Source organism: Brassica rapa, chromosome A09 (assembly GCF_000309985.2).
Source record: "Brassica rapa cultivar Chiifu-401-42 chromosome A09, CAAS_Brap_v3.01, whole genome shotgun sequence".
Classification (NCBI taxonomy): domain Eukaryota; kingdom Viridiplantae; phylum Streptophyta; class Magnoliopsida; order Brassicales; family Brassicaceae; genus Brassica; species Brassica rapa.
The window spans coordinates 36,912,085-37,375,391 of record NC_024803.2 but is presented as its reverse complement, the minus strand read 5'-3'; the positions used below and the strand labels follow the sequence as shown (position 1 = coordinate 37,375,391).

The window sequence follows — 463,307 nt, the reverse complement described above, 5'->3', positions numbered from 1 at the left end:
AGTGTAACAAAAAAACTCTTCGTTTTGTTTAAGTTCTATGTCGGTAAAAGATTAAAAAAAATCTTTCTATCTTTTTCAATGTTCAATTTGAAGCTTATTATGCAAAAATCATACGCAAATATAGGCAATGGATTGGAATCTCTATATCTTTATATTCTTACAAATTTTAAATTTACTATTTTCTCTTCTGCAAGCAAATCAATTACCGAAGTAATATATCAATTGGTTGTAATCAAATCTATTCTTATAATTAGTGTAATTATTATGGTTACAGTTTCTATATTTAATAGGTACATTATAGATACGACACTGAAGATATTCTGTTTTGATTAATAGAAGATATTGGATTTTGAGTTTGTATCTATTGATTTATTTTTTTATAAAGCTTAGAAATTCAATATCATGATTGGTTGGTTGATACATCATATAAGGAAAACGAAAACTATAGGTGGTTTGAATATTGTACATCGCTTGATGCATTATGTAAGTGGACTATATAAAACTTGAGCATGATCATTTCAAACTAAAGTATAGGAAGGTTATATGCATTTGTTATACTGTAGTTAATATATTTTAAATATTACATACGTCAAGTGATTCACGTTTTCATAAAAATAAAATTCAAGTTCATTATTGGGCCGTACTTGTCCGTAATAAGCTACGTTAAATATGATATATTTTTAGGTTCATTTAATGACATTAAGTTTAAATTTGATTAAAGGAAACTCATTAATTTAACTGAAAAACATAAGCATTAAAATATGTAAGTTAATTTAATGATGTTAAGTTTATATTTGAATAAGGAAAACAAATTAATCTAACTGAAAAAGACAAGCATTAAAATAGGAAATTCAATTTAATTCTCAGTGGCATGAAAATGTAATTAACTTCAAAAACTTAGGGGTATTTTTTAATGGGTACTTCTCTTTTAATAATATAGATGAAAGCCAGTTTACAAAAAAACGCTAGTCGGTTCCTTAATCCTCGGTAAATTAATTTATTTTTTCCTCGGTCAATTAATTACCTATTTTTGCAACAATAATTGGTGATTGATCTCACTAATCGATAGTCAACGAAAGAAGAAATTTAAACAAACAATCGACGATCGTGTATACAAATACAATAATCATCCTTGTTTGGTATCGTTCGTTGTATAGTACGTAAAATGACGTCGTACCGTATTGTACAGCTTGGTCAAGTCCGCCATGCCGACCAAATTTATTTTGAAGATACGACCAACGAGTGTTTTGTCTGATGCCACGCGGACATTTACACGTGTGCAACTTTTTCCCATCAACGTGGTGATAAACGGGCCTGATAAAGCCCATAAACTATTTAAGCTGAATATGACTAACAGCCTAGATTTATCGTTGACGACAACATACCACATTAGGGCCTAAGTTTAATAAACTATAAGACCAAACATGGGCTTTTAAAAAAGCCCATGAATATATATGAGCGTCGAGTGAGTAAAAACGACACGCAGTGCTATCACAGAAACAGATAAATGTTACAAGCTGATGATCAAACTGAAACACATTGGTCGAACTAACACTTTGATAATCACTCCGTCACAACTTACAACTTAACTAAGATTAAGAGAAACAATGTAACTTTTTTTTTCTGCAATCCAAACTTAGTAACCACAGCTTTCTATACACTTTGAACGAAAGCAAGAACTCAAACCAAGACTTAAAGAACACAGTTAATCACAGAAGTAAGTAAAGTAAACCATCATCAGTCTCTTTCATTTACATTTGAAGCCGGTAAGGTAAACTTGAGACTGGATCACCGTGCAGCCAACTTTAAACCCAGGAACCACCGTGAATCCCACTTTGGCTCGATCAAGATTCATCGACAACTTCTTATCTTCTCTCCTTCTCAACACATTCTCCATGAAAACAATCGAAAAATCAACTCCACTTTCAACTCGAAAAATCTCAACTGCAGGATCAAAGCACAATGCTAACTTATGAAGCGTCCAAACCGAGCTAGCCATCGCGACAAAAGACTCGTAAAAAGTACTCAAAGATCTCCAAGAACTCAACACAGCTTCGTTTCGATCCATATTGCTGAATATCGAAGACTCCATGCTGGGATGAATCAGCTCGTGGTACTTCTTATCGCAAAACCTAGAGAACCCACACTCTTTATCTCTCTCAAGAAGCTCCATGGGGTTGCTAGACACATGCTGCATCAACTCCCTCAACGAAGAAGAAGAATCTTCTCCATCATCATCATCAAGATCAAACCCTTCTCCATCAAAACCACGAAACATCCCCAAGCAAACGTAAGACAACAACGCATACCTGTTATGCCCCTTCTTAACAAACTCCACCTCAGGGTGAACATAGCTAGCCGCCAAATCCAAATCCCACCCCGCCTTCTCCATCAGCTCAATCAAAACCTTAGTAAACCTCTTCACATCTCTAAACGCATCGCCCAACACAGACTCGTAAACCCTAACGGACAACACAACACCACCGTCCGATTCAGACAGTCTCTTCGACAGCTTCGAGTTAGACTTCTGAATCTCGCTCAGCTTGTTCCTCAGAGTCCAAACCCGCAGATCCTTACCGTCCATCTCGCCTTGTAAACGGTTAGAAACCGTCCCCAAAGCTCGAAGCTTGCTCTGATTCTCCTGAACCCTAGATTCCAAGCACGACCCAATCGGTAAAGAATCGGTCTCAAGATCCAAACTTTGTCGATGGGTTCGATAAAACTGCTTGAGATCGGAGAGTTTCTGGAGGTTAGAGACCAGAGCTCGATCAGCAGCCTTGACGGTCTCCTCGACGAAGGGCGCGTGGGCGGCTTGGAGCTGAAGATACGAAGCTTCGAAGGAGGAGAGGGTTGCGAAAATCGACGAGATCAAGCTCAATCCCATCTGGGTATCGAGTTTTCTGACCCGAGGAGGCTTGGGTTTGAGTAAAGTCTTGGTCTTGGGAGGGGAGTCGGGTTTGAGGACGACGACTTTCTGATCGGGGATGAAGTCTTCGGTGGAGTCGAGGAGGGAGAAGCCGCCGCCGCCCTCGGGATTGATGCTCTCGCCGTCTTCGGTGAAGAACTCGTAGGTCTTGGCTTTGACGGCCATCGCTAGCTTCTGAAACATGGCGGAGAATTGTGGAGGAGACGAGGTTTCCACTTCTCGCATCGCAGAGATGCAAGACGATGAAGGAGAAAGTAAAGCTTTATCCTTTTTTCTCGAATGCGAAATTGAAAAGCAAGTTAAGGATCTTGAGGTTTGTGCTTTGAGGGATTAGTAGTAGTGGTGGTGGTGCGGTGCTTTGGATGCATTGGAAGAAAGGAATGCTCAAAGCCTCCTTTCCCTTTCCTCTGTATTTTTTTTTTAATTTTCTTTTATTTTTTACATTTTAGTTTCTACTTTTTTTAATGCTCATCTCTAATTCCGCTGACTTTTTTTTTTTATTTTAATGATTAGTTAACGGTAACAAGTGAACATTTGCTTCTTTTTTTTGCTATAGAAACCATTTTCAATGTATTTCTTAATTTTATTCTAAATTTAAATGGGTTTTAATTTCAATTTATACTTTTAAAATAACATTTATCTAGCTTTCTAAGTATAAAATATTATTTATTCGTTTAAATAAAAAATAATATATATATATATATACTCGAATTAATTTTATTTTGTAGTAACATGTGAAATCAGAAATAAATATTGTAATCTGTATATTGGATTGGACATGGTATATAAATTTACATTTTCTTACAACAAAAAATTACATTTATACAATACCTAAACAATTTGAGATTGTTGTTCAAAAAAAAATGAGAAATGGTATTACGTTTACGTTAACTGTCAACATTTTAATGTGAACGGCACGAAAATTAAGTGTGCTATCCACTTTCTACACTAAGATCCCAACCTTTCTTAATTACTTAATTGTTGTGCTATAAAGAAATACTCGTAAGCGTGTTTTCCTCGGTTACTATTGATAGTTTTGCTAATAAGAACACGGTTGAAAAGTATTATTGATCCCTTTATACAAATTATTATAAAGCCGAAGCCTTTGCTGGTATAAAACTTTGATTTAGTGACCACCAAGACAGCAAGACTAATCATAACTTTGAAGACACCTTTACAAAGACATATAACTCTTCTCCCAGATTCTCGCTTTGTCTTTACCTTTTCTTCACGTCTTTGTGATGCTTTTAGCAAACATTTGTTAGTGCTAACTGTTTATGATTATGCTAGTAATATTCGCGGTATTATCTATTTGTGTGTCTTAATCATAACCGGAACACAGGCTTTTATCTTTATCACATATGCCGCTAGAAAGTAAACCGATATGAATAATATATACCACATATGTCACCAGTTAAATTCTCCATCGTCAGAAAAATATGAATGCTAGCCATCTTTCATTGCATAAACATTTCGTGGTGTGATTGTTCATGTTTTCTAAAAAAACACATCCCTTGAAATCCTTTCTCAAAAAAAAAACACATCCCTGGCTTGAAATTCAATCTCTAAGTATGGAACTAGGTGTTATAGGCTAATGATTATGTTGGTATAAATATGATGTACTACCCACATGAATACAAATTCGTGTAATGAATTTGAAAAAAAAAACATGGGCGATTCAGCATTGAATTGTAGTTCCATTTGATATATCTTTAAGAGTTTTTATTTTTGAGCTATGATTTTATATTTGACATGGTTAAAGTTAAGCTGGCATTTATTTTATATGGTTTTCAAACCGGTCCGTTATTCATCACCGCATTGTGCGTAAAATCCATAATGTCATGTACATTTATAGATATCCATTTATTACTGGTGGGACATGAAATCATATAATGAAGACAAACTCGTAGGTCGTGTGTCACTGTCCCTTGTTCTCATTTGACCATATAGTTAAGTCACCAGCGATTTCGATTGTTAAATAAAAGTTTGTTTTGCATGCAACGACGCCATGAGACTAAGTCAACAACATCGACTATACAAGAACCCCAAATCAGAACGCAATAATCGATAGAACGAGCCCAACGGAAGTGTAAACAGCCCAAGCCCATGTAGATAAAGGTCAAATGACTAGACTACCCTTGATCGCTAACTAGAAAAAAAAAGCTTCAAGCCGTTAACGATAAAAGGGGACAGCTGGATCTAATCGAATCGAACCGGATCAGAACAGATCAGATCAGAAGCAAAGGACGTCGTCTTCTGCATGAGGCTGCTGCTCTCATCCGTACCAAACTTCTGATCCACCTCCCTGTCCCACCTGCTCTCTCTATATATATATTATATACACATGCATACACTTTTCCTACTTCGATTTTAAATTTAAATCTCCTTTTCAACTAAACGAACAATTTGAGTTGAGATGCATTTTAGTTATCGTATTAACTTTCGACCAAAAAAAAAAAGTTATCGTATTAACTTAAAAAAATATAGGTGACCTAGTGAGTGTGTAGATAGTTTGAGTAGTATAGGCAAAGAACTAATAAAAGCCGCCCATCCATCAACTTCGCACTGGTTTTTGAGATGAGTCTACTTTCATTTCATTTCTTGGAATTTGCTATTTCTAATACTCAAGAATAAGTACTAAAATATTATATAATATATTTATGTTTTTAGTTATAATTTATAAAAGGGCAAATCTCCAAAATAGCACTTTTCTAAGTTTATATCACAAAAATAGCACTCAAAAACTAAAATGACCAAAATAGCATTTTATCTTTTGAAAAATTTAATTTATTTATTTTTCAAAATTTGAAATCTTATCCCCAAAACCTCACTTCTCAACTCTAAACCCTAAAACCTAAATTCTAAACCCTAAACTCTAAATTCTAAACCCTAAACCCCACCCCTTGAGTGCTATTTTGTGACTTTTGGCCTTGAATATTAGTTTGGGAACAAAAACTTGATTTATTGCTATTTTGGTTTTTTTCTCTTTATAAAATGGCGAATGTTGTTGGATGCCAATACTTTTACCGTTTTACCAATTGCCATTGAGGAAACGAAAAGTAGAACGTTGGGGTGAAATACTTGTCATTTAGTACTTTTGCACTGTTAAGCTGATAGAGCCAAAAAAAAATGAAATAGCTACAAAATACTTATATCAACTTGATTTGGATCCAAAGAGAAAAAAACTTAACTAAAACATCAATCCTCGGAGACTACAAACAGACTGAGAATCTTTTTTAAACCATAAAGTTTTCTGTCATTATTTGATCACTATATTAAAACACAGATACCGCAGTAAAATTTATAATGACTGTCAAGAGAAAATGATCAATCTACTTGTAATACACTATGGTTTGACTGGTGATCATCCAGGAAATAAAATGAACAAACATAAAAGGAATATACGGAAAAAAAATAGCAAGAAAGAAAATGAATGATTGTTCCTTTAATTTTCTAAAAAAAAGAACGAAAGAGAATGGGAGGGAATTATTATTCCTTGTGAATGATGATTTTTTAATAGAAACGTTAAGGAATGCATTATTCTCCATCGTTATCTGGTCACCATTTATTTTTTAATACTATATTATATTATACGATACTTTGCTATGTTCTTTTTCCATGTTTTACTCAGCTACGGTTGGAGCAGGACTTGACGATAGTTGTCCCAATAATCATTTCTAGTCATTGGGGTTTCATCGAAGATTGATAAGTATGATTAATTCTCTAATGATACAATAAAACAACAAAAACTAACAAAAACACGTTCTAACGAAAGACTCGACAGAAAGGACAAGATGACTCATTTAATTTAAGCTACTGGTCACTCTCTCCAGGCGCCGCGCTCTCTCTCTCTCTCTCTCTCTCTCTCTCTCTGGGAATTGGTGAGTCAGTTTCACCACTGAGAGCTTAAATTCGCCTGACCTTCACCTCTACTTATCTCTTCCCCATATTACAGAAGACTAGAGATTAAAAAAAACAGTCCTTGTGAATCCTTTTGTTCTTAGATAACTTTTTCATTTTCTAGGCTTAAAAATCCGAAATTGAAACATGGGTCTTGCTTTAATTCTGCAGATGGAGACTAGAGAGTTCCCTGCATGGCTTGAGGTTTTGCTAAAGGAGAAGTTTTTCAACGCTTGTTTGGACCATGAAGAAGAAAAGAAGAACGAGAAGAACATTTTGTGCATCGACTGTTGTCTTAGCATCTGTCCTCACTGTCTCCCTTCACATACCTCTCATCGTCTCCTTCGGGTCTCATTTCAAGAAAACCAAAATTTTCACTTTTTTTTTTCTTTGAAAATAAGATAGTCTTAAACTTTGTGTTGTTGGTGGGAATGTTTTTGCAGATAAGAAGATATATGTATAACGATGTTTTGAGGGTAGAGGATGGCTCGAACCTAATGGACTGCTCTTTAATTCAGGTTTGTTTGTTGGTCTGTTTTTCAAAATCTGTAATTAAAAACTCTTTTAATCCATTAATGCTCATGCAGCTGCTTTCTTTTTAATTAATACGTGTTTCTTCATCTTTTGTGTGTATGCGTTGATGATGATGATTAAAGCCATACATAGTGAACAGTTCGAAAGTTGTGTTCATCAATGAACGGCCTCACTCTCGACAGTTTCGTGGCTCCGGCAATTTTTGCAACACATGTGACCGGTCTCTCCAATCTCCTTACCTCTTCTGCTCTCTCTCCTGCAAGGTAATGAATCCGCTTCTTCTTCTAATTAAAATTAACTTTTCTCCTTAACTATATTTTTTTTAATGTTTCAAATTTCATCACATACCCAATTTGATTTTAATACTTTTATGGTCGATGTTCTTTTCTTCAAACATTTAATTATCTCTGAAATTATAAAAAGAAACGTTTTTATTTATTGATGTCTTAATCTCTGAATCGATATATGTTTGTTATTTTTCGACCATGCACCATTAATCACACGCGTGTACGATCATTTTTTACAGAAAAAGGTTTTGTCTTTTTTGTTTTGCTTTTTGTAGATCAGTGACGTCATAATGAGACAAAGAGGACTCTCGGGGTTTCTCCGCGTCTGCATCTCTCTTAACTTAACCGACGATGAGGGAGGAGTAGACATGTTCTTGTGTCAGGCGCTCGCTTGCACCGCTGCAACTGAAATCGTTCGCAAGAAGAGAAGCAGCTTGAGTTCGACTTGCCGGAGAGTCACCACGGCGGTTTCCTCGGCTAACACGGAAGCTCCGGCGAACTTTTTTAACCGAAGGAAGAATACGCCGCCGCAACGAGCTCCGCTCTATTAGGGAGGGCCGTATGTGTGTGCGGTCCAAGTGATAAGTAGAATGTATTCACGTAACGTAACAATTTAGTCTACTTATCTGTAACGAATCAAAGTTAAGTTTTTCAAAATGAAATTTAAAATATATAGGAGATGGAAAAAAGAAAAAAACGGAGCTCTTCTGGTTTTGTCTGGTCTGTGTACAGCTTAAAGGGAGAATTCTATGCTATCTATTTTCAAACAATTTAAACATAAATCATATTTTTGTACTCATTTATAAAAATATAATAGGTAGTGATTACTTTCATGATTGCATTTTCAGTTCACACATTATTCAGGCGGCATATACTTATTATTTATTTACTGCGGGTTAGTAAATTCTCAAATCTCGAGAGGTTAAAAACATGAATCACTGACAAAATAAAAATAAAATCTTGAATCATTAACTATGCAGGAGTAGGACAGACCACATCTTTCTTGTCCGAGTTAAAATGATTCGTTTGCATGGTGGTGAACTCTATATAGTCTAAAACGTGGCTGTACAAGAGAATTTATGATCATCTCTTGTAATATAATTATATGATATGATATGAGTTAGTTGGTAATAAATGTGTAAAAGAGTATCCATGCTTTCAAGAGGGTTTATTGTTTAGGGTTTTGTCTTTATGCATAATGTTTTTCGTGTCTTTGCACGAACAAATTATTGGGTTTTATGAAAAATAAGACAAAACGATTGTGACAGACATTATCAATAAACGTGTATCTGTGAATGTTTATGCTCCATTCCATTTCTTACTTCCTCTTTGTATTTACTCGTTCTCTGTACATATGAATAATAATGATTTAACATAGTCGAATGAACCTAATTTTGTTTTTCTTCAAATGGGCTCGAACGTTTTTACCATAGCTGTATCTTATATAGAACATCTACGATCCCTGGAGGTTTATGTATATTTTTTTAAGTAAAGTACATGAAAACAAAACCGAGTTTTGCTACTCTGTAGATTTGAATGGGACAGGCCATTTGTACACTGGAACTTGAACCAAATATACTAATAAAATACATTCCGCAAATGCTTGGAGTTTGAAAAAAATAACAAAGTAACGGAAATCGAGTTTTGCTACTTTAGTGCAAATATGAGAAACTTTTAGGGGTAAACTAGCCTGGGATTTTGAACGAACCGAAAAGAGGTTGGTTCTGGTGCCGGGCAAAGTCATCGTCCATATTACACAACTATTTAGTTGGTTCTGGGCCTATGTGGGACTAGCAGAACAGTCTAAAAGATTAAGGCTTAATGCGTTTAACGAATAAGCATACCTTCTACAGGAGATAATCAATAAATTGATGTGGCTACATAAACTTGAGATAAGCTGGTTTCTTCTCTAATTAGGCTTCATAAGAATGATGACGCGGTTTTGACCAATGCGAGTCTCACTAACACGACCAAGGTGTCTAAGAACCTGTTAAATACATCAAAAAACCGACAATTATTTTGTATTTGAAGTGTTGTCTAACTCCTGGTGACATTAAAAACTCTGTCTGTTGTTTGAAATCAAAGAAGCAGAAAATGATACTTACCGTAAGTATTGCTTTGCCTGTGTTGTCTAGCTTCAACATTGGCCCCTTCATGTCAGTTTCAAGAAAAAAGTGTTTTCCCTTCAGTGCTCCGGATGTTACAATGTCTCGCAGTTTCTACAAACAAGAGTTTCAAGATAATCAATTACCTCAGCATAAGAATCCATAAAATAGCTTTTCGTGAAACAATAACATTCTTTAAAAGAAATAGCTTACCAGTGCTTTCTCCCAGAGGTTTTCAGCAAGCTCCACAAGAGTAACAAACAGAGAAGTCAGTAATCAATTCCGAAAACACATAAACAGAGCAGGACGTATGTGAGTAATAAATACCTTATGTTTTGGAGCTGAAATAAGATGAGCATTTGCTTCAGCGTATGAAGCCATGTCATTGATAGCCGCATTCACTTTCTCCAGGGTAAGCCTTCCTCTCATGTATCTTTTTTCATTTTTCGAGAAACATCTCAGAAAATGCATTTCACATAAACATGGAGAGTAAATTGTACTTACGATGAGAGGGAATTGAGTTCATCAACAGTTATGTACCAAAGCGGAGGAGACCCACGACCTTTCCTCTCCTGTAAACGAAACCCAGAAGATTTAACCATATACAATAACGTCTCTTAGGAGAAGAACACAGTATATGCAAGTCCTACCTTGGGTAAAACAGCTGCTTCCTCCTCAGATCTCAAGGACCTAAGAGCAGAACTCTGTTCATGCTTCTTGACATTTTCTTGAAGCAAACTGGTAGTAACCCACTAATCTTAGTATAAAAACAATAATGACGTAAAAGGACTACTCAATGTATTGCATATACCATCTGTTAATATCAGAATTCAACATTGTAGTCTTGTCAGGAAAGTGTGACGGTGCATAAACAGACATCTTCTGCAGCTTCCCTTGTTGTTTCAGCGATGCCTCAATAAGTTTCTACAATCAAAACACCACGAATTGAAAAAACATGAAGTTGGAATCGATAAATAATTAAATACATAGAAGAATACACATAAGGGCTGTTCGTTTGGTTGCCGCAGGTACCGGCGGCAGCGTCAACATTCTGCGTCAACTCTTGTTCGTTTCATTGACGCGGGAAGCTGCGTCTGACGCCGCGTCCGAATGCAGCGTCTGCGGCTAACGCCGATAAAACCTGCGGTCGCGATATAGTATGCGTCAGTGTCAGCGGCAGCGTCAGCGTCTGCGAAACGAACAACAACTGTCCTCATTGACGCTGCTGCCGCCGCCGCTGACACCGACACCAAAACCTGCGGCAACCAAACGAACAGGACTACAGTTCCATCACCCTAAACCTTCACACCTAATCAATTACACATCTAGTGACCGCTTCTAGAATCTAATTTCGAAAATCTTCGAGACTGTACCTTGGCTTTTGGAATAGCTTCGGTCTCTTCACGAAGCCGATCCTTGATGGACTGAACCTGAAGCTCCATCGAGCTCAACGCCGTGTCAATCGCCGTTAAATCCGGGACGCTGCTCGCCGGATACACTGCGAAAGAGAATAAAAAATTAGGTTCAATCGAATTGATTTTTAGAGTGTTTCGAGCTGATGAGAAAACGCGACTCACTGTTCCGGGCGATGACGAGTTCCTGCAACTCGGAGACTCGTTTGTTGAAGGAAGATATCAACGAATCAAGAGAAGATCCAGCTTGCTTTCCCTCCATTCTTCGAGATTGAAATCTCTCTGAGTCTCCAACAACCCGCACACACTATCTTTTAATCCTCTTTAGGTTTTAGAAATTGGAAATTCCAGATTTCTTTTCAGGCGGGAACGTTTAATGGGCTTATGGGCCATTACAATTAAATGGGCCTGACACTCGAGTCGTAGCTATCCATATTTAATGGGCTTATGGGCCATTACAATCTCGCTCAAAAAAATAGACACAAAATTTCAAGAAACAAATAAACAAACGTTTTAATGAAAAATATATTTAAACAATTTCAAAAAATTGTAAGTTTAGAATTTTCACGTATATTAAAAATATATTAAATTTGTGGTTATTAATACATTATGTTTGTAGACTTGTAGTTAACTATTTTCATAATTTTTAACCAATAAAGTCTTAATAACACATTTTGTAACCACTAATTAATGTTTTAAAAATGTAAAATATATATGTTTTTAAAACAATTATTTTTAAACATAGATTTTTCTAAACGGTGGGAGTATATGGTAAAGAATATTGCTTGCATTGTTGTTTTATGAGTTTTTTTGTCAACTTGTTGTTTTATGAGTTGTAATTGTATGAAGTCAACTTAAACTTAATTCTTTTATGATACGTAGATTTGGGACAACCTGATTGCATTGGAACCAAACGCGGGATCTCGTCCTTTTTGGACATCGTTAATAGTGACTGTGCACGCGGACGTACTGTATAATTCAATAGAAATAAGGCATTTTGACTAGTGGTACCTTAATAACAATTTGTTAACAACCAAAATGCACACATTTTTGTAATGCAAATACTTGAGAATTGTATCACAACAATTCAGCAAATGATTTTAACAAACAAACAAAAAAATAACAACAAAGGTCACATGTAAGTGCATGTAAAGACGCATATAATATATAGTGCATCGTTATTGATGTATGCGCGCGAAAGCGTGTATTGAACAAATATCAAGAACCTGTTTTCTAACTAATTTTACATAATATTTTTTTGTTATAAGCTTATAACTAGGTCGTTTGTGACCATATATTGAAAGAGTTAAAATGTGGACGACATTCCTCGTGTGACTTAAAATTATTGTATATATATAAATCACAATATGGAAACTTGATCACTATAAGGTTAATTATGATGAGGTGGGTGCGTAGTGGGCTGCATATAATCAAGATTGAATCCAGGATGTTCCTGATCCGACCTAGGCAGCTTCTTTGAATATTTGGGAACTTTCCAAGTTCTTGAGACTCTTTTTGACGACACACTTGTTTTGACTAGTGAAGCTCGGTTTACTCTGCAATCGTCCTTCGTATTCTTCTCAATGATCTCGCCATGATCACCTACGGCATGTTCGATCGGTGCTTCGCTTGATATGGTTTTCGTGTTGTTTGTCGACGGGACTTCTAGCTTTTTAATCTCTTCGTTGTTCTGTGCCATGGAAAAGGAATTAATATCGTTGTATGAAATAATGTGTTCAATTAGTTTTCTGTTGATTTATTGTTCTATAGAATTAAACTAACTACACATTTTATGTTCAATAAAACCCTATTACAAATACAGGAGATTTGATGAAACATAAGCGCAACTGGCGACACTACTTGAAACCCAAAGTTCTTATTGCTAGTACGTTTGGACGGACCCTACCTACAAATAAATCTTCACTGTAAAGTATATTTGGTAATATGAAATTCAATCAGCTATATATATAACAAAATAAAACATGCATATTTAAAGTTAACACAACCTCATACACAGATGAACCGGTTGCACTTACACATGTCAATATTAACATCTCTCGACGATCAGGAAATAGTCAAATCCGTGTTTTGTTGTACTATATATATATGCGCATGTGAATTAGTCAAAACTGTTTTCTTACGAATATACCCTACAATTTATTGCACATACTGACATACACGAACAAACCCTAACATCATTCGAAACAACACAGGCACACTAACATTAAAAAAAAAAAAATCAAAGGGGCTTACCTTCGCAATTAAGTTATCGCGATTCACATGAAGCTTCTTCTCCATGGGTGCAAGATGGCGAGCCTCGCATAAGTAAATCCGAGAAAGGATGACAAAAACAATAACAAAGAAATATAAACAACTAGTCCTCAACATATCCACGACGAGTAATAGAACTAAAAAAGAGATGGCTATAACCAATCGACAGTTGCCGACCAATATATAGAGCTAGAAAGAGATATGACGGTTTGAAGATATCGTGATTGTTATAAATGCATAAGACAGAGAGATCGTGTAATAAATGAAGATATTGATAGAGAGAGAAAGAGATAAACTAAGAGTCGTCGATGATAGAGGAGAAAGAGAGAACATGCAAATGTATGGGTGAGAAGAAGAAAAGAGTAGAGAAGGTCAGATTATGGTGTTCATGTGGCCCCTCTTCTGTCTGAAGAATCCACCGACCCTAACCAGAGAAAACGTCCTAGCGAAAGTGAAAATACAAACTTGTGTCTTCTCTCTCGTAATTATAGCCTCCTCAGACTGACCGCTTAATAAGATTTTATGTATATTTTATATTACGTATTAATGAATATAGACCTAAAATCTAGCTACCCATCGGAACATGCAAAAAGGAGGATTAGGGTTTTGATGCATATGCTTCGTTGTTTATCCCAAGAGAGGTTTTAAATCTCTTACCTCTTTGTTTCTACGTTGAGGCCTTCAAACACTTTGCATGGTTTTGCGCTACCTAGCTAACTTTGTCTCCTAATAACTCATTATTTAATTCACTTAAATGTATCTTCATGTGTGTATTTCTTGGAAACATACCATCCGCATAAAGGTCGATATTTTAGTAGCGATTAACAAAAAGGCAAGCAGACTTTTTCCGCCAAACATTCTTCAAACGGATTGTTTTATTTCTGACAGGTGAAAACTACATTTTCCGAAATTTTCATAATTAATTAACGGGGAATAGAAGCAGATTGCGGATCTTATCAATGCTTGCAGTTGTGTTTCCTACAAAAACCTTGAACTAAGTGAGTCATTATGTTCCAAGATTTTTAAAAAGAGTCCTTGCTAGTTTTATTTCATTGTATGCATGGCTTATTCATTGACTTAACGCATTTTATTCAAAATCCAACAGAACCAAAACCATGTATGATAAGATATTATGTGTTTAATTGTTATAATAACTACCAAGTATGCAACGGTCTTGACTGTGATTGATTTTGTTTGGTCTATGTATTATTACATAAGATAATTAACATTTAGAAATATTGGTCAACTGTATACATGATACATGTTCAGTTGTTCATGTCTACGTGAACACAGTGACGTTATAACTACCTAGCTATTTTGTTGCATTACGATGACTTTATAGCAATTATATATTGATATAATGCTAATAAAGTAATAATTTCCACACTTCTAATGACCAACGGACACAGTTTGATGTTATCAACAAGTGGATACTGGTCGGATATATAGTGTCTGCTAAAGCCCCAAAAGTCTAACCAAAATATGTATTTATATGTCTGGATGTACTTCTACTAAAGATAAGGTTTCAAACATGCATATTGGAAGTTAAATTAAAAATATTAACTAGTATATATATAAGATAACAATCTCTTGGTTAGTTTTAGGTTGCAAGTTCATCTAATTTAACATACTATCAAAATTCTATCCATACCGATTTGATCCACAAACTTGGTTTATCGATCTTTGTCTTAACATTCCAAAATCAATGGCCAAAGAACCGTCACCTCGAAGGACCCTATTAGAGAATAAATATCTTGCATTAATAATTTCAACACACAAGATAAAATTAGCAGTTACTATGTATGGTTAAAGTCATGCAAAATTATTATATATCTGTTTGACTGTACTCCGGTACAGATAACATATTTGAAGTTAATGGTTCGAAAACATGACCAACGTCTCACTAACGCACTAAAACCTTGTAGTTCAATAGCGAAATTTCGAAATTTTGACACTAAACCTTGCAGACACGATAAGACCTTCTTGCCCATGACTTCCGTTCATTGAATTTATCGGATGGCGGTGGCAGAAAACGTGTTTGATTATTCATGAGATCGGACACTTTCCGGAAGCACACCAAAAACCGTATCAAAGTGAAAGATTTTGTTTTATTTGGAACTTAGAAGGCATGAGACAATTTTGTTACATCCCGATGCGAGAGAGCAGAAAGATTTTGTTTTATTTGGAACTTAGAAGGCATATCTATACATGATACAAATTTGTTACATCCCTATGCGAGAGAGGACGAATCCGAAATCGTATATATTTGGGCGTTTTGTCAAATATATAATGCATTTGATTAGACATTAGGGTATAAATATTTATTTTTACAGGAGTCCTTGACATGGGAGAAGAAAACATTATGGAGATGGGAAAGAAAAGAAGAGAGTAAAGAACGTATGGGACCATTTTAGCAAAACAGCAGACAAGTGTGCTTGGACCATCACCGCTCTGTTTTTATGTTTGCAAAAGATCGTGCCCTAACCGCAACCCGAAGCCGCCATTGCCGTTAATTTCGACACGTGTCTCCTCCCCATGTGATTTGTCCTTTAACGCAAACAAACAAAACCCACCACTGTCTCGTTAAAGCCCAACACTAACCGTGGGCCTGGCCAGGAAATGTCGAGTCATTCTAACAACTCGAAACTAAAAAGTCTGCTTGGGAAAAACTGAAATGAATCTCAAATGAAATAACCCGAGAATTCGCCTCCTGAAACGGTACTCACATTGAACCAAAAAAAAATCTGTACCGGTTCAATCAAACAATAAACCGGAAGCTCACCACCAGAATTTTCTACAGTCACATCACCATCATTGTACTCTATCCATTTCTTGAATTTCACTTTCGTGGAGAAGGAAAATGCGCCGCTTTGTAAGTGTTCTTGAAGCTCTATAACAATGGTAGAATCAAACTCCATGAAGCCTTACGAAGGAGTAGGCTAACGCACCAGTGAATATGTAACTATCAACTCTGTCCAATATTCCACCTGCAATTACACACAATAACCGGTTATATAGAGCAATATTGCTAGACCAAAAATAAAAACCGGAAATGGTTTATAAACTACCGTGACCAGGGATGAGTGAACCGGAGTCTTTGACACCCGCATCACGTTTGATCATAGACTCGGTTAAGTCACCAAACACCGATCCTAAGAAGTTAAGAACCCCAAAAGCTATCGTGCTGACAAGAGGCTGAGGCCATGACAAAGACTTGGAGAGGAAAACGGTAATGGTAATACAACCAACAAGTCCTGCAACAGCTCCTTCCCATGTCTTCTTTGGACTAATGCTTATAAGCGGAGTCTTCCCAAACGCCTGAAACTTATACAAATAAGAACCACCGAATGTGTTATTAGATCTAAACTGCATCAGAGACATTACCTTGCCGCCAAGAAAAGCAAACGTATCCGAAGCAATGATACCGCAAAACGAAACCAATATCGCCACTAGTCCAACAGTCCAATGCCCTTGACCACCGAGGAGAACTGGCCAGCTTCTTCCAAGAACAGGAGCAGTAAGACCACAACGCAGCTTAACCCAGAAACAAGGAAGATAGCCACAGTAAAACAACCCGAACATAGTACTACTCAGCTGAGAGAAACGCGGGTTTCTTCCTCTTTGCAACAACAACGCCATCGCAACCACAAACGCAGCTGACGTCACCGCGATATCTATATGACCAAAGTACCTACAAAGATCTCAAAACCTTTTTAAATCAGAACAAGGAGAAAAAAAGAGTTGAAAGTAAGTGAGTGAATGGAAAGCTACTACTAACTCACAATGTGAGTATGGGCATAAGGGCACAAATAACTGAGCAGACTCTAGACAGATAACGAGGAGGAGGTGTCATTCCTTGAGCGATTCCTTTGCTTCTCACTAACTCGAAATACTCTCGAGCACTTAGAAGCACCGCAGCTGCTAGCGCTAAGGTGAAAACCCATCCTCCAGCTAACACAACACCTCCCACAGACAAACCTATCCCTAGACCGAACACTACCCTCTTCTTGAACTGGCTTCTTGACTTCTCCTTCTGTTGATCTAAACTCGAATCTTCCTCCACATTTTGCACTTCTTTATCTCTTTCTTCTTCCTAAATGACATAGTAATGTCAGTAAGAGCTCAAGCCATCAAGAAAGAAGCATAAAGGTATCTCCTTTGAGTTGCTAAGGGTAAGAAAGAAGCATAAAGTTACCTCCTTTGAGTTGCTATCGTCACCCAGATGCTCTGATTCAACTCGAGCAACGGCGGTGATGACACGGCTTCGGTTAAATGAGATTCCGTTGAAGCGAGGATGAGAGGATGGTTTGGAAGCGAGGAGACGCAAATTAGAGTACTTTAGGGAGAGATGGGGAAGGATTAGAGAGTTTGTAGGAGAGGAACGGCAAGGACATTGGAATGGTAGAGGCTTGTAGTACCTGCATACTTCAACAAAAGGCGCCATTTTTGGAATCGGAGATTGAAAAAGGAAGGATCTTTACGAAACAAGAAGAAGTCTCCGCATGGTGGAAGGAGAGAGAAGTTGAGAGGATTGTGATTCGGTGAATCTAATCTCGGCGAGTAGAGAGATAATAGTGTGGTGGTGGTAACGACGGGAGGAGGTTATGAGCGAGCTCTACGCGCCTTTTGTTGTCGCGTGAACTTATCTAACCCTCTTTCTCTATTAGAGTCTTTCTGCATCTCTTTGTCTTAAATGTTTAAAGGCACCATTTGAGCTTCAAACCATGAACAACTTCACCATTCTTCTTCCTAGTCTCATACCAATTACCAAATCAACCGAACATTGATGATGATGCATGTCAAGCACGTTAACTACCATATACCATGTTTTTACTGTTGAAATACATAGCTGGTATAATCTTTGTCACGTTTACCATCTCTAGTGTCATAAACTATGACTTTTTCAGCATCTCGCACATTAAATTTTCTGCCATTGAAGCTGGTAAAGTACTCAGCACCAAAAGGTTTTGGATTACAAATAAAGAAAGTTAAAAACAAAGCAAACTGAGTTATGAAGCTTTTACTACCGTAACACAAATCATTTAGAAGCACCTTTTTTAGGTGACATTTGTCAAATACAGAGAGAGAAAATGTCTGACTCGAGAATTGAGTTAAAAATAAGTCTGTGGCGGTGTGTGTGGGACTAAGAACTCGAGGTGGTGGTTATGTGCTCTTCATAATGTATCCCAAAATCAGACCGATTAGTCCGAACAGAAGAACGTACATCAAAGGGATACCACTTTGGCTCCTCTTGCTGTCACGTCTCAATTGCTCCTGCACATCAACCAACTCTTTGTCAGAAATCAAACTCAACATCTAAACCAAGATTTAAAAATAAGGAGCCAAGCGAAAGTTCTTTTACCAGCTCTCTTTGAAGTTTGTTGTTGAGTTGAATGGCAGACTGTTTTTCCTCGGTTAGCTTCGTGATGAGAGCTCTTGCCTGGAATCACACAAAACTCAGCTCTTAACAGAAAATTAATAGAATGACTTGACTTTCCTGGTATCTGGTGTCTAGTTAGAGCTAGTGGATATTGTACATATTAAAATATGCAAAAGCATCCATAAACTGATAAATAAGTAATGGGCGGCTTGAGGACTTGACTGGGTTCTAAAAGTGTAACTAACCTTTAAACTAATCAACAAACAAAAAAAGAAAGATTCCCTACCTAATACATCAGCTTTTAAAGCCAACTTTCCACAAAAAAGTAGTTCCAAAGTTGTAACTAATGACACTAAGATTTGTAAAACTAAAAAATAATAGAAAACCTGACTGCAACAGATAAATTTGATATAGTTTTGATGGTTAAAAAAAGAACTATGAATATACCTCAGATGTGCCTTCTTGAGGTTCAACCTTGTCTGCGCTAAATCTCTGAAACTAAAATCAAAACACACATGAGAATCTACAATTAAGTAAATAGGAAATGTTACATCAACCAGACCCCTGACTTACAGAAAATTCAGCAGCCTGTCCGTTATCAGAAACAGAAGCCCTTGGTGAAGAGCCCTCTTCCGAACCTTCATGGACAGGTGATGGTGGTTGTGGTGGAGCAACATAAGTAACTCTCAGCTTAGTCTCCTCAACCAGATATCCAGCCTCTTTACTAAACTGCAAATTTTTCATTACAAGAAAATAAACAAAAATGTGATTATCCATTATCCGTATAAAAAAAACAAATGGGAAATGAAGTAGTACCATCTCAGGAGTAACATCCTTGGCCGTGATACCAGGACTAGCAGTTACACCTTGAAGCAGAAACTTGTCCTTGCACTGCATATCCGAAGGAGCTTCCTTTTGAGCTTGCATTGTCACTACACAAATGTTCAATACTATTAATTTATTTTATATTTACATTAGATATTTTAGTTTTTGGGTTTAAATAATTATAAAATTATTTTGATAAATTATCAAATTTACATATACAAAGAAAATAAACAAGACAAATTTGTGGATTTCACTAATATTATTGCTTAAATTTAATAGATTTATACCAATTTAGATTTTAGATAGATTTAAAAAAAGGTTTAAACCGATTTGAGTTGCATAAATTGGATTTTAAGAAAATTGTTTGGGCTATTGCAAACACCAAACAAAGATGCATATTGAAAGGAGCTTCCTTTGGAAATCGCAATTCAACACAAAAAGAATAACAATGCATAGAGAATGAGAGAACGGACCAAGAACTTCACAAGTGGACCGTGGAAGAACAACTCCAGTGTTAGGCCTAACGCAATACTTCTTCGGATTCGTTGTCTTAACCTAACAAAATAAAAAAAAACCACAAGCCTCAGAAACATTAGATACAACCCGATCCAAAGCCTGGAAATTTAGTACTATTATTATTACCTTAAAGGCGACATGATTGTCGGTCTTGTTGGTCAAGTAAAGAGAGCATGAGATCTGCTTCCTCAATTCAACTACATCGAATCATATCAGATAAGATGAATCATTAACACTTTGGAAAAAAAATCTAGATCTGGTCCGGACACGAAGAAAGACATGCGAAATAACGAAAACGTGTCTGAAATAAAAGCTTACAAGGGAATTGAAGGTCGAGAGGCTCAACGGTAAGAAGCTCACTGTTACTCATCTCGATCAGATCACCGGAGATTCAAAAACAGATTCGTTCCGCGACGCGCGTCTCCGGTTCCGACAGAGCAGTCGTCGATCGAGAGAGAGAGAGAATGGAGAAACTGGGACTTCGCTGTGTGTTTTGTTTCAGTCTCCAGGGTGTTACTGTCTTTTCACTAAAACAATAATCATGTCTTTGATTTGAAACGCGATTTATTCGCAAACGCATTACGAAAATTCAGTGACCAAATTAAAGAAGAGATTATCCCAATGTTAGAAGAAAAAAAAAGAGAATATGATGATGACGAAATATAGAAATACGTTTTATTATTATGACAGGTCTTTTTCAAATGCATTATTATTTTATTATTAATAAAAATTAATATATTGATTTTTTGTAACCGATAATTATTGTTTTTAACAAATATTTACGTCTAGGGGTTTTACTTACAATATTTTTTTTTTATCTCCAACAGTTTTGCTTACATCATATTAAATCATTCCTTTAAATGTTTTTTTTTTCTAAAATTCAAAACAAAAAAAATCTGTTCTAAAAAGTTTGTATCTTTCATCTTTATTGTGTAATCTCTAATTGTTTATGGGATTGATCCTAAACACCAATTACTATATTTTTCACTTAAGAAATATTTAAAGTTTTTTTTTTGAATTGTAAAACTTAGATAGAGTCTTATTTGACAATTTTAGGATCTAGAAAAAACATTACACGACTATTTTCTTGCCTACAACCCTTACTATTAAAAGAATTTCCACAAATAGAGATTTTTCTATGACAAAATTTTTGGTAAAAGTTTCTATGAAATATGCATTATATATATTTTGATTATTTCGGAAATATATACCAAATCAATGCAGAGAATAATGTACAAATTAATAATATGAATATAAAAGAAATATGTTTTTGTTATAGTCACCAACAATAATAGCTACACATACAGTAGTTACAAATCTTTCTTTTTTTTCCTGATAGGAGGACTAGCTTCAAAGGTAAACGAAAGAAACTGTCTTTACTCTGAAGCAACAGATTCTGGTTGCTGAGTTGTTGTTGTTGTTCTAGATGCAAAACCAGCAAACCAAGCAACTCTCATGAGTTGCATCCCCAAGATCAACACCCACCAAGAGACTAGCCCACGAATCACGTGAACCACCCAAACCGGTGCGTTAACCTCTGCGCTTAGTTTCAACCCTCTCATAAGTTGCAGAACTCTGTAAGCCTCGTAGACAACAGGTGTCACTAGCCAAACCGGTGATTGCCAGCTCCACGTGAGGATCTCTGTTAATGTCTGAACCGCGAGGAGGATGAAGTAAGGGAAGAGGAGAACAGCCACAGACAAGAAAGGAAGCTCCGGTTGGAGAGAAGCGAGTAAACCGGTTTGGGATCCGAGCAGAAGTAGCGTCGGTATGAGAAACCCGGTTACGAGCGCAAAAACGTTCCAAAATTTGTAGCTAAACGGTGGTTGGCTCTTGCAGGGTTGTGATGGATCTTTAGGACGTGCGCCAGAATCAGCCATTAGCAAGAAAAGGGTTGCTCCGAGGTTGAAAATGCAATCTAAACCGATCAATGAAAGCACGCTAACCACTTTTGAACCGACGTAAACCGATGATAATGGAAGCCATAGAGTAGGTGCCATACCACTTGTGAGTAGAACAGATGGACCTAAAAGCCATATTGGCCATTTAAAAACCTGAATTTTCTGCTCCTCCGCTTCAGTCTCGGATACGATAGACTCGAACACGTTCTTGGTTTTCTCCAATACTATACCACCACCAGCTTCTTCTGTAGAATCATGAATAAAAGGTGCTTGTTCCCATTGAGACAGCTTTGAACATAAGACACGGAGATTACAAGACCGTGTGATTAGGTTCTTTGTCGTCTTTGTGTTCTTGAGGCGGACTTTTGGAGTCATAATGCATAGAGACTTAGTGAGAGACACCATTCCTTGGCTCGCCATTGAAGTCTCTTTAACTATCTGTTCTTAACATAAATCAACAGAATATTTCAAAATAATCAAGAACAAGACAATCCATGGACAAAGCAAACACTTCAAGATATTAAAACCCGATAATCAATACATGTCGGAATCAAAACCTGTAAGTGAAATAGTGAAATACCTATATCACTTACCGTCTTTGATTAACAAGTAAGAATCTATTTTCTTCGGATTAAGATCAAAGACGCAAACTTCGATACGAAATTCGAGAAATTGCGACTCACCGGCGAACCGCAGAACGGTAAAAATCTCTATATCGTTTGGATATTTTCTCTTTACAACTCGTGGGAGGAATTCGGACAACAGAGGGTAGTTATGTCGGAACTCGGAACAAAAAAACACATAGAGCGGGGCCCGTCTTGTTATATAGGATGTGTATACAACTTGAATAGTCGGCCCATCTTATTATAAAGCCCATAAAGAACTAAAGATGTTGAATTCTCGGGCCATTCTTTTAATAAAGCCCACTAAAAATCTGTAGCTTGAGACCGTTTTATATTCCTTTGTATGGGATTGGCTAGGTCTCGTCGGGATCACCAATCCTCTCTTGCGTGTAGATGAAGACATGAAGTTACGACTCTTGTAAGTTCCTTTGAGTTTCACATGATCATGATCTCTCCGATTATTTTTTATGTTTGTTATCCAAGAACGTGGATCCAATTAAAGCATGCACACGTTATTCATTATCAATTCTTTTTGAGTCACAATTAAAATAGTGATTCAAAACGGTTGATGTTGTTGAAAGCTACTGAATGAATCAGTTGACCAATTACGCTTTATTGTACGTTGAACTCACTGTTACTTTTTAAGATTGGAATATTTCTGTTCTCTAACGGATAACTAAGTAGTATATATGAATTTCAAAAAAGAGAGCTTGTTTTGCAAATATAATGTAGTTAACTGAGACATTTTCTGAAGTATATCATAACAACTGGTTGAAAGATCAGGGTGATGTGTCATATGTGTTTAGTAAAAGTCCCTATTAACAAAAAAAAAATTGGGTGTAACTATTAACTAAATATTATCAAGATAAAACATACTTTAGTTAGGAAAAGCACAAAAGGTAGTGTACATAAGAAAATTAAACGAAGAAGACTTCGAGCGCAAGCTGGTCCATCGAGTCAGAGAGTCGCTTTAATCACGCCCAACCAAACAAACATCTTTATTTGTGCTTCTCTGTGTAAACCACACCATTGTGATTTGTCTCCTTTGTTTGTTTATTATGATATCAGATTAATTTTACTATGAAACTACCAATATTTCTACCAACAAATAATAATTAACATCAAATAGATCGTTGATAAATAAAAGAAGTAGAAAAAGAGGAATCCAAACTTTTGATGCTCTTTCAATATACCTATTTCGTGAAACGTGTTATCTACTAATTTAGTGGTAATCCGTCCTTTAATGCGATGCGTTTGCTAAGTGAAAATGCGATTGTGTGAATTCAATATTTGTTTATACAGCTTGTATTTTATTTAATGAGTTATGGCAACCAATTGCATCAGCGAAAGGTTTATATTACAGATTTTTCTTGGTGTTACTACAACAAAAATTTACATTCCAGATAAAAACCCTGAATTCTAAAATGAATCGAAGTTAACAAAAAAGTTTACACGAGCGGTATATTATTGGTTTCTCATAGAAATATTTATCATATAGATTAAAGAGAAATTATAAATCCTTATGTAGTGTTCAAATTTTTTATTTATAAATCCTTATGTTTCATATAGATTTAAAAGTCTTACTAAAAGCACTCATGCTTGTCCAATCAACATCAACAACAATGTGAAGTAAGCCATAAGTTGAGTAGACCAAACTAGTTCAACTTTGTAATCGTATTAATTTTTGGTTGGAGGTTTGTGTAGGCTTTTGCTTTATTCTTTTCATAGTCGAATATTAGTGAAGGTTAGTGTCAGTCTCAGGATCTTGTACCAACGGCTGACATCAAAGGGGCTCACAATTGTGGACATAGAAGATGCATTTATTATGAAAAGTGATTTCATTTACTATTTAACCCTACGTTTTTTTTCTAATTCACTCGCTATACTTTTTCAGTTCAACTCCAAACACTTTAATGCCTCCAAAGTTTGGAAAAAGATCTTATCAAATTAAATGATTTCATGAGACTAATCTCACCAAAAATATAGTGCGAGCATAGTCAACCTTACTTGGATACAACCACTCTGAATCACAATGTGTTGGATTCTAATGGGGTGGTGAAAGTTAGTGGGTTTTGCTTCAAGTCATAAGTAAAGAATAAAGTAGTATAATTCAACACTTGTGGTAGACCAAACGAAAAACTACTCATGCATACTTGTGTCATTGGTACATATGTACCCCGGCATATGAAGTTTGAAGTATGGCTTTATTAAAGAAACGTCTTCTTTACTTCAAAGACTAAAATGTCTTGGGTCCTTGAAAATGATTTTTTGTTTGTTTCAGTGCCTTGACTACTCTAATACAAAGAGAACTGAGATAAGTCAAGTGAGGGCACTACTGCTAGTAGCTTTCAAAAGTCCCAAAACTACAATTCAACATAAGCATATAGTACATTGGAAGTCTATAAAAACTAAGTAGAAGCTTATTTGAATGTTCTTTGATTGATATGGTTAAGGCCAACACGACGTGAGGCCAAGAACTGGCGTTAGAACATGTAAAAGTAGCCTCTACTTTTCATTTAAAATAAACATTTTAGGTTTTTATTTTCTAACAAAATAAATAATAATAGTAAAAAGAAAAAGATTCAAACTTTACGAAAATATGGACGACCCGAATCACGCAAAGTCTGTTACCTTTTTCAAGCATTCATTGAAACACCATAGAGACTTCTTCTTCCTCGGTTGGTGCTGGAAGATTAAGATCTATCATCTTCTCTTTCACTGACACGGTTCCACGTACTTGATGATTTACAGAGAAGTTCCCTATTCCATGTGATCTTTTATGCCCACCAAGTGCTTGTCCCGACGCGAAAACTCTAAGACAAATCGGACATTCATGGATTCTCTTCTCTGGAGCAACAACTACATTTCCATACTCTGTTTGCTCTGTTTTGTTGGTGACTCTGTTCTTCTTGTGACTTGCTCTATGCCCACCTAATGCTTGATAAGATTTAAACACCTTCCCACATGTCTCGCACGTGTATCTCCCTTTCGTAGTTGTTGTTGCTCGATTAATTTTGTAACCTTCTGATGCTTCTGTCTCGATCTCTTCAAGTACTTCTTTACTACTACTAGTTTTGTTCTTCTTCCATTTGTCTCTTGAGAGCATCATGAGACAAAACGCGAGATCTTCCTCCGTCGTTGTATCAGAAGCTGAGCTTTGAGGAGGCTCAGCCTCAGCCTCAGGCTCGTTCTTGTAACCGAGTTGACTCGTTTTCATTTTCTTGCTGGAGAACGAATCGAGTTTCCGAGTTCGCTTGGAACGTTTCCGCCTCAGGTTAACAATATTCCTCGACGACTCTGTCTCGCTTCCATCATCATCATCCGTCGTTGGATGCTTCTCCTCTCTCAGCCCACTTGCTTGTCCTTCTTCAGACGAAGAAACATCCGACTTACTCTCATCACCGAGTTGACTCGGCCTTTCCTCTTCTTCTTGAATGCTAAACTTGTGAAGAGTTGGCATGTGAGATCTCATGTGGCCACCTAATGCTCTTCCGTTGACGAAGCTCTTAAAGCAAAACTTGCACTTGTAGCTTTCCATCTTCGATAACAAAGACAAAAGAAGCAAGAAGAGGAGGAAAAAAAAGTAGAGAGAAGTGGAATCTACAAGCATTCAAGCTTAATATTTGTATACAACACGCTCAAGAGGATTATTAGAAGAAAAAAAAACAGCTAAAATTAAATTCGTTTATTTACTGTTTAACAAAACTTGAAAACGGAAAGTGGAAAAGAAAAAATCTAATTAAAGCGTATGCATGAAGTTGAAGAAGAGACAATGTAACATGCGAGCCTTGCCCGTTTCTGCTAATATTTTCTTGAATTTCCCGATCTACCCTTCTATTTATGTTTGGTTTAAAAATAGTTTCTGGTCACCAGAAATAGCAGACGCAATGTAGCTGCTTTTCTCTATTTTTAGGTATTTTCCTCGCCAAAATTTAATTAATTTACGTGAAACCCTGTAAGGGGTATACTCGGGACTTCAAAACTTGCTGTTGTCCGAAAGTCTTGTGTAATGAGGTTGTAACCAACAAAAACAAAACGTTGTCCAAAAATGATGCGAGGATGTTAGCATGGGTTGCCTGTGAGTTTACAGTACGTGACAGTCACGTAGTATTCCAGCGACGGTTGTTTAGATTACATTCACCGATCAGTAACTTTAAATAGCAAAAACATCAGGTTAAATTCAATGTGATTTGACCTTACTCACAACAGATTCAAAATACGTTTATAACAGATGAATTAAGTTTAAATGCATAGAAATCACTATTGATAAATGATAACCAAAGCAGCATTCGATGTATGATTTAATTTTTTCCTTTTCATTTGGATCTTTGTTGGTTAAAAGAAAACATGAAAAAGTACCGTTGTGTTAGGAAGTAGAACAAGTCAAGATGCCATAGTTTGAGCAAATCCATTACCAATTTAGAGTTTTTGATTTTTTTTTATTCTAACAAAAAAAGAATAACGTGTATATTTTCAGTTCATATTTGTATTTTAATAGTAAAACGCGTTTTAACACTTTTAACCTCAAAAATCTTCATATAGTTAGGTTGTTTACAACAACGAGACTTTGTTGTAAGTGAGTTTAAGTAATCTTTGTGTTACCAAACTTGTGAAAATGTCGTTTTGCGTTAATTGTGTTAACCTTTTCGGTCACATGAAAACCATTTCACACCTCTCCTAAACTAATCCGATCGGGTCTAAAGACTTATAGTATGTACCATATTCAAAGCGAAACCAAACCGGTTTATATTTATAACTAGGGTTGGCCCGCCCTGCGGGCGGGATATATTTTTCTTATGATTTAAATTATTATTTTTATAAGATTTTGTAATTTGTGTTTTAGGGTTGCATTTGCAAGAGATATGTATATAATAATTTTTGTTTTTAAGAAAATTTTAGATGAAAAAAAATTATATGTGGTAAGATATATTTTGCTTATTTACAATAATTGTTTCTATACTAAAGAATTATGGCATTAATATATGGGAAAATCTCCAAAATAACACCTTTTTAAGTTTATATCACAAAAATAGCACTCAAAAACTAAAATGACCAAAATAGCATTTTATCTTTTGAAAAATTTAAATTTTTTTATTTTTCAAAATTTGAAATCTTATCCCCAAAACCTCACTTCTCAACTCTAAACCCTAAAACCTAAACTCTAAACCCTAAACCCTAAATTGTAAACCCTAAACCCCACCCCTTGAGTGCTATTTTTGTGACTTTTGACCTTGAGTGCTAGTTTGGGAACAAAAACTTGATTTAGTGCTATTTTGGTCTTTTTTTCCTAATATTAATTCTTGTATAGATTAAGTAAATATTTTCTTATTTAATCTCATACACTTTAGAGTTCTCGATTTAAATTGAATGGTTTTGGGATATTTTAAATTCTCTGTGTTACAATTGAAATAAAAAGCAAAGAAAAACACACTGGTTAAATATTTAATTGGTTTAAAGAGAATCCTGGACAGCTATCCTAAAAATATTTTAATTGTATGTTTTCTATCCCCTTTTACAAAAAAAAGTTCTCTTTTTAACTTTCTATATCGTTACCTCTGTATACTTTATAACATTTAATTTCTGCAATTACTTCTTTAAATACTTAACATGCAGATTTTAATACTTTACATTTCCATTTCAATCTTTTGTTTTAAAAATATATACTACAGTTAATATTTCTACACAGCTACATCATTCACAATTTACATATTGTAAATTATGTATATAAACAAAACAATTTTTCTATACTTATTTAACTTCATCCACTGCCGCATTGATCACATAAAACCCTCAGACTTACAAATCTGAATTGATCATGGGTCTTAAGAGTTAAGATGGAGAGCAAAGAAAACCTGCAAATATCACAGAAAGTTGTTATGCTGCAGAGAACCACGTAAACCTGCATACCTTAGTAATAAATAAATAAATATATATATGTTGAGATGGCATTAATTTGTTTATACACTAACGGTTCATCCATCATGTTATGTTTAGTAGCTTCCACAACGTGTGTGGTCAGCTTGGCATGGCTAGCTAGATTTGAGTTAGTTCCCAACAATCTTTTGGCGAAGTTATATAAGCAATGGCAACTTTCTTGACTTGTAGCAAACCCCCACTGCACTAAGCAGTGCAAGCCTAACTGAGATGGATGGTTGAATGTTGCAGTGAGTAAACTAAAAAATCAACATAAAATTGTTGTGGTTTTACCTTATGCATCTGAAAGAGAAATTCATGTGGACTCTTTAAAAATCAACCATTAAGGTTTCTAAGGGAAGCTAAAGAGCATTATTGGGATCAATGTGCTTGTTTAGTTTGCTGAATCAGATGGACTAAAACATCAACTGCAAGAAATACGGTAACACATTCATCAAGCTACAATAATTAACTAATCATTAGTCCAAAAATACTTCACATACACTTATCTGCAATGCAAAATCCAATTAAAAAATTTTCTCCACAAACAGCCCCTCAGAAGATTGTTATAATACTTCTGATCATCTGGAGCATCAACTTTTAAGGATTCTTTTATTCTACAATATAAGTGGATGGAAATGTAGTATCTGAAACGTAGAAAAAAAAAACAAATAATATAGATCTTTATAAAGAAATATGAACTCAAATTCCTAGGCGAGAAAGAAAACCTAAGTAGTATCTATATTGTTTGACAACTATATTGCATCTTTCTTCTCATATATATCAAAATACATGCAGTCGTTATATTGTGCTTCTCTTCTTCCTCTACAAACTTTGACCCTTTTCGAGATTTTAAATAGAGATTTTGGTTTTCAAATAGACTCTAGACTAATTAATGGTACATAATTGCATCTACAACAAACAATAGCACAACTAAGACCATACAGGTTATTATAATTTTGATTGAATGGTCTGTAAAGATTACAGAGCAATATTTTGTATATCATTGCCAAAGGTTAAAGATGTATATTACTCACCATGATCTGCATCATTTCTCTTCATTCTCTTGTGCATTCATATCCTTTCACCGCAAACGTCTCCAATCATGCCAAAGCGTACAAATTCATGGGGGTTTGCTCTGTCAGATCAAATACATGTATTGTATAACAACCATGAGCTCACAAAGAAAATACAATTATCATAAAATCAAGCAAAAACAATCCAAGATATAAAGTTTCTGCCTTTTCATGATAAAATTCAAAACAAAAAACACTGACATGTTCTTCACTCATCAGCTGTTTAAGTCTCGTATATATAAATTCAAAAAAAAAATCTGCAGCTACAAAGATTACTTAGAAAGACTAATCTTACACAACCTTTCAGAACCTCCATTGTTGGTGAAACTAATCAGAGCTTCCAGCTAACAACGAACCCTAAAGATTCACGGTGGCAACTCGTGAAGCAGATAGAGGTGAGTAAAGCAACTCCGCTCCAAACGCGGCCTGATTAGCGCCTTCTCCGCTGGCGAGCGTTTGATCTGCCTTCGCCGAGATTGTTTCTCCTTCACACGTAGATGTTGCCTCCATTGATTTTGATGTTCGGAGGAAACAATTCGACGGAGAAAGTGATAATCATCATCTTCGTTGTAAGTGTTTTAGCCGGAGTCTACGAAGAAAGCGTTTCTAGCGAAAGAATTAGCCATTATCAAAGATAGGTTTCTTAGAGAGTTTATAAATGAGGTGAAAGACTGATGCATTTCAAGCATACCTTTTTATACTTGAAGTTTCTGACGGAGTCAATAAATGAGGAAGCATTGAATCATAGACCGACAATAGTTAATAATTGTGTTGAAGACGACCCTTCGCATGAATAAACCGCAAAACGTTGCCAGTTTCCTGCAGCAGGAAGATGAACAGTATCGTCGTTTAGGGTTTAGTTGGAGCGTTTTATGGAGACGGCTGGCCGACTGGGTCTGTTAAAATGGACTGAAAACAACGATCAACAATTTTCGAAGCCCATTTAACAGTCCAAGTGAATAGTTTAAATATGTGTTACTTTCTTGTTTTCCTATCTAATGAAACGGTGAGTTTGGTGAGTTAAATAACCTGGACACGTGTCGCGCTCTCAGCCACCGACTTTTTGATGTGGATGATGACGTGGCGCGTTCTGGAGAGAGCAAACTGTCTTTTATATATATATACTAGTGGTATTCCGGCGCTACGCGCCGGGTATGTTTTATTCTTACATGAATATACAATTCATGTTATGGTCGTAGTAAAGAATATATGTTCAAAAATATGAAAATATATTAAAAGAAAAATGATATTTTCTCGATCTTTTTTAACAGTAGTTAGCGACTATTGTGTATTACTTTATTTTTTAGTTGGTTAGTTCAAAGTGGAATAGCATAAATGATTGTGACTAACCGATTCAATAAAAGTAGAATAAAAAGCCGATAGTCGTAACAAAGTTAATTTACTTGAAATTTAAACATATAGTAAAGTGGATGTTTTATTTAGAGAACATAGTTATAATGTTAAGTACCATGTGGACAGTATATAGAAAGAACAACATCTGAAATTTTATTTTAGAGACGAATATGAACTTTTGTACCAAAAGTAAGGTAGTTAGGCTCATTTTTATCAGTAATCTGTATAGAAAGCTTTCTGAAATTTATTGTTTTTAACTCTGATTTTGTTTTCCATATTGGATTCAAACAACAAAGCAAGCTCAAATGTATCATCCTAAGAACAACAACACAAAGACAAATATGAGAGATACTAAGTATAATTTATTAACACATTTTTTTAACTATACCACTATTTAATTAGTATAACTGTTTACTTTTGGGGGCAATCGGTCATTTGAAAATGTAATTGTGGTAGTAGCAATCCATTTCAAGGAAAAGCAAAAACAAAATTAAGAATTTTAAAAACATACTTTACACGCCGTTTCTAAATATGTGAACTCCACGAGAAAATACATGTGAAATCATATAGTAGAATAGAATCATAGATGTGTTTCTCTCCATATTCGACAGCTTATGTTACTACGAAGCCATTCATCGATGCATTAAAAATTGAAATTATGGTCCCAAGTAAAAAAACATAGGTTGTTTTCATTGTTGTAATTTTTGAAGAATATAGTGCATGTATCATTTCTTCTGCCACCTTCGGAAGCCTAATATTTGCTCTCAAAATCGGTTATGATTAAGCAACGTTAAGTCTCGCAGTTTCGTTGGGGCTGTTGTATGTGAAGGTAATAGTAAAATTCATTAGTTATGTTATTGTTTCTGGATGTCAGCTTCGTTTTGTTTGATCAAATGTATGATTTCTATTATCTATGTAATTTGTTTTATATATATTTACGCGTTTTCATTTGCATCACCAAGGTTTTTATATTTTATTTTATTTTATTTTAAATGATATTTTTGGCCCATCATATCTTCAGTTGAAAGTAGAGAAGAACCATGAGGTTCTAGAGATTGGATGTGGATGGCAGACTTTGGCTATAGAAGTTGTGAGAAAACTGGATGCAACTACACTGACATCACAGTATCTAATATGCACAAGAAAAAAAAACTGAAGGAAGCTGGACTTGAGGTCTTGTTTCTTATTTGTATATCTTTGGTATAATGGATCTGGTTTCTTAATTCCAAGACGTGGTAGGACCGGATTAAGTTTAGGCTATGTAGAAATATAAATTTTAAATATACGAAGATTTGAGTTTACAATAGACCCATGATCCTTGTTTCTAGCTGTTTTAACAAATTAATAATGTGCTTAGACTCAGTGAAGAGATGAAGAAACTAAGGAATACAAATTAAGAGCTTGCTAAAAACGATAGAAACTACAAAAGTACAACTTTCTCGGACTATTTATATAAAGGTCAAACATTAATACAAAGTTTACACTTCTTCCTTCACGCTTGCTTTCTTGGGATGGTTGTTGGCATTGTAAAACCGTCCAAATCCTTTGAAGGTTTTATTAGCTTCACAAGGTTAGGCCTTGCAATTACCAAATGCATATTCTCAATTGAGAACTTCAGTGTCTGTAAGCAACACAGTTGCTGCTAATCAATTCCATCATCATCGTCTTCCTTTTCCACTATTACTACCATCTTCTCTATGCTCTTTGTTTTCATCATAATCGACTTCTTTGTATTTTTCTTTTTCTTCTCGTTGTTCTTCTCTTCTTAGGTTTTATAGAACTCAAAGATTATAAGAATGCCTCTCTTATTAGCTTAAGAAAATATGCTCAAAACTTAAGCTCTCAAACTCTAAACTCTTGTAAGTTATGTCACACTTTGACATCTTCTTATATAGAGCTTATTATTTCCTAATCCTATTAAACAATATATTTAGATAACTCCTAAACATATCTATCCATATCTCGGTAGGATTAGGACTCATGCTTATCTCTAAGCTTCCTTGCTCTTCAAGCTTAATCCAACATTTTCCCCCTTAAGCTTGAACTCTATCTTTGACAACTCTAGAACTCCCATGAGCTCTCTCATCTCCTTGAACTTCAGTCTACCAAGTGCCTTGGTTAATATATCTGTCTTTTGCTCAGTCCCCGGAACATGCTCCACATTAATCTTTCCTTTCTCAACACACTCTCTAATGAAGTGGTATCTAGTGTGAATATGTTTGCTCCTTCCATGAAACACAAGGTTTCTTGTAAGTGCAATGGCTGACTGATTATCAATCCGTATGACCACTTTCTCACACTTCGAACCATTGATCTCTTCAAGCAAATCGTGCAACCAGATCGCCTGACGTGCTGCCTCTGTTCCTGCCATGAATTCCGCTTCACATGACGACAAAGCTACTGTCTCCTGCTTCTGTGAGCACCAAGTGACTGGACTCTTCCCAAGGTAAAAAACATGACCTGTTGTGCTTCTACCATCGTCAGGATCCACATTATGACTGCTGTCACTGTATCCTATCAGCTTTGTTGCCGTTGCTGGTGATCGCTCAAAAACCAAGCCGTAAGTTGTCGTCCCTTTCAGATAGCGCAAACACTGCTTCATTGCAGCACCATGTGATTCCTTTGGATCTTGCATATACCGGCTTAACACTCCTACACAATATGAGAGGTCTGGCCGTGTGTGCAATAAGTAGCGTAAACAGCCAATGTTGCGCCTGTAATTTGTTGCATCTATCGATCTCTCTTCTTCTGATTTTGATAACTTGAGTCCAGGATCCATAGGTGTCTGCGTTTCATTGCAGTCTTTCATCCCAGCTTCCTCCAATATTCTCATTGCATAACCTCTCTGACTCAGCGTAATTTCATCAAGGTGTTGACTCACTTCAATTCCGAGATAGTATGTCAACTCTCCCAAGTCACTCATCTCGAATTTAGTTGACATCTCCCTTTTAAACTCAATGATAAGCTTCATGTTTGATCCTGTAACAAACAGGTCGTCAACATAGATTGCAACAATGAGGAGATCATCTTCTACCTTCTTTCGATAAACTGATGGTTCTTTGGAACACTTGACAAACTGCAGCTCCTTAAGTGTTGAATCCAACTTGTTGTTCCAGGCTCTGGGTGCCTGTCTCAAGCCGTACAAAGCTTTGTTTAGCCGATAGACTTTGTCTTCAGACCCTTTAACCTCGAACCCCTCCGGTTGCTTGACGTATACGGTTTCTTTCAACTCCCCATGTAAGAACGCCGTCTTGACGTCAAGGTGGTGAATCCTCCACCCGTTAGCAGCAGCTAGGTTTATCAGAAGTCGTATTGTCTCTATGCGAGCCACGGGAGCGAAGACTTCATCAAAATCTACTCCATGTACTTGTACGTATCCTTTGGCGACAAGGCGGGCTTTATGCTTGTTGATACTACCATCAGAGTTCCTTTTGAGCTTAAACACCCACTTCAAGCCAATCGACTTTGCTCCAGCTGGTAACTCTGCAAGTGTCCAGGTTCCGTTCTTCTCTATGGACCGTATCTCGTCTTTGCAAGCCAATGTCCACTCTTTTGACTCCTTTGCCTCCTCAAAGCTATGTGGTTCGTCATTCAGGCACATGAGCAAGTAGTCTCCTTCTTCTTCTGCAAGGAGTACGTAATCCTCTAAATACTTGGGTTTGACGCTTTCTCTCTGCGACCTTCTCAGCGTGACTTGTTCTTCTTCTTCTCCCTTGCTTTCTTCTTCAAGATCTATCACAGTGCTCGTTATATCTTTAATTTCTTGAGCACCACGATTACCAGTTTCAACTTCAGCTGCTTCTTCACTCAACCATTGATCTTCATTAATACCATGATTCCCAAACTCACTAAAACTGATCTTAAACTCTCCAGCTGTACTCTGTTCTGCGTTAGTCTGATGCCAGTTCCATCCTTTTGTTTCGTCAAAGACGACATCTCGACTCACAATAATTCTCTGTGTCTGAGGATCATACATACGGTAGGCTTTAGAACCCGGTTCTGTCCCTAGATGAACAAGGATTCTTGACCTATCTTCCAACTTCTGCAGATGTGGCTTTACTACTTTCGCATAGCCTATGCACCCGAATGTTTTGAGATGACTAACGTTAGGTTTCTTCCCTCGAAATGCCTCGTACGGAGTCTTATCCTTAAGCACTCTGGTAGCCACTCGGTTCAACAAATAGGTCGTGTGTCTGATTGCCTCTCCCCATAGATAACTTGGAACTTGCATATGCTTCAGTATGCTGCGTGTCATGCCCATCATTGTTCTGTTCCGTCTCTCCACCACTCCGTTCTGCTGTGGCGTATAGGGAGCCGTGAGATGCCTTTTAATTCCCATCTTCTCGCAAAACTCATTGAACTCGTGAGAAACAAACTCTCCACCTCTGTCACTTCTGAAAGTCTGTATTCTTTTACCTGAGTCTTGTTCTACCATTGTCTTAAACTTTCGGAATTTCTCAAAGACTTCACTCTTCTCCTTAAGTAACACTGTCCACATATAGCGCGAATGGTCATCGATGAGCACAAGTACATACTTGTTTCCTGGAATTGTGTGTGGCGTTATCGGACCACAGAGATCACCGTGAATGAGCTCAAGTATCTTATCTGCTCGGTATGAGGTAGACTGCGGGAATGATTGTCTCGCTTGCTTGCCAAGCAAACATGATCCACACACACTTTTCTCCACTGCTACATGAGATATTCCATTCACAAGCTCCCTTTGCACCATAGACCTCAAACAATCAAAGTTTATGTGTCCTAACCTCGCATGCCAACGGACAGAGTCGCTAGTTGTTGTTGTCAAGAGACACATGGTATCTTTTATCCCCATCCGAACTTTATATAATCTGTTCTTCGACCTCATTGCTTTGACCAACAACTTACCATCTTGAACATGCATAGTTAAACATTCTCCTTTCAGCCTTATGTCGCAGCCTGACTCTGTGGCTTGTCCGAGACTGACGATATTACTCTTCAAGTCAGGTATGTAATAGACATCTTTCATTGTTCTTGCTTCTCCGTTTCCGTCGATAAACTCAATGGAACCCTTTCCTTTGATGTCTATGCGAGAGTCATCCCCAAACTTAACCTTTCCTGTGATGCTTTCATTAACTCTTTTGAAATATCGACGATCTCCAGTCATGTGGTTACTGGCTCCATTGTCCAAGTACCACATGTTATCCTCTCCACAAGATTCATATCTACTCAGCATCACGTTTTCTTCATTAAGATAGATTACCTCATGCATCATAAGCTCGTCTGCATCTTGGGTATCATCTCTTTCTTGTTCTTGCGCTTCTTGCAGCTTGAGGAGACGATCTGGACAAGTGGAGGCGTAATGACCCATCTTGTCACAACGGAAACACATTATTCTCGATGTGTCTCTTCCCCCATAGCGTCCACGTCCTCTGCCCCTGTTAGTCCGTCCTCCTCTGCCTCGAAACCCTCTATCATCCTGAGAATCACGCGTGGATTGCTGCTCTGTATTAGAATACATAAGCTTGCTTTGATCTTCCGGATTGTCATCTTCCTCCTGAACACGTTCTTCATAAGCTTTCAAGCGCCCCACAATATCTTCAAAACTCGTGGTCTTGAGATCAAGCACCTGTTCAAGAGCTGCGACGATGTGTATATATTTCTTGCGGGGTAGGCACTTAAGAAACTTTTTGACAAGTTTTGGTTCCTCAATCTCCTCTCCCAAAGCACTGGATTTAGAAGAAAGCTCTGATAGCTTGCCGACAAAGTCATCGATCTTCTCGGTGTCTTTCATCTTTAACCTATCAAAATCCGCCATTAAGGTCTGCAACCTTGCCTCCTTGACCCTCTCTGCACCAACATGACGAGCCCTGACAGCATCCCACACCTTCTTCGCACTGTCCAACTCTCCAACTTGCAGAACCAAAGTCTCGGGTATCGCTTGGAACAATAGAGCGATTGCTACGTCGTTCTTATCATCCTCATCCGTTCCGTTCTCGACAATACTCCACACTTTATGAACTCTAAGCAAGTTCTTCATCCGTATCGCCCACACCGTGTAGTTGGTTGAGTTCAACATTGGACACTTGATGGAGGATTTCTCTCCATCCTTCAAATTTGTATTCGATACTATTGCTAAGTCTCCCATTCTCGATCGTTCTTCAAATTATCAACGGATGTTGATTTTTCTGAAGCTCTGATACCAAATATAGAACTCAAAGATTATAAGAATGCCTCTCTTATTAGCTTAAGAAAATATGCTCAAAACTTAAGCTCTCAAACTCTAAACTCTTGTAAGTTATGTCACACTTTGACATCTTCTTATATAGAGCTTATTATTTCCTAATCCTATTAAACAATATATTTAGATAACTCCTAAACATATCTATCCATATCTCGGTAGGATTAGGACTCATGCTTATCTCTAAGCTTCCTTGCTCTTCAAGCTTAATCCAACAGGTTTGCTTCTTCTCTGATTGGTCTCGTAAGATCCCACCATAGGTTTATTGTTATGATATATTTTCTCTGTGCACAAGGTAGTATGTTGCAGAACTTATAAATTACAATCTCGAGGTATATTTTTCTTCAACCATTAAAATAGAGCACTAACCTGAAAAGAACTCCAACTCCATCATAACTGACTGCACTCTCTTTCGATAAAACAATATTTCTTTAAACACACAGTTTCTCATAAATAATTAAATGATGGAGCAAAGTTAAGCCATTGTATAGACTGGTTAGAGGTTTTGAGTGTTGGGGAGTGCAAAAACACTATCCAACCGTTCATAGCACAGTTAGCTACTCTTTATTATACAAAACAAATTGATTATATTGTCCCATTGAGGAGATGCAGAAGGAAAAAAGGTTTTGTTTTGCAAGAAAATAATAAAAATGAGGCAGAAAGTGTTGTCTGACGTACAATGACAACTATAATCAGTATGGTATACTATGGATGGGGTTAAGCCAAAACTGATCACCTCTGGCCAACTTCGTATCTATATTCATCTTATTTGCAATAAATTCTTAATCTTAATAATTGACTTTAAGAAATAAAAAAAATCATGGGATGATAAAGCTAGTAAGCAATATCCGCTGCACCCAGTTCCAATAACAATTGATAGGTACATCAGTTCACGCTTCAGTTGCAAAAGAAAAAAGACACAAAGCAATCATTCAGAGGTGACCGCACAAAAAATATTCTTTTCTGCCAACAATGTCTAGAAAAATTCAAAGCATAAAGACCTTAACAGAGTTGACTGAACCTAATGGCTATAGTTTTATGCGGAAGAGAAGAGATATACATGGTAGTTGTCTGTTCGTATTAGCCAATGCTCATAGCTGCTCGTGGCTGCAGAGTCGAAAAAGCTCAGTGGGAGTATCCTTCTTCGAGTTTGTTGTTTCTGGGAAGGACGTTCTATCGTTGAAACGAATGGAGACTGGGGAGTCAGAGAGTGGGAAAATATTGTTGCTCCGTGTGACCTCAAATCCACTAAGCGAATACACAGAACCTTCACTGAGACGACGCCTGAAAGTATTGAGGCGGCTGGCATGGATCGTCCCTTGGATAAGAGTTGAAGCAAGAGAAGAACATACCAAAAATCAACACAATCTGGGGGTCGCAAAATACGTATATAACAATCACAAGTCGACGAGATTACCTTCTCGTCAAGCAGGATCATGTCCACAATCATTAACTCTCGTGCCTTCTATGCTCTCTCTCTCTCTCTATATCCTGAAGAACAAACACACAAAGAGTGGCCAATATTAAGCTGAATTAGCATTTACAGTGTACATTTGTCACACTTCAGAAGCTAAAAAGAAGAAATCTCTAACCTCAGATCACACCGTTCGACAGGAGACTTGCCAGAGGGCTGAGCATGTTTCATGGCCATAGCTTTATATTCTGCGACTGAGGTTTTCGATTATGGTTGGACTGAAGGTTTATGAAGGGGGAGACAAAGGGATGTCGAACGATACCATATCTCATTAAATAAGGAGTTAAGAATCGAATTGAATGATTTAGAGTGGATCAACATTATTACACCGCAACGCCGAGTTGCAGAGACCGATGAATTTCCAGATGGGACGATGAAGGTGATGGAGGAGTCGTTGCTCGACTGCGACGACCAAGCTAGGTTTGGAAGTTGTAGTGGGCTGTTGTTAGAACGGGCCATTGAAATTATTTTAGGCCCAATCGAATTGGCCTAATAGCAAACGGCATCACGACGCGCGAGAAGCAAGAGAGAGCGTGAGAAACACCGGTCCACTCCCAAACCGCCAAGTGTCCAAAAACGCCCCATCCTCTGTGCTGACATGGCTGCAGGAGGTGAGAGAAAACCCCATTTTATATATACTAGAGATTTTTTCCGCGCTTCGCGCGGATTGTGTCTTATAAATTTATATTATTTATAATATTATTTGTCGGTTTTTTTCTTTTACATTAACTTCTTGTTTTTTCAATGTTAGTTTTTCTTAATTTAAATTTATATGTTTATAATTTTTCATTTTTTTTGTTGTAATTATATTTTTATTGATGGTTTTTTGTATGTGACATAAACTTTTTGAAATTTTAAAATAATGTTATATATAGTACAATTAACACATTAAAGAAGAGAAACATATTCAAGCACATTTTACACTGATTTTATATGCATAATTTTAAACATTATATATGTATATATTATAAGTTTGAAACATGTAAATGCTTTCTAAAGCTAAATACTTGTTCTGAGTTTACATAACTTATCGAAAGTTTTATCTATTTTTAAATTCAAATCACATAAAAAAATATATCAAAAAGTCAGTATAGATTGGTCTTTTGGGCTTTTAAATCAACACTGAAAAATTACATGAATCAGATAACAACAGTTTTATAAACAACTGGATAAAATTTGACTGAGCCAAAGATTTTGACACAATATGTTCTTTCTTCTTCAAATTACGAAATGCCTATAGGCACAAGAAAAAAAATCATAATTTTTGTTTTCACTTATATAACATTTTTTATCCTTTACACATAGAGTTTATTACACTGCTATAAGCAATGGAGAACTCTATTCATATAAGATTCACATCTATGCATTTTGACAAAGAAGAATTTTAGCCATCTTTAGTTTCGGAATGGACCAACTTCAGTCATATGCACTATATTTTCTCTATGATTCAAATCTTACAATTTTAATATATGTGCAGATTTCCATGTGAAAAAGTATGCACGCCATTTATCATTCAACCTATTACTTTTTCCAAAGTAAACACTATAATCCTCGTTTGGTTAGCTCCACAAACTAATCTCTTTGGATCAGTTTACTAAAAAATATGGATACTAATGTCAGAAAAGAATATAAACACTATCAACAACAAATATTGGCATAAAACTATTTGGTTCAAGGAACATATTCCACGTAATGTGTTTATATCATGACTGGCTTTGCGGAGAAGACTGCCAACCAAGGATCGCTTGAGGCGTTGGAGGTTAAATGTCTCAGGAACGTGCGTCCTTTGTAATCTGGAAATAGAGACTCACCATCATCTCTTCTTTGAGTGCTCTTTATCTCGTTTGATATGGGAGTCTTTTGCTGCTGAAGTTTGGATTTCTCCTCCGGCTGATCTACAGTATGTTGCAGCCTGGATCAATCAACCTCGCGTCAACGCAGATGCACATGCTACTTCAGTTATCAAGCTCTACTTTCAGTCATCTATCTACCTGCTGTGGAAAGAGCGTAATGCTCGTGTGTTCACAGCTGTCTCTTCACCTTCATCAGTCATCCTTGCCTCTCTCGACCGTATAATGCGTGACCGTCTCCTCTCTTACCCGGCAAGTTCTTCTTTCTCCTCTTCTCTACTTCTTTTTTATATTTCTTGTATAAAACCTCTTTAAGGCTTTTTTTACCTTGAGTTGTTGGTGGTTGTTTTTGTTTCCTTGTTGTAATAGGTTGTTTAAAAACAACAGTGTAACCTTTCAGAAAATGATAATCTTAACATCTTACAAAAAAAAAAAACAAATATTGACTTATTTATGTGAATATATATTTTATTTTAAATCATTTTAGTGGACGAAGAAAACATCATAATTTGTACAACAAATTTTCTTAGATTCACCTCATCATACTCACCATTTTACCATTTTAATTATATAATTTTATATGAGATTTTTCATCCTCCCTGGTTATTTCTCTTTATTTATAACTACAATATAAAGTTATAAACTATATATATATTATAAATTAATATTTTATTTACCCTTGAAATCTAATGATTAAAAATAGAACATAATTCAATGTAGATATATGATTCTATTAATAAATTAACAGTTACAAATATGAAATTTCTAGAAATATTAAAAGTCATATGTTAGTTAATTATCTTCTAAATGACATATATTTCTAATTTTTTATTGATGAGAATATTTTGGCTGAGGTGGATAGTCCCAAAAGCCTTGAATTTAGTCTCTTTTATATAGTAGGATATATATATATATATAGATATAGATATATATAGATATCATAGGCTCTGTAGGCCTATAGACTACAACCATAAGCCCACATTAACAATGAACAATGTTATAATCTTCAAAGCGCGGATAATCCATTGTTATTGGGTAAGGAGTGTTGCTAAAAAAATTGGGCTAGGAGTTTGTTTGGGTCTCATTAGCCCAAGTATATCTAAGCGTTGATACATGCCTCGTTAGGTAGATGCTCGTGAACCACACTACACTATCAATAGATACTTTGTATTCTTATACAAATGGCATGAAGCATTACGGCTGATTAGTTTATATGAAAAGGCATTTTACTTTGTTTTCTCGCAATGGGCTTGTGGGCCCTTTCAGTTTGACCTTATCAAGACAACTTTTTAGTTAATCAAAGCTAGACGGTAGAAATTCACAAATACCATTGTTTTAAGAGCCATTGAACTTAAGATCCAACCACTGAAACCCACCAAATGGACGATGAGTCATTTTTCTTTGTTATTTTTGTTGAAAAAAATTGACTAGTACTTAGTAATTTATCTTCATTTAACAAATAAAACTAAGACGGAAAATAAAGATTATTAGTGAGTATTTTTCCTTGATAGTAAGCTTTTGAAAACACCATTATATAGGTAAAGTAGCAACTTAAACCATATAATTACAAATATATATATATAAACAATCGGTACAATTATTAGTGTGTATACCTTCGGCGAGGCAATTATTAGACATCATATCAAAAACATCAATCCTAATTTTATTCCTCTAAATATATGGTGCAAAGGATTAAGTCAGATGGTTGATAAATTACTCTGGTTAGGTAGATAGATGCTCGTGAACCACACTACACCATCAATAAAAAAATATAGATACTTTTTTATTCTCATAATGGCATGGAGCATTACGGCTGATTAGTTTAAATGAAATAGTTTAAATGAAAAGAATGGCATGAAGCATTACGGCTCATTAGTCATTAGTTTAACTGAAAAGGCATTTTACTAATTGTTCGCATGAGAATGAGAAAGATACAACGATATCTTGTAAGTTTCTAGCTACAATAAAAAATGTTAATGAATTTTGCATGGTGATGAGAAAAATACAAGAATAACTTTTTTTTGGCTATAAAATGATAACTTGTGAGTTTCTACGGTAAAAAAAAGTTGGCGATGAATTTCTTTTAGCACTCTAAAGTCTAAGACTATGTGGGAAACAAACATGACCGGTTTCCGACATCCAAAAATGAGAAAGATTCAATTAATCTGAAACTTTAATATCATATAATAAAAAAGGTTGTTGCACATATATAATGGGAATGTAGTATTTAATAAGATATCTTTATTAAAGAACTTTAAAGCTATCGATAATAATGTTATCTTTGTAACCTACCGTTTGATCAAATATTAGACACCAAATCAGCTCGCAAATCCTATCTTTAGCATCCATATTGTATATGGGAAAATGAACAACTTGGATATATTTTAATTTTACCCCAAAAAGGGGTATATTTTAATTATTTTGTACAATTTTGAAAACAAGGTGTAAATATATATGGTTTTCTAACATACTTGTTTTTTTTTTAATTTTAAACTGTGTATTTCATATTTCAAAATTTTCATGCAAATTCTCTTGGTTAGTGAATGCAAATGAAACGATTTTCTCAACTTCAATAGATAGTGAATCTATATACTAATCTACAATGCTCAGTACATACATCACTGCTATCTCTACTCAATTATGTTTACATTTACACCAACACCATGCCAATAAAACTCTGACCAACAGAAAGTCAAGATCACAAGCACAAACGACAAAACTAAAAAAGAAGAGTTTCTTTGTCTACAACAAGACTCGAGCAAACTGATGATGATGATGATGATGTTTAGGATCTTGAACGATCATTTGTCTAGATTTGATTTCTTCGGCGCAACGCAATGCCTTCTCAATCTGATAACCTCCTCCAAAGCTGACCTCTCTTTCAAGATGACAACAATAACTCTCGAACACACTCACATTAACATGTAGCTTGAATCCCATCAAGAACAGAAACTCTAACTCTAATTTGTTCAAATCCTCTGTCTCTAAACCACCTACTTTGGCAAAATATGAATTTCTGTAATTCCTGGAAACATAAATGAAAACATATCAGAAAAAAATGACTAATTAAAAAAAAATCATGGAAAAATATTGAAGTTTCTTTTCGAGACTTACAAATCTTCGACGTATTTAGAAGCGATCATGATGGTGGTGATTAGGAGGCGATGTACATTAGCGAGACTGATTCTAAAACCGGGATTGAGTTGACAGAACCGGTCAATGTAGACATAAGCCACCACGTAAACCGATGGACCGGCTTTTGTGTACCGGAAAATTCTCTCTAGGTACGATTGGATGGTCATATCTGGAATTTCACGGCAATCAAAGATCTGGGTTTTGCCACTCCGGCCGGAAGTAGACGACGCCGGCGAAGCTCTACGACTGATTCTCTGGTTTCGAGTTAGAGTTCGGTCGATAAGAGAAGATAGAACAGAGATGACCAGAGGTGTCTTGGTATTGTCTTGGTTCGAGTAAGAGTAAAGATCAGACCGGAGTTTTCTCGGAGAGATTGTTAGAGAATTAGAAACCGCCATTGAACTCTTGTTATTCTTTTGTCGGAAAGTTAGCAAAGTTGTATCCACGAGTAAGAGATGATTTTCTTTGAAGTGATGTAATCTAAGTTCAAGTGAGATGAAGAGGTTTTGTAGAGGTTTATATATAAGCCTTCGAAACCAACAACCAGGTACCTTCCTCTGCTTTTCTTTTATTTAATTTTAAATGTTACTACCTTCGTGTGTGTTAAATCGATAGTTAACTCTTTTAATATATAGTTTGTAAATGTACGGTAGGTCAAAGACAAGTGTTTGAACCGTATATTGCGTGTGCATGTGTATAAATATTTAAGCTTCGGATCTTAGTAATCCACGTTGAACGTAACAAATTTATGTGTAAATTTAAAAGTTACGAAAAAAAGATTTTGTAAAAAAAAAAGGATTTAGTTATGTATATATTTAACTGTGATTTATCAAATACTAAATGAATGTAATGATTCAGAAGAAAATATCATAAGATACTAGATGCCCTCTTTTCGTGTCTTTAATCAAAATAATCAATCAAATATTTATACTGATGAATTGAGTTTTACATTTTTTGCTTTTGTCTGAAATAGATGCAATTTCACAAAATACACAAACAAACAAGTACAAATCTCTGCAACACGGAAATAATAATAGATCAAAGTATATTAAAAATACATACATCTGCGAGAATTTTCAAATGGAATTTTATGGGAACGACATCGATTTTTGGAGTCATCTGGAAGGTGTAAAGAAGCTACTAAAACAAGCAATATCTTTTATAAATAAAACTATGTAATATGATAATTTTATATAGTTAGGAAGATTTGTGTGTCTCCCTTTTGTAAGCCAACGTACAGATATAACAGCGAAGCATTTTCTTTAATAATGCAGTTAAATCGTTATTTAAATATATTAAAAGGTTACAATACCCAAATCCAAAGTACTTCGAATAAACAAATCCATTGAATTACATCAAACAATGAATCTCCGCCGACAGTTTGGTGAAGGTGAATCAAAATCAGCAACTCAGCATGGTTGAAAGTCTCTGAAGCATCCAGAGGTTCTAGCTACAAGACAAGACTAGTTTTAGGCCCTACCTGATGACAACTGTACTGTCTATCACTCGTGTGTGTCTCGTCGACGAGAAGGCGACGTGCACGTGTGGTTGCACCACTCTGTGCGAGTGCAACGCAAATTTCTCCAATGCGAGAAGAACTCGCACCATCTTCTCTTAATGTAGAGATCATCCTTCAATACCTTCAATTTGAGTGTAGTCATTTATTTGTTTTATTTTATTTTTTAAAAGAATACTTTTCCTCTAATACAAATGCCATTTGATACAGCTTTAAAAATCTAAAAATAATTTTTCTTTTTAGTAAAAGATGTACTGTTGAAATGCAAGATAGTCACGTAACTATGGTTTTTTTTGGGTCACGCACTTTGATGGAATAGCTTAAAGAAAAAGACGTTAACCATAAAGTAGATTTAATATAATTCGATTCATTTCAATTCATACGGCATTTTCCTTTGATATAGTTTAAATTGGATTAGTTTGTTTATTCGGATTCAGATCCAGATTGCGAAGTGTCTGGATTGAATACATTTTAAAGTTATGGGTCACATACCAAATCAATATAAGAATACTAAAAACTTAAAATTTGAGTTTCTAGTTAAATAGTTTAATTATATATTTACAATGACTCGCATATTTGATCAAAACAACAAAGATGCAAGTCAACATCAGTCTTATAATATAGTGGTCATAATTTTCTAAAATTCCACCGTCTAAATAGGTATATTTACAAATATATATCACGAATACATTGCATGTGCCATGCACATATTGCCTTCAAAGTTCAAACATACCAAATTCTAGCAAATAAAGTACTCTCATCTTTATGACTCCATGGAAATACCTAGTTTATGTAGTGATGTAGAAACCATATACGTCATTCTTTTTATTTTTGTGTGGACAAGTAAAATCGCAAAGAAACAATAATCTACTCGTATATGGATGAAATAAATGGTCGAAAAAGAAGCTACCAGTCTACCACTACCGTACGAACCACGAACTAACCCATCTATAAATTTAATATTGATACACTAAATAAGAATCTTGCTACTGCCAAGTTAACAGTTATGATTATAGTACTTTAGATTCAATCCAGAGGACCAGTCTACACTTTACTCATAAATACACTTTACTCTTATGAGTTTCAATATTAAGCTAAGAATAAAATGGTTTTCAATTCAATTGGTGATGCGGAAAACAAGTAAACTAGATATTGATTCAATTTAACAAGAAGCTAGCCTAGGGTATTTCATTGGGTGTTGAGCGAGAGCCAAACAATTATTCAAGCGCAATGCAGTGCTTTCTAGAACTCGGATCACTCAGCTGGAACACTCCACTGTCGTGGTGGTGATTCCTTTTCTGGTCGATCCCACCATCTAACTGTCGTTGAGATGAGAAACAACTGCAAGCCTTAGAGATCAGGTCCGATCAGTTCACTTACTACCCTAATATCTACTTTCGCTGATTAGGGATATTAAGCTCATTCAATACATGTCAAGCTATCTCCTAAGCGGTTAGCTAGGTGATTAACTTAGGATCTAACATCAAGTGATCAGATTAATGGAAGCCTTAAGAACAGTATGGATGAAGAATAGTTAAGAATAGCTTATCTATGTTTAGCTCATAATTCAACACCCTAAAAACCTTAGGCGAGCTAGATCACTACTCAATCATGATGCAAGCAATCAAAGACATAGATCCTGAATGAAACTGCATAATAATAAGAGTAGTAAACAAAGGGTTAGGATGGTTTTCTCTATGAGAGAATGGATTCTTCTCCCTTACAAGTTGCAGATCGCAAAAGATAATAGTTGTCTTGTAAAAACTAGCGTAAGAAATAAAATAGGATATGTGGCGTCTTTATATGGAGGCGCCAATAGGTAGAAAAGATATTAGGGCAACATGGCCTTAATTCCCGAAAATATGAGCTTCTTTATTTGTCGGGAACAACCTCGAGATTACTCCGTCTGTTTGTTCTGCTTGAGAACAGTTTCGGGACTGTTCGTCTTGAGTGTTCTCCGCAGGAATGCTCCAAAAAGACAGCTTCTCTTTATGCACCCTCTCTTCATTCTTCTACCAACTCCAGACCTGTAAAAGATCAAAAAGAACTAGACTGACACGGATTAAGGACTCGAATCAATACGAAAACACTTATACAATGATGTGAAAAACACCATATATCAAATATACAAAATTGATTTATTTATATAACACCTAAAAAGAAATACATAAAATGAATTATAGAATGAATTTCTGAATGCAAACAAACAAAACCAGACGTTAAGGAAAGCATAATTTACTGTTAGATTTTAAAGCCAAAAACAAAACATCAATTGCACCGTCCAATTCAGATTCCATGCAAATTATATAGTTACTTGTACGTCATTGTCTTCTTGTATTAAATGTTGACATCTATGTCTACATATCCCTACACTATATTTATTAGAATGGCAATAAGTTATGTTCTTTCTACTTTTCAACAAACTATAAACACTATAGTTTGTTGGAGCGTACTGTTTATGTTCGTCGTATTCATATGCATGTAAAATGTTATATTTATATTATTAAACTTAATATGTTCATCTCAGTCGTTGGATTCTACCTTTCTCGTTGGACTTTGAATGCCACCAGACTCATCACAATGAAATATATATGTAAATTTCAGTTCAGCACTACACTAAAAAATGGCGAAAAAAATAATGTTATGTTAATGTTTGAAACAAAATATCACACGTGTAAATTTGTTAAATTTGAATACTAATATCCAGGGCCGGCTTACAAGGGGGACAAGCGGTGCGACCGCCCCGGATCCGAGCCCGTGTCCCCCCGTGTAATGATAAATAAGGCGCCCAATTTTTTATAAATCTATATTTTTATATATAAAAAAATTATAAATACAATAAATAAAATTGAAAAGGGCCCAAAATTATTTGATATGTATATAATTTTATTTTCATTACAAAATATACAAAATATTATTGATTAAATTATAAAAATATTTTAAACATTATCTCTATATAAATTTTAGAGAGTAAAATTTTTTTTTTGTCCTAGGGCCCCTACCAGTATTGAGCCGGCCCTGCTAATATCTAATGGCTAATGATCATTGATCAGATAACAAGCCGCACTTATTTTATCGTAATTTTTCGACCATTAACAATAGCTTACGCTCTCATTTATACGTTATATATCTCAGTACTATATGTCTGTGTCTCGATCTGGTAGATCGTATTCAAGGTCTATATATGAATTAAAGATATGTGAAATATAATAAGAGCGCTTTTAAAATTGCTGCGGTACTTAGTTGTACTTACGTCCCGTGAAACATCATTTCAGGATTCACTTTTGTTTTTTTCGTTGATGACCTTCTTTGAATCTCAAACTTAATTTATATCCACGCATATGTATTTGTATTCACTTGGAGTTCGTAGTTACTTGCAATAAAATCCGTGTAGAGAAACAAACTTTTTGTTTGGATGATTAATAGTAGAAAATAAAAGTTTTCGTTGTGGAGCCATGATGTCGCCGTCGGCGGATATTTTTGCCTCTAATTAACTACGACCTCACATATAAGTTATATATGACCTACCATTAAAGTGTTAATGATTACATATTTATAATATATATTAAACATTTTTATTGTGTTTGTGTGAATTTTGAATTTTTTTTTTTTTGGTAAACATGTTAAGATTGCATTACCAATTTTCTGAGTTTGAGACAGACGGTACAAAGAAATACTAGTAGCGGAAAATACAAACACCGAAATGAAACTACTAACACAACAACAAAAAACAGTAATGAAAAACATGATTGAGAACCGAAACCGAAAGGCAGAAGAGAGAACACTCGAGAGATCTTGAGAGGGTCGCCAAGAGCACGCAAAACGCAAGATCAGAAAACTCCATAGTACGGCACCAGTTAAAACATGAGTCACGAGCCGGTAATATTGGCTTGCCCAGGCACTCGCCTCCATAAAATGACCTCACCACAAAGCTCTACCACCTGCAGAGAGCAAAGACACCAGCGAGAACTCGGAGCTTGCAGCAGACGACACTGGGGCCGCACCAAAGCGGCGAAACCAACGAACTAGAGCCTGTCGAAGCCCCAGACATCAATCACCGCAAACAGCCACCTCTGCTCCTCCCTCCTGAATTTCAAAGGCACCAAAATACTCCAGCAACCTGTAAGCCCCTCACTGGAACCACCAACACCTCAACATCAAGCCCACAACCGCTCTTATTTGGAGAGACTGATAGTTGATAACCCGCCACATCCACCAGACGCTGCACGATAAAAGGAGCTAGCACCACAGGGCAAGAACCGAAGCACTAAACCATTACTGCAGAGATGCTAGCAACACTCGCTGTCACCGGGAATGAGGAAGAAGGTAGACTACAACAACCTAAGACCACATTGACCCGCACGAGCGACTGACTCTGAAAACCAGAGACTGACAAAAAATCGAGCATAGAAGCTCAATCTAGCAAGCTCACCAGACCGCCACCTCTGGTTAAGACGAGAAGAAGAACTCAGCCCTCCTCATGAGCTTGACAGCGACATCTCCTAGCCACAAGGAGCCCTGCACCCACCTACAAGGAGAAACCACTAGCAGAGGGTAACCACCACTGCCAGGGAGCTTGTTGAGATCCAAAATCGACTCTTGATGTATATGTTTCTCATTGGTGGTGAGAAACCGTGATGAATCAAAAGTACAGATCTCAGAGACGAGCGCCCTCCAACCGAGAACGAGGGAACCTGTCTTCGACACCAGCAACTGACGCCGGAGGGATCGACGATGACCGGAGCACCACCACCGAGCACAATCGTCCTCCATTGAAAGTAGATCTGGCCAGATCTGAGCTATGCCTCAAGGTTAACCCTCGGAAGAACCACCAAGCCCCACCCTTACATACACACCTCACCACCGCTCCAGATCCCTAACCACCGGGCAGCGACGCCGGCAAAGAGAGGAAGACCACAACAATAGGTATATCGGCGAGACAAAAGAGCAGGGGAAGGAGACGAGATATAGAAGGGGAAGAGACATAATGAAGAAAAGGGAAGACAGCCGGTGACAACCGCGACGGACTCGCCGGAAGCCGCCACCGGCTGAGCGGCGCCAAATCAAATTAGGGTTTACAAGAGATAAGAGAGAGAGAGAGAGAGAGAGAGAGAGAGAGAGAGAGAGAGAGAGAGAGAGAGAGAGAGAGAGAGAGAGAGAGAGAGAGAGAGAGAACTCGTTTACGAGTAAGAATTTTATTTACCAATTTTTGAATTTTATTTACCAATTTTTTTACTTTTCTAACTTGGAAGTATATTCATAACATGAAATGTAACTATGATATTTATTTGGATGTCTCTTGTTAAATTCGTGGTATATAATTAGAACCTAATTATTATTATATTCTGTAGAATAAGAAACCATCACAATATTATACATTTTTAGTATATGGTAACCTTTATTTTTCAGCTTTTCCAAACCGGCTAAATCAATGTTGTTAAGAGCATCTTTATTTCTACTCCATTTTTTTTTATAAAATAGAATAAAAATGAATATAGAATAAAAATGCTTCAACTCAACTTTATATCTCATTCCATAATGGAGTTTATTGCATAAATAGAATAATCTATTTTTGTTTGTTTATCACTCCATTATAGAGTAGAAAATGGAGTAGGGTTGAATCATTTTACTTTATATTTAATTTTACTCAATTTTAAAGAAAAAAATTAAATTTTACATTGGAAATGCTCTAATAAAAATGAGTTAATTAGTTAATATTACCTTGCCGGATTAATTTCGTTAAACGATTGATTTTCCATGTAAAAAACGACTGATTTTCCCATACCGCAACTAAACTTTATCTTTTTACCATTAAATACAATCATATTTCTTGGTTAGTTTTAGCCTTGAGAATCAGCCTGCCAGATAATTAAAAAATTGTTTATTTCAGATATTCATCTATTTTTTCTAATAATCATAGGCGCATAGCTGAGTCTCAAATTTCTTTTCTTTTGTTTTCAAAATTTCAACAAGGATCATAAGTGGAAACTGTATGATACTAATTAGAGATAGGTAGTAGTCAACAGGCTTGGCCCAAAAAATGGAAATGAAAATCATGGGCTTAGTCTCAAGCGTAAGCAGGTTTTCATAAAAAGTAGTTTCTTCTTATCAAAAAGATGCGGGTTATAGTACATTTTCATCCAACTAAGCTATAATTTTTTTTCGTTAAAATTTCTCTGTCGTGTAGATAAAAGTACAGTATGATATCAATAGTTTGAATTTTAGGACCAAAGGCATAGTCGTGCACACTGCAATATCAAGGCAATGAATAAGGGTTACACTACATTCTACAATGCGTCAGTTACTGATTGGACTTTTTACACGTTGAAAGGATAACGTGTCGCCATGCCATTGGCTGTTTACGTAGATGAGTCTCAAAGCAGACAAAGCTCATTCATAAAATGAAGGTAGATTCTGCACCCCGGCCGGACCTGATAGCATCTCTATCTCTATTCCATTTTTCTCTAAAATGGAATAAAAGTGAATATGGAGTAAGAAATGCTTCAACCTAACTTCATATCTCACTCCATAATGAAATTTACTCTATAAATAGAGCAATTTATTTTTTGTTTGTTCATCACTCCATTATGGAGTGGAAAATAGAGTAGGATTAGAGTAATTTTACTCCATTTTCACTTTTATTCCATTTTGGAGAAAAAAATAGAGTTATACATTGGAGATGCTCTGAGCACAAGTTCATCAAGCATTAGCTTGAGGGCCGTTAGTGTTAAAAATAGTTTAGGGGCCAATAACATAAAATGTCTGACAGTTCAGATGGCAAAATTTGGTTGCTAATAAACTAGGGTGCCGAGTTCAAAACGCATACACAGCAAATAGGCTCTGATTTTTTTTAAAAATGAGTTGTTATAGGGCCAAATAAATTTTAGTTGCTTCTGGGACTAAATATGTCAGGCCCGGCCCTGTTCTGCACATTACCGTCATTGACAACGCTTAAAGCCTGAAGCGCGCGCGCACACACACACAAAAACCGTTTAAAATTTTTGTAAAGCCGAATCAGAGGTGAGTTAATCTTAAATGGTGGTTCATACGATCTAATAATCCGATTATGTGAATCAATCTCCACGACAAATAAGATTCATTGATCTCGTGTAATATTTTGAGATGGAAGCATCTATGGATATCGTAATGTACTTGTCTGATCTATATGTTGATTTCGTTAGCTAATAGTGTGGAATATCCGGTCTGGATGTGCATGCGTAATGTTGGTTCCAATTCTCTGCATCCAGATGCATTGGATAGATTTTTTATGGATGGGTTTGAATCAAATTATTAAGAAATATATGATCATTTATTAGTTGAAAATTGAAACTAAACCGCAATATAGATTGAGCTAAAGTGATTAACATAGAATTCAAAGACTTTCTCGGGTTGTGTGCGTTACTGTTTGAGCAATCAGGCATTGACATTGCTCTTAGATAATTAATCTAGCAATATAGGACTTATTTAGATTTCATCTTTTATTTTCTTATGGATACATAAAGATTAGCTGAGGAGACTTCTTCTACTCAGTCCGTACCATTCATTCTTCTCTATTCTTCAATTTAGTTAAATAAAACAAGTGAAGCAAAAATGGTTGGTGATGGAGCTTTGATGCGTTTGAACAACTAGTTTTGAACAAAAACCTAACTGAATACTATACTTTATATGAAATCTTACACGAATAACACAGATAATTAAAGTTAGAATTTATAACCTAAATAAGAGAAACCCTGTTTCATTTCGACTGTGATATATCTCTTTACGAAAACAATCAACTCGTTAAGCATGTATATGTGTATCCATGAAGATCATGCAGCATGACTTGTGATTTTATTTATATCGTAAGTCACATATCTCAAAAGTCAATTGTGGTAGTTGAGTGGCTTTATAACTGAAAGGGAGAAGATTAAATGCAGCCAATAAAATCATTTAATGCAATAACTTTTAAGTAGAAACGAAAAACCAGTTGAAAAGGAAAAAAAAATTCAAATGAATACTACTAACAAAAATTAATGACGTGATTAGCAGAGTTCGATTTCAAACTAACAATAACATTTAGACCTTAAGCTTTCCATCGGTCACGTGACCATCGCCGTCACGATTACGACACGTCACCAAACTCCGTGACTTCCAAAAACCCTCCAAAGAAACCCCCAAAAGAAACCGTACCGACGCTAACGCAAACGCGAATTATTATTGCGGCTGGAAACGCGATTCTATCTGCTCCTTCTGCCGCCTGAGCTCCATAACTTTCCGGTGAGAGTTCGAATGCTGAGTCAGCACAAACGTCGGACTCGACGCCGGTCTGTACTCCGGCACGAGCCTCCCTGATTTGAAACGGACTCCACACGCGTTGCAAAGCGTTTTAGGCCCGAGCGGTCCCGTCCTCCACTGCGGCGTCTTCTCCGACGCGCAGTGCGTGCACCTCCTCCCCCCGCCGCCCTCCGCCGTCACCGATTCAACTTCCAGTTTCTTGCTAGGGCTGCGCTTCGCGACGGAGTAGCAAAGCTCGGATTCCGGCATCGGAGCCCAGGTTCCGGCAAGGGAAGGCGACGACGGGGCTCTTGATCGACGGCTTCTAGGTTTTCCGGTGAACGACGCGTCGGGCCTGACGTTCACGGTTAGTGGATTCGCTGGGTAATCGGAGAACGAGTCGTCGACGAAGCGTGATAGCCACTCGAGATGAGCCGCGTCGTCGCTCTGCAACAAAAAAAATAAACAGTCAATAACCAACACATAACCGAGTGTATCAGTAAACCGGAGTAAACCGAACTCCCAATTCGAAGAACATCAAAAATCAAAACCTAGAAATTGACAATCGAAAATTGTAACGCACCGGAACGCAGAGATCGTGAGTGAAGTCGGTGAGGAGAGGAGGAGGAGGAGGCGGAGAAGCGTGGAAGCTAAAAGGGTTTTCCGACGAAGAAGCGGCGGAGGAAGCGACGGTGGAGGAAGATGAAAAGATTTCGTCGTTGGAGAAGTCGAGAAGGTCGTCGATACGAAGCAAGTCCGGTGAAGATAAGCCGTAGACGTCCATTATTACTTGACTCGGGAGGGGTTTGACTCAAGACTCGTACTTGCTCACTCAGTAAGTGGTGGTCACTGGTTCAGGGGCTTTAATAGAGAGTGAGAGTGTGTGAGAGTTTAAGAAAAGGACGGGGGACGAGAACGTGCATTGAGTTAACATGCACCGAGACTGACCTGACCCTTTCCCTTTAATTTTTTTTTTATTTTTTTTATTTAAATTTAATTCTGTCTACATTTTCTTTGAGCATGCATGTGCTATTTACAAAATATATTGCTACCCGGGGATTAGTTATCACTGAACTTAATTAGTGTATATTTATACGAAATACAACCGAATTTTAAGTTTTAAAAATATACAAAATCCTGTTTTGATTGAAGGAGAGCAATCTATTTCGCAAAAAGCGATAGATTTGTTTACATTGAGTAGATAACACAACAACCATGTTTTACATCTCTCCAATGCATAATGATAATACTTAGTGTGAGTTTGAGAAAGCAAGGAAGTGTAAACTATATAAAAGAAATTACACTATTTTGGCTTAGTTTAGTTTAGGAATCTCTAAATCAAATTTATTCGTTTGTGTTTTCTGCTCTGTTCAATAAAAAACTACCAAAACCTAGCGATAAAAGGAGTTCTAATAGTTTTTTTGCTGTTCAGATTCAATCCACGTTAAAAAAGATTATTTATAATGTTTGGGTTCTAGGTAAACAGAATAAACCACTTTTTTTTATCAAAAATGAAAAACAACCAAAACAAAGAAATTAAAAAAAACAAGGTTGTGTGTGAAAGTAGACTTTTGTTTAAAGTTTTTGATGATTTTATCTTCCTGTTTTTACTTTCTCATATAAATTAAGAAACCCAAGACAAAACTAGTTTTCTACATTTTAGGGAAACTGACTTTTAAACCAAAAATTTAGATAATTGTTGATTTAAAAAAAAACGAAAATCACTTAAAATACGAGACCTAAACTCGTCTCTTAGATTATTAATTAAACTAAATAAAACATATTAATTAAAAAAAAATAGTTGTGTTAAAATGTGTCTTAGAAGAAAATATATTATGTTAATTTGTACTAAAATTAGCCATTGAGAACTATCGGGCAACATCCCGGCCGAGTGACGACTATGCTCGACTAGGCTTACAGTAATATTTTCGCATTTTGTGATAAAAACAGCTTCACCGAGATGGGCGTGTGATTTCGATCCTTGTAGAGTTGAGCATACATAAAATGTTTTAACACACCATTCGCTTTATCGAACTAGCATGTTTTCATTATTCTATGAAACAGGTTTGATAATATTTCTTGATCTACTAGCGACTCATTATTTTTTATAGTATTTTAAAAAGCACGAATTAATGTAGTGGGAAATGGGAAAATGGATGGAGACAATCAAGGAGATGAGTCGACCGACGATCCGAAGTGCATTGCACTTTGGTTCTATAAATTCCTTTGGCCCTCTTTTTGTGTATATTTTTTCTTATCATTTATCTTCTTCTTATGTCTCTTTCACGCATTGCTCGTTGCTTCTGTATTTATTCATTTCTCATTTTAAATTATATAATTACTCGTATGTACATGACACATGCATGATATAAAAATAGGGAACCAGTTGTTGTGAACATTGTTATCATATTCGGCCAAAGCAGAACTATACATGTATGCATCTATCTCTATCTTGTTCTCAGTAACCATCTAGCACCGCCAATCATCATAATAATTTCGGGTAGATATATCTTCTTTTGGCTATATATTATATAAGTATAATCTAAGAAAAATATGCAAATTGGATTGTTAGGGTACATCATACATATTACGTGTATATGCAACCAGAACATATATTCCATCAACAATGTATCTTCAGATCCTACTTTGCTTCGGCTTTTAGTGACATGGTGCGAACTTGGACCCTTATCGACAAGAAACTAGAACTTTAATCTCATCTCTTGATATCTCTTTCTTCTTTTCATTTTAGTCTTCCTATTTATAACAGCGTGGTGAACAAGATAGCACATCATGCTTATACACTATTCCACTATTCCACGATTTCGATTAGGTACTTTACACCAATTTGGTAACGACCAACAAACCTGACGGTGAAATGCATCTTTGTTTTATTCTCTCTTTATTCGAAAATTGTACGTTGGAAGGCGTGTTAATAAGTTTAAAGAGTATATATGGTTTGTAAGGTTTTGAACATTGGCTGACTTTTTTCACGGTGGTTTGATCTGTACTTTTTTTTTGGTTATGACGAATCGTATGTAAATTGACTGAACGCCCGCAGAATAATAGTACCGCAACGAGTTGAAGTGCATGTGTGTATTTCACAAACCTTAATCCCATTAATCAAATAATTGCATACGAACAAAAACATTTGCCATTCAAAATGATAAAATGTAAATTCTCTTAAATTTACAGTAATTGTGTATATGGAGAATACAGTTTTAGTTTTCGGGTTTGGTTTATTCAGTTCAATTCGCTTGTTTTTAGTAACTCCATATACCTAATTTTTATTTATTGATAATTTGTTAAATAAATTTTCTAGATAGTTACCGTTTAAAAATCTGAAGTGAACAAGAATGACAATAATTTATATACGAACAAGATTTACCAAATATGTATTGTTAGTGAAAGATATATCATATATGGCATGATACATTTGTATAGTATCCGATCCAACCAGACTGGACTGTAGTCCACTATTAACCTATAATATTTAGATGTGTTGAAGACTGAAGGAGTTGTTGGTGAATAAAAATAGAGTTCTCGGCAGATAAATTAGTGATTTTTGATACGAGCCGACAATTTTAATTATTGGCCTATCCATATAGAAGTTCTGAAGCTAAAGATACCAGTGAAAAATAAAGATAAATTAGCAAGACCACGTGCCTCCATGTGAGGACGGTTCTCACCTTCACGTGCCTCTAAGATGAAAAGTTCATGACAGAAGAGGAAGCCATGAAGAAGGTAAAAAACCCGAGAAGTGTGGCGGATAATTCTTCAGAGCAATTTTTTTTTCTGCAAAGCTTCGATTGCTATTAAGCTTTGAGTATTAGTCGACTATGAAAACTCAGAACATGTAATGTTATTTTTTGGGTTTTTTTTTTAGATTTTTTTTTTGTGTATTTACTCTTAATTTATATTAGAAAGTATTGGAGCGTCAGAATGCTAGCTAGGTTTCTTTAGGTTACAACATATATTGTTTACAATATGTTATTCAATAGTGTATACTAAGGCGATTGCAATATATTCAAGCATTGGCTATAGTATAAGGGGTTCGACCATTCACTTCTGAAAACAAATATGGCACGGAACGAGAGGAGGAGCCAACTGAGATAAATTGATTTATTCAACTTTTATTATTTTTGTTTACTACCGACAACAGTTTATCCAACTGGCAATTTCTGTCCCATTCAGAAGGTTCCTTTCGTAGACCCCCATATAATATATTTTATTCGTTGTTAAAGAATCGCAAGTAGGCAAAAGTTACATAGGGAAATTTGTGTGGTGTTTCTTGCGAAAAAGTAATTTGTGTTGAACCTTATCCGGTTACCAAGTTGAAACTATGAATAGTGAAAAGTTTTAAATGTTTATGTTATTTTGTTGCCATGAATTAGAAGTTTCAATTCCAGGAGTTCCTAAATTAATTGCATATACGTACTACTTAACCGTAGGACTAAGCAACAATATATGTATCCAGCGGCCGATAAGATTTCAACGTTTTTTTTTAAATATGATTTGAAACTTTGAAACCAGACAGAATTATAAATTCATAAAATCGGTTTTCAAAGAAAAGAACGTATACTGGTATATTTTAGATTAAATTTTATTCAAGTATTATTGAAAAATTACTTTATAATAGAAGAGGAAAAAAGCTAAGGAACACAGCATTGCTAACAAGGAAATTAGAACACAATATGAATTTAAAAAGATAAATAGAATACAAAATATTTGCAACAAAATCAAAGCATGTTTAAATTATGTGATTCAGCGAGCAAAACGAGAGTAGAGAGAATGTGACGGTGCTTAGTGGGCCATGCATGTCGTGGTTCAGTACATCGACGTACGGATACGGTGCACTCATCTTTCTCTCGAAGCTCTCTTTATAGTTAGAGCCTAGAGGCTTTCGTAGTAGTTTTACTTTGCCTTTTATTCCTTTCTGTGAAACAAGAGAACCTCTGGTTATTCGTTTGATGATACATACGAATGTTATCGTCGTGCTTAACTTCAACAATTCCTTGTTTTTGGTTCAGTTTGGCTTCCTTGAATCACGTGAGGCGGTGATCCCAAAGCAAACACGTGCGACCTCATGTGCCCATAATGACAAGCTAGTGTTATTTTATTTGGTGTTAGCTCGTTAGGGTACGTACTTTATTCACCACTTAATCACCTCTTATGTAAATAAGTATTAGTTTAGTTGAGATAATGTTTCCCTTCTGACGATTAACATGCAAATATGATGACCTTATGCTCATCCTCTGTCCTTCTTGTCCCCCTTTTCTTTTATAATACGAATAAATTGTTGAGTTGTGTATGGAGGATATTGAACAAAACTTAGGTTCACCCCCTAGAGTGAACCTTTAAATTCACCTCACCTCTAAGAACCAATCATAATGCCACATAGATTAATGGATAAAAACAATTAAATAATTTTTTAAAAACTAAAATAATTAAAAAATAATAATAATAACGTCAACTTTACGATATTAAAAACCTTAACTAAACCCTAAATCCAAACCTAAACCCTAAATCCTAAATCTAAACCCGAACTCTATACCCTAAAACCCAAACCTAAACCCAAACCTATACCCTAAATCCAAACCATATACCCTAAAACCTAAACCCAAAACCCAAAACCCAAATTCTATACCCTAAACCCGAACCCTATACTCTAAATCCAAACCCTATACCTTAAAACCTAAACCCTAGATCCAAACTCTATACCCTAAACCCAAACTCTAAACCCTAAACTATAAACCCTAGATCTTAAATCCTAAACCCAAACATTAGACCCTAAATTCAACCTTAAACCCTAAACCCAATTCTATACCCTAAATCATGAACTTAAATTGTAGATTCTAAATCCAAACCTTAAATTCTAAAAGAACAATATCAACATTAATCTAAATATTTTAGTTTTGGATTTGGGTATAGGATTTACAATTTAGATTTAGGGTCTAGGATTTGAGTTTAGGATATAGGGTTTGGATTTATGGTTTATGGTTTAAATTTAAGATTTAAGGTTTGGGTTTAGGATTTAAGGTCTAGGGTTTAGGGTTTAGAATTTAGGATCTAGAGTTTGAATTTAGGGTATATAGTTTGGGTTTAGGGTTTAGGGTTTAGGTTTTAAGGTATAGGGTTTGGATTTAGAGTATATGGTTTGGATTTAGGTTCGGATTTTAGGGTATAGTATTTGGGTTTAGGGTTTAGGTTTTAACGTACAGGGTTTATATTTAGGGTATAGGATTTGGGTTTAGGGTTTAGGTTTGGGTTTAAGGGTATAGAGTTTGGGTTTAAGGTTTAGAGTTTAGGGTTTAAGGTTACGGTTTGGATTTAGGGTATAGGGTTTGGGTTTAAGTTTGGGTTTTAAGGTATAGAGTTCAGGTTTAGTGTTTAGAGTTTCGGGTTTAAGGTTACGGTTTGGATTTAGGGTTTAGTTGGCGTTTTTAACGTCGTTAAAATTAGCGTTATTATTATTATTTTTAACTATTTTGATTTTTAAAAAATTATTTAATTGTTTTTATCCATTAATCTATGTGGCATTATGATTGGTTCTTAGAGGTGAGGTGAATTTAAAGGTTCACCCTAGGGGGTGAACCTAAGTTTTGTTCTTAAAAGAACCAGTCTAATGTTCAAAAAAAAAAAGAACCAGTCTACGGTAGTTGTTTATAGATATATTTTCAATATTTTTACTGGCCTAGTTTGTTGGGATCGAGTGCCAAACGCAGAGAGGAATACCATCAACCAGGAAATTATTGGCCACTAACAACTCGCTCGCCAGCCGCTCGGGCTCCGCATTTCAAGTTCGTTATCCTAACCGTCCTTTCGGCTCCATGGGTTAATTCATCGGAGAGTACACATGACATCGTTTTTTTTAGTTTTGTGGTCTTTTTACTCATCCCTAAGAGATAAGCATACGAAAAAACAAGAGATTTTTTAAAAAGATCTTTAACCAAAAACACACAGAAAAAGAGAGGGGAGATTGGTTTCTTGATTCCTACTTACACACTAATCAAATAAGAAAAAAAAAGCACTTCGTCTAATTTGTGGATCGGCAGGCTGCAGCCATATCCCAATGAAGTACACAAGTACATGTCGATGATTTAGCCACGCATGATTTTTGTTTCTTCCTTTACGGTCAATTCAACGGTTTAGATGATTGGCTAGCGAGAAGATGATGTAGAGTGGGTTTATGTGTTTGTATTGTGTATACAATCATGGGCCGTGGGGCCTAGTCTCCATAGAATGCGACAGCGACCACTTGGGGAAAATGCATGGCATAGAAAATGTGTCGGACATTAGACGGAAATCACTTACGGTCGTCGTATAGAGCCATTAAGAATGTTGAGGTGCGTTCGACATCTGCGGTCTGGCAATGATTGAAGCACCATGACAATTTCAAAGGCCACAATCCTGAGTTAAGGATTTGAATTGGGCCGTGAAGTCTATATATAAAACCCATTTATGGAAGTTAAATACACTAGGGATGAAGTGGCATAGCGCAATGTACTATCCAATCTTTTTTTGATCAAACTTATGGCTTCCTTATCCTGATTAAACTGGATTTTACTTGCTAAAAGAAACTTCTTATCCTGTATATTCAACCATGACATTAAAATTTAGAAATATTGAAATTGTACATAGACACAAGAAAAAAACATTGAAATACAACAAATCAGTTAGTGTTATTCTTTTTTTTTGACCTTTAAAGTTTGAAGTACAACTTTTCTCAATGGACTTTATTCCGTCGTGACGTTCCAACTCAAAATTATGCTTGTAAGTGACAATAGAATCATTTTGTTTAGGCTAAGGTTAACTAAATATAGATTTGATGAAATTGATGGTGTGACTTATTGCTGAGATTAGGCATGGGCATTTTACCCGGACCCGAAAATCTGACCCGAAGATCTGACCCGAAGATGCTGAGATTAGGCATGGGCATTATCGGGTAAGAACCGACCCGATCAAATTACCCTATCGGGTCTTGTTGCAGAGGACCCGCGGGTCTTGGACCCGACTCGATCCAAACTCGAAACCCGATGGGTACCCGAATTAATAATGTAAATTAAATAAAATGAACCAAGAGAGAATCAAAGACGAGTTATTTGTCTAGAAAACATGGGGTCAACCACTAGAAGACAACAAATTGTTGTTGTAACTCGCATAGTTTAGTATATATACACATTTTAATATAATAAAAACACAAATTTTGAATAAAATTTTGAATATTTTTGGATATATAAATATTTTCAGATATTTTTTTGTATTTTTATATCTTTTTTAAATCGAACCCGAACCGAACCTGATTCGAAACCAAACCGAATCCGAACCGATAAATTCTAATTGTCCGAATAGGTCTAACTATCTAAGACCCGACCCGGACCCAGCACGATCCGAACCGATCCGAAACCAAAAATTTGAAATTACTCTATCGGGTCCTAAACTCTTAGACCCGGACCCGAAAGGACCCGATCCAAACCCAACCCGGCGATCCGAATGCCCCGGCCTAGCTGAGATGATAACAAGTGGAAGTGGGTCCTACGAAGAATCGGGTGAACGGTCACTAGCCTCGCCACTATTTTGCTGGACCCGTACATCGCCGATCATGAGCCACCGGAGGTTGGGAGAGTGGGGACACGCGCTGTGACTTCTCGTGAACTTGCCGTTAAGACAACGCTATATAGCTTTTTAGATATTTCGTTGCATGTGTTACGCAGAGACACGCGTAAGGTTGAGATTAATGGACAAAATATGTACAGATATATGGTCCCCTTAAAGGTAATAAGAGCGAAGCATGGAACAGAGAGTCTACCTCCTCAATGTCCTCATGTCCATATATAATTTTATCTACATGGCTTTCTCACATACAAAGCTTCTAAGAGGGGTTATGAATATTCCCCTTTCTCTAAATTATTCAATGTATCTCTCTATCAACTTGTCCATGAATTAATATGTGATATGTATAATAAACTTAATCCATAGTACAAAATACAAACCCGCAAGTACTGTCTTAGAGGTAATATACATCAAGCACTTGAATGTATCCTTTCGATGGTCATTTAGAGTTATTCGTTTTGAAATCTTGTGAAATTTTGGAAAGTTCATAATCTTTCAAGTTAGGGATAAGAGCAGAGATAAACCTCTTCTCCGTTTCCAGCATACATGGTTTCGGATGCACTTTGAATTTACTATCGGGTTTTGTTTTGTACTTGATTCATGCATGTAGCCTAGTATAAACTCCAGTTAACTATTCATAAAAATACGTGACAGTTTTATACAATGTACAGACACTCCTGTTTTGGAGTAAAATAAACTCCTTATGAAATATATAATAAATATATATATGAATAACTTTACTCATGTTTTGGAATAAAATAAACTCCTTACGATATAATAAATATTTATGAATAACTTTTGTATTTATCTCTTAGACTATCGAATTATAGATCCTTCTCGGTATACATACTAAATCAGCACTAAACACTTTGACCAAAAAAAAAAGAAAATCAGCACTAAAAACTTAAAAACCCTAACGAGTCCAGACTTCTCGGTATACATACATCTATTGTTTTTTGGAACAAGATAAAACTACATTATATAGCTATTAAAACTTATAATACTAAACGAAAGAATGTAAGAGAGAATTTGTAGTCAATTATAAACAAATTTCTCTTACACTGCACATAAAATGAAAAAGTACACAACTGAGTGTTATTGTTCGAATTAGAAATTCAAAACTTATGTTTTAATTAAAATCTTCAACCTTACATAAATAGAAAGTATCTTAATAAAACTAGTTAAGCTATAAACTACATCTGAACTAAAGTCTAGGGTTTATGATAATTTCTTCTTGTACGAACACGGTTTATGATATTTTCTTCTTGTACGAACACGTTAGATGTGTTCTGTTTTCTTGCGTAACATATTGGGAAAAATTGTTGTCAGAGTTGACTGGCACTATTATAGCATGATTCTCGAATTGGCTGATTTTCTTATATGAATACGTTTTACCATTAATATTACATTTCCAAATATAAATATACTCCCAAGAACAGTTAAAAGTGGGCTCCACTCATCAACTTATACTAATCTATCGTGTGTATATGTCAGTTTGATAATCTATAAAAGTCTCCAACAACTTAGAACCAATCACATTTATAAACGTCGTCTAGCTAAGTATGTTAAAGTTGAACAAAAAAAAGTTAAGTATGTTAATATGTTTCATCAGTTGTATATATAAAATGTGCATAGCACACGGGTTTTACTAGTGGATGGATACATACATATATGAGAATATATAACATAGCTTTATACACGCACGCGTTATAGGATTAATTAAATAGGAGTGTTCTGGAAATGATGTGATAATGCAACTCCGACACGATTAGCGTATTCGGTCACGTACGTACATGTATGTAGTAACTTGGGTCTTAAAAATATATATTGTCAAGAAGTTTCACAAGTTACATTTTATATAACTATGATATAAAAGGTAAACGATATCTAAAACTTAGGATTCCAGAAAGTTTGTTTAAGATTTTAATGCAATGCACGAGAAATTGAACGAGTTGACTAGTCTATATTCAAATTTATTATGATCCTGTGAATTCATTTGTCTATGAAACACATGGATTCATAAAAGTAGATCTATTTGAAGATGAAATTAAAGCATCGACTTTCTTTCACATATTTCTAACGAATCAAGTTCTTGTTAAATTTGCATAACCATATTTGATACCATATCATATATTAAATAAAGTAGTTCTTCATTTTCAAGGTTACCGTGTAAATTAAACGGTGATCAAACGCATTGGTAGATATAATTATCAATCTTGGAGACTGAAACCATTAGTTTTATATATTCACATGTTTTTCAATACTATGGGTTTATACGCATTTAAATGCAACTAATTTTCACGATGATATCAGATTTTCTTTCACCAAGTACAACCTTTTATTTTAGACTTTTTCTTGGGTTCACCCCCTAGGGTGAACCTTTAGGTTCACCAACCAATAGAAATTTATCATTTTAGATCTAGTATCTTTTAATTAAGGAAACAAAATAACTTGCCAAATTATATTATGTTTTTAAAATAAAAAATAAAAAATTAAATAAATAAAAATAACAATAGTTCTAAAAAAATATTATTTAAAAAAAATATTTGTTTTTAAGATTTAGAGTTTAGTGTTTAAGATTTATAATTTAGAATTTATCCAAATGTTTAGTGTTTTTCCAAGGGTTTAGGGTTTACCTAAGGGTTTAGGGTTTTCCCAAGGGTTTAGGGTTTAGGATTAGAGTTTAGGGTTTAGTGTTTTGTTGACAACATGTTTAGTGTTTTTCCAAGGGTTTAGGGTTTAGGATTTGAGTTTAGGGTTTAGTATTAGAGTTTAGGGTTTAGTATTAGAGTTTAGGGTTTAGTGTTTTGTTGACAACATTATTATTATTTTTAAATTCGTTTTTATATATTATTTTTATTTATTTTTAAATTTTATTTTGAAAAAATAATACAATTTGTCAAGTTATTTGGTTTCCTTAATTAAAAGATATTATATTTAAAATGATAATTTTTTATTGGTTGGTGAATCTAAAAGTTCACCCTATAGGGTGAACCCAAGAATAACTCTTTATTTTATTATGTAAATTAATAATATGCAATTGTGTGATTTGTATCTTGTGAGGCTTAATTAACCAAAACGGGAGTGTCTGCCACGCTCTCTATATACGGAGATAAAGTCAAAGAAATGACATCCCACAAGTTTCCCTCTCTGTGAAAACCCTAAAAAGGACAAAGAAAATGCTTCAACCAATAAATGGAAATAAAGATACAAGGGTAGAACCGTCATTTGAATCGTCAATTTTTATATTTTAAGGTTCTTTGTTTCTTTTTTTTTTGATCAAAGGTTCTTTGTTTCTACACCTCCCAAGCTCAACTGAAAACGACTGCAAAGCAACCTGCGGTCTCTACCTGCCTTATTACGCTATATTATAATTTTATTAAATATATCTTTCTTGATTTTCTAAAGAAAATATTATTACTTATGGACCGACTTGCGAATAAAATAAGTTTAGATTAAAACATTTATATTTATTTTCCTCTCTTCTTTCCTTATAGAATCAGTTCTTCCCTTTTGTTCTCTCTCGTTCTCACATCTCCTCCTCTCCTTCATATATTCTCCATCTTCTGCTAGCTAAGGAAACAAGAATGGTGGATCTCGAAAGAAAAGTGTGTTGCATGTGTGGTGATGTGGGTTTCTTCGACAAGCTCTTTCATTGCAGCAAGTGCCTTAATCGCTTTCAACACTCGTAAGTATTTACATATGTGTCGTCTATCCATAACATTATATGTGTAACATCATCACCATCATCATTCATATTAACAACATATAATAGATTTTAATAGCAGTTGACGGTGAGATTACGTGCCACGTGCATTCACCATGTACATATCAATTTAGGCAGATGATCATCATACATCAAATAACAAGCATGCATATATGATATAAATAGGATGTTTATATTGTCAAACCAGACAAGAACTGCTTCAACCACTACCATATATATACTTACATAATCTCATCATCATCATGATAATCGTGATATAGGTACTGTAGTAGCTATTACAAAGAGCAAGGTGATCCAATTAAGATCTGCGATTGGTGTCAGTTTGAAGCGAAGAGTCGAACAGGAGCAAAGCACGGTGTTAGCGTTGGATCGTCTAAGAGATCGTACCGGTCGGAATATTCTTCAGCCAACCAGATCAAAAACCAAGAGATTAACCAGATTACTGCAAGTAGTAGTATACCTCCAGTAGCCGACAAGGGTAAAACTAGTGTACCTTCTCCTAGAACGGCCACTCGGAGGTACAAGCTTCTTAAGGATGTCATGTGTTAGTAATGTTTTCTTAAACAACCAAGAGTTGAGAGACTTATAGCTAGAGTGTTAATTAGGAACTGAGATGATAATAAGACGCATTAATGTAAGATACAATTAGGGATGTCGTAGATGTTGCTATAAGTGTGAGAAGTAATGTAACGTACCTGCGGAGATAGGTATGTTATGGATATGATGATGTTAGTGAGTGTTTTAAATAAATTTTATGTATCTTTGAGTTGAATGATTGGTTAATTAGCAATAAATTTTGTGTGTTTGTTGTTATCCCTCGATCGGCATTTGATGATGCCACATAGTTCACAATCATCTTAATAATGTTTTTTCTTTTGTATTGATAACACGATTTAATGTATTAAAACATTAAGCAATTAGTGTTATCTATGGAACTATTTATATTAGACGTACCTTAAAGCCAGAATTGTCTACTTCAGATCAAGTTTCTTTATTAAAACATGGAAAACATGTTCTAAAGATTGTTCATTTTGGTTATTGCAAATCGTCTGTCGATTTATGACACAACAAAACACGATTAACAAGGAAAATAAGTTCCAAAGATTGATAGTTTTGGTTATTGTATGTAAATCATCTGAGTTATGATCAAACAAACCAAGTTAACTCACATGTTTTCGTCAATTGCTCCAACAAAATCCTCTTTCATAGTTTTAAGATTTGTGTGATTATACATTAAGTTTGTACAAAAGCATGTAACAAAGACTTCAAATATTAATATGCTATCGATTCCATGTGGCTCTAGTACATGGTTTCTTTTACTACTTCCAATTGTTATTAGCTCAACAATAAAAATTTCAAAAGTCATCAAATCGATATATTAATCTCATCCTCACAGAAAATATTAAAATACCAACAGAAATATTTGTTGTAAAAGATAACAATTCGAAGTAGAGTGGTCATCAATAGCTTGAAAAATAAACCACTACTAAATTTACTGGACATTATGACAGAATTCGCATGGTGGTACTGCTTTGCATAAGCTTGACTCAGATAAAGAATATATCAAGCTGTTCATGGTCTTACCGTGTGCAGTATAAGAAGAAAGAGCAAATCTTGTTTTCACAACTACATGAATTGAGTCACAAGCAAAGCAGTGTCACGAACATCGATCCACATATATTGCTGAGACTCATCAGGAGAAGTTAATGCATTTTTTAGCCATGTTCTGTTTCCTCTTTTGGACCCAATTATAATAAAGTATGATATAAATAAAATAAAAGCTGCCACCTTCTTTCTATGCCACTCAAATTCGTTCGACGTCCTTTTTCTTTAATTTTCCTTTTGACACTAAAACAATACCGCTTAAACAAGTGATAAACATGTGACTGACTTCTTGTCGAATAGCATCACAATTCTTTTTCCTTTTTAAAAAAAATGATAATCCATTCCCCGGAGAAAAAAGAATGTGAAAATCCCGCGTTCTTTTTCCTTTTCTTTTATAAAGCATACCTCACATAATCTCACATGAAAATTTTGGTGTTATCGGTACATATATGATGTCATTTTCGAAGTTCATGATATTATTATGAGTTAGAAAAAGGCCCTCGTTGCTTTACAAAAGAAAGAAGAAGAGGGGGAAGTCATTATACGTGACCACGCCAAAACGATGAAATATCTGAACTAGGGCTTCGTGTAAGAGTAACAACTAAAATACGCAAGGGCGGTATGGTAATCAACCATTTAATTTTTGGTTAGATCGCTATGATAGAAAACGAGTTTTTCATGACGATTATAGATGGCATGGGAGTGTGGATGAATAATTGCCAGTTTTTGTGATAAAGTCAAGTGCATTTGTAATGAGGTTGGGTTATTATTTTGCTAGACACAGCCATACTTGTGTAAATATTGAGAAGTACTAGTGCATATATAGTCATTAACTTATAACATACACGACTTAATGAAAGGTGAGACTCTTGGTCAAGATAGTAAATATATAGACTACTAGTACGATAATCTTTGATCATATTGATTAGTTTACCACTAGGCCTTTGGAGTTTTGACTGTAAATTTTTTGTTCATCCAGCTAAACAATAAAAACTTTAGACAAAAATCAAAAAAATAAATAACTACATACAGTATATAACGAATAAAAAGATTGAAAAAAAAACTAAAAGCTAACATACCTTCTTTCTCTGCCACTCAAATTCGTAATTCGTCCAACGTCCTTTCTCCTTTATAAATTTCCTTTTGGTACTAAACTAGTACCTCTTAACTCGTTAAACAAGTGATAATCGAACCGGGATGTAGGGACTTTCTCTCTCTTAACTCTCTCTGTATCTTTCAGAGAGAGAAAGTCGCCGATCTGCTTCGTCGTTTTGTCTCCGGCGTTTGGATCCGCTCAACCCGTGTTCATCGGGTTTCTCTCCGGCGTCGGTGTCTTGCACAGTGTCGCATGACCGGTTCTGTTCCGGTGTCGCATCTCTCATATGGTGGACGACCGGCTTCTGTCTCCGGGGATCTCGCCTCTTTATGGGGTTGGACCGCCGGCTCTTGGTTCCGGGGAACACGCCTTCCTATGTGGTGTTGGTCCGCCGGCTTTTTGGCTCCGGGAGGCGGTGGCTTAGTCAGCACCGTCATCGTCGGCTATCTTTGTGGTTTTATCCGCTCTCTTGATCTATGAATCTAAGCTCTATCTGCTACTATGTCTCTCGATCTGATGTCTTGTTGCATGCTTGTATGTCGGAGAAGAAGGATCGATTGTAGGCGTTTAATCTTTCATGAGTTCATAGATCTGTCATGTTACGACTTCTCGTTGTGAGATTAGTTGTTTGTTGGGTGAATGGTTGGAAGTTTCCGGGGGAAGATGATCAGGCGATGAAAGAATTCGCGGTGGATTCTGTTCTGGTGTCTTTCACGGTGAAACGCCGGTGAGTTTTCCCGGCGGGATTTCTCGAAGCGGTGATGACGTGGAGGTGTCAAGACACGCGTGTTTCCTCGTAGGTGAGGGTTTCAACACGTGGTCCGGTCTTGTTGTTTTCTCGACACGTGGTTTGAGTGGAGTCTTGTGGGCCTGGGTTTGTTGTCTTCGGGCTTTAGCGCATTTTTCTTTGTGGTGCTTTTGGGATTAATGTTGGGCTTATGTCCCAATTAATCGTTTTAGTTTAAGCCTTTTGGGCTTTATGTTGATACGGTTGGGCTTAGTCCCTTTAATAATAATAATATCAGATGGAAAAAAAAAAAAAACTCGTTAAACAAGTGATAAACATACTCGTTATTTTTATTCTTTTTAATAGCATGCAGCACAGCACATAACCTAAACTGTACCATTAGCCTTACCACAAAAAGTAGCTCATTACGTCACCACAGCAACAGACAGACATGATAGTAGTAGGACAACCTAGAAAAAGGTGAGGCTATGATGGTAAAATCAGATTTGGCAAGACGACTTGGTTATCAGAAGGCCCAAGTTAAAAGATATTGTGAACTAAATTTAATTTGGGATCGGCCCATCAATTCCCAAAGAAGAGACTCGTTCGTCGTCAGCACAGACGAGACAGAAACCTCTTTCTCACTGAAAGGGTTCCACTCCTCGAGTGTCAGGAAGCAAAAAATCAACTTTTGGTCACTTGATCACTAGGTTTTACACACAAACAAACCCTGGAATCTATCTTTGCTTAGCTTTGGTCTTCTCTAATACCAAAATTTTAAAACAAGAAACCTTAATTGCTTTTATTTTTCCGCTTCTTCTTAGGTTTGACAGCATCTTTGAGTGTCAACTCTCCAGTCTTGTGTTTTGTAGCCTCAGCTGTATCTTTCATCTCTAAATCTCCTGTTACTTCTTTCTGCACATTTCCAGAATCGTTCGTCTTTTTCTTTATCGTTGACTTAGTCACTGACTCTCCTGCCATTAGAAGAAACAAAACAAGTTTCAGTCTCCGCCTTGAGGAAGAAGCAAACCAAACTTATTAAAAAAAAGATAAAAGAAAACTTTTAACCTTTTGAAGCAAGAGAAGCTTTCAGTGAATCAACATCCATAGCTTCCGTGTAAGGATCCCTGTCCCACAAGCAAAGATTCAGATGCCTGGATAGATGATATACGTAAACATGAGAGAGAGAGAGAGAGAGAGAGAGAGATTTTACCAGTTTGATGGACCGCCTTTGAAATTGGAAGCAGCTTCTTGTTCCTTACTGCTTTTTACTTCCACTGAAGAGAGGTTTAATCTTTCAACATGTTCTCGAGATAACTCTGCAGCTTCTTCCTCATCTGAAACCTTCTTATGTCCCTCCTTCACAACTACAATAGGTCCAGAAACTTCAGGTTTAGCCAAAGTAGGATGTCGCTTCACCTTCTGTAAGCTCTTCTCACGGTTATACGCTTCAACCTGCACCAAGAAACACAAAGCACAACAAAAATGTGAATCTTTCTGTATTCAAAAGGCTTTGGATTTGGCAAAGTTACCTCATCTCTGATTATCTTTGTTGTTGCAGCAGCTCTTGAAGAAGCAAGACGCAAGCAATGAAGGATCACACTCTGGTTCACGCCTTCTTCTCCAGGTTTTTGGATAGCGCATATATCTCCATTAGCATTGAGTGTCACAGTCATTCTCCCGCACATAACCTCTTCTTCAATATAAGTTGGGTCCATCACCTGCAATAACAACACAATCACATCTATTATCTCATAAACAAAGCAAAAGACTAAAAAAAAAAAACAGTTTTGTTACCACAATGTTGCCTTTGTTGAAAAATCCAAACGTGAAGGCTATAGGGAGATGATGTATTATCAGTGGGAGTGGCTCCCTTTCCTGCCAAAAGAAAGCAAACATTTTAAGATGAGAACTTCCCTCTCTACTCTTACAAGATGTATGACTAACCTCTAGTGAATGTATGGTAACTTCTTGACTGTTCTCTCCTCCTACAGTGCAGTCAGGTCTTCTAAACGTCATAAGCGCTGCTAACGCCGCAATATTTGCAGCATCAACCAAGTTCCTATTACAAAGACGAGTGATAAAAAAACACAAATAAGATAAGAGATCATCTTATAACCAGAACCTTCAATGAACCAATAAAACAAACATACCCTCCATTGTCCAAGATGTGAAGATCAATGCGAACAGACCAAACCTTCTTTCCAGCTAGAACGCAGAGTGACTCTGTATCCACCGCACGACTCTCTCTGCAACCAATACATTTACCAATTTACCATTACTTAAACGACACAAACCAGACTCGTTTCCAAAATGGAGACTTACCTTAGACCACGGTCTATAATACGCCCCAGCTCCACAGCAGATTCGCCAGGACGACCAGGCTCAAAGGAAGGATCAGCCATAGGAGAAAACTCAGTGAAGATAGATAGAGAGCCTTCATTAGGTCTGTCTTTGTAAGGCTGAACAAGCTGAGCAGTCACAAAGCCCATCACATGAGTGTGACCAAGTTGAACTTCTGAGCTACCATATTCTCTGTTAACTCACACAAAGATGAAAAACATCTCTTAAATTACAAAAACCCACAAGAAAAGTTGAAGCCTTTCTGAGCTAAAAGCAATCAGAATCTTACAAGACATCAAATGCACAAACAGTGTGAACAAGTTCAAAGAGCACTTACTTGCCAAACCTAATAGTAAGCTTGCGGTAATCATAAAGACCACGACCATCTACTCTGAGCTCAGACTGCAACGCTGTCTCCACGAACTTCCTTTCGTTCACCGTCAACCTCCACATATTAGCCAATCTCCCCTCCATCACTTGCTATCACTAAAAAATACGATTTTCAGAAATAAAAATCAAAACTTTCTCTAAACCCTTAGAGCATGACTACATATGAGGAAGAGAGAGAGAAGGGTTTTACCCGTTTAGGCCTTTGAAAGCGAGAGAGAGACCCTTGTACAACAGTACGGCGGTGCTCGGCGGCGATTTGAAAGAGGTTTTGGAGAGAAGGAGCAAAGACGTTTGAGAAGATGATTATAGGCTTTTCAGTTCTTAAGGCCCGGCCCAATAGTTTAGCCCGTTTATTCGATTTTTCAACTTACAAAAATAGTTTTTTTTTTTCATTATGATGGATTAAGAATCTAATTTTAGGTGGTTTGTATTACTGTCTTTCTCACTAGTCAAGTTCATATAAGTTACAAAATAAATTATTCTGATATTTTTTTTTAGTTGGTAATGACTTCAAACGAACGTTTATGGATTTTTGTTGCTCGCCTTGATTTTTGTAACAAAATTCATTACCATTGTCATCTTAGTCTAGAAACTCATCTTCTTCTTTTTCTATAAGCATCAAGCAATAAACTAACCATTGTTTGTTTACTTTTACTCTATTATGAAGGAGATAAAGGTTGGCATAAACTAGAACTTGTCAGAAGTCAGAACAAAAGTTACAGTCAAAAACCTGATCATGGAAATGTCTATGTATGCTTCGGCACACGCAACGACAGAGAAGGAGACAACTTATCTTATGTTTTGTTGTAAATAACAACCATTTCGATAACAAGAACAATTTGACTTAGAATCATAATCAAACACACAAACTTACTGACACACTTTCTAACGAACTCGCCGACGTAAATTAGAAAATATGAGTTTGTAGAATTATGGAGAACAGAATAAGAACGTAGAATACATATAGAAGATAAACATATTATGAATATTTCTAAAATACTTTCAACTTCCATAATTCTATGAAAATAATATTTTCAGGATTTTATCAACATACATAATACCATAAAAATGATATTTCTCTTGTCTAATATGACGTATTTGTCTTGGTTTAAGTTATTCATTCTTGTTTGATTTTCATTATCAAATCCTGATGGAGTCCTTGACGCAATCACAACATATTTGAAACTCTTGTTTTAAAATTGTTTAATAGTTATTAGAATAGAATTAGTTAAGTTTTTTTTTCATTCCTTTCAACTGGTTTTAATTTGTGGCTTTCATTCTTTTTCGTAGGCAACTGTAGTTTTCCCCACAAATTCTGTTTCCTTTTGATAGAGATGTGAGAGAATGTGTTAATTAATTAAGCTAACAATATGAATCTTTCGTCTCTTTTTTGCTTCTGTTGTTGCTTTCATTTTTCTTCTTTCCCCTTGCTTGTTTTTTTCTTTTTGCCCACTTTATTCCAAAGATAAAGATCTCATGTTCTATACCGATGTGTTTTTATAATAATTCTTGGACTAATTTATGTGCATAACACAATACGAATTCAGCTCCTTGTAGTTTGTAAAATTTCGATTTGTAAGTTTTGATTTATAGTATTCTCCAAAGTCAAGTGATTCGTGTCGAGGCAGATACAGCTATTGTAATATATATCCACAATAATCAGAATCATTCATTATAAATGATAAGAATCGAAAAGATTAGGTATGTTTGTTAAGTATATATATAACTCACGGCTGAGGATCCCATTATCAAAAGAATCTCACGGTTAGAGCCTATATATACTGTATTAGTTACTTTAGTAGCAACAATTTGCTATCAAATAGTAGATACTTATGTCATTGCTAAAAGCCTAAACCCCCCCAAAAAAAAGAGAGACTTATATCTTACATACATTCAATTCAATCCTTGACATCATGAGAGAATAGAATAAGGGTACATAAATTACACGACAAATTTAATATGCATGTAGAAATAATGTGATAGTGAGCTCACTACTGCATCCACTATCTTTATATGTTTCTTCATTAGTGGCCTCATAAGTCTACCAAAAGAATATACATATATGCTCATAGATTTGCTTTGTATATTTAAGAATATCACTCGTTTTCAACAAGATTTTTCCTGTTCCTGAGTCAAATTACGATTCCTAATCAACGTATAATATATCTTCCAAACTTCGAATGAAGTTTGGTTTATATATGTTTGAATACATTACAGAATTCTCCCATTTCTCAAGGTTTCTTTTGATTCTTTTGTTTCTTATATAGTTATATTATGTGGTGTTAATCCCAATGGCTTTGCACCAAATCTTTTAAAGGAGATAATGATTTGATTTTGCAATTTGTTAGAGTTTTACGATTTCAATCAAATGTGCATTGTTATTACTATTCGTATTGGATCCAATGAATGTGTTTGGGAATCCGTAACAGTCGTGTTATGCCTCATTAACAGTGGATAAAGCAAGATGTTGGGCAAAAGCATCCTATTGTTATAGCATATATCCTTTCACCTTTCAAGAAAATTAAAGAAATGGAAATGAAAAAAAAAGTGAAAGGTTATTTAACTTATTATAACTTTAAAAGGAAAAGAATGCAATGATGAACATGTGAGTCATGTTATATTCCCAAATCCCACTCTGAATATAATAAAGCGATAATTTAATCAAAAGCTTGTCTCCTTCACTTTCAATTTTGCAATCATCGTCTCATCAATGTCGACGGACACACTAGATATGACATATGTGGTACATGCGCTAAGCTCACTGTCGTTACTTGAAAGTTCAAACATACATAAGTAATATATTTAGCGGTTTATAAAATGTTTTGAGAGAAACAGTGTTGTGATCTTTAGGCGAAGCGGACCGATTGAGTGTAATGACATATCTTATCAAGCAACTTTAAACTTTAAATTGTTAATAATCTTGAGATTGAATATGCTAGCTTATCTAAGTACAATGGATGTTTGATTTACAAAATAATCATTCTGTTTATGTATATAGTCTTTTATCCGGCATTTTAATTTTACCTTTTAAAACAAACTATATAATTAGTGTGTATTAATGAAAAAAGTTTACGGTTATATAATTAATCATTACCAAATTTTCACTAGTTTACCACTAAGCTAATATTAATTAAACTTTATCTAGTCAAACTTAGAACGCACTAGGGACTGCTAGCTAGAGACCGAATATGTTAATTTTTCCACAGATTATCCCTAAACTAATTAATATAAATGTCGAGAACATAGATTAATTATGTCCAATTATTCAATTAATATACATGTGTCGTAAGGGGATGCTATGCTCTTGGAGTCAAAATTCGTCTACACTCTTTAACATTCTCTAAATCTAGTGGTGAGCGAGAATGCAAGAAAAGGCTTAAAAGTTCAAGAGTGTCACTATCAACTAACGTTGTCTTCTTGTTTTCCTGTGTTTATTTTTATGCTAAAATACGTTATGCCACTGCCACTTATTAGATTCACTTACATTACTTCAATTTTTAAACACTGACAATTATTCAAAACGAGCTCATTTTATCGCAAAGTAATTAATAACACACTCAAATGTAGAAAACATAACGAAAAACAAAAAATATATATACTGAAAATTAGTTAAAAGTAAAACCATCGTGCATGGAACTATACATCTAGCCAAGTGAACGGCTCTTCAAGCCGGAACACCACATCATCTCCGAAAAGCTGCCATGTGGACGTGCTGTCGTAATAACGAAACGCGTCATTTTGGTTCAGAAGTCCTTCCGTGAAAAGATCCGGCAAATCAAACACCGTCTCTTCGTTGCTTTCCTTGTCCGTACTCGAAGTCTCCGAAGTGTCCGAAGAAAAAATGAAACTGCTGGAAGTCGAAGACTGATCAGCCGTAGACAACTCAGAATGGCTTAGCTCCTCGACTAGTTTCTCATGGATAACCGGTTCTTGCCATGTGGTTTCTGCGGCTTTGGCAGCTGCGGCTTGTATATCCTTGGGAGAGCAGCTAACCGGACGAGGAAGTAAACCGGATAATTCCGGGAAGTTGAGATAACCGGAGTTGCCTTTAATGGCTAAAGCCGCTACGTCATGAGCTCGAGCTGCCATCTCAGCCGTTGGATAAGTCCCAAGCCATATTCTTGACTTCTTCTTTGGCTCTCTAATCTCTGACACCCATTTTCCCCAGCTCCTCTTCCTTACTCCTCTATACGGCGTCGGATTCTCGTTACCATCTCGACCGTTGCTCTTCCTACGTTTTCCGCCAGCTTCATTGTCCTGCACTAACGCTCTTTTGGATGAAGACCAAGATTCCGACGAAGATGTCATGGGGGCAACGGTGGAGGTTGTTACATTGTCTTGATGATGAGTAACACTACTCTCTATGTTGATTTGTTTTTCCATTTGAGTGTGAGAGAGAGAGATAAAGCTATAGGTTGCAACCTGAAGTGAGCTGCTATTAATATTCTTCCAAGTTGTAGTATTTAATAAGCTCCTTGTTTCGTATTATAGAGAAAGAAACATGACAGTCGTATATAAAAGCATATCTTTATTATTTCGTTAAAACTGGGTCCGGATGGCCAATCTACTGTCCACCATTTACTGCGAATAACTTATACCCATGTGAAATTAAATGGGAATAACGTGTCTCTTTATTTAATAAAATCATATTCTATATGCCAGAAGAAAAGAAAAAAAAACTAAAATCGAATAATATTTAGAGCATCTCCAACCCATTGTTATTTTCACATCTATAATAGCATTTAGAGGTGAAATTGCTCCAACCCACCTCTATTTCTTCCTCTATAATAGAGATCTCTATTTTTTCCTCTATTTATAGAGGAAAAAATAACATTCCTCTATTTTTTACTCTATATTTTAGAGATTGCTATTTTAAGGGAATACATTGGAGCATATCTCACCTCTATTATAGAGTTCCCCTATTTTGGAGGTGAAAATAGCAAAATACATTAGAGATGGTCTAAGACGGCATTGGTTGAAATGTTTCTCGTCTTATATATGGACCGACCATCGTGCATGTGCGTCACCTTAATAACCCACGAACTTTGGCTTTGAGTTGTGTGACGTCATTATTATCAATAAGTAACAGTACAATGTGCAGTGGCTACTTTTTATCTTCTTCACTATACAATTTTATATAGTACTGTATATAATAAGTAAGAAAAATACTATATTAAAGTTTGAGTTGGCCCACTTTGCTTTACAAGGAATTTGACGTATCTTATATATTAAAAGAGAAGTCACAACTTTGACTCATGTGTAATTTTTTAAAAAATTGACTTAATGAACCTATTACTAGAAAGTCATGTTACATTCAATTTCTAATATTATTATTATTATAGATCTAAATAACTCACTTTCTAGATTATAGGAACTAAATAATATGTCTACTACATTATAGGAATTAAATAATTATCAATCTTTTTCTAGCAAAAAAAAACGTGATCTGGAAACAACCAATTCAATAAAAAAAATATACGATAAAATTATTATGTTTTAAAAATATACGATAAAATTATATTAATATATACCAATGTAGAATTAAAAACAAAATGTTTATATAAAAATAAATGAAAATAAAAATCCGCGCGGTTGCGCGAGTCGAGATCTAGTGTACTAATTAACTTGGACGTTGGTAATACACAATAGTCAAATTAGTAAAAAGTAAAAACAATTCAAACCACGAGAATCACGTTATCAACCGACCCCTTAGTCTTTTAGTCTTTTACCCATGCTCAGCTTTTATTTTCTTATTCTTCACAATCAATTTATTAAATTTTTCATATTTACCTTTTTTTAATTAAATTTATTAATATCGTTGCTAGCTCTTGTAAAATGAGTTTTTTTTTGGTAAAAATGTTAAATTTTATTACCATTTTATGTTTTGACAGAAGAACAAAGACAACAAGGAACAGACACTAGACACACTCTATCTAAGAGACTAAGACTCAATCTAAGCTGAGCAGAGACCAACTACGAGCAGAGCATTTAACTAGAGGATACATCAAACTTAGAACAAACACTTGTCACAAAAGAGAAACCACAGTTAAACCGAGAACTGAACCCGGTAGAATTCGGCAATGCCTGATGATCAGTTCTTAAAAAATTGGCTCCTCAAGAACGGCTGGTGAAAGACCTCCTAATCTGCAGCCATCACGGAGAGAGGAACACCCGAGCAAGCACATCGCTTAAACAGAAGATGAGCATTATTTTGAGGGTATAGGGAAACTCCATCCCTAAGATGTTTAATGAGTTAATATTATTACTTTAAGATGTTTCTTGCGGAATCTTCAATCTAAACCTCTACAATGTATTTTCGACTGATTGAGCTGGCTATAATTTAACTTTTCATTAATACGCTTAAATCTGAAGATATGTTGTAGATATAAGGGCTACATCCTACATGTATATGTGTGTCCTTTTTTAACGGTTGGGCGCCACTATAGTAAACACTTTAATTTGCTAAAAACACTTTAATTTGCTAATGAATAAATTAAAATGACTAACAAAACATTAAAGAGAAACCAGCTTTACAATTGAAATCATTGAACAGTACTGTACTAATGTACTCCATGATTATTATTAGTTTATTTTCTGGTTTTAGATATTAAAATATATACACACATTTGTCTTGCCTTTTATGTTGTTGCTGAAGAATGAAGAACCTTGAGTACTGTCAAGTGTCAACTCTTTATTGATATAATATTCATATATATTCTTACAATGATGAATATTCATTTGTAAGACTGTGATTTACAACAAAACGACTGTCATTAACAAGGAAAACATGTGTTTAGAACACATGTGCTACACTTATATTTCAGCTGTCCTCACCTGTAAAGAAAAGCCACAAAAGCTGTTAAGTACTCTATTTAAAAAGTAAACAACCACAAATCTACAATTACAATTGTGAATAACAAGATTAATACCTAGACTATAAAGTTGCAAAACAATTTTAGGGTAAAAACAAAAAAACCTACACACGTACAATTTAACCCAAGAAATACACACGTACAATACAACTAAAATGCAATTCAACTAAAATACAATGTACACACGCCAGAAGATGAGATACACTTAGGAAATCTGATTATGATTACAATCATTACATGTAAACACAAACCGCATACATGAATCCATTTAGATACATGAATCCATTTCTAAATTTAAAAACAATCCTCACCAGAATTGGTCGAACCTAGCATTTTTCTGGGCCATACCAAATATTTCCTTCGGCCATACCTCCTTTTTTTTTCCCTTCGGCCAGACCTAATATTTATTTATATATTATAACTATAATAGCCTTGTTCGTTTGGTTGCCGACAGCGTCAATAAGGACGGTTGTTGTTCGTTTCGCAGACGCTGACGCTGCCACTGACGCTGTCGCATGTTATATTGCGACCGCATGTTTTATCGGCGTCAGCCGTAGGACGCGGTGTTCGGACGCGGCGTCAGACGCAGCTTCCTGCGTCAACGAAACGAACAAGAGTTGACGCAGAATGTTGACGCTGCCGCTACCGCTGGTACCTGCGGCAACCAAACCAACGACCCTAATGTAATGAGTAGTGACACCCTTAGTCAAAACCGATGGCTCTATTATTTTTTAAGAAATATAATTCTTTTAGAGAATTTTTTTTGTTTTAAGAATTATTTTTCAACTTAAATCTAACAATGCCTCTCGCATTCAAGTGTCAGTTTTAACGACTAACGATGAGGTCAGTTTAGAAGCTAAACACACGTAAACATGATGATAGTATTTGAAATTTTGAACCTAGCCTTAGAGCAGGTTTCGACATAACGCTATGAAAGTTTAACATTTATAAGTTTACGTGTGTATTTTGTCTTGACTTCCAATTTTGTAAAAAGTAATATATATAAGTTTTAGATTCTTTAAAAAATTAAAATTTAAAAAATTTTAAATTTTCAAAACCAGCTCTGTCTCGCCTAAATATAGCTGCTTTCAAATTCATAGTAAAGTTTAATGTGCTAACTTGTTTTCCTTTTTTCAACTTGTCATACAATAAAATTTATTGTGCATTTTTGTTAATCAATAAGCTATTTGTTGAACCAAAAGCATATAAATAATTTCTGAAAAAGTTTCGAACAAGCGCTCGTGGCCATGGTCGATACATCTCTTTCACTAAGAAGCAACTTGGAAGGTGTAATCAAAACCTTACTGGATCTCAATAGAAAAGGGTCTGTTGGGCTTATAAGCCCACACCGAAGCCCAGTAAGCCTACAACGATCGTAAACTAGACACCACGAAATAAGGAATCTCGAAATCGGATTTCATTTCTCATTTCACCGTCTCCGAGGAAACGACGACGGAGATGGAGGAGCAGAACGACGCCGTTAGCCGCGGCGAGAGCAGTTTGTTCGATGGATCTGCTCACTGGTGGTGGGCGATGGGAAGCGGAGCTCAGATCATGTGGGGAGTGAGATGTATTCGGAGAGGTTACGCCGGCGATAACCGTTTGATGCCGGTCAAAGCCTTCGGAATCGCATCACTCTTCGTCGGCGCGATAGCCACCACCTCCGTCGCGTTTCTAAGCGCCTCTGGGATCCACACGGTTAGTCCTCGGGTTAAATCATTGATCTCTTTCTCTCTGTGTTTGTTCCAAATTGATGATGAACAAAACACAACACAGGTCCAAGATGCGATTGACATGGGAGCTAGCATCAGAACGAATCTGGGAATCACTCCTCAGATACCTGATAAGCAGATCACTGGTACGCCGTCGTTTAGGGGTTTATAAGTACAAAGGCCGACCAATGATTGTTTCTTTGATAATGTTCTGTTTTTTTTCAATGCAGAGGCGGACGATACATCATGAACACATTTCGAGTTTGGTTTCTCTTATAGAAGACGATCAAGTAACAGATTCAAGACCTGATTGTGCACGATTTTCTCAGTTGCTGTTAGCGATTCGTGTATGTCTCTATAGATTGACGAACTGTGTTCGTCTTTGTCTGAAATTTCAGCAAGGTTTTGTCTTTTTTTTTTTTGTGGAAGGGAAGAGATGTCATAAGTTATAGCTGACGTGGTAAAGGTTGTATGTTCTGTTTTAGTTCAGACTTCAGAGATTTAATAGCAACCAGAGATATGATCACGAAATTTTTATGTCATATAGTAGCTTCAAGATACAGATCAACTATCTTTATAGAGAGACCGCATGATGATTTAGTAGTACACACGAGTAGTTTGAAAATCAGAGACGAACCAAAGAGCAACGGACATCAAACCGTAAGTAGGGAGAGGTTCTGATTATAGCCAAGTGAAACATTGATATATGTATAGTTCAAGAAGATGTTCGGATTATAGCCAAATGAAACATTGATATATGACACATTTATTGAATATCTTTTTTTTGAAACACAATATCACAGTATTATTGAACTCTACCGGAATAAAAAATGTACAACATCACAGTATTATTGAATATCTTTTTTTTTTTTGAAACACAATATTATTGAATATCATAAAAGATTGATTGGTAACACATATATTCTCGAGAAAGAACAGCTGATGTTGCTAGTTTCTACTAGCTAATTAAACAATTAGAACGACGAAAAGATATAAATTAAAACCGACACGAAGTATTCGACAATATGCAGCACGTTTTAGGGAGAAAGTAATTTCACTCCTTAATAACATCTATGATAGAAGTCACGGCCTGGATAAGACTCAGCAGCAATAGAAATGCAGCGACTAGGGTGGCTGTCCCTCTCCACAGGTTGCTGAAATACACACGCCTGAGGATGGAGCGTGACTTATTGCATGAATTCCCGTAGTGCTTAATGACTTTTGTTGCGATATCAGAATAGAAAGAGCCATTGTCCAAGACTCCCAAACAAAGCTTGTTCACCATCTTGGCCACGGAACCATGGTTCCCAAGCCAGTCCGTTATTATCCCTTACAAATATCAAAACCATCATGAATTTATACTCTTATATGAGGAGGAGCCGTGCCTTATAAATGAAATTTGAAACTCACGCTAATTATATGGCAACAACTTTTTGTGAAAAAAATATAGGGCATATTTATATATTCATAAACAAAATGCTTTATTTCTTCTCAACTTACGTACGTATATACTAAATCACTAGCAATAATTTATGTCCTTATTTTCTACAATCTAATATATTAAAACAGAAGTCATGACTTCTTTTCATATGTGATTTTTTTTAGTTTTGATCATTTCTAGAAAATATCATATTTTACATAAGTTTATTATTATATATTTTAATATTTTTATCTTTTATTTAAAATATAAATGAATATATTTAAAATGTTGTAACAAAAAATTTTTAAAATCTTCTTAGAATCTTTTTAAATTTACTTTCGAAAATTATTTAGTTTAATTTAAATTATCATAAAATATAATTAAAAATTAAAATTGAATATAGTTTTGGTTTATAAACAAAAATTTAAATAAAATGAAATCAATTAATTTCAAAAATAAATTTAGTAATAGTTTTTAAAGATTTTATTAGAAATACATATTTATTTCTATTTTAATTTTTTCAAATTTGTTTTCTAATAAAATAAAAATCATGACTTTTTGATGAGTGACATTTTTATTGGGACCATCATTTAAATTTTCTATTAAATATATATCACTAATGCTAATATATATAATATTTTTAACTACTTTAATCATAATATATTTTATATCTTTTAATTTTTTTTAAAAAAAAATTAAAATTCTAATAAATCTCTTGAAAAATATTATAATAAAATCTTAATTGTCATAAATTGAATATAAATATTTTCAACTAATTTTGTAATTAGTAATGAAATGTTACTAAGAGAATAAAATTATATCCTATTTTATCAATTTTATAATAATATTTATCATTTTAAAATAAAAACGTTATATTGAAAAAAATATGATAAAATTATTTTAAATTGATAAGTTAACATATTTTATTTTTATAAATAAAAAATATTTATGCTAAAAATATAATATGTTGGTAGAACGGGTTAATATTAGTAAACTATATAATACATGTATAAAAATTTAACTTATCTTAAACTTTTTTAATATACAATAATTTATTATATAAAATTAATAAACACTAAAAAATTACTAAAAAAATCTAGAGATTTGAATTACGGAGCATGATTATAATAAATTAAATATAAAATTGTTTTCATATATGTTGTTTCATGCATTAAAAAATTTAGTTTAGTAATCAAACACAAATTCAATAGGACAAATATATAATAAGCAACATATACATGTGATGATTTTAATTTACAGCATGAAAACAATAAAATTATTATATTTGACATAATTATACAAACATTTAAATATGTGAGTAACATTAAAAATATATAATAATTATGTAAAACAAATATCTATATATATAAATGTGAAAATATATACCCGCACGGTTGTGCGGGTGGAAATCTAGTCTAATATATTAAAACAGAAGTCATGACTTCTTTTCATGTGTGATTTTTTTAGTTTGGATCATTCATAAAAAATATCATATTTTACATAAGTTCATTATTATATCTTTTAATATCTTATCTTTTTTATTTATACAAATTACTATATTTAAAATATTCTAACAAAATCTTTTTAAAATCTTTTTAGAATCTTTTTAAATTTACTTTCGAAAATTAGTTAGTTTTAATTTAAATTATCATAAAATAAAATTATAAATTAAATTTGAATGTAGTTTTGGTTTATAAACAAAAATTTAAATAAAATGTAATTAATTAATTTCAAAAATATATTTACTAATAATTTTTAAAGATTTTGTTAGAAATAAATATTTATTTCTATTTTAATTTTTTTCAAATTTTTTTCTAATAAAATAAAAATCATGATTTTTTGATGAGTGATATTTTTATTTGGACCATCATTTAAATTTTCTATTAAATGTATATCACTAATGCTAATATATATAATATTTTAACTACTTTAATCATAATATCTTTTATATCTTTTAATTTTAAAAAAAAAAAATAAAATTCTAACAAATCTCTTGAAAAAGATTATAATAAGATCTTAATTGTCATAAATTGAATATAAATATTTTCAACTAATTTTATAATTAGTAATGAAATGTTACTAAAAGAATATAATTATATCCTATTTTATCAATTTTATAATAATATCTATCATTTTAAAATAAAAACGTTATATTGAACAAAATATGATAAAATTATTTTAAATTGATAAGTTAACATATTTTATTTTCATAAATATAAAATATTTATGCTAAAAATATAATATGTTGGTAGAACGAATTAATATTAGTAAACTATATAATACATGTATAAAAATTTAACTTATCTTAAACTTTTTAATATACAGTAATTAATTATATAAAATTAATAAACATTAAAAAAAATACTAAAAAAATCTAACAATTTGAATTACGGATCATGATTATAATAAATTAAATACAAAATTATTTTCATATATGTTGTTTCATGCATTAAAAAAAGTAGTTTAGTAATCAAACGCAAATTCAATAGGACAAATATATAATAAGCAACATATATATGTGATGATTTTAATTTACAGCATGAAAACTATAAAATTATTATATTTGGCATAATTATACAAACATTTAAATATGTGAGCAACATTAAAAATTTATAATAATTATGTAAAACAAATATCTATATATATAAATGTGAAAATATATATCCGCACGGTTGTGCGGGTGGAAATCTAGTTACAATTAAGATGTTAACTTTTTGAATTTTTCCATAAGCTCATCTTCTTTTCTTTTAGCATAATAATTATTTTTCTTCATTTTATATGTTTATTTTTTATTTAAATATTTATGAATTAACATAAATCTATAATAAAAAGTAACCAAGTGGTCTTGGCCTAGTGATAAAAAAGTTTCGGTTGGAGCTTTCACTTTGAATTTGATTCCTTTTTGTCATCTGTAGATGTTTTAAGTGGCAAAAAACTTGAATTTCTATGGACCTCATAGTGATTTGTCTTTGGGTCTAGAAATCATTTGGATCACGCCACGATTATAAAAAAAAAAAGTACATACTTTCTGTTGAAATGTTATTTCAAAAATTTATTCCCATTACTTCAAAATTTATCTTATATTTTTAAATTTTTAAAATGTTAATATACATTATAGACATACCTCAAAATTGTTAAATATTTTTTTTAGTAAAAAATATTATTAAATAATCTATGGTCTTCAAAATTTCAAGCCCGGTTCACAATGAAAATGTTACCTTTCTCGACAAGTAAGCTCACGTCTTTCTTAGTGTCGATGAGGAAATCCAAGAACATGATGTAGTCAGAAACGTGAGAGTTTTTTTTTTTTTTTTTTTTTTTTTGATTAACTTGGGGGTATCCCAGGCCCATGGAGAGGCCCAGACTAATCCCCAAGGGGAGGTGCAGCCCACGGATAGACCCTCTCTCCGGATATTCAAATGGGCCCTAAAGCATGGGCCCATATCCGTGTTGGGTGACCAGGATAATTGTGACTTAGTTTCGCACAGCAGGTGGATCGAACCTGAAAAATGTTGGTGTCTCAGCCCCGTCTCCTTACCACTCGACCACAATCACCCAGTAGAAACGTGAGAGTTGAACGGGTAATGACATTGTTCAAGCGCCATTATGTTTCTAATCGTTATCTCCGCATCGTCATCAGCCAAGAACTTGGGTATCTTTAAAACACCCTTTTCGAATGTAACCAAGACCGACAAAGGGTTTTTCACGGCCTCAAATTTAATTCCCCCACCATCTAGCTTATCCGCATTATACATTTGATACATGGACTCGTAACATCTCTCAAAAGCATGATCTGGAACAGTCTCCACGCGGACACGCCTTAGCAAATCAGTGAAATGTCTGAACTTTGCGTCGCTTCCCTTCTCGTCTTGGAATTCAAAATGTTTGATGGTTAATTGGTGGAATGTCTTTTTGCGAAGTTTTGAAACTGTTGGATCAAAGAGTTTTTCAAGGATGAAGAATGGAATCTGGTTCTCGAGCAAGATTAAATCTCTATTGATTTCTTGTGCAAGACATGGTTCGTCAATGAGAGGATCCCATGTTTTCTCTGTTGTTGCTGCTTCCACAGAGCACCTCAACATGAACTCTAGTATAAAAACAGAGTCATGTAGGATCATCTCCACGAACTTTGGGGATTTAATCCAAGCCGTTGATTCCAGATAGCTTGCCCTGATCACAGCCTCATCTTCTTTGATCACTCTCTTGAATCCATCAATGATATTTTTCCCTTCAGGCCTTTTAGCGAATTCCGCTAGGTAAAACTTCTTGTGCTCTTCCATGTTTAAGTAGTCCATTAACCTTGCGTTTGTGATATCTCCACGAGACTTGAGAGCCTGGAGTTTCAAAGAATAGTGAAGAGGTCCGATGAGGACTGATTGAGGCGTGTATGCTTCGGGGCTAACTCGACGCAGACAGTTTGGGACTCGGTAGATACAGCAAAGGTCGGTAGTAGGAACCCGCCACACGCCTGGAACAGGTTTGCTCAACTCATGGTTTGTGCCGGATTCAAGATCCAACAATGGGTCCATAGGGTATGGATCGGCAGATGTAATCTTGTCTGAAGAATCTGAAGCCTGTCTCAAAATAGGAAGCGTTGAGAAATCCATGGCAGTAGAGGGGGATGAAGAAAGGTTACGACTTATAGAATTTTCACTCTTATTACTGAAAGATGGATAAGATAGAATGAAATAGTGTGTATATATATACACGTCATCATCACATGTGCTTAATCTGATAAAATAGTTAAGAACGAATATATTCCAAAACCTAATCACATCCCAAACTAGTTAATCCCTATTGGTGCCCCCAATGAGTTCGATCTCAATTATTGGTGCCCCAGTGAGTTTGAACTCAATTAATTATGGTATTTAATTTAAAAATGTATTAATTGCCTTAACGAGGAAGGTATTAATTACGGTGCAGTGCAGCTTTCCAAAATCCCAATTTCACGACTGGTATCAACTGTAGAAAAAGGGCCATGTGATAACATTTTATTATACTCTAGTCGTAATTAATTGCTATTGTGTTCTTTTTTAGGGTTATGTGCTTTCTTATTTTGTGAATATAAAACTGAATTTGACACGTTTTGACATTTGAATGATTAAATAAATACAGCAGATGCAATAAATAAAAGGTAGAACACTACTTTTGGCTGCCACAGATTCAACCCATCTTCTACATTTTAAATGATATACTAATGTTAAAGAACTAAGAGCATGATTAACCCTAGCACCCCAAATGGGGTGCTTAATTATTTTTTTTTTTGGTTTTTTTTTTCTGATTTAAAAAAAAAAATTAAAACGAACCAATCACGGGCCGCCACGTGTCAGTGGGGCCCGCGATATAGCTCAAGCGCCGGCGCCAGATCTGGCGTCTTTGGCATCACTTCTTCTCCTTCTCTGGTGGAACCCACCATTAAGCATTCCTCTTAGCACCTGCAATAATCCTGCTCTAAAAAAGCTAGTTAACATTTAATTGAGCGTTCGAAAGCCGTATAGCCCCAGTGATCGTTATCAATTACTTAATATCAATGTTCAAAAAATCGGTAGACGGTATCTAATACTGTTTATAAGAAATTATTGATTTTGCAGATGTTTAACCAATGTTTTGAATGTTTATATATCAATAATTTTTTTTAAAAAAATGTTCAATTGCATGATAAGTAATAATAACGTTAGTTTCTCAGTTGGAAAAGTTTCTTATTTTCACTCCAATTGCATGAAATTTATTGAATTAGGGGTTTGAGAAAAAATTAAGGAGTTTTAGATTTAGTGGAGTTTAGATGCGATTTGAAGATTTTGTTTGGGAATTGAAGATTTTGGTGAGAATTTAGATGGGTGATTTTGACGGGATTTTTAAACCATTGGATTATCTTTAAACATAATGTTGAAGCTAGCTAATTTTAAAAGAAAACACAAAATGGCTTCCCCCAGTTCCAACTACACCATAAAACCTTTGCTTGTGTCGTCTAGAATTAGGGATGTTAACGTAGGGTAAAATAACCCAGCCCAGCCCAACCCACAAATAACCCAACCCAGTTTATACCCAACCTGCAAAAACCCAGAAACATCAGAGTTGAAATCCAAACCCAGAAAATAAACCCAATATGGTATAGGTTTACCCGTGGGTACCCAAAGTATTATCTTATTTATTCTGAAGTTTAGCAGTTTTGGCAGGAAACCTCGCTTTTGCGGTTTTGGCGGAAAAACTCGTTTTTGATTTTGATGAAAAAACTCGTTTTTACGGTTTTGGGAAAAAAACTCGGTTTTCGGCTTTGACGGAAAAACTCGATTTTTCGATTTTGGCGGGAAAACTCGATTTTTCGATTTTGGCGGGAAAACTCGGTTTTGCGGTTTTGGGGGAAAAACTCGGTATCTCGTCTTTGGCGGGAAAACTCAATTTTCGGTTTTGGCGGAAAAACTCAGTTTTACGGTTTTGGCGGGAAAACTCATTTTTTGCGGTTTTGGCGGAAAAACTCATTTGCGGTTTTGGCGGGAAAACTCATTTTTGCGGTTTTGGCGGGAAAACTCGGTTCTTGCGGTTTTGGCGGGAAAATTGAGTTTTACGGCATTGGCGGGAAAACACTTTTTGCGGTTTTGGCGGAAAAACTCGATTTTGGGGCTTTCAGTCGGAAAACTCGATTTTACGGTTTTAGCGGGAAAACTCAGTTTTGCAGTTTTGGTGAGAAAACTCAGTTTTGCGGTTTTGGCGGGAAACTTAGTTTTATGGTTTTGGCGGAAAAACAAGTTTTGTGGTTTCGGTAGAAAAACTCGATTTTTCGGTTTCGGTGGGAAAACTCGTTTTTGGTTTCTGTGAGAAATAGTAGTTTTAGGGTTTTTGCGGAAAAAAATCATTTTTTGGTTCTGACGGAAAAAAACGTTTTTGCAATTTTTATATAATTTAATTAAAATGGTAAAAATCTATATATATAATTGAAAACCCATGGGTACACCATTACCCTTTTGTATTTACCCAACATAAATATGAGTTTTAAAATTAATACCCATGGTTGACCCAATTAATCTTAGATGGGTAAAAACCCAGCCCATTATTAGTGGGTTTGGGTAAACCCATGGGTAACTACCCATGTTAACATCCCTATCTAGAATATTAGATTACTAGTCAGATAAATCCCAGCCACAATATTACTAGGCTATTAATGATGGCCGGAAGTGAAATACAAGTTTCAGAACTGATATTGTTTGCTCTGGTCAAATTCCAGTCTAAATATGGGTTTGAAGTTTAGTTGGATGATTAATCAAGTGGAGGTGATGTCACGAGACTCACGACCATCATAGATGTGTTCTCCAGGCATGTCCCTTATTGTTCAAAGGATTTAGCTTAAGGAAAAGAGAGAACAAGCGCACTTGTACCTGCAAGGCTGCAATTAAGAAATAGGCAAATGAGGTGCTTCACTTGGTGCAAGACTTAAAATATGTAGCTTTTTCATTGTGGTCAGCTATACAAAACCTCAAACAGAGGCGGTCCAAGCTATTAGCAGAATGCAAAAAGACAAAGGATTGTGTTAAACATGCGACGACAGAACCCGAGATTCTTGCGAGGCATAGTTGGAAACACAAGGGACATGATAGAACCTCGCTGCTCTTCTTCATCGCTTCTCTTCTCTGTTCAGATATAGTGTTTGCTTTCTCGATTTCTCTAGCTTAATCATTCGACAGATCCGAATCGCTCACATTTTTCTTCTTCTTGTCCCCGTGTGGCCACCGCGTCCTGTAATCATATAGCAGGAGGAGCATCTGCTCTGAATTCACTTAGATGGCTCAGATCCAGTAGCTTGATCAATGTGATCTGCAATTCGTCCTTGATAAGTATGTTAATCCTTCTTCCTTCTTTGTTCACTCTGTTGTTTCTGGGATCAAACCACAAGTCAAGTTGTCTAGCCTTAGCACAGAGAATTCATTCAAGGTATATAAATAAATCGATAACTTAAAAAAGAATCCATAGAAGAAGCAAAGAATTGAGAACGTGACATGCTCAGTAAAGTTAGTTAACGTCCTGGTTTTTGGTCGAAAGTTCAGTGAAGAAAAATAAAAGCTTTTCTGATCAGTTTTTCAAATACCATCTCAAGAGATGAAATTTATCTCCATGAAATTTTAACTACAAATAATTTTCAGATAATTCCAAATAACTTCTCAGATATTTTATTTGATGAAATCCTTTTTTTCCAATAAGAGGTGATTTGATAGAATTTGTATAAATGATAAAATCAATAAGCAAGGATTTAAGATAATTTTTATAAATCACATATCCAATAAGCTGAGATTTGAAAAAAAAATGAAATCTCACCAATTTTCATTCCAATAAGCCCCCTTTGACAATTCAGTCATTAAAAGTACGTAAAACACAAGTACGTAAAAGACAAGTACGTAAAGTTTGCATGAGATGTGCATGCAATCATGAAGATCGAAAATAATGGGGCTTTACACGGGCTCACTAGATTTGGGCTTAGTTTTGGGCTAGTAAACCGATAAATAACATGAGAACATTTTAATAATTCGAGAGAGAAACTCGGAGAGTGGAGGTACTGAAAGTGGAAGGCATAGAGGGGGTAATGGGGGATAACTGCTTCTAACCGTTACTACAAAAGCGAAATAAACTCCCTTTAACATTTTTGTGTAACTGAGAGAAGTATCTATCTATCCATTACTACAGATGAAGAAAATGGAAGCGACGAAGAAGGAAGATATCAAGAAAGGTCCATGGAAAGCCGAAGAAGACGAAGTGCTCATCAACCACGTCAAGCGTTACGGTCCTCGTGACTGGAGCTCCATTCGATCCAAAGGCCTTCTTCAACGCACCGGAAAGTCATGCCGTCTCCGTTGGGTCAATAAACTCCGTCCCAATCTCAAAAAGTAATAAACTTTCTTCCTTCCCTTCCTCTCTCGTCTTCTTCTTCTATTTTTAGTTTTGCTTGCTTAACAAGTTAGGTTTCTTTTATTTAAAGTGGCTGCAAGTTCTCTGCGGATGAAGAGAAGACGGTGATTGATTTGCAGTCGCAGTTTGGTAACAAATGGGCGAGGATCGCCACGTATCTACCGGGAAGAACTGATAACGATGTGAAGAACTTCTGGAGCAGCAGGCTAAAGAGGCTCGCTAGGATTCTCCATAACTCCTCGGATGCATCGAGTTCTAGTTGCTTCGATCCAAAACCTAACAAGGGCAAAAACGTCAAACCAATCCAGTCTCAGAGTTTTGGTCTTGTTGAAGAAGAGACTAGAGCTTCTTCTGCTACCACTTCCAAGATTCTTCCTTACTCATCACCATTATCAGACCAAGTTGATGATGAAGCCTTGATCAGGTCGCCGGAACTGGGTATTAAGTTAGAGAATCATCAGCCTTTTACCTTTGGGACTGATCTCGACGACCCTTTTTTCTACGATATACTTGGACCGGCTGATTCTTCTGAGCCCTTGTTCGGCCTTCCTCAGCCGTTTTTTGAGCCCTCTCCGGCTCCGAGAAGGTTCAGACATGTTTCGAAAGATGACGAAGAGTCTGATGTTTTCTTACACGATTTCCCTGCTGACATGTTTGATCAAGTTGATGATCAAACTAGGAGTCCTTAGATTGTGTGCTTCAAGGTTTTTATTGTGGTTGGTTCTTGTTTTCTATTAGACTGTTTCCTTTTGTGTGTTTAGGTCTAATCTGACTAAGACTTTAACTAGCTTTGTTTGTTCAGCAAGCAACAATCTAACTACATTATTATGTAATGACAACTCTTGTTTGTCTGTTTAATATGAAAGTTAAGTTTTTTTATGTGCTTAAGAAGTGTCAAACCTTATTAAATTGAATGATAACATTGAGCCATGATTAATAGCTCATACAAAAGCAATTCAAATACAAATAGAAGCAATAAATGTTAAAAAAATACAAATAAAAGTGTACAGAAACAGAGGAACTGATGAACATTGGCTAAATCGGTGTTTGGATAGTGACAGGATCATGACTAAACCTGATTCCAGATTGAGAAACCTCATACTCCCCAGTTTCAACAACAGACCCATCTTTACTTGACACCTCTCTTCTCAATTGAACATAAGCACAATAGTCTACTTCAAGGACGGTTGTATCTTTATAGAAGTTTGAAAATGTTGTTACCAATCCTTCCCCTAAATAATTTCATCAAAGAGGCTTAGAGTGAGAAAACAAGTGGGTGAGAGAACACAAGTAAAAAACGGTCAGGAACTTGCTTACCGTGGGTGATTAAGAGCAAGTTCTCTGTAGGATACTTATCGGCAAGAGTCTTTACAACTTTAACATATCTTTCTCTGCATTTTTCCTTAGACTCTCCCCATTGTGGTATCTGAACAGAAGTAACAAAAGGGTTATAACAACTTTATATATAGAAAGGTAGAAAAGTCAAAACTTGGAAAGTTTCTATTTATAGAAAGCAGTACCTCTTTATAAATAGGATCCACATTATGATCCACCATCCCTTCAGGAAACATAGCTTCAAGATCCGAGATATTGAAGTCAAATTTTCCATCTATAGGAGAAACCTCAGGCCATATAGCCACCGAGTTCATCATCTCACACAAGCCGTCTTCAATAGCAACCTGTGTAATAAGTTAATAAGCAACTAGATTTTTCACCCGCACGGATGTGCGGGGTAGATTTTTATTTTATAAATATATAATAGATATCATAGCAAAAATTACAAAGATATAATTTACATTTTAGTGTTATATATTGTATAAATCTATAATGTTATTGGTTATGTTTCTTATTTGATATTATTAATGTATAATGATTTGTTTTATACATTTTACTTTATTATTAACTGTTATTATATATTAATATATTTTCGAGTTTGGTAAAATAAATTCATAGTATAAAATAAACAAATTTAGAATATCCTTTATTTTTTTCTAATTTTTACAGACTGAATACAATATATTTTAAAAATTTATTTAGTTATACTATAGAACTGATATTTTCTTAGGATAATTTATATTTCTATGTTATTTATTTTAGTGTATTTTAGGATTTTATAAGTAAATAGATTATAATAATACTATATTATCAATTATGAAATCAATCGTTGCATTAATTTAAAAATATTTTAAAATTTTATTAAGATTTTGTTAGATTTTTTCCAACATATTTTGTTATAAGTAAAAATAAAATTTGAATTTACAGTTAAAATTTATTTATTAATATCTATATAATTTATAAGATTTTTTAGAAATGTTATATATTAAATAGATTAACTTAAATAATCAAATATATGTAATTGATGAAATAGACCTACTATGAATTGTTTATGGTATTTCTTTTAATAAAGAAGATATAGATTATAATTATAAAATTTGAAAAATAGCATACACTTTTATTTTATTTTTTTAATAATAAAATCTTATTTAACTTAATGTATAATAGTATATATTATTAATTACGAAATTAATCAATGGTTTTAATTTAAATAAAATATTTTAAATTTTTAGAAAGATTTTGTTAGATTTTTTCTCAATACTTTGTTATAATTAAAACTAAAATTTAAATTTACAGTTAAAATTGATTTATTATTAATATTTTTATATATTTAATAAATTAATGTAAAAAATTAAACAAATGTAATTAATGAAATGGACCTAATAAAACTAATATGACTTTTTTAGGGTAGATAAAAATGGTACTTTTCTTTTAATATATAAGATTATAACAAACATCTCAGCTGACTTTAAGCAATAAGCAGATGATGATCTGACCTTGAGCTTTGTTTTATCAATGGAAGACATGGCGTTGGGGAGGGAGGAGAGAGCTGCCACCACCTGGGAAGCTGTCTGAATACATCTGAGGAAAGGAGAGACGAAGATGCGGTGAATGGGAAACCCGGTCTGACTTCCGATCCTTTGACCGGTTTGAAACGCTCGAACCATGCCGTCTTTAAAGAGAGGAGGATCCCAAGGTCTAGCAGCCTTTGCTGCCCAATCTGGGTCGAAGTTGTCGAGTCGGTGTCCGTGACGCATCACATAGACGTGTTGGTATCTATCCATTGTTAGATTTGCTAGTAACATATGGGAGGTCTTATTTATATATATGCAACGAGATTTTGTTTTTTTTTTTTGTTTTTGAGTCTTGACTTTTGATTTACTTTGCATCAAAGTTTTCAAGGAAACTCTTGTAGTTGGCACGTTATTCTCACAAAAGAAAACTGCGAGGAATTGATCCATAACTTACAGAGAAAGCTATTAGTATTTTGTGTTTATCCGAGTCACTGAAACTACTACGAAGTTTTTTTTTTTTTTGTAAAACAACTACTACGAAGTTTACATGTATATTTAATCTAACACTATTAGAAACCACCAAGCATGAACTGGATTAGTCGTGGAAAGAGTACTTCCGTGTAATGACGGCTAATTGGATATATTGTATTATAAAAATATCATAAAGGGACACGACAAAGCAAGTGGAGGTGATGAAATGAGTGACGAATGCAAGGCTTTATGGTCCTCACAACAAATATACAATGCAGGGTTATAACTTAAGATATTTTAACTGTTAAAGTCTATATTATTTTATTTATTTACTCGATACGAGTTTGAACTTTGATCTTCCAAGAGGGACACGACATAATCAACTATTTTTTTTATAGAAATGCAATATATATGCCCAATTGTTCAACCAATGAAAATTTGAAATAAAAAAAACAGAGTATACTACTACCGACTAAACTAATTACAAAGGGTCAACAACAAGAAGTGCATAAACAGAAGAAAAACCCTAAAGTCGTATCATCACATCAGTGGCAGCAAGCAAATAAGGCGGTCGGATCAGAGCTAGTATATGATTCATATTTCTGCAGCCAGTTAGGACCCAATCTGAAGCTAAAGTTCGATTCAGTGCTTTGAAACCTCGAGACAGTATTACACACGCCCAGAAAAAATGAAGCTAAGGCTTGAAGAAGCGAGTCAATTACATCTCTGCATCATTACAACACAGAGTGAGGACATGAAGGTGAAGGTTGTTGTTTGTTTATATACAAAGTGACTCCGTTTATTAAGTTTTAAGCCTCGTAATCACTACTACAACTTCAGAAATCAGACCATTACACTCTAATTCTGTAAAACTCAGTAAGATATACAGTAACCACATCCCACATCGTCCATGGAAGCAAATACAAATAGTATTGAATCACTACTTTTCAATACCTTAATCCGTGGAATAAAGCTTATTCAATGAGGTTTCAGTAGAAGCCAATCAAACAAGACTAACTTCACATGAACCCTACAAGATTCAGAAAAGACTAAAACCTCCCCATTTACATACATACTACAACTTACAGAAAACAGATACATAGGGAAATCAAAAGACATCCTAATCGGATTCATCAAAAGGTTATATACCTCTTTCAAGCATGTTCTGAGACCTTGTAAGCATCTGAAGAAACGTTACCCATCCACAAACCTGGAAAAAGAACCTGAAAACAAGAAAACATACAAAATCATTAGTTGTGAATTGGGAGATCCATACGATACAAAACAAGGGTGACACTATTACATCGAGCTGCTTCTGCACGTTTTTGGCTCTCTTCTTTGGTCTTCTGCTAGGTTTTGATCCGGTCAACGAGTAGATATCCTCATCTATCTCCAACTTTGATAGCGAGATCGATAACCTCGGTTTCTTCTCCTTCCTCTCCGTCGTTGTCGCAATCTTAGCATCCACACCGTTCCTGGATCGAATCGCCTCTGTTCTAACCGTTCCCTGAGTTTTGTTCTCCGTCAATACTGTTCCACTTCCACCACAGTTTCCTCCAATTGAACGCTTCTTCGTCGGCGGTTTCCTCGGTCTCAGATTCCAAGTCTTCGGACCAAACTCATCTCCTTCCTGACCACCACCACCACCATCGGAGATCCGTTCACCGATAGATACATCAGCATCAATCACCGGCTCAGCTGAATCATCAGCCTCATGAACATCAGCGACGACGGTGGCGGCGGAGACTGCTGTGGTGGCGGCCTCAGCTGTTTCTTCGTTGTTCTTCGTGCGGATCCGGATAAAGATCTTCGATCTACCGTCCGCCGCCGTTGACTTAGGTCCGGATCGATCTGCGGCGGAGTCACTGACAACATCCTTCTTCTTCTGCTTCTCCGGTCTCAATTCAAAGGATGAAGAGCCAGATGCTTCGTTCACCTCCTCAGTCCCTTTGCCATGATTAGTAGCTTCACGGAGTGGAGATCTGCCGGATGGTTTCCGGAGCCGATGTGTATTGGCGTGATTCATAGCCCACCTGAGATCAGAAAGCGGGAAGTTATGAAGCGGATGAGATTTCACCGGCGAGGAAGAAGCCGCTGCAATCTGTTGCCTTCTAGAGCTCTCGCTCACGTTCACAACCGTCGGCTGCTGCTGAGATTGCTGCTGTTGCGGCGGCGGCGCATCAGAGCCATGGACCGGCGGAGTAAACGCTATGGATTGACGGAACATCTGATCGAAACCCTAATGAAGGAACAGAAAGAAAGAGAAAGAGAGCTCAAAAACAAATGTGAAGAGAGAGAGAGAGAAAAACAGAACATGAAGAGCGGCAGTTATGTTACTGCTAACTCTCCACACCAAAGTGCTAACAAAAAAGGTAAAGAAAGAAATTAAATGACGCTTTTACCCTTCATAGATCGTCGGATTTGCAGCCGCTGCCCCACTTAGCACAAGGGTTCCAAACGTAAGACGCACGTGACTGGCACGCACACGGTTGCTTGCTCTGCAAGGCTGCTTTAAAACCGGAACTTAGTCAAACTATCCTGACGTAAATAACAAAGAAGCTCGATTAGTTAGCACTATCACATGTGCAATTTGGTCCCACGTTTTGCATCAGAGTCATTGACACTACTCGCTCGATACGTACCTGTGACACGTGCAGGATGCATCATGCTGACGGGAAGCTAAGCTAGCACATTCTACAGTTTCTCCAAAGCCAATCGTGATGAGTTCTCTGAAAACAAAATGCACAAAGGTATATAATCTTTCTCTTTCTATATCTCCACAAACGCAAACTCCAAGTGGTACATAAGTCAATCCCACAAATTGTCGAACAAACAAACAATTAATCTGCAATCTCCACTCACATGTGTTGTTACCATTTGGAGGAAGTATAACGTTATAGAATTCAGCTAATAAGGTTCTTGATGATCAGGTGTCCAGAGATCTGGCAAAACCCATCTTCTACAAGATCCAGCTGATTCTTTTGACAAGTTAGGATACAGTGGATCTGTCTTTTCTGTAGGAGAAACGTTCAAAATAGTGTTTAGGGATTGCTGGATGTATCCCATATAGACGAGCGATGAATGCCTTTTCGCTGGTGGCTACAATGCTTGCAATCGAATAGTTTTTCTCGCTTAATCCCTTTTCCACGAGCCATTTATGGAACCTGAACCTTGGACTGATCCTGTTCTCCAGGTCGAAACAGAGATAGGCTGGATAAACCTCAAGATACTCCAAAGAATCTCCCATTTCGTCACAAAGGAACCTTATCTTCTCTTGTATGCTATGCGGTTTCTGGTTCAAGCTCTTCGGTGATGATCTTATCAACATACATGCCTTTGAGAAATCAATGCCATTGTCTAGTAGGATTTGGAATCTTTCCTGTATTTCCACGGCGGTTCCGTGGACGTGTTGTAGTATCTTCATGGTCAAGCCGTTTTCGGCAAAACCTATTTGGTGAAGGAAATCTAGTTTTTGAAAACTGTGCGTTTTGCACCTTAAGTTTTGAATCTCCTCCAAGCCTCGTTGATATTCTCTGTCTATATCTTCTTCTAGTTCCATCAACGAATAGCTACTGAGCAAATGATAAGTCCCATTCTTCAACTTATCAAAGATCCTTTCATGTATACCTAATGCTCTAACCACATGAGGCAGATTCTTCATTTTGTTTCTACCAAAAACGTGAGGGTGCTTCAGAGAAAGAGCATCCACTTCGTCCTCACTCAATCCAAAATGCTTAAGCACACCTTTAACTGAGATCACAGGCTTCTCTAAATCAAAACTCATAACATCAGGATTTCGTAGAATCAAAAGAGCAGCTTCCTCTTTCCCAACACCAAATCTACAAAAATAATCAGTCTTTCTCATCAGATCTTCTTCTGAACATTCCACAAACAATGATCTGTTTCTCCCCATCAACTCCCACATCTCCTCACTCTCAAACCCCAAATCGTAAAACACCCTAACCTTCCTACCAAAGTCATACCAAGACTCCACATTCTCTTCAACAACATCCTCTGAACCAAACTCCTCAAACAACCTCTTCACCTTCACAAACAAACAACCAACCTCCACACCACCACGCAGAACACTCGGAAACGCTAAACAAACACCCGCCACCGCCACAGTACTAAACCCAACACCACTCAACCTCCCCAGCACCAAACCAATCTCCTCCCCACTCTGCAAAAAAACACACCTTTCCTCTCTATACAACCTCCCAAGCTTATTCCAAGGAAACCCAAACCCAGACAACGCACACGCCGCCTCCAACACTCTCGGATCCTCGGAGAAGAAGAACTTCTTCTCAGGCAAATACTCGCCAACCTCCCCGAGATCAATGCCGATGCTCTCGAAGAAGAACTCGAACTCGTTGATGGGGTGGTACCTGAGATGCCTCCGGATCGATTTGGAGAAGGTGGCGACGGAGAAGTCGAGGTTGAGGATGAGGTTGCGGATCGAGGAGGAGGCGTTCGCGGCGATGTGCTCGGCGTGGGAGTAGGAGAGGGACCTCGTGGTGTGGAGGTAGTCCGTGACGGCTTTTTGAGCTTCTCCGATGGCTAGGGATTTGTATATCGACGGGACTCTTCTGCGTTTCGCCGCTGTTGTGAGATTGCGTGAGATCATTGCGGATTTGAATCTCACTATGATGAACATTGTTTGATTTGGGGGTTTAGGGTTTTTGCTTCACCGGTGGTGTGCCTTACTCTAATTCTCTCTCCCCCGTGTAATGTCTGTACCAATGATCGGAGAACCCTCACAGCTTAGAGAAAATTACTCTTTTGCCATTCGGAGAGGATGACATTAAACCGGGAAAAAAATGTACCGGTTGAGTTCAGAACGATTCGCCGTTAAATTCGGTTATCGATTGGCTTTTTTTTTTATGTTCTTGTCTCTCTGTAAAGTGCATGAGATTTAATGATTAGTGTTATTATATGATTAGTGTATTATTATTAGTTGGTCATTCATTCTGAATAGTTATGTGGTATGAGTGAAGTAATAGTGTCCATTGGTATTGTTTATGTTGGAGTTGAATCTTTGTCCAGGACATGTGACTGTGGGAAATTATTGGACTGGAAACGTTTGGATTGAGTTTTCATTTTGTGTGTTAGCTAGCTTGAATTGACTATAAAATGCAGGTGTCAGGCGAAGCAACGAGTGTTCATGAGACCATAGAGGAATCCATACGCATTCGTCTTAAGTGTTTTATTTAAGAGACGCATTATCGATTAGCAATTTCTGTACACGAGTCTTGTTCTTAACTGATCTCAGGTCAAGCAGGTAACACTTGCAAAGCAAAGGCTGTGTGTATTGGGATTTGTTTTTAAGGAACATAGATCGGTCGGGATTTGTTTTTACATCCAGCCTGATGTTTGTAGAGAATTTGCATCTATGATCTTGTATTGGTAAATCTAGAAACTCAACTTGGTTTTCTTTCTTGAGAATATGAGTTTCAACCTCAGACGGCAACTAGTTTTAGTTGTACTTGTATGTGTTCTCCCGTCGAGAGCCACTTTGAAAGTCGTAAACGGCATGAAGTTTTACTAATATCCAATTGGTTTGCTTACTACGAGAGGCTCGTTGTGCATGTACTTTTAAAGTGGGCCGATAAAAGGCTCATATAACATTGCTTTTGCTCTTAACTTTAATCGAACAGATTTTATTTGATGAAATCTTGGTGGCCACGAGTGTAAACAAGCTCTTTTCTGTATCCTTTTATTTACTCAATCAAACCCAAAAAGAAACATTTGTATTGTCAAAGAGGAACCTTTACCTTAAAGCGGATAGAGACGATGTCACGTGCGAGGCACGTTGAATACAACACACAAACCCATGATTGAGGCTTTGATAAGCTCATGAGTGAATGATGGGTGGCCCAAGGGTTAAATCGTAATTCGTGAGAGTTAGCTAACAAAGCAAATCGCATCAAATGATTAGGAAAGAAATCGAGTGTTCGGTGAGAGAGGGACAATGCAACACGCGCAAGGGGTAAGAAGGTAGGACCACGTGTCTTTTTCCTTTTCTCAGGGATGCCACGTGGATGCTATGTCATGTGACTGCCCACGTGATTACTCTGACATATTTTTATTAAAATTTTGGAGTTTTGATAAATCTTTTTCGGATTTTCCGCTTAAACCCATGCTCTTCTACCATCTTCCTCACGTGGCTATCACTCGTTCCTGTCCCATGCAACTGCATGTATTTAATTAGTATTTATTGAATCGAATTAATCAGAGTAACAAATACTTGAATATTACTCGTGTGCTATTTCTCCACGAGAACTATCGTATAGCATCAGATGTCCACGAAACTATGACCTCATGCTATATTTACATGAACTGAATATTACAAATGTATTTCTCCCCAAATTAAGAGTTACAGTCTTATTTCTCCCCGAACTATTGATTTTGACCTTAATTATACATAAACATGATTTTGATTGGTTTATTATTTATCAAACCATATAAACTAACTAAACCAAACAAAAAACTCAATTTTAATTAAACCAGAACTTTTAACTCAAAAAAAAAATTAAACCAGACCCCACCCGACCCAATCTGACCCATTGTTCTCTTCTTCTTCACCCGACAAATTAAACCATACACACACACACTCTCTCTCTCTTTTTCTATCTCTTAAACAGAGAGCACAAAAGAAGTTAAAGGAAATTAAGGCGAAGATATGTCGGAAAATGAGAGAGGTGAAAACTTTATCGTCGGCAAATCCAATCTCCTCACCCGCTACGCTCGCAACAAGTTCAACACGAACTCAAAAGCCATCATTGGCGTCGAGTTTCAGACTCAGAGCATGCTCATCTCCGGTAAAAAGGTCAAAACTCAGATTTGGGAGACCGTAGGTCAAGAACGCTTTCGCGCTGTCACTCCCGCCTATTACCGTAGAGCCGTCGGAGCATTCATCGTCTATGGCATCACTCGCATCTCAACCTTCGAGAACGTTGGTGGCTCGATGAGCTCAACAGTAGGTTCTCTTCTCTGTTTCAATTGAAACTTCGGGTGAAGAAGAAGAGAACAATGGATCGGGTGGGGTCTGGTTTATTTTTCTTTTTGAGTCAAATGGTTTGGTTTAACTAAAACTGGGTTTTTGTTAGGTTCTTAACTGGTTTATGTCGTTTGGTAAATAATAAACCAATCAAAATCATGGTTTATGTATAATTAAGTTCAAAATCAATGAATCGGGGAGAAATAAGATGGTAACTTTTAATTCGGGGAGAAATACATTTGTAATATTCAGTTCATGTACATATAGCACGAGATCATAGTTCCGTGGACATTTGATGCTATACGATAGTTCTCGTGGGGAAATAACACGTTAACCCAAAAATCTTCAAAGCTAAGGTTTTCCATCAATCCTTTATAGTAATTTTTAAGCGAACGACTTTCCTCCAAACGACAATCTTTATGCCATGCGTTCATTTGTATGATATTCAGACTTAGGTTCGCATGATATCTTAACGAAATTACGTACATATCGATTTTTTGTTTTGGTATTAGTTAATGAGTGTTGAACAATATTATATTACGAAACTTAATCAAGAGTATATATGTTGTTGGTAGACCTAACGGCATCTCCATCCATACTCCATTAAAAAATGGAGTAAAAGTGAATATGGAGTAAGAAATACTCCAACCCAACTGCATATCTCATTCTATAATGAAATTTACTCTGCAAATGGAGTAATCTATTTTTTGTTTGTTAGAAATAGAGTAAGGTTAGAGCAATTTTACTCCATTTTCACTTTTACACTATTTTGAAGGAAAAAATAAAATTTTACATTGGAGATGTTCTAACAAAACTATTATTTTGTGCAAGGCTAGATCTAAAAATTTGGGGGGTCATAAACATTTTCTAAATAACTTTTATTGAAAAATCATAATTTGAGAAATAGCATACAAAGAAGTAATTTTTGATTTGTTGAATTGCTTTTTCTTAAAAAAATTACAAAATATTTTAAAACTGACCCTGAATTGTTGTATTTCTAGAAATCAGCCAGATGGATTAAGTTGAAAAAAAACTACTGAAATACAATGGAAGGGGGGATAAATGAAAAAAAAAACTTTAGCACATGGATCGGCACAAAGGGGACCATATTTAGATTAGATATTCCACATCAAATGAATTATGTAATACTACTCTTTATGGACTTAAAGTGATAATATGATAATGTAGTTATTTAAAAAGGGTGCACTATATATTAATCTCACGACCTCATTATTGGATGAGATATGATGATAGGTTTGTTGGTCGGTGGACATTGGATCCCCATCCCATTTGTTTCTTACTAAACCTTCACAGTTATCACTGAGTTTCTCTTTCTGTGCTATAAACAATTTACTTTCAACCAAAGAAGTGTTAAATAGTGCCAACTGCCAAATGATGGCGTCTTTTTGAAATAAAACAAGATGTTGAATTCCTCAGTTCAAATTTTGGGACTTTTGAATTGGAAGATTTTCTCCAAGAAGTATAATTTACGGTGACCTTGGGTTTACAGGGATAAACTACATGCTTCAGTATGAAATTTTGCAGTACCAAAGCAGCCTCATATATAATGTATAATTCTATACACAAACAATGAGTTAAATCAGGAAGATAGCAAGGTGTTGATTTCATGGAAGCCACATATCGAAGATGCATATTCTACATTTAATGATTCAGGATTTGGAAAAAGTCTAGACCGGTTTGATTTAAATATAGAGCTGCCTTATGAAAAATAGAATGATGAGAATGAAGGTGTTGTTTAGTAGCATAATGATTATTACTTGACTATCCTCATGCTAGTTGCATATTTTTATTACAACATGCAGTTAAATATGCCTACTTCGAACTGAGATTGAATGAATATGAACAAGTCGGAATACTATCAAATTATGAATCGGTCTAATTGGACATTTGACAGATATTGATATTGGAAATAAGATCCCAAGATATTAAAAATATAAAAATAACTTAAGTAATATGTAACGATTTGGACTATTTGATTTAACGCCGATTGGTTTTAAGTTGAAATTATCAAAATATCAGTCCAAGCTGAATTCATGACCCATTAATATGATCTGGAAAATGGTGTGATGATCCCAAAAATTAATAGTCGAAAAGAAAGCTCAATTTCTCCAAAATATTTTTAAAAAATATTACTTCTCAAAAGAATATGATGGATTATGTCGAGATTAATGATTATGTGCACTAATATCTTGAAAGAAGATATTGAAAATAAAATCATATTGAAATACGAAAATATGAAACTCTATTTATCGTTTGTAAAAATGGATTTTGAACATCAACCTTTTTATCTGTTTTGAAAAGAGAAACTTGAGAATGTATAAAAACAGTTTTTGAGAATATAAAAACAAAGGAGGAAGAAAAAAAAAAAAAGCTCTCCAAAAAACGTTCTCTGATCGAAACTTATTTAAATCTCCGTCACCGACTCCGGTGGTTCGCCGCTACCGGAGTCGCCCTTCTCCTTTCCTATTTTTCTTTTTTGCTTCTCTTCCCTCTCCTAGCTATCTTCCGATATGCTTGTTCTTGTGGGGTTCCCTCTTCCAAGCCCTAGATCCGGCCAGATCTGAGGTACGGCAGTTGCAGGTTCCTGGAGGCACGGCGAGGAGGTGAGGCAGGTGAAGGAGGTTGAGTCGGCTTTTAGGGTGGGGAAAGATTGGTTCGGCGGTTTTGTAGATCTAGATCTGCTTGTTCGGTCGTCTTTTCCAGAAGTGGCAGCACGTGAGCTAAGGAGCTTCCTCTTCTCGGATCTGTTCCTCGGGTTTGTAGTCGGAGTGGGGTGGTGGTTCGTTTGCGGTATCCTCGCCTTGGCGTCTTGGCTACGGAGCTTCTCTTGACTCCACCCAAGGTGGGTGTCGGGGTCTATTCTCCGGTGGCGCGTCTCAGTGGCTACCTTGCTTTCGTGTGTTGGCTGGTGTGTCTCTGTCGACGGCGCGTGGGGGTTCTCTGGCTGGTAAAGGCACGTGGAGTCGTCTATGGCTCTGGCGTCGGCTAGTCGAAGACCTTCCTCTGCCTTTGGATTTCTTCAGTTCTCGGTTTCTTCGTGTAGGAAGACCTGTTTGAGATTTTCGAGGCTTCTCTTCAGGTTTACTTTGGGTCTACTGGCCTCGGTTCCGTGCCTTTGACCTGGTACTTTGCAGGCACTGTCTCGGCGGTTGGAAGATGATTCGTTTCTCTGGTTCTCAGAGGCGTAACGTGCGGTTGAGTTTGGGTTTCTACGGTCATGAGGAGACCTTCACTTCACCGGTGGCGGCGTTGTTGAGTGTTGCCATCCCAGTGGCGATTTTGATCGTCAGGTTACTCTCTTTCTCTTCCATTGTAGGTCCCGGAGTTTTCTTATCAATGGTGCGGCTGTGACTTCAACCCGCTTTTGTATAGCTTTTTGAGAGTAGTCGCTTCCTTGCTGACTTTGTGTCGGTCTGTGGAGATGTTGTGTAAGCCTGGTGGTCTCGTTACTATTGTTGCGGCATCTGCGGGTTTCTTGGTTGTGGTTTGCTGTTTAGTTTGTTGAGCTGTAGGAGGATGTAGTAAGGCTTCGGTGTGTGGAGATGCGGCTTTCCTTTATTTGTGGGCTCCTGCTATTAAGCTTCCTTGTTTCTGGTTCTGAGTGGAGATGCGACTCCTCTTTGTTTGTGAGTTCCTGCTATTAAGCTCGGGTGATCGTTTTTGGTTCCGAGTGGAGATGCGACTCCTTCTTCTTGTGAGTTCCTGCTATTAAGCTCAGGTGATCGTTATTCTGAAGTGGAGATGCGGCTCTTCTTTGCGAGTGAGCTCCTGCTATTAAGCCTCGTTAGCTTGTGTTGTCTTGGCGTTAGTCCCATCTTGGTCCTTCGTTTTTGCTGCCATTTGAATCAGTTTCCTATGTGTTCGCAATCGGCTAGCACCCTCCTAGTGTTCTTGTATGTGTTAGCTTTGATCGAACCTCTTCTCCGGGAATACAGTCTTTATCGCTAATTCTCTAGGTGGATGCTTACAAGTTGAAGTTTGGAGAATTACTGATTATCGTTTGCTTCCATGTTTTTATCTTTTTTGCCGTGGAATCAATTATCCTAGGTGATAGAACCAAAATAAGGATCACTCTTTCGGTAAGGTTGATATGAACTCAGATCCGAGAGGATTGAGAACTGATGGTATGAACGGTGACACTAAGGGTTGCGGAATAGCCCAAAGATACTACCAGAGATTCGAAGGTTGCCGGATGTGACGCACCGGTCCAACACAACGAAGTGGTTCGCTTGGAGATGACCTCACCAAGAGAAGTATGAATGTTCTAAGCAAAGAACAATGAGAGAAGACTCAAAATAAGCAAAGGAAAATCGATGTGTTTTATTAAGGGGAATCATCACATACTTATAAGGTTTGTGAGTCAAAGAAACATAAAGACATTTGTGGGAAAAGACAACATAGAAAATAGAAATGAATGAAAATAAGACATAGAAACTAGAAATGAAGACTTTGACTGAAGACTGGTCAAGGTGCGGATTCTTGTGTTGACTGGTCCAGATTCACAAAGTCGTCCAGGTTCATCCTTTGGTGATCAGGTCGTTCGCGGTAAGGAGCAGGACGGACGTAAGGCTGCCCGCATGATTGATCGTCGATGATCCATGAACGGATGAAGAGATAGCTCGACCCAAATCTTCAGAAAGCTTAAGTATCCTTCCTTTGGAGTAGTTGGAAGCATCGATCATCATGAAATCATCAAAGTGGTTGGAAAGGTCGTGATCAGCCTGATCCGGACGTGCGGTACGTCCCAAACGGGCCAGGAAAGACAGGCTAAGTCCGGAATCTGATTCTTCTCGATGATCATGGGTTCTGGCTTGACTGTTGGCTCTAGAATGGCGAATGGGTCGGGGAAGAACGCCTGTGGTTTGGCTGATTTGGTCATCAGGTCGTGGATCCATCCTTAGGTCACGTCCGGGTGCACGCGGGTCGATCCGGTACACGGCTCTGTCCGTTGATCTGGAACGGCTAAATGGCCGAACCTCAGTTGGACTGATCTGATCGTCCTGGTCACCATGCTGAGTCTGCTCCACGTCCTGGTCCAGGTCCTGGGTTCTATCATTCCCTCCCTCTTCAAAAGGATTTGACCACAAATCCGGATCATCTGCGCAAAAAGGAGATAAATCAGAAACATTAAAACTTGAAGAGATATCATACTTACCCTGAAGATCAAGCTGGTAAGCATTGTCATGGAGTTTCCTGAGAATCTGGAATGGACCATCGACCCGGGGCATGAGTTTGGACTTCCTTTGTTCCGGGAATCGTTCCTTCCTCATGTGGACCCAAACAAGATCACCTTCCTGGAAGATCACTTCTTTCCTTTTCTTGTCTGCAAGTCGTTTGTAGCCCTCGGTCTTGGCTTCAATGTTGGCACGAACCTGTTCATGCAGCTTCTTGATCGTGTCCACCTTCCTCTTGCCATCTGTACTAACTCGTTCACTCAAAGGCAAAGGTAAAAGATCAAGTGGAGACAAGGGATTAAATCCATAAACAACCTCAAAAGGAGAAAACTTAGTAGCTGAATGCAAGGCATGGTTATAAGCAAATTCAACATGAGGCAAACATTCTTCCCAAGTCCTAAGATTCTTTTTAACCAAAGATCTAAGCAAAGCAGACAAGGTTCGGTTAACTACTTCAGTTTGCCCATCAGTTTGCGGATGACAAGTTGTAGAGAACATCAATCTAGTACCTAGCTTAGACCACAAGGTCTTCCAAAAATAGCTAAGGAACTTAGCATCACGATCAGAGACAATGGTCTTAGGCATTCCATGCAATCTAACAACTTCCTTAAAGAATAAATCTGCAACTTGCACAGCATCATCAGTTTTGTGACAAGGAATGAAATGAGCCATTTTCGAGAACCTATCAACAACCACAAAGATAGAATCTCGTCCAGCTTTAGATCTAGGCAATCCAAGCACAAAATCCATAGAAATGTCTACCCAAGGATGAGAGGGAATGGGTAGAGCTGAGTACAAACCGTGGAGTGATGCTTTAGGCTTAGACTTCTTGCACACCACACATCGGCTACAGATCCTCACAACATCTTTCATCAGACTCGGCCAGTAGAAATGGTCATGAACCGCCTTGTAGGTTTTCTTGACTCCAAAGTGTCCCATAAGCCCACCTCCATGAGCTTCCCTGAGAAACAACTCCCTCAAAGAACATTGGGGCACACACAAACGGTTATCAAAGAACAAGAAACCAGAATTTTGAAAGTATTTGCCATAAGCAACCTTTGAGCATTTTCGAAAAATCTCTTTAAAATCCTGATCAGAAGCATAAAGATCCTTGATAAATTCAAAGCCAAGCAATTTAGTTTCAAGGGCTGAGAGAAGAGTGTACCTTCGAGACAATGCATCGGCCACAACATTCTCCTTACCTTGTTTGTACTTGATCACATAAGGGAATGTCTCAATGAACTCCATCCAACGAGCATGCCTCTTGTTGAGCTTCTGCTGACCCTTAAGGTGTCTTAGAGACTGATGATCAGTGTGGATGATGAACTCCTTAGGCCAAAGATAGTGCTGCCACGTTTGAAGGGCCCTCACCAAGGCATAGAGTTCTTGGTCGTATGTGGGGTAGTTGAGCATGGCTCCTCCAAGCTTCTCACTGAAATAAGCCACTGGTTTTCCATCCTGCATCAACACAGCACCAATACCAACACCAGAAGCATCACATTCGATTTCAAAAGCTTTAGAAAAATCTGGAAGTACAAGTAAAGGGGCGTGAGTCAACTTCCCTTTAAGGATTTCGAATGCTTCTTCCTGAGCTGGTCCCCATTTGAACCCCACGTTCTTCTTGATTACTTCAGTAAGAGGAGCGGCCAAGGTACTGAAGTTTTGAACAAATCGCCTATAGAAGCCGGCAAGACCATGGAAGCTTCTTACTTCACCAATGGTGGTCGGAATCGGCCAGTCCCGGATTGCTTGGACCTTCTGCTCGTCTACTCTTAAGCCATCTGTACCTACAACAAAACCTAGAAAGACCACATGATCTGTGCCAAAAGAACACTTTCCAAGGTTAGCAAACAAACGTTCCTTTCTAAGGACTTCAAGAACGGATTTCAAATGCTGTTTGTGCTCATCAAGGCTTTTGCTGTAAATAAGAATGTCATCAAAGTAAACCACAACAAAATGACCAATAAAAGACCTCAAGACATGATTCATTAGGCGCATGAAAGTACTAGGTGCATTAGTGAGACCAAAGGGCATGACAAGCCACTCATACAATCCTAGTTTTGTTTTAAAGGCCGTTTTCCATTCATCACCTTCTTTCATCCTAATCTGATGATAGCCACTTCTCAAATCTATCTTAGAAAAGTACTTAGAACCATGGAGTTCATCAAGCATATCATCAAGACGAGGAATAGGATGTCGATACTTTACCGTGATGTTGTTTATGGCCCGGCAGTCCACACACATCCTCCAGGAGCCATCCTTCTTTGGTACAAGTAGAACAGGCACGGCACAGGGACTGAGACTCTCTCTGATGTATCCCTTCTCAAGCAAGTCGTTGATCTGTTTCTCCAGCTCCTTGGTCTCGACCGGATTGGTGCGGTACGCTGGTCGGTTCGGTAGAGAGGCGCCCGGAACGAGATCGATCTGATGCTCAATGCCTCTCACCGGTGGCAATCCTTTGGGATTTTCTTCTGGAAACACATCAGAATAATCCTGCAAGATACCTAAAAACTCACTCGGAATCTCCGGTGCAAGGTCAGAAGAAGATGAGGCCAAGAGAGACTCTTTATAAATCAGTAAGAGAAATGGCTTTTGAGAGCAAAGAGACTTTCTTACCTGACTTTCTTTGACAAAGAAATTGGAGTTCCTGGTACTGGTCTCAGGTTTATCAGCTTTAGAGTCTTGGTCTCGGTTCTTCTTAAGTTGGACTTGGTCTTGATGGACTTCCGAAGGCGACAAAGGCACCAAGGTGATCTTCTTTCCCTTATGATCAAATGAATGCCGGTTTGTGAAACCATCATGCACTGCCTTCTTGTCAAATTGCCAAGGCCGGCCCAAGAGAACATGGCAAGCATCCATGGGAAGCACATTGCACACAACCTCGTCCTCATATCGGCCAATGGAAAGTGGAACCGTGACTTGCTCCTTCACATACTGTTCTCCAGCCTCATTGAGCCACTCCAACCTGAAAGGACGAGAAAGAGGCCGAGTAACAAGCCCAAGTTTCTTTACAAGGGTGTCACTAGCCACATTAGTGCAACTACCTCCATCAATGATTAAAGAACAAACTTTATCAGAAATGAGACATCTAGAGTGAAAGAGATTCTCCCTTTGTTCTTTGTCATTGGATTTTGGTTGGACACTCAAGGCACGCCTAGTAACCAGTAGTGAACCATGGGTCGGTTCTTCAAGAACTTCCTCATCATAGATCGGATGAGAACTCTCCACAAAGGTCGAGCAAAACTCATTGATCACTCCATCGACCTCCTCATCAAAGATGGGATCAGTGGTGTCGTCCAAGACTTTCCTAGTAACAAGAAGGGGACCATGAACCGGGAAGTCAAGTGCTTCTTCCTCATTATCATCATCATACACTGGTCCGAGATCCTCCTTGTCTTCTTCAGATTCGACTTCTCCATTCTCCAAGAGCACCATCACCTTTTGGTTTGGACATCGGTTGGCATAGTGGCCAAGGCCTTGACACCTAAAGCATTGGATGTCTCTGGTTCGTTTGGTAGCCTCTTCTTTCTTTTCTCTATCAACACGAGCAGGGACATTAGTCTTAAAAGCTGTATTTGTTGTGGAAGAAGACTTACCCTTGTCTTGATAGTTTGGCTTGGAAGCAAAGGTCGGTTTAGAGGCAAAGGTTGGTTTAGTGAGACCCTTTCTCTTGACTTGTTGCTCGATCAGCACGGCCTTGTGTAGCATCTGCTCCATGCTGTCATAGTCCTCCAGCTCCATGCGGTCTTGTATGTCCCGATTGAGCCCGGTAAGAAATCTGGCCATGGTGGCGTCTAAGGGCTCGTCCACATCAGCTTTGATCATCAAGGTCTCCATCTCCTGGTGATAGTCCTCAACTGACTTAGAACCTTGAAGCAAACGCCTGAGTTTATGGTGTAGATCTCGGTGGTAATGGTCGGGAACAAAGCGTCTCCGCATCAGCATGGAAAGCTCATCCCATGTATCAACTGGCGCCTCACCTGCTCTCCTCCTGCTAGTCACAACTCGATCATACCAGTTAATAGCATAGCCAGTAAACTCAGCAGCAGCAAGTCTAACCTTTTTAATATCAGAAAAATTTTGACAATCAAACACAAGTTCAATTTTTCTTTCCCATTCAAGAAAAGCATCCGGATCATTTTTGCCATCAAAACTTGGAATTTTCAATTTCAAACCACTCAAGCCATCATTGGTTCTTTCATTTCTACCAAAAGGATTGACATCACCTTGGTTTTGATGCCTAGGAACTCTCCTTGGACGGTTGATGGATCGATCATCATCATAAGACTCTTCTCGGATTTCTAGGTCGGACCGGCTGTTCCTCCTTGGATGGTCACGTCTGGTTCTGGTTCGTGACTGAGTTGGTCGGCCCTGAAGTTCATCAAGCCTCTGATGGATCGCCTCCAAACCTGTATTCAACAAGTTAGACATAGAATCATTGAGAGCACGCATTTGCAAGTTAGATAATCCGGCATATGAATTTCCGGGTCGGTTTCTTTCTTCTTCACTATCCATGGTTTCCTGAAAACTTAAACAAGGTAAAGTTAGATTAAAAAAAAAACCTCACACACTCAGGTGTTTATCCTCACCCACACACGTGTTTCACTCAATTTTTGTTGGTAATCACACAAGAGAGTTCCTCCCAAAGTTCTAAGAGAGCAAACTAGATCACCCAATGAGCAAAGCCAAGTGAACCACAAAGATCAAGAGAGAAAGATAAGAGATTTAGAGGGGAACCCGCCTTAACCTCCTCAAAGACCGGATTTCTCTTCGGCCAGCAGGCTTTCTCTTCCACCACCACACCACAAACAAATCAAACTTTGGAATATCTTTTTTTTTTTTTATACTTTTCCTTTTTTTTTTTTTATATGGGGGTAATGAGGGGCCCGGGTTCAAGATAGATAGATAAGAAATCTAGATGAAGAATATGGAAGATGAGATGAAATGGATTGAAAAAGAGTTACCGAGAGAGTGGCTCTGATACCACTTGATAGAACCAAAATAAGGATCACTCTTTCGGTAAGGTTGATATGAACTCAGATCCGAGAGGATTGAGAACTGATGGTATGAACGGTGACACTAAGGGTTGCGGAATAGCCCAAAGATACTACCAGAGATTCGAAGGTTGCCGGATGTGACGCACCGGTCCAACACAACGAAGTGGTTCGCTTGGAGATGACCTCACCAAGAGAAGTATGAATGTTCTAAGCAAAGAACAATGAGAGAAGACTCAAAATAAGCAAAGGAAAATCGATGTGTTTTATTAAGGGGAATCATCACATACTTATAAGGTTTGTGAGTCAAAGAAACATAAAGACATTTGTGGGAAAAGACAACATAGAAAATAGAAATGAATGAAAATAAGACATAGAAACTAGAAATGAAGACTTTGACTGAAGACTGGTCAAGGTGCGGATTCTTGTGTTGACTGGTCCAGATTCACAAAGTCGTCCAGGTTCATCCTTTGGTGATCAGGTCGTTCGCGGTAAGGAGCAGGACGGACGTAAGGCTGCCCGCATGATTGATCGTCGATGATCCATGAACGGATGAAGAGATAGCTCGACCCAAATCTTCAGAAAGCTTAAGTATCCTTCCTTTGGAGTAGTTGGAAGCATCGATCATCATGAAATCATCAAAGTGGTTGGAAAGGTCGTGATCAGCCTGATCCGGACGTGCGGTACGTCCCAAACGGGCCAGGAAAGACAGGCTAAGTCCGGAATCTGATTCTTCTCGATGATCATGGGTTCTGGCTTGACTGTTGGCTCTAGAATGGCGAATGGGTCGGGGAAGAACGCCTGTGGTTTGGCTGATTTGGTCATCAGGTCGTGGATCCATCCTTAGGTCACGTCCGGGTGCACGCGGGTCGATCCGGTACACGGCTCTGTCCGTTGATCTGGAACGGCTAAATGGCCGAACCTCAGTTGGACTGATCTGATCGTCCTGGTCACCATGCTGAGTCTGCTCCACGTCCTGGTCCAGGTCCTGGGTTCTATCACTAGGTTCTACAATTTGTTAACAAGTCTGTAAAACCTTTTGTTCATTTTTCGAAATGATATTTACATTTTTAGCAAAAAAAAAAAACAGTTTTTTTTGCAACAAAAAGGAATACACCTGTTTGTAGATTTATAATTTAGTTTTAAAAATCTGATTTTATTTTTATTTTGGGTTTCTTATTTCCAGATAAAGTTGTTTAACGGGTTAGGTTTCATTTAAAATGTAGGCATCGAATATTTAGGGTTTAAAGTTTGTTTATTAACATTTTAATTAAAAAAAATAAATATAGCCTAAATTTTATAGGAGAATTAGTGTAGACGCGGAAGGTAGAGCGCGTGGGGAAATGGGTCCAAATGATTGTTGAGAAGTGGGATGTCTGGCCGACGAGGAACAATACTCCACCGCACGAGTGTGGTCACTGGGACCACATATTACCACGTAGACAGCTTCTCACATGCTCATGCACGTGAAGTCGTGACCTTTGTTTCATCCTTCTCATGATCTCCACTTCTTCTTGTTTTTTTTTTTTTTTGTAAAAACCACTTCTTGTTCTTAATCTTTGCCTGTCCTGGCTCTCCCTCACTTTTATTTGAAGATCCCTATATTCGATTCGTATTTGTTCAAGATAAAAAAACGTAAACTTTACTTCATCCTTGTATTACAAAAACATAAAAATATGTTCCTTGCATTTTTTTGGCAAATAAACATAAAAATTATGATCCTTTGATATATACGGACGTATTTCTATTGACGACACACAAAGAAATACTCTCTAGTCTCTAACGACCTAGACAACAAGAAGTTTAAAATAAGGCAATCATCTAGAAAAATAACAATTTCTCTAGTTTCCATATTCCGTTTTTAATTTCATTTTTACCATATGAAACTTTGATCAAACACAACGGTTCCGAGTGGATCACCACTTAATCAGCCAGCCGGAAATTTTAAATTTGATCAAGAAAACCGTCTTTAAAACTTTATGTTGGGGTCATGGGGTCATTAATATGAAGTGGTAAATGTCGCTTCGTTAATAGGCGGTGCCGTGCTGTTTTTGTCTGAAAATATCTGTGAACACATACCCATGCTCGTTTAATTTCTTTATGTAGAACATGATCACTCCACTACCTAAGTAATTAATAAATAAATAAATCAAACTTTTATATTTATCGAGGATATCAACGCGTCTTTCGCACGTGTATATCCTTATAATAACCTAATACTGGATAAACATCTGACGCAAATTTACAAGATTGCCGAAGAATTTGATTTCCGCAAAACAAGCATTTATATTCCAATAAAGAAAACAAAGAGAACATACATGATTGAGCTCTCTCTCTAATTCACACAATCTCCACACATTATCACCAAGTGAGAAACTTATTTTCTTCAGTTAGTTGGAAACTTATAATTTTAAACTTGTTAAAGCAAAATTAGGTTTACTACGATGATAATTCAACACTAAAATTCATGACTTTCCGCAAGAAGCATAAGATATGCTACAACCCATGTTCTGCGATTCCATTCCGTAACCATTCCTCCGTGTATTTTGTAGTACTTTATATTATAAGAAAACACTCTAAGCAACAAACAAAAAAAAAGTGAAAATAAAGGTATGCAAATTCAACTACGTTGGAAAGAGAGCATTACTAACTATTCAGAATAGTATATTATGAAAAATGTTTACTCTTTGGGAAGAGACTCTCAAAGAAGTTGAAGTTCCCACTGTTTTTTTTATAAACAAAGTTCCCATTTCTTGATATAGTTACATTTCAATGCATATTAGGGGTATGCGTGCATGTACCTTTTTTTTTTGTAACACTCGTGCATGTACCTTTAACTTAAAAATAAAGCGTGCATGTACTTGGAAAAAAGAATAGAAAAGCATAGATCTCCTCTCCTAAAAAATTTCTATCAAAGGGAACTTTAAAGATTTTGATGATTCTTTTTTTTGAACAACAAAGATTTTGATGATAAGAGATTAGAAGTACACTACATATGCTATTTTTGAGTGTCTATATTATTACTGCTTTTCAAACAAACATTTAATTTGCCATTAATTAGTTTGAACTCACAAAGACGTTCACAAGGATAAATACAAGGAACCAAAACACAATGAAACTGAAGAAATTAAATTATTACACAATAATTAATTTTGGAAAGTCTGACTCGCTAATAGAAATACTTCGGGTCCAGTAGACTCTCTCTTTCCCTTTCAAAATTTCAAAAATTAATCAAGTAACATAAAGCAGGAGACTCTAGTGAAAGGTCATTTTCTCTTCTGTAAGAACAAGAGAGGTTATTATGTATTTGAAGTCACATGCTTAAATAACAATGAATTTCTCGAGATATGGACCGTTATACATGATAATAGGCATATTTGAACACATAAACTTGACCCAAAACAATAAAGAGAACACAAAAACAATTAACGTACCTATGCATATTTTTTAAATTATTATACACGTTATATTTGTTCACAACTACTGTGCCCCCCTTCGTCTAGTTCTTCGTTCATTATACAAAACCTATATAGAGATTTTTCAATAATCAAAGAACATTGGTAGGCATGAGTAAGAAAATGATCAGCGTGTGATGATTAATGGCAACGACGTTGGTGAGTTATAAAAAAAAAATTTTTTTGTATTTTTTGGGTCTAATTCCAATATTTTTACATATTTGTCGAGGTAAGTATAATCTATGTCAATTTTGGTCAAAATATTCAACTAACTTTATTAAGGTTGAGAAACAAACAGTCAACTGCGTTGTAAACAACTTACAAATATCTCGATAGCTAGACTTTGAATGGTAATACCACATTGAGTAGTAGAAGACAAAAGGTACAATTGTGGTATTCTAACAATTATAAAAATATATAAATATATAAAGATTTTTGTTACTATTAAATGCGGTGCGGTACATAGCGGATTAAAATATTTGAAGCCTTAATTTACAAAGATTTGTTTTGGCTAAACCAACATGATGTTTGAACCTTACTAACTATAGGATTCAACTATTTTTTAAAAATATACAATATTTAAGAGAAAATCTCCTTTAGAGTTTTGAACCAGGAAATGAAAAATTGCAAAACCATTTCTAATGCTGCTTCATTTTCTATTTTTTATTTTATTTTGAAGAAAAAATTGCTTTAATGGTATTTTATTTCTTGCTTCAAAAAGAAACAATGAACAAAGTTGTTTCAAATTTGAAGATATGCTATTCACATCTTCATTTTTTTAAGATGAACTTCTTAAACTATAAACTGGTCCTCGATTTTTATTTGTTCATACTTTTGATAAAATAAACTATATTTGTTAATATGACCTGGTTAATTTCTAATTTTCATTTTATTTTCATTTAATTAATTACAATACTAAATATACTAAAACATATAGTATATTCCAAGATTTTTTTGCTCGATTTCGAAGAATCAAAGATCAAGAAACTCATTTTTCATTTTGGAATTTTTTTTGATCACTCGTGAGAAAAAAATATATATCTACTACGTCTTCATAAAATTTGATATTCTTTGCTTATTTATTTATGCTATGCGTGTTAATTTTATTTTCTGATAATATTTAATTTATATTAATTAGTTATTATGTTGGATTAGTATTAAAACAAAAAATAGTTGGGTAACATTATTAAATATGGAAAAATATAAGGTGTTTTTAATAATTAATATAAACTAAAAAAATAATATAATGGGAATATTCCGTTTTGAAGAAGAAAATGAAGTAGACCACTAGAATAAATGTTACTTTATTATTTTTCATTTTGGAGAAAATGAATATTTGAAAATAAAAATGAAAGCAACCATTGTGGATGTGCTAAATAAGTATTTGTTTTTGTTTATTTTTGCATTCATATGTTAACCATAAGAGCATCTTCAATGTAGAACTCTATTTGTTCTTCCAAAATGGAGTAAAAGTGAAAATAGAATAAAATTGCTCTAATCTTACTCTATTTTTCATTCTATAATGGAGTGATGAACAAACAAAAAATATATTACTCTATTTATGAAGTATATTTTATTATAGAGTGAGATATGAAGTTGAGTTAAATTATTATTTACTCTATATTCACTTTTATTCTAGTTTAAAAGAAAAAATGGAATAGAGATGCCTTAAAAAGAAAATGTGTCATTTTCACGAATGGTTTTGTGGTTTGTCTGAGAATTGAGCAACTCTTATACTGTCATAAATGGATGTATTAAGTGAGAAGAAGGGTAATGTTAGACTGTTTGTAAATGTCAAAACAAATATTAATGTCATTAGAACTAAGTTACGTTTCGAGATTAAATTAATAAAGCTGACCCGACTTGTCTGTGAAACTGCTGAAAGTCTTGATGAGACCGAAGGCATAAGTAACGAGGGCATTATTAATAACAAAATAAATAGATACTAGTACTAGTAAACACACAATTAAAACATTTATTTACTTCAGCCATAAAATCTACCAACACCACCACCACATGTCGTGCGTTTTCTTTTATTTGTGTTTGACTGACAGATGAAATTAATGAAAAATTAATTAACATTTGATACTTATTATGAACTAAAAAGACATCGGGAAAATAGAACAATAAATGAAAGGAGGCATGGAACGGGAATGCATGTTGGATTCACAGACAACTCCAATCCATGCAGTGTTTAGGGTTCTTTATAGGCTGTCTGTAACCTATCGATACGACACCGTATCTCTGCCCCCTCCTGATTCCATACCCATTTTGAGCCCACCGCCTCATCTCTCCCTCTCATCTTCCCCTCACTCGCGCGTGTTCCTCATCGATTTCTTATTTTGTTCTAGTATTAACATCCCTAATCACATACAGTTCTATTATTAAATCTTCAAAGAACATAGTATTTTTTATCGACCAAGAAATTTACCTCATCATCATGACTTATTAGTAAGATTATTAGATCTTCAAAGAAAATTAATGTTAATATTGTTATATGTTTTTTCAAAAAAATATTGTTATATGTTTTTTAAAGATTGAATAATTAGTAAAAAACTAAAAATGTTTCACTAAAAAGATCTTAACTACATGCCAAGTAAGGAATTCTAGTATTATAATACTATCAAGTTGCTTCCAATGTTAGTGTTAGGAGTGAAAGTGATTAAGTGATTTGTTAAATCAAAACAAACCCATGTTAACATGAGAAGTAAAGTGCAAAAAAAAAAAATCTTAACATTTTACAAAATATCGGTAAAGTAAAGTACAAACTATCATATGCACTAAAGAAAATAAAATAAAAGTTGTAAAAAGCAAAGCTGCAGAAAAGGTTGTCTTTGGGATACGTAGGACCCGCGTTATTCAGAGAAGAATAGGGATATGATGATAGCAATAAGGCATGATATGATGATAAATGTTTTCATGATGATGATGGTGATGATTCTTTAATTATTATGATATTATTTTTCACCAGCGCGTGGATTCTACAGTCGAACTTTTTTCAACCGCAGCTTTTTTTTATTTCTCATTGGTCAACGTTCAACGAGCGAGAAAGCCGCTTTCGTAACGAAAGCCATATACAAAAAGCCATTAGCTTGTGGGTTTTTGAAAAAGAGCTTTCTCTACATATTTAACTTTGAAACTCGGGTAGATTAATATTCTCTTAATAAAGTTAAAGAAATATCTTTATCCATATATAGTAAAAACTTTGATGAACGAGTTTTACTGATAATACATGAATATTAATATATTTGAAAACGCTCTGATAAGGTTCATATGTTATTAAAGAATTGAATAGATACAAGTTACAAAACGGAAATTGAGAGAAATAGAACAAGATTGGTGGACCTTTTTAATAATTAACCATGGTTAACAGAGGATGTGAGGTGATAGTAATAACTCCTGGATTTATTTTTAACCATGGTTAAGTTAAAAAGCAGGTTTTTTTATGCAGTATATATCATCATTGAGGTAACAGAGGTCTCTCTGACACAAGTCATCATTGAAACCCTAAGCCTCCCCACAACCCCATATCTCTTTGTCTGAAAAATCTCTTTTGTATATAAATTTAAACACAAGCCATATCTTTCAAACTGTACTGCTGCACAAGTGTAGAGGAAGTGGCACAACATCTTTAAGAGAGAGAGAGAGAGAGGTCATTTATTCATTTTCCAGGAAAAAAACTTGAGAGAAAAAAGTTTGATTTTGTTTGTTGTTGAGAAATGGGTGAGAGGGATGATGGACTGGGGCTAAGCTTGAGCTTGAGTTTAGGTTTAAATCAAAAGGAGTCTTCTCCGAGGTTGAATCCAATGCCTATGGCTTCTTATTCGTCTTCATCACACATGCATATGCAGAGCCATTATAACCATCCTCAAAAGATTCAGAACAGTTGGATTCAAATGTTTCAATCTTCAGGTACTTACTCTTTTTTTTTATAATGAATTCTTGATTTTCTTGATTTATGAATAATCTTTTTTTTTTTTGGTAAAAATGTTAAGATTTATGAATAATCTGTTCAACTACCTTAACAAATTTTTTTTATTTACATAGATCCGATATTATTAAATTTATATATATTCGTTACTATTCTTGCTATTTTTGTTTTCTTTTCTTGAAAATGTAATTCTCGAGATTGTGGTGTGACTAAAAGGAAACTAACGTAACGGTTTTGAATCTGTAGAGAGGAACTCCGACGTGGGATCGTTCCTACGGGGGCTCGACGTGAACAGAGCTCCGTCGAGGGTGGTGGTTGACGTGGAGGAAGATGCGGGAGTTTCGTCTCCTAATAGCACCGTCTCAAGCGTGATGAGCGGGAAGAGAAACGAAAGAGAGCTCGTGGCTGCGGCGGGAACTGGAGGAGGAAGAACAATAGAGGATAACGAGGCGGAGAGAGGATCTAGCTCTCTCGGCGGTGGCAGCGACGATGAAGATGGTGGTGGTAACGGGGACGACGGGTCGAGGAAGAAGCTCCGGTTGTCTAAAGAACAAGCTTTGGTCCTCGAGGAGACTTTTAAAGAACATAGCACTCTCAACCCGGTCAGTGGCATTTCCGTAATTTATTGTTGACGTTTTTTTTATTTATCACAAAGTTGACTTTTCGTTTCCCTTATTGACTTATATGACGTGTGTTGGATGCAGAAACAAAAGATGGCTCTGGCTAAGCAGTTGAATCTAAGGACTAGGCAAGTGGAAGTGTGGTTCCAAAACCGAAGGGCAAGGTAAAACTTTACTTCAGAGGCTATTTTTGTAATTTCAGTAGTCTCAAAAAGCAAAATATTTAGTTATTGCTATGATGGTGATTGCATATCAATGTCCTTGTATGACCCATAAAGATTTCCCTAAAGGATCCCCTAATGGGTCTTTGGTTTAGTTCGAGTTAGTAAGTTAGTTTTCCGGTCCAAATATAATACTACTAATTACTAACAATCTGTGTAAAACCGGCTATCTACGGTTCTGGTTCTGAATTGGTCTAGTTTGGATTCGGTTTTAGCATTGGGTATTTAAAAATTTGGACTCTTGATATGTGTGTGTAGGACAAAGCTGAAGCAAACGGAAGTTGATTGTGAGTATCTAAAAAGATGTTGCGAGAATCTAACGGAGGAAAATAGAAGATTACAGAAGGAAGTGAGTGAGCTTAGGGCTTTAAAGCTGTCTCCACAGTTGTACATGCACATGAAACCTCCCACTACGCTCACCATGTGTCCTTCCTGTGAGCGAGTCGCTGTTGCTTCATCGTCGGTTGCTCCTGCTCCTGTGATGTCTTCATCGTCTCCAATGGGACCAATGAGCCCGTGGGCTGCTATTCCTCTCCGGCAACGTCCTGCTGCTGGTTCTCGTTGAAAAATGTGTTTTATTTGTTTGTTGTTATTTTCAGAAGAATTAGCTTTAGTTCAACGTTCATGGGCTTTGGTGATTTCGTTTTTATATTATATAATGTGCTAAAACGATCTTGGAATGTCTTTTCAAGTGCTGTCTCATGCTCATCTTCGTTCTTGTCTACATTGTTTCTAATGTCCATTGAGAGATGTACTAAAAATATCATTGTCGAATGATTAGGAAATAGACTTCTGGTTTCAGTAAAACAAATTTGTTTATTATTCATGATAATTATAATTTTCTAGTTTTTATATTTGTAGAAAACTGAAATAGTTGAACACCAAATATGATTTTGTAAAGTATTTTTGCAAGCATCTTTTTTTTTTTTTTAGTAATGTGGCATTAGGACACAAAACTAAAGAGGCAACGAAAGCGACATGTTGTTTGCATGTACGTGAATTGTAAAGTAAATGTTTTAAGCCAATACGAATATCGAGACATGTACGTGACGCAACATAACATTTGGTCTGTATTTGGACATATTTGGGTCCACATAAGAAGAAGTCAGACCATTAGAATCTCGTGCAGAACACTGGAAGATATGATTTTCTTTTGTTATAATGTCAAAAAGATTTCAACCGACAGAGAAAGAGAGAGGTACGACGAAGATATCTACATGCCTTAAGCTAGACGAGAAAAAAAAAATTCAAAACAGAAATTAATAGCCTTCAAGGCAATGCCAGATCCAACATGTGGCTATAGAGTATAGAGTGTTGTAGACTTTAAGTAGACAGTTCCAATCAAACATAAATCATGTTTAGCTGATTGGTTCTATGAATTCTATACCGACCAAACTAAATCAATACTACATCACAACCGAATCAGTTTCAATCAAACCAACCTAGAAACCATTTACTATCTTATCATATTATATTATATAGTATAAGTAATAGCATGTGATTTGTTTACCTTTTTTTTTGTTTATTTTAGTTCAACTGTAGTTTGATTTTCCTTTTAAATCTAAAAACATCTTTATTGATATGGTATTTTAACTAATCTTTTGAAATTAAAATAAGTAGGTGCTCGTCCGCACTACGCACAGATTACTGGTTTATAAAATTTTAAGATTTACGATATTGTTTAAATAACAAATTTATAGAATCAGTCTCACTTAATACAAATTGTATCATTTGCCATTGTTTAATCGAGAGCATGAGTTGTTCTGTTGTAAAATTGTTATATGCTGTTGATAGTTGTATTCGATGAGGATACTAAGTTGGTTGATTGCATATTGGGAGTTTGTTTTGTTCCTCTTATCAAGTTTATGTATAATGTCAACGGTGTTTAGATGTAGAAACGTGTTCTTAGTATTGAGGCGAACAATTTACATATAATTGTGAAACAAATAATTAGATTGTATTTAATTTAGTAAGTTTGTTTTCTATATTTTTTTTATATTTTTTCATTATATTTTTATATAAATTTAGAACCAGCGTATTACATACCTTTGATTGTTACATCTTACATTTTTAGCTAATTCATCCACCAAAGTCACCCTATTTCTGGGGACATAACAAAAGGAGAAATCATAAGAATTGGAACTTTCCATTATATCTTGTAACATGGACACTCTGTGGTACAGACCTATGGGATGATTTTTTGACCAGTATACTAATGCAACTCATATATCATTGTTTGCACTCACTCATGAAAGCAACTTTCTTAAAATTTAGCTTCCTCATTTGCTTGACTGCCATTCGCAATACCTCTGCTTCTAGTTTTAGTGATGTGTTTGTAGCACTTATTGAGGATGATCCTTAACAATGTGATCTCTTATCTGCTGGAAGACAATATTGTTACGCATTTTCCATATTTTTCACCTTATGAAGAAATTTTAGATACTCTCTTTTATCCTTCTTCAGACTGAACAATATATCGTCTATATTTTGGTGTGTTCAAGACTGCTCTTCTTCTTGACCAGTGAAAAGTGTAGGCGCCATTGACCAGATTTTATTTGCTACTCTGCATTCAAACAATATATGGTTTTGCATTCTATATTATATTATCTTTATATAATTATATGTTGACGCTAGTTACGACACAACTGTAATTTAACAAAAATATTCAATTTTTATTTCTCCGACCATCATCATTATAGTCACCAAAATCGTCATATTATTTAAATATATTTTGGTCGACAAAAAAAGGTTAAAAATCTACATTTTTTTTGAATTTTTATACTAAAAGGAATCAATGTATAGAATATATAATTATCAATTTTGGACTCAAGTATACAATTATCAATCACTTTTCCCACTCTGCCTTTTTGCTTATAATACCCTTTCTCTAGTCTCTACCAGAGCTTGGCATATCACCTTCACAATTATCTGTTGGAACAACCAGTAAGTTTGCGATTCATCATTTAATTCATTTTCTTCTTCCTCTCTTGCTTCTTCATCAACTCATCCAAAGCCACATGATTGCATTTTCTGTAAAAATCATACCCAAACATGTGATAAACATATTTATTCAAACAATTTTGTAGATTGTTTGTAACACAATTTCTTCAGAATTTTTCGTATGTGCGATTGAATGACAATGCCATAGTTAAGCATTTTAAAATTGTATCTATCAGTAGATGCAGTGGAATAATCTGAACATATAATTAATGTATGAGAATAACAGCAGTTACAAAATGATAATTGTCTTGCATTCCCTTTAAACGAATTTTAAAAACGACTCGAGATCGTAACGGGTGATTGCTGAGAGGAGGAAGGTAGAAGGTCTATGAGTGGCTGAGGTTAGAGTCAAGAGACTATAGAGTTTTTTGGGTGAACACTTTTGCTGTTACGCCAGAGTTGGAAAGACAAACAAAGACCTTTGCAAATGGTCTTCTATCTTGATGGGTTGAATGATTCTAGGTCCATTAGTTAAACATCTGCGATGATCTGGCAGCTTGATTGATAGAGAATAATTTATCCTATGTGGCATGATTAGAAAACCTCTAATTTAGTTCATTTTATATAGTAGTGGTAACAAATCAAAACACTTAATTTTTTTAAAGGACTCCCAAGACATAAAACTACTAAACTTTAATAATAAAGTTAAATTATTTTATTATTTGCTGGCAGCAATTAATTAATACTAATGTTATATAGATTAGATATATCGTAATAAAGTGGCCAATTAACCAAACTAGAAAACATAAATACTTGATTCATCTTACTATATAAAAGGGACTAAATTGAAGCTTTCTAAAGCTATCTACATAGGATAAAATATTCTTAGCCAATGAAACTGACATGTCATCATCAATTCTATTAACATTTTTCGTGGGCTAAAACAATCATTCTGAAAGACCAAATGACATCTACGTACTTGCTCACAACACAATTAGGCCCAATATCCTTTATGAACCCATTCAAGCAAAACCGGCAACTTTACCAACGTCTTCCACCTTCGCTGCAACCTTTCATTATCCTTTTTTCACCGTTTAGGAACGCATACCCTTACACACATTATCTACATCCATAAATCCATAACTTCCCTCTTCAATAAAATAACAACTAAATGGCGATACACTCTTCAGCTTCCCATGCTTCTCTTTATATACGATGACCCCGACTTACACCACCGCCAAATTGATTACTCTCATACAAGAAAAACTTCTTCACAAATGGCTTCTAATGGTTGTAGGCATTGTTGCAAAACCTCCCACCGTCTTCTTCGAGCACATGTTGCGGAGTTACTAAGTGATACACGGCAGCAGCCATTCATTGGTCTTGAGCTCCTCATGATCTACGATAAGGTAAGACCTGATATTCTGATCCCTGTCAATTTATGTTGTTCTGATACATCTATCTAACATATAAATATATAATCCACATCCACATGCCTCTGTTACAAGGTCTGAGAGGTCACAACGTTAACATAGCCCGAGAGTTGTCTCAATATCTCTCTCGCTCAGTATTTGGAATTATATTTATATATGTAAGTGGCAAGTGTTTTGACTCTTTTGGGAGAGGGGAGAGGGAGGAGATGTAGCTGACTCCTTTAAGCTCTGTGTGTTTGCTTTTCATTTAATATCAACAAGCTCAAGATCATCATTCATGTTTTTTTTCGCGTAGACGCATATCTTGCAAACTCCACATGTGCAGTTCCTTCAGGATGCTGAAGAGGAAGCAGATGAAGAGGATGCAAAGTAAGAGAGATGCCAAGAAATAATTGTGCCTCAGCCCTCTCGAATGAATTTCTTTACCGGACATTTCCCAATAACGGCCATGTCTTAACTTGTGGTTTCGGTATTTCCATCCAGTCATTTTTTTATTTTATAGATTTAGATACACGTGTAACGTCTATGATGAGCTAACTCTTTTGTCTAATGTGAATTCTTTAATGTTGCCTCTCTTTAATGGATGTTTTTTTTTCGTTTCAGTTTTAGCCATCTGTTTTTTTTTTTTTTTGCCATCTATTTTTAATATTATTAACGGGCCAAAAAACCCAACAGGCTAAAAACTACTGAACAAACAACATAAACCCAAAACACAAAGGCGAAATAAACAACTTGGGCCACAAGCCCAAAACACAAAAACCCATCTTCTTCACCGAGACGCCACTCACTCCACGCGTGAAGCAATAACTTGGAATAAAAGTTTTGATTTCGATGGAGGAAGAAGAAGCATGAAGTCTTATTTGACAGATTTTTCTCAAGCAGGACGAATAAGAAAAGCAAAAGAGTTAAAACTGTAAATAGAAAGACATGTATTAAAAGGTTACAACCGAGGGCTTCAAAATTGATCAATTATATTATTAACCAAAAAGTTTCTTATTAATATATTTTTATATTCTGAAGATTGAATTTTTAAACTAGGATTTTAATAAAAATATATATTGTTAATATACAATGTACAATAACAAATTATTTAAAAAGTTATTTTCTTATATATCCCGCTCATGATGGTCAATTGAGTAGATAGCATGAAGTCTTATTTGATAGCATAAACTTATTATGTAATTGCCATTATCAAAATTTCTATCTTTTTTCTTATTTTATATTTTTTTATTTTTCTAAAAAACAAAAATGGAAAATATCTATCTATATATATATATATATATATTTCTAAAGCTATATGGAAAAAAAACTTATGAAAAATTCTTACATTATTTTTTCAAATCGTAGTAGTATTTGTGTACTGAATTAATAAGAATTAGCTTAACAATTAATTACGTTTTAAATATTTCCGATTCTAAGAACAAAAATATATAATCAGTAATATATAGACAAACATATTATTTATTTTATATATTATATCTTTAATAGTTATGATATTTTTATTTATAAAATATATACAGATCATTTTGTTTTACCCTTTTCAAAATAAAGCTATTAAATATTTAATTTTAAAAATTGGGAGACCAATTTTATTTTACTTTTCTTATAATGTTAGTATTAGAAAACATATAAAAATTATATAAGTTTACAAAATACTTATACATTTAGGATGAACAACCAAACTAAATTAAAATAACAAAATTATTCACATTTAGCATAAAAAACAGTAGTAAATATATACTAATGTTCTTAATAAAATTACTCGAAGGATATAAACTTACAGATTCTGATTTTTGTTGTAATTAAGAATTCTAAAACTTCTGTAGAAAACTATAAATAATTGTATTTTTAATTTTTGTATCAAAGTAGATGACAAAAAAATATCAAAGTTTGAAACAAACATATATAAAAGGTGAAGGGAAAGGCACATTCATAACTATATCTGATTTTTAAATTAAGTTTCTAAATAATGCTAAAATTTACTACTCACCTCTAATTTTTTTTACTTCAGTCCCATTATATATGTTATTAGCAGCTTAAAAAAACACAATGAATTAATTTAACTGCTTAGAAGTAATATATAAAAAAAGCATAAAATAATTACTTAAAATTTAAGAAGACAAAAATATCAACAAAAACCATTTTCAACTCTGTAGTGACAATTTTAGTTCATTACTGCAGAACTATATTCATAAAAATATATATTAAAAAATATTGAAATAAAATTATAATGCATAATCCGCGCTGACAAAAAATCTAGTATAAATAAATATGGCTTCGTAGTAGTGATCTGAGCAAAGCACAACCGACTCATATGTATGTGGACTCTATAGTCCATTAACAAAACCCATTACTAAACAAGGAGTGAAGGACCTTAATCCAACAGAGGGTAACAAGTAATCATCTAATCTAACCTCTAAGGCTAGACCTTCTGATACAGCTAGAAGGTTCGGTTTTCTTTAGTCCCCAATCCAAAAAAGAACCCTAAACACTTGTTCTCGTCGCCGGCCGTTCGTCTTCTCTACTCTTCCTCTGATTCTTCAGCCATCTAGACATGTCGTCGCTACGTAACGCTGTTCCAAGGCCTGCTCATAAAGAGCGATCTCAGCCGTAAAGCTTTGCTCTCTTCTCTTCCAGTCGTTTGTTTTCACAGTTTCTCTTCTTAAAGTTTGGATTTTTATCAGGCAAGTGAGGAAGAGGTTTGGCCTCCTCGAGAAGCATAAGGACTATGTCATCCGAGCTAAAGCTTACCACCAAAAGGAAGATATCAAAAAGGTTCAATCTTTTTATTTTTCAAAATTGTTTATAGCTTTGTTGAAAGCTCAGACAGACCTTTAACAGTATATATGTTCATGAAGACACATTGTTTCTCTTAATGCCTCTTTTGTTGTTGTTTGATTTTCTGCAGAAACTTAAGCAGAAGGCAGCTTTCAAGAATCCAGATGAATTTTACTTTAAGATGATCAATAGTAAAACAGTTGATGGAGTTCATAGACCAAAGTAATAATACTCTTATGTCTTTTTCTTTTTTGTTTCACTATGTTCATTGCTAAGCTCATTGGTCTTGATTTTCTTTAGGGAAGAGATTAATAAGTACAGTGCAGAAGAGCTTATGATAATGAAGACTCAAGACATAGGATATGTGTTCCAAAAATGGCAGAGTGAGAAAAACGTAAAGCTTTTCTTTCCCTCATCTAACAACAGTATGCAATTAGCTTGTTGTTTTACAATTATTTATATTCTTTTGTAGAAAATTGACAAGCTTACTGCATCACTGCAATGTACCGAGGAGCAGCCTAGCCGTAGACATGTCTACTTTGCAGAAGACAGGTTACTCTCTGCTTTCTTTGCTTTTGGATTGTTTAGAAGTCAGATCATCTTCTGGAGTATTCTGTTATGCTTAGCAGTTTGTTGTGATAAGGAGTTAGTACCACATTGTATGTTGTTCTCTTATGATCTTTTAACTCTGACTTTTTCTTAATCAGAGAGGAGGCTAGAGAACTTGAGTTACAAGCTAAAAACAAAACTGATATCTCCGCCATGCACATTCCTAAAGATATTAAAAAGTATTGTCTCTGAAAATATGCATTAGATGTTTTCTAAAGGCATCAAACGAACAAGCAATTACTCATATCATCTTCTGTGTATTAAAACAGGAAGATGGATAGATCATATAGAGATCTTGAGGCAAGGAAGAGCAGGGCAAAAGATTTGGAGAAGTTATATATGGATATGTCAATGCAGAAGGAATTACAGGTAATAGCTTTGTTCTATCAATTCATTTTTAAATCGTATGAATGTATCTTGGTACATTATTAACGTTACAGAACTTCTTTTTAATGCATATAGAAAAAGGGTCGCAAACGTAAGCTACGTGAAGACGAGATACTCAACCCAAATGGTAAACCAGTATACAAATGGAAGGCAGATCGAAAACGCTGAAGTAAAAAAAGCTTTCATGGTTCTGTGTAGCTCTTTACATCATGTTTTTCTGATCTCTACTAAAGTTTTTATTAATATTATTACATCAAAGTTTTGTTGTAGTTCTATGTCTCCAGAATCTGTAGAACTTTGTATGAAACTTTGGATGTTGAGTTAAAATGCTCTTTGTTGCATATTTGGAGAAGTTTTGCTAATGTGATTGATGAAAATTGAAATACAATGGTGTTCAAAAAGTAAATGTGAATTGAATTTCAAAAATTCACATTGGGTTGTTGGTTTATGAATTTTAATGGATTTGAAAATACAAATAAAAGTTTTATTCAATATAATATTTTAAATATATGTTATAATCATGTATTATTGGTTTTACAATTTTAAATTTCAATTCATATCATGTTATTAGTTTGATGATTTATAAATTCTAATGCAATCCAAATGCTAATGATACAAATTTGTTAATAAATTCGATTTAACAATAGATTTGAACAGATTTTATGCTAAAAAACACAATTTGTAATTATTAATTAAATCTGCATATTAGATTTGAACAGATTTTATGCTAAAAAACACAATTTAAAAATAAATTAAAATACTTAAACGAACGTTATTCATTCATATTTTTAATTTATATTCCATATGTGTTGGTAAAAAACGGTTTTGATATTAATAGCAGCAACAAACAAGGTGCCTCTTTCTCTTGTACTTCTGCTTTTATGCAATTGTTTACTCATAAATGAGCGTGTGTCTGTATGTGATTTAGTTTTATTTTTGCTGGTCTCTTTCTCTACTTTGTTACAGTTTTTTGGATTTTACTCTGAAGCATGAGTTATGTGAGTCAATCTATTGAATAAAATCTTAACTATTAAAGAAGAAACCCCCTCTTGGGCATAAAACACATTCTGTCATTTATGGTTTATGATAGTTGTCATTTTCACAGAAAGAAATTTAGCAGTCTTAAATTGTTGAAGTAACATCCAAAACAATTAATTAATCATGAGAAAATCTTAATTACTAAAGGCGCAAGACACATGTCCCTTAAGTCTTACTTACCATATGCTACTGTAAGAAATTAGCTACAATTAATTAAAGAAATCTAAATGTTGATTATATACCAAACAAATTTATATAAAGAGATTGTGTCTGTATATATATTTCAAAAATTAGCTATAATCAATAAACAAATCCACACATACTTATAAAAATTAATGAAAATACTATGTATTCACTAAACAAATCTACACTTACTTTTCAAAATTAATTGAAAATACCATCTTAAAATATTATGAATATGCTAACAATTTTTAGTTCATATCTTTAAAAATCTGTAAGAACTTGCTTAGGATAAGTTTTGATTTAATAACTTAAACTAAAAAAACATTTTTACATAATTAGTATATTTAAACACTAAAATAAATTATATGAAAATTAAAGTAATCCGTTAACAACGTGCGAACCTAACCAAGATAATTTATCCTTTAAAAACGCGCGAAACTAACCAACATTAATATTTTAAAGTAAGCTGTTAACAGCGTGCGAAACTAACGAACATTAAGATTTCAAAATACCGTTAATCACGCGCGAAACTTTTAATAAATTAGTTATATATTATTTGAAAGTTAGATACTAATTTATCATACAATATCTTATTTTAAAAACATAACAATGCTATCTATCCAAACAATTCAAAGGAAATGGCAATATTAGGGGAAAAAATCTTTTTTTTTTGAAACAATGGGAAAATTTAATAATACTTTTAAAAGTTTACAAGAAAAAGTGGAGTGGTATCGTGGTTACTGGCACTATATAATGTACCGTGCCAAGGAGGTGATAGATACTTCTCTCTTACAATACAATCTGCTTATATAAGCTCTCTTCTCGTGTCTCTCTCTCTCTCTCTCTTCACCTTCATTCCTCAGTTCCTCAGATACTTCCTTCTTCTTTCTCTGTCTCTCGGAATAAAAGAATACAAAGTTCTTCTCTTTTGTTCCAAAGGTGATTTACTTTAACATGTTTTGATCTGCCCTTTTCGTATTTGATGTTCTTAAACAGTTTCATCTGGTCTCTTTGCTTGAATAACGTGATTTGATTATACCCTTTTCGTATTTGATGTTCTTAAAACAGTTTCCTCTGGTCACTTTGCTTGACTAAACGTGTTTTGATCATCACTCGTTATTGAGTTTGAATAGAAATGACATAGCGTTTGTTCCTCCAAGTCCCTTTGTTTCTTATATAATCGAGGGTTTTTGTTCTCATAATTAAGCAAACATTCTAGCCATCTCGGTTTGTTGAGTCTTATGTCTGTTGCAATGTTCAAGAAATTGCTATGCTGTAATTATAAATTCTAGCTATCTGGATTTTTTTCAACGTCTCGAATTAAAAAAAAACTTTCAATAATTTTTTTTGTTTTGTTTGAGTCTGATTTGTCTTTTTAAAACCGGACCGGATAATTTTTGGATTACGGTTCAATATGGTTCGACTGGGTCAAACATGGTTCATTAATCTGGTTTAATAGATTTTTTGTGTATAAATTTAAAAGCAATGTTAGTAAATATGATACATAATTAATATAAATGAAAATTAAACATAAAACATTATAAATATAAACTAATTTATATTTATATATTTATATTGATGATTTATAGATTTTTGACAAGTTTAATGGTTTTATCAGTTTAATGGTTTTATCAGTTTAATAACTCTGAGATTCAATCCGGTTACGTGCGGTTTATGGTTAAACCAATTATTAGACCCAATCCAGTTATATAACCAATTCATGGTCAAACCGGTTAACCATCGGGTCTGCTCGGTTTTAAAAACACTGGTCTAAACCGATTTTTAGAACAATAATCTTTTGTATCAGCAGTGAGATTCTAGTTTTGGAGCTATTGTGTATCTAAACTTGCTTTCATTGTTCTACAGGTTTTGAGTTTTGTAAGCGGAGTAGGTGCAAGAGGATTGTTTGGTAGAGTATATACATCTGATCATGAATCCTAGGGTGCGTCAGAGAGTTGATGAAGATGGTTCGGATATGAATCGTAAGGTGCGTCAGAGAGTTGATGAAGATGGTAAGGATAACGTTGGTGCAGCAAGCTATCTTCTGACTGGTGATGAGGATGCAGCACCAAAGGTTCAAGAGTCGTCTAAGGATTGGTCTAGTCTGACTTACGACCTGATGCTTCACGTGTTCACTCTACTGGACAACCGCGACCGAGCTAGCTTAGCATCCACCTGTACGACATTGAGAAGCCTCGGTGCTTCTCCTCACCTCTGGAGTTCTTTGGATCTCCGCGCTCACAGGTTTGATGATTCAGCAGCAGCTTCTCTCGCAGATAGATGTGCTGATCTTGAGAAGGTTAGGTTTGATGACCTTGACTCCGCTGCCGCCTTGGTTAACCTCAAAGCAAAGAAGCTGCGTGAGATAACCGGCGAATCTTGTGAGAACCTAACAGATGCTACGTTGGCTATGATCATTGCACGCCATGAAGCTCTTGAGAGCCTCGACCTAGGACGAGGCTTCGGCGAGAGGATCACTAGCCAGGCTATAAAGATAATAGCCATTTGCTGTCCCAAACTTAAGAAACTCCGTATCTCTAGAATGGTAGACGTTAGCGCCGAGGCGATTCTATCCTTGGCCGAGCACTGCCCCCTGCTAAGCGATGTTGGGTTCTTGGATTGTCTGAACATCAACGAAGAAGCTCTGGGGAAAGTGGTTTCTCTTCGCTTCCTCTCCGTCACCCGGACGATAAACATGAACTGGAGAGCTGCAGAAGAGAGTTGGGGGAAGCTTCCGAACTTAACCGGTTTGGATGTCTCGAGAACCGGCGTTAACCACGAGACGGTTTCGAGGCTGTTGACAACGTCCAAGAGTTTGAAAGTTGTGTGTGCTTTAAACTGCCCCGTGCTCGAACACGATGCAGATTTCAACCCTGGTAGATTCGAAGGAAAGCTCTTGATTGCTAAGTTTAATAATACTTTACATGGGATTGCTCCTCTATTTTTCGAAGATAACTCATCATCAGAGATGATGCCAGAGGATGATACAAGGCGTTGGCTCGAGGGGAACCTTTCTCGCACGCTTCTATCTTTGACAGAAAGCAACTTACTAGGACTGAACGGTTTCTGGCAGAAGGATGGAGCTAAGTTGTTTCTTAGGCTAATGCAAAGCTCGCAAGAGGAAGTCCAAGAGAGAGCAACCCGAGGACTTGCATCTTTCATCCATTTGAGTGATGACAGTGATAGTATATACCGCGAAAGAGCCGATTCAGTTGTGCGTGATGGAGGCATCCCGATTCTGTTTAAACTTACTGAATCTTGGAAAGAAAGTTTCCAGGCGGAAGCTGCCAAGGCTATTGCGAACTTGTCTTTGAATGCTGATGCTGCAAAGGCTGTTGCTGAAGCAGGAGGGGTCAGTGTTCTTCTCGGTTTAGCCAAGTCTAGGAATAGACTTGTGGCTCAAGAAGCTGCTGGTGCAATATGGAATCTCTCTCTTGGAGATGCATATAAGGTAAACAATATTGTCACCTTGTAAAGAGTTATTAAACCTTTTGCTAGCTCTCTAGTTAACAATTGTTTATTTTCTTGTTTATTATAGGCCATTTCACGAGATGGAGGAGTGAATGTGTTGATGGATCTTCTCTCTAGATGGTCATATGACTATGGTGAACTTATGGTACACACCTGCCACCTTTAAACCCTCACACTTTTAATATAGGAATATCTAAAAGAGTATTAGGGCTTTTAGATTAGATAATTAGATAAGATTGTTCATTATGTTCAAAGATTTTACTAGATTTCGTAATTTAATTTTTTTTTCTGAAAAGAAGTATTCTACTCCCTTTTTGTCTTTGATTAGGAGCGTGCTGCTGGTGCATTAGCTAATTTAGCAGGAGACGAAAACTGCAGCATTGATATTGCAAAAGCAGGAGGTGCGAATGCCTTGGTGATGCTGGCTCGAAACTGCGAGTATGCAGGAGCACGAGAACATGTAATTCCTTGTTTTATACCTATTCTATGGTTATGCTAGTGATTGTCTTAACTAGGTTTGTCACAAATTGTTTTATTTTTCTTTTCCTTTCTCAGGCGGCTCGTGGTTTAGCTAATCTGGCTGCTCATGATGATAGCAACAATAACAATGCTGCTATTGGAGAAGTGCCTCGTGCCTTGGAAACTATTATTCAGCTGACGAGGTCCCGTCATGGTGGTGTTAGACAAGAAGCTGCTGGTGCTCTTTGGAATTTGGCATACGATGAAAATAATAGAAAATTGATTGCTGAACTGGGTGGTGTTGAAGCCTCGGTATTATTATTATGTTTCCTTTTTCTGTCCCTTTTTTTTCATCTTTTTTTGTGTGTGTGTTTCAGTTTCATCACTTGTGCTTCTTGATTATATATTTTTAGGTGGCACTTGCCAACTACTGTATGGATAATACATCAAGTGATCTGCAAAAGAGTGCAGCTGGTGCTCTTTGGAATCTATCAAACTCAGAAGAGCACAGGTGTGCAACCATTTGATTTTTTTTTTTTATAAATGCAAAACTGATTTAGAGATAATACATTTTTTGGTCTTTCTATATTCAGCATTGTAATTGGACGTGAAGGTGGTATACCTCCTCTAGTTGCTCTTGCACGATCTGAATATGAGGTAATTAAGATTTTTGTTACCTTTTTAAGTTGTCATCATATCACGTCTGGATGTTTTGAGTTAATCTGATTCATCTTTTACCGTTTTTTTTTTACTTTTCCAAGGATGTGCATGAAGTTGCTGCAGGAGCTCTATGGAATCTTTCTTTTACTCATGTCAATGCTCTCCTCATTGTGGAGGAAGAAGGAGTTCTAGCGCTTGGTCGCATGTGTACTTCTTCTCCTTCCAAAATGGCTCGCTTCCTGGCAGCATTAACATTAGCATACATCTTTGATGGAAGGTACTAAAAAAAAAAGCTTATAACAATCATATTCACATTCAAGATATACATTTCTCTATTATGTCTATAGGCTTTTGATCATATCTATCTGCACAGGTTGGATGGAAGTGTAAGGGCTTCTCCTAAACACTTGGCTAATGTTAGAAGAAGCGGGCTTAAATACATTGAAAGTTACATTGACACTTTCATGGATCCACAAACCCTTGCAACTGCTGCTTCATCTTATACTTCATCTATGTTAGCAAAAGTATTGAAGAGAGTTCGTATCCCAGAAGCTGACATCTTGAAATGTAGTGGTAAAGAAATTGAAAGGTTTGTTACTATGCTGCGTAACCCTTCTCCTGTACTCAAAAAACTTGCAGCCTTTGCGCTTCTCCAGGTATAAATTTTTCTCTCTTGAATGGTAAGTGTGCTTTTTGAATTAGTTTGCGTTTTGGTACTAAGACCTAATGTAAAAATGCAGTTCACAGTACCGGAAGCTAGTCATGCCAAGCATCATGTAAGCTTGATGCATGACGCTGGAGATCCTAAACATTTGCGTATTGGTGCTGCAGCTACAAATATGCCTCATGAAGCTAAGATTTTTGCGAAAATTGTGCTTCGCAACCTTGAGCATCACCAGCCAGAATGTTCAAAAGGAAAGACAGCATCAACTTCTAAATAGGATTTGGGCGCCTATTTCATTAGCATTTCTTTAGTGAATAGACTATTTATGTATCTCTCAGACCATACAAATCAAGACGGAAGCAAAGAATCAGAGGTACATCAAGACTATGGTCTCAGAAGATGTTTGATCCATATTAAAGACAAGAAAGGTGTTGTGGTATAATATTTATGTTGGCTTGTTATGTTTATCAATCTTCTTCTGAGATTTCTTCTGTAACAAAAGACCTTTGTTTTTCATCATATATATATATAATATTTACCTTTTGAGAGAGATTATGCAGAGTTGTTCTTGGCTTTTACTTTCAAGTTAGCAACCTAGAAACGTTAACTACTTAAGCAATATCTAGCTACTTAACTACATTCCCAAACTTTCATTCGATCCCTCAAATATATTATTTGCGGATAACATATTTTTGATGTTTTTAGGGGTTGACAGTGTAGTGATTAAGAAATCCGAGATCTGAAAATGTTCACATTAGACTGACGAATATCTTTACTAAGACCATCTCCAATCCACATCTATTTTTATCTCTATATTTTTCTCTAAAATAGAAAAACTCTATTATAAAGGTGGATTTACTCTAATGTATGCCTTTATAATAGATTTCCTCTATTTATAGGAGAAAATATAGAGATTTGCTATTTTCATCTCTAAATATAGAGGTAAAAAATAAGATTCCTCTATATTTTCTTCTAAAATAGAAGAACTCTATTATAGAAGTATACATTGGAGCAAATCCACCTCTCTAATAGAGATCTCTATTTTAGAGGAAAATATAGAGATATACATTGGAGATGCTCTAATAAAGTGGACTTCTCTCCCTTTCTACCGGCAAAAATTGCCACTTGTCACTTCTTCATACATTGTGTTTTTTGTTTACTGGTTTGGTTTGGACCATGCCGTTTTCTTTTACTCCCTCCGTTGCAAAATAGATATGTTTTATAAGGACTATTTTATTTTAATTTACATGAAATTTTGAGAATTTAAAGTTAACTTTAACTTTATTGAAAATTATTCAACCAATTAGATTTTACAGTCTATTTTATAATTGGTCAACTGATTTTTAAATTATATATTTAAAATATTATTTTTAAAGAAACATAATTTTCTTAATCTTTGTGCACTAATATAAAACATCAAGTATTATAAAACAGAAAGAGTAATTGTTTCGGTATAGGTTCCTTCTTTTCAAGCTTTTTATTATAACTAATGCTTTTTGTGTATAGCAATAGAAACCCATCTTAATATTAATATTACTTCAATGACTAAATTAAGTTTCAATCATCACTGAGTGCAGGGTGCATGTGTGAATGCTCTTGTGGACATCAAACTTCCCCAGTTTATCTTTGATATTGTTACATGAAGAAGGAACTTATGTGAAGTATTACCACTAGCAGTGGGCAAATATTCCCCAATAAACAAAGAGTACCATCATTAAAGTATCAGTTGCAAACAAAAAAATCTAATTTCATCTTATTTGGGCCTTAAGTACGTATAATAATAATTGTGTAATTGTGGTCCATAACAAATCATACTTCAAATTATAAGCCTAACTCAATTTGTAATTGTCATTTTTAATATTTAATTTTTTTCATCTTATGTTGTCAAAAATTATAAAAAATCTGATATTCTGAAAATTAGTTTAACTTCAAAATCAAAAATATATAAACCTTATTCACCAATAAGTTACAAAAGAAAATAGCCAAATGTATTGGACCTATCATAAATTATAAGATTTGATCCGCAGTTCGAATTAAAATTGTTCCCGGCCCAACATATAAATGATTATAGAAACAATTCAAAGCGCAGATTTTATCTAATAGTAATAAAGCGTAGGCTTGTCATGGTCCATGAGAAACAGAATCCTTACAAACATTAACTACTTAGAATTGTGTAGCTACTTAGAAACATCAGCTAGTTAGCAATATGTAGCTACTTAAAAGAACATTCCCGATCTCATGGAGGATCTAGTCTTGAGAAACAGAATCCAGAAGCTGTTCTTCATCTTGTGTATTGGTTATTGGTTTTGGAGATAAGGTCTCCACCAGCAGCTAGGGTTTGATCCCAAACCCAAGTTTCAGTGTTAAGATGGTAAGAGGGAGTAGTGCAGTGGCAATGTCTGGGAGCGTGAAGAGGATTGGCAAAGAGAATGTTGTGGTCTTCATAAATGTCGAAAGCAAACGCTAACTCCATTCCGTCTCGTGAAATTACCAACATACTACATAAAAAATATAAAAGCTATTACAAGAAATTCAAGTTAAGAACTAAAATCTCATAATTAAGTCTCCTTATAGGATGACACGTTTACTAAATATTCTTAATGGATTCTGGCATATGGAACATATACGAGAATCCTTATCAACCTCCTCCTCCTCCTCCTTGTTACTCATCTCTGCGCCTCTTTTGGTTTTGACGATAGGGTCTCCTCCAGCAGCTAGGGTCTCCCAAACCCACATCTCGGTGGTAAGATCTTCGTATTTGCACTCGCAAATTCTTGGACCGTTTAGAGGATTGGCAAAGAAAATGTTGTGACCTTCCTTTTTGCAAAGCTCGAATGCCGAGGCTAACTCCATACCGTTTCGTGAGATTATCATCATGTTGGACGATTCATGACTATTCTCCAATACCCACACCAAAAAATGTGGCAGCATCCCTCTAATTCTCAAATACTTATCTCCTGAAACACCCATTATATATATTTTTTAATCATATATAAGAGTGTGGTTTTAAGTGACGAGGAAGAAGAAAAGTTATACCGAGGGGATAGATTTCGATTCCTGCGGATTGGTAGTAACCAGGGATCTGATTCCTGTCACCAAACGCCATGATTTTCACCTCGCCGTGGTAACCTTTATTAGCTAGTGCTGATCTGATGCTCTGGTAAACCGATTCAGGGTCGAGATCTTCTGGGATCGGACACTCCTCCACGTCCCAGAAGACTCCTGTCTTAGTAGCCTCTGCGAGTTTTGTAACATATAACCAAATCAGACAAGCAATCTCGAGCAAATAAGAGAAAGAGAGGTATTACCAGCGTATGTGGTGTTGGTCACGGAAGGCACTGTTTCCATTTTCCACGAAGATCGAGAAGAGAGTGAGACTTTCCAGTGCTTTCTGAACGGTGGAAAAAGTTAGCAAATTAGGTTTTATATTAACTACTATAAAGCAAGTGAGAGAGTCAAAAGCAGCTCTCTGCCTATTTCGAGACCACAAAGAGTGGTTACTTTATTGTTAACAAATATACGAAATACAAAACTGATTAAAATAATATTTATGAGAGACTCACCCAATATTCATGAATGCACAGATGCTTTTACGTTGCGGTTGAGTATTCATTTTGTAAGTTTGGTCTAGTAAAGTAATGGGCTTTGGTTGGGCTACAATAACTATTTCCTTTTTCTCTTTTTTCCATAAATATATTCAAGAACACGAGATTTTGCAGAGCTTTTCTTGTTCGACTGTTACAAATGTTAAGTGACTAGAATATTAGAATATAATAAAATTATTAAGTAGCATTCATTGATTATGGCATATAACACTATCAACTTATGATTAGCAACCTAACCCAAAATGGACGAAGTGAAACATGTTGGGATTGTGAAATCTCGTTTCCAACGTGGGACTTAGTTTGTTATATCACATTCTCCCCTTCAAACTAAAGATCACATTCATCTTGTGTCCCACAACTGACTTCCAGAATCTTTTTACTTGATTTCTGCCACACACCTCTCATTCCTAATTCATAGGATACCCATTCATCATTCAAAGGGTATTTCGGTCTTTCTTGCAGATTTCTCGTCAACCGGCTCTGATACCAATTGTTGGGATTGTAAAATCTCGTGTCCAACTCTGTATTATCCGATTAGTACGATATTGTCCACTTTGGGCCTAATTGGCAAGCCCGCATGGATTTACTTTTGGTTTCCATCCCAAAAGGCCTCGTACTATTAGAGTTGGACATCTCTTTTATATATTAGACACTCCTTGTCTAATTTTCCAATGTGGGACTTAATTTTTTATATCACAAAACAAGTTTAATTAGCTAAATCACTCAAAGAAGTAGTTAAATATTTTTTTTTAATTTTCAGGTATATGCTATCAATAAAATAAAAACCAGTAATAGATATGCAAGTTTGGATATAATAGCTCATAAATCTTTTTCTAGGACTAGGATAATAAGAAAATTACGTAGCACTCATTGATCCTGGCATAGTGGCATATATTATAACCACACACTAATTAATATTTAACTACAACCAGAAGAGATTTAGTTATATAACTTAGAGCTTACGTAATCAAGAATAATCCGTGTTACCAAGAAGCTCTTCACATTTGGTTTTAGCGATAGAGTCTCCTCCAGCTGCTAAACTTTCCCAAAACCATTCACCACTTTCAGCGACAACATCTTCCAAAGGCTTCCTGCACTTGGGACACCATCTTGGTGCGTCCTCAGGGTGAAGCCAAGAGAATGTTGACGGGACGTCTCTGTTTCAACATCTGGAGGGTTGGACGAAAATCCATGTTGTCTCCAGAGATGATCATCAAGTTTTTGAATTCATCATGTTCACGACAAAGCCAGGAACAAAGTTCACACGACATCGTTATATATCTCCGTGCTTCATCTATTGAAAATAAAGCAGAGATCTCTAAGTAAAAGTTACTAAGAATAATTATTAAGTTAGAAAAAAAGAAAAATTCTTTTGTCAGTGTTAACCTGGTGGTACGAGCTTCATTCCGGCAGACTCAAAGTCATCTGGTCCGTCTGGGAACTGGTCCTTGTCGCAGTAAGGCCTGATTGTTAGCTCACCGAGATAGCCCTGTTTCGCAAGTGCTGACTTGATGTTCCGAAAGATCGAACCAGGGTCGAGACCAGCAGGGATTGGACATTCCTTCACGTCCCAGAACACATCGATCTTAGCCTCTGCGACGTTTAAAAATTACATTCCTTCGCTGGATAAGTAATTTTTATGTGTTGAGAGTAATTTTTATGTAGAGAGAAAGATGAACACGGTAATGTGAACCAAGTTAACAAGTTAAAAAAAAAAGTTAACAAGTTTAATTGGACGAATAAATGTTTTGGCTAACTAAGAATTTGTATGCGGTAAGGCCTTGCTCGACCTGTGGTTTATTGGAGTATTGTCTTTGTGAAGCAATGATGTTGTGAAGTTATGCTGTTCCTTGGTTTTTAACCGAAGGGTTCTCCGGATTTCTTGGTAAGAAATTGTGGAGCTTTAGCTCAATCGCGATTGATCTTTGAGTAGTTTGATTGTAAACCGAGTTCTTCTTCGTCGGCTGCTCGGGTGGAGATCAGTTATCTTGTGGCTTCCCTCAGTTGAAGCTTGTTCTTGAGTGGCTGGTGCTTGTAGCTCCGTATCACCCCAATAATTTAGACCATCGTCGCTTTCTCTCTCATTCCGGCTTCCATCATCGTGGCTTCTCATTCTTGATACTTGTTTTTAACTCCAAAAGTGTCTTCTGATCTTGTTCCCTTCTAGATTTAAGTCTTACCAGTTGTTGTCTTGGTCCTTTTCTTGATTCCAGATAGTATTATCTACTATGCTGGCTGTTGGCTCTGGAAAGGTTTTCATACCTTTGCTAGCTTTGTGTTAAGTTTTAATATTAATCCACCGGATGACAAAAAAAAAACTAAGAATTTGTTTGATTCCCACTTCACTAATCACTAGACACATTTACTCACCAATATGTAGCAAACTATAAAACATTAACCACTAAAGCAATATGTAGCAAATTACAAACATTAACTAGTAAGCAATTAAGTAGAAACCTATAAACATGTTAAGTACTAAGCAATACGACTATACAGCAAGTTATAAACATTTAACTTATTAGCAATATGTTTAAGAAGAGCTTACGAAATCAACAACAATCCGTGTGACCAAGAAGCTCTTCTTGTCCTTTGGTTTTGGTGATAGGGTCTCCTCCAGCAGCTAAACTTTCCCAAAACCATTCACCACTTTCAGCGACGAGGTTTTCCAAAGGCCTTGTGCACTTGGGACACCATCTTGGTGCGTTCTCAGGCTGAGCTAAGAGAATGTTGACGGGATCTCTCTGTTTAAACATCTGGAGAGTTGAAAGAAAATCCATGTTGTCTCCAGAGATGACCATCAAGTTTGTGAATTCGTCGTCTCCACGGTCGAAACAAAACCAGGAACAAAGTTCACGCGACATCGTTTTATATCTCCGTGCTTCATCTATTGAAAAGAAAACAGACATCTCTAAGTAAAAGTTACTAAGAAGAATTAATAAGTCAGAAAAAAAACAAATATTTTTTTCGGTTAACCTTCGGGTACGAGCTTCATTCCGGCAGATTCAAAGTCATCTGGTCCGTCTGGGAACTGGTTCTTGTCACAGTAAGGCATGATCGTTAGCTCCCCATAATAGCCCTTTTTAGCAAGTGCTGACTTGATGTTTCGAAAGATCGAATCAGGATCGAGACCAGTAGGGATTGGACATTCCTTCACGTCCCAGAACACGCCTGTCTTAGCCTCTGCGACGTTTAACGAAACGGTGAAAACAAAATTGACTAACAGTTTCAAGCAAGAGATAGAGCTACAGACAGAGCGAGAGAGAGAGAGAGGGAGAATCTTACCAGCATATTCGCTGCTCGTCGGAGAAGTCATTGCTTCAAGTTTCGACGGAGATCGGGTAACAGTGGCAACTTCTAAGTGATTTAGACTAAATGGGCTCTTGTTGGGCTTATAGTTAATGGTCCGTTAATATAACAGAATGCGTAATGGGCTTTAAATAAATAGTCCGTTTCGCTGGATAAGTAAATTTTTATGTGTTTCAAAAAAAAAAAGAGTAATTTTTTTTTGTGTAGAGAAAGATGAACAAGGTACATGAAAACCACCATGTTAACAAGCTTAAATGGACGAATAAATGTTTGGGCTAACACAAGTAAATAAGAATTTGTTTGGTTCCCACTTCACTAATCACTAAATACATTTACTCAGCAATGCATGTAGTAGCAAATTGAGACGTCAACTACTTAGCAATAATATGTAGCAACTTATAAACATTAAGTAACCAAGCAAATATGTAGCAAGTTACAAACATTAACGACCAAGAAATACGTAGCAAATTAGAAACATTAAATACTAAGCAATTAATTATGTAGCAAGTTATACACATTAACTGCTAAGCGATATGTAGCTACTTAACATCACCACCACCCTCCTCTCTGTACCTGCAAGGCTCTTCTACTGTTCTGATGCTGGGGTCTCCTCCAAGAGCTAGGGTTTCCCAGACCCATGTCTCAGCGCTAGGATCCTCTTGCCTAGCTCCGAATTTGCAGCCGCAAGCCTTCGTTTGCGGGTTCAGAGGATTCGCGAAGAGAATGTTGTGGTGCGTGTTTCTATACTCGAGATAAGAAACCAACTCCATTGCGGATCGTGTCACCACCATCATGTTGGTGTACTCACAACTATTATCCCTCATCCACCCGAAAAACTCTAACTGCATCTGACCAATCCTCTCATACTTATCTCCTGAAACCATAAACTTATCAATCTACAAATAAAATAAAATAATGAAGAAAAGGTTATTAACCTTTGGGAAAGATTTGGATTCCGGCAGATTCGTAGTAACCAGGGATCTGGTTCCTGTCACCAAACGCCATGATTGAGACCTCACCGTGGTAACCTTTGTTCGCTAGTGCTGTTCTGATGTTCTGGTAAACAGATTGAGGGTCGAGATCTTCCGGGATTGGGCACTCGTCCACGTCCCAGAAGACTACTGTCTTAGCCTCTGCGAGTTTTTGTAATAAAAACAAAAAATAAAGGTGATTTTAATTTTTCTAGTAGTCCAAGAGAAGCGAGGGAAGCAGAGATAGAGATTACCAGCGTATGATGCGGTGGTTACGGAAGGCATTCTTTCGCTCAAAGTCAGGGTGATAATCATCTTTCCCATGATCAAGCTAGTCGGGGTAGGCATCGTGACGGAGAACTTCTCTCAACGGAAAGAAGAACTGAGTTAGGGTTTTAGTTAGGACTGAGTCTCGAAAGAGTGATTTCTCGGCGGATGAAAAGGTTAAAAGTAAACCTTTGTGCTAATAGAGTAAATGGGCTCTTGTTGGGCTTTTACTAAATGGGTTCTTGTTGGTCCGTCAAAATCACATGATTAGTAATTTTTTAAAAGATGCAATATTTATCTACAACGTATGTGTATGTTTTGAGAAAGGTGAACAGCACATCAAGGTATGTAAACCTACCATATTTTTTTTTTCTAACAACATTTTCAAATCTATCTAAGAGAATGTGTGATCCACGTCAATGGAACTGGCTCAAGATCATGCAGGTCTCTTAGCGATGGTCTTTTAGCGAATATAATAAACGTTCTTAGCTTAACTAAAAAATTAAGAGACGCTTCTTAAATAAGAGATATAAGAGACGTCTCTTATATTTGTTAGAAGACCCTTTATAAGAGACCTGTATTAATTGTCTTAAGCACTACGTGTTAACTCGTCCCTTCTTGTCGATGCTAGATCATTTAAAGAGCTAACTTTTAATGTGTATTCGGTATTCTATATCAGGAGCCAAAGAAAATCAAGTCAAGTGTGATTTCTTTCCCATCAAATAAGAGTAACAAAATTGCAAGCATCAAAGAAAGATAACAACAACACTGGACATATCTTCCATCAAATGAATGTCAATATCAAGAAGAATAGCAGTAAATACACATATAAGAAGAAGATAAAACATAGAAAATGAATTTAAGCAGAGATTAATTAAAGAGACTCTCAGATTGTGTAGCTGTTGTTGTTAGCATCTTCAAGATCAAGGCCTTTCAGCTTTGCAGCTGATTCAACTTTCCCTTTCAATGTCTGAAGCTCTCTCATTCTGCAAGAGAGAAAAAAAGTCAAACACCACAGAGACTAACAATCTCTTAGAAACAGTTATCAAACAATTAAAAAAAAGAATCTAACCTTGCAAGTTCTGCACGTCTCTTAGCTTCATCAGCCAAACTGTTAAGCTCCGTTGCACCATTTCTCTCATACATTGGCTTTTGACCTGTCTCTAAACCGTGCTGTGTACGCGTCTCCGTGGCCCATGCAGCCATACGTTCGTCTTTACCAAAGTTCTTCTTGCCAGTGAGTGCAGTCTGACAACAAAACCACACTTCTTGTTAACCCATTATGTAACTGTGAGGTACCAAATGTCAAAATGAGAGAGATATATACATACCCTTTGCTCGACCATTCGGTTCCATGATTTGCCACTTAGAGCATAACGGACTAAGAACTTGATAGGATCAAGTAACATGTACGTTACTATGTTGAATATCCAGATAACTCCAGTCCAACCCCATCCAATGCTTCTGATTCCAGCAAAAGGCCATGTTGCCATTGCTGATATCGCCGATGCAACCTTTTAAAAATGTACACATAGTTGCATTCCATTAAAGAGAACTAAAGGCAATGCGAAAGATGAGGAAGAACTCTTTTTACCAGCTGAGCAATGAGGAAAGCAATGACAAGAAGGAAACCAGGACGTTCAACAAACGACCAGCTTCTTGAACGTGTCACGAAGATCAACGCTTGGCTGATTGTGCTGACTTGAAGGTACACAGCAGAAGCCATCTGTTCATTCAAATGTGCAGCCACTTCCTTGTTTTTCATGTCAAAATGGTGCTGGTTGAAATTCCTCACACCAAAAATGTTCTAGAACAAAAAGGAAAAAAGAAGATGTTATTATATAATGTACAACCAAGAAAAGTGATTAATGTATATAAGCTTACATGGAAGAAGTTAGTTTCATAAGATGCCCAGAAAAACACAACGGTCATGATAGCCAAGTAAGCTCCAAGAACAACACCAGTTGCAAAAATCTCCTTGAGTTTCCAACAATCTGGAGTTGGAGAAGGTTTGACTCTGTCCTTTGATATGGTCATTATAGTACCTTTTTTAACAAGAGAGTAAAATTATCAGACAACAACCTTAAGGTGAATCATTGGAAAGCTTAAAACCAACTAACCATCATTAAGGATTGCAATAACAAGAACCATGAATGGAGGGAAGTCAAACTCCCAGAACACACATAGAAGCATGAAACCCATCTGTAACACAATTGCATAGATAAAATGTGTTATCAGATGAAAAATAAGACTTAATTTTTTGTGAAATCTTATGTAGAAACTTACCACAATACGTATAGTGATAGAAACAGCATATATCTGCAGAATGAAGGGAAAAAAATCAGCTAAGACATTCATTTTGAGACGTTATTAGGTTATAAGTCAATGAGGCTGAAACATTTACCGTGTAATTTTTCATTCTCTGGAAAATGGCACGGCTAGTCAAGACAGCACTGATAATAACACTAAGACCAGGCTCTGTCAAGACAATATCAGAAGCACTACGAGCAGCATCAGTGGCATCATCAACAGCAATTCCAATATCAGCTTTCTTCAATGCAGGTGCATCATTCACTCCATCACCAGTCATACCACATATATGTTTTCTAGATTGTAATCTCATCACAATCTCATACTTATGCTCTATAAAAAATCGAAGTTGATTGTCAGACATAAACATGTCTGGAAGATCATAGTTAAAAATGTAGTGTAGCTTACCAGGAAAGACTCCTGCAAAACCATCTGCCTTCTCGATAAGTTCATCGATGGAAACTGTTTCAGTGTGGTTAGCTGAGAGAAGAGATGAAGATGGGTACATGTTTGTTCCCATTCCAAGCCTTCTTCCTGTTTCTTTTGCAATGGCAAGCTGGTCACCTGTGATGTTATGACGCTTTCTATGAGTACACATTGAATCCATAATCGTGTATGAGGTAAAGAAAAGACTTTGTACCTGTGATCATTTTAACACTGACTCCCAGATGAAGTGCTCTCTCAATGGTTTGTGCACTGTCATGACGAGGAGGATCGAACAAAGGAAGAAGAGCTACAAATTCCCATGGACCACCTTCACCTTTAACATCACCATCTGGTACTTCCTATTTATTGAAATGTGACAATATAGTTAGAGGAGATGTCCTATTAAAAAACAAGTTTACTTGTAAAACAAGTTAGGTATGTCTCACCTGATATGCCAATCCAAGGGACCTTAGGCCACGTTCTGCGAACTTGTCGATTGTAGAATGTACTTTCTCCTTGATTTGTAGTTTGTTGTGTGCCATATCCAAAATCTAGAGAGAATGAAACTTTTCTTAGAACTATATCTCATGAAAATATGGGAGAGTTCTTGGCTGAAGTAAAAGTTTTGTACCTCCTCAGGTGCTCCTTTGCTCACTCTGTGCATCTTTCCTTCTCCATCAAGGTAGGTTAGTGCAGTTCTTCTATTAGCTGGACTGAATGGAAGAAAATGGAGTTCTTTGATTCCTGCACGTGCCTGAAAACAAAGTATTAGATCAATACATCATCACAGATTTAATACATGATAATGTTAAATCTAGTTTAGTGGAAGATGAGTCTTTAATCCATACCTCTTTAGGGTCTGACAACATGGAAACAATAGCAGTATCAATAGCATCTTGGTTCTCTAAACGTGCAGCTCTTGCAGCCATAAGCACAGCCATATCTTTGTCAATGCCTTTCTTGAAAATCTGCAACATAATAGATGGATTAAATTGCTATTGTTACAACAGGATCAGCAAGGCCGGATCTAAAATTTAGAGGGCTATAAACATTTTTAGATTAATCTTAATAAAAAACAATTTGAAAATTATGCAACCATGTATAATAGTTTTTAAAACTTGGGGGCCAACACTAATGTTTCACTTGATGTTCCTAGAACCGGCCATGAAGATCAGTATCAACAGAGTAAGTAGACTGGTGAAAACATGCAAACCTCGATGAGATTCTTATCCACGGAGAGCTTGTTAAGCGTGAGAGTACCAGTTTTATCACTGCAAAGAACATCCATTCCAGCCATTTCTTCAATGGCTGTCATTCTCTTTGTTATGGCACCCTGAAAATGGATATGACAAGTAAGGTCATTAGACAAAAACATAAAAATTATTTGACTTGTGTCTTAAGATTTGTATTGACCTGTTGAGCAAGGCGATGGGCACCAATAGCCATTGTAACAGAGAGAACAGTAGGCATAGCAATGGGGATTCCACCAATCAACAAGACAAGAAGATTATCGATACCAACACGGTACCCTCTCTGTTGTAGACCGTATATAACAACGATTTCAATAGCCATTCCTACCGCAATGGAGCAGATACAGAAGTTTCCTATTGCTGACAAAACCTGGACGCCAAAATACAAAGATTCTATATTAGTCACTAAACTCTCAAAATGGAAAGTTTTGTAGTTTTTTTCCAAAATGAATGTTTGAAGAAACCTACCTTCTGGAAGTGACCAACATGGGTAGTACTGTCCACAAGATGAGCAGCCTTTCCAAAGAAAGTGTGGACACCAGTAGCTATAACAACCGCTTCGATTTCACCTTGCTTGCAAGTTGAACCAGAGTACACTGAAGAACCGGGGTTTTTGGTTACTGGAAGAGATTCACCGGTAAGAGCTGACTGGAGAAAAGAGAAAACATGTTCCATGATTAGTCCAAAGAAAGCAAAGCTAACGACATGATCAAGAATCCGAACTTGCCTGATCAATCTTTAAAGGGTCTCCTTCAAGTAGACGAGCATCAGCAGGAATGATATCTCCGAGTTTGATAGCAACTATATCTCCTGGAACCAACTCAGCTGCATCTATCTCATTCCATTTCCCATCACGGATGGCCTAAAACAAATAAGATAAGCTACTACCATCAAATGAAAGCAACAAAAAAAGACAGTGTACCTTGGCTTTAGGGGCTAGCTGAGCCATGAGAGCAGCAGCTGCATTTCCAGCATTGTTTTCTTCTACAAAACTGATTGTTGAATTGATCAAAAGTAAGACCACAATACCCACGAAGTCGTGATAATCCGGTGGCTTGCCCTGAAAATTTCAAACAAAATTAATTATGTTTTATCAGAATCTTGAAGACAGGAATGATGAGAGGGAAGAAAAAATGTACTCCTCCATGTGCAAGAGCAATGGCCATGATGGCTGCAGCTTCCATAACCCATGAAAGTGGATTCCACATGAACCCCAAGAACTTGAGTATTTTACTCTCCTTTTTCTCCTCAAGTTTGTTGTAACCAAACAAGGTAAGACGCTCTTGCACTTCAGTAGAGGTCAACCCTTCTTTCGTGCACTTGAGATGTTGAAAAACCTCTTCAACGGGAACATTCTCCTGCAAGGCAACGATCCATATGAGAAAATTTCATTTTCATCGATCATCATTTTCCTGATAACTTTAAAATCTACCAGAAGCAAAACTACTCACCAGATCAATGCTCTCCGTGTTAATAGCCTTGAGAGAGTCTACGCCGGCCATTTCGAACTTCCTTTTTGCTTGAGCAAGAAGTTACTAAAACTCAGTTATGTAAAATCTGCAATGGCAAGTTATTTTATTCATCAATAAGCAGGCCTGTCAATAAGAGACTAAAACGTATTCCTTGTGTCTGAAGAAATTAAAAGCCCGCCTTTGTTTAATTAAACAAAGAAAGATAACTCTTGTACATAATCGGCTAAAGAATAACTACTTTATCAATTCATGCATACGTGAATCAAATACAAGCATTAATGCATAATAAATACATACCTGGAACAGGAAAAACCTTCACCAAGATCAACCGTTAGCCCTTCAATGCTTGACCTTTCACAAAGGAAACATGATTAAGCTTATAGAACCAAGGGCAGATGTGTAATGCAGGCATGCAACAAATTGAGAAGACAGAGAGAGGTTTATATAATAACATGTTCAAAGATTTGCCGGCCCGATTAACAACCCAATGATGAACAAAGTTGACTCCTTCAAAACACTAATAAACTTTATTTTAATGCTATTTAGCTTGCCAACATATATTTACCATAAATTAATTTAAAAGAAGAGAAAAAAAACGAATATTCATGTACCAATATACATTCTGAAGACGTAGAATGGATGTGCAGACTCGTAACCTCTCAGTATTTACCGGCATTAGGGTAGTAAAAAATCTAACCTAAACCTAATATTCTTTAGGTTTATTTTCTTTACATTAACCCTAGATGGTAAGTAACTCGTGCTCCTAGCAATTAAGAGAAGAAAAATTCTCAAAAGTCAAAGAATCCGACTAAGATGTTACTTTTGATGGTCTAAGGTCGAGCCAAGCAAAGCATTGACCTTTGTTTTGCCTATTGAAATGGTTAGAGGGACCAAAAAAACAATTGGCACACGCGTCAAATAATTCGATCGAAGTTGCTTAATCGCAATATTTAGTACAAAAAGGGTCCTATTCGTAGAACGTGTCAGAAAAAAGTTATCAAAATGAAAGCTCCATAATAAAGAATGCAAGATAGTGGTGATCCATGATGTTGGGATTATTTTTCCACGCAAATCAGGATATTCCGAGATCTTTAAGAGCTTAACATCCTCCGTTAACTCAAAATGAATAATTAAAAATATATATAGGCATTTTTGACAATATAAATCTTCAGAAGACAAGAGAATCATTTAGTGGACAAGAACCACTTAGCCGGACGTCCTTTCGAAAAATTTCATATCTTATCTTTCTTTTATTCTTCTTAGGCCACGAGAGCAAGATACATGGCCGTGTTATTAGAATAAGGGTGAATATTTGTTGTACCAACTTGTTAGAGTGTGACATCATGCAAATGAAATCAGTCAAGAAGTGTCCATAAGCATCAATAATCTCAAAGTGAAATCTTCATATCGAGAAAATTTATAAAGCCTTAAATGGTCTTGTATATTTCTTGTTTTAGAAGCTATAGAACCCGAACTAGTTGAACGACCGGAGTATGATTGTTTTGTGCCACTCTCGTGAACTGGTCTCTGTTAACCGAGGAAACTTCTTTAGCCATTTAAAATAATTGATACAGGAATCAAACCGTACATTACTGTTACGGTATGTAGAGATAGCATATGTTACTCGAAGAAATGGATGTTATATGAATGCCATCATTTACGAAAAAAAAACAGCATGAAATCATCTAAGTAGAAACATTTATCTTTTTGTAAATGCACACGGCTAATATAATCATATGCTATTTACAAAAATTAAAATATAAGTTTATCTAACTAGAGCTTACTAAAAAAAAAAACAAAGGAGGAGCATGGAACATATATTTCATTAAAGCCATTCAAGAGTCTATCCATTAGAGAGCAAACGAATAAAGATGATAGAACGATTTATGAAATAAATTATCATCTGTCTGATTCTGAAAAAGAGTGATGATACTATCATTATTTAATCTTCAGTTTGATCTCAGTTTTCTCAACTAAACCGATCTCGGTTTGTTTAACCGGGTTGGGCCAGCCAACCAAGAATTTTGGTTTCGTTGGTCACCGATCGGTTGGCTCGTACAGATAACGATAAAAGGAGAGGGGAGTGGAGGGAGGGAAAGTTGTTTTTGAAAAAGCGGAAGAATAAATTTAGTAAAAACAAAAAGAAAAAATAAATAAATATCCCTTATATATTAAAAGAGGAGCAATGGAGTTAATGCTTTCACACCAAGTAGGACACGTGTCTATTGGATAGAGACTCTCACAAATTAGTTTCCTTATTTGATTTTTCTATTAGCAGATTTCTTAAAGAGTTTCCTTAATCTAGAAAATTAAGTAACCAACTCATGATTTGAAGTTCTCACGTAAAGCTCATGCTACGAATTTGTCTCTTCTTTATTCTTACTCACCATTTACTTCAACCGCACTACTTTTAATGAAAGGTTCGGAGTTCTACTTATCCTCCGACTCAGGAAACGACGACCCAGTTACCCCAAGACTCGGAACGTTTATACACGTCGTGGTTCAAGACGAATCCCTCTGTATCATCTTTAAACGAGACATGACCATTCATCTCAATGAAGAACTCATCCTGAACACTTTGAAGAAGAGCACAATCTGTATCATATTTCAATGAGAAATGACCGTTTATCTGAAAGATGTACTCATCCTGAACACTTTCGAGACCATAGACGGTCATGCTCTGACGTGCACATAGCTGGGGGGGGGGGGGTTTGCATCACGATCCAGTACGTCACCAACATTATAATCCACTGGATTCATATACATTACTGCAAGCTAGGTTGGAATGCTAAGGTGCGAAGCTCCTCACTGCATTACAGTTCTTGAACGTGTATAGAATGTATGAACTATAAATAGTATCATTATTCTGTCTAACGTTGTTCTTGAACGTGACTTCTGAGTTCTCACATATCTTTGCTCTTCAATATGTCAATCTATGCGCATGCTTGAGATATAAAGAGTATATAGGAGTATAGAGAATCCCAAGAAGATTGATCGAAAGAGAAGATGACGGCATCCCAAGAAGAGAAGCTGAGTTCTCTGTTACTCAAGAGGACAGAACGGAGAAGATGAAGACGTCTTTTCCTTTTCTCTTATACGGAATTTGTGGCACTATAATGTATTCAACGTACCATGAGTTTGTGAAGCAAGAACTCCAAAGCATTATAACAACGTTACGTGAGAACTCTGTAAGAGAGAGTTTAACAGAACGTGATATTGTAACTACGTTATTTGGGTTTATTGAACCGAACCGGTCGGTTCCGAGATTAATGAGTCTATTGAAATCTTGCGGTTAAAACCAATTCGCTGGTTGCTCGCCAAGGCCAAAATATATGAGAATCAACTAAGATAATCAGTTTATGGCAATATAATTAAATCTTAGTGTGCTGGCCAATGCAAAAATATATGATAATCAATTCGCTCTTAACGTGGAAACTAAGTTACAAGCCTTAGGGTTTTACTCTTATATAAGACTCACGTCCCCTACGAATTGTACTCATCTCAATCACACAAAAACATAACTACTCTTCCCTCATTCTTCTATAATGGCTGCGATAACTGATATGTCTGATTTGAAACCATTCAAGAGTATGTGGAAGATTAAAGTCAAGATGTTAAACATTAAATCACCGAGTGAATTCACTCCGCGTAGGGCGCGGGTTATCACCTAGTAATTTGCTAAAAAGACAGCTTTTGTAGATTAGGGTTTATGTTTTGGAAATGTTGTTGCTCTTTACCTGACACTAGAGCATACTCACTCTCTCTGCTACCAACCAACCTAAGGAGACAGAGAGATGGGATGTACGGCCTCGAAACTCGACGGCGAAGATACAGTTCGCCGTTACAAGACTCGCCGCCGTCTGATGAAAGAAGCCGTCTATGCTCGCCACAGTCTCGCCGCCGCTCAAGCCGATTACTGCCGGTCACTTCGCCTCACTGGATCTGCTCTTTCCTCATTCGCCGCCGGTGAGCCTCTCTCTGTCTCATACCAAACTCCAGCTGTCTTTCTCCATCATCCTCCACCTTCCGAACCATCTCCGACCAACTCTATCCCTCCACCTCCTCCTCCTCCTCCTCAGCCTCCAGTCATCTCCGCCTCTTCAAGTCGACGAAGGAGACAGCAACAACATCAACAGAGACCTAAGCTGCCTCATATCCTCTCTGACTCAAGCCCTTCGTCTTCTCCGGCGAGTGAAAGATCCAATTTTTATCCAAGAGCTTATCAGAACTCAACTTACTCAGCTACTCCTTCCCACGCCTCCTCTGTCTGGAACTGGGAGAACTTCTACCCTCCTTCTCCTCCAGATTCAGAGTTCTTCGATAAGAAGGCTCAAGAAGAGACACTGAAACAGAGAGAAACAGAGAGAACAGAGCATGCAAGTAAGAAGAAGAACAGTGTGGTGGATGAAGAAGAGACGGAGAGAGAGGAAGTACAGTGTGGCTCATGGGACGTTCAAGATCATTACATCACTACAAGCTCCTCCTCCTCGGAGGAAGATGACAACATGGAGTCTGTTTCAGAGGTCGGAACTAAGGTGAGAGCTAGTAAACGGCACAACCAGCAGGCTTCACCAATGCCGCGAGAATATGCTGACGATAAAGCAGATGATGCGACGACGTTTTCAGGTAGCTATAGAGGTGGAGGAGGAGATGTCGCCGTTAGGCATAGGGATTTGAAAGAGATCGCTGATGCGATCAAGGAGTATTTCGATAAGGCTGCTGCTGCTGGGGACCAAGTGTCTCAGATGCTTGAGCTTGGAAGAGCTCAGCTTGATGGAAGTTTCAGACAGTTGAAAAGTGAGTTAAGATTTGTTTTATTACTTGGAACCAATGTGTTAAAATTCGGTCTAGACAGTGGCAAATCGTTTATAAGTGAAACTAATATATTTGATCAAAAAAAAAAAAAGAAGTGAAACTAATATATTTTCTAAAATTATTTTAATATATTCTTGATGACTTGAAACTATCCATGCTTTGAGTTTAACAGAGTTGATTTGGTTTTTGTTTATGCAGAAACTGTGATTCATTCGAGTAGCATACTAAGCAACCTGAGCTCAACGTGGACTTCAAAGCCGCCATTAGCAGTCAAGTACAGGCTAGACACAACAGCACTGGATCAACCAAACAGTCTCAAGAGCCTTTGTTCCACTCTCGACCGTCTCTTGGCATGGGAGAAGAAGCTCTACGAAGAAATCAAGGTCTGTGCTTTTAATGAATTTTTTACCAATTGGCTGTTAGTAGTAATCTGATGAATCTTTCCTTTTTAGGCGAGAGAAGGTGTGAAGATTGAGCATGAGAAGAAGTTATCACAACTTCAAAGCCAAGAGTATAAAGGAGAGGATGCAGCTAAGCTAGACAAGACAAAGGCTTCTATAAATAGGTTACAGTCACTTATAATTGTCACATCTGAAGCTGTTACAACCACGTCTACTGCCATTATCCGTCTCCGTGACACTGACCTTGTTCCTCAACTCGTTGAACTCTGTCATGGGTAAGTCTACTTTTTAGGAAAACATTATTTCAAAAAAATACATTAAAATTATGTTTATTGAAATTTTTATTGGTTAAAATTATGTCAAATAGTAAATTACGAAAATATTGTTTTGATTATCAAAATTTAATAAATTTGGTAAAATTCTAAAATATACATCTTTTAAAAATATAATAGTCTCAGCAGCTTAGGGGGGACATTAATATATGTGTTATTTTTTAAACCTGATGCAGCTTTATGTACATGTGGAAAGCAATGCATCAGTTCCACGAGACACAGAACAGCATCGTGCAGCAAGTGAAAGGACTCATCGACAGATCAGGCAAAGGAGAATCAACCTCCGAGCTGCACAGACAAGCAACGCGCGACCTCGAATCAGCCGTCTCTTCTTGGCACTCAAGTTTCAGCCACCTGATAGAGTTCCAGCGCGACTTCATACGCTCGGTCCACGCCTGGTTCAAACTAACCATCCTTAATAAAGATCCAACAGACGCTTACTCCTTCTGCGAGGAGTGGAAACTCGCGCTGGACCGCGTTCCCGACACGGTCGCATCAGAAGCGATCAAGAGCTTCATCAACGTTGTGCATGTGATCTCCACGAAACAAGGTGATGAACACAAGGTGAAGAAAAGGACGGAGACGGCGTCAAAGGAGCTGGAGAAGAAGGCTTCGTCGCTTAGAAGCTTAGAGAGGAAGTATTACCAGTCGTACTCGATGGTTGGTGTCGGTTTGCCTGAGTCAGGACCTGATAGCCAGCACGTGCTGGATGCTAGAGACCCGTTGAGGGAGAAAAAAACGGAGCTGGCGGGTTGTCAGAGGAGAGTGGAGGAAGAGATGGTGAAGCATTCGAAGGAGGTAGAGGTGACGAGAGCTATGACTTTGAATAATTTGCAGACGGGGTTGCCTGGTGTGTTTCAGGCTTTGACGAGTTTCTCTGGTTTGTTTGTGGAGTCTCTTGAAACGGTGTGCACTCGCTCACATTCGATTAAGTAGTGATTGTTTATTAATTGAGTTGGAATCTGACGATGCTTCGCTTCTTGTCTGAAAGTGAAATCACGTGATTTGGTTTTGTAAAATCTTGATTTTCTGAATCTTCTTGTTACCTTGTGTCTCTCCCATGTCATCATCTTGTCTATATCCCTTGTTACTGTTCTACGATTATTCACACGATGGAAAGGAAAAAAAATGACACCCAGTTCTTGTCTTATGGTCCTTATAACGATCTTTACTCTACTTATGAATTCAATATTGTCGTAATGCTAAACATGTTTATTGTCTGTGAGCTTAATTAATCTTAATTAAAAGAGTCGATAAATTTTGAGATTATATGACTTATGTATAATAGTTTTAAAAATTTGGAGGCCAAGTCGAATGTTTAATCTCAGTGTGTTTAAAACCAATACTATTTGCTTAGACGCTGATACTATAGCTAGTTATGTTGGCACAAGAAATGATCCATAAACCAAGCTGATTCTCACTCTAGTGGTGTTAGCACAATGGTTCTTTGTCCCTACTGAGCACATCATCATTCCCACAAAAAAAAGCATGTGTACACAGGTCAGGCTGAAGCATGCAAAGCCTGTTTTTATATACACATGAAAATAACCTGTTTTTTTTTAAGTCAACATTCCTTATTTTCTACTATTTGAAAACGGTTTTGGTAACTACATGCTTCTGATCATATATATATAAACATAAAATGAATGGTGAGATACACAGCTCACGTCTACATGAATGTCGAATATGTCAACAATTCACATATCTCTGGCAGATCTTTGTTTCACTCCTTTATATTATAAAACAACAGTAATTCGAAAATTAGTGGTTAATTATATTAGGAAAGTCAAACTAGTAGTAATTAATTTATTTCACAGGATTCTTGTTCAGTCATTGACCCTTTTGCAAATTGTTCTTTTTAAATATTTTGGATCTTGTAGGTATTTCCCTTGCATACAAAAATTATTAAAAAAAATTACAAATAATTATTTTCAACGAACACGGTACAAACAGATTATATATCTTTGATTAATTGTAAAGGAAGTTAGAGAACGTGGTAGCCATCTCCTTGCTATTATTTTATTCTAATCAATTTTTAAAAAAAATTGTTCAGGTTTCATTTCGATCCTTCACTATTTTCTTTTATAGATTCAGAAAGTACAAGCTATTTTCTTTTATAGATTCAGAAGGTACAATACATTTGATCTATAGATGTTCTAATATAGATATCAGTTCAAAAATGGTATATGTCCAACCATTCACATTTGGGTTAACAATGAATATAAAACAGCTGATGAAATTGAAAAGAAATAAGATTTGGTGAATATATAAAGATATAAAACAATTAATATAAACACAGCTGAATATATTGAGTTGGCAATCGATCATCCGAGCACGACTAATTCAGACATTCCCGTTTGTAAGTCTCTCTCTCTCTCTCAGTAGACGTCATCGCCCTCCTCATAGTCTCTCTCGATATATAAACTCACCTCACCACTTTCTAACTCTTACTCATCTCTCTTTCTATCTCTTTCTCAATTTATCTATCTTTACATTGTTTATCACAATGGGATCAACAGCGGCGGGAGCTCTCCTCCTCCTCCTCCTAGCCGTAGTCCCTGCCGTCTTCGCCGTGACTTATCAGGTCGGCGATATTGGTTTCTGGAACAGTGGTGTCGATTACACGGATTGGGTTACTGGAAAGACTTTCAGGGTCGGTGACACTCTAGGTATTTAAAACTTTCATTCAAACACTCAAAATCAATTACTTGATTCACAAGAAACTATTCTTTTCCATTTAACAAAGCTCAGGTTAAAATCTTCGTACCGAGTATTTGGCTCACAACTCACAAGTAATTTAATTTCTTTGTTGTTTAGAGTTCCAATATGGACCTTCACACTCGGTGGCTGTGGTGAATAAAGCTGGCTTTGATGCCTGTGACAGTACCGGAGCAACGCAGACTTTCTCCGGTGGAGACACTAAGATCGATCTCACAACAGTTGGAACTATGCATTTCATTTGCCCTACTCCTGGTCACTGCCAAGGTGGCATGAAACTCGCCGTTACCGTCCTTGCCGCTGTTCCACCTCCAGCCACCCCGTCACCACCTCCTTCCCCAAAATCTCCACCGCCTTCCCCTCGAACTCCACCGTCTTCCACTCCTTCCCCAAAATCTCCACCGTCTTCCACTCCTCCCAAGCCTGCACCTCACTCTCCGCGTAAACCTAAAACTCCGCCTCCATCCGCTTCTCCACCAGCCAATGGCACACCGAAGTCAGAGACGCCATCCTCGCCGTCTCCAACGACCCCCTCGCCGTCTCCAATGACGTCCCCCTCACCGTCTCCATCGCCACCAATTAACGCAGTGTCTAAGGGAGTCATGATGAGCTATGGAATGATGGCGATCACCATGTTATTGATGTACGGTATCATGAGCTAAGTTACAGAGTGGAGACAGTTTTGTTTCCTGCTCAATAATTTTTTTGGTCTTGGATCTTTGGAACCACTACTACTTTCATCATCTTATGTGTAATAAATCATTTTTCTTTCAACAGCAATTTTCCCTTCATGTTATTTTGATTTTGGAACTGATCATCGTCAGACCATTATAAATCATGTTCTACATGGTTATTGAGTAAATCACAAAATCATATTCCATTTTGATTTATTATGGTATCATGTAAATTCAATAGCTGATATATTTAGCCCAAAAACTATTATAACCAAGTGATTATTATTAATATCAGCCCAAAAACGAACTAACCAAACAACGTTTATACAAAGAACCACAAGTTAGAAAAAAACTAATCCCACAACGAAACGAAACCTCAACTTCTATCTCAACGAAATAACAACACAATGTAAGAGAGAGAGAGAGAGAGAGACCTTGTCTTCTTGAGATGTTTGATCTTTCTACTTACAAAGTAGTCTCTCGTAAGCTGTTTGCTATTGACTGAGAAGGCTGTATGATGGCATATCTTCAATACCTGTTATGTCTTTAACCATTATCTCTCTCTCCAGTTGCCGCCTTGTCGATTTCATTACCGTCTGTGTTTTTTTTATCCACATATTCACACAAATTACTACCTTTACGATTAATCATATAGTGAGCTTATCATGTTTAGACCAAGACAAAGCATCAAAACCAGCCAAATTGGCGAATGCCCCTCGAATCTAAAACTCTGAAAAAGGTTACAGAGAGTGCTTACGTTAAATTCCATGTATGAAGCATGCATGGAGAGCCATTGCTGATCCATTAGCTTGAAGGCAATGCAATAAAGAAGGTCAAAGGCAGATTCATTCACTGCAAACAACAACACAAAAGTCCAAGGATAGACACTACTTAGTAATCTAGCTTATGACAGACAATGACATTCTTAATCAGCATTGTCTGGTTATTATTACCCGAAAGAAATCTCAAAAATGTTTCGCCAACAATACTCTGTGGTTTCACTGTAAAATTGAAAGGTATATTTCGTTAGAATGTACAACTAGGATACTGTTACTGAGCCTAGGTTATATATAAAAATAGGGAACTTAACATAAGCACTAAAGGAAATGCCCAATTCGTAGTTCCGAACTACGAGTGCTCAAAATTTCTGCCTAATGTATGTACAAACATGCTCCAAACGGAATATCTATGCAATAAGTAATATTTGCTGTACCTGCTTCAAGGCCAAGCATCTGGATAAGCATGAACGTAATATTGATGCCAGCAACAGCAAACGGGTATTCCCACACAGAGCGATCGCCAACCTGCTTCCGCAGAAGGTCTTGGAAGGATTTCTGCAGGAAAACAAACAAGTGGCATCGAAAATCGAGTAAAAGAACTTAAATGTCGTTGCTTAGACATATTAATCATGGTGATGCTAGCAACCAAAAACATGTGCAAGCACAGTGTCACTGGAACTGAAGCAAAAAAAATACAGTTATTAAAATCATTTTGAAGCTCAGGATTAAGGCATACCGGGAAACTCCTGGCGAAGTATAATAAGTTTTCAAGAGATATGAAACCACCACCCCTGCCAGAATCATCCAGTATCAGTCAAGTAAAGTGGAGGACAGTGAAAAGGAGATGAGAAGGTTGTGAGATTACCTAAAATCAGTAGATGGGTCTTTTCCCTGCCAGCCCATTTCCTTCCACTGCTCAGATACAATCCCGTGTAGCTCTTCTTCCGGAAATGCAAGTTTCCAAAGATCCTTCAGAGCTTCCTACACGCATATGAAGTAGCAACCAATAAATATTACAGTTTTGACTTACCGAAGCGCTGGTAAGCTAGAGAATGCCACCGTCTATTTGACGGCATGAAACTGATTTAGAACAGTCCTTACAGTTACAAACACAAGCCTTTAAGAGAAAATGGAACCTGATGGTGAGGAATAGAGCTGTCATATGCTACATCCATGCGGCTCTGCAACCTCTGCAAGCCTTCCTCCTGCAAAGGGTAAAATAGTTATTAAGCTATTCGAATACACTAACAAGAAGACAACTTCTTATAAGAAAATGGGTTTAACCTGAGCAGGTGTTAGATCAAAGGAAGGACGGGCGTCGCCATGACTTCCCTGAACACAAACACAGGAAAGGCCACGCCCTAACCACGCTGCCGATCCAGCCACAGCCTCAGCTGCATATATTACAATTAATTATAATTGTCTTTACTATCTGAATGCTGAATCTGCGAGGGAGTGATGGAAAGTTAGTTACCAGAGGAAGAAGTAGAAGAAGAATGGTAAACGTTTCCTCGTTCTAGTCCTTGTGAAATCCGCCTCACCGCCACGAACGAGCCTCCTCTATCATCCATCTCTCCCTCTCTCCTTACTCGTCTTCAATCAAACAGTCACGATCAAATACAGAAACAAAAGATATACACGGGGATCAAAACAAACAATACGGTAATCGAATCAAAATGCAACTCTCCTAATCTGATCAACACTGACGCATTTGCAAACGAACAACAAAGTTTTTATCCGTTATCGATGATAATATGATTAGTGATTACCACCGGAATAGAGCAAATCGGAGTCCGATCGACCTTGAACGATTTTACTATTCAGAAACTTCAGAGAAGAAGAGAGAGATGGTATGTACGAAACTGTTCGGGTTTATAGATCTACCGAGCGTCGCCGGAGTTTAGGCGGCCATTGAGCTTATCATCCTACGACAGATTCGGCCGTTTCTTTTTTTTCTGGGTTTAAAGAGAAATAAATAAACAAATGGGGATTATATAGTTTCAATTGTATAAACCGGCCGGTTTAGGATTTTGCCGCGTGTACTTCAGTCGCTATCGGAAGAAACTTCGTAACGGAATGACTCGTGTGTGACGGTCTTTTGCTTCCTCCCCTCCCCGTATTTATTAACTCGGGGCTTCGTCAACGACAATCACCTACTCTTTTTTTTATATAAATTAAAAAAATATTTTTTTTTCTCAATATATAAAACGATTAAACAAAATTAACGAAAACAAATTTTTACATACAAAATCTTTTATTTCATTACTGGAACAACTGAATCTTCAACAATAAGGATATATATAATTGATGAAATCTTCTTTCTGTTTTTGTCATTCAAAAGTTTGAATTAGGTAATCAAATTTTGAGAAATGTAATCACACAGAATGATATATGATTAGCATAATCTTGGTTATTCACTTCAAATTTGCATGTTGCGGCGTTTGGATGGAAAATGAGGATTCATATCTGCATTGTGAGAAATTAATTTGATTAAATAAGACAAGAAAGATGTATAATCAAATCAATCAAAAATCTAATCAAAGCTCAATCACATAAGTACGATCTAGGGTGTCTCGTGGGCCACATTCAATTACTAGTAGTCTAGTACTAACACGTCAAATATTAGGCCAGTAAATTCAGCTCATTTCTTACTTAATAATTTATTTATGCTTCTAACCGGTTCTATAACCCAATCTGGTCAAGTCTGACGTACTCGCGAGTCGCGCGATTCACTAATTCGGTTATTACTGACAATTTTTTTTAAGTAGCCAGTGAAAATATAAAGTTACAAAGCCCAAATTACGAATATAAATCGGCTGTTACACAAAGCCCAAACCATAAGCCCATTGTAAGAGAGATATACTCGGATTTTTTTTTTAATAAGGAAAAATGACAAAACAGTGAGAGAGGAAGAGACCATGATCTTTACATCTCCTATGTCCTGTCCTCCACTCTGTGACGAAAATTATTTAAAAGTAAAACCCTAGTTGTCTCCGTCTTTCTCCCAATCAATCTTCAGAAAGTCGCGAGAATCTGAAGTCACGATTTTTTTTCTGTCCTTTTTGTTCTCGAGAGAATCGAATTATGTACAAGGAACGGAGTGGAGGAGGTGGCGGTTCGTCGAGATCGGAGATCGTCGGCGGAGCAATTGATCGGAAACGAATCAACGACGCACTCAACAAGAGACTAGAGAAGTCTTCAACTTCCACTTCTAAAGACAAACATCAGCTTCCAGATGGTTTGTTCTTTTCTTATTTTCAAATTCTTTTTAAATTGTGTTTGTTAGTTTAATTGCATTGTTCTGGTCCTTCTGGAATCGTTTTGTAGTGGAGTCTGAAACGGATAGTGAAGAAGGTTCGGATGTGAGTGGATCGGAAGGTGATGATGATGATGATACGTCGTGGATCTCGTGGTTTTGTAATTTGAGAGGGAATGATTTCTTCTGTGAAGTCGATGAGGATTATATACAAGATGATTTTAATCTTTGTGGGTTGAGTGGTCAAGTTCCTTACTATGAGTATGCGCTTGATCTCATCCTAGATGTTGAATCTTCAAACAGTAAGTGTTATTGTCTTTAACTGAAGTAAAGATTGGAACTTCTGGTCTGAAATATTTGCGTATCTTGTTAGGTGAGATGTTTACTGAAGAACAGAATGAACTTGTGGAATCAGCAGCTGAAATGTTGTACGGTCTTATTCACGTTCGTTACATTTTGACTACTAAAGGACTGGCTGCAATGGTTAGTTAGTTAGTGTACTCTTCTTTGTTTGTTTTTGATGTCATTATTTGCTTAACGACTTCTCTTGTTGTAGACTGAGAAGTACAAGAAGTGTGATTTCGGGAGATGCCCGAGAGTTTTCTGTTGCGGACAATCTTGTCTACCAGTTGGACAATCCGACATCCCGAGATCGAGTACCGTGAAGATATACTGCCCAAAATGTCAAGACATATCTTACCCGCGATCTAAATTCCAAGGCAGTATCCTTACTTCAGTTTAAACAATCTAAGCTTTGAACGTTTTGCATAAATGCTGCAGCGTGAGACATGTTAGTATTATAATATTTCTTAGCGTTTGCCCTTCTTGAATGATTTATGCAGATATTGATGGAGCATACTTCGGAACCACATTCCCTCACTTGTTCTTGATGACTAACGGCAACTTAAAGCCGCAGAAACCGACTCAGAGTTATGTCCCAAGAATCTTTGGCTTTAAGGTACACAAACCATGATAATATGAGTCATCTGCTTTCTCAATCATTGGTGATACATCTAGTGCGCATGAGATGAGCAACTGAAACGTTAGCTGTGGTTTGAATGGTGCGTACAATCATTGGTGAACGATGATATGAGCTTAAAATCAAGTTGTAACATTGGAATTTTATAAGAATCTCATTAAGTCCCAAATGTAACAGCCTGTCTGGTCTCATTTTTGGATTTTTGTTTCTACTGTTATATGTTCTTCTCAGTTTATTTTTTCAATCTAATTTCATGCACCTAAACAGGTAGCAGCCACTGGAAAATAATATTAGTTGGTGGTTACAGACAGCGGAATTCAATTTTGCGTAAATGATTTCTAAATGACCTCCCTAAGATATAAAATGAACTTGCAATTTCATTGGCAAAATCGAGAAAAGTGAAACTATTGTTTCGGTTTAGTTTAGAATTTAGTGATTAGAAGTTAGAACACATTGTTTAACCCTATTGATCTCTCATCTAACAAATACTAGGAATGTAAAATTTTAATTAAAAACTTAAAAATGGCAAGTTTTTGTATTAGCTATCATGGTTAAAACCCAGTTAGTAAGTAGAAAATTAAAGTCGAGTCGTAATCAAATAGTAATCCAGAAAACAACTGTCACGGAATAATTGATTCACGGCTAAATGTAACAATGTCTCGAATCAAAAACCTGGTACTCCAAAGACACAATCGTCAAAACAAAGCAAAATTACGAAAAAGCATAGGAAGATTTAACCCTCAATCTGCTCCCTCAACCTCCTGATTGTGCTTCTAACGGTAACAGCACTGGCAGTGCTGCAATTACACAAAACGCATACATTTATAAGAAAACGACCATCATAGAGAAAAGAAGATATATATATAAGCAAAAGAACTTACTTCATGGTGTAAGCACCACCGGCCTTGACCTTGCCGCAATCCTTGCATCCCCAGATACCAACAGCCTTTCGCTTGACTCCATACTTGCCGCAGAACTCGCAAAAGTACTTGCTGTGCTGGCTCACCTCCATCTTCTTAATCTGCTTCCTGATACTCGCTCCATAACGAGTTCCTGCGAATCATACATACAAATCATTGATACTCTAAATGAATCGAACCAGAGAAACTAATCTAATACATAATAGAAAGACACGTGTACATGTCTAGTAAATGAAAATGTTAAAAACAACACTAATCATTAGTTATGAACATATCATTAGTTCTACACTAATCTTTCTTGAAATCACATATTTGCTACCGTCTAAACATCGTGGGCAAGAACAGGACATAGCTAATGTACAGACGAAACACAAGGAAGAGAAGGCTTACCGTACTTGCCGACGATTCCGACCTTCTTGGTTCTCTTCGCCTGATCAAATCCAAAACAACAACAAAAGAGTGAGCGATTGAGTTAGAAGGAAACAAACCGCAACTTAGATCTCAATCAGAATATACTACGACATCAGCTAACTAGTAACTTGTAACTTCAAATCGTAAGCTCAAACTAGATAGAAGTAGAGCTACAGTGGTAATAACAACCTAACGATTGGAAGAAAGGAAGAAAAGAGGGAGAGGTGTTTACCATTTCGAATACGGAGAAGACGCCGAATGTGTGAGAAACCCTAGAGAGTGCAGCTGGGAGGGAGAGAAGACACTGCTAAAAACCATTTTATATAAGGGATTTATTAGGGCATTTTTCATTTGGGCCTATAGGCCCATTATGTTATGGGCTTTTAACAAAATTTTAAAAACCCATAAAAGCTTTTCACTTTGGATATCGAAAGATAAAAAAACAACAAAAAAATCCAGAAGAAAACAAATATCGATGATCGATCCCCATTGAGATGTGGTCCTCTTCTATCAACCCTAGACGACCTAAACACACCCAACTCTCTCTCTACCGAAACCGAATCTGTGTGTTTATTATAGTAGGTACTCGTAGTTGGTCTGGTAGCTTCTGAGCTTTTCTGACTTGCGCAAGTTGGGGGAGAGCTACTTGTCATCGAGTATCTGTTTGTGTTTTTTAAGAAGCTTTTCGTTTGCATTTTCACTTGATTGTTCGGTAACAAACTGTTTTTTTATTTATTTCATGTTTTTTTGTTCTGTCAGGGGGTGGGGGTTTGATTAGGAAGATAATGACCGTCACTACTGCTCCTGCTGCTTAAGAGTTCTGAAGATTTTGTCTCATTACATAAAAAGCTACTGTCTTTTGAGGATTACAAGGTCGGTTTACTTACTCTGATAGTTGCTATAATAGACAAAAAAAGAGAGCTTTCTATGTTATTTTCTGTCTGATGAGCTGCAAACTGATTAGATTAGGATCATGTGTCTGTTGTTGTTTGGAATTGAAGTGATAATTGATGTTCATGGATCAGCTCCTTCTCATACATGACATTCTTTCTCTCTCTCTCCTTTACTTCCATCTTCTCTAGTTTACTTTTTTTTTTTTGTTCTTTTTTTGTTGATTTCTACCATTCTATTGCTATTTGGCCACATGCAAACATGTTTCAGAGTTAAATTTCAAAACTTTCTTGCTTCAGAGTCGGTCTATGTTCACCAATACTAGCAATGCCTTCATTTAAAGGTGTCTATTGACAAGGTTTAATAATTGGCTATGTGCAGAAATTAAAAAAACCAATCTTTTTATATATATCTCAAATGGATGATGGCGGGCATCGTGACAATGGTTGGCATAAAGCATCTCATGGCAAGGTATCTTCCTCCACATTGCCTTCCCCAAATCCCCAAAAAAAAACTACAACATTTTCTTGACATTATCTAATTGGGAACTGTATTTATTTGTTCATGAAACGAAGCAGTGGATGATGCAGCAGCATCAACCGCAACAGCATCAGCCATCGATGAAACAAGTGATGTCAATAATAGCAGAGCGCGACGCAGCCATCCAGGAGAGAAACCTCGCCATCTCTGAGAAAAAAGCAGCAGTAGCCGAAAGAGACATGGCCTTTCTCCAGCGAGACACGGCCATCGCCGAGCGCAACAACGCCATAATGGAGAGAGACAGTGCTCTTGCAGCTCTACAGTACCGTGACAGCTCAATGTCTACTTCACGCCAGCACCAACCTCACATTCACCACATGCTTCAGGTGACTGAAAATACATATGAGACCAGAGAAACGGAGACATCACCACCGCCACCTACCAAACCAAAACGCGGTAGAAAAGCGAAAGAGCCAAAGGCAGCTCCTGCGAACAAGAGAGGGCCAAAGACTCAGAGGAAGGTCAAGAAAGAAAACGAGGACGACTTAACCAAGTTAATGTTTGATGAAGAAGCAACGGGATCGAAATCAGATTGGAGAGGCCAAGAAACGGTGGGGCTTAACCGGGTTGTGTACGACGAGACGACAATGCCACCACCGGTATGTTCATGCACAGGTGTTCTCAGACAATGCTACAAATGGGGTAACGGAGGTTGGCAGTCATCTTGTTGCACAACCACGCTGTCTATGCATCCGTTACCTGCACTTCCCAACAAGAAACATGCGAGAGTTGGTGGTAGGAAGATGAGTGGAAGCGCGTTCAGCAAGCTTCTAAGCAGGCTTGCTGCTGAAGGGCATCATGATCTCTCGAACCCGGTTGATCTGAAGGACCATTGGGCAAAGCACGGTACCAACCGCTACATCACGATCAAATGATAATTTGTATATGGAGGTGTGTCAGCTCTTCTTATCCATTTGATCTATAAATCGTATGTACTAGATTCAAATAAACTTCAGAAGAAAAGTAAGTGTATGTGAAGCCATTGTCGTGTTGTATTTATGTAATAGAAAACAAAAAACCTTAGCAGCAGCACATTAGTATCTTGGAGTCCTTTAATCTAAGAGATGATGTTAAAATATGCACAAATGTTCATCTATTATGCTATTTATTTTCCTTCTAACCAACCAATGTCACTATTACCTCCATAGAGCCTATGTTATGCATCATTAGTGGGAGAAAAGATGAAAGTCTCCTCAAAATATTCACATATTAATGTTTTCTTTATCTAATTATTTTGAGTTTTTTAAAAACTATTGAATCATGTATTGAATTTGAATGCTATAAAGTGAGTCTCTCTACTTTTTTGGTAATCTCTCAAATGAGAGACTCATATTCTCTCTTCTAATGTTTATTTGTTTTATACATAAAAACCTATGTAGAAAACTCATTGATGTGGATGTTCTGTTTTTGAGCTCTTTGTGCTCTAAAATTTAGTTTAGACCAAAAGATTGAACTATATGTTATATAACAATAAGTCAGAATTTTGGGACGTGTTTACGAATATAATAAAATAAACTCTTAGTTGGTTGAAGCACTTGAAAGAGAACTTTAAGGAGATAGGAAGCCGGAAGCCCCACAAACGATGGCATTTTCCTAAGTAAATTTCTCTAATATCTTAGACCGGTTAGGTGCAGGAAGTTTGAAATGTATATGTGATGTATTTATTAAAGTGTAACTAATGACTTATACGTTTGTTCCTTGCAAAATAATATGCTATACAACTTTGTTTCAAATATAAGTTGATACGTCAAATCATACATTTGAAACTGAATATATTACGCATTGTTTGTTCATATAGATAGGTGGCCTCGGCTTTTAGCTCTGGACTGGACACTGGACTAGATTCATTGTGTACATAACATGAGCTTTCCTCTTAGTAGAAAATGAAATCAGAAAATTACATTTCAGTAGACTCTTTGCTCTCATGCACTATACAAATAGTGTATTAAGATCTTCAAAAATGAGCCCATGATCCTATCAAATGGGTCATAATGGGCTAACAGATTTCGTGATAAGCCCATTTAAATTGGAAAACATTAATTTATAATTGATTTTACCATTATTATTTTGTTTTTGTTTTTTAAACTGAAACCATGAAAACCACAAACAAAAAGATCTCTTCTCGTGAAGATGTTGTAATGACTAAGACACGACGAGTGTTTCCGACCGTACAGCTTTCCCGGCGACGGAGTTTTTGGATCTGGACGACGACGACGCTTTTCTCCACCTCTTGGCTTTCTTTTCATCAGACTCAATCTGTTCTTGCCTACACTCTTGGCTACAAAATGCCATGTCTCCTCTGAAAAAAATGAACCAGAGAATCAGCATCAGAAAAAAATCATATCCAAATATCAAAATATTTATTCAATTGTATTAACGGTACATTAATTTGTTCATTTTTGTGTCAAAGAAGTACCTGTACATGAAAATATCCGAGTTAAGAGAGAGGGTTTTGCGGCAAAGTGAGCAAGACTCTAGAAAGTGTGGCTCGTCGTTTTCCACAAACCTGACGTAATACGAATCCATTATCAAGAGTTTAAACGAACAAAAAATGTTTAATTCTCTTGTAGAAAAGGAAGCTCAAGGAAGTGGAAGAAGAAGCTCAGAGACAAATGGTATAGAGTGATGGGTCCTATATAGCAAAGCCAGTGTCCTAATTAGCTGTGTCACGGACCATTATAGCTTTTGTGGTCTACGTTCAAGTATCACTCGTGACCGTTCATTTTTACATTTATATCACTATCATCAGAGATTTAAATGTGTTTACTTGTCCGTGATTTGAGTTCATATAATCCAATGATGAAATTTCATGGGAATTGGGTATGTCTTGTACTTTTCTCTAGTTGCTTTATTAACTCCCTTAAACATATGATCATTGTACTTTATAAATTTTAACAAAGTTACCATACTATCACGTAAATTCATATTATATAATGCATTAATGTGTATACTTTAGCTTTACTTTTAGATAATGCTTGTGTGAACTATAGCACTTGATTTGATAAGTGATCGGATGATAGATTAAGAAATTAAACTAACATAATATTCGAACAAAAAATAATAGCATTTTTTGTTTTGTTTAATAGATTCTAAATAGTTGGGTGGACCTTGTTCGTCGAGGGAATCAAATGAGTATGCCCTAATTGCTTTCCGGTTCCATTATTGTATCCCTTGGCCAACAACATCATGCACTGGGCATGATCTACGTACTTTTCAATTATATAATAAATACACTTTTAGAAGAAAATAAATAATATTTGACATTGTTGAAAGTTACAGGACCTATAAAATAATTATTGTTCTTAAATTAATTCTTTTAAGCGTCTACTTCTCTTTGAACTTGATAGTATACACACTTGACAGAGAGGTTCTCTAGATATTTATCTAATAGTTTAGTTTTGAAAGTAATTTTTGAAAATAGATTTATTTAAATTAATATTTGCCAACAACCAATAATTGTACTTCCTATCGAATAAAAAATAATATTTAAGTTCCAATTCCAATGATTATTCACTAATTTGTATTATGAAATTGTTAAATAATATTACAAAATAGCAAGATCTATAATAATAATATTACCAACAGAAATATTTGCAAGCTTAAAACTCATATTCGTGCATGGTTTATTAGCGTGGTCCACTATAAGTATTCGTGACCCACATTGTTCGGAATCTAACGGGGATCTGACTAGGCAACCATCGCAAGACGACGAAAGGAATCACTAGAATGGGACCCATGTAAAAAACGAGGCCCAATTCTCCAATCACTTTGTCCCCTATGGCCCATTACAGCTACTTTATGTCCCCCTCGCTCGTACAATTGTTTGTGTTGTGATACAACTAAGGGCATGACTGGTTTTCCCGCTACCACCCGCAAACGCAGCTTTTGCGATTGGTAGCGGTTGTTGGCGTTTTGCAACAATCGCTCAAACCGTTCCAAACCGTTCCAAACCGCTCCAAATCGCTCCGAACCTCATAAATTCAAAAGCTGGTTCCAGCTAGCGTTTGCGGTTGCGGGCGGTTGCGGGAGGATAAAAAAAATTTCTTTTTTTCCAAAACAATATAAATACAAAAATAAAAATATTCAATAAAAAAAATAAATTAGAATTATAAAAATGCTAAAATATATCTATTAAATTTTAATTAATATTATAAAACTTTAAAATAAAAATATTTTCTATATTTAAAAAAAAATTAAACTATAACTTTCTAAATATAACTTTTATATTTATTATAATATTATTATTTTTGATATTTTTATAATTGTATAAAATGTAAATATTGTTAATTTATTATTTAACCGCTGTTGCACTTGGTAGTTAACCAGTCATAAGTATCCCGCAAACACACCAATTTTTAACCGCATAACCAGTCGTACAAATCTCTTAAAACCGCTAGAAACCGCAACCACCCGCATCCGCAAACTCCCGCAACCGCAACCGCAACCGCTGCGGTTAAACCAGTCAGGCCCTAACTAAGGTGGCGATTGGTTTTCCCGCTACCACCCGCAAACGCAGCTTTTGCGGTCGGTAGCGGTTGTCGGCGGTTTGCAACAATCACTCAAATCGCCTTAAACCGCTTCAAACCGCTCCGAATCTCATAAATTCAAAAGCTGGCTCCAGCTAGCGTTTGCGGTTGCGGGCGGTTGCGGGAGGGTAAAATTTTTTTCTTTTTTTTTTAAAACAATATATATACAAAGAAAAAATATTTAATAAAAAATTTAAAATTGAAATTATGAAAATATTAAAATATATCTATTTTATTTTAATTAATATTATAAAATTTTATAATAAAAACAATTTCAATAAATTTTCAAAAATTAAAATTATAACTTTCTAAATATAAATTTTATATTTATTATAATTTTATGATTTTTGATATTTTTATAATTATATTAAATGTAAATATTGTTAATTTATTATTTGACTGTTACCGCATTTGGTAGTTAACCAGTCATAAGTCACCCGCAAACGCACCAATTTTTAACCGCAGTACCAGTCGTACAAATCTCTTAAAACCGCTAGAAACCGCAACCGCCCGCATCCACAAACTCCCGCAACCGCAACCGCAACCGCTGCGTTTGAACCAGTCAGACCCTAAACCACTTAACCTAACTGTGGGCTGTAGCATGAGCGGTATCTAGTCGCCCGTGCGCCAGCTAAGGTCATATTCACTGATACGTGGCAGAAACTGAAAGTCCCGTTCGTGTCGAAGATTTCGCTTCTTTGAATATAATAAAATTTGTTGCCCGATCAACGGCCATGATTTGTGTGACACCTTTCATGTTTGTCTGAAAATCTTTTACAATGCTCACTCTAATAAAGTTAACTAGACAGTAATCCGCGGAATAAAACAATTTATTAGATTATTTATCGTATATTGTACTAAAAAATTTATTGTATAATTCTTTCTCGCGATGAAAATTCATATATCTTCGGATTCAATTAATTTAATCTTAGAAATTTAAATCGTATTTGGATATTTATAAATTTTAGTTTGGATTTTGTTCGAATCATTGAAGGTTTGGTTTGGATTCGAGTTCGGATATCCATTTTACTTATTTTTTAGTAAAATCTAAATATACTAAAATCCTCTGAATCCAAAAAATAAAATAAAATAAAACATAAAAATGAGAAAAATATAAGACTAAATATTTAAATTTACATAAAAATTAGTTCAATTCAAATATTTGGATTGAGAACAAATAAATATTTTTCAGTCTTTTGAACATTTTGTGTTATTTTTAGATATTTACTTGTGAATATATTGCTACTTTTTTAGATATTTTTATATTTTCGAATATCTCATGGATATAAAATTTCAAATAATTAACATATTTAAATATATAATTGTGATTAGATACTTTTGGTATCCACAACATTTTAGTTTGGATTATATTCAAATCTGGTTATCTAGATATTAAATTTTTAAATCCATCTGAGTATTTAATCAGTTTTAGTTTGTGTTTAGTATAACTTTCAAATTTAGTTCAATTTGATTTTTTGGATCCAAGTATTTTACTCATACTTACTTTCTTCTACTAATATAAATAAAAATAAAATAAATTGTAAAACAAATATTCTCGTCTTATTTAACATACATAATTATTATACTATACTTTAAAAATGTCAATAAAAATTATTGAGAATCGTGTCAATATTTTTGAGCATGTTGCAAAATTGATGTAGTCTAAAACCAATAACGTGTATTTTTTATTAAAAATAATGGTAAATGTAATAAAAACAATATAATTAAGTGAAAAGTGTTAGAGTTGCGTGGAAAATAATGTGATCTCTTCACTCGGCATTTGAATTTTGTTTTTCAATCGATTTCACAAAATTTTTTTTCTTTTAAAACTTCTCTGATTTCTGAATTTTCAGCAATCTCATTATGTTTCTAATTCTTGGTCTGATATGAAAATTCCAAAAAGAAAAAACAATATTCGGCTAAATTAAAGATCTGACATTGTGTGTGGGGTTTTTATCTCAGTTTTCTTAATTCATAACCAATCATAATTATTTATTGCTTTCGTGTACAAAAGTCTTAACCATGGTTAAGTTCAACAAGATACAAAACTTTCAATTTTTAAAAAACATTCTCATTCTAATATTTTAGTTGATGTGAATCTTAATAAATTTTTTGTTTCTTTCTTTCGAAATGATATTATTCATTAGTTACACGGAGAGAACTTCAGTGCACTAATACAAAAGTTAAAAATGCAAGAATTAAAAATGAGCTAATTAAAAAAAATTAGTGTGAACACATTAAATTGTTTGTGGTGGGATTAAAAGAATTAGCATGTGAACGCATTTATTATTAAATAACTGTGAGACCACCGTATCAGCATACCAAATTGAAACTGATGTGAGGTTGAAATGTATCATTAGTGTGAAAGCATTAAATGATAATGTTTATCTTATACTCCCTCCGTTCCTAAATAATACATGTTTTAGAAAAATATTTTGTTTCTAAAAGATCCATATTTTACATTTTCAATATATGTAATAATGAAAAATTGTAAATTTCAAAAATATTAATTGTGTTTACTGAATTTTAATTGGTTAAAAATCATAGGAAATAGCTAAACACAGAAAATCATACATTTATTATCAAAATTTTAAGTGTTTTCTTAATAAGTGTGAAAATTTTAAAACATAGATTATTTAGGAAAAGAGGGAGTAATATATAAGGGTTAAGTAAAGTCCATAGAAGAGTTAAGTAAAGTCCATAGAAGAGTTTCATTGAATCATGGATTTAAAGAAAGCCCACCTTAGGCCCAGTAGATGAAGAGAGATCGATTGCTCTCGCAAATAAAAAGAACCAGAACATGCATTCATAGTATTGTTGGATTTATTCTCACGGTTTTAATGGTTGTTTGATGTGTAGGTGTGCCGCTTTCTTGATGTACATTATGATTGCCAAGAAGCCTTGTTTCTGCCTACTGATGGCATGTGAGCATATGTAGTAGAAGGTAATTATGGTCATCGTTTTATGATTGCTTGATGAATTATGTCTCTATGTCTTGTTTACATGTTTCAGGGACACAAGATCAGTGTCTGGAAATCTCACTTCATATCTAATAAATACTTTAGCATAATTAAATGCTTTGTTACGTTGATTGATCCTAATTTTATGTGGTGGTTGCTAATAGTAAAATGCAGACTAAACTCAAGATTTTACGGTGAATTTGTTGGATTAAGCTTGACAATAGCTAGAAACGCAAACTATCCTAATCTTACCGAATTATGATTATCTAAAAGGTTTAAAAATATTAAAAGTGTTATTGCTAGTAGGATTAGGAGTTATCTAGTCTTATCGATGCATATGTTGTTGAAACATTTAGAATTGTGTGAATGATTGAATTTTAGTTTTTGAATATTGATGCAAATAGATATTTGAAATTATCCAAATATCTATTCATTTCTTTTATAATTATTCTTTCAGGGTTAATGTTTTCTTATATATAGTCTTTTAATTTTATGGTTGTAGTCAGTTTTTGATTGATTCATAAAGTTGAGAATTTTCTCTTTTGATCTCAACGAATTTAAAAAATATTGATCTTAAAAAATTTTAGACTGAATAAAATCTTTATATTATTCTAATTTTCTGAGTATTTTAAAATCAATGGATCTCTAATTCTATTTTATAAAATTTCCGCTACATCAAATGTGATCATCAACAAACTCCAAAACATTTTTAAATTCACTAACTAATTCTTCGTATTACAAAAAAAAAAAAGCGTAATAAGTCATGATATTATTCGATTTGGGAGATCATGTTTATAGATATAAGTTCCAGTCTGTCTGTCATAAAGAAAATGCTTTAAAATGACCAAATAAAACGACTTACATACTGAAGTATCTTCATTTTAGTTGACAACAAAGTCGACTATTTAGACTTAACATAGACAAATAATGAAAAGGGCAAATCTCCAAAATAGCACCTTTCTAAGTTTATATCACAAAAATAGCACTCAAAAACTAAAATGACCAAAATAGTATTTTATCTTTTGAAAAATTTAAATTTTTTTATTTTTCAAAATTTGAAATCTTATCCCCAAAAACTCACTTTTCAACTCTAAACCCTAAAACCTAAACTCTAAACCCTAAACCCTAAATTCTAAACCCTAAACCCTACCCCTTGAGTGCTATTTTTGTGACTTTTGGCCTTGAGTGCTAGTTTGGGAACAAAAACTTGATTTAGTGATATTTTAATCTTTTTCTCTAATGAAAATCAAGGGCAGTATATCTGGTCAGGTTATATAAATATAAATATATATACTCATCGTTTACTACTTTGTGAGTATATATACTCATCGTTTGACATTGGGAGTCATCGGCTGAATAAATTGTATAATCGCGGATTACGATCGAATCTCGCGGCTGAGAGAACATGGTGATGACGGATCCAAAAACGGAGACTTCATCCGATTCCAAACCTCGAATCGAGGAAGCGCCGTTAGAGAAACTTGGAGATTCTTCAACTGTTTTGGACGATCCAGTGGAATCCAGATCTCCAAAGGAAGAGGAAGAGAAAGAAACGTTCGGGGTTTGGGAGTTCATGAAAGGAGGTAGTTGCAAAGAGTCATTCATGGCTTGGGAAGTTTGTGTAGAGGAAGCTAAGAAGAAGAAAGAAGATATCGTCACCAAGTGTAGGGAAGTCTCTACTACCTTGTGTGAATGTGTGGATGCTCACTTCGATTATTACGGGCCTATTCTTATAGTGGCGAAAGTTTTTGAAGAAGAGACGAAGAAGGAGATGGAAGCCGAGAAGAACAAGGTCCAAGAAGAAGACATCTCTGAAGAGGAAGAAGCTAGCTCAGGGTTGTTGACTAAGAGTATAGGTTAACTTTTTTAATGGTTTGTTTGCTTATCAATATTGGATTTTGGGGATAAAAGTTATGTTGTTAGATTCAAAAACTACTTACAACTCTTGTTTTCTTTTGTTGTTTCCTAAGCTACTTCCTCATTTGAATGTGTTTTGTTTCTTATGAAACAGACAAGGTCATATATTTTTGCTTAGTGATTGATTCTGGTTCCAGCATTTTTCTACTAGGTCTGAAGATCAAGTTGAAAGTTGACTTGTGATTGCTTGATTGTATTTATGTCTCTATGTCTTGTTTACATGTTTCAGGAGGATACATGCCAAGATCAGTGTCTGGGAACCTCACTTCATATCTTACAAATACTTTAGCGTAAATGTGTTGTTATGTTCATTGATCCTAATTTTATGTGGTGATTGAACATACAGTGAAATTCAGACCAAGCTCAAGATCTTACGTCGAATTCTCTTTAGGTTCTTTTGATTCATGATCTGTTCGTTTTGTCTGTAGACTAGGCTTCACCCTTTGACTTTGAGACTTTGAGCCAGGGAGCTAAGAAATCGTTTTTTTTCTCTTCCTTTTTTAGGTTGTAGATTAGAAAAAGAGGAACATGCTTAGAGTGCAATACAAATAAAGTATACAAGATCGAGTAAACAAATTGATTTTGGAAAGGAAATATTTCATGGTTTAGATGATTAAAAGTAGCTAGGTTGTCTGTTTTAATGAATTTGTTGTCCTTTCAGGAATGCAGACACAAGAGCACACCACCATGTTTCTTTCATTTCCTCATTACATTAGTTCACTTAAATTCTCTCTAACGTTTTAAAAATTTATACTGAATCTTAGCAGCTATGTAGACCATTCGAAAAAACATTTTCTTTCAATCGAGTAATCGAACACCGACAAGTTTGGCTATGCCTTTGTATGATTCGTCAACATCGAGATTGATGGTTTAATATTGATTTAAGTTATTTTAGTGGCAAATCAGATATAAACCTTCCAGACAGATTGTATCTGCATGCAGTTTCACGTATTTGGTGGCATAGTTTCTGGATAGCTTGATGTATCTTCATATTGTATAATCTATGTGTATTACTAAAAATATGAGACCTTAATGGAGTATGGAGGCTTGCTACGAACGTGCAACTGCAACCTTAATTTACGCAAAACATTACAGATGCAACCCCCAAAAAACAATAATATCCAATCAGTACTGTATCCAATAATGAGTAGTCATGTGTCTTTGTACGTCCATCAGTCCATGCATTACGTGATGGACTTAATATTACAAATGGCATTCTGATTTTGCATAATAAAAGCTGTGTTCACATGTTCCCTGCGTAGTCGTATTAATTTTAAGCCAACCAACTTTGTGGAATTCATGTAGTATACTGTTTTCGTTTTGTCTCGTACCGAAATTTCTTTAAAACAACTGAAAATATATGAATTAACTAAGGTTCTGTGTAATATAGAATGTTCTATAACTATTCATATGATTTACAAACACAAAGAAGATATGTTTCACCACAATGTTATCGTCCTTTAATTTTAGCATTTCCTAATAATCAATGGATTAATTCTGATTAAATTTATTGTACAGTTGTACGTGATACTAGTTTGAATCTTAAACCCACTTAAACCGGCTTACTTTCTTGAGGCTTGGTTTCGTTCACGCAACGAGACAAACTTTTTTCCGGGTTCTATTGCATAATAAAAACCTCGGATTTTGTAACACTTGGCAGATAACTTACTAATGGATTTCGGAAAAGGATAGTGTGAAAAACAATGATAGCCATGACATATTTTTATATAAAAAGCAACATAAAGTTTTAACAATAATCATAAGAATCGGCTAAAATGTCAAAATGGTATCGACTGTTTTTAAACTCAACAAGGTAAGCATAAAGGAAAGACTCAAGATATGATACCAAAACCTCCAAATAAAAAAAGAAACACAAAAGATAACTAACTGTATCCATTAAGTCACAACATATATAACCTATAGTAGCTAATTCACATTGAGAGCTAACAAGTGAAAATCTCATTCATTTGATTTTAACTTTGTGGTAGTTTCATAGTATTAAATATCGACACAGGTGGAGAGTTAGTTCGGTAACATTTACTTCTCTGCTCCCACATTCCCAACGTCCCCTTCTTTATAAATACGTCCTCAATATATACATACAAGACCGGTCCATGACCCTCACGTGACTCTCACGGGTCTTCTTCCTTTCTTAGTTTCTTCTTCCACCGCCATCAATACAAAATTACAAACAGTTTTTTTTTTTGTAACTTCAAAAATTACAAACAGTTCTCTCTCACAAAAGAGAATGGACTCTCACATCAACCCTAGCCATGGCGGAAACTCTTCTTCTCTCGACAGTCTCAAACCAAGCGTACTAGCCACCATCATCATCCTTCTCATCACTCTCCTCGTCTCCGTCTCCATTTGCGTCCTCCTCCGCTGCCTCAACCGCTGTAACCACCACCACTCGCCTCTCTCTCCGTCTCCCTCCGATTCCCTCCGATTCTCCACTCACCGAGTCTCTCCCGAAACAGAACGATCCTCCTCTGTGCTCGACTCGCTCCCGATTTTCAAATTCTCCTCCGTCACTCGCCGATCTTCCACCTCCTCTAACTCCAGCGACTGCGCGGTTTGTTTATCGAAGTTCGAACCGGAGGATCAGCTTCGTCTTCTGCCTCTCTGTTGCCACGCGTTTCACGCGGATTGTATCGATACCTGGCTCGTGTCTAATCAAACGTGTCCGCTTTGTCGCTCTCCTCTGTTCGCTTCCGATTCCGATCTCACGAAGGCTCTCGGCGGCGGAGAAGGAGATAACAGTTTCCGTCTCGAAATCGGATCAATCAGCCGCCGCAACGACGGTCCGATTCCGGAATCCGACGATCAGCACCGGTCTTACGCAATGGGATCGTTCGAGTACATAGTCGACGACGTCGAATCCGAAATCTCTGAGTCCAATTTCAATCAAACGCGAAAACAGGAAGACGCGCCTGTGGAGGTTACTGCGTCTAGTTATAATCCTGCGTTTGAAGCGAGTTTGGCGGGAGAGATAGGTAACGAAGGTTCTAGAAGCTGGCTTAAGGATTACGTGGACAGACTCTCGCTTGGTGTTTCGTTTAGAAGCTCTGATAGGTTTTTTACTGGGAGCAGTCGTCGGAGCGAGGAAATGACGGTGGTGGATTTGGAGGCGAATCATGCCGGAGAAGAGATAAGTGAGCTTTTCCGGTGGTTCTCAGGTGTCTGATGTGAGTGTGACTCCGAATGACAATGACTATCAAATTTTATTCATTTGCTTGGTTCGAAAGAAAAGAGACAGAGCCCTTTTGCTTTTGGTTTGTACATGTATTAAACAGTACTCAAGACTTTCTAATTTGGTATACTTGTTTTTAAATACTACTACTGTATATAGGCAAGTAGCCCAAACCCAATATCCTAAATTTGGGCCAACATTTGGGGAACCCAGTTTCTGATACAATGATTGGTTCCAGAAACGCTAACGCAACATTGTTAAAAGGTCTCTTCTTTTGTCCGTCTAGTATTTAGAAGAAGCTACCCCTGGTGCTCTTTTGAGTCTGACAGGAAATGTTACGAGTTGAAAAGAACGGCATGTGTTTGATAATGTCAAGCTGAGGGATCAGCTTCCAACTTTGGCTTCTCCGTTGATGTGATGAAAGCTTTATACCATTAAAATACGTTATAAACTTATAATAGCCAGAGTCTTAGTTCAGTTTATATTCATCTCACAATGCCATTCTAAAGTTCTTACAAAACTTAAGTTAAATCAGTTCAAATTATTGCAAAGCTCGAGAGAGAGTGACAAACAAGAATATAAAACTAGAAGAAAACGGCAAGAGCAGTGTGATTAGGACACGCCAACCGAATTCAAATCTCAGGGACCCTCTCTTACATTTAAGCGCTTGGGTTATTGGCAACTTTTATAAAGTTGATATGAAACACTTCAATGTTGTACTTGGGGTTTACAAAAGATAATGAGACTTTTGTCATAATAAGTGATAATATAGCTTTGTAGGTCTATGTATTGAAGTGGACTAGAGAGGAGCAATTGTGGAAACCAAGATAATCTTTTCTACGTGAAGACAAAAACAAAGTCAAAACTGTCGCACTCTTGACTCTCTTAACAGAAACTCATCGTTCAAAATTCAGTTAATTTCAAAATTTTAACTGCCGCACTACTAATTACAGTACTGAATGATTAGTTTAATAACCTTTGACCATATCAACATACTAGTAAAGATCGACTAGCTAGCCTGGTTCCGTTCTATAATTTCTTGTACAGGTCTCACCGGAGCCCAATATGGTACGAATTACTTAGAATGTAGTTCTGGTTTGATCTGGTTCGGTCAGTTCTATGGATTAGACTGCAGTTTACAATCAGAAGATAAATTAGAAATGGACTTTGTCTGTTTTGACAAATCGTAGTCATATGCTATAAAAACATATGATTATATCTTTGGTCAACTCCTAAGAAAAATGGATTAATCGGATCAGGTTTGCAACACGATTATCCGATAACGTTTGAGTACATTAATATAGATGACATCATGAACTAATTTCACTAGAATATCAATGGTATGATCAGTCTTTTAATTTGCACACTTAAGAAAAGTATTTTTCACAAGAACAATATAAATGACATACATTGCTTCTCCTAACATCCCAAGAACAAAGACTTTGCTCCATCTACAATTTTTTTTTCAAAAAAAAAACATAATACTACAAAAGTGAAGAAACCCTAGCGTCTTTTAAACTAATTTCAATCTGATTATTCACCAAATAAAAAGCTTGATTTTGTAAAAAAAAAATCCATCAATATCTTTAGTAGTTACGAGGATACACACTTAAAGGCGCTAAGTCAAACATTTGACCAAACCTGCCCACCAATAACTCAACGGCGGTGATTAACTCTACCTATATCCACAAGCTTCTTCGATCTATTCGCGCAAAACGACGCCGCTTCTGCTATATGCGGCTTTTCCGGCACCGTTACCTCGCTCCCGTTTCCGTTAAACTCCGACGGGAATCTGATTTTCCGTTTAAACGGACAGTTAGGACTAGCTCTCACCAACGGACTCAAACAGAAACCCATCCCCGAAATGCTCCTCCCTATCCCCGCCGCAATATTCCTCCTCCCCGGAGTTTTCATCGCCGGAGTTCTTCTCGGTTCGTTTTCCTCCTCTTCTGCTTCCGTATCTCTCGCCGGCGACATCCCTCGACAGTACACTCGCTGAGGTCTACGAGCAGAGATCACGTCCTCGATGTAACACGCGGTGGGTTGCTTCTTGGAGAGAAACGACGAGATCCACGACCGCGACGACGACGAGGACGAGCATGAAACTCGAGACTTGGTATCGGAATCGAAATCGTCAGATCTAGCTCTGAACAGACTAGAGAGTCTCGAAGCTTTACCGCTTCTCGGTTTAGAGGAACGGTTCGATTCGAAGTCCTTGCATGAGAATCCGGTATCCACCTGAGGAGTGGTGATGAACCGGCGGTTTAATCCTCCTCCTCCTCCTCCGGCGTCTGATTTTCTGCGGGCTACGTAAGGAGAGACAGAGCGAGGGAAAATCAGATTGTTAGATTTACGCGATTGATTATCGTCTTCTGTGACGGCGGCGGAAGCGGCGAGAGAGAGGAGACGTTCACGGAGGCAAGAAGCGCAGACGCCGGCGGTGCTGCTGAGATCGACGGTGTGTCTTTTACACCTCATCGGAGGAGAACGGAAGAGAGAAAGATGATGTTTTTGGAGATCGGAGAGAGGAGATGATATGGCTGAGAGTTTCGCTGTTATAGTGATGTGACAACCTGTAAAGGGGAGAAGAAAGAAGCAGAAGATCTGGCTGGTGGTAAAGGTTTTGGCTTTTTATAAGAAGATCTCTCTGTTTTAATAAGATAGAGAGAGAGATAAATGACTCGGAGGAGAGAGAACGCATTCTCTGTCGGGATCAAGAGTCCAGAGATTGAAAGTATTTTATTTTATGAAGCTATTTGAAGTTTTGTAATGTAAAGCACAACATTTAGACAGATCATCACCATCGTGTCCAACATTTATCTCTATTTTTTTACGATTTGTATACCAATTACGTGTTTAGGTCAGTAATTAGCATTTATTTCAGTTTAGTAAAAAATTGCATGATTTATGACAAATTATACATACTTTTAAATTTAATTACCAAATTTATAAAAGATCTATTATTCAGAACTTTTTATATAAAAAGATTACAACAAGTGAAGGATTCTACAATTTAATCATCCCAAAATGTTACACATTTGACATTTAGTTAATTACAAACAATTTAAATTTAATTATTTTATGATAATTATTTAAACAGTTTGATACAAGAAATCATTATTTAGAACAAACGCCATTATACTTGATTACTTGTTAGGTGCTGCTTCTGGGAGAAGGATAAATCTCATAGTTGACCTTGCTTTAAATTTTTATCGGACCAATACCATTGGATTTGAATGGGATGTGTAGTGATTACCTCAGCCACTGAGTTTTAAAACAGCACTTGAATGAGGATATATCCAATCCAATGCATATACAGAAAGTTAACAATAATTAAATAAGAAATCTAAAAGGGAAGCATGTGACGATGGCTGGTAGAAGCCGACAACTATTAGGTGAAAACGAGCCATCTTCGTTTCCCACATCACACGAATGTTCGTCTGTTTCTTCAGCTACTTTCCACATGGCCTCACCCCAAACCTCATCCTGGGCCTAAATTTACAATTGGGCTTTAAAGCCTTTTCCCGAGTCTTCCTTGTTTATTGGGCCTTCTAAATCCAACCACTAGTGTCCAGGGCCTCCAAGCTTTCCGACAGATTCTGTAATGTGTGGGTCCACGTGGAACTTCAAAATTCGAAAATTCGAACGCGTTTCAATAAAAAAAGGAGCAAATAGACAATATGCACTCACACAATCTTATCTTCATTCCATTATTTAAAGTTGGAAGCAGACCGTACCGGACTAAACCGAACCAGAGAAGCACATAGTATACACATTCCTTAGCTCGTAGACAGCGTCCAAGCGACTGTACCCGACCGAACCAACCTTGTAGAACCATAAAGAGACAGGTCTGTTGGCGAATTTCCAAGCAATTTTATGCTATTTCTGAACTGAAATTTCGTCTTTAGAACTTTGAATTTCTCAATTTGAAACGATAGGAGAAGGAAGATGACAACTATGGAGAGCTTGATTGGGTTGGTTAACAGGATACAGAGAGCATGTACTGTTCTCGGTGACTACGGTGGTGGAACCGGAGATAACGCTTTCAATTCTCTCTGGGAAGCTCTTCCAACCGTCGCAGTCGTGGGTGGTCAGGTGAATTTCTCTGGTCCAAGTAGCTTTGACTTCTTCTTCCTCTGTTTCAATCTGTTGACTCTTTCAACTTGTTTTTTGCAGAGTTCTGGAAAGTCTTCGGTTCTTGAGAGCATAGTTGGGAGAGATTTTCTTCCTAGAGGATCCGGTTTGTGAATTTTTTTTACTCTTGTAAGTATGGCAGAGAGCTTTGATTTTGAGAAAGGAAGTGTTTGGTGTAGGTATCGTTACGAGGCGTCCATTGGTGTTGCAGCTGCATAAGACAGAGGAAGGAACAGAGGAGTATGCAGAGTTCCTCCATCTTCCCAAGAAGAAGTTTATAGATTTTGGTATGTATCCTTAACATTAATGTATGAATGTTCTGTTCCTTGTCGTTTGACTTTTGGTTGATGATGGCAGCTTTGGTTCGGAAGGAGATTCAAGATGAGACTGATAGGATCACAGGGAAGAGCAAACAGATATCTCCAGTTCCGATTCACCTCAGTATCTTCTCTCCTAATGGTCTGCTTTTTATCACAACCTGTACAACTTCCTGTAAGGCTTTTACACTTTTGTCTGGAACTAACTTTGATGTTTGCTTTCTTTGGAAACAGTTGTGAATCTGACCCTCATTGATTTACCCGGTTTAACCAAAGTTGCTGTTGGTATGATTCTCTTATCTCTTGGTTGGGTTTTTAATTTCTTTACTATTTGCTGGCTGTATGAAACTTATTGACACTATCTTTGATTTTTAGAGGGACAGCCGGAAACAATTGTTGAGGATATTGAGTCCATGGTTCGGACATACGTTGATAAGGTGAGTTAGTTTGTAAACATTTCACAAACGTAAGACCCATATTAAAAAAACCTTGAGTAGTAGTACTATATGCTTTTCATTTTATAATTATACAGATACTTTTTTCTAGTTCCTTATTTGGGTTGTTCTGTTTGTTTTGCAGCCCAACTGTATCATACTAGCTATATCTCCTGCCAATCAAGACATAGCTACATCAGATGCAATCAAGCTCGCCAAAGAAGTAGATCCAACAGGTTTGTTTTGTTCTTCTGTTGTAAATGCATGTTGCACTTTTGCATCAACTTTTGTATTTTGATAATGAGATAAAGTTTTTGATCATCCCAGGCGAGAGAACATTTGGTGTTCTTACAAAGTTAGACCTGATGGACAAAGGAACTAACGCATTAGAAGTAAGCACCTCTTCATTTTTTTTTGCGTGGTACATGACGTTGTTCCTAACCAATAGTAATGCTTTCATTCATAAGGTTCTTGAGGGAAGATCATACAGGCTGCAACATCCTTGGGTTGGGATAGTGAACCGTTCCCAAGCAGATATTAATAGGAATGCTGACATGATGCTTGCTAGACGCAAAGAGCGAGAATATTTTGACACCAGTCCTGACTATGGTCACTTAGCCAGCAAGATGGGATCAGAATATCTCGCAAAGCTGCTCTCTAAGGTGCTCTTGATATTTTATCATACACTTCTTTTTAATTTGATTGGTTCTCATTTTCCCTATGGTCTATTTTTTTGTTCTGCAGCACTTGGAGTCTGTTATCAGGTCTCGTATCCCAAGCATCCTATCCTTAATAAACAAAAGCATCGAGGAGCTCGAGAGAGAGTTAGACCGATTGGGTAGGCCTGTTGCAGTTGATGCTGGGGTGAGTACTTTCTCTATACGAAACCATTTCTCTTTTTCTTCTTTTCTGTGTGCTAAACCTGCTGGTCTCACTTTCACTCTCACTCTCAGGCTCAGCTCTACACTATACTGGAGATGTGTCGTGCATTCGATAAGATCTTCAAGGAACATCTTGATGGAGGGTAAGCATCTACTTACTGTTTTGAAGTTTCCACCAGTTGCTTATTAATGCTGACATTTGTAGGCGTCCTGGAGGTGACCGTATCTACGGAGTCTTCGACAACCAGCTCCCAGCTGCACTTAAAAAGCTTCCTTTTGATCGCCATCTTTCTCTACAGAGTGTGAAGAGGATAGTCTCTGAAGCAGATGGTTATCAGCCTCACTTGATTGCACCAGAACAAGGTTATCGCCGTCTTATTGAAGGGGCGCTAGGTTACTTTAGAGGTCCAGCTGAAGCTTCTGTGGACGCTGTAAGCTCTTTCTACACCCTTCACTTTCAGTTTTTTTTTATATATAGAGGAACCATAATGAGTTTTGTGTGCTTCAGGTTCACTTTGTCTTGAAAGAGCTTGTCAGGAAGTCAATTGCAGAAACTCAGGTGAGAGTCTTTTACTTAATGAACTAAGAAAGGATTTTACTGAATGAGTCTCTCTAGGCCTGCGGATTTTGTCCGAACCAGCCTAACCGAACTGAAATTTTTGGTTTTCGGTTCGGGTACGGTTTGGAGTTCGGTTTAGTTCTGCTGAGTTTTGAAAAATGATTTGGTTTTGGGTTCGGTTACGGTTCGGAGTTCGGTTTAGTTCTGCAAAGTTTTGAAAAATGATTTGGTTTTCGGTTCGGTTACGGTTTGGAGTTCGATTTTCAAAAAAAAAGAAAAAATAACCGAAATTAGCTGGGACAACCGAAGCAAATTAACCGAACTAACTAACCAAATAACTGAATTTAATTGAAATAACCGAATTTAACTGAAAGTATCTGAAACAAAAAAATAATTAGAAACCGAAATTAAACGGAAACCGAACCAATTTTTTCCGGTTCACTTCGGTGGGAAATAAACCGAAACCCAAAATACCTGAACTGAATAAACCGAAACCACAGACCTAAATCTCTCTGTGATGGCGAAAATGCAGGAGCTAAAGCGTTTCCCTTCACTTCAAGTGGAGCTAGCTTTAGCAGCCAACACCTCCTTGGAGAAGTTCAGGGAAGAAAGCAAGAAGTCGGTTATTAGACTTGTCGAGATGGAGTCTGCTTATCTAACAGCTGAGTTCTTCAGGAAAATTCCTCAAGAAATGGAAAGACCAGCAGTAGCCAACAGCAAAAACCAAGCCGCTTCTCCTTCCCCCGCAACACAAGACCTATACGGAGATGGACATTTCAGAAGGATAGCATCAAACGTGTCTGCGTATGTCAGCATTGTTTCAGACACGCTTCGTAACACCATCCCGAAAGCTTGTGTTTACTGTCAGGTTAGACAAGCTAAGCTCGCGCTGCTCAATTACTTCTACAGTCAGATCAGCAAGAGAGAGGTAAATTAAAGACTATATACTAAAAAATAAAATGTCTCAAAAGTGTTTCGGATTCAAAACTTTACATGTTATGGTTACAGGGGAAACAGTTGGGACTGTTGCTAGATGAAGATCCGGCTTTGATGGGGAGGAGACTAGAGTGCGCGCAGAGGCTTGAGTTGTATAAAAAAGCCAGAGATGAGATTGATGCAGTTGCTTGGGTGCGGTGAAGAGAGCTGAAGCGTGTGAGTGTGTCTGGTGATGGTTTTGTGATTAGAAAACTATTAACTTCGTGTGTTTGTTTATTAAGTTCGTTGGACTTGTAATATGTTCGTTGACTATGTCCTTATGTATGCAAGTTATTATCATCTGATTCATCAGACCTTTGTAATATAAACTTCTCGTTTCTATTTAAAAACGCGTTGCCGTTTATTTAAAAACGCGTTGCCGTTTCACTTCGGAGACAGTAGACTGCGCGCCGTTGGAACAAACATTAGGACGTTTTTATCAAATGTCATTGAAAACACTGTGTCGTCTGTCGTTAGAAGTAGGGGACTGCGCGCCATTTTAGTTATAGCAGGTTATTTAGACAGCGTACCGTTTCTAACAGGAAGCAGAACGGTAGAAGTCCCAAGAAGGCTTCATCTTCTTCATTACTTTCTTCTCCTCTGTTTACTTTGAACTTCCGTCAGGACTTGTCAAACTGCTGCGTGATTCACAGTCGCATCTCTGTCGATTTCCAGGTAAATTTCAGTATCTTTGGTCTGAACATGCAATCAGTTTATAACTTTATATTGACGTTCTTGCATATTGATTCACGCAGATAGTATCAGTTGGATCAGAGGTAGTAGATTTATCATGGAAACTTCTGTTGATGCTCCTATCAAGGTATCTTTCTCGCCTGTATACGGTATACCCCCAGTTTAATTGTCACTTTTGCTTAAAATTCAACGATATCAACAAAAAAATAAAAAAAATTCAACGATATCTTTGGGTTACAGGACAAACATGAAGAAAGTCCTAGGTGGAAGAAACCAACAATTGTTTTTGTGTTAGGTAGTAATTCCACTCTATGTAACCATGCTTTACATTCTCTCTAATCACGCATGATGGTTGGTTGAATGGTTTTGAGTTTAGGTGGTCCTGGAAGTGGAAAAGGTACTCAGTGTGCTAATGTTGTCCAACACTTTAGTTATACTCATTTGAGTGCTGGTGATCTTCTTAGAGCAGAGATTAGGTCTGGTTCTGAATTTGGGTAAGTGAACTCTCAAATCTCAAACTTATTGCTGAATAATAGTAATACTCCCATAAAGTAAATCTTGTTCTTGCTTTACGGTTATGTCTTTTCTTTCTGTGTGGATTGTTTCAGAGCCATGATCCAAGGCATGATTGCTGAGGGGAGAATTGTGCCGTCCGAGATTACGGTGAAGCTTTTGTGTAAAGCTATGGAGGAAAGTGGCAATGATAGGTTCATCATTGATGGTTTCCCTCGCAATGAAGAAAACCGAATAGTATTCGAAAATGTTGTAAGGGTCATCTTCCATCTCTTTAAATTTATTTTTACATGTTGTGGTAAGCCTTGGTTTAATAATACCTTTTTTGTGGAATTGAATAGGCTAAAATCGAGCCTGCTTTTGTTCTGTTCTTTGATTGTCCCGAAGAAGAACTAGAGAAGCGCATTATGAACAGGAACCAGGTTGGTTTCTTTTAACTGAAAAATGATATCTAGTTCGAGTCCCATTACTTGTTAATCAAGTTGTGTCTTGGTCGTGCAAGGGAAGAGAAGATGATAATCTTGAGACGATAAAGAAGCGATTTAAAGTGTTTGTAGAATCCACCCTCCCTATTGTTAGCTACTACGAATCTAAAGGAAAACTTCGAAAGGTTAGAGTTCAATTCTCATCCATGATCATTTTACCATCACACGTTGTTCCTGATCCTCTTGTTTGTTGTTTACTCAAGATTAATGCTGCAAAACCGAGCGAGGAGGTTTTCGAGGAAGTGAAATATTTATTTGCATCTGAAACTTGACAAGGTGAAGCTTGTGCACGTTTCATACAAACAGTGTTTGGTATATTCCTCTTAGATAATTATTATCACTGTTTGGTTTTGCTTACGTTGGCATCGCAGACTAGTTATCGCCGAACAAAACAAAAACAGAGACTTTCACATGTCCCGTCGTATACGTAATTAGGATTTACAAATTTGTGCTTATTAAGTAATGCTAGTATCTCTACGTATAACGTGTTCCCTTTATGATATAACCACATTTTCGTTGTAATAAATAACATTTTGTTAGGAACTTGTCAGGCTCAGTTGACTTATGATAAATCAAGTTTCCTAATCCGCAAAGTAGCCTGACTAGAAGCAAAAGGATCTTTACATAGACTTGCCATTATGATCACGCATCCACTTGATGACATGAAAAAACCTATTGTTACGTGCCCAGAGCCAACATTTTAAGAAACTTGTAGCCAATGGCTACCGTAAAAAAAAACTTAAAATATCGCCATATCGAATCACGACCGTCCATTTTATCAAGGATACTACTACTACGTTCATACATGGCATTAACTTACGTATAATATAATACGTATATAGAGTTATTCTTGGGTTCACCCCCTAAGGTGAACCTCTAGATTCACCAACCAATAGAATTTCATTATTTCAAATTTGATATCTTTAAAAAAAAAAAACAAAATATTGTCAAGATATATTATGTTTTTAAAATAAAAAAAGTTAAAAAAATTAGAAAAAATAGTAGTTAGAGAAAAACGAATTAAAAAAATAATATTTTTATCGTCGTCAGCAAAACACTAAACCCTAAATTCTAATCCCTAAACCTTAAATCATAAACCCTATAAACCCTTGGGCAAATTTTAAACCCTTGGATAATTCATACTCTAAATAAAAAACACTAAATCCTAAAACCCTAAACCTTAAACCCTTGAGTGTTTAGTGTTTTTGATTTGGAGTTTAAGATTTATCTAAGGGTTTAGGGTTTACCTAAGGGTTTAGGCTTTAGAGTTAAGGGATTAGGGATTAGGATTTAGGGTTTAGTATTTTGCTGAGGACGTTAAAATATATATTTTTTAATTACTACTTTTTTAATTTATTTATTTTTACCTTTTTATTTTAAAAATATAATATAACTTATAGCTTGAGAAAATATTTTGTTTCCTTTTTTAAAAGATTTTGAATATGAAATAACACAATCCTATTGGCTACCCTAGAGGGTGAACTCAAGAATAAGTCTAATATATATACACTGCAAAAAGAGCTTCTTGTTCCTTTTTCAATGTAAACCCTGTTTTTTTTCTTGAATGATGTTAGCTCAATCTGTGTTTACATTCTGCGAAGTCATCACCGTTTCCATTTTCGCCGTCTTCTCTCTTCGTCTCCTCCTAAGGTTCGTCACACGTCCATGGCGTCGCCACAGCACCTTCACGTTCCGCAGCCGCCAGGAGATAAAGACGGTGAACGATCATTTGTCTCCGCCGTATTGCGCCGTCTGCATGCAAGAGGCAGAGGAAGGAGACAAGATGAGGAGATTGGCGATTTGTAGTCACTGTTTCCACACAGACTGTATCGATACATGGTTTTGTGAGATGACGACGTGTCCGTTGTGTAGAGCTGAGATTCCGCCTTTACCTCCGGTGAATCCTCTGCTCTTACTGTTTGTTTCTGCCGGTGTACTCGATTTGTTCAGCAACAAATAGTTCTGATGAAACCATCACCGTCTCGACGCGTAGCGTAGCCCTCTAGCTAATCTCGAATTATATGTTTCTTAATTATATGTACAAAATGTTGGCAGACCTCAGACGTGTTAGATTTTCTTTTGATCATACTACTTTGCCTAACTCCACCACGACTAAAAATAATTGTAAAAAAAAGTTGAAATAAACTTTATCAAAAAATAGTTTGATATATTTTTGCTTGCTTAGCTGTAAAGTAATTAATTCAAGTATTGTATGCTAGCTAAATCAAAATAAATGATTAATCAAAGTACTCTACGTTTTCAATAAAATACAAAATAGAAACGCAAAACTGAGTTCTCTGATATTTACACGTCTATACTCTATACTGCATGAAAACGTATTTAAAATACGTCAGCCAATAGGTTGTTGCCACATCGTATAGAGAAAGAGAGACACTTGGTCACGATTCAGGACCAGTTTCCCTACTTTCGAAAATTGGAGGGCAGTGAGTTTGGCTCTACCTGAACGGAAGAAAATCAAAATCTATTAAAAAGTAAAAAACATAGATCCTACTTTGTTTGTTTCTGGTGTACTTAATAGTAGTACCTCGGATCGTTTGCTTTCGTTTTCCACTTTGATCCAGTGTTTTGAACAAGGGATAAGTTTTGTTGACAAAAGAAAAAAAGTAGAAAGCTACAAGTTTTTTCTCCCATTATTGCTTGTGTCGTTTTTGACTTTGATATAAGTGTTCATAAAGCCACAACTAGACCATGTGACATGGTCCATATCAATCATGTGATCCAACCTTTTACTATAGGAAAAAGTTGAAGTTGTGGTACGATGACTAATTTGCTAGCAGTATGAAATATTACCCAAAAGACGTATGTTGTTTTAAAAATTGAAATAAAATACTATTTATATTCTTTCATTTCCTTCTGAAAAATGTTTGCACATATTCAACCATAAGGGTTCTAAAATCAATAAATTGACGTTGGATAAGTAGAATCAAATGAACATCGATTTTGCTCTTCATCTCTCGTGGATTGGTTCGCCGCCATGAAAGATACAAAAAATCCCGCTGATTCATCAAAACTTACTTGCTCATGCAAAGTCTTTTTTTTTTTTTTTGAACAAGCTCATGCAAAGTCTTATTTCCATAAGAACGTGACTTCTCATGTGACACCTCTTTCACTTCTTTAGTCTCTCCGTTCGATCTATTAAGGAACCGCTTAAACCATTTGACCGAGTCTTTTGGATAACGTTTGAGACCATTGACAAAGTCAACATAGTAAAGACCAAATCTAGCAGTGTATCCATGTTCCCATTCAAAGTTGTCCATCAATGACCATGCATAATATCCTCTTACGTCACACCCGTCTTCCCTGTAACCAGATTATAACTTTTGTCAATAACAACATATGATTTAAATTGAAACGCATATAGATTGTGAGGAAGATCAAGAACTAACACTATAGCTTTATGAAGTTGTTGGAAATGTTTGTCATGGTACTCAATCCTAAATGTATCCTTAAGAATCTCTTCTCTTGGCCTTGTACCATCGTCGTTTTCGTTGATTCCTGCAATTTATAATCAACGTCATGAGTAATTACGTCTACATTCATATTCCTAATTAGCATATACAAATAATTAATAACGTTTCAGAGTTTCTAGTTAACAGAATAAAATACTAAAGAAGTTTTCTAACCATTTTACACCAAAAAAAAAAGTTTTCTAACCATTTTCTTTAATGTAGACCGGCATGTTGTTGTATCTATCTTTGATATAATTTAGAACTTTCCGCAAGCCCTCCGGGTATGACAATATTAATCCCCTTTCATCCTGAAGAGAAAAATAATACAAATCGTAGGATCGATGTGAGGAAGGTGAAGGATGATATCTAATGTTTGTTCATTTAGATATCAATTGTTATAAAGAAGAAGTAAGCACGTACCCCAGGTCCGATGATGTGGCCACTGTGGTTAGTCACTGTTACAGATAAAGATATAAACATTGTTTAGTTTACCATCTAAGAATTAGCATAATGTTTACGTACGTTTCCATTCGACGTAATGATCAGTTTTGAACCGAGGCTTTGCTGGATCGATGTGAGGAAGGTGACTAGCGAAACGCGCTGTATAGTAATTTATTCCAACAAAATCTGATGATTTTTTCAGCATGTTTGATTGTTCCACGGTAAATGAAGGCAACTTTTTCCCCGCATATTTTTTTACTATCTCTGGATAATCTCCATGAATCACTGGATCAAGATGCCTATAAACACAGATAATCAAGATTAATACATATTGACGAGGAATGTAAACATATTTATTTTAAATTGTTTTGTTTAGACACTACAAGAAAACGTAAGTTTAACGAGGATAATTAACGAGGAAAAATAATCCTCGTAAAAGTACGTTGATTTTGCGAGGAAAGTACGTTGAAAAAGCGAAGCATTGTTATTTCGTCGTAAGGTAACGACAAAACAATTTCGTCGTAAAGACGATGTAAATTGACGTGGCTTTTACGAGGAAACACTATTTCCTCGTAAATACCACGTAAACTTCGCGAGTTCTTTACAACGAAATACTTTACGTGTACTTAACGAGGAAATTTTGAATCCACCAACTTGGTAGGTAGCTCACGTTTTTTTTGGCCATCCAATTAATTTTTGTCGTAATTTCACACGAGGCTATACTTTTCACACATATGAGTATGGTAGACAGCGGACGACCAGTAACTATGGAATATGTGTGAAAGGGGAAATAGATTTCTACGGGATCTTGACGGAGATTATTGAAATCGAATTTCCAGGGATATTGAAGCTAAAATGCGTCCTCTTCAAATGTGAATGGTTCGATTCCGTCGTCAACAGAGGTGTTCGGTCTAACAAATTCGGTGTAGTTGATGTCAACGGTGGACGAAGGTACAACAAATTCGAGCCTTTCATCTTAGCTTCACAAGCAGACCAAGTTAGCTTCCTTCCATACCCTCGAATGAGAGATTCGGGTATAAATTGGTTAGCTGTGATCAAAGTTACACCTCGAGGACGAATTATCAGTGGAGAAGAACCACCATTACAAGAAGAACAGATAAATGAAGTCGAGGAACCTGAACAAGAAATTGATGACATCCTTCTCATTGATCCGCATAATCACGAGTACGAAGATCTTACCGACGATGCCACAGACGAAGCTGTTGAAGACGAGTTTAATGAAAATAATGATGTTTCTAGTGATGACGAGAATGTTGATGTATCCGATTGATGTATTTGATTTTATGTAGTTTGTTTTATGAATAAGATAATGTGGGAGTTTGATTTATGAATAAGGTAATGTGAAAGTTTATTTTAATTATGAATAAGGACTTGTGGTTTGGGGTTTGGAATATATTATAAATAGGGTTTGAGGTGAAAGAATAGATTGAGGTTCAAGGGTAGATGGGTTTGGGGTTTGGAATATATGAAGTAGAAGATAAGGAAGATGGGGTTTGGGGTTTCGGATTTTAGGGATTTATACGTAATACTCGTTAATTCTTCGTAAGCCAAAATCGTCGTAAGGTTGTCGTAAGGCCACGAGGAGTTTACGACGAAATTAAAAAAATAAAGAAAGCGGGACACGCTAATTCCACGCAAGCCAAAATCGTCGTAAGGTTGTCGTAAGGCCACGAGGAGTTTACGACGAAATTAAAAAAATAAAGAAAGCGGGGCACGCTAATTCCACGTAAGACTCTCTGAGTGAATGAAAATAAGGAATTGTGGTTTGGAATGAAAATAAAGATAGGGTTTGGAATATATGAAGTAGAAGATAAGGAATATGGGGTTTGGGGTTTCGGGTTTTAGAGATTTAAATGGAATACTCGTTAATTCCTCGTATGCTAACGTCGAACTTACGACGAATTCCTCGTAAATACCACGTAGGACAGATTCGTCGTAAATACCACGTAGGACAGATTCGTCGTAAATACCACGTAGGACAGATTCGTCGTAAATACCACGTAGGAGAGATTCGTCGTAAATACCACGTAGGACAGATTCGTCGTAAATACCACGTAGGACAGATTCGTCGTAAATACCACGTAGGAGAGATTCGTCGTAAATACCACGTAAAGTAAATGATGAACGCGGCCCACTTTAATTCCACGTAGGACGGAATCGTCGTAAACACCTCGTAACCAAAATCGTCGTAAACACCTCGTACCGTAAAAACTAAAAAAAAAAAGAAAAAGAAGAAATATACTGGATTTACATGTGGCAAGACTTCCAGCAATTATATTACTTAAGTCTCACCAACATAAATTCCAATATCTTCTTCTCTTCCTTTTTTTTCAAATTTTTATAATTTGAATAGGATTGGATTTGAGAGTATGAAGTGAGATAGGGTGTGATTTGGGAGTTTGGGTGTGGGTTGAGAAGGAGAGTTACGGGTATATTTATAGGGAAGCTTTCCTCGGTAATTCCACGTAAGCAAAATCGTCGTAACGTCCTCGTACCTAAAAAACACGGGCCTTTGTAATTCCTCGTAACTTCCTCGTATAATAAAACGCGGGCCTTTGTAATCTCTCGCTGTTTCGTCGTAAAAAAAACACGGGCCTCTGTAATTCGTCGTAAAATTACGAGGAATTTGCGACGGAATGTAATCTTATATATACACCCCGAGCGCTCACTCTTTCTTTCCTCTCTACTTCCTTTCCACTTCCTCCCTGTTTCGTTGCAATGGTAAGCCTCTCTAATTCCTCTCTAATTTGGTTAGTTTAGGTAGATTAGGTGGTTAGTATAGGGAATTTAGATAAGTTTACGGATCTTATGTTATTTAGTGTTGATTAGGTGGATAATGTTGGAAAATATACTGTTGACGGAAATTTAAAAAATTATATTTTTTTCTCAGGTTCGAAAAGGTAGACTTACTGCCCATTACAGAGAGATGTTCGGTGAGCCAGGTAGTCACCAACCGACGACTCACATGCCGAGGCGGATGTAACGGTGAGGAGTGATGAATTCTACCGGGCGATTAACGACCCTTAGTTCTTTTTAATTTCGGTTCTTGTATTATGAATTCAAAACTTATTTATATATAAAATATTTTGGTTTTGATTTTTTTAGAATTTTAATTTTATTAATAATTTAAATAATTTTTTTAATTATAATTTTTTTTATTTCTGTAAAATAACGAAACGAAGTAATTTCGTAGCTATTTTGCGACTTCTTTACGTGGAAGCTTAACGAGGTTTTTACGAGGAAATGTTTACAAGGAAATGACGTGGAAAATTCACGTGGTCTTTACGAGGAAAGCTATCAAGGTATTTACGTTTACTTTACGAGTATTTACTTTCGAGTTATTTACGTGGCTTTAACGAGGAATGGCTTTCGAGGTATTTACGAGGAAATTTAGCGACGTCCTTACGTGGAAGCTTTACGTGGTCTTTACGACGAAATATTCTTCTTCGCTTTTACGACGAAATTATTTCCTCGCTACGTTACGACGAATTAGCGAGGATATATGCGTTACGACAAACGTATAACGACGAAACAGGTTTCCTCGCTAATTCCTCGTAACACTGCTTTTACGACGAAATCACGAGGAAAACTGCCCTCGTAAAACTTGTGTTTTCTTGTAGTGAGATAACTTACCATCCAAATTCAAAAGCAAGAGCTCGTTCAGCTGCTTCTTTATCATCGGTAGAGTCAGAATGATATGGCTCAAACCATCTTGGTGACAAAACTATCCCAATTTGACCATCAGCTGAAGTCTTTTTACATTTTCTGAATTCATCTACTGCAGCGGCATGAGCTAGAAGAACGTTGTGCGAAACAATGTAAGGCTCAGTACTCGAATCACCAGCGTGACACTTCTCGCTTACCCATTTGGAGCATCGTCCAGCCGCCTTGTTACCTTGGTCGTAACCCGCAATAGTCATAATGTACGGCTCATTGATCGTTGTCCACATTTTAACTTTATCTCCAAACTCTTCGAAACAAACTTTTGCAAAATCTCGAAAATCTTCGCTGTTTTTGATTAAAAAGAGTCATAAAATAATAAAATCAATCATATATGTAACTAAAATGGTATATTTAGTATATTATATTTATTTTAACTAGGCTTACACAATTTTAGGGCTTAAAAAGCCACCATATTCGTCCTCCAAAGATTGTGGATGGTCCCAGTGGTATAGTGTCATTGAAGGTTGTATGTCTGCACGTTTGTTAAACCATAAGATCATTTTTACTGTGTTAAATTATAATCTTTCTTTTATTAAATTTAACCTTACTAGTAAAATAATGATCCTACCATTAGCAAGAAGTTCGTCGATAAGATCCTTGTAGAATTGTACACCTTCTTTGTTTACTCCATCCTTTAGCTTTCCACCTGTAGATAATTGGGAATTTACCACATAAATAACTCGTATGAGTGACAAAAAAAGTTTAATAGTAATGAAAATATAACTATCAATAAAACCAAAAAACTTACTGGGAATTAATCTGGCCCACGAGATTGAGAATCTGAAAGCGTCCATGTTTAGCTCCTTCATCAACTTGATGTCATCCTGTTTTTTTTTTGTTCGTTAGTCATATAATGAAACAATATAATATTAAATCAACCAAAGCAAAAACGATAACTATATACGGGTCCAAATACAACGTACCAACTCTTACGTAAGTAAATTAACTTACATGAAACGTTATTTACATTTTAACTTGTTACTACAAAGTAGAGAAGACATGAAAATATTACTTTATTTACTTCACAAGATATGATAGTTAGATTTATAATAAGAATGATTCTAGCTACTGATACGTGTTTTAGAATGGAGGAGTTTGGTTATAGAACGTACCTTATAACGGTGATAAAAATCAATTGCTACATCCGCGTTATGCATTTTGGTCCTCTCTGTAGTCAAAGGTTTTAGTTTCAGTCAAATAATTAAATTGAAATATGGTCTTGTTCGTACGTATAAGAGTGTTAATCAAATCCGGCCGCAAATTATGGTTTCCGGACAAACCTGGGTAAGTGCGGCTGAAGTGGTCCCATATAGCTGGAGACTTTCCACCTTCAGATGTTGCTCCTTCGTACTGTATAAATAAAAACAAACCAAAAAGAACATTAATTTAATAGAAAAGGCGAAAGCTATTTTGGAATGACAAAACATAGTCTTTAGACGTCAGCAAATAAAATAGAGAAATTACCACAAATATCACATTCATAGTACAACTTTTCATGTTTACACTCACTTTTAATGAAGAGTAAAATACAATTATACTTTTAGGGTTAACTAATCTAGACTTAGAGTTTAGAGTTGAGGGGTGGGGTAGGGTTTTTGGAATGTGAAATTTAAGATTCTAATAAATATATAAATACTTAAAAAATATATAAATTAAAAAAAAATAGTTGTCAAACATAATTTTTGTTTTTTAAAAAGAAATTTGAAAAAAAAATAAAAAAAATTCGAAAAAAATTCAAAAAAAAAATTTTATAAAAAATTTCGAATTTGAAAAAGTATAATTCGAAAACATAAAAAAAATTTACATTTTTTTTACATTTTTTTTTACATTTTTTTTATTATATATATATAAATAACAAAGGTATAAGAGTCTTTTGCTACTTAATGAATAAAGTATTTTTGAAAATGTCTCATTAGTGGTGGTAAAAATGAAAAGTGATATCATGAAAGTGATAAACATGTAATTTCCCAATAAAATAGTTGCGTTTCCTCGTAGTAAAAATTGAAACTCGAACAACTTTTTCTCTCATTCAAATCCATAAGTGCAGATGTGTTATAATTAAAGTTTACGTTCTAACTTGTTTCTTAAACAAGGTAAAAAAGAGGGCATATGTTTTGTAATGTTGATTCAAATCATTTTTCAATTAAACAAAAACAAATAGTTTGAACATTATTTTATTACCCTTGTAAATTGAACGTTCAAACTATTTGTTTTTCTTTAGTATAACCAATTAGGAGTGGCACGGAGCGGAAAATAATCTAAATTTTAGTATTTGTGATTTGGTTCTTAGTTTACGGATATTTGATTTTTTATATGTTTTGTTTCAAAAAATACGGATATCCGTAAATTTTTGCGGACGGATGTTTACGAGGATATTCGTACACTTTGTTCAATACAAGTAAAATCTTGCAAAATTATGTTTTCAAAAAAGATCTTTTACATAATTTAAAACAAAAAGGTGAAAAATTAGTGAAAATATATGTTCCGTAAATTTTTAAAATTATTTAATCTTTTATAAAACATAAAATTTTGGAATTTTTTTTATCAATATTTATATTTGTTTCTTAATTTAATACATTTATAAATAATTTTATAAATGAAATTATTAAAATTATATGTTAAAATAATAATTATATAAATTATACCCTTACAAATCTCTATTTAATTGTAGATATACTTCTATTTGTAGAAAAACCGGAGCGCAGGGAATATCCGACCATGGAAATTTTATTATTTGTGATTTGCTTCATTTTTAATAGATATTAATTTTTAATATTTGGTTTGCTCCAAAAACTTACGGATATCCAAATTTTTAGAATCGAATCAAAATGAATAACGAATCGAATCAAATTTAACGAATAAAATGTTCAGCCTATAACCAATAGATTGTGATCATCAATAATATCGGAAATATAAATTTAGTGTCAAAATTTTATTTAAGAGCAAAAAATACAGAACTTCAGAAGAGTTTTATCGTTAAAATATTGAATAACAGAATGATATTATCAAATTGTGATTTTATAATAATATTGATTGATAAAATCACATGAAATTTTGCCCATTAAAAAATCACCTGATACGCAGAAGCAGCCGTTCCAAAAATGAAACCATCTGGAAAACTATGACGATCTAGTATTCGAGAATCAATTGTCTCTGCAAACAATGAGATTACCGAAAGGATGATGAAAAAACGATATCCCCTAGCCATTTTTATCGCTCTTTTTTATTTTTGGTTTAGTCTTTATTTTTGTTTTGAGATTTCAAAGTGGTGTATTGAAGAGAGATTTACTCTACCTCGTCTTTCTTATATAGAGATTTTCCTCGGCCAGTAATAGACGTCATCTACGTGGAAATATTTGGACATATATATCATATGAAGAGATATCTGATAGTATTTCTAATATATTCCCGGTGATTTCTTTCCAGTTTAAGACTATTATGCAGAATAAGTCAAGATTCCATTCTTGGTCCTTAGATTTTACTTATTTTGGTACTACTAACTAAATGTCAGGAGCTGTTTTGTCCATCATCATCTCTGAATGTGTGCCCGTGATCACTGCTAACGTTCACCATTGTCTCTTCATGATTCAGATATGTATATATGCCTATGCTATATATGCGTCTAAGCTGATTTTGGCGTTGAATGTAGTTAAAATCGTGGATTCGTTCACTGTTAACATATCCTGCGTCTGCGAAGACTGCATGTACTCCGAGGTACGGTTACATTTTCACGTGTACGTAATGTTCCACCTCTTTACGCGTTCGCTCTATTGTCGGCTTTATGCATAACGTAGACCATATTGGATTTTTTTTTAATTCTTTTTTTTTTGGGCTGAGTCATGTTAATCTTATCTTGAACCCTTTTTGGTCAAATATCACCCTGTAATTTAATATTCCAAACTAGATATAAACCCGCGCTGTGCGCGGATATTGTTCTGTCGAATTTTTATACATATTTAGTAATAGATTATATATCTATAATATTTTTATGTAATTGACTTTTACATAATAAATTTTATAGATATATTGAATTGTGTTGTTGTTACAAAATATCATGTACATGTTTATTTTTCTATTCACAAATTTTTAATGTTGTACATGGTGTTTTTTTTTCTAATGTTAGATGTTGCGTTTGTAATTTAATATTTTGATTTAGAAATGTAATTTCGATTTTTTATAAATAAATTTTTAAAAAAATTTAAACTATTTTATTAAACTATTTTAACAAATTAATATGATTGTCTTTGTAACTATTTTTGTTGTTAAAAAGATCTGACATATTTGACGCAAATATTGTAAAGAATTACTTTTAAGATATAGCCATATGAGTCCAAGTTTTTGAATGTGAAGTGTGGTATTGTATTAGGTGCTGGAATATTATTTATACTGACTTGGTTAAGGGTGGACGTTCGGTATCCATTCAGGCTCGGTTCGGATCTATTCGGATTTTATGTTTTTGGAGTCAAAGATTTCAGCCCAATTCGGGTACTTAATTTCTAAATTTCGGTTCGGATTCGGCTATGATCTTTGCGGGTTCTGTTATGATCTTTGCGGGTTCGATTTAGGTTCAAATAACTCATTTAAATTATTTTTAAAATTTAAAATTCATTATATATTTAAAATTACTCAAAATCTATTAACAAAATAAAATATTACATATAAGTTTTAATAATATATGTTAAAATACCTAAACTTAATATATAAATTGGTTTGGTTTGAATATTTGGATAGAAAATAAATAAATATTTTAAGTATTTTTTAGTGTTTTGAGTATAGTTTAACTATTTTAAATATTTACTGACCATTTGTATATAATTTCAAGTATTTTGGATAACTTAAAAGTATTATATATATTTTGAATGTTATTAATATACATTAAATCTAAAAATAATTAATATATGGGTTTATAAATCTATTTCAGATACATTCGGGTACCCGAAATATTTCGGTTCGGATCTTGTTCGGTTTTATTTCTTTAAATACCAAAATTTTGAACCCGTTAGGATATTTAATAAATTTTTGTTCGGGTTCGGTATTATTTTTCGGATTGGGTTCTGGTCAGGTCTTCGGATTCAAGTTTTATGCCCAGCCCTAGACTTGATACCAAAAAATAATTAGGTATAATGAGTGTCGTTAGGATCGGATATTCTGATTTACATATTTGAAAGATCGATGGCATATTCTCATTTCTATATTTTGTAGAAATTGTTATAAAAAAGTTAAGATATATAATATTTCTAATGTAGATTGGAAATTAATAAATAGATAGCTCAGAATTTAAGGAAAAAAGTCTTAAAAATTATATATCTTCTTATCAAATATAACAGAATAACAAAATAAAGAAATCTAATTAAAATGTTTGTGGTTTTTTTTGTTTGGAAGACATGTAATAAAGATTTGATGAAACCTATTCTTAATAACATGTTTCTAATGTTCTTTATTTGTTACGAAAAAACTAATCTAACATAAAAAGACACGTGTATAAATTGTAGTGGTTTATGATAAACAAAAAAACTTATGTAACATAAAAGATGATCATGATATAATCTCTATATGATTGAATCTTATAAACTGTAACCATTGTGTTCATATTGGCTGGTTTCTCTAAGTTTAACAGAAAAGAAAGTGATCTCATACTAAATGTTCGTCATTGTAAGAAAGAACCAAGCAGTAAGCATTGTTTGCTATCAAGCGGACAAATTATAGTGTACTCTCTTTTTTTTGAACATGTACTATGATGAAATATGGACAAAAATATTAAGTAATCTGATGAATCATGTTGCAGTTTATGATCTCAAGAGAAGGAAATATGATCATTTATACGAAGATGAGGTCTATTTATGGTCTTGTATTGTTAATGTAATAGTAGATAACCGTGAGTTTTGTTTTTGTATTGTTAATTTCGGATAATGAGATTGGTTAAGTTTTAATAGATTTAATGTTGGTTTAGTTTTAGTTGTCCGGTCCTTTAATCTTAGTAGTGTATAATAATAATTAGATGTAACAAATTTGTAATGGTCCATAAATTAAGTAGCTTTCTAACAAAAATGAAAGAGTCCAAAATTTAAATGACAACTTTCAACAGTAGATAAATTTAGGACCCTAAATTAATAGATTAGATTTAATGGAGACTAGGAAATCACCCGCCTTAAAACGCTGGATATGTTTTTTTTTAATTTTCAATTTTTTTTTAATTTTCAAAATCGACAGAAAATTATTGCAAATGTTAGGGTTTGTATGTTGATAATATGGGATTCGAATCTGCATTTATTTTTGACAAATATATATTATATATGTTACTAATTTGAGTTTAATAAAATACTTTGTTTTATTATCACGCTCACTAAACAATTTATTATGCAGAATTAATTAACATATTTTAACTATTTTAATTCCTTTTAATTTTTTTTGGATATCTATATAACAATAAAATGTAACCATATTTATAGAGTTTAATAATTAAAACAATAATATTTTTTTGACAAATTTTAATTTTAAAGGGGAGATTTAGGAGAATATATTTCAGAACATCATGTTTGATTTAATAGATTAGATTTTTGATTGATTAAAGTAATATATCAAATAAGACATATTAATAATCTATAATTAGTCGAACATAGACTTTGTACAATAGATAGAAATAAGACTCTAAATTAATTGAATAGATACCAAAAAAACATTTTCATGAAATTTTGACTTTTGAGCCATGTCTGCAATATATTAATATCCGGTTATTTAATGGGAAAATATATTTCTGTGAATACAAATACTTTCATTTGATTAATAGTACGTGTCACCGTTATCCAAAAACCATGCTAATATTTGGTATCTTTTTAGTTTTATTGGCTGGCTATTTTACAGAAACTAGTTTTCTTTTATCCCACGTATGGTGGAAACTTCGCCACTAGCCTAACTCCAATTTTTATTCCACGTATGGTGGAAACTAATTTTCACTGAAATTCAATTTCAAATTGGAGTCGAACTCCGTTCCTTTTTTTGTCCAAAACTCCTTTTCCTTTAGTGCCAAAGTCCAAAGATACGGGGGAGCGTACCACTAGCCTATTGAATCTCAGTGGCATGAATGAGATATGAGTAATTTTTTTTAACATTTCATTGATTTTTTTTGTCAACTAACATTTCATTAATTTAAACTTAGAAAATACAACAAAAAATGGAATTATCCATTCTCTTTCGTTATTCTAATAGAAAACAGATAAATTTTAAAAAGGATTTAGAGCAAATTTGCAATAAAACACCAATGCCTCAATATATTTTTTATTTATAAAAATTAAATTTCGAAATTTAGTCATATATATACATATTTGATTACAAATGCATTGAATTTGAGCATGTAATTGGTAACATGAAAAGAAAACAGCAATGATGTGATTTCCTTTTTCCCTTTTTACTGAGTGATCATATTGTATAGAAAATAGTGGCCTTTGAGGATTATAACATTTTAAGTTTCACTAAAAACGAAAAAGATGTGAGCAATAGTCCTTATCACATCCTATGAAAAAGAGATGAGAACACTTATTTGGCAGTGACATGTTCGCTTTTTAGGAAATTATGTATTTGTATAGGAGCAACTAAATTTCCAGCATAAAGAGATGGGCTTATAAATATATATACTTTTCATATTCCTTTCTGAATAGATATCCTCACTAAATTATTATTATATTTTCAAGTCATATATATATATATATATCTAAGGTGTTACCCAAATTATATATTACTAGTAAAATTGAACTAAGAAAAATGAAATAATGTGTATGATATATAGCCAAAATATAACTCAAATTTATATTATTTAACTATGGTAGGACCATTCCTCACATGACGATTTTTTTGGGCATTTTGATGCATGTATCCTAAGATGCATGAAACACCCAAAACAAAGTCTAATAACAAAAATAGGTTCATAAGATATCGAAATCAAAATCGGACAACAAAAGCGCATGAAACATTGAAGGAAACAAATAAATTAAAAATAGGAAAACAATCCTTCCAGTGAATGCAAGATATGTTTTTTTTTTAATCAAAACATATACAAATGACAGCTGCAGGAACAAAAATTATAGTAAACTTGGATATATAGAATTTTGATTTTTCACGGAACGTAAAGTTAATTTCCCTACGAAAAGATGATAGTGTCTAAGAAAGAAAAATAAAATAGTATTCATCAAGTTTTGTGACATGTCCAGTTATCAAAAACGAGATGAGAACAACAACTACAAATTGACCTGGATGTTTGTAGTTGTTCTCATGTCTTACGTTAATTCCTTTGTTGACCAGGATGTTTAGCTCTATATAATAATCATAAGCATGTATAGGAATATAAAAAAAAAATCAGTAGCGAAGCATAATTCAAATCCGGATAATAACACATGCTATAGCTGGTAACATTAATAGAGTTTATAAAAACGACTTGTTTTTTTCAATATAGAGGCCCGTGATTTACTAAATAACAGCCACTTGCTGATTAGTCCCATTATAGTCTCCCTTCAACCATCTCCTAAACCACCTAGCTGATTTCTTCGGATACCTCTTACGTCCATTTTCAAAATCCACAAACACTAGCGCAAACCTGACCGTGTATCCTTCCGCCCACTCGAAGTTATCCAACAACGACCATGCAAAATATCCTTTCACATGCACTCCCATCCTACATTTCATTTGAATCAAACTTTCGTTGGCCGAGCCAGCTAAGAAGCATGGGGTCATTTGACCCATATCAATTTTAAGAATTAATCAAATTTAAGCATAAATTTGTAATATATCTAAATTAATTGGTTGAGTTCCAGTATTTTGACCCCCTTCATATCTAGCAAAAACTACGTGTCTGTGGTCGGATGGTCAATGCGTTCGTGGATTTCCAAAGGATCCGAGTTCGAATCCGCATCACACCAGATTTCCACAGCGCGTGGCTAACGCTGCTTTCACATTCTCTCTCTGGAAAATGGTTTACCATTTTTTTTTAATATCTAGCAAAATTCATATATATATATAAACTTTTAACCCCATTGGTTTCTTTTTCTAGCTCCGCCAATTATAAATATGGTTTCAGTTAGTTTTTATATTATTTTCAAGTTAGATTTGTCAAAAAAATAGAACATATTATGATCATTTGGTTCGTTTTTTATAGAACTTTGGTTTGGACTGGATCATTTTAACCGATCAGGCACTCCTAATACTACGTGTTCATGAATGTGATCGAGAAAGGAGAACTTACGAGATAGCATCCTGAACCATCTTAAGGTGATGAGTATAGTAATCAATTCTCAAATCGTCGTTAAGAAATATTTGGCCAAGGTTTGCTTCATCCACTCCTACGTGATTTAAAGAAAGAGAGGATAAAGAATATTAGTCTGAACTATTATGCTCAGAAAAGTTTAATATGGCTTAATATATGTGTATATATATAGTAAACACTATTAATTACCGTTTTCTGTTATGTACAAGACGGGATCATTAAACTTGAATTTTGCATATAGTAAGAGATCACGAATACCCTTAGGATAAATCAAAAGCCAATCCGATCCAGCCTGAGATGAGTTATAAGATTTTAGACATGTTAAATGTACAACTACTTTTCATTTTTAACGTCCAAAGACTGTAAACGCATGCTTAATTAACAATGTCAATTCAACATATAAACTACTAAATGAGAAAGAGAGAGAGAGAGAAAATACTAAGTAAAAACCATTTCTCACTATCTATCACATTACATATGAGTTATGTACTTTATTGGATAATTATAATAGTTAACTATGATCAAATATAATCATATATATACGTTTTTGAATCATTGACTTAAATATCATGGAAAACTTAATTTGATCAGGAGATTTATATAATTCTTAGCTAAACAAAGATTAAAAGAATGATCTAACCTTTGGACCGATAGGCACTCCATTTCGCTCACCTAATACAATATCAACACACACACACACACACACGCGTGATAAAACACACACACACACACACAAATATGACGAATTCATTAAAGAAAATAGAGAAATAAACTTATACGCGTATAATAACCATATGGTTCACGGACCTATGACCATGACGCAGGAATCAGTGGACATGCTAATGTTTTCAGTTGCACATGGCACGTCTTTTACGTAGGACGATGAGTAATAGTTAATGCCTATGAAATCGTACGATCCTTTAAGCATTGAGGACTCTTCTGGTGTGAATGTAGGAAGACGGCCATCTTTCACATGGTTAACCATTTCAGTTGGATATTTACCGTTGACGATAGGCTCCATGAAGTAGTCGAATGTGAATGCAGTGGCTCGAGCTGTGGCTGAACGGTCAGCATATGAATCTGAATAAGGGTAGTGCCAATCTGTTTGTAAGGCGATACCAATTTCACCTTTCTGAGTTGCCTGTGGACACAATATTGTGAGTAAAATACAGTTATATGATTTATACTATTGAAACTTTTATGAGGGTTTCGTAACCAAAATTGAGATTCATAACTGGTCATGAGATACGATTAATTACAATGCTGTAAAAACTTGAACTATCTGGAATAGAGTAGGCACAGTACATTCAAAAAACATATTATAGCACAATATATAATAACAGAAACAGAGGGGAAAAGGACAGTAACATGTAATATATATCCTGAGCCGGATCTGAAATTAAAGGACCGTAAACATTTTAGGGTAATTTTAATATAAAATAAATCAATAACTGGATATTATGCGATAAATGTATAATAGCTTTTTGAAATTTGAAGATAAATATGAATATTTCATTCGACAGTGCCCATAACCGGTTCTGTAACATAGCTTAAACAAATTAAGTAGAAAGAGTGTATATATCTATAGATTATAGGATAAACATACCTGGTACTTTTCTCTGTAGACTTTGACAGCGGCTCCATGAGCGAGTAGAAAGTTATGGCCGACGATGTAAGGCTCGGTGGCTCCATCACCACCAAGGCAATTAGGATTTGTGAAACTAGAACATCTTCCAGGTGCCTTTTCACCTGTTAGATAACCTTGTTTTACCACTGTAAATGGCTCGTTTAGCGTCATCCAATGCTTTACTCTATCTCCAAACTTCTGGAAACAGAGCTCCGCATAGTCCCGGAAATCATTCCTGTTTCATTACCGAAGTATCAACCCAAAAAACACATAACCTTTCTGTTTTCATCTCTGTGAAGTATTGTTACAGAGATAAACGACTTACACAATCTCGGCCCCGAGGAAGCCACCGTAAGCAACTTCGAGTGCCTCTGGTAAGTCCCAGTGGAAGATTGTGACATATGGCTTCACTCCTAACTCATTTATAACATTTAACAAAAAAAAAGAGAGAACACTATGTGATGCGTTCTTGACAAGACTTGACAACTTTCAAGGGTTTTGGTAAGATCCTAAACATCAATGGTTCGTTAAACGCAAAAAGTCCTCTAGTATTACCTTTCAACAGAAGTTGATTAATCAAGTTGTTGTAATAGTTAATTCCAGCCTGGTTTATTCCACCTTTTAGATTCCCACCTAATTAACCACTTCACGTGATTAGTGTTCAAGAATCTAACAACTCTTACAAAAATATGATCGATCGATATCTTACGAGGCAGAATCCTAGACCAGGAGATTGAGAATCGGTAAGCATTGAAGCCAATTTGATGCAGCAAATTCACATCTTCCTGGTGTTCCGAAATTTTTTCATGAAGACAATGTGTAATGTTGGATGTATGATTGACTATTTTAGGTGAAGAAAGCAATACCTCGTAAAGGTAGTAAGAATCATCTGCAACGGACCCATTACTACCATCCATTATTTTCTCTGAAAAAAAAAACATTCATTGAATAAATTAGTCTCAAGATAAAAGGGAACAAAGTGGTTGATCATCATTAATCAATTTTCTGATATGATTGTAAGAATGTTTAAAGAGATTCAAAACGTTTAGTTTTTTTTTTTCTTTTGAAAACATACATTTAGGGTTTCGAATTAAGAAGGAAAACCTGGGAATTTTTCGGAGTAGGTATCCCATATACTTGGTCCTCTACCATCTTCATGAGCAGCACCTTCACACTACAAAGTCGAAAAGATAAACAAAACAACATATTTTTTTAACTAGAAGAAATAAGAAGAACTAGCTAACCTGATAGGCAGAAGTTGCAGATCCAAAAATAAAATCTTCTGGAAAATCATTTCTTCTTAATCTAGGTCTTGAGGACCGGTTCTTGGCGAAAACTCCATTGTATGCCAATGTAATGAGCAGCAGTAATAGGAGACCTTTACTCTTCATTATTCTTTTGATAAAAGTACTTTTTTATACGAATTTTTGGTTGTGAAAAACTTTATAAGAGAGTATTGGATTTGATAATTTGCATAAGTAGAGCAGGTGGAGGGACAGTGGGTATGAAGCAACTAGCAAATTTTTACTAATCGTTTCAAAATAACACATCCTATAAAACAAAACAAATATCATATTTATTATCTTAATTAACCAAAAGTCGTGTAACGTGGACACGAATAGTGATCTGGTCGACCGCAGGAGGAACACACTTTTAATAGACTGGTTACCACACTGCATGATCCGAATTTTGCATATATTTTGATTAATGTTAGAGGGTGGACCGATCATCTGTTACGGTCTACCATATTAACAACTTGGACCAAAAGATAAGGCCAAATTAATCAATTAACTAGAGCTTGACCAGCGCATCCGCGCATGTATTTTTTTTATTTTTAAAAAATATATATTTGTCTTTTTTATAAATGTTAATATATATTTTTAAAATTTATCTGTATTAAATAATTTTTAGCATTTTTAAACAAAATAATTTCTAATTAATAATGAAATTTTTATTTTATTTTTTGATACGTCAATTATCATCTATATTTTTAAAATATGATTTGTGTGTTCGTGCGGATGTATTTTTATGGATCAAACTTTTAATGTAAAATAAAATTGTTATCTATGATTGTATTTGATTTATACGATATAAAATGCAATATATCATTTACATTTTGTGTTTTATATTATGTATTTTATAACATTTTCTTGTGTTTTTTGAAATAGTTAATTATACCAAAATTAGAAATAACCAACCACAATAATGGACATCATTTTTATATTTTTGGCATTGATTAAATATAATTTAATGTTTAGCTAGATTATAGGAAGTGTTTCTGAAAGAAATGACACTTGATTTATTGTACTTCAATTTAGAAAAATGCTAATAAAATAGAAGAAAAAAGATAATAATTAAAATAGACGGCTTAGTAATTAGTCAGTGGCATAAAAATGTAAATAAGTTTGAAAACTAAAGAGAAATTTTAAATGGTACTTCTCTTTTCTTTTAATAATATAGATGATAATTTAGTTCTCAGAAGAAATTAAATCCATGACTGACGTGGATAGACACAAATCATGTGGATTTTTTTTTTAAAATAGTCCATGCATGAATCTCATGTTGAATGGCTTTATTATCTTTATTATCCATTTGATATGACTATTATATTAACTCCATTCTGTTTTCTTCAGCAGTGAATAAACTTCCCAACTTTTGTAATGAGCTCAATGTTTTTAATTTCGAACTATCCGACGCTCAGAATTATCAAAGTTTTTTCCAATATTAAAATTTAGCAACGTCAAACGAATCCCCCCCAAACAAGGAACGGTACAAATAGTAGATTACATCAATATTTATTAATAAATAGCTCATGAATTATATATTAAATAACAGCCACCTTCTGCCTCATCCCATTATACTCTCCCTTCAACAATCTCATAAACCACTTAGCTGATTTCTTCAGATACCTCTTACGTCCATCTTCAAAGTCCACAAACACTAGTCCGAACCGAACCGTGTATCCTTCCGACCATTCGAAATTATCCATCAGCGACCATGCAAAATATCCTTTCACATTCACCCCCATCCTATAATTTTATGTAAATATAGTCCTCAACGTGATTATCAATTTATAGAAAGGCAAACAAAACAGTTGAAACTATGTTATGCTTATATATGTGATAGGGAAGGGAGAGCTTACAAGATTGCATCGCTAACCATCTTAAGGTGATGAGCGTAGTAGTCAATTCTCAAGTCGTCATTAAGAAAGATTTCTCCAATGCTTGCTTCATCAACTCCTACATGATTTTAAAAAATAGAGCAGAACAAAGTAATATTAGTCTAAACTAGTTTTTAGTTATAAAAATTCAGTTATTTTAAAAGTAGATTTTCTAGATGTTATTTACCGTTTTCTGTTACATACAAGGCAGGATCATTGAATTTGAGTTTGGCATGTAGTAGAAGATCACGAATACCCTCAGGGTAAATCAAAAGCCAATCCGACCCAGCCTAAAGTAGACCATAGATTACAGAAATCATTACATATGTTCAGATAAACCACTGTTCTTTTAGATAAACAACTCTTTTTCAATGTCTAAAAATCACACTTTCAATACTACAAAAAAGAAAGTAAGAAATCTATCTAATAACATTAGTTTTTTATCCAAATTTTAAAACGATATATTAGGCATGGGCGTTCGGTGGACCGTTCGGTTTCGGTCCGGATAATTCGGATTTTCGGTGTTATGCTCAGAAGTACCATTTGGGTTTTACTAATTATCGGATCGGTTTCGGTTCGGTTCCTTTCGAGTTCGGTTCGGATCGGATGTAACCAATGTTTAAAATCGTCCAAAAATATTTTTTTTTAAACCTTAAAAATTGACAATTTTTTTTCAAAATATATAAATTGTTTACAAATCTAATTAAAAATTAGTTAAACTATCTAAATTAACTAAAAAGTATTCAAAATAACAATTAAAACAAACTAAAAAAATATTTTGAATATCCTAAAATATCTAAATCATCTTAAATATATAAAAACTTTAACATATTTAATTAATTTCGGATATCTTCGGATCCTAGTTCGGATGTCGGTTCGGTTCTGATTATAACCAAACACCAAAGTACTAAACTCATAAGTTCCGTTCGAATATTTTTGTATAACAGTTCGGATTCGGTTTCGGTTTTTCCGGTTCGGGTCTAGGTAGGTACTTCGGGTTGAGTTAAAAACGCCCAGGCCTACGATATATATTCGAAGTATTGGCGTAGACTATCATTTAAATCTTTGATTTGATTGGGAGATTTATCTAAATTATTGACTAAATTAAGGTGAATAGATTAATCGTACCGCTGGACCGATGGGTACTCCATTTCGCTCACCTAATACAACATAGAAAATATTATGAATTTTGATAATAATATTATTAATGGTCAATTTATATGTAAAAGAGAACCATATGATTCACGCACCAACGATGCTGACGCAAGAATCGGTGTTCATGGTGATGTTTTCGGTTGCACACGGCACATCTTTGACGTAAAAAGATGAGTAATAGTTAACGCCTACGAAATCATACGATCCTTTGAGGATGGAGGACTCTTCTGGTGTGAATGTAGGAAGACGACCGCCTTTCACATAATTGACCATGTCGGCCGGGTATCTACCATAGACGATTGGCTCCAAGAAGTAGTCGAAGGTGAAGGCCGTGGCTCGAGCCGCAGCTAATTTGTCAGCATGGGAATCTGAGTAAGGGTAGTGCCATACTGTGTTCAAGGCGATACCAATTTTACCTTTCTGAATCGCCTGCAAACACACAAGATTAGGAGCAAAACGCAGTCACAATTAACAACCGTCCAACTGAGACAAATAATACTTTAACCGTGGTAAAGAAACAGAGTAAACAGATTGGACTATTAAAAGTCCATCTGCTAATATGGATACGTGAACGTCTAGTTATTAATCTTAAACTTGAAATAAGATTGTCGCAGTATTACAAATATGTCACTAAAGTTATCTCTTCTATTTTTAACATAAAAAGGCTATTAGAACGTCTAATTATTTATCTTAAACTTTCAAATTTTTTCTATAATGTAAAAGGGAATTCGAAACCGTTTTAATAGAGTAAAGTGTTAAGAAAATTAATGTCTAGTCTAGTTCGGAAACAAGGCAAACATACCTGGTATTTTTCTCTGTAGATTTTGACGGCGGCTCCATGAGCAAGGAGGAAGTTATGGCCGACGATGTAAGGCTCCGTGGCACCATCACCGCCAAAACATTTAGGATTAGTGAAACTGGAACATCTTCCAGGTGCCTTTTCACCAATTGTATAACCTTCATGTACCACCGTAAATGGCTCGTTTAACGTCGTCCAATGCTTCACTCTATCTCCAAACTTCTGGAAACAGAGTTCAGCGTAGTCTCGGAAATCATTCCTGTTTCATTAGCAAAGGATCAACCACAACGTCAAAGAAGAATTTTCTTAAATCTTTGTGACGTGACTAATGTCGAATGAACGACTTACACAATCTCTGATCCAAGAAAGCCACCGTAAGCATGTTCAAGTGCCTCTGGTAAGTCCCAGTGAAAAAGTGTGACAAATGGCTTCACTCCTAACACATTTACAACATTACACAAACGAAACAAACATTAATTATCGTTCTTGGACGAATCTTGACAATTTTCAAGAACCTAGACATCACCAAGATTCCACCAAGAACTGAGATAGAGAGAATAGTTATTACCTTTAGACAGAAGTAGATTAATCAAGTTGTTGTAATAGTCGATTCCAGCTTGGTTAATACCTCCCTTTAAATCTCCACCTGACAAACAAAAGAAAAGTCAACAGCTAATCCATTCACAAATATTTAAACTCTCTAAAATAACTTCTTCGGATCTTAATATCTTACGAGGCAAAATTCGTGACCAGGAGATTGAGAATCGGTAAGCATCGAAGCCAATTTGATGCAGCAAATCCACATCTTCCTGGTTTTCCAAAAATATTTCATGAATAAAAAAATGTAATGTTTATTTGACCTTTTGTTGCGTTGAGAAGGCAATACATTGTAAAGATTGTAAGAATCATCAGCAATGGACCCATTACTACCATCCTTTATCTTCTCTGAAAAGAAGACAAAACATAAAATTAAATAATGTAATTTCAGGAAAAAGAGATCAATAATGTTGAATTGTTCATCATCAACCAGATCTTTTCATATGAATACCAATGTAAAATCAAGAAATAGGAAACCACATTTCAAGATATTTGAGTGTTGAATATTTAAAGAGATTCAAACAATTTATTGTTGAAAAAAACCTGGGAATTTTTCAGAGAAGGTGTCCCAGATACTTGGTCCTCTACCATCTTCATGAGCAGCACCTTCACACTGCAAATGGGGAAAATGTTAACAAAAGGATAAAATAAAACAATATACTTAATTATCTATATATAGTAAGAACTAAACCTGATATGCAGAAGTCGCAGATCCAAAAATAAAATCTTCTGGAAAATCATTTCTTCTTAGTCTAGGTCTCGAAGAGTGGTTCTTGGCGAGAACTCCAATGCAGGCCAAATTAATGAGCAACAGTAAAAGAAGACATTTACTTCTCATTTTTGGTTGTGTAAGTAAAACTTTATGAGAAAGGGAAATGTTTAGATTTGATATGTTGTAATAATGTTGTGTCTATAGATAGAGTTGTTGGAGGAGAAAGATAGTGTACCGAATAACAATATTTTTTAACTAATTGTTTGTATTTATATACGTTTTTTCCAGTTGTTGAAGAAACCTTATCCTACGAAATCTTAAACTAATCAAAATCTGAGTCATGACAGACAGAAAATTATTGCAAAGCTAAGACGTGAGAACAGTGAAGACATTTATTGCTAAGAACGCCTTTAGAGAATAAGCTTGTGATAAGGGATAACGATGATAATTTTTCAAACGAATAGAGGTTAACAATTTCAGGTATTTCTAGAAAATTTAATACATTGGTGCATTGTTCTTGAATTTTCTGTGCTTTGATTCTCATAATTTGAAAAATGTTAATCCCGTATATAAATTTGCTTTGTACAAGGGTTTCTGTTGCGTGAAGTGGGTGGACACCATTATTTTGGTCAACGTAAAAATACTGGTAAAACTCAACGTGTGGATATAAATATAACTGAACTTTACAAATTATATTTGAAAATTTTGAAATCTTCTTTTGTCAATTTTTTTTTTTTTGGAAATCTTCTCGAATCATTGATCAAATACCCCATGCTTATCCAGTTTTGAAGTTGAATGCTAATGTGATATACTAATAAGGAAAACTAAAGATTTTCGGTGTATTTTATTATTTGTGTGTTCCTGTATTATACTATTTATTAATTTAGATGATTTTTGTAATCAACAATGCAAGAATATTTAGCTTTTGTTTTTAGCAAGTTGCATTGCAAACATTATTTTAGTATTTGCTTAAACTATGGTAAGGTATGTATCAGTGATGTCTAGTTTAGAAAAAATAATGACTTTAATTGTGCGTAGAAATTTTTAAACATCAATACTATTAAAAGGGAAGGAGTTTTAATAAATCTACTTAAAAAGGTTGTTTGAACTATTTCCTTGACTAACAATATTTTGGTCTTACCATAATATTTAATTAACAATAAGTAACCAAAAATTTCTCTAACAAAAATTTAATAATATATTTATTTATTAGACCACATTATTTTGTACAAGAACAAAGTTATACGATATATATACTATCCTTTATTAGATGACCGTACCATTTGCTACACAAAAATAATGTACCACATATATTTTATTATATTATTCTTTAAACATGTCTCATTAGTCTCATAATTAATAAATGACTCATTTCACCCAATATAAATAAATTATATAAGTCGTTTGATCCACCAACTATGTAACAATACACGCTATCCTTTCAATACTTCTGTTTTAAATTATGAAAAAAGCTAATTCATATATTTGCTAAGATATATCTTACTTCGAAAAGTATCTAAATTTGAAACAAATCAAAAATTAAATATTCTTATACTTTTATCCTATTTTAAAAACCAAGATATAGCGACATTGTTACAAAATATTTTAACCAAAAAATAATATACCGCAGATATACTATTTAAATTCAATAACTTTATCAACTTTAACAGATTTCATAACTCATTTAAAAATTAACATATATCATATATCATACTATACCATGTCATCATATATTATATATTCCAAAATATACAAAATCAAATTAATAAAGTAAACCATATGTTAAAAATTATATATTTTACTTTAAATTATTTTTTATACAAAGTATTTATCATAAAATTTGTTATTTAAAATAAGTTTTAAAACTATTAAAAACTTTAAAATTTATACTATTAAATTAGCCAAAAATATTTTAAGTACATCTTAAAGATAATTAACTCAAAAAATGTAACTCTTATAAAATGCATATAAAATACAATCAGAGAGTGTAAGGTCAAAAACAAAATACAATCAGAGAGTGTAGGTCTGATCTCAGTCAGCAGGTCAGGTTCATTTCGGGTCCTAAATATTTGGACATAACTAGGTATTTATTTTTTTTGTTTAGGTTTGGATTGGTTCTTTTCAGGTCCTGAGCGGTTTGAATCTATAATTCAAATATCTATAAAATACATGTAATTTTTAGGTACGTAACAGGTCCGAATTAGTTTGGGTATTGAGGAAATACTCGAAGTACCTGAAAACCCAAAAAAAATACTGAAACCCATACCCAAAAACCCAAACAAGTACCCAAAATATTGAAATACCGAAAAGATCCAAAATTTTACATGAAATCTGACCCGAAGAACCGAAAAATACCCAAAAAAATTTCCGAATACCCTATATATATATATATTTTTATTACAATTTTACTCAAAACCCGAAACTAAAATCGAAAACCTGAACGCAACACTTAAAAAGTATTCACAATACCGAAAACATATCTAAAATACTCGAATATACTTAATATACACAAAACAATTCAGGTACTTTGCCCTAGATCCAAACCCAAACAGCACCAATATTTCCAGATCGGTTTCAGTTTGGTTTCACGGATCTGGTAAAATGTTCATATCTAAGAGAGAGAATTACATAAGACTATATATACAAAATCATAAATAAACTAATTCATAAATTATACAATTTTAAATAAATTTTTTCTTCGATATAATATAACTTTTATAACATAATAATGCATAACAATTTTAAAATACTAATTCATAATATTTGTTTACAATCCAAAGAAAAACCCGCGCTTTCGAAGCGCGGGTCAAAATCTAGTTATATATTGAAATACAATGGTGAGTATTAATTATTTAAATATATTTCAATAATTGCATTTTGATCGGCAAAAATAAGGACGAAAAAAAAACTCAAACCAAACGATCTAAACTCATCTTGATGAAACCAAACCGATCCAAACTAAACCAAAGTATATGAGTCTCATCTATTTGTGTAAAGGTTTTATCAACCAAATGATTCGTAAATCAAACCGAAAAGTGTTTATTTAACTATATTAACTAAATATACTAATAATATTAAAATTTTAAGATATTTAAGTTTTTAACTATCTAACCTAAATAATCAAATCTAGTTTATACATTTTATATCTAAATGAATAGCAAAATCACAACTAACAATTAAAAAAAAATATGAATCTCATACCTATCATAAAAGCTTAAAAAGTACATATCATATTTATATTAAGTTCAAAAATAAGAATATAGAATTACTAGATTACGTCTTCTATATTTTTACTGTGTTACTTTACGTTTAAATATGAAAAATACTTTATAAAATATATTTTCGTAACATAGAAAAATACTAAAAACCAACTCCACTGAACTGAACAAATACAAACAAAAACCAAAGTGATTACAAATCAAACCAAAGTGATTACAAATCAAACCAAACTCAAACCAAACATAAACTAAACCAAATTAATTTTGATTGACTTTGGTTTGAATTTTTTTTTTTGACTAAACCAATCAAACCGATCCCAATTTAAGCCGAAATGTCCACACCTAAGCAAACACATTGAAATAGGCCACTGAGGATATAGGCCCAAATTAGATCATACTATAAAGCCTAGTTTAAAATTGGTTTGACAAAGTATTAGAGATCAATTAGCCCATCTTTGCTTTTCAACTTTAGCCCATCTTTTCTAAGGAAATTGCTTATCTACAGAAGTGTTCTTTTCTTTTGTCGACATCTATAAGCGAAGATATACTTTCTTTCTTTTGCTAAGCGAAGATGCACATTTTTCGCCGGAAAAGAAAAAGATACGTATATATGTTTCGTCGTTTGCCATGGTAAGCACTATTTGGTTAAACCTTTATATTATTTAAAAAATTGATTTGAATCACAAAATGATAGTAACCCAAGAAGACTTCAAAAGTAACGAACTTTATAGCCGCAAATAACTCTTAGCCCTCTTTGTTGAAAATCTACCTTACTTTGCTTCAAAGCTTTTGACACAACAAATTTAAAATAAATCTAGAAAAATAGTTCTAGAGCCTTAGATGATTCAGACATCTTAGGAATGAAACATGAGGCCGAACCAGTTGCTAGCAAGAATCTCTTCTTCTTCATTGCAGGCTTCAACAAGTACTCTTCTTTCTCAGATTCTTCAATCTCTTCTTCTCTCTTCAAGAATTCTTTGAACCACATCGCAGACATTTTCGGAAAACGTTTTAGCCCGTTGTTGTAATCGACGTAGAAGAGGCCATATCGGACTCCATAACCGGCGTTCCATTCACAGTTGTCTAGTAAGGACCATGCAAAGTATCCTTCAACTTCAACTCCATCCTCCCTAAACAACAAAACATTTATCATCAGTAAGAAGCTAAGTATAGGGTTACAATACAGTTTCTTGAATGTCAAATGAACACTTACTGGATGGCTTGTTGTATGCTTTGGAGATGTTTCTTGTGGTACTCTGTCCTTTGGAGATCCATCAAGTTCGATAGCTTTGGTTTTTTCTCATAATCCATATCACAGTGTCCTGAACATTTTTAACAAGGAAGGAGAGAGAGTTAGTAAACCATATTTCACGAAATAAATGAGTAAAACAATCTTGGTAGAGCTTAGTATAAAGTTATTACCGTTTTCAGTGATCATGAACTTAGGGCTTTCGTATTTATTTTTCGCATAATTTAGAAACTTTCGAAGCCCTTGTGGGTATAGAAAGTCCCATTCTGAACCACCTCTTACTCCCAACGTCTGTCCTGCTTTGTTTTGTTCTGTTCCAATAGAAATAAAACTTGTGAGACAAAGCCTTAAGAAACTAGTAAACCCTAAGTTTCTTGTGAGCCAGGAAATGAATAAAGCCCTATATAATTTTTTTTTTTGATCAAATAATATGAGTAAGTCTTGTAAAAAAACGTATACTTACTTCTCCATTCGATGCGTGCATCTGATCTCCAGTTTGGAGTATTATGGTCCACTTCAGGAATACTTTTAACGTAGAAAGCACTGTAATAATTCACTCCAACGAAGTCAAAAGATCCCCTTAGCTTCTTAGATTGAGCTGCGGTAAATGAGGGTAATCTTTTCCCGATGGATTTTTTCATCACTTCAGGGTAATCTCCGTACACAGTTGGATCCATATGCCTGTTTATTAAAGCAAAATCCCAAAAATATTATTAGAAAATTAACAAAGAACGTATGGTGTATATATTCTCATGTCAAGAACGCGTGTGTGTGTGTTATTTGAAGAAAAAAAACACTAACCATCCGAACATGAATTCCATGGCTCGTTCACATGCTTCTTTGTCATCAGGGCAGTTCGAGTCATAAGGCTCAAACCACACGGGACAATGCGCAATACCAATCTTGCCATCTTTACACTGGGGTTCAAACAAAAGCAATATATATTTTCAGTAAATATGTTTTATCAAATTCAAAGACTTAAAAGTGCTTTATGAACGAAATCAAATGTATTGGATCCTTACTTTGGGGTTGTTTCTGAAGACTTCAACGGCTTCTGCGTGAGCCAGAAGTAGATTGTGACTAACAGTATAAACCTCGAGGCCAGATTGTCCAGCCACCGCTGCTTCATTCATGTACTTGGAGGCACGTCCAGGTGCTTTTCTTCCTGTATCATAGCCACCAATGCTGTAGACCCATGGCTCGTTTAGTGTAACCCACAATTTCACACGGTCGCCAAATTCTTCGAAGCATAAGGCCGCGAAATCTTTGAAATCATCACTGCAAGATGGTTGTTTTTATTATGCATATTAGAAACATTGATTTGAAAAATATAGTTTGAAAGTAATGTACATTCATTTTTAATCACTTACACAGCTTGTTCGCTTAGGAATCCATTGTATTCATCTTCAAGAGCTTGAGGAGTATCCCAATGAAATAATGTAGCGAGAGGTGTGATTCCTGTTCATACATATGTATAATCACGTTATAATATTTCAAACGAGAATATTAAATTTATGAGAGAATAGTTAAATACCGTTAGCTAGGAGTTCATCGATGAGATCGTTATAGAAATTGATTCCTTCTTGGTTCACTCCCTTGCTTTTCTTTCCAACTATTTTAAAAAAACAAGGATTAGATCTCTATTGAATTGTTTGAAAACTCACTCGTTAATATGTTCAGTAAGAAATATGTTTATATATATATATGAGTTAAGAACTTACGAGGCAAAATACGAGGCCAAGAGATAGAGAATCTGAAAGCATCCATGTTAATATCCTTCATTCTCTGGATGTCTTCCTTGTAATGGCTATAGAACTCGACTGCTTGGTCAGCGTTAGAATAGCAATTTCTTTCTGCACAAGTTTCATTTTTATGTTAGTTTCACGATATCATAATAAAGTACTATCAAGATATATAAACTTATATAAGAAAAAATAAAATATATTTTGGTTTTGTATACAAACCTGGATATTTGCGGACAAATGTGTCCCAAACACTCTCTCCACGAGGAGCTTCGTTTATGGCTCCTTCATATTGGTAAGCGGATGAGGCTGTCCCAAAGAGGAAACCCTCCGGAAAGTCAGAACGGCCGAACGAGTTTTTCTTCGAGAAAGTGTTCCTCTTTCTATAAAAATTATGTAAGAATAATTAGAAAATGTTTTTTCCAAAGATAAACTTATTTGCAGAGCCTCATTGGCTGTGTTGAAGTTTGATCACTTACTGCGTCATTGTTTATAAAAGATTTATAAGCTGTTTAGTCGTCTTTTGGGCAGAAACCTTTTAAATCTGCACAGGAATATACATAAAGTTATGAGTTAAAAGATATGAAAAAATCGTTTACATAACTTTGATATATAATAGGAGAGTAGTATACAGATTGGAAGATCCTTTGAGTTCTTTTAAATCGAATGGAGCTGGGTTATTTGTCTAATATGAAAGAATTAAATTATTTCTTTTGTTCTTGCAAAATAAATAAATGAATGAATCTTTTTTTTTCTAAAAGAATGTAGAGATTGTTGAGTTGTGAGAGAAGTGATGAGATATGTTGAGGTATATATAGGCAAAGAGATTTGCAAATGTATGCGCAGGAACGTAGAAAATTCATAGTTTAGTCAAACTAGTTGCCACTCTGCATGCTGACCGACTTACCATTAATTTCTTTGGGTCAAATAATCTGCTCCAACAATTATAAGAAGAAAAAATGAAATAGAATAATAATGGTCGCTATTCGCTTGCGGTCTTGCGCCGTGCCATATTGAACCAACTAGATTACTCCTATATTGACTTCTACTAAAATATGAACAGACATTAATTAATCCAGTGCCGGGGAGATTCCTTTGCTAGACTGGCATTTCCTTAGTTTTAATTTCCAAATTTTGACATATCTAAAAGAAAATTGACAAATTTTTATTAAATATTAGAGATGCAGTTGCCATTCCATATATACAATCTAATACATACGTTTTGATTCTTTTGATTTTTAATATTAAAGTATTAAAAATTGATGAATGATTCATTCAAAATTCATTATTTTCCTTCTCGGTTTGAGTTTCATCCTTTTCATTTTCAAAAATAATTACCAAACTAAATCAGATTTAAAATGGACAGCTAATTAATTGATATGTGGTTGTCATTGTGATTTTATAATAAAATATATCGATCATTGAAAAGTATTTTTAAGTATGGTCTAGTTGGGTTTTCTAATATTTTGAATTTTAACCAAATAAAATGTGGGTCAGAAAAATCTTTATATGAGCAGTTTAAACTGCTCATATAAAGATTTTTCTGATTTACAATCAATTTATTTACGAATATCAAGAAATGCTCATTCTGTATTGTGGTGTGTCATAATCTGAAGTAATAAAGTTACAGCTAATAATTCTATTTGTTGTGATCCGTTTCGTGATAATTGAAATGACAATTTCCTTCACAACAATAGTTGTTCGTTTCATTATCACTTTTATAGCAAGTTATAACATACAAAGTTACAAACGTACAATTCTTTCATAACAAAATTGTTGTTTTTCAATACCAAATAAAATAAGAATCTCATTAACATTTAATCTTTTATTTGGTTTTCCCGTTTCTTTCTAAACATCTGAGATACTTTCATTAATGAGAACCAGACACAAAGTAATCCTCGTGAAATACATTTGGAATTAAGTTAGGCAAATAACATAATAGTGACAAATAATATACTACATACTCTCCCTCCTTTTCAAAAAAAAAAAATTAAATTTTAAAGTTTTCCCATTATTAAAAAAACATATTAAATTTTGAATGTAAATACATTATTATTTGTTAATAACTATTTCTCGTGACTTTAGCCAGTATAAATTCAATAAACACTTTTTTTTTTGTAATTTACCATTATTACACATATTTTTTTATTAAAAGGTATATTTTAAATATATATATTTTGGTCAATGAGATAAATATTTTTCTAAAACATTTATATTTTCATAACAGAGGGAGTATAAATTTGTCTACTTTGCTACTTTCCACCCTTGTTATGCCAATTCACATTTTTGTAACATATGTCAGTACGTATACTCTGTTGTATTCTTTTTTTTATTTACAGCGAATTTAATTTTATTAGAGCGATAATAAAATGTCTGAATACAAAGTATTGATTAACCAAACAAGAGGGTGAAATTTACAATTTTGGAAAATATTATTTTGAGGTCCTGTCCGAGCCAACAGGTGAGCAGCTTGATTGGCTTGGCGTTTAACAAACGGAAATTGCGACGACGGAAGTCTTTCACATTGTATTAGGTTATGGATTGAAATATCTGATCTATTGCCATTGATGGCTTGGAGTAAACCCTCTGAAATCCCCTTCAAATAAAACATTAGTAAAACCCGCTATCCATACATTTCGCATTGCTGATTATTAGGCTTTAGCTTCTGCTTCCAAACGTGATCTTGCTTCTCCAAGCACCGCTGAACCCCACATTGTAACATTTGCATGGCAATCTCGAACAATCCAGCGTCTACCCGTATACTCTGTTGTATTCATTTGGGATCAATAGTAAATAGTGTTAAAACGTGATCTCTCTTTTTCGGTTAAATACAAACGCGAGTTGCCATTATATTTATATATAGAGAATCAACGAGTAGATGTAACAGTGTATCGCGCATGTGAACGTGTGTATGCCACAAGATCCAATTGCTTTAAATAACAAGGAAATGGAAACTGGCTTTTTTTACAAGACTTGCGTTAAGAAAATTAACCTGAGTCTATAGATAGTTTTTGTCAAAAAGTTGAGCAAAGACTTTGACTTTGTATGGTTTTAAAAAACTCTGCACTTTTTAAGTCAATATAATGACTTGGTAATTAATTGGGATGAATCTTATACCATCCCTCGAATAAATTATAACCAGTAGGGACTTTTCATCACGTGTCATAATTTCATATCGTTAACGAGGCTGGAAAAGTATGCACCCTTTTTTTTTTTGCTTAAAAGTATGCACTCTTCCGTTTCAAATTTCTCCGTTCCCTTTTTTCTAATACAAAATTACAAACTATGACTAACTCTTATGACTACTAGTAACTTACCTCCAAAAATAACTTGAGACTAGATTATAGAACGTTGAAAAATAGTCTAGTTTACCAATAATTCTGAACATATAGTCTATATCAACATGTGATCGTCAGGGACTCAGGGTAGGACGTTCGTACGCACGAACGTAGATGATGATTACACAATCTATACTAGACTTAATCAACCAATTAACGTGAAGGCCATCTAAACTTTTATTTTCATAAGGGATACGGCCATGTGATTTTTGCCGGACAAATAAGGGACCTGCAATTTTTCTGAACAAACAAAATTATAACATTTTAGAACAGTTAGATGAAAAATTTAATATGGTTCTATATACGTAAATATATCATAATTTAGAAAACACAACAACTCATTTGTTGTTCTCATTAGCTCATTGCTTAAGCATGCATGGTAGGTAGAATTAACGGTCGTATTAAAACGTATACTATTTAAAATTTCACTAAAAAAAAGCGTATACTATTGTATACAGTACATATATTATATTATAGAAAAGAAACAAATAACTCGTGTGATTGTTGTCCACATTGCGTAAGCATGCAGAAAAGAGGAGCATGGATCTTATTCCACAATTGACCTACTATACGAAGAAATTTATGACGACTAGAATTTCGAATGGTAAACATATTTTCATATATAGCAGACATTTTGAAAAATATTTTTGAAATGATTTACTTCAAAAAACCAATATACCAATTGTCAAAATGCCAGTTCATTAGGTTTATCGATCTTTATTTGATATAATTAACGAGTTATGAAAAATTGACACGTACGTGAACATTGATTTGGTTATATTTATAAACTAGAGCATGGAGTATAAGATATTTTTCAAATAAATATGTTTAAAAAAATAAATAAGAACAAAAGATATTAATTAAAATATATTTTAATGATTTGATCAAATTAAAACTGTAACATACATTTTCATGTATGATATATATATTTCTAAAATTTCAAAGTTAAAATATTATGTATTTTATATGGTATATAGTTTATTTTGCAAGATATTAAGAATTTTTTTTTAATGTGACTATCTATTAAATGAAATTTCGTACTTATATGGTTTTATGATAATTTGTAATTTTTTATAGCAAAAACTTTTAATCGTTGTCAAAAAAAAATCTTTTAACTTTTTGATTACAAAATTTTCAATATAAGACTTTTAACAGTTTAGTTTATAGCAGTTTTGAAAAATTCAAAATAGAATATATACGAAAATCCAAAATTTTGTTATATGATTAATGTGATTGTTAAATTTTTTAATAATATAAAATTAAATAAAATAAGAAAGGATACACAAATTATTTTCAAAACTTTATTATTCAAAATCATTAATTGTCATATATATACTTTGATCATACTAGGTATTCCATAACTTTTATTTTAAAAAAATGTTTTTGGTAGATTACTAATTAATTTTGTACTTAGTTTAAGGATAAGTATATTAGTATTCCATAAAATGAGTAAAAAAATGATTCATCTAAACTAGGTATTCCATAACTTTTAATTTTGTAGTAGTTTAGATGAATCATTTTTTTAATACTCTAAAAATTATTCTACTGATGATATACTAGTTTAGCTCACATGTTTTAATGCTTTTCAATTAATTCCCAGTACAAGTGGCAACGTCATCTTGGTGATCACATTAGATGTTCTCTGTACAAGTATTTGTGCATTATAGATTGCATGCATTGTTGTAGATTGCACAAGCTGGATGTATGAAGCCGACATATATTAGATGAAGCATTTATTATTAAGTTGAATAGTAAACTCGAAACAGTCAAGGAAAGTGGTGCCAGGTCCGTGGAACAACTTTCAACACTGCCAACCATCTCAAACTCTCTTATTTTGTAGAAACCGCATATAAATTGGGATATTTCGTAAGCATGTCCAAAAAATTGGGATATTTCGTGAAGTTCCTACCACAATGTTTTGAACTTTACCTAGTAATAACAATAATAATAATTTGGGGTTTGTATATGCATAAACATTTGGCATGCAACCTTTTTAGACGCATTGTTAGTAGTGGAATCCAACTTGGCATTTGGAATTTTCTTCGTTTTTTTTTTTTTGAATAATACTTTTGTTGTTGCGGTAAGGGGTTTTCTCGATCTTTTTGCAAATTTGATAAATATGACTATTATATTGTATTTAATTGATTTACGAAACTTAAAAGTGTCATTGTATAGTTTTCATACAGACTAGACACCAATAAAAATCTTACTTAGTAATACACTAAATCAATTGTTTTCTCTAATTAATAAAACTTGATTTCTTTGGAAACTTTACATTAGAAAACCAAAGCGACATTCTTATAAAACAAAAAAAAAACTGAAAGTTATAATATATTCTAGTGAAATGGTTGGACTAGTTTTGAGCCCTTTAAGTTCTCTCTATCCTTTAAACAGAATATAATTTAGCAAAAAAAAAAGTGTCTCTCCTACTTGTTCTGCATTTAATTATAATTTTTCTCTGATAAAAGATGTGAACAGACCCAAAATAAATAAGAGCCTTATTGTAATTGCACCGTCTCTCTTCTTCGATTTTCCTCTAACCTCTCTCTAGCGTTTTCAACAAAAGAATTAGCTTTCCGGTGGCCGGTGGCGTCGCCGCCGATCACCAACCTCTTGTTTTTTTTGTTTGTAAATGTTTTTCGCTTGGCGAGTTACTTCTTCCGCTTGTCGGATTAACTTTTCGCATGGCGATTTTTGTTGTGTTTTCTCGATTCGAGACATAGCTTTGCTTCATGTTTCTTTCTTATCTCTGTTTATTCGGATCGATTAATAAAAATCAAGTCTGTGTCTGGCTTTCCACTCTGCACTCAGTTTTATTCCGTTTAGATACTGAGTCAAGAACCGTTTTTACCGCTCACTCAGATCTCTTACTAGGAGCATCAGTCTTCGTTTTATTGCAGCCGTCTATGGCATGTTACGAAGCATCTCTGAAGCAAGAAAGATGAGTTTAAAAGGTGGCCTCGAATCGTGTATGAAGAGATTCAGAAGCGCTGGCGTTTCCAAACGGTCCGGCAAAGGGTCTTGTTTCATCGAGATTCAAGCTTCCTCTGGTTTAATTACAGTGATTATGGTTTTCTTTGCTCATATATCTGCGGTTAAAGTGGAAGGTGTTCTATATTTGGTATCGGAATCCCCCTAAATGAAGCAACTTTACTATCTTTTGGCGGAATCAAGCGGCGGAGAGATAGAGATGGAGAGGCGTTTTCGAGAAGCTAGCGGTGGCGATGTTTGGCGGTTCAGTCGAGATTGCCGCTCCACTCACATGAAACACGTGTCCCAGAGACGTGGCTTCGGATTGATCACTCGTCAACGCGTGGCAAAACTTCCGGAAGCTCTCTATTTGGGCTTTAATGTTTAATTAAGCTTTCTTCAGCTGTAAAATTATCTGATACCAAATGTATAATGCCCAATGGGCCATATCAATGAAACTTCAGTTGACAAAAAAAAAAAATGTTCCGAAAGTATGGTATTTATCAAACTAATAAAGAAAAATGATAGCATAATGTCTACAACCATATACATACTACCTGAAGGAAAACATTGGTCAAAGAAAAACTAAACTTGCAAATTATAAGAATTCTGACATGATCTATGAATCCTCATAAACACTGATGTTATGAGGATTGATGAATATTATGGCATATCAAATGTACAATACCTAACCACAATAAATCATCAATTTCATCTTCTACTTCTTTTCTTTGGCTGTTGATTGTCTTTCCCTGAGTCCCTACCTGCATCAGTAACTTTCTCTGCTTCTTTCTTTGATTGCTTTCGTTTAGATGAACTCTTGTTACTGTTATTCTCTACATCAACCTTTTTTTTACCCGTACTGTTACTCCTTAGCTCCCTCGGTTTCGCTTTACTGTTCTCTTTCTTTACGTTTCCAGCACTCTTCTTCTGATCTTTACTCGTTGTGTCTTTTACTTTCTGTGGAGAGTTCGTTTTTATTCTTTTCAAGAATTCAGCTACACTCTTCTTCTTCTCTGATTCTGCCACTGCTCTCTTCTTCTCTGTCTTTGGAGTCTCTTCTTTGTCACCATCATCATCATCATCACTCGATGAATCTGTTTTTTGTTTCTTATTATTTTTGGCTCGTCCCATTTTGGTATTCTTGGCAACAACTTCTATACCATTGCTCGTTCTCCTCGAGCTTCTTGCAGCAGTAGTCAAAGTCTTCTCCTCTGAAACTTCCTGAGTCTTCTTCTCATCCTTTTGTTTTAGCCTTGAAGAAGGAAATGTCTTTTTCAAAGCAGAGCTCTTCTTCTTACACGCTACGAGAGGAGAAGCAGACGGTCTCTGTCTAGAAACCAACGATAGCGCATCTGTTTTGATGACACTATGATTCGATGTTCCGTTTCTTTTCTTCATTTCGGTAGAGACGAGGGTTCTTAACTCTTGTGCAGCCATGTACTCTGAGGAAGATGTAGGAAAGAAAACAATAGCGTTTGTGAAGAGAAGCTTGAGGTCTCTGTAAAAAGAGAGACTTGAAGAACCATAAGATCCTTTCTCTAACTTCTTCTCTATTGTTTTAATGTCCAAATGCTGCCTTATCAATCCCTTGTAATTCTTCGTCTCCTGCGAGATGAAAAAAAGAAAATCTTTAAGTAATGGGCTTCTGTCAACATATATAATGTGTTAAATGCTTTTAGTCTAATTGCCCAACTAAAGCCCAACAAAGTTAATAAGTTGACCATATCCTCAAAGACACGTTAAAGCCGTGCTTCAACGGGAAATTGCCATGTGTCAAAGGCTATGTGACCAAATGGTATAGGAGTGAAAGAAGAAAGAAAAAAAGTCTCTTCCTCAATATGACAATATCATTTCCATATAACACACGGTAACATTCATAATTTCATATGATATAATTGCTACCATATGAAAAATTATATACATTTAATAATAATAATAATGATAATAAACAATGAAGGGTTTTTCGAAAAACTGAAACTGATGGAGAAAAAAAAGAGATTCATTTGTATAATGTATTCTATTGATTAAATTTATCTGAGTGGTCCCAACCAAATCGGACAATGTGTGGATAATTTTATTGGCTGTCCTTGAAATTTCTTAAGGGGGAAGAATAAGAAAAAGGATACAAGAAATCAACCATTATAAGTTTATAACATAAACTATATAAACAAGATTTTAAATTTAAGGCCATGTTAACAAATCATTCTTTATAACTCTCTTTATTTGGCAAGAGATTGCTATTTAGGCTTTGTAAAGAAACATATTTTTAAGGTTGGAGTTTAGAAAAACAGAGTATAGGTTGACTATATCTAGGCCTGATTGCTTGAATATAGCCAACTAATATAACATAGAGACATTTTTATTTTGGAATGAAATCATATTCATTTTAAGAAAACAATATTCTATTAATAGAATTCAATTTGTTTATAGAATATGCTGTAAGTCTTAAAAGGATAAACTGTTTTTTTACGCTTTTAAAGCATGAAGAAAATTTGATAACGTAACGTGGGAAAATAAGGTAAGATATGTACGTAAAAAAAAAGAAAATCGAGGAAAACAAGGCAATTGCTTACCTGGCTCCGAAGACGGGATTCGAACACGGATCCTCGTGGATGAGAACGAATCAGCTTAATGATTTCAACCAACGGCTGCGATTTATTCCCCGCCGGTTTAATATTACCGCCGCTTATACTGCTATCCTCGCCGCTGTGTTTCTGTCCTCTCCTCGTTCCGGACTCGCCTAACTCGCCGGAATGACTCATTCCCGATCTTCTACTAACCGTTCCCCCTCCCTCCTCCTCTGCCGCCTTATGAGCGGGATCTGGATTTCTCGAATTGTCTAATCGCTCATGATCGGCGATTTTATCGACGGAGGCCGTCGAGTTAGACTCGTTCATCGACCGGTGGTCAGACTCCGTCGTTTCCCGGTTTAGCCTAACCGGCTCCGTTTCGTTGTTGAGCGATCTAACCGCTTCCAGATCTGGTTTATCGTCACCATCGTTCTCCTCCTCTAGTTTCTTAACTTTTAACTGAAGCGACCTAATCAAAAACCAAAACAAAAAAAATCAAAATTAATTTAAAATAAAAAATCAAAACTCAGATCCATCGGCGGAGACGTACAATATCGACTCGTCGCGTCGCTGAACCTCACGCCGGAGCTCCGCCACACGGAGACTCCGTAACCGCTCGACGATTCCGCCGTCTCTATCATCGGTATTTCCTCGTCCGTCGTCGTCGTCGTCGAACCGACGCTTGAGATCTTCGTACTTGAGCCTGCAATCATGAGCGGAGGCGTTGAGAGAGCTCCGTGACGCAACCTCCTTAGCGACGGAGTCCCAATCTTTGGAACCGTGGCGTTTAACGGCGCATGTTAACAGAAGCTCCTCCCACGTTCCCCATACTTGACTGATCTGGTTAGCGTCTCCGTTACGGTTGTTATCAGAAGCACTGCAACTGTTAATATTATTAGTATATTCGTCGTTCATGCCGTTTGATGTTACTGCGGTGTCTTCTTCCTTCATCATCTTCTCTGTTCACTAGCCTAAACCAAAAACAACACGCTCGCAGTTTTTAGGGATAGTTTTTTTCAATTTTCAACTTTTTATAAAAATATTTGCTTTTGTCTTTTTTTTTTTTTAATTCAGATTTCGAAACCTTTGTATACGAAATGAAAATTATTATTTTTTAGGTCTTCCTATTAGCCATTTCTCTCCTCTTCGTATGAAATGATATAAAACCTACGTACAAGATTTTCACCTTTGCTTTACCCATTCTGTGTATATATAACGGAACAGGTCGGGTCGGGTCGGTCGATGGTTCAAGGAGGAGAGGAGGAAGGTAGATATATTTACTGGAACACCCCTCATGGTTTAGTGGAAATGGAATGTTCGTTTTCATCCTTGTTGGTAAAATGTGTGGTTTGGGCATGTGGTTTATCAACTTCAAATAGAGATGGGCTTCAAGCTATGTCTTGGGCATTCAGTGGACCGAACCGGATCCAGTTTATGGATTGAACCGGGTTTGGCCACCTAGTAAGATTTTTATAAGATATGAATAGTTTTGATATAAGAAATACATATAAGGTACATAAGTTAAATATACGCATTTAGTAGAGACACACGAACGATTGTGTCATAAAGTTACAGACAGGGCTTGGTGGGTCTCATGACATGATTTCAATTTTTTTAATTAAACCCATCACTGTATGATATAATCCACACTCAGATGCACAAAAGTTAAAGAGTACGATTCAACGACTCCTCTTCCTCTAGTCATATTATGTTTAGTGTGCGACCTTGTACCCGTAGTTTACTCCTTCACTCAAGACCAATAAACGCAATGCATGGATTGGGGGCTTGAGTCGCTTGACGTATGAGCCACTTGGGTTGACTTGATTGCCAAAGTTGTGGATAATAATAATAACAATGTATTTGTTAGAGATGGATTTTGCTCACGTTCAACATGCATTCAAGTTGATAAAGGGTTTAAAATAAAGTCTTTGCCGATTTTAAGAGAAACAAATGGGAAAATATATTTATTTATTTTGACTAAAAATGGGAAAAATATTTGTCGACATAAAAATCAGAGTAAAATATAGAGTTGATATTTTTGAGTATTTTTTCATAAAAATTTGATACACATTTTAATCTGAGGTATACCTGTATATTATTCAAAAATATTTATCAACTCATATAATATTATTCACGTTCAGTTTAGCGATCAATCGAGAGATAATGAAATTATTTGCAGCCTTGATGAGTGTTCATCAGGTACTACAACATAACCAATCCAAAACTCGGATTCTTCCTACTAAACCGGAACAATAAACTAAATGAAGAGCCAAACCAATGAGGTTATATTCCGTTCAGGTTGGTTCGTTATGGGATTATATCTCATCCAGTTCCGTGACTCGCAAGATTCGAAGCACTTGCAACTATTCTAACGCCTAAAATAAAAGACAGTATTAAAAGTAGCTGTTTGATATATACTTATAGGGTATCATAAGTATATACTTATGGGTAATTGACAATTTTAAAAAAGTATATACTTATGGTATCAATGACTTGTTTTATTGAAGAAAGTAAAAATGTCAAGCAAATAAAATAAGTATATTTTTTTCACGAAAGAAACAAAACTTTGAAGCCAGCATAGCATTCGTTACTTAGGTCGAATGGACGGTTTGAAATTCTTATTTCTCCATTAGTAAACTTTGCCATTATAATTTATAAAGAATGTAACCATTGAATGATGTAACCCAACTATTAAAAATAGTGAAGGTAGCTTTAATGATTATTTACAAAAACATTACATGTCATCTTATATCTTTTTACGACAGTTCTCATTATGTCATCCCAAAATAAACTGATAATGTTATTGATTGAGATTGGAACAAATATATCAGACATCCAGAACTGAGAATACTATAGTTATCCGGTAAAGATCATGTTGTTACTTTTATTTTACTTGCTTCCAATAATCATATATTTATCTTTCACGATGAAACAAAACAATTCCATCATCAGCAATCATTCTCGCCTTTTCATATATATAAACTTGTGCAACGCAAAAGTCAATCACAAATACATCAAAAAGAGTTAATACACGCATGTGTGAGTACAACGTGTTACACCAATTTTAAGCTGAGTTTTTACATAAACTCAAACTTACTTCTCACGGCAAAATCAGTCCACCAAGTTGAACTCTTCAATACACACTCTTTCTTGGCAAAGTCTCAGCCTACCAAGTTGTATCAAATAGCACCCAAAAAAATCCAAACATGTGTATATATCTATGCAAATAATGTATACCCGCTACCGATATGATGATCGTCGTCTCAACTCGAGCACCATGATGGTCAATGTCTCTAACCATGTCTTGTTACATCCCAAGTCGAACGTATGATTAAATCATCAGAACCAATAGGAACCATCGCAAGTTTAGTAGAAGCCCTAGATTTAGGGCAAAGTGTGATTACTTTAGTTTATTGCACTTGAAGATCAAACCATCGACTTGAGAATATGTTGTCGTCTTCGTCAAGATCAATCAAACCATCTAAATCAAAGTAAGTGTTTGTGTTCGAACCTGATCTCCATTCTTCTTTCACCACGTGGCTCCCTATGATACTGTTCACCAGCTCCGCCGTATGTTCTTGGCCGGATTCTTGAGGTGGAGGCTGTGGCGCAGGAATATTTGTCTTTTTCTTAGGACTTGTTTTGGTTATCTCCGTTTTTCCGGTCAGACTTTGGACAAGTGTACGGAAGTTCTTGACGTCGGTGTTGATGATCTCCGGCGCAAATATATGTATGATACGGATCTTAGGCTTGATCTTGGTAATTATTTGGGAGTTCTTGTTCTTGGGAACCAAAGTTTTTGAGTAATCTCCATAAAAGCTTTGGTGAGGAAGATGATCAAGATCGTGCTTAGCTTTCATTGAACTTCTCTCCATTCAGACAAACGAAGATATTTGGTTTTTGTTTGGATTGGATTTGAGGTTTCTTTGTATTGTTTAAAGATAAGATATGCAAATTTTTGGATTATCTGCGCCTGAATATATACACAAAATGTCGTGGATATGACTATAGAATATAGAATTAAATACAATATTATTATTGTTGGTTAGTCAAAAAGATTAATATAAGAAACATTTATTAATTACAAACTGAATATGAAAATACTCAGAAGTACAGTACGAAACAGCTATGGACCTGCCCTCCATTACACACGACACATAACAACAACATGATTAAAATCAACTGTAAATTTTCCAAGAGAATAATCTGTTTCTTTTACGCTATCGAAATATAATGATTATTAATTTTCCAACCATCGTATTTGAAAATTAATTCATAAGCAAAAAAAAAAAACATAAAATAGATGGCGTGAGATGTTTTATTTTATGATTAGGTTGGGTTGACTTAGCTGATCGACTTTACCCTGGGATGCTAATTTGACTTTGTTTTTTTACAAGTTTGTTAGAGCATCTCCAATGTAAAACACCATTTTTTCTTTCAAAATGGAGTAAAAGTGAAAATAAAATAAAATTGCTCCAATCCTACTTTATTTCCCACTTTATAATGGAGTGATAAACAAACAAAAAATAGATTACTCCATTTATGGAGTAAACTTCATTATGGAGTGAGATATGGGGTTGGGTTGGAGCATTCTTTACTCCATAATCACTTTTACTCCATTTTAGAAAAAAAAATGGAGTAGGGATGGAGATGCCCTTAACTGTCGGCATAATTAATCTTACATGGCTTCTGAAACTAGGGTTGCTTCTACTTGTAAACGTCTATATACAGAACATTATTTATTTTTCAAGGGAATATGAAATTGTTTACTGTCTACGGTAAACATCTTATTTTATAGTGATGTATGTATAGCGTGGACTTTCATAAAACTGGCCAAAAGCTAATTCTATGTTAACTTAATAGACACGACAGACACTCGTCACACGTGATATGTGCTTCAACGATCTGCAAGTGCTAGTATTTTTGTTTAGATTTTTTTAATATTGTTCCATTACATTAACTATTCGAAGTTCAAACAAAGACAACAGCTGGTAATAATACGGAGGGGTCGCACAACTTCATTAGCCAAACTAGTAAAACGTTATCGAGTTTTTTTTTTAATTCACTACTTGAATGTTGTATCAACCTGTTAAAGGTCAAATTTATTTAATTCATAGAATAGAACATTATTTGACATTATGCGTGTCAGTTTGGTTATACAAATTTTTTAGGGATTGACATTTTATTGTAACTAGATGTATTATATAAAAACATATTTCTTCAGTCTTTGTTTAATGTTTATACGCGGGATTGTAGACTTCATGATCTCCTCAATCCTCATACTCAAGAAAACAAATAAATAGTCTCTACACTAAGAGTTGGTACCATGTACACAATTGTGGTGTTGCCAACTACCTCACCGGTTATGGCCGGATTCAAGAACCTAATTTGATAGAGCAGTATAACCACGATTCATGCTGGATCACTGCACAATTAATCCATTTACACGACTAGCTAAAACTTCATAAAAACCTATGATCCTACCATCTTATCTTGTACCGTTTGATCTTTCTCTTCTTTTTTGGTGCAACGATCTTTTTGTTTCTGAACGACAAATATACTTCATCAAGAATTGTTTGGTTCACATCAGCGACTTTTTCGGTATATAGGAACGGATAAAGAAGCTGAAGTCCAAGTAAACTATTGAGAATTTTGCTACTAACATCCAATAAGCAAGCAAAATAAAATAAACTGAAAATCAAAATATATAGAAAGAGCTTTTTGATCAATATTCCAATGAAAATTGTAGAACAATCATTACGTTTAATGTTTTATTTAATCAAATTATTGCAGACCATCATTTTGATTGACTAGAAACCCCACGAACATAAAACAACAAGTCTCGTTTCATGTCACACAATCAAGAACCGATTAAAATGCCGAATCTGTAAAAATAAACAAGAGACTTATCAAAAAAAGACGACGAAAAACACACGCGCTTTATTTGATTTAGAAACTGTTCACACGCGCCGTCACGTTGCTTCCATCATCCTTCTTCAATCCCTTTCCCTTCTCATCGCATTCTCCAAACCCGAAACCGTCCGAGCAAGACTCCGCTCCATCTCCCCCACACCCAACCTCATCTGCTCATGACGCCGAGCGAGCCGTCTCAACGCGTTTCTGATTCCGAGCCAATCGTCTTCCTCCTCGTCTCCGTCCACGATCGAAGCCAGATCGGACAACCGGATCCTCGCGTCCGAGCCACCACCACCGACGGTTTCCGCTTTCTTCGCCGCAGCGGGGAGCTCGAATCGACAGAGCGGGCACGAGTTGTGATCCGATAGCCAAGGGACGATGCAATCGGAATGGTAGATGTGACTGCACGGTAACCTCTTAGCGGATTCTCCGACGGAGAAATCCTCTTTGCAGACGGCGCAGAGCAAGACGGAATCTGGATCGGGATCCGAGGAGAGGATAGAGGACGAGATCTGGATCGTCGGAATCGAATCGATATCGGAAGATTTCAACAACGAGGAAGCGGAAGAGGAGGAGGAGGAGGAAGATCCGGAGTTCTCGGAGGCGAGATGGCGGAGGAGACGGTGGAGGTAAGGGCTGTCGAGGAGGAAGTTATCATCGGAATTAACAGTTGGATCAACGAAACACCAATCCTCATCGTCATCGTCGTCATCGTCATGATCATCTTGTTCGCCGTCGCCGATGGTAACGTCAAAGAGAGTGGGAGATGATTCGTCGTCCATACGTTCGAGGAAATCGAGGTCGCATTGGGGACATACGAGAGGAGATGAAACGGAGGATGTTGGCGAGAGGAGAGATAGGCTCATATCGCATTCGTGGCACCAGTACGTTCGCCGATCAGGCTCGCCGTGGACGGTGGTGGTGGTGGTGGTTGGAGAAGACGACATTGGGAAGTGGTGGTGGTTGTGACTTGTGAGCGAACACGAGAGGAAAAAAAAAAAAAGTTAGTGGTTGTGGTTGTTTGTATACTAGTAAGTGATAATGGATATATGATTGGTCAGAAGCCTCTCTGAAGGCCCCTTAAAGTTTGTTTCGTTGGGCCCACCATTTAACTTGGCTTTATGTGGAAGGTTTGGTGAGAGGTCTCTCTCTATTCTCAATTATTTATTCTCTCAAGTCTTTGCATATACTTGCTGCTGCTATATTATTGTCTGAAAACATTACTCTTCTCTAGGCCTGGGCGTTTGGATAACCAGTTCGGATCCGGATCGGGTTTCTCAGATTTTGGATATTTAGGAACTAGAAAAATTGGTACCGATCAGATAATTTAAAATTCCGGTCGGATATGGTTCGATACCTGTCGGATCCGGTTACATCCAAAGTAACCAAAAAATTAACGGATTCGGTACGGTTCTTAGTAGATACCAAACCATTTAATCCGGTAGAATTGAATATAATCCAAAAGAATCAATGATATTCTAAATATCCGAAAACAATAACATAACATAACCATTTTAATATAATCAAAGCAAAGTTTAATCTACAAGATCAAAACACGCATAATAGATTATTAGGGTTATCTTAATTAAGGTTTAATTCGGATCTTTCGGATACCATACGGATCCCGGGTATTATCCGTTTTCGATCCGGTATCCGAGCAAATTTTAAACTTTATCCAACCAGGTATTTTCTTGTATCCGAATCTGATCCGAAACCCGATTTTCGGGTAATTATCGGTTCGGATCTTTGGATCCGGGAAATATGCCTAAGCCTACTCTTCTCTTTTTCTCTTATGAAAGCTTGTTGTTTTGACATATAGCTTATTGTTTGTATTTATATCATCAATGTCTTACTGTTCACCCGTCTAAATCTAAATCCTAGATATAATGTATGGTATGTATCATTGTATTGAATGACAAAGATAAACTAAACACATTACCGTTCTAACTCATATAATGATTTTAAAAAATCTAACAAAAACTGCTGGCTGCTCTTACTACATTGAACCATATGAAGGATGTTGGGATTGAGCCGAGTGTCATCCACTTCACTACTTTGATAGACGGTCTGAGCCGAGCAGGGAATCTAGAAGCTTGCAAGTACTCCCATGAAATGGTGGATGTTGTTTGTTACACCTTGATGATCACAGGGTATGTTGTAGCCGGAGAGGTAGAGAAGGCGAAGGAGATGTTCAAATAGATGGTAAGAAAAAGGCAGCTGCCCAATGTCTTCACATACACCTTGATGATTCGCGGGCTGTGTGCATGGCGGGAGAGTTCAGAGGAGCGTGTTGTTTTGGTAAAGGAGATGGAAGCTTCAGGGTGTAACCCGAATATCGTAGTGTATAGTACATTGGTGAGCTATTTGAGAAAGGCATGAAGCTTACTGAGGCTGGCAAGGTAATGAGAGACATGGTGAAGAAAGGTCATTATGTTCATTTAGTTCCAAAGACGATAAAATATAGGAGATGATGTTAGGGATATTTTTTTTGTTAATTTGAGGTTGTTATTTCTCTCTTTACTGATTTTAACCTACATTATATTTTTTCTTTTCCCAAAGAAAGTTAGACAAGGAAACATATGAGTGGTTTCACTGGTAAGACTCTTAAAATTGAAAAAAATATATAAATATTTCATATTTTTATAATATTATTTCTGAAGTGAGTTTAGTATGTGTCACGTTCACTTTAATTCTTACGGTGGTTGATTTCGATGATACTTTTAATGAATCACATATATCTAATTATCATTATTAAATATTTATTCTATTTTTCTAATTTAGGTTTCCGTTTTCTTTATTTTTCAAATAACCAATACAATAAAGAAAATTTATAAATTTTAAAAACAAAAATATCTTTTATATATAGTGTAATTCATAATAAGGAAACTAAAGTTCACAAAATAATCTTGATTTTAAAGTAAAGAAATAATCTTCCCTTTAAAAGATAATCTTAAACAACATAATATATATTTTAGAAGTATTACCCATTTTATTTTAAAATCAATCTATTTCTCAAATTATTACACAATAATTTAAATAACATAAATTAAGATATCTTTAATGAATAAAATTTTATTTAATATTTCTTTTTATTTAAGTTCCCTTCTATATTTTTCAAATAACTGATAAATAAAATATTAATAAAATTTAAGACAAATAAATTTTTATATATATAATGTGATTTCATAGAAAAGGAAAGTTTAGAAAAATAATCTTGATATTAAAATAAAGAAATAATTTTCTCTTTTAAAATTTGTGGAAGCTCCATTGGTCGAGTGGTTTGTCTAAAGTTTCATTAATATTTTTACACCAGAAGATCTGGGTTTCGAATTCCAGTAAAAGCATAATTATGCGAATTAATGGAGAGAAGACTTACAAGAAATCTGCAACATGGCGTAAGGAGTACCATCATGCACGAATCCTCATAAGGCAATTAGAATCTTCTGTAATATTCTAATAGCATAATTAACCAGCGTTAAAAAAACATTATCGGTTATGTTTTTTATGTAATTTTGTACCTATCATCACTTTATTTTTATAATTTTATTTTTCTAAATTAACATATAATAAATTACTAAAAAAATCAAAATATATTTACACATCTACGATGAACAACCAAACTAATACAATGAATATAAATAGTTATACTTTAATTTGACGGAATATATGTAAGACAATATACCCACAAAATGAGTAACTAGACCAATATTTTTACTACAAAGTCAAACATTAAATTAAAAATTAGATATTTAATTTATAGTAATATTATTATACATATAAATTATAGAACATCTCAATATATTACAAATAAATATGAAATTTTCAAATAATATTATAAATATATTAACCAACTATTAAAATTAATTATTTTGTATAACTTATATATATATGCATAAGGTTTAAAAGGACTATGATTATTATATTTCTGTACGTAACTTTGAATCGTCAACACTTTTGTTTACTTTAACTCTTTGATTCTCAAAATAACATATATTAAAATCTACATAATCTTACTAAAATATGTTTACAAATCTAAGACAAGAATCAAACTACATCTAAATAAAAAAATTAATTAAAATTTTAAGCTTTACAACAAAATATTATAGTTGAATCGGAAAGTAAATGTTATCTAATATATCCAAATAATAACCAAATAGTTTAGATATTATATATCCAAAAATTATACATCTAATTAAAATAACATAATGTTATTTAAAACCATTCATATTGATTACAATATAAATAGTAGAATTATTAAAAATTAAAAATAAAATATTAATAAATTATTATAATTAATATTTTTATTTTCTAATATTTATAAACTATTATATTTTGATTTAATAAGTGAAAATATAAAATATGTTATGGTTTAATAAGTGAATTTGATTTAATATTTTGGATAAGTATTAATTAAGGAAAGCACACCCAGTATGGCAATATTCAGATTTTATTCCGCACACCCAACATAGATATCCCTAAATCTGAATCGGAGACTCCCATCCCATCCCATCCCATCATTGTCTGTTTGATGTTCTCCGCAGGTTCGTCTTTAGCGTTGTACATTGGAGATGTTCTAAGGGGAAAAGCTTGAACCTTTAGCTTCTGTTTTCTCGTTATTTTTCATATGATCAGTTTCATTGTTGTAGATGTGAAAACTAGATCTTATGGTTTGTTGTTAATCCATCAGTTGAATCATTCTGTGCTCACTTTATCTTTCAGGCGCTTTTAAGGAAGAGATTGGTTCCGTCTGTATGGATTCAAACAAGCTAGGCATGCATTGGCTCGAGAGATGCAATCAGCTGTCTCCCTCAAGAGGTTCTGGGAGAGATCTTGTCCTTACTTCCGACCAAACTTGCTGCTTCAACCTCTCTTCTCTCGAAAAAGTGGAGGTTAGATTAGTGCATACTCTTGATTTCGACGATATTGATTTCCTGCAACCGGAAGTGGGCAAAGAGGAGTGGCCTGTGATCAGGGAGAGCTTCAGAAACTTTGTGGATAGAACACTCGCTTTGCAACGCGGTTCTTCTATCAATAAGTTCTCTCTAACATATCAAGTTACCAACAACAGCGATGCGGTTTATATGCGCCGCTGGATATGCAACGTGGTTGAGCGTTGTGTTTTGGAAGTTGACCTTCGTGTGATGCCTGGTAGAAACTGGGCTTGGCTAGATGTTGATGATGTTCACGGGAAATGTCTTCTTCCTTGTCACCTCTTCAGGAGCAAGACACTGGTCAAGCTGTCTCTAGGAACAAATACTAATATTGGAAAGCTTCCTCCGGATGTGTCTCTTCCAGCGCTCAAGAGTCTCTCCATCGATTCCATCGTGTTTGCCTATAAAGATCTGTGTGATGTGCTTCTTCCTGGTTGTCCAATGCTTGAGGAGTTAACTGTTCGCCACGAGAATGACTTAAATGAGCTTTACACTTACAGCATATCTTCTCAGAGCATCAAGAAGCTAAAAGTTTACTATGATTCTAAATATCGAAATGATTATATGTCATTTGACGCCCCAAGTCTTGTCTCCCTCGACTACACTGACTATGCCTTGTATAAGTACCCACTCGTTAACTTTGAATCCTTACTCGAAGCTAAGCTGAACCTTTATTATTCTGAAAAGATCAAGAGGCCGGATATAACCGGTCTCATTATAGGGATAAGCAACGTCCAGACTCTGCATCTTTGTGGCGGTTCTGTTGATGTAAGTCTTCCAATTTTCTTTAAATAGGAGCTTTGGACAATTCTTGATAAATGTGGTTGTGTGTGTGTTTCAGGTGATTTCTCGATGTGTTAAACGTGGACTAGTTTTACCGGTGTTCAAGAATCTGGTTAAGTTATCTTTTGCAACTGGCAACAAAAAAGGTTGGAAACTGCTGCCGTATCTACTTAAACAGTCTCCAAAGGTTGAGACACTAATCATAAAGGTAAATTTCGGGACTGTTAGCAAAAATTTCTATATATGTGTAAAGAAACGTACTTAAATATCGTTGCAATGCATCTTCTTGATGCTACACCAGGGTAATGATGGTGACACATGCGATGTTACCATTGGTCTGTTGCAAGTGAAGGTGTTGGATGTTCTTGGTTATAAAGGAACTGCTAAAGAGTTCGAACACTTGAAGAGTTTGTTTGGGGGTATTGAGTGCATAGAAAAAATGCGAGTGGAGTTCGAGGAATATATGTGGTGGTGACACTATTACTTAAACCCGTAGGGATCTAGTTACCCTTGTTGGAGTTGTTGCATGCAGCGTCCCAGTGGTAGAAGTCGCATATTTCAAGTAGCTTCTTTTATACTTATAAATTGCTTCATGTCGCATTACTCTTGCATGAGCCTCTTTTCTTCCGATATTCTCGGGTTTTAGAAGTTTCACTTGATATCGCATTACTTTTGGAGTTTTTATTTGTTCATGTCGCATTACTTTTGGAGTTTTTATTTGTTCGGACTTTTGTTTTTGGAGAACCCCGTAATCCCACAAAACCTAGCTTCCTCATTGGCCTTGAGCTGCTCTTCAATGACGAAGAGATACCATTTGCTCTTCTGAAGCCCTTAAATTTGTTAATCGTAGGTATATGCAACCTAAACACATACGATATAACCTTCACAGGGCTCTGCGGTTCTCAGTTTTTTAAGGGAAACGAATAGGAGTAAACAATTTCTCTTTCCTGTGTTTGCTGCAATAAGAACATGATAACACATGCTTTCCAAAAGTGGAGAGGGACAGCTGATTTGAGAGAGTGATGGGAAAAAAAATTGGCAAACAAGACCCAAAAAAAAACCCAAAACTGACAACAGAACAAAAAAGAACACGTTGCATTTGAGAGACAACTGTGGTTGTCGTCTGACACAAATTGAAAGTCTAGTCTTTTTTTTTGTCAAAACATAGCTAAGATTTAATTTTCAGTTTTTTTTTAGCAAATTAAGCATTCATAATAATAGTCAAAAGTCACCAATTCCAGCATTCATAGTAATTAATAGACAAAAGTCACTTGAGACGATTCATTTTCTGATCGAAATGGAAACACAAAGAAAGGCAAATTAAAAAGCAAGTGTTTTTTTTTTTAAATGAAGCAAGTAAGCCCCAGACACAAAGAAAAGCAACTAAGTGATTTGCACTTCCCATCTTGAAAAGCGCCAAGTCGCTATTAAGATTTCTCCTGCTTCAACGTTGTTATCTGCAAGTGACTTGTCGTCTCTCAAAACTCCAACTAATTTTCCCCTCAACTTCAGATACTTGGAAGGAATTTGAATCACCTTCACTATTTTCTCCTTCAGACTCGCCACTTTTTCCCCAAAAAAAGACTCCACTACGATCTCAATGATCACCCTTCCATCCAATGTTGGAACACAAACCTCGATACTAGAAGGACCCTCCTCCTCCTGAACATTTGCTGGTGAGGTCTGATCATGAAAAGGGTGGTACACATGTGGTCGACTGTGAACTCGAGAGGTCTGATCATGAAAAGGGTACACATGTGCTTCACGGGTCCCCATTTTATGAAAAAACTCTTCATCCTCCATCTGAGCAAAAGAGTCTACACACTCCACAAAAGAATACAAATCATCCACATCCTTCGGCTCATCCTCCTTTTCCTCATCCCAAAGAGACTGGAAATATCTTTGAAGAACGATATCCGCCGTATAAACTAGTTCAAAATTCTTTAACACTTTGGAATAGACCTTAACAACCATGTTATAACAAGGGAACCCGCAATCACTTGGGTCCAGAAAACTAAAAAGTGGATTCCTACCCTCTTTTTCCATCAATTCACATGCGATGCGTTTTCCATACCGCGCCACAAACAAAGCCGTGAGCTTAATAATTCCAAGCACCTCGGGTGAGACAAAAAAGATAGTAGTACACCAAGAAGCGGACAGGGGCGTTCTCAGAGTATGCCCTAGCTGCGCTATCATCACGGAACGGCGTTGAGGTCGAGGCATGACATCAGAGTAGCCAACAAAGTCCATGTAGGCAAAGTAGTCTACACCACCAGTAAAAGCGTCCACTTCCATCACTCTCCTGCTCCCTCCCATTTTCACATTCTTCAGCTGAAGAAGGTGGAAAAACAACTCGAGTGCCTTGCCCATAAAATCGCAACTTCTATACACCTCTTTAGAAGGCTTCACTATTGAGGTGTAGACGCCCACAAAATTGAAAAAAAGACGCCTCCAGATATGATTAAGATTCAGAAACGCAAACTCAGTAGACGCTATCTTATTCAAAGCCTTTTTAAAAGCCATCCCATACCGGGTTACAAACACCGCTGTGAGCTTAATAGTACAAAGGTCATTGGGGCTGATACCTTGAGGAAACCCGAAGGCGATGGGGTTACACGCACGCCTAAACAAGAGACCGTGGTCAACAACATACTGAGTCATCTTCTTTTTCTACAAAAGACATAAGAATTTGAATTCAGATATAGATTACAAGGAATAATGGTACTAATAAGAAGAACCTAATTGACTACACTAAGGTGTTTTGATACGATAAAACATTAGGAGAAGAAACAGAATCGAATTGACTACACTTAGAGTTTGTGAAAAAAACTGTACCTCCATCCGAAGTAGAAAGGTGATACCAAAAGGATCTTTCATCATCACACTTTTGTCTTCTGTAGAGCGTGTTCGATCAATTTCAACAAATCTTTTGTCCTCTCTTATCCTTCGAATAGAGTTGAGGTCTGTAGGTAGTTCTAAGAAAGAATCTGAACTACCACTAGCACTAGCCCACGGAGTAATAAGTACATAGGAATTGAGGATCTTCAGTTGAACACTTTGGTCTTCGAGCTATCGTCGACTAACTTTGCTTGAAAAGCTTCAGCGTATAATTTGAGGGCTTCAGGTACTTTGCCAGGTTCTAGAGTAAGATATTGCATTGCTTTCTCAGTGCAGTAATCATACCCGCCAAACTGCGTCATTCTCTTTTTCTACAAAAGAGATAAAAATCAGTTTTAACCTAAAATTAATATTATCAAATCTACTCAACTTAGGGTTTCTATTCAGATATTGATCACCACCTAAAATTATCAAATCTATTCAGATCGGTTACGAGGAATAATAGTAATAATAAGAAAAATCGAATTGATTAAACTAATATTATGAAACAGCGTACCTCAGAGACAACCACTTTAGCGTCGATGCGACCTAACCGCCTGTAAATCGACTAGGGAGACGATGGAGGCGTTTACTTTTCTAGTTTAAAAGTACTTTATATAACTCAAAAATTAACTTAATAAAAAAAAAAGTCCACATGACACACACATACACATTTTTTTATGGCAATTGTCAATAATAACACATTTTAAAGTTTATGTCTCAAAAATAGCATTAGAAGGAGAAAGTCACAAAAATGATATTCATTAAAGGGTAAAATATCCCTAATACCCTTGGTTTAAAAACAAACAAAAATAAATAAAAAAAAAATAAAAAATGATTTTCTTTTTATAGTTTCAGATATATGTTTTCAGATTCAAAATTTTTATAACTTTCTTTTTAAAAATTTTTTTTATTTTTTTTTCAAATTTTCTTTTTATAATTTAATAATACTTTTTGAAACTGTTTTTAAAATTTTTATTTTTTATTTTAGTATTTATTTTTTATAAATTTTAAACCCTAATTCCAAAACCCATCCCTTAACTCTAAACCCTAAAGTTTGAATTAATTAACTCAAAGGGTATAAGTGTATATTTACCTCTTTAATGAAACCTATTTTTGTGACTTTGAGCCTTGAGTGCTATTTTGGAAACAAAAACTTGGTTTGGTGCTATCCTAGTCTTTTTCTCAATACTAATCTGAGTACTCTCCTATTTAAAAAAAAATCCAACTAAAAATATCTACTTATATAATATGCTATTATTACCTTTAAACAAATTCAAACAATTGATATGTGATTATGATGGTACAGATTATGATGATGATGATGATGACAATGGTACTAATTCATTAGGATCTAGATATAACAACTCATTATGTGCTAATATGTATGTTCTATGTATATCGGTTAGGTTTCTCAGTCAATTTTTTCGGTTTGATTAATAAAATTTATTTGAAGAATGTTTCAGTGAATTATGTAATCCAATTTTGTAAAACAAAATTTAATTGAAAATTTTATTAAAAAATTGACTCTCACTAGATAATAACTATATTTTTGTAAACTTGATGTGCTTCTTCTACTAAACGCGCCTATAAATACACCAATATGCTTTGCTCATAACTTCATTCACCACCTTTACTTAATTCATTCGCTCTCTCTCTCTCTCTCTCTCTCTCTCTCTCTCTCTCTCTCTCTCTCTCTCTCTCTCTCTCTCTCTCTCTCAGCTCTTTCATCACCACGCAGCAAAGAAAGACGATGGAGAAGGAGAAGAAGATGATCGTGTTGAAGAGCTCCGACGATGAATCCTTTGAAGTCGATGAAGCGGTCGTACATCAATCAGTGACACTGTCGCCTATGGTTCAAGATTGCGCCGGTCGTGAATACCCGATCAACAACGTCACAGGCAAAATCCTCAACTTAGTGGTAGAATACTGCAAGAATCACGTCGTTGTCGACGGTGGCGATTCTTCTTCCTCCTCCTCCTCCGGCGATGCTCTCAAGAAGTGGGACGATAAGTTCATCACGCAAATGGATCTGTCGACGGTCTACGATCTCATCATGGCTGCGAACTACCTAATCATCAAAGGTCTTTTTGATCTCGCTTGCCAGAGAGTCGCTGACGAGATCGCGGCATGCAAAGACCACGAGGAGATTCGCGCAACGTTGGGCATCGTGAGTGACTATACAGCAGAGGAGGAAGCAGAGGTTCTCAAGGAGAACGAGTGGGCTTTTGATTGATGAATGAATGAGCGGGTTAATCTAAACCCTAGCTAGCTACTCTTTCTTTTCGAATCTTTGTGTTTGTATGTTGTTTACGGATCTTTAGATCGATAATAGTTGAACTTGGCTTTCTTGTTTCGATTTTGATAATATCAACAGTGTTCTTGATCGTATATTAGATGAACAGAAGTCTTATAAAGCAAGTTGTTATTGATCGTATGAGTTTATGCTTTCTGAATTGGGTTTCAAAGTCGAGTCTTTACATCGATAACCATGAGAACAAGAGAGTTGTGTTCACTAAACATGACTCGTCTTTGGCTTGCAGAACAAGAAAAGGCAATTCTTGATTCTTAAACAAGATCAAGAAAACAGAGGATGATGATAAAACTGCATATATCTAGAAGAAGTTTTTGTATATGTGAAGCTTGCGTTTTAAGAAATCTTCTGTCAATGATCTTTGCACTCTATCGATTTAAAGTACTTTTGTTCATTGGCTTTCCTATGCACAAGCTCAAAACTTGTATAGCTAAATCTCTATCAAGAGAACCAGAGTTGTTTTCACTAACATGACGTGACTCTTCTTTTGGTGCTGGATAAGTTAACTCTTTATATGAACATTGCACAACATAAAAGACAAGATAAAAGCCATTCCAAAACTCTGAAAAAAAAAACAAAGTATGGTGATTATAATGTGTACATATGTAGAAGAAGGTTTTATACGTTAGAAGCCTGCTCCAGTCCAAAAATCTTGTGTCAATGATCCTTCTCTTCTACTCACTCACTCTTGCTAATTCTGATATCAAATGCTCCATCTCTTGTACCTGATTAACCTTTGACATATAGTTTCCAAACATTTTTGTGTAATGCTTTCCGTAACCTTAGAAGCTACAACAAGTGCTTCCGCTAAGTCTTTATTTTTCAATCTCTTAGTTGAATATATATATATATATGTAAAACAATACCAGCAAGCATTTGTAGTACAGAGGTTGGATTGTTTCGTTAATGTTGTGAGAGCTAGCGACTGACATCTACTGTTTTTTTCCGATATTAATGTTTTAGAAGTTTCACTTGATATCTAGTTCTTATGGTCGTTTGTTATGTGTTATGGTTTATTGGATTTAGTTGTCTTTCCATGGTTTGGAGTTTTTCTTTGTTTGGACTTTTTGTTTTTTGGAGTTTTATAAACTACCAAATTTATGCATCTTGATCATCTCCATTGGGAAGATGTAATGAAATATCTCAAAAATAATTAGTAAAATATTAGTTGAGTATTTTTCCTACTTTAAATTTGGGAACCCAAACTATATATATATATATATATCATTAATTCATTATGATGATGATAATGGTACCAATTCATTAGGGTCTAAAAATAGTAACTCCGTTGGTGTTAATGTGTATATTCCATGAATTTCGGTTAGCTTTCTCAGTTAAATAGTGGACTCTCAATAGATACTTGATGTCATGTGCGCTCGCTTCTAAAACGCCTATAAATACACTGCATGGCCTCATAGTAACTTCATTCACCACCTTTTCTAACCACTCGCTCGCTCGCTTCTTTCATTCTTCGTTCAAATCTTCTCACGAGAAAATCGCCACGCAGCAAAGAAGGACGATGGAGATGTTCGTGTTGAAGAGCTCCGACGATGAATCCTTTGAAGTCGACGAAGCGGTGGTACTTCAGTCGCAGCTCTTGTCGAATCTTTTTGAAGACTGCAGCGGCGCTCGTGAATGCAAGATTGAAGAAGTCACAGGCCAAGTCCTCTCGAAGGTGGTCGAGTACTGCAAGAGCCACGTCGTCGACGGTGGTGATTCGTCTTCCTCCTCCTCCTCCGCCGGTGATGCTCTCAAGAAGTGGGACGATAAGTTCATCACGCGAATGGATCTGTCCATGGTCCTTGACCTCATCATGACTGCGAACTACCTAAACATCAAAGGTCTTTTTGATCTCACGTGCCAGAGAGTCGCTGATGAGATCGCAGCTTGCAAAGACCATAAGGAGATTCGCACAAAGTTCGGCATCGTAAGTGACTACACAGCGGAGGAGGAAGCAGAGGTTCTCAAGGAGAACGAGTGAGAGGGTTAATCTAAACTACGATAAACATCGCTTTCTTGTTTTGAATTTTGTGGATATGAACCGTACTATGTAAAGTCTTTGGTTTCTGAAGCGATCCGTTCTTGATTCTATGAATTGAGTATTCAACTCCTTTTATGCTTTCTGCGAATTTGATCTTTACATCGATTATATTGTTGCATTGCTTCAACTTAATCCTTACCGCAAGAACCAAGAGAGTTGTGTTCACTAGACATGACTCGTCTTTGGCGTGCAGAACAAGAAAAGGCAATTTTTGATTCTTAAACAAGATTAAGAAAACAGAGGATGATGATGATAAACTTCATATATATAGAAGAAGTTTTGTACATGTGAAACTTGCGGTTTAAGAAATCTTTGCTCTCTATCGATTTAAAGTACTTTTGTTCATTGGCTTTTTCCTATGCGCAAGCTCAAAACTTGTATAGCTGCAGAACTAAATCTATATCAAGAGAACCGGAGTTGTTTTCACTAACATGACGTGACTCTTCTTTTGGTGTTGGATAAATTAACTCTTTAGCGGAACATTGCACAACATAAAAGAAAAGAGAAAGGCATTTCAAAACTCTAAAATTTGAAGTATGGTGATTATAATGTGTACATACGTAGAAGAAGGTTTTTATACGTAGAAGAAGGTTTTCACTAATTTGAAGTATGGTGATTATAATGTGTACTTACATATTTTTATTTTAGGAAAGTAACACTTGGGGTGTGCCAAAGCAGCTTACAGATTCTTCGTTTGGTGAGCGCAAGAAAGTTTCACGCCCACTGTATATTCTTACCATTTACTTATGAAGATATTTGCATAGTGTGGAGCGTATAAGGCAATATGGAGAATTGGAGATTAGTTGATGAGATGGTTCAAGATGGATATCCGACAACAGCTAAGAACGTTTAATCTGTTATGAATATGGAAGTGAGGATGCCTGACCCTTACAGCATATCGAGTCAGACCATCAAGAAGCTAACAATTTACTATGATTGTGAATATGGAAGTGATTTTATGTCATTTGACGGCCCAAGTCTTGTCTCCCTCGACTGCAGTGACTATGCCTTGTATGTGTACCCACTTGTTAACTTGGAATCCTTGGTCGAAGCTAAGCTGGTGGACCTTTGTTATTCTAAAAGGATCAAGAGGCCGGATATATCTGGTCTCCTTGTAGGGATAAGCAACGTCCAGACCCTGCATCTTTCTGTAGGTTCTGTTGATGTAAGTCTTCCCATTTTCTTTAAAGAGGAGCCTGGACATTATTTTTTAAAAAGATATCTACTTCCATTAATCTATCCGAAGATCGAGAATTCAAATGTTGATTACAAGCTTAAAAAAAATCTAATTCAAACTTAGCTTGTTTTGTTTGATCTAAGCTTGGACAATGCTTGAAAAGTTACTGTGTGTTGTGTGTTGCAGGTGATTTCAATGTGTAGAAGATGGACTAGTTTTACCGATGTTCAAGAATCTGGTTAGCTTATCTTTTGGGAGTAACCACAAACGATGTTGGAAACTGCTGCCTTATCTGCTTAAACAGTCTCCAAAGGTTGAGACAATAGTCATCAAGGTATATTTTCAGCAAGCAAAAATTTCTATATATATATGTATAAAGAAACGTTATTTTAAATCGTTGCATGCATCTTCTTTTTGATGCTTCTCCAGGGTCGTGATGGTGACACATGCGATGATACCATTGCAAGTGAAGGTGTTGGATATTCTTGTTTATAAAGGAACTGCTAAAGAGTTTGAACACTTGAAGAGTTTGCTTGGGGCAACGAAATGCAACGAAAAAGTGCGAGTGGAGTTCCACGAAAATGTGTGGTGGATGTGGATGATGACACTATTACTCAAACCCGTAGGGATCTAGTTACCCTATTTGGAGTTGTTGCAGAACCATTCCAGTGGAATGTCGAAGTCGCATATTTCAAGTAGTTTATACTTATAAATTGCTCTTGTAGGGAGCTTTCTTTTATGTAACATTAAACTCACAAGTTGTTTCATATCGCATTGCTTTTGCATGAGCCTCTTTTCTTGTCCTAAATTCATAAATAAATATTTTATATTCAAAAATTATAGATTGCTAAAGATTATAAACTCTCTTCTACTTAGATTGGTATGATGGTATACTTTATCATCATTAATCATAATCATATCAACACCATCATCATTATTAGTTTATTACTAACATCATTATTATACATATCAATGATGATGTTCAAAATTAAATAATTTGGTGCTAATGTGTATGTTCCACTGAATTTCGGTCAGCTTTTTTATTGGTTTAATGATGTAATCCATTGATATAAAATATGAAATATAAGTATATAACTGATCAGAGTTTCATAAATAATTGACTCTTTTAATAGATAAATATTAGTTAAACTTGATGAGCTTCTACTCAAATTAAGGCTTACAAATACACATGCATGTGCTGATTCATCGCTCTCTCGATTCTTTAATCTACATATTTAATCTACATCAATCAGTGTTCAGGTAAACGCTCCACAAAGATATTATGTTCATTTAGTTCCAAAATATTTATTTCCTTTTTTGTTAAATGAGGTTGTTGTCTTTCTCATTTGCATATTGTTGAAACTTACATTCTTGTTCAAAATCTCAGGCTTACTGCTTTTTCCCGATATTCTAAGGTTTTAGAAGTTTCACTTGATATCTAGTCCTTATGGTAGTTTGTTATGTGTTATGGTTTACTGGATTTAGTTTGTCTTTCCATGGTTTGGAGTTTTTCTTTGTTTGGACTTTTGTTTTTGGAGTTTTAGAAACTACCAAATTTATGCATCTTGATCATCTCCATTGGGAAGATGTAATGAAATATCTCAAAAGTAATTAGTAACATATTAGTTGAGTATTATTCCAATTTTAAATTTGGGAACCCAAACTAAGAAAAGGTCCAATTCAAAATATATACTTCATATTTTATAATTCAAACGTTGATATGATGATGGTAAAGATATACCTATCATTATGATGATGACAATGGTACCAATTCATTAGGATCTAAATGATAATTCCTTTGGTGCTATCAGAGCCGGTCCGTGTATTTACCGGGCTGGAAGCAGAACTAAGAAAAAGTGGCCTATTTATGTTTAATTATTTGTAAAAGAAACTACTTTAAAAATGTCACTGCGTAGAGTCTCGAACCCTCACCTTTACATAGCTCAAATTTCACCATTACCACTGGAGCTACTGGATAAATATTGTAAAAATGTGGCCGCTAAACTTGATAATTTAATGACGGCTGGAAGCAGCCGCTTCTCCCGCTTACCTCCAAGGCCGGCTCTGGGTGCTATTGTGCTAATGTGTATGTTCCATGAATTTCGGTTAGGTTTCTCAGTCAAATTTGTGGTTTAATTAATAAATTTATTTGAAGAACGGGCTCATAACTTCATTCAGAATATATAATTGAAAATTTCATAAATAATTGACTCTCAATCAATAGACTTGATTGATATGTGCTTCTACTAAACGCCTATAAATACACTGCATGGGCTCATAACTTCATTCACCACCTTTTCTATTCGCTCGCTCGCTCTCTTATTACTTCTTTCATCCTCCCTCGAATCTTCTTACGAGAGAACCGCCACGCAGCAAATCACGACGATGGAGAAGGAGAAGAAGATGTTCGTGTTGAAGAGCTCCGACGATGAATCCTTTGAAGTCGATGAAGCCGTCGTACTCCAATCTCAGCACTTGTCGCATGTTGTTGAAGACTGCACCGGTCGTGAACACAAGATTGAGAATGTCACAGGCAAGATCCTCGCGAAGGTGGTCGAATACTGCGAGAACCACGTCGCCGTCGTCAACGATGGTGGTGCCAATTCTTCTTCCTCCTCCTCCTCCGGTGATGCTCTCAAGAAGTGGGACGATAAGTTCATCAAGGAAATGGATATGTCCACGGTCTACGATCTCATCATGGCTGCGGACTACCTAGACATCAAAGGTCTTTTTGATCTCACGTGCCAGGGAGTCGCTGACGTGATCGCGGCATGCAAAGACCATAAGGAGATTCGTGCAACGTTCGGCCTCGTGAATGACTACACAGCAGAGGAGGAAGCAGAGGTTCTCAAGGAGAACGAGTGGGCTTTTGATTGATGAATGAATGAGCGGGTTAATCTAAACCCCTAGCTACTCTTTCTTTTCGAATCTTTGTGATCGTTTATGAGATAAACATTGCTTTCTTGTTTTGATTTTAGTGAATCTTTAGAACCTTTCTTGACTCTTACGCAAAAAGATTGAGTGAAAAACAGAGGATGTTGTTAAACTGCATATATCTAGAAGAAGTTTTGTACATTTGAAGCTTTTGCGTTTTGAGAATCTTGATTCTTCTGTCAATGATCGTTCTCTACTAACTCCCTCTTGCTAATTCTGATACCAAATGATCCATTTCTTGACTTATACCTGCAAAATGTATTGGGAGTTAAAACAACAACTTACTTTTTTTTTTTTTTTGGTCAAAAAAACAACAACTTACTTATAATACTAGTTACATACAAACAATCTTGAACCCAAATCTAAATTAATCTACTAACAAGTACCTTTGGACAAAGCTTGAATACCTTCAATCAAAGACCATTGCTCCAAACATGGACTCTGAATAATTAAGTACCATTTATAAAGCCCAACTCAGCCCATTAACCGATTCGAGAAGCCCAATAAGGAGCGGAACGTGTTTGAGTTGATGACATCATTCGCAAACAGCTCGAGGGTTTCCGCAAACTAAAGACAGAAAAAGTATCGGAGGAGGTGTGCGAGTGCGAGAGAGACAGCTATAGGGTAAAAGGGAGAGACTTTATAACTTGTTTACTTCTCCTCCTTCGGGTGCATTAAGAATCGATTGAGATGGCGAACGAAAACCCTGAGGTTGTTGTAGCTCCCGTGGTGGAGAACGGCGGCGCCGAACCCTCCTCCAAAGGAAAAGAGGAACAATCATTGGAGTCTGAGCTTTCGAAGAAGCTCGAGATTGCAGATGATGCAAAAGAGGAGAACGAAGAAGAAGCAGAAGGAAGCAAAGGTGAGTACTTTATTCTTAGTGTTCTGATTGATCACGTAGTTTTGAGCTTTTGTATCTCCAATTCAATTACCCATTAAGAGAAAAAAGGATCCTTTTGCTATCTCTCTGTGTTACTGATCAAGTAGATTGTGAAAAGGTGACGTTTTTGAATGTTTAGATTATTGATAAACAGGAACTAGCTTTCTAAGACTTGAAGTATGTTCTTGTCCCTTGTGGTTCGATGTTTTTAGATTGATCCACAAGTTTATGGTTGATTAATATATGTTACTTCGTGTTTTGTTGTTGTTTTAAGCTGAGACTTCGACGACAACGACTAAGAAGAAGAAAAAGAAGAATAAGAGCAAGTAAGAAGTGTTTCTGTTCTGTCTTTTTGTTTTGATTTGCCGCTTTTGGTGTTTGGTTTAGTGATAGTGTTTCGCTTATGTTTGCAGGAAGAAGACTCAGCAGACTGATCCACCTACAATCCCTGTTGCTAAGCTTTTCCTATCTGGAGACTTTCCTGAAGGTGAAATCCAACAGTATAAGGATGAGTAAGTTTCCTTACAACTACTCTATTTGGACAGCTTTATAGCATGCAATAAGCTTGTGGATTTAGTTCATACAACTTCTGTCTTTGCATCTGTTAAACTCCATTTCAGTCTTTTTTTTCTTGTCAAGACTCTTTGTTTGTTACCTTTTATCACACTTTTTGAACTGACATTTTAAGGGTATGGTATTGATATCTGTAATGTAGCAATTTGTGGAGGACAACATCTGAAGAGAAGAGAGAGTTGGAGCGTTTGCATAAACCAATATACAACTCTGTACGCCAAGCTGCTGAAGTTCATCGACAGGTTGACCCTATTTCTATTAAATAAATGACCATAGATTATTGATTCTTTTTTTTTTTCTGGCACTTTTCTAATATTATTTTTGCTAATTTACAGGTTAGAAAATATGTCAGAAGCATAGTGAAGCCTGGAATGCTGATGACTGATATCTGTGAGACACTTGAGGATACTGTTCGTAAGCTGATATCAGAGAACGGTCTGAAAGCTGGTATTGCTTTCCCTACAGGATGCTCGTTGAACTGGTTCGCTGCCTTCAACCTCCTCTTTCTATGCTTCTTTAGTAGTTATGTTTCTCTAATGGCTTTTTAACTCGCAGGGTTGCTGCTCACTGGACACCAAACTCCGGAGATAAGACAGTACTTCAGTACGACGATGTTATGAAGTTGGATTTTGGCACACATATTGATGGTATGGCTGCAAATGTTCTTTTCCATTTTCGTTTTTCAGAATGTCAGATAGAAATTAACATCACTTTTGTTTTTTTTGCAGGACATATTGTTGACTGTGCATTTACAGTTGCGTTCAATCCTATGTATGATCCTCTCTTAGCAGCCTCCCGTGAAGCTACTTATACCGGAATCAAGGTACTGATTGTTCTCTTGGCTAATATCCACTGTATTATGAACGTACAACTACTAGTAGGATGAATCATTTTTGTAGTGCTTTGTTCTACTCAGCTTGCTTGATTATGCTGTCTCTTGTCCTGTCTCTATAATGGAAATGTAACTGAGTTTTGCGCTTATAAGCATATAGATAAGCTCACTGTAAAAGTGATTTCATTTACGCTTTGAATTGTTAGGAACCTCATAGTTATTACTCTTAACCTTTCTGGTGTGTTTTTTTTGGCTGGTTCAGGAAGCTGGAATCGATGTTCGTCTATGCGACATTGGCGCTGCCATTCAGGAGGTCATGGAGTCTTATGAGGTTGAAATCAATGGAAAAGTCTTCCCAGGTACTGATATCTAATGTCAAATATCTAATAACCACTGTTAACACCAGTGCCAGTTTCGACAAAACTTAAAATGTTTTGTCCTTTTTGTTAGTTAAAAGTATCCGGAACTTAAATGGGCATAGCATTGGACCATATCAGATACATGCTGGCAAATCAGTTCCTATCGTTAAAGGAGGCGAGCAGACAAAGATGGAAGAGGGTGAATTCTATGCCATCGAAACATTCGGATCAACTGGTATAGAAAACTCAGCTCATGGTCACTGCTTCTCTGAGGTTCAATAATGATTGATCCTCTATATTTTGATGTTCTATTTGTTTGCAGGGAAAGGATTTGTGAGAGAAGACTTGGAATGTAGCCACTACATGAAGAATTTTGATGCTGGCCATGTCCCTTTGAGGTTGCCTAGAGCAAAACAACTCCTCGCCACCATCAACAACAATTTCTCTACTCTAGCCTTCTGCAGAAGGTACTTGGACCGCATTGGTGAAACCAAATACTTGATGGCTTTAAAGAATCTGTGCGATGCCGGCATTGTTCAGGTAAACACTCTTCTCACACACCAGTCTAAATGATTACAAGGAGAGGAAAAAAAAGATCTAAAACTTCTTCTCTTTTTTTTTGTTTTCAGCCGTATCCTCCTCTGTGTGATGTGAAGGGAAGCTATGTATCACAATATGAGCACACCATTTTACTCCGACCGACTTGCAAAGAAGTTGTTTCCAAGGGAGATGACTACTGATTTAATCAGATCCTCTGTTTTATTTACTCTGTTCTTTTCATATCATATACTTTTCTTGAGAGTACTGATTCAGATCCTCAGTTTTTTACTCTGTTCTTTTCATCTCATATACTAATCTTGAGAGTTGAGATTGTAAACTAGATTTTATGTTTCGTCGTTATTGAACTCTTTATAAAACTTTCAATGGTTGGTTGTTCAAAACACTGTGTATTTGCATTAAAGAAGATAAAGAAATAGCTTTTAGACGCCTAATCTCAGAGAAAGTCAAATCGTAGAGAGAGAAGCAAACAAATCTTCTCAAGAATATATAATAGATAACAGATATGGTAGAGATGGAGAGTTCAGAGACATAACACTTAAACAGAGAGATCTTAGCTAAAAGACAATGGCGGCGACGGCAGCTGTTTTCTCCGGTGGTCTCAAAGTAAAGGCTGGACTTTTCGCCGCCCAAATCTCATCGCTTCCTCTCCGTGACCATCTCCCTCGTTGCTTGTTCTCTTCATCGAAGACGATAGCTTCAGTTTCTCGTTCTCTTCGAGTCTCCGCCGTTAATAACAATCACCGTCGAAGCTCCTGGCCTCGAGTTTCTACTTTCTGCACGGCGGCTCCTGATGCTGTGTCTCCGGTTTCTGAACCGGAGAAGAAGGTTGAGTCTGTGGAGGAGGTGGAGGAGAATGTGAAGGAGACGGCGAATCTGTTAGACATAAGAGTAGGAAGAATCGTGAAAGCTTGGCAACACGAGGAGGCTGATTCTCTGTATGTGGAAGAAGTCGACATAGGTGAAGCTGAGCCTAGAATCATCTGCAGTGGTCTCGTTAAATACGTTCCTCTCGATCTCCTTCAGGTCAGCTTCATTGTTCCCAACGTTTCTTATTAAGGTTGAAAGTAGAATCGAATTGACCATAGGGGTGAATGTATTAGGGTGCATCAGTTGTGGTGTTGGCTAATCTTAAGCCAAGGAACATGAGAGGAGTCAAGTCATGTGGTATGCTTCTCTGTGCTTCTGACTCATCTCATGAGAATGTTGAGCCTTTGGTTCCACCACAAGGCTCTGTTCCTGGGGATAGAGTTTGGTTTGGTAATGAGGAAGATCTAGAACAGCTTCCTGAGCCTTCACCTCCTAACAAGGTCTTTTACTTTAGCCATTGCAAAGACTTATTCATTTTCAGTAACAAAAGGTGTCTTAGTGTTGTTAGTGATTGATTGTCTTTTTTGGTGGCAGGTTCAGAAGAAGAAGATTTGGGAAGCTGTGCAACCGCTTTTGAAGACTGATGATTCTGGCGTTTCCATGCTTAAGGAGGAGCATTTGATGAGGACATCTTCTGGTCTTGTCACTTCCAACACTTTGAAAAATGCCAACATTTCTTGATTTTGATGTTATTTGTTTTTTGACAGAGAGATAAAGCAGAACAAAGTACTTTCATTGCAATGAAACTCGTGTTTTTTTTTCCTTGTTCAACAATCACATCTTTGAAAAGAAAGATTACAACAAGAAAAAATCACTGGAAATCGAATGTTTGGTTTTCTCAAAGATCAAGCAAAGACGGAGAATATATCACCATTGATGTAGTCGTTGTCCACTAAGCTCACCAGGAAGTAGCTGTTCTTCACCTGCACATTTGATTAGATACCAATCATCATTACAGTTTAAACACGAATCTGGTTTGAGATAAGAAGAGAATATAAATGGAGAAGATGATTATGTACCTCCTCGAGCAACTTCCTAGAAGGGTCATCCTCTGGGTACAAGTTAGCCCAGCTTCTTGACCAAATCTCGAAGGCTTCGTCTTTCCAGACTTTGAAACTGGCTGGATCCACGATTGTCGGTTGAATAATCTCCTTAGCTGGGAACACTCCCCAAGTAACTGCATTCACATCGGCTTCACCAACGTTTGATACCCAGTTCCCTGCTTTGTTCACCGCCATGTAGGTGATGGAAGGAAAAGCTTTGGATTTCTCCACAATTGTGTCTAGCTTATCCCTTGAGCAGAAGAACTCTAGGTAAGCTTTCTGGTAGACGTATCCACCAGGACCACCCCATCCTGCAAAGTTCCCAATGGAGTTAGTATAAGCTAACACAACTACTCAACGAAAAAGCTTCATAAACAGTGGATCAATCATTACCAATAGCTCGAGAATCAGATTTCGCTGCGTTGACTGATGGTTGGCTATTGATGGTCAAGAAGCCGTTGGAGTTGATTTTGCCGAGCTTTTCGTTTATGATCTTTGTCTCTGGCTGGAGTCCATCTAACTCAGACCATGGACTGCTTTTTAAGCTTCCAAGGCAGAGCTCCTTGAATTTCTGGTTTGTGACAAGTATTTAAAAGATAACTTGCAAGTGTTTTGTGTATAAGGTAAAAGATGAAGGAATGAATTTATAAGAGTGCTAAGAAAAGAAAGGCTTACCTCTTGAACATCTTCAATGCTTTTCAACGGCACGACCCATTCTTGTTGAAGCTTCTTGTCACGTGCACGTGGGCGCATGAACTATCAGCAAATGCATATAGAGATCAGTACCATTTATTGGCAATAAAAGACAGATAAGAAAATGGCACACGTAAACCAAGAATCTTCTTATAATGGTAGGGGAATTAGCAGTATGCGAATATTATCTTAAGCAGATGAAGTAGAACAACTCAAAGACCTTTCCTAGTTCAACGTAAGAAATCCTAAAGTAGATTGTCACAAAAGCTAATGAGTATGTGGTACCTGATAATCCGAAAGTGTACCATACGATGCACTGCGAGAATCACCCCACCGTCCCTGTGGGAAGTCGTTCCAGCCTTTTGTTCTAGATATGTAGCTCTTTGGACGGTTTGCCCTGCAAAGATTCAGAGAGTAACAAATGGAATTATTCTCTCCGAAAATACAAGTTTAAGATCTGAACCGATTGGTGAGACCAGATCAGAGCAAGAGTAACAAAATGAAGGCTTACCAGAAAATGGGGCGAACATCTTCCTTAGTTCGGAAAACATTTGCAGGGCGTCTCCAAGGTAAAGAACGAGTAATTTTTGACTCATCAATCAGACCAAGGTTCTGCAATATCAGCAGCATTGTTAGGTTCTCCGGTCTACGCAATGATGTGTGGTATATAAAGAAAAAATATTAAGAAGGAAATGAGGAACAACCATTAATATCCCAATAGCTGATTTGTCCATGTTCAATGTGTAGAGATGAAGGGTAGTGATTCCATGAGCCAAAATCTTTTTGCACATTTCTGTTGCAAAGTGAATACCAAAGGCCTTAACAGCTTCTTCATTGTCCTTGATAGGTTCCAACGCAGCAGTGAGCTCAGCAGGTATCTATAGCAATAATAACATGAATGGAATATTAAAAAAAAATCCGAGAACATTAAGCATAAGACAAAACCAAGGGTCTAAAAGATGTCACCCAGAGCTTATATGATCAATAATCAACCGCATATATGCAGTAAACTCAAACTTATCCTAAGCATGTAAGCCCAAAGACAACATGTTTCTACACATTGCCAGATATATCAATCTAGTATTACGCATTTAAGCAGAGAGAAACATGTGTCTACACATTGTAAGCTGTATCAATCTAACCTTACGAACAACATGTGTCTACACATTGTTAAGCACAAAGACAACATGTTCTACAAAGTGCAAGCTATATCACTGAAACGAACCTTGGTCTTGCAGAAACCAGCCATACGCAAGAACCCCTTGTAGTTAGAAATGGGCATAATCCCAGGAACAATGGGACAGTTAATCCCAATTTTCCGACAGTCATTCACAAACTTGAGGAAAATATCAGTATCATAGAACAGCTGCGTCACAATCAGATCCGCTCCAGCATCAACCTGTTCCACAAACCAACCCATCAGAGATCAAAAACAACTCAAATCAACAAAGCCATAAACACAAATTCTAAACCTTTTTCTTCAGGTAAGCAAGATCACTCTGATAAGACTCAGGAGTAGCAAGTCCATCAGCTTCAATCACATCCGGATGAGCCTCTGATTCCAAAAACCACCAATTAAAGAAACATCAACAAACCCAAAAACGAAGTTTCCAAAAAAGGAAGCAACTTTTGAATCATACCAGGATAACCAGCAACAGTGATCCCAAAGTAATCCCCATACTTGCTCCTAACATGATTCACCAGATCCAACGCACAAGCGAACCCTCCTTCCACCTGAACGAACTTATCCTCCCCATGAGGCGGGTCCCCTCTAAGCGCGAGCACATTCTGAATCCCGTTGGATCTAATCGTCTCGAGCGCGTGGTCGATCTTCTCCACAGGCATGTTGGTGCAGGTCAGATGCATCATCGTCTCCACGCAGATCACGTTCTGCATCCTCGAGGCGATCTCGAGCGTGAGATCGGCGGTGGATCCTCCGGCGCCCCAGGTGATGTCGCAGAAGGATGGGCCGTACGAGACCAGACGATCCATCCGTTCGAAGAGATTCTCGACGCCATCTTCGGTCTTCGGAGGGAAGAACTCGAAGGAGAAGGCGGTTTGGCCTTGCTCCGTCGCGGATTTGATCTTGTCGACTACCTTCATCGTTGTCGATGAGATTCGAATCTCAGATGTGGGGGAGAGTTAGTGGTGGAGAGGCAAGTGGTCTCTCACTCGATCTTTTTATAGTACTCAAGTTTGGTGGTGGTAACTGGTATAACTAAATTTTATTTAAAATTGTTACTATTTACACATTTAAATTCTTAACAACATGTAAAATAAACTAGAGTAGTTTTTTTTTTTTGATCAACAAACTAGAGTAGCTAACTTATGCTATTCTATAGACGTCTATTAATGTTGAACTGTTTAGTTGATTTCAAAACATATGTTCACTATTTTAACACATGTTTACGTAAATTAATACTCTATTAAATAGTAATACTCTTTCTATTTTAAAATGTAAGTAATTTTATAATAATTTAAATATAATTGGTAATTTAATTGGTCACAGAATAACTAACAAAATAAAAAAATTACATTGATGCCAAAATAATTTATATTTTAAAATAAAAGAAAATTTCTAAAACTACTTATATTATAAAACTCAGGAAGTGGTAAAAATAATAATTGTGTCTACTTGTATATACTTCACTATTTCGTTAAATATTTAAATGCATGTTTTATGCAAAAATTAAACATAATTAAGCTTCTAAATTCTAAATTATTCAGCTAAGGTAGGTGAGATAAAGGCCCCACATCACCTACCACCGGAATCCAATCCCATGTCGTTCACCGGCGCGTGGGTGGTGTTAACTGCTACAATGAATACTAATCTACCGACGCTGCAGCCCAGAAGATTCACGTGCGCTCATTCAATAAATAAATAGCTGGACTTATAAACAGAACAAACCGGTTATTGGTTATGGTCCTCAAATAACCAAACCCCTCTGGTTTTAACATCAATATCACTTTAGTCCAAAATATATTTCACACACACTGATTCGAGTTGGTACAACAACAAAGTCTATACCCCGGTTAACGACAATTTTCAACAATTCAAGAGAAACTAAAAGGTAAAAGAATGGAATGAATCAGAAAGAAGCAAATATCAAACAGCTATGAGCTTCCAAACTTCTCTGGACAAGTCGATGGTCTCAGTAACACCATCCTCGTACATGACCTGGAAATAGAAAAACTGTCTTTTTGTTAGATTTCATAAAACGAAGGTGAACAACAGAATTGAGTTTGAGTCATACCAAGTGCTTTCTTGAACCCTCATCAAACTCCCTAATGATGCCAAAACACCTGAAAAATGTCAAAATACTAAACTCAAAAGAGTCCGAAAACAACAGGATACAAGACTAAATAGGTCCTCAGTGAGCAGAACAAATGTATCTGACTGAACATTTTTGACTAGAGGAAAATTAAGTTTACCTCTGGTTTGTGGAACGTGCCAACATGATTACCACACCAATGCAGTTGGGATAACATATTTTCCTTTGGCCATGAGTGTTCCTAGATTGTCCTGACGCATCCAAATTGTGTTTTTCCTTACCTCCGAGTTGAGAAGCTTGTCGAAAATCGAGCTTTAAGAATTTATACTAACCGGGGGCGTGTCTTCCTCGAGTCTTTTTAACCTAACACCACATTGTGTATAGCATACCAAATCAAGAGATGAGTATATAGATGACTAAATAGTTGGAATACAAAATATAATCATGAGACATAAACTCAAAACAGTTAAACAAAACAGGTCTTACCTTGGGTGGTTTCCAGGTCACTGCTTCACATGCCGTTAGGTTCACAGCTTCATCAGAGGGTAGGCTCTTAGCTTTTCTAGCTTTTGCACCTAGCTTTTTCCTGCAACACGCTGCACCACAGTAGCAATCTTGGTCTGCACCAAACTGAACAAACCTGCTATATCTCTTAGTATCACAGCTACACATAATTATTGCCAGTGATAATTAAAATTTTGTAAAGGAACTGTTCTTACTGGTAATCGTAAGTCAAATGCTCTCCTCTGTTTATGTAACGAGTCGCAAAGATGCCGATCCTTATCTCTCCATCAATTATCCTATTGGATACAAAAATGTCATAACAAGTTACTTTGTTCAGAAGTAAAGTGAGAAGATGGATAATGAGAAGAAGTTAACAAACCATTTCTGCATCTCTGCATTAGGATTGCAGCTGTGATTGATAAATCTTGATTTATTCCCCTTGTAAGTAGCATCAATCACCACGTTCGAGTTTATCTGACACAAGTAGAAATTTGTCTCGTCCTTATGCTTCAGCTTCATAAGTCTTTCTTCACAAGTCTTTTCGTCAATAACTACAATGAGTAATACTGATGTAAGAAGAAGACTAGTAAGAATGTCACACATTAAGCAGTGAAATAAGCAACCAGATAATCAAAATCACCTTCCCCAACATATTCGATGATGAACTCCCCTGCGTTGATATCTTCATCCGCTACAATCCCATATCCACACTTCTCCGTCTACAATAAACAACTTACTCAAAGCTACACTTTAAACTTAACATTCTTTTGTAAGGCCAACAACAACTTGTAGCTACCAGAGTACCAACCTGAACTAGTTTCATTTTCTTGATATGTCTTTGTTGGAACGGCTTGTTAGTGCACTGACATCTGCACTGGCAACTAGATGAACAGCTTGAGAGTAGTATCCTGTAAAAAAAACGAAAAAATGTTAAGAATGGTTAAGTAACATACCAACTACAAGATTCATTACATACCCACAACTGCAGTCACTGCCACAGAGAGTTGAAGAGGAAGGAGAGACAGAGCAAGAACAGAAGATGCCATGATCTTTAACCTTCTTGTTGAACTTCTTGTTCAGGTATATATCTTGAAATAAAAATCAATGTGAAAACAAATCCAAAAGCGTGTGTGGGAAGTAAACTAAGAACTTTGAATCTGTAAGTAACAAAAGATACTGCGCTTTATGAAGTTCAATTCCTCAGATTCCGAAATCTTCTTCGAGAACTTTATGAATCCTTTCCTTGTTTGATTCTGATCGGAACCCTACAAAATCAGAGAAAACTTATTAAGGAAATTCAAAACAGAGAAATCAAATTAAAAAGAACTGAAGGCTAAGATCGAACGTACCTTCTTCTTGGCGGTACTCATAGCAATAGTCACAACAATCGAAGATCTTTGATGGCGAATAGGTCTCTGAAACTTTTGAAAACCCTAATCGAATTGAAAAAGAAGAAGAAGAAGATGAAGAAACAATGAGAGTGAAGAGTCGCGAGACAAAGAAACGAGCGGCAGTTGTGCTGGATTTGAAATAAATAAATCCTCAATCGGGAAAAAAAAAGAGGGTAATATTGTAATGATGGAAGCCCGCTTGTCTAGTGGGCTATATGTATAGTGGGCCGAACGGAGTCCAAAAAAAAGGATTTACGGTTATTTATCGTGTTAACAGAATCATTAGGATAGTTAATATTATTAGGTTATATCATATTCACATATATTCGGCCATAACTATAAAATAAAATACTCATTTTAATGTCGTAAACGTAAGTTGTTGACTTTATTTAATAAGTAGGGATTATGGTAACGCACTGTTAAATTAATAATTTAATCTAAATGTAGATAAATTATGTAAAAATGGAGAGGAAAGAGATGATAACACGAAATTGATCTTCTCCAATTCAAACTTCCACTCTTCGTCTCCGTTAATTCGCACTCACGTTCTCCCCTTCGTCGCCGGAGGTCTTATCTCAGTCGTCAACGATTCGATTCGATTCGTTTATCAGGTGATCTGCTAGGTATCGAAATTTGTCAACTATGAATCTGTGTGCCTCTGTTTTCTAGCTAATTGAGCTCATACTCTTTTGTTCCATGTGAATAGTGTGCTTATTTTCTCTAGTTAGCGATACTATAATTAAGTAATTAATTAGATGTCTGCGAGGGGAAAGTGCGTTAGAGGTCTCGAATCGATTGCATGATTTGTTTTGTATTGCTATGACGCCTTTAGATCCCTCTTTGATTCCTAAGTTCGAGTAAAGAAAGATTTCTAGGCTGATATAAACCACTGTTGAAGTTTATCTCGTTACTGATTCTTGATCATAGAAGATATATATCTGTGAGGATTTTTGTAGTTTAGGCTTCTTATTATTGCAGACAAAAGGTAGTGTAACACCCGTAATTTCCAAAATAAAATAAACAAATAAAATTCTGAAATCTCCATTTATTACTTCTCAAAAGTCAACTCCAAAGTCGTAAATCCAATAAATAGCCATAAATCCAAATAACATAATAAATCTCGAGAGTATCGATAAAAGCATAAAATCCGCAAGTTTGAAAAAGAAAGAAATAAAACTCCCAAAGCACCAATCCGATAGCAATCACTCCTGCTCGTCAGTCTCACCTGAAAGGGGGAAAGAAGGAGGGGTGAGTAACAGGGGAGTTACTCCGTGAGGTATGGGATGCTAAACCACAAACCACTGACTCAGTACATAGCACTACGACTATGTAGGCCTAGTTCTAGCATAAAACAAACACAGTGTCTAATACACCACATAAAAACATCAAATGCGCTGATAGTGCATAACTAGATCACACACCCCGCATTCTCCTTATACGGATATAAATATATAACTCTATGCGCCGCTAGTACAAGAGTCCATCCTTGTACCCCGCAATCACCTATGCGCCGCTAGTACAAACGTCTTTGTACCCCGCAATCCCTCATACAATGCGCCGCTAGCATAGACGTCCATATGCCCCGCAATCTCCATACAATGCGCCGCTAACACAAACGTCTCTGTGTCCCGCAATCTCCACACAATGCGCCGTTAGCACAACATCTTTGTGCCCCGCAATCTCATAACAGACTTATGTATATACATATATAAATAACAGTTCTTAATTCATTCAATTCAGTCAACCGTTGAATCCTCTATTATCCTATTTTCGGTTTAACAATCAATAGTAATAATAAACAAACAAGACTCTCAAACAGACTCAATTCACAGAGACGGATCATGTTTCGAAACTAAACTTTCCATAATAGTAGTACTAAACTAGCTCGGGATTTAATGGGATAGCCCTCACCTTAGCCACATGCTGAAATGAACAACGGAAGATGCGGTCAGCTGAGGTCAACTGCAATACGAGAATCAACGACTTAAGCTCAGCTTCTCTGGAAATAAGTTTCCTAAAATGGAAACTTTCCTAAAATGAAACCTCTCCTAAAATAGAAACTTTCCTAAAATAGCAACTTTCCTAAAATGGCAACTTTCCTAAAATAGAAACTTTCCTAATATAACTTATTTCCTAAATTAGAAACTTTCTTAAAATATTCCTATAACTAGAAATAAGGAGGCAACAAACTTACTAGAAAACCCGCCGGAAGCTCGTCTAGAAATCTCACCGGAAGCTCGTCCAGAAATCTCGCCGGAAGCTCACCCGGAAATCCCACCGGAAAATTCACTAGTGACTGGTCGTCGAATAATTCAACAACAACTCGTCACACGCAAAGAAATACTTTGACTTGATGAGAATAAAGAGAAAGGATGGAGTTTCTTATATAGAAGAAGGGAAGGGAGGTAGGTTTTCTAAACATCCAATGTGGGACAAAGTAAAAAGAGAGAATTAGACTTTAATTTTTAATAAAGGCCAAACTGGCCCACCAAAAAAAATCTGGGTCGTTACAATTCTTCCCCACTAAGAAGGAATTCGTCCCCGAATTCAAATCCTGAGTCGAGAAAAGGAATAAGATGTCTTCAGCATGAGTTACTTTTGTTATAAAGACGTTTGTTCGCTGTAGATACTCCAAACTATGTGGTCCTCCCATATCAAATAAGGTGAAATCTCTCATACTCAGCCGCTACTGATCTTAAGCACAACTTCTTCTTTTTTTAAACAAATGATAACCGCAAAAGACAACATGCACAAACGTAAACTACCAAAGTGAAAAGATACATACCATCAGCCGGCTCAACTCTCTCGTTGCCTCTTGCTACTCGTGGTGCGATAGCCTGGCGCTTAGCTGGTGATGGATTCTCTACACGTCCCCCCTCGGGCAATCCCTGAAAATGTGACCAGGCTGGCCACAGCCATAACACTTCTTTGAAGCCGCTGCTAGTGTCGTTGGTGCTGTAACGTGTCCGGTACCAGTACCATCCACTTTTGTAAATCGACAATACTTGGCCACATGGCCTAACCGCCCACATGCAAAACACATGACGCAATCTCCAAAATGGTAGCGATGGCAGCGCTCACAACTGGGTGTTCCTGACTGATCCCCTGCCATGTTCGGTGACCCTGAAGTTCTTTCAGTCTTAGGTTGGGCCTTAGAGTACTTCTGCTCCTCTGCAATACATGCCTCCTGCACAGCAGCCTTCTCTACCAGATCCTCCAAGCTTGTGTAAGTAACCATACTGCACCTGCCGCGAAGATCAACTCGCATCCCATCTAAGAATCTCCTGATCAAGTCCTCCGCATCAAAATTATTACCAGCAAACAAGCGGAGTTGGCAAAACTCCCGCTCATACTCTCTGACACTCCTAGTACCCTGCCTCAGATGCTCAAAAGCATTCTTCTTCTGGTGCAATGCTTCTCTAGGAAAATACTTCTTGTCGAACGCAATGAGGAAATCCTCATAAGTCATATCGCCATCACGCATCGATTGCACTCCATCCCACCATACTAATGCATCCCCACGCAGATACAACTCTGCGATATTAAGGCAAAGGCGCAACGGACAATTGATAGTCTGCAGACACGTAGCTAATCTATGCTTCCAATTATAAGCCTGAAAAGGGTCTACTGTTCCCCCAAAAGTCTCCAAATCCACAGTTTTCATCTGTTTCATCACCTGCATAAGCGTCTCATCAACCTCAGGAACCTGCTGAATAGGGGGCTGCTGCTGCCCCTGAACCTGAACTGGTGAAACCGGCTGAATAGGGGGCTGCTGATGCCCCTGAACCTGAACTGGCGGAACCTGCTGAGCCTCAGCCATCTGCCTAACCACTTCCTGTGCAGCTACTCTAGCAGCCTCCTGGACAGCTTGCTGAACTGCCTCATGTGCAGCCTGTCTGGCAGCATCCTGCACCATCTGCCTAAGGGCATCCTGATCAATCGGTGGAACCGGTGGCGGCACATTCTCATCTCCACCCTCTCGTGAAGCACTAGCGGACTGAGTGCGAACAACTCTCTTACGCGGCGGCATCTGAAAGGAAAAAGCACCTCAATAAACTTCTGCCGAAACCGAACACCAACGATTCTAGACACAATACCAAACAGAAAGGTGCTATTTACTTTTATTTTTAAAATCTCCATATTCCCAAAATATTTTAAAAATTGTCTAAAACCGATTAAAACCGAGTCGAAACCACGTCCCAACAAATCGCCATCCCGGGTCAGAGCCGGGTCGGAACCCCGCTCTGATACCAAATTGTAACACCCGTAATTTCCAAAATAAAATAAACAAATAAAATTCTGAAATCTCCATTTATTACTTCTCAAAAGTCAACTCCAAAGTCGTAAATCCAATAAATAGCCATAAATCCAAATAACATAATAAATCTCGAGAGTATCGATAAAAGCATAAAATCCGCAAGTTTGAAAATGAAAGAAATAAAACTCCCAAAGCACCAATCCGATAGCAATCACTCCTGCTCGTCAGTCTCACCTGAAAGGGGGAAAGAAGGAGGGGTGAGTAACAGGGGAGTTACTCCGTGAGGTATGGGATGCTAAACCACAAACCACTGACTCAGTACATAGCACTACGACTATGTAGGCCTAGTTCTAGCATAAAACAAACACAGTGTCTAATACACCACATAAAAACATCAAATGCGCTGATAGTGCATAACTAGATCACACACCCCGCATTCTCCTTATACGGATATAAATATATAACTCTATGCGCCGCTAGTACAAGAGTCCATCCTTGTACCCCGCAATCACCTATGCGCCGCTAGTACAAACGTCTTTGTACCCCGCAATCCCTCATACAATGCGCCGCTAGCATAGACGTCCATATGCCCCGCAATCTCCATACAATGCGCCGCGAACACAAACGTCTCTGTGTCCCGCAATCTCCACACAATGCGCCGTTAGCACAACATCTTTGTGCCCCGCAATCTCATAACAGACTTATGTATATACATATATAAATAACAGTTCTTAATTCATTCAATTCAGTCAACCGTTGAATCCTCTATTATCCTATTTTCGGTTTAACAATCAATAGTAATAATATACAAACAAGACTCTCAAACAGACTCAATTCACAGAGACGTATCATGTTTCGAAACTAAACTTTCCATAATAGTAGTACTAAGCTAGCTCGGGATTTAATGGGATAGCCCTCACCTTAGCCACAGGCTGAAATGAACAACGGAAGATGCGGTCAGCTGAGGTCAACTGCAACACGAGAATCAACGACTTAAGCTCAGCTTCTCTGGAAATAAGTTTCCTAAAATGGAAACTTTCCTAAAATGAAACCTCTCCTAAAATAGAAACTTTCCTAAAATAGGAACTTTCCTAAAATGGCAACTTTCCTAAAATAGAAACTTTCCTAATATAACTTATTTCCTAAATTAGAAACTTTCTTAAAATATTCCTATAACTAGAAATAAGGAGGCAACAAACTTACTAGAAAACCCGCCGGAAGCTCGTCTAGAAATCTCACCAGAAGCTCGTCCAGAAATCTCGCCGGAAGCTCACCCGGAAATCCCACCGGAAAATTCACTAGTGACTGGTCGTCGAATAATTCAACAACAACTCGTCACACGCAAAGAAATACTTTGACTTGATGAGAATAAAGAGAAAGGATGGAGTTTCTTATATAGAAGAAGGGAAGAGAGGTAGGTTTTCTAAACATCCAATGTGGGACAAAGTAAAAAGAGAGAATTAGACTTTAATTTTTAATAAAGGCCAAACTGGCCCACCAAAAAAAATCTGGGTCGTTACAGGTAGATTCTCTGGGATTGATTATCTTATATATGAGGCAAGACATGTTGCGTTTGGTGCTATATGTCTAGGTAATGAAAGCTATATGTGGTAGGTTTCTTCCTTCAAAATGTTCTTCATCAAATGCTGATGAGAACCTTGATCAGTCCCCAACGTCTCCAGTATCAGATTCGACGCTTCCCTTAGTTTCTCAAACGCTTAGGGAGGCTTCAACGTCCGAGCATCAGCCAGTTTGCACACCACATAATGATTGGACAGTGATTCTTAAAACAGCTTCTATGGCTAGTGGGGCTATTAAGAGACTTCAAGACCGTGTTTTAGGGCCGAGTAGGATAGGTATTCCCAGCAGTACAAGCGAGATATGGCTACTGGGTGTCTGTTATAAAATCTCAGAAAGTGAATCCTCAGAATTAGCTGGTGCATTTAGACAAGACTTTTCGTCCTTGGTACTAATGACATATCGTAGAGGTTTGTATATCCATTTCAACTCTAGCTAGCCTTAACTTGGTCACAGGAAACTCATTGTGTTATTTTTAAAGGTTTTGAAGCCATTGGAGACACAACTTATACTAGTGATGTCAACTGGGGTTGCATGCTTAGAAGCGGCCAGATGCTCTTTGCACAGGTCTGCTTTTTTGAGTAGTTGGCTTCAAATTTCTCTTGATGTATAGCCTAACACCCATCTTTAACAGGCATTGCTGTTTCAAAGACTCGGAAGGTCTTGGAGGAAGGATTCTCAGGTTTGTTGTGTTATCCCTTCTCTGGCTTAGGTACTGAATGTACAATTCTAGGTACATATGTCTGGTTGATCACGAATCCAGACCATTGAAAATGAGCTTGTTTAATTTGAAAATGCAGCCACCTGAAGAGGAATACTTAGAGATCTTAGAACTTTTTGGTGATTCTGAGGCTTCAGCATTCTCGATCCACAATCTTATACTAGCTGGAGAATCTTATGGCCTGGCTGCTGGGTCATGGGTAGGACCATATGCTGTTTGTCGATCATGGGAAGCATTAGTTCGGAAGAGAAGAGAAGAAACTGCGTGTTCCATGGCTGTTCATATCGTTTCTGGCAGCGAAGATGGGGAGAGAGGTGGAGCTCCGATTCTCTGTTTAGAAGATGCCACCAAAACGTGTTTGGAATATTCGAAAGGAGAAACTGAGTGGACGTCAGTTCTTCTCTTGGTCCCACTGGTTCTTGGACTTGACAAAGTGAACCCAAGGTTTGTGATTTTATCAAATTGATTGCTTATACACACATGAATCTTAATATATACTGTGGAGTTGATATGATGATAGTGGAACTTGTGTGCAGCAGTGACATATTATGGACTTTTGTCTATCTTTCTGAAAGAAAAAGATTCTAAATTTGTGGTCAGGTACATTCCATCTCTGATAGCCACTTTCACATTCCCTCAAAGTCTGGGCATTTTGGGCGGCAAACCAGGTGCATCAACTTACATAGTTGGAGTTCAAGAAGATAAAGGTTTCTACCTTGATCCGCACGGTGTTCAACAGGTTTTTCCAGACCACTCCTTCCGAATCCACGTTTTTAGATTCTGGATAGAATCATAATTACGAAAATTACTCAACGTTTTGATCTGGCATGCTTTGATTTGATGTTTGAGACATCAAGGGGGTCCATATTCATTATATTGTCTCTTTCACATTAATCTATGTATTGTCTGATTGGTTTGGGGATTGAAATTGATCTGTTTGGGGACTGATATTAAATCATAGTCCATGTGCTTCATCCACATTTTGGTCTCACTGATTGAACCTTATCGGTAATGGTTGGTAGGTAGTGACAGTCAACAAAGAAACTCAAGATGTTGACACATCGTCTTACCATTGCAAGTGAGTGAGTTGATTGATTCAGTTTTGCCTCATTTAGTTCCTTTTGTCTCCTCATGACTTTTTCACGTATTATTACTCCTGCTTATCTGCTACAGTACTGTACGTTATGTTCCCTTGGAGTCACTCGACCCGTCGCTAGCTCTTGGATTCTACTGCCGGGATAAAGGTACTGCACTGGTTTCTAATGATAATAAGGTGGTTTAGTTTCGGTTCAGTTCTTCCTTTATTGAAACCAGTTTCTAAACCAATGCTAATTCGTTTTGGTTACACTCTGAACTCCGTTCCGGTTTACGTTTGTTTGATTGCAAAGTTCAATTTCAGTTTGGTTTTGGGAGTTTTAAGATATTCTTAAACAATATGAACTGGTTTGTTAAGCTAATTACACTGCTGATATAACTTGCTACTTGGTAACACAGATGACTTTGATGACTTCTGCATCCGAGCAACCAAGCTAGCCGGAGATTCCAATGGCGCTCCGTTGTTTACGGTGACTAAATCTCACAGAACTGGTGATCGCGGAATCGCAGAAACCAGCACTGTGACATGTACTTGTGAGGAGCATGAAGATGAATGGCAATTACTTTAACCAGTCTACATTTTACATTTCAAAATAGAAATACAGTTCTTTTTACGTTGATGTTTTATACTATATAAAAAGTTAAAAACATCGAATTCTCGTATAACTCCCACCACTTCCCACACAAAAAAACGTTGACTTTTTTAAAGTCAAAATTATCTTAAAACAGAGAGCTTCAGATCTTTAGACGTAGATCGAAGAGTACGAGAAAGGAAGACTCGAAAACCCACTGGGAGTGCTGACGTGGCTCCACTTCCCGCCATTTTTCTCCCCCTTCGTCATCATCATCATCGTCCCGCTTTCTTCCCCGCCGCCGCCAATCATCGCCACCGCTTGACCACTCAAACTTCCCGCGAAAACCGACGTCATCGTCGTCACCGGAAGCCGAATCGTTTCCATAACCAGCCTCCATTTCATCGAATCGTCCTCAACTTCCCAGCGAGGCTGACACTGCCTCTGGCTATCAACAAAGCACCACAACTTGCAACCTCTGAAATCTCCGGCGGATTCAGCAACCGCGGCGGTGCGACCTCTCGGGCTTAGATCCGGAAACGGCCAAACATTCTCGATAACAGACCACGAATTCGAAACCGGATCGTAAATCTCAGCGTCAGATCGGAACTGACCTTGCGTCTCCGTCCCGTAACCGCTCAACACGCAGAATCCAAGATCCGCCGCCATCGAGAATCCATGACACTCGTCTCTCCCTTCCGTCATCGGAGGAATCGTCAGCCACTCGTCCTTCTCCACATCGTACACTTCCGCCGACTTGATCGCGTTCTTCTGATCATCGTGCCCCCCGGCGACGTAAACCTTCGTCGCACCAACAGCCGCGCAGGCGAAAAACGATCTCGCCGACGACATCGGCTTCCCTCTCTTCCACCTCCTCCCGGCGGCGGAGAAGTCCAGCACGAACACGTCCTTCACAGGCTGCAACGTCTCCGGATCCCACCCGCCGATCAACAACACTTTTCCCGCGTCCTGAAGCGCGACGCACTCGCAGAACAAAGGAATCCGTTCCGGAATCGCGACGCGGTGCCACGTGTCTAAAGTTGCGTTGTAAACGCTTAATCCGTAAAGTGGCGTTCCAATCACACGCGGCTGCTGAAGCTGCTGTTGTGAATGAGAATGAGACTCGCCTTCCTCCTCTTTCTTCTTCTCACTCACCTCACCGTCCACGGATGAATTAACCGGAGATGACTGTGAAGTCAACGGCTGAACAAGGCAGAGAAGAGACTCATCTTTTCCAGCTCTTCGCCGTTCCCGGTCAAAAGAACGGTCGGCGACCAAGCTTCGCCATAACCGTGAAACTGATTTCATGGAAGAATGAAACTCGAACGGAACTCTAACCAAACACTCCGTCGCTAATTCCTCCGGTAGTCCCGAGATTAAATCCCGACGACTCCGAAAGTCTCCTCTTACATTAAATTCCTCCGACACTCTCATGATTTCGTTATCTCTTATTACAAGACCTGGAAGCTTCTTAAAATACACAGATTATGAAGAAACGTTTTTGTGATTTTGACTGAAAATCGTATAAGACACTCAAGAAGATGTGATTGGTAAGCAAAGTGGCAGAGGGTCCTTTTATAGGGAAGAATACGGTCCTTAGATAATTATCACCTTTTTATTTTTATTTTTTGTAATAATTTTTGCCGCACTCTATTATTGTCATCACTTAATTATTCTTGATATTTCCGAACAAACAGACAAAAGTACTGTGAAATAGGAATTTAAAACTTTCTTAATATATTATCTAAATATCTTCCGGACTGGACAATCCAAACTAGAATTGCTCACAATATGTAAATGCATTATCTGTAGGACTAACAACGATCTGACGAAAGCTAATTAGGCAATTTTAATTTTTAAAATTCTCGTATCAAACCACACCGAATAAATTCATTCAAATGTCTACTAATAGTTCATTTTTCATTCATGTCGGCCAAATATTTTAAAAATTATATCAGATCACACTGAATAAAATCATCTAAAATGTCTACTGATAATTTAATTTCCCCATATATGGAATGGGCCACACGATTTCGATTTTATTCATATTTATTTTTAGATGTGTGTAAACGCATTAAATATTGTAAAATGCCGTGAAGGTTCTGATCTTTCTTTTTTCTTTTTTCTTTTTTTTTCCACCAAAATAGTACGAGATATCTTGTTTCAATTATTCTGGAAAATGGTTCTAGAAGATGTCCATGTGGATATGATGACTTATCTTCTTTCTTATCCAAACGACAGTACGGTGACACATGGACGGACCATGCACCGTAGCATCACAACCTCTCATTGTTCGAACAAAAGATAAATATCACAAAACGAATCCAAAATAGATAAAGATTCTGTGTAGTTTACAGTAATACTGCAACGAGCGACGATGTTGTTAGAGCCTTATTTTGTGTGTGTCGACAACTGTGTTACTGGCCTCGAGGTCTAATTTGATGTTTGTTTCGTTTTTTTCTTTAACCAAACTAGACAAGAACCAAACGTGCTGTAAAAGTTGAACCAAAGACAAAAAACAAAGCTATAGATGTTTAGAAGCATTGATTAAGCCCAAACTAAACAAACTCGAGCGATGCATGGATGATATGGTAATGGAATAATGGATATACATCACACACTCAGTCAATAGTAATGAGAAGGTTTGACATTTATTAATCTACAGGACTTGTAAGGTGTGACATTAAAAGGGCTGTTCCATTTCTACCAAATACCAATCCCTAACTCCTACTGTTTGCCAACCTTGTCTTTAATTTTTCTCCCCTTTCCCCATTTGATATTCGTTTCCAATCAACTAGCACTAAGTAGACATATAAAGTTTGTAGGATTATATTATTAGTTATATTTTGCAAGATTAATAATAAAATAAAAAGATCGTTAATGTGATGTTACATGGTTGAAGAAATCGTGCCTGATGTTTCTGTTTTTTTTTTGCTAAAATCTGGTGCACGTCTGATGTTGCTGTTTTATCATCCTATTCACTTTTTCTTCTTACGGCTTGTTTTGTATGCACTATTGGTTCATTCGGTAAAGTGTTTGCTGTATCACTCTTATTCTTATACAATCTACTGTGGCAATTAAATTTCGGTATAGATTTGTAGCGAAGACAAAAATTGTAATGAAATTAAAAATATGAAAAACGAGTTATGCTTTCTAGAAGACCAGTCATATGTAGTATTCGTTTCTTTCGCCTTTAAAGGTGGAAACAAACAAGTGGGTATTCTTACGCCTGAAGCCACACAAATATTCCATGTCTTTTGGCTTTTAATTTCCAATTTATATATCTTAGGAAAACAAATGTAGTGATTGATCAAAATATAAGTCTTATAATAAATTTACAGAATATATTTTTTTTGCTTATATTACATATGTTAAGTTATAATACATATGCCTCCCGCTCTCCAGATGCCTTCTACAAGATGGTGGATCGTATGCTTGGTGGTGACAGGCTGCTTTCGGTTCCTCGTGCTTCTAATGATGCTCATTCATTCTTAAAACTGGACTTTTGATTTATTGACCCTTTTAGTTAAGAGATTGTTGTGGCTGTTTCTTTTATTTATTTTCTCTTTTTTTTTGTCAACTGCTATTTCTTTTCTTTCTTGCTGTATTAAGTTGTATCGCAACATTGTAAATTTTTCAAAATGGCATAAATTTAATATTTACACCAAAAAAGAAGAAGTTATAATAGTTAAATTTTCGTTACCAACGTTATTAAAGTAAACAAAAGAGCATTTTCTTGAACATAGAAAGCATGTTTTATTTTATTCACGATATATGCAAATGAAATATATTATTTGAACTTTTATGTCAATGAAATTGCTGCTAAAATTTCTATAGAAGAAAAAAAAGGGGAGGGGGAGGGGGCCTGGGGGGGAATGCATGGAGCGTTCAATTTATTTTACTAATGAACGCAGCGTTGGTTGTCTTTTCGTCTGGCATCTTGATATTACTGACTGAGGTTTTGAGTGGAAGACGGATAAAAAGCGGAGGACACACGTAGGTGTATGGCACACTGCCAAAGAGAGAAGAAACTGATGTCTATTCCATTCACCCAACGTGGGTTTATATACAACAAAGAGAAGATCTCTACAAGATAATATCAAATCTAATGATACATATCTACTTCTATATTCTCGTACAACAAAATGATATGAGGAATATTCCCGAATCTCCAATACTCCCCCTCAAGTTGGAGAGTGTAAGTCAAGCACACCCAACTTGCCAAGTAGATACTGAAACTGCTGACGCCCAAGTGCTTTAGTAAAAATGTCTGCGAGTTGCTCTGTGGTCCTAACGTACTTGGTCGCTATTATCTTCGCTTGAACACCATCTCGAACATAATGACAGTCAGCTTCGATGTGTTTGGTACGTTCATGAAAGATCGGATTGTTGGCAATATGAATTGCTGCCTGACTATCGCAAAAGAACGGTACTGGCGCTTGCTGACGGACACCGAACGTCTTCAGTAGAGAAATAATCCACGTGAGCTCACTATATGTCATAGCCATTGCCCGATACTCTGCTTCTGCCGACGAACGCGAGACTGTCTGCTGTTTCTTAGTTTTCCAAGAGACTAACGACCCTCCAAGCATCACTGCGTAGCCTGTTAGTGACCGTCGGGTAAGAGGACAAGACGCCCAATCCGAATCACAGTAGGATGCTAAGGAAAGATTGCTGTCTGAACTAAGCAGTATGCCTCGTCCTGGACTTCCTTTCAGATATCGGATCACTCGTAATGCAGCTTCCCAATGTCGAGTACGCGGAGTCTGCATAAACTGTGCAAGAGTGTGAACAGCATAGCTCAACTCAGGTCGAGTAATCACCAAATAGACAAGGCGCCCTACAAGTCTTCTATACTTATCAGGGTGCCGAAATACTTCACTAGCATCCTTCGCAAGATTATGATTCTGTTCCATAGGAAAGTCCACCGGTTGAGCACCAAGCATTCCACTGTCAGAGATAACATCAAGGGCATATTTGCGTTGACAAACATATATGCCTTGTTTGCTACGCGAGACCTCTAAACCCAAGAAATACTTCAACGGTCCAAGATCTTTCATGTGAAAGCATTCACTCAAATATGTCTTGAATTTTGAAGTAAGCTGTGGATCGCTTCCACCAATAATTAAATCATCTACATACACGAGTACATAGAGAACAGAGGCACCGGTAACATATGTAAAAAGCGAGTAATCTGCTCTGTCTTGTCGAAAACCAAAATCCAACAAGGCCTTAGAAAGTTTGGCAAACCAGCAACGAGGCGCTTGTCGTAATCCATACAAAGACTTCTTAAGCTTGCATACCTGGTTTGGACGAGTAGATTTGAAACCCGGTGGGAGTTTCATGTACACTTCCTCTTCCAAATCTCCATGTAGGAAAGCGTTTTGAACATCCATCTGATGCAATTCCCAACCTTTAACTGAGGCAACCTTCAACAAGATACGAACCGTTGTCATCTTCACAACAGGAGCAAACGTTTCTGTGAAATCGATCCCTTCTATCTGCCTATTTCCACAAGCTACAAGTCGCGATTTGTGCCTGCTAACAGTTCCATCCGCATTATATTTAATCTTGTACACCCACTTGGACTCAATGGCGTGTTTCCCTGGTGGGAGTGTGGTAACATCCCACGTATTACTCTCCTCTAAAGCATCGACCTCAACACCCATAGATTTGTTCCACCGTGGATCACGGACAGCCTCTTTAAACGTCTTAGGTTCAACCTCTGCCATTACTGAGGCTAAGAAAGCCTGCTGAGACGGCGAGAAACGATCATACGAGACAAAGTCAGTTAGTGGGTAAAGACACGTACCTGAAGACTGTTGAGTGTTGCTGGGAGTAGCGTGATGGGTATTAGCTTCTGCGGAGTAAGTCACAAACGGTTTGAGTAACACAGACTGTTGTTTAACTCTTCTGCCACGACCAAGTTGTTCTTCTTCATGTGTCTCTTGTTGTGAAGTCTCAACAACCTCAGTCTCTTTATCCGCAACAGGAGACGCCTCTACTGTCTTATCTCCCAAACTCTGCTCTGCAGGGACACCACCTTCCTGTAGCTGAGAGCCAACTCCCCCTGTCGTTGGAGATTCCACATCCTCATCAAACACAGCAGGATGAATGTCATCATTTAATGTTACTTCTGCGTGTTGTTCTGACACACATGTTTCCGCAAATGGAAAAACGTTTTCGTTGAAAATGACATCTCGAGACACAAACTTCTCTTCTTTCTCGAGATCAAAGACAATCCATCCCTTCTTGCCTGTCTCATAACCAAGAAACAGACATCGTATACTCCTCTCCTGAAATTTGTCTTTGCTTCGTTGAACACGTCGAGCAAAGCACAGTGAACCAAATACTCGTATCTGTGAGTAGTCAGGTGATGACCCAGAGAGTAGCTCGTACGGTGTCTTGCCTTCAAGTAGAATAGACGGCGTCCGATTGATCAAATGAGTTGCAGCCAGTATTGCTTCTCCCCAGAACTTCACCGGCAAATGAGCCTGAAAGAGTAGTGCACGTGCTACGTTTAATATGTGACGATGCTTGCGTTCCACTCTACCATTTTGTTGAGGAGTAGCAACGCATGAAGTCTGATGAATAATGCCAGACTCTTGAAAATAAGATCGCAGACAAGTGAACTCCGTACCATTGTCGCTGCGAACAACTTTAACTTGTTTCTTGAATTGTCTTTCTATAAACGCAATGAAGTTTTTAAGTAATTTTGGAACCTCTGATTTCTCAAGAAGTAGAAGGGTCCAAACTGCCCGTGAATAGTCATCTACGATCGTGAGAAAGTAATGAGCTCCACAAGAAGAACTTGTTCTATACGGCCCCCAGAGGTCACAATGAATCATAGAGAAAGGAGCATCAGCTTTATTCGAACTTTCATTAAACTTATCACGCGTTTGTTTGGCTCGAATGCAAACATCACAAGAATTGTCCAAAACGCCTACATTATTCTTAAAAACACCAACACCAGAAAGAAAAGATAACACACGAGGCGAAGGATGCCCCAACCTTCTATGCCACAACTCTCGACTTTGTAGGTTTGAAGCACTGCCAGCCTGAGCATCGATCACGCCCTTGTAATGATATACCCCATCACGCTCCTCACCCGCACCAATCAAAGTCTTCAAATTGTGGTCCTGTATCACACAAAACTGTTTTGTAAATAAAACGAAACCATCAATGTCTTTTAACAACTGTGCAACAGAGATGAGCGTAATATCAAGATGAGGTGCTAAGAAAACGTTGTGCAAGACTAGTTTTCTCCCAAGGGTCAAAGTTCCACATTTCATTGCCCAAGTAATACCACCATCAGGTAACTTGATGGCACAAGGCACCATAGACCGAACATCAGTCAAGAGTGTAGCATCTCCTGTCATGTGATTAGATGCTCCCGAATCTATTATCACATTAAAACGACTTTCTTTCCCCATAATAAGAAGTTTTTCTCTCTTACCAGATAACTTCTCATCTGCACCTGATTTCTGAGAATTCATGAATTGTGCAAGAGACTTCCATTGATCAGCCGTGAAGTTAGGAATTCCAGGAGCTGCTTCTTCTGCTGTTTGAGTGTGATAAGCTCGTTGTTGCACTGCTCCTCTTCCTCGACCACGAACTGATCCTTCGCCACGTCCCTTTCCAGTTCCCCTTCCTCCAGACTTCTCGTTCCACCACTCCGGAAACCCATTCAATTGAAAACAGTTACTCACATCATGACCAGTTTTGTTGCAATGCGAGCACTTTGTTCCTTTGTTGTTAAAAGGTCGAGCCGCAGCTGCTGTTGCTGAATTTGTAGAGAAGGCAACCGCTGCACTCCGTTCTTCAGTGGATCGAGTAGCGTTAAGATGACGTTCCTCTTGAACGATCTGAGAGTACACTCTGTCGAGATTGAGAACTGATTCTCGACTTAACAAGTTTGAACGAGATGTTCCAAAACGAGCATTGTCGAGGCCCATTAGGAACTGATGCACACGTATTTTCTCACAGTGTTGCTCATACTTCACCATAGCGGCGCAAGTACCATCTCCACAACAACACTGAAAACCAGACTCGAGGTCAGATAGATCATCCCATAATACCTTCAACTTCCCAAAATAGGACTCCACCGATTGTCCTTCTTGTTTGCACGCTGCTAAGTCTGCCCTCAGCTGATGAACTCTTGTTCCATCAGTAACAGAGAAACGTCTCTGCAAGCTATCCCACATGAGCTTTGCACTATCAACCAAAGAAACTGATGGTCGTAGTTTCGGCTCAATGCTGCTGTATATCCAGCCAATGATCATTGAATTGACCATGTCCCACTTCTCAGCTTCCACCGAGTCTGAAGACGGTCTCTTCAAGGTTCCATCGAGAAAGCACACCTTTCTCTTAGCACGAAGCGAATTCGTCACGAGTTTCGCCCACCTTTCGTAATTATCACCATTCAGAAGGATTGGACTTTGAGCTTGACCCGTGTTGTCAGACGGATGCAAGAAATAAGGTGAAACCAACGTTGTATTGGTCACACCAGCTCCAACCACGTCGGATGATTTTCCAACTTCAGTAACATCACCCATTGAAAAAAAATAATAAACGAGACGAGGAACTAGATTTTGTTTTCCTGCTCTGATACCATGCCAAAGAGAGAAGAAACTGATGTCTATTCCATTCACCCAACGTGGGTTTATATACAACAAAGAGAAGATCTCTACAAGATAATATCAAATCTAATGATACATATCTACTTCTATATTCTCGTACAACAAAATGATATGAGGAATATTCCCGAATCTCCAATACACACATCTAATTTACCCATTTATCATTTTGTTTTAACTACCAACAGCTCCACCTTTTTAATTAATAAAATAATGTTGAACTACATGCGATCCAAACATATGAACAAAAAAATTGAACTGCCTACTACAGTAATTACACAGCAAAATTAGAGTGTTTTCAGTGGTTCTAATGTTTTATTATTTAATTTGATTTAAGATAATATATATCATTCTTTAAAAAATAGTCTGGTTATGTAAAAGTTTTTTAAAAAGGAAATTGTATACAAAAAAAATCAGAATTTTTTGGATATTAAAATTATTCAAATAATAGATCAATTTTATTTCATATTTTCATATATATACATATGTAATGTTTTATACTATTAGAACAATTTTAAAAATCAAATATTATGTACTAAAGATTTTAAAATATCTAAACAATACATACACCTATTAAAACATTTAGCTTTTACAATTTTAGGTTAAGATTATAGTTTGCAATATACTACTTGTTCATATTTAATTCATATATAATTTATAGTTTATTCAATCGTATAGTATTAAATAAATAGGGTACATATTTATTTTAAAATTAATTAATTTATAAAAAAGTTAATAGAAAAATAAATATAAGTTTAAATCTTATATAAATTATAATAAATATGTACAGTACTTTGAACCGATTTTTATCCACTTTTACCATTCAAACCTATGTTTTGAACCGCTAGATCCGTTTGATCCATTTTTATTCCTCTCGATCCGCTTGATCCACTCTTGTTCTGCTCGATCCGTTTAGTCCACTAGATCCGTAACGCTTAATCCGTTTTCTCCGTTCGGAGTCTGAGTCACCATGCAATTGTCTTTTAAAGTGTTTCCAAATTTTATAAAGTGTTGAAATGGAAATAATTTTAAACCATTAATGATCAACTTGTCTTGAGTTGCGGACAAATAAAAAAAGAGCTTTTCGACTTTCTATCAGAGACAAAGAACGCGAAATTATATGGATGTGAAAGGAGGATATAAAACGTTGGCAAATAGACTTGTTTATTTATTGAAAACATAATTAACTCAATAATGAACAGTTACTTATTTGTTCATTTATATTAGATGTTTTAGAAGTTATTGTTTGTTTCATTTTGAAAGTTTTTCTTTCCAGATTTATATGCATAACAATAATATCATTTCTACATCCACATGTCTGATCCTGATCAGTCGGTAATTTTTAAATCTGAATAGGATAAGTTATAAGCATAAGTACATATGGATATCCTTGAATTATCTTCCTGACTTATTATCTATCTCAACTTTTTCCCCAAAGCCCTTAATATTGTGCTCCAAGCCTCCAACATCAAACAAAGCTGATACAGCCTACAACTGATCGCACAAGTGCAACACCTAACAGTCTGCCAAGACAATCCAAAGATTGATAGAATATTTTACAAACACGCTCGCCACACTTAAAAATTTCGGATGTGGCGTGTAAAATAGAATACTGAAGCAACAGGTTTCCTACTTCTATAAGAAAGATGAAATATATTTGGATTAGTGTGACTACAATCCTTAACCTGATTTTTCGAAAGACTATTATAATTTTAGCCATTTAGAGTTACAAATTTGAAGATTGGACTGTTTATTTGTCTAGTTATGATACAATATTCTCAGTAACTAAACAAACATCAAAGTCGTTGTAGTATAGTGGTAAGTATTCCCGCCTGTCACGCGGGTGACCCGGGTTCGATCCCCGGCAACGGCGTCCATTTTGAGTTTTTTCTAATTTTTTATTATGTACACAAAAATAAGTAATGGCTTCGCCCGGGTTCGAACCGGAGACCTTCAGTGTGTTAGACTGACGTGATAACCAACTACACCACGAAACCTTGATGTATTTAATTCTATAGTAAACCTATTTAATAGCCTTATAGGTACGATTTGCGTCTCAAGGTAATAGTGTTTTTAGGGTGAATTATATCGAATTAAAGTTACAGATTATTGGTGTTCAAAAAAAAGTTACAAATAATTGTTTTCTTTAATTTACAAAATCTCAGAACAATTTTAACCACATAAACGACTAAAAGACAAAGGGTCAAACGATAAATCATAGGTAAAAAACATATTTAGCTTCGTTCTATATCCTCCATAAATAAAAGAGGACACCAACAGCTGAAAAAAGTTAAGGTTTTAAAGAGATTTTATAAGTCTTAACCAAACATTCAACATAAAAAAAAAAGAGCATCGATCTGATTATGTATTGAAACCAACGAAAAGAAATGAAAAAGAAGGAAACAACAACTAGAGAGAATGATCACAGGTTCCTCACTCCTCTGCAGCACTCGCTGCACTCAGATCAACACTTAGGTCTAGTTGCTGCTACATAAGAAGAAGAAAAAAACACAAAATTGATATGAAAAGATGTCAAGAAAACTCAAGAGTTTTGTCTCCATCTCACTAACATATATCCGTAGAGAATGTCAGAAAATTTACCTTTCCGGTGATTAAGGTATACATGTTCAACACATCAGCAACCGTTGTCTCGAAGTGTGTTGTAGCATCATAGCTCTGTTAATGACCAACAAGGAAAGTGTTAGTTAATTACTTAGAATCCACCCAATCTAAAAGTAGGCTACAGTGTAAATTAAAGATGGCTCACCGTTGATATAAAGCAGTTGTCCGAAGCGGGCTCGTTGACAGGCTCGTATCTATCATACATGTCGAAGAATATCTCATCAACAGGACCCAAAAGATCAATTCCAGCCTTTAGTTCGGTTTGAGGGTTATCAGTCTCTGCATCTGTCGACACAAATGCGATGAACTTTCCCTTGGGAGCCACGTTGTGGGAGTATGAACAACAGAAGACATACCTGTCAGCGTGTAGAGACGTATGTCAATATGATACTGAGATGGAGCTTAAACAAATCATTGTAAGAACAAAAAGAAAACAAAAGGAACTCACATGTCTGACTTGCGGGCCAACTGCTTCTGGGGTATGATGACCTGTACTGAGTGAGAGTCATTGGTGTTTGGAATAGGGTGGCTCATAATTGCGATGGCCCTAGCAACTCTGCCGATCTTGTTAACCTGTTTGAATGTCATTACTCTTCATATCATGAAACATTCCACAATCATAATATAAATAACCAAGGAAAAGAAGGACAAGGTTAAAAAGATGGTTTAAACATGATAAGAACTGCAATATAATTACCTTGTTGGGCAGGTAAGAAGGGTCACACACAACCTTTTTGCATTTGGCGGTCTCTCCCTCAGATGTTACACCAGTAACCTTACCTTCCTCGTCAAACTCTACCTATCATAAGAATTAATATTGATATATATATGAGTACAACATCCCTACATTGATACTTGCACCACAAGTAAGAAAAACCAATGAGTTGTAATAATAAGGAAGAGAAAATTACCGTGCAATCAGGTTTGTTCAACATATATGTACCACCATAGACAGCACTAAGCCGTGCAAATGCCTGAACAAGGAGAAGATATATAGAAAAGTCAGAGAAGAAGCAAGAAATAATCATCTAAAACTGAAGGAGATTAAGGCAACCAAGGCAAAGATTAGAGTGATAGAAAAACCTGAGGTAGTTCTCCCAACCCATAGAGAGGATAAATATATGGAGAGCTTCCTTGGAAACGTGCAAGAGATTCCGCATAGAGCTAGCCAAACCAATTAAAGCAAAAATGTCAGCTTCAGAGATGTTAAAAACAAGTCTGACAAAAAAAGTTCACCTTCATTCTCATAACAGTATCCAAGGCAGGTTGATGGAGATGTTCGTCATTGGTGTGAAGTGCAATCGCGTGACCGATAAAGTCAATAGTGTTGTCATCAAGACCAAATTTCCTGCCATCTAAATGGTTAGCCACATGTAAAGCTAGCTAAAGGGTATTATTACATAGAGCTTACGCAATCAGTTCCTTAGTTGTAAGTTTGGTCAAATCCATTCCGTTGTGTGTTTTGGGATCCTTCTCGTCGTAATCCTGAACATAACCAAAAAACTTGCCAGCTCGACGTTTCTCAAATATGCCCATGAGATTAGATTTCATGGCCTCCATAGGAGTCACTGGCACCTTTTGAACCTATAGAGTATAGCCAAATATATTCATCAACAGTTAAAGAGTTATCGGCAAAATGATTTTTTGTAAATATATGCAAAACCTATACGTGAATGAGAAGAGAAGCTTTTACCTTCCCTTTAACGAAAACATAGCTTCCATCAACTGCTTTAAACGACAAATATTTTGTAACATCTGTGTGAATAAGTGTACGAACGAGCTTGCCATTTCCCATCATAAACTGGTCCATCACATTGAAAGACAAACGTTAGGTTGACTCATTAGTTAGCATGCATACAATATAATGAAAGCCACCAACAACAATACCTTAGGCATCATGTCAACGTTGTAGTCCCTGCTTGCACCTAAATGCTCAGGAGCCTTCTCTTCTCCTCTGAACTTCTTCCAAAGCTGCACACAAAAATAAAAACGATGAATAAAAGTAAACTGCTAATGAACCACCACAAAACCATTAATAAAGACTTAGAAAGAAGAACCTGATTGAGGTAAAGAGATGTTGATTCTCCACCATAGTAATCATTCCTGTCCATGTGAATCACCTACTCATGATATCCACACCGACAACATTAATCAAAATAACCAATGCTTAAAATGATCAGATCGTGGTAAAATCAAATGAAAGTATTCGATTAACAACATAACGTCTCATCCACATTAATCATACAACCGGAGATCTAATCTGATCCGTTCATCCGGATTAAGGCAGTAAGAGAAGGGAAAAAAAAATCTAAATGCGAATTGAAGGAAGAGGGTGGGGACCTTGACACCATCGACAGAAAGGAGGCCGCTGAGGATGCACTCCTTGAGACCGGTTCCGAGAACAATAACCTCGTATTCTTCATCCATGCTTGATCTTGTAAGGCTTGCAGCGAAAAGAGATTGAGAGAGGTCGATGTACACACGTAAATCGTCGAGGGGGATGAGTGACGAGGAGGTATATTTAAATCTATAGGAAACAATTAATTTTAAACTTAAATATAATGAACTTTTTCGGGGGTGCACTTTCTATTATATTGTCCTGAGATTATATCTATACAAGGAACAATGAAAATAAGTGATACATTGTATTAAATTTCGAATTTACCAAATGGCAATACTGGTTTTTAGAAGCCACAAATTCTAATAAGATGTGTTTGTTGTAAATGCTTTACGTTAAATCACCGGTCGATCCGACTGATGACCATTCTGGAAACCAGAGAAACAAATAGGAAATGAACGTAGAGAAATAAAATTGTATAAATGAAAATAAATAGTTTTTTTATTTCATATTTAATAAATAATAACCTTATTCTTTATTTCTCTACAAAAAAGAATGGTAAAGAATGAAAAAGAAAAAGATTTCTCCTAAATAGTAATTTTTTTAGAAATGTAAGAGAATATGTTATTCTTTGTCGTTTCTTACTCACTATTTGTACTCTGAAAATATCAAATTATTATATCTTTCCAAACCAAAATTACAAAATCTTTCATGTAATCTGATGAGTCAGATATTCAGCCATTGTATATGATCGGCCCGTTCAAAAGAATCAAAACCATTCAAAAGTACAAATGTTATTAAGAAAACATGCAAGTTTTGTTAAAAGATTTATACAATCTCATGAGCTTCCCACTACTAGCCATCTTTTACTTAGGCTTCGATCGACTTGAATCCATCTAAAATATATATAATAACATGGTTTAGTATGGGCTTTGGAGTAAATTCAAAAGTGTTCTTTAGAGAATGTTAGTTGTTTTCATCTTTCTATTTACTTGATTTTTCATAAATAAAAACTATGTAATGGAAATTAAAAACGGTTAAGTAATATTATAGTTTCTAACAACTATCTTCAAAAAAACTTGGTAAAAGCGTACTAATAAAATTATGTGCGTTCATTTTAAAAAGGTAAAGAAGCAAAAATAAAGAAAGAGTGGGGGCATCGTATACAAAAAAAAAATATATTTGCAGTTACATCTGCGTCACATTCGTATGTCTGTGTTTTCCGTAAGCAACCCACTTACGAGTCGTTTTCGTATATTACAATAATAATAACAGAAGAATAATGATAGCATTATTTAGAATCAACTTGATGATAACATTTTGTAGTATTTTCAAAGGGAAATCATTTTTTCGATTGATGTTGATACTTAATATAGTTTAAAATAAAAGTATATACCGTATTTTTTGTGACCTTACACGCATTATATATGGATTACAAGACTTTAATAATTCACATGATTGTGGGTCTTGGAAAATTATAATAAACCATGTTAGCATCTAGTATTACATCACCATCCATTGAACATTTCTCATACACTTTTGTTATAGGTTTACCATCAGTGATTAGGACGCGTTTAGTAATCAACAAGTACAAAAGTTTCACACCAAAAATGCGGTTCAACTTATATGTTTGAATTGTTATAATCAACTCCGTACTATACAACAAGATGCATATACCAGGTTTGAATCTAAAATCTCTTATAAACCAAAATATTAATTAAATACTTTAAATTATTATCCTCATTTAAACTTCCAATCTGACCAATATTGAAAGAAAAAAAAACTTCAAATCGGTTTTGTCTTCATATGATTTGAAGTCGTTAGATTGAGTAGATTCTAAGATTTCAAAGAAAAATTAACAGTGACCAAAGAAAAGAAGAGAGAATCTATCATTTAGAGTTTATTTTAATAAATCAAAAGATTCGACAAATGTAAATAATTCAAAGAGAGAATATTTATATTAAAAATATAATTCGTGTAATAAAAAAAACAAGAACCCGATGCACACAAGAGGGGTTCTTCTCAGCCTCTCTTTCTCCTCTCTCTCTCTCTCTCTCTCTCTCTCTCTCTCTCTAATGGAACAAATCTTGTCCAGGTTTCTCTCTCTCTTCATGTTCAATTACGTTGTTCTTCTGAAACTCGATTCAGTTTTGTCTGATCGCATGTTCGATTTAGTGTTTACTCTTCTCTGTGTTTTTTTTTTTTTTGCTGATTGGAATCGAATATATTTGCTGATGATGTATTTGTTTCGAATCTAGGGCTTCTTGTTAATTTCGTATGCCATGGTCAAGACTCGGTGAAGGTTTTGGTTCTGTAGATTTCGAACATGTTGAGATCCGTTTTGCTATCTTGATCTATCTGGAAGAGCATATAAAAGCTGAGACCTCTTTGTTCTTGTGTAAGCTCTCTGGTTCACAGATGAAGAGAAGTTTTGTTTGGTTCTTTATGTGTGTGAACTTGTGAATACACATCTCGAGAAGAAGAAGAATGGAGAAAGAAGCAGTGTTTGATGATATAAAGTTAAGTGATGATGAGATATACTACCCTGATGAGCCTTACTGCTCTGAGAAGAACGAAGAAGGCGAGGGTGCGAGTAATGTGGTTTTTTCAAGAGAGGCGCCTCTGATAGGAAAGGATCCAGCTGGCACTAATTCAAATGAATGTTGTGGTTGCAGTGCAAAGAAACTAAACTTCAAAGGCAGCGAGGATCTCATCGACAAGGAAAATAATTCTCCGCAGAAAAAGCTTAGTAGACAGGAAAGAATCGAACTGGGGCGAGTCTTCCAAGGCGCTGTGACCTCAATGGACTGGGAACATGCCGAGAGGTTGATTCAGTTAGCTGATCCGCAGACTTTGAATGATCTGCTGTGCGTTGGTCTAGATTCTGTTTGGTTCTTGACTACAAAGCATGAGTTTCAGGGGGTTACTGGATTGATTAAGGAGATCGTATGTCATGGTGCTCATGACTTTACAAGAGCTACTCTTAGGACTTCGTTTCTCGCTTCATGTGTCTCTGCTTGCCATAGCCGGACGATGAGTCTTGCTGATAGTGTTACTGTAATGGCTCAAAGGTACATTTGCGTTTCTTCTCTTTCAATTGTTATAGTTCTGATGCTTAGAACAGGTTGGCTCCTGCAGTCTCTCAGTTAGGCCTGGGATTTTGAATTGAACCGAACCAAAATTTCGGTTAGATGGTTAGAAGTTCGGTTTGGTTCAGTAGGTTTTCGAAAAGAGTTTGATTTGGTTCGGTTCAGCAATTGGTTACTTCTGTTTTCTTTGAAATAAAAAAATTATATCCAAACTATACCGAAAACACGAACCGAATTAACCAAATTTTGATCCAAACTAAATTAACCAAAATTATCCGGAATTTTAACAAAACTTAACCAAAATCAAAAATTTGGTAGCACATACCAAACCGAACTAACCAAATACCAAACAGAACATTAATTCGGTTTAATTCGATAAGATTTATGTTGAACCGTACTAACCAAACTACCTAACCGAATAATCCGAACTAACTGCCATAATTAAAAAAACTTCGGTACAGTTACTATGATATAAATCCTAATCTTATGTTTTGTTTCTACCTAATACTCAGTTTGCAGGAGCGTCTCCAAGAGTGTAACGGGGACGAGATTCTGAAAGCAGAAGCTGGTGCAAAAGTTCAGAAGTTCACCGAATGGGCTCTCAAATGCATAGGTTTCCACTCCCGATGCCAAGGAGCAAGAGATAGAGTTAGCCACAGTTCAGCTACCGAGATTGAACTACAGCTTTCTGCTTTCAAGATGTTTCTAGAACTAGCAGGGAACCATCTCTCGGGAAGGGACTTCACTGAGGCTTTTGATGCAGCTTGTTTCCCTCTCACTTTGTTCTCCAACTCCTTTGATCCTGGTTGGGCGTCTGGCATATCAGCTACTGTCATACAAGGACTCCTCGGTATGCTTGTTGAAGGTGGTGCAGATAACGTGAACCAATGTTTCCTTGAAGCTTCACGGTTTGGTAGTACAGAACTTGTCCGCGTCTTGTTGCATGTAAGCTTCCCACTCATTTGCTTTCTTTTAGATAGGGCTGGACAAAATATCCCTACCTGAAAAACCGAACCAAAACCGAACCAAAATGTTGTAAATTGGTAAAATATACCAACGGATCCAAAATTTCGGTATCCGAAGAAATGAATCCGGACCTGACCCAAACCGAAATATTACAGATGCCTAAAATATTTGAATCACAATTATATATTTAATATGTTAACATTTTAAGATCTAATATCCAAAAATATCTGAAATACTCAAAATTATCCAAAATACTTAAAAAGCTAAAGGCAAACATCTTGTGTTTTTGTCTGATTCAGATTGCTCAAAGGAACAGCTTAGATGTGGATGTGGACTTAGCTCTTGGTTTCGCCTCGCATTACTGTAAACTCGGAACAATGAAGTGCTTAGTGGAAGAAGGCAACGCCATTGCCTTCTTAGGTCCTCTGATGAGAGCGGCAGAGAGAGGCTGTATGCAAGTTGTTCAGTGGTTTGTGAAAAGAGGTTGCCGAGACATGGAGCTTTGTCTTGCTCTAACAGCCGCCACTTCGAGTAGCCAAGTCGAGGTCGCTGCTTATCTCCTCCCTTTTGTTCCTTCACCTGTCTTAACAGCTCTAAGCATCGAGATCCTCAAAGCAGCTGGAGAAAGAAGCGGAGGGTCTCTCCAAGGAGTGGAGTTTCTCCTCAAATCAGACTTCTTGGGAGATCCAACGGCTACATACTCAGTTGCAGACAGCATAGCGAAGTCTTCAGAAGATGAAACCGTTCCTTCAGATCTTAAATCGTTTCTCAGAGAGCATTGGTCGGAGTCAGCTTTTGAGAAAGGAATGAGAGAGAGCCATGAGAATTTCATTAATTTTATGAGGGTATTGAAGAGAGGAGAGTGTGCTATCTCTTTAAGAGACCTTCCTGCGCCGCTAAGAGTAGCGATTGCTTACATGCCGCTGTATAGAGAGTGTGTGAATGCAGGTGGGCGGTTGCTGTCTCAGAGGCTGAGAGGACAGCTCGTTGAAGCTGTGAGACAGCTCCAAGGATGTGATGTTCCTGTTGTGGAAGTAAGCGAGACTCCTCACCTTATGGCGGTTTTGGAGCATCACCTTACGGCCATTTTCTGTTAAAACCATGAAAGAAGCAGGGAGACAGAGTTAACACAAGCCTCTCAGCAAAATGGATCTGCTTTGGACACATTTTCTATGGATAGTTGGAAAAATTAAGAATGGAGAGAAATAAAAGAGTATGATTTAAGGAATGGGGTTTGATATGATGCATGTTTTTTTTTTTTTGTATATTTTTGTTCTTCCTATATATATTTTCATAACTGATGTAATTTCTAACTTACGTTTGTATCATGAGATCGTATTAATTTGATGTTATGGGCATTCTCAGTTATAATCATCTTCAATATAAGTCTGAAGTGTACTAGTTTCTGTTGCTTTTGACGTTCTCTCAGTCTGGTATGTTCTTTCAACCATTCGGCTAAATCACAAATCATGGTTTGCATTGTTAGGGGTAGGCACTGATGAAATATCCTATATATATATAAAGTTACAAAATTACATCAACTTTATATATATAAAAAGTTAAAAACAGAACCTAAAAATAAACATACATTTGGGCAAACATTTTCTTCTAAAGAATATTAAATTAATTCAACAAAAAAAATATTTACAACCGAAATGGCTTGTTTGAGTCTGAAACGAAAAACAAAGCTTTACATTACAGAGATTAATTATCTAAAAGAAAACCATGTTCCCATGACCCCTTGGTAAGCCGAGTTGTGTCGATGATCCATGTTGGAAATGGAGTTTCGAATCTCTTTATCAATGAGTTTTATTAGCCCCGATGCAGGCTTGTGATCTTCCCCAAACTTTCTGCCATTGCGTTCCTTCCATATAGCATGGCCCAACATTTCTCACTATTACAAATGCATTCACTATATGAAGTACTCCTAATGTCTTAGAGAAGAACAACACCATGGGTCCTAATATATTAATTCATAAATATAGGTTTCAAGTTTTAATCGATGACCGTTAAAAGATTAATATAAACAAAGAAGAAATGATTAAAGATGAACCAAATATAGGAATGTTTATGTTCTATAATTCTCTAAATTAAAAAGAATGAGAAGGAATATCCGAGAAAAAATATTTCTTATAAATTGAGTCAAATTTAAAGAATGGAAAAGAATACACTATTTAGTATTTACCCTGGTTTCTTTTGGTTACCATTTAGACACATGGACAAAAAATAGTTATGGGTACAATAGTTAAAGCAAAATTATTTTAGTTAAAAAAAACATATGTCTTAAGTTAAAGCTTAAAAACAAACGTTTCAAAAAAAAAATTACTAAAAATCTGTTATAAAAGACTCCCTCTCTCAGAGTCTAATATTTCCATCGATCTCCGTCGAAACCATGTCCGATAATAGAATCCGTAAGATCTGTAGCTTTGTGTATTACCTGCAGTCACTATTAGATCTGCTTGTTTTCCTTTTGCGCATCTTAGCTGTTTATGTTCACTAAAGGAACCTCGCGCAGATGCTACAACATGAGTCTTCTGGGACGCCAAGGACTTCGAACTCTTCTTTTGAGGATTTAATTTCATTTAAGGAGGGAGTCGAACGTTCTCTACGCAGAGTGCTTTTTTCTGGTGGCGTCATAAGATACCTTTGATTATTATGGCGCAGCCGGAATGGATATCTCAACTTTAGGTGAGAAACGTATGAGGCTTAATAATATGTTACAAGACATGATTACCTGGGCGGTGTGGCATAAATGCGCAGGAGGAGAGAAAAAATTGATGGTGATTTCAAAAGCTATACCAGACGAAGAAGAGTCGGACTTCGTCACTCTTCTTGAGTCTATGTGTTTAAGAGATTACAATGTCTTCTTAGTAGTGCCTGATGACTGCCTAGAGAAATATTTTTCTTTTCCTGAAAAATAGTTTTTCAAAAAAATTTTTACATATACTCTATGGGAGAACTTAAAAATTTTGAACCCCTTTTTAATGTTTTTTTTTTAAATCAAATCCCATTTTAACACTAATTATGCAAAAAAAAAATTGGGCTCTGGGCCGACGCCCCCCTTGCCCCTATGGCTCAGCCGACCCTGGCCTTGGTATTGATCAAAGATATGTGCTGGTGGTTTCGCTATCGACAGCTAGTTGATCCGGCGGGGAGCTCACAAGATGTGAAGCGTGGTGAAAGGGAAACTGATGCTGACGAAGAGAACTAATGTATCTAGCTTCTGTTTAAGTAGTGTGATACAAATGTTAGATCCAAGGGATACTGATGCTGACGTAGAGTACTATCTAGCGAGTGAGATCCTTTTAAGAACGTTGTATTCCTGTTTTGATTTAACAGGTTTAAATTATTCGATTAATAACAAAAGCTCCAGGGACATACTCTTTGCGTCCTAGCTCCTATGATATTATTCATTCAAGAATATCGCACAACATTAGTTCAGTTACATTATACTTGACCGGAAAGAGTGAGGTATATTGTACCACATCATCTGGGCTAGCTAGGCGTTATCTTGGTAAGTGTGATACTTCTTACGCAATTCAGATACAAGGTCTTGTTGGTCCATAGGCTTGATAACTTGATGTAATTTCTAAACTTACGTTTGTATCATGAGATCGTATTAATATGATGTTATGGCATTCTGAGTCTCAAATCGAGTCTAAAATATACATGTTTTTGTTACTTTTGACGTTCTTTCAGTATGGTACGGTACTTGCTCAACACTGAGACTAACACCAACGTTCCAACAAGGTTATAGTTAGACTCAATGAGACCGCCTTAACATTATCTAAAGATTTTTCCTGGGATAATTAACCTCTGCCTAAAGAGCTGGTTATTAGTCTTGCTTTTATTATGACTTGTCAGTTGTCACTAATCTTGATTAGTCTCCTTAATCTCTTCTGTTATGACTTGTCAGTAATCTTGGTGTTTCTTCATGTTTCATCAGAAACAAAGTTGACTGGTTGTGTATTAAAATTTAAAATGTAATAAAATAAAATACAATAATAAGGGACTACATAAAAGTGCAAGTTACATCTTTGGCCTTAGAAGAAGAAGGCATGAAGGCAAGAACGACTAGTAAGACCATAATACCAATCGGAATCAAAAGAAGCATAAACGGAGGAGGAGGTAACGGCGGCAAAACTAACGGAAGGATCAACATAGACGCCGTTAGACCCACCATCAGAACCAGAGACTCTAAACTGAAGTAACTCGCCGGAGTCATCAACCTTTTCTGCGTCCGACGTAACTCATGCTTGCTGTTCTCCAACACCTTTGCCGGCGGACGGTTGAAGTTGACGTTTTTCCAGTTATTTCTTTCTCCGACGTCCATGACTTGAATGCAAGCTAAAGCAACTAGCTTTTCGAAGTTTATAGTTGACCAATGCAGCTTTAAAGCAAACCACGACGACCCAGAAGTGGGTTTGGCCTGATCTTTGAACGGAAGTATTTTTATGAAAGAAGATGAAAAAGATCAAGACTTCTTTGTCCTAAAACAAAACAAGAAGTGGGTTTGGTCTGATCTTTGAATATGTATAAAACTACTAGTAGCTTATGATACTTTAAACTTTAAAGAGTAAATCTTTGAGGCTATTAATAAAAGACTTTAGAGAGGGTCAGAGAATATGGGGAGGGTTCGGTGAATTAAGGGATTTTGTGAAATGCTGTAAAGAATAAAAAGAGGAGACTTTTTTTTTATTTATAAAAGGAGCTGACAAATGAGAGAGGCAAGTTGCTGCTTTTGGAAGGTTTGAATTTTCTGGGTTTTGTTTTGTGGATTTAGTAAACAAAAGAAAAATCAATCCGTGTGCGTGTGTGGCGTAGTCTTCCTCCACAATCACTAGGTTCTTCTCCCCTTGACTTCTACTCTCTACTTTACTTTTAGCATGGGCATTACGTAAGCAAGAATCTCTAATAAGCTGACATGGACGTTATATATTAAAATAACGAGTTTTACATTTTAATACGCGTTTGAATAATAGAGGTTCATAAACTCAATAATACTTGCCAGTGTACCAGATCAGAACCATTATAAACTTCTTTTTACCTCTCCTACAGGTTTTTCTTTACAGATTTTTAGTTACTTTGACACATTTGTTTATAAGTTTTGACTATAAATATCAATAGATATTTAATTTAGATAAATTATGCGTTGCGGAGATTTTCTTTGACAAAAAAATTTTGAGGAGATTTATTTTAAGTATCGTATTTATATCCATTGAGAATTATTTGTATCTATGTTTATGGGTTCGAATGGTAACCTGTAGAACAATTATGAAATAACTGCACTGCAGTTTAAATAGTAACTAAAACATATAGATACATAGATATACGTAAAAAGATTTGTTATTATTCACATTGGTACAGTATAAAGCGATTAATTACCATTCAAAACCTATGAATTGATCAGAAAGTTGAAATTTTATGGAATATTTAGTAAAAATATAATGATTGAAAAATATTTACAACTTATGATAAAATATTTTTTGTATATGTCCAAATCTTATAAACTTAACCGCAAAAAACTATAAATTTTGATACAATATATTAAAATAAATAATAATTTGATGTGAAATAAAAAACATAATAAAAAGGTGAATATGAAAAATCCAACTAATATCAACAACCAATAAAAAACAATACATGTTATTATGGATTCCATTTTCTTGGCTTTTAACATATTGAATATATTCAATAACAAACAATCCATGTAATGTTTTAATTTTTTTCAATAAATATTTAAATAAGTTTAAATAAGTATTCAACAGTTTAAATAATTATTCAGCATGTCCGAGTAGTTTTAATAAGATTTCTAAGACAAAAAAATATCAAATACAAATTTAACAAAAATAAAAAGAGAAAAAGACTAGGATAGCACCAAACCAAGTTTTTGTTCCCAAAGTATCACTCAAGGCTCAAAATCACAAAAATAGGTTTCATTAAAAAGGTAAATATACACTTATACTCATTGAGTTAATTAATCCAAATCTTAGGGTTTAGAGTTAAGGAGTGGGGTTTTGGAATTAGGGTTTAAAATTTTATAAAAAATAAATACTAAAATAAAAAATAAAAATTTTAAAAACAGTTTCAAAAAGTATTTTTAAATTATAAAAAGAAAATTTGAAAAAAAAATTAAAAAAATTTTGAAAAAAAAATTTCAGAAGAAAAATTATAAAAATCTGAAACTATAAAAAAAATTTCTTTTTTTTTATTTTTGTTTGTTTATTTAATTTTAAACTAAAGGTATTAGAGATATTTTACCCTTTAATGAAGAGAAAAATACCAAAATAGCACTAAATCAAGTTTTTGTTCCCAAACTAGCACTCAAGGCCAAAAGTCACAAAAATAGCACTCAAGGGATGGGGTTTAGGGTTTAAAATTTAGGGTTTAGGGTTTAGAGTTTAGGTTTTAGGGTTTAAAGTTGAGAAGTGAGGTTTTGGGGATAAGATTTCAAATTTTAAAAAATAAAAAAAAACTTAAATTTCTCAAAAGATAAAATGCTATTTTGGTCATTTTAGTTTTTGAGTGCTATTTTGTGATATAAACTTAGAAATGTGCTATTTTGGAGATTTGCCCTTTAATGAATGTCATTTTTGTGACTTTTTCCTTCTAGTGCTATTTTTGAGACATAAACTTCAAAAGTGCTATTATTGACCATTGCCCAAATAAAAATTCGAATTAACTTTTTTTAATTATTAATATCTCTTTTACTTTTTATCTTGTTCTCTTCCATAACTTCATCATCTTTGACGGTAGATAGATCTGAATCGAAGAATCAAATCATCATCATCTGTTTGACGTCCTCCGCCGGTTCGTCTTCAATTCAAAACGAAAGGTTGAAGCTTTAAAAAACCCTCTTTTAGTTTAGTTTTGGTTTTCTTTCCACTGTGGAATACCATTGACGTCTTCTCTGTTGTATCCATATTGGTTTACTCTGTCCTTACAAGCGCTCAAAGTGTCATTCTTTTGAGCTTCCAATCTCTTATAGATAGCTTGAGTTTCGATGAAACTGTTGTAGTTTGCCACTTGTGTTGCCCGAGCTTGAATCTATCATGCTTTTAATTCAGAACCTTTAGCTTCTCTGGTCTTTGTTCTTTCCTCTTAGTTTGAGCTCACTTCACTTCATTTTTCAGGCAAAAGAAACTGGGTTCTGTCTGTATGGAAGTCAACACTGGCTTGCGAGATGCAATAAGCTGGCTTCCTGACGAGGTCCTGGGAAAGATCTTGTCCCTACTTCCGACCAAACTTGCTGCTTCAACATCTGTTCTTGCTAAAGAGTGGAAACATGTGTTTAGATTAGTGCATAATCTTGATTTTGATGACTCTTAACGAGCAAGACTCTGGTTAAGCTGACACTGGGAACACAAATATATCTCGACAAGTTCGAACCAGATGCGTATCTTCCAGCGCTTAAGAGCCTCGTCATAGACTCTATTGTTTTTGAAGGTGACGATCTGTGTGATGTGCTTCTACGTGGTTGTCCTGTGCTGGAGGAGTTATATGTACGTCACGAAAATTGTGAAGGAACCCCATTCTGTATATGTAGTTCGACCATCAAGAAACTATGACTTTGAGATTTTAAGGGGTGGTATGTCGTTTGACACCCCAAGTCTTGTCTCAACTACCGCGACTATGCGTTAGAGGAGTACACAGATGTGAACTTGGCTTCCCTAGTGGAAGCTAGGCTAGATATTCTTTTTTCTATAAGGATCAAAGATCCGGATCTATCGGGTCTCATTATAGGGATAAGCAACGTCGAGATCCTGCATCTTTCTCCCGCTTCTGCTGATGTAAGTCTTCTTTGTGTTTTTTTTACTTACTTGAGAAAGAGCTTGAACTGTCCATGAAAGCATATATGTGTGTTTTAGGTCATTGCTCGATGTGTTGAAAATGGACTAGTTTTACCGGTGTTCAAGAATCTGGTTAGCTTATCTTTTGGGAGTAACAACAAACGAGGTTGGAAACTGCTGCCGTATCTGCTTAAGCAGACTCCAAAGCTTGAAACTCTAATCATCCAGGTAAGCAAAAACACTCTGAACGAATATCTCTACACAGTCACGGACTTATGCGTTGATCCTATACACGCATCTTTCTTGATTGATGCTTCTCCAGGGTCTGGAGGGTTACGCAGGCAATGCTACCATTCGTCCCTTCCAAGTGAAGGTGGATGAACTGCTAAAGCGTTGGATCACTTGAAGAGTTTTCTTGGATGATGCCAGAAGTTCATAAACCAATAAGGAAGTTTCGTCCAAGTGCAAGATCGATGTACTATGCTTCTTCTAAGCTTGTATAAATATTGTGCAACATTAAACTCTTATATTTATTTATGCACATTGCCCTTGCCGCTTTTCTTTTTGTAAACCCATAACTTTATTTGCTTCTCTTAAAGTGGAATTTATAATCTTTTACAACATTTGTTCTTCTGCCTATTCATTATCACTCGATTAATCCGTTTATTACTTGGTTGTTCTTGGTTACTGGGAATCTTATGTGATTACTAGATTAGGATAACTTGATTATAGCTTTAGAAAACAGATATATCAAACCAAATCTGATTAGGGTCATTAGTTTCAAAAACACATATAGGGGTCAATATGGTGGCACAGAAAATTGCTCTACTAAAGACTGTCGTTATCAATCATATGAAGCTTCAGGGTTGAGGGTTATCAGTCTCTGCATCGTTTAGAAACAAATGCGATGAACTTTCCCTTGGGGGGCCACGTTGTGGGAGTATGAACAACAGAAGACATACCTGTAAGTGTGTACAACAAGTCTCACAACGTCAGAACCAACAGAAAATTTTAAAGAAAAATAATAGGGAACAAATGGCAAAACAAACATCATTGTATTTTCTAAACATGGCAAAATAATTATCTGTTTTTGCAATGAAGTTGTGGTCTAAAGAGGGATTCACGACCAGCATTAATATTGCTTTCATTTTCAAGCTGTGTACAAACGAAAATCTTATAGCAAGCTTAAAGACATGTCAATATGATAATGGAGCTTACCATGGATCATTGAGAAAACAGAAAGAAAGGAACTTACATGTCTGATTTGTGGGCCAACTGCTTCTGGGAAATGATGACATGCACTGAACGAGGGTCGTTGGTGTTTGGAATAGGGTGGCTCATAATTGCAATAGTGTTGTCAACCATTCCGCTGTGTGTTTTGGAGTCCTTCTCGTTGTAATCCTGAACATAACCAGAAAACTTGTCATGAGTCATTAACATAATATCGTTAACATACATTGTAATAAATGCCATCATCACCTTAGGCATCATGTTAACATTGTAATCAGTCTACCAAAGACAATGGCTTCTCAAAAACAAGATGGCTTCTTTACTCAAAATAATCAGATCGTGGGGAAATCAAACGAAAGCAATCACTTTCCATCACATCTCATCTACATAAAGATCGAAATGCAAAAGCTCAAATCATACAATCAGAATCGTGCAGAAATTTCGCATAGAGCTAGCAAATTACACTTACGTAATTCCACACACAAAGTTGATGTGACATAAAGAAACACGAGACTTCTCTCCATCTCAATTCGCATCTAACATACATCCGTAGCGAAGAATGTCAGAACATTTACCTCTCCGGTGATTAGGGTATACATGTTCAACACATCAGCAACAGTTGTCTCGAAGTGTGTTGTAGCATCATAGCTCTGTTAATAACCAACAAGGAAAAGGTTAGTTACTTAGAATCCACCCAATCTAAAAGTAGGGTACGGTGTAAACTAAAGATGGCTCACCGTTGATATAAAGCAGTTGTCCGAAGCGGGCTCGTTGACAGGCTCGTATCTATCATACATGTCGAAGAATATCTCATCAACAGGACCCAAAAGATCAATCCCAGCCTTTAGTTCGGTTTGAGGGTTATCAGTCTCTGCATCTGTCGACGCAAATGCGATGAATTTCCCCTTAGCAGCGACGTTGTGGGAGTACAAACAGAAGACATACCTGTCAGTGTGTAGAGAAGTATCACGTCATCAGACCCAACCGAAAATTTGAATAAACCGTATGATGAGAATGATGAGAAATGGCAAAACAAACATCATTGTATTTTCCAAACATGGCAAATAGTTGTTTGTGCGAGAGTGTGTGCAACAAAGTTGAGTGTTCCAGGACCCTACTTAATACGGTTTTCGTTTTCAAGCTATGTGTACAAACGAAAATCTTGTAGCGAGCTTACCACAGATCATTGAAAGTAGAAAAACAAAGGAACACTCACATGTCTGATTTGTGAGCCAAGACATGTACTGAATGAGAGACATTGGTGTTTGGACTTTCCATGGCCCCATCAACTCTGCCAATCTTCGTAGCCTGTTTGAAGGTGAAGCATTCCATAATCATAATTCAAATGACAAAGGTTAAGAAGCGTAACAAGAACTACAATGTTACCTTGTTGGGCAGTTGGGAAGAAGGGTCACAGTCGATTAGTTTGCGTTTGGAGGTCTCTCCCTCAGATGGTACAACAGTAACCTTACCATCCTCCTCAGACTCTACCTTAGGCTCAGCCGCCAGAAACGTCATCCAGTAAAGAGCCAAGCTGAAACGCCATCCAGTAACCTTACTTAGCAGAAAACGACCACCAGGAGATGCGTAATCCGGTGTCAAGATGTACTTTTGACAGTAGATTCCAGGAGAGATCTCTTTGGAACCCCCAACTAATTTCCAGACTGTTCCAAAATCCTCAGGGTTGTTTTCACAGAAAAAAACCCATGATCTGCGTGTTTCATCCAACTCGAGCTCCCTGTTGAAGACAAAGCCCTCAAGCTCCCAAGGATTACTGCACAGATCGCTAGGAAACACGTGAGGAATGCCGCATCGTTTCCCTTGCACAGTGGACCGTACAATCTTGCCAGAAATCTCGTTGATTTCTTGATCTTTCATCCCATCAGCAATAACAATTGCGTTCCTGCCTTCTTCGCCAAGTAAAGCTAGCTCCGAATGCGAGCTTGAGCAGTATGGCTGATACGCTCTCTGACAATGCCACAGGTGGCACTGGATACTTTTTCTTTGTGGAGCAAAATAAAGAATACTACCCTGACAATCAAAGACAATAGTATTCTCAACGAGTAAATATCAATCAATCGAGGAACACATCGAGTGGTAAATAGCAAACAACATTCTAGATAATTAAAAAAAAAAAAGAAGCAAGAAAAGGTTAATAACCATTGAAGTAGACGTGAGAGATGCGCGACTCGAGAGATGCGATGCGAGAGATGCGCGACTCGAGAAATGCGATGCGAGAGAGATGCGATGCGAGAGATGCGCGACTCGAGACGCGAGTGACGGAAACGACGAGAGTGACTGAAGCGGAAGCGGAAGCGACGCCAGAGAGACTCGAGACTCGAGACTCGAGACGCGAGAGTGATCCTGGGACTGCTAACGACCTAATTGAGGTCTGTTGACAACAAGACTGGGGACTGCGCGCGCTCTAATATTTATTCTTTTGTTACCAAAGAATTTAATAATATATAGAGCATTAATATTTGTTTAAGCCGTGATTGGTCTATTAATTTTCCTTTTTAGTGAACATAAACAACATCTAACTAATACTAAAAGGGTTATATGAGGAGTAGGGAGGCTGTCCACGTCCCCAAATAAAATCGACCAATAGGAGTTCAGATTTCCGCCACGTCAGCCGCTTCTCCTATGTCGTTTGGGCCTCGCGTTTCACCAGCCCGATAGTGTTCAGAATCGAGAAGCCCGTATCGCGCTTCATCTGCTTGAAACTCCACCTGCTCTGACGTAATTGAGGTGTTATATTTCGTATTCATTGAAACCATTATTAAGATTCGCCTTTAACTCTCTTCCATGGAGTCGATTTAAGTTACCCTTTCTTAATTTCTTTAATCTGTTCAATTATAAAAGGGTTGCATAAAACTCAGAATCTCACTCTTCACCAGATTCAACCCTTCTGATTCATTACACATACGGTAGTAAGGCAATCTTCTGCGTTTCTTGGAAGTATGAAATTTTTTTAACTTTTTACGATTCCTGTCTGCCTGCCGAAGTAGGTTTGCCTTTTTTTAAATCGAAGTTGTTATGTAGTTATTTAGTTCTCTGAGGCTCAATTAAACTTTTGTTTTGTTTTCTCCCGTTGAACCTCCATCTTTCTCAGGAGACGAAGAGTGCAATAACAATATGTGGGGCCATACACGGATGCCTACCCTTCTATGGTCTACTCAAACCAGGATGACCTCAGCAGATTCCATGTTGCATAGCAGAGAGGATATGGTGTAGCCTCAGAATATTTCCGGGAGAAAGAAAAGTATTTACGATCCAACTCATGGGGTTTGCCTTTCGAGAGCCAATGTAGCAAAAGTTTATAGTGTTTTTTTTTTAAGCATCCGGGATATATCTGATCCATATCTCAGGGTTTAGCTAAAGTTTTGCATCAAAAGGGGCTTTCTTATGTTTCTTGAGAAGCATCATGAGCTCCAGTTTTGAAGTGATGTTTTTTGTCTAATCTTTGACAAAGTCTTGTGCTTATTTTTTTGTTTGTTTTTGCAGTCTTATGAAGAATACGTTGAAATCCACAGCAGGTGCATGAGACAACTTGGTCTTTCTGTCAGTATGTTTTAATCATCACTGTTAAACTTCCAATCTAATCTATGGCTTGACCTGATGATGGTACTTTTGAGTCAACTTACTTTTCTTACAACGTTTGTAGGCTTTGTCATGTTTAATTTTTTTTTTTTTGGGTTTTATCATGTTCTATGTGATGTGATGCTTATAACTTCATAAGGATCATCATTGGCTTCTTCTTACCCGAGAAACCTTCTTTCTTTCTGTGCAGGTGATTCCACAATCACGTGCCTTCAAGTAAAACAGATGATGGGTAAGCTTATGATGATGGTTATACACGTAGGTGATATACATAGCCTAATACTTTATTGTTTTAGATTTAAACTTCCTTCATGGTCAAAGAAATGAAATCAATATATAACCACCTTATATACGCATCAACGGCTAAAACGTGCAGTGTTTTTAATGAGATATTGAAAACTCTTAAAAACCTATGGTCATGCTTCCACGAGGTTAATATGCAAAGGGTTGCTCCAAAGAGTTACCAGCAAGCTGCTGGAGTAGTCTTCGTTTCACAAAAGTTTTAGTTAACTTTTGCATCGATCAGGTACATGAAAATCTCTACGCTATATTTATGTTGGTTCCTGGTTCACTTTTAATAGCTATGCACATTCGTTTATATGGATGAATACCTAAAGTTGCAGCTTTAGAATATTTGTTCAATGACTCTTCTTCACTTTCCTGGCTCTGTCTATTGCAGGACCTGGGAATCACCTTGGACAGCAAACTCATGGCTTCTGGGCCAAGTCAGGGCTCTGTAGTAATACACTCAACAATTGTTTCAACCAGTTAAATATTTAAGAGGACATGTTTTACAAGTTTGGATATTGCATCATCACAACTGCTCCTTGATTTAACTCTCTATCTCAGTGTGTTTGACGAAGAAGCCAACCGCCTTCACCCAAAGTTTCAAACGTTTGGGTTCGAAGGAAAAATGGTTTTTTGTTAATAATATTTTGAGGGTGTGTTGTGTTGTCTAAATCTGGGAATCATCTGATACTAATTGACAAATGGTTCTTCTATAGGGAAGTAGGAGATGAGAAATCCATCTTGGAGCTTGAGTTCTTGATCTGATTCTTTCTGATTGCTCATGTTAAATAATTGCTCCGACAACTTCATAGTTGGACGGTTCCTCCAACATCATCGCTGGAGTTTCCACCGGTTCCATAATTGGTGTCTACAGCCCCTACGAGTCCAATGATATTTCCACTGTAAATGAACTACTCTCCCTTTCACTTTCCACATGGCCACTCAGAAAAGATACACAGTGTTCATAATGTTGTTGGTCTACTGCTGTGTGTTCCTTGCAGCTTTGGTCAGAAGAACAAATACGTATAATAAACGCGTGACAACTTGGGCACAACTTGCTAGCAGCCGGCTACTGTATGTACTCGAGCTCAGTTATCTTTGTTCTTATTCTAGGGAAAGACGTCTGCAATGTACGGCGAGTTTGTCCTCACGCAAGAGAACATCTAGATCCCCAAAATCAGGAAAATAAACTCTTTCAGCAAAGGAAAGATGTGGTACGAGAGTCTGGAGGAAGTACATTGATGATCTCAAGGACCCTGGTCCAAGTGGGAAATCTTACTCGCCAAGGTACATTGGAAGTTTGGTCGTAAATTTTCACAGGTCTTTGTTGTACAGTGGGATTTACGGGTGCTGCCAAGAGCAGAAACAGAATGCATAAGCCCTTAGACTTCTATTGTAAGCCATTTTCTGACTACATGGTACCTCTCAAATTCCTAATAGATGCATGACTTATGCAAATTCTATTTTGTTATCTATGTCAATAAAGATAAATCCGATATTTTACTATAGAGCCAAAACTAAGTTAAATTTATACAAAGCATAGTACTAGGTTAGGAGAAGTTACATGCCGTATTCCCAAGATTCATGATTTTAGTTCTGTAACTATTTTGTAATTGCGAGAGCAATGCACTTACCTCGATTATAGTTTATAAAAAAAGAATCACATCTTATTACTATGCTTTTCCAAAATTTTAGTGAAGCCATAAAACCAAGCTAATAGTTCGTTTAAAATTGATGAAGGTAAAAAATATAAGAATCCTGGACCAATTTATCACTGATTTTCAGCTACCATTTATCATCGACAATCAAGATAAATTTAAAGACTCTAACAAAGGTATTGAATTTATATTAACATACCATGAAATATAATATCTCGACTCAACTGCTTATCCAAGAGACGACCCAATACATAATGAATTTATAAACAGCCGATGATAATAGATGACAACAACATAACTGATGATCTTCAAGTTATTCTTCCCATCACAGATTACAACCAAAAATATAAGACTTAACGTCGACCTTATCATCACCAGTCTTGAGAGAACTAATAGGCCTCCAATTAAAGAAGAAAAAAAACGATACATGCACGGTATGCTTCGGAAATTTCAACAATGGAACCTGTCTATGCTTTCTTACTTGCTGCCATACTTTCCATCGCCTATGCATTGACCATGGCTTCATACAAACATAAGTTGTCCCATATGTAGGAAAATTTATCTATAAATCAGCATTATTACATAAATTATTGAATCACTTTTTGGCATAAATTTACATATTTAAATATTCAAACTGATTACAGATTTTATGATTTTTTATGAACATATTTATATATATACATATATATATATATATTAAATTATTTAACTAAATCAGATGATGTATAGATAAATATATGATACATAAAATAAGAGAAAGTTTTTTAAAAAAATATTTTTTTATAATATTTTGAACTTTTAATAAAGAGTTAGACATGATTACTAAAATATTAATAGAAACTTCAATTTTTTTACATCTAAAATATATACTAAATATAAATAATGATGTTAGAACAAAACGAAAATTCAAAATATTTCATCCTAATTTTTCAAATATTATATAACAAAAATAAAGGATATAATATAGCAAAAGTAAAATTAATTATTTATATATATTATATTTAGCATTAAAAATTTATAGATAAATAATATTATATTTAACATTAAAAATTTATAGATAAATAATATTATATTTAACATTTTCAGTGTATTTAACACATACAAATTTTTTTAAAGTTGTCTTATTTAAAGCAATGAGTATTTAAATTAGCTTTACTTTAAAATTGTAAAAATAGATTATTATCATAAAAATATATAATAAAATATTAAATAAGATATAAATAACATATAAATATGAAATAAATAATACATATACAAAGAAATATGTGATGTGGAGATTAATAATATATTTACTTAATAACCTAAATATGTAAGAAAAGATACTTTGGATAATAACTACAGTTTAACAAATTTTGTATTAATTTTGCATTTGTTTACCATCCCATACATATTTTAGATAGTAAAAAAATAAATTGTAAGTCTTACTCATTTCTAATTCAATTTCTATTTATACTCTTATAACATCGAAGTAATATATTGTAATATAAATATTAAATATAAAATTATTTGAATATATCCGGGCGTAGCCCGGGCAAAATCTCTAGTTATAATAATAGAAAAAAGTAGGGATGATAAAAGACTAAACCGAACAAAAAGTGAGAATTCAAATCAAATTTAATATGACATAAATATCTGAAATTGTAATGCATTTAGAATTTTAGATTTTATCCAAACCAAACATGAATTCGAAAAAATAATAATTTAAAAACAAAAAAAATAGAATCTTAAAAATAATAATACCAAATTCAAAATTAATCTCGGATAATCATCCAAAATATTCAACTATCCCAATAAATATATAAAATAAAAATTATAGTATAATCGAGATGGTCCAGCGGCCATGCCTTACGACAAAGTTCACCATTACATCAAGGATTCAATCCCTTCTCTGCTCCAAAGCAAGGAGTCACCCCTTCATAGGTTAATGGGCTAACGGGCCGGCCCGTTGTGGCCCGAAATTAACAAAAAAATAAGAATTATAGTATAAAAATTAACTTAAATATTATACTTATAGTTTTGGTATTTGATCATATATTAAAATTTTTATGTTTTGACAATTACTTTGAAGTTTGATACCTGTTTTTAGTTAAATAAAACCCGAATTGGAATCGAATTTAAATTTCTAACGGGTTCTACAAATTGTGATATATTAATAATATATCCAAATCGATCCAAAGAAAGCTGAATTGAACCTAAATACAATTTTTTAATAAATATATCCTAATGAATCTAAACTTTGTGTCTTGAAAGCCAAAATCCTAATGAATCTGAAATTGTGATATATTAATATAACTAATTGTTTTGTAATATTCAGCTCTTATATGCAACTGGCTGGGGCTGTCTCTATAACTGATAGATCTTGAGTAATGCGTATAAATCAATATATGAGTTTAATGTTAGACATTATTTGTATAAGCTAGAAGAAGCATAGTACATGGATCTTGCACTTGGATGAAACTGAAACTCCAATAATATTCATTGAATCCCTATTAGCTTATGAACTTATGGCATATTATCCAAGAAAACTCTTCAAGTGTTTTACCAGTTCCTCCACCTTCCCTTGGAAGGGACGAATGGTAAGATCTCCTCCGTAACCATCGAGACCCTGGAGAAGCATCAATCAAGAAAGATGCATGTGTATAAGATCAATGACTAAGTCGGTCGCTCTGTAGAGATATTCGTTCAGAGTGTTTTTGCTTACCTGGATGATTAGAATTTCAAGCTTTGGAGTCTGCTTAATCAGATACGGCAGCAGTTTCCAGCCTATTTCGTTGCAACTCCCAAAAGATAAGTTAAGCAGATTCTTAAACACCGGTAAAACTAGTCCATATTCAACACATCGAGCAATCACCTAAACACACTTATATGCTTTCAAGAATGTCCACAACAAAGAACGTACAATGAAAGCTTTCCAGGAAGATGTTGTGATGCCAACAATGCGGGAAGAAAATGAGTTGGTGCGCACAATCACAATACTAAAAGCCACATATAGTGAACAATTAGACTGTCCACGTCACCTAAAATAATTAACCAATAAGAACATTTTAATTTTTTTTAATGGGCTTAATGTTTATGTTGGCCTTTAAGAACAATAAGATCATTTTTTCTGCTTTAATAAAATCAGATCATTTGGCCTTTACGTTTTACGTTTGGGCTTTATTAAACCCAAAACTATGTCGCACCCCTAAATCTACAACGGGGAGATGCCGAGGCTCTTCTTCTCTCCCACTTCGTCTTCTCTTTTCTCCTCCCCGTGAAACGATTTCCAGTGAGTTCTGATCCATCCATCAATAGTCCATAATCAATTTCTCCTTTATGGTTTCGTTACATCTCCCTCTTTTCCTCCTCCTTCATATACTACTCTCTTTCCTCTGTAAAATCAAAACCCTAAAAACGAAACCTCGATCTATGGCGATGAAACGAAATGGAAAGTCAATTGTCTCCTCCGATTTCGACGACACAGACATGTTCTTCAAAGATGTCTCTCTGGGTCACCACAAATCTCAGTTGCGGTTTCGGCTCCTCCATTTCTGGGAGGCTTGGAACCCAATAAAGAAGACGCTTATTGGCCTCGAGATGCTGCTCATCGACGAACAGGTACAGTAAACTGAGACTACTAAGCTTATATAAATATATAGATCTTCCCGATTATTTACTTTAAACGTTCCTTGGTTAATTATTTTTGTTGTGTTTATGTGATTCTTCACAGGGAACAGTTATTCAAGGATTCATCTCCCCCAGGACGTATTCAAACATATTTGAAGGAGATGAAGCGAGGATATGTTTACAAACTCAACAACTTCTATGGATCCAGAAACAAAACCGTGTTCCGGGTTTCTGATCATACTGCGACCGTGTCGTTCGCATGGAACTCAGAACTGTCGGTTCTTCAAGACGGCCATGCTCCTTTTGATGAAGACAGTTTCCGGTTTTATTCGTATGAAGAATTTCAAGCTAGCTGTGATCTCAAAGGAGACCTCTACGGTAATCTCTGTAATTCACCACATGTTTTCTTAGTTGCATTGCTTGATGATTAGGTGTAGACTTTAGGCTTTGGTGAAGAATGAAGTAAACGTTTGAAGAGTATTCATTTTTTCTGGTTTGACTTAGTCGTTTTCTGAAGTCAGTCTTGAAATAATCACATTTTTTTCTTTGACTTAATCGTTCTCTGAAGTATGTATTGAAAGAATAAAATTTAGATGATTGAAATTCATTTGTTCGGTTTGTAGCGTTAGGTATCAGAACTTACTACTCTCAGCTCTTGGATTTTGTTGATCTGTTCAATACTTTAAACTGTTTTGGGTTTGCCTTAGTCGTTCTCTGAAGTCTGTCTTGAAAGAATAAAATTTAGATGATTGAAATTCATTTGTTCGGTTTGCATCGTTAGGTACCAGAGCTTACTACTCTCAGCTCTTGGATTTTATTGATCTGTTGAGTACTTTAAACTATTTATTTGTAGTATTTTTACTTACACTCTTGATGAACTATGGAATAGATGTTGTTGGCCACATGAAGTTGGTTAATGGTCAGAGTATAAAGGAAGCCCCGGTTCTTGACGAAGTGGAGATAGCAAAGGCGAGGCATGTTCTGATTCATATCCAATCACATGAGTAGGTTTACATTATTTCTTAACACGGCTTCTCTCTACTCTTCTTAACCATTCAGAATCGTTTTTTACAGTGGACCTGTGATGAAACTCTACCTTTGGGACCAGGCTGCAAGAGACTTCTGCAAAAATTTTAAATCGTATGAGAAAACATCCACCGTGTTACTGGTCACAACCATTAACGCAAAGACTCTCGGAGGTACATGTTTCTATCTTTAATATAAGTTTATTACAGTTACGTATCTGCAGTTTGTGCTTTTTAATTGGTTTTCTTGATACACTAGGTACTCTTTCCCTGACCTCAATGTCCTCCTCGCGTGTGTTTATGGACTACGATGTCCAACCTACCATAGATTACTTTGGCTGGTAAATATTCTTCTGTTTTGCACTTGCTCTTTATCTAAATAAAATGCACCCGTTACCTTACTGTAGTGACTGACTAATCAGTGATTTCTACTTTGTCTCAGGTTGGGCTCTAATCCAGCTATTGCTGAGCAGGTTAGTGCAGAGGTGGTAACTAAACGGGAGACAATGACTATAGGGGAAATATTCTCCTACATCAAGCAGGAATCTGCAAAGGTAAAATTCAGTCTACATATTTTTAATCAGTAACAAAATCTAATCCGCTTATACATTCTCGCAGGATGCCTTTTTTGAGTGCACAGCTACGATCAATGACGTCGTGCATGACTCTGGTTGGTACTACATCGCATGCAGTGGGTGCAATACTAAGGTTACAAACGGGGCAACTTCGATGATTTGTACAAACATCAACTGTGAGAAGATTTACGTGGCTGGAGTTGCACAGTGCGTACTCTCGACTGGATATTCAATTACTGTTTATTGATGTTAGGTTCTGACTCTTTTATAACAGGTACCGTTCAAAGATATCAGTCTATGATAACAGTGAGCAAGCTTTTTTTGTACTCCTTGGTGATGCTGGTCGGGAGTTGACCGGAAAGCCCGCATCAGAATTAGTTAGAAACTATTTCGAGGTAAATTTTCATCCGATAATGTTCTCTTACGTATTGACCTGACTCTGTTGTAATCGAATGTCAGGCTAACGGAAACGAAGAAGGTAACCATAAGGCGCCTGTCCCAGGAGCTTTGATCAGCACCATCGGCTAAAGACATAAGTTTTGTGTCAAGGTGACAGAGCACAACTTATCAGGCAAGACCCGGTCTCTTACTGTGACCAAGATCCTCCCTCTAGACACTCCACCAGCCACAATGTCATCGGAAGAAGACCACACTACTGCAACTTCAGAGGAAGCATTCAAAAGGCATCTGGATTCTGCAGAGGGGAGTAAGAGGACTTGTGACAGTGATGAGATAGAGGAGTCTAAACGCCTTAAGTGTGGAAACTAGAGCTTCCGTACGTCTACTAAAACTTGCATGGTTATTTGCAGACTGAGTATTTGTTTCCAGTTTCGTTTTTGGTTCACACTTTCCTTTAAGTATAACTTTCCAGAGTTTTATTTCTTTGCAACATGATATCTACTTTGAAAGATTGCGAGTTACTAAACAGGTTTTATGCACTATTACTCTGCTTAGATAAATATTTAGAGATCTACAATAATTTCAATGATATAGTTTGAGTAACAAATATGACAGGCCAGGATTATATTTGCATATTGAAAATGATACTGTCAATGCATGAATCCGCATGAAAGTTTGTCATATTTTTCAAATAATCCTTCCAGCAACGTAAAAGTAACTTCCATTGAGGCTAACATTTTTTAATATTCAGAGTATCTAATTCAATAAATAAGAAATATTCCTCCTAAAGCAACCATTCCTTAAAATAGAGATTTATATATTTTAAGTAACCATAATTAACTCCATAAAACAAAGAGCTTGGATGGCAGACTATATGATTTCACAAATCATTAAAATATTAATGGATCGTAGACATATGATCTCTGGCTGTCACCCAATTTTTTTGTTTTCGATAAGCAAATTTTGTCAAGGTTGATCAAATTTGGGGAATATTATTAGATGTTAAAAAACTATAAGAGCTTGGAGAATTTGGGGAGTATTATTAGATGGTTCTACTAAAACCATATTATTGATGCAAATATTTTCAAATTCAAAACTCAGATACAGTGTTACTAAACTAATAAAATAGAATTCAATCATATAGTAGTATATAGATGGGATTATAGATGGGATGCAACTGGTCCCCATAAATCTGTTAAAACTTGGTAAGGTTAGTAATCAATTATTAAAAAACATAAATTATTTTTCGTGGACTTATTTGTATACTGTAGAAAGACTGTATTTTAGTATCTTTTTATTAACTACATATAATAGAACCTGGAATTCTCACATATAACTATTTCATTTTTTATAAGAGTTAGTATTAATAAAGAAAAAATTGTATATGGTTTGATGAACATAAGATAATTCTTTTTAAATAAGAGTGTGTTAGAAAAGAGAGTTAGTGTTAATAACCAAAAAAACATGTATGATTGATATGTGTTTAAAAATCATCAAAGGCGAAGACTCACAAAAACAAAAAGTGAAGAACATAGTCTACAAAGAAATCTTCAACCGCCTTCACTCCCATGAGAGTAACTAAAACTGGAAACTCAGGATCTCATGGAAGGTTTCTTAAGTAGTTATCTATCTAATAGTTCACATTTATCTGCTACGCAGTACTCGAGCTATCAACAGAAATGAATCAGACTTAAAACTCCTTCCCGTATAATTTCACGGTTACATGAAGGTAATAAACTAAACATAAAATTTATGTCAAACTAAATGCTTACATATATTCCACTTCTACAAGAAAACTATCACTCACAACCACATCAGGTTCGCGCTTTTACTTTGACAACGATATTGATATCATACAACGATTCCAAAAGAAGAATAAACTCCTATCATAAACCTGATGGCATAACTCCACATGTGATCGAACAAAAAAACATTAAACAAGACCAGTCAACCCTTCTAAAATTTGCATTAATACTTTCTACGTCAATTAAAATAATCATTGTATCAACAATTACCAATATCCATCGATAATACTTTTTCTTTCTGTATTCAACATTCAGTGGTTTTTTTTCCTTACTATTTTACATTATACAAAATTTAGACAAACTATATTAATATACTCTGATTTTCTGCTTAACCATTTTCAAAGTCAAAAACCCGGGCGTAGCCCGGGAACACACCTAGTAATAAATAATAGGATTATATCATGTATGGGAGAGTGGTGGAAATAAATTGGCAGACAAAAAAAAAAGTTTATTTAATGTTAGATAAAAGAAAAAGAGTAGCAAATAATAATAAAGGTTTAATGTTACAGATAAAAGAAGAAAAAGGTAGTAGCAATGCTCTAGTCGAAATATACGACATCGATTGAAACAACTCCAACAAGGGTAAAAAGATCCCTATGGGTTTGAATAATTGTGGCAGTATCGACCACAACATCTTCAGGGAACTCCAATCGCACTTTCGGGATGCATTCAGTTCCCGCAAGCAAACTCTTCAAGTGTAGAAGCTCTTTAGCAGTTCCTTTATAACCAACAACATGCAGCTCCTTGACATGGAATAGACCAATAGTAACATTGCCTATGTAACCACCATCCAGACCCTAGCGAAGCATCAAGAAGATGCATGCAACTACTAAGTACAAGTCTCTATAGATAATATAGAGTGTTTTGCTTAGTAAAAATAAATATACCTCGATGATTAGTGTTTCAACCTTGGGAGACTGCTGAAGCAGATATGGCAGCAGGTTCCAACCTCGTTCGTTGTAACTCCCAAAAGATAAGTTAAGCAGATTCTTAAACACCGGTAAAACTAGTCCATTTTCAACACATCGAGCAATCACCTGAAACACACACATATATGCTTTCAAGAACTGTCCAAGCTCTTTCTCAAGTGAGAAAAAAACACACAAAGAAGACTTACATCAGCAGAAGCGGGAGAAAGATGCAAGGTCTCGACGTAGCTTATCCCTATAATGAGACCCGACAGATCCGGATCTTTGATAATTTTAGAGTAACGAATATCTAGCCTAGCTTCCACTAGAGAAGCCAAGTTCACACCTGTGTACTCCTCTAACGCAAAATCGCTGTAGTCAAGGGACACAAGACTTGGGGTGTCAAATGACATACCATCCCTTGCAAACTGAAACTCAAAGTAAACTGATAGCTTCTTGATGGTCGGATTATATATGTAGAATGGGGCTCCTTCACACTTGCGGTGACGTACATACAACTCCTCCAGCAATGGACATCCACGAAGAAGCACACCACACAGATCGTCACGTCCAAAAACAATAGAGTCGATGAAGAGACTCTTGAGCGCTGGAAGAGACACATTTGGAGGAAACTCCCCGAGATAAATTTGTGTTCCCAGTGTCAGCTTAACCAGCGTCTTGCTCGTTTAGAGCTCAGAGGGTAGAAAAAGGGTTTTATACTTCCTTTTAAAACGTAGGCTCATCTCCAAAACACCACGTATAGAGATAATGATGTACATTATAGATAATGATAGGTTGTACTTATCTAAATACGTAGTCCTCTCGTGATAAGGACTTAATCTCTTGTATATATACTCGTGTACTTTCATCAATACAACACACACTTTACAATCTATTTTATGGTATCAGAGCATGTTCGATCTTAACCTAAATTTTTTTTTTCGATCTGCTCTACAAACCGACTTCCGCTTACATACTCGTGTTCACTTTAGAACATGGCTACTTCCTCTACTTCCTCTACTACCTCTTCTACCGCCCTTACCTCTACTACTGAAAAGTCCTCCTCGGATTATTCTTTTTTTCTTCATCCCTCGGATAACCCTGGTGCACTTATCACACCGGTGGTTCTTAAAGGTGATAACTACTCAGAATGGGCAACTGAGTTTTGGAACTCACTCCAAGCAAAACAGAAAATAGGGTTTCTGAATGGTACCGTAGAGAAACCAACTTCAAACCCTGATCTTGCGCGATGGACTTCCATCAACTCTATGATCGTTGGATGGATGCGTACCTCCATTGATCCGCAGGTTCGTTCTACTGTTTCTCACGTTGCTGATGCGGCAAAGCTTTGGGAATCTCTGAAACATCGCTTCTCCGTCAAGAACAGCGTTCGGAATCATCTTCTAGAGGATGAAATTACAAACTGCAGACAGAATGGCCAGTCTGTCCTCGAGTACTACGGTCGTCTAACCAAACTCTGGGAAGAATTACAAAGTTTCAAAACAACAGTCTCATGTACGTGTGCAGCTGCGTCTGAGCTTGACAAGGAACGAGAAGACGCCAAGGTTCACAAGTTTCTCTTCGGCCTTGATGAATCACGTTTCAGTACTGTTCGTTCCCAGATCATTGATGACGATCCACTGCCTGATCTCAACATCGTCTATTCTCGAGTCATCCGTGCTGAACAACACTTGAATACGATGCGTACTACTGAAATCAAGCAGGATGCTATTGGATTCTCAGTTAAAACAGAGTCTCCACAACCTGTTACTTCTCCAGCTGCGGCTTCTATGACCTCTCGCAACCGGGACGCTAATCGTTCCTGCACCCACTGCAAACGCAAGGGTCATGAGGCAGCAGAGTGTTTCTTACTACACGGTTATCCTGACTGGTTTCTTGAGCAACAACAACAACGTCAATCTCAGGGACGAGGAAGAGGTGGCCGAAACTCTACTTCAGGTGGTCGTGGTCGTGGACGTGTTAACTCTGCTTCTGCAACTACCAACAATTCTACTACTTCTTCTCAAGATCAAATTGCGACGTTGATCAGTCTACTTCAGTCTCAAAACAATCAGTTCTCTACTGATCGGTTGTCTGGTAAGACAAATCTTACAGATGTTATATTAGATACTGGAGCCTCTCATCATATGACTGGTGATCTGTCTCTTCTCTACGATAGTATCGACATTGTCCCGTCGGCGGTTACATTCCCTGACGGCACAGCTTCTAGAGCTACTAAAATTGGCAGATTACGTTTAACTAAAGATTACTCTCTGATCAACGTTCTATACGTGCCGAATTTTAACTGCACCTTGATATCTATATCAAAGCTTCTTAAACAGACGCGTTGCATCGCTATTTTCACTGATACACTGTGTGTTTTGCAGGACCGTTTTACGAGGACCCTGATTGGAGCAGGTGAAGAGAGAGAGGGGTTTACTACTTCAAAGGGGTCACAGTTGCCAGAGCTAATCAGACTGGAAAAGAAAAGATATCTCCTACAGTTTTATGGCACCGACGACTTGGACATCCTTCATACAAAATACTTTCTTCCTTACCTATGTTTTCTGATTTGCGTGTTGATTTAGAAACTCCTGCGTGTGAAATTTGTTTCAAAGCAAAACAAACACGTTCTGTTTTTCGAGATAGTTTTAATAAAGCTTCGGCACCTTTTGAGTTAATTCACTGCGATGTTTGGGGCCCTTACCGTACACTTTCTTCTTGTGGTGCTGCATATTTTTTAACTGTGGTTGATGACTATTCCAGAGCAGTCTGGACCTACCTTATGCTCGAAAAATCTGAAGTCCAAAACCTTTTACGTAACTTCTGTGCAATGAGTGAAAAACAGTTCGGCAAACCAGTCAAATGCATTCGCTCAGATAATGGTACCGAGTTCATGGTGTTGACTTCCTACCTACGGCAACAAGGGATACAACACCAAACCTCCTGCGTTGACACACCCCAACAAAATGGCCGTGTGGAACGTAAGCACCGTCACATATTAAACGTTGCTCGCTCCCTTCTCTTCCAAGCTAAGTTACCAGTTTCCTTTTGGGGTGAGAGTATTCTTACTGCCTCTCATCTGATCAATCGCACGCCTACACCACTTCTGCAAGGGAGAACTCCTTACGAACTTCTCCATGGAGTGGCGCCTTCCTTTGACTCTTTACGCATCTTCGGTTGCTTGTGCTATGCGCATCGACGACCGCGAGACAAAGATAAGTTTGGAGATCGCAGCCGCAAATGCTTGTTTGTAGGATATCCTTATGGAAAGAAAGCTTGGAAGTTATTTGACATTGATAAGAATGAGTTCTTTGCTAGTCGAGACGTGGTGTTTCTTGAAGATCAATTCCCTGGAACTCAAGATACTGAATAGGTCACGCCTCCTGTTTTTCAACCTGACGTCGCTATTGATGACTGGATATCACCAGCTTCTTCTTCACCTTCGGTGATCACCCCACCCCTTACTACTGATACACAACTGCCGTCTCCTACTACTACTATTCCTGCTACCACTTCTACCTCTCCTCCTGAGACTGTTACTTCACCAACCCCGGCCTTACCAGCTACATCCTCTGTTGAGCAGCCAGACTGTCCTTCTCCTGGTCTCCCACTACTACTTGGTCGTGGTCTTAGATCACACAAACCGTCTGTTCTTCTTAAGGACTATGTCGTCAACGCCACACAACTCCAAGAACCCCCTCTCGCTTCATCTTCCTCTGTTCCGGGTTCTCCTATCACGGTCTCAGGTACTACACCTTACCCTATCTCTACCTACCTCTCACGGGCAAATTTCTCTGCAGGACACAAAGCGTTTGTTGCAGCTCTGACATCAAACGTTGAACCTTGCAACTACAAGGAAGCTTGTCTTGATGATGAATGGAATGACTCCATGACTGATGAATATACAGCTCTTGAAGGTCAACACACATGGGACGTCACTTCTCTTCCTCCCGGAAAGAAGGCGATTGCTTGTCAATGGATCTATAAGAACAAGTATCGTTCAAATGGCGAAATCTTTCGTCGCAAGTCTCGTGTGGTTGCTTGTGGTAACCGACAACGAGAAGGTCTCGACTACACCGACACTTTCGCGCCAGTCGCAAAGCCAACTACCGTTCGACTATTGCTTCAAATTGCCGCGGCAAAGAAGTGGGAAATACATCAAATGGACGTCCACAATGCCTTCTTGCACGGTGATCTCAAAGAGGAGGTTTATATGAAATTTCCTCCTGGCTTCGAACATCCTGATCCTACCAAAGTGTGTCGCTTACGCAAGTCTATCTACGGTCTCAAGCAGTCTCCTCGTTGCTGGTTCGCAAAGCTCCGCACAGCTTTGAAAGACTATGGTTTCAAGCAAAGCAGGGCTGACTACTCTCACTTCTCGTTGATCAAGGGTAACATCTCATTACACATTCTGATATACGTCGACGACTTCATTGTAGCCGGCAACGACATCTCTACTATTCAGAAGTTTAAGAACTATTTGAGCAAGTGCTTTCACATGAAAGATATGGGCAAACTCAAGTACTTCCTTGGCATTGAAGTTGCTCGCAACAGTGAAGGTATTTTCTTGTCTCAGCGAAAGTATGCGTTGGATATTGTCTCTGAGACTGGCTTACTGGGCTCTAAACCATGTTCAACGCCTATAGAACTCAATCACAAACGCCCTGGCTGTTAGTCCCACCTTTGCTGATCCAGAGGCCTATCGACGTCTAATAGGGCACCTGATCTATCTCACTTTTACTCAACCTGAGATCTGTTACGCTGTCCACATACTTGCACAGTTCATGCAGTCTCCACTTCAGGTCCATTGGGACGCAGCTTTGCGAACGGTACGTTATCTCAAAGGCTCTCCTGATCATGGCATACTACTACGTGCTGACTCTGATCTCTCCATTCGAGCCTATTGTGACTCCGACTGGAACTCCTGTCCTTTGACGCGACGATCACTCAGCGCTTATATTGTTCTACTTGGGTCTTCTCCCATCTCTTGGAAAACGAAGAAACAAAAGATGGTTTCATTATCCTCCGCTGAGGCCGAGTATCGGTCCATGGCAGCGTCTTTAAAAGAGCTCAAGTGGATCAAGCAACTGCTGCGTGCGTTTGACATACCTCATGATCACCCAATGCAACTCTTCTGCGACAGCAAAGCAGCCATTTACATTGCGGCTAACCCAGTTTTTCATGAACGAACGAAACATATTGAGTCAGACTGCCATTTCGTTCGTGATGCTGTCGAGGATAAGCTGATTACTACAGAACATATCAGAACCACTGAGCAGCCTGCTGACATTCTCACCGAAGCTTTACCAACAACTACATTTTCATATCTACTGTCCAAGCTGGAGATTCAAAATCTTTCACCTCCAACTTGAGGGGGGTATAGAGATAATGATGTACATTATAGATAATGATAGGTTGTACTTATCTAAATACGTAGTCCTCTCGTCATAAGGACTTAATCTCTTGTATATATACTCGTGTACTTTCATCAATACAACACACACTTTACAATCTATTTTACCACGCTCTACGGCATTGCATATCCAGGGGAACGCATGAGCCATCTCTTTCATCTCGTGAATGTGAAACTTTAGAGAGAATTTCTTGATAGGAGAACCGCATTGCAAAGCTAGTGTTCTGTCCACGAAGTTTCTGAAGCTCTCCCGGATCACAGGACACTCTTCTTTGCCCTCTTCCGGTTGCAGAAACACAGTGTCATCAAAATCAAGAGTGTCCACTAATCTAAACACATGCCTCCACCTTTTAGCAAGAACAGATGTTGAAGCAGCTTCTTTTGTGGGAACTAAGGACAAGATCTTTCCCAGAACCTCGTCAGGAAGCCAGCTGATTGCGTCTCTCAAGCCACTGTTGGCTTCCATACAGACAGAACCCAGTCTCTTCTGCCTGAAACATGAAGTGAAGTGAGAAAACAGAGTAAACATTGATGTTACACCATGGAAAAAAAAAACAAACTAAAAGAGGGTTTAAAGCTTCAACCTTTTCGTTTTGAATTGAATACGAACTGGCGGAGGACGTCAAACAGATGATGATGATGATGCTCGGATTCTTCGATCCAGACCAACCGTCAAAGTTAGAGAAGAGAAGAAGATAAAAGTAAAAGATTAAAAGTTTTTTCTTCAATTTTATATCTTTGGTAAGTATATTTTAGGAAAAGCTGCTAAAGATGTTTGGAAAAAATATTCTAAAAAATCATCGAAGACAAAAAGAGTTTATTAAGAATATTTTTATTTTATTTTATGAACTAAAATATATTCATATTTGATATTTATAATTATATTCAATTTTATATATTTGGTTCAAACGCAGCGGTTGCGATTACGGGTGTGAGAGTTTGCAAATGTAGGTGGTTGCAGTTTCAAATGTTATTAAGTGTTTTGTATAACTAGCACAATATTTAAACATTGATGCGTTTGCAGAATATTTGTGATTGGTTGATAACAAAATACTGCAGCGGTTTAATAATAAATAAGCAATATTAACATATTATAACATTATAAACATATCAAAAACGCAATATTGTGATAAAATATATAATTATTAATATAGTATAATTAATATTATTATGTTTATTTATTTAATTTTTAATTTAGATGGAAGTTATAATTTCAATAAAATTGGTTTTGAAGATTTATATTAAAACTTTTACAATAATATTTTGTTTTGTTTATATATGTATATATCCTTCTATATGTATATTACATATATATATATTAATGTTTAAAAATTATAGTTAGTATTCTTGATCTTTTTTAGAAATGTATATATATTTTAAACATAAAATCTGAACTTAATATGTTGTTTACATTTAAATATAAAATGTATATTTATTTTTTATTTATAATATTTCCATTTTAAATATTTTAAAATAATATTTTTATATTTATTTATCCACATGCAACTGTCTTCAACCGCAAACGGTAGCTCTGAAACCAACTTTTGATTTTAAGAGGTTTAGAGCGATTTGAATCGATGTATAGCATTTATTGTGATTGTTTTAAAATGCCAACAACTGCTACCAACCGCAAAAGCGGGTGGTAGCGGGAAAACTAGTCAGCCTCTAAGTTGCTAACCAAAAAAAGTAAGGATCTAATCTATTAATTTAGAATTTTGTTTAGATTAAAAGATATAGATGTCGTAATAAAACATCAAATTTGTTGATCACTTTAGAACTAACTAAAAACCAACAGCCAGTATTCCATGAAACCGTTAGATCCTGTCAAACACAAAGCTTCAGGATGAGTCTTACTTCGAACCATCTTCGTAAAACTCATGCAAGCCTGTGAGGAAAAGTGTATTTCAGTGACATGATCCTACCTTGTCTTGCTTCGGGATTTCAGTGATGGAATGCCAACCCAGAGCCGTGCCTATTCAAGAAAATAAGAAACAATGGCTTAAACTTTATATCCCTCACAAATATCAAAGTTGGGGGCATGATTGAAAATATTCTCTCTTTTGCATGGTGTAAACTTTATATCCAATACTCACCAACAATCCAAGTTCAAGCAGTGTAGGACTATTTTCTCTTAAAGCTTAATCATTATTTTCTTGTTTTTGTCCACACACTTATCTACCACTAAATTCTTATTTTTATTGCATTTCTTTTTGTTTATACTTATTGTGGTAGATAGTTGTCTGATCGATCAGTCAGAATTAAATAGGAAGCAAAATGCGCATAAATTAATATATAAGTTTAATGTTACACATTGATCTTGCACTTGGATGAAATTGAAACTTTCACTAGATCCTCTATTGGTTTGTGATCTTATGGAATCATCCAAGATCAGTAGATCCTCTATTAGTTTGTGATCTTATGGAATCATCCAAGAAAACTCTTCAAGATTTCCAACGCTTTACCAGTTCCTCCACCTTCACTTGGAACGGACGAATCCTAACATCACCTACGTAACCATCCAGACCCTGGAGAAGCATCAATCAAGAAAAATGTATGTACATTATCAACCACTAAGTCTGTGTCTCTATAGAGATAGTGTTTTGAAAACATACCTGGACGATTAGTGTTTCAAGCTTTGGAGATTGCTTAAGCAGATCCAGCAGCAGTTTCCAGCCCCGCTCGTTGTAACTCCCAAAAGTTAAGCTGATCAGATTCTTGAACACCGGTAAAACTAGTCCATCTTTAACACATCGAGCAATCACCTGAAACACACATATATGCTTTCAAGAATGTCCAAGATCTTTCTCAAGTGAAAAACACAAAGACTTACATCAGCAGAAGCCGGAGAAAGATACAGGATCTCGACGTTGCTTATCCCTGTAACGAGACCCGTTAGATCCGGCCTCTCGATCTTTCGAGAATAACAAAGGTTCAGTTTAGCTCTGACTAAAGATTCCAAGTTAACAAGTGGATACTCAGACAAGGCATAGTCAGTGTAGTCGAGAGAGACAAGACTTGGGGCGTCAAATGACATATCAGAAATAGAATCAATTCCAGCTTCACAATCATAGTAAACTGTCAGCTTCTTGATGCTCTGACTCGATAAGCTGTAAGGGTAAAACTCATACTCGTGCCGAACAGTTAACTCCTCAAGCATTGGACAACCAGGAAGAAGCACATCACAGAGATCTTTATAGTCAAACACGATGGAATCGATGAAGAGACTCTTGAGCGCTGGAAGATACACATCCGGAGGAACTCCAAGATCAAGATCCGTTCCCAGAGACAGCTTAACCAGTGTCTCGCTCCTGAAGAGGTCATCAACATCTACGGAGACTCCCGAACCAGGCATCAAACTAACGTCCACTTCCAAAACACAACGGTCAACGACATTTGATATCCAGCGGCGCTCATTAACTACATCGCTGCTGTTGTTAACGTGATATTTTAGAGAGAACTTATTGATGGGAGATTCGAATTGCAAGGCGAGTGTTCTGTCCACAAAATTTCTGAAGCTCTCTCGGATCACAGGCCACTCTGACACAGGAGAAGTAGGAGACACGTGTGGAGTTATTAGTGAAGGAAGAGGGAAGTTAGAGTTTGTTATAACGGTCTATAACGGTCCCGCGCATTGCCAGCTGTCGTCAGCTGATTGGGAGAGTTCATCTTTACGAATACATATAACAGAGTCTGCGTACTCTATGAAGATTCATTCAGAAATCATTGTGTAAACCTTCTAAGAACCTCTGTAATTCTCATATTGATTCATGGTTTGTTCTTTGAGGATTTAGATCTTTCTCTTTCATAGATCTATTACTCGAGAGCTACGATTTGGTGTTTCAGGAACATTAGATCGATCATAAAGGATTAACTTCCTTTATCAGTGGTATCAGAGCCATTCTTTTCTCGGAGATAGTGGCGAAGCAACCGGAAACTATGGCGGAAACAAGATCTCAGGCATTATTGAAAGGCGGCGGAGCGAGGGAGATTGACGGAGCTGTTGCAAATCGATTTGATGCGATCGAGAGGGAGATACGTGAGATGAACGAAAGAAGAGAAGAAGAATCGCGTCAAATCATGGCGGCGTTGGCGAAACTCACGAGTCAAGCAGCTCAGCCGTCGACGAGTCAGACGGTGGGAATCGGTGATCATAACGGTATGACGGCGAGTCAAGGAGAACAGTTTCGATCACCTTATCAATATCCACAACATCAGTATTCGGGTATGACAAGGATGACGAAGATTGAGTTTCCAAAGTTTGATGGTAACAAATTCAAAGAGTGGTTGGGGAAAGCGGAACAATTTTTCGTGATTGATATGACGCAAGAAGAGAGGAAAGTTGGAATCGCTTCAATGCATTTTGTTGAAGAAGCAGCTACTTGGCATTTAGCGTTGGTTCAAGAAGATGTAGATGCTGTAGTGTTGAGTAGTTGGCAGGAGTATAAGAGTCGGCTCAGAGAACGTTTTGAGGAGATTCTAGATGATCCAATGGCGGAGTTGAAAGAATTGAAAGAGACGTGTGGAATTGCTGATTATAATGCAAAGTTTGAGTTGATCAGATCACGTTTGAAGCTAGCTGAAGAGTATTTGTTGAGCGCTTATCTTGCAGGGTTACGTCTTGATACGCAGATGCATGTGAGGATGTTTACTCCACAGTCAACGCGTCAGTGTTTTGTGTTAGGAAGGTTGTATGAGAAAGCACATCCTCAGAAGGAGTTTCGAAGCAGTAGTGGGTTTGTGAAGCCACAAGTGGGATATACAAATCAGAAGGGGATCTAAACACATGCCTCCACTTTTTAGCAAGAAGAGAAGTTGAAGCAGCAAGTTTGTTCGGAAGGAGGGACAAGATGTTGCCCAGAACCTCGTCAGGAAGCCAGCTGATTGCATCTCGCGAACCAGTGTCTAGCTTGTTGGAAACCATAGAGACAGAGCCAATCTCTTCCTTCTAGTATGCGTTAGGAGACGTCGAACAGACGATGATGATGGAATCTCAAGTTCAGATTTTAGGGGTTTATCTATGTTGGGTGTGGGACATAAAATATTGTAGAATATTCAATATTGGTTGGTATTTAGTTAATATTTAAACAATTATATTAATATATTTTGAATCAATAGATAAATATTACACAAATCAATACTAAAAATGGAAGTATAAAATGTTTAATTTTACTAGCGGGTATATGTACATTATTATCAACTAATTGATTATCTTATATGATAAATATTACTTTTTCTTCCTATAAGTAGAAAAAATCTAATAAGTAGAAATAAATTTTAATATAAAGAAAATAGCATTCTTCTATATTTAGAGAAAAGGAACATTTTTCTGTATCTCAAATAATATTTAAGTTTTATATGAATTTATTTTCTTGCAAGAGGGAAGATTATGGACTCAATATTAGGCTTCACATGTACAGAACTTCTTCTAGATATACACAGTTCATCATCATCCTCTGTGTCTTTTCAATCTTGCTTAAGAGTCAACAATTGCTTTTCCTTGTTCTACAAGCAGACCCGTCCCTCCCTTAAAGCAGGTGAAGCATTGGCTTCAGGCCACAAATATAAAAATGAAATATAGGCCAAACTAACCAAAATTGTATGTTGCTTAAATGGTTTAGGAAGATAAGTTGGATTTTCTTGTCCCTAGTTCGAGCAATACCAAAACCATTTCATACGCTTTTGTTATTAACAATTTTATTTATAAGGGCCACGTATCTTGACAGGCTTTAAGCCTCGTAAAGTTTTGGGACGGCACTGTCTACAAGAATTGAAGTATGCTGCGATCACGTCAGCGACTCAAGAAGACCTTTGATGTCTAGGTAAAGAGGCCAGCAGTGCGACATGAAAAAAGTTTAATGTTGCATAGAAGTAGCTCCATACGAAGAGAGAGCAATTCGACAGGAAGCAAATAACAATAGTTTGATGTTACGTAAAAAAAAGCTCCATACAAAAGATCAATGCGGCGACAGGGAAGCAAATAAAATAGGAGTTTAATTGTCACACATAAAAAGTAGCAAATTTATATAAGGTCTACTCGAAATAAGCGACATCGGTTGAAACAACTCCGACAAGGATAAATAAATCCCTACGGGTTTGGATCATTTTGGCATCATCGACCACAACATCTTCAGGGAACTCCACTTGCATTTTCGGGATGCATTCGGTTCCTGCAAGCAAACTCTTCAGGTGTTGAAGCTCTTTAGCAGTTCCTTTATAACCAACAACATGCAGCTCCTTGACTTGGAACAGACCAATGGTAACATCGCCTGTGTAACTATCCAGACCCTGGGGGAAGCATCAAAAAAAAAAAAAAGAAGTGAGTACGTAAGTTCCGGGGGGTCTCTAGGGGCGTTTCGATTATTACTGAAAAACAACAACATTACCTGGATGATTAATGTTTCAAGCTTTGGAGACTGCTTAACAAGATATGGCAGCAGTTTCCAACCACGTTTGTTTCTACTCCCAAAAGATAAGGTAACCAGATTGTTAAACACCGGTAAAACTAGTCCATGTTTAACACATCGAGAAATCAACTGAAACACACACACACATATGCGTTCAAGAAAGTCCTGAGTTTTATCAAGTAAGTAAAAAAAAACACAAAGAAGACTTACATCAGTAGAATCGGGAGAAAGATGGAGAGTCTCCACGTTGCTTATCCCTACAAGGAGACCCGATATATCCGGCCTCTTGATACTTTTTTTAGAATAAGAAATGTCCAGCTTAGCTTTGCCTAAGGATCCCAAGTTAACAAGTTGATACTCAGACAAGGCATAGTCAGTGTATTTGAGAGAGACAACACTTGGGGCGTCAAATGATATACGAGACCCATCATCAATTCCAAAATCATAACAATAGAAAACTGTTAGCTTCTTGATGCTCTGACTCGATATCCTGTAATTAGGATAAAAATCAGTCTTGTGAACAACAGTTAACTCCTCAAGCATTGGGCAACCAGGAAGAAGCACATCAGAGAGATCTTGGTCGTCAAACATGATGGTATAAAGGAAGAGACTCTTAAGCGCTGGAAGAGACACATCAGGAGAAAGCTTTCCAACAATAGTATCTGTTCCCAGACACAGCTTAACCAGTGTCTTGCTCCTGAAGAGGTGATAAGGAAGAAAGCAGTCCCCGTGAACCTCATCAGTATGTACAGGGCCTAGCCAACGAGGCCTCAAAGTAACGTCCACTTCCAAAACACCACGCTCAACGACACTGGTTATCCAGCGACGCTCATCAACCACATCGCTGTTGTTGGTAACGAGATATGTTAGAGAGAATTTCTTGATACGAGAACCGCAACCGCATTGCAAAGCGAGTGTTCTGTCCACAAAGTTTCTGAAGCTCTCCTTGAGTTTATCCCTCCCTTCTTCTGGCGGCGGTTGCAGCAAGACAGTATCATCGAAATCAAGACTGTGAACCAGTGCAAACAGATACCTCCACGTTTTCGAGAGGAGAGAAGTTGAAGCAGCAAGTTTGGTCGGAAGTAAGGACAAGATATCTCCCAGAACCTCTTGAGGGAGACAGCTGATTAAATCTCTCGAGCCCATGTCTAGCTTGTTTGATTCCATGCAGACAGATCCAGTCTCTTCCTTAAAGGTGCCTGAAAGATGAAGTGAGCACAGAGTGATTCAACTGCTGGAGGATTAACCACAAACCATAAGATCTAGTTTTGTTGGGTTTTCCCTCATTAGCCCAAGTTTAATCTATAACCAAGAAGCCTAACAAGAAGAAATATCTAGAAGGAAAAGAAGAGTGTAGAAGAAGAATAGTGTAGAAGTGTGTAGAAGATGGAGTGTTCTAGAATTAACTTGTAGTCTCCACTCACTAGTATAAATAGGCATGTCTAGCTCACTTGTATGATCATCAAGAATCAAGAAAAATAATAGAGAGAAAACATTTCAGCAAGAGTTCTAAAAGTCTCCAAGAAATCTCCAAACACAAGCTTTAGTAGAAAAATCCCTTTCCTAAAATACGAAGGTTATCTCAAACAAAAACCGTCTACATTCCATCTTAACCTCTCGAAGAAAATATTATCCGCTAATTTTTCCCAACAACTGGTATCAGAGCTAAGTTACCGGTTATCTTTGAAGAAGTGAAGATGGAGGCCACCGTTACCTTTGAAGGTGATATGTTCAAGCTCACGACGGACAACTTCTCTTATTGGAAACCGATGATGGAAGATCATCTTTATTGCAAAGATTTGCATGAGCCCATCATCATGAAGGATAATCCGGAAGGAAAGGATGATAAAGCATGGGAGATTCTTAATAGAAAAGCGGTTGCCGTAATACGCAAGTATGTCGACCGATCTCTCTTTGAACATGTCTCTACCTACACAAATGCTTTTGAATTATGGACAAAACTTGAATCCATGATTCAAAAGAAAACACCTCGAAACAAAGCTCTTCTTGTTCGACGGTTGGTAAAGTTGGAGTACAAGGATGGCCAGAGCATGATGGAGCACTTGAACAATTTCAAGGGGATCGTAAATCAACTTAACAAAGTTGATATGAAGGTTGAAGACGAAATGCAAGCTCTTTTACTCCTTAGTTCACTACCAGAGAGTTGGGACACACTAGTTGTCACTCTAAGCAATTCAGCACCGGAGGGAAATCTTACCATGGACACCGTCAGTGATAGCCTTCTAAACGAAGAAGTCCGTAGGAAGGAGCGAGGTTCAAGTTCTTATTCAGAAGCTAACATTGTTGATAGACGGGGTAGAGAAGAGACTCGTGGTCACAACAGAAGCATAGGACGAGACCAATCTCGAGGAAGATCCAAGTCACGTCCAAGAGTTACCTGCTACTATTGCGGCAAGCCGGGTCACATGAAGTCGGAATGTCGGTTTTTCAAGGAGACAAACAAACCGGTAATATCAAACCAGACCGGTTCAATCCTACAAAGAAGCATGAAGACAAGACTACCACCATTGTGGAAGACCAGAGCGAAGAATTATATCTCATTGGAGAATGTAATCTTAGCTCTGATGATAGTTCATGGATCGTTGATTCTGGTGCTTCTTTTCACGTCACCCCTCATGGAAGCTTCTTCACAACCTACCAAAGTGGTGACTTTGGTAATGTTCAAATGGGAAATCAAGGAAGAAGCAAGATCGTTGGAAAGGGGGATGTTATTCTTACATCAAACACAGGATGTAAGATAGTTCTCAAGGATGTAAGGCATGTTCCCGACATTCGACTGAATCTCATATCAATCGGGAAGCTTGATGATGCCGGTTTCGATAGCCACTTTGGCAGTGGCAAATGGAAGCTAACCAAAGGGAGTTTGATCATGGCTCGAGGAAGAAAAGAAGGTTCATTATACGTGACTCAAGCCAAGCTTTGCAAGGAAGAAGTAAATGTCGCAAGTGATGACATGGATATATGGCACCGAAGACTCGGGCATATAAGTGAGAAAGGTTTAAACATACTTTCTCGCAAGAAACTTCTTCCTGATATGAAAGGTCTCTCTCTCTCACCATGTCATGATTGCTTAGCCGGAAAACAACATAGAGTCGCTTTCCGAAGATCGTCTACGCCTATGAGAAGAAAGCATATTCTTGATCTTGTGCATACTGACGTATGCTCCATGTCCGAGAAATCCAATGGAGGTGCATCATATTTCGTCACCTTTATTGATGACCATTCAAGAAAGGTGTGGATACATCTTTTAAAAACAAAAGATCAAGTTCTTGATGCTTTAAAGGAGTTTGTAGCCCAAGCAGAACGAAGTACGGGTCAAAAACTCAAGTGTGTTCGATCTGACAATGGTGGAGAGTATCGAGGTCCCTTTGAAGCATTTTGCAAAGCTCATGGAATCAGAATGGAGAAGACACCACCAAAGACGCCACAACTGAACGGGCTAGCTGAAAGAATGAATCGAACGATCACAGAAAGAGTTCGGTGCATGCTCTCTCACGCTAAACTATCCAAGCCATTTTGGGGAGAAGCCATAAAGACTGCAGTAGACGTCATAAATCTTACACTATCAGTTCCTTTGGAAGGCGATGTCCCGGAGGAAGTTTGGTCGGGTAAGAAGGTCTCTTACAACCATTTAAAGGTGTTCGGTTGCAGAGCGTTCGTCCACATACCTAAGGATGAACGAGCCAAGCTAGACTCCAAGACTAAAGAGTGCATCTATCTTGGGTCACCTAGAGATGATTTCGGCTATCGGCTTTGGGATCCGGTTAACAGAAAAGTTATCCGGAGCAGAGATGTTGTTTTCTTCGAAGATCAAACAATCGAAGACATCAACAAATTAAAGAAACCAAAGCTAAGGGTTGTAAGGAATGAAGATTCTTATAAGCCCCAAGATCATGAACAAGTGATTGGAGATGACGGCGAAGGGGATCCCATCATGGATCCGAATGGTGATGAAGGTGAAGAAGAAGATCAAGTGGAGCCAGAGAAAGAACATGAGCCAAGAAGGTCTGGAAGAGAGACAAGACCATGTGTAAGATACTATCGAGATGAGTACGTCAATCTTACAGATGAGGGGGAGCCTCAAAGCTATGAAGAGGCCATAGGAGACACTCATAAAGATGAGTGGGTTGAAGCCATGCAAGATGAAATGCAATCCTTGCATGATAATCACACTTACGAGCTGGTGAAGCTACCAAAAGGAAAGAGAGCCTTGAAGAACAAGTGGGTGTACAGGTTGAAGTATGAAGAGAGAAGCTCAAATCCAAGATACAAAGCTCGATTGGTTGTGAAAGGATTCAACCAGAAGAAAGGCATAGATTTTGAAGAAATATTCTCTCCAGTAGTGAAGATGTCCTCTATCCGAGTGGTTCTTGGTCTAGCAGCAGTTCTAGACTTGGAGATTGAACAACTCGATGTCAAGACGGCCTTTCTACATGGTGAACTTGAGGAGGAGATCTATATGGAGCAACCTGAAGGATTCAAGGTTCCAGGAAAAGAAGACTTGGTGTGCCGATTAAAAAAGAGTCTTTACGGCCTCAAGCAAGCCCCAAGACAATGGTACAAGAAGTTTGACTCCTTCATGGTGGATCACAACTTCAAGAAAACCAAGAATGATCATTGCGTTTTCATAAAGAGGTATGAAAGCGATGACTTTCTCATATTATTGCTCTATGTTGACGATATGCTAATTGTGGGCCAAGATCGCAACAAGATAGCCGCATTGAAGAAAGATTTGGGAAGGTGTTTTGCGATGAAAGATTTGGGGCAAGCGAGACAGATTCTTGGAATGAAGATCACTCGAGATAGACCAAAGAAGCTTCTATGGTTGTCCCAAGAACGATATGTTGAAAGGGTGTTGGAGAGATTTAACATGCACAAAGCAAAGCCGGTGAGCACTCCACTTGGTGGACATTTCAAGCTAAGTTCAAAGCAAAGTCCAACAAGTGAGAAGGAGAAAGAAGAAATGAAGACTACCCCATATGCATCAGCCGTGGGAAGTCTCATGTATGCTATGGTGTGCACCAGACCCGACATTGCCTATGTTGTAGGAGTTGTGAGTCGCTTTCTAGCGAATCCAGGAAAGGAGCATTGGAAAGCAGTTAAGTGGATCCTACGCTATCTACGAGGCACAACGAAGAAGTGTTTATGTTTTGGCAATGGAAAATTGGAGTTGAACGGTTACACCGATGCAGATTGGGCTGGTGATAAAGATTCAAGAAAATCGACATCAGGATTTGTAACTACCTTTGCAGGGGGAGCTGTTTCATGGCAGTCGAAGCTACAAAAGTGTGTTGCCTTATCTACCACGGAAGCAGAGTATATCGCAGCAACGGAAGCGTGCAAGGAGATGCTATGGATGAAGAACTTCTTACATGAATTGGGAGTGAAGCAAGACAAGTACAACTTGTTATGTGACAACCAAAGTGCTATTCACCTAGCAAAGAACCCAACGTTTCACTCCCGCTCGAAACACATCGATATCCGACATCATTGGATCCGAGAAGTTCTTGAAGAGAAACTCATACATCTCAACAAGGTACACACCGACGAAAACTGGTCAGACTTTATGACCAAAGTATTACCAATCAAGAAGTTTGAAGATTGCTGCAAAGGCACCGGTATGACGACTGTCTCGGGCTAAATCGGGAAGGGGGAGATTTGTTGGGTTTTTCTTCATTAGCCCAAGTTTAATCTATAACCAAGAAGCCTAACAAGAAGAAATATCTAGAGGGAAAAGAAGAGTGTAGAAGAAGAATAGTGTAGAAGTGTGTAGAAGATGGAGTGTTCTAGAATTAACTTGTAGTCTCCACTCACTAGTATAAATAGGCATGTCTAGCCCACTTGTATGATCATCAAGAATCAAGAAAAATAATAGAGAGAAAACATTTCAGCAAGAGTTCTAAAAGTCTCCAAGAAATCTCCAAACACAAGATTTAGTAGAAAAATCTCTTTCCTAAAATACGAAAGTTATCTCAAACAAAAACCGTCTACATTCCATCTTAACCTCTCGAAGAAAATATTATCCGCTAATTTTTCCCAACAAGTTTTCACATCTGAATATTAAAGTTTTAGAAAAAACTTAACGAGAAAACAGAAGCTAAAGGTTCACCTTAAAGACTAGTAGTGGTATAACTACAACAGTTTCATCAAAAATCAACGCATCTATAATATAATGAAATCTCAAAAGAATGACACTATGAGCGCTTGTAAGAACAGAGTAAACCATAAACCATATTGAGAGAACAGAGTAAACTATATGGAGGGAACAGAGTACGTAAAACATACGGAGAGAAGGGAGTATGTCTTATTGGGAGAATTGAGTAAACCATAAACCAAGTTGAGTTGAGAGAACAGAATAAAAGATATTGAGAGAACAAAGTAAGTCATAAAGGAGAGAGCAGAGTAAACCATATCAGAAACTAAAGCCTCAACGTTTTACCTTTCTTGCATGCGTTACTAGTCATATGAAACTAACGCTAAAGATAAACCTGCGGAGGACGTCAGAACAAACAAATGGTGGGAGTCTCCAGTTCAGATTTTAGGGGTTTATTTATGCTGGGGTCATTTATATTATAGAATATTGCCATAAATTATTACGAATCAAATTCACCTATTACACCATATTTTACATAAAAACAAAATCACCATACTTTTTTTTATAGAGTTGTGGAGTTGCTTGGTGTCAGACTCAGAAACCTAAAAAAGGAAAAATCTAGTTACACCATTTAATGAGGTTTAAAATCAGTTAGCTTCTCCATTTACATTTTGTACTCGCTTGGTAGAAGAAAAAAAGTTTTTTTACATGTAATTAATTAATTAATATTAAGGGTTTAATTTATACTAATCACCAAAAGAGGATGCGTGAGTGTGACGTAACTGTATTGTCAAACAGAAAGCCTTGGTACCAGCGAGCAATGGCGGTGAGTCAGAACTAGTAGAGAAAGATCATTGACAGAAGATTTCTTAAAACACAAGCTTCACATATACAAAAACTTCTTCTAGATATATATGCAGTTTTATCATCATATCCTCTGTTTTCTTAATCTTGTTTAAGAATCAAGAATTGCCTTTTCTTGTTCTGCACGCCAAAGACGAGTCATGTTTAGTGAACACAACTCTCTTGTTCTCATGGTTATCGATGTAAAGACTCGACTTTGAAACCCAATTCAGAAAGCATAAACTCATACGATCAAGAACAACTTGCTTTATAAGACTTTCTGTTCATCTAATATCGATCAAGAACACTGTTGATATTATCAAAATCAAAACAAGAAAGCCAACTTCAACTATTATCGATCTAAAGATCCGTAAACAACATACCAACACAAAGATTCGAAAAGAAAGACTAGCTAGCTAGGGTTTAGATTAGCCCGCTCGATAATCAATCAAAAGCCCACTCGTTCTCCTTGAGAACCTCTGCTTCCTCCTCTGCTGTGTAGTCACTCACGATGCCCAACGTTGCGCGAATCTCCTCATGGTCTTTGCATGCTGCGATCACGTCAGCGACTCTCTGGCAAGCGAGATCAAAAAGACCTTTGATGATTAGGTAGTTCGCAGCCATGATGAGATCGTAGACCGTCGACAGATCCATTTGCGTGATGAACTTATCGTCCCACTTCTTGAGAGCATCGCCGGAGGAGGAGGAGGAAGAAGAATCGCCACCGTCGACAACGACGTGATTCTTGCAGTATTCTACCACTAAGTTGAGGATTTTGCCTGTGACGTTGTTGATCGGGTATTCACGACCGGCGCAATCTTGAACCATAGGCGACAGTGTCACTGATTGATGTACGACCGCTTCGTCAACCACAAATAAGAAACCGTCGGAGCTCTTCAACGTGAACATCTCCTTCGACATCGTCGTACCTTCTTTGCTGCGTGGCTGTTTTCTCGTAAGAAGATTCTCTGGGAAGATGAAAGAGTTGAGAGAGAGCGAATGAATCGTAAAGCTATAATCCTATGCATGTTGGGGTATTTATAAGCCTTGAGTAGATGCGCATAATTTTTTAAAAAAATATCAATTAAAAGAGTCAATTATTTATGAAATCTATCTATTTTGTACTCCATCTCCATCTGTTTCAAATTGTAAATAGTTTAAGTTAAAATCATCAATATTAAGAAAGTGGTTACTTGTTAAAAATAACATTTAATCTATAATTTCAACTAATTATAAAAATTTACATAATTTAATTGATCATACAATATATAATAAATATAAAAGTTTCATTGAAATGTTAAAACTACTTATATTATGAAACAGTTTTTTTTTTTGATAAAACTACTTATATTATGAAACAGAGAATATCATTTTATATCAATGGTTTACATAACTAAACCCAAAACAAATTGACTGAAAAAGTGACAAAAATTCAATAAAACATAGTACACATTAGCACCAAACGAGTTAATTTTGAACTTAATGAATTGGTACCGTTACCATTATCATCATCGTGGCTATAACTTCACCACCATAATCATATCAACATCATCATTATTATTACTATAACATCATTATTGTACAATTAACTCCACTCGCACTTTTTCGATGCACTCCATACCCCCCAGCAAACTCTTCAAGTGTTCAAACTCTTTAGTACTTCCTAGTTCCTTCATAACCAAGAACATCCAACACCTTCACTAACACACGTCCAATGGCAACATCACAACATCTTCCAGGAAAGCTTTCATTGTATGTTTTTTTAACTTGTATATGTTCTTTGCTGACAACTTTTAATGGTATTATGTCTTCTGTTCCCAATTTTATAACCTTAAAGATCAAAAATTTATCAAGGAGTTATTTAAAAAAGTGAAGCCAGCATTCTTATGATGTACTATAATGTAAACGTTATGTTCATCATCCATAAGAACATTTTGACATGTAGTCTCGTCTTGCATTTGAAAAGGCCATTGTAATATTTTAAAGAACATTTTCAGACATTGATTAATCAATCACCGAGAAGAGAGTTCTGATTCTTTTTTACTTCTTGAGTTTTCATTTCATCATGGTTGCCATTAAGAATCCTCTCAAATTAGAAGAAAAGGTTTATTCCAAAGCATATGCTTAAGAATATCCAAAGGATATTCGTTATTGTATTCATGTTGTTGTCTGTACTTTCACATTCCCAAACTTGTTTTTATACATCTCTAACTTCCATGATTTTTATCGGTTGGTTACTCTCTTTTGCAACCCTTGAATGTGTTTGTTGATTGACATCTATGCATATTGATCATCCTCGTGTTGATGATCGATTCGTTTAGATGACCATCAACAAATACTTTCATGGTTTTGCATCTCCTCTTGGAATCTATCTGACGTTTTTAGCATCTCTTGTAACCATTTTCTGTAGAATGTTGGCCGTTCGAAACTACTTGCATCACGTGGATAATCTCAAGCAGCTGGAGAATAATCAAAAAGCTTCCTAAGGATGATGGTGATCTTCGTTTGTAACCTCTCTGACATGTTTTTCTTCTTTTTGCAGTGGCCACAGGTTGGCTCATGAAAAGGAATCTTGTTATTGTGTTTATTGAGTCAGAAGAGAGTTAAAAACATGTTTAGAGAGAAAACCTACAATCTCTAGACCTTGCTGAACAGAAAATCTGTAAACCATTTGATAATTACTATTGGTTATATTAAATTAAGTTAAATTTTTTTGTTCTTCGTGAGATTTATTTTATGTTCATCATCTATAAGAACATTTCTTCTAGTAGATGTTTGTTTCCGTATGAGTGGTAACTGGTAAGTATATGATAATCACATGAAGAAATAGAAATAGGACCGGATGGTCCGGAAAGACAAGTCAACGAAACGATCTGAGTTGTTATGGCTTTAGCTACTTTTGGATGCACATAGTTGACTTCCATATGCTTTGTCTTTGTCTCTATTGTTTTACTATATATTCCATTTTTAAAATGATCTTTATAATTATGAACCAGTTTCCGACCCATTCTTCAAACTTATGTTGGGTAGGTTTGGATTGAATCATCGAATCAATTATCTCAACAACAACTAAAGGTTGGACCCGACATATACTCGGGACCATTCGGATTATGACCTTTCCGATGCAACTTTGACAAAAGAGGAGCCTCTATTTTGGATGTTTCTATTGTCTTACATGGATACGTGTATGTAAAGCAACATTTTTCAATCATTTTTTTTTATTAAAAAAACTGTATACGAGAGGATTACAACTTATTCCTTAAAAAGAGAAATTCTTAGGTTCACCCCCTAGGGTGAATCTAGAGGTTCACCATCCAATCACCATTCGCCATGTTACATTCAGTTTCTGAAAAAAAAAAGAGAAAATAATTAGTATTTATCGCCAAAAAAAGGAGAAAAAAAAAGAAATAGAAAACGTTGTTGACGGCGTTTGATGATTGTAACCCTATTCTTACGTTGTCACCTTGTTTCTTCTGATTCATCCCTATGGCCGTAAGTTTATAATTCTTAGATATTGTTTAATCACCACGCCAAATTCTCAATAATTAACTAATGAATTCTCGATTTCATTTTACATATTATGCCTTCGTTTTGGTATGTAGGTTGAAACATTCACCTAAGTTGGTGTGGTATTTCTGTGCCTCACATTGGGTCTAGAATTCTCCACTGCTAAGGTGAGATCAACGTCTTTAATTTTGTTTACTTGAAAGTTTTTTTTTATTTTGATGTAATGTCTACTTGAAAGTTTAGCTTAACCAACTCTTTAAGCACCTTTCCCTCAGCTTCCAGTACGTGGTTAGATCAGTTGCTGTGCTGGGAGGCCTTCAAATTCTTCTTCTCATCTTCTTGTGTGGAATCACAGTACGGTGAGTCCTTTACACGTGAACCAAAAGAGAATCTTTGTTTATTATTCAATAAGCACCATTAGAAGAATGTAGCTTGGGGTTCAAAAAAAAAGTTTTATGTATATTAAAGTGTCATGTCTTTGCATTATACGTGTACCACCATAAACCTTCTCTGTGGCTTGCATATTTGTCCTTGCCTTTTTTTAGTATTTATAGCTGTTTGATTATAGAATTTTATATTGCTTTGATGTTGTGTGTTTTACTAGATATTTTACGTATGTTCTTTATTGAAAGATGAGATTGGCTCAAGATAACATAGTAATTATAGTAAAGATTTAGGTTACATATGCTCTATAATATAAATATAGCAATATTAAAATTGTTTGTGCAGATTGCAATGGAGAACAATCAAAAAAGTGGTCAAGAAGCTGTTCTTGGTGGTCAGTGTGAATCTAGTTTACAAGTCTCGGGTGATCTCACTTTGATAAATCAAAAGTCGGTTGAGATTTTTGTCGAAGAAGACGACATTTCACTCGGTGAATCTGAGGAAGACTATGAACTGGCCAACAAAGAGGATCTACTTGAAACTGAAGATATTGATGCTTTAGAAGCAAACAATGAGAATGAGAAGAAAGATGAACTTTGTATTGGAATGGAGTTTAGTTCTGAAGATACTGCGCATATGGCTTATAGTAAGTATGCAGGCAATCATGGTTTCAACATAAGAAAACAAAGGAGGACCAAAAAAAAAAAAGATGATGAAAAGGTAGCAAGGATTCTTTATGTATGCTCAAAAGAGGGGGTTAGGAAGGAGCCTAAGGTCAATAGATCTTATACCCGACCAATCACAAGGTGTGGTTGTAAAGCTCACATGGCTTGCTACCTTCAGAGTAGCGGAAGATATAGGATTGTGTCTTTCAACCAGAATCATAACCATGACTTAGTGAGGACACCTATGAAGCATTTGCTGAAGGGAAATCGAGCAGTCACTGTCTCTCAAAAACAACATGCTGACGATGCTGAAATGTCAGGAATTTCAGCAAAAGCAACCATTGAAATGATGAGCAGAGAAGTTGGGGGGAGAGAAAATCTAGGTTTTTTGGATAAAGACTATCGCAATTACATATGCCGTAAACGGATGGCAGAAATGGAAAAGGGAGATGCTGGAGCAGTTTTAGAATACTTTCAGAAAAAGAAAGAAGATAATTCCTCATTTTTTTATTCAATGCAACTTGATAAGGACGATATGATCACAAATATCTTCTGGGTGGATGATCGGTCTATAAGCGATTACAATCTCTTTGGAGATGTTGTTTGTTTTGACACAACTTATAAGACCAATGAATATGATAGACCGTTTGCTCCATTTGTCGGGGTAAATCATCATAAGCAGACTGTTGTGTTCGGAGCTGCCCTCTTATATGATGAAACTACTGAGTCTTTTAAGTGGCTTTTTGAGACTTTTCTTGGAGCAATGTCTGGAAAACAACCAAAAACGATTCTTACAGACCAATCTGCAGCAATGGCGAATGCAATAGTGAAAGTGTTTCCAGAAACAATACATAGGTTATGTGTCTGGCATATTTACGTAAATGCTGCAAAGAATTTGAGTCGTGTGTTTCACGGACCAGACCAGTTTGCCATGGATTTTGGAAAGTGTGTATATGACCATGAGGAAGAAGAAGATTGGTTATTGGCATGGAGTGATATGCTCAATAAGCATAAGCTGACAGAGAATAAATGGTTGAAGAATTTGTTTGAGGTGAAAGAAAAATGGGCAATGGTATATGGCCGTCATACTTTTACAGCCGATATGGTGAGCACACAGCGTAGCGAAAGTATGAACAGTATTTTGAAAAGATACTTGAAGCGCAATTTTGACCTGTTGACCTTTTTTAAACACTATGAGAGAGTGTTGGATGATAGGCGATATAAAGAATTAGTTGCTGATTTTGGTATGATGCATACTTCGCCAGTATTAGTTGTCTGTGTAGAGATGTTGCAGCATGCAGAAGAAGTGTATACACCAGAAGTGTTTACCTTGTTCCAAAAGGAATACACTGTCATCGGTGATTATGTCGCAAAAAAGACTAGTAAGTCTGAGATGGTGTATGAATATAATGTATCTTATCGTGGAGTTGCACGAGAGCATTTGGTTAAGTATGATGCTGCAGACCAAACGATACATTGTAGTTGCATGAAGTTTTCATTTGCTGGGATCTTATGTCGTCATGCATTGAAAGTGTTGGACAAAAAAAATGTTAGAAGAATTCCACCTACTTACATTCTGAATCGTTGGAGCAAAGAGGCAAAAGCACGAACAGTATCTTATTATCATTCAGAGACACCTAATGAAGCCGTGAAGCAATCGATTGGAAAGCGATATAGTCATATTTGTCGTACTTTCCGTGAGATTGCATCAGTTGCTGCTGAGCATATAGAACTGACATTGTGTGCAGATAAAGATGCGATTGAGTTGCTAAAAAAATTGGAGGAAAAGAAAAAAGAACTTGTGAGAGCTAATAAATGGATGCCCCATAGTTTAGAGGATAAACTTGTGGATGAAGAAGAAGAAGAAGATGATGAGGATGTTCCAAACGTACGTGGAATTAAAAGGAAAAATCCATGTGGGCGACCAAAGAACCAAAAAGACGGATCCCATGGTCGATTTAAAAGTGTTCTCGAAAAGAAAAATCTTGGTACATCAAGATCATCAAGTAAGGCTAGAGCAAAGAAAAAGTTATCTTTTCAGGTATTGATATATATTATTAGTTTTTGGTTTATGTCAGTTATCATCAAAATATTACTAATGAATATATGTATATACTAATCATTGAATAAATTGATAAATGATTTAGGAATCAACTCCTACTCCTGATACCCAGTTATCTTTTGCTACCAGCGGTCCGATCTTACATAATGAGCCATTTTTCTCTCAAGTACCCGAGGTAAAAATTTCATCTATCTAGTATTTATAATTTAGTTATATATCAATATTAGTGTTTCAGTTAAAAGAGTTCTATGTCAGTATTTAAAAGTTGATAAATGATTCAGGAATCAACTCCTACTCCTGATACCCAGTTATCCTTTGCTGCCACCGGTCCGATCTTACATAATGAGTCATTTCTCTCTCAAGTACCCCAGGTAAAAACTTTCATTATATCAAGTAATTATAATTAGTTATATGTCAATATTTAAAAAGTTGATAAATGATTCAGGAACCAACTCTTACTCCCGATACCCATGTATCTGCTGCTGCCACCAATCCGACATTACATAGTGGGTCATTTTTCTCGCAATTACTCCAGGTATATATTTGGTTCTATTGGTTATTTATAATTAAGTAACATGTTATTTTGTTAAAATTATATATATCTTTTTTTTATGTTGCAGAACTTCGACAAGAATTATGGCAATGGTTCATCGAAAGATTTCAACAAGAATTATGGCGATGGTTTATAGGGTCGCATGTTTTTATTGATTTTTTTTTTGTATTTGAAGAAAAGATGTTTTGGAAAAACCAGCCATGGAATATTACGTTTTTGACTAATGCATACATGTGGCCATTTTTGAACTCTCTGCATATTCGTTGAGCTTTTATTACAGAGTACTAATTTAAACTTACTTTCACTTAGATTACACAAAAACACTGGCCACTACATATTTATAGAGAAAACTGATTCTTTTCAATTACATTACACACCATTGGCCACTATATATTTATAGAGAAAACGGAACAGTACTCTCGATCTTCTCTATAGCCTTATTTTAACTTATACTTTGGAGTACTAATTTTGATATATAGCACATACTTTTGACTTATACTTTGGCTACTACAACAAGCAAACTCACATGTTTGTTTTTTTCCTTGACTTGTTGCTCTTCTTTTCCCATGTTTTTTTAATGTTTTCTGTATTTCAAGATTAATCAAAGATGAAATTCCAACACTCCTCACAAATCTATTTATTAATAACCAAAGTTCAGTCTAGGAGTTTGATCCTTGTTATTCCTCGATCTTTGTTGGGAATCTTCTTATTCCCTGGACCAATCCCTTTGACTACATTAACAGAACTCATTTATATATTTGCTTTTGCAGCGTGCAACTTGTTCTGATTGTTCAACCTTGGAATGATTACTTTCTTGCTTCCTTCCTTGCCTTCGTTCTGATCTTGTATAATTTTAGCTTAGCATTGAATCTCTTCTTCATGTACAAATTGTACAATCTTATATGGTGAGTTCCCTTTGAAATCATGAGACTCCCTCTTGCTGAGACTTCCTCTTGCTTGATTCTCAAAATCTTTTTGTTCACTGATTTGTTTTATTTTCTTCTGAGTTTTCTCCATATCTACAACCAGCTTCCCATTAGCTTTCTTCACATCTCCTATAGTTGGTTTTTCAACCAGCTGTTGCTCACTCTCAGGTATGCTTCTTCTTTTCTGTTTCGTATTTTCTTCAATCATCAAACACTCTAGCACACATGGGAGATCGCAGTATTTTCCTAGCCTTTATTTTGGTTTAATATAGAAGGAGAGAAACAAAATCAATTTTGGTAAAGCCATGGCAAGAAGAAGAAAAAGAAAAGTCATGGACAAAATAATAAAAACCATTGATGAATCAGAAGAAACAACGTGACGAACGTAAGAATAGGGTTACAAGAGAGGGTTACAATCATCCGACGCCGTCAACAACCTTTTCTATTTCTTTTTTTTTTCTCTTTTTTTTGGCGATAAATATTAATTATTTTTTTTTTTTTTTCAGAAACTGAATATGACATGGCGAATGGTGATTGGATGGTGAACCTCTAGATTCACCCTAGGGGGTGAACCTAAGAATTTCTCCCTTAAAAATACATTACGTAAACGAAAGTAGAAACTAAAAATATCTGCTATCTTCACAACTCCATTTAGCATACAATGAAAATTTTTAATATATTTTTTTAAAATTAAAATTTGTGAGAATTATTATACGACACATTTTATATCTTTATATAAAATCACGGTTTTAGTTACATTGTAATAAAAGTCTATATAAATTTTAATTTTTTTGATCAAATATAAATGTTAATTAAATTTATAATAATTGATGATAAATCACATTTTAATTTCTTTAACCAAACATATCCCTCATATAAGTATTAATAATCTATTATAAGAGATTTCCAATAAACTAATAAATTAATTTTAGTAGGATGATTATTTAGGATAACTTTGCTTTGAGATGAATTTTCTTAGTTGATAAATTTTTATTAATAGACTTTTTGACGTGTAGTTTGGGTACAATCAGAGGAATACAGCAAGTAGCAAGGTTGTTTTATGAAGCATTTCTTTATTCAATTTTATATGCATGTTATAGTACACGTACGTTCATACGCAGTTTTCAAACAAACACCGAGTACGAGACAGCGTAACGTCAACTGTATTTGGTCAACTAGCCTTTTGAGAATTAATTAAATATTACGTTAGTGGACCACTAACTCTTTTCGAATTTATTTTTAACCCTCCAAAATCATATCTTTCCAAACCAAACCCCAAAACTTTACACAATCAATATCGGAAATTATCAAATGAAGAACAATATCAGCCGACAAGTTCGGATCTTTTGGAGCAAAAAATATCAAAAAACAAAACAAGATCTGACATAAAAAGAAAGAAAGCAGCTGGTTTATTGAGTTGAAGTGTTACAATATGTTTCGATAAATCATTTACCTGAGACACAAGAAAACAACCTATGACTTCTGTTCCTCACCAGCTGTCCTCGCCGCGACGGAGAAATACCAATATCTCCGCCTTCGCCACGTGACCTTCTCCCTTCATGATAAGACATGGAAGAAAAATCTCCGACTGACAATCCACGGCGGTGACGGTCTTGAGCGGCTACGTTGTTCATTTCTACATGATCTAAAGAAGACGACGGTCGAGATGGGACGGAGTGATTGGATTTTTCGTCGAAGGGGAAGAAGTCTTCGTCAACGTAGGACTCTTTTGTAGTGCCACCGGAGGTAGAGAGACATTCGTAACGCCGCCGAGTTCGTTTTTTCATCATAGCCTTAAACGCCATTGGAATCAAACCATCCATTGAATACTATTACTAGGGTTGACTGGTTGTGTATGATTGTTGAAGGAAGAAGAATGAAACCAAGAACAAGAGGAGAAGAAGAAGAAGAAAGAAGTGGTTTTGTTGTTTTTTTTATGTGGGGGAAGTTGGGAGGTTTATGGTTTGGGTAGTGGTTTTGTTGATCACACACACTCACGCACAGCTGCCATCAATTTCTGGCGTCTATCTTTCTTTTCCTTATATATATTTTTGCAAATGTTTTCTTCTTCTGTTAATTTTCAATTAGATTGACTTTTTATGTTATTTTTCTACTTTCATTGAATTTAATCATATGGGATTTTACTTTTCTTAGATATTTGAACCACTCAACTAACGATAAAGTAATTGCTCTTTGCAGTATATATATTTTTTTTTTCTGAAAAACTCTTTGCAGTATATATATATATATATTTTCTGAAAAACTCTTTGCAGTATTTTAAGATCCATTTAAAGTTCTTTCTTTTTATAAATTAAAAAAAAATTAGAAAATAGAAAAATTGACAACCTAAACTGATATTTTAGGCCCATCTATATGACGTGTTCCAGCCCAACACTCTCGTCCACTCGTAGTGTAGACTATAGAGATAACTTGCCAACCGGCCTTCAATATTAGACACTGATCGTTCGGAAAATCGAATAATATCACTCCTGAATAATTTGTTTACTTTTGTTTTGACACTTCTAAGCTTGGAGCCACCTTTAAATGACTTTAGACGACAACGAGAAGAAGATAATTGATTTCATTTTCTATATTTGGTGGCGTAGGTAATTGTCTTTTAGAGTAGCCATACATATTATAAAAGACCTAGACTTGATGTCCCTCTACATGGTGGACCTCTTGTACGTTGGATCAGTCTCTTTTAAGCAGCTACTACCTCCAATTGAACAATCTCCTTCTACTATAGCCATGATGGTTCCAGAACGAGCCGCAACTTTAAAATTGTCCCGATTGTATAATGTTACGTGGATTATTAGGAAGTTGGAGATTTCTTGATGCCTTATTTTAACTTTTGTGATTTTTAGTAGAATTCGTAGTATGTATGTTGTAGATACAATACAAGGGTGTGGACGTATGTGACCTGATAAATGTATTTATGTTTGAATGATTGCATAGATTAATACTGGATGTGTGTATATTATATAATGTGCATGTATAGTGTGTGTCTACGTACGTAGGAGCTTCTTTTGCGCCACTGTACTAAAAAATTAGCCAAATCTACCTATGGCAAAAAAAATTAGGGTCAGAGTTCAGATTACCGGATTAGGTAAAAAAAGTTCATACCAATAAACGTACATAATTATGAAATTTTTTTTTGATATATAGAATCCAAACCTTTGAGTGTGAGAGATTTGTTTTCACACCATAATGCAATATATCATTCAAATTTTTGTTTATAACTAAGAGGAATATCACTGAAAATACTTGAAAACATGAACTGCTGGTCATGATAGGCTTACCGCTTACAAAGTTTAGCATGATTGATACAATATAATTTTCGTAAGCCTTGGGGAAACATATCACTATAGTAATCACGAAAGTTGATCATAACCTAAGATTTACATTAATAGTTATTTGCGGAACGCCAAATAAGATGGAGAGATATTTGGGATCTTCCGATCTTGAATCAAACATAAACTCAACATTAGGGCTGTTCGTTTGGTTGCCGCTGGTACCGGCGGCAGCGGCAGCGTCAACATTTTGCGTCAACTCTTGTTCGTTTCGTTGACGCAGGAAGCTGCGTCTGACGCCGCGTCTGAACGCCGCGTCCTGCGGCTGACGCCGATAAAACCTGCGGTCGCGATATAGTATGCGGCAGCGTCAGCGGCAGCGGCAGCGTCTGCGAAACGAACAAAAACTGTTTTCATTGACGCTGCCGCCGCCGCTGATGCTGCCGCCGCCGCTGACGCTGTCGCCGCCGCTGCCGCCAGACGCTGCGGCAACCAAACGAACAGGGCTATTATAGAACATGCGACATGCTTGTTTCTTCTTATGGTTTAATCCGATATAATATTCTTAACTTTCTTGATCCTAATAATACGGCATGAGGCAATAAATGTGTTGTGTTTAACAAACATCACATTATTTCTGAAATGTTGACGTGCATGTGATTAGCATCCCCTCAAAAATCCTTACGATATTATTGGCCAGTTTCTTCTCCGGTTTCTCCTCCACTTGTCACGTTTCCCACTCATATGTTTGGCTCCGTATGACCCGTACATTATTTTTTTCCTTAATTCACTAATATACGGTATACTAATATGCATGGATCCATACATTCTTCATTGCTTTTGAATAATGAGGATCGTGTAACGTTTGATTGATTATTTTTAAGATAATTATAGCAAAATCGGTTACTTGCCCGTCTGAGTCGTCACATGCATTGATATTATGTCCCCTATCATCAACATGCACTGACACTTCCCTGACCATTCCACTTGCTTTTACAGTTATCCAATCAGAATACAACATAATTATTAAGTTTATGTATGAACATTTCCGTAACCAACATTTTTAGGTTCTAATAAGCATTTTATGAAATGAAAATGAACACAAAAGTATAGTATAGACAATGCCGTTTTGCCCGTACATGAAATTCATTTTATGAAATCAACCATCTTTTTTTTTTGATAAAAAAGTACCATCTTATAAATGACCATATGCTCATGATTTTTTTTAGCAATATTCATCTAGAAGTTACAACATCTAATTTCCAGTACATTACTTATATCATGATAAACGATTTAAACCGACAAAAACTTGAAATAACTAAAAGTGGTACCACTTGTAATATTCTGATATTTGACAAAAAAATGTTCTCAGTTGCGTTGACAAAAGAAATAAATTCCAATCTCTCGTGTGATGATATACCAAATACAACAAGAAGTATACATGTATATATGTATATATCCAGGCCACTAATTAATACATATATATTCGAATTAAAAAAAACATCTCATAACACGCCAAGACTATATAAACCCTCCACTAAACCGTTTCAAATCCACACACCCCACCTCTAGTATTCAACTTCTCTCTCAAAACAATGCCTTCTCCAGTTCTCATAATTCTCCTCTTAACTCTCTCGATCTCATTGTCCTCAGCTCAGACCTACAACATTCTATCTTACGGAGCCAAACCGGACGGTAAAACCGACTCTACCAAGGCCTTAGCCGCCGTCTGGGCCAAAGCCTGCGCCTCAGTCAAGGCAGTCACCATATCTATCCCTAAAGGACGGTTTTTATTAAGAAGCATTGTATTTGATGGAGCCAAGTGTAAACGCAAGTCAGTCACGTTCCGCATCCAAGGTACACTTGTGGCTCCGTCGGATTATAGAGTCATTGGTAACGGAAACTACTGGATTTTCTTCCAGCATCTCGACGGCCTCTCCGTCTACGGTGGAGTTCTTGACGCTCAGGGAGCTTCTCTATGGTCTTGCAAGAAGTCCGGCAAGAATTGCCCTAGTGGTGCTACGGTACGTTACTATTATACACATTTATTGTCATTGGCAAATGTAGACATCTAATACAGTTTAAATAAATTAAAATATCTGACAAATGATCAGATGTAATAATCTCAAAACTGAACTGTTTGTTTTGTTACATTTAAGTACTGATCAGCAAAGTGAATAACAATTATTTCAAAATAATAAAAAAGAGGCAAACTTATGAAATCCAATCATGTGTATGTACCATTAATGCATTAACATTAGTAACATTTTAAGTAATATGTTTTACATTGAAATTGCAATTTGCAAGTCCGCAAATTCCTCTAACACGATCCAAATGATGCATTTTCCCTAATTTTCTCTCCACTTCCCCGCTAACATAAATTACAAGTTACATGTTTTTTGGACTATGAAATAGTGTGTGGGTTACTTTAAGTCTATAGATGGTATATATCTGTAGTTGACTTGTTACGTTACGTTAAGCAATCCCATTTCACATGCGCCAATCATAGAGTCATTGATGTGTATATATATAAACAAATATATAAATTATGATAAACTTTTTAGCAAAAACGAAATGTAATAAAATGTTTTAAAATAATGTAATTGACACTTGCATGGGCAACAATTACAAACAGAGCATAGGGTTTCAGAGCTCAAGCAACGTGGTGATCTCAGGGCTAACGTCACTCAACAGTCAGATGTTTCACGTCGTGATTAACGGCTGCCGTAACGTAAATATACAAGGAGTCAAAGTTTCTGCTGATGGAAACAGTCCAAATACTGACGGCATCCACGTCCAATCATCCTCCATCGTCTCCATCCTCAACTCAAAAATATCCACCGGCGATGATTGTGTATCCATCGGTCCTGGAACTAATGGCCTCTGGATCGAAAACGTTGCTTGTGGCCCTGGCCATGGTATCAGGTATTTTACTTTTACAAATCATATTACTTGTATCATGCATGAAAACTGTCAAAATGTTACATTTTCAAATATAAGGTTTTGGCTGGTTGATAAATTATACACGAAATAATCTTTATAGGTTTGATATAGTTTATGAAAGTATAGAGATCAACACAAACATAAATTCATCTGATTAATTTTCATTCTCATGGGTTTCTCAATAGTTCATTAATCTTATGTTGGATTAGTTCATTTTATAGTCTTTTCAATTTATCAAAAAATTATTTGAATTATTTTTTACTACATTTGAACTATTTTATTCATTTCTGTTGAATTAATTTTCTTTTTGACAATTGTCTTTATTATAAACCAGCATTGGGAGCTTGGGAAAAGAAAGTGTGGAGGCAGGTGTACAGAACGTAACAGTAAAAACGGCTACGTTTACAGGAACAGAGAATGGGGTGAGAATAAAGTCATGGGCCAGGCCCAGTAATGGATTCGCTAAGAACATCCGTTTCCAGCATTGCGTCATGAACAACGTACAGAACCCAATAGTCATTGACCAAAACTACTGTCCTGGCAACGAAAATTGCCCTAACCAGGTTCACCATTTTTTTTCACTTTCTAATTAAATCAAACATCATATATAGACTATTTTTTTTAGTTCGAATATGAATATATGATTATGATGATAATAGGTTTCTGGAATAAAAATCAGCGATGTAATGTTCTTCGACATCCACGGGACATCAGCGACACAAGTTGGAGTGAAATTTGACTGTAGCTCAAAGAAGCCGTGTACCGGAATCAGACTTCAAGACGTGAAGCTAACATACCGGAATAAACCGGCAATGGCAGATTGTAGCCATGCAGGAGGAACTGAGGCTGGGTTTCAACAGCCCAACAGTTGTCTATGACCAGACAAAATAATATTTATATTTGTCTTGCGTCGTGACATGTAAGTAACGTCGTCGCTTCTATATATTCTTTTACGACCCTATTCGTGCTTGTTGGGAACGTGGCGAATGTGGCTAATTTATCGGCCAAATAGAACTTGGTGCCTTGTTGTATTGCTTGGCACGAAGAACAACCTTTGTTGCGTTGTCTTTTAATTGTTTCGTTTTGTATCAACTCATTTTTATTAATAGAAAACGGTACGAAAAAATTTGGACCTTATCTATGTGTGAGAACTCTTTAATTCAGTTGTTTAACTAAGAGTTCATTTCTATTTCTATACCAGAAAATATGAATTTCGAATCTTAAGAAATTAATATCATAATTAACCAAAGTTTAGAAAAAAATTTGGACTAGTTAAAACTTTTTTTGAAGTATTGAATCTTTCAATAGATAAAAAAAAGTTGCCAGGATTAGTGTATTTTTTTTATGAAAGGATCTCTTAACACTAAAAACAGCAATATACATACCTAACTTGAGTTAAACTACCTCCATTAATGCATTCGAAGTTATTTTCTTGCAAGTATACAACAAAAGTTGAAGAGTTTAAATCGTTTATTAATTAAGAGCTCAGTTATCTCTTATCCCTCATCCGTTGAGTTCTCTCTGAACGAAGATGCTCTACTATTGTCTCAGGTAACTTCCCTTTGGCAACGACATACCTGTCTGTCTCTGCTTCTTAAGATACTCTCCGTAGTCTCTATACCACTTCTATTGGCGTTAGACAGGTAGTCAGGTACTCTTCAGCTAATAGGGGGGCATGCAAGGCTCATTATATGTATAAAGAAGATTTACATATTTAATTGATCAAAAAAAAATAAAAAAACGTGTTTAGCAACAGAAAAAAAACAATCAAAAACGTTTTCTAAACGGTCATTCCGAGGATAAAACTGGCACGATATGCAACGTCAATAGATCACGCACTAATGAAAAATGATTCAAAAGTTTTAATTATCAAAACAATGCAAGTCTGTCTTATAATTTTCCCTATATTGCTAAACGGAGATAAATGAATGTAATGCTTTTGCAATATTTTATATTATCTGATATTTGTATGTATGAATCACAGCTCACAAGGTGTGACACGAATCTTAAGGCCACCTGAATTCCATTTCCAGGTGTAACCAAAACTGGCGTGGTTCTTTAACTCCACATGAGTCAGAGTATCCAGTGGCCTATATTGAAATATGTGTCAAGTCCCGCTTGCCACCATCACAGTTCTATGAATAGGCGGAGAATAATCCACCATTGCTTTAATTTTTTTCTTTCTATGTTGTCAAATGTGAACTTACTAACCTTAATTAAGTTTTGAAGACCGTATCGATCTAAGGCAAGAAGGGATTCTCTTTTACCATAAAAAGGAGTGAAACTGAAGAAAATGGAGACTACCGTAAGGAACAAGCAAGTCATACTTAAGCATTACATAAATGGCTTCCCTGAAGAATCTGATCTAATGATAGTCACAGCTCCAGACGCTATGGAAGTTAAGGTTAAGCCCGGATCATCGACAATTCTTGTGAAGAATCTTTTCTTGTCTTGTGATCCTTACATGGGTACTTTCATGAGAGAACCAGACTCCGGATCATCAGAGGTTGCGGTGGAAACTTTATCACTTTTGGATGCTTTCATCCCTGGGAAGGTAACAACATTACACACACAAACAAACACATGCTTTCAGTTAGCAATTGTTGTCAATGCTTTTGTGCAGCCCATAGCTGGAGTTGGAGTATCTGAGGTGATAGATTCTGATGATCCATGTTTTGCAAAAGGAGATTTTGTTTGGGGAATCGTTGATTGGGAAGAGTATAGTACTGTTAACTCTTTTGGTAGATTCAAAATCGATATCAGTATCAATGTTCCTCTCTCTTACTACACTGGAATACTAAGTGAGTATATCCTCTTTTCACTGGAATGCAAAAACTATAAAAGAGCATAATGTCATGATATTTCTGAAAAGAAAAATATATTCAAAAATAGCAGTAATTTACGTTTTTATAACAAAAATTCTCTATCATACACAAAACTAGAGATTGTGGTTTAGGAGACGGGATGAGACTAGAGTTTATAGGTTAAAGTAATTTAGTTGCTATTTAAAAACTTATATTATTGGATATATTTTTAGAATAAAGGTTAAAAAATGCTATTTTGGAGAGTTTCTAGCTATTTTGAAAACTATGTTTTTACAAATCAGGTGTGACAGGCTTGACTGCTTATGCCGGCTTTTTTGAGATATGTTCGCCTAAAAAAGGAGAGGCAGTCTTTGTCTCTGCGGCTGCTGGTGCGGTTGGTCAGCTCGTGGGTCAGTTTGCTAAGTTGATGGGATGTTATGTTGTTGGAAGTGCCGGAAGTAAGCAAAAGGTTAATTAGCCCTTTTTATTATCACACTTATCTATCAAGAGACTTTTAAATTTTTACTTTTTCTTACATTGTTTGGTTCCCTTAAAGGTCGATCTCTTGCTAAACAAATTTGGATTCGACGATGCATTTAATTACAAGGAAGAACCTGACCTTGATGCCGCTTTAAATAGGTTTAGTCACTGGTCAAAATATAATGCTGTTTTTTGAGTCATAGAATTACATTTCCTCTGTTTTTTTCAGGTGTTTACCACAAGGTATTGACATATACTTTGAGAACGTGGGAGGAAAAATGCTTGACTCGGTGCTAATGAACATGAAAGTACATGGACGCATCGCTGTATGCGGTATGATATCTCAGTACCATATTGAAACCCAAGAAGGTATTAAAAATCTACCGGTTGTTGTCTACAAGAGGATCAAGATGCAAGGGTTTCTAGCTTTTGACTTCATTGACAAATTCCCTAAGTACTTAGAGTTTGTGCTTCCGTATTTAAAAGAAAGGAAGCTGGTATATGTTGAAGACATTGTGGAAGGTCTAGAGAATGGTCCTGCTGCTCTTGTTGGACTCTTCCATGGACAAAACATTGGGAAGCAAGTTCTTAAGATTGCTTGAGAGGGAGATACATAGGTTGCTGATCAAAAACGTTGTGTAGAATCATACCAACATATGCTAAGAGATTCATGTGGTTTGCTTTGAATTGAATTGAGTTCAATTATAGTATTGTAAACTTTTGAGTTCAGTTCGAGTGTTATCGAAAGTTTAAGGGGTTAATTGTAAATTATTTTTATACATCCATGGGCTAATTAAAACTCAAGTGAAGCCTAGCCCACTATACAAGGCCCAATCTAATAAACTAGGCCCAAAGTTTTGAGCAAATCAAAAGGGGGAAAAGGATAAACCCTAAATTCAATTCCTCCTCCGACGCACACTTCCTTTGGTTCTTCAGAGCACCATCGATCGATTCGAGTAGCAATGGGGATTCTATCGTGGTTCACCGGAAGCCCTAAGCCTTCGCAGCCCGAGACGACGAAGACGGAGATTATCCAAACGCCGGCTCCTGGGATGAACGGAGCCATAGAAGTTCCTCGTCCCGATCGCGCGACGGTTTTCGAGTTCGGCTCCGTTGCGGCTACAGGAGACAGAGTCACTCTCGCTGGATACTGCCCTGTCTCCGACGATCTCGAACCTTGCCGCTGGGAGATTCTCCCCGCCGACGGGAAAGACGCGCCGCAGTTTCGCGTCGTCTTCTGAAGAATCCAAAAGCATCATCTATGGATTGAGTTTCTAGAAGATGTAATTTTGTTAATCTCCGAAATTGTATTGGTTTGGTTATGTCGTGTCAATGTACCAATTTAAACCGAACAAGTTGTAACCTGATTAAATATTATTAAATTGGTTTTATCTTTTTCGTATTCCACCAACTATTCCCCAGGTTGTACTTCCCATATTAAAATAAGCTTCTCCTGCGCTAGTTAATTTTGCTTATTTTAAATTTTTAATCATCTAATTTTTTTTTTTTTGGTTTGGTAATCAGAATCCTCTAAATTTTTAACCATCTAAATTTGTAGTTATGAATGAGAACAATTGATTTAAAAATGAGATAATTAGTGACTATCCGTGTTTTACTGCTCCTAATGACAAACGAAACCTTTTAATCCATTGACGATCCTCGATTAAAAAAGGATATTAAGAAAACCTGAAAAAGACAAGAAGTAGACATCACGTTCGTTTTGTCTGAAACCTTTATCGTCTTCTTCAACACAAGTTTGACGAATTTTCCTGAAAATGCAACGTTGGTTTGTTTGAGTCCTTAACTGATCCGGGAGATAAGAAGAAGATTCAACACCACCAATCATGGAGAACGTAGCCGAGCAATTGAAGCGCGGGATATCGAGGCAATCCTCGACAGGATCAGTGCGACGAGGAACGCTAAGCCGACAATTCACGCGCCAATCCTCTCTCGATCCGCGGCGCAACAACATGAGGTTCAGCTTCGGCCGTCAGTCTTCGCTCGATCCGATCAGACGCAGCCCCGAATCCTCGAGCTCCTGCCAGCCGCAGATGATGTCTGTACCTGAGAATCTCGATTCCACGATGCAGCTTCTCTTTATGGCGAGCAAAGGCGACGTGGACGGCGTCGAGGAGCTGCTCGATGAAGGAGTCGATGTGAATAGCATCGATCTCGATGGACGCACGGCTCTTCACATTGCTTCTTGCGAAGGTCATTACGACGTCGTCAGGGTTCTTCTTAGCCGGAGAGCTAATATCGATGCTCGTGACCGTTGGGGTAGTACGGTCTGTTACTTCGTCCCATTCTGGTCTTTTTTTTCGGTTTTGTCTGTTTAGTAAAATTGATTTCCGGTTCGATTCGTTTGTAGTTACGGTTACAAACGAACCGAGTTGGTTTAGAATTCCTTCTTTGGTTTGGTTTTGGTTAAACCGAATTGAGACATGTTGACACTCTTGATTTTGATTATGGTGCAGGCGGCTGTTGATGCCAAGTATTATGGGAACGTTGAAGTGTTTAATCTCTTGAAAACTCGAGGAGCTAAACCTCCGGTATGCTATTTAACTAAATGCTTTATGTGGTCTCTCTCTTTCTCTTGGTGTTCTTTTACTTCATCTTCTTGTCTATGTTAAAACTTTTAGAAAACCAGAAAGACTCCAATGACAGTGGGTAATCCAAAAGAAGTTCCCGAGTATGAACTTAATCCACTCGAGCTTCAAGTCCGAAAAGCCGATGGCATCTCAAAGGTTTTGTTCATTCTCTTAATCTCTCAAGAACTGAGATTTTTTTTTTATCTCTTATTCTGATGTATTTATTGTTTACTTTATTTGTAGGGAACCTATCAAGTTGCTAAGTGGAATGGCACGCGAGTCTCGGTAAAAATATCCGATAAAGATAGTTATTCAGATCCGGAACGAGTGTAATGCATCTTTTCCTTCTTGCTATGTGTCTTAAGTTGTTTGATAACAAGAAATCATTTCTAATATATATTTTCTCTTTGTGGTTATTTTTTTATACGAGCAGAAATGCTTTCAATCATGAATTGACTGTGCTAGCTAAAGCTAGGCATCCAAATATTGTTCAATTTGTTGGAGCTGTCACTCAAAATCTACCAATGATGATTGTAGTTGAGCATAATCCAAAGGTAAGCATAGTTGTTTCTTTACTTCATTTCATGTATGCACATGGAATCACAATTGTAGTAATGTTGTTAATTTTTCAGGGTGATCTAAGTGAATATCTTCAAAAGAAAGGTCGTCTTTCTCCTTCAAAAGCTCTGAGATTTGCTCTTGATATTGCCAGAGGCATGAACTATCTTCATGAATGTAAACCAGACCCGGTCATCCACTGCGATTTAAGGCCAAAGTAAGACAAAAGCCGAGAGAACATTAGATGATAACAACAACAAAAAAAAAACAGTTTGGATAATATTTTAAAAGTTTTCTGTAAGGTGTCAGAAATATTTTGCTGGATAGAGGTGGACAATTGAAGATCTCTGGATTTGGTTTAATAAAGTTGTCCAAGGTTTCAGAAGATAATGTCAAAGTAGTGAACCACGAAGCTCATATCGATAAATCAAGTAAGACCGAGCGAGGCTTCATTTTCTCATTTCTCTGTTAGAGACATTGTTCTTGAAAGTTCTTGTGCTTATTTACCTTTTGAACTGCAGATTGCTACATAGCTCCAGAACTTTACAAAAACATAATCTTCGATAAAAGTGTTGATGTTCATTCGTTTGGTGTCATTTTATATGAGGTAGTAACACACAAAACTTTCATCTTATTGATAGTTATAATAAATATCTGAACAAACCTTTCCTTTGGTGCTTTATATGTGAAGATAACTGAGGGAGTATCGATTTTTCATCCTAAATCGCCTGAAGAGGTTGCAGAGTCGATATGTATGGAAGGAAGGAGACCAACAATCAAGACAAAGTCCAAGGGTTACCCTCCAGAACTGAAAGAGTAAACCATTTCAAAATCTTGTTGATGTTTGCAAGCATTTTCTAGAAGTTATGAGTCATTGAAAACTCAAGAATCTTGCTGATTCTCTCTAGGTTGATTGAGGAATGTTGGCATCCAGATACAAGTGTAAGGCCAATATTTTCTGATATTATTATTCGACTCGACAACATAGTTGCAAACTGCTCTAAACAGGGTTGGTGGAAAGACACATTTAAGTTTCCCTGGTAATTAAAACAACGTTGATCTGAATGAATAATTTTATTGTTAAACCAATGGTTTATGTTCATCAATATTTGTTCTTTTGCAGGAAATAAAAGGAAACGACTGAACCAACCAACCTAAAGAATGGAGATGAAGGAAAAAAAGCAAGATAAGAGTGAGCTTTTACAGAAACAAATTCACAGTTTCACTCTCTTTGTATAAACTTAACATCACTAGTCTGTTTTTAATATTTTCATGTTTTGTTTGTTTCAAATCATAAATATATATTTTGGTTTATTTTTGTGTATATATTATGAGCAACAATACCCATACACATCACTTGTTCATATCAAAATTAAAAGCAACTTGTAAATTTCTAGATAAGATTCATTAATTTCTGCTAAAACAAATAGAAGTGTTCGAGTTAAATACATTATCAAATCCAACAACTTTGTATAATCAAAATGACTATAACATTTGTTAAAAACCTGTTTTGTTTGGTGAAGAAGTAAGAGCTTTAAAATTATTTACTATTTTAACCATCCAATTATCAACACAGCCAAATAATCTCATTGCCCTTGGGGATCAAGTATTACCTCTGGATGTGGATTCGTCCACGTGGATATGATCAAAAAGTCATGGGACCCATATATAATCCAACGGTGTAGATTCAAGCCGACATGACTTAAAAAACAAAAAAAGGTCTATTTATTATTTCTCTGTCCTAAAAAAAAAGAAGAAAATAAAACCCTTTCTGTCACGCCGCATCTCTAAAACCTCTCCAATTTCTCCGGCGGTTCTCTCTCACCGGAAAATCAGATTACTTCATCTGTAAGTGATATTCTTCGTCTTCTTTGTTCATATCTTCTTAGAACTCCTCATAGTACTCGAATCACTTATAAAGGTCTGTTCTTTTCTTTTTGTTTGCTAAGATAAAAGGTCTGTTCTTTTCTAGGAGATGTACACCTGATTCCTCTGTTGACGACAAGGGTATCAATAAAAATGGCGTCAAGAGCGATTATTAGGAGAAAGAGTCAAGTTTATGATTACTTGAGTGTCTATGCTCGTTCAGCTCAAAGCTTTCAATCTCAGACGGTTAATTCACATCCTTATCACTCTCTTACCAACCATCCTCCCGTGGAACCTAACCGTGTTACCAAAGACAAGTCCTTTACAGGAGGATATGGTCTTCTGTTACGTTCTAGATTCCATGGTTCTTCTCACTTGTCGACCATCGGTTTTGGAAGTTTAGAAACTGTTCCTTCTCTGGGGATGAGGTACATGAGCGTATCCATTCGTAATGCTGCTACTACAGCTGCAGCTAAGAAGCCTGAAGAAGAGGATAAGAAAGATGGTGGGGTGGCTATGAACAGGAAGGAAGCGTCTCCTGAGGAATGTGACCAAGCTGTTGAGAGTCTAAGCAGTGTTAAAGCAAAGGCGAAGGCTAAACGTCTACAAGAATCCAAGAAGGTTGCTAGATCGATTGTGCAGAGGACATGGGCGTTTGTTCTCGCGATTGGTCCTGCTTTAAGAGCTGTTGCCTCCATGAGCAGGTTTTGATATTTTTTCTTTTGTTTACATTTTGTGTGTGTTTCTTATTGTTACTGTTCTGAAGTTTTTTGTTTTTCTTCTACAGGGCGGATTGGGCTAAAAAGCTTACTCACTGGAAACATGAGTTTGTGTCAACGCTGAAACATTATTGGCTGGGGACGAAGCTTCTATGGGCTGACACTAGAATCAGTTCAAGGCTGCTTCTCAAGTTGGCTGGTGGGAAGAGTCTCTCTAGAAGAGAAAGGCAGCAGCTGACTCGAACTACAGCTGATATCTTTAGATTAGTGCCGTTTGCTGTGTTTATTCTCGTGCCGTTTATGGAGTTTCTGCTGCCGGTTTTCTTGAAGCTCTTCCCTAATATGCTGCCGTCTACTTTCCAGGACAAGATGAAAGAAGAGGTATACGTTCGTCTATTACCTTCTTTGCTCCTGGGTCACGGTTACCATGTTGCTATTTTGTTAATGTACAGGAAGCATTGAAAAGGAAGTTACTTGCTAGGATAGAATACGCTAAGTTTCTTCAGGAGACGGCTAAAGAGATGGCTAAGGAAGTTAAGCATTCAAGAACTGGTGAAGCTAAGAAAACCGCTGAAGACCTGGTTGAGTTTCTAGACAAGGCAAGTCATTGATTTTGTGTTGAGAACTCAGATACTACTCCTTTCGGTTTCTGAATTTGAGTTTCTTAAAATCTTGTCTTGCAGGTTCGAAAAGGTCGACTAGTCCAAAACGATGAGATTTTAGGCTTTGCAAAGCTTTTCAACGATGAGCTTACTTTGGATAACATCAGCAGGTTTGTTGCTCCTCTTTCTTTTGAATCTGAGAGATGTGTTGTGCGTAACATGTTCTGACCTCTTTGTATTCAATTTACAGGCCTCGCTTGGTTAGCATGTGCAGAATCATGGGTATTAGCCCATATGGAACAGATTCTTATCTGCGATATATGCTCAGGAAAAGACTGAGGAGGTAAAGATGCTTCCCACGTCTCTTTGTTATTGTTGCTTTGATGTTTAATCTTTACTCATTTTCAAAATGCAGCATTAAGGAAGATGATAAACTGATTAGAGCTGAGGGTGTGGATTCCCTTTCAGAAGCTGAGCTGCGCGAAGATTGCAGGGAGCGTGGAATGCTGGGGACGCTTACAGTTGAAGAGATGAGGCAACAGGTCTCTTTTTCATTTGTTTATCAAAGTCCATAGCGAAAAGATAATGTTGCAGAGTTAATTTTTTTAGTATCAAACCGTTCTTGCAGCTTCGAGACTGGATGGACTTGTCACTTAATCACTCTGTCCCCTCGTCTTTACTGATCCTTTCTAGGTAGGTTCCAGAACTCCTTTTCTCATTATATTGTGTTTTATTGCGAATATGTTTCTGATAGGAGTTTTATGTTCAGGGCATTCACGGTTGCCGGGAGAGTTGAGGCAGATGCTGTCCGTGCAACTCTCTCTTCTCTTCCTGACGAGGTTGTGGATACTGTTGGTGTTACTTCTCTGCCGTCTGAAGACCCTGTATCTGAGCGTCAAAGGAAACTAGAGTACCTTGAGATGCAAGACGAACTGATCAAGGTCTGATAATAAACCATTGATTGTATTGTATTATACTCAAGTCAGAGAACTCAGTCTTATATTTTTTACATTGATGTAAATGTAGAAAGAGGAAGAGAAAGAAGAAGAGGAGCTTACAAGGATTAAGGATGTTAAAGGTGGTGAAGAGGATAAGGCGCTGCAAGAGATGACCATACCAACTGCCAGAGAAGCACAGGAACAGGCCAGAGCTAGAGTTCTCGAACAGCAAGATGATCTTTGCAAACTTAGCCGTGCACTGGGCATTTTGGCTTCCGCTTCTGTAAGTAAAATGATTAGTTTTCAAACAATGAACATTTGCATAGCAACTTTATCCTGATACCTATTTGAGACTGTTTGGTTTTTGATATAAACAGTCAGTATGTAGAGAGCGCGAAGAATTCTTGCGGCTGGTCAAGAAAGAGGTAACAATGTCCACAAAAAAAATTAGCTTGTAGTTTGCTTGATTAGCATTTTGTGTCATAGATGGAAAGTCATTGTTCTTTTGTTTCTCCAGGTGGAGTTCTATAACACAATGGTCGAGAGAGAAGATGTTGATGGTGAAAAAGCTGCAATGAAAGCATACAAAGCAGCTAGAGAAGATAGTGACCAAGGTGATGAAGTTGCTGAATCAGACGAGGTTTCCTCTGCTCTAATGGAAAAGGTAAATTGACTTTAAAAAAACGTTTTTGCTTGTGTGTCAGAGGCTCAGAGCTAACTCTTCAAGTATAATTTTTTAAGGTTGATGGTCTGATTCAAAATCTGGAGAAGGAGATTGATGATGTGGATATCAAAATTGGCAAAGGATGGCAGCTTCTTGACAGGTATATAAGACATTATATGTCATCCACGTTCCTTTCTTTTATGACACTAAGATTCTAAAATTATAACGTTTTGAATGTGCACACACCACACAGGGATCGAGATGGGAAGGTCACACCTGATGAAGTTGCAGCTGCTGCGATGTACCTGAAAGACACACTTGCTAATGAAGGCCTTCAGCAACTTATCAGTAGCCTCTCCAAAGATAAAGGTAAAGACTCCTCTCCTTGTTGAGCTCTTAATCTCTGTGAAGTTAGATATGTTAACTGATCTTTGTAATGAATGTTGGTTTTTTTAACAGAGGGAAGAATTATGGTGGAAGACATTGTAAGGTTGGGGAGGTTGGGAAGTAAGCCAGAAGAAAATGCAACAGAAGAAGAATTAAATTGAAAGAAAGAGTACTCTTATTTTTTTTTGAATACCAGATGAGACACTACTACTCTTAGTTGTAATAAAGTTAGTTTTTTAATACTGAGAGAAACTCTACTTCATATTTTGTTGCTTACACAAGCAAGTTACATAATAGAAGGCGGCTAAGATTGCGAGACTTTTTGCTAGTTTATGTTAAAGAGGTTAAAACAAAGACAAACTAAGGTTATTTTAAGAGGTAAATTGCATTCTTCCTCAAATATATGTGCACAATCTGACAAACTGGTTTAATCAATAATCAGCCTTCTTCTACTTGGCAAATAAATGAGGTCTGCTGTTAACATGCTTCTTATCACAAAAATTCATTAATGGAAAACAAAAATCTTTGATACATGGCAATTGTCAAGTGCAGAAGTTGTTTACAAAAAAAAAAAGATCAAAGAAGGTAGCATCTATTAAGATGGCCATAGCTAGTGATGATGATGCATCAGGAAGGGTCTAAGCTCCGTCCGCCAAAGGTGTGTTCACTGTACTGATGTAAAGAACTGCACCCAAAGAAAACAGAGAAAATTCATATGCATATGTTCAGTAAAGAAGAAGGTTGAGAGAAGAAGAATGAAAGAGAGATTTTGGTTACCATTGTTACCACGGATAAAGGCATCACCGTATTTGTTCTTGAGCTGCCCGTTAACATACTCCTCTGTCTGCTCCATTGCAATGTTCATATACCCATCAAGACAAGCAAGAATGCCTGTTCAAAAATAAGAAGAAGAAGCAACTCAATATAAGCTTGTAAGGACCTAGACAAAAACTGACCAGTGCAACAAGAGAAGCAAGTCAAGAAATGAGTAGTCTCTAATATGTACTAATATAATCTAGACAAATATCTATCTTACATGGCCGCAAGTCACATGAATAAAAGGAGATCATAGAATGAGAAATGGAAAAGAGAGAGGATACAATCAGGCAAATTGGTTACTGTGATCCACTGCTATATCAATGTATCCCTCCCTCTCTAAAAAATCCAGAGATGGGCTTTTGCAACAACTTAGCTTGTTCGGAATACAAGATAAGAGACTGTTATCTTATGAAGAAAACTATTGGCGATCTTCGTAAGAAAACAAATGAAAATGTAATGAAATATTATTGGCAATCTTAGTAACATTGGTTCCAATTAACATGGCAAAAAAAAAAAGAACAAGACCACTTTTAACCGAAAGTGCAGCAGAGACAGACAGACAACTAGAGAATGAAAGGAAGAGAGAGAAAGAGCATGACCTCGATAATCAACACCGGAGTTGAGCTTGACGACAACGGGTCTGCCACGGATGGATTTGAGGAAATCAGCAGGTGTCTTTGTGGTTCCACTTACTTTATTATTATCTCCACTCCCGCTCATCTCTTCTTCTTAGCTACGATCCTTCCTGTATATCACAAGAGTTACTTGGTCGTTCCTTCCTCAACGATCTCTCAAGTAACTGTCCAAAAACCTAACTTTCGAACCAAAGACTGAAACTTTGCGATGGATTCAAAGAAGCTAAGAGGAAGAAGAAGAAGAAACCCATACCTGGCTGACCTACTACTTACTCCAGCGAAGAAATAATGAATCGTCGCGAAAGGGTCGAGAGATTAATTAAAGGGTGGGGGGAGGGTTATTGTTATTTTCAAAACTATATGGTGTAAATTTAAGCTTTTCAAAAGTTAAATATTGAATATTGGTCCCTTTATTCTAACTAAATTGCAGATTTGGGGTGAAAATAAATCAAACATCAAATTCGCCTTCTCCCTGAAAGAAAGCTTCGAACTTTTGTTTTGTTGTTCGTGGGGCCAATCTTGAGCAATGGGGAAGAATCAAGCATACAAGGCGATGCAGAGATCTAGGGCTGGCTCCACCTCAGCTCAGCCCGATGAGGTTGAAGACGGAATGGTACTCTACCCTTTCATACTCCTTTGATTTATTATTGAGCTGCATCATAATAATTCCATTAGGATTAAGCTTACGGTTCCCTAGTTCTGGGAAAGAAAGAACTTGTAATCTGATTCTGTTACGGCTTCTTACAAGTGATATGTTTGTTCATGTTTAGACGTTATTTCTTGCGCATTGAAGTTAGTTTGTTTCTGAGTGATTCATATGTTCTGTAAACACAACAAGCACTTAAGAGAGATGTCGAACAATAGGATACTTTGCTTTGATTATCTCTACTTGGGGGAACATTTCTGATGAGGAGTGTCTCAGGTGGCATGCTGCTCGTTTGGCTAGTCTCAACACTACCCACACCATCACCTGCGAAGACTATAAGAACAAGCAAAAGGTCTGTCAGTCTGTCTTTTTCCGTTCCTTTTCTTTTAAAGACGAGTAACAAAGATTCGTATCTACTGATTATCCTTCCTTGTTATAATCCTGTCTTAAGCTAAATTCACCATTTGATCATGTTGCTACGTGTGTTCACAAAGCTTATTTTTCTCCTTGCTTATTCATCTTCACCTACAGATGTGCACACTCTTTGTCTATTACTATAGAAATTGCATTTCTTTCGTCCCTAGTCTTACATCTATACCGACGTTTTGAAGTCACTCTAGCATCTTTTTTAACAGTTTCATTTTTGTTACCTTTTGCAACTTCTCTGTGTTGTGATATGGAACAATTGAATGATGAATAACAATGTAGCTTTCTCTTTACATGACTTGTGTTTTAGGAAGAAGAAATGAAAAAGGGAGAACTTGAAGCAGACACCGATAAACTGATGCGTGAGTATAGAGCTCAGCTGGATGCTGAAAGGGCCTTGAAACTTTCCAAGGGAAGGAACACGCAGAATATCTAAACCTTCTTTATTGAGCAAGTTATTAACTGTTGTTCTCCAATGGCCCAATGATCTCTCACAGATAAGAAAGACAGAGATTCTTCAAAGAAGAAGAAAAGCAAAAAGAGAAAGGTGCTTATAATCTATAAGACAACACATAATGACATTTTTAAATATTAGATGGTGTCATGTTTTAATATCTTCTATTAACATTTGATCATGTCGTCTTGTTTTATGACTTTGCAGCATTATTCTTCCTCAGAGTCCTCATCTAGTAGCGATGAAGACGAATCAAGAAGATCAAGATCAAGTTCGAAAAGATCAACGAAGGAGAAGAAGCACAAGTCCAGCAGAGACAAACGCTCTAACAAAGTAAAGAAGAAACCGATGGCCTTGTGCCACTCTCTAGATTCTTTGGCAATTTGAAGAGTTGATTGTTTTCTTCCTTATTGCAATGTTATATTTTGTACAACATCTCATGTATTATTATTTGTTGAATTGAGAGTTGCAGTAATGCCCACATAATCAATCAGTTTTTTTTTTTATTTTAGTTTTAGTTTATTTGCTTAAAATGTAATTTGACAATATCAAAAAGAACCTTTAAGTTTTAATGGAGAAATCTAGCAGAAAATCTTAGTACATGAAAAAAAAAATAAATCTTCTGAGAGAATCTCTGTCTTGGCTCTAAGCCTCAAAGAGAAAACTGAAAAAGACAAATGATAAGAGTTGAGAAGACAATGATGACTGTTTCATGAGTTGCTTGCAAACCAAGTCACTGTTCCTTCTCAACTGTTGCTGGTTCAGGGTTGGAAGCTAGAAAATCATGATTAAAAGCCAGTGCTTCATCGTAGATCAGCTCCTTAATCTGCTCCAGTGTGAGTGGATGTTCCTCAGAATCGAAGTCAAAGAGATTCGTGCACACTGGTTCATACCTAATGTACTTGTCCATCGTTTTGAAATATGGTTCAGCAAGTGCATCCTCAACTGCAAAAAAGGACAAAAATAATGGCAATGAGAGCTCAAATAAAACTGCAAAGAGAGACGGAAATATATACTAACCTGTGATTCTCTTTCTAGGATCAAACTTGAGCATCTTCTCCAACAACGAAAGAGCTGAGAAAGACACCTTTGGGAACTTTACAAAGAAAGATTGGCGATGAAAATGAGGAAGCGTCCTTAAGTATTGCTTAGCACTTTCATTCAAAGATCCAATGTCATCTTCTCTTGGAGAGCCTATGAACTGCAAAAACAAAATGCAAAGGTTATGTTCCACACACACGAACAAAAGGGTTTTAACTTCAAAAAAAAATTTACCTCCAGAATCAAACGAAGCTGATGATCACGATCTCTTCTTCCAGGGAAGAGGGGTGTGCGAGTCAGCATCTGAAAGAATATACAGCCAACAGACCAAACATCTATAGCTGAGGTATAAGCAGAAGAGTGCAAGAGAAGCTCTGGTGCACGGTACCATCTTGTGCCAACATACTCAGTCATTGCGTCTGAAGCCACACGAGCAAGCCCGAGATCACAGATCTTTAAGTCACCGTTCGCATTCAAGAGGATATTGCTCGGTTTTAAATCTCTATGCAACACATTGGCTGAATGAATGTACTTTAATCCACGCAGTAACTGATACATGAAAGACTACAAAAAAAAAAAAATACTTTCAAGGCTTCTTTACACATATGATTTATATGTTTTAGAAAGGAAAAACAAAACCTGGTGATGATTTTCGGTTAGTACTGGATTGGAATTTATGACTTTATGAAGGTCAGTGTCCATCAATTCATAAGCAATGTAAACATCTTCAAAAGCATCTCTCTGAGGAGGTAATACTACGTCTTTGATTCCGACAATCTGTGGAACATGATAATACTTAAACATTAGCTTTTAATGATTTTTATTAAAAATATATTGACAAAGTAGTGATGAAATGATCAAACGAACGTTATCATGCTGTAACTGACGAAGAAGCGTGATTTCACGGAGAGTTCTCTTTGCAGTGCTTTGGTTTTTACATGCATGCGTGATTTTCTTTATTGCTACCTTCTCATTGGTCTCTGAGTTTATAGCCGACCTGTTCAAAACAGTACAATAATAATAACAACTAGATTAGTGTGAGCAAAACATAAGATCACTAATAGTGTTTCTCTTTTCTATTGTTTTTACTATTCACAATATGAAGCAATTTTTTAAAAGATTTTTACAAATTTCACATGAATAATTTCGCTACATAGATATGGGCTGTGATTTTCCGTATTGAGAACAAGTTGAACTGGTCTAGTACATGTTTAAATTTGCAATTTGTTATCAAATCACTTGATGTTTAATTATATGTTTTTCAACACAGATTTTGATTTGAAACGGGTATTTGATCGGTTCTAGATAAGACTTGGAACCAAACCGATATCTACGGATATTCATGACAGTACTAATAATCGTTGGATAAATAGGCTCTATCCAAAACCGATTTTAATTGATCGATATCGGTCAGATCTAGTTCAAGTATTTGGATCACGTCTTACATCCCATGCCTAACTTATATGATGCACTACGTGTTGAAAAGTTCGATAATTTTTCATAAAGGAAGAAAATTCTACAACCACTTACACAAAGACTAGGGGTTAAGTTAACGGATGGCATATTCAGAATTTAAACTTCATTAAAAGAAATCTTATAGACAAAAACAGATAAAACAAATCTTAAAAAGGTAATTACCAAACGATGCCCGAAGCACCTCTGCCAAGAAGCATGATCAGTGGCTTATACTTTGCCGTGACTTCGAAGATAGTGCCGGAAAGGTTGTATTGTATATACCTTCCGCCATGGCTGGGATTCATATAACTATTCTGAGGTGGGGGATGCGGCTGAAGGTCGGTAGTAGCTCCAGCGTCAGTTTTCCCCGGCTCAGCATCGTTAGGTGGCTCCATGACTGCTCAAACTTTTTACTGGTATTTGTTTTGTTTTGGTTGGTTAATAGTCTAGGAGAATGAAGCATATATTGTGATTGTGTGACTATGGATTGCTAACTTTTTAACTCATGAGGACCCAATTGTGTTTGATAAATTTTTATCTTTTGAAATGTAATTTCTTAATTTGTGGAGATAATGCTGTCCATTCAATTTTATTTGCAAATTATAAACCTTGTTATAGACTGATAAGATACACATGTATTTTACGGTCATTTAACTATTGATATAACCACGTGTACGGTGTAAAATGAATATTAAATTTAGAAATTTATAATTTAAAGAATCTTAATTTATAGGAACAAATCTTTCAATATGTTTTATACAAATGTCTCGAATTCGGGTTATTTCGGTTCAGTATTGGTTCAGTATTTTGGGTTATTTGGGTTTGGGTTCGGTTTGGATCTTGTGTTCTAGATTTTTCTCTCAAATCTACTCAAAGGAATAAATGAATTGTTCACTAATATTTTCAAAAGCACTATTACTTTAAATCCCAAGTTTTCTTTAATCTTGTTTGAAGCTTCCTCCAACAAGGCAGTGGAAAAGCTCGAAAGCTTGTCTCCAACTATAACTCCTGTTTAGTGTATTGTAGACAAGCAGTGTCAATGAAGTGCGCTATTTAGAAGCATAGTAAGATGACCAGGTTCTTGGGTTGAAAGATAGGGTCCATTGTAACATTTCAAAACTAATGTGGCTAATATCGAAGTTTTCAACAATTTCTACTCTTTTTCGTAAATAAATTACACATTATACACGTGTCACGATACACTTGTTTTATTTCCGTGGGGGTGCGTTACACCTGATCTTTTTCTTGTTTTGCCTATGTGTGACTTGGGTGAAACTTTTGCATCTGATGATCGTCTCTGCAACTCCATATTGTTTTCTCAGTGATCTTAAGAAAACTCTGAACGGTTCCATATTGATCCTTTGAGTTCAGATGGATATGCATCCACCAGGTAGATTCCTATTCTCATTCTGCTTCTTATCGAAAAATGGAATTTTTAGGTGTTTGAGCATCGTTTGATTGGCAAATAACTTGTCTTTGTTGTAGTGAATGGTCAGAAGACATCTAGACTCTGGCGAAGTCTAACATCATATCAAGCCTCTTCTTCTCCAGACCTGACACTCAAGTTATCTATATCGAACCCACCACTGGTATCCTGCGTTACAATGGGAATGGCATTGTTGCTCGTTTGGCTAGTCTCAAGCAAAAGGTATTCAGCTTTCTTCTTTCTAAGACTTTCTTGAGGTTTATATCTTCTGATAATCCTTTTTATATGTTAAATTGACCATTTGATGATGCTAAGTGTGTTCATAAGCTTTAATATCCTCATTTCCCTCCCTGCTTGTTCGCACACTCTTTGTTACAGAAGTAGCGTTTCTTTCTTCCTTCTTACATTTATATCTATGCTGCTGACCTTTTGAAGTAACTCTAGCATCTTACTTTGCATAACCGTAGATGGTCAAGCTCATTCTTTCTTCAACATTTTTCATTATCTTCAATATCATCATTATGTGACCTTTTGCAGCTTCAAACAGGGCTATTATTGTTTTCTTACTTGTTGCAGTGTTATAATTTTTGACAACATCTCATGTATTAGTACTAGTTGGATTGAGAGTTGCAGTAATGTCCACATAATCATTCAGTTTCTATTTTATTTTTAGTTTATTTGCTTAAAATGTATTTTGACAATATTAAAAAGAGCTCTTATTGGAGGAATATAGCAGAAAATCTTAATACATGAAAAAATCTTCTGAGAGATTCTCTGTCTTGGCTCTAAACCTCAGAAAGAAAACTGAAAAAAGGACAAATGATAGAGTTGAGAAGACACAATGATGACTGTTTTATGAGTTGCTTTCAAGCCAAGTCATTGGTCTTTTTCAACTGTTGCTGGTTCAGGGTTGAAAGCTAGGGCTTCATGGTAGATCAGCTCCTTAATCTGCTCCACTGTGAGTGGATGTTCCTCTAAATCAAAGTCAAAGAGCTTCGTGCACACTGGTTCATTGTTAATGTTGTGCATCGTTTTGAAATATGGATCAGCAAGTGCATCCTCAACTGCAAATAAGCCCGGCCCCAAAAATAATGGCAATGATCAGAGTTACAAATAAAACTGCAAAGAGGCCAAGGAGAGAGACAGAAACGTATACTAACCTGAGATTCTCTTTCTAGGGTCAAACTTGAGCATCTTCTCCAACAACAGAACAGCTAAGAAAGGAACGTCTGGGAACTTTACAAAGAAAGACTGGCGATCAAACCAAGGAAGCATCTTTAAGCATTGCTTACCACTTTCATTCAACGATCCAGTGTCATCCTCGGTTGGAGAGCCTAAGAACTGCAAAACAAAGTGCAAAAAGGCAGGTTTTGGCAATATATCCGTAAATATTGATTTGATTCGTCATCCGATTTGATATATAACGAAAAATCCAGATACCCGTAACTTTATAAAACAAAGTAAATACTTATATGTAATATCTATTAGAAAAAAATCAAATCACAAATACTACTATTATTTTAAAACGGATATCTGATCATGTTCAAAACTCGGATATTCTATTTGTGTCCAGCCCTGACAAAAAGGGTTTTAACTTAAAACTTTATTTACCTCTAGAATCGAACGAAGCTGATCGGAACGATCTCTTCCAGGGAAGAGCGGTGTGCGAGTCATCATCTCCAAGAAAATACAGCCAACAGACCAAACATCTATAGCTGAGGTATAAGCAGAAGAGCTCAAGAGAAGCTCTGGTGCGCGGTACCATTTTGTGCCAACATACTGAGTCATTGCGTCTGAAGCAACACGAGCAAGCCCGAAATCACAGATCTTTAATTCACTGTTCGCATTCAAGAGGATATTGCCCGGTGTTAAATCTCTATGTAACACATTGGCTGAATGAATGTATTTTAGTCCACGCAGGAGTTGATACATGTAAAACTGCAAAAAAAAAAGAACACTTTCAAGGCTTCTTTACACATATGATTTATATGTTTTGGAAAAAGCAAACCTGGTGATGATATTTGGTTAGTTCTTGATTGGACTTTATGAGTTTCTCAAGGTCAGTGTCCATCAATTCATAAGCAATGTAAACATCTTCAAAAGCATCTCTCTGAGGAGGCAATACTATGTCTTTGATTCCTACAATCTGTGTAAAATGGTACTAATTATATTAAATATTAGCTAAAATTAATGATGAAATAATTAAACAAACGTTTTCATGCTCTAAGTGACGAAGAAGCTTGATTTCACGGAGAGTTCTCTTTGCAGTGATTTGGTCTCTACATGCAATTTTCTTTATTGCTACCTTCTCATTGGTCTCCGAGTTTATACCGGAACTGGTAAAACACATTAAAAAATAAAGTTAGTGCGAGAAAAACATAAGATCACTAATAGTGTTTCTCTTTACGATAGTTTTTACTATTCACAATTTGAATAACGTTTTAGATTTTTACAAATTTCATGAATGATTGGCTACATATATGGACGGTATTTGAGGAGGTTCGGGATAAACGAACATAGAGAAAATGTATCCATACAAGATTAAATAGATTTTCGGTTCAGATCTGAGTCGGTTCGAACCATTTCTATTATAAAATTTCAAAACCATATTAAAATTATATATTTATTATTATTTAATAATAATTGTATATATTTATAAATTAACTACGAACAAATTGAACTGGTTTAGTGATAAAATACATGTGTAAATTTGCTTTCTCAATATTGTATCAAATCTCATGATGTTTAATTATGTGTTTTTTCAATATATTTTGATTTTATACGGATACTCGATCGGAACTAGGACCTAATTGATATCTACGGGTATTCATGACAATACTAATAATCGTTGGAAAAATACACTCTATCTGAAACCGATTTGAATCGGTCGATATGGGTCGGATCTAGTTCAAGTGTTCGGATCGGGTTTTAAACTCCATGCCTAGTATATATGATGCAGATTGAAAAGTTCAATAATTTCTCATAAAGGACTAGCGGTTAAGGGATGGCTTATTCAGAGTTCAAACTTCATTAAAAGAATTCTTATATACAAAAACAGATAAATCAAATGTTAAAAAGGTAATTACCAAACGATGCCACCACCACCTCTACCAAGAAGCCTGATCAATGGCTTATACTTTGCCGTGACTTCGAAGATATTGCCAGAAAAGTTGTGTTTTATATACCTTCCGTCATGGCTGAGATTCATATAAATATTCTCAGGTGGCGGATGCGGCTGAAGGTCGGTAGTAGCTCCACCGTCAGTTTCCGCCGGCACAGCATTGTTAGGTGGTTCCATGACTGCTCAAAATTCTTACTGGTATTTGTTTTGTTTTGGGTTGTTAATAGTCTAAGAGAAGGAAGCATATATAGTGATTCTGTGAGTATGGATGGTTAACTTTTTAACTCATGAGGACCCGAAGATCTATCTATATATATCATTATTTAAAAAGTGATTTTGATGATTTTGTTTATAATTTTATTGGCTAATATTATATATAGCCATATTTTATTATTCTTATTATCATGAGATTTGTAGTTATTAATCAATATATATATATTAAAATAGATATTAACAAAGTCTACTTATAAATAACATAATTAAGTTTATCATATTTTTATATTATGATTTAATGCATGATTTTGTAGCCATGTTTTCGAAATCTTATTAAAAAATTGATCCAAATACAGATATTACAATAATAAATTATATTTAGGTTTATCTTATATTTAGTTTATGATTTTAATGACTAATATTATAGTCGGGTTCTCTGACTCTTACTGGAAATATTAACCTAAATACAGATTATTACAATATTAAATTTAATATTAAAGCATCATTGAAATATATATCTCTTTTTTGGGCAACAAATTATATCATAAATATTAATTCTATATTTATGCTAAATATTTTATAAATTTTGAATATTAATAATTATATTCCTAACTAAAATAAATTATTTTATATTTACACATTTTTTAAAGAAAATATATTATATATTCCAACCTGCCGGAAACGATTTATATTTACACATGACAAACTTCAAATTATTTTTAATCCATAAAATCATAAATATTATAAAAATAAATAAATTTGAACCAAAATAGTATATAAGAGAATAAAGGTATTGTTATGATTATGATTATAATAGTTTATATTATGATTTAAACCTAATATAAGTACAATCTAGAAAAATTGCCAAAAATACCACATTCAAAACACCACTTTTCATTTTAACTTAACCATATTTACCCTCATTTTTAAAGAGGAGAAATGACATTTATAATCCTAGGATTAACTAATATACATTTAGGGTTTAGAGTTGAGGGTTAAAATTGACACAAAAAAAATATTTGTGATTTATTGTTTTTCATGGTTTTAAAAATCTAATTATTGATAATATATTATGTTTATTCGGTTTTGCTATTTTGTTTATGTTTTATGAATTGTGATTGTTTATAATGATTACAATATCATTGGAGTTATTTTCACGCAACAAGTATAATAAGTGTTTAATTACAAATACAAACTTTCTAATTTGATTATTACAACAAAAATGTTTTTTTATCCAAAATATACATCCTATAAATAAAAATATGAAACAAAATATTTAATCAATACATTGATGAAAAATATGAATACTGAAGTTATACAATTTATAAAATTAATTTAAAATATGTCTAATTTAATAATTTGAAATTTGTATAAAAATAAAAATAAAAATAAATATTTAAACTAATTTTTTGGAGGAAATTTCATGTTTACCACTTTCATGGTACCATTATTCATTTCTACCACTAAAGGGACATTTTCAAAAATACATTGTTCATAAGTGGCAAAAGATTCTTATTCTATTTCTTTATATATATAATAAATAATTATTTAAATAAATAAATAAATAATATTTTTTTATGTTTCCGAATTATAAATTTTCAAATTCGATTTTTTATAATTTTTCTTTGAATTTTTCTTCGATTTTTTTTTTTAAATTCTTTTTGAAAAACAAAAATTGTGTTTGAAACTATTTTTTTAATTTTTTTATATTTTTAAGTATTTGTTTATATATTTATTAGAATCCTAAATTTCATATTCCAAAAACCATATTTCACCCCTCAACTCTAAACTCTAAGTCTAAATTAGTTAACCATATGAGTATAAATGTCTTTTACGCTTCATTAAAAGTGAGGGTAAAAGTGATTAGTGTAAACATGAAAAGTGGTACTATGAATGTGGTATTTGTGGCAATGTCCCTAATTTTTTTAGTTATATAAATACTTAGTCCGCACAAGGTGCATGCCATCATCTAGTATATATGGTTTTGAAAATTAATTTCTTAATTTGTGGAAATAATGCTGCCCATACAAATTTATTTACAAATTATGAACCTTGCTTTAGACTGATCAGATACAAATATATTTTATGGTTATTTAAATATAGATATAATCACGTATACGGCGTAAAATGACTAATTTAGAAATTTATATATTTGAAGAATATTCATTTACAGAAATAAATATTTCAATATTTTTATATAAATGTTATTTTTTATTTTACGTGAATCTTATATCAACATATTAATAATATTATTTGTATATGTTAGCATGTTCAAAACAATATATAAAAAATATTCATATTAAATTGGTAAATTTTAATATTTTGAAAAGTTATAATTTTAGGAAAATTTGATGTCAATTAATTTTCTTATAAGCTGTTAGCTTTAATTTATACCTTATATAGGTTTTTAATACATTGCTAAAACATAAACAAACCTATGAAAATACCCAAGAAACTATCATTTAAATTCTTACTGGCAAGTATTTGTTTCTCTTACAAAAGAGTAGTCAAAATGATTTTTTTGGTTGAACTAATAGTCTGAGAGAAGGAATTATATATAGTGGATAACTGGATATGTAAGTATGGATATTTAACCTTTTAACTCATATGGACCTCACAAATTTTTTACAATCTATATTATTAAAACAGAATCTTTATTAGGATTTTGCCATTGATTTTTAATTTATTTACAATGTCATGTTATTGCTTATTTTTATTATTTTTTAATTAATTTTGCACATTAAATAAGAAAACAAGTCTTTTGAAAATAATTTTGTTTACATAGAGAAGTTTAATATATATAATGACACAAAAATTAAAACACTTCGTAAATATAAAGGTAAATTAAAAAAAATAGACAATAATATTGTTTTGGTAAGTTAGTAAAAAAAAGGTAGAGATAAAAATTTATTCTGATAATTTATCGTGACAAATTATTTTTTATTTTTATACTTATAGATTGTTTCATCTAGAGTCAAATTCACTCACACGAATTAAAAAAAAAATCATCAATAGGTTATGGTTTATCGCATCTTAGTTTGATCATTAAATAAATCAAGATCAATACAAAAAAGAAAAATAAACGAATAATTTTTTATCAATCAAAATTTACTTATGCGATTTGAAGCATTTCTACATCAGTGATCTTGAGAAAAGTCTACTACTACTACTACTACCTCCAACGGCAGCATATACCTGTTCATGATGATACAGTTACAAACATGTGGTCTATCAAAGGTTAAAGTATAAAAGACAAAGCACCTGCTCCAAGACAGCTTCCAGAGGCCTCAACACATTTAGGGCAGCATCTTCTGATGAGTTAAGAACACTTTTAACTTCTGGAGGAAGCAGTTCCTCTGCAAAAGTAACTGATTGCCTCAAAAGATCAATGGCTATATATAAAAGCTGTTCTGTTTGAAGCTTTTTTCAAGCCAGTGTAAGAGCTTGAGAACTTGTCTCCAGCCATATCTTCTGTTTGGTCTAGAGTAGAAAACAAACTGTCTACAGCATCAGAAGCGTTTTTTTTTTTTTTAAATGGATTTCACGGAGGAGAAGAAAGAATCCAAAGTGTTCTTTACAGTATTTTCTCCTTGGTTTAGTGAAGAGCTAAATGATTCCTTCACCCCAGCATTTTCTCCTTGGTTTAAAGCCAACATCTTCTGTACTTTCTAAATATGTATAATCTCTCTCATCTTCTATTTCTTTTGTCTTTTCTTACGTGCCTAAAATTGGTCAATTATGGACAATTTACAACTATTAGGGCTAATGCGAACTTTTTAAATAGTTGCTGTCCCTTTTCATAAATAGATAAAACAACACGTGTCATACTATAATTGTTATATTCTGAGGGGTGCGTTGTAGACGATTTGCTTCTTCTCTTCTTCGCTTGTTCGTCCCCTATGACTTTCGCGGAACTTTGCATCTGTTGATGATCATGCTTCCTTACAAGGTGAGCGAGTACATTCTCTAACCACTAAATCATTCAATTCGATTTCGCTATTCTCTGAAACCCCAGATCTCTTTTTGTGGAGAAAAGTCTGAACCTTTTTTGTTTTGTTTTCTCATCAGTGATCTTGAGGAAAAGTCTGAACCTTTCCATATCGTGATATCTTCTTGAGTTCAGATGGATACGCACCCACCAGGTAGATTCCCATTTTCATTCCGTTTCTTACCGAAAGATCTAATTTTTATAACTGATTCGCTGAACAACTTTTGTCTTGTTGTAGTGAATGGTCAGAAGACATCTATAGTCGTTGTAACACTAGACTCTAATGAAGTCTACATCATCTCAACCCTCTTCTCAAGATCCGACACTCAAGTCATCTACATCGACCCCACCACTGGTGCCCTCCGCTACAACGGGAAGCCAGGTCTTGACAACTTCAAGTCAGAGCGCGAAGCTGTAGACTACATCACGAATGGATCGAGAGGAGTTTCCAGAAGCTCGGTTTACGGTAGGGCGATACTCGGTTACGCTGTTTTGGGCAGCTTTGGGATGCTTCTTGTCGCCACTAAGCTGAACCCGAGCGTTCCTGAGTTGCCTGGTGGAGGATGTGTGTACACTGTGGCTGAGAGTCAGTGGGTGAAAGTGCCGTTGCATAATCCGCAGCCTCAAGGGAAAGGTGAAGTTAAGAATGTTCAGGAGTTGACGGAGCTTGACATTGATGGGAAGCATTACTTTTGTGATACTAGGGATATCACTAGGCCTTTCCCGAGCCGTGTGCCGGTGCAGAGCCCTGATGATGAGTTTGTTTGGAATAAATGGTTATCTTTGCCGTTTAAGAATATTGGGCTGCCTGAGCACTGTGTCATTCTTCTGCAGGTTCGTCCTTTGTTAATGGATTAAGTTATGGTCTCGATCAACCTATTAGATTTGAGTTTCATTTGTATTCATATTCTAAGCATGTCTTCTTATTTGATGTTGCTTATAGGGGTTTGCAGAGTATAGACCTTTTGGAAGCTCAGGTCAGTTAGAAGGGATTGTTGCTTTAATGGCTCGCCGTAGCAGATTGCATCCAGGGACTCGTTACTTAGCTAGGGGCATAAATTCATGTTCTGGCACAGGTGAGATGCTCTCAAATTTTATTTTTTGTTAAGGAACGGAGGTAGTATTAGTTTTCAATGTTTTTGGTTAGGCGCTGTGCCTACCAAACGGTATGTGTATGGCTTCTTACTTTCGATGGAATTCTTAAAAGCAATGACTGTCTGAACGACGGGCATGCATTTGATGTAAATGTGGCTCCGGATTTGACCAGGGCCTAATTTTAGAAGCATATGTGTAGTGCAGGTAACGAAGTTGAGTGTGAGCAGCTTGTATGGACACCTAAAAAGCACGGTCAGAGCATTGCTTTTAGCTCGTACATATGGCGACGTGGCACAATACCAATATGGTGGGGTGCGGAACTGAAGATGACCGCGGCGGAAGCAGAAATCTATGTGGCAGCTAAGGATCCATATAAAGGAAGCACAGAGTATTACCAAAGGCTAAGCAAAAGATATGACACTAGGAATCTAGATGCACCGGTTGGGGAAAACCAGAAGAAAAAGGCTTTTGTTCCTATTGTGTGCATTAACTTGTTAAGAAGTGGAGAAGGGAAATCAGAATCTATCTTGGTCCAACATTTCGAAGAATCGATGAACTTCATCAAATCCGGTGGAAAGCTTCCTTATACTCGTGTTCATTTGATAAATTATGATTGGCATGCCAGTGTGAAATTAAAAGGGGAGCAGCAGACGATTGAAGGGTTATGGATGTATCTAAAATCTCCAACTATGGCAATAGGAATCACTGAAGGTGACTATTTGCCTTCAAGACAAAGACTGAAAGATTGCAGAGGTGAGGTGATCTGTGTTGATGACGTAGAAGGTGCCTTCTGTTTGAGATCTCATCAGAATGGTGTGATACGCTTCAACTGCGCTGATTCTTTGGATCGAACAAATGCTGCTAGTTTCTTCGGTGGTCTTCAAGTGTTCGTTGAGCAATGTAGAAGGCTGGGGATATCACTTGATACTGATATTGGATATGGTTATAATTCTGGGAGTAGCTATACTGCTCCTCTTCCACCGGGATGGGAGAAAAGAGCTGATGCAGTCACTGGAAAATCTTATTTTATAGATCACAATACTAAGACAACAACATGGAGTCATCCTTGTCCTGATAAACCATGGAAGAGACTTGACATGAGGTTTGAAGAGTTTAAGAGATCAACTATCTTGTCCCCTGTGTCTGAGCTCGCGGATCTTTTTCTGCAACAAGGTGATATCCATGCGACCCTCTATACCGGCTCAAAAGCTATGCACAGCCAAGTTCTCAATATCTTCAGTGAAGAATCAGGAGCGTTTAAACAGTTTTCTGCAGCACAGAAAAACATGAAAATTACCTTACAGAGAAGATATAAAAATGCAATGGTTGATAGTTCACGGCAAAAGCAGCTGGAGATGTTTCTGGGAATGAGGCTTTTCAAGCATCTTCCATCAATTCCTGTTCAGCCTTTACATGTAAGCAAACTAATACAATTTTTCACTGCAGCTATATTAGTGTTACTGCTCACTGGAACTTTTTTCATGTCAGGTACTTTCTCGACCAAGTGGTTTCTTTCTGAAACCTGTACCTAGCATGTCTGAGACTTCCAATGATGGGTCCAGTCTGCTGAGTATCAAGACGAAGGACATAACTTGGGTACCTCCTTTTGCTTAAAACATTACCTCTTTGTTCTCATCCCTGGAAAAATTGAGCTAAAAGTTTGCCCTGTTTTGTATGTACTTTGCCAGTTATGTCCACAAGCTGCAGAAGCTGTTGAATTAGTTATCTACCTCAGTGAGCCTTGCCATGTATGTCAACTTGTACTGACAATATCACACGGTGCGGATGATTTGACATGTCCATCCACTGTGAACGTGAAAACTGGACGCCACTTAGAGGACCTTAAATTAGTTGTTCAGGTTGACTCTCTTGTCCCTTCTCTTTTATTGTATCATGTAGACACGTGCATGCTAGCTAGTTCAACTGGATGACGATTATCGGTATTTCTGGTTTGTGAACAGGATGCTTCGATACCGCGGTGTGCGAATGGTACAAATCTTCTGATACCCTTACCAGGGCCAGTTCGTGATGAGGATATTGCTATTACTGGAGCTGGTGCACGTCTTCATGAAAAAGATACGTCAAGTCTTTCACTGCTGTATGATTTTGAAGAACTAGAAGGACAACTGGATTTCTTGACCCGTGTAGTTTCGGTTACATTTTATCCAGCTGGTTCTCTCAAAATCCCCATGACTCTTGGTCAGGTAATTACTAATTTACTACTACTTTCTATGCTAAAATTGATGATTTATCTAATAGCTTCGTCATGCTCTGAACTAGTTTGGGTTTATGATTAGCCAACATGAACACACAAAAAAAAAGTTTAATATAAAACTTCTTCTGCACTGTGTATGTGCTTCAGATAGAAGTCCTTGGAGTTTCTCTTCCATGGAAAGGAATGTTTACTAGCGAACGTACCGGAGGAAGATTGGCTGAGATTGCAGGGAAAACAAAAGAAGATGAAGTTCCTTTTTCATCTTGTTCTGACTCGAATCCTTTTGCCGCAAAATCTTTACAGGCTGAAACTGTGTCCACACCAGTACAACAGAATGATCCGTTTCCTAGTAATCTGCTTGACCTTTTGACAGGAGAGGTTTCTGCTTCTGACCCCTTCCCACAACCAGCGGTGGAATGTGTTGCAAGTGGAGGAAATGACATGCTTGATTTCTTAGACCAAGCAGTTGTTCAATATAGTGGTCCTGAAACTGTTCCCAGCATGTCTTCTTCACAAGATAAAAGTTCTAGAGAGAGTGGTTCTCATCTGTACTTAAATTGTCTGAAGTCCGTTATGGGTCCAAACATGGTATGTTACTTCATCTTGTCACATACCATTTCTGATCTTATGACTCCTTTCTTGGTTCAGCTATTCATCTCAGATGTTATATGTCCTCTTAAACTGCCATTTTAATTGTAAACTTAATTTCTGCATGTCTATTATAATACAGGGAAGGAAGCTTGAGTTTATAGAAGCTATTAAACTTGAAATTGAACGGCTACGTCTGAATATTTCTGCAGCAGAAAGAGATAGGGCACTGTTATCAATTGGAATTGATCCTGCTACCATTAATCCAAACTCTTCACACGACGAGGTATATATTGGAAGATTATGCAGAATAGCAAATGCACTTGCAGTTCTTGGCCAGGCTTCTCTTGAAGATAAACTTATAGCTTCTATTGGTTTAGAGAAGCTGGAAAATAGTGTGATAGATTTCTGGAATATTAACGGAATTGGTGAGGGTTGTAACGGTGGAGTGTGTCAAGTCAGAGCCGAGGTCAACAAAAATTCAGTTGGATCTACTACCAAGAGTTTGGGGGGAGAGCCAGGCTCAGTGTTCTTATGTTTACAGTGTAGGAAGAAAGCTTGCAAGTCTTGTTGTGCCGGAAGAGGAGCGGTTCTGCTTTCAAAATCCTACTCCAGGGACAACGCGAATGGAGGTGGAAGTCTTGCTGATGTCTCTGCTACTTCTATAGGTTCAGATCAGTACATGTGTAAAAAATGCTGCAACACGATAGTACTTGAAGCCTTGATTGTGGATTACGTTAGGGTCTTGGTCAGCTTGCGAAGAAGTGGCCGTGTTGATGATGCTTGTCGGGAAGCTCTGAATGAGGTGTTTGGATCTAACCTTACGAATCATCTTGCTGTTAGAGGTCAACCTTCTCCTAAGCCAGAAGACTTTAATGTACTTCGTCAAATTCTTGGTCAAGAGGAATCACTTGCTGAGTTCCCATATGCAAGCTTCTTACATAAGGTAATTTATTTCTACATAAGACATTTTGCTAACCTAATCCTCCTTTCTCCCTTTTAACTGTTTTCATAATGCAATGTAGGTGGAAACTGGGACTGATTCAGCACCGTTTTTGTCATTGCTCACCCCTCTGAATCTTGCTTCTAGTAGTTCCTACTGGAAAGCTCCTCCTTCTTCAAGCTCTGTTGAAGCTGTCATCATTCTCAGTACCCTTTCAGATGTCAACAGTGTGATTCTTCTCGTTAGTCCATGTGGTTACTCTGATGCCGATGCTCCTACCGTAAGTTGACTCTTCTATCTTCCGTTGCTTACGTGACAATGCGGCCACAATAATGGCATGGTTTCATATGTTGCAGGTCCAAATTTGGGCGAGCAACGACATGAATAAGGAAGCACGGACATTGATGGGAAAGTGGGATGTGCAGTCCTTTGTTAAATCTTCGCCTGAGCTTTACGGTCCAGAAAAGTCTGGTAGAGCACCTAGGCATATAAAATTTGCTTTCAAGAATCCTATCCGTTGCCGCATTATATGGGTGACACTGCGTCTTCCTCGGCTTGGATCTAGCTCAGTTAGTTTGGACAGAAACATTAATCTCTTGTCTTTGGATGAGAACCCTTTTGCCCCACCAATCCCTCGGCGTGCCTCTTTTGGAGCTACCACTGAGAATGAACCATGTCTTCATGCAAAACGCATCCTTGTCAGCGGAAACAGCAGGAGGGACAAAGCACTTGCGTCATTACAAAGTGTTGACAGCATGAGTGTAAGAAACTGGCTTGACAGACCCCCACGTTTGAATAGATTCCTGGTTAGTACCTTGAAGACATGCTCTGATTCTTTATAGCCTTTCTCAATGGCATTTTCATTGTTATCACTTTTTTTTGTCTTTCAGATACCACTCGAGGCTGAGAGACCGATGGCTAATGATCTAGTCCTGGAACTTTATCTGCAACCTGGTTCACCTTTAGCTTCTGGATTCCGTTTGGATGCTTTTAACGCCATAAAGCCTCGTGTTACCCACTCGCCTTCTTCAGATATAGTTGACATTTGGGACCCCACGAGTATCATAATGGAAGATAGGCACGTCTCTCCTGCCGTCTTGTATATACAAGTATCTGTTCTTCAGGTAATCTATCTCTATCTCTCTCTGCAACCGTCTTTAGTCCTCAGAAACCAATATCTTCTTGTAACTTTTTAGTTGTGGATCTGAAACTTTTTCTTGCAGGATCAGTACAAAATGGTGACCATCGCCGAATACAGATTGCCTGAAGCGAGAGTTGGAACACAGATGTATTTTGACTTCCCTAAGCAAGTTCAAGGACGCAGAGTATCGTTTAAGCTGCTTGGAGATGTTACAGCTTTCGCAGATGATCCTGCAGAGACTGATGATTTGAGTGGTAGGGCTTCTCCTTTTGCTGCAGGGCTGTCGTTAGCAAACAGGATCAAGCTATATTACTATGCTGATCCTTATGAGGTAGGCAAATGGGCTAGTCTTTCTGCTGTCTGATTTTTACTCCTTTCATTGGCTGTAACTTGGCTCGAACCACACACACACACTTTTTGTGGTCTGAGATTCTGTTTTGTTTTGTTTTTTTTTTTCTTTTTTCCTCTAAGAATCAATCAGCTTGTTGTATGTTTTGTTTTATGTTGCGAGTACTAATTACCTTGTGATTGTATTTGCATCAAAGGGATATAAAGAAGAAGAAAAAACTATTTATTATATGTGGAGTGGTTTTGATGTTCCTAACATTTGTTTTAGCTATTTATCAAAATTTCTAGTGACACCATCTGCTATATGACATGAAGACTGCAAAAAGTTTGCAAGAAAATAGAATAATCACAATACTAAAGAGAGTTTTAAGATAAAAGAAACAGAACATGAGTATCACAGGAAGAGCTTTTTGACTCCATCATCCCCATAAAAAAGGATCAGGTGGCGGCACGTTAGCACAAGACACTTGATCCTCCATGTGAGGAAAATAGTCAACACAACCCACAATAGCATCCAAATTACTCTCAACCATCTCCACTCCCTCTTGCTTTTCCAGTTGAGTTCGAAGCCGGTCGAAAAAGCCTTTAAGAAGGGTATCCGTACAAGCACCTTTCCTCTTACTCCGCATTATTATTCTTGAATACACAACAACAAGCTGAGTGAAATAACCGAACTTGCTATCAGTGTCCTTGATAAACTCAAAATGAGGATTCGTAGCCACTCTCTTGATACCAAGTTCCTTGAGCGTGATGTGATCCCTTGAGGAGGTTCTAATGCAAAACTGTGACGTTCGAAAAGCTCAAACGGGTAGCGGGAGCATCATCATGATCAGGTTGAACTCCTCCATCTTGATTCCGAGCCGTTTTCTCAAGCATACGTCTACAATCTGGAGGTTGCTCGATGATTGTTACTTTAGAAGGAGTTTGATTTGAATTGTTTTGCGCTAAACGTTTCTGATTAACGCCAAGTGTTTATAAAGGCCCATTTTTAATCTGTACTGGGCTTCTTCGGCCTATTCTTTTCCTTTTTTGTTGTTGTTGGGGTTGGTTTATGGGATGTCTTTAAAGTTTAAACCAGAACGATTCCCTTTTCTTTTTATTTTTTGGTCAACAAAGATTCCCTTTTCTATACATGATAATATTCATAATCTTCCTCACCAACTCTATACCTAAACCACTGACCACGCAGACTGTAAATCATAAAAGGTGTTCTTGAGTTATTTATCTAAACATATACCACAATGTGCAAATCATGAACCTTGATGTATGTTATTATAACTTTTGTTAAATCTCTAATACTTTTATTGATCAGACAACTTTAGTTAGACTGACTTGGACGATCCCCTGAAAACTCACTCCCTTGGCTCACCAAACCCTTAAAGCTTTGACCACTTCTGTTTAATAGCGATATGGTTAATGGTTATAATTAAGATCATCCTCGAAGCCATCTTTCTTTTCCATTTTTATCTGAGAAGAGGATGAGTAAATGCAGCTTGAGACTTGAGACAGTAAAAGGAACTACGTCTTACTTCTGCGAATTTAAGTATTCTACTATTAATTTTGTAGAGTAATCGGTAAGCAATTAGTTCAAAAAAAAAAAAACGCTAAGCAATTCATGTTTATCAGTAAGGAAAATAAGTCTATATGTTTTGAAAATAAGGAAAATAATGAAAAGTGTTTTGACTTCTATTGTGGACATCCATCTATAGTCTATATGTTAAAAGTTTTCAAAATAATCCGAAACAGTACATAACTATCATTGTTGTAAGTGGTTGCATGTGTTTCTCCCTCGCAATATGCAAGACAAATATTTTATTAGGGTAAACTGAATTATATGCCTATTTCAGGGCTCACTATGTTTACACGCTTAGATTATTAAAGAGAAAAATACATAAAATAATAATTTGAAAAATTGTATATACTTTAACAAACTGCTCTTTAAAGTATTGTGTTTTAAGAAAATTAAGGACTATATTTATAAATACTAATTAGAGGCCATCAAAAGTGGCGACAACATATTATATTTGATAAAGCGAAGCTTTATGATATAGTAAAGACAATAATGAAGCAAGCACATGGCTATAGGGTTATATCTCACTAACTCGGCCTAAATGTATTATTTTAAAAACCAGCCAATCAAGTTGGAATTATTTTCAAAACTAAATAATTGTTTACAAAATTTTATAGTTTCACTTCCATATACGTCTAAACTGGAAAGTGGGTTTCTTAATTGAAGCATGTACGAAAAGCATTAAACAACAATTAAAGATTCCTAGTCAATATTAATCACCTCCTTCAATAGATTTTTTGGTCCAGAACACTGCAATTACATTTACATACACATATCAACTACTCTAAGAGCTAGCTTATATAACATTGAAGGAATCCAGATAGGTACTAAACTTATTTTTATAGAAAATTATTAACTAACACAAAGACAGGTTGAAAAATAAGCTTTTATACGTCGAAGTCGTTCACTTAATATAAATTTAAAGAATATATAATACGAGTTGTTTAATAAAGTGGATTGAGTTTTTGTGATATAAAAGGGTACAATCTTGCCCAAGATTCCGATAACATATGGTACAATACAAATGAATATCATTATTATCAAATTAGGGGTCACAAATACATAAATACACTTTTCAAATTTTGCCGTCATTTATACATCGAGTTATTGACCAATACACAAGTATCTACAATGCTACACTAAAATTTACTCTATATTTCACTCTAAAATAGAGTAACTCTATTATAGAGTTGGATTTGCTCCAATGGTTCACTCTATAATAGAGTGAAATATAAAGTAATCTTGTTTTTTTATTTCAAATATAGAGTGAAAAAATAAGATTACTCTATATTTCACTCTATTATAAAGTAACTCTATTATAGAGTGAACCATTGGAGCAAATTCAACTCTATAATAGAGTTACTCTATTTTAGAGTGAAATATAGAGTAAATTTTAGTGTTGCATTGGAGATGCCCTAACCCCCAAGATGCAATACTATAAATTAGAAACCTACAGTAACATAGAGGTGTTTAATCTTAAAACTTAGCGATATCATCACACGGAAGTTTTCACTTAACTAAATAAATTTTCTAGTTTTATTAATTTTCATCCATTGTTTTTGTAACAAAAAAAAAACACAAATCGTAGTAAAATAATGGATTTTACATCTTTACTAGGATTTGTATATAGTTCGCCAAAGCTTCTCACATCACACATGATTAATGATCTCAGAGACACATAAAAAAAAAATCAATTGATTTTTATAGTTTTAGCATTGTATATAGTTCGCCAAAGCATTTCTCACATCACACATGATTAATGATCTCAGAGACAGAAAAAAAAAAGCAATTGTTTGCCCTCCAAAAAGTTTAACGTGGAAAAGGAAAACTAAAAAGTCAAATATTCGAAGATCTAGAAGGTGTGGACACTTAGACTCAATATGGACTTTACAGTTACAATATTCTTAGAATTTACATGATTTGCAGCATTATGTTCACGAGTTCTTGCATTCTTGATATATATTTTATTATATATACAGACTTATTTTATTCTTGATATACCATGACACCGTTACACACAAACAAATCCATATGTTATGTATGTATATTATAAATATTATGCATGTGTTAAGATCCAAGTCTTTTTATAATTTTTAAAACCCTGGTCTTGTGATTTTCATTTATATATAAGCTTGTAGTACGTATATAACCCCCCTCATCAACTCGTTGTTAGCATCAAGATCATATATAAAACATTTTTCCCTTACAAAAATAATAAGAATGGATCATCTAGTTTATCCTCTTCCTCCAACAGCAAGGTTTTTAAACCCCTTTTGTTTTATTATTGTATATAGTTCCTGTATAAACTAATTTAAACCTGGTTCTGATAATGATTGTGATTATTGAAGGTGGTGGTCGAGAGAAACAACGGCGATTGTAACCGGAGCAAACAAAGGTATAGGTTTTGAGGTGGTGAAGAAGTTACTGGAGCTTGGACTAACGGTAGTCTTAACCGCCAGAAACGCCAAAAATGGAAGCCTCGCCGCCGATTCCCTCCGCCGTGCCGGCTTTCAAAACGTTCAATTCTACTGCCTCGACGTCTCCGAACCTTCTTCCATCGCTGCCTTTGTCTCCTGGTTCCGTCACAACTTTGGAGTACTCGACATTCTGGTAATCACACAACGTCTTTGCATTGATTATAATAAACATTACAATTTTCTCTTCAAAAACATTTAGTCATATTTTATTATATAGTACATTATTTTGTTTTGCATTTTTTGTTCATATTATGGCAATTGTTAGTGACACTCACACCACATCCTTTGTTTTGCTCAGGTGAACAACGCCGCTGTTTCATTTAACGTCGTCGGTGATAATTCAATCAGAGAGCCAGAGACCATAATCAAGACCAATTTTTACGGTGCCAAGCTTTTAACGGAGGCGCTTCTGCCGTTGTTCCGTCACTCAGTCTCCGCTAGCCGCATCCTTAACATTAGTTCAAGGCTTGGCTCATTAAACGTATATATTTTCTTTCTCCTAGCTACTCTTTTTAACAAAAATATACTTCCAATTCATACAATATTATAACTTTACGGAAATCAAATAAAAATACTCACTAAATCATATAATAATTTATTTTAGAATGACACAACTTATACGTTAAGCAGAGATACTGGTTTTTGTATATTCATGCATTATTAAAATTTTATTTTATTAAAAGTTATTCATTAGGTTTGATGAATTTTTAAAACCACTGTTCATGCTATTTGACATTTCGTATGTTTCTTTGCATACAGAAACTGAGAAACCCTACTGTGAGACAAACCCTAGAAAGTGAAGAGCTTACCAATGAACAAATCGATGCGACAGTGACTCAGTTTCTAGAAGACGTGAGCAACGGGACGTGGGAGAAGCAAGGATGGCCAGAAAATTGGTCGGACTACGCAGTCTCCAAGATGGCTTTGAACGCTTACTCTAGAGTTTTGGCTCGACGTTACAACGGCAAAAAACTAAGTGTTAACTGCTTCTGTCCTGGCTTCACACGCACGTCTATGACCGGTGGTCAGGGAACTCACACGGCGGAAGATGTTGCCGCAACCATCGCCACGTTGGTTTTGCTTCCACCGGAGAAGCTGACCTCCGGCAAGTTTTTTATGTTTTTAGAGCACAAGAAAATTATTTCCAGGTTGTGATTCTCATAGTAAAGATCATTATATGATTAGTTATTAACTGATTACTATAACAAAGTAAATAAAATTCGTATAATTATCTGCGAATTAATATACTAAATTGTTTTATATATTTGTGCATGTAGTGATTAATAATTAAATGTGTAGAAGAAAAATAGCTTCTTAAACCAGCTTGTAAACAACAATTCTGTTTTTGAAAATCAATAAAAGTATTTAGTCGAATAAATGAATGTATGAGGTGGTTTATTAGAGTTTGATTTGATTTGGTTGATGGCTCTATATCATTTAGCTAATATCACAGCAATTACCTAAAGGGGCTAAGCCCATATTGAATTAATATTAGGCCTAAGGCCCATTAATGAACTATAGGCTTTTTTTTTATTATACATTAGGGTTTTTCAGTCTCCTCAGCCGCTTCTATTTCTTCTATATAGTTCACGAAGATGGTGCCTTTCAGATTCATCATCTTCAAGTTCGAGTTTTAAGTCCTTAGTTTGTTGACAAAAAAAAAAAAAGGTCCTTAGTTTTCTTTTTAATCTTATAGGTTTGCTAGGGATTCTATATGGTTTCGAAGTTTCTTTCATGGTTAGTTAGCGTTTCTAGTTTTGTCTGAAAGGTTTTGTATAAAGGCTTGTTTCTTATTTAAAGAAAGCCAATTTGCAGAGCAATGACGTCAAAAATAAAATGGCGTGAGTTGCCTTGAAGGTTGGCAACAACAATAAGCGATTCTCCGTGCCTATCAATTTTTTCTTGATATTGATCGTGGCCTCGAACAAGTCGCTACATTTAATTAATTCAACAATCATATTCTTGATATGTTTTTTTTTTAAAAGGAAAGCCAATTTGCAGAGCAATGACGTCAAATATAAAATGGCGTGAGTTGCCTTGAAGGTTGGCAATAACAAATAAGCGATTCTCCGTGCCTATCAAGTTTTCTTTATACTGATCGTGGCCTCGAACAAGTCGCTACATTTTTTTTTCATTCCAGTCCCTAACATTTAAAAACAGAGTCCTATTGAAAGATTGGACATTTAAAGATGTAAAAAGATTGTAACAGACGTGCTAATAACGGATAAGATTGGGATACAAGTCCTATTTAGACAAACAAATGCAAAATAATGTGAATCCATATGGTTATGCTCAGAGATTTGTGGAGGATGTGGTGATTGAAACTGGTTCGCTGTCTAAAGCTTGACCGTAATGTTTTACGTTGTGTTGGTTAAAGTGAAAACAAAAAAACCGTTGAAGCCGATTCCTACAGGTCATGTTGAGGACAAAGTAACCATCTGAATTGTAAAACAAAGCATGGAACAGAACTAGAATTTCTTTAAAGAATATCACACTGTACAAAACGAAATCCTTTGTTTTTGTTGTTTACTTTTTTTATTCATGTTACATCTGTAAATTCGTACAAACATCACTCAAAATCATCAAACCACTCATAAACAAATCAAAACAAGAATCAACTGAGAGAAAAAAAAACAAGAAAAAAAGTTTCAAATCTTTTTATTTCAGGCAAATCTGTTAAAAGACCTCTTCCCAATCGTTGCAGGCATTGAAACAGTTGAATCAATACTCATGTTCCCTACGGATTTGAGTGCCTTATGCTTCTCAAGCACCACAGCACCAGAAGAAGGAGAGCCTTTGTTGTTGTTACTCATGAACAATGAGCCTTTGTTCCATTTAAACGAACCAAGAGGGAACGAACTCCTTCTCTTCTCCGGTGTTGTACCGTCCACCCTCTCCTTTGGATTGCTGTTTGCTCTCAGCTTAGCTTTAGCTGAGACTGTTGGAGCCATGTAGCTTGGAGCTGAGAATGGTGGACAGCTCGTGAGGCTATCATCATCTTTGAAAGGAGAATCTTGTGTGCCTCTTCCTCCTCCTCGTGAGTATCTTGATGGTTGTGGAGTGTGAATGGGTCTAGAGGGTGTGAGGAATGCCGATTTTGATGAGTTTGGTGTAGAGACATCGAAACTGTTGTTGAGTCTGGAATGGTTTTTGTTGCTAGAATGAGCCTGAGGGCTTGGACTCGGTCGTGTTGGTGTTAGCCTGAAAGGTTGTGTTTGGTTGTTCTGTCTGTCCACCCAGTTCCACCAAAGTGGGACGCCGTTTGTTCGAATGTCCTGAGCAGACCTTGGACTGTTCTTCCACAACTGAAATAGAACACAACAGAGAGAGTGATGTTATGATGAGTAAGCCCTGGCGTTCCGTTTCGGTTCGATTATTTCAGCTTTATGTTTTTCGGTTCTATAGATTTACGAACCAGTAGATATTTACAAGATTCGGTTCAGCTTGGTTATTATTATTTTTTATTTAGTTTGGGTAGCAAAGTTGAAACCGGATAGTATCCGAAAATTTTAGTTTTCAGTTTGGTTTATAATATTATTTTAAGGATATTTAGTTATTTAGAAACTAAATAAATAGGATATTTGGTTTTCAGTTCGGTTTTGGTTTTTCAGTTCCAGATATAAATCCATCCGGATAATATTAATGAAATTCGGTTTTGTATTTTGTATCGGGTTTTATTTCGGTTCGATTCTTCTGTTCGGGATAAATGTGTCAACGCCAAGATGAGTGTATGTATTACTATTACCTGATGAGAATATGCATAGGCCATGGACCGTTCTCTTTTGATCATTGCATCAATCTTCCTATGTAGTCTCGCTTCTTTTTCCTCTTTTGTCAGCACACTATCATCCCAATCATCAGACTGCTAGGACAACAACAATAATAATGTCTAAGTGATTGCTCTTGTCTTTGAAACCAAAGATTCATGAGAGCACTTACCGCAAGGCTACTGGCTAACTTGGGGTCATCTTTCTCGTTCCTAGCGCGGTGTTCTAGCATTTGGATGCGACGTGACTGGACTTGTGTTTGAACACGTACCAAAAGCTGCATATACTTCATTGCATTCATTGTCTGGCGCTTCACGCTATGTCCTCTCACCACTCCTTGTAGTCTAACAAGACCTTTCAAAGCTCTAAAACTCCTCCTTGCCTAGAGACAAACAAACAAACAATCAGTCTCCTAAAGTTATGGATGCTTACTGACACAACAGAATCAATAACGTTTTACATTATTACCATGTAACCTCTGAAAGCTGCTTGAATCTTTGTAGCAGAAGCTTTCTTGACCAGTAGTGTTGGCTCTGGTCTACGTACATACTCGCGTCGCTGCACAATCCTAGGCGAAGCCGCTCTTGGAGAAGGAGGTTTTGGAGAAAGGGCTCTTGGAGAAGCAACTCTTGGCGAGATTGGTCTTGGAGAAGAGACATATCTTTGAGAAGACACTTTAGGAGAAGCAGGCCTAATATGAGGAGATGGAACAGAGTTTGCTCGGTCAGTGGGAGTTGGTGGTCTGAAGACAAGGTTATGTTCACGTTCGGCTTCACACAAGATCTTTTCGATACTGCTAGGTTGTCTGAAGATAGGGAGAAAAGAATTGGTTTCTCCATCTCTTAGCTTCTTCCCTAAACTTTTCTTCTTCTTTTCTTTCTTGTTGTTGCTCTTTCTCTCTGGTTCTTGCTTTTCAAAACACAAAACAAGAAACACCAAAAGGTACAATCATTAACTCATCACTTCGTTTCATGAAATTAATGGAAAGTATTTTTAAAATGTTCTTACGTTGTTGCTTAGCTGCTTCTCCTTGGAGTGTGGTGTGAAAACTCTCTTGATTGCAGAAAACCAACTTCCTTTCTTCCCCATTTCTTGAACATTACTTTACTTTCTAAATGCTAATAACAAGAAACAGAACATACATATTTTTGAAGCTTTTCTTGATTTTGCTTACTGATGATGACCAAGATTTGGGAAACTTAGCATGATTCCTCTGTTTCACCAAGCCTCAACCACAAAAGTTCCTGCAACATGATCCAAGTTAAAACAGCAGTTCCAGACAAAAGAAAAGAAAAGAAAAATCTATTTCCAAATAACTCAGACAATTAAGACAAGAGGAAGCTGCCAGAAAGCAAAGATTTGAAGTTGTTGAGCTTTCATGAAAATGGAAAGTAATCTTTTTAACTTTTGAGAAAACTTATATCGAACTCTATCTAAGTAGTTTATATTAGGTGAACCGAGTAAATCACATAAACTGATTGCAATGTTTCATATGCGAATATTAATATCATTCATATTGCTTTAAAATGTTCCAGGAAAACACTTCCTCTAAAATATAGCTTAGGCAAGAAATAGATCAAAGAGACCAATAAACCCATAATAATAATAATAATAAATAGTTGGGATCATTACAAGCAACATGGATCACTTACCTTGGTTCAGAGTTCTCTCAAAGAAGTAACGTAGCAGAGAAAAGCTGGTCCAGATAAAGAAATAAAAAGAAGCAACCAGAGAAGAAAGACTCTTGTCTATCGATTACTTTTCTTTCTTCTTCTTATTGTTCGAACATGTTTTTTTTTTCTTTTGAAATATTTGGTTTGTGAGGGTTAAGTTTACTTTGAATTTGTAGAAAAAGTCTGCAACTTTGATTGTGGGTCTAGCTGGTATGGAAGGAACTTAAAACTTTTTTTTTCTTTTTTCTTTCTCTGACCACCTTTTAGATTAATCAATTAACTTTAATATTTTTTTTATTATGAGATTGATGGTACAGAGAGAATTAGTTGGCAACATTCTCACTCAATGTTTGTTTAACTTTCCTTCATTATGAAGACTAAACATTTTAAGGAAACCAACCTCAATTCATCTTCAACCAAAAAATCACGTTGATTTAATCATGGACTAAACTAGATGCAGTTGATAGATAACGAAAGGTAAGTAGTCTCCCAAAAACCTAGAATCATAATTGTTAATTACTACATTAGTTCAGATGTTAAGTTCTGTATAATAAACATGGACCAAAGCGGTTACGTTTGGTGGAAGGACTTTGTCGTATACACTTATATCATGATTACGTCAGTCCAAAATGTTATTAAAGAAGCAAAGATACAAATATTTTTTGTTTGTTGTTTTGTGACTATAGTGTCAATAGTTTTTACCGGAGACGAGGTTGATTATTTGGTCGTCTCTGACGGCCCTACGCACCACCGTTGTGCGCGTTATTTCATCTTGTAGATTACTTATGTCAGTCAAGTCAAGAATTTGTCCCCGGCCCCTCTTTTTTTGTTTGTCTTTCCTCTCTAATAGTAATCAGTTAATAATCATCATCTTCATTCATCAACGGTTATATTCACCAAATATTAGTCATTTAGTTGCGGAAAACGTTTAAAATAATTTCAAACAAATTAGGGTTAGTATTAAGTATTAACGCATAAATGTAACTTTAATCTATAGCACTTACTAAAATGGATGAATGGTGGTTTGCACCTCAGTGGTTATTATAATGTAGAGATCATATTGTAAAATTCTGGTCTTAATTTGAAAATGTGATTGTATGATTTGCAGATGATTGATATCTCTATATATGTGTTCTCCCATACTAACATTGATACAAATTTTATCTGGCTATTACCTTTTAAATTTACTCGGATATCTAATATCTTAATATATTCAAAATTAAAATCTCCCAAAGACAATAAGATAGGATTTACTCTTTGTATTCCACAAAATGACTCACTTTATAATGAAATTCACATACTTATCAATGGCATGAAACAGCTTTTAGATTTACTCTTTGTATTGCACAAAATGACTCATTTTATAATGAGATTCACATACTTATCAAAAACGAAGAAGATAAGATAAGATATTTAACTAAGTTGATCAGAACTTAATGTAGATAAAAGAATATATAATATAGGTACAAAGTTGTCAAACGAAAAGTTGACGCTCAATTTTTGTGTGTGTTAGAGCATCCACATCAATGAACTCCCTATTGGAGTTCATCTTTTCAGTTTTTTATTATTAAAATTTTTTTCTTTTTCTTTTTGGTTTTTTAAAAAAAAATAAAAAAATAAAAACTAGACCGCGGACCGCCACGACACGTGGGGCCCGCACTACAGTGATGAACTTTAGGAGAGAGGGATTCAGCCAAGAGAGCTTTAGAAGAGAGGGGTTCATGAGATTGAATTATTATTTTTTTTTTCTTGATTTCTGTGTGAACTCCCCCCCCCCATAAACCTTCAATGGGGGTGCTCTTAGGAAACAAAAAAAAAAGCGCTTAGTACGTACTCTAATAGTGGGATAGTATTTGTTTGTTTTTTTAAGTTCATCAGAAAAAAAATCGAGGGTTTGATGTTAGAAAGTAATAATAGTAATGAAATGATGTGAGCTTGGAATACAATTCAAGCAAGAAGAATAATGAAAACAAAAACTTGCCATTAATCTAAAGTGACAAGACAATTCTCCTTCCCAACATTCCTTCTTCTTCTTCATAGGCTGACACAATTTTCCCGTGCGCATGTCTTTTTCCCATCAACGGCTAAAAATTTCTTCAATATTATTAACCAATTTTCTTTTGTCTAGATTTGAGTAAGAGTTAACGTGCTAATAGAACAATTAGGCACTGATCCGACGAGTTCGAATACAACGTTCTGTTTCTGTAAAGAAAAATGTTCATGTGGGTTTTGCCAGTTGGGAAAATATTGTTTCTAATGTTGAAGTGTGCTTAAGGCACTCCGTACTTAAAACACACACACGCGAAGATTATGTTTAGTGCATTAATTTATTTGATTATATGCTACATTTGAGTTTTTTAAGCCATTTTGCCAACCGAATGAATTTTACGTCAAAAAATGAATCAGGGTGATTTTTTCTTGTTTTGTAAAGTAATATATTGTTGAAACTAGTTGGACAGATCGAGGATTTACAACATATGAATTATAAATGAATAATATAGTCCATAGAGAAAACTCGATCGGGGATTACTAAATGTTTATAAACAGGAAACATAATAAAATACTGAGTCTAAATCACACGATGTCAGATTATGTCAGAGACCCATGCTTTTGAGTGCCTTTCAAGCTAAGCTAGAAAACATGTACCATAATATGTTTATGAGTTCTTATATAATTACGAAGAAAACATATTACTACACTTCATGCTTGTATATTTATGTAGATGCATGCATGCAATAATACACATGAATACTAGATTACATTCACATTTTTTTAACTCATAATCAACTTGCATTAGCCAACTGACTTAATATTCACATTTTAAACTTTATATATCGACCACACTAACTTAATATTCATATCTAAACCTTTAATCTTATTTTATTTCTTGTCAAGAGAACGATTGCAGAACCAATCAGTCTTCAATCTTAAGCATCCCTTGTAAACGTCATTAGTTGAATTGTTTAAAAAACAATCTGTCATTAAGAAACTAATCAAATTAATTAAACCGGACCAAACAGGTAATTAATTATCTCTTGGTTCACAAAAAAACACAATTACAAAAAAAAAAAAACATTTTGTGTTCCTCTGTTTTTGATTAAAAGTTTAATCATTGATGAAAAGCTTGTTGATCTTCTTCAGCAATAACCATGCGACTAAGAGGACTAGGTCCAAGCTTCTTCTTCTTCCTCATCTGATACCTCTTCCTCACAATCTCCATCTCATCTCTCCTTCTACTCTCCATCATCGCCTCTTCCTCCGCCGCCACAAACCTCCTCATCAACGCGTTCTCCTTCAACGACTTCCCTCTAAATATCCTCCTCCCTGAGTCCACACTCATCCTCGCAGCCGGCACCATCGCCGTCTCCGTCACCGCAGGAAGAGGCTTCGACGGAGGGTAGCTCGAGCTTCGTCTCGGCGGGACGTAGTTTCGGAACACGTCGTCGTATGGACCGATAGGAGCGCAGAGACAAACCCTAGTGAAGGAGTTCGCGGCTACCTTGAGAGAAGTGCATTTCCTCAGCTGTTGATGGTTGCTCGATGATTTGTTGACGCTAGGGTTTCGCGACGGACGTGTTATCTCCGGTGGCGACTTTGGGATGGTTTTCCAGTTTGCGGCGAACCTCGCCACCGCCATTGCTCGCTGGTACCAGGGTTTTCTGTTTGACAATACGGTTACGTCACACTCACGCATCCTTTTTTTTGTAATTAGTATAAATTAAACCCTTAATATTAATTCATTAGTTACATGTAAAAAACTTGTTTTTCTTCTACCGAGCGAGTACAAAATGTAAATTGAGAAACTAACTGATTTTAAACTACCTAAAATGGTGTAATTAGATTTGTGAAAAGAAAAAGAAAAAGAGGAAATAATAATACTTTTTTGGTCAAAGGAAATAAGCATACTTTTATTTATATTTTTGACTTTGAAAAGGGAACAAATTAAAGAGTTAGGTATTATTTTTATTTATTTACCAATTATGGATCTGCAGACAGTAACTACTGTTCATTTTTCTTTTTAAGAGTTGTGTGATGACATCACAAAAATATTCTGAATTTTTTGAATAAAACAAAGCAACGTTATTATGGTAAAAATATATTACATGTCGTTTCTGTCTTTGATACGTATCTTTGTAGCACACTTAAAGAGAAAGCGGAAGAACAAAGAATAGACACTGGCCCAATATAGGCCCAGACCTATGGTGCAAGGTTTTATCACTATTGAATACTGTTATTAACAAAGAATCAAAGATGCCCTTGGATTCATCAATAATAAATAAGAAAATAGTTATTGTTGCAGTCCTAATTATTAAATGAACAGTACTGAAGGGTGAACAATGAAAATTGGTACTTCTTGAATATATGGTTTTGGAACAAGAACTTAAGTAGAAAACATGGAATTGTCAAAATATATATGTATGAATTGATATAATATGATCTTGCAAATACGCTCTCTCCTAGTTTATCTTTTTCAAGAATGAGAATGTGATCTGGTATTTACATTTTCTCCCAAGAGAAACACCAGACAGTTGCTTAATTGTGTGAGTCTTTATATTAAACCTCTGAATATTGATTTTGAGTCTTATACTAACAAAAACAAAATATATCCAAAATTGAGTAAGCAGTGATCAAGGAGTGAGCTAATATGCATACCTTGCAGGTGAGCTCTTTGGATCTTGCATGAAACAGAAGAAGATGAAGAGTGAGTGAGTGAATGATTGAGAGAGAGATGGCCAACAGATAGAGAAGAAGATGAAGATTTTTTTCATCTGCCCAATGCCAATTTTAGAGCATTTGAGAGAGGAGAGAGATGAAGAGAGTGTGAGTTAAACAATTGACTAGCTTTTTTCCTCTTTATTTCATTCTTTAAGTGTATCTGTTTTTTTTTCTTTCTCTACTCTCTCTCTTGCTTTTACAGTCATATGAGTCTTGTAGTTGTGGAGAGAGAGAAAGATAAGAGATTCAAAATTGTAAAGGGAAAGTGAAGGGAATTGCTGCTTTTAATGCAATTACCATAGTCCTCATGATCCACTTTCAGTTGAAGCCTTTAAGGAGTTGTCTTCTCGCATCACATCTCATATGAGCTTTGCTTCATATTTTGTATGTTATATTCATTTAATCTAAACCGAATGCTTGTTGTCTAACGATTTATTTTACTTATTTTGATTATAGTTGTGAAACTCATAACGATTATAGGTTATAGGATTAATCCGACTAATTATTTTACATAAATCAAATTACTATTCTGAGTTTGTCATTTGACAATTTAGGGATCTTCTCCTGGCAGTCTTAGTACCAATAACCAATCCTTTCTGAAATATTTGAGGTCTTACTTATCTTTACTTGAACTCACCCTCATACAATCAAGACTAGTATTAAATGACTACAGAATATATGAGAGTAATTAAGAAAGGGATTAAGTGCTGGATTAATCATGTTAACCTCATGGGACCAACTTCTTTTGAATGATGATTAATTTGGGCATGCACCATAGTTAGAGCATTTATTAGCTTTCACATAGTATTTACTAATATTTATACATAATGAAACCATTTTTTATTTGGTTTTATGGTGTTTAGTAATCAGTATTTGTATGTCTATCAAATCATAAATTTGCAAAGTCCCTTTTGCAATTTTGGGCATAATGATGTGAAAATTCAAGCAAGTTGGTGCATGTCACAATTGCTTCAGTCTATTATAAGTTTCTTAATTCAGCGAAGAGCATGCTAATACAAAATAGTCTTTATACTCCTTACTAGTGTTCAAGAAATTACAGTTATTTCTCTTATAATAAATTAATGATGTTTTTTTTTTGAGAAAAGGGCTACAAATTAATGATGTTGCCAAGTCAAATCTGAAGAGGTCATATGATTTTGGTGTTGTTTATGTGGCCACATGAAACATATTTTTCAAATTTGTTTATTAACACATAAGAAAGAGGTTTATTAACTCTTTAGTTTGATGTTGCTAATTAAGTTATATGATAAGTTTTTACATTATGTACTCTAGTTCTGCTTCGTTCTACTATAATTTAAGTTTGATCAGTGTACATATCGAATTACTAGTGATTGTCTACCATCTCACCAGTTATCAATAGATAAAAATGATTGGAATGAATGTTACAGGACGATTGTATTTTTGCGGTTTCTTCATCTATAATTTCAAGATGACAATCCAATTATGCTTTAGTTATATAAAATTGACTTAACATTTTAATAATAATTTATGATCTTACTAATAAAAAAAAACCCATCATAAACGCATTGGATCACTATCTTTGATAAGGAATTGAAAACAGAGAAAGAGAGGACACTTATAGAGAGATCGAAGAAGTCAGGAATAATTGACATGTACATAGTATAGTCAATCATGGTTTTCAATTTGATATGGTGGGTGGTGTTATATCAAGAACCTCCAAAAAGCTGCTACAACATTATGATTGGTCATGTTGGTTTTGTAAATTTATTTAATTATTCCTAACAATTATTTAAACAAAGAACTACAGTAAAGCTGAATTTCAAAGCTTTTTTTTTAGTTTCTTATCTCTTTAATTTTTTTGGGATGATCAGAATCAGATTAATTTCCACTTGAAGTAGATACTTTTTGATTATCACCCACCAAGGGCACATGATAGGCCACCAAGGCTACACAAAGAATCCACCTTTCTACTTTCTCATCTCTTAATAAGTAATAGATAAGCTCCAAACATCTAATTTGAATATTTGATCACAAAACTCGTGAATGCGTATATAAATATTAAATAAAAACCTGTGAAAACAGTTAATATGTGCTCTATATTCATCAAACTAGAATTAATGTGTAGATATGATCACATTGTATATTGACAGAAGTTTTGTCACAAATAGTTTTTTTTTTCATTTTGGACAAAAAATAGATCTATAATTTTGTGACAAATTTCGTAATTAGGATTTGTAAATTCCTTTATACAAAAGAACATCCGAAATACATTTCTTTCAAAAATGGTATACATTTAATTTCTTTTCAAACTTTATACATTTCTTTTTCAAATTATACAAAAAGTGCATCCGAATACAATTTTCCCTACTTTATAGAATAGTAAGTTAGTAACTTAACATCAAGGAAATTGATCTTAGATTTGTTACTATTTTCCTTTTTTTATTGGTTGGTTTGTTGTATCTTCTTCATTGCTTGTTCATGTTCTTCCATAACACAATAGAAACTCAAGGAGAGTGAAACCAAGAAGATGATGCTCATCAAACATATTTCATTCTACCTAAAAGAATTACAGGAAGCATAAACCTTCATATGCTTTTCAAACAAGACTGAATGATAGTAACTTGTAATCAAAGGCTTACACAAGGCTTGTGTCTTCTTTCTAACTTTTTTCATCATCATAAAAATAGAAAATAAGCTAAAGAAGAAAATGATATGAAAAAAAAAAGTTGCATGTTCTGCAAACACACACAATGTGAAAAGAAAGTAAAAAAAAAAAAAGACTAAAGAGAAGTTTACTGAGTTTTTGACAATGAAGAAAGACTGATCATAAGATGCTTACTTACTTCCAGCCATCACTGGCTTTCAGGATCACTGAGATGCTTCTTGCACCAAGAACTCGCTTTACGTTCTCCACCTCTAGTCCTTTTATTCCTAGGGACAACAAGCATCTCAGAAGCTAAACATGACCTCAGAACCGAATCTTGTAGCACCAAAGATTTGTCTTCTTGGTGATCTTGTTCTGTTTCTTGAATTTGCAGCAATGGTGGCACATTAGTTCCTTCTCCTTCCTCTCCTTTCTCACCTTCTTCATGGCTACTAGTTTCCATCAAATCACCATTCATCTCTTCAGCCACTCCATTTCGAATCAAGATATTATCCAAAATCTGCAAAAAATTTTAATCAGACAAGAATGTTTTGTAAAACATAACCAAACCAAAAACTGAAAAACTTACATCTTCACAAGAGTCTCCAATCTGAGTATGATGTAATGTAACATCTGCATCTGCAAACAGACCAACAGTACTTTCGATTATATCAGGGATCTGAAACGCATCTCCGTAGCTAGAAACCACTCCTTCTGATGAGAACACTAAATCTCCAAGAACATAGTCTGCCATATGCTGTGAAGAGTTGTAGATAGCATTAGCTCCAATGGACATCACATCTCCACCAGCGGAAACCGTTGGGCTAGGTGCTGAACTTGCAGCAAGATGGCTCAGATTCTCTGAGGAAGAGAATCTTGCTGCGTTCTTGGACATGACAACATCAACTTGGCTTTTCATTCTAAGAACCTGCGAATGTACCAGCTCTATCTTCCAGAGAACCTCTTCTAAGACACTATCTCCTTCTCGGTGGTCGAAAAGTGAGTCATCATCAACTAAATCTACTTGGTCCTTTGAATCAACCCGTGGATCCTTAGCAGCTGCCAATGAAATAACTTTCAATACACAAAACATTTAACAATCTGAACTCAATTTTAGTGAACAACTGAACATACCACCGAAGTCATCAGCAGCCATTGACATTCCATCTGAGCTCAATCTCCTTGTCTCTGCAACAACAAAGTATATGAATGATATGCTCAAAGCAAGACAGAGCCGCAGAGACAAGGAGTTGTTAATAGTTGCTTACCGATATAAGAAAAGAGGTTATGATGAGAAATATATGAAGTTAAATCATCAGTGCTCTCAACCTTCTTACGCTTTCTTCTCCTCTTTGCTGCTCTTCTCTTGTAAGAAGGATTAGTAAAAGGCAACGACTTCATCCCATTCTCCAACACAGATGGATCAGTATTAGCTGCTCCAAGCTTTTCTTGATCCAATGACTCAAGCTTTTTGGGATATTCTAATGCCTGAGTCTCTAACTCTCTAATTTTTAGCTCAAGCCACTTGGATCTCCACATCAGTGGCCTTATAAAGCTCTTCCAGTGATTCGTCAGCCTTTTCTTCCTGCAACGGCACACACACATAAGAGACAGAACAATAAAGAAACAGTGGAGCAGAAGGAAACTGAAAAGAATTTAAGGCAGAGAGACACACACCTAAAATGAAAAACACTGCTAAAGGAATCATAAGCAGGTCCTAAGTCAGTCTCATCCCAATAATGAGATTCAACATCAGCTTCTTCGGTTAGTCCATTACTACACAACATGTCTGCATCCTCAGATGAAGTGTCGGAAAACGAGCTTGAGTATTCAGTAGCGTTTGGATCACCTTCATCATCCGTGGTGGATGTGTTGTTTTCATCAAGTTCAACAACTATATCAACATCCAAATCCTCACCACCAGAAACTGAAGTCAAAGTTCCCTCACTTGTATTAGCATTTGTAAGAACACCTTCTTCATGTCCTCCTCCTCCTCCTACTCCAGGACTCTGCTCTTTCTTTGGTGATAATATCTCTTCATTAAACTGTTTCATCTCCATGTGTGGTTCAGCTACAACCGGTTACACATTCTCTTATCTCACATTGGAACCTGATGAAATTAAAAAACCTCTTCAACAAAGTTACCCGGGGATATACATATGCTACAGCTTATAGCTAATGCATAAACACATTCAGATTCAAAAACATAAATCAATCAAGCAAGATAACATATATCAATTTTTCCACAAAAAAAAAATCTTCAGAATCTTATTAGTTATCTTCCAAGCTACCCCAAACGCAATTCCATTAGCTATAATCCAAGTTCTTGCGTTTATTATTTTCATCTTCAGTCAAAAAAAGAAGAAGACAAAAGCTGTAAAAATTCTTCTATTCATAGTTCAAAAGAAGAATCTTTTAATGTAATAACATGAGAACCAAATCAACACGACTGATCCTTACTGGTTCGATTCATTACATCACTAGGAATAATCTAAAAGCTCAAACCTTTTTGAGACAAAACCGACTTCAGTTCAGCACAATTATGTTCAAATAAGCTCTAAACCAATACAATAAGGATTAACAGAGCTGGTACATAGCCAATAACAGAGCTCAAGCTCACATGGCAGCAACAAGAAGAAGAATTAAAAAAAATTCAAAATCTTTGCAACCAAACTAAGCCAAGAACATGAGTAAAACGTCATCAAGAATCAAACGTACAGTTTAGATACAACAGAGAAGATTAAGAGATGGTGAGAGCTCTTTACCTATTAGTGGAGGTTTGTGTTTTTTTTTCTTTGCGGCTACAAGAGAGTGTGAGAGAGAAGAAGAAGCGAATGTGTAAAGGCAACTTAAAAAAAAAAAACGACTCAGTGATCAAAAACATATTTATACCCTATTACAAAAAAACCTAAACGGGGTCCTTCCCTCTCTATCTGTCTCTATGTTTCCACGTGTCTTGCTTTCATTCGCTTCTTGTTCGATTAGTACCAACCGAACCGAATAAATTAACTGGATTTGTGTAATTTATGGGTCGTTATCCGGTTTACTAGGTTATAGCTAATCAAATCTATTGTATCCTTCCTTCATTCATTTTTTAGTTGTTGATGTGGTTTTACAGAATTATGTTTCTATAAATAGTTTTCCAATTAAATTATCTAAGTAGATTGTAGCCTTTTTTTACTTGTTTTCTTTTGTTAGTACTTTAAATCCGATTTTATTACTTTGTTTCAAATAAAACACACAAGAAAGTTGACAAAAAACACACAAGAAAAAATGAATCAATTTAAACACACGAAAACTAATTTAAGATATATAGTCTACTCGGAGAGATTAAATAAATTATGAATTATCTTATATTTGTAAATTAAATTAATTCAATTGGTTTATTGAAAAGTTTTAAGGACTAATACACTAATTTCATAAAGAACTAATAAACTATTTAGGATATATTTTATTTAGAAGAATTTGACTATTTAAGATGTCGTAAAGTATTTATAAACCTGATGTAAAAAGAACTGATGAATATTTAATAATGACAAATACTTGTCTAACACATATTATGCATCTTCTTTAGTTTATTCAGCTTCTTCTTATTTTTCTTGTGTCATTTCATTTTTTTTGCTAATGTTTTCTTCATTTTTTACATATTTTTTGCCAAATTATTATTTTTCCCTCTAAATAGTAATACAAACCATACAATCAATGAACCAAAAATTCATGTTACATTTCCTATGTCCCTCTGCACATATAATGAAGAGACGACTTGTAGCGAGACACAACCAACTCTTTTCACTGGCGGGATTGTAATATGTTCTGTTCTCTAATTTTTTTTTTCTTGTTTAAAAAAAAAACTGAGTCTGATCTGGATTGTATTTGTTGTTTTAAAGAAGAGAATGGGAAATTTGTTGGGGTGTGGAAGTTCAACTACTGCAGAAGAAACTGTGGTTTCAACAACAACCACCAACATCACGGATCGCATCCAAGATTCTATTATAACAAAACTATCTTAATGTTATCTATGCTTAAACTATATTCTAGTTAAAAGATATTCAATATTATGATTATGGTTGAATCTTAATGTTCATCTCAAGACATCCAAAGAACATAAATATATAAGACTTTTCCTGTTTCAAAATATTAATTTTAAGAAACAAATTTTACTTCAAAGTATAAATAGTTTTCATAATTTAAAGTTGTTTTATACTTTTTGGATATAATGTTACGAATCAAATTATATAAACTTATTTATGACTAATTTAAATATGTCTAGGTCTATATTTTTTTGTGAACCATATCTAGGTCTATATATTAAATGATATTTAAACTAAAAGTACCTATACTACGAAACAGAATAAATGTAGTTTTTGAATAAATATATATGAAAAACATATAAATTTTCTATTTTCATATGAGTTAGAATCAATAAGTAGTGATTTTTTTTTTAAAAAAAAGTTGTTCAAACTTAATTTAATATTCTGCAGCCGGTTTCATATATTGGTTCTATGGTTACTACTATTTACGTTCAAATTTAACTCTCCAAAAATAGTATCGACTTGCTTTTAACAATTTTAAAATATTAAATAATATGTAAAATTTTGAAATAATAAAATTTTAAGCTCTTGACATATATCATAAGAATAAGTATATTATTGCTTCTTTATTAAATATCTATTGTTTTTTTTTTAAATTTGACTATTTGTTTTTAAATAAAGTGAAGTACATTGATTAAATCTAAAAATCCATTTTTCAAAACAAGAAATAAAAAACAATATTTCTAAAAACAAAAGGAGTAACTGTTTCTACAGTTAAAAAGGATATTTCCGTAAACTCAAAATCCCACATTCCTTAGTTCACTCTCTTTCATCTTCAAATATCCATTTTTTTTGTTCTTCCATCTCTCTCTCTCTCTCTCTCTCTCCGCGATTGTCCCTTTTACAGACTCACTTCTGTCTTCTGCTCTGTCTGAAATGGTGCTCCTCTGCCGGTGAATTTCATATACATATATTCTCATTTTCACTCTGTTTGATCGGCGATGGTCCAATCGGCCGTGGAGTTTCTGGTACCTTCGACGTGGGAGATCGAGGTCGCGGTGGCAGCTTCGGCCTTCTTGATCGCTTCTTATTGGCTATTCGCTTACAGAGTCGACGGAGAGGACGATGTTGGGTTTGATCCGTCTCGCAATCCCGATGATTCCGGTGACGCCATGTTTGACAAAGACAAGGTTCTGATTTTTGAAATTTAGCGGTAGTGTGATAATCATGTTTAACAAGTTTCGTGATTTTTTTTTCTGTGTGTAGATAGGACAGTTGAGAGGAGGAGACACTCAGACAAATGCTCCGTACATAATCAAGGTAATGTCCTGTCTGAAACTGGTTGTCTGAAGGATTTTGAAGATAAATGTCGGATCCTTCTTTTTGTTTTGTTTTGGTCCAGGTGGAACTGCTGGCTGCTAAGAATCTCATTGGTGCTAACTTGAATGGAACATCAGATCCTTATGCTATTCTCAATTGTGGATCAGAAAAGCGTTTCAGGTTTTTTTTTAAAAAAAAAATCTTCTCTTTTTCATTTTCTCCTGCTCTTTTAAGCTGTCATGTAGCTTCTTTTCAACAACCACTATCCTCCACCCAAAAAGAAGAAAAAAAATGTATATTGGTGGTATGGTTGTTGAAGTGGTTACGCTTTAGGACTGTCTAATGTATCTCTTTACTTGTTGTTATAGTTCTATGGTCCCTGGCTCCAGGAATCCAATGTGGGGTGAAGAGTTCAATTTTCCCACAGATGAGCTTCCTGTCAAGGTTGGACGATACATGAAACTTGTTTAGAATTAAGCCTAGGCATAAGGTTGATTGTCACCCTTGGTATCTTTTAGGATGAAAATATTCACTTGCATATGAATTGGTAGCACACAATACTGGAAAACACTTATTTAAATTGATAATTTCGAAAGCATAAACCTCTGAACCACTTTTCTTATGTTTACCAGATACGTTTTTCAACATTAACGACCATACGTTTTTAAAATGTCAGATCAAGGTAACAATTCATGACTGGGATATCATTTGGAAAAGTACGGTCCTTGGCTCAGTGACTATTAGCGTCGAACGTGAAGGCCAGACAGGTCCAGTGTGGCACTCATTAGATAGCCCATCCGGACAGGTATGCTTTTTTTTTCTTAGTTTATGTTTCATGTTTTTTTTTCGAGTGAAGAAGCCTTCTTGTTTCTTTAGAGGCTAATCCAATTTTATTTGTCAGGTTTGCCTTAACATTAATGCAGTCAAACTACATGTGAATGCTTCTAGGTAGTCCATTCTACATGACATTTTTGAGCAAAGGGTTTATCTTGTTTAGGGAGAAGAGTTGCTTTGTGGTTTAAGACTTTACACAAAATGGATTTTTATTGGTAGGGCTATAACTGGATATGCTGGAGCACGAAGAAGGGTCACGTTGGATCAGCAAGGACCAACAATTGTGCATCTAAAGCCAGGTCCTCTGCAGACCATATTTGATCTCCTACCTGATGAGGTAAGATAATAATCAGTACTAAATTCTATTCCTGTAGTGATCTCATACCTGAGTAAAATTATCATGTTCCTGAGATGGGACTTAGGTTGTTGAGCACAGCTATTCATGTGCCCTCGAGAGGTCATTCTTGTATCATGGCCGAATATATGTTTCTGCGTGGCACATTTGTTTCCACTCCAATGTTTTCTCTAAGCAAATGAAGGTTAGTGCTTCTATAAGCCTTAATATCGCATATGTTGCAGTTAGTGGTATTAGAAATAAAGATTATATGATAATGTAATTGATGATTTGATCAGTGTTTAAAAGAACAAAGCTTAATAGAGTCTTGAGTTCTATGAATCAACGGTTATAACTTTCTCCCTGTCTCATTCTACAGGTAGTTGTGCCTCTAGGAGATATAGATGAGGTAATATTCTTTCCCTAACAACTCAACATTCTTGTTGATTTAAACCGATAACCGGCCTAATTATGAATAAATGTTTATCGTTTATTATAGATACGTAGAAGTCAACATGCAGTGATAAACCCAGCGATAACAATCATACTACGGATGGGAGCTGGTGGACATGGTGTTCCTCCACTCGGGACTCCTGACGGTTAGAGATTTGTTTTCTATTATTAGATTTTTTTTTTCAGTTTTGTGATTAGTTAGATAAAACTTCATGTCTTCTTTCATCGTCGGCAAATACTTTATTTTTTGTTAGTTCCTGTTTTATCACCAGCACAAGCCAGGGAGAAAATTTTTTACATTTGGTTTCTGACCTCCAGCCTTTTGCCTGTAGGAACCAAAGCTTTTGGAATTTTCATCTGTGATGGTGCTTTGTTATGTTTATGTCTGATTCCTTCTTTGTTTTCAGGTAGAGTGAGGTATAAATTTGCATCGTTTTGGAACAGGAACCATACGCTAAAAGCATTGCAGCGTAGAGTTAATAATTATCATGCGATGTTAGAAGTTGAAAAGAAGGTCTCTCTCTCTAATGTTATATAAATTTGATGTGATTGCTTGATAGCTTAACTTGTTTCACCGTTTTGGTGGCTTATAGGAGAGAGCAGAATCTGCCTTACGTGCTCATAGCAGCTCTAAGAGAGGAGGTGGTGGTAAAGTACAAGTTAAAGCTCCGGTAGATATTGCAGCTGTACCTGTAAAGTTTCAGGCTTTCATCAAGGAGGAAGTCCTTGTCGCCATTTACAATGTAAGCATCTGTTTCTTCTTGATAGTTGTTTAAAGATGAAATTTATACATCATACTCTTGTATGCAGGATGGTTTCCCAAGTAAACCTGAGCAATTCCGGAACGTTTTGTTGGCTGATGATTCCACTTATACTAACGAGTACAGATCTGCAAGGAAGGATAAGAATCTTAATGTAAGTATTGGTATTACTTATCTAAATCATTAGCCTTCAAATACATAGGCTTTAAAAGCTGTGCTCTTAAGATTAAACTTCTCTGGAACTTTGTTGTGTGATCTTTCAGATTGAGCCTTGGCACACTGCTGAAGAATATGATGGTCAAGTTAGAGAGATTAAGTTCAGATCGATTTGTAATAGTCCTATGTGTCCACCAGACACTGCTGTGACCGAATGGCAGCACGTTGTTCTATCACCAGATAAGAAAACGCTGGTAAGAATCATTTTTTTTGGCTATGACGTTGTTCAGATTCTACAACAAAATGAAATGAGGAAATGATATCACATCTGATGATATACTTATATCTTCCCATTCTTCCAGGTTTTTGAAACTGTGCAGCAGCCACATGATGTTCCTTTTGGTTCTTACTTTGAGGTACGTTTATCTTTTTGAGTGAATTTATCATTTTCTTTGCAAACCATGGTTCTTGAATCTTGGTTGTATCAGGTCCATTGTCGATGGCGATTGGAAGTGAAAGAGGAGACTTCCTCTGTACTAGATGTAAGAGTTGGTAAGTGACTCTTGTATTTCTTTAAAACTATTCAGAGTTACCACTTCTCCCAAAGTTTGTGTAGTCGAGTAAAACTTGCAGTAGCACAATGTATGATGAAATGATCACACTTGTATTCATCTTACAGGTGTACATTTTAAGAAATGGTGCTTGATGCAATCGAAGATTAAATCAGGAGCAATCGATGAGGTTAGTCTGGTGTCCTTATCCCGATCTGACTAGCTTAAGAAACAGCCAGAACTCTGTTTAATTCTGATACATTTGGTTTTGATAACAGTACAAGAAAGAAGTGGAAGTGATGCTAGAAGTGGCATTGTCACATCTTAAGTCACATTCTTCCTCAAGCAGCCGTGGCGATACAGATAAAAACTCTGCTTTGTCGTTGCCTCCAATACCAGAAAACACAAGCTAAGTCCTAATTCACCAGAATCAAAACAGCTTCTCAATCCATCCTCCAGTGCAAGTTCTTCTACCATCAATTTTTTTTCAGTTTGTTTACATGTCAGAATGTATATGACCGCCCTAACTATATGTAAGGATGGATGTTTACAGGGGTTTGTCTGATTTATCATAATTGTAACAAATTGCAACAAAAAATTATATGAAAAGTTAAAAAAAGTACCGATTAATCAGGCATGTGGATGTGAAAACGATATTTTAGGAAATGAAAATTTAAGAACCTTTTACATATAAATGCAGTATTATTAACTGTCTGGATCGACGAGACAAAACTCGTACTCCAATAGGATCTATTAGTATTACTAGGTAACTAGGTGGTTTGTCCGCGCTTCGCGCGGATTATTGCTCCTTAGTTATTTGTTTATTTTATTGTTGTGTTTTTATGTTATACTGATTGTGATATAAGTTAATCGATTTGGTTTTAGTTGTCTTGTTTTGGTTAGGGTGTATTGAAGCTTGGGCTACAGCTGTTTTCCTTGAATATTTTGTTTTGTCACAGCTAAAAGTGTATTTTGCTGCTCTCTTTGTTAGCTTTTCGAGTGAAAATTCGATCGTTGTTATTTATGACCTGTTGACAAAGTATTAGATTTTTTAAGTAAGAGTGGAGGTAATCTAAATCGTAAGTGGTTAGGTGAATGTGGATAAACCTATTATTATTGGAAAGATGAATCCACAAAAAATAGAGGTTGGTGAACATTTGGAAAAACTTTTTTTCGTAGTTGCAATCATAGTTTGTTCTTCTTAGATAATGCAAGTCCAGGCTGTCTTTTTTTTTTTGTTCAAAGGAGGCTGCTAAAGTTTCAAAGTTTTGTTTTCACGATTCTTTTAGTATATAATACATGTTTTCAAAAGTTCGACATACATAGAAATGTATAAGTAACCATTTGTATGTGGCATTTTTTTTATTTCCTATTTCAATATGAGAGAAAATTTGTAATCAACAAAACGTCAAATATGCAGATAATCTTGAAAAAACCAAAAAACCTACCGTAGGTTCAGAATATGTTGGAATGTAGTTACTCACGATGCAGAAAACATAAAAACAAAGTCTGAAATGCAAAATAGCTATGACACTAAAGCAACTCACACTCACTCCCGATGTAGATCCCTTAGTCTTTGCGGGTCTTCTTAGCGCTGCAGCCTTCCTCTTCAACTAACTCCTCCTCTCCAATGTCACTGTTCCAAGCAGGGTCCTAAATAGGGACGTACACGGGGAGTGCTTGGCCTGTAACATTCACATCAGCTGTGCAGCCTCCATTGTTCAGGCGAAAAGTGTTCAAAGCAGGTGGCCTTTTCTTGATTGCTCTAGCACCAGACATATCATCGCCAGGATGGTCATTAAGCATCCACAACAATCAATAACTTTAAAGTCTTGCTAACACTATACATTAGTACGTATTGTTACTTGCGTTTAATTCAAATTAGGTAGAGGAGGGTGCTGGTTGAGATCAAATATACGGGACTGTTAAGCTTTGATGCTTTGATGCTTTGATGAGTAGTTGAACTGGGAGAGATTCAAATGGAAGGTTAGGGTGCTGCCAACAATGTCTTGGAGTCATTGGAGAAGTGCTAATCCTTGGGTTTCTTGGTTGCCACCATTCTGCTGAAAGGGCAAAAAAAGTTACTTTAATTTATTCTTGCTTCAAAATAGCCATGGATTGTGTTGATTACCATTTGTTAGGATGCTTCTATTGCCCTGACTTTGGTAAGCTTTGTGATTTCAGTGTCAAAAGAACTCAGCAGTGTAATATGCATCAAAAACACTCATTTGCACATGGTACCTAGCACAGAGAGCGGAAAATATTGTGTTATATATACTGTGTTTGTTGCCTACATAGTAAATACTGTATTTATTTAATGACATTGTGTTGCTACAGAATTACCTAACAACACCAATTGCATTGTCGTTTTGATATGCATAGCATTAAAAAGCTGAGAATACACGTTACAGTTTGCGTTAGCACTTGGAACATGAGATATAGCACCGTCCGTCTGCAGTGTCAATGCTTTCGACGACTGCAGTGCAAAGAAACTCTTGCCTCCTTCTTGTGTTTCAAGATATGGTCAGCAACAGATTCGACGCAGCTTGAAAATGATTTTGGGTTTACGTCTGGTGATGCAGTGAGGCCGTGAGTACAGAGTTCAGACAGTGTAAATGATTCAATCTTTTTAAACCAACCGTACAAAGTTGGAGCTGAGGATGATCCCTCATCAGTGCCACTACTCTAGCACACCAACAATTTACAGTTTGGTTATCAGTTTCCGTTTAAGATGAGCATGTTAATCAACAAAATAAAAAGATTCGAGCTTACTTTTTAAAATAAAAAGTATTGAGGAACGAACCAGGGTATATAATTTACCGTAGTATTATGATGCACTTGATAATTTATAAGAGGTCCTCTGCATATGAAAATTTAATCGTTGCTGGGATTAAACTTGAACACACCATATACACAGTCAATGATAAGGTTCATTAAAAGGGGAAATATAAATTGCTTACTATTTAAGCTACAGATGAATGGAGATTCGCCCTTTCATTGTTCCCTCAAATATAGGGCGTTAGTTGTTGGCCATCAAATAACCTGCGATGGCCGGTTACATCTGCAGAACCAATAACTAACATTTCAGAGACTATCTTGGAAACGTGATACTAATATCCTGATTCTATAGTTCTAATCATTGAAGATACAACTTACCGGTACAGATCACCTTCTCGGTCACAGTTGCCTTGGAAACACTCTGAGGGCTGAAACCTAAATCTCTTCGAATCAATGGAAAAGCAGTTCCATTTAATCTTGAGTAACACGGTAAATCCTTATTCATCAATAATGAAACTTTGTACAACAGTACCCTGTCCATATGTTATTTCAGTTAGAGGATGTCGACAAAACTAAAGGGGAAAAGCCATATTAGAAAGAAGGGGCGTACCTGTTCATGGCCATAGCTTTAGGCTCTTCAAAGTAGGCTTTCGAGTTTGCTTAGAAGTAGGTTTAGAGAAAACTGTTTAGCAATTTATACGTGAGAAGAAAGAGAGGGAGATGAAACGAATCCCTAAAGAGAACAATGAAGAACATAATTGATTGATAGGATTGATTGTTGTAACCGAGAAGACGAAGTTGATGAGGCAGTGACTATCGAAGTTCCAAAAGTGGGCTCAATTTGGGATGTAAGGAAATGGAATGAAGCAAATTCGTAAGAAGCCCGTCATTTTCATTATTGGTTTAAGAAAAAATGATGTGTCAAAAAAGATAATTCTGATTGGCTGATTTTCCATCTGATGTGGCATGCCTCTCCTTTGAGCATATTCTCCTTTTAATATTGTAAGATTATCCTGGCTACGCTGCATGATTTTTTTATTTTAAATTTTATTGCATATAAAATATTTTCATTTTATAAATGAATAATTATATTAATATAAGTTTTGTATCTAAATATTTATAATCTAGACATATATTGTATTTTTTATATTTTTGTTATTGTATAATTATTATTTATTTGATATTAATCTTTAATAGATTAGCTTCCAATAGTTATTCTTAACATAGATTTGCTCTCAAGTTGGTGGTGTAAAATCTCATTGTGTTTTTTTGAGTTTTAGGTTCCAGTTTGTAGTCTAAAAGACTCTAATAATATCTTCTTTCCATCCATAAAAGTATTTTGTATTTTAAAATTTATTTCAATATAAATATCAGTTTTACATTTTTTATATATTAAAAAATCGGTTTAATCCTTGTTTTTACCTTTTGTATCGATCAAATAAAAAATAATGTGGACTTCTAATTAAAAATAATATAAAGAACTTAGGGCTTATTTAGGGAATAACCTAAAAAAAAAGAGAAATTAGATTCTGAGAGAGAGAGAAGAGAGAGATATGAAGAGAAAATAGGAGAGAGGGTGGGATTTTAGTTAGATAGTGAATTTTTGTTTTTTTTCTTAGCTATTGGATGCAATTTCTCAAGAACTTAAGCATTTTCTTAATATATTTTTTGACAGCCATCTTATAACCACACTTATGTGTTTGATCCTTATTTTGATTTTGTATTCTTATCTTTCTTACTAAATGATATACGCTAAATTTTTGTTTACATCACTTTTATATTTATACTTTTTATTATTCATTTATTTTTCAATTGAGTTTAAGGTTAATGATAGAAGTCCAATTCATTTCTTTTCCTACGTTTTTCTGGTTCACCAAATTGAAAATTCAACATTGTAGTAAATGTCCTTCACTTCACTTCAAATTTAAAATTCAATATTGTAGTAAAATAATTAGCCTTCGTTAAAATAATATATTTTGTAAAATGATTCAGTAAATATTCTCCATCACCAATATTAGTATTGGCTTTTGAAAAATATTTTACATAGAATATATTATGTGATATTTTTGATAAAATTTGTCACATAAATGTTTGTGCATTATTTATTTGTTAATGTAGTTGCTCTTTCATTTTGATGAACTTGGCAACCAACTTTGAGAATGAGACCGACCATCTGCATCAGAATTAGACCATAGCTAGCATGATCGACTCTTCTTAGCAGTTAGAACCAAAACTAGCTTTTTCGACTCTTCTTGAGTTTCAAAAAGAATTATTCTTGAGGAAATCTCAGCTTAGTTTAAGCTTAACAACTCATCAAATAATCCCATCATGGTTTGATTGTTTGTGGCTTCTTTACCCGATAGAATTATGGATTGTCAATTTGTGGTCTTCTTCATGTTTGAATGTTACTTATTATATGGTCTTCAATTTCACCAATTTAGTAATAAATTGTAATAACTTGGTTTATTAAAATCTGTTTGGTGTGTCTTATTATATTTAATTTTATCAAACCAAAACTCAATTCTTTTATTCACTTTCTAACCCGTATATTTCTATAAGCATATATATTTCCTTCTACCTAAAGCCAAGTTGTCATCTTCTTTATATTGTAAACATTGATGCTTTTCACCAGCACCTCTTTTTCTTTTCTTCTCTTCTTCCCCTCCTTCAGACTTCGTATGGTTCTTGGTTCATCCCTCAAATCCTCCTCTCCGTTCATGTATGCGAAAAAGACGTTGTGTTCGTCTCCGATCGTCACCACCATTGTTGTCCTTAGAGTGATAGAGTCATCTCATCTTTACTCTTGTTGGTATTATGTAGCGGAACAAAGACGTGGAGGAGAGCGATGTCAGAGCTGCCGCTCTTCACCATCACTGGATGTTGGAATCTTCACAATCCACCAGAGATCTGCACCGTTACCATAAACCCTAGAACTCCCACCCAAAACCCTCTACACTTATTCACGGATCTCTTCATTCTCCGAGAAAGAAGATGGAGGAGGATCGTGTTCTCTCATCTATGATATAACATGATTTTAATGATATTTAGGATATCATTGAGCTTATTCTAATCATTCTAGGTTGTATTTAGGTCTTTATATTGCATTTTCATACATAATTGCATTTGATAGGGTTTGGAATGAACATTTGGAAGTTTATGGTAAAAATCATGGGTTAAATTGCACATTATCGAAGTCTTGGGCCCAATGTGATTTTAACAAAAACTCAGGGACCAGCGCTGCAAATTCACAATTCTTGGTTGGGTTAAATTCACAATCGAAAGTACAGAGGTTGATTTGAGAGGGTGTATCTGCAATATCAAGAGTTTTAGGGTCAAATCGTGAATAGTCGAAAAAGTTAAGGACCATATGTGCAAAACAGCTAAAGATCACCATTGTCGTTCTTCTTCACTTCGATCCCGACGATTCCGGCGATTACCACGGCTGTTTTCGACGATGGAGATGGCTGAGAGTACGACGGAGTAGGCAACTTGGACGAGAGACCCATTGGAGGAGCTGTCAAGCTTCTCAATCAGAAGCTCAGCCAGGACGGAGATGATAACCAAAGTTGCAGAAGACGAGTCCAGTGCTGCTGGCTGGACCACGAACTGAACCACCACCACGAGCCAAGCCTGGGAAGAAGAAGAAGATGGAGGTCGCGATTCAGGCCCGAAACAGACACGACGAACTGCGACGGAGAAGAGGAAGCTCGAGACAGAGGTGAATCCTGAGAAGAAGAAGAAGAAGAAGAAGAAGAAGAAGAAGAAGAAGAAGAAGAAGAAGCTGGCCACAAGGCTGGAAGAGATGAGTCGAGCTATGAAATCCGGTGTCAGAGAAAGTGAACAGAAGATGAATTATGGCCGAACAGACCCACGAATCTGTTCACTCCACCATCTTCGAGGATACGATTTTGATTTCAATGGAGAATAAAAAATGACGTGTAGAAACGAAATAAGTTAATTGGTTTTTCAAGTTTTTTCAGTTAATGACATGTTAGTTCTTCATGCATTTTAAAATCTGATGTCTCATACTCTGGAGAGAACCAAACCTAATTATTGTGTTGATTTATCCCGGGTTATTCGGTTTGGTTTTTGGGTGTTAATTATGTATAAATTTTTGTTACCGCAAATATACAAATGTTAAAAAATCATATGAGTAAGAAGTATCAATAATAAATATTTATATTAAAATATACTATGTATTTATATCAATATCACTGAAATTTAATTTATACCGTATAAAGTAAATAAAATGATTGTTTTGATTAATTACCAAAAACGTGATTGTAAATTAACAAAAGGTATTGGTTTTGATTTATGTGCTTATTCTAATGTATATACTTTTATGCAAACAAATTATTTTTTAAATAGGTGTTTTTTAATATTTTATTTGATCATGACAATCTCAGAAACACACATCTTCAAATCAAAGTGATTTTTAATATTGGAAGCAATATATCTATATTATTTCATTCAGATTAAATAATTTAATCTTGGTTTTTATTCCTAAATTTTTTTTAATGAAATATTATAAAAAGATTCCAATCACTTCCTTTTTGATTTGTATAATTCAAAATCATTATATTAAAGATAAACATTACGTTAAGAGAAAAAGACCAAAATAGCATTAAATCAAGTTTTTGTTCTCAAACTAACACTCAAGGCCAAAAGTCACAAAAATAGCACTCAAAGGGTGGGGTTTAGGGTTTAGAATTTAGGGTTTAGAGTTTAGTTTTTAGGGTTTAGAGTTGAGAAGTGAGGTTTTGGGGATAAGATTTCAAATTTTGAAAAATAAAAAAATTTAAATTTTTCAAAAGATAAAATGCTATTTTTGTCATTTTAGTTTTTGAGTGCTATTTTTGTGATATAAACTTAGAAATGTGCTATTTTAGAGATTTGCCCTTACATTAAATACTTATTTATTTTTAATCTATACTATTAAAGCAGGATCCTATTGTCATAATTACCTTAGGGGCATGTTTCCTTCACTAACATTGCATGTTTCATTAAGGGCAATTAAGTAATATTAATAACAAATCTATATTGGGTCATTATTTTTGGATCCAGCCCAAATCAAATCTCTCTTGGGCCATTTGGGCCTTTAAAAAAATCAGATTCAATTCTCACTTTTTTTTCCTTTGGGCCATTGAGTCCAAGTTCAAATTTTTTTTTTCAACTATTCTTAATTATTATTTTTTTCTTTTCTTAATTTAATTTAAGCATTCATAAAAATAAATGATTTTTTTATTGAAAAGTATAAATCTTTATTAAAAGTATATAATTTTTTAATTAAAATATTAACCCCATAATAAAATTAATTTATCAGAGTTATACCAACTTAATTCATTAAAAAAATAAAGTTTAATTTTTTTTAACATAAATAGTCATTTAAAATGAAATACGATAAATAAAGATAAAATTTTAAGTCTTTTATAAAATAAAACACAAATATATGAAAATGTGACATTTACTAAATATTTGTCAACTGAAAAAAAAAACAAAAATAAACCCGCGCTTTGAATGCGCGGGTCAAAATCTAGTTAATTTTTAAAACATAAAACATAGACGATAGTAAAAACAACATTTTTGTATTACTCAGTGTAAGGTTAAGGTTGATCAATCTTGGGAAATTGCCACAAATAGCACATTCATAATACCACTTTTCATGTTTACACTAACCACTTTTACCCTCACTTTTAATCAAGGATAAAAGACAATTATACCCTTTGGGTTAACTAATCTAGACTTAGGGTTTAGAGTTGAGGGGTGGGGTGGGGTTTTTGGAATGTGAAATTTAGGATTCTAATAAATATATAAATAAATACTTAAAAAATATACAAGAAATTTTAAAAAATAGTTTCAAACATAATTTTCGTTTTTCAAAAAAAGTTTTGAAAAAAAAAAGTCAAAAAAAAATTTCAAAAAAAAAAAATTATAAAAAAGTTCGAATTTGAAAAAGTATAATGGGAAATTGCCACAAATATCACATTCATAGTACTATTTTTCATGTTTACACTAATATTTTTACTCTCACTTTTAATGAAGGTTAAAATACAATTATATCCTTAGGGTTAACTAATCTAGTCTTAGAGTTGAGGGGTGGAGTAAGTTTTTTAGAATGTGAAATTTATGATTCTAATAAATATATAAATACTTAAATATATAAAAAATTTAAAAAAATAGTTTCAAACATAATTTTCGTTTTCCAAAAAGAAATTTGGAAAAATAAATAAATAAAAAAAAATCGAAAAAAAAATGTTTTATAAAAAAATTCGAATTTGAAAAAGTATATTTCGAAAAATAAAATAATTTTTTTTTATTTTTTATTTTCTTATTTTTTTTTATTTTTTTTTATTTTTTATTTTATTTTTTAATTTTAATTTTTATTTTTACTTTTTATTTTTAATTTTTTTATTTTTTATTTTTTATTTTTGATTTTTGATTTTTGATTTTTGATTTTTGATTTTTGATTTTTTATTTTTTTTTAAATAATAATTTATTATATATATATAAATAACAAGTACATAAAAGTCTTTTGTCAATTAATGAAGAAGGTATTTTTGAAAATGTTTCATTAGTGATGGTAAAAATGAAAATTGGTAGCATGAAAGTGGTAAACATGTAATTTCCCCAATAATATATACCCAAAAAAGATAAGAGCTTCGCTCGGGTTCGATCCGAGGGACCTTCATAGTGTTACGCTGACGTGATAGCCAACTCACCCAGCAACCTTATTTCTTCAATTTGTCTGAAACACATTGTTTCATTTAAACGAAATTGCCACAAATAACACATTCATAATATCACTTTTCATGTTTACACTAACCATTTTTATTCTCACTTTTAACGAATGGTAAAAGACAAATATACCCTTAAGATTAATTAATCTAGACTTAAGGTATAGAGTTGAGGGATGGGTAGGGTTTTTAGAATGTAAAATTTAGGATTCTAATAAATATATAAATAAATACTTAAAAAATATATAAAATTTTTTTAAAAATAGTTTCAAACATAATTTTCGTTTTTCAAAAAGAAATTTGAAAAAAAAAGAAAAATCAAAAAAAAAATTCAAAAACAATTTATAAAAAGGTTCGAATTTGAAAAAGTATAATTCGAAAAACATAAAAGAAAGTAAATTTTTATTTTATTTTTTTTAAATAATGCTTTATTATATATATAATAACAAGGGCATAAGGGTCATTTGTCATTTAATGAAGAAGGTATTTTTGAAAATGTTTCTTTAGTGATGGTAAAAATGAAAAGTGGTATTATGAAAGTGGTAAACATGTAATTTCATCTTCTTTTAATGTGAACTAGATGTTTTCCGGAAATATTTTTTTTTTAAATTTAAATTAAATTTAAAACTAACTTTTAATGGATTTAGTAATTTTGAAGATTGATGGGGAAATTACATGTTTACCGTTTTCAACTTTTCATGGTATCACTTTTTATTTTTACCACCACTAAAGAGATATTTTTAAAAGTACATTCTTCATTAAGTGGCAAAAGACTATTATGCATTTGTTATTTATATATATAATAAATCATTACTTAAACTAAAAAAAATAAAAAATAAAAAAAATTAGAAAAAAATAAGAAAAATAAAAGTAAAAGATAAAAAAATTTAAAAAAATTAAAAAAATAATAAAAATAAAAGTAAAAATATAAAAAAAGTAAAAAAAGTTTTTATGTTTTCGAATTATACTTGGGGAAATTACATGTTTACCACTTTCATGCTACCAATTTTCATTTTTACCATCACTAATAAAACATTTTCAAAAATATCTTCTTCATTAATTGACAGAAGACTCTTATGTACTTGTTATTTATATATATAATAAATTATTATTTAAATAAAAATAAAAAATAAAAAATCAAAAATAGAAAATCAAAAATAAAAAATAAAAAATAAAAAATAAAAAAATAAAAAATAAAAAATAAAAAAATAAAAAATAAAAAATAAAAAAAAAATAAAAAATAAAAAATAAAAAATAAAAATAAAAAGTAAAAATAAAAATAAAAAAAATAAAATAAAAAATAAAAAAAAAAATAAAAAAAAATAAGAAAATAAAAAAATAAAAAATAGAAAAAATTTTATTTTATTTTTCGAAATATACATTTTCAAATTCGAATTTTTTTATAAAACATTTTTTTTCGATTTTTTATTTATTTATTTTTCCAAATTTCTTTTTGGAAAACGAAAATTATGTTTGAAACTATTTTTTAAATTTTTATATATTTTTTAAGTATTTATATATTTATTAGAATCATAAATTTTACATTCCAAAAAACTTACTCCACCCCTCAACTCTAATACTAGATTAGTTAACCCTAAGGATATAATTGTATTTGTGGCAATTTCCCTATATTATTAAGATTTCTAAAAACAAGAACACCCCTCAACTCTAATACTAGATTAGTTAACCCTAAGTATATAATTGTATTTGTGGCAATTTCCCTATATTATTAAGATTTCTAAAAACAAGAACGACGGGCGCTTGACGGTCGGTGATCGAACCCAGATCACCTGCGAGACAGGCGAAATACCTACCAATACACTACGTGTTTGTTGTAAAATTCGTTACTTTAACTTATTTAACAAGAGTATCATTTCCATATATACTTTTGACTTATTCTATACGGGTTAAGAAAAGTACCGATTAATTCTTACAGAGATTGTAAAACTGAAACTGAGAAAAGAAGGGAGGAAGATGATGATTAATTCTTTTTATCAAAAAAAAAAAAAAGATGATGATTAATTCTTGCATACGAGAGAAAAGCAATAATTTTATTATCAACTTTTTATTTTTTGTTGATAAGGTGTAATTTTCTCTTTAAGTACGTACTTTCTCTGCAACTTCAAAAAAACGTTTCCATTTTTATAAAATCTTCCTCGGAAAAGTTTGAATTTTTCCTTCTGATTCGATCTTTCATGAGCTTTCGGATGATGGTTTCTAAGAAAAGGAATGATATTTACAAGAATCTTCATGTGATCTAACTAAAGATTCAGACCTATTTTTTTCCCCTATTTTCAAATATAGAGTTTCACTTTTCAAAACTCCAAATTTAAAGTTTCATCTTTTTATTTACATTTTGGTCCTTACAATTATAGATCATATTTATAATTCTTAAATATTTTTTTGTTTATTGTTTTAATCCTTAAAATTTTTATATCTCATAAATATTTTAAATTTGTTTTATAAATTTAAGTTTTACACATGAAATTAAATAAAAATTTTAAAACAATATTTATAATATTTTAAAACTAGAATTAAACAACAATAATATTACAAAAAACCATAATAAAAACTTAAAAAGACACATGAAGACTTAATTATTACTCAAATTTAAATATTATAACAACACTAATAGTCTGGTAAATTTGCTCCAAAACCTCCCAAATCTTCAAAATATTGCCCAAACAAATTTTGTGTAACCGAAAATGATTGTTGTTGTTGCTCTTGACGCCTTTTTCGTACGATTTTTTCTTGTTCAGATCGAATGTATTCACGAATATTAACATCATCGATAGAAGCTAAGTTTTTTAGAAATATTTTATTTTTCTCTTTTACTTCTTTAAAAGCTAATTTTTTTGCTTAATTTTGGAGTCGTAATTCAATCATCTCATAACATTTTTCCCTGCTTGTTGTACTTTCGTTTAAAAGATCAATGATTTTTTCATTTGATGATATCAAACTATCAGCGGGTATAAGAAATTCACTAGTTGATCATATATGGGAGCATTACGAAAATAATTTTATGGAATAATATAGTATTTGCTTGCAGTTTAATATTTAATTATGTACTTTTATTTATAATTTTATATTTTAGTGTAAGATTTTTTTAATTAATATTTATGTAATATTTATATATATGTACTAGTTATTTATAGAAGTTTTATGAATTTACATCAACTATGACAAATATAAGGACTGTAGTGTAAAATATAAATAATTTTGAAATTAAGTTTGAAGTTTTAATTTTGGAGAAAAATACATTAAAACTTCAAATATAGAGTTTTGGAAACTTCAAAATATAGTTCATTTTTGGAGATGCTCTAAGACTAAGACCAGGAACTTAAACTCGCGACCGGAAACTTTAGATATTTTCAATAATAGTTGTAAATAATCACACAAATATTACACCCAAAAAAATAAGCACAAAAATAATCACACAAATTGCAAAGTAAATTTTTGGAATCGAGCTCTCACGTTAAAAATTAGAGTGGTTAATATCGTTTATACCCTTAATGAATAAAATGTATAACTAAATTAAAAAATAAAAACAAAATTTTAATTTATTTGATTAGATAATTGATTAAAATTAATAATAGTAAGAATTATCCAAAATCTGAAATTATAATTTAAAAAAGAGAGAATTTTGTATATATTGTATTGTTATCTGAAAAAGTCTTTTAATAAAAAGTTTAAAACATGAATTATATAATTAAATATTAATAAAATAAAATTCTTAATTATATAATTAAAAATAGAATATTGAATTATCCAAAATCTAAAAATATAATTAAAAAAGAAGATAATGTATATATATATATATATTGTATTGCTATTTAAAAAGTAAGTTTTAGTAAGAAGTTAAAAAGATAAATTATATAATTAAATATTAATCTAATAATTTTTTTAATTATATAATTAAAAATATAAAATTAAGTTATTTTAAAATTTATTTTAGTATAATGAATATAGTGTACAAAATTTTTTTAAAAATTATGAAAATGTTTAAGTCTGTTTTACGGGCAAAACACTAGTTATTTATTATTCATCATCGGATCGGGTCACAACATTCGTCACATGCAGTTATTTTTCATTATTTTAAATATATAGCCATAGGATCATCATCACACGCTTATATTTTACTTTAATTATTAAATCGCTCTCTACTTCTTTTTGGCGGAGGCGGCGTAGATCGACTTGATAAGCTTTTCAGCTACGCACCTGCTCCTCTTGTCGTTGCAGCAGCACTGGTAAGCTGCTTCCAACAATTTCTTCTTCTCGGGGCCTTCAGCCATCTTCGAGACCATACTCAGAATGGCTTCGCAGGCTGTTTGGCTTTTGTCAGAAGACATGTTTGAGAATTGAGAGAGTGATTTTTTTTTTTTTTGTGTGTTTGTGTTGTGGTTTGTAAAAATTTACACCGCATTATCTATGTTTATATAGTGAATTAGCTTACATATGTTAGCTTAGATATGAATTAGCTAAGATTTGTAAGCTGACTAAAGCTCCTAACCATCAGTCTGTGTCTCGAGATGGTTAAGTGTTCTACTTTCTATTTTAAGTTGATTTTTAGAACTAATTAGTTTGAACGATGGATCATGTGTGAAACCAAAACAAACCTAGGCATACATACATTTTCACTTTTAGTTTGGTCGTGTCTTTTAGGATGGACGACATTTATGAATTGGTGTATATAATTACTGAAACCCACTTTTATTTATTGATAAAATCTCAGATGCTTAAAACCTCTAATAGACCAGAGAAGAGATTAATGAGGAGGAGTACTCAAAGAGTTTTGGAGGAAGTTGTGATATTGGAAGAAGCATAAGTTCAGACACAAGTGTAGAGAGCAGAGAGACAAGCTGGAGAATATGGTTATGGCACACAACAGTACTACTGTTTGTGGAGGAGAAAAATAAGAGACAATGAAGAAGAGAGTTGACTAAGACAGACTGCAAGCGGCTCCAGGAGTGTGTTTAGGAATGATCAACGCTAATTTGAAGCTGAAACAGAGGAAGTACCCAAAGAGCTGGATGTTTAAGAGTGAAGATGAAGGGTAAGAAGAGGGCGTCTGCTGAGCCTAAGGAAGAGAAATACAAAACAGTGGAGGTTATGTCAAAAAAGGCTTCGAATCCTGAAGAAAGACACTCATGACAGTGCACACACCAGCACAATGATCTTGTGTTTGGGGAGAAAATTACCATTGGCTAGTCACACAACCTGTGTTTGACAGAAGATTGTTGTTGATATTTAAGAAAAGGCAGAATAAGAGGAGGGCCAAATACAGCAATATGATTTGTCAAAACAAGAAGAACAAGTTGAAAGGGCTGCTGAAGCGAGGGAACCCAATACGCTCTCATGTCATCTACAAGTGGCCAGTGCTTGCAAGGAAGTGGATGTGTAAATTCAAAATAACATATACTATATATTATGTTCTTGTTGGGATACAAAGAACCATGTACTTTAAAACAATGAACATGAAACTAGAGCAAAGCAGCCAAATCCTTCGTACACAATGCGGTGCTCGCATCCTCGTAAATCTGGTAACAAGTCAAAACGCCAGTCATCCAATAAGGATGCTCAAAACACTCCTTACTAAATGCAGAATCTGAAAGAAACTTCTCCCACTTGACACTCGAACCTTCTTGTTGCAAGCCCCATATGTCTACATCTGATAAATCTTCCACTTCACATAGGCATAAGCGATCTTTTAGGCTCCATAAATACACTTTGTTGGAGTATTTGGTGAAGCAACTTGGTGGCAGTACCTCGTAAAACAGTTCTGTATGAAGATCCAATGCCGTAATGGTTAGGTTATATTATTCAGCCAATAAAGAGATCCATTTGCAAATGTGGATATTTTATCAATGTTAAATTGATTCTCAACATAGGGAAAATAAATGCATCTTCGTTCGCCGTTGCTGAGGTTAAAGACGTGGGTCTTGATAAGAGTCTTAGTAGCAATGCGGTCGTATAAATACATCAGAACGACTTTGTATGCTCCTGTAACGATGTCTTTTCCAAATCCTACATTCATTGGTGATTTTGACCGACCTAAAAGTAAAATACAAATCAACATTATTCTGATTATGCTTATTTAATTATTTTGAGTCATTTTAGTGTATATAACTATATATATACATATTTAAATATATATATATATATATATCTATACTATTAAAGCAGAATACTTCTTATGAATATGCCCCTGAATTTTCTTATTAATTACAAAACATTCAATTCTTTTTTTCAAAAATGAAAAGCCCAACTAATACATACTTACATTTTCGTGTTTTTTAAGCCCATTAAGTTGACATTCAATTCCTTTTTCAATTGTAAGCAAATTACCCATTTCATCTTCTTTATCTGTGAACCTGCAGAATAAAACAATTATTATGCCAAGAGGAAAGGAAATCAAATCGAAATTTATGGTTTGCTTATAATTAATACCCGATTCATGAGAAACATTCACCAATCAACAGTTTCAATCTTCACCAACGCCCTATCCATCAAGATCGATAGATCTACCCACTGATTCTCTCATCGATTCTCTATTTCAGTTCTAGCGTGTCGTCGATTCCTCAAAGAAAAATTGGATCGAGAAATATTTTTTTTCTACTTTCCCTTTTCTGTTTTTTTTTTAACCAAACGGCCACAAAAACATAGATTTTGACATAACAGATTTGTTGCTCTCTTTGGGCAATTCTAGCCCATTTTATCTAACAAAAAACAAATCCTAAACAAACCAAAGCCCAACAGTGTTTTCTTTTAAAACCAACTATGTATAAGCCAATTTAAATACATAATAATTATTAAATATTTCTGTTATTATAATTTAAAAATTATGCATGAATTAAAAATATGTAGAATGAAAAATGAAATGCCTATTACATTTTTCATATAATATTTATTTAATAAGTTAAAATTATAAATAAATAACCTTACCAAATATATCATTACAATATGATTAAATTTATTGAGTAGATGTTTACCATTTTAAAATATTTTAACTAATTAATTAGTTCACAAACAAACATTTTTATTTTTAATAATAAAAATAAAATAAAGAAGATAATGTTATAAAAATTGACCATAAACAAATAAAAATCTATTAAAATATAGATTAGATAAATATTTATTAATTTAAATGAAATTTTACAAAAGTAACGATCCCGCGCTTTGAAAGCGCGGGTCAAAATCTAGTATATATTTATATATAAATGGTTAGGAATTTGATTAGCACACTCAAGGTTAGTTTAACTTTTTTTTATGGATCTTAGGACTTTTTTTCGTAAACCTTTAATATTTATATTTTAAAATGACGTCTACTAATTTTTTAAACAAATGAATAATATTTTAGGTTCTTTTTAATCTAATTTGTTAAAGTGTAAATTTTTGTATTGTATATATAAATAAATTTCATAATTATAACATGGAAACATAAGTTCAGATTTTTGAGAACTCATATCCTTCTGTCACCTTAGCTGGCCACGAGCACACCAAAGACTCACTGAATTAAAGAGTGTTAAGTACCTGATAAGAATGCGTAGTTTCGCAAAAAATCAGGAGAAAGTATCCGAAATTTTCTAATTGTGGTGTTAATTATATATATGTATCCAAGATGATAGATGCAAGCCAACCCATCGCAATACCCCACAATTCGAGCTCTATGATCGTGATAAAATTCACAATGTCGATCCGGAAGCTTGTAAGAACAAATTGTAATTTTTTCTTCGACGCCATAAGGTTTCAAAAAAATGGTTTTTGAACTTTGATCATCTTTAAACTTTTCTGATTTAAGAAGAAAGAGTACTAGATCTGGAAATCGGACAAGACGTTTTTTGGCAAGATAGCTGGATTCGATCATCGATTTCCATTGTTATGATACAGATTTGAATCTACACAAAGATTTCACCGGAAGACGCTCCAAAATTTCCTCTTCTACCATATGATCCATTATAAAGTTGTGAGTGTTTGAATTTTTTTTATGTCTTTATTGTTTGTACACAATTGTACATTTGTATTTTATCTCATTATTTAGGTTTATATGCTGTATATTTAAATAATTATTTGAGATTTTCAACACCTTTTCTTTGTTAACAACATTAATTTCTTCAAATTCTCTATATATCAGTTGTCCAAACATACATAAAATTAATATATAATAATAAACCAAATCTTGAAATAATTGGCAAGAGCAATAACAATTGCCAAACAAATCAGTTAAACAGGAAAAATATATATATCCACATTTATTAAAAATAAATATAATTTTCATAAAGTGAACAAGAAAGTATTATATGTTTAGTACTATATATATATATATATACATATATCTGAAATATTATATATTTGTATATTCATAAGGAATTGGAAAGGAAGAAAAGGAAGAGGGAGAAGATAATCCTCATATATTCAAATTTTAAAAGTTATTAGATTTTCAAATATAATAATATGAAATAGCTACATTAGAAACTCTATAATTAACACTCATAAATTAATAAATATATCTGGTTTCAAGTTTGACTGGTTCAAAATGACACAAATCAATAAGAATTTTTTTTATAGAAAATTCTATGTAAATATATATTCAATTAAAAGTATAAACTATCAGTTTATATGTATATATATTTTATATAAGTACAAACAAACCATTATATTGTTAGTTTTATATTCAAGGAATTAATTTTACATTGTTTACACTTAATATATTTTGATGAGATTTAGTAAAGTTAAATTGATATTTGTTATACCATCAAAACTATACCATATTTTTTAATTTAATCCAGTTTAGTTCTTTAGTGGGAAATTACCACAAATAGCACATTTATAGTACCACTTTTCATGTTTACACTTTACACTAACCACTTTTACCTTCACTTTTAATGAAAGGTAAAAAACAATTATACCCTTAGGGTTAACTAATCTAGATTTAGGGTTTAGAGTTGAGGGGTGAGGTAGGGTTTTTGGAATGTGAAATTTAGTATTCTAATAAATATATAAATAAATATTTAAAAATATATATAAAAATTTTTAAAAACTAGTTTCAAACATAATTTTCGTTTTTCAAAAAGAAATTTGAAAAAAAAATTAAAACAAATTAAAAAAAATTCAAAAAAAAAATTTATAAGAAAGTTTGAATTTGAAGAAGTATAATTCGAAAACATAAATTTTTTTATTTTTTTATTTTTTTGTTTAAATAATAATTATTATATATATAAATAACAAAGGTAAAAGAATCTTTTGTCACTTAATGAAAAATGTATTTTTGAAAATGTCTCTTTAGTGGTGGTAAAAATGAAAAGTAATACTATAAAAGTGGTAAACATGTAATTTCCTCTTCTTTAGTCTTGCTTTGTGTTTTTTTAGTCTCGGTTTAACCAAAATTCACTATGTATTTCGGTTCAAGTGATGATTCCAACTAGAAATTACTATGAACTTATTTATTTACTTAGAGTGTGGCTCCGCACGAGGGCGGGGTTATTTGACATTACTAAGTAAACATGCAGTTATACATTTGGTCAACTCGAATATGAAAAATTCCGTAAACATTGTCTTTTTAATATAAAATCTTACACACAGTTCTCCTCGTGGGAGTTTCGCCGAAATTGGCTGAAAAAAACTGAAGCTGGAAATAGAGAAAATATAGCAAAGTCCGAAATAGGAAAAAGCATAGCAACTTAGGAAATTGTAAACTGACGAAAGCTTATGGTTTGACAGCCATGAAACTTTCATTCACGGGGGCGTTTGCGGCTACACTCTTTGTCTTCAACGCCGGTACGATTAGGTTCATCGGTTCCAGCTGCAACCGTGTTGCAGGCAGATGCAGATGTTTGGCCACAATCCCCTTCAACAAATGGAGTTTTGTTGGTGTTGCAACTCTGCGAGACAGTTGCATATGTGTTGCTTTAAATTAGTTAGAAGAAACGTGTTCGAAAGTATATATTATTATACCTTGGGGTTGATATTGTCGTTGATTGCAGAAACGGTGAAAGTACGGTGTTAAGGATGAAATTGTATGACGTCACACATATCGGAAAAACAAATCCTTCCCAGCAAGTTCTTCTAGGCATCTGTAGCAGGTCTAAGGGTTGAGATTTAGTTGCAACAAAATCCAAACTCAGACGCAACAAAACCTTCAACAAAACCATATCACAGCCGCAACATAATCCTATCTAAGTCGCAGCAAAATATAATATATAACGTCGCGATATCCTATCAGAAAAAACGAACTCGTAAATAAAAATGCGGCGAAGACGATTTCGTACAAACGATTAGAGGCGACGATTTCGGACACGACGATAACGGAGAAAACATAGTATCATGACAGAGAATTAGTTCGAGGAAGAAGAAGTAAACACATACAATATCGATGACGGAGAGTGAGAGTATCCTCGCGATTCCTTCGTCGACGATTCCTTCTTCGAGACGACAAAAAAAATGTTCTTAGTTAGTTTTTTTTACTTCTATCTAGTTATGATAAAAAAGAGACGATTTGGTTTCTATTACGATGATGTGTATATTGAATTAGTTATGTGAATTTAATATTTAAAAATAATTTCAATTAAAAAAAAAACTAACAAAGGTTTTTATTGTCATTTAGTAAGAGTATCTAAACATTCTATTAATTTGTAAAAGATGTTTAACACTCTAGTAATAAACCAATCTTTCTTATATATTCTAGTAATTTTCCCTAAAGCAAATACCCGTGCGCTAGTTGTAAATTAAGACGAAAGAAAAGGCAATAAAGTGAATTAGTGAACTGTGATACAGATAGGATGACACAAAGAAAGAATATGACAAACCTCCAAAACAAACTAATCATGACTCTTAAGAAAGCTTTTTTCTAAATGCACAGAACACTATTGACTCCCGGAGAAGAACATAACATTTGAAACGGACAAAACACAAGAGAATCATGTTTCCCAGACATTAACCGGATCCAAAACAAGACAGAACATTGTTGTAAGAAAAAGGAACCAGAGAGAACAGTAGTAGTAGCAAACAATTTGGTATCGCAAATATAGGTAACAAAGGAAGAATCCTGATATTTGCAACATCACAGCTAGAATTAGAAGAACAAAGACCGCAAAAGTTGTCAGAACTTGACAGCGGTAGTCCAAGTGCCTTGAACACTGGGGTGCTTGGTCACATGCCTAGTCCGCAGCTTCACCACTTTCCTTCCAAGAGAGTTCCTCAGCCTCGTTGCATTCAGAAGCACTTGATCAGGATCCATGTTCTTCACACACACCACTCTTTCATTTCTATTCCCTATTACACAATAATCACAAGTAAAGTTCGCTACTTTCAAGATCCCTTGTAAAAACTATAACAAGTAAAAAAGGAGAAAAGTTGATTTCATTCATTACTGTAAATGCCCTTGAGGTAAGGATGCTGTCCCCTTGAGAGCTCGGTCACCACTTCGAGCTGCGGATTCTTCTCGATCAGAGCAGGTAACTCTGATTCCATAAAGGCTCTGTTTTTAACAAACCAATCCACCAGTTTCAAAGTGATCGATGAAATGGGATTAAACGCGAAATAAGAAATTAGGTCAAATGGTTACCGTATGCCTCTACTGCTGCCACCCCAATTACAGTAGCTCACCACGAGCTTCTGGAGCTGCCATACTCCTCTTAGTGCCATCTCAAATCTCGTCGGAGAGAAACTAAAACCCTACCCTAACGCGTCTCGATGTGTAAATAAAAGAGAAGAAGAAGAAGATCACGTGATTGGTGCACGTGACTGACTACATATAAATTGGAATGGGCTTATTTTGGGCTTAAACAAAAGCCTGCAACTATTTTGAGATATACTCAATGTAAACTTTTTTCTTCTTGTTTTTGATGTACTCAATATAACATTTGAGAAAGATTTGAAGTAATTTAACTTTTACATGAGTGTATCAAAATGGTTTAAGTAAATTATGAAAACTATTGTGATTTGACTAAAACACTCTAAAATCCTGTCTAACACCATTAAATTTGAATTTTGAAAATTTAACTTGTAAACTCCATCAAAAGACAATCAAATCATATAAATCTCTCAATTTTTTACTATTAAATTGTTTCTAATAGCAATAAATTTTAAAATATATCTTTAAATTGCAAATTCAATAACATTAAATTTAAAAATCATATTTGAATAAGAACTAACTTGTACTGAGGTTTTGTAATTTTACTACAAATCTGATTGTTAGATAACAATGATGAAACTAAAACAAACCGGTTCATGGTCTAAGTGAAACTACTCAACTCGGCAAAAAAGAAAGAAAGCTATTCATCATCTTCATTTGCATCAGCATAAGACTTGACGACACGTGTGTATTTCTCAGGGCTCTCATACCAGCTAGGCGTCTTGATGATCGGTTTCTCCAGCAAGTACTCGTCATACACTTTCTGCCTCTCCAATAATCTACCCCAACTGTCCATAACTTTGGTCAACCTACCACTCTTGGGTCGTCCAGTAAGATACCTAAAGTAATCCCTCGCAAGACGGAACAACTCCTCCCCGTTGATGAGGTAGATGTACTAAAAAAACAAGAAGAAACAATGATCAAAGGATAAGATAATTTAAGACAAAGATTAACTTGTGAAGTTGTTGTCATTTACCAGAAAGATGAAGCCTATGGTTGCTAAAACCACTTGCAGTGTTTCATGTGCTAAACCAGGAAGACCACCGCCTTCTCCTGATGAGCCTTGAGATCCTCCATTTCCACCGCCTGACCCTCCTCCTCCTCTTCCCCCTCCTCGTGGAGGAGTGTTGCCACTGTCGTAATACTCTTTATTTCGAATCTGCTCCCGCAACATATCTTCAACTGATTTATCCCCCATAGCTTTCTCAATTTCTTTCCATTGTGAGGAAATCTGTTCATAAAACATCATCACTGAGAATGTTAATATCAGAAGCAGCTAACATAACTTACTTCTGTGCTTTAGCTTATTAACAATAAACACAAACACACACAAAGAGGACTAACTTATTCAGATCTAATAAGCCAGAACATCCATAGAATAAAGAAAAGCATCTGATCTCATCACTACAACAGATTTATCCTTCTCACCAAGTAAGCACACAACAAAAAAAACATCATCTTACACGCACACACTATCATCTTACACGCACACACTCATAAAAGATCAATTTTTTTGCACTATTTAACTATTAAAATCTCATATTGTCATATGGTCTAACAAGCAAAAAACATCCATAGCATGAAAAGAAAGCATCTGACCTCGTCACTAGTATCAGATTTATCCCTTCAACCAAGATATCACACAGCACAACAGCATCATACAAACACTACTTATCATCAGAAAACACAGCCCAATTCAAAGACCAAGTTTTCACACGCGCACTCACACCAAAACATCAAATATGAAGCATGTGAAGACTACTAATCACAGCATCTCAATGATCTAATAAGCAAGAACCTCCATAGAACGAAGAAAAAGCACCTGTTCTCATCAATACTATCAGACTTATCCATTCAACCAAGAAACCACACAAGCACAAAAGCACCATATAAATACTACTTATCATCAGCCCAATTCTATGAGATCAAGTTGAAACATGTAAAGACTAATCTCAATGATTAATAAGAAAAAAAAAACACTAACCCCATTAATACCATCAGGTTTATCCTCCCCACCAAGCACGCAAACAGCAGGACCTTTCCTCTGATCCCTACTCTGTAGACGACTTCGATGGCTCAGCAGAGGAGAAAACCGAGTAGACGTGGATGATGCAGACGCACGAAGAGTTAAGTTGCGGCGTGGCTGATAATCAAAGCGTAAACTCGTCCTCAAAGATGGTATATTAAAGACACGTTTCGTTTGTGACGTCCTTGGACAGAACAAGGACGGTTTGAATAGGTTAGCCTGCGTAGATATCATCTCTGTTGGCTTCTCTCTCTCAAGACACCAACTTCAACAACATTCAAAAAGACAAAAGTCCAATAAGAACCCAAAGAGTAAAGCCAATCCAAGAAGAACGCTGACAAAAGGTTACTAGAGATCTAAAGGTTGGAACTTTAAGGAAGACTGCAGTTCGGAGGATGAAATAAATGTATTACCTTTGACGAAACCCTAATTGGATTCTTGGAGATGAAGCTTTCTTGTCTGTGTTACCAAAAGAAAGAAAAAAAAGGACAACCGGAGAAATCGCGGAGCTCAAGAGAGGTGTAGAAATTGCGTTAAGGCGGCTGGTAAAACGATGTCGTTTTCTTCTGAACCGATCAGTGTACTTATACCCGGTTTAATAGATCCAGTTGTTGCCGGTAGAGGTGTTTAATTGAGATTTTGTTCGTTTTTTATATTATTTTAAAATTAGTATCATTTTAAAATTATATCTAGTTTGATATTTTATTTAATTTCAAACCAAAAATTATAATTATAATTGATTTGATGTAAAATAACGTAAATTTGATATTTATATCTATAAAAAACAGAAATCAAAATATAGTTTTCTGCCTAAATACCTTTTATTTGTATGTCAAAATTATAAAATTTCAAGAACCTTTTTTGAGAAAATATCACAAAACACCATTCTGGTGTTGAAAATGAGAATACAATATTTGTAGCTAGAGTATAGTTGTGACTTGACTTTTTGTATGAAAATTTGATATAACCACATTTTTGAAGTTTCAATCCTTTCTCTATCCTTCAATTTAAAATTTAGTAAAAGAACAAAAATAAAAAACTGAATAAACCAAAAATTGAAAACAAACCCAACCAGACCAAGCCTTGCATGTACGCTTCATAATTCTTGTTAACCGTGATAAATGTTAGCTAAACCGGTAATCGCCTATAAATGGCTTAACCTAAACCGGCGCCGTTTCATCAATCATCATTCGTCGTCTTCAGCCGCCGCTCGCCTGAGCTTTTGTTCATCTCTCCCCCGATTTTAAGCTACTCGGCCGGAAAAGTTGAAAACTTTCTGAGATTAATCAAATGGAGATGGAGTTTGAATCAAGGTACGAAATTAACCGGACGGTAGAGTTCATAATCAGCAAAAGCTTCACCAGAATAGCTTTACAGGTAACCAACACTCTTCTGAATTTGACTTCGCTCTTATCCAAGAGTGTCACTTTAGTTTATTGGGTATTGATAAAGCTCAACTCTTTCGCTTCTGTGATAGTTCCCAGATGAGTTGTTGAAGGAATCAACTAAGGTCGTGCGTGCTCTTAAGAGCAAACTTAAGGAGATGAACGCTGAAAATGGCAGAGATGTTAGGTTCTTTGTTATGGCTGACACAACTTACGGTAGCTGCTGCGTTGATGAAGTTGGAGCTTTGCATATTGATTCTCAATGTGTTGTCCACTACGGACAAACATGTCTTAGCCCGTGAGTCACATAATAAAACAAAACTCTTCTTGAGTTGTGTCATTTCTGAGGTTTCATGTTTTTCCGCAGGACATCGGTTCTTCCTGCATTCTTTGTCTTCGGGAAAGCTTCCATAAATGTCGCGAGCTGCGTTAAGCATTTGCTTGATTACATGTCTAAGAGCAATAAGCCTGTTCTGGTATGAGAACTTAGTTAATGTTTATGATGATATATAGTGATGAAAGGGTTCTGTGTTTTTACTCTCTCATTGGTTTTTCAGATTCTTTATGGACTAGAATACGCTCATGTGATTCCTTCTATTCAAGAAGAGTTAGGATTATCTAAGCCCGAGTCTCAGTTGAAATTCTCTGTAGCCAATGTGTTGTGTTCATTCATTAGTCCATCCAAAGATCCTAGAGAATCCATGGAGCATCCAGTACCATCTGGCGAAGATAGCTTGTCCTCATCTAGAAACTATAGACTAGGAGGGTTGACTTGGGACTTACCAGAAGGAAGCAAAATCGAGGACTATTTGCTTTTCTGGATCGGTTCTGACAGTTCAGCTTTTGCTAATGTAGTACTCACCTTCAATGGTTGTGACGTAGGTATATATAAATGGCTTTATCCTCTTGATCTACTTTCTGCTGCCTGCTCTGACTGTATTCTCGGTTTGTTTTGTTTACTGATATTAGTCAGATATGATGCTGAAGAAGATTCTTTGGTTACGGAGTTTACTCAACAGAGAAGGATACTTAAACGACGGTATGATCACTTGTTTAGACATCTCTATTGGTTTACATTCCTACTCATTCAGAGTGATGTGTTTGCAGATATTACTTGGTGGAGAAAGCTAAGGATGCGAATATTATAGGCATCTTGGTGGGAACTCTTGGTGTTGGTAAGTTCCTTGTTCAACTCAATTTCTACATGTGTGATGTCAAGATTGATGTTTATGTGTAATGCATTGAAATGCAGCTGGTTACCTTCACATGATTCACCATATGCAAGCACTCATATCTGCTGCTGGAAAAAAATCTTACATTCTTGCCATGGGACGGCCTAATCCAGCCAAACTTGCAAACTTCCCTGAGGTAAGTTAATTAGTGTCTTGTCATTCAACTTTTAACAACCAAAGTGAGATATGTCAAATGCTGTGTTCTAAAAAGCGGTCTAGATAACTGATTTTTAGTCGGCAAACATGACCTAAACGAACAATTTTTTTAAATGGCTTTTTTTATAAAAAGAAATCGGCTTAGGCGCTCAGAAAATCGGCTTAGGCGCTCAGAAAATCGGTTTAGGCACACGCCTAATCAATAATCCTATATAAAACACCTAACTAGCACCCAGCGATTTCTTGAACATTGGTCAAATGAGTAATTGTCTTTTTGTGGTCTGTTTTTTTTTTGTCTTAGTGTGATGTTTTCATCTACATCTCATGCGCCCAAACCGCTCTTTTAGATAGCAAAGAGTTCATGGCACCTGTCATCACTCCATTCGAAGCCAATCTTGCTTTTAGCAGGTACAGAGAGAAACCTATTGAAGCTTTTTTAGCTTTTGATGTTCCTTAATCAAATGTCTTTTGGGTTTCTGTGTTCTTGCAGAGGGAGTGAATGGACAGGTGCTTACCTAATGCATTTCCAAGATGTGATTATCAACTCTTCGAAACCAGAATCAGAAGCAGAGGAGGAGCCACGCTTCTCTTTCTTTCAAGGTGGTTACGTAGAAGATCACAATACAAACGGTATCAATACATTCTTCCAATCAGCTAAAACATCATTTTTGATCTCCCATGAGTTTGACAAATTAGTTGGTTACTTTGCTGCAGATGAAGCTGAGAATGGTGAGGAAGAGACAATGGCGTTGGTACAAGCTGCAGAGAAAGCATTGCAATTGAGAGGCAAAGATCATAACCAACTAGCTAAACAAACGGCTGCAAAATCAGGCCCTGAGTATTTCCTCAACCGTGCTTACCGTGGTCTGGAGATAAACAGCGACAATACTACGCCGGAGCCTTTCTTGGTTGGGAGAAGTGGCAAGGCGTCAGGATACAAGCACGAGTAGCAACTCCAAGAAGAAACATTCCTGCTTGATCCATTGATTTGATCAAACAATTTTGAGTTTTGTTGGATTCATTTTGTTTGATGCTCTTACGTATGTCAGAAAAGGAGTAAAACATAACATTGCTTGTGTCTGTTTTCTCCAGAGAGCTGTTGGTCTCAAGCAAAGTAATATTTTGAAGCTTAGAGCTAAGAGCATATTTCAATTGCAATAGTTAAATTGTGCAAGAAGATGTTAAAAACAGTACGGATAACATGATTCGGTGCAACAAGAGCTGCTCCCTAAAGCATATAACATCAAAAGCAAAGATAATAGCTTAATCAAACTCTCTGTTTATTCATGAAATACCTTTTACTTAAACGTTTGTGTTATACAAACATACTTTTGCAAGATCCGTCCCAATTAGTGAAGACATACTAGCTAGCTTGCACGTTACACTTGACAGCAAAAAAAATAAGAAAATATTTTCTAATGAGTTGTGCACATGCCTTAATTTGTTTGTCAAATATACATCAACGTTAATTCATACTTTGATGGCCTTAAACATATGAATAAAAAAACAAATGAATAAAAAACACCCACGCGAAATCAAAGTTGAGAAAATCATAATTTTAAATATGATATGCTTAACAGCTAATGACTGTACAAATCTGGAAGGCTTTAATGATTGAGTTAGTGACCAGCAAACCTAATGAAAAGTCAAAGGAATTCCAGTATAAATAGAACCCAGTATTCTCATGTAAATTTGTGCAGACTTAAGAATAAAATAAGTCAAACTTCAATCAGCAGAAGCTAAGAAAGAGAAAGAAACAAAATGGCGAAGAGCTTGTGCGTCGTTACTCTTTTGATGGTCTTTCTATTGATCTCCACAGGTAATATAAACTAAAAATATATGAAGCAAACAATATAATTCTATTTTTCAAACTTTGCAAATTATGGTTTATCAAATTTTTTTTTACAAATATGTATATATTGCATTTCTAATCAGGGATACCGAAGGGAAAAGCTCAATGCAAGGGAGAACTAAGGAACGTAGTACCGAAAGGGACCTGCATGCTAGGGTATGCAAAGGTAATGTGCAGTAATATTTGCACTTTTCAAAGATATCAACGCGGCGAATGTGAAACTCAGGACACAACAGATGTTTGTCATTGTTATTGCTGAGCTTAAGCCTACGGCTTGTGCTGCCCAGGGCAAAATATGTTCTGTCAGTCGAACTTTCATTGATCTTTGTCACTTTGTGTTTGAATTTCTATATCTGGGTGTGTGTCTTAATGTTTGTATGGTTTGTGGAACAATTAGTTAAATATCCATTGGTTTGGCTTATTTAGTGTAATAAAACTGTTGACTATGAGGTTGGTTTGCTATATACTGTTTCCGTTTAAAATTAAGTATACTAATATTTTTGTTTTAAAATAAATATATTTCAATGCAATTTGTACATCAATTTATCTCTTTTGCTCCAAACTAAATTAAGAAAAACAATACATATTATAGTATTTCTGAATAATTAAATAATGGCCAAACTTAACCTTTAACTATTTTTGTTAACCTGAATATTTAACTATATGTTTGTGTTTAAATTTTTTGTTCCGTAGGTCTTTTTGGTTCCTGTTTTTCGGATAAAGAAAATTTTTGGATGCAACTAGATACTTGTAAATTTTTGGTTCGATTCCGGATTTTTGGGTTATGATAAAATGATCAGGCTTATGATGATGCAGAGAAGACCGATGAGAGACAAAGATCATAACCAACTGGCTATACCAACCGCTGCAAAATCAGGCCTGAGTACTTCAGGAACATATCGCGGCCTGGAGATTGTCAGCATACAAGCACGAGTAGCAACCCCAAGAAGTTCACTAGGTCACAAAGAAACATTCATGTTTGTTCTTGGTTTGATCAGGCCTGACCGAACAATTTTGAGTTTTGTTGGATTCATGTTCTTAGATGTTCACAAGTATGTCAGAAAAGGAGCAAAAACATAACATTGCTTGCAATCTGTTTTCTCCAGAGAGCTATTGGTCTCAAGCAAGTAATCTTTTAAAGCTTAGAGCTAAGAGCATAGTTCAATTGCAATAGTTAAGTTGTGCAAGACGATGTTAAAAACAGTACGGACAACATGATTTGGTGCAATAGCTGCTTCTTTGAGCATAACATCAAAAGTAAAAGTTGAACATAAGACAAAGCTTAATCAAACTCCTGTTTCTTAAGTTTTTCTAAGCCACAAATGATCAGACAGGGAATCTCAGAGCTTCCTCATGAGAAGGAAGAGCCTCTGGTCGAGTTCAAAGTGAGAAATGTGAGCTGGATCTCCCCGAAGCAACATTAGGAGGCCACCGAAAGAAACATACATCTCTCTGGTGGAAGAAGAAACCAAAACAGTTTAGACTTCTTTGTGCAAACATTTGATTTTTGAAAGTTTATGAGTTTGTAGGATTCTTACGCTTTTGGAGTTTGGCCGTCACGCTCAGTGATCTTGTAAAGCTTCCCGTGCATCACGTATTCGTACTTATCAGCAAGCGTTTTCTTTGCTCCCTGCAATAATATTGATATGAAGAAGATTATATTTTCAAGATTCAAGCAAACAAGAGTCTGTATATATGTACACAGAAAATTAAAAAAAAGTGTGTAAAAGGCAGAAAAGACTTTTTATTACCGGGGTAAAATACCCAGTATCAGGGGTTCCATCGAGATTAAGAGTAGGAGCCATAGCAAGTGTGAACTTATCACCAACAGCCATCGGATAAACCTCTGTGTTAACATCCAAATGCATAAACATGTCCAAGTTGTGGCTAGTTGCTTCAATACGCGTAACTGCAACCACACAACACACAGAGACACAATCAATCATTGTACCGTTTCTTTTCATAGAGAAAGCCTCTCAATTCAAAGACAGAACAGAAACTTAGAGATGGGAGAGCAACCAGACACAAAGAGACACAATCAGTCACTGTACCGTTTCCAACGAGAAAGCCTCTCACTTCAAAGACATAACAGAACTTAGAGATGAGAGAGATAACCACAAACATAGAGAGAGACACAATCAATCAATTAGGTTTCCTATGAGAAAGCCTCTCACTTCAAAGACAGAACAAAAACTTAGAGATGGGAGAGTAACCACAATCACAGAGAAACACACACAATCAATCATTGTACAGGTTTCTTATGAGAAATCCTCTCAATATTAAGACAGAACCAAACTTACAGATGGGAGAAACAAAAAAGTTGAGATCTTTTTTTACAGTAACTACGATTTTTAACTTCTCTAAGTGATTGAAGTAAAAGAAGTAAACAGACATCCTCTCAATATTAAGACAGAACCAAACTAAACAGACATGAACTAACAATTTTATAGTGATTGAAGTTAAAAGAAAGTGTGTACCTTTATCGAACTTTTTGCCATCAGGGTCTAGCTTATCAACGACGAAGATGTCCTCGAACATGATTATACTGCTCGCCATCTGCAAAGACGGTAACTTCAAAACCCTAAACAACTCTTTAACTCCTCGATAAAAAAAAACCTATTAGACTAACGAAGAAGAGCTAATCATCTGGATAAATCGAATACTCGAAGTCCCTTTAGAGAAAGAAGACTAAAACGACGATATTTTTTCACCTGTTCCGGAGGCTCGAGACGCGGAGAGGAATCGCAGTGAGAAAAAGTTCTATGGAGGCGCAAAAGAAGCGAAACTAAAAAGAGTGTTTTTTTTTCTTTACATATATTCACTGAAGTTTTGTTTATTTACATATGTGTCTTATAGTTTTATTTATTACATAAAGTCCCCAAATTTTTGTTTATACTTCTCCTGATTCCCCTGTATTTTATGTTTGTTACATATGTTTCCTGTAGTTTCGTTCTATTTATAAATTCTTTTTTTTTTTCACATGCTAATTGGCCATGTGAATGTGGAAATAAGTTTTGTAATTAATAACAACCACGAATTTAAAAATATCTGTTACATAAAAATGCAATGGGATGAATTTTATTTTTCTTTGCAACTTTTCTTATCAGTCGAGAAACTGCGCCAACCATAATCATGTTCAAACCTCAACACGTAGGTTTTTTTCAATATCTTAAGTGCGTAGGTGATCACTTCTTAACGCGTAAATGGTACTAGTTCGTATTAACGTTTTCAACCAAGGAAAAAGAACCTGAGATGTCAATAATGTATAGATATAAAGGTGAAACCAATGCATCTTAATTATTGTGTGATGTGTAATGTGAATATCTCTACCTCAGCTATGCAACCTCACATATCTGCTATAACTCTAGGGAAAAGAACTCCAACAAAGCTCCACCAATGCAGGATTGCTTACCACCATACTACGAGGACTATGTCCTTAATTCGAAATATGTATATTTACACAAGACTTTTCACCAAGTTATTTATTTTTATTTCGAATTTGTGGCATGGAATTTGTCTGGTTGTAGAAAATTTTGATAAATTCTTTATTTGCACCTCCCCTAAATATATGGAAGGATCACTGGTTCATGAAGGTGCTTGTTATTGTATGATCGACCAAATACATGTTTTCTAAAGTTCAAAAAATACATGTTTTCTAAAGTTAAAAAAAAAACATGTTTTCTTTATGTCAAATATATTATGTCAACAAAGGTGCAACTGAGATATTTTTCTTAGCAAAACAAGACGAGTCTAATGAATCTTAGTCAAGCTAGACTTACATCGCTTTTAGGGTTTCTGTATTCTTAATTATTCATGAAGTACCTTTTGCACAAACGTTTATGTTTGTGAAGATGATATAGTTTTGCAAGATTTGTACCAATATTAATGAAAAGATATTAGGTTGCATGTTTCACTTGACAGCTTAAAGAAAATTGATTTTTAATAAGTTGTGTGCAGGCCTTTATTTATCAACATCAACATTAATTAATTACTAGATTTTGACCCGCGCTTTCAAAGCGCGGGTTTATTTTTATTTTTTTTTCAATTGACAAATATTTAGTAAATGTCACATTTTCATATATTTGTGTTTTATTTTATAAAAGACTTAAAAAATTTATCTTTATTTATCGTATTTCATTTTAAATGACTATTTATGTTTAAAAAATTAAACTTTATTTTTTTAATGAATTAAGTTGGTATAACTCTGATAAATTAATTTTATTATGTGGTTAATATTTTAATTAAAAAATATATATATTTTTAGTAAAGATTTATACTTTTCAATAAAAAAATTCAATTATTTTTATGAATGCTTAAATTATATTAAGAATATAAAAAAATAATAATTAAAAATAGTTGAAAAAAAATTATTTGAACTTAGACTCAATGGCCCAAAGGAAAAAAAAAGTGAGAATTGAATCTGATTTTTTAATAGGTCCAAATGGCCCAAGAGAGATTTGATGTGGGCTGGATCCAAAAATAATGACCCAATATAGATGTGTTATTAATATTACTTAATTGCTCTTAATGAAATATGCAAAGTTAGTAAAGGAAATGACAAGGTAAGGTAATTATGACAATAGAATCCTGCTTTAATAGTATAGATGTATACACTTTGACGGTCTAAATAAATATATACTCCTAAATACACAAACACATATTAAGAAAACAAAGACAGGCGAAAACAAAGTTGACAATCAAATGATATTTAAATAGGAACTGCTTAACAGCTAAAGGTTGTACACACCTTGAAGGCTTAAATGTGTGCACGTTTTAGTTAGTGGCCAGCATTTAATACTATTCATCGTTATCATTATCCATCAAACCTAATAAAAAGTCAAAAGGATTTTCAGTATAAATAGAACCTAGTATTCACATGTAAATTTGTGCAGACAAGAATAAAACAAGTCAACTTCAAAGTAGCAGAAGTAAGAAAAGAGAAAGAGACAAAATGGCGAAGAGTTTGTGCATCGTTACTCTTTTGATGATTTTTCTATTGATCTCCACAGGTAATGTAAACTATAATATATGAACCAAAAAAAATAATTTAATTTTCTAAACTTTGTAAAATATGTTTTTATCAAATTCTTTTATCAATACATGATGTAATTAAAAATGTATTTATATATACATATATGTGCATTATTAATCAGGGATACCGAAAGGAGAAGCTCAATGTATGGGAGAACGAAGCTTCACATCACCCCCAGGGATCTGCAGTCAACAGATTGGAAGCACTGTTTGCAACAATGCTTGCATTACTGAAGAATATTTCCGCGGCCAATGTGAAACTCAAGGCGCAAGAACAATTTGTAATTGTTACGATTGCCCACCTAATTAAACCTACGGCTTGTGCTGCTTGGAGAAAAAAATCTGATCGATCAGTTGTTGAACTTATATTGATCTTTGTGTTTGAATTTCTCTATGTGTGTGTGTGTGTTTTAATGTTTTGTTGTATGGTTTGGAATAATCGGTTATATAGCCGTTCGTTTTGCTTATTTGTTGTTAAAACTGTGGACTATTGAGTTGGTTTGAAAAATTATATTACATTTGTTTTAAATATTTACTCACAAAATCACAAAATCAGTAAACAAACATAAGTAATCAATCAAATCCCATTCAACAAGTCAACTGATTTTTAGAACAGAGATTCAAACAGTTAAAATAGTATTGTTGAGGTAAGTTCTAGAGCACATGGGTTTAGATTCGAAAACCATCGTACGGAAACGTAAAAATTGGTCCCCGTAGTAAAAACGACAATAAAGATGCAAAAGTACGATTAAAAGTGTCAACCTTCAACTAGTCACGGGGCCAAATGAAATCTACGTGTTTGTTTGTTTTTGAAATATGAATATTTGAAACGATAGGGGGTGCTTTGGTGGCGCTTCTCTGGAGGGGATGCCCTCTTCCTGTTTCGGTGCTCTATATGGATGCTTGGTTAAATAGGTGTATACGGTTCCGGGTTGGAAGGTTGGAGGCAGTAATTTTCAATCTTCTTTCTCCGAACGACAGCATAGCCGGTTGTTGTTTCCTCCTCGTGCTGCCGGTTGGTTCCTCTTGGGTGGGCAAGCGAGTTCGAGATGTGATTCTTTGTGGGGGTTGTGGCATGTGGGTCGATCAGAAGCCGTATGAACCGTGTGTTTCAAGGTGTGAGGGTGCCTTTCTCTCCGATAACTCGCGGCAACTGGTTTTCTCACTACGTCTACGCCTTCTTCTCTGATCCATCCTTGCTTCAGTGTTGTCCGGTTCTAATCCCTCTCTCTTGTTCTTTCCTATGTTTCTATAATCGCTTTAGATTCTTCTGTTTAGATTTAATTATGCAATTCTGCTACTTATGTACTGTGTAAACTCTGTCTCAAACTGAAAATCGGTAATAATACTTAACATTTTTACCAAAAAAAAATATTTGAAACGATGAGTTTTATTTCCTTACACTATACATACAATATTTTTCATACAAATAATTTCCTTACACATTCTTAAAAAGATGAGTTTTATTTTTATTTTGATTTAATGATTTCAATTTTTGAGCCTGATTGGATACCCAAATGCTTGAATACTTGGTTACCAAGCCTACCATTGATCCCTTCCTAATTTCACTGCAAAAAAAAAAAAAAAAATATATGGAAAGAAACTAATCCTACTAACCAGTTTTTTGACTGAAAGAGCTACATTAGTTACAAAATTAGATCAGCATAAATCACAATCCATACCAACAATCCATATTAACTTAAGATGGTATAGTGAAACATAAACCAACATAATATTCGTTGTATAACCTGAAAAATTCATCTAAGAAAAAAAAAACCCTGAAAATTCCAAACGATATATAACGAGGCAAACTGAAATACATGTATCAAAAAGTTTATTGGAAAAGAAAATTTCGATTAAAATGTTCTTGACTCCAAAATTAATCTTGTACACATTTCTTGTGATCGCCTTTTTGGTCTTTAACCGCTTCTTTCTATCTTTAGGACCTTCTAGTGTAATCTCCAGCCTTCGCATGAGCTTCAAACCTTTCTTACTTGGTCTTCAAGGTAAGGTCTAAAGTGTACAGCTCTTCTAATCCTTTTCATTATCTACATTGATCATGCCATAGGCTAGGGATGAAGTTCTTCAAACTAGCGAGTATCCCAAATCATATAAATCAAATCATAACACAAGCAGCTGAATATGTCTTTAAAGTTAATTGGTATGTTTTTTTTTGTGTCAGCCAATTATAAATACCAATATTGAAGTTAATTGTTATGTAATCAAATTAAATCATGATTTAGACCCAATGTATATAATCTTGAATTGGTTTAAGTATATTGGTTTTTGAATCATATGCTCATAGGAATATATAATCGAATCATGAATTGTGATTGCCACATGTATATCTAAAGGGTTATGATAATATGTATATAAAAGTTCTTGTAGTGAACTTTGGTTATAAGAAAGTTTATATATATGAAGGGTTGTGATACTTGATATGTATATGAAAGATCTTGTAGTAGTGCTTATGATTGAACATTGGCTTTAAGAAAGTATACCATGCATCTTAACTAAATGTCATTCTTATAATATTTTGAAGTATCACCTGTAATAAGATCAGTATAATGCCTGACTTAGTCCTAAGCAAGCAAACAGTTTTTTTCCTCCACTAGAAGAGATACTTAGCTATATTTGGCAGGTGAAGAGCTGCAAATTTTTAAGGTCTTTGACGACTGAATGCATTTTACTGATCAACTAAAAGAAGAAAGAATGAAAGAATGATCAACTAAATAGTGGCAAGATCTACTTAGAAAAAGACATAACCATCAACACAAAAAGAAAAGTTGGTACTTAGAAAAAGAAAGAAAGAAGAACTAATAGTGGCAAGATCTACTTTCTTCAACTAACAGTTGATCTAAAAGTCTCTCATGACCGAGAATTCCAAGCTTTGCGCATTTTCTGTGAAAGATACACTGTTGCATTAATAGCACCAGCAGCCAAGAAGCCAGACACAGCCTGTCTTGCGCTTGAAACCATTACCCTTCGCTTCATTACCTTCTCCATACATTTCGCTGCTTCTTCTCTTGAACCTATACAAACTTCCCTTGAAACTCTACCTGTACCATTTCAACCATCAATTACTACTATCCCTCCATTTCCTTTTATATAACTAGAGAGAGCAGAGTTGATACCGGTCTCACTCAAGATTTTCTTTTCCCCAAGTAACTTGCTCATTTGGCTTCTTACTGATGCAGGAAGAGAAGAGACCAGTGAGCGTGATGATGAAAGGCTAGAGTCCTGTCCACAAGTTGGTATCAGAACAATGACTGAAAGAATCTCAAGAGTGAGCCAACCACATATATATATAGGCTATAGCTCTGAACTGTGTGTACCTGAACTAAATTAGTTTCAGCAGATGAGAATCTCAGTATGTTTTTGGTCTCGCACTCTTGAAGAAAAGGCTTATACATTGACTGGAAAAGATCAAACTGCCCCTTTACAATCTTGTTCACCTAAAAGACAGGAGATTGAACTAATGGATCAGAAATCTTTTCATCCGAACAAGTTATATTAACATGTTATGACAATGTGAACAGGACTAGGTTTTCTCTCACTTTATTAGTGTCCTCTGCAAAAAGCATTCGCAAGTCTCCCATGTAAGAAAGGCTGCATATTTTGGCGTATAGATCTTCCTGCATAAGAGTTTCTGTTAGTTATTTAGTGTACAGCCTCATAAAACTTGATTTGAACTCTAACCTCGGTGAATTTGGAAGGCAAGAGAAGAAGGGCTGCAGATAGTGCGGCTCTCTTATTAACAGAGTTGACGTCTTCTATGTCCAGATTATCAACAAGCAAATGAAGCTGCAACCAAGAGTGGCACTTCCCTATTACATCTCACAATCCTTGGACGGTGAACAGTGAGAAGACCAAGCAAATGACATACCGGTTTTTGTAAACGGCCACTCAAGTAGAATCTGTTCCAGTCCAGAATGTCCTGTACTAGGTCATTCATCCGAACAACCCCATACTTTAGCTTCTGCAAGAAAAAAATGGCTTCAAATGAAATACACAAGCTTGGATTGTTCCATTAGGTTATAAAGAATGGTACAGGAGGTTGTTACCCTGTCGTTCCAAGTGACAAATGGGTTGAAGTGAACTCCAACACCTACTTTATCTGCAACTTCCGTAATCTGTGGAAAAGAGTGTGTGTTCGTTCGTTCATTGTTTACTTAAAAGCAACGGAAGAGTATGGAAGAGAAAACATACCAGCCTAGCTCCACCAAGGTGAACCATCCATGAAGCATAGTGATGTGAATTCATTTTCAGATTCTTGATACAAAACAATAGTTAAAAATCCAGCCAGCCTAGTATAATCTATTGAAAGTGTTTCTAGAGACTCACCTGAGAGTGCCATTGCATGGGATCAGAAACGCCAAGGATGTAGTCCACCATTTTAGACTGCATGGTCAATCAATCAGAAAGCTCTCTAATCACACACAGATAGATATGAAATAAATAAAAACCTTATCTTGGTTATTTGGGTGCAGCGTTGAACCATAAACACAACAGAAATCCACAGGGGGAACAGCAGTTAAGAAGCTACCAAGCTCTTCTCTTTCACTACTTTCCATTTCCAAACTAATTCACCAGAGACAGTAAACTTATTTCAATCCGTAAATCGAATAATCTACTTAAGATCTATCAAGTTTGGGGCAAGAAAAACGGAGAAAATTGCTCTACAGCCTGTAGACTACAGGCCATCAAAATCAGTCAGCTGTCGCGTATTATAGTTGCAGAGAAACCCAAAAAAAAACCTAAGGAAGAAGAGGAAACGTAAATGACGATTCTACCCCACATGAAGAAAATAACAAATAAAAGTTAAAAAATCAACCTGAGCTTCGAAGCCAGGTCCCTGAATTAGGTGAGAAACACTTTAAGCACTAGGCCAAGCTAACCTTCTTGTATCATTTTTGAAATATTTTACATATAACCGAAAACAAATCGTCGATTAATATATGTATAATCTCCGATTAATTGATTCGGCGCTAGGCGGACTGCACGCGTTACGCCTAGCGAGTTTCCCAACTGTCGTTACTTGTACAATCATTCTACCATTTTTAACTACTAGTTTGGCTCAGCCAAGAAAAAAGGGTAAGATGTGAGAAAGCAAATTAAGCTATTTTCACAAGTGGTTCTAGACATTCGAGATCAGGATTTCAATTAAGCAAACGTGGTTCTATAGCATACAAAACTAAAGTTTTATCAGTAAATTGTGCTCTAAGATCAAAACCCTTAGGAAAAAGATGTATAAATCAAACAATAGGAAGAAGAACGCGAAACTGATTGTTGATCTGAGACGACAGGTGAAGCCACTATATCTGCAAGCGATTGAAGGCGGCATAGAGCGAAGACGAACAACTAACTAACACCATTCAAAGCTTGAAGCTTTCTTAAACCCAAAGACAAAAAGCTTTCTTCTTTGCCCCCAAGTGAAGTCTTTTTTTTTCTTTAGTTCGGGCCCAAAAGATCGTTTTTTTTAATACAAAATGTGTATAATTCCTAATTTATTTTGACAACTCAAATTAATTAAACTTTACAAGATTATTGGAAGATGAATTTGTGTAGAGTTTGTGAATTTTAAGAATTGATAGATTTTCAAAAATTATGTGGATTGTGAAAATTTATATACATCGACTTATGAAATTTGATCATAATTTTTTTAAACTAGTATAATTTTTCATGATTTTGTATTACCTCTTTTCTATCATTCTTTTTGTAAACTAAATATATAATTGATTTATTTTCTAAATCATATAGCATGCTTATTTATTTTTCTATCATTTCAGAAAATTGTCCAATTTTTAAGTTCTTGTCAGAAAAAACATTCAAAGAGAAAAATGACTAAAAAATGTCATTAAAAGGGAAAAAGACTATTTTATTCTTTTCTCTATAGATATACAAGTAAAAAAAAAATTCTTTTATAATTTCGGATTATATGTTTTCAAATTCTAACTTTTTATAGTTTTTATAAATTCTTTCATTTTTTTCAAAATATTATTTTTTGAATTTTATTTTTGAAATTCGAAAATGCTTTTTGAAACTATTTTTAAAAAAAAAATTATATTAAAAACTGTTAATATTTATAGATGTAATTATTAATATTTATATTTAAAAATGATAATAATAATTATAAAAATAATTATATATTTAAAAATGTAAAAGTATATTAATGTAATGAATTATAGTTTAATGTAATTTTATTTATACTTTTATTCTTTAATCTTTAATCTTTTTATTTTGAAACTGTTAGTGTAATTTACTAATGCAAACAACACATTATGTTCAACACAGTATATACACACGTTTGGAACTTATTTTATCAGCCAAAGAAAACAAGCACTAAAATTTAAAATAATTTTATAAGTAGCCAAAGAAAACAAGTACTATAATTAAAAATAAGCAGCATAACATAAAATTAAAATTATAGATAATAATGACTTTATGTTCTGGTAAATTTCTTCTAGATCCACCAAAATTGTTAAAATATTATCCAAATGATAATATTCCTTTTGGATAGTTTCTTGTTCGATTTATAAAAATTAAAGATAAAGAAGCTCATTACGCATTCGGAATTTGTTAATTGATCATTTGCGGAAAATATACACTAATGGTAATGTTTAAGTTAAAATGTATTATGTTTTAATATAAGTAATGTAAATTTTAATATAATAAATGTTTGATATAAATATATAATTTACTAAAACTTTATTAAAAACAAAATATATGAGATCAATTTATAAATTTTGTAAGTAAAATGTATTATTCATAAAATAAAATAAAGAATATATTTAATAACATTCCTTTTTAGAGTCAAATATAGAGTAAATTATTGGAGAGAAATTCTACTATATTTTAGAGTTGATTTTAGAGTGAAAACTATTCTAAAATAGAGTAAATCATTGGAGATGGTCTAAACAAAAATTTCAGTTTTCTTTAAGAAAGTAATTTATCTCTATAATTTATCTAAAAATGAACCCACATGAAGAAGGCCACAAAATTTTTATTTTTGACGTATGACATGATGTGGCATTATGGAGCCTGTCTATTCGTTATTTTTTAAGACCATGTGACCAGGCTGAGAGTTGATTATATTGGCCTTTTATCGTAAGGTTAGTTTTTTTTGTTGTCAACTGAATTTTCATTAAAGGAAACATGAGTCCAACAGGCTTACAAGAGGTAAAGGGCTATTAAAATTAAAATTTTACAGCCCATATGAAAGCCGACTCAAATACCCTAACAAGACACGTGTTTTTCATTAAGTTTATTGAAGAGACACGTATGTAGGACACCCGTGTATCATGCGGAGCACACCGGAGACGCCTCTCCGCCACCGCTCACGATTGTCGGACTTCATCTCTTATCCTTCAGTCTAACCTCCTTCTGATTTGTACCCTTCACCAAGACCTCCTCCACCTTTCGCCGTCGCATGCAGATTGGAATATCCTCCATCTCCAGATGTTAATCCGGGAAGTGCTCGATCAGACCAAAAGTAGATCCTTTGTTGGACCGTTCAGTGACGCCAACCTCTGCTGAATCACCTTTGAAGCGATCGAGATTAATCCATCGTTCTTCTCATCCTTTCCGTAAAGAAAGCTTCACCCATTTCCAATTTTCGGCGAGCTTGAAGCCGATGAAGACTGATTTCTGCGGGGAAGAAATCAAAGCATAACCTTCGAGAGAGAAATTCCATCACAAACAAACGGGATTTTGATTTAACAAATACGAAAGAGGAATAAGAAACTGGATTAGATCCGAAATTTATTTTTCAATCTCAATCAAAATAAGACATGAGAATCCATAACCCGTTGATTGAAATTGAAAACCCACACCAAAAAACTCGCCAAGCGAAACAAAGATTCTTCTAAAGGAAAACGTAAATCACCAAAGCGAAGAACAAAATCCGATTACCGGAACTAAAGATTCGATCAAGATGATCAAAATATTTTACAAACCAAAAAATCTTTCATCCCTTCATCTCTCTGTGAAAGATCCAGAGAGTGAGAACTGAGAGAAGAGAGAGAAACTTTTTTATTCCGATGTAATTAAGCTTGTAAGGTCAGTTTTTAATTCACATCTTTATCACCTTAAATAGATGTCAATTTCTTTCTTTCTTTTAAAAATTTAACTATTTTTCTCGGGATTATAATGTGCCCATAGGTACTAGTTTGTGGGAGCAACAACAGACTACGAGCATCATCAACCACTCTCGAACGACTCACCATTTCCATGCCTTTGTTATTCATCACATGGACCACACGGGCCCCCTGTGGTTAAAACTTAAAACCGTTTATAAATGATTTTTTTTCTCACTGCGATAAACATTGCAAAAAAAAATTTTGCAATGAAATATGTACTTAAACCAGTGTTTTGAAAACTGGACCAGCCCGACCGTAAATCATCGAAGAAGTCGAGTCTGATCGAGTTTAAAACATGGATCTGAGAAAAATCGGTAAAACTGAATAAAAAACAGGTAAAACTGGTGATCTGTGTCAATTTCAAAACCTGATTCTAAAAAATCAACATATAATTAATATGTTTTCAGTTGTAATTAAAATTTAATATTTCATCATTGATGTTTTGAATATAATTATTTAATTTATTTGTATGTAGTTATTTTCTTAAGAAAGAGTGTAAAACTATTCTCATAAACTATTATGGTTTTGTCATATTCACAAATTTAAAACTTTAGTTGTGAGAATAAATAAATATAGTAATTTGAACGGTCAATTATTTGATTTTTATCAATTTTAATTTACACAGTATTCACTTGTTTAATGTATATATAGTTGGATTTATGTTTATTTATTGAAGAACAAACGACTTAGAATTAAAGGATAAGCAATAAAAAAAAATATGAGGATTAGGAAAGCTAACATCGCAACTTCAATTGCATTCATGTTATCACATTTTGGACACATCAATGAGGTCATCCCTCTGTTCACTTTAGGTTAGCAATCACTACATGCAATTTTATAACATCTAGAGTCCCACACAACGTTATCAATGGTGGCTATGCAGAGTTAAAAAGTCCACCTACAATCAGAAAAGAGTAAGCATTGTACGTACTACACCCTTTTTCTCCTCCTCTTGAATGTCCGAGGTACTATTTAATTTATATAGTCTTACAAAGTTGGTCATGTTGCCCTTTCCTCAGTAGATTCATATCTTCCTCTTCCATCCGATCTCTCCTTATCCATTCAGATTCGAGTTTTTCTCTTTATTTGAAATCTCCCATTATCCTATTTTCTTCCTTATTCTTTCCCAAGTAAACATTCACTAAAATTGTCGCGCTTCATGTTTTGCGTCATAAATGGGCTGCATCAGTATACATTGAAACAAATCCTTCTATATTTTCAGGTTTTATATCATTAATATATATATATATATTAAAGTGAGTTTGAGATGGACTGAAAATAAACACACCAAACCATAATATATACTGATTAACCAAAAAATATCTGTTTCTACAACTGTGTTTGAAGCCTAATGCAATCTTTGTGTCTTTATGTCGTCATATACATCTTCAACTCCACAACAATTACAAAGATCTTTTGTCTTTACGTGAGATATGTGGTTTATATATATGACTGTGGTTATAATACATATGCTATAAACCTGTATCAAGGTACCCGTTGCTGCCTCCGGAACTTCTCTAGCTAGAGGACTGGAGCACACATTATAAGTGTATCCAGAAGGTTTGAGTTGAGTTTTCTATAACATTCCCAAACATATCCATTTAAGCCCAAATATGGAACATTTAGGCCCGTTATGTGTATCAACAAGTTTTTAACCAACTAGAAGACAAAAACATATATATCTCCTGAAAGATAAATTAAAGAAAAAATGCATTTAAGTGGAACACTTGCTCAGATCTAAAAGTAACATGCATGGCATATCCACCGGACCGGACCACAATTAATGTTAATTTTTGAGTGATAATAATAGTAGGGGCTCACATACTTTCTTTATGTTGTTGAGATTCATGTATCACTATCACACTTGAGTGGAAATATTAGTATTAATGTTTTGGCTTATTTTCATGGATCATCATGAGTGTAAAATTACATTTGACTAAATTGAATGTCAACATAAATAAAAAGAAAAAGGAGAAAGTTTTGCGAGAAAAGAGACGACAAAACAAAAGACAGGAGACAAGAGAGAGAAGAGACAAGAAACATAAACTTGTTTCATCAGAAAAACAAAAAGAAAGACAACGAGAGACGAGAGATAAATAAACGGAGAAAGGAATAATGGCGATCGGTGAAGAGCATCCTCCATAAAACATTTTAATTAACAGGTTCTCTCTCTCTCTCTCTCTGCATCGATGCATTCGCCATTTTTTGTTAATTGCATTGCTTATCTTAGGATGATATAACTGCATCCAAAGGCACTAGATTTATTCTATTTCGATGAATGTTTCTGTAACATCTAAGCTCTTCCACCTGTTTCTGTTGTGGGATTCCAATCTACTTTTTTTTTTGTGTCTAGATCGAATGATCTCTCATTACTTCTCCTCTGATTCATGTTTGTGGATTGGTATGACCCCAAAGTTTTTTCCTTTCCAAGCTCTAATATCTGGAATCAACGAGAGTTAGATTCTGATTTTGTTTGGCTCCTTCTAGATTCGTGTTTGGTTGGTTGGTTCATATACATTCATCACTGCTTATATCACTCTTTTTGCTTGTCTATGACAATATGATTCTTTCATTATTGGCTGTATTCATATGTTGATAATTTACTGTCTTGTTGCAGGTTTTTTTTTATTTGGTGCTTTTGGGGTTGGGTTCTAGCGGATGATTCCGTTTGATTACTGATGCTTTGTGGTGGAGAGGGAAAGAAATGGACTTGTGGGAAAGCTGGTGTGGTAAGTTTGCAAAAAGTGGCTTCTTTAGTCCGGGATCTAAGCCAACCTTGTCTTTCACAACCAGGGATACAGCTTCTTTTATCTGTAAGAAGTATCCCTCTCCCTTTTATGTCTTGAAAGTTTCAGAACCCATTGTGTGTTGCATGCTGAAAGTATAATAATGTACTAATGTTGTAGTTTTGCTCCCACCTGCAGCAAGATGATTCAATGTGTTTAGTGTGTTGATTGTATAGATAGGCAAGATGCTTAAGCCAGAGAAGTGGAGGGCTTTTTTCGATTGTGATGGAAAGGTTTTTGGTTTCCACAAGGCGCTCAAATTAATTATCTTGGGGGTAATGTTTCCTTTTTTTCAGAGTTTTGTAGCATTCACACTTTCTTCTTTCGTTACATCCCCCTTGTTTCTTGTTATTAGGGGATCGACCCATCAATAAGAGCTGAAGTTTGGGAGTTTCTCCTTGGCTGTTACGCATTGAGCAGCACCTCTGAGTACCGTAGTCAACTCAGGGAAGCTCGAAGGTTGGACAGTCTGTTTGTTTGCTTTTTTATATGTTGTCATCAGAGAGACTTCTTAGTTTGATGCTCTCTTTTACCATTCATGCAGAGAACGATACAATGATCTGCTGAAGCAATGCCAGATGATGCATTCGAGCGTGGGAACTGGTTCGCTTGCCTATGTTGTTGGATCCAAAGTCATGGACATGCGAAAATCATACAAGAAGGAAGTTGTAAAGGAATCTACAGATGGAAGCACAGAAGCTTCTGTAAATGATAATGAGAAAACTGAAAACCACGGTGATTCGAGTAATAATGATACTGACACATCTCATGGCCATAGAAGAGGAAGTTCTAGTGAGTCAGTTGACATAGCAAGTCCTGAAGCTTCTCCTTTTGTACTTTCCTCTGGTGGTCCTCACGTTGCGGATGGTGTTTTTGACTTCCCCTCTCTAGCAGTCACTGATTTGTTTGGGAGGAGTAGTTTAGATAAGAAAGGGGTTTCTACTCCAGATGAGGAAGCTTCGGTTCGAAGTGAGTTGAGATCTGAGGATGAGGGAATGCACAGTTTTAGAATTGATAAGAACGCAGATCTAGTCATAGAGTCTTCTTATAATAACAACAACAACAGATCTGCATCCATTCACTCAGAAATCGAAGTGGTAGATCCTGAGTCTGCTGAACAGCTGTCTCATTCCGGCTCCACGGTGGAGATAGTTGATGGTCTGAGAATCTCAGATGTTCCTGAAATGCCATCTGCAAAAGAAACTCCTTCTCGTGGTGGGACTGTCACGGAAGATCGGATGTCTGAATGGCTCTGGACATTGCACCGAATAGGTACTAGTTGTGTAGAGTCTGTTATGTTTTTAATGGTCTCTACTCCAAGGGATCAATGATTATTTATTGTTTTCAAACAGTTGTGGATGTGGTAAGGACAGATACTCACCTTGAGTTCTACGAGGATCCAAGAAATCTAGGAAGGATGTCTGATATCCTTGCTGTCTATGCTTGGGTTGATCCTGCAACTGGTTATTGCCAAGGTTCCATATTCTCTTGAGTTAACTTGTTATTAGTTGACACTCTATGAGGTCATGCATATTGATGTTGGACACTAACTGATGACAGGTATGAGCGATTTGGTGTCTCCTTTTGTGGTTCTTTTTGAAGATAATGCTGACGCTTTTTGGTGCTTCGAGATGCTCATAAGAAGAACGGTATTATAATGATTCCTGATATGTAACAAATGTTTGTTTCCTAGCTGTAACTTGATGTTCTCTCCTTACGTGGTTTTATTACTGCAGCGTGCAAATTTCCAGATGGAAGGACCGACGGGTGTGATGGATCAATTGCAAACATTGTGGCATATATTGCAACTGACAGATAAAGAAATGTTTTCTCACATATCTCGTATTGGTGCTGAAAGCCTTCACTTTGCGTTCCGGATGCTGTTAGTGTTGTTCCGAAGGGAGTTGTCTTTTGATGAGGCTCTAAGGATGTGGGAGGTTGGTAACTCTTCTGTTGTTTGCTTTGTATTGCTTGCTTCTTGCTCACTCTCTGAATCTTATAATCTTGGATTCCTAATTGTCTTATAAGATTCAAAACTCTTGCAAATGCATTCTTCTGTTGTAGATGATGTGGGCTGCTGATTTTAATGCCTCTGTTGCTGAAACTCTGGAGAATGATTGCTTGGAGCCGTTGGTGATTCAGCTTCCTAGACAATCAGAAGCTGAGATAGGGGACCCAAAGATAGATGATGGACATAGGAACAGTACAACTAGTGAACCAACTTCGAGGAGCAGCGACAGAATGTCAAAGAGCGGACCATTGTCAAAGAGCAGCCTGTTGTACATAAGCAGTCTACTGCCAAGAAGTGGTCCATTGCCAAAGACTGGTCCTATGTCTGACGACAACGATACTGAGATGAAGTCAGCATCATCTTCATATAATTTCTGTGGCTTGACAAGAAACTTATGGTCTAGGAACGAAAGAACACATGTCTCTTCTTCTGTTGTTTCATCCTTTGAAAAGGGAGATGATCCTCTTCCAGTCTTTTGTGTGGCAGCGATCTTGATTATGAATAGGCACAAGATCATGAAGGAAGCTCGGTCCATTGATGACATGATCAAGGTATGATGTTTTTTTCACTGCAATTGTGCATCTTTGAGCCTTCTTCTTTGCAGTGCTTGTAGTTGAGGACTTTGTACTGTTCTTATTGGTTTGAGATATTTGCAGATTTTTAATGACAAGCTGCTTGCAATTCGAGTTAGAAGATGCATACGCACAGCCATGAAACTTCGTAAAAAATACATGTACAAGGTTAGTTGCTTGACATGTTTACTGAAACTGACACAATACACACACAAGTCTAACTTTATTGCGTTTTGGTAATCTTGCTTTTCCTCATATCTAACTGCATAGCTTTTATCAGAATCAGGTAATCAAGATCAAGAACCACACTCAGTCCCAGATACAGAATCAAACCACGACGCAGAACCAGATCCCAGAAGAGATTCAAAGTCATGATGAGAACTTCAGCCAAAGAAGTTCATCTCATGGTCCTGCCCACTAAAGAATGATGACTAAGATAGATTCCACCAATAACTGTTAGTTTCCTTTATAGAAACAATAGTCATACTAAATATATATAAAAGAAGAACAAGCTTAAAACAGGTAGGTCGTCTTTGGATTTTGCAGAGTTAAAGATTCACGAGTCTATGTATGCGTACAACGTTTTTGACAACTTTTTTTGAGGAAATTCGTTTTTCGTTTTAATGTAAAAAAATTATTTCTTCCAAACATACAAACTTGGGATCAACAAACTGAGGATGACCACTTCCTTGTCTAGAATCTATGCTAATATACAAATAAATAAAATCCAGTGAGCATTGTTTATTCATTGTTGAACCTTTGAAAAAAGGCCAGGCATCAACTTCAGAGTGATATCGCTGTAAGGTTGCTCCTGTTGCATATCAATAAGTCCTCTAGACTTCAACACCTGCAATCCAAAAGCAAATCGTCTCAGTAAAGAGGCAATGCTGACATAAAAAAAAAGAAGTAAGAAACCGTATTGAGGAATTTATTACCAGTGTCTCAAAGAACATTCGAGCAGCTAGCTTCCTTGTCTTTCCCTCCAAGATCTTTCCCAAACTTAGATCTCCTGAAGAAGAGCTTGAAGAGGGACCACTCGAAGAGCGTTCTTTAAGATACTGAGCCAAGGCTCTGCAATGTTCAGTGAATGTGTTACATGTTAGTTGAGAAACATTCGGCTCTTAAAGCTAAATGGACTATGGGATCTTTATACCTTGTTCTCCCTGTCAAAGCATCAGAATCTTGACTAGCTGGTGATCTCACCGGAGTGTTGCCACCTACATCCAGGAAATAAAGCTCCTGTAATGACACAGGCAAATGGTATTAGCAAAGAACCAAGAAGGGTCCAACCCAAACATGTAAAAAACGTGAGACAAACCTCGTCTGCCATTTCGGGAATAGCTGAGATCCCTGAGTTCATTAGTCCAGGCATATCATCTCGATATGCGGAAGTTGAAGGCTCTGTTCTATAAGATTCCGTCTCCCAAGCTCTACTAGTCTGAGTGGTGAAGTCATCGGTTCTACTAGAAGGTGAAAACCTAGGAGGTGGCGACGGCATGAAGTCAGTGTAACCACCATCTCTGAAGCGTTCGATTCCTGTGTCATCATCATTAAATGGCGGTGGAGATTGTGCTTCTCTTGGTACAGACTCTCCACGCGCGGATTGAGGACCTGCAGAGTCTTGGATATCTTCAGTTTGACGAACCGGAGACTGCTGAAGTGTAGTGTCTGGATGAGTAGAATCAGGAATCGGAGATTGAGGAACTGAAGAGGTAGGGCGAACTTCAGCTTCAGCTTCACGAGTAGGAGATGATACAGGTGCAGGTTCTGGAACACTTTCATTAGGAACAGCAAGATTTGGCTTTGAAGATACACAGTCCTTATCAAAGACACTGCGTAGAGCATCTGAACAGCCTGCAGATAGTCATAGACAGTCAAAATAAGCTGACACCGTTAGAAAACAAAAGAAAGAATCATTGAAAATTTACCTGTAAGCAAGGGCTCACTGAAGATTTGATCCTTCTTTGCCTGGTTATTCATTCTCCACATACTTAGTTTAGAGGAAGGCATCTTCTTTCTCTTACGAAGAATATCACTAGGATCCTCAAGCCTCTCTTTCATGATCCTGTCAAAAGATTTTATTATCAGTATAATGAAATAATCAAAGTCACATGAAGCCAGTAGAAAGGTTATTTATTACCTGTTAGTTAATACTGTGACCTTATCAAAATGCTTCCTCTTCCTTCGCCTTGGTTGTTGTGCAGGAGGAGGAGGTGGTGGAGTTGGCTGAAGAGCTAGTTGAGGTGATGGATGGACTTGAACATCAAAACAAAATCATATATCAGATAAATGATAAGATAAGCAAAGAGTTATCAAACTATGATGTTCACTCACCAAAATTATCACGTTCTTCCTCAAAACCAGCAAAGCCTGGAGATCCTGAGCGAAGCTCAAACGCCTGTCCTCTAGAACTCAACACTTCATCATCAAGGTTAGGGATACTGGGTTCCTTCTCGTTCATAGTTTCATCTAAAGGTTCAGTGTGTTCTGTAGCGAATGGTAAATGGGACGCAGGGCTTAAACCGTGAGCAGCAGCAGCATCACGCCTTATCTCAACCTCGGGAACACTTCCAGGAGAATTGGCATTGCCTCTCTCTGGACTGAGATTAAGCGGTTCCGTCAAGTTACTCGGTCTAGGATCCTGGAACTCAGGGATTTCCTCTGTGTCGTTACGACCAACATTGAAGTCTCCTCGCTCATTGTTTACTTCTGTCTCAAAAGTCATTTCAACATCAGTATCACCAGGATGCGCACTAACAGGCTCTGTAGCTTGGCTGCTCATATCACAAAGAAGAGGTAACCACATTAAAAAACGCATATCCTTGAACATATGGGTAGTAGATGCAAGTGTTCTAAAAATAAGCCTAGTCGGCATATCAGATATAAACAAATAAAAACAATTCTAGACCAACCCTCAAAAAATCAGTTTAGGTGTCCACCTAATCAATAGTCCCATATAAAGAGCCTAACTGTCTCCTACCGACTTTTTGAACATTAAGTAGATGAAATCAAAAATTTATAAAGAGACTCACTCAACATCCATTGGGCTAGGTCCTGAACTGAGGTCCTGTAAGAAAGACATACAAAACTTTCTTTCAACAACCAGTAATCAAAATCAACTTCATAATCATAAGAAGGCAAGTAGGAAACTCACATCATCGAATGTTATAGCAACATAAGGATCAACACCAGTGGGGATTTGATCTGCATAATCAACATCAACATCATAAACACCTCTAATTATTCTAACACCTAAAATAAGTAGCAGTAAAACAAAAGTACCTGTAAGAGTGATATCTTCCTGACTCCTAAGATGATTATCATATTCACTATTAATCACAAGAAGATAATAAAAAAGTATTAATACCAAAGCCAAAGATGGGATCTTTGAAACAGAACAAGCTTCAATAGAAAGTGAAAAAAATAAGAAGATGGGGTACCCTTCTTGCGTGTCATCATCCAATTGGAAGTCGTCCAAGTTCAATGCTTGAGGCAAAGTCACAGACTCAACAGGAGCCTGCCTCGCATCCTCAGGCAAATCAACTTGAGTAGAAACGAAAGACTTGGATAACCAAGAAGTGACGAGAGCACAGTCACGGAACAGATAATCAACTTGCTTTGAATAGATTCGGACAACACCAAGTAAAAGATGACCCGACAATCTCAATGCCAAAGGTGCCTCCGGGAACATTATAAGATCTGCAATTAAAAAAAAAAAATTAATCAAGAATCCTCTGCTTTTATCGAAAAGTCTGAAACTTTTACAGAGAAGCAGTGAAGGGGATGATAAAAAGGAGCGAGCTTTATGGGTAAGAAACACGAACCAACGGTTTTGGGGATGTTGGTGGCGGTGTAGTGAGACTTCTTGAGGCGTTGTTGCAAGTGCGCGGCGGCCCAAACCGTTCCCAGAGGACCCTTCCGAGCCAAGTAAACATGCGAATAAAACATCTTCTTCTTTTTTAATTTAATTTTCCCTCGAAATCAAACTAAGAGACGGAGACAATCAAGTAAGAGAGAAGCGATGTAAAGGGAGGAACAGAGAGAGGTTAGGGTTTTTATTTGATTTTGGAGAAGAAGTTGAAGAGGTTTCAGTGGCGCGGGAAAATATATATTTAGTGGCGCGATGTTGAAAATCATATGGGAACAAAACACTTGGGGTTAAAAGAGTAATTAAACTATAATAAAGGTATCTAAAAGGAAATAAGGATATTAATTTGGGCCCAATAGCGAAATTTACGGATTAATGGGCTTAAGGGGTATATTTGGAAATTCGAATACACGGCACAGCTAGGGTTTCGCTTCTTAAAGAAAATATTTAGAGCTGTCTTTGGGTATTTCTTCTCCGACACTGTGTGTTCTCTAAGTTGCAGCGACAACATCAGAAGAAGCGAGAATGGTACTTTATGTTCTTATCGTTATTACAGTAGACTGTTGTATTAGCCTTTTATATCATCGCTGTTTCCTAGGTTGTCTTGTAATAATATTATTGTGCGGTTTCCTGTTTGGTTTCTAGTAATTTTAGTTTGTATTGAATGAAAATGGTGTTTTGATACGTGTGTAGCCTAAGCAAATCCACGAGATCAAGGACTTCCTTCTGACCGCGAGGAGGAAGGATGCGAGGTCAGTGAAGATCAAGAGAAGCAAGGATATTGTCAAGTTCAAGGTCAGGTGCTCGAGGTACCTCTACACACTTTGCGTCTTCGACCAAGAGAAGGCTGATAAGCTTAAGCAGTCTCTTCCTCCAGGTAAATTAATTAATCTCTTCCCTATTTTTCCTTTCACATTTGCTATCAACCTCCTCCCTCTTATATCATAACATTGGTACTTATATCATAACATTGGTAGAATCGGCATGTGCGTCTTACTAAGTAATTTCATCATTTAACTGTGTTTGATTTTGATATCTTGATCCATATATAGGGTTGCTAGGTTTTGCGAAGTAAGTTAATCATTTGAAATGATATCTTAACCTTATATAGGCTTGTTGCATAATATGCACTAGTATAGTCTCAATTTTTGGAAGTTGTTGAGTTTGTTTATTTATTGAGGTTTGTTCATTTCAGGTTTGAGTGTGCAAGACCTTTGAACATCTCTTCAAGTCTGGGACATATGTCAATGCGACCGACCAGTGTTGAAGTTTTAAGAGACCTTTTTTATTTGGAGATTATAGTTTTTGAATCAAGACTCTTCTCTTCTTTTCAAGACCTGGATTTGTATTTTGCCTAATGTGGTTAGTAACAAGAAGCATTCACATTAATTTTCTATATGGTTTTGATTTATTTCAAATGAATAGTAAGCCTAAATAAATGGATTATGTACTAAAAAATTGGGTTGATAAATAATTGATATAAGCTAAGAATGAGCTTAAATTTAAACGTAATTAACGAATAGAAGATTCTTCTTATTCCCTCAAAACGCCGTCGTTTCATATTCATTTCTTCAACCTCCCAACGCCTCTTCATCACTGGACCTTCGCGTGTAAAAGCTTCTTCCCGATGGCACCAGTAATGAAGCCTTCAAGAGGCCGTGAACCCGACGGATCTGGATTCCAATCCACCAATCTCTGGGTCGGTAGTCTGACCTCCGATACTACCGAATCCGATCTCGCCGATCTGTTCGGAAGGTTCGGCGATATCGACAGGCTCACCGCGTATTCTTCCCGCTGCTTCGCCTTTATCTACTACAGGCGCGTTGAGGAAGCCGTAGCTGCAAAGGAAGCTCTTCAAGGCGCCAATCTGAACGGGAGTCGCATTAAAATCGAATTCGCACGACCGGTTCGTTCTCATCTCTACAGTCTCTTGTTAGTGGTTAGATCGGGAATTTCACAGATCATGAGTGCCACGTATGCTTGATTTGTGGATCCACAAATGATTGCTTCTTCTTATGGATAACAGTTTTGCTATAATGCTTAATCTCATAAAGATTGATTATGAACTTCAAATGCGTTCAAGTTTCTGAAACGTAATTAGTATCTTAATCCTTCGGATTAGACTTGGTGAATCCCAGAGTTTTCAGATTCTGCAAAATGTTTCTCGTGTTTGAGATGTAAATTTGGAAGTGATCTTTGTAGTTCCTCTAGTCATCAGAGATTTGTAACAGTAACGCTACCAACATGGTGGGAGGTTTTTTTTGGTTATCGTAGACCATGAAAGACTTGCCAGCATCTTTTGCTTTCTGCTCATCTTAGTGGGGTCCAAGGGGTTGGTTTATTTAGTAATGTGCCAAATTTAAAATATGATCAACACAGAGGACATAGTTCTCTTCTATTTATGGAAATGATTCTCCTCAAGTCATGTTGTGTGTTTATGGGAATAATTAAATGGGAATTTATTACTACAATCTATGAATTAGTAACCGATTTTGTTTTGTAGTGATTTATGTGTGTTTAAAAAGGTTCTCTTCATGACAACCAGGAAAGCCAATTCTGGATGTTGTTAAAGATGTATTTTATTGGCTTCTTATGGAAATTATTTGTGTGCAGGCAAAACCTTGTAAGAGTCTTTGGGTGGGTGGAATCAGCTCGAGTGTCCCGAAGGATGTACTCGAGGCAGAGTTCAGGAAGTTTGGGGAAATCGAAAGTTTCAGGTTTCTTAAGGATCGCAAGACGGCTTTTATTGACTATTTTGACGTGGACGATGCTGTACAGGCAAAGACCATGAACGGGAAGCGACTAGGTGGTAGCTTTTTGCGAGTTGATTTTCTTCGGTCACAAGGGCCAAGAAAAGTAAGCAGCCTCTTGTCGTTTTTTTTTTTTTGCTTTTACATTAGAATAAGCTTCAGTAATCATTTTGTTAGAAGCTTCTACTGAGTGCGTTAGGTTTCATGATTTGTATAAGACTGACATGGCTAAAATCTTTCTATATCTACTTGTGTCACGTGTTTCCATTTTTATTTCTTCTGCGTTTACTTTTTCATATCTATGTTGTAGAATCTGCTAAATGACTCCGAAATTACATGACATTCTTATCTCTGTAGGAACCACGGCTTGGATCCGAAGATGGCAGGGATGGCAGTTTGAGTGCTAAGCACCAGGTTAGCCTTTATCGGCTTTCATGTTTATAGTTTAGAAAGCTTTCGGCTTGCCAGGTTCCTGAGTTCAAATTTTTATATGCTTAACAACAGTATACTCACTCATCTGGAGATGGCCAAGCAAGTAACGTTCTGTGGATTGGGTACCCTCCTTCTGTTCAGATAGACGAACGACTGCTGCACAATTCCATGATTCTTTTTGGTGAGATTGAGAGATGTGTTAGCTATCCATCAAGGCATTTCTCACTTGTGGAATTTAGAAGCATTGAGGAAGCTCGCTGTGCTAAGGAAGGACTACAGGGAAGGTTATTCAACGATCCAAGAATCACAATCATGTACCAAAACGATAACATTCCCCCTGGACGGGGAGATGATACCGGTTTTTATTCTGGTGTCAAACGGTCAAGACCTGAGATGTTCATCAGTGATCCTCCGTACATATCGTCACCACATTCCAGTGTGGTTCTTGACCCTGTGAGGCCCTTCCGAGGTAGCATGGAACGTTTTGGTCCAGAATATGGCGATGTGGTTGGCAACGAAGGAAGCTGGAAAAGGCCATCTCCTAGTGGAGCTGGAATACTCCCGTCTCCCGCACCAAGTAGAAGGCTACCCATTCGGTCAAACCGTGGTTCTTGGGAAGGATATGATCCTGCTCAGTTGGATAGAGAACCTAAAAGAACTCGTAGAGATGGATCTGTAGATGCTTTTCCTCCGATGGGTGTAGATGATCGTATCACTGGGTTGGATAGGACATATCGACGTAGACCAGGCCGTGGTTTCCCTGATACTGATTTCATTTGGAGAGGAGTCATAGCCAAAGGTGGAACTCCTGTTTGTCATGCTCGTTGTGTACCTATTGGAAAGGGGATTGAATCTGAACTGTGAGTAACATTTTCATGCACTTTAGCCTTTTTTTTTGCCTTCACTTATGTAGGATAAGTTTTAGTTCATAGATTAGAAGTTATCTTATCTGTTGATTCTTTTAGATGTTGTGATCTGAAAATGGATTTTGCATAGTGTTTGATTCGATTCATTGATAACAAGTACCGAATGGATTACTGATTATCGGTTTTTGGAATTGGTTAATAGCCCTGAGATGGTCAATTGTTCAGCACGAACGGGTTTGGATATGCTTGCCAAACACTATACGGAAGCAATTGGATTTGAAATCGTTTTCTTCTTACCAGACAGCGAAGACGACTTCGCGTCTTATACTGAATTTCTCCAATATCTTGGTTCAAAGAATAGAGCAGGTGTTGCCAAATTAGATGATGGAACCACTTTGTTTTTGGTTCCACCATCGGATTTCTTAACTGATGTGCTCAAAGTATCCGGTCGAGAGAGGCTATACGGTGTTGTTCTCAAATTGCCTCCACCACCTGTTCCTGCAGCTTTATCGTATAGACAAGAATCTCATACCGTTCCTCCACACTATCTGGATCAATCTCGAGATTCGCCTGCCGATGCCAATCACGGTTTGTACGCTGCTAGGGAAGATCAAGCCTGGGGTATACAGGAACCAATGAAGCCTGTTGCTGTACATAACACTGCAACGCCTCAAGCCGGGGTTAGTCTAACGCCTGAGCTAATAGCCACTCTTGCCTCCTTGCTCCCAACAAATTCTCAACCAGAAAGTCACCAAGCCGTTGGAGAAGCTCCATCACAAGCCTGGAATAGAGATCAATCAATGGTTTCTGACCCATCAAATCACTCGTTTCAACAATTAGGCAATCAGTACAATCCGGTGGGGCAACTCCCTCCTCCTCATCCGGTGCATTATCCTCCAGTGTCGAGCACACCGAGCTACTCCGGTGGAATGGTACAAGGTGGTATGCAATACCAGGCTGCGTTACCTCCACCACCATCGGATAATTACTCCATGTACTCTCAAGGTTCACATCAAGCTCTGTATCAGCATGAAACTCCCATGCTTAACCAAAACTACGTATCGGTCCCTGGAGCTGCGAACCCTGGTTTGCTTGGTTATCAGGGTTATCAGCAAGGTAACTATCACGGTCTGACAAATAATCAAGCCTATAACGAAAATCCTTCCCATTCTCAAATTGCGATGCCACCACCAACACAACAGCAGCCACAGCTTGCGGCTGGTCAAGGTACATCAGATGGTGAGGTCGACAAGAGCCAGCAATATCAGTCGACTCTACAGCTTGCGGCTAACCTTCTTCAACAGATTCAGCAACGGCAGCAACTGCCATCAAATGCTTCGACTGGACAAGGGCCTTGAGACTTAGCTCCACATTCGCTCATAATCTCAACTGGTAATAATCACTCTCCTCGCTCTTTTGGCAACTGATCAAATTGTAATCTGTCTTCTTCTACTCATTTGTAGATGCACAACGTACTGAGTTTAGCTACTGTTATGTTACATATTGGCTGTAAGAGAAAGTGTTGCCGAGTGATGATGTCGCAATGAGCTTCTTTGGTCCGGAACCAGACAACGACACAAGGGACTTCTACCTGTGTCTCATGAACTAGGCTGTACAAATTATGTGACTTAGATATTATTATTTGTTAGTAATACATTTTCCATTTGTTATATCGACATCGTACTCTATCGACACTCTTCAATGACAAAACAAAGATAGTTTAGTTACAGGTAGATGGTTTAGTCTAATCATCATATTATATCTATAATTATCTTTATCCTTCCAGAAGCTAAGAACTACACATCAAAGTTGTTGCTCACTAATTCACTGCTAGAGGATAAGGCAAAGTGGCAATATGGTTATGAGCCACTGTTCCAATCCAAAGCTTCCCTTGAACCTCCCTCACTTCACTAACAAGCTTCATTACCTTTCCGTGTCTATCCTCCAGAACCTCCAAGACCTTACCATCCTCATCGAATCTCGATATCACAGTGTACATTTTCATCCCCATGGCTGTCGCCAGTAGCTTCATCGGTATAGGCAACCGAAAGTAGATGCTCTTTATCCAAGGATTGTTTGCAAGAACCTCTTGAACCGGTGTTCTGCAACAGTCTATTGCAACCCAAAACTCACCCTTCTCGTTCATTCTCACATTGTCTGGGAATCCCGGTAGATCTGCCACCACCTCAATTTCACCTCTCTTTGAACCCTCCAGCCAGTATTTCACTAACCTGCCAGATACATAAAGAAACATCGAGTCTACACCCATGACATTGAACTCTAACTTTTGCTTGAGTTTTAAGAGTTGTTTATATGGTTATACCTGCAATTAGTTGTTTCTGTGAAGAGAAGGAAAGATTGGTCTTTAGAGAGTTGAATGCCATTGGGAAAAGCCAAACCATCAAGCACAACGTGTGTTGTTTTGGTAGGTGGGTCATACCTAAGAAGCCTCCCTGTTGATTCTCCTTCAAGTAATATGAAGAAATGATTCCTACAAAAACACACAGTCTTAACTCTTCATATCAAACCCAAAATGCAAAGAAACAGAATGTTTTTTTTTTGTTATTATGAAAACTTACGCTCTGTCATATCTTTTGCTTGTGTCGGTAAAGAAGATTGAGCCATTTCTGTGAATGTCAAGATCGTTGGCAAAGAGTATAGGCTTCCCTTCCACATGAGTAGCTAAAGGCGTAGCTACCCCTCCTTCAGGACCAACCATTAGTAGACCATAGTAAGCGTCTGCAATGTACAGGTTTCCACTCTCTTTGTCAAATCTCAGTCCAAGAGGTCGCCCACACAGCTTCTCGTGCTTCCGTTGCTTATTCGTTGTTGAATGCACACCTCTTGCGCAAATCTTCTCTGACCTGATTCTCCATGAACACACAACATTAACACCTAGAAACTGAAAGAAACAATCATGAAACTGATGAGTAAGCGTTTACCATTTTGATGTTACAACGGAGAATGTCTCCCATCCGATTGCTTCACCCATCCATCTAACCACTCTTCCATCAGCTAATCCTGTGTATGGACCACGGCCTAAACTATCAAACTCTAATGACTCTGGACCAAAGACTTCGTCCACAAACTCGAGCTTCCCATGATGACCCAGTTGACTAAGGTTGTCTCTTGGCCAGTTATCCATGACTTGCTTGTATGGAGCAACCTCATGCTTCACGGGTTTGAACTCACGACCACCCACTGGACTTATGTGAAAGGGGTCAATCGCTATGAAAATTATAGACAAGGCAATGATACAGAGAACCGGGTAATGAGTCAGCAAGGAGTCATGTGTACCATTCTGGCCTTTCTTCTCCATTTGAAGTTTCTTAGAGATGGATGAGAAAGTAAGATTATATTCACCTGATCAGTGTACAGCTTATATAATAAATATAGAGAGAATGTGGTTGTGAAGGAGTTAGGGGTAATAATGCAGATCATGTGAATGAAAATTGGGTTGGAAGTAGGTTAAACGGTAATGAACAAAACTAGTCAAAAGTGGATCCAAGTTAGATTACTCTCATAGACAAATGAAATTGCCATGACTATGTTTGACCTGTAAACCATCCAACCCTACAACTGTGAATCTCTAGTTGTTATTCTACCCTTTTCTTACCTTTTTTTTAAAAAAAAGTAAAGGACAGAGGATTGAAATAATTTACAAGAGAAGACACTGGTCTAATCAAAGACACCTGCAGAAAGCTTCATCTAATTACCTTGTTAAAATTGCAAATGATAAAAACATATACAATATATCAAAGAAACAACAAGAATGTTTTCTAGCAATGCTTTCATAATTAAAATAAATGTGAAAGGTCTAGTAGTGGATGGAATCTTAAGGTAAGACAGGGGACCCTTTTTGTGAACTATACACCAAACATAAGACTGTCCTATTCATCTGTAATGATGCCTAAAACAACACTAAACTTGATTAATACAGGAAGCAGCTCACGCAAAGCCTTAAAGGATCTTTTAACTTGGTTACCAAGAACGTTGTTTCCCAAATACAATACCTCTTCATATAACTTCCACTCCACTAAGAGGAACTGCACTAGCTTGCAAGGTCCGTCCGTTTCCAACAAACCGCAGCGAAGGCAAAGAAGCATCACTAACCGACTCAATCTCAAGAAAACTGAAATCATAAGCACCAGACTTCTTCAAACTGAAGACAAACACCACAACGATCCAACCAAGCATGGTAACAGCCCAGTAGTTGTTCATCCCACCAATCAAACCCCACGAAACAGCGTAACCAACAAGAATCCCCGACAAATGCCCCAGAAAGCTAGCTTGCGGAACAATAATAGAAGTGAAAATAAGCGACTCAAAGGGCGCAAAGCTAATGGGAAGAGACAAAACCCCAAAAAGATCAAGCTTCGAAGAAGGCTGCTTCACAGACAAAATCGTCATCCAACCAAACACAACGCAAGAGTACCCAACAGCAGTAACTCTCCTGAAATACTCGATCTTGAACCTACCAATGAGCAGATGATACATCCCAATAACCAAACCACCAGAGAAGATAACAAGAACAAGAGTGTAGTGAAGATAGTAAGCAGTTCCGAGACCTAAATGCTTTAACTGTTCAACAACGCCGAGACTCCAGAGAGCACTCATGTTGAAGACGAGATGCAAGACGCTGATGTGGGAGAAAGCAGAGGTGATGATTCTCCAGTAATGCCCTTGAGCAGCAGTCTCGTAGCTTAGCCCAACTTGGGAGTAGCCGATACTCTTCTTCTGGATCAGGAACCAGATTAAGCTGCATAGGGTTATGATGCAGCTCGTTGCGGGTTTCTCGATGATGTCGTAAAGCAAGGGTCTTCCCATTGTAACCGACACTGCAAGATCTGAGACGAAAGGTATGACCTTTTCAGCTAATCGTGAGGACCCAAGTGAGAATCTGCGAGTATTCTCCAGAAGGATAACGAAAGATCTCTTCTTTTGTTGATTCGATTCGATTCGATTCTTCGAGTTCGCGCTAACGAGTTCCTGATTTTCTCAGAAGGAAAGGTTTCTTCTTTCACCGAATCGAAAATCAGAACCCAGTTTTTAGTTAATGGGCCGAGGTATGGGCCAGTTACCATTAATTTGAAGTCCAACTATAAATCTTTGCTGATGATTGTTCAGATGGTTTTTAGATTTTAGATTTTGGTTTTTGGTTTTTAGTTTTTGAATTTTAGATTTTAGTTTTTGGTTTTTGATTTTGCAGTAAGTTTTAGTTTTTAGAAAATCACGAATGGTAATTTTAGTTTTTGGTTTTTGGTTTTCGTTTTAAAAATTAATAAAATATTTTAATTTTTAGAAAAGCACGAATGACTAGTGATCTTTTAGTTTTTTATTTTACTATATTTTTTTAAAAATTTGAAATATTATTTATTACTTACTATGAAAAAAACAAATAATACAAAAATATTACAACTTTAATTATATTTATTAATTTAATAAAATTATTTTAAAAGAAAAATAGAGTCCAAAATATTTTTTTTATTGTCATATATATATATATATTAAAATACATAATCAATGCAGTTCAAAAAAACACATAATTAAAATTTAAAACAAAAGAAAAAAAATAGTTTTATTTTGAAAATGTTCTATAATTCAAATATTATAGAAAATATATTAATATTTATATTTCAAAGTTCTGTTTAATTCTACACATATTAAACAGTACACAATTGATAGTTAGTTTATTATTTAAACATACTAAACAAAATTTAAATATATTTTTATAAGTTTCGCATACTGTATAAAATTTATGTAATTCAATTATTATGAAATAAATCTGGATTTTCATAATAAAAAATAATAATTTCCAGTGTAATAAATATATAATACTTATAACTAAAAAATTTCATAAACTTTGCTATATTTTTATGATACAAAATATTGATTTAAAGCATTATGGAAATAATTTACACTAACAAAACTCCAATAACTTGATTGTAGAAAAGAATTATTTTTTGTAAGTTTTTATTTGTTTAATAAAATTGTTGAAATAATTTTATATATGAAAATAACTAACTTGTTAACAGCCAAAAAAAAGGTGTACATAATGTCAATAGGAGAAACCCACAAAATATGGATTTGGTTTCTGTGTGTAAAATGGTAAAAAGGTTAAAAATCTGGTTTCTCTATAATTTAGAAAATCTATTTTCTGAAAAACTTGATTGGTAAAAAAATAGGTTTTAGAGAAACAAAAACTAAAAACTGTTTCAAAAACCACAAACAATCAATCTCGAAAAACAAGCAAACAGACCATAGATGAATCGAATGGAAAAGTCTCGTCTAGACAAAGTAGACAAGGAGTGCTTTTTTCGTGTTTGTGTTTACATTTTCGTTCGAAAGTTATAAAATGGTTATTACTATGTAATGCAATGTTTGGTTTGAGGATGACCTAACTCTCACCACTAATCCATACTTATAAACCACTTAACCAATTGATAGCCAATAATAATATACAGCCAGTAATGAATTAAAGACTTTACAACCGATTCTTTCTTTAAAGCACTTCCAATGGAAGTATATTAGGGAGTCTTTCACTTTTAAAATAAAGAAACAAATTAGAAAAATAGGAAAGAGAATGTAGTGAAGTTTTTAAAATTAGAGTTTATAGGAAATTCATTAGAACTTTTAATGCCACGTGTTCACTTATTGTCCACTTATTAATATTTTAATCTTTTTAGAAAATTAAATTGAATTATCCTACTATATAAAAGGGGCTAAATTAAAGCTCCCTAAACACTGCCACATAGGCAAAAAAAATTCCCACCAATCATTCAGCCATGTCACTATCGGACTGGGCCTCACCAAATAAATGGGAACAGAGTTTTGTCACGGGCTGGTCCAACTTCTGAGTATCACTAAAAACCTATAAATTCACTCAGCCCACAGTTTTGTCACGGGCTGGTCCAACTCCTAAGTGTCACTAAAGATCTAGAAACTCACTCAGCCCACATCCCGTAACCCTTTGCTATGTCTCAAGAATACACTCAGCCTCCACCTTAAAGAATACTACTACTGTGTATATTGAATACAATACATTATTAGACTAGACTGATTTTTTTTTTTGAAAACAGTCTAGACTGATTTAGAAATAAGTTCTTATGCTTAAATAATATTAAAAAATCTAAATTATTACTTAGAAAAATATAGATGAATAAATAACTCATTTTACATAATGTTGACAAACATCATAAGTGTTCTGTATACAAATCAGTTGGAAAACACACATGTGAATCACAAAAGTCCAGAATCAAAGGCAAATTCTCCAATCAATAACTCTCTCACAAAGGACGTATCTTCACTTTTACCTATTAAAATCTTTGAATTTTAATTCAAACCAAACATATTTATTAAAAATAACAATATAATCTCGGAATTATATTCATTATTTGTTTGTATGTAATACCATTTTCTATAATAATTTTAAATTGCTTCATAAATTTATATAAAACCATTAAAAAATTTTTGATACAAATTTTTCACCATAGGACGGGCCAACCACTCTGGAGATTATAATGGAGACGTTTCTATTGACGTTTTTAATAACTAATTGCAAACAATTATTAGTATTGATATATTAATTTAATGCTCTAATCCAAAACTCTAATAAAAAAAAAGAAATTACATGTTTATCATTTTCATGGTACCACTTTTCATTTTTATCACCACTAAATAGACATTTTCAAAAATACATTCTTCATTAAGTGGCAAAATACTCTTATGCCATTGTTATTTATATATATAATAAATCATTATTTAAATAAAAAAATTAAAAAATTAAAAATTAAAAATTAAAAAATTAAAAAAATTTAAAAAAATTTAAAAATTTAAAAACAATAGAAAAAAGTAAAAAAAAATTTATGTTTTCGAATTATACTTTTTCAAATTCGAACTTTTATATAATTTTTTTTTTTTAAAAAATTTCGAAATTTTTTTGAAATTTGTTTTTGAAAAAAGAAAATTATGTTTGAAACTATTTTTAAAAATATATTTTTTAAGTATTTATTTATATATTTACTATAATCCTAAATTTCAAATTCCAAAAACCATATCCCACCCCTCAACTCTAAACCCTAAGTCTAGATTAGTTAACTTTAAAGGTATAATTATCTTTTATCCTTCATTAAAAGTGAGAGTAAAAGTGTGTAAACATGAAAAGTTGTACTATGAATGTGTTATTTGTGGTAATTTCCCAAAAAACGAATATAAAAGCACATCATTATAATTGTTTGCAAATGTAGGTTTTCCTTTTATATAGTAGTGATGTTTTTAATTTAAAAATACAAATTATGGACCATTTTACACTGTCTATCATAAAATACTAATTCCACACACATACACTATAAAATTCGATGAAAATTGAAACCTACTAGCAAACCCACCAAAATAATAAAAAATTAACACTTTCAAATACTCATGTTTCGTCCTTTTTTTTAAAAAAAAAAAAGGAAGTTGGGCAATAAAAAATAAAAAATAAACAAACAAACTATCTTCACTTCAAAAATCCAATTTTTTATAATTAAATTAAATTCTGTTCACTTCAAATACATATTCTTTAATTAAATTAAATTAAAGGAAAGAAATCCAATTCTTTTTTAAAACAAACAAACTATAAGTTTATAACTACGCTCACTTCAAAAAAATATAAAAAATATAAAAAAATTAATCCCATTGTTATGTGTGCAGATCATGCAGCCGAATATCACAATAACCGGAGCGACAACCTCGGACCGCAACCAATAATCATTAGGATCATTAGGATGTGGCCCATCACAAATCACAAAAACAAAAATGCTTTCTTAGGAACACCTTTCATTTATCTTGACATCCAGGTTTGTCTAAAAAATACTATGTTTTTATTATTCCAACTACATTTGAAATGATAACTTTAAACCACTCAACAGGAACAAAAAATGTACCAACGGTTCGAAGAAGGGAAAATTTATCACATTAGATATTTTAATCTCCTTTCCAATAACCAACGGTACATGCTTACAGTTCAACCATACATAATCAATATCAGTGAGACAACAATTATTACACAGATTGAAGAAAACATTCCACCAATACCTTCATGCATATTCCGGCCCCAAAGCTACCCCAGTTGATTAGCTTAGCAAGTGCAACCAATTTTCTCCCAGGTAAAAAAAAACCATTGCCGGTCTCGCAAACAAATAAATTCTCTTTTTTTTCACTAAAAACAAATTATTATCACAGATGTTGTTGGCCGAATATGCCTCATCCAAGGAAGTGATATATATATAACAAGAACACAGATACAAAGATCATCATTGCATTGCGTTTACATAGGTACTAACACTTTATTAAATAATATTTATTTTAAGCAATAAATATATATTACAATCATTATTTGTAAATCTAAAATGGTACGTCTAACTATCTGGAACAACAAGGCAGAAAATTTCAGGGAGCTAAATCGCATATCTACCAGGAAAAACTAAATTGTAATCATCACAAGTATCATTCCACGGTTACATGAAGGTAATAAACTAAACATAAAGTTTATGTCAAAATAAATGCTTACAAATAATTTACTTTTTCAGGGAAATTATCACTTACAACCACACCTGGATCGGGCTTTTACTTCGACACCGACATTGATATCATACAACGCTTC

The 463,307-nt window shown here is 35.8% G+C and overlaps 96 protein-coding genes, 8 long non-coding RNA genes and 5 other non-coding genes across 190 annotated transcripts; 46 read left to right on the top strand and 63 right to left on the bottom strand.

Moving 5' to 3' along the window:
* Window positions 1-1,524: 1,524 nt before the first annotated feature.
* On the bottom strand, window positions 1,525-3,379 carry LOC103841912 (protein GRAVITROPIC IN THE LIGHT 1). Its single transcript, XM_009118501.3, has one exon. The coding sequence runs from the start codon at window positions 3,149-3,151 to the stop codon at window positions 1,748-1,750; it is 1,404 nt and encodes a 467-aa protein (XP_009116749.1). The 5' UTR covers window positions 3,152-3,379; the 3' UTR covers window positions 1,525-1,747.
* Window positions 3,380-5,785: 2,406 nt separating this feature from the next.
* LOC103841911 lies at window positions 5,786-8,442 on the top strand. Of its 2 annotated transcripts, XM_009118499.3 has the most exons (5): window positions 5,787-6,910; window positions 6,998-7,174; window positions 7,270-7,344; window positions 7,483-7,623; window positions 7,923-8,442. In XM_009118499.3, exons 2-5 carry the CDS (start codon window positions 6,998-7,000, stop codon window positions 8,196-8,198), a joined length of 669 nt encoding a protein of 222 aa, XP_009116747.1. In that variant the 5' UTR covers window positions 5,787-6,910; the 3' UTR covers window positions 8,199-8,442. The 2 variants fall into 2 exon arrangements, with proteins under 2 accessions (XP_018510165.1, XP_009116747.1); XM_018654649.2 differs by having other exon boundaries at window positions 5,786-7,174.
* Window positions 8,443-8,681: 239 nt separating this feature from the next.
* Window positions 8,682-11,551, bottom strand: LOC103841910 (spindle and kinetochore-associated protein 1 homolog). 2 transcript variants are annotated; one of them, XR_001955986.2, is made up of 10 exons: window positions 11,330-11,551; window positions 11,126-11,250; window positions 10,564-10,676; window positions 10,403-10,490; window positions 10,257-10,324; window positions 10,080-10,185; window positions 9,966-9,995; window positions 9,753-9,866; window positions 9,492-9,634; window positions 8,682-8,993 (listed from the first exon to the last, which is right to left on the bottom strand). XR_001955986.2 is itself a non-coding variant. In XM_009118498.3 (9 exons), the coding sequence occupies exons 1-9, from the start codon at window positions 11,424-11,426 to the stop codon at window positions 9,557-9,559; spliced, it is 819 nt and encodes a 272-aa protein (XP_009116746.1). In that variant the 5' UTR covers window positions 11,427-11,547; the 3' UTR covers window positions 9,179-9,556. The 2 variants fall into 2 exon arrangements, 1 of the variants encoding a protein (XP_009116746.1); XM_009118498.3 differs by lacking the exon at window positions 8,682-8,993 and having other exon boundaries at window positions 9,179-9,634; window positions 11,330-11,547.
* A 402-nt stretch (window positions 11,552-11,953) lies between these two features.
* On the bottom strand, window positions 11,954-14,233 carry LOC103841909. The gene is made up of 3 exons (XM_009118497.3): window positions 14,225-14,233; window positions 13,418-13,624; window positions 11,954-12,854 (listed from the first exon to the last, which is right to left on the bottom strand). The coding sequence occupies exons 1-3, from the start codon at window positions 14,231-14,233 to the stop codon at window positions 12,555-12,557; spliced, it is 516 nt and encodes a 171-aa protein (XP_009116745.2). The 3' UTR covers window positions 11,954-12,554.
* A 1,861-nt stretch (window positions 14,234-16,094) lies between these two features.
* LOC103841908 (phosphatidate cytidylyltransferase 5, chloroplastic) lies at window positions 16,095-18,026 on the bottom strand. Its single transcript, XM_009118496.3, has 5 exons — window positions 17,631-18,026; window positions 17,218-17,528; window positions 16,820-17,126; window positions 16,504-16,753; window positions 16,095-16,422 (listed from the first exon to the last, which is right to left on the bottom strand). Exons 1-5 carry the CDS (start codon window positions 17,877-17,879, stop codon window positions 16,343-16,345), a joined length of 1,197 nt encoding a protein of 398 aa, XP_009116744.1. The 5' UTR covers window positions 17,880-18,026; the 3' UTR covers window positions 16,095-16,342.
* Window positions 18,027-18,346: 320 nt separating this feature from the next.
* Window positions 18,347-20,718, bottom strand: LOC103841907 (vesicle-associated protein 1-1). 2 transcript variants are annotated; one of them, XM_009118493.2, is made up of 8 exons: window positions 20,475-20,718; window positions 20,283-20,353; window positions 20,114-20,195; window positions 19,632-19,747; window positions 19,389-19,544; window positions 19,263-19,313; window positions 18,798-18,875; window positions 18,347-18,709 (listed from the first exon to the last, which is right to left on the bottom strand). In XM_009118493.2, exons 1-8 carry the CDS (start codon window positions 20,524-20,526, stop codon window positions 18,599-18,601), a joined length of 717 nt encoding a protein of 238 aa, XP_009116741.2. In that variant the 5' UTR covers window positions 20,527-20,718; the 3' UTR covers window positions 18,347-18,598. The 2 variants fall into 2 exon arrangements, with proteins under 2 accessions (XP_009116741.2, XP_009116743.2); XM_009118495.3 differs by having other exon boundaries at window positions 19,263-19,307.
* Window positions 20,719-21,375: 657 nt separating this feature from the next.
* On the bottom strand, window positions 21,376-24,307 carry LOC103841906. 5 transcript variants are annotated; one of them, XM_033278817.1, is made up of 2 exons: window positions 22,638-24,307; window positions 21,376-22,495 (listed from the first exon to the last, which is right to left on the bottom strand). In XM_033278817.1, the coding sequence occupies exon 2, from the start codon at window positions 22,475-22,477 to the stop codon at window positions 21,533-21,535; it is 945 nt and encodes a 314-aa protein (XP_033134708.1). In that variant the 5' UTR covers window positions 22,478-22,495; window positions 22,638-24,307; the 3' UTR covers window positions 21,376-21,532. The 5 variants fall into 5 exon arrangements, with proteins under 5 accessions (XP_033134708.1, XP_009116739.1, XP_009116737.1 ...); XM_009118491.3 differs by having other exon boundaries at window positions 21,376-22,500; window positions 22,651-24,307; XM_009118489.2 differs by having other exon boundaries at window positions 22,651-24,307.
* A 775-nt stretch (window positions 24,308-25,082) lies between these two features.
* Window positions 25,083-29,296, bottom strand: LOC103841905 (zinc finger protein ZAT9). The gene has a single exon (XM_009118488.3). The coding sequence runs from the start codon at window positions 26,288-26,290 to the stop codon at window positions 25,325-25,327; it is 966 nt and encodes a 321-aa protein (XP_009116736.1). The 5' UTR covers window positions 26,291-29,296; the 3' UTR covers window positions 25,083-25,324.
* A 13,811-nt stretch (window positions 29,297-43,107) lies between these two features.
* Window positions 43,108-51,656, bottom strand: LOC103841902 (cyclin-U2-2). Of its 2 annotated transcripts, XM_033280066.1 has the most exons (3): window positions 51,646-51,656; window positions 43,678-48,232; window positions 43,108-43,588 (listed from the first exon to the last, which is right to left on the bottom strand). In XM_033280066.1, the coding sequence occupies exons 2-3, from the start codon at window positions 44,094-44,096 to the stop codon at window positions 43,306-43,308; spliced, it is 702 nt and encodes a 233-aa protein (XP_033135957.1). In that variant the 5' UTR covers window positions 44,097-48,232; window positions 51,646-51,656; the 3' UTR covers window positions 43,108-43,305. The 2 variants fall into 2 exon arrangements, with proteins under 2 accessions (XP_033135957.1, XP_009116735.1); XM_009118487.3 differs by lacking the exon at window positions 51,646-51,656 and having other exon boundaries at window positions 43,678-48,292.
* Window positions 51,657-53,102: 1,446 nt separating this feature from the next.
* LOC103841901 (GATA transcription factor 4) lies at window positions 53,103-60,075 on the bottom strand. Its single transcript, XM_009118485.3, has 2 exons — window positions 54,051-60,075; window positions 53,103-53,914 (listed from the first exon to the last, which is right to left on the bottom strand). Exons 1-2 carry the CDS (start codon window positions 54,249-54,251, stop codon window positions 53,408-53,410), a joined length of 708 nt encoding a protein of 235 aa, XP_009116733.1. The 5' UTR covers window positions 54,252-60,075; the 3' UTR covers window positions 53,103-53,407.
* A 5,402-nt stretch (window positions 60,076-65,477) lies between these two features.
* On the top strand, window positions 65,478-66,619 carry LOC103841900. The gene is made up of 2 exons (XM_009118484.3): window positions 65,478-65,765; window positions 66,065-66,619. The coding sequence occupies exons 1-2, from the start codon at window positions 65,665-65,667 to the stop codon at window positions 66,351-66,353; spliced, it is 390 nt and encodes a 129-aa protein (XP_009116732.1). The 5' UTR covers window positions 65,478-65,664; the 3' UTR covers window positions 66,354-66,619.
* A 3,159-nt stretch (window positions 66,620-69,778) lies between these two features.
* On the bottom strand, window positions 69,779-72,267 carry LOC103841899 (exosome complex component RRP45A). Of its 2 annotated transcripts, XM_009118483.3 has the most exons (10): window positions 72,156-72,267; window positions 71,913-72,061; window positions 71,558-71,767; window positions 71,386-71,481; window positions 71,180-71,294; window positions 71,030-71,110; window positions 70,765-70,953; window positions 70,446-70,687; window positions 70,301-70,359; window positions 69,779-70,206 (listed from the first exon to the last, which is right to left on the bottom strand). In XM_009118483.3, the coding sequence occupies exons 2-10, from the start codon at window positions 72,047-72,049 to the stop codon at window positions 70,025-70,027; spliced, it is 1,311 nt and encodes a 436-aa protein (XP_009116731.1). In that variant the 5' UTR covers window positions 72,050-72,061; window positions 72,156-72,267; the 3' UTR covers window positions 69,779-70,024. The 2 variants fall into 2 exon arrangements, with proteins under 2 accessions (XP_009116731.1, XP_018509591.1); XM_018654075.2 differs by having other exon boundaries at window positions 71,913-72,243.
* Window positions 72,268-74,950: 2,683 nt separating this feature from the next.
* LOC103841898 (ethylene-responsive transcription factor ERF035) lies at window positions 74,951-79,978 on the bottom strand. Its single transcript, XM_033279000.1, has one exon. The coding sequence runs from the start codon at window positions 76,346-76,348 to the stop codon at window positions 75,602-75,604; it is 747 nt and encodes a 248-aa protein (XP_033134891.1). The 5' UTR covers window positions 76,349-79,978; the 3' UTR covers window positions 74,951-75,601.
* On the top strand, window positions 76,369-91,722 carry LOC103841896 (transcription factor DUO1). The gene is made up of 3 exons (XM_009118480.3): window positions 76,369-76,379; window positions 87,948-90,842; window positions 90,935-91,722. Exons 2-3 carry the CDS (start codon window positions 90,643-90,645, stop codon window positions 91,551-91,553), a joined length of 819 nt encoding a protein of 272 aa, XP_009116728.1. The 5' UTR covers window positions 76,369-76,379; window positions 87,948-90,642; the 3' UTR covers window positions 91,554-91,722.
* LOC103841897 lies at window positions 80,219-81,091 on the top strand. Its single transcript, XM_009118481.3, has 3 exons — window positions 80,219-80,535; window positions 80,614-80,695; window positions 80,780-81,091. Exons 1-3 carry the CDS (start codon window positions 80,296-80,298, stop codon window positions 80,797-80,799), a joined length of 342 nt encoding a protein of 113 aa, XP_009116729.1. The 5' UTR covers window positions 80,219-80,295; the 3' UTR covers window positions 80,800-81,091.
* Window positions 85,521-86,576, bottom strand: LOC103842345 (UPF0481 protein At3g47200). The gene has a single exon (XM_033278529.1). It carries the CDS (start codon window positions 86,574-86,576, stop codon window positions 85,521-85,523), a length of 1,056 nt encoding a protein of 351 aa, XP_033134420.1.
* A 31-nt stretch (window positions 91,723-91,753) lies between the features above and the next one.
* Window positions 91,754-94,313, bottom strand: LOC103841895. Of its 2 annotated transcripts, XM_033278999.1 has the most exons (5): window positions 93,696-94,313; window positions 92,385-92,543; window positions 92,182-92,290; window positions 91,869-92,096; window positions 91,754-91,836 (listed from the first exon to the last, which is right to left on the bottom strand). In XM_033278999.1, exons 1-4 carry the CDS (start codon window positions 94,158-94,160, stop codon window positions 91,900-91,902), a joined length of 930 nt encoding a protein of 309 aa, XP_033134890.1. In that variant the 5' UTR covers window positions 94,161-94,313; the 3' UTR covers window positions 91,754-91,836; window positions 91,869-91,899. The 2 variants fall into 2 exon arrangements, with proteins under 2 accessions (XP_033134890.1, XP_009116726.1); XM_009118478.3 differs by having other exon boundaries at window positions 91,757-92,096.
* A 247-nt stretch (window positions 94,314-94,560) lies between these two features.
* LOC103841891 lies at window positions 94,561-96,919 on the bottom strand. Of its 8 annotated transcripts, none has more exons than XR_004450939.1 (5): window positions 96,827-96,919; window positions 96,587-96,717; window positions 95,488-96,423; window positions 95,266-95,407; window positions 94,946-95,220 (listed from the first exon to the last, which is right to left on the bottom strand). XR_004450939.1 is itself a non-coding variant. In XM_033278996.1 (3 exons), exons 1-2 carry the CDS (start codon window positions 96,409-96,411, stop codon window positions 95,339-95,341), a joined length of 993 nt encoding a protein of 330 aa, XP_033134887.1. In that variant the 5' UTR covers window positions 96,412-96,535; the 3' UTR covers window positions 94,561-94,910; window positions 95,334-95,338. The 8 variants fall into 8 exon arrangements, 2 of the variants coding, with proteins under 2 accessions (XP_033134887.1, XP_033134888.1); XR_004450937.1 differs by having other exon boundaries at window positions 96,587-96,690; XR_004450938.1 differs by having other exon boundaries at window positions 96,587-96,722; window positions 96,827-96,913.
* A 15-nt stretch (window positions 96,920-96,934) lies between these two features.
* Window positions 96,935-99,116, bottom strand: LOC103841894 (transcription termination factor MTEF18, mitochondrial). The gene has a single exon (XM_009118477.3). The coding sequence runs from the start codon at window positions 98,836-98,838 to the stop codon at window positions 97,174-97,176; it is 1,665 nt and encodes a 554-aa protein (XP_009116725.2). The 5' UTR covers window positions 98,839-99,116; the 3' UTR covers window positions 96,935-97,173.
* A 1,747-nt stretch (window positions 99,117-100,863) lies between these two features.
* LOC117127835 (ras-related protein RABA5c-like) lies at window positions 100,864-101,187 on the top strand. Its single transcript, XM_033278528.1, has one exon. The coding sequence runs from the start codon at window positions 100,864-100,866 to the stop codon at window positions 101,185-101,187; it is 324 nt and encodes a 107-aa protein (XP_033134419.1).
* Window positions 101,188-107,457: 6,270 nt separating this feature from the next.
* LOC103849102 lies at window positions 107,458-113,453 on the bottom strand. The gene is made up of 4 exons (XM_033278527.1): window positions 113,450-113,453; window positions 111,049-111,164; window positions 107,870-110,435; window positions 107,458-107,465 (listed from the first exon to the last, which is right to left on the bottom strand). Exons 1-4 carry the CDS (start codon window positions 113,451-113,453, stop codon window positions 107,458-107,460), a joined length of 2,694 nt encoding a protein of 897 aa, XP_033134418.1.
* On the top strand, window positions 112,550-120,421 carry LOC103841889 (homeobox-leucine zipper protein HAT3). Its single transcript, XM_009118473.3, has 4 exons — window positions 112,550-118,737; window positions 119,003-119,358; window positions 119,461-119,540; window positions 119,856-120,421. Exons 1-4 carry the CDS (start codon window positions 118,545-118,547, stop codon window positions 120,160-120,162), a joined length of 936 nt encoding a protein of 311 aa, XP_009116721.1. The 5' UTR covers window positions 112,550-118,544; the 3' UTR covers window positions 120,163-120,421.
* Window positions 120,422-126,323: 5,902 nt separating this feature from the next.
* On the top strand, window positions 126,324-128,106 carry LOC103841888 (probable U3 small nucleolar RNA-associated protein 11). 2 transcript variants are annotated; one of them, XM_009118472.2, is made up of 8 exons: window positions 126,324-126,580; window positions 126,655-126,745; window positions 126,879-126,970; window positions 127,049-127,142; window positions 127,221-127,300; window positions 127,456-127,536; window positions 127,627-127,726; window positions 127,820-128,106. In XM_009118472.2, the coding sequence occupies exons 1-8, from the start codon at window positions 126,525-126,527 to the stop codon at window positions 127,910-127,912; spliced, it is 687 nt and encodes a 228-aa protein (XP_009116720.1). In that variant the 5' UTR covers window positions 126,324-126,524; the 3' UTR covers window positions 127,913-128,106. The 2 variants fall into 2 exon arrangements, with proteins under 2 accessions (XP_009116720.1, XP_018509728.1); XM_018654212.2 differs by lacking the exon at window positions 127,456-127,536.
* Window positions 128,107-128,732: 626 nt separating this feature from the next.
* LOC103841887 (protein ARABIDILLO 2) lies at window positions 128,733-136,746 on the top strand. Its single transcript, XM_009118471.2, has 11 exons — window positions 128,733-129,904; window positions 130,832-132,416; window positions 132,504-132,581; window positions 132,765-132,896; window positions 132,992-133,207; window positions 133,309-133,406; window positions 133,489-133,552; window positions 133,657-133,832; window positions 133,929-134,211; window positions 134,296-136,536; window positions 136,596-136,746. Exons 2-10 carry the CDS (start codon window positions 130,896-130,898, stop codon window positions 134,494-134,496), a joined length of 2,769 nt encoding a protein of 922 aa, XP_009116719.1. The 5' UTR covers window positions 128,733-129,904; window positions 130,832-130,895; the 3' UTR covers window positions 134,497-136,536; window positions 136,596-136,746.
* On the bottom strand, window positions 136,253-142,564 carry LOC103841883. The gene is made up of 4 exons (XM_009118467.2): window positions 142,356-142,564; window positions 142,066-142,263; window positions 141,674-142,004; window positions 136,253-136,488 (listed from the first exon to the last, which is right to left on the bottom strand). Exons 1-4 carry the CDS (start codon window positions 142,447-142,449, stop codon window positions 136,467-136,469), a joined length of 645 nt encoding a protein of 214 aa, XP_009116715.2. The 5' UTR covers window positions 142,450-142,564; the 3' UTR covers window positions 136,253-136,466.
* On the bottom strand, window positions 136,668-137,716 carry LOC103841886. Its single transcript, XM_009118470.3, has 3 exons — window positions 137,528-137,716; window positions 137,256-137,456; window positions 136,668-137,176 (listed from the first exon to the last, which is right to left on the bottom strand). Exons 1-3 carry the CDS (start codon window positions 137,565-137,567, stop codon window positions 136,788-136,790), a joined length of 630 nt encoding a protein of 209 aa, XP_009116718.1. The 5' UTR covers window positions 137,568-137,716; the 3' UTR covers window positions 136,668-136,787.
* On the bottom strand, window positions 140,198-141,242 carry LOC103841884. The gene is made up of 3 exons (XM_009118469.3): window positions 141,107-141,242; window positions 140,798-141,004; window positions 140,198-140,708 (listed from the first exon to the last, which is right to left on the bottom strand). The coding sequence occupies exons 1-3, from the start codon at window positions 141,135-141,137 to the stop codon at window positions 140,374-140,376; spliced, it is 573 nt and encodes a 190-aa protein (XP_009116717.1). The 5' UTR covers window positions 141,138-141,242; the 3' UTR covers window positions 140,198-140,373.
* Window positions 142,565-143,060: 496 nt separating the features above from the next.
* Window positions 143,061-151,515, bottom strand: LOC103841882 (ATPase 7, plasma membrane-type). Of its 2 annotated transcripts, XM_033278217.1 has the most exons (20): window positions 147,806-147,856; window positions 147,494-147,712; window positions 147,277-147,414; window positions 147,082-147,216; window positions 146,823-147,002; window positions 146,518-146,724; window positions 146,318-146,437; window positions 145,953-146,072; window positions 145,736-145,858; window positions 145,551-145,655; window positions 145,319-145,463; window positions 145,087-145,242; window positions 144,773-145,011; window positions 144,655-144,687; window positions 144,489-144,570; window positions 144,253-144,413; window positions 143,963-144,175; window positions 143,700-143,882; window positions 143,441-143,616; window positions 143,255-143,354 (listed from the first exon to the last, which is right to left on the bottom strand). In XM_033278217.1, the coding sequence occupies exons 1-20, from the start codon at window positions 147,854-147,856 to the stop codon at window positions 143,255-143,257; spliced, it is 2,886 nt and encodes a 961-aa protein (XP_033134108.1). The 2 variants fall into 2 exon arrangements, with proteins under 2 accessions (XP_033134107.1, XP_033134108.1); XM_033278216.1 differs by having other exon boundaries at window positions 143,061-143,354; window positions 144,773-145,242; window positions 147,806-151,515.
* An 11-nt stretch (window positions 151,516-151,526) lies between these two features.
* On the top strand, window positions 151,527-154,512 carry LOC103841881 (nitrate regulatory gene2 protein). The gene is made up of 4 exons (XM_009118465.3): window positions 151,527-152,623; window positions 152,840-153,024; window positions 153,094-153,317; window positions 153,551-154,512. Exons 1-4 carry the CDS (start codon window positions 151,621-151,623, stop codon window positions 154,308-154,310), a joined length of 2,172 nt encoding a protein of 723 aa, XP_009116713.1. The 5' UTR covers window positions 151,527-151,620; the 3' UTR covers window positions 154,311-154,512.
* Window positions 154,513-155,034: 522 nt separating this feature from the next.
* LOC103841880 (uclacyanin-3) lies at window positions 155,035-156,975 on the top strand. Its single transcript, XM_009118464.3, has 2 exons — window positions 155,035-156,043; window positions 156,192-156,975. The coding sequence occupies exons 1-2, from the start codon at window positions 155,881-155,883 to the stop codon at window positions 156,752-156,754; spliced, it is 726 nt and encodes a 241-aa protein (XP_009116712.1). The 5' UTR covers window positions 155,035-155,880; the 3' UTR covers window positions 156,755-156,975.
* Window positions 156,976-157,029: 54 nt separating this feature from the next.
* Window positions 157,030-160,097, bottom strand: LOC103841879 (ELMO domain-containing protein A). 4 transcript variants are annotated; one of them, XM_009118463.3, is made up of 10 exons: window positions 159,315-160,097; window positions 159,020-159,116; window positions 158,830-158,939; window positions 158,682-158,750; window positions 158,411-158,526; window positions 158,282-158,336; window positions 157,980-158,100; window positions 157,720-157,767; window positions 157,524-157,618; window positions 157,030-157,362 (listed from the first exon to the last, which is right to left on the bottom strand). In XM_009118463.3, the coding sequence occupies exons 2-10, from the start codon at window positions 159,114-159,116 to the stop codon at window positions 157,261-157,263; spliced, it is 813 nt and encodes a 270-aa protein (XP_009116711.1). In that variant the 5' UTR covers window positions 159,315-160,097; the 3' UTR covers window positions 157,030-157,260. The 4 variants fall into 4 exon arrangements, with proteins under 4 accessions (XP_009116711.1, XP_018510595.1, XP_033134116.1 ...); XM_018655079.2 differs by having other exon boundaries at window positions 159,020-159,138; window positions 159,430-160,097; XM_033278225.1 differs by having other exon boundaries at window positions 159,430-160,097.
* Window positions 160,098-160,430: 333 nt separating this feature from the next.
* Window positions 160,431-162,042, top strand: LOC103841878 (casein kinase II subunit beta-3). The gene is made up of 5 exons (XM_009118461.2): window positions 160,431-160,783; window positions 160,873-161,103; window positions 161,175-161,284; window positions 161,358-161,520; window positions 161,644-162,042. Exons 1-5 carry the CDS (start codon window positions 160,630-160,632, stop codon window positions 161,772-161,774), a joined length of 789 nt encoding a protein of 262 aa, XP_009116709.1. The 5' UTR covers window positions 160,431-160,629; the 3' UTR covers window positions 161,775-162,042.
* A 306-nt stretch (window positions 162,043-162,348) lies between these two features.
* Window positions 162,349-163,479, bottom strand: LOC103841877 (60S ribosomal protein L37a-2). Its single transcript, XM_009118459.3, has 4 exons — window positions 163,344-163,479; window positions 163,091-163,130; window positions 162,662-162,833; window positions 162,349-162,577 (listed from the first exon to the last, which is right to left on the bottom strand). The coding sequence occupies exons 1-4, from the start codon at window positions 163,344-163,346 to the stop codon at window positions 162,514-162,516; spliced, it is 279 nt and encodes a 92-aa protein (XP_009116707.1). The 5' UTR covers window positions 163,347-163,479; the 3' UTR covers window positions 162,349-162,513.
* Window positions 163,480-163,558: 79 nt separating this feature from the next.
* On the top strand, window positions 163,559-165,644 carry LOC103841875 (protein BASIC PENTACYSTEINE6). Of its 12 annotated transcripts, none has more exons than XM_033278223.1 (4): window positions 163,559-163,693; window positions 163,871-163,984; window positions 164,384-164,473; window positions 164,581-165,644. In XM_033278223.1, the coding sequence occupies exons 3-4, from the start codon at window positions 164,420-164,422 to the stop codon at window positions 165,415-165,417; spliced, it is 891 nt and encodes a 296-aa protein (XP_033134114.1). In that variant the 5' UTR covers window positions 163,559-163,693; window positions 163,871-163,984; window positions 164,384-164,419; the 3' UTR covers window positions 165,418-165,644. The 12 variants fall into 12 exon arrangements, with proteins under 12 accessions (XP_033134114.1, XP_009116703.1, XP_033134113.1 ...); XM_009118455.3 differs by having other exon boundaries at window positions 164,578-165,644; XM_033278222.1 differs by having other exon boundaries at window positions 163,559-163,711.
* Window positions 163,850-164,428, bottom strand: LOC117127657. Its single transcript, XR_004450677.1, has 2 exons — window positions 164,199-164,428; window positions 163,850-164,142 (listed from the first exon to the last, which is right to left on the bottom strand). It is a non-coding gene; the product is annotated as an uncharacterized LOC117127657 (long non-coding RNA).
* A 745-nt stretch (window positions 165,645-166,389) lies between the features above and the next one.
* Window positions 166,390-167,193, bottom strand: LOC103841874 (FCS-Like Zinc finger 3). Its single transcript, XM_009118452.3, has 2 exons — window positions 166,959-167,193; window positions 166,390-166,841 (listed from the first exon to the last, which is right to left on the bottom strand). Exons 1-2 carry the CDS (start codon window positions 167,066-167,068, stop codon window positions 166,685-166,687), a joined length of 267 nt encoding a protein of 88 aa, XP_009116700.1. The 5' UTR covers window positions 167,069-167,193; the 3' UTR covers window positions 166,390-166,684.
* A 6,240-nt stretch (window positions 167,194-173,433) lies between these two features.
* Window positions 173,434-174,239, top strand: LOC103841873. Its single transcript, XM_009118451.3, has 2 exons — window positions 173,434-173,884; window positions 174,175-174,239. Exons 1-2 carry the CDS (start codon window positions 173,434-173,436, stop codon window positions 174,237-174,239), a joined length of 516 nt encoding a protein of 171 aa, XP_009116699.2.
* LOC103841872 (E3 ubiquitin-protein ligase ATL4-like) lies at window positions 173,891-177,360 on the top strand. The gene is made up of 2 exons (XM_033279596.1): window positions 173,891-176,129; window positions 176,164-177,360. The coding sequence occupies exon 2, from the start codon at window positions 176,194-176,196 to the stop codon at window positions 177,127-177,129; it is 936 nt and encodes a 311-aa protein (XP_033135487.1). The 5' UTR covers window positions 173,891-176,129; window positions 176,164-176,193; the 3' UTR covers window positions 177,130-177,360.
* A 1,216-nt stretch (window positions 177,361-178,576) lies between these two features.
* Window positions 178,577-180,544, bottom strand: LOC103841871. Its single transcript, XM_009118449.3, has one exon. It carries the CDS (start codon window positions 179,611-179,613, stop codon window positions 178,792-178,794), a length of 822 nt encoding a protein of 273 aa, XP_009116697.1. The 5' UTR covers window positions 179,614-180,544; the 3' UTR covers window positions 178,577-178,791.
* A 252-nt stretch (window positions 180,545-180,796) lies between these two features.
* On the top strand, window positions 180,797-184,798 carry LOC103841869 (dynamin-related protein 1E). 2 transcript variants are annotated; one of them, XM_009118448.3, is made up of 16 exons: window positions 180,798-180,983; window positions 181,074-181,230; window positions 181,312-181,375; window positions 181,449-181,556; window positions 181,627-181,728; window positions 181,821-181,871; window positions 181,962-182,023; window positions 182,166-182,256; window positions 182,348-182,412; window positions 182,488-182,682; window positions 182,765-182,884; window positions 182,974-183,044; window positions 183,107-183,332; window positions 183,410-183,460; window positions 183,993-184,388; window positions 184,469-184,798. In XM_009118448.3, exons 2-16 carry the CDS (start codon window positions 181,084-181,086, stop codon window positions 184,595-184,597), a joined length of 1,878 nt encoding a protein of 625 aa, XP_009116696.1. In that variant the 5' UTR covers window positions 180,798-180,983; window positions 181,074-181,083; the 3' UTR covers window positions 184,598-184,798. The 2 variants fall into 2 exon arrangements, 1 of the variants encoding a protein (XP_009116696.1); XR_004451238.1 differs by lacking the exons at window positions 183,993-184,388; window positions 184,469-184,798 and adding an exon at window positions 183,716-183,833 and having other exon boundaries at window positions 180,797-180,983; window positions 183,410-183,633.
* A 147-nt stretch (window positions 184,799-184,945) lies between these two features.
* LOC103841868 (probable UMP-CMP kinase 1) lies at window positions 184,946-186,711 on the top strand. The gene is made up of 8 exons (XM_009118447.3): window positions 184,946-185,110; window positions 185,191-185,255; window positions 185,369-185,423; window positions 185,505-185,622; window positions 185,737-185,893; window positions 185,983-186,063; window positions 186,144-186,251; window positions 186,330-186,711. Exons 2-8 carry the CDS (start codon window positions 185,226-185,228, stop codon window positions 186,396-186,398), a joined length of 618 nt encoding a protein of 205 aa, XP_009116695.1. The 5' UTR covers window positions 184,946-185,110; window positions 185,191-185,225; the 3' UTR covers window positions 186,399-186,711.
* A 940-nt stretch (window positions 186,712-187,651) lies between these two features.
* Window positions 187,652-188,128, top strand: LOC103841867 (RING-H2 finger protein ATL5). Its single transcript, XM_033280434.1, has one exon. It carries the CDS (start codon window positions 187,691-187,693, stop codon window positions 188,084-188,086), a length of 396 nt encoding a protein of 131 aa, XP_033136325.1. The 5' UTR covers window positions 187,652-187,690; the 3' UTR covers window positions 188,087-188,128.
* Window positions 187,932-198,563, bottom strand: LOC103841866 (beta-glucosidase 30). 3 transcript variants are annotated; one of them, XM_033280433.1, is made up of 13 exons: window positions 196,855-198,563; window positions 195,062-195,131; window positions 194,894-194,949; window positions 194,530-194,605; window positions 194,350-194,427; window positions 194,166-194,253; window positions 193,692-194,066; window positions 190,119-190,336; window positions 190,017-190,051; window positions 189,802-189,904; window positions 189,534-189,642; window positions 189,202-189,447; window positions 187,932-189,157 (listed from the first exon to the last, which is right to left on the bottom strand). In XM_033280433.1, the coding sequence occupies exons 1-13, from the start codon at window positions 196,987-196,989 to the stop codon at window positions 189,043-189,045; spliced, it is 1,704 nt and encodes a 567-aa protein (XP_033136324.1). In that variant the 5' UTR covers window positions 196,990-198,563; the 3' UTR covers window positions 187,932-189,042. The 3 variants fall into 3 exon arrangements, with proteins under 3 accessions (XP_033136324.1, XP_009116693.2, XP_033136323.1); XM_009118445.2 differs by having other exon boundaries at window positions 188,970-189,447; XM_033280432.1 differs by having other exon boundaries at window positions 188,970-189,447; window positions 194,350-194,605.
* A 1,383-nt stretch (window positions 198,564-199,946) lies between these two features.
* On the bottom strand, window positions 199,947-207,115 carry LOC103841865 (beta-glucosidase 16). 2 transcript variants are annotated; one of them, XM_009118443.2, is made up of 12 exons: window positions 205,906-207,115; window positions 205,766-205,835; window positions 205,528-205,586; window positions 205,371-205,446; window positions 205,217-205,294; window positions 204,987-205,074; window positions 204,641-204,896; window positions 203,842-204,175; window positions 203,675-203,706; window positions 203,224-203,326; window positions 203,014-203,110; window positions 200,174-202,446 (listed from the first exon to the last, which is right to left on the bottom strand). In XM_009118443.2, the coding sequence occupies exons 1-12, from the start codon at window positions 206,050-206,052 to the stop codon at window positions 202,242-202,244; spliced, it is 1,545 nt and encodes a 514-aa protein (XP_009116691.1). In that variant the 5' UTR covers window positions 206,053-207,115; the 3' UTR covers window positions 200,174-202,241. The 2 variants fall into 2 exon arrangements, with proteins under 2 accessions (XP_009116692.1, XP_009116691.1); XM_009118444.2 differs by lacking the exon at window positions 205,528-205,586 and having other exon boundaries at window positions 199,947-202,446; window positions 205,906-205,955.
* Window positions 207,116-207,364: 249 nt separating this feature from the next.
* LOC103841864 (beta-glucosidase 16) lies at window positions 207,365-211,673 on the bottom strand. Of its 2 annotated transcripts, XM_009118441.3 has the most exons (12): window positions 211,064-211,673; window positions 210,916-210,985; window positions 210,662-210,720; window positions 210,509-210,584; window positions 210,344-210,421; window positions 210,124-210,211; window positions 209,779-210,034; window positions 209,072-209,405; window positions 208,950-208,981; window positions 208,009-208,111; window positions 207,804-207,900; window positions 207,365-207,690 (listed from the first exon to the last, which is right to left on the bottom strand). In XM_009118441.3, the coding sequence occupies exons 1-12, from the start codon at window positions 211,208-211,210 to the stop codon at window positions 207,486-207,488; spliced, it is 1,545 nt and encodes a 514-aa protein (XP_009116689.1). In that variant the 5' UTR covers window positions 211,211-211,673; the 3' UTR covers window positions 207,365-207,485. The 2 variants fall into 2 exon arrangements, with proteins under 2 accessions (XP_009116689.1, XP_009116690.1); XM_009118442.1 differs by lacking the exon at window positions 210,662-210,720 and having other exon boundaries at window positions 211,064-211,113.
* A 3,269-nt stretch (window positions 211,674-214,942) lies between these two features.
* LOC103841863 (beta-glucosidase 27) lies at window positions 214,943-218,076 on the bottom strand. The gene is made up of 12 exons (XM_009118439.1): window positions 217,926-218,076; window positions 217,773-217,837; window positions 217,516-217,676; window positions 217,273-217,404; window positions 217,086-217,163; window positions 216,922-217,009; window positions 216,574-216,829; window positions 216,353-216,468; window positions 216,015-216,232; window positions 215,725-215,862; window positions 215,516-215,624; window positions 214,943-215,432 (listed from the first exon to the last, which is right to left on the bottom strand). The coding sequence occupies exons 2-12, from the start codon at window positions 217,778-217,780 to the stop codon at window positions 215,117-215,119; spliced, it is 1,620 nt and encodes a 539-aa protein (XP_009116687.1). The 5' UTR covers window positions 217,781-217,837; window positions 217,926-218,076; the 3' UTR covers window positions 214,943-215,116.
* Window positions 218,077-224,082: 6,006 nt separating this feature from the next.
* On the bottom strand, window positions 224,083-227,385 carry LOC103841862. Its single transcript, XM_009118438.2, has 3 exons — window positions 226,725-227,385; window positions 226,178-226,643; window positions 224,083-225,209 (listed from the first exon to the last, which is right to left on the bottom strand). The coding sequence occupies exons 1-3, from the start codon at window positions 227,126-227,128 to the stop codon at window positions 224,313-224,315; spliced, it is 1,767 nt and encodes a 588-aa protein (XP_009116686.1). The 5' UTR covers window positions 227,129-227,385; the 3' UTR covers window positions 224,083-224,312.
* LOC103841860 (VQ motif-containing protein 18) lies at window positions 227,227-231,653 on the bottom strand. The gene has a single exon (XM_033280163.1). The coding sequence runs from the start codon at window positions 230,047-230,049 to the stop codon at window positions 229,585-229,587; it is 465 nt and encodes a 154-aa protein (XP_033136054.1). The 5' UTR covers window positions 230,050-231,653; the 3' UTR covers window positions 227,227-229,584.
* A 278-nt stretch (window positions 231,654-231,931) lies between these two features.
* On the bottom strand, window positions 231,932-233,259 carry LOC103841859 (E3 ubiquitin-protein ligase RDUF2). The gene has a single exon (XM_009118435.3). The coding sequence runs from the start codon at window positions 233,035-233,037 to the stop codon at window positions 232,171-232,173; it is 867 nt and encodes a 288-aa protein (XP_009116683.2). The 5' UTR covers window positions 233,038-233,259; the 3' UTR covers window positions 231,932-232,170.
* A 242-nt stretch (window positions 233,260-233,501) lies between these two features.
* Window positions 233,502-239,155, top strand: LOC103842344 (F-box/LRR-repeat protein At1g06630-like). Of its 2 annotated transcripts, XR_004451433.1 has the most exons (5): window positions 233,502-236,631; window positions 236,810-237,789; window positions 237,863-238,012; window positions 238,106-238,352; window positions 238,547-239,155. XR_004451433.1 is itself a non-coding variant. In XM_033280103.1 (4 exons), the coding sequence occupies exons 1-4, from the start codon at window positions 236,619-236,621 to the stop codon at window positions 238,277-238,279; spliced, it is 1,317 nt and encodes a 438-aa protein (XP_033135994.1). In that variant the 5' UTR covers window positions 233,502-236,618; the 3' UTR covers window positions 238,280-238,521. The 2 variants fall into 2 exon arrangements, 1 of the variants encoding a protein (XP_033135994.1); XM_033280103.1 differs by lacking the exon at window positions 238,547-239,155 and having other exon boundaries at window positions 238,106-238,521.
* A 22-nt stretch (window positions 239,156-239,177) lies between these two features.
* Window positions 239,178-241,379, bottom strand: LOC103841858. The gene is made up of 3 exons (XM_009118434.3): window positions 241,199-241,379; window positions 240,640-241,013; window positions 239,178-240,474 (listed from the first exon to the last, which is right to left on the bottom strand). The coding sequence occupies exons 2-3, from the start codon at window positions 240,682-240,684 to the stop codon at window positions 239,188-239,190; spliced, it is 1,332 nt and encodes a 443-aa protein (XP_009116682.1). The 5' UTR covers window positions 240,685-241,013; window positions 241,199-241,379; the 3' UTR covers window positions 239,178-239,187.
* A 327-nt stretch (window positions 241,380-241,706) lies between these two features.
* Window positions 241,707-249,288, top strand: LOC103841857 (SKP1-like protein 13). Its single transcript, XM_033280161.1, has one exon. The coding sequence runs from the start codon at window positions 242,435-242,437 to the stop codon at window positions 242,915-242,917; it is 483 nt and encodes a 160-aa protein (XP_033136052.1). The 5' UTR covers window positions 241,707-242,434; the 3' UTR covers window positions 242,918-249,288.
* Window positions 244,301-249,288, top strand: LOC103841856 (SKP1-like protein 13). The gene has a single exon (XM_033280156.1). It carries the CDS (start codon window positions 244,359-244,361, stop codon window positions 244,974-244,976), a length of 618 nt encoding a protein of 205 aa, XP_033136047.1. The 5' UTR covers window positions 244,301-244,358; the 3' UTR covers window positions 244,977-249,288.
* On the top strand, window positions 248,378-249,610 carry LOC103841855 (SKP1-like protein 1A). The gene has a single exon (XM_009118431.3). It carries the CDS (start codon window positions 248,599-248,601, stop codon window positions 249,088-249,090), a length of 492 nt encoding a protein of 163 aa, XP_009116679.2. The 5' UTR covers window positions 248,378-248,598; the 3' UTR covers window positions 249,091-249,610.
* Window positions 249,611-249,685: 75 nt separating this feature from the next.
* Window positions 249,686-252,732, top strand: LOC103841854 (methionine aminopeptidase 2B). Its single transcript, XM_009118430.2, has 11 exons — window positions 249,686-250,009; window positions 250,302-250,353; window positions 250,441-250,539; window positions 250,743-250,842; window positions 250,936-251,081; window positions 251,156-251,247; window positions 251,329-251,423; window positions 251,695-251,791; window positions 251,883-252,026; window positions 252,114-252,331; window positions 252,421-252,732. Exons 1-11 carry the CDS (start codon window positions 249,838-249,840, stop codon window positions 252,529-252,531), a joined length of 1,326 nt encoding a protein of 441 aa, XP_009116678.2. The 5' UTR covers window positions 249,686-249,837; the 3' UTR covers window positions 252,532-252,732.
* A 70-nt stretch (window positions 252,733-252,802) lies between these two features.
* Window positions 252,803-253,987, top strand: LOC103841852 (aminoacyl tRNA synthase complex-interacting multifunctional protein 1). Its single transcript, XM_009118427.3, has 3 exons — window positions 252,803-253,375; window positions 253,453-253,659; window positions 253,754-253,987. Exons 1-3 carry the CDS (start codon window positions 252,917-252,919, stop codon window positions 253,898-253,900), a joined length of 813 nt encoding a protein of 270 aa, XP_009116675.1. The 5' UTR covers window positions 252,803-252,916; the 3' UTR covers window positions 253,901-253,987.
* LOC103841853 (methylenetetrahydrofolate reductase 1) lies at window positions 253,932-257,123 on the bottom strand. Its single transcript, XM_009118428.3, has 10 exons — window positions 256,596-257,123; window positions 256,428-256,510; window positions 256,181-256,354; window positions 255,660-255,833; window positions 255,467-255,567; window positions 255,241-255,352; window positions 254,938-255,018; window positions 254,656-254,833; window positions 254,239-254,573; window positions 253,932-254,142 (listed from the first exon to the last, which is right to left on the bottom strand). Exons 1-10 carry the CDS (start codon window positions 257,056-257,058, stop codon window positions 254,065-254,067), a joined length of 1,779 nt encoding a protein of 592 aa, XP_009116676.2. The 5' UTR covers window positions 257,059-257,123; the 3' UTR covers window positions 253,932-254,064.
* A 209-nt stretch (window positions 257,124-257,332) lies between these two features.
* LOC103841851 (putative histone-lysine N-methyltransferase ASHH4) lies at window positions 257,333-260,353 on the bottom strand. Its single transcript, XM_009118426.3, has 12 exons — window positions 260,081-260,353; window positions 259,909-259,996; window positions 259,708-259,819; window positions 259,540-259,639; window positions 259,372-259,450; window positions 259,111-259,282; window positions 258,947-259,027; window positions 258,714-258,867; window positions 258,560-258,590; window positions 258,388-258,478; window positions 258,210-258,258; window positions 257,333-258,133 (listed from the first exon to the last, which is right to left on the bottom strand). Exons 1-12 carry the CDS (start codon window positions 260,099-260,101, stop codon window positions 258,062-258,064), a joined length of 1,050 nt encoding a protein of 349 aa, XP_009116674.1. The 5' UTR covers window positions 260,102-260,353; the 3' UTR covers window positions 257,333-258,061.
* A 185-nt stretch (window positions 260,354-260,538) lies between these two features.
* On the top strand, window positions 260,539-268,429 carry LOC103841848 (cysteine protease ATG4b). 9 transcript variants are annotated; one of them, XM_033280100.1, is made up of 11 exons: window positions 260,566-260,733; window positions 261,101-261,107; window positions 265,903-265,971; window positions 266,063-266,368; window positions 266,440-266,525; window positions 266,593-266,640; window positions 266,759-267,123; window positions 267,280-267,418; window positions 267,702-267,757; window positions 267,853-267,923; window positions 268,174-268,429. In XM_033280100.1, the coding sequence occupies exons 4-11, from the start codon at window positions 266,179-266,181 to the stop codon at window positions 268,341-268,343; spliced, it is 1,125 nt and encodes a 374-aa protein (XP_033135991.1). In that variant the 5' UTR covers window positions 260,566-260,733; window positions 261,101-261,107; window positions 265,903-265,971; window positions 266,063-266,178; the 3' UTR covers window positions 268,344-268,429. The 9 variants fall into 9 exon arrangements, with proteins under 9 accessions (XP_033135990.1, XP_009116671.1, XP_018510236.1 ...); XM_033280098.1 differs by having other exon boundaries at window positions 260,560-260,733; window positions 265,903-266,368; XM_033280097.1 differs by having other exon boundaries at window positions 260,569-260,745; window positions 265,903-266,368.
* LOC103841847 lies at window positions 261,104-265,927 on the bottom strand. Of its 7 annotated transcripts, none has more exons than XR_627890.3 (3): window positions 262,317-265,209; window positions 262,034-262,084; window positions 261,104-261,347 (listed from the first exon to the last, which is right to left on the bottom strand). XR_627890.3 is itself a non-coding variant. In XM_033280114.1 (3 exons), exon 3 carries the CDS (start codon window positions 264,150-264,152, stop codon window positions 262,986-262,988), a length of 1,167 nt encoding a protein of 388 aa, XP_033136005.1. In that variant the 5' UTR covers window positions 264,153-264,614; window positions 265,301-265,351; window positions 265,584-265,927; the 3' UTR covers window positions 261,104-262,985. The 7 variants fall into 7 exon arrangements, 3 of the variants coding, with proteins under 3 accessions (XP_033136005.1, XP_033136007.1, XP_033136006.1); XM_033280114.1 differs by adding exons at window positions 265,301-265,351; window positions 265,584-265,927 and having other exon boundaries at window positions 261,104-264,614; XM_033280116.1 differs by adding exons at window positions 265,301-265,351; window positions 265,584-265,927 and having other exon boundaries at window positions 261,104-264,152.
* On the bottom strand, window positions 268,315-269,913 carry LOC103841849 (F-box/kelch-repeat protein SKIP20). Its single transcript, XM_009118425.3, has one exon. The coding sequence runs from the start codon at window positions 269,778-269,780 to the stop codon at window positions 268,518-268,520; it is 1,263 nt and encodes a 420-aa protein (XP_009116673.1). The 5' UTR covers window positions 269,781-269,913; the 3' UTR covers window positions 268,315-268,517.
* Window positions 269,914-278,783: 8,870 nt separating this feature from the next.
* On the top strand, window positions 278,784-278,855 carry TRNAD-GUC. The gene has a single exon. It is a non-coding gene; the product is annotated as a tRNA-Asp (tRNA).
* A 50-nt stretch (window positions 278,856-278,905) lies between these two features.
* On the bottom strand, window positions 278,906-278,979 carry TRNAV-AAC. The gene has a single exon. It is a non-coding gene; the product is annotated as a tRNA-Val (tRNA).
* A 218-nt stretch (window positions 278,980-279,197) lies between these two features.
* Window positions 279,198-283,660, bottom strand: LOC103841846 (guanosine nucleotide diphosphate dissociation inhibitor 2). Its single transcript, XM_009118420.3, has 13 exons — window positions 281,945-283,660; window positions 281,662-281,724; window positions 281,492-281,575; window positions 281,298-281,405; window positions 281,016-281,188; window positions 280,841-280,952; window positions 280,688-280,768; window positions 280,516-280,578; window positions 280,302-280,403; window positions 280,053-280,177; window positions 279,750-279,960; window positions 279,584-279,658; window positions 279,198-279,466 (listed from the first exon to the last, which is right to left on the bottom strand). The coding sequence occupies exons 1-13, from the start codon at window positions 282,029-282,031 to the stop codon at window positions 279,416-279,418; spliced, it is 1,335 nt and encodes a 444-aa protein (XP_009116668.1). The 5' UTR covers window positions 282,032-283,660; the 3' UTR covers window positions 279,198-279,415.
* Window positions 283,661-283,924: 264 nt separating this feature from the next.
* LOC103841845 (ankyrin repeat protein SKIP35) lies at window positions 283,925-287,695 on the top strand. Of its 2 annotated transcripts, XR_004451432.1 has the most exons (5): window positions 283,925-284,037; window positions 284,201-285,013; window positions 285,544-285,976; window positions 286,297-287,345; window positions 287,667-287,695. XR_004451432.1 is itself a non-coding variant. In XM_009118418.3 (4 exons), the coding sequence occupies exons 2-4, from the start codon at window positions 284,430-284,432 to the stop codon at window positions 287,092-287,094; spliced, it is 1,815 nt and encodes a 604-aa protein (XP_009116666.1). In that variant the 5' UTR covers window positions 283,925-284,037; window positions 284,201-284,429; the 3' UTR covers window positions 287,095-287,349. The 2 variants fall into 2 exon arrangements, 1 of the variants encoding a protein (XP_009116666.1); XM_009118418.3 differs by lacking the exon at window positions 287,667-287,695 and having other exon boundaries at window positions 286,297-287,349.
* Window positions 287,608-292,000, bottom strand: LOC103841844 (protein AUXIN-REGULATED GENE INVOLVED IN ORGAN SIZE). Its single transcript, XM_033280168.1, has one exon. The coding sequence runs from the start codon at window positions 290,328-290,330 to the stop codon at window positions 290,010-290,012; it is 321 nt and encodes a 106-aa protein (XP_033136059.1). The 5' UTR covers window positions 290,331-292,000; the 3' UTR covers window positions 287,608-290,009.
* A 568-nt stretch (window positions 292,001-292,568) lies between these two features.
* LOC103841843 lies at window positions 292,569-294,400 on the top strand. The gene is made up of 4 exons (XR_627889.3): window positions 292,569-292,832; window positions 293,131-293,787; window positions 293,866-294,015; window positions 294,110-294,400. It is a non-coding gene; the product is annotated as an uncharacterized LOC103841843 (long non-coding RNA).
* A 135-nt stretch (window positions 294,401-294,535) lies between these two features.
* Window positions 294,536-297,418, bottom strand: LOC103841842. 5 transcript variants are annotated; one of them, XR_001956076.2, is made up of 8 exons: window positions 297,178-297,418; window positions 296,404-297,048; window positions 296,234-296,325; window positions 295,755-295,962; window positions 295,487-295,667; window positions 295,267-295,400; window positions 295,043-295,188; window positions 294,659-294,749 (listed from the first exon to the last, which is right to left on the bottom strand). XR_001956076.2 is itself a non-coding variant. In XM_009118415.3 (7 exons), the coding sequence occupies exons 1-7, from the start codon at window positions 297,178-297,180 to the stop codon at window positions 294,680-294,682; spliced, it is 1,239 nt and encodes a 412-aa protein (XP_009116663.1). In that variant the 5' UTR covers window positions 297,181-297,416; the 3' UTR covers window positions 294,536-294,679. The 5 variants fall into 5 exon arrangements, 1 of the variants encoding a protein (XP_009116663.1); XR_004451435.1 differs by having other exon boundaries at window positions 295,593-295,667; XM_009118415.3 differs by lacking the exon at window positions 295,267-295,400 and having other exon boundaries at window positions 294,536-294,749; window positions 295,593-295,667; window positions 297,178-297,416.
* A 6,859-nt stretch (window positions 297,419-304,277) lies between these two features.
* Window positions 304,278-308,474, top strand: LOC103842342. Its single transcript, XM_033280122.1, has 8 exons — window positions 304,278-304,547; window positions 305,059-305,173; window positions 305,244-305,368; window positions 305,454-305,535; window positions 305,637-305,748; window positions 305,813-305,976; window positions 306,044-306,164; window positions 306,229-308,474. The coding sequence occupies exons 1-8, from the start codon at window positions 304,331-304,333 to the stop codon at window positions 306,295-306,297; spliced, it is 1,005 nt and encodes a 334-aa protein (XP_033136013.1). The 5' UTR covers window positions 304,278-304,330; the 3' UTR covers window positions 306,298-308,474.
* On the bottom strand, window positions 304,848-309,633 carry LOC103842341 (F-box/LRR-repeat protein At3g60040-like). The gene is made up of 3 exons (XM_018654546.2): window positions 309,091-309,633; window positions 308,861-309,010; window positions 304,848-308,770 (listed from the first exon to the last, which is right to left on the bottom strand). The coding sequence occupies exons 1-3, from the start codon at window positions 309,292-309,294 to the stop codon at window positions 308,513-308,515; spliced, it is 612 nt and encodes a 203-aa protein (XP_018510062.1). The 5' UTR covers window positions 309,295-309,633; the 3' UTR covers window positions 304,848-308,512.
* A 4,773-nt stretch (window positions 309,634-314,406) lies between these two features.
* LOC103842339 lies at window positions 314,407-317,002 on the bottom strand. The gene is made up of 3 exons (XR_004451468.1): window positions 316,910-317,002; window positions 314,882-316,822; window positions 314,407-314,788 (listed from the first exon to the last, which is right to left on the bottom strand). It is a non-coding gene; the product is annotated as an uncharacterized LOC103842339 (transcript).
* Window positions 317,003-317,005: 3 nt separating this feature from the next.
* LOC117127834 (F-box/LRR-repeat protein At3g60040-like) lies at window positions 317,006-319,269 on the bottom strand. The gene is made up of 3 exons (XM_033278526.1): window positions 318,947-319,269; window positions 318,115-318,121; window positions 317,006-317,910 (listed from the first exon to the last, which is right to left on the bottom strand). Exons 1-3 carry the CDS (start codon window positions 319,216-319,218, stop codon window positions 317,056-317,058), a joined length of 1,134 nt encoding a protein of 377 aa, XP_033134417.1. The 5' UTR covers window positions 319,219-319,269; the 3' UTR covers window positions 317,006-317,055.
* On the bottom strand, window positions 319,105-327,217 carry LOC103855111 (F-box/LRR-repeat protein At3g60040). Of its 2 annotated transcripts, XM_033280089.1 has the most exons (4): window positions 327,162-327,217; window positions 320,912-321,900; window positions 320,681-320,830; window positions 319,105-320,582 (listed from the first exon to the last, which is right to left on the bottom strand). In XM_033280089.1, exons 1-4 carry the CDS (start codon window positions 327,184-327,186, stop codon window positions 320,328-320,330), a joined length of 1,419 nt encoding a protein of 472 aa, XP_033135980.1. In that variant the 5' UTR covers window positions 327,187-327,217; the 3' UTR covers window positions 319,105-320,327. The 2 variants fall into 2 exon arrangements, with proteins under 2 accessions (XP_033135980.1, XP_033135979.1); XM_033280088.1 differs by having other exon boundaries at window positions 320,681-321,900.
* A 691-nt stretch (window positions 327,218-327,908) lies between these two features.
* Window positions 327,909-328,626, bottom strand: LOC103841836 (SKP1-like protein 13). The gene has a single exon (XM_009118411.3). It carries the CDS (start codon window positions 328,578-328,580, stop codon window positions 328,104-328,106), a length of 477 nt encoding a protein of 158 aa, XP_009116659.1. The 5' UTR covers window positions 328,581-328,626; the 3' UTR covers window positions 327,909-328,103.
* A 2,813-nt stretch (window positions 328,627-331,439) lies between these two features.
* On the top strand, window positions 331,440-336,614 carry LOC103841834 (protein FAR1-RELATED SEQUENCE 5). Of its 3 annotated transcripts, none has more exons than XM_033280076.1 (6): window positions 331,440-331,525; window positions 331,896-334,256; window positions 334,363-334,452; window positions 334,559-334,648; window positions 334,723-334,812; window positions 334,898-335,082. In XM_033280076.1, exons 2-6 carry the CDS (start codon window positions 331,902-331,904, stop codon window positions 334,964-334,966), a joined length of 2,694 nt encoding a protein of 897 aa, XP_033135967.1. In that variant the 5' UTR covers window positions 331,440-331,525; window positions 331,896-331,901; the 3' UTR covers window positions 334,967-335,082. The 3 variants fall into 3 exon arrangements, 2 of the variants coding, with proteins under 2 accessions (XP_033135967.1, XP_033135968.1); XR_004451427.1 differs by lacking the exon at window positions 331,440-331,525 and adding an exon at window positions 336,263-336,614 and having other exon boundaries at window positions 331,791-334,256; window positions 334,898-335,924; XM_033280077.1 differs by lacking the exons at window positions 331,440-331,525; window positions 334,363-334,452 and having other exon boundaries at window positions 331,791-334,256.
* Window positions 336,615-336,955: 341 nt separating this feature from the next.
* On the bottom strand, window positions 336,956-337,821 carry LOC103841832. Its single transcript, XM_009118408.3, has one exon. It carries the CDS (start codon window positions 337,577-337,579, stop codon window positions 337,202-337,204), a length of 378 nt encoding a protein of 125 aa, XP_009116656.1. The 5' UTR covers window positions 337,580-337,821; the 3' UTR covers window positions 336,956-337,201.
* A 396-nt stretch (window positions 337,822-338,217) lies between these two features.
* On the top strand, window positions 338,218-343,175 carry LOC103841831 (polygalacturonase). Its single transcript, XM_009118407.3, has 4 exons — window positions 338,218-341,070; window positions 341,682-341,971; window positions 342,324-342,552; window positions 342,649-343,175. The coding sequence occupies exons 1-4, from the start codon at window positions 340,642-340,644 to the stop codon at window positions 342,865-342,867; spliced, it is 1,167 nt and encodes a 388-aa protein (XP_009116655.2). The 5' UTR covers window positions 338,218-340,641; the 3' UTR covers window positions 342,868-343,175.
* Window positions 342,886-346,668, top strand: LOC103841830 (NADP-dependent alkenal double bond reductase P2). Of its 2 annotated transcripts, XM_009118406.3 has the most exons (7): window positions 343,418-344,543; window positions 344,613-344,790; window positions 345,096-345,262; window positions 345,350-345,432; window positions 345,503-345,857; window positions 346,136-346,167; window positions 346,202-346,668. In XM_009118406.3, the coding sequence occupies exons 1-7, from the start codon at window positions 344,283-344,285 to the stop codon at window positions 346,512-346,514; spliced, it is 1,389 nt and encodes a 462-aa protein (XP_009116654.1). In that variant the 5' UTR covers window positions 343,418-344,282; the 3' UTR covers window positions 346,515-346,668. The 2 variants fall into 2 exon arrangements, with proteins under 2 accessions (XP_033136009.1, XP_009116654.1); XM_033280118.1 differs by having other exon boundaries at window positions 342,886-344,790; window positions 345,105-345,262; window positions 345,503-346,237.
* A 187-nt stretch (window positions 346,669-346,855) lies between these two features.
* Window positions 346,856-349,766, top strand: LOC103841829 (integrin-linked protein kinase 1). 2 transcript variants are annotated; one of them, XM_009118403.3, is made up of 11 exons: window positions 346,872-347,558; window positions 347,748-347,822; window positions 347,913-348,017; window positions 348,105-348,190; window positions 348,295-348,415; window positions 348,494-348,636; window positions 348,729-348,850; window positions 348,941-349,026; window positions 349,111-349,235; window positions 349,328-349,459; window positions 349,543-349,766. In XM_009118403.3, exons 1-11 carry the CDS (start codon window positions 347,118-347,120, stop codon window positions 349,547-349,549), a joined length of 1,443 nt encoding a protein of 480 aa, XP_009116651.1. In that variant the 5' UTR covers window positions 346,872-347,117; the 3' UTR covers window positions 349,550-349,766. The 2 variants fall into 2 exon arrangements, with proteins under 2 accessions (XP_009116652.1, XP_009116651.1); XM_009118404.3 differs by lacking the exon at window positions 349,543-349,766 and having other exon boundaries at window positions 346,856-347,558; window positions 349,328-349,463.
* A 236-nt stretch (window positions 349,767-350,002) lies between these two features.
* On the top strand, window positions 350,003-353,945 carry LOC103841828 (mitochondrial proton/calcium exchanger protein). 4 transcript variants are annotated; one of them, XM_009118401.3, is made up of 15 exons: window positions 350,003-350,267; window positions 350,392-350,989; window positions 351,073-351,385; window positions 351,457-351,603; window positions 351,688-351,776; window positions 351,857-351,949; window positions 352,022-352,148; window positions 352,235-352,299; window positions 352,376-352,547; window positions 352,633-352,827; window positions 352,922-352,969; window positions 353,062-353,208; window positions 353,286-353,368; window positions 353,462-353,577; window positions 353,668-353,945. In XM_009118401.3, exons 2-15 carry the CDS (start codon window positions 350,439-350,441, stop codon window positions 353,754-353,756), a joined length of 2,235 nt encoding a protein of 744 aa, XP_009116649.1. In that variant the 5' UTR covers window positions 350,003-350,267; window positions 350,392-350,438; the 3' UTR covers window positions 353,757-353,945. The 4 variants fall into 4 exon arrangements, with proteins under 4 accessions (XP_009116649.1, XP_009116650.1, XP_033135974.1 ...); XM_009118402.3 differs by having other exon boundaries at window positions 350,369-350,989; XM_033280083.1 differs by having other exon boundaries at window positions 350,003-350,283.
* A 114-nt stretch (window positions 353,946-354,059) lies between these two features.
* LOC103841827 (sm-like protein LSM6A) lies at window positions 354,060-355,382 on the bottom strand. 3 transcript variants are annotated; one of them, XM_009118399.3, is made up of 4 exons: window positions 355,303-355,382; window positions 355,014-355,159; window positions 354,373-354,486; window positions 354,068-354,280 (listed from the first exon to the last, which is right to left on the bottom strand). In XM_009118399.3, the coding sequence occupies exons 2-4, from the start codon at window positions 355,132-355,134 to the stop codon at window positions 354,234-354,236; spliced, it is 282 nt and encodes a 93-aa protein (XP_009116647.1). In that variant the 5' UTR covers window positions 355,135-355,159; window positions 355,303-355,382; the 3' UTR covers window positions 354,068-354,233. The 3 variants fall into 3 exon arrangements, with proteins under 3 accessions (XP_018510063.1, XP_009116647.1, XP_033136060.1); XM_033280169.1 differs by having other exon boundaries at window positions 355,014-355,165; window positions 355,307-355,373; XM_018654547.2 differs by lacking the exon at window positions 355,303-355,382 and having other exon boundaries at window positions 354,060-354,280; window positions 355,014-355,181.
* Window positions 355,383-355,399: 17 nt separating this feature from the next.
* Window positions 355,400-357,079, top strand: LOC103841826 (protein FAM133B). The gene is given in 5 exon segments (XM_009118398.3): window positions 355,400-355,662; window positions 355,972-356,047; window positions 356,432-356,668; window positions 356,783-356,906; window positions 356,909-357,079. Coding segments are annotated over 5 exon segments (519 nt in total). The 5' UTR covers window positions 355,400-355,642; the 3' UTR covers window positions 356,971-357,079.
* Window positions 357,005-360,027, bottom strand: LOC103841825 (mitogen-activated protein kinase homolog MMK1). Of its 2 annotated transcripts, none has more exons than XM_033280112.1 (6): window positions 359,255-360,027; window positions 358,484-358,613; window positions 358,256-358,393; window positions 357,847-358,180; window positions 357,596-357,802; window positions 357,005-357,520 (listed from the first exon to the last, which is right to left on the bottom strand). In XM_033280112.1, exons 1-6 carry the CDS (start codon window positions 359,464-359,466, stop codon window positions 357,309-357,311), a joined length of 1,233 nt encoding a protein of 410 aa, XP_033136003.1. In that variant the 5' UTR covers window positions 359,467-360,027; the 3' UTR covers window positions 357,005-357,308. The 2 variants fall into 2 exon arrangements, with proteins under 2 accessions (XP_033136003.1, XP_009116645.1); XM_009118397.3 differs by having other exon boundaries at window positions 357,596-357,776; window positions 357,851-358,180.
* A 285-nt stretch (window positions 360,028-360,312) lies between these two features.
* LOC103841822 lies at window positions 360,313-361,154 on the top strand. Its single transcript, XR_627874.3, has 2 exons — window positions 360,313-360,461; window positions 360,557-361,154. It is a non-coding gene; the product is annotated as an uncharacterized LOC103841822 (long non-coding RNA).
* Window positions 361,155-361,198: 44 nt separating this feature from the next.
* LOC103841823 (mitogen-activated protein kinase homolog MMK1) lies at window positions 361,199-365,496 on the bottom strand. Of its 3 annotated transcripts, XM_033280113.1 has the most exons (7): window positions 363,584-365,494; window positions 362,710-362,833; window positions 362,506-362,643; window positions 362,109-362,435; window positions 361,790-361,838; window positions 361,658-361,711; window positions 361,199-361,561 (listed from the first exon to the last, which is right to left on the bottom strand). In XM_033280113.1, the coding sequence occupies exons 1-7, from the start codon at window positions 363,793-363,795 to the stop codon at window positions 361,374-361,376; spliced, it is 1,092 nt and encodes a 363-aa protein (XP_033136004.1). In that variant the 5' UTR covers window positions 363,796-365,494; the 3' UTR covers window positions 361,199-361,373. The 3 variants fall into 3 exon arrangements, with proteins under 3 accessions (XP_033136004.1, XP_009116643.1, XP_009116641.1); XM_009118395.3 differs by having other exon boundaries at window positions 361,658-361,838; window positions 363,683-365,496; XM_009118393.3 differs by having other exon boundaries at window positions 361,658-361,838; window positions 363,584-365,486.
* Window positions 365,497-367,663: 2,167 nt separating this feature from the next.
* On the top strand, window positions 367,664-374,401 carry LOC103841821 (probable phosphoinositide phosphatase SAC9). 2 transcript variants are annotated; one of them, XM_009118391.2, is made up of 14 exons: window positions 367,664-367,780; window positions 367,900-367,973; window positions 368,058-368,653; window positions 368,763-368,895; window positions 369,119-370,329; window positions 370,403-370,510; window positions 370,603-370,773; window positions 370,876-371,118; window positions 371,277-371,717; window positions 371,860-372,663; window positions 372,743-372,940; window positions 373,017-373,466; window positions 373,551-373,784; window positions 373,884-374,401. In XM_009118391.2, the coding sequence occupies exons 2-14, from the start codon at window positions 367,955-367,957 to the stop codon at window positions 374,163-374,165; spliced, it is 4,890 nt and encodes a 1,629-aa protein (XP_009116639.1). In that variant the 5' UTR covers window positions 367,664-367,780; window positions 367,900-367,954; the 3' UTR covers window positions 374,166-374,401. The 2 variants fall into 2 exon arrangements, with proteins under 2 accessions (XP_009116639.1, XP_009116640.1); XM_009118392.3 differs by lacking the exons at window positions 367,664-367,780; window positions 367,900-367,973 and having other exon boundaries at window positions 368,411-368,653; window positions 369,114-370,329.
* Window positions 374,402-378,062: 3,661 nt separating this feature from the next.
* Window positions 378,063-380,432, top strand: LOC103841820 ((+)-neomenthol dehydrogenase; the record flags this gene model as incomplete). The annotated part of the gene is given in 4 exon segments (XM_033280170.1): window positions 378,063-378,329; window positions 378,495-378,677; window positions 378,956-379,833; window positions 379,865-380,432. Coding segments are annotated over 3 exon segments (846 nt in total), but the record flags the coding sequence as incomplete, so codon positions are not given.
* Window positions 380,011-380,135, top strand: LOC117128736. Its single transcript, XR_004452129.1, has one exon. It is a non-coding gene; the product is annotated as a small nucleolar RNA snoR86 (small nucleolar RNA).
* LOC117128735 lies at window positions 380,197-380,321 on the top strand. Its single transcript, XR_004452128.1, has one exon. It is a non-coding gene; the product is annotated as a small nucleolar RNA snoR86 (small nucleolar RNA).
* A 259-nt stretch (window positions 380,433-380,691) lies between the features above and the next one.
* On the bottom strand, window positions 380,692-384,316 carry LOC103841819 (protein IQ-DOMAIN 14). Its single transcript, XM_009118389.3, has 6 exons — window positions 383,616-384,316; window positions 382,972-383,207; window positions 382,432-382,872; window positions 382,136-382,345; window positions 381,942-382,058; window positions 380,692-381,501 (listed from the first exon to the last, which is right to left on the bottom strand). The coding sequence occupies exons 2-6, from the start codon at window positions 383,050-383,052 to the stop codon at window positions 380,860-380,862; spliced, it is 1,491 nt and encodes a 496-aa protein (XP_009116637.1). The 5' UTR covers window positions 383,053-383,207; window positions 383,616-384,316; the 3' UTR covers window positions 380,692-380,859.
* A 2,298-nt stretch (window positions 384,317-386,614) lies between these two features.
* LOC103841817 lies at window positions 386,615-390,621 on the bottom strand. The gene is made up of 2 exons (XM_009118388.3): window positions 388,290-390,621; window positions 386,615-387,295 (listed from the first exon to the last, which is right to left on the bottom strand). The coding sequence occupies exons 1-2, from the start codon at window positions 388,403-388,405 to the stop codon at window positions 386,746-386,748; spliced, it is 666 nt and encodes a 221-aa protein (XP_009116636.1). The 5' UTR covers window positions 388,406-390,621; the 3' UTR covers window positions 386,615-386,745.
* Window positions 390,622-390,946: 325 nt separating this feature from the next.
* On the bottom strand, window positions 390,947-393,842 carry LOC103841816. The gene is made up of 6 exons (XM_009118387.3): window positions 393,744-393,842; window positions 392,656-393,088; window positions 392,247-392,563; window positions 392,113-392,166; window positions 391,568-392,037; window positions 390,947-391,498 (listed from the first exon to the last, which is right to left on the bottom strand). Exons 2-6 carry the CDS (start codon window positions 393,036-393,038, stop codon window positions 391,187-391,189), a joined length of 1,536 nt encoding a protein of 511 aa, XP_009116635.1. The 5' UTR covers window positions 393,039-393,088; window positions 393,744-393,842; the 3' UTR covers window positions 390,947-391,186.
* Window positions 393,843-395,807: 1,965 nt separating this feature from the next.
* LOC103841814 (BAG-associated GRAM protein 1) lies at window positions 395,808-400,055 on the top strand. Its single transcript, XM_009118386.3, has 18 exons — window positions 395,808-396,199; window positions 396,276-396,329; window positions 396,412-396,509; window positions 396,698-396,773; window positions 397,006-397,134; window positions 397,231-397,277; window positions 397,383-397,500; window positions 397,586-397,702; window positions 397,877-397,906; window positions 397,997-398,096; window positions 398,358-398,464; window positions 398,544-398,693; window positions 398,761-398,865; window positions 398,975-399,121; window positions 399,230-399,283; window positions 399,356-399,419; window positions 399,547-399,608; window positions 399,697-400,055. Exons 1-18 carry the CDS (start codon window positions 396,011-396,013, stop codon window positions 399,829-399,831), a joined length of 1,782 nt encoding a protein of 593 aa, XP_009116634.1. The 5' UTR covers window positions 395,808-396,010; the 3' UTR covers window positions 399,832-400,055.
* A 706-nt stretch (window positions 400,056-400,761) lies between these two features.
* Window positions 400,762-407,256, bottom strand: LOC103841813. Of its 6 annotated transcripts, none has more exons than XR_004451448.1 (7): window positions 405,588-407,256; window positions 402,807-405,505; window positions 402,575-402,729; window positions 402,379-402,479; window positions 401,762-402,278; window positions 401,550-401,659; window positions 400,762-401,481 (listed from the first exon to the last, which is right to left on the bottom strand). It is a non-coding gene; the product is annotated as an uncharacterized LOC103841813 (long non-coding RNA). The 6 variants fall into 6 exon arrangements; XR_004451449.1 differs by having other exon boundaries at window positions 401,762-402,103; window positions 402,191-402,278; window positions 402,807-407,244; XR_004451452.1 differs by having other exon boundaries at window positions 401,762-402,098; window positions 402,239-402,278; window positions 402,807-407,244.
* A 5,513-nt stretch (window positions 407,257-412,769) lies between these two features.
* LOC108869730 lies at window positions 412,770-414,443 on the top strand. Its single transcript, XR_001956088.2, has 2 exons — window positions 412,770-413,177; window positions 413,663-414,443. It is a non-coding gene; the product is annotated as an uncharacterized LOC108869730 (long non-coding RNA).
* On the bottom strand, window positions 414,227-417,949 carry LOC117128218. The gene is made up of 2 exons (XR_004451466.1): window positions 415,211-417,949; window positions 414,227-414,981 (listed from the first exon to the last, which is right to left on the bottom strand). It is a non-coding gene; the product is annotated as an uncharacterized LOC117128218 (long non-coding RNA).
* A 509-nt stretch (window positions 417,950-418,458) lies between these two features.
* LOC108869729 lies at window positions 418,459-419,049 on the bottom strand. The gene is made up of 2 exons (XR_001956087.2): window positions 418,882-419,049; window positions 418,459-418,808 (listed from the first exon to the last, which is right to left on the bottom strand). It is a non-coding gene; the product is annotated as an uncharacterized LOC108869729 (long non-coding RNA).
* Window positions 419,050-419,792: 743 nt separating this feature from the next.
* On the bottom strand, window positions 419,793-420,667 carry LOC103841810 (54S ribosomal protein L51, mitochondrial). Its single transcript, XM_009118384.3, has 3 exons — window positions 420,491-420,667; window positions 420,297-420,403; window positions 419,793-420,198 (listed from the first exon to the last, which is right to left on the bottom strand). Exons 1-3 carry the CDS (start codon window positions 420,568-420,570, stop codon window positions 420,026-420,028), a joined length of 360 nt encoding a protein of 119 aa, XP_009116632.1. The 5' UTR covers window positions 420,571-420,667; the 3' UTR covers window positions 419,793-420,025.
* Window positions 420,668-421,040: 373 nt separating this feature from the next.
* LOC103841809 lies at window positions 421,041-423,151 on the bottom strand. The gene is made up of 4 exons (XM_009118383.3): window positions 422,999-423,151; window positions 422,544-422,850; window positions 421,536-421,790; window positions 421,041-421,454 (listed from the first exon to the last, which is right to left on the bottom strand). The coding sequence occupies exons 2-4, from the start codon at window positions 422,817-422,819 to the stop codon at window positions 421,200-421,202; spliced, it is 786 nt and encodes a 261-aa protein (XP_009116631.1). The 5' UTR covers window positions 422,820-422,850; window positions 422,999-423,151; the 3' UTR covers window positions 421,041-421,199.
* Window positions 423,152-423,630: 479 nt separating this feature from the next.
* Window positions 423,631-426,532, top strand: LOC103841808 (2-(3-amino-3-carboxypropyl)histidine synthase subunit 2). The gene is made up of 10 exons (XM_009118382.3): window positions 423,631-423,962; window positions 424,063-424,268; window positions 424,338-424,446; window positions 424,528-424,852; window positions 424,940-425,009; window positions 425,078-425,145; window positions 425,223-425,338; window positions 425,660-425,766; window positions 425,849-425,988; window positions 426,073-426,532. The coding sequence occupies exons 1-10, from the start codon at window positions 423,876-423,878 to the stop codon at window positions 426,306-426,308; spliced, it is 1,464 nt and encodes a 487-aa protein (XP_009116630.1). The 5' UTR covers window positions 423,631-423,875; the 3' UTR covers window positions 426,309-426,532.
* Window positions 426,471-430,048, bottom strand: LOC103841806 (DNA-directed RNA polymerases II, IV and V subunit 8B). Of its 3 annotated transcripts, XR_004451445.1 has the most exons (7): window positions 429,922-430,048; window positions 429,688-429,766; window positions 428,962-429,119; window positions 428,749-428,840; window positions 428,531-428,662; window positions 428,436-428,497; window positions 426,471-426,555 (listed from the first exon to the last, which is right to left on the bottom strand). XR_004451445.1 is itself a non-coding variant. In XM_033280164.1 (6 exons), the coding sequence occupies exons 2-5, from the start codon at window positions 429,764-429,766 to the stop codon at window positions 428,551-428,553; spliced, it is 441 nt and encodes a 146-aa protein (XP_033136055.1). In that variant the 5' UTR covers window positions 429,922-430,048; the 3' UTR covers window positions 428,324-428,497; window positions 428,531-428,550. The 3 variants fall into 3 exon arrangements, 2 of the variants coding, with proteins under 2 accessions (XP_033136055.1, XP_009116628.1); XM_033280164.1 differs by lacking the exon at window positions 426,471-426,555 and having other exon boundaries at window positions 428,324-428,497; XM_009118380.3 differs by lacking the exon at window positions 426,471-426,555 and having other exon boundaries at window positions 428,339-428,662; window positions 429,922-429,991.
* Window positions 430,049-431,513: 1,465 nt separating this feature from the next.
* On the top strand, window positions 431,514-434,019 carry LOC103841807. The gene is made up of 2 exons (XR_627867.3): window positions 431,514-432,219; window positions 432,364-434,019. It is a non-coding gene; the product is annotated as an uncharacterized LOC103841807 (long non-coding RNA).
* Window positions 434,020-434,945: 926 nt separating this feature from the next.
* On the bottom strand, window positions 434,946-437,021 carry LOC103841804 (phosphatidate cytidylyltransferase, mitochondrial). Of its 2 annotated transcripts, none has more exons than XM_009118377.2 (10): window positions 436,708-437,021; window positions 436,586-436,642; window positions 436,451-436,513; window positions 436,306-436,374; window positions 436,128-436,220; window positions 435,941-436,045; window positions 435,799-435,876; window positions 435,577-435,696; window positions 435,376-435,481; window positions 434,946-435,300 (listed from the first exon to the last, which is right to left on the bottom strand). In XM_009118377.2, exons 1-10 carry the CDS (start codon window positions 436,813-436,815, stop codon window positions 435,110-435,112), a joined length of 990 nt encoding a protein of 329 aa, XP_009116625.2. In that variant the 5' UTR covers window positions 436,816-437,021; the 3' UTR covers window positions 434,946-435,109. The 2 variants fall into 2 exon arrangements, with proteins under 2 accessions (XP_009116625.2, XP_009116626.2); XM_009118378.2 differs by having other exon boundaries at window positions 436,451-436,454; window positions 436,708-437,010.
* A 2,530-nt stretch (window positions 437,022-439,551) lies between these two features.
* LOC103841803 (small G protein signaling modulator 1) lies at window positions 439,552-446,372 on the top strand. The gene is made up of 11 exons (XM_033280085.1): window positions 439,552-442,543; window positions 442,998-443,192; window positions 443,342-443,440; window positions 443,521-443,624; window positions 443,710-444,437; window positions 444,518-444,640; window positions 444,726-444,814; window positions 444,902-445,102; window positions 445,230-445,727; window positions 445,833-445,916; window positions 446,029-446,372. The coding sequence occupies exons 2-11, from the start codon at window positions 443,058-443,060 to the stop codon at window positions 446,167-446,169; spliced, it is 2,202 nt and encodes a 733-aa protein (XP_033135976.1). The 5' UTR covers window positions 439,552-442,543; window positions 442,998-443,057; the 3' UTR covers window positions 446,170-446,372.
* LOC103841802 (sister chromatid cohesion 1 protein 3) lies at window positions 446,342-449,946 on the bottom strand. Its single transcript, XM_009118375.3, has 12 exons — window positions 449,573-449,946; window positions 449,189-449,447; window positions 449,031-449,077; window positions 448,903-448,952; window positions 448,781-448,815; window positions 448,083-448,522; window positions 447,889-448,003; window positions 447,677-447,813; window positions 447,067-447,602; window positions 446,902-446,987; window positions 446,684-446,819; window positions 446,342-446,595 (listed from the first exon to the last, which is right to left on the bottom strand). The coding sequence occupies exons 1-12, from the start codon at window positions 449,694-449,696 to the stop codon at window positions 446,494-446,496; spliced, it is 2,067 nt and encodes a 688-aa protein (XP_009116623.1). The 5' UTR covers window positions 449,697-449,946; the 3' UTR covers window positions 446,342-446,493.
* Window positions 449,947-450,033: 87 nt separating this feature from the next.
* LOC103841797 (60S ribosomal protein L38) lies at window positions 450,034-451,027 on the top strand. The gene is made up of 3 exons (XM_009118369.3): window positions 450,034-450,144; window positions 450,310-450,493; window positions 450,812-451,027. The coding sequence occupies exons 1-3, from the start codon at window positions 450,142-450,144 to the stop codon at window positions 450,832-450,834; spliced, it is 210 nt and encodes a 69-aa protein (XP_009116617.1). The 5' UTR covers window positions 450,034-450,141; the 3' UTR covers window positions 450,835-451,027.
* A 168-nt stretch (window positions 451,028-451,195) lies between these two features.
* Window positions 451,196-455,391, top strand: LOC103841798 (flowering time control protein FPA). Of its 2 annotated transcripts, none has more exons than XM_009118371.3 (6): window positions 451,196-451,522; window positions 452,230-452,472; window positions 452,724-452,780; window positions 452,871-453,658; window positions 453,867-455,056; window positions 455,128-455,391. In XM_009118371.3, exons 1-5 carry the CDS (start codon window positions 451,244-451,246, stop codon window positions 455,020-455,022), a joined length of 2,523 nt encoding a protein of 840 aa, XP_009116619.1. In that variant the 5' UTR covers window positions 451,196-451,243; the 3' UTR covers window positions 455,023-455,056; window positions 455,128-455,391. The 2 variants fall into 2 exon arrangements, with proteins under 2 accessions (XP_009116619.1, XP_033135970.1); XM_033280079.1 differs by having other exon boundaries at window positions 452,868-453,658.
* Window positions 455,367-457,232, bottom strand: LOC103841800 (protein STRICTOSIDINE SYNTHASE-LIKE 13). Its single transcript, XM_009118372.3, has 4 exons — window positions 456,607-457,232; window positions 456,244-456,528; window positions 455,988-456,155; window positions 455,367-455,895 (listed from the first exon to the last, which is right to left on the bottom strand). The coding sequence occupies exons 1-4, from the start codon at window positions 456,981-456,983 to the stop codon at window positions 455,484-455,486; spliced, it is 1,242 nt and encodes a 413-aa protein (XP_009116620.1). The 5' UTR covers window positions 456,984-457,232; the 3' UTR covers window positions 455,367-455,483.
* A 165-nt stretch (window positions 457,233-457,397) lies between these two features.
* Window positions 457,398-458,790, bottom strand: LOC103841796 (RHOMBOID-like protein 13). The gene has a single exon (XM_009118368.3). It carries the CDS (start codon window positions 458,489-458,491, stop codon window positions 457,682-457,684), a length of 810 nt encoding a protein of 269 aa, XP_009116616.1. The 5' UTR covers window positions 458,492-458,790; the 3' UTR covers window positions 457,398-457,681.
* Window positions 458,791-463,307: the final 4,517 nt, after the last annotated feature.

Bases quoted from the DNA above. Each gene is read 5' to 3' on its own strand.
- LOC103841849 (XM_009118425.3), bottom strand. From the start codon at position 269,780: ATGAGAGTGTCGGAGGAATTTAATGTAAGAGGAGACTTTCGGAGTCGT.
- LOC103841878 (XM_009118461.2), top strand. From the start codon at position 160,630: ATGTACAAGGAACGGAGTGGAGGAGGTGGCGGTTCGTCGAGATCGGAG. The intron at 161,104-161,174 runs GTAAGTGTTATT...GTATCTTGTTAG, and splicing joins AGATGTTGAATCTTCAAACA to GTGAGATGTTTACTGAAGAA. The intron at 161,521-161,643 runs GCAGTATCCTTA...TGATTTATGCAG, and splicing joins CCCGCGATCTAAATTCCAAG to ATATTGATGGAGCATACTTC.
- LOC103841887 (XM_009118471.2), top strand. From the start codon at position 130,896: ATGAATCCTAGGGTGCGTCAGAGAGTTGATGAAGATGGTTCGGATATG. The intron at 133,407-133,488 runs GTGTGCAACCAT...TTCTATATTCAG, and splicing joins TCAAACTCAGAAGAGCACAG to CATTGTAATTGGACGTGAAG. The intron at 133,833-133,928 runs GTACTAAAAAAA...CTATCTGCACAG, and splicing joins GCATACATCTTTGATGGAAG to GTTGGATGGAAGTGTAAGGG.
- LOC103841867 (XM_033280434.1), top strand. From the start codon at position 187,691: ATGATGTTAGCTCAATCTGTGTTTACATTCTGCGAAGTCATCACCGTT.
- LOC103841863 (XM_009118439.1), bottom strand. The intron at 217,164-217,272 runs GTAAGTTCTTAA...TTTTTAAAATAG, and splicing joins TTGGCCTCGTATTTTGCCTC to TTGGAAAGAAAAGCAAGGGA. The intron at 216,469-216,573 runs GTAAGGATCCAA...TTTGAACCCCAG, and splicing joins TCTTCAGAAACAACCCCAAA to TGTAAAGATGGCAAGATTGG.
- LOC103841883 (XM_009118467.2), bottom strand. From the start codon at position 142,449: ATGCCTACCCCGACTAGCTTGATCATGGGAAAGATGATTATCACCCTG. The intron at 142,264-142,355 runs GTAATCTCTATC...AAAAACTCGCAG, and splicing joins AACCACCGCATCATACGCTG to AGGCTAAGACAGTAGTCTTC. The intron at 136,489-141,673 runs GTAGCTACATAT...AGAACAGCTTCT, and splicing joins GAGGGTGGTGGTGATGTTAA to GGATTCTGTTTCTCAAGACT.
- LOC117127834 (XM_033278526.1), bottom strand. From the start codon at position 319,218: ATGGTTTCCAACAAGCTAGACACTGGTTCGCGAGATGCAATCAGCTGG.
- LOC103841796 (XM_009118368.3), bottom strand. From the start codon at position 458,491: ATGGGAAGACCCTTGCTTTACGACATCATCGAGAAACCCGCAACGAGC.
- LOC103841797 (XM_009118369.3), top strand. The intron at 450,494-450,811 runs GTAAATTAATTA...TGTTCATTTCAG, and splicing joins TAAGCAGTCTCTTCCTCCAG to GTTTGAGTGTGCAAGACCTT.
- LOC103841846 (XM_009118420.3), bottom strand. From the start codon at position 282,031: ATGGATGAAGAATACGAGGTTATTGTTCTCGGAACCGGTCTCAAGGAG. The intron at 281,189-281,297 runs GTAAAAGCTTCT...TATACTCTATAG, and splicing joins ATGTTTTCGTTAAAGGGAAG to GTTCAAAAGGTGCCAGTGAC. The intron at 280,953-281,015 runs GTAAGCTCTATG...TTTAGATGGCAG, and splicing joins ACAACTAAGGAACTGATTGC to GAAATTTGGTCTTGATGACA.
- LOC103841829 (XM_009118403.3), top strand. From the start codon at position 347,118: ATGGAGAACGTAGCCGAGCAATTGAAGCGCGGGATATCGAGGCAATCC. The intron at 347,823-347,912 runs GTATGCTATTTA...TAAAACTTTTAG, and splicing joins CTCGAGGAGCTAAACCTCCG to AAAACCAGAAAGACTCCAAT. The intron at 348,851-348,940 runs GTAAGACCGAGC...TTTGAACTGCAG, and splicing joins AGCTCATATCGATAAATCAA to ATTGCTACATAGCTCCAGAA.
- LOC103841828 (XM_009118401.3), top strand. From the start codon at position 350,439: ATGGCGTCAAGAGCGATTATTAGGAGAAAGAGTCAAGTTTATGATTAC. The intron at 351,604-351,687 runs GCAAGTCATTGA...CTTGTCTTGCAG, and splicing joins TGGTTGAGTTTCTAGACAAG to GTTCGAAAAGGTCGACTAGT. The intron at 352,548-352,632 runs GTCTGATAATAA...ATGTAAATGTAG, and splicing joins TGCAAGACGAACTGATCAAG to AAAGAGGAAGAGAAAGAAGA.
- LOC103841895 (XM_033278999.1), bottom strand. From the start codon at position 94,160: ATGGATCAATTCCTCGCAGTTTTCTTTTGTGAGAATAACGTGCCAACT. The intron at 92,544-93,695 runs GTCAGATCATCA...CTTATTACACAG, and splicing joins TTGATAAAACAAAGCTCAAG to GTTGCTATTGAAGACGGCTT. The intron at 92,291-92,384 runs GTACTGCTTTCT...ACTTCTGTTCAG, and splicing joins TGGATCCTATTTATAAAGAG to ATACCACAATGGGGAGAGTC.
- LOC103841802 (XM_009118375.3), bottom strand. From the start codon at position 449,696: ATGTTTTATTCGCATGTTTACTTGGCTCGGAAGGGTCCTCTGGGAACG. The intron at 447,814-447,888 runs GTAATAAATAAC...ATCTTTTGACAG, and splicing joins GTCACAGTATTAACTAACAG to GATCATGAAAGAGAGGCTTG. The intron at 447,603-447,676 runs GTAAATTTTCAA...GACTATCTGCAG, and splicing joins CAGTGAGCCCTTGCTTACAG to GCTGTTCAGATGCTCTACGC.
- LOC103841865 (XM_009118443.2), bottom strand. From the start codon at position 206,052: ATGAAGAGTAAAGGTCTCCTATTACTGCTGCTCATTACATTGGCATAC. The intron at 204,897-204,986 runs GTAAGTCGTTTA...GTAATGAAACAG, and splicing joins TTCCTCGGGGCCGAGATTGT to GAATGATTTCCGGGACTATG. The intron at 203,327-203,674 runs GTTAGATCATTC...AACTCATCTCAG, and splicing joins GAGTGCCTATCGGTCCAAAG to GCTGGATCGGATTGGCTTTT.
- LOC103841851 (XM_009118426.3), bottom strand. From the start codon at position 260,101: ATGAGTACCGCCAAGAAGAAG. The intron at 259,028-259,110 runs GTTTGTTAACTT...TGTATCCAATAG, and splicing joins AATGCAGAGATGCAGAAATG to GATAATTGATGGAGAGATAA. The intron at 258,479-258,559 runs GTTAGTATAAAT...TGGATGCGTCAG, and splicing joins TCGAGGAAGACACGCCCCCG to GACAATCTAGGAACACTCAT.
- LOC103842344 (XM_033280103.1), top strand. The intron at 237,790-237,862 runs GTAAGTCTTCCA...TGTGTGTTTCAG, and splicing joins TTTGTGGCGGTTCTGTTGAT to GTGATTTCTCGATGTGTTAA. The intron at 238,013-238,105 runs GTAAATTTCGGG...ATGCTACACCAG, and splicing joins TTGAGACACTAATCATAAAG to GGTAATGATGGTGACACATG.
- LOC103841864 (XM_009118441.3), bottom strand. From the start codon at position 211,210: ATGAGAAGTAAATGTCTTCTTTTACTGTTGCTCATTAATTTGGCCTGC. The intron at 210,212-210,343 runs GTAATAACTATT...TAAATGTGTTAG, and splicing joins TAATCTACTTCTGTCTAAAG to GAGTGAAGCCATTTGTCACA. The intron at 209,406-209,778 runs GTATGTTTGCCT...GTGTGTTTGCAG, and splicing joins TCTACAGAGAAAAATACCAG to GCGATTCAGAAAGGTAAAAT.
- LOC103841856 (XM_033280156.1), top strand. From the start codon at position 244,359: ATGTCATGTGCGCTCGCTTCTAAAACGCCTATAAATACACTGCATGGC.
- LOC103841901 (XM_009118485.3), bottom strand. From the start codon at position 54,251: ATGGACGTCTACGGCTTATCTTCACCGGACTTGCTTCGTATCGACGAC. The intron at 53,915-54,050 runs GTGCGTTACAAT...TTTTTGTTGCAG, and splicing joins CTCACGATCTCTGCGTTCCG to AGCGACGACGCGGCTCATCT.
- LOC103841862 (XM_009118438.2), bottom strand. From the start codon at position 227,128: ATGATGAAGGAAGAAGACACCGCAGTAACATCAAACGGCATGAACGAC. The intron at 226,644-226,724 runs GTACGTCTCCGC...GTTTTTGATTAG, and splicing joins CGACGCGACGAGTCGATATT to GTCGCTTCAGTTAAAAGTTA. The intron at 225,210-226,177 runs GTAAGCAATTGC...TTCATCTCGCAG, and splicing joins AATCCCGTCTTCGGAGCCAG to GAGACGAAGAATTACAAGGG.
- LOC103841857 (XM_033280161.1), top strand. From the start codon at position 242,435: ATGGAGAAGGAGAAGAAGATGATCGTGTTGAAGAGCTCCGACGATGAA.
- LOC103841806 (XM_033280164.1), bottom strand. From the start codon at position 429,766: ATGGCGAGCAGTATAATCATGTTCGAGGACATCTTCGTCGTTGATAAG. The intron at 428,841-428,961 runs GTAATAAAAAGT...ATATTATTGCAG, and splicing joins ATACTGGGTATTTTACCCCG to GGAGCAAAGAAAACGCTTGC. The intron at 428,663-428,748 runs GTAAGAATCCTA...TTCTTCCACCAG, and splicing joins GACGGCCAAACTCCAAAAGC to AGAGATGTATGTTTCTTTCG.
- LOC103841894 (XM_009118477.3), bottom strand. From the start codon at position 98,838: ATGTTCATCATAGTGAGATTCAAATCCGCAATGATCTCACGCAATCTC.
- LOC103841880 (XM_009118464.3), top strand. From the start codon at position 155,881: ATGGGATCAACAGCGGCGGGAGCTCTCCTCCTCCTCCTCCTAGCCGTA. The intron at 156,044-156,191 runs GTATTTAAAACT...TTTGTTGTTTAG, and splicing joins CAGGGTCGGTGACACTCTAG to AGTTCCAATATGGACCTTCA.
- LOC103841906 (XM_033278817.1), bottom strand. From the start codon at position 22,477: ATGGCGAGCCAAGGAATGGTGTCTCTCACTAAGTCTCTATGCATTATG.
- LOC103841830 (XM_009118406.3), top strand. From the start codon at position 344,283: ATGGAGACTACCGTAAGGAACAAGCAAGTCATACTTAAGCATTACATA. The intron at 345,263-345,349 runs GTTAATTAGCCC...GTTCCCTTAAAG, and splicing joins GTGCCGGAAGTAAGCAAAAG to GTCGATCTCTTGCTAAACAA. The intron at 346,168-346,201 runs ATTCAATTCCTC...CACTTCCTTTGG, and splicing joins GGGAAAAGGATAAACCCTAA to TTCTTCAGAGCACCATCGAT.
- LOC103841848 (XM_009118423.3), top strand. From the start codon at position 265,975: ATGAAAGCTATATGTGGTAGGTTTCTTCCTTCAAAATGTTCTTCATCA. The intron at 266,526-266,592 runs GTCTGCTTTTTT...CATCTTTAACAG, and splicing joins GCCAGATGCTCTTTGCACAG to GCATTGCTGTTTCAAAGACT. The intron at 267,124-267,279 runs GTTTGTGATTTT...ATTTGTGGTCAG, and splicing joins CTTGACAAAGTGAACCCAAG to GTACATTCCATCTCTGATAG.
- LOC103841809 (XM_009118383.3), bottom strand. From the start codon at position 422,819: ATGATATCTACGCAGGCTAACCTATTCAAACCGTCCTTGTTCTGTCCA. The intron at 421,791-422,543 runs GTTAGTGTTTTT...TTTTATGAACAG, and splicing joins AACCTGATGGTATTAATGGG to ATTTCCTCACAATGGAAAGA. The intron at 421,455-421,535 runs GTAAATGACAAC...TTGTTTTTTTAG, and splicing joins CCATAGGCTTCATCTTTCTG to TACATCTACCTCATCAACGG.
- LOC103841882 (XM_033278216.1), bottom strand. From the start codon at position 147,856: ATGGCCGGCGTAGACTCTCTCAAGGCTATTAACACGGAGAGCATTGAT. The intron at 145,464-145,550 runs GTGAGACATACC...TTCAATAAATAG, and splicing joins CCCTTGGATTGGCATATCAG to GAAGTACCAGATGGTGATGT. The intron at 145,243-145,318 runs GTACAAAGTCTT...ATAACATCACAG, and splicing joins CAGTGTTAAAATGATCACAG to GTGACCAGCTTGCCATTGCA.
- LOC103841896 (XM_009118480.3), top strand. From the start codon at position 90,643: ATGAAGAAAATGGAAGCGACGAAGAAGGAAGATATCAAGAAAGGTCCA. The intron at 90,843-90,934 runs GTAATAAACTTT...TTTTATTTAAAG, and splicing joins CTCCGTCCCAATCTCAAAAA to TGGCTGCAAGTTCTCTGCGG.
- LOC103841908 (XM_009118496.3), bottom strand. From the start codon at position 17,879: ATGGCGCCTTTTGTTGAAGTATGCAGGTACTACAAGCCTCTACCATTC. The intron at 17,529-17,630 runs GTAACTTTATGC...TATGTCATTTAG, and splicing joins ACGATAGCAACTCAAAGGAG to GAAGAAGAAAGAGATAAAGA. The intron at 16,423-16,503 runs GTAGTTTATAAA...GTGTAATTGCAG, and splicing joins TTCACTCATCCCTGGTCACG to GTGGAATATTGGACAGAGTT.
- LOC103841871 (XM_009118449.3), bottom strand. From the start codon at position 179,613: ATGAGGTGTAAAAGACACACCGTCGATCTCAGCAGCACCGCCGGCGTC.
- LOC103849102 (XM_033278527.1), bottom strand. The intron at 110,436-111,048 runs GTGATCTAGTTT...GATATTAAAAAG, and splicing joins CACTTGGCTTTGCTCATTGG to GTTAGACTTGCTGCTGCTGA.
- LOC103841875 (XM_009118455.3), top strand. From the start codon at position 164,420: ATGGATGATGGCGGGCATCGTGACAATGGTTGGCATAAAGCATCTCAT. The intron at 164,474-164,577 runs GTATCTTCCTCC...CATGAAACGAAG, and splicing joins ATAAAGCATCTCATGGCAAG to CAGTGGATGATGCAGCAGCA.
- LOC103841873 (XM_009118451.3), top strand. From the start codon at position 173,434: ATGGTGATGACGGATCCAAAAACGGAGACTTCATCCGATTCCAAACCT. The intron at 173,885-174,174 runs GTTAACTTTTTT...TACATGTTTCAG, and splicing joins GTTGTTGACTAAGAGTATAG to GAGGATACATGCCAAGATCA.
- LOC103841874 (XM_009118452.3), bottom strand. From the start codon at position 167,068: ATGGATTCGTATTACGTCAGGTTTGTGGAAAACGACGAGCCACACTTT. The intron at 166,842-166,958 runs GTACTTCTTTGA...CATTTTTTTCAG, and splicing joins TCGGATATTTTCATGTACAG to AGGAGACATGGCATTTTGTA.
- LOC103841831 (XM_009118407.3), top strand. From the start codon at position 340,642: ATGCCTTCTCCAGTTCTCATAATTCTCCTCTTAACTCTCTCGATCTCA. The intron at 341,071-341,681 runs GTACGTTACTAT...AATTACAAACAG, and splicing joins ATTGCCCTAGTGGTGCTACG to AGCATAGGGTTTCAGAGCTC. The intron at 342,553-342,648 runs GTTCACCATTTT...TGATGATAATAG, and splicing joins ACGAAAATTGCCCTAACCAG to GTTTCTGGAATAAAAATCAG.
- LOC103841905 (XM_009118488.3), bottom strand. From the start codon at position 26,290: ATGCTTGTAGATTCCACTTCTCTCTACTTTTTTTTCCTCCTCTTCTTG.
- LOC103841798 (XM_033280079.1), top strand. From the start codon at position 451,244: ATGGCACCAGTAATGAAGCCTTCAAGAGGCCGTGAACCCGACGGATCT. The intron at 451,523-452,229 runs GTTCGTTCTCAT...ATTTGTGTGCAG, and splicing joins AAATCGAATTCGCACGACCG to GCAAAACCTTGTAAGAGTCT. The intron at 453,659-453,866 runs GTGAGTAACATT...ATTGGTTAATAG, and splicing joins AAGGGGATTGAATCTGAACT to CCCTGAGATGGTCAATTGTT.
- LOC103841859 (XM_009118435.3), bottom strand. From the start codon at position 233,037: ATGTCGTCTTCTCCAACCACCACCACCACCACCGTCCACGGCGAGCCT.
- LOC103841912 (XM_009118501.3), bottom strand. From the start codon at position 3,151: ATGCGAGAAGTGGAAACCTCGTCTCCTCCACAATTCTCCGCCATGTTT.
- LOC103841900 (XM_009118484.3), top strand. From the start codon at position 65,665: ATGGTGGATCTCGAAAGAAAAGTGTGTTGCATGTGTGGTGATGTGGGT. The intron at 65,766-66,064 runs GTAAGTATTTAC...ATCGTGATATAG, and splicing joins CTTAATCGCTTTCAACACTC to GTACTGTAGTAGCTATTACA.
- LOC103841803 (XM_033280085.1), top strand. From the start codon at position 443,058: ATGCTTTGTGGTGGAGAGGGAAAGAAATGGACTTGTGGGAAAGCTGGT. The intron at 443,625-443,709 runs GTTGGACAGTCT...CCATTCATGCAG, and splicing joins CAACTCAGGGAAGCTCGAAG to AGAACGATACAATGATCTGC. The intron at 444,438-444,517 runs GTACTAGTTGTG...GTTTTCAAACAG, and splicing joins CTGGACATTGCACCGAATAG to TTGTGGATGTGGTAAGGACA.
- LOC103841834 (XM_033280076.1), top strand. From the start codon at position 331,902: ATGGAGAACAATCAAAAAAGTGGTCAAGAAGCTGTTCTTGGTGGTCAG. The intron at 334,649-334,722 runs GTAAAAACTTTC...TAAATGATTCAG, and splicing joins TTCTCTCTCAAGTACCCCAG to GAACCAACTCTTACTCCCGA. The intron at 334,813-334,897 runs GTATATATTTGG...TTTATGTTGCAG, and splicing joins TTTTCTCGCAATTACTCCAG to AACTTCGACAAGAATTATGG.
- LOC103841909 (XM_009118497.3), bottom strand. The intron at 12,855-13,417 runs GTAAGCCCCTTT...TCCATGGCACAG, and splicing joins GCGATAACTTAATTGCGAAG to AACAACGAAGAGATTAAAAA.
- LOC117127835 (XM_033278528.1), top strand. From the start codon at position 100,864: ATGTCGGAAAATGAGAGAGGTGAAAACTTTATCGTCGGCAAATCCAAT.
- LOC103841823 (XM_009118393.3), bottom strand. From the start codon at position 363,795: ATGGAACCACCTAACAATGCTGTGCCGGCGGAAACTGACGGTGGAGCT. The intron at 362,644-362,709 runs GTTTGTTTAATT...CATTTTACACAG, and splicing joins GTCACTTAGAGCATGAAAAC to ATTGTAGGAATCAAAGACAT. The intron at 362,436-362,505 runs GTTTGCTTTTTC...TTTTTTTTGCAG, and splicing joins TAACCAAATATCATCACCAG to TTTTACATGTATCAACTCCT.
- LOC103841844 (XM_033280168.1), bottom strand. From the start codon at position 290,330: ATGGACGTCGGAGAAAGAAATAACTGGAAAAACGTCAACTTCAACCGT.
- LOC103842345 (XM_033278529.1), bottom strand. From the start codon at position 86,576: ATGGATTTCTCAACGCTTCCTATTTTGAGACAGGCTTCAGATTCTTCA.
- LOC103841804 (XM_009118377.2), bottom strand. From the start codon at position 436,815: ATGGAAAGTAGTGAAAGAGAAGAGCTTGGTAGCTTCTTAACTGCTGTT. The intron at 436,643-436,707 runs GTTTTTATTTAT...TTGACCATGCAG, and splicing joins ACCCAAATAACCAAGATAAG to TCTAAAATGGTGGACTACAT. The intron at 435,301-435,375 runs GTATCAACTCTG...GAAATGGTACAG, and splicing joins GAAAATCTTGAGTGAGACCG to GTAGAGTTTCAAGGGAAGTT.
- LOC103841879 (XM_009118463.3), bottom strand. From the start codon at position 159,116: ATGGATGATAGAGGAGGCTCGTTCGTGGCGGTGAGGCGGATTTCACAA. The intron at 157,768-157,979 runs GTACAGCAAATA...TCAATTTTACAG, and splicing joins GATGCTTGGCCTTGAAGCAG to TGAAACCACAGAGTATTGTT. The intron at 157,619-157,719 runs GTAATAATAACC...TGTTGTTTGCAG, and splicing joins ATTTTTGAGATTTCTTTCGG to TGAATGAATCTGCCTTTGAC.
- LOC103841819 (XM_009118389.3), bottom strand. From the start codon at position 383,052: ATGGGGAAGAAAGGAAGTTGGTTTTCTGCAATCAAGAGAGTTTTCACA. The intron at 382,873-382,971 runs GTAAGAACATTT...TGTTTTGAAAAG, and splicing joins AGAAGCAGCTAAGCAACAAC to CAAGAACCAGAGAGAAAGAG. The intron at 382,346-382,431 runs GTAATAATGTAA...GTTTGTCTCTAG, and splicing joins CAGCTTTCAGAGGTTACATG to GCAAGGAGGAGTTTTAGAGC.
- LOC103841872 (XM_033279596.1), top strand. From the start codon at position 176,194: ATGGACTCTCACATCAACCCTAGCCATGGCGGAAACTCTTCTTCTCTC.
- LOC103841854 (XM_009118430.2), top strand. From the start codon at position 249,838: ATGGCGAACGAAAACCCTGAGGTTGTTGTAGCTCCCGTGGTGGAGAAC. The intron at 251,082-251,155 runs GTTCGCTGCCTT...TTTAACTCGCAG, and splicing joins ACAGGATGCTCGTTGAACTG to GGTTGCTGCTCACTGGACAC. The intron at 251,248-251,328 runs GTATGGCTGCAA...TTTTTTTTGCAG, and splicing joins TTTTGGCACACATATTGATG to GACATATTGTTGACTGTGCA.
- LOC103842341 (XM_018654546.2), bottom strand. From the start codon at position 309,294: ATGTCATTTGACACCCCAAGTCTTGTGTCCCTTGACTACAGCGATTTT. The intron at 309,011-309,090 runs GTAAGTCTTCTT...TGTGTGTTTCAG, and splicing joins TTTCTCCCGCTTCTGCTGAT to GTGATTGCTCGATGTGTTGA. The intron at 308,771-308,860 runs GTATATTTATTT...ATGCTTCGCTAG, and splicing joins TTGAAACACTAATCATCGAG to GGTCTGGATGGTGGTTACAT.
- LOC103841821 (XM_009118391.2), top strand. The intron at 370,330-370,402 runs GTAAGCAAACTA...TTTTCATGTCAG, and splicing joins TTCCTGTTCAGCCTTTACAT to GTACTTTCTCGACCAAGTGG. The intron at 373,467-373,550 runs GTTAGTACCTTG...TTTGTCTTTCAG, and splicing joins CACGTTTGAATAGATTCCTG to ATACCACTCGAGGCTGAGAG.
- LOC103841907 (XM_009118493.2), bottom strand. From the start codon at position 20,526: ATGAGTAACAGTGAGCTTCTTACCGTTGAGCCTCTCGACCTTCAATTC. The intron at 19,545-19,631 runs GTACTACTTCAT...AAAAATTTGCAG, and splicing joins AGGATGTTACTCCTGAGATG to TTTAGTAAAGAGGCTGGATA. The intron at 18,876-19,262 runs GTATATTCATAG...GTGTGATTCCAG, and splicing joins CTCAAGAAGGCACATCTGAG to GCAAGAGCTCTCATCACGAA.
- LOC103841810 (XM_009118384.3), bottom strand. From the start codon at position 420,570: ATGGCACTAAGAGGAGTATGGCAGCTCCAGAAGCTCGTGGTGAGCTAC. The intron at 420,404-420,490 runs GTAACCATTTGA...TGTTAAAAACAG, and splicing joins GGCAGCAGTAGAGGCATACG to AGCCTTTATGGAATCAGAGT. The intron at 420,199-420,296 runs GTAATGAATGAA...ATTGTGTAATAG, and splicing joins TTACCTCAAGGGCATTTACA to GGAATAGAAATGAAAGAGTG.
- LOC103841800 (XM_009118372.3), bottom strand. From the start codon at position 456,983: ATGGAGAAGAAAGGCCAGAATGGTACACATGACTCCTTGCTGACTCAT. The intron at 456,529-456,606 runs GTAAACGCTTAC...ATGGAGAATCAG, and splicing joins TCCGTTGTAACATCAAAATG to GTCAGAGAAGATTTGCGCAA. The intron at 456,156-456,243 runs GTAAGTTTTCAT...GTGTTTTTGTAG, and splicing joins AGCAAAAGATATGACAGAGC to GAATCATTTCTTCATATTAC.
- LOC103841910 (XM_009118498.3), bottom strand. From the start codon at position 11,426: ATGGAGGGAAAGCAAGCTGGATCTTCTCTTGATTCGTTGATATCTTCC. The intron at 10,491-10,563 runs GTATATGCAATA...GGTTACTACCAG, and splicing joins AATTCTGATATTAACAGATG to TTTGCTTCAAGAAAATGTCA. The intron at 10,186-10,256 runs GTAAGTACAATT...AAATGAAAAAAG, and splicing joins GAACTCAATTCCCTCTCATC to ATACATGAGAGGAAGGCTTA.
- LOC103841845 (XM_009118418.3), top strand. From the start codon at position 284,430: ATGGAGAAAGAAGCAGTGTTTGATGATATAAAGTTAAGTGATGATGAG. The intron at 285,014-285,543 runs GTACATTTGCGT...CCTAATACTCAG, and splicing joins GTTACTGTAATGGCTCAAAG to TTTGCAGGAGCGTCTCCAAG. The intron at 285,977-286,296 runs GTAAGCTTCCCA...TGTCTGATTCAG, and splicing joins TTGTCCGCGTCTTGTTGCAT to ATTGCTCAAAGGAACAGCTT.
- LOC103841832 (XM_009118408.3), bottom strand. From the start codon at position 337,579: ATGGATGGTTTGATTCCAATGGCGTTTAAGGCTATGATGAAAAAACGA.
- LOC103841808 (XM_009118382.3), top strand. From the start codon at position 423,876: ATGGAGATGGAGTTTGAATCAAGGTACGAAATTAACCGGACGGTAGAG. The intron at 424,447-424,527 runs GTATGAGAACTT...TTGGTTTTTCAG, and splicing joins AGAGCAATAAGCCTGTTCTG to ATTCTTTATGGACTAGAATA. The intron at 425,339-425,659 runs GTAAGTTAATTA...TTTTTGTCTTAG, and splicing joins AACTTGCAAACTTCCCTGAG to TGTGATGTTTTCATCTACAT.
- LOC103841911 (XM_018654649.2), top strand. From the start codon at position 6,974: ATGGGTCTTGCTTTAATTCTGCAGATGGAGACTAGAGAGTTCCCTGCA. The intron at 7,175-7,269 runs GTCTCATTTCAA...ATGTTTTTGCAG, and splicing joins CCTCTCATCGTCTCCTTCGG to ATAAGAAGATATATGTATAA. The intron at 7,345-7,482 runs GTTTGTTTGTTG...TGATGATTAAAG, and splicing joins TGGACTGCTCTTTAATTCAG to CCATACATAGTGAACAGTTC.
- LOC103841898 (XM_033279000.1), bottom strand. From the start codon at position 76,348: ATGGAAAAACAAATCAACATAGAGAGTAGTGTTACTCATCATCAAGAC.
- LOC103841877 (XM_009118459.3), bottom strand. The intron at 162,834-163,090 runs GTAAGCCTTCTC...TATGATTCGCAG, and splicing joins CGGAATCGTCGGCAAGTACG to GAACTCGTTATGGAGCGAGT. The intron at 162,578-162,661 runs GTAAGTTCTTTT...GTGTAATTGCAG, and splicing joins GGTGGTGCTTACACCATGAA to CACTGCCAGTGCTGTTACCG.
- LOC103841853 (XM_009118428.3), bottom strand. From the start codon at position 257,058: ATGAAGGTAGTCGACAAGATCAAATCCGCGACGGAGCAAGGCCAAACC. The intron at 256,511-256,595 runs GTATGATTCAAA...TTTTGGAATCAG, and splicing joins CACTGTTGCTGGTTATCCTG to AGGCTCATCCGGATGTGATT. The intron at 256,355-256,427 runs GTTTAGAATTTG...TTTGTGGAACAG, and splicing joins TTGCTTACCTGAAGAAAAAG to GTTGATGCTGGAGCGGATCT.
- LOC103841899 (XM_009118483.3), bottom strand. From the start codon at position 72,049: ATGGAGGGGAGATTGGCTAATATGTGGAGGTTGACGGTGAACGAAAGG. The intron at 71,295-71,385 runs GTATGTTTGTTT...TCTTTGTAATAG, and splicing joins CACATCTTGGACAATGGAGG to GAACTTGGTTGATGCTGCAA. The intron at 70,360-70,445 runs GTAAAATCTCTC...CTTGTGGGACAG, and splicing joins AAAGGCGGTCCATCAAACTG to GGATCCTTACACGGAAGCTA.
- LOC103841868 (XM_009118447.3), top strand. From the start codon at position 185,226: ATGGAAACTTCTGTTGATGCTCCTATCAAG. The intron at 185,623-185,736 runs GTAAGTGAACTC...GGATTGTTTCAG, and splicing joins AGGTCTGGTTCTGAATTTGG to AGCCATGATCCAAGGCATGA. The intron at 185,894-185,982 runs GTAAGGGTCATC...GGAATTGAATAG, and splicing joins GAATAGTATTCGAAAATGTT to GCTAAAATCGAGCCTGCTTT.
- LOC103841814 (XM_009118386.3), top strand. From the start codon at position 396,011: ATGGTCCAATCGGCCGTGGAGTTTCTGGTACCTTCGACGTGGGAGATC. The intron at 396,774-397,005 runs GTTGGACGATAC...TTAAAATGTCAG, and splicing joins CAGATGAGCTTCCTGTCAAG to ATCAAGGTAACAATTCATGA. The intron at 398,465-398,543 runs GTCTCTCTCTCT...GGTGGCTTATAG, and splicing joins TGTTAGAAGTTGAAAAGAAG to GAGAGAGCAGAATCTGCCTT.
- LOC103841860 (XM_033280163.1), bottom strand. From the start codon at position 230,049: ATGGAGAGAAGTTCAATGAAAGCTAAGCACGATCTTGATCATCTTCCT.
- LOC103841866 (XM_033280432.1), bottom strand. From the start codon at position 196,989: ATGGCTAGGGGATATCGTTTTTTCATCATCCTTTCGGTAATCTCATTG. The intron at 194,254-194,349 runs GTAGGATCATTA...ACAAACGTGCAG, and splicing joins CGACGAACTTCTTGCTAATG to ACATACAACCTTCAATGACA. The intron at 189,448-189,533 runs GTTAGTTCTTGA...ATCTGGTTACAG, and splicing joins CAACTTCATAAAGCTATAGT to GGAAGACGGGTGTGACGTAA.
- LOC103841902 (XM_033280066.1), bottom strand. From the start codon at position 44,096: ATGGCGGTTTCTAATTCTCTAACAATCTCTCCGAGAAAACTCCGGTCT. The intron at 43,589-43,677 runs GTAAGTCTCGAA...TTATGTTTCCAG, and splicing joins TCTAAATACGTCGAAGATTT to GAATTACAGAAATTCATATT.
- LOC103841847 (XM_033280115.1), bottom strand. From the start codon at position 264,152: ATGCCGCCGCGTAAGAGAGTTGTTCGCACTCAGTCCGCTAGTGCTTCA.
- LOC103841816 (XM_009118387.3), bottom strand. From the start codon at position 393,038: ATGGAGATGAAACAGTTTAATGAAGAGATATTATCACCAAAGAAAGAG. The intron at 392,038-392,112 runs GTATGTTCAGTT...TTTCATTGGCAG, and splicing joins GGCTGCTGATGACTTCGGTG to CTGCTAAGGATCCACGGGTT. The intron at 391,499-391,567 runs GTAAGTTTTTCA...AATTTTTTGCAG, and splicing joins TTGGAGACTCTTGTGAAGAT to ATTTTGGATAATATCTTGAT.
- LOC103841889 (XM_009118473.3), top strand. From the start codon at position 118,545: ATGGGTGAGAGGGATGATGGACTGGGGCTAAGCTTGAGCTTGAGTTTA. The intron at 118,738-119,002 runs GTACTTACTCTT...TTGAATCTGTAG, and splicing joins TCAAATGTTTCAATCTTCAG to AGAGGAACTCCGACGTGGGA. The intron at 119,359-119,460 runs GTCAGTGGCATT...TGTTGGATGCAG, and splicing joins AACATAGCACTCTCAACCCG to AAACAAAAGATGGCTCTGGC.
- LOC103841858 (XM_009118434.3), bottom strand. From the start codon at position 240,684: ATGATGAAAGATCCTTTTGGTATCACCTTTCTACTTCGGATGGAG. The intron at 240,475-240,639 runs GTACAGTTTTTT...TGTCTTTTGTAG, and splicing joins CCTTTCTACTTCGGATGGAG to AAAAAGAAGATGACTCAGTA.
- LOC103841891 (XM_033278997.1), bottom strand. From the start codon at position 96,411: ATGTTCCGTCAATCCATAGCGTTTACTCCGCCGGTCCATGGCTCTGAT. The intron at 95,408-95,487 runs GTAATAGTGTCA...TCTTGTTTTCAG, and splicing joins ACGTGCAGAAGCAGCTCGAT to GTTCTTTTTCCAGGTTTGTG.
- LOC103841869 (XM_009118448.3), top strand. From the start codon at position 181,084: ATGACAACTATGGAGAGCTTGATTGGGTTGGTTAACAGGATACAGAGA. The intron at 181,729-181,820 runs GTCTGCTTTTTA...CTTTGGAAACAG, and splicing joins CAGTATCTTCTCTCCTAATG to TTGTGAATCTGACCCTCATT. The intron at 183,045-183,106 runs GTAAGCATCTAC...TGACATTTGTAG, and splicing joins AAGGAACATCTTGATGGAGG to GCGTCCTGGAGGTGACCGTA.
- LOC103841884 (XM_009118469.3), bottom strand. From the start codon at position 141,137: ATGACTTCTCCGACGAGCAGCGAATATGCTG. The intron at 141,005-141,106 runs GTAAGATTCTCC...TAAACGTCGCAG, and splicing joins GACGAGCAGCGAATATGCTG to AGGCTAAGACAGGCGTGTTC. The intron at 140,709-140,797 runs GTTAACCGAAAA...TCTTTTCAATAG, and splicing joins AATGAAGCTCGTACCCGAAG to ATGAAGCACGGAGATATAAA.
- LOC103841825 (XM_033280112.1), bottom strand. From the start codon at position 359,466: ATGGAGCCACCTAACGATGCTGAGCCGGGGAAAACTGACGCTGGAGCT. The intron at 358,614-359,254 runs GTAATTACCTTT...TGTTTTGAACAG, and splicing joins GGTGCTTCGGGCATCGTTTG to GTCGGCTATAAACTCAGAGA. The intron at 358,181-358,255 runs GTTTTGTTTTTC...TTTTTTTTGTAG, and splicing joins TAACCGAAAATCATCACCAG to TCTTTCATGTATCAGTTACT.
- LOC103841817 (XM_009118388.3), bottom strand. From the start codon at position 388,405: ATGAAAAAAATCTTCATCTTCTTCTCTATCTGTTGGCCATCTCTCTCT. The intron at 387,296-388,289 runs GTATGCATATTA...ATTGTCAAACAG, and splicing joins CCAAAGAGCTCACCTGCAAG to AAAACCCTGGTACCAGCGAG.
- LOC103841827 (XM_009118399.3), bottom strand. From the start codon at position 355,134: ATGAGCGGGAGTGGAGATAATAATAAAGTAAGTGGAACCACAAAGACA. The intron at 354,487-355,013 runs GTCATGCTCTTT...ATTTTTGAACAG, and splicing joins CTCCGGTGTTGATTATCGAG to GCATTCTTGCTTGTCTTGAT. The intron at 354,281-354,372 runs GTAACCAAAATC...CTTTGGGTGCAG, and splicing joins CTTTATCCGTGGTAACAATG to TTCTTTACATCAGTACAGTG.
- LOC103841836 (XM_009118411.3), bottom strand. From the start codon at position 328,580: ATGTCGAAGGAGATGTTCACGTTGAAGAGCTCCGACGGTTTCTTATTT.
- LOC103855111 (XM_033280088.1), bottom strand. From the start codon at position 327,186: ATGACTAGTAACGCATGCAAGAAAG. The intron at 321,901-327,161 runs GTAAAACGTTGA...TTCATCTTTCAG, and splicing joins TAGTAACGCATGCAAGAAAG to GCACCTTTAAGGAAGAGACT. The intron at 320,583-320,680 runs GTAATGTTGTTG...TGCTTCCCCCAG, and splicing joins TTGAAACATTAATCATCCAG to GGTCTGGATAGTTACACAGG.
- LOC103842342 (XM_033280122.1), top strand. From the start codon at position 304,331: ATGAAGCGAGGATATGTTTACAAACTCAACAACTTCTATGGATCCAGA. The intron at 304,548-305,058 runs GTAATCTCTGTA...ACTATGGAATAG, and splicing joins TCTCAAAGGAGACCTCTACG to ATGTTGTTGGCCACATGAAG. The intron at 306,165-306,228 runs GTAAATTTTCAT...ATCGAATGTCAG, and splicing joins TAGTTAGAAACTATTTCGAG to GCTAACGGAAACGAAGAAGG.
- LOC103841881 (XM_009118465.3), top strand. From the start codon at position 151,621: ATGGGATGTACGGCCTCGAAACTCGACGGCGAAGATACAGTTCGCCGT. The intron at 152,624-152,839 runs GTGAGTTAAGAT...TTGTTTATGCAG, and splicing joins AAGTTTCAGACAGTTGAAAA to AAACTGTGATTCATTCGAGT. The intron at 153,025-153,093 runs GTCTGTGCTTTT...TTTCCTTTTTAG, and splicing joins AGCTCTACGAAGAAATCAAG to GCGAGAGAAGGTGTGAAGAT.
- LOC103841888 (XM_009118472.2), top strand. From the start codon at position 126,525: ATGTCGTCGCTACGTAACGCTGTTCCAAGGCCTGCTCATAAAGAGCGA. The intron at 126,746-126,878 runs GTTCAATCTTTT...GATTTTCTGCAG, and splicing joins AAAAGGAAGATATCAAAAAG to AAACTTAAGCAGAAGGCAGC. The intron at 126,971-127,048 runs GTAATAATACTC...GATTTTCTTTAG, and splicing joins GATGGAGTTCATAGACCAAA to GGAAGAGATTAATAAGTACA.
- LOC103841897 (XM_009118481.3), top strand. From the start codon at position 80,296: ATGGAGGAGCAGAACGACGCCGTTAGCCGCGGCGAGAGCAGTTTGTTC. The intron at 80,536-80,613 runs GTTAGTCCTCGG...AACACAACACAG, and splicing joins GCGCCTCTGGGATCCACACG to GTCCAAGATGCGATTGACAT. The intron at 80,696-80,779 runs GTACGCCGTCGT...TTTTCAATGCAG, and splicing joins ACCTGATAAGCAGATCACTG to AGGCGGACGATACATCATGA.
- LOC103841855 (XM_009118431.3), top strand. From the start codon at position 248,599: ATGGAGAAGGAGAAGAAGATGTTCGTGTTGAAGAGCTCCGACGATGAA.
- LOC103841842 (XM_009118415.3), bottom strand. The intron at 295,963-296,233 runs GTGAGTGTTCCT...ACACACTGACAG, and splicing joins TTGGCTCACAAATCAGACAT to GTATGTCTTCTGTTTGTACT. The intron at 294,750-295,042 runs GTAAGTTCCTTT...ACACACTTACAG, and splicing joins TTGGCCCACAAATCAGACAT to GTATGTCTTCTGTTGTTCAT.
- LOC103841852 (XM_009118427.3), top strand. From the start codon at position 252,917: ATGGCGGCGACGGCAGCTGTTTTCTCCGGTGGTCTCAAAGTAAAGGCT. The intron at 253,376-253,452 runs GTCAGCTTCATT...TGAATGTATTAG, and splicing joins TTCCTCTCGATCTCCTTCAG to GGTGCATCAGTTGTGGTGTT. The intron at 253,660-253,753 runs GTCTTTTACTTT...TTTTGGTGGCAG, and splicing joins AGCCTTCACCTCCTAACAAG to GTTCAGAAGAAGAAGATTTG.
- LOC103841886 (XM_009118470.3), bottom strand. From the start codon at position 137,567: ATGGAAACAGTGCCTTCCGTGACCAACACCACATACGCTG. The intron at 137,457-137,527 runs GTAATACCTCTC...CAAAACTCGCAG, and splicing joins GACCAACACCACATACGCTG to AGGCTACTAAGACAGGAGTC. The intron at 137,177-137,255 runs GTATAACTTTTC...TGGGTGTTTCAG, and splicing joins AATCGAAATCTATCCCCTCG to GAGATAAGTATTTGAGAATT.